Raw genomic sequence first — 476,017 nt, 5'->3', positions numbered from 1 at the left:
CAGTCAGGCCATGGTTACTACCCCTGCCCAACCGACTTGGCTTGTTTCCCTTGGTCACTGCTAGCATTTGATATTTCCAGTCCTGGTTACTGATTGATCAAATTCCCTTTCCTCCATGCTGGAGGGGTGAGAACAGAGCAGAAATTTTTAGTCCATACGCTGGGAGAAAATTAGAAGGAGACAAAGAGGCATACAGATAGGGCACAGACAAAGCCAAGCCTTCACCACTGTGATTGTGTGGCAGCCTGGCATTGTCCCAGGGCTGGGGCTGGAAGTGAGGACAATAGAGATTGGGGTGGAGATGGCTCTCCACACTGACCTCTTCATCCTACCCATTTGGTTTTCTTGGAATAAAGGGAGCCAAGAATTCCCCTGTCACAAGTCCAAGGCAGCTTCATGCTACTTACTAACTAAACGGCCACAGTGAAATGGGAAGAAGCTGGCCACTCCATCAACCCAACAATTTTCAAACTACTCCTGCTCAAAGCCCTGATGAACACTTAGGTATTCATCTCATCTCTCCTAAGCAAATCCTCTTAAATAAATGACAATTAACCAGGAAGTAATGGGGAGCTGCCCGACAGAGGCCAGAAGGTCACTTCGGTCAAAGCCAAAGGTACTCATTTTTTCCCTGAGCAAACACTTATTGAGCCTCTGCTGAGTACAAGGCACCAGGTCAGGCTCTGCTGGAAGTGCAAAGAGAGGGAAGCAGAGAATTCCAGGGAAATCACAAAGATGTGGACAGAGAGGACCTGATCTTGGCTGGGAGCTGCAGATAGAAAGAAGTTCCATCTTTTTGGTCAAGCTCGGGACAAATGGAACAATGCCATGGGAGGTGAGACTGGAGAAGGGGGAAGACCAGACTGATATGTTTCAGTCTTGGGTCAGTCCTTCATTCACTAGGCATTCATTTAGCACTTTCTATGTACCCAATACCAAGTTAAGCACTGCTAACACAAATGAAAATGAATAAACAATGGCCCTACCTCCAATAAGCCACAGTTTAGGGAGGGGAAAGGGCTACGCCAATAAATACTTTTAGTGGAGTGAGATACGTACAAAAAGAGATGTGTTTAAGTGCTGAGCAAGAGGCCTATGAACTTTGCCTATAGGAACGGGGGGTGAGAGAAAGGAAGGCCAGTTGGAAGGTTTTGCAAAGGAACCATATAATTATTAACACATTTCCTGGGTAGCCAGTAGAAGATAACAGGGATTATGGAATGATAATTCATAGTCTACTTTAAGGGTTTATGCCTATGGACGCTGGAAAGGCACAACACACATTATGTCCAGTTTGATTGGGTCCTTGATGACTCAGTTCCCGTTGTATTAAGACAATCTGAGAGGCCAAATTTAAACCCTGCACAAATTCACTTTTCTTCTGCTCTATTCATTTGCCTCCTACATTACATGCCTTAGACTGGTTTCTCTCTGCCCTGCAGCTCTGCAATTTAGCTCAGGATTTGGTTTCTCCTAGCTTTTGACCTTGGACTCACTGTCTGGCTACAGCTCTTTAAATTGCTGATTCTATGAAAGGCCTTCGGGTCACATCAACTGCCTCTACCAGTTACTCAGTAACTAATTCACAAACTGAGATTCCCAGTCAGGCGAGACAGAAAAGCTTGCAGGCACTCTGCGTTTTCTCCGCTTGGCTAACTTGGCATTGTAAAGAAAGTTTCCCCTTCCAGAGGTGAATTCCAGCTTCTACAGCCAGCGGAGCCATCCTGGCATCCTGCTGTGACTGCATTTTTTTTAAATTTTATTTATTTAACAAATTTGTATCGGTTTTCAGAGAGAAGAAGGGAGAGGGAGAGGAAGAGATAGAAACACCAATGATGAGAGAGTCATTGATGGGCTGCCTCCTGCACGCCCCTATTGGGGGTCGAGCCCACAACCTGGGCATGTGCCCCAACCAGAAATCAAACCGAAATCTCCTGGATCATAGGTCGATGCTCAATGGCTGAGCCACGCCGGCTGGAAGGCTGCATATTTTTTTGATTTGTCTAGGCCCCATGTATTTTGGGCAAGGAAAATTATAGAATGATTTCTGTTTCCCTGTCCTACTGGGGAACTCTGAAATGGCTTGTGCCCCTCATATAGCCAGAAAGACTGCGAGGAATCCACTCTGCTGGATTCCTCATGGGACCATTTGGAATAAAAAAGCCCCTGGCAGGCATTGGCCGATGGCCACTTTAGCTAAGAAAGGGGTTGAGCCTCTCTTTAATGGAATTTTGCTTCCTGCTCTGAATTTGACCTGTGTGCAATTTCCAGGAAATTTCAACCCTCCTGGATGCTGAAAGAGGTGGCCTTACCCCGTCTCCAGGGGCCCATGGAGACGACTATAGCTATGTGCACATGACCACAGAGGTGAGTGTCATTTATGTTGTGGGTGGAACTTACCGTATGCCCCTCTCCAATGACCTGCCAGTTCCAATCATCGACACCCTCCTCTTTTTATCTGCAGGAATTTATGGTTCAAACCACTAAAGTTTCTAGGTGTTGAGCCACCTTGTCACCCAGGGCCAGTCCAGTGGGCCCAGCTACCAACACACGCAGACTTCTGGTCTTGGTGAATGTCAACGCCAGATGTGCTCTACTGGGGATAAGAGGTGCAAAAGGGGTTGTCCCCCATAAGACCTCATGACAGCTGGCCATGGAACTTGGGAAGCCATGGACATTTTTATCATTCACTTGTCACCATGACGCTGGCACTTACCTGTTTCAAGATACGAAGGTAGTGCCCTGAGACCTCAGGTGGCGGCCCCTTTCGCTACCTGCTGCTATGGGCACTGCTCACAGGCCTCATGGTCCGGAGATGACCCCTCCGCCCTCCCTGCTCCATCCCACCTCCCGACCCCTGCTTTCTTTGGACTCACCCCAGGCCACAGGCCGAACACATGAGGCATAAACAAGTCCCCGACGGACAGTGACTGCGTTAGCACCCTATGCCTACAGCTACTCATGTTCATATAAAACGTAAGCACAGGGACAGCACTGAGGGGGCTCTTTATAAACAGTATTTATTTTCATTATCATTATGCTATGATATTTCTAAATAGACAATTTTTTATTCCAGAACCATCTTTCTTTTCACTATCAGTCGAACATTCCTACTTTCATGTCTTGCCATGATTTCAAATTCGATCTGATCCAAACCCTCCAAATCAGGTTTTTCCTCCCAGCTTCTCTATTTCTATTACCATTCTCTAAGTTTTGGGGATTAAAAACCTGAGAATCCTCCTTCAGAATCCTCCCTAATGATCACCTCTCATATTTTATCAGTTACGTCATACTCCAGACTCTTCTCTCATGCTCCCTAACCCAGCGGGTCCCCACCCTGGTGGTACATTAGAATTATTAGAGGAACAACCATAAAATATAGATGGGGTCATGCCTGGGGGGCCATGTGTGAGTACAGTTGGGCAGATTACTCAGGGCACAAGAGTGGGTGTGTGGGGGATCTGGTTCAGGTTCTGCTTGCCAGGCCCTGGGCCTTGGCACCGAGCTACATTTGATGGGACTAAGGGGAGCCTTTTGAACTCACAAAAGGCACTGTAAAGCCCTGGCTATTTCTCTGAAATTCTAATTCAGCAGACCTAGGGATTTATTATTTTCAACTTTCCAGTGAAATATAAAAACTTTACTCCTAAATAGCCACATTTCCTTCTCTCTTTCATGCTATTACTGTTGCACGTATCACTTCTAGGCATGTTATAAACCAAACAGCACATTGTTATAATTATCACTTTTAAAGAAGCTTAGGGAAAGAGAACAAGTCCGCACTTACAGAGTTTGGTATATTAACCTTCTGATTTGCCCTTCCCGTTTCTCTTTATTTCTTCCTATGGACCTGAGTAACCACCTGGTGTCATTTCTTTTCTCCAGCACAGCTTTGCTCCACCTGCCTCCTTTGTGCCGTTATTGTCAAATGTTATATTTTTACATGTTATAGGCCAAACAGTATAATTCCAACATATTATTTTATGCCAGTGTTTTTTAAAAATGAGATATAACTCAATACCCTAAAATTCACTCTTTGATGACTGTTGATGACTGGTGCTTGTTGGCCATCTATATATCTTCTGTGGAGAAATGTTTATTTAAATCCTTTGCGGATTTTCAAATTGGGTTATTCATCTTTTTATTGTTGGGTTGTAGAAGTTCTTTAAATATTCCAGATATAGGTCCTTTATCAAATATCTATTTTCTCCCATTCTGTAGATTATCTTTTCACTTTCTTGATGGTGTCCTTTAAAGCACAAAAGTTCTAATTTTTAAAAAGTTTTAAATTTTGATAATTCCAATTTTTGTATTTTTTAAAATCTTGTTGCTTGTGGTTTTGGTGTCATATTTAATAAATCATTGCCTAATCCGACATCATAAAGATTTAGTCCTATATTTTCTTATAAGAGTTTTATAATTTTAGCTTTTATATTTATATCTTTGATCTGTTTCGAGTTAATTTTTGTATGTGATGTGAGGCTGAGGTCCAACTTCATTCTTTTGCATGTGGATATACAGTTGTTTCAGCACCATTTGTTGAAAAGACTATTCTTTCCCCGATGAATGGTCTGGGCACTTGCATTTATTTCCTAGGGCTGCTGTAACAAATCACCACAAACTGAGTGGCTTAAAAGAACACAATTTTTTTTTTTCTCCCACAGTTCAGGAGGCAAGAAGTTCAAAACTAAGGTATCAGCAGGGTTGGTTTCTCATGGAGGCTCTGATGGAAAAATGTCCCATGGCTCTCTCCTAGCTTCTGGTGACTGCTGGCAATCCTCACCTTGTAGATGCATCACTCTAACCTCTGCCTCCATTGCCACAATGCATTCTTCCTATATATCTGTGTTTCTGTGTGTCCTTTCCTCTTCTTATAAGGACATTAGTCATTGGATTTAAGACCCATCCCAATCCAGTATGACCCCATCTTCACTAATTACATTTTCAAAGGCCCTATAGTTCTTCATTATCTGCAGGGGATATGTTCCGAGATCTCCAGTAGATGTCTGAAACCACGAATAATGCCGAACCCCATACATAATGTTTTTTCCCTACACATATATACCATTTCATTTAAAGGAAGCACTTCTTTTTTGGCATATCTGAATTGCCAGCATTGCTACGTTTGTGCTTTGTGGGCATTATGAAGTGAAATAAGGGTTATTTGAGTACAAGCGCTGCAATACCACAATAGTCAATCTGATAACTCAGACAGCTACTAAGTGACTAATGGATGGTAGCATTTGCAGCATGGAAATGCTAGAGGAAGAGATGGTTTATGTTCTTGGTGGGATGGAGTGAGATGGTGGAAGATTTCATCCTGCTACTCAGAACTTCTTGCAATTTAAAACTTAAGAATTGTTTATTTCTGGAATTCCCATTTCATATTTCCACAGGTAACTAAAATTGCGGAAAACAAAACTGTTGACCAGGAGAACTACCATATTTCCCAAAAAGGCCACATTCTGAAGTTTCAGGTGGACATGCATTTGGGGAGGATACTATGTGCAAAATACATTTCCCCATCACAAGATCCCCCAAAGTCTTAATCCATTCCAGTATCAATTCTAAGTCCCAAATCTCATCGAAATATCAACTTTTAAAAAACCCAAATCACATCATTTAAGTTATATAAACAAGTTTGGGTGAGACTCTAAGTACGATCTATCCTGGGACGAAATTCCTTTCAGTCCACAAATATATTAACCTAGAAAATAAGTTATCTGCCTCCAACTTACAGAGGTGGGACAAGCTTACGATAGACATTCCCATTTGAAAGAAAGAAAAATGGAAGGAATAAAGGGGTTACTGGTCTAAGGCAAATTCACAAGCCAGCAGACAAATTCTATTAGATTTCAAAACCTGAGAGCAATTTTCTACGGCTGGATACCCTGTCCTCTGGGTCCCCTGCGTGACCCCACTGTCTCTGGTCTTTGCCTCCACAGTGCTGTCCTTAGAGTCATTCTTCCTCCATTTCATCCCATCTCTGTCCCTTTCAGCCCAGGCTGGCAGTGTTTCTGCTGGTGTAAAATTCTCAAAAACCTTGTCAGTCTTCTGTGATGTCAAGGAGATCCATGCTATTAGACACAATTGTTCACCACAGAGTCTTCTTGCAAAACCCATCTCTGCTCCTGGCTTCTCCTGAGATGGTTGGTTGGTTGGATCCATAAATCACATGCCTAATCTCTTTAGCAAATGGTTGTCCAAGCTCCATTGGCGTTCTCTCCAGAGCGTGTTCTCTCATTTTTCACAATATGGATAGGCTGAGAGTTTTCCAAATCATTAAGCTCTTGTTCCTTTTTTGCTTAACTGTTCCTCTTTGCAATTTCTCTCTTTCATCTTGCATTTTACTGTAAGCAACAAGGAGAAACCAGGCCATGCCCTGGATGTGTAGATTAGTGCTTTTCATAAAACTTGAGAGTTTCAGCCATTATTTCTTTGAATACTTTTTCTGTCTTTTCCTCTCTCTTCTCCTTCTGGTACTGTCATTACACATATGTAGTGCACTTAATGGTTCCCACATTTCTCTGAGGCTCTGTTCATTTTTATTCATTCTTCTTTGTTCTTATGACTGCATCATCTCTATTGATCTGTCTTCAAGTTCACTGATTCTTACTTCTGACAGATCAAATCTATTGTTGTTCCCCTCTAGTGAATTTCATTTTGGTTATTATACTTTTTGATGCCAGAATTTCCATTTGATTCTTATAGTTTCTATCTCTTTACTGATATTCTCTATTTGATGAGACATCATAAATCCTTTACATCTTTAAGCATGGTTTCCTTTAGTGCTTTGAACATATTTATAATAAATGCCTTGGAGTCTTTGTGTGCTAAGTGCATCTTCTGGCGCCTTTAAAGCAGTTTCTTTTTCTTTTTCTGTTAATCCTTACCCCAGGATATTTTTTCCATTGATTTTTAGAAAGAATGGACCACTGAGCCACACTGGTCAAAGCTAAAGCAGTTTCTTATGCTTGCTTTTTTTCCTGTGTATGGGTCACACTTTCCTGTTTCTTTGCATGTCTCATAATGTTTTATTGAAAAGTAAACATTTTAGATAATAAATTGTAGCAACTGTGGGTGCTGATTTCCCACCCAAAGGGCTGGGGCTATTGTTATTTGCTTCGTTTGTTTATTTGTTTAATGACTTGGCTGAACTAATTTTTGCAAAGTCTATTTCCCCTGAAGTGTGTGGCCTCTAATGTCCCTGCTCAGATATTTTCCCTTGTTTTTGTCTTTTAGCCTGGCTACTTAGGGGGTCACCCTGGGTTGAAATAAGCTACTTATTGATCAAAGGTTGTATTTAAAGCCCTTAGCCAGTTATAATTTTACTCTTTATTATTGGACATGTGTTTGGCTTGGAGGTTGCTCTTGCAGTTCAAGGTGTTTGCTTTTTTTGCTCCACACTTGTCCAGGACCTAGTAGCTTGGATGATCCTTCTCTGCTCACTCCTGATAAAGTGTAGCCTTGGGCATGCCCACAAGTCATTCCCAACTGCTTCGGATAAATGAGATTTTACTTTGAAGCCTAATTTCCTAGAAATTGCTCCTGGTCAGAGTAGTTTATTGGTCACCCAGTGTTTGGTCAGAGGTTGTGTTTAAGCCCGTTGTGCCATGAAGGGCCCTATGTTAACTGGCCTATGTGTGGCTGGGGCAATGTTTTCAATTCTGCCCCATGCCCTGTTCTGATTGCCCCTGAAAAGGTGCAGCCAGGCCTGTGTGTGCAGTCCTCTGATCCCTAGAGTTCAATGGGCTTTCAGGAGAGCTCTTCTTGGCTTTCTCCTTCCCTGGTTCTCTATTAATTTCTAGCTGCTCTGCCATCTTACGTGTATCATGGAGCTACCAGCCTCCTCTTAATTGCTCTACATCAAGATCTCTGTTGTTTTTCACAACATCTTTAGGAAGAGTTCTCCAGGCTTTCTGTTCCAACAAAGTCAGTGTCTCAAGTAGAGCTCCAAGCTCATTGTCATTATGGGTTGCTTTTCCTCCTGGGCAGAACCTCTGAGCCACTCCATCAGAGTTGGGGGTGGGGCCCTGCTCTTCTGGGAGTGATGTCTTGTTCTGTGAGTGGGTGGGAGCGGGGGATGGAAGCTATTGATCTCTGCTTGCTCCTCCTGGTGTAGAACCTCCACTCTACAACTCGGCTTGAGGGCTGGGTGTAATGATGGGGCCATGGTATTCTCAGGCTTCCATGCCTGTGCTAGAGTTTCTGTAACAGGGGGCTAGGGGGGTGAGAAGCCCTGACAGTCTGCTTCTCCCAGCATGAAACTGTAGCCACAGACTAAAAGCTGGGAGGAATCTTCTTGTTGAGAATAAATTTTCAGCTAGAGCTTCCATGACAAGGAGCTGGGGGAGGAGGGCTCAGGGAGAATGGGTCATGACTCAAATGTCATAGAGTCCTGTTCTTCCTAAGATTTAGGTTTCCTTGTATAATATTCCTCCTTTTGCTCTATGCCCGTATACCACTTTCCAGGGATTTCAAATGATTGTTTTGCATTTTGCTTTATAATTTTTACCAGTTCAGTTGTTGTTTTGCAGGGGAGAGGGTCTACTGAACTCCTTATTCTGCCATTCTGAAAATCCCACTCTCTATGTACTGTTTTTAGAGGAGTGTCCATCAGGGTAAGTGCTCAACAAGTAATAACAAGTGTTATACTTTTGTTTCTCCCATTTATCCTTCAAGATTCAGTGGTTTCCATCTCCTCAATGAAGCCTTCCTTAGGGTGCACAGCCCCTGACAGCCAGCCTGCCTCTGAAGCCAGTAGCATTTATTATGTGCTGCCTTTCCCAGTTACTTACCTTCTGTGCATGGATGCGGCCTCCTTGGCTGGGCTTTGAAATGCTCTTCTGCTTTTTAATATTCCTAACATAGCTGATGCTCAGTAAATATTTGTTAAATTACATGAAACACAGAGCAGTATTAATAGTAGAATAGTTTGTACCTGACAACTATGTAAATAATACCATTGACACATCCACTTAATGGACTATTTTTTTAATCTCCATTTAATTTATCTCTTCTTCTGGAGAAATCTTTTGTTCTTTCACTTGGGGTTTGTTTTTTTGTCTCCCCATTTTGGCTGCCTGTTTGGATTTGTTTCTGTGTATTAGGTAAATCTGCTAGGACTCCCAGTCTTTTGGATGGTCTCTGATGAAGGCCAATGTCAGACACTGTTTGTGACTGGCCTTGACTACCCTGTTTGCAGCTTTCTATACTCTACAGCTTGTGATTCCCTCTATTAAGGCTGGATGTGTTTGAAAAGGACCAAGATGTGCACCGAGGTCTGCTTTTTCAGTCCCTGGGTCCAGAAGCAAATCAGGCAAACAATAGGCTACTTTTTTTAAATAACAGTTTTCATCATAAGTCACATATTATACAATTCACCCATTTAAAGTGTTCAAGTCACCCTAGCCTGTTTGGCTCAGTGGTCAGAGTGTTGGCCCAGGGACTGAAGGGACCCAGGTTCAATTCTAGCCAAGGGCGTGTACCTCTGTTGCAGGCTCGATCCCTGGCGCTAATCTGGGCATGTGCGGGAGGCGCCAGTCGATGTGTCTCTCTCACTTAGATGTTGAGATGTTTCTCTCTCTCTCTCTCTCTCTCTCTCTCTCAAAAGCAATGGGGGAAAAATATTCTCTGTGAGGATTAAAAAAAAATTTTTTTTAAGTGCCCAAGTCAATGGTTTTTAGTTTATTCAGAGAGTTTTACAACCATCATTACAATTTTAGAATGTTTTCATCACCTCCATTAACTGTCCTTCCTCATTTCCCCCCTGGCCCCCATCCACTTTCTATATCCATGCATTTACCTGTTCTAGACATTTCATACAAGTGGAATCATACAGCATATGACCCTTTATGACTGGCTTCTTTACTTAGCACAATGTATTCAAGGTTCATCCAAGTTGTAGCACGTTTCAGGGTTTCATTTCTTTTTATTGCTGAATAATATTTCACTGTATGGACAGACCACATTTTGTTTATCCATTCATCAGTTGATGGACATTTGCGTTGTTTATACTCTTTGGCTATTCTGGGTAATGCTGCTATGAACATCTGTGCACAGGTATGGACATGTTTTCTTTTCTCTTGGGGGTGTACCTAAGAGTGAAACTGTTGGATCATATGGTAACTCTAGGTTCAACATTTTGATGAACTGCCAGACTGTTTTCCAAAACCACTGCACCACTTTACATTCCCATGAGCAGTATATGAGACTACCAATTTCTCTACATCCTCAGCAACAATTGTTATTACTTTTCTTTTGTATACAGTCATCCTAGTGAGGGTGAAGTAGTATCCCATTGTGGTTTTGATCTGCATTTCCCTGATAGCTATGATGCTGAGCGTCTTTTTTGTGTGTTTATTGGCCATTTGTCTGTTTCCTTTGGAGCAATGTCTATTCAAATCTTTTGCCCATTTTTAAACTGGGTTGTCTTTTTACTACTTTATTGTAAGAGTACTTTGTATATTCTAGATACAAGTCCCTTATCACATACATCATTTACAAAAAAATTCTGTTCCATTTTGTGGATTATCTTTTTACTTTCTTGATGATGTCTTTTGAAGCACAAAAGTTTTTAATTTTGATAATGTCCAATTTATCTATTTTTTTCTTTTTGTTACTTGTTGCTATTGTTTATGTTTTAAAAACATGGACAAGGAAATTGTACAGAGAAAGAAAAACACTTGTGGTGAATGTGCTAATTTGTTGACACATGATATCTACCCAATTCAAATACATTTTGGCAGAAAGGGAATTTAGTAGTGATGAACTCTGAGAAATATTGAACAACTAAACCATAGGAAGGCCAAGGTCATGGATCAACCTCAGAAAGAACTAGATCCAGAATCTCTAATAGCACCAGGGTTCTCTCTCCAGCCTCCTGTCACTTATTTTAGTTATATGGCCAGAAACACCATACCTACAGCTCCTAAGTTTTACATGTTACAAGGAAGGGCTGCTCACAGGTCCATGTGTCCACACTCCTAATAGAAGCAAATCTACTCCTTGCCCTTAGTTCCCCATAGCACATGCCAACTACCTCCCCAGCCTTATATGAAAAGCTATTTTCTGGAAAGATATGTAAAATTTAACAGTGGTCACTGGGGATAAGGGTGGAGGAGACTGCTATTCTTTATCATGTACCTGAATTACTTTTTAAAAAATAAAAAAATGAACCTTTAATGTTTTTAAATTGATCTTAAGAGAGGAAGGAGAGAGAGAAAGATCGATTTGTTGTTCCATCTATTTATGCATTCACTGGTTGCTTCTTGTATGAGTTCCGGCCAGGGATAGAACCTGCAACCTTGGCATATCGGGACAAAGCTCTAACCAGCTGAACTACCTGGCCAGGGTGGAGCCTTTAATGTCTAGAAGGGGAAAATGTGTACAGGAGAAAAGATGAGAAAGAAAACCTGCAAATGCTAGAAGATAATAGATGCATTAAGACAATGGAGTCATCTATGATTGTTTTCTTTCTTCAATTTTCCCCCTAAATTTTTTGGTAAAGTAACTATAAAGATAATCTTTTTAAAAAACCCTAGAACCCAGAGAAAACTTGGGGGGAAAAACCTCAGAGGTGCTTTCGTAAAGCAAAAATTAATTAAATTAAGTAATAAAAATATACAGCCCTCCCCCCCCCCCCGAATTAATCCTTTGGAAAACACTCCAGGCTTCCATATTTCAGTTTTGCATACAGTAGACCTGATCTGGAGTCACTGCCACACTGGTGCTGGCAGCTGTGACCATTGCTGGCGAGATGTGAGTCAGAGAACTGAGCAAAGAACCTTTTCTGTAGCCCATGTTAGCCCAGGCCTGACTCTGGAGTAATAAGCTGGGAAATAGTGGTGAGGTTTTAGAGGCCTAGAGGTGATGATAAATGCTTCTTCATTGCAAGAGAAGTGGGCTTAGGAACAAAGTTGGTTTGGCTGCTCCAGTTGGGAGGCTGGGCAAGGGCCGCCTGCAAGCCCCCAGCTGTAAGAATCTACTGAGCCACAGGCTCAGGGATGACCTTGGAATGTGCTTCAAGGGTTAGCGGATTTCCCTCAGCCTCAGCTCTGGCCTCCCTCTCTCCCCGGTCCCTGTCAGCAATACAGAGGTACCTCAAATGGTCTTGTGGGACTGATTACATCTGAAAACCGAGGTACCACTGTATCTCTGCTTGTAGAGTCCCCATAAGTCTCTTGATCACTAATGAGGTTTAATCACTAATCTCTACACTGGGACTTAACAAAGCTCTGGTGCTTGCCCTCTCTTGAGGGCTCGCCATGGTTTTTGTTGTGTCATCACCAAATCAACATGAGGGAGTGGAAAGGGCAAGATGACTGGATAGAAGATGCCTAAAGTGACCACATCTCTAACCATGAGTTTAGGCTTGGACCTGGCAGAGCCAGGCAGGGTAAATCAGGGACTGGAAAAAAGTGGCTCTTTCCCTTCTCTCCAGCCCCAAGACTCAGCTCCAGGTTGTGGGAGAGGGAAAGGGACAGTGGATGGGGTGGCATTGGCTTTCCAGTGGAACTTTCTGTGTTATTTTAGAATTCCAAACTTAAGAGAGACTTACACCTTCCTTCTAGTTGTTTATTTGCATTATCACTTTAGGTTGGCCACCATATTTTGCACATCAGTGCAAAGTCCTTCATAGTTTGCCTGTGTTTGCATGTGAACACTAGTACAGGCCAGCAAAAACCAGAGCATCTGATCAAGGAAGGATGTCCCAGAGCTGTCTGATTTGTCTAACCCTTCCCTTCAAAGAATGAAGCAGACTTCCAGGTTGAGAGACCTGGGCTGGTTTCTGTTCACAGAGACATTCTCAAGCTTGTGGGGAGTCAGATGGGACAAGGTGAGTGGCAGAGAGAACTAGTCTAGGATCAAAATTCAGAGTGGACAAACTACTGGAATAGAAATTTGCCCCTTTGAAACATAGACCTGGAAGCTCCAGAGATCAGTAGGTCTCCTGGTATTAATTCAAATTTGATTTCACTTAATGGAATTGTGGTCCCTTTCTCGGGTCCTATTTAAAGCTCAGGCCATGATGTCCTGGGGCTAGGGGTTGGGGAGTGGAGACTCTAAAAGTGGCATAGGAATGGTGTGGAGGGGCGCAGGGCAGGCAAACCCGAAGGATTCTCAGAGGGTGCCAAGACTGCACACTCTAGCACAGCCCATACAGAGCCAGGAGCTTCTGAGGCTGGGCTAGGATTTAAGGAAGAAGAAAGATCTCAGAAACAACAAAATAACCTTTGAAATGCAAGGAGGCTGGCAAATGCAAAGTGGCAGATTTTGTTCTGGGTGTTAAAACTGCAAGTCTGATTCTGCATGGCATGGCCCTGCTGGTACAGGGACAAGCCTGATTGGCCAGGCTGCTCTCTGATAGCTCTGACCTCACCAGGACCCAGCTTCCTCTCAGTAACTGGAGGAACAAAAAAGGTCCTTCCTTAAGGACAAAAATATTTTCCATCACAGATCTGATGCTTTTCCTTAATGGGAGTGTTTCTACCAAACTGGATACAATGTCCCTGTTAAAATACAAATACATATTTGGAGCAGTGGCGGAGGGGGGGGGGGGGGGGGGGGATAAACCTTAGCAGCTATCAGTACTTTAGCATATATTAGTTTAGAAACAAAGACATTTCCCTAAGAGGACAAGCGTGTGGGGTTTTGTTGGTGGTGGTAGTTGGTTATTTTGGGGGGTGTGTGTGTGTGTGTGAGATGTGTGATGGGGAGGGGACAGGTTGAAGGAAAGCTCAGAACCAAAGCCGTGCTGAATAAGGTAGGAGACAGTCTGACATATCATAGTCCTTGCCCTCGAGAGATACATAATTCAAGCTCTAGTGAGACAAGATAAACCACTGACATCCTAGTTTCTCAAGGTAGTCGTTGGAAATGGAAGGAAGAGCCAGGATGTACTGGAGTCATACAGAAGGGGCCTAGTGGGTGAGGGGTGCTTGCTGGAGGAAAGGGTTGTAAAGTGGAGGTTGAACTCAGCAAGAAAAATTCTTGGGCCCGTCTCTATTTGCTAAATAGGGCCTACTGGCTTGCCAAGCCCCATGCAGCCACGTCTCCAGGAAAATGCCAGGCTCCACTTCCCTCTGTTGCAAGAAAGAATCTGACATCTGTGGTCTCCCAGGCCACAGGGTTTCCTGATCTATTAAGAGACCAGCACTTTGTGAGTGGTCAGGCACTCACCCTTCATTTAACCAACTAACCACCACCAACCAACCACCTCTTAGAAGTGGTCCTCTTAGAAGAGGGAGGGGCTTGGAGTCTCTGGGGACAGGCAAGCTCAGCTCTGTGTTCCCCTTTGCTAGGGGAGGACAGGGACTGGAAAGGGGCTCTCCTCTGCACACCCCAAAATAGCAGCAGGGCTTATTAAAACCCACCAACTTGCTAATAAATTAGTCTCTTCTGGCTCTACAATTCCCCAAGCCATAAACCCTCAGAGCTTTAAAGGACTTCAGAAACTATCAAGGCCAACCTCCCTGGGGAGCCTCAACGCCACCATTTTACAAAGGAAGAAACTGAAACACAGAGAAATTAAGGGGCTTGTCCAAGCCACACAGCTACTTAGTTGCCAGAATTGGAACTAGAACCCAGGTTTCACCTCCTACGCAATGTTCTTTCCTCTAGAATATAGCCTCTGCCCCCTTATTATTTTCGGCATAAGATAGAAGGATTATATTTGAGGCTCTAGGAAAGCTTTGCTCTCGGATTGAATTCTGATTTTCTCCTCTCAAGGTTCATTGAGAGCCACATAAAAAATTTCGCCACTGGATTTGAGTTTCTAAAAAAATGAATCTGAAGGAAAAAATAGCAAATCAGGTTTCCTAATGAGATAATGAATGCACAAGTACTTTGAAAGAGGTACAGCACTACAGTGCTTTTCAAATATAAGGTATTATTATGCCCTTGAAAGAAATGCATAGGCCTTACTGCTGCGGGGGTGGGGGCCTGGTAGAGATGGTGAATCACAGACTGTGGGAAGGAGTGTTTTCTCCAGAAAGCTGACTCATTTCTGGGTTGTCCCCAACTTAGAGAGCCAAACTTCTTGGGGTTATTTCCCACCTCAGTACAGAACTGGTGGGTTCTTTCTGGAGTCTAGCACCACAGGAAAAGCTGCCCACAGTATAGGGGTGTGTCATCTGCCTCAGGACTGCCCAGGCTAATTGTGGTTACCTGAGTTAACTGCACTTAGCTGTGGGCATAACTCGCTTTTGGGATCCACATTTTAAAGAGCCCCACTGTGCTTCTCTCTGCTGGAGCTGCTGAAAGGAGGTCATCAGGCAATGATCAGAGGCAAAGAAGTCGAAGGCTAAGCTGTAAAAACAGGCGTCCTAGATCTGGCTATATCACGGTGATTTTGGATGTGGGATGAATTCCTAAGAAAAGGTGAACATTGTTAATGATCACAGCTGCTGGGAAAATTTCCCAAGCTGTACTGGAATCAACCTCTGAAGGAAGTTGGGGCTGAGAGACCAAAACGAGGCTGACAACTCCAGAGTTAAACAAAGAGTTTATTAAGGAAACTTATGGTGAATCTTCTCATGGGGTTGCGGGCTTAATATATATAGCCTCCAGGACCACAGGCGCCTGTAGCCAAGTGGCAGGAGCTTGTTAAGAGCTGTATGTTCCAAAGCAGTAAACAACCTAATGGGCCTGCTTATCTATGTAAGAGCCTACCTTTCAGGAGATATGGCTCACCCCTGGTTTGGGGGGTGGGGGTGCTGTTTGTCATGAGAGCAACTTGCTTCTTAAGATGGCATTGGTCACATCAAGCACCAGAAACCATTTTGCCTAACAACAGCACACAACTGGGCAGGATGGTGTGCCAGTCAGTACTTGTCTTAGCCTATTTAACTGTTATAACAAAATACCACAGACTGGGTAGCTTATAAAAAAAGAAATTTATTTCTCACGAGGGAAGCCAAGATCAAGGTATCTGGTGAGAATCTGCTCCCTGGTTCCTAGATGGTTATCTTCTCGAGGTGTCCTCACAGGGCTGAAGAGAGGAGCTAGCTCTCTGGGGTGTCCTTTATAAGGACACTAATCCCATTCATGAGGGCTCCACGCTCCTGTCCTAATCACCTCCCAAAGGCCTCACCTCCAAATACCATCACAATTGGCATTACATTTCAATATATGAGTTTGGTGGACACCATTATTCAGTCTATAGCAATACTTTTTCAGTTGCAAGGTGACTGGAAATTCATTTCAATTTGACTTAAGCAAAATAAGTGAATTCATTGACTCACATAACTGAAAAGTCTAAAAATAGGGCTAATTTCAGGCACTGTGGGACCTTGGGGCTCAAACAATGTCATCAAGATTTAGTTTCATTTCATCCTTAGCTATGCTTCCCCCTCAGTGTTACCTTCGACTGTGTGGTGGCTCGACTGTAGTGCTCGGGGTCCCAGTGAAAGAGAGAGGCAATCTCAGTAATGTTCCTCTCCCCTACCAAACTCCAGAATTCATTCTGGTGGGACCAACTTGGATCACATGTCCATCCTTGTGTTCCGATTGGCCAGAGCAGAGTCATTACTACAACTCTAGAGCCCAAGAGTAGATGCTCCCCTTTTATACTTAACCTGAGACAGAAGGTGGGGTGCTTTCCCAAAGGAAATATAGAATGCTGGTATCAGCAGGGGAAATGAATGATGGACTTGAAAAAATAAAGGACAGGGATTCAGTTCTACTCACTTAAACATTTGAAACTCTTTCTCCCCCAAATCAGACTGATGGAATTTCAAACTCATGAGATTCTATCCCAGCTCTATCCTCAAGGCCCTGCTATTTCTTTGTCTCTCCTCCCCCCAAAAGGACACCCGGTCTCATCTCATCACCTCTGCCCATGCTGCCCCACTGAGTTCTACATGTTATATCTCCTCCACCTGCTGGGACCTAGAAGAATGGCATTGTCAGGTTGGCTACAACTGGAATTTTTAACTGAATTCTAAAGAACCTCACTGCTTTTGACTTCTCGAGCGAATATAAAAACCTGAAGCTTCTCATGTGCTGGTTTGTAGTCTTTCTGCTTAAAAAAGAACTCCAAAATCTCCCAGGGCCTTTTACCAAGTCACATGTTCATCAGGACCATCTTTTTACCATTCATTCCTACAACATGTTAGATTTTTTTCAGATTCTCCTATAACTTGTTTCTATTCTGTAGATCTTATCTCTCACTAATCTTATCCCCATTAACAACATGCTCCTAGTTACTTTGCATCTATCTTCATTGGCTTCTCATTGGCTCTCTCCGCACAAATTCTATTTCTCTGTGTGTCTTGCTCTTCCTTAGTGAGGTATAGTTCTAGTACTGAGACTATAATCTTAAATGCCTACTGGGGCCAGGGAGGTAATGCAATGCTTGAAGCTGGCTGAATATATAATTAGGAGTGGTGGAGACTGTGGTTAACTGGAGAGGGTAAGTCAAAGCTAAAGGCATTCAAATTCCAAATTTTTAAGACAATGTGGGACAAGGAAAACTCACTTATTGTCCAAAGAAGCTAGTGTACAAGCCACTGTTTAAGCTTGTGTTGAAGTTTTTCTGTTTTGCAGGACTTTTCCTGGGCCAAGCATTACCTTCTCACCTGGTGGAGTTAGAAGGTATTATTTATTATTTACAAATCTTGCAGAAAATGGTGGCAATTAGAAATGGAGACTGGGCGGGGGGGGGGGGGGGTATGCAAATATTAGAATATCATTTCTTTACCATTTTTTTTCATTAGCAATATATTCTGTAATCATAAGTGAGCTATATGAAGACTTTAGTACAACCTGAAAATACTGCATATTTAATAGCAGCTTCCTTTCCATTCTTCAGAATTAGACTCTGGATCCTACATGGATTCAGTCAGTTTCAAGTACTGTATGAAGCCTTTAGCAGACCCCTATAGGTGAATCACAGCATAGAGACTTAGGACTTTGGAGTAAAGCTGTGTAGCCTCTGCAAATAACTACTCTCCTCTGGAAAAATAGCTCTGACTTACTTCTGGGCCACAGTAAAGATTGAATTCTTGATCATGAACTACCTGATCTGTCCTGAGCTGTCAATCCACCAAGCCATAAAGTTAGGTATACAGAGCAGTAGTCTATTAGCAATTGGAAGTGGTGTATACAAGATTGGGGGACTGAGCTCAAGCAGGTCCTGAAAATGCAAGTAATTTAAGTGAGCAAACAGCACAGATGCCTCTGCCCAATCTCTTACCACATCGCCTCCTCCTACTCTACCTGCATATGACTTCATGGGAAGTTCCTTATGACCAGTTGACTAAGGAATAAAACCTGCAAATATTGCATATATAGGGTTAGTTTAAAAACAGTCCTGTAAGATAGGCTAGCTCTATTCAAAAGTGGGCTGCACTATAGCCCATTCCAAGGTGGCCCTAAGAATAGTGTGAAGGAACTTCCTCCCAGTGGGCAGAACTGCAGTCAGTGTACCTGGTTATTCATTATGTCTGAAAAGAGAGATGGTCAGAGGCACATATATAGACTAACTCATGAATAGAGGCTAATGATTTGGCTGGATGGTCAGGACCATGAAAGTAACCTGATTGGAAAGCTGGTGATGAGGTCAGGGGAAATGTTATGTGGTTAGGGGTATATGTATATGGTTAGAGGTCACAGAGAGTGAAAGACATTTATGTTCCACATGGATGCTTACAAAGAGCAACCTCAGTAGAAGCGGGTGTTAATTTATATAATTAACTAATTTATTTTCTCTTCCCCTCTCCCATTCTCCTACTATCTAACATAAAATGTGTTAATGGCCTTAGCCTTACATCTCAGTTTTTAAGGTACAGAATATGAAGGGAGGATGTGAATCAGGTACAAAAGGAATAAATGATACCCAGAGATGGATGGACTTTGTATTCCTTTGGGGGGAGAGGGTTAGTACATTTTCTGATGAACATGAAATAGCTGTATTGTTAGGTAGAAGTATGATTTTGCTTTTGTTCTTTATCTGAAAGTTAGATAACCAAAAGAGGTATATATAAATGCTTAGATGTTTATTATACATGCCATACGGTCAACCAAAAGAGGTGTGTATGGATGCCATGTACACAAGGGGTAGACTGTGGTGATGAATAGCACTTGCCAACTTCTCATTTAAATGCTTATTACAGATGCCATTTTGTCACATGGCTCTGTTTTCTGCAACAAAAATTCTTTACCCAAATAACCTAATAAAAATGTGTCAATTTATATATCTTCTTACCATGGTTAACTGTCAGAAGTCAATGTTATCACAACTCAATCTATTCTGCTATAGCAGAACAGTTCACCTCATTTATTCAACAACATTTCTGGAATACATAATATGTGTCGGAATAACAGAGATACAGGAATGAGCAAGACCCAGCCCTCATGTCTTACAAAACATACAGTTTAGTCCCCTCTCAATTGGTTGAGAAGAGCTATGAAATGACCTCTTGAAGGGTAACATCTCAATGAGAAAAAAGGAATTGGGAATTGGAGAATTTCAGACTCAAAATAATAGCTTTCCTGCAGAAATTTCAATAATAAAAGTTTTTATAGTTATAACTGTATAGCTATAAAGTGTAAATACACCGAAAAAAATCCATGGCTTGGTCACATTCATGGTTGCCTCTCTTTTCCTATCATCATCAGCAGGACCGTTAGCACAGGCTTCAAACATAGTCTCATCATCTTTTCACCCATCATTATGATTAAAAGAGATCAGAGCTATTAAAACAAAGCCTCCGTGAGCTGATAGTAAAGCTCTTTTTACACACAGAGTTAGTTCCCAAAAGAGATCAGGTAATAAGTAACCGACAGCAGTTAACATAGTGAAAACAGTTTCCATAACTAATTGTTTCTATCATATATAATGTGTGTAATGGAAACTTACAGTGTAAGAAAAATGCCTGAAATCCTGTCGAGATAGAAAGTTCAGAATGCAATAATGATTAGTAAATATATAATTCAAAAATATCCTCATTTTTGACACGATACAATGTTTTAGATTTATTTAAAAATAAAATAAAACAGTGGTAGGGGGTAGTAAGTGGGAGTGGTGATGAAATAATAAGAGCCACAAGTTGATGGTTGTTGTAACTGAGTATTGGGTTTATGGGGGTTCATTGTACTATTATATTCTCCCCCCGCCCCATATATATATACTATATATATGGAATATAATCATTTTTTAATTCACTTTTTAAATATGTTTTTAATTTATTTTTGAGAGAGAGGAAAGGAGAGGGAGGGAGAGAGAAATATCAATGTGAGAGAGAAACATTAATCAGTTGCCTCCCGTACACAGCCCAACTGGGGATTGACCCTGAAACCTGGGTATGTGGCCTGACTGGGAACCGAGCCAGTGACCTTTTAGTGCACAGGACTATGTTCAATCAACTGAGCCACACTGGCCAGGGCAATATACAGAATATATTTTCTTTTATTTTTTTGGAATATATTTTAAATCAACTTTATTTTCCTACTTAAGCCTGTTCACTTGACTCAGTGAATTCAAGTTGCCTATTATTTCAGGTTACTCTGATCTTATTTTGCTGTTCTTAGCCTGAATTTTACTATATGCTATGCTTAAACATGTAGAACCATGATGAAAAGAACAGATACACTTATCTTCTTACCCTAACGACCATTCTGGTGCTAATCTCCCTCGTCAGCCTTGCCTGCCACCCCTTTCACATTCCCTGTGCACTGTACGCTGCTTCCCATTGAGCTTGTACTTTCACACCTCACCCATTAGGCTCAACAGGGCCTTCTGAATTAATTGAATTAATACATACAGACCTATTCTGATAGACACTCTGACGTATGATAAACACTTTGTGGCAGACATTGTTCTAGATCTCTACCTATATCCATTCTCCCCTTCTTTTTTTAAAAATCCTCACCTGAGGATATGTTTATTGATTTTTTTTTAGGGAGAAAGAGAGAGAGAGAGACATTGATGTGAGAGAAAAACATCAACCGATTGCCTCTTGTACACGCCTTGACCAGGGATCGAATCCGCAACCTAGGTATGTGCCCTGACTGGGAATCAAACCTGCACCTTTTTTGGTGGATGGGACAATGTTCCAACCCCAACCAACTTAGCCACCCAGCCAGGGCTCCCCTTCTTCTTTAATAATTGAGTTTGCCCTCCCCTCCCCCCACTTCAGAGAAATAGTACATTTAGTTAGTAATACTACTTTCCCGGACCCTTTGTAGTTAAGGTAGCAATGTGATCAAGTTCTGGCCTGTAGATATTAGCAGAAGTTGCTGGTAAAGCACCTATGAACACTTTGTAAAAGCAGTAAATGTGTCTGACCTATATCTTTTGCTTTCCTCTTTCCCTACCTGGAGCGTGGATGTGATACTTTGATGAGCATCAGTCATCTTGTGACCATGAAAATTAAGGTTTTACCCTAAAACAGTCTACCCCCAGCCCTGGACAGTTTAACCCCACTGTTCTTGTTGCCTGAGATAAAAACAATCAATCAAACAAACAAACACTTACTTGTTTAAGACTGTTGGTGGTGTTTTATGTTACTTGTAGCTGAAGATAGTTTTAACAAATTGACAAAAGACTATTTTAAACTACAACTCATTTTTAAATTGTACCAGTTCTATTCCTAGATGAGGAAAGATACTAGGTTCTTTAGAAAAGTTTCTCAAAGGGTGGTCAATAAATAACCTGCATCAGAATTACATAGGCTCCTTGTTTATGAAGATCAATTTCCCATGTGTTTGTTTGTCCAATCTGTCCTCTCAACCAAGAATCAGAATGGATGGGGTCGGGGCCTGGGAATCTGCTTTTTTACAAACTCCCCAGATGATCCCTGTGTTCAGGAAATCTCAAGAACCACTACCAAATAACCCACGCAAGCCTGAGTCATTTGCTGGGCAGCAAGGTAAATGTAGCTGGTTTTTAATTTTGTTTTGTTTTGTTTTCAGTTCTGCACCAGTCCCCACATCCAGCAACCTTAACTTGAATATAATTAAGGAGGGCCCAACCTCCTTCTGGAAGGGGGATTATCCGTCAAGCTTCAGTAAGAGTACACAATTTCCTATGTGGTTTTCAGCAAATGTTCTGCTTTATCGAGTTTATTTTAACTAAATTTGCTAACACTGCCAATCATATTCCCATTTCATATGTGTGGTTGTGCTCAGTATCATATTTCAATTGTCTGGCAAATTTGAAATGAACATGACCCAATATAATTCTGATTTAATATTCCTTTCTCGAGTTTTTCATTCTTTTTAGGCTGGGAATAATCTTATCCAATTCTGTCTTTCTTATTGTACTAAAAGTTCTTGTATGAAAGAACACAGGTAGATACAATTTTAAAAATCCCAGATCTTGAATTCAAAGGTGATCAGAGGTCATTTATTGAGTAATAATAGAGATCCTTGAACAACATTGGACTCCCTAGGGTGATCAAAGGTCATTTTTTGAGTAATAACAGAGATCCTTGAACAATATTGGACTCCCTAAACCATTCCTGACCTTGTCTTCTGGAATCTCATTTCTCAGAGCACCCAAAGTGCATTCCACTCACTTGTCATGCTCTCCTCGGCTCCTTCCTGACTTCATCTTTGCTTGTGTTGTTTCGACATCTAGCCAAGCCCCACTTTCTCTACGAAGTCTTCCTCAATTGCTCCAACTCATTTAGATAGATCACTTCTCTCAATTCTTATTCTATTCACCATCATTACCAAGCAATTTTTTAAATCTTTCCAAAAGAGATTTATAGCTTGTTAGTCTCCAACTAAAAATCCTCCAATAACACCATGTGAGCATCCACACGGTACACTCTGCTGGGTGCCAGGGATACACAGGTGTATAAAACACAAGCACTGTCCTGCAGGCGTTATGGACTGATGGGTTATCCACATCTGGGGCACACTTAAGTTCTCAAGTGCTCCACAGAGTGCACTGCAAACAACTTCAAGGCCCTCCATGACCTGTCTCCAATTGATTTTGCTTACTTTATCCCCCAATATTCCCTTTCTTTTGATCCAAATAGCTGGGCTAAGTACCACTCTCCAAATACATCAGCTACCTTTCAGTCTCGCTTTGATCTCACTTTGATCTCTGTTCCTGAAATGACCTCCTCGCTTCTCTACCCATGTCAATTCTGACATATCCTTAAGGACCTAGTTTCAAATGACACCTTCTTCATGAAATGTTTTAATTGCTCATGAAGTTCCAATTAAGTCAGTTTTCTTAAAAAGAACCCCCCATAACAGCAAATGCAATGAGTAGTTCTTGATTAAGTCCTGGTTTGAACAAACCAGCTCTAAGAGATATTTTGGGGGAATTTAGGAAAGTTTGAATTTGAACTGGGTACAAAATGATATTAGGGAATTATTGTTAAATTTATCAGGAATTATAATCTTATTGTAATTATGTAAAAAAATCATTATTTTTAGATATAAAAAGTGTGTTGGGGTGGAATGTTACCATGCTGTAACTTAAAAATGGATGAAGCAAACATGGCAAATTATGAAAATTTAGTAATGGGAATATAGACATTTTCAGATTATTTTTTCTACCTTTCTGTGTATTTGAAAATGTTTCTAATAAAAAGTGAAAACAAGAACTCCGAACATTTTTTTCCTATAAAAAGTAAAACGTTTACTAAGGAAAACTTAGGGAAAAAGAAATATAACACAACCCGGCCGGGCGTGGCTCAGCGGTTGAGCATCGACCTAGAATCCAGGTGATTGGGGTTCGATTCCTGGTCAGGGCACATGCCCAGGTTGTGGGCTTGATCCCCAGTCGGGAGCATGCAGGAAGCAGCCGATCGATGACTCTCTCATCATTGATACTTCTATCTCTCTCTCTCCCTCTCCTTTCCTCTCTCTGAATCAATAAAGATATATTAAAAAAAAATAATAATAACACAAATAAAAAGCAACTATTATCTTAACATACAGAGATAATCATTATTTATATTATAACACATTTGAAAATGAGTACCCATTTTTTGCTTGCCATTCACCGCTTAACCTCTCATAAAATGACTTCTGCCCCCCCCACCCCTTTATACTAAAACTGATCTTTAGGTGGTCAATTAATCTGTTAATGGGTAATCTCCTAGCAACCTGGCCTTGGCTCACTTCTTTAGCCCCCGCCTCTGGTGTTCCTGTCACACCGCCCCCACCATAGGCTAGCCCTAGATATTCTATCTTCCCAATGACTATACTCCTATCATTTCCTATCAATTGTGTCCACTATCTCTAAATCAGATCCTAATTGCTGTTGTCTAGACTATTAATAGTGGTCTCCTAACAAACCTTTCTCTCTGCAGCCTCTTCCCACTCTAACTGAAAAATAAAGCAGGTCTTACATCATTCTCTTCTTCAAAACTCTTATTTCCCAATCAGTTAAGCACTAACCCTCCAATCTGATATTCAAGTCCTTCCACTATTTTAACTCAACTCAACTTGCATTGACACCAGTTGGCATTACCTTCCACTGCTACATAAACACCCGCTGTGCTCCAGCCAAACCAGTCTGCTTATTTAAACACACAGTGTGCTTTTGCGCCTCCAGGCTTTGCTTCACCTTTTTGTCCACCTGGATTACCTTTCCCCTCCATCTCTGCTATTCTAGATCTTACCCTCCCAACTCATTCTACTAGCCCTCCACCAAATGTGTTAGAGTTATCTGTGCAGTTATCATATTTTGCTACTGGATTCTGAATTCTATTAAAACAAAATTTTGCATTTAGCTAGCCCCTCTGTGTGTCAACCTGTGCTAAGTGATTTGCATGCATTGTCTCATTCAATCCTCACATCAACAGCTAGTCCAGGACTCTGAGGCTCAGGGAGATTAAGCAGCTTGCCCAGGTCATGCAGCTGATGAGGGTGGAATCAGGGGTCTTCCTCACACTCATTGTCTTAGTCCATTCAGGCTGCTATAACAACAATACCGTAAATTGGATGGCTTATAAACAACAGAAATTTATTTCTCACAGTTCTAGAGGCTAAGTTCAAGATGAAGGCACCCATGGATTCAGTGTCTGGTGAAAGCCCATTTCCTGCTTCATAGGCAGCTACCTTTTCTCTGGACCCTCACATGGGGGAAGGGGCTAGGGAGCTCTCTGGGGTCTTTTATAAAGGGGCTCATCGCATTCATGAGGGCTCCATCCTCAGGACCTAAGCACCTCCCAAAGTCCTTATCTCCTAGTATTATCACCTTGAGGTTAGGGTTTTTAAAAAAGTTTTAATCCTCACTAGAGGGTATTTTTTCCATTGCTTTTTAGAGAGAGTAGAAACGAGGGAGGAAGGGAGGAACAATTGATGTGAGAGAGGCCCATCGATTGGTTGCCTCCCACAGGCTCCCGGACGGGGCTGGGGATCAAGCCTGCAACCGAAGTTCCTGCCACTTGCCCTTGGCCAGAATGGAACCTGGGGCCTTTCAGCTCTAACCACTGAGCAAACCGGCTAGGGCAGAGGTTCGGATTTCAACATATGAATGGGGGGGGGGGGGGAGTAGGATACAAACATCCAGTCTACAGCATTCATGTTTGTATTACTTATGGTACCCAGCAGTGTCCACCTCCTACACTGCACTCAACCTGTGTGTGTGGGATCAACGTGTTAAAAATGGTGTCTGTGTGTAGACCAAGACTCCAAGGAAACGGGGAGTGGGGATTGCAACAGCCATGAATTTGGAAGGCAGAATTGTTTGTGATGTTTCCAAACGTCCACTGTTGGGTTATATAGCTTTAGAAATAAGCATTTAAAATGTATAGTTACCCCACAGGATTGCAACTTCTCTTAAATAGTCTCCAATTGCCGTTTGTAGGTTAGTTTTGTCTCGCTGCTTATTGTCACGCCCCCTGGACGGTCTCTCTACCCTCTGGTATTCCCACAGCCTGCGGTGCATTGTTCAGCTCGGAGCGCCCGGACTTGTTGATTTTAATGTACGTGTGTTGCCTGTGTGCACGGGAACTGGGCAGGGGCGGGTGCGCGGTGCAGGGCGCACCCCTCGCATCCTCCCCCCCCCCCCCCAGCAGCTGCAGCCTGGGTGCCGGCTTTCCCCGGGGAGGAGGCACGGCCGCTGACCCTCGAGCAAGTTGTCCCTCACAGAACAGGTGTCTCCCCCTCCTCTTGGAGGAGAGGGGTGGCTGGACCCTCAGTGACATAGGCGACCCACCAATGAGAAGTCAGGATTCGGCAGCCGCACCAATGGGCGACCGGGGGCGGGCCCGTTTCCTGGGAGCCGGGCGGGCGGGACTGGTCCTCGGGCCGCGGCGGAGTCCCCCGCGCACACGCCGCCCGCGGCTGCTCGCGGCGGCTCGGGTGGCGGCGGCTCCGGTGGCTGCGCCGTTCGCCTCCCCGCGCTTCTCGCAGACGCCAGGCCCCCCCCCCCCCCCCCCCCGCCGCGGCGCAGCTCCGCGCGGCTCGGGCTCCGGCGGCGGCGCGGCTCATGCCCCGGGGCTGGGCGCGCGCAGGTGGGCCGGCGGCCGCGGGCGGATAGGCCCCCGGGGGCGGCGGCGGCGGGACCATGGCCCGGAGACCCCGGGCGCCGGCCGCGTTCGGGGAGGACTTCTCCTTCGTCAGCCCGCTGGTGAAATACCTGCTCTTCTTCTTCAACATGCTCTTCTGGGTGAGTCTTAGGGGTCGCGGGGGCACCGGGGCTGCGGGACACCCCCGGAGGAGGGGGCGTCCTGGGCCACCTGGCTCAAGGCGAGCCTGGTGCGCGCGCTGCCTGGTTCCTAGGCTGATGGCACTTCGGGGTGATCTATCCTGGGGAGGGACACCACAGTGTCGCTGTGTCTGAGGGGGCGTTGGGTGGAGGGTAGGTAAGGGATTCAGTAAAGACTTATGGGCATTCTCTGGGCATCGGATGAGGGTCAGTGCCAGGCCAAAGGGGTGGCTTTGCGCGGGAGGAGCGGGTTTTCCTGTTGGACCAAGATAGATTGGGGGACTTTCAAGCCTGGGGACTGAGAGGCCCTGCTGGCAAAGAAAAAAGAGGAAGGGAGGAAATTCAGACCTTCCTTCCCCTTGCCTCAGAGAAAATGGGTTAAGGGGCTTTTATTTCTGCCTTTTGCAGGCCTCTGGTGCCCCCGTCCTCAAAGGCTGAGAAGGGACAGGAATGGCCTCCAGCTGCCACTGTCTTTCCCGGCACCGTCCCAAACTTTGCCCCACCTTTCTCAGGACCAGACTCCATTCCCCGGGGTCTGACAGTCTTCAGCTTCTTTAAATAAGACCCAGTGTTGGACTGGAAGGCCAGGGGTCTTTTCAGAATCTTCTGCATGGGGGTGGAAAAGGGGAAAAAATATTGGACTGGGGTTACCTGGATTCTCACCCCCACTCTGCCACTGATTGTTGACTTGACTAACCTGTAGGCCTTAGTGTCTTCCTCCGTAAAATCAAACCCAGTTTGGTCAAGGATGGCAGAAATACTCTGCTGGAACTGAGAATCCAGCTGGACCAGATCATGAAATGCTAGTTCAATCCTGTTTCATGTCTAGAGAGTCGCCGGGCCCCTCTGAGTTTGACAATGCAGGGAGCTTCACCCCCATCCCCCTTTTCTCTTCCAGCTCCAACTACACAAGCGCTGCTGCTCCGGGTACCCATTATGCCTGCCCCTCTCTGCCTGAGACCTAAAGTGCAGACTTGCAGGAGGGAATAATTATGAGTCTAAAATATGTTTCTGAGGAGAGGGAGCAGACCAGGCATCTGAGCCAGTTGTTGTAAAGGTTCCACAAGGGCTGTGGTCTGAAGAATAGACACAGAGTACATAAGAGCTAGCCTGTTGGGGCAAATGAGAGAAATCCTGGAGAGTGGTGATGACAGTTCACTCTCAGCCATTGTACTGGGAAAAATGAAGTTTGAGCTTCTAACAAATTCTCAGCTTTAGAACTGAAAAGAAAAAAAAAAAAATTTAGAAGGCAGCATGTCCAGTACCCACACTTTATATATGAGAAAGCTAAAGCACAGAGATGTTCCTTGTTTTATCCAGGGTCCCAAGGGCTGGTTAGCAGGCTTGATCTGGCTATTTTTCTGCTGAATCACAGTGCCTCTAGGAAAAGTCCTTGGCCTGGATGGCTGCTACTGTTAACTGGTGTGTAAGCAGTATTGGTAGTTAACCAGTCAATCTAAGTTCCCACTAGGTTCTGCTTCAGCTGCAGATTAAAAAAGAACAGAAGAAAATCTCACCACCACTCTGCCAGGGCTTGGGGATGTCCTAAAGGGAACTTCCCATCTAAGGGCAAGTCCCAAAGAAGCCTCCTACATTGTCACAGAGTGTGCCAGGCTATTGACATCCATCCTCAAGGATAGCATGCCCGGCCGGGCGTGGCTCAGCGGTTGAGCGTCGACCTGGGATCCAGACGATCGGGCTTCGATTCCCGGTCAGGGCACATGCCCGGGTTGTGGGCTCGATCAATGACTCTCTCATCATTGATGTTTCTGTCTCTGTCTCTCCCTCTCTTTTCCTCTCTCTGAAATCAATAAAGATATATTTAAAAAAAAAAAAAAAAAAGGATAGCATGCTATCCTCAGTGCTAGCACTAGCATTGCAGGGACCTCAGATCCTCAGGCTGACTTCCTCTTATCAGCCAAGACTGTGGAGCCTCTGGTACCACACCCTTATCTGTGCTCCCTAGTGATAACAACAACTGGGTGCATTTGTTGCACTTGTGTTCATAGTCGTTTTCTTGGACTTCCCCACTCCACTCCACCCCCCCCTTTTACCAGACAAATGACTTTGGGACACTGCAGCCAGGAAGAGAGCTAGGCTCCTTAGGCCCATTTACCTTGGTAAAAATGCTTCATTCAAGGACAGAGGACCTGGCTAACCAAGCTGGCATCACCACAAATTAGAGAAGAGCCCCTTCTTGGTCCTACTTTAGGCTCCTAAAAAATGAGAGGCTCTAGAAACAGCACACTGAAGGACAAGAGGCCCAGTTTCTTTCTGGCACCAGCTTACTGTGTGACCCAAAGCCAATATATCTGTCTGTCTGTCCTTAATCTTTGTACTCTAAAGAACATTTTTCTGCTTCTGTGAACTATTTAAAGATGAATGTATCACTTTGGGGACTGTTTTCTTTCTTCAACACTTGGGGCTGGACCTAAGGATGCATCTCTCTGTGCCCTGGTATCCCTGGGACATTGACCTTCCCAGGGACAGCATTTTTTGGGTGTTCCTGAAGTATCACTTCTCCCCCAGGCCCAGAGCTGTAGAATTTCATTCCACACAAGTGAAGCTGGTGATGAAGGGCTGCTTCTTCAGATCAGGGTTATCTTTCTTCCCATCCGCCCTCCAGGAACTGGTTACTAGGTTTTCTTTGTTGCAGACTTCTACCATCCTAATCAAATTCCCTTCTTCTGCCTGGGAGCATCCATGCATATGGGTGGTGTTTGTGTCTATGCCGGGAACACACTGGGAAGGTAGCCAGCATTGTCTGGGTTCATACTCAGACAGCAATGGTAGCTGTGGCTACTTCTGCTGCTGCTCTAGGAGCCCTGAATCTTGGAGCATTTGGAGCTTGACTCAGAAAGCTCCTTTGGGACCAGGACCAATGCTCTTTCAAGTTTTAAACCTCACTTTCCCTTTGCCTAGGAGTTCTGATTTTATCCCCAGAATCATTGGGGTCCCATGGCTTGTAGTAGTTACCTCAAGATACCAAAAGTTGTATTTCAATCTTTCAGTCAAGAAATAGCTGATTTGCCCTGGCTGGTGTGTGTTGCTCAGTGATTAGAGTGTCAGACAGTGTCAGCCTGCATACCAAAGGGTCTCCAATTCGGTTCCCAGTCAAGGGCATGTACCTGGGTTGCAGGTTCGATCCCTGGCGCCAGTCGGGTGAAGATTAACAAAATGAAAAAAAGGAATAGCTGGCTTTCCTCACCTCCCGGTGTTGGACAGCTCTGTGCAGAGGGAAGACAGTGGGGTGGTATGGTACATGGGTGGCACATGCTTTATCAGCCTTGGGCATATGTTGTTATGAGCATTATCATACTGCTCACAGCAGCCACTTCCCTACTGGCTGGTCCTTTTCGCCCTCAGTGCAACAGTTGGGGTGGCTTTTGAGTCAGGCAGAGTCCAGGAGCCCAGACCTCCAGCCCCCGTGTCTCAGCGCAGGCTTCCTTGGTGTCCATGCCTCAGAGCTCCACGGCACCTTATACATACTTTGATTGTCGCTCCCTTATCTGAGCTGCAATTATGTGTTTATTTATGCCTCCTTCTCTAGACTTCAGGCTCCTGAGAGGAGACACTGTTTTATTTACTTCTGTATTCTCAGTGCCCAGCTGTGTTTGGCAAAGAGTGGGTACTTATTGAATGTTTACTGGATGGCAAATGAGAGAGCAGACTCTACAGGGTGGACATGCCCTTCCTTCCTCTCTCATGGACACTAGTCTGTCAATATGCAGCACAACCTTAAGTCCTTGAGCTTTGCTGTTGGGGGTTATCCAACTGTGCTCTCCTCCGAAGTGGGTCCTGTGGCCCTCTCAAGCCAAGTCCAAAAAAATGAAAACCATCCCCCCCAGCATCTCCCTCAGGGCCAGGTATAATTACTGTCTACAGCACCGGGATTTTTTTTACTTCCAATGCAGCACATGTGGATCCCCCGTTCAGGTTTTCCCTAGGCTGATCCAGGCCTCTGGTGAGGTATCTTCTTTCTTGTCCAGGACCACTGTATTGGAGTTCCCAGGGCACTCAGAATGCCCCAGACCACCTGCATCTCTTATAACCTGACTCAGAAGACATGAGGAAATACCCAGACTTCAAGCCTGGCAAAAACCCCTCCTGAATGGCAAGAGTCCCTTCCTGCTACCCAATACTCACCACCACCACCACCACCACCACACACACACACACACACACACACACACACACACACCCCTAAATACACTAGGAGGCAGAGCCCACCTCCCCTCCCCCATAGACTAAGCAGGCTGCAATAAGTGAAGTAGTCACATTCTTTTTATTTTTAAAAAAAAAGGCAAAAAATAAAATTTCATAGACATAGACAACAGCACAGTGGTTACCAGAGGGAAAGGGGGTGGGGAGAGGTAGGAAAGGGTAAAAAGGAGATAAAAGGTGATGGAAGGAGACTTGACTTTGGGTGGTGAACATGCAATACAATGTACAGATGATGTATCATACAATTGTACACCTGAAACCTGTATAATTTTATTACCCAATGTCACCCCAATAAATATATTTTTTTTAAATGCCAAAAATGAAGACCAGAACCACACCCTTTGCTGTCAAGTCACATGCATGCCTTCTTTCTTTCTTTTTTTAAAAATATGTTTTTATTTTTTTCAGAGAGAGGAAGGGATTGGGGAAGAGAGAGATAGAAACATCAATGATGAGAGAGCCATTGATCGGCTGCCTCCTGCAGGCCTCCAACTGGAGATCGAGCCCTCAGACCGGGCATGTGCCCTGACCGGGAATCAAACAATGACTTCCTGGTTCATAGGTTGATGTTCAACCACTGAGCCACACAGGCCAGGCCATGCATGCCTTCTTAACTCTCCTAACAGCTCTCTTTCCTTGTACCAAGTAGAAAATCACAAACTTCGAGCAGTCTTTGAAAAGGATTAAAGGAAACATGTAGCGCCTCTCAGGACCTTGATACCAGGTTACGCCTCAGGCTGGTCACTCCAGGGCCATGAATTTGGGTGTTTAGGCCACTGCTAGCCCTTGTAAACTTGGAAAACCAAAACCAGCCATGGCCTGTCAGAAGCTAAAGGGTTTACCCCAGACATTAGAGAGGAAAGAGCCCCAATCCAGAGGGAGAAAGCCAAGAGCCAGTTTCACACGGAGAGTTGTCTCCTCAGAAACCCAGGGACAACAGTGCTGGGATGGCCACAGAAGGGCCAGTGTGTGCAGATCCTGAGCAACGAGAGAGAGGGCCCAGTTTTAGGTCTAGCAGGCTGTGACTTCCTTGACGTCATCCAGAAATAAGAGCAGAAAGAACTAAGAAACAGGAGTTGCAGACCCCTCCCTCCCAACGTCCCTGTGGGCAGGGTCAGGATTTTGATTCCTACAAAGGGAATCATTCTAATCTCAGCTGTCCTCCGCATCACCTTCAAAAGAAAAGGGAAGGATATTTCAAAGAAGAGGAGAGGTCCCTGAGACAGATCCACGCACTTCAAGCAGACCAGACTTTAGAATGTGGAAGACAGATAAGGCCAGGACTTTCTCCCCAGGGGGATGGGGGGCCCTCTGTGGTGATGCTGTGTCTTCCCCTTTTGGGGCACTGTTCCAGAAACATCCCTGCTGGCACCATCACCTCCTGGTGCTATCTTCCTTTCCCCTGCCTGAGCCCTATCCAGTTTGGAGACTACCAGCTGCTCCCCAAAAAGAACTGTAGGCAGCTCATCCTAAGGTTGCTGTGAGGCAGAGAGAGGAAGGCAGCCATGTGGCTGAGGCCATAAGGCTCTGGAGACATATGGACCTAGCTTCCAGGTCCACTTCAGCCACTCACTCACTGAGTGAGCCAGGGAAAGTTACTTGAATTCTCCCAGCATCAGTTCTATAAAATTGAGATAGTAACACCCTCTTGGGGTTGTGGTCAGAATTCAGTGAAATAGTATGTATAAAGTGTTTAGACCAATGCCTGGCCCTTAGTACTCAACAAAATATAGCCATTACTATTGTTGTTAGAAATAGCCCCTAGAGGTCACCTGTTGGGGATTAACTTGAAGAGCGAGGATGAGTGCTCCTCCTGACAAGTGGCAAGTAGATGGGGGTTGAGCCTGACTTCCTCCAGCCCTAAACCCCCTTTGCTCACATTCCTACAGTTAGTCAGAGGGAGATGATTACTAATGATGTCTTCATAGTTTACAGCTTACAGAGAAGTTATATATATGTATATGCATATATACATATATGTATATATGAATGTATATATGACTATATACATATACATATATATATATATGATCAGAGACACCGCTGTTATCCCCAAGATCCTTCCCTAGGTCCATGCTTCAGGGCTTGACACAATAACTTGGTTTTAGGGTGGAAATGGATTCCAAGAGCTAATTTGCCTGTGATTATTGTCACTTGAGCACTAGAGCCAGAAGAACTCTTGTTCAGGGCCTCAACTTGGGGCCCTATAACCCTTCCTCTCCCTGCACGGATGGCCCTGAAGTAATGTCCTGGCGGCTGGAAAAAGGTTGTTTCTCACCAAATTGTGGCTCTCTTTTCCCAATTTGCAGGGGGGGCAAAAATCAAGATAATGGAGAGAATTTTCTTTTTTCTACCGTGAACATTAGTACCTGTGGCTGCTTATCTGACAGCAAGTACTAGCCGAAGGCAAAGGAAATAGGACTAGTAGCAACCAAATATCATGGAAAACTAGGAAACTGTTTAGAGTAGCGCCTATATTATTACTTTATGAGATGCAGAGACATATGTCTAACAGCCACATCATCTCTTGGTAAATCATTCCTTATTTCTGTGATAGAAATTATGTGCTTCCTCACGTGACACACTGAGAAGGACACATTATTCCTGTCATATTCTTGTCAAAAATGTGCCATCTGCTTTGAATTGTGAGGAAACAATCAGATAAATCCAAATTGAGGGACATTCTGCCAAACAACTGGACCATGCTTATCAAAAATGTCAGTGTTTGCCCAGCCGGGCGTGGCTCAGCGGTTGAGCATCGGCCTAGGATCCAGGCGATCAGGGTTCGATTCCCGGGCAGGGCACATACCAGGGTTGCGGGCTCAATCCCCAGTCGGGGGCGTGCAGGAGGCAGCCGATCAATGCCTCTCTCTCATCATTGATGTTTCTATCTCTCCCCCTCTCCCTTCCTCTCTCTGAAATCAATAAAGGTATATTTTTAAAAAAAGGTATCAAAAAAAAAAAGTCAGAACAGGTGTTGGCAAGGATGTGGAGAAACTGGAACCTTCATACATTACTGGTGGGACTGTGAAATGGTGCAGCCACTGTGGAAAAAGAGTTTGGCAGTTCCTCAAAAAAATTAAATGTAGAATTACCATATGATTTGGCAGTTTCGCTCCTTGGTGTGTACCCAAAAGAACTGAAAACAGGTATTCAAACAAAAACTTGTACACAGATATCTATAGCAACACTGTTCACAATAGCCAAAAGGTGGAAACAATCCAAAATCCATCACTGGATGAATGATAAACACGTTGTGTTATATCCATATTATTAGGACATAAAAAGTAATCAAGTACTGATACGTGCTGCAACATGGATGGACCTTGAAAACATGCTAAGTGAAAGAAACCAGACACAAAAAGCCACATATTGTATTATTCCATTTATAGGAAATGTGCAGAATAGGCAAAACCATAGACAGAAAGCCAGTTGCGGTTGCCCGGGGTTGGAAGAGTGGAGGGAATGGTGAATGACTGCTTAATGGGTACAGGGTTTCTATCTGGGGTGATGAAAAAATCCTGGAACCTGATAGTGGTGATGGTTGCACAGAAATGTGAATGTACTTAGGGCCACTGAACTGTACACTTTAAAATGGTTAATTTTTGTGGTATATGTATTTTACCACAATTTTTTAAAAGTCAGTGTCTTGAAAGACCAAAAACAAAGTAAAGGAAAAAAAGCTGCAAAACTGTTCCAGGCTAAAGGAGACTTGATCATTAAGTGCACAATTCTTGATTGGTTCCTAGATCCGAAAAAGAAGAAAACAGTTATAAAGGACATTATCAGAATAATTAGGGGAAGTTAAATATGGACTATAAATTATATAGCAACAGTAGCATATTAGAGTTTAAGAAAAAAAATTTAACATATCAAAATTGTATAGAGTATACCAACAGAGCACTATAGCTTCTCAGTGCTCTGCCACCTGAACAATTTTTTAAAAAAAATATGTTTTTATTGATTTTAGATAGAGAAGAAGGGAGAGAGAGATATTGATCAAGTACCTCTTGAACACCCCCCACCAGGGATCGAGCCTGCAACCCAGACATGTGCCCTGACCAGGAATGGAACCTGCGACCTTCTGGTGCATGGGAGAATGCTCAGCCAACTGAGCCACACCAGCGGGGCTGAATGATTTTAAGATCCCGTGCCTTACACTTTGGTGATTGCATGCAAGAGAATCCCAGTTTAAGAAAATCTGATATAAAAAAATGAGGATTTACAAAACTAATAATTTCGGGGTGGCTATTTTAAAAGTATGTATTTCACTTTTTATTTTCATTATTTTTATTATTTTTATTTTTATTTAATATGTCTTTATTGATTTCAGAGAAAGGGAAGGGGAGGGAGAGAGAGAGATAGAAACATCAGTGATGAGAGAGTCATTAATCAGCTGCTTCCTGCACACCCCTGACTGGGGATCGAGCCCACAACCCGGGCATGTGCGCTGACCGGGAATCGAACCCCGATCGCCTGGATCCTAGGTCGACACTCAACTGCTGAGCCACACCTGGCCGGGCTGTATTTCACTTTTTAGAACAGTTTCAGTTTTAGAGGAAAATTGAGAAGGTAGTACAGAGAGTTCTCATATACCTCATGTCCAGTTTCTCTTACTGTTAACATCTTACACAAGTATGATATATTTGTTAGAATTAATGGCATTATTGTTATCCATTAATTCTATTAGAGTATTCTATACTCTATTCAGATTTCCTTAGTTTTTACTTAATGCCATCTAGGATAAAACCAATTTCACTTAGTTGTCATATCTCCTTAGGTTTTTCTTGGCTGTGACAATTTCTCAGATTTTCCTTGGTTTTGATTACGTTGACAATTTTGAGGAATACTGGTTAGATATTTTGTAGAATATCCCTCTATTGGGACTTGCTTGATGCTTTTCTCCTGGTTATATTGGGGTTATGGGGTTTGGGGAGGAAGACCACAGGGGTGAAGTGCCATTTCCATCACATCATGTCATACACCAGTGATTTCGCTCTGTTGATGTTGGCCTTGATCACCTGGCTGAAGGAAGTAGTGTTTGTCAGGTTTCTCCACTGTAAAGTTAATCTTTTCCCTCTTTTCCATACTGCACTCTTTGGAAGGAAGTTACTATGTGCAGCACACACTTAGGAGTGGGAAGTTATGCTCTACCTCCTCGAGAGAGCAGTATCTACATAAATTATTTGGAGTTCTCCTACATAGGAGATTTGTCTTTTCTCCCCCATTTATTAAGTCATTTATATCAGTATGGACTCATGGACATTATTTTATATTTGGGATAATAATTCTCTACTTCTTTATTTTGATGTCTCTTTGGCATACTCATATCAATGTGAGGTTTTGTTTTTGGGGTTTTTTAATTGTTTTTGATTATTTCCTTACTTTCTGGTACTACAAGATGCTCCAGGCTTATCTTGTATATTTCCTGCCCTAGTTCTAGAATCAGCCACTTTCCAAGGAGCCCAGGGAATGGCCATTTTCATTTTTAGGTGATTACTTACCTCACTTATGGATAAAGGTACTGGTATGTGCGAATTATTTTATATAATTTGATCGGTAACTCTTCAAGAACATGCCTTTTGCTGGACTCAGCTATTTTAAAAACTGTGTCTAGTTTTTTAAAGTTTTCAGCAAGACTTTATTCTAACCAGAATATGAAAAGTCATTGTAAGTGAGAAGTATCTTTATCTCCATCCTTATCATGAGGGAGGTCATTGGTGATACTGTGGGGTATTATAAAGGTTTTGTGGCAAAGACTGATATAGTGGAAAGAGAACCAGACTGAGATCAGAAATTGGATTTAGTCCAGATATTGCCACCTATGTGCACTTGGTCAGGTATCACTTTGCTCTTTGTGCCTCATCTATAAAAAGAGGTGAGTGGCCGACTCATTTCTAAAATTCTATTCAGGCCCCGCTGGGTGTGGCTCAGCGGTTGAGCATTGACCTAGGATCCAGGAGATCTGGGTTCAATTCCTGGTCAGGGCACATGCCCTGGTTGTGGGCTCCATCCCCAGTCCAGGGCATGCAGGAGGCAACCGATCAATGATGATTCTCTTATCATTGATGTTTCTATCCCTCCCTGTTCCCTCTCCCTTCCTCTCTCTGAAATCAATGAAGATATATTTAAAAAAAAAAGATTCTATTCAGTTTCAAAATGCTCTGCTATTAATGACAGCAGCACTACTTTGGAATGGCAGGAGCTTTGAGGACTTCAGGGTGGGAGATCTGGGCAGGAAAAGAAGTGTGAAAGGGCAACTTGTGACTCCAGGAGAAAGAGGCAGATCAGTGACTAAAATGCAAAATTTTAGAGTTAGCTAGTGAACACCAGGGTAAGTGGTCTCATTAATGATTGTATTAAATATTAATGATAATATTAAAGTCTTAATCTTGATTATAATATAGCCTGCAGCTGCTGCTCTAGGTCCTTGGCTGAGTATGCTTTAGGCTGTGGTTCTCAAACTTGGCTGCACATTGGAATCACCTGGAACACAGAACTACTGTTGCCTAAGTTCCAATGCCAGAGATTCAGATATACTTATTTTGGGGTACAGCCTAGGCATCAGGGGTTTTTAAGTTCTCCTTCTCCACCCCATTCTAATGGCAACCAAGGTTGAAAAGCACTGCTTTAGGCTACAGATGCTCTTGCCCATCTCCCACATAACACATGGGTGTCCTTAAGGGCAGGGGCCACATCTTACTCATCTTTGCAGTCCTCAGAGTACCTTGTACATAGCAGCTGATTAATTCGCTTGGATAGTGTATTAGTTTCCTATTGCTGCTGTAAAAAATTACTACAAACTTAATGGTTTAATACAACACAAGTTAATTTTCTTACAGTTCTGGAGCTCAGAAGTCCATAAAAGCTCCACTGGCCTAAAATCAAAGTGTCAGCAGGGATGGTTTTTTCTGGACGCTCTAGGAGAGAATCCATTTCCTTGCTTTTCCAGCTTTTAGAGGCTGCTTGCATTCCTTGGCTCATGCCACCACATCACTTCCACCTCTGTTTCTATTTATCGTATGTATCTCCTCTGACCCTGACCCTTTTGCCTCCCCCTTTAAGGTCTCTTGTGATAATATTGGGCCCAACTGGATACTCTTCCCATCTCAAGATCCTTAACTGCATTACATTTGCAAATCCCCTCTTGTCACATAAGGTAACATATTCACAGGTTCTGGGAATTAGTACAGAACATCTTTGGGGGGACCCTAGTCTATCTACCACAAATAGAGACAGAACGACTGCTATAGCTACAGGACCACACCTGAAATTAAGTTACCCTGTGATACATGGTAGCTCTTTACTTTCCCTGTCTTGTTTTAGCTGTGTTAGGATTTTATCAGAGACCATCTTTGTGGAAAGTTATACACTCTCGTGAAATTTTAACATGTGAAAAAACAGTGAGGCACCTGAAAGCAACAAAAATAAAGAGCAGATACATATTTTTAAATGAGTCAGTAAAGTGATATTCAGAACTGTAATTGCCTGTGGTGTTTTAAAGAGCAGGCAGAGATGCTCAGTCACTCTGGCAAAGAGCTATGCTTCTGGGCCTGGGGATGACTGGATTTCTGTCATGTGGTTTCCTTGCCTCCCACCTACCCCATTGATCCCTGGGCATGGTTGTGCTTGGGACAAAAAGCCAATTAACACCTCCAGCCCCACCCTCAGCTCTACAAGCAGCTCCCTGAACAAAGATAACACATCTGGCCCAGAATCAGAGACAGTGTCAAAGGACTGAGGGATAAGGAGGGGGACCCTGTATATATGCAGAGATGGGTCCTGGAAGACATGGTTTTAGGTAAGGGTTTCCCATTTACTGCCCAATACTCCAGATGGCAGAAGCCCCTGAGGAAAAAATGTCTTCCTACTAAGGGCTTAGCCTGACCCTATTACATGCTATAGGGAACCAATTACCTTCTCCCAGAAAAAAACCCAAGATGGCTCTTTTAAGCTGGTGTCTGTCTTGCGGGATAGTGGAGTCTAGCCAGCCATCTCCCCCCACTGAATTGGTCAAGTCCCTGCTGCTGAGAACTCACTCCAGCCAGAGCTTGGCCCCACTATTGCCGTGGTGACAGCCAGCTGCTGCTTAGCACCAGCCTGGGGACTGGGCACAAAGAAAGGGTGGCCTAGGGATGTGCAAACTGGGCAGCCCTGCATTCCTAGAGGCCTTGGGAGGTGGCAGAAAGGTCCCTTTGGGGACCCTGGTAGTCTCTGATGGGTTTGTTCTCTTGGGGCAGTCAGGAAGTTTGAAAGGCCTACACTCCTCCCTTCCTCCACACTGTAATCAGGGTTTATAAAGATAAAGGTTCCTTTGCCAGGGAGTTCTGCTGTTTTTACACACACAAATTCATGCATGCATTCTTTCACTTTGGTATGCACTTTCATTCTTGCATTTGACACCATGTTGACCTTCAAGAGAGTTAGAGACCTGGGAGTGAGCATCTACTCGAGCCTGCTTTGACTTGAATACCTGCCCGTTGATGTAGCTGGGGTAGAATTCAGAACTTCATGGGGTTACTATGTGACTCAAGGCAAGTTAGTTAACTTAGTAATGATAGGTCAGGCACTGTGGTGCATACTTTCCATACATTATTTTATTTTCATCTAATTTCTTTGTTGTTTTTTTTAAAATATATCTTTATTGATTTCAGAGAGAGGATAGGAGAGGGAGAGAGAGAAGCATCAATGATGAGAGAGTCATTGATCAAGCCCGCAACCTGGGCATGTGCCCTGACGGGGAATCGAACCCCAATCGCCTGGATCTCAGGTCAACGCTCAACCGCTGAGCCATGCCCGGCCGGGCCATCTAATTTCTTTTAATGTAGTTGTTTTTAATTGTCATCTTCAGATACAGAAACTGAGTCTCGAGATTTGTCCAGCGTGCGCCCAGATCTGAGTCACTCTGAAGCCCATGTTCTTAGCCATTGTTCTTAACCTTGTAACCTATAATTTCCTCATCTGTAAAGTGGGGATAATAGGTGCCTCACAAGATAACTGTGTTGTGAGGATTGAATGAGATAATCTTGGTAAAAGCTTTTCCTGGAGGTAAAGCACAGATGGACACTATCAACTGTATCACTGGGGAAGAGAAAGATGCTTATCTCTGGGTCCTGGGAAAGTCTTCCCACTCTCCTGTAAGGTTCAAAATGGCAATCAGGCCTCTGGTTTCCAAAATCTCAGGGTCTGGCTGGTTCCCTGTCTCCATAGGTGATTTCCATGGTCATGGTGTCCGTAGGAGTCTATGCTCGGCTGATGAAGCACGCAGGTGAGCTATAGGCCCCCTCTGCCTCCCCACAACTCTTGCCAGGCCTCTCCCTCCTCTGTCTCCTTCAGCCCTGTACAGCTCCTTTCCACATAAACTATGAGGCTAAAGGTGGCAGCTGCCCTCTAGCCAAATCTCGGCAGCTTGTTCTCACAGGAGTTCACCTGGGGTTCCCAGAGCTACCATGAATCTTCAAATATGCGTGCCTTTTAGGCTTAGGGAGTTTCAGGAAAGAAGGTAGGCCTCTGGGAGCAAAGTAATCAAAGGCTTGAGCCCCTCCCTCACTCTGTCCTGGAGTAACTCAACCTCCTTTCCTATTCTAGTGCACAAAGTCTCCAGGAAACAATCGGTAAAGCTGGCGAGCCTAATGCCATTCTAATTATTTTCTGGAGCGAAAGTGGTCCCTCCTCTCCTGAGCCAAGGAATAAAGCCTCTTACTTTGTTAATTCCTCAAAGTAAATGCTACAAACCCTGCTGGGCCCTTTTCGTTCTCCCCTGGGAGGGGGGTACTGCATCCCCATAACCTTCACCCAGCCACACTGGACACCCCCCCCAGGAGAGGAGAATATTTGGGGGAGTACCCCCACGTATTCCTGGGTGCCACCCTGAATCGGCAGCAGGCTCAGACTGAGAGACAGCCCCTTCCCTCAGAAGCAGTCTTGGCCTACCTGGCAGTGGACCCAGCCAGCCTGCTGATCGTGGTGGGCATTCTCATGTTTCTGCTCACTTTCTGTGGCTGCATTGGATCCCTCCGTGAGAACATCTGCCTCTTGCAGACGGTGAGTGCTCAGGGGCCCCACTAAAAAGACCCTGCCCCCCCTGTGCTTCTCAGCTTCCCCATGCCATTTCTACAACCTTTCGGTTTCCTCTGTTCCACCCTACCCCCAGGGTCGGTGCTGTCCACTCCTCACTGCAGAGTTCAGTCCAGGTGACCCAGCACAGGGTTACCACCTGCAAGACAGCATCCCAGAGGCATCAGCCTTTACCATGTGGGGGGTCATCTGGGAGAAGTACCTCATGGCCCCTCAGTACTTCCCATGGCCCTGGGAGGGGCTACTGTCCAATGTGCTAACAGACTTCCCTTTTCCTGCCCACTCCCCACAGTTCTCACTCTGCCTCACCATCGTGTTCCTGCTACAGCTGGCTGCTGGGGTCCTGGGCTTCACCTTCTCAGACAAGGTAGTGTTGGGAGCCAAGGGCCTTCTCAGGTGTGAACCAGAGGAGGAAGGGAAAGTTTCTGCCTGTGCTTAGCCTGTTTAATTAACCACAGCACTGAGAAGCATCAGCCTTTGAAAGGTTCTCCTTAGGAATGGATGAATGGCTTTTAAAGTCACTGTATTTAAAGAGGATTTCAGGAGTGTAAGGTATTCCCCTCTGACAGAGAGGCCAATAAGGAAGTAAATTCTATGAACACGAAAGTCAAAATAATCTGCAAACTTTAATGGCAAATGATTGGACCACAGACAACATGAAGAGCCCTTTACGTCTTTTGGAAAGATTGTTTATTGGAATAAACAGAAGGAAGGAGGAAAGCAAACAGGATTTTGAATGGTGTTTACCATATCTGGACGTGATCTGCCATTCAGTGATAGTTCCTTTCATTAAGAATCAGAATTCCTTTCTCAAAGGGCAAATGATTGTAGGGGACAGAGTATAGGACTATGGATAGGACACTTTGGGAAAACTAGTGGAGCAAGAAGGAAGCAAGCATGGTAGAAACTATGAAGTTGAGAGCCCCTGTATTCATTCAGAATGTCCTAGACCTTCTGGCTTAGTAAAATCCTAAAATGATAAGCGTAGATGTTTTGAGTCTAAAGGGATGTAATTCTCTTGTGTCCACTAGAGGTCAGTGCCTCAGCTCAGTAAGCCTTTTTCTACTGAAAAAAATATTTCTCTGCTTGGCATCAATCAGCAAGTATTTTGTGGTAATAGTATTCAGAAGTAGATAAATATTTGATTATCATGAAGTGTGGCTCTGTGAAGGTCCACTGGTACCTGAGGACCCAGGGATGGATGGACTTCAGAACTAGCCATCTTCTGTCACTAGGGCTTGGTTCTGGTCTCAAGGCTCACATAAATAAACAAGGATGACCAATGCCTACTGTTATTTCTGCTGGGAGGGGCAGGTTAGGGTTTAGTTCTGTGTTCTGATTCCCTACTATGTCTCTGGCAGGCACGAGGGAAAGTGAGTGAGATCATCAATAATGCCATTGTACACTACCGAGATGACTTGGACCTGCAGAACCTCATTGATTTTGGCCAGAAGGAGGTATGGGCTAAGAGGTGGGCATGAGCAGCTAGTGGTCCGGGGGGCTGTGAGCAAAAGTCAGTGCCTTCCCGAGAGGCCTCACCCTCTAGGCCTGTGGGCTTTTTCATTACCTGCCAGGGTAATGTAATCTAGGAAGGGGGTTGGAAAAAAATACATATGCAGGGTGCTTTAAAAGTACTTTAAGGGCACAGAACAGTATATATAGTAATCTACCACTTGTGTAAAATAAGAGGGAGGAAAGAACGTGTATTCATATTTGCAAAAGGAATGTGAAAGTATATGTAAGAAACCATTATAAGTGGTTGCTTTTAGGGGGACGAGGAACTGGGAAGATTTTTTAATGTTAACTTCCATTCAGAAATTAATTTTTTTAAAATTGTGATAAAATATACATAACATAAAATTTACCATTTTGACCATTTTTAAGTGTACAGGTCTGTGGCTCTAAGTACACTCACATTATTGCACAGCCCTCATCGCCATCCATCTCCAGAACTTTTTCATCTTCCCCAACCGAAACTCTGTACCCATTAAGCAATAGCTCCCCATTTCCCTCTCCCCCATCTCCCGGCAATCACCATTCTACTTTCTGTCTCTATGAATCTGACAATACTAGTACCTCTTATAAGTGGAATCACACAGTATTTGTTCTTTTGTGACTGGCCAATTTCACTTAGCATAATGTCTTCAAGATTCACCCATATTGTAGGATGTGTCAAAATTCCCTCCCTTTTTAAGGCTGAATAATATTCCATTGTATGTATATACCACATTTTGTTAATCCATTCATCTTCCCCCCCCCCCAAAAAAATATATCTTTATTGATTTCAGGGAGAGGAAGGGAGAGGGAGAGAAAGAGAGAGAAACATCAATGATGAGAGTCATTGATCTGCTGCAGCCTGCACGACCCCTACTGGGGATTGTGCCCCCAATCTGGGTATGTGCCTGACCAGGAGTCAAACCTTGATCTCCTGGATCCTAGGTCGATGCTCAACCACTGAGCCACACCCGGCCGGGCAATCCATTCATCTTTTGATGCACACGAGTCACTTCCAACTTTTGGCTATTGTGAATAGTACTGCTATGAATCAAAAGCTAAATTTTAAATAAAAATGCTTTTGAGATCAGTGCTGAGTTCCCCTTCCTTGGCACAACAAACTCACTAGTTACTTTCATGGAATAATTATGGGCCCATGATATTGAAAGTTCTCCTCCTGTGTTTTCTGTACAATAACACAAATGCTTGCAACACTGAGCCTTTTATTTCAGTCAGTATTTTTGAACGCCTCCTTTTGCCAGGCTATGCAGGACTGCAAAACCAGAAACTGCCCTCAAGGAGCTCATAGTTTAATCTGTAGAACTTTGTCACCACTGAGAAACTTGAGCTCATGTTTCAAGGTTGTGTTTAAACACAACCTGAACTTACAAGTGGAAACATGCCATAGACTTTTTGGCTGCTCAGAGAATTCTCCTGGTCACCTCATTGTGAGGGTGGGTGATTCTTAACCTCTGTGGTGGGCTTTGTTGCAGTTCAGCTGCTGTGGGGGGATTTCCTACAAGAACTGGTCCCTGAACATGTACTTCAACTGTTCAGAAGATAACCCCAGCCGTGAGCGATGCTCTGTGCCTTACTCCTGTTGCCTGCCTACCCCCAACCAGGTGAGCACACTTCACACCTCATTTACTCCTGGGCAGCGATCTCAGTTACTTTCTGATTAGGGCAGCAGCAGTTGGGAATCCCCGTTCCCTAGCTAAACCAATCAATTTGGGGGACAGCTGTCGGATGTTTTTCTTCACCCCCATCTGATGGCTTTGTTAACCTTTCACTCCTGTAGCCCACATGGGGGCTCAGAAGGGGCAAGTCTCTAAAGCAAGGAAGACTGGACTCGAATCTCTTGGAGGAAGGGAAACCTGAATTTAGCAACTTACAACCTAGCATCCTCCACATATATTCTCTAACAATTTAGAAGTTTAAGAAGGGTAGGAAGCCCATCAGGTAGGGCCTGAAAAAAAAAGTTATTGGAATGAGAGTCCCATTTGGCTTTTTAACTCTCTCCTCAGGCAGTGATCAACACCATGTGTGGCCAAGGTATGCAGGCCTTTGACTACTTGGAAGCTAGTAAATTCATCTACACCAATGGCTGTATTGACAAATTTGTCAACTGGATACATAGCAACCTCTTCTTACTTGGCGGTGTGGCACTGGGCCTAGCCATCCCCCAGGTAACTTACCCTGCAAGACTTGTGGGTCCCACAATTCTGCAAAGGCTCCTTTGTTTTGGGGAGGGCACCTGGGGATCAGCTAGGATGTAGGGCACTGACATTGCTGAGGAGCAGGGGATGAGATGGTGCTGACCAAACTGGGAAGATTGAGTCAGGGGAAACAGGGGCATTGCTCGTTGCTGAGGGCCCAATCCTTCTTGCCTCTGCCAGTTGGTGGGAATCCTGCTGTCCCAGATCCTCGTGAATCAGATCAAAGATCAGATCAAGCTACAGCTCTACAACCAGCAGCACCGGGCTGACCCATGGTACTGAGAATCCATCTGCACCTCCTCACCATAGCAACAGGGAGCCTCGTCACTGACAGCAGTGGGTACAGCTCTCAACATCCAATGGAGATTTGTATTCCAGCCCCACCCCCACCCCCCAGCAGCGCAGTGGGAAGAAGCAAACTCCAGATAGGCAACAGGCAGGTGCACAGGTGGCTCAAGACTCGGAGGATGCACCTCCTCTCCCCTTTCTAGCCCTCAGCATTGCTAGAGAGTTATTTTGTATTGTTTCTAACCTTCCCCCTTTGGGTTTATGTTTTTTTAAGTTTTATCTGGGCAAAGATGTTTGGAGACAACAGTTGCACAGAGTCGTGGGGGTACAGCTGCTGCCTGTCACAGAGGCACTGTAACTGACTGCTCTACTAAGGCTGCTACTGAAGTTGATGGACACACTCAGATTCCAGCTGTTTCCTGCAAGACCTGGCTGGAGAGTGGACCCAGCAGCCCTGCCTGGAGTCCAATTGCCATGATACCAGCTCCAGAGGGAAGGGAGTGGAGCAGGCAGTGAGCTTGGGGGTCAGCTGGGGACAGTTGTATGTGTTGGGTAGCAATGGAAGGCAGTGTGTTTACTAAATGCCTGCCCTGCCATCCTCCAGGTAGTCAGAGTGAGGTACATCCTGTTCCTCCCTCATTTCCATGGAAACATGGCAGCAAGGGCAAGGGGGACAACAGCAGCCAAATTCATCCCTCTCTCCCCGACCCCCTTTGAAAAATGTTCTTCGGGACCATGGTCTCTATATTCTGCAGCCAGAAGAGGTGGAACTGAGCCATACATGCTTTTGAATTCCTTCGGTCTGGCCCTCCCTCTCTAGCAAGTGGGGTTTCTTTAACCTTGGCAGTGTGCAGAGGAGGTGAGGTAACACCCCCACCCCCACCCTCGCCCCAGTTCCCCTGCACCAGAGCTCAGTATTTCTACAGTGTAAGAAGCAGGGACCTTGCTGGGGCAGGGGGAGCCAGAAATGGCAATAAAAGTTTGTTGACCTGGGCTAAGCTGGACTCCATGAATTTTCCATTCTGGCAACTAGAAGAGGAAGGGTAGAGGACCCAGCCGGTGGGCCCCTCCCTCCAGGAGGGGACTAGAAACTCCTCTAAATGTCATAGTACCTCCATCTCCCTCAATCAGATGCACTACCCACCTTCCACAACCTGCTCTCTGCCTGGATTAGGCTGAAAGATCCCAATTCTGATCTGGAAATCGCATTAATTTTATCCCTAAATCTGATGTTAATTTTTTTCCAAACCAAAGTGCACTAAAATTAATTTGCCACCCAAAATTTTTAGGAGAGGGGTAGGTAAAGATGCGTCTGGAAATCACGGTCTTAGCACTCTCCCTGGGGGAGACGGGCGAGGAGGAAAGACTGCCAGCCTTGGCCCTCTAGCCTCCTCTTTCATCTTTATCTGAAAGCGCTGGTTGCCACAGCCCATCTTAGGGGAAGACTTAGAAAACCTGAGCTGGGAGTGGGTCTTCTTCCAGCCCAGAGGAGCCTGCGCGGGCGGCGAGCCGGGAGGCCGGCGGGGGCGGGGCCCGGGGGCGGGGCCGCCGTGGGTGGTCCTCGCGCGGCCAGAACCCGCTCCTCCGCCCGCAGCCCTGAGGAGCTGGGGGCTGGGCTGCGCGGCCACACTGCGCCGTGAGTGTCCCCCGAAGTGTTCTCGCCCCCCCTGCTGTCCGGGGGCTCCGACTAGGGGGCCCAGGAAAGACTCAGGCTCCCTCCCGCGCTGGGGAGGCAGAGGCGGAGCTCTCCCCCCGCCCCCGGTTTCTCCGAGGCGAGCCTTCTGCTCCTGGGAGGGCGCCTTTCCAGCAGCCGCCTGGGGCCGCGGCCAACATTTAGTTCCAGCTAGTAACAGAACGGAAAGAAAAAACAAAATCATCACAAATAAAAAATGAAAAGTAAGGGCCTTTTATTCTGGGGCAGGAGAGTAAAAAAAGCACGCTTTCTTAGTGCTAAAGACCTGCGTTTTATGCTTTTTCTTGTTTTGGTGACGCAGACCCAGAGGCCGTGTTTTGGGGTACGAATTGGGGCGATGCGTCCTCTCAGTTCAATGGCCTTTGAGGAGCACACCTGACACGGGGCTCTTTTAGGGCCTCTTGGAGAAAGAAACCAAAAATGGTGGTCCACAGAACCAGGATTCAAATCCAGATTTTTTAAACTCCAAGCCACATTTTTACTTAAGTCCCTACTATCTCTCAGTATCTAGGCCCCTGGGCTTGGACAAAGCATCAGGAATTTCTGCCCAAGCCCTAGGTCTTAAAACACCCTGAGCAAATAAATGTTCAGAAGCTTGTATTGTGGTTCAGTGTTTCTAGCTAGATTGTTTCACAGTGTCTCTGGTTCTCAGTATCTCTCTAGCTTGCTTTCTCTTTGGCCTGATGCTGGGAGGAAAAAAAGCCCCAATTTTTAAAGGACTTTTTTCATTGTTATGTCATGTTTCAATTTAATTTGCTCCCTGGATTTCCATGTTTTTAATAACCCTAGTTTCAAGCATGTGGGGTTAACACCAGTATCTTAGAACAGCTATTAACTCTAGGTTCAGAGGTAGGTAAATGGAAGAAGATTGGTGGGGCAGTGGAAATCAGGCTGGATGGATAGAAATGAAAAGGCTTGAAGGATGGTGAAAATCTGGTTGGGGTGACATGGCAAGAAAGGTACCACTAGGTTCTGTAGTAGGGCCTCAAACCCTACAATTTAAACAAGGACTGGAGTCCAGGAGTGCCAGTTCTGCAAAATGTTCAATGAAATTCTGATCCCCTCTGTATTCATTTTCCGTTGCTGCTGTAGCAAATTACCACAAATTTAGTGGCTTCAAACACCACAAATTTGTTATCTTACAGTTCTGGAAGTCAGAAGTTCAAAATGGGTTTCCCTGGGCTAAAACAAGGTATGTCAGAACTGAGTTCCTTCTGAGGGCTCTAGAAGATCCATTTTTCAACTCTGGAGGCCACTTGCAATCTTTGGTGCCTGGCCCCATGTTCCACCTTTCAAAGCACATCACTCCAACTTCTGCTTCTGTGGTCACATCTCCTTTTTCTCTGTGACTCTCCTATGTCCCCCGATAAGACCATTGTGATTATATTGGACCCATCCAGATTATCCAGAATAATCTTCCCATTTTAAGATTCTCATTTTAACCACATCTATAAAACCCCTTTTACCATGCAGGTTTCAGGGATTAGGACATGGACATTTTGGGGTGGCCATTATTTAGCCTACCAGATCCTTTCCCACTCTCATGTATGACTTAAGGTGGGGAGATGTAGGAATAAGCAATTGTTGGATACTGGCAAGAGTTTGAGGTAGGTGTTATTTGGCCTTCGTTCTAATAATTACTTAACATTTATTGAGTGCTTATTGTGTATCAGGCACATGTATCTATTACAAAGTTTAATAGGCCAGTCTTTGGTTTTTCTGATGTGTCCCCATCCCTGAGACAAGATATGTTAACAGTGTCAGGGGCTAGTTTCAAAAAGGGGACACAGAGAGGGCACAGTTTCTTCCACCACAAGAGTTCTCCTGATCCATTAATCTAAAATGGTTAGGAAAAATTTGAAAGCCCCACCTCCTGCCCCCTAAAAATAAGTTGAGTAATTAGATGCTCCAGGCATATATAAAACTCTTAGAGGAGGGAATAAAGTGAGGGGTAACCATGCTCAAGTTGGAAGTTAAACCTCCAGTCTTCTCACAGCCATGTCAGGAATCTGGTAAATCAATCAGATGGATGAAATAGCCTAGAGATTCCAGAAATATTTTCAATTATCAGTACATGGGTGTTAGGACAAATGGATTACACTAATTACGCTATGGAAAATAAGTAACTTAGATTCATTTCTCACCTCATACACTGAAATGCTTTCCAGAGGGTAAAATAATTAAATATTTTAAAGCAAAACAAACCAAAATAAATGAGTCAGAATGTCATACTTGTCCTAGTTGTAGAGAGCCAGAGTGGACAGTTTTCAGTGCATCTGCCCAGCTCACAATGATTCTTCCTTTTTTAGAAACTGGCATCCTCAAGCCATAGGGGTATATCTTGAGGAGCCATATTTGTACTACAAGCGGTGGTCTCCTAGATGTAGCTGACTGGATCAGGCTTGGGCACTATATTAGTTTCCTGGGGCTACTGTAACAACGTACCACAAATTGGGTGGCTTAAAACAACAGAAACTATTGTCTCACAGTTCTGGACCCCAGGAGTCCAAAATCAAAGTATTGGTAGGGCCATGCTCCTCCTGGTGCCTCTAGGGAGGATTCTTCCTTACATCTTTCAGCTTCTGGTAGCCCCAGGCATTCCTTGGTTTATGGCAGCTATCTGTGATCTCTGCCTTCATCTTACCTCTGTGTCTGTGTCCTAATTTCTTCTTATAAAGACACAAGTTATATTGAAATAAGAGTATCCTTTAGTATGACCTCATCTTAACTAATTACATGTGCAATAATTCTGTTTCCAAATCAGGTCACATTTTGAGGTACTGAGGGATTAGGAGTTCAACATATCTTTTTTGGGGAGACACAATTCAACCCATAATTGGCACCTAGCCCAAACTGCCAAGCAGTTCCTTCTGTGGGACTTCAGAATTGAGAATGAGATTCTAGTCACAGCCTGGGCTGACTGGTCTGATGAAGAAAGACAAAGGGGAGGCTGAGGCTCAGCCTTCTTACACCTATGGGCTAAGTAGCAGAGAGGGCCTGTTTATAGAAAGAGGAGAATGGAACAGAATGTGGGGAGGCAGAGACAAAAGGGTCAGAGGAAGGATACTTCTGGCGGCAGCTTTCACTATGGTCCTGCAATCTTTATGCAGCTCTAATGGCTATCCTGACTTGGGCTCCCTGAGACACTGCTTACAGAAAACCTTGCTTTGTTTGCTTAAGGAAACTCAACTTGATTTCTGTTGCTTACAAGCAAAGCTAATAGAAAAGCTATAATCAGAGTAAGATACTATATTAGTTTTCTATTGCTGCTGTAGCAACTCACCACAAACTTAGTACTTAAGACAACAGAAATGTACTATTATATAGCTCTGTAAGTCAGAAGTCTGCTATGGGTCTCACTGGGCTAAAATCAAGGAGTTGGCAGGGCTGCATTCCTTTCTGGAGGTTCTAGGGGAAGATCTCTTTCCTTGCATTTTCCAGCTTCTTGAAGCCCCCTCCTTCCATCTTTGAAGCCAGCAATAGCAGATCAAGTCCTCAGGACACCATCTCTCTGGTTCTCTGCAAACAGGAAAGGTTTGCTGTTTGTAAGGACTGCTGTGATTAGATTGGGCCCACCCGCATAATCCAGGCTGTTCTCCCCATCTCAAGGACCTTAACCTTAATCACATCCATCTGCAAAACCCTTTTTCACATGTCCTGGGGATTAGGACATGGACATCTTTAGGACCTATTATTTTGCCTCCCATAGATGCACAATAAAATATATCACGACCATTTGTAATAAGATAGATGGGGGAGAGTTTAATGATCTTTCTTTGTACTGCTTTTTTTTATAAAATTGCTTCATTCTATGTGAGAAACTCACTCTGAAGCCTTGACCTCCTAAAGATCTTTATGAGGAACACAAGGTCAACTTTGTTAGATTCAAGAACCTTTATTTTGCTGCCTTCTCGTAGCTGAAGGTTTAACTATCCCAGAAAAACACTAAATGAGGACATATTCCCAAAGGCCTGATTGAAGCCAGGAAGGAGTGAATAGAATGAGATCAGATGCCTATTCCCTGCTAGAGAATTGCATGTACTAAAATGTTCTTACTGAAAAAAGGCAATTGAAATTCTTCTGAATGGAGAGTCTGGGCTAGATACCTTGATAAAGGTGTTGTTTCTGGCAGGAAGCTGTAAAGGCCAATTTGTGTATATATGCAATAAACGAAATGTACACCTACAGGAAGGCAGGTTCATGTGTTCACTCAACAGGGTGCCGTTCTAGCGCTGGTCATACAGTGAAGAGCACAGCAACTTCCTGCCTTCCTAAGGGTACTGAGGGAGGCAGATTTATACAAAACATGGTATACCTTATATATTACATATATTATTTTGTCAGGTGGAGATATAGGCTTTGACGAAAAACAAAGCAGGATATGAGAGTAGAGAGTGACAGAAGAGGTGCTATTTTGGATGAGGCAGTTTTTTAAAATGCCTTAAATTTTAAAAAAAGTTTTTTTGAAATAATTTTAGGCACACAGGAGTTTGCAAAGAAATATACAGGGAAGCCCCACACATTTTTTTCCTAAACTTTCCTAAATGTTGACATTTTATGCAATTATAATAAAATATGAAAACCAAGGAATTGACATCACCAGTTATAAATGCACTCATTTGAGTATGTGTGTGTAGCTCTATGTAATTTTACCGTACTTGTAGCCTTGTGTAATCATCACTACAATCAAGGTTTTGAACTGTGCCTATGAATTATACTCAATAAAGCTATGACAAAAAACACTCAACTGTGCCATCAACACAAGAGATGTCAGTGTTACCGATTTATAGCTACACCCTTCTTTCCCCACCATCACTAACCCCTGGGGTTACATGAATCAATGATTTTGTTCCTTTTCATTTCTCAGTAGTATTCCATGGTATGGATGTACCACAGTTTGTTTAACCATTCACCCCTGAAAAGATGTTTGGTTAGTTTCCAGTTTTGAGCTATGACAAATAAAACTGCTATGAACATTTGTGTACAAGTTGCTGTGTGAAAATAAGTCTTCATTTCTCTTGGCTAAATGCCCGGGAGTGTGATTGCTGGGTTGTATGGTAAGTGTATGTATGGTTTTGTTTTGTTTTGTTTTGTTTTCAGAAACTAACAAACTGTTTTCCAGAGTAGCTGTGTCATTTACATTCCCTCACAATGTATGAGTGATTCGGTTTCTCCATAGCCTTGCCAACATTTGGTGTTAATCACTGTTTTTCATTTCAGCCATTTTGATAAGTGTGTTGAGATATCTCGTTGTGGTTTAACTTGCATTTCTCTAATGACTAAATGATGTTGAATATCTTTTCAGGTATTTATTTGCCAACTATATATTCTCTTTGGTGAAGTGTCTGCATGCTTTTGCCCATTTTCTAATTGTATTGTTTGTTTTCATAGTGTTGAGCTTTGAGGGTTCTTTATATATTCCAGATACTAGACCTTTGTCAGTATGTGCTTTGCAAATACTTTCCCCCAGTCTGTAAATTGTCTTTTTGATCTCTTAACAGTGACTTCTCCAGAGCAGAAGTTTTTAAAAATTCAGATGAGGGCCCTGGCTGGTGTAGCTCAGTGGCTAGAGTGTCCGCCCGAACACTGAAGACTCAGAAGGGTCTAGGGTTAGATTTCCAGTCAAGGGCACATACCTGGGTTGCAGGTTCATCCCTGGCTGCAGGAGGCAACCAACCAATGTGTCTCTCACATCGATGTTTCCTTCCTCCCTCTAAAAATCAATGGAATAAATATCCTCAGGTGAGGATTAACAAAAAAAATTCTGATGAGGTACAATTTGTCTATTTTTCCTTTTATGGGTCATTCTTTTGGTGTCACATCTAAGAACTCTTTGTCTAGCCATATAGGTTCTGAAAAATTTCTCCTGTGGTCTTTCCTAGAAGTTTTATAGTTTCTGTTTACATTTAAGTCCATGATTCACTTTGAGTTAACTTTTGTATAAGGTGTGAAGTTTAGGTTGAATTTCACAGTTTTACCTATAGATGTCTTATTGCTCCAACACCATTTATTGAAAAGGTTATCCATTGAATTTCTTTTGCTACTCTGTCAAAAATTAATGAGGCATATTTGTGGTCATGTTTCTAGGTTTTCTATTCTATTCCATTGATCAATGTGTCAGTCTTTCTGCCAGTTTCGCACTAGCTGGATTACTGTAGCTATATAGTAAGCCTTAATACTGAAAAGTGGTTTCTCCTGCTTTATTCTTCTTTTCCAAAAATTATGTTGTCTATTCTAGTGCCTTTCAGTTTCCATATAAATTTTAGAATAAACTTGTCTATGTCTACAGAGAAACTTGCTGAGATTTTGATAGGAATTATGTTAAACTGGGAGGTTTAGGGAATCAATTTATGGGAAATTGACATCTTCACTACGTTGAATCTTCCAATCCATAAACACAGTGTGTCTCTCCAAGGATTTAGGTTGTCTTTTATTACTTTCATCAGCATTTACTAATTTTCATCATAAAGATCATGTACATATTTTTTTTAGATTTAAACTTAAGTATTTAATTTTCTTTGGAGCAATTTGTAAGGAATGCCTTCTTGAGGAGGGATATTTGAACATGAGTGCAAAGGTCTTAAGGCAGGAGCTTGTCGGTGTGTGTAAGGAACGGCAAAAAGAACAGCATGTCTGAGATGGAGTGAACTTTCAGAAAAAGAGTAGCACCAAATGAGATCCAGGAAGTTGCTAGGGGTTGACAGGGCCTTTGTGAAGTCATGATGAGATCTTGAAGATTTACTCTCAGTGTTATGAGATGCCATCAGAGAGTTTTGAGCACAGGAATGATATGATAGAACATATTTTTAAAAGATCACCCTGGCACCTGCCTGGAGAATAGGCTGTAGGAGAGTAAGGGGAAACAGGGAGCTCTGTTAGGAAGCTCTTGGAGTGGCCCAGGTGACAAATGATAGCAGCTCAGACCAGGTTGGTAGCTGTGGAGGTGATGAGTAGTAGTTAAGAGTGATGGGATTCACTAATGGATTGCGTGTGGGATGTTAGAGAAAGAGAAGAACCGAGGATGACTACAAGGTTCTTAGCCAGGCCCGACCGACGTGGCCCAGTGGTTGAGCATCAACCTATGATCTAGTAGATCGCGGTTCAATTCCCAGTCAGGGCACATGCCCGGGTTGTGGGCTCCATCCCCAGTGGGGGAGGGGGGTGCGGGAGGCAGCCAGTCAATGACGCTCATCATTGATGTTTCTCTCTCTCTCCCTCTCCCTTCCTCTCTCTGAAATCAATAAAGATATATATATTTTTAAAAAGTTCTTAGCCAGTGCAGCTGGATAAATGAAATGATGGTGCCATTTACTGAGAAGAGGAAAACTCTGTTCTTCAGTATAAAAACATAACCCAGAAAGACTTAAAATCTGATTGTGCAGTCACAGGCTGGAGTGGGGTAAGATTATTCTTTCCCAAACCAGCCACATTTCTACAATGTTGGCTACTAGTTGGACTTCCAAAAACTATTAAAATGGCACCATACAAAGGATGTCAGAGATAAAAGAAGGGAAGTGAAACTGACAAGTTATTAAGCATTTAGGGACCAAGCTTTCTCATGTTAATATTAATCTCATTGGATTCCTTTAATCTAAGTAGTAATACACTTTTCTCTTTTTAAAATTAATCCTCACCTGAAGCTATGTTTTTATTGATTTTTTAGAGGTGGCGGGGGAGAAAGAGGAACATAGACATGAGAGAGAAACATTAATCGGTTGCCTCCTGCATGCACCCTGACCGGGGAGCGAACCTGCAACCTAGGTACATATGTGCCCTCAGCAGGAATCGAACCTGCAACCTTTTGATGTACAGGACAACACTCTAACCAACTGAGCCACCTGTCCGTGGCTCTCTCTTTTTTTTTAATTGCAGAAAAGTATACATAACATATAACATAATGGTTATCATTTTAACCATTTGTGAGTTTACAGTTCAGTGACATTAAATATATTTACAGTGTTGTGTAACCATCACTACTATCTAGACCCAGAATTTTTTCATCACCCCCAACAAGAACTCTATACCATTCAACAACTCCCCTTTCTTCCCTCCCCTTAGCCTGTAGTAAACTATATTCTATTTTCTGTATCTATAAATTTGCCTATTCTAGGTAGCTCATAGAAGCAGAATCATTCAATATTTGCCCTTTTGTATTTGGCTCATGTCACTAAGCATAATGTTTTCAAGGTCCATCCATATTGTACAATGTATCAAAATTTTATTCAATTTTATGGCTAAGTAATATTCCATTGTATGTATAGACTACATTTTGTTTACCTGTTCATCTATTGATGGACACTTCGGTTGTTTCTACCTTTTGGCAATTGTGAAGGGCTTCTATGAACACCAGTGTACAACTTTCTGACTTCCTGCTCTCAGTTCTTTTGGACATATACCTAGGAGTAGAATTGCTGGGCCATATGGTAGTTCTGCATTTAGCCTTTTGAGAAACCATCAAACTTTTCCACAGAAGTTGCACCATTTTGTATTTCTACCATCAATGCATGGAGTCCCACATCCTTGCTAACACTTATTTTTCATGTTTTTTTAATAGCCACCCTAGTTGTTGTGAAGCTGTATCACATTGTAGTTTTGATTTGCAATTCCCTAATGACTTATGATATCAGAACTTTTTTCATGTGTCTATTGGCCATTTGTATATCTTCTTTTTTTTCATTCTCACCCAAGGATATTTTTTCTATTGATTTTTAGAGACAGTGGAAGGAGAGAGAGAGAGAGAGAGAGAGAGAAACATCAATGTGAGAGAGACACGGTGATTGGTTGCCTCCTGCAGGTGCCCCAACTGGGCCAGGGACTGAACCTGCAACCCTAGACCAGAAATCAAACCAGGAATTTAACCCACGACCCTTCGGTGCACAGGTCAATGCTCTAACCACTGAGCACACAGGCCAGAGCAAGTCTTTGCCCCTTTTAAATTGGGTTGTTTGTTTTGTTGTTGAGTTTTAGGAGTTTTTTAAAAATATATTCTGAATATTAATTTCTTATAAGATATGTGATTTGCAAACATTTTCTCCCATTTTATAGGTTGTCTTTTTAAAAAAATATGTCTTTATTGATTTCAGAAAGAGGAAAGGAGAGGGAGAGAGAGATAGAAATATCAATGATGAGCCTGGCTGGCGTGGCTCAGCAGCTGAGCATCGATGTATGATCCAAGAGATCGAGGTTCGATTCCCAGTCAGGGCACATGCCAGGGTTGTGGTTCCGATCCCCTGTCGGGGGCGTGCAGGAAGCAGCAGATCAATGACTCTCTCTCTCATCATTGATATTTCTATTTCTGTCTCCCTTTCCCTTCCTCTCTCTGAAATCAATAAAAATATATTTTAAAAAAAGAAAGAAAGAAACATCAATGATGAGAGAGAATCATCTATTGGCTGCCTCCTGCATGCCCCCTACTGGGGATCGAGCCCAAAGCCCAGGCATGTGCCCTGGCTGGGAATCAAACCGGGAGCTCCTAGTTCATGGGTCAACGCTCAACCACTCAGACACACTGGCCAGGGTTGTCTTTTTTAATAGTATCCTTTAATGCACAGAAGTTCTTAATTTTTAGGAAATCCAATTAATCTATGTGTTTTTTTTATTGCCTGTGCTTTTGTTTTTATATCCATGAAATTGTTGTCAAATCCAAGGTTGTGCATATTTTTCCTCAATGTTTTCTTAAGAATTTTTTAGTATTAGCCTTAAACTTAGGTCTTTGACCCATCTTGATTTAATTTTTGTATATTGTGTAAGGTATATGTACAACTTTATTCTCTTGCATATAAATATCTACTTTTCCTATCACTATTTGTTGAAAAGACTGTCTTTCCCGTTGAATGGTCTTGGCACCTTGTAAAAAGTAGATTGGCCGTATGTGTGAGGATTTATATTTAGGCTTTCTATTCTATTCTATTGGCTTATATGTCTGTCTTTATGCTACTATCATAGTGTTTTAACTACTGCAGCTTTGTATTAAGTTTCAAAAGTGTGAGTCGTCCTATTTTATTAATCTTTTTCAAGATTTTTTTGGCTATTCAGGGCCCCTTGCAGTTCTATATGTATTTGAAGATCAACTTTTCCATTTCTGTGAAAAAGGCTGTTGGAATTTTTATAGGGATTGCAGTGGATCTATCGATCACTTTGGGTAGTATTGATATCTTAACAATGTTAAGTTTTCCATCCATGAACATAGGATGTCTTTTGACTTATTTAGGTATTTTAAATTTTCTTTCAGCAATGTTTTGTAGTTTTAGGTGTACAAGTTTTTCATCTCCTTAGTTAAATTTATTTCTAACTATTTAATTCTCTTGTATGCTTTATAAATGGAATTGCCATCTTAATTTTCCTTTTCAGGTTGATCGTTTTTGGTCTATAGGAACACAACTGATAACATCTAATTTTTGTAAAGGAAGAAACAGGGGCTTAGAATAAGTTACTCAAAGGTTCTTGGCTAGTAAGGCCCAACTCAGGTCTCTAACTCCAAATCTATCGTGCTGCCTTTCTGAAAAGGTAGCTTATCTAGCCCCTTTCCCACTTTGCCCATTCCTTCTGACTTGATGCTCTTAGTTACAAAATAAGAAACACTGGAAAAAGAAAGAACTGATAACAATTATGCTCCACATTCTTAACCAGTGTGACAACTGAACCATAAGAAGACAACCAAGGCCTCAAGGATACCCATGGAGATCCCACAGATACTTTCGTGTTCATTCTTTTTGAGTGGAAGTCCCAGAGGCAAATCACAAAGATTCAGCATTGAATGTGTGACTTCAAAATGCCAAAATATTTTATGAGAATGACTCAGAAATCAAGAAGCTACTTGTTGTAAATCAAGTACTGTAATACATTGTCAATACAGGACAGCTTCTCATGGCCCTGACAAAAGGACTGTGTTATGACATGTAGTGGTGTTAAGACTCTTGAGGAACTGGGTAGGGAGGTGGCTCAAGCTCAGGGGAGGAGCACTTTGCTGCCTTCCATGCGTTTGGAGACCAGGAGTGTGTCAAATCACTCTCAAGAGTCTCTAAAAGACACTGGCAGTCTTGTTATGCCTGTAGAAGGGATCAGCTTTCTCTGGGACCCTGACTGCCATTCAAGAACCACCAGGAAATTCTCTCTTCCTCGGTCCTCACTGAACACTTTCCTTCCCAAACCTGCTGTCTGACAGGATTCCTGAATCTCTACCTCCTTCTGTTTCTGAGGAAACAGACACTTTAAATGAGTAGCCATGGCTGTTGTTGCAGCTGCCACTGATGGGAACCTGGCCCAGCAGCTATGGACAGTACTATGAGAATTTTCTCAGTTTGCCTTCCTGCTGGCCTTTGTGTAGGCCAGCAAGATTCCCAGAAAGGAATGCTGAAGCCTAGAGAACAAAAGTGGATGTACACACACACACACACACACACACACACAGAGGGAGGGAGGGGAGGAGGAATTAGAGTATCTTCTCTTTCCTTTTAAAATGAAGGAAGACAACACCTTAGGATCTCAATCCACCCTATTTTATCTCCAGTGTAAAGATACTATGTTACAATGAAATGGCTATTCCTCATATCTCCCAAGAAATTCCAGACAAGGAATGGTAGAGCCTTCATACTTGAAGAATTTTTAGGCAGAGAAGGTAAGGGGCTGCCTGAGCACTTATGTAGGTTCCTCCCTAATACTCAGAATACTGGGAAAATTCCACAGGGCTTCACAGCTGCCACAGCAACAATCAGATAGAAAAATAAGAGGCAAAAGTTCACAGAACAAAATGCCAATGTCATATCAGACAGCCTTCTCTATGGCTCAGACCTTGGACATGTTATAACAGTAATTTAATAGAAAAACAAACAAACAGAAAAAACAAACAAACCTGAAGTAGCTCATAATGTTCCAAATTATTTTTCCAGTGGGAATACTATGCCCTGATGACAGTCTATTCCCACTTCTTCCATAAGTCACCAGCAGCTTCCTTCAAAGTGGTCCAGCCTCTCACCTTCATAACACCTTCAAGTTGCCAGATTGTCCTTTAAACATATCACCCCTCTGATCAAAACTTTGCGCTGTTTTCTTATTGCCAATAGAATTAAACCTTAATTCCTCTGTATGTTAGCCTAGTTTTCCTACCAATCAGTTTCCCTGTTTATCCTGTACTATGTCCTGATTGCCAGGCCAGTCCTGCTTTGAGCCATAGTCATAGTTTCCTTCACTTGTAACGCCAGCTCCACGCGCCTCTACTTTTCTTACTCCTCCTACTCACAGAGATTTGAGTGAACTTGAGAACCTGAGTATAAATGTCTTAAGGCAGGAGCTTGTTGGTGTGTGTAAGGGTTCAGGGCCGGATTCAAATGTCACCTCCTCCACGTCTACCCACTCTCCCTGCTATAAATTCCTATAGCACACTCGCTTCACTGTACACCTCAGTCAGGTAGCTTATTTACTGAGTGATTAAAATGCACGCCCTACTGCACTAGATGCTTTGTGGATACAGAGAATAGAATAAAGTCCCTGCCCTGGAGGAGACTTTGCTGTGTTGTCATGACCTATCATTGTTTCTTGAGGGAAAGCCTTGTCACCACAGTAAAATGCACAAGTTCTGTGAGGATATCATGCTTGTCACAATGCTGTGTATATCCTAGGATTTCAGAAGGACTTGCTAAATTGAATTAAATTCTCTCCCTCCCTCTCTCTCTCTCTCTCTCTCTCTCTCTCTGGCTTCCAATTGAGGACGGTAGCTGAAATGCAATCACTAATTTGCTATTAATGGCCAAACCTAACAGAGCTAACTAGTCCATTTCAGCTGGGCTGAAGGGGTCAGGGTAGGGAGTGAGACAGGAAAAGCCACCCTAGTGTGTTGCCCCATCAGCAACACAGAAAAGTTGCTCAGTGCAAGTCCACTCTCCTGGCTCTAGGTGTAAACTGACATCAAGTGTGGTGACTGGCACAGGCAAGGGGGCAGGAGCGAGGAAAGGCAAAAGGAGCAGAGTAAGGAAGGAGAGCAGCCGAAACTTTCTGGGCCATCCTGTGAGCAGCAAGGCCATCAAAGATGGACTGGCTTCTTCTGGACATAACCAAAGACACGCCAGGGCCAGTCGTTGGAAACCACAATCCAGGCTTCACCCATTTGTAGTAATCAAGTCTTGACGTTGGCACGTTTGGTTCCCAGACACCTGCACCCACAGGGAACAGCAGCCGAGGCAGCTGCCTGAGTGACTCTGAGGTCGCCTCTGACCCAGGTCCTGAGCTGGAAGGATCTGGACCAGCGGGAACCCCAAAACCTGGTTCTTCTCCGTGGGGCCCCGGGACAAGCTGAAAGATCTAACCACAAGCAGAAAAGATTGGCGAGTTGGGGAGCGGGGCGGGATGCAGAGATTTCCGCTGACTTCAGGCCCCCCGTTTCCCCACCGTAACCCAGAAGAGTCCATTCCCTGCAACCGACCAAGTGGCACCATCCTCGGGTTAATCAAGGTGCCCGCCGGGTCTCGGTGCAGCGCCGGGACGCGCCGTCTGCCTACTTCCAGCTGCGGGGCTGCAGGCGGGGTCTCCAGCGCCCGCGGCCCGGCCCCTCCGCGCGCAGGGTCGCCGCGCCCTCGCTCCTCCCCTCTCTCGTCCCCTCCCCTCCTCTGCCCTCCCTCGGCCAGTCCCTCCCCCAGCCTCGGCGGCGGGGGGGCGGGGGGGCCGGGCTTGGCTCGACGAGGCCCGTGCATTCCAGAGAGCCTAGCGAGCTAGAGCAACAAAGGAGCCGGGTAGTCGGCGGGGAGGAGGCGGGGGGCTGCGGCGCGCTCCCGCTACGGTGGCGGCTGGGCCCCCGGCTGGTGCGGGGGCGGCGCCGGGGCCCTAGTCCCGCACCTCCGGCCCGCGCCTGGCCTCCATCGGGGGGCCGGAGGTGGTTTTTAATGGTGGGAGAGGGGATGGGGCTGGAGATTGGGGGCCCAGGGGGCTCCCGGGGCTGAAGACAACTTGGGTTGCCAGGGAAGGGGTAGGGAGCCGTGCGTCCCCGCCCGGGCCTCCGCTGCCCAACATGGGCCCCGGGCTCCAAAGTTTTCGAAGTTGGGCGCCGAGGGCCCGCGGCGCGCGGAGCATCCGGGGGAGCCCGGCACCGGACTCGCGGGGCGCGCAGGTCGCCTGAGTCGCCTCCGCGGCCCCAAGGGTTTCGCGCGTGCCCTGGGGGCTCCGGGGAGCGGGCGGGGGCTCGGGGCTTCTGCTGAGTTGGCGGGTTTGGCCATGGCCGCTGCTCGCCTCGCACGGGGACCGGAGCTCTTGCTTCTGGGGCTGCTGCTGCTGCTGCTGGGGGGCCCGGGCCGGGGGATGGCCTTGAGCGGGAACGCGACCGGGCCTGGGCCGCGGAGCGCGGGCGGGAGCGCCCGCAGGAGCGCGGCGGGCACCGGCCCCCCGCCGCCGCTGAGCCACTGCGGCCGGGCCGCCCCCTGCGAGCCGCTGCGCTACAACGTGTGCCTGGGCTCGGCGCTGCCCTACGAGGCCACCTCCACGCTGCTGGCCGGGGACTCGGACTCCCAGGAGGAGGCGCACGGCAAGCTCGTGCTCTGGTCCGGTAAGCGCGGGAGCCGAGCCCGGGACGGCGGCGGGGGACGCGGGGCCCCGGGGAAGCATAGGCTCGGGCCTGAGCTGCGGAAAGGGCGGGAGCTGCGCCCGGGTGCGCTGGGGGACAGGGTCTGAAACTCCGGGGCGGGCGGGCTGAACGCAGGGTGGGACCCTGGGTGCCGAGGAAGCGGGTCACCGGGCGCCTGAGCTGGGTGGGTGAGCACAGGACGCGGGGGAGCTCGGTGCCCGTCGGGAAGGGGCTCCGAGCCACGGGAAAGGACTTTATTTTATTTTATTTTTTTAAAAAAGAGGAGATGCTCCACTTAAGTGCCACTCAGGAAGCTGGGTGCTCAGTGAGTCAAGGGGATGTTTAGACCTGGAGAAGAGACCAGGAAATCGAGTTGGAAAGAAAATAGGGAAAGATGTGGGTAGAAGATTTAGGCATGGGGGTGGGGGAGTGGGAATTGGGTGAAACTTGTGAAGGATTAAGGAACCCCCTGAGGATGAGTAATTAAAAGGTAACCAGAAATTTTCAGAAATATTGTTTTGGGAGACAGGAAGTCCAGAGAACCCTGATCTTGTTTGGCTTGCACAGGAGATTTCACAGTTTTCTCACCTGAAAAATGGGGATTCTGATTTTTGTCTGAGATTGTGAAGGGATGAGACTGTTCTAAAGATTATCTGTGTGTTCTTTGGAAGTTTGGGTTCTCAGGCTGGTCAGGGCTGCGGAAGGAAGGACACTTAAGCCTGGGATGTTGAGAGCGCGTGGATCTGAAGCCCCAGAGCCCTCACCTCAGGATGGGATTATGGTGGGGCCTGAGAATCTGCAGACTGAACCCAAACAGGTCCTTAGCAGTGTGGAGTGAATTATGTCCCCACCTGTCACTCTTCTGAGCTGGGGGCTTGAAGGGTGCTCAGGAAGGTAACTGGCCTTGTCATCCTTTCCTTCTAGCCAGTGTGATTCAAAACTGACCTTGAAAAAGAAAAGAAAGGAAAAAACCAGGAGCAGACCTGGCAGCCTCCTTTTGACAGACCTCAGTGCCCCACATCTCAGGTCTGCCCTGGTACCCCACATCTCCCGTCTCCATTCTGTCCTGGGTGCTGCTGGTGATGATCCTGATGCAGACGCCCATGTAGGTGGCCAGTCATTGTCAACTGGGCCACTAGAGTTCTCAGAGTTTTTGCGGAATGTTGTTGGTTGGACAAAACCATATTATTCCTGGCTTGGTGAAGATGCCAGATGAGGAACTTGGAGGATGGTGCCCATGGTGGAGCTTCATCCTTTGTGGGTGTCAGGTCAGCATATTGGCAAAAACTATGTGTAATCAACAGTAGCTTTCAAAAATCCATAAATCACCATACCATAAGGCCTGTGTAATTTTGCATATACACTCTTTTTATGGTCATATGTTTGTATAAATGTGTCACAAATAGTAATGTACAGTATGTAAAAAGGGGCATACATAGAAACTATCATTTTAGCCTTTAAAGTATATAAATGTAAAGCAGAAGGCTGAAGGAATAAAAAAGCAACATAAAAGGTATAAACAATATTTCTTTGAGCACTACCTGAAAAGAACTTGAGTCTCCAGCTGGGTGGACAATCCAAATACATCTCTCAGCACTAGAATTTCATCCAGTTCTGAGTTGCTCACACTATGAGAAGAAATTCTGTTTCTCTCACGTATTTTACAAGGGCTGATGGTTGAATTTCTCCTAAGTTTGATGCATGTGTGATGCTGCCCTTCTGTTGCTACCGTCAAATCAAGGAGGAAGAGTATGAACCCCTTTCCAGCCCCTACTCCCGAGAGCAGCGGCTGAGTAGGCAAATGTGGTTTTGACAGGAAAGTTTAGGAGTTGGAACCATCTGTCGCCTTTGCAGGTTCAAACCTCACTAGCTGTGCCTCTGGTGGGGTAAGTTCCTGCAGAAGTGCTAGCGCTGAGCCCAGATCCTTAGTTCACTCTGAGCTCTTCTCTGTTGTCACCCGTCATCCCTCAGCTCAGTCCCATTCCTATGTGTTTTGGTTGTTCTCTTTCTGCTTTGGGATGGTCTTTGAAGCAGAGCCAGAAGCAGGTGTTGGTATGAGCTGAGTCAGGTGGGGGGGGGGGGGGGTAGAGTGAACCTGAACCAAGAGCGAGAATCACAGACAGGCCATTAGCTGGGAATTGTGGCTAGTGGCCAGTGACTGGTCCTATCCTGAGTGAGTGGTCTTGATTTGGCATTAGACATGGTCAGTGTCACCTAGCTCTTGGAGGTATTTTTGTGGCTGAAGAATGAAGATGATCTAGCCCAGTCAGTGTAGCTTAGTGGTTGAGCACCAACATATGACCCAGGAGATCGAGGTTTGATTCCCAGTCAGGGCACATGCCGGGGTTTCGGGCTTGATCCCCAGCAGAGGGCTTGCAGGAGGCAGCTGATCAATGACTCTCATCATTGATGTTTCTATCTCTCTCTCCCTCTCCCTTCCTCTCTGAAATCAATTAAAAATTTTTTTCTTTAAATTTAAAAATAAAAAAGAATGAAGATGATCTAGGTTGTCTTCGTATGTAAACTTTTGAAATTAGAGGCTTGTTCTGCACTTTTTTCTGAAAGCCTCTGAGTTCTGAGTGCACACACCCATCCAGTCATACTTAGGTATTGGGTGCTTGCTACATCAGGTTGTGAGGCACATAAAGATGAAGAATGCAGGCATGAACCCTGTTATCAAGGGCAAGGCAGACAGCTAAACAGGCTTTAGCAATATTTATGAAAGGTATTGTGACAAAGTAGGGTGCTGAAGGCACATAAAGGACTTTGTGGAGCAAGAGAAGACCCCTCCCAAGAACTACCATTTACCCCGTGACTTGAGTAATAAGTAGGAATTACCTGGGCCAAGGAAGGGTCGGGTGGGAAGGGATTGGAAGAGGAAATAGCATGCACAAAGGCGAAGAGGTGGGAGGGCTTGATACTTTTAAGGAAGTTTAAGAATTTTAATAGAGCTGGATCAAAGCATGTGAGAGATAGAGTTATAAGAGATAAGACCTAGAAAATTAGAAAATGAAGGGATTCATCCCCCATATTAAGAAGATTTTATGTTGTCCAGAAGATAAGAAGGAGCCACTGAAGGCTGTTAAGCAAGGGAGAGATGTAATCATATTTGCATTTTAGAAAGACCTCTGAGTACTGTGTGAAGAAGCCGTGGTTGGAGGAAAAACCTGGAGGCTGGTTGCTTGTTTAGGGGATGGTTGAAGGGGTCCAGGTATGAGATGATGGTGGTCAGGATTGGGGTAACAGGCCGTAGGAAGTAGACAGATCCCAGAGCTTCAGAGCTAGAACCAATGGGTCTTGCCGATGAGTTGGATGGAGGGCTTGAATGGAAGGTGGGACCTTCCCTTTCAATAAGCCAGATAATGCTAGTGGAGGAGTAGGTTTAGAAGAAAGCCTGGGTTCAGTTTTGGCCTTGTGAATTAGGGTGCTTATTGGACTTCTATGTGGAGGGTCCAGCAGATCTGGACTAGGAGTTGCTGAAGAGAAGTGGCCACTATGTGTTTCTTCGGCTGAGACTACTGAGCCTTTGGAAGTATGCCACCGAGTGAGGAAGTTCTTAGCTCAGGTTGGGCCAGTTTCTAGGTTTGAATAGAACTCAGTCTCTCTTATATCTTTCAACTCTCTGGACTTGGGATTTTTCAGGCACTGAGCATCTTCCTCATTATAGCTTGAAATGCGTCCTCTCAGGCATTCCAGGTTGACCAGACAAACATAATATCCAGGTCATGGTCCACCTTCGGCCAAATCCAGGCTGGTAAATGGGGCAAGAAAGCAGAGACTGGCAAGGGAAATAGGTCCCTGAGCGCCAGCACGTAGCTTCTTTGACCACTGCTGTGCTCTGTGTGTGCACAGGGGTATGTGGTCCTGTCACCTGGCTGGGACAGCCAGTAGGAAAGAGCCAGAGAAGCTGGGAAGAATTTCTCATTTGCCTCTCAGACATCTAGTTGAGAGATGAGAGGAGGGATGTTGTCGGTGATGGTGAGTTATTTGCAGGGTCAGATCAGGAAGAACTTGAGAGCTGTTCCCAAACCTGGCTGGCTGATGATCAGAACCAGTTTAAAAAGTATATATTTTGGGAAAGTATAAAAATACGGAATAACACCCACAGGCCCATGTTTTTATTTTTGCTTCATATTTTAAACATTTTAATTGTAAAATGTATCATGTATACAGAAAGTGCATTAAACACAGAGGTACTAAATAAGAGATCATTATAAAGTGCCACCTGGATCAAGAACTAAACCATGATGGGGCCTCCAGAAGCTCCTCCTTTGTCTTTTCCAGTCACATCCCCCTCCCTCCTCTTTTTTTTTTTTTAGATTTTTTATTGATTTTTAGAGAGAGGAAAGGAGAGGGAGAGAGGGAAACATTGATGTGTAAGCAAAACATCAACCGCCTGCCTCCTGCTACTTGGGATTGAGCCTACAACCCGGACATGTGCCCTGACCAGGAATTGAATCAGCAACCTTTCAGTGCACCAGACGATGCCCAACCAACTGAGCCACACCAGCTAGGGCATCCCTCCCTCCTCTTTCAGAAGTAACCACTACTCTGATTTTTTCACAGTTATTTCCTTTTTTCTCTATAGTTTACCATCTAGTGTTGGAATCCCTAAAAAATATATTTCAATTTTTCATGTTTTTTAAATTTATGCAATGGAATCATCCTGTGTGTATGATTTTATGTCATGTTTCTTTTGTTCTACATTATTTTGTAAGATTCACGTTATCACAGCTCACTTTTTTCATTGCTGAATAGTATTCCATTGTAGAATATATCCCAGTTTATCCATTTTGTTAAACATTTCAGTTGTCCCCGGTTTGGGGCCACTGGGAATACCATTGCTGTGAGTGTTCTTTTATGTATGTCTTGGTGAACCTGGGTCAAGATTCTCCAGGTACATATGTGGAGATAATAGGATGCATACCTTTAGCTTTACTGGATAATAGCAAACAGTTTTTCACTCTCAGTAGCACTGTAGAATAGTCATCATCGCTCCTCATGATTCCTGACCCTTGGTATTATCCACCTTTGAAATTTTGCCAAACTAGTGGATAAGTTGTGGTGTGTATTTGTGGGTTTGATTTGCACTTCCCTGATTACTGGTGAGGTTAAGCACCATTTGAAATGTTTCCTGGCCATTGGAGTTTTTCTCTTGTGAAGTGTCTGTCCAAATCTTTGGCCCATTTTTTCTATAGGCCTAGCTGTCATTTTTATAAGATTTGTAGATCTTCATGGATGAGTCCTTTATTGGTTGTATGTATTTAAAATTTTCCTATTCTGTGGCTTGCCTTTTCATTCTTTGTGTCTTTCATTGAACAGAAGTTCTGAACTTTAAGGTAGTCATTCATCAAACTTTTTAATGCATAGTGTTTATTGTGTCTCATTTTAAAATGTCCTTTCATACCACAAAATCATGAATTTATTCTCATGTTATTTTCTCAAAACTTTATAGGTTTTTCCTTCCATGTTAGTTATATAGATCACCTGGAGTTGATTTCTTTAGAACTCCAATTTTATATATAGTCTCAACATCATTTGTTAAAGAGAAGCCTGTGCTCTGCCATAAGTCATCAAAATGTATATTTGTTTCTGGAATTTTATTCTGTTCCATAGGTCTATTTGTCCATCCCTTGCCAATACCATACCATCTTAATAATCGTATCTTTATAGTATGGTTCTTCACCTTCTTTGAGCTATGAACCTATTTGTCAGTCTGATAAAACCTTTGGGCCCCTTCTCGGTATGATATTTTTTAATTCATAAAGTAAAACACATAGAATTGATAGGAAGCATTTAGGATTATGAAGGAAATGAATTATATTGAAATATAGTTATCCTGCCTGGCTGACGTAGCTCAGTGGTTGAGCATTGACCTACGATCCAGGAGATCACTGTTTGATTCCCGGTCAGGGCACATGCCCAGGTTTTGGGCTCGATCCCCAGTAGGGGGCGTGCAGGAGGCAACCGATCAATGACTCATCATTGATGTTTCTATCTTTCCTTCTCCCTTCCTTTCTCTGAAATCAATAGACATATTTAAAAAAAAATAAAACCAAAATGTTAAAAAAAGAAATGTAGTTATCAAATATTTAAAAGGTTTGTGATCTAACATATATGTGTTTCCTTAGTAATATGCTGTAAGATCTAGTGTGGGTTTAATAACCACTATAACATCAAGGTGGTGATGAGCAGTCACAGTATTTTGAGATATCTCCAACAAAAATATCAGATTTCCATTTGTGACAAAACCACAGATATCGCTCACATTACTGTGGTATGTTGTTTACATTTATAATGGAAGGAAATGCTAAATTTCAGTTAGATGTAATTTTTCCCCATCCAACTTCATGGATCCCTAAATTGTCTTCAAGAATCCTTTGTGAATTCAAGGCTAAGGGCCTCCACTTTATAGTACGGCAGTATCTAATAGTGAGTCTAGGCTATTCTTTTTTTTTTTTTTTTTAATATATCTTTATTGATTTCAGAGAGAGGAAAGGAGAGGGAGAGAGAGAGAAACATCAATGATAAGAGAGTCATTGATCGGCCGCCTCCTGCATGCCCCCAACCGGGGATCGAGCCCGCAACCCGGGCATGTGCCCTGACCGGGAATCGAACCCTGATCGCCTGGATCCTAGGTCGATGCTCAACGGCTGAGCCACGCCCGGCCGGGCTAGGCTATTCTTGATCCTTTGAGCTTTGATATAAAAATAATTGCTGGTGGTTTTGATTACCATTACATCAAGTATATAGATTAATTTGAAAAAAGGACATCTTTACAATATTGAGTATTTCAATCATTTCATTATATATTTCTATTTAGAGCTTTCATTTTCTCAATTTTTTTTTACAATTTTTCTGCAGGGAATTCTTAAATATCATTTGTTAGATTTATACCTAGATATTTGATAATTTTATGCTATTATAAATGACCCTTTAACATTTTATTTTCTGATTGTTGCTGGTATATAAAAATACAGTCGATTTTGAATCCAGTAAACTGGCTAAATTTATTCTACACATAGTTATCTCATTTGTAAATAATGCCTTTGTTTCTCCCTTTTAAAGCCATATATCTGTTAATGTTTATTGCCTTGTACATTATAAAGTAGAAGTGGTGATAGTAGCAGCATCCTTGACTTTTTCTGCATTCTAAATAGAAAGCTTTTCTACCTTTCACTATTAAAGGTGGTGTTTGGTGTAGTTTTCTTGTAGTTACATTTTATCAGGTTAAGGGAGTTTTTTTCTATTCCTAATTTGCCAATTATCGTTTTATTATGGATGGATGTTGATTTTATCAACTACTTCTGCATCTTTTGAGATGACCATATGATTTTTTCTTCTTTAATCTATGAATGTAGGACACTACATTGATTAAGTTTTCTAATGTTAACCCAACCTTCAAACAATGGTTTTCAACTTGACTGCTCATCAGAATCACACAAACAAAAAGTCTTTTTCAAAGTTTAAATTGTGGCAAATATTATTTTTAAATTCTCTGAATGTAGAAAATGTGTCCCTATTTTTTCTTTTTGTTTCATATTTTATTAAAATAAAAAATAAAACAATACAGATAAAGTTGATGTCCCCTTTCTTCCTGTTACCAATCTCATTCCCTTCTCTTTGGGAAGCTTCCCTCATCTCAGTAATTTGCATATTTTTTTAAACTTAATTACTTTAAAAAATAGGTAGTATATGTACATAGCACAAAATTCAAAAGCAACGAAAGTTAAATCCCTACACTTGTGTTCTCAGCTCCCCATTTTCCCTTCTCAGAGACAACCACCAACACTAGTTTTTATGTGTCCTTCTAGACATTACCAACATACGTACAAATGTAGGTGTGTCCTTAGTTTTTTCCTTCCCACAGACAGCGGTAGCATGTTCTTGGTGCTGTTCTCCACTCAGCTGCATCCTTTTAACAAGATCTATTGGAGATAGTTCCATTTCAATGCAAATAGTTCAACCCTGAATAATGTCCTATTATATTTTTAGCTTGTCTCCTACTGATGGATATACATTCAGGTTATTTCTACTCTTGGCTATTTCAAATGATGCTGTAATGAATAACCTTATAAATTATCTTTGTGAATATGTGAAGTAGAATTGCTAGTATAAAATTTTGATAGGTAATGCCAAAAAGTCTCCACAAATATTTACTAATTTTTATTACTACTAAAAATATGCAAAAGTGCCAGTTTCCCCCACACTCTTGCCACTACAGCATTTTCAAATATTTTATCTTTCTCGCTCTAAAGTTAAAAATGGTGGGTGTGGATAGAGTGTTGGTTTCGGGCTGGACATGTACCTGGGGTGCAGGTTCTATCCCTGGCCCTGGTCGGAGCTTGTGGGGGAGGCAAACAATCGATGTGTCTCTCTCACACTGATGTTTCTCTCTCTCTCTCTCTCTCAAAATCAATGGAAAAAACATCCTCAGGTGAGGATTAGCAAAAAAACAAAGTTAAAAAAAATTTGTATCTCATTACAGTTTTCTTTCACATTTATTTTATTAAGTTAGATTAATTAGCCCTGGTCGAGTAGCTCAGTTGGTTAGAGCATCATCTCGAAATGCCAAAGTAGTGGGTTTGATCCCTGGTTAGAGCATATACAAGAATCAACCAATGAATGCATAAATAAGTAGAACAACAAATCGATGTTTCTCTCTCTCTCTCATTCTCCCTTCCTCTCTTATCTCGCAAAATCAATAAGTAAAAATTAAAATAATGTAATTATTTTGATTCATCTGGAATTTATTTTTATGTAAGAAATGAGGTAAGGGTCCAGTTCTCTCCCCCCAGATGGCTCCTCCATTGTCATTTAAGATTTATTTAATAATCTATCTTTTTCTTGGGGAGTTTATTTTTAAAGAATGGAAAAACATTATTTATTTTATTCAAAAAATATATATCTTTATTGATTTCAGAGAGAGGAAGGGAGAGGGAGATAGAGAGTTGAAATATCGATGATGAGAGAGAGTTACTGATCAGCCTCCAGCATATGCCCCACTGGGGATCGAACCTGAAACCCAGGCATGTGCCCCAACCTGAATCGAACTGCGATCTTCTGGATCCTAGGTCAATGCTCAACTGCTGAGCCATGCCCGGCCGGGCTGAGAAAACATTTAAAGTGAGAAAACTAAAAAAAAAATTATATATTCTTAAAAGTTGGTAATTACCACGAATATCACAAAATCCTGAAAAAATAACCCAAACTTTATTAACTTCCTGCTGCTTCTCTAGAACACATTGTACTCTAGTGAGGCCCCTCCATTTTAATAAATATCCCGTAAAATTCACTTTTCCTTTGTTGTGTAGTTCTATGGGTTTAGACAAACACACAGAGTTGTATAAGCAGCCACTACATTCAAGACAGAGAACAACCCCATTATCCCAAATAGTCCCTCATCCCACCCAGTCCCTGGCACCCACTGCTGTGTTCTCCACCCATACCCACTCCGTCAGAATTTCTGAGAGTGGGTTCTCCACCCAGAGTGATAAGGGTTCCCCAAATGATTCTGATTTGAGTCAGGTATGGGTACCACTGCCTGAGATCATTGCTTCCTTTTTTTTAAATTGATTTGAGAGAGAGAGAGAGAAACATCGATTTGTTGTTCCACTTATTTATGCATTCACTGGTTGACTCTTATATGTGCCCTGACTGGGGATCGAACCCACAACCTTGGCATAGTGGGGGGAGGATGCTCTAACCAACTGGACTACCTGACCAGGGTGAGATCATTGCTTCTTAAGTGACAGGAACTTGCTCTGTGCCCCGGGAATAGCTGTGTCGCAGTGAGAGCAGTGAGTGGTCAGAAGCCTCAGGTAGGTAATAATTATACCTAACATTTCCTGAGTGCTTACTATATGACAGGTACCTTGCTAAGCAGTTAACTCGTTAGCTCATTCTTCACTATAGTCCACAAGGTAAATGTATTGTCCCCATGTCACAGATGAGGAAACTGAGGCTAGAGATAGAGATTAAGTAATTTGCCCAAGATCACACAGCTAGGAAATGATAGAGCCAAGATTTGGGCCCAGGCAGGCTAGTTGCAGTGTCCATGCTCCTTACCTCTCTTTTATATTGCTTCCCCTCAAAAAAGAACAGTTATCCACCTACCCCCATGACCTCCCAGCCCAGCAGTGTGGCCAGCACTCACGTTGGCTCTCACGTACTCAGAAGCATCTCCTAATTCAGTTTCTTGTTTGGGAAATAGGTGTTCCTGAAGCAAGGATGATTCAGGAGGGGCGAAGCAGGCAGAGTGCTGAGTGAGCCCAGCCACTGGGGCAGCCGTTTCTGTTTTGGTGGCACCTCCTTTCCCCTCTCTGCACTGGATACAGCCTCCTCTGTTTCTCTCCACCTGATTTCCTGTTTCCTCCTTGGAGTACCTGGCTCCCTGACTCCCTCTTCTTAGCTCCTACCTGTTCTCTGTCTCACCTCAGCTTGGTAAGAGGACCAGGGGTCGCGGGATCTTGGCAAGGGAAAACGTCTCCTGGTTCTGCAGCATGGGCCATGTGCTGGGGTTGGGGGTGTCCCACCATTCTCCTGGAGCAGGTTTTGAAAGTGCCCCTGAAAAGGCAAAAGATAAATCAACCTGGGGTTCTCAGCCAGAGGTGCTTATACTCCCTAGCAGGGCATTTGGAAATGGGGGCTGTTTTATAAAACTTTAATTGAATTATAATGTACATATAGAAAAGTGCGCAGATCATAAGCTCGATATTCACAAGGTGCATATGCCCAGGAATCCAGCACCAGATCAAGAAATAGGACACGAGTAGCACCCCAGAAAGTTCCTCTTCAGTTTCTCTTCTAGTCACTACCCCTGGAATGGGGCGTGGGAGGGAGAATTTTTTGGTTGTCAGAATGACTTAGGGGTTCTGTTGGCAGTTAGTGGGCAGGGTCCTGTGTTGCTAGATGCCCATCAATGCATGGAACAGTCCTGAAGCACAAAGAAGCGTCCTGCCCAAATGTCCCACTGAGAAACACCTTGCCCAACAGCTCTGAGCAATAATGGCCTGTGGCGAGGCAAAGAGAGATGCCTCAGGCCTGGGGAGCAGGGGTGCAGCTGTGTCTGTGGATCTGAATGAAAAGGGGTCTTCACTGCAATGTGTCCACACTGTCATCACCCGCAGGCCTCCGGAACGCCCCTCGTTGCTGGGCAGTGATCCAGCCCCTGCTGTGTGCTGTGTACATGCCCAAGTGTGAGAACGACCGAGTGGAGCTGCCCAGCCGCACCCTCTGCCAAGCCACCCGAGGACCCTGTGCCATCGTGGAGAGAGAGCGGGGCTGGCCTGACTTCCTGCGCTGCACCCCCGACCACTTCCCTGAGGGTTGCCCGGTGAGTGCTCTGGGGGGTGAGGCCCATGCTTTGGGAGCTGGTCAGGACCAGGCATAGGGCGGCGCCTGGCATAACGGGTCACAGGGGAGCCCAGAACCTTGTCCCTGGGTAACCCCAACAGGCCACAAACCCCAACTGAAGCTTGTTGGCTGGGCCCATCTACCAGGGATTATCTTCTTTTTTTTTTTTTAAATAAAAAATAACTATTCAACAAATATTTTTTGAGCACCAGCTCCGTCAGGTGTTAGGGAGTTATGGGAGTCACAGATGGCAGGAACCTATCCTGAGGACATTTGCTATATATTTATGGAGTCAAGGCCCATGTACAACAGCCAGAGACACCAAGATGGGATGTCCTGGGTAGTGATGGAAAGCTTGTAAGTGATAAAATAATAATGATAATAATAATGGTAGTAACACTACTTATTATTTACTACCTGCCAAATATTATTATAGCATTTTGCATCCATTTATTCATTCACCCTTTAAGCCCTACCATGAAGTAGGTGTGTGAGTTACATGCTGTTGAGCCAGCTCCCACTAATGGCGATGTCCACTTATGGGTGGTGCCCACAATGTCCTGTCCTCAACAGCCTGCTCCACTGCCGTAGACTCACGCCTAGGGTTCTTTTATAGAATTAATCCATCTCATACTTGACCTTCCCTTTTCCTGCTGCCTTCTATTTTCCCCAGCATTAATGTCTTTTTCAAAGAACCCTGCCTTCTCATGATGTACCCAAAATAAGACAGCTTCAGTTTTGTCATTTTTGCCTCCAGCCATGTTTCAGGCCTGATTTGCCGTAGGACCCACTTGTTTATCTTTCTGGCGGTCCAGGGTATCCATAGAGCTCCCCTCCAACACCACATTTCAAATGAATCCATTTTTTTCTACCTTATAGATGGGGAAGCTGAGGTAACAGAGAAGTCAGATAGTTTGCCATGGGTTATCTCCAGCATCCGTGCCCTCAGCCACTCTGCCATGTTATCCCTGTACCTCTTATTAAACCAGAGGCCGCCCCTGAGCCCCCTGCTCCCCTTTGTACTGTCTTTCTTCTCCCCTTCCCTTATGCCAGAACGAGGTGCAGAACATCAAGTTCAATAGTTCGGGCCAGTGTGAGGCTCCTTTGGTTCGGACTGACAACCCCAAGAGCTGGTATGAGGACGTGGAGGGCTGCGGGATCCAGTGCCAGAACCCGCTCTTCACCGAGGCCGAGCACCAGGACATGCACAGCTACATCGCGGCCTTTGGGGCCGTCACAGGCCTCTGCACGCTCTTCACCCTGGTCAGCCGAGGGCAGGCCCGCATGTGGAGGGTTCAGGCGGACGCGGGTGTCCCGGGCACTCAGCTTGTAAAGTGGGAAGGGAGCTGGATTGTCAGTGAGAGAGGCTGGGCTCTGGGGCAGAGAGGGAGGTGGGGAGAGGACACCTTGGCGGGGGGGCTCCAGGGAAGGGTCCTAAGGGTGTCTGCAGCAGCAGAATAACCCCAGCCTCACGGAACGGACCCCGCTTCTCTCTTCTAGGCCACTTTCGTGGCTGACTGGCGGAATTCGAATCGCTACCCTGCGGTCATTCTCTTCTACGTCAATGCGTGTTTCTTTGTGGGCAGCATTGGCTGGCTGGCCCAGTTCATGGACGGCGCCCGCCGGGAGATTGTCTGCCGTGCAGATGGCACCATGAGGCTTGGGGAGCCCACGTAGGTGTCTTGGGGGCCCAGAGGTGAGGGAGGAAGGCTGAAATGTGTGAAAAGGGACAGGTTGCACTTGAACCTGAGATTTCAGGGTAGGATTCAGCTCTGCCTTGTTGCCCCGAGGTCTCCAAGCATTAGGACCTTGGTTTCAGTGTTAGGACCTTGATTGTCTGCATCTGTTCGAAAGGGCATCTTCTGTATACTTTTCAAATCTGACTGGGTCCTGTTTCCAAGCCCTGACTCCTAGGCAACCTCCAGACCTTAGAGCCAAGGGTCTGGAGACAGGGTGAAGAGAGCTGGTAGAGGGAGCACAGAATGACCTCCCCAAGTGACACCCCACATGTCTGCGTAGTTCCAATGAGACCCTGTCCTGCGTCATCATCTTTGTGATTGTGTACTACGCCCTGATGGCTGGCGTCGTCTGGTTTGTGGTCCTCACCTATGCCTGGCACACCTCCTTCAAAGCCCTGGGCACCACCTACCAGCCTCTCTCTGGCAAGACCTCCTACTTCCACCTGCTCACGTGGTCACTCCCGTTTGTCCTCACTGTGGCAATCCTTGCTGTGGCTCAGGTATAGTAACTGGTAGGGGCCTGGGGTCCTGAGTGGGGTGGACTTGGGTCAGGGGCCAGTGGCCGAATCTGTCCCTCCCGCCCCTTCCTGCCGTAGGTGGATGGGGACTCCGTGAGCGGCATCTGTTTTGTGGGCTACAAGAACTACCGATACCGTGCTGGCTTCGTGCTGGCCCCAATTGGCCTGGTGCTCATTGTGGGAGGTTACTTTCTCATCCGAGGTGAGTGACGAGCCGACCAAGACCAGGGCAACAAGTACTCTGAGCACCAGCTTTGTGAAGTAGGAGCTAGATGCAGCCAGCAGCCAGCTCTGCTGCCTTCACAGTGGGACCTCAGCTGGGTCACAATTCGTCTTGGTGCTCAATGGAAGGTGCCCCCTCTAGGCAGACACAGTACCTTGGGTACTTGGTGTAGGACGACACCTTTGTGTTGGCCAGAAAAATGCACCCCTCTCTTTAGAGCCTTGATCCACAGCTCATGGCATGTTGAGTGGAACCTGGGCTGGTTCCAACCTCCCCTCGGCCCTTTTGCCAGGTGCGCTAGTGAGGTGGGTCACCTACTCTGTCCACATGGACCGAGTTGGGGCCTTCAGTCCAGCGAGCTCGCTCTAAATTTACATATACTGTCAATGTTTTGGAGCTTGGTTTCTCATCTCCCTCCTGCCACAACACACACTCACGCACAGTTTTCACAACATGCACAGATTCTCTGTTCCCTAATTTCCCTTTCGCAATCTGCCACCTCCACAATAAGCCTTCTTAGCTCATTTTTGTTGGTTTTGTGTGTGTGTAAATTTCAGTTTCCTCCCTCTGCCTAACAAAGGTCAGCCTTCTGTTCAGCCCACCTCTTTCCCCTCTTTTTGGCCTTGTCTGGGCCTCTGATTTATGTTTTGTATCTGTGCTGTCCCGTTTGGTAGCGACTGGCCACATGTGTTGAAACTAGTCCAGATTGAGATATGTCATAAGTGTAAAAGACACACTGCATTTCAAAGACATAGCACACTCATTAATAAGTTGTAATATGGGTTATATGTTGAAATGATAATATAATAAACAATGGTGTACCATTTATAAAATACATTGAAACCATTTTCACTTGTGTCCTTTTACTCTTTTAATGTGGCTTCTAGAGAATTTGAGATTATGTATGTGGCTCATATTGTATTTCCATTGGACAGCACTGTTCTCAGTCTCTTTTTTTAAAATATGTTTTTGTTGATTTTTAGAGAGAGGAAGGGAGAGGGATAGAGAGATAAAAAGATGGGTGAGAGAGAAACATCATCAATCAGCTGCCTCCTGCATGCCCCCCACCAGGGATTGAGCCAGCAACCTGGGCATGTGTCACAACCAGGAATCGAACCCATGACCTCTTGGTTCCTGGGTCAACTCTCAACTGCTCAGCCATACCGGTCGGGCTCTCAAGTCCCTTTTTATGCTTTTTTCAGCAGAACAGCTTGGACCTGGCTGCCTTACTTAGGGGCGGCCAGGTTAGAACCAAGGTGCCTTCACTCTCCTTTCTACTGTCCATCTGTGCTCTGCCCCAATCTTTCCCGTCCATGACACATCTGCCACTAGCTGTGCTCCATTTCTCCAGTGTCTCCAGTTCCCCAAGCTTGACGCCAGCACAGAAGTAATCAGACCCCGACTCCAGGGCCATGGAAGCCTCCCCTGCCACATCCCCTCTCTCCCAGGAGAGTGGCCTCAACCCCCTAATATCTGAGGTGTCCTTTCTGTTCAGGAGTCATGACTCTGTTCTCCATCAAGAGCAACCACCCCGGGCTACTGAGCGAGAAGGCTGCCAGCAAAATCAATGAGACCATGCTGCGCCTAGGTGAGTGGGTCCCCTGGGCCCTTGGCCTGAGGTACTATCCAGCCCAACATTGCACCCTCCTGGGGCTGTGGGACCTGCAGGACAGGGTCTTGGAGGATGTACTCAGTCAGTGGCACAAGTTAGCAAGACAAGGCTGGTGTGTTTGGGGGAGGTAGCAGTTTAAAAGAAGGGGACCTTCTCAGGTGGGAGAATTCAAGTTCATGACAAGACTGCTTCCTCATGCCTGCTTCCCTTCCACTGGGGCCTCCTACAGTTGCCTCAAGTTCCCATCCTGCCTTATTTTGGAGATTGTAGTTCTTGAACTGAGCCCAGCATGAATTCATCCCAGACTCAGCTGTCTTGCAGGCCCCAATGGGTCAAACACCCTCCTTCCCACAGTTGCTCCCACACCCGGGGTTGGTAACACCCTGCCCACCCCTGTCCCTCCACAGGCATTTTTGGCTTCCTGGCCTTTGGCTTTGTGCTCATCACCTTCAGTTGCCACTTCTATGACTTCTTCAACCAGGCTGAGTGGGAGCGCAGCTTCCGGGACTACGTGCTGTGAGTGCGGGACGGGAGCTTGGGGACTTGGGGGCAGCCACGAGGGAGGGGAGAGCCGGAGCCAGGACTTCAGGGTCAGCTTTCCTATGCCGTCCAGCAGGGGTCTGCCCATCTTGCGCTGGGCACCCACAATGTCAATTGCTCTGTAATTTGCCAACATAGCAAACAGCCCTCAAGTCCCTGCTCAGCTCTGCACCCCCATGGCGATCTGGCTGGAGTGTTTGTAACTGTTGAGAAGCCATCTCATGTTTTGACTTCTCTGACCAATTCTGTTGGCCACAGAAGTTGCTGTCTCCAATTTTCACACACTCTTTTACAGAGCTTATTGGAGAGCCCTGCACAGTAGTTACCTCTCTGTGATAAGTTAACAGCCCGTTAATGCCTGCTAATTTTCCTGTGCTTTTTGTGTCACAATGAGGATGAATCTGAGAGATTAAGACATCTCAGCTGTTGAACGAAGTGCAGCAAATACTGACACCAGGAGCAGCAGTTAAAATGCTCATTAAAAGGAACACCAGTTCACACTGACGGCTTCAGACTCCTTCAAGTCTCCAGCTTGCAGTCTGGGAAGCTCTAAACTATACCCATGCCTGGGTCTCTACCCCAGAGATTCGATTTAATTGTCTGGGGTGTGGCCCAGACATCAGTAGTTATTAAAAGCTCCCAGGTGGCTCTAATGAGCACCCAGGGTTGTGAATCAGTGCTGTGGGGCTTAGTGATTGTCTGGGTACCCACCCAGGAGACCCAGAAAGCCTCACCCGTCTACCATCCTTCACCATAGGTGCCAGGCCAATGTAACCATCGGGCTGCCCACCAAGAAGCCCATCCCTGACTGTGAGATCAAGAATCGCCCTAGCCTCTTGGTGGAGAAAATCAACCTGTTTGCCATGTTTGGAACCGGCATTGCCATGAGCACCTGGGTCTGGACCAAGGCCACGCTGCTCATCTGGAGACGCACCTGGTGCAGGTGGGGTCAGCAGCCAGCCCTTTCTGACTCCGAAACCTTTGTGTCTCAATCTAGGTGTCCCATCATTAGGCTTTGTCCAGTCCCATGTCTCCCAAAACAGTCTTGGGCAGGTGTGATTTCTAAGGGTCTGTAGGGAGCCACCTGAAGCTGACTTCTCTGTGGCTCACCACTGCCCCCTGGTGACACCTCCTGTCCTGGGAGCACCGGCTAGGTGCTGAGCCCACTGCCAGCATCTTTTAAGAGTGGAGTGATTTGAGAACTGGGCACACAGGAGCCCTGCATTTTAGGCCGCCTTCTTTGCAGAGTAGGCCTCTGTTCCTCAGAGTCCCTGAGGGACTCGCCCTCTGGAGGCCTCTGCCCTAGAGGAAATGGATTCACTTGTCTTTCACGAGATTTGATGGGAAGCTCCTCCGCTTTCCCTCCCCTACCCCTGCTGCTCTCAGGTTAACTGGACAGAGTGATGATGAGCCCAAACGCATCAAGAAGAGCAAGATGATTGCCAAGGCTTTCTCCAAGCGGCGCGAGCTGCTGCAGAACCCAGGCCAGGAGCTCTCCTTCAGCATGCACACCGTCTCCCATGATGGGCCTGTGGGTGAGCTTCAGCCCCTTTCCTCTCCTGGCGCCACTTAACCCCTGCAGCACCTGGGCCCCATCCCCCTTCAGGCCGGTGTGGACATGTGGACTCTTCAGAAGGCTGTGAGGGCAATACAGTGCCCTCTCCCCTCCTCACAGTCATTCTTTTCCAGTATCCTACTCATCCCCAGCAACTCTCCCCTTTCTGTTTCTGTCCTGGGTTCAACAGTTTGTTTTGGTTCCCAGAGGACTCGTCTCCCTTCCCCTTCTCTTGTCTTCTCCATTTGTTCTCCCTGGGCTAGTGTAAGTCAGGCTTTCAGAAACTGGATTTCTGCCCTTTAGTGAGGTCCCACTCTTGCTCTGGGTGCCCCAGATGTCAATTGCTCTGTAATTTGTGGATGGGTAGAGAGCACTGTGATTACCAGGGTGGAGTGGGAGCCATCGGCTGGGGGAAAGTGAATGGTGCTCAGTAAGGGAGGAGCGCTTGACTGCAAGGGACCAGCAGTCATGATTCCTTACCCTTTCCTTCCATCCCCACAGCGGGTTTGGCCTTTGACCTCAATGAGCCCTCTGCCGATGTGTCCTCTGCCTGGGCTCAGCATGTCACCAAGATGGTGGCTCGGAGAGGAGCCATACTGCCCCAGGATGTGTCTGTCACCCCTGTGGCAACTCCAGGTATAGGGTTCAGGTTTCTGCGGGAAGGTGGGGGACATAGAGGCTGGGGGTTACTGGGACTGTAGTACCAGGGGTTGCCAGAAGGTGTGGGGGAAGGAAAGGCTGTAGAAGATCCAAAGTGTGGGGCTGAGGCCTTAGAGGTCTAGAGTTGTGGGTCCCAGAGCTCAAAGTGGGGGTCCTAGGAGAGAAGGGTGATGGGGACAGAGTCAGGGTCCCAGGCTCATGTTCTCTCTCCCATCATCAGTGCCCCCAGAGGAAAAAGCCAACCTATGGCTGGTTGAGGCCGAGATCTCCCCAGAGCTGGAGAAGCGCCTGGGCCGCAAAAAGAAGCGGAGGAAGAGGAAGAAAGAGGTGTGCCCGCTGGTGCCACCCGCCGAGCTTCACCACCCCACCCCTGCATCTACCGCCAGCGCCAGTGCTGTTCCTCGACTGCCACAGTTGCCCCGGCAGAAATGCCTGGTGGCCACAGGCGCCTGGGGAGCTGGGGAATCCTGCCGACAGAGAGCCTGGACCCTGGTCTCCAACCCCTTCTGCCCAGAGCCCAGTCCCCTGCAGGATCCGTTTCTGCCTGGCACCCCAGCCCCCATGGCCTGGGCTCAGGGCCGCAGGCAGGGACTGGGGCCCATTCACTCCCGCACCAACCTGATGGAGGCGGAGCTCATGGATGCAGACTCAGACTTCTAAGCCAAGAGAGCAGGACCTGGAACAGTAAACAAACAAACAAAAACACATTCTGAGGCTTGTCTTCCTCCCTGAGAGTGCTTCCCCAGGATCTCATCTTCTGGAGAACCTGAGAGCCCAGTGCCCTCCCAGGATGGTTCTATATGTCTGGCTTATGGCAGAACTGTGGGAAAGAGCCTTGACAAATCCATGGGTGGGCCTCACCCAGCGAACAGCCCTGAGCTCCAGGGCCCTGTTTCTGCCCCACCAGCTGGAGTCTGGCTGGCAGCCCCAGTCTGCAACAAGGTTATGGGGCATGCAGAGTTTCTGGCGGGGCGGTAATGGTGAAGGTAAGAGTGACAGTACCCGGAATGGGCTTTGGTGGCCAGGGAGGCAGCCAAACCCATGTCTGACAGATGAGGGCTGGCTGCCCTTTTCTGTACTAACTGGTGCCAGGAAAGGGCACCCTGAGACCAAAAGTGTTTATTGTATCATTAGCCCTTTGTCTAAGTGGGAACAGGGCTCCCTTCTCCCTCTTCCAGGTGGTTGTGGGGCTAGGAGTGCCTACTCCTAGAAGGGCTATAATCTCTTTTTACTGATGTCCAGCTGGCCCCACCCCAGCCAGTAACCCAGCCCATGTTCTCCTGCACTCTCCTTCCCTTTCCCATTTCAGTTCAACCAGGCCAACCTCTTCCTGTTTCCTGTTTGTTGATTAGGACCCAGAACTGCAGTCTCTCCATCCCACCTCCACTCCTGTTGCTGGACTCCATCTCCAAGAAAGAGATTGGTTCAGCTATAGAGCCTGGCGTGCTATAGAAGCAGTGAGTGGTGGGGAGTCTTTGGGTCTCCGAGACACATTGTCTCTTCCTGTATCCATCCAGTGGGGGATGGATCCTCTGACTTGAGGGGCTACCCTGGGAAGCTACTGGAGCTTCCGGCAGGCAGGAAAGCTTCCTTCAACTTCCACAACTGGTGGGTGAAGAGATTTCTGACCTCTTAGAGGCCTCCTCCATGTCCCCAAGGCCCCACTTTCAAGAACCAGGCAGCAGGAAGTCTTAGGAGCTGGCTGGGTTCCAGATCAATAGGGATGGGGAGAAGAAATATAAACAGTAAATAAAAGGTTTTTGTATAAACTCCTGGTGTGCTTCTTTTCCATAGGCCCCAGTTGCCATCAAACTGTTTACCTGGTCTTGATCTCATTTGTGTTCCACTCCCTCCTCAGGCTATCCTGAAAGGCCAAGAGCTTGGTGCTGAGGTCATGACTGACATGTGCTGGCTGCCCTTCCTGACTAGTTGGCTTTATAAGGACAAAACTCTTCTTTGGCACAGCTGCTTCACTGTGCACTGATCTAAGATGAATGATTATGAACACACAGCTTGCCTCTGAAATGACTATTGGAAGCAAGCGCCCCCTGCTAGTGCAGATGAGCATGGATCTTTGTGGCAATCCTGGGCCCCACCTCTGGGGACCTCTTGCCTTCTACAAGGGATGTCAGGGGGACCAAGTGCATTCTGATGCGTAACTTCCTCTCCTGGGCAGTCAAAGGAATTCAGACTTCCCTGAGGGAAGCCTGTTAGCCCCACTTCCTCCAGAAAAATGTCAGCAGAAGACTGGGAACTAACTGGGTTGCAAGGACTCAAGATCATGTGGAAAGGAGATCTGTGGAAGAAAGGGAGTGATACCCACATACTGGGAAGGTATTGTGGAGTATTGACCAGACTTGTTTGGATTGTCGCTCACATGATGGGGGCATAAGCATTTTACCCAGAGCCAGATTGCAGAGGAAGGGGAACTAACTTTACTGATCTCATCATATTCTAGGTGCTTTACATGTCTATTATTAAAACAATAATAACAGCTAACTCTTTCTTCTTGAATGCTTGCTAGGCTCTCTAGCAAGTACTTCTCATGCATTAACTCAAATCTCACAACAGACCTTTGGGGTACTGTTAATACCCCCAAGGTTCTGAGACACAGAAAGTTTCGATAGTTTGCCCAAGGCCACACAGTAAGTAGTAATGCTTGGATTCCATTCCAACTCTGGCTCCAGAGTTGGTTCTTGGGCACTGAGGGCTGCCTCTTAATTCAGAGGGATCACAGGAGCTAGTTTTTTTTCCTAGAAACAAGCTCAGTGAATCAAAATGACCTGCTGTCAACCTCACAGCTAGTAAGTGACAGACACCGGGCCAGGGTCTTCCTGACTGAATCCAAACTCTCCACTCTGACTGTTGACTTGTCCTTCTACCCAAGTTTCCTGTATTGTGTTCCCTCTGGCCACACTGTAGCCCTTGTTTACCTTGATTACTCTGCCCATCACTATCTCTCAGTGGTAGTATAGCTACTGTTTAACCATCAATAGGATTCAAAACAATAAAATTTAACAGTGTTGTCTAATGATCTCTGAAATAAGAGACTGTGTTAACAATTTTCTTCCTTCTTTTCATCTCCATGGACATTACCTCCATTCCTTCTTTCTTTAGTGGGAATACTTGTGAAAAGGATGGGGAATGGGATGTAAGGGAAGTTCATTCTAGGCTTTTAAAAGGTGAGAGATGTCACCTTTTTGTGTCTGGCTGTGGAGATTGACATTCTTTGACCACTAGAGGGCACTGTGATCCCACCTTTTGTGACTGCAGACAGCAGGCAGAAGCTGGAGGTCCAGTATCACAGACATGCCCCCAACCAAGAAATCTTGCAGTATTTTTATAGGAACACCAGATCTTATGACTGAGTCACAGAGGCCACTTTCCTACCAAAGCTCCTGAATTAGGTCCCCAGAAGAAACACCTCCAGATCCAAGAGGAGCTTGGTTTGTGGGGACTCCCTGTGGCCCAGCTGCTGCCCGAGAACAGGTCTCCATGTGTTCACTGCTCTGGCAGGCTTTACCACTCTCATACTCAGCCGGAGTCAAACTCAAATTCAGTCGTCCGTCTTCCTAGGCTGTGACACCTGCCACTGTTGGTCCCCACTTCTTTTAAGCAGTCTGCCCTCTGCCTCATCCCTTCCTTTGCCTGACCCTTTCTTTTTCTTTTGTCTTTTTTTAAAAATCCTCACCCGAGGATATTTTTTTCATTGCTTTTCAGAGAGAGTGGAAGGGGAGGGGGCAGACAGAGAAAGAGAGAGAAGAAAGATGTGAGAGAGACACATACTTTGGTTGTCTCCTGCACACACCCCGACCTGGGCTGGAGATCAAGCCTGCAACCAAGGTACATGCCCTTGACCCGAATCCAACCCAAGACCCTTCAGTCCATGGGCTGACACTCTGATCACTGAACCAAACCGGCTAGGGCTTTTTTTTTTTTTTTTTTTTTGTCATTTTAATCTAAGAAGTTAAAAGATATAAAAAAGCACAAAGAACAACTTAATAAACATATTTCCACTACTCAGAAATAACAACTCATAAAATTATTTTATCAGCCCTGGCCAGTGTGGCTCAGTTGGTTGGATTGGCAGGTCTGATTCCCATTCGGGGCACCATACCCAGGTTTTTGGTTCGATTCCCCAGGTGGGGGCGCCTTCAGTAGGGAGGCAACGGATGAGTGTTTTCCTGTTACATAATGTTTCTCTCTCCCCTTCCTTTCTCTAAAATCAATCAAAGAATTATTTTATCATATTTGCTTCCACCCTATTTTTTTAAATGTTTTTATTGATCTTAGAGAGAGAGAGGAAGGGAGAGAGAGAGAGCAAGAGAGAAACATTGATCGGCTGCCTCCTGCATGCTCAACCAGGGCATGTGCCCTGACCAGAACTGGTGATGTCTTTGTGCATGGGATTATGCCCAACCAACAGAGCCACACCAGCCAGGGCTCCACCCTATTTTTAAAAAAAGAAATCAAGTGTAACAGATTTAGCTAAAGTCCTCTTTGACCAATACCCTGTCCCATTTCCCCCCCTGTAACCCAGGTATGTGCCCTTAGACCAGGAATGGAACCCACGATCCTCCGGTGTGCAGGGCAAAGCTCTAACCACTGAGCCATGCCAGCCAGGGCTACCTTCCTCTTCCTTGACAGAAAAACAACTGTTTGTGTTCAGTGGGTTTCCTTCCAGCCCATTATTATACTTTTGTATACAGGGTGGGATAAAATTAGGTTTACAGTTGTTTCTATGGAAAATAATATAATAACAAGTAATAATACAAGAATAAACTCTATTTCATATACTCACAACTGTAAACCTGTTCTCCAATATAGAGAATAAGAATTTAGCTCTTTTTCATTCTTTGCCCACAAGGACAAAAGGAGGTGGAGTGGGGAGGAGCTCCTACTAACCACTTTGAAAGCTGGAAAGAAAATGATGAGTGGAAATTTAGCAGAGTTGAAAAAGTTCAAGCCTTAGTCAACGGTGGAGAAAATGTGTATTGCGGCACCACCAAAAGGCTCTGACTTGAAGGGAGCAGGTACTTCAAGGGTAGAAATGAAAACAGGATTGATCCTTGATCCCCTACCTAACTCTGCAGTTAGGTGACTGCCCTTCCCAACCTTGGCTGACTGTTAAGTTTATTTTCTGCAGAAGGCAGACAGAGGGTCTGCAGTATTTGAAGGCATTATCTTCTAGCTTCCGGAACTAATTTTAAGAAGTTCAGTATCTTTCCGACTCTTGAGCTTTTGTAAAAATGTTTCCTTGATTCACTCCAGACATTTGAAGGATTGCCTCTTTGTCCCCAAATTTTGGAATTTTACATGCTGTATGTTAATATAGATCTATTTTCATTTATTAGGCTCAGTACCTAATGGCCCCTTTCATTCTGGATATTCTCATCTTTCAATTTGGGGACATTTTTGGAATTATTTCTCTGATCACCCCACCCCCCATTTTCTTTGTTACCTCTTCCTGGCACCTATATTATTCAGATGTTGAACTTCCTGAACTGGCCCTCTAATTCATTTCCTTTTCTTTCTTCCTTTCTTTTTGCAAGTTGAAAGAAAAACTAAATGGAGATCTGAAAAACAATTCCTAAAAGACCAAACTTTTCCAGAAAACTGTAGCCACACAATATATTTCATCTATCATGTTATAACATGCATTAGACACAAATATAAAACCCATAAAACAAGCCACCATAAAACAAGCTGAGCAGAGATAAGATGCATCTTTCCTTTTTTAAAATTTTTTCTTTTGTTTATTGAGTTTAAAATTTTTTCTGCTAGAATGCTTTCATTTTAAAGGTCTCATTTGTTTTCTGAACATTCACTTCTTGAAACAGCATGTCCTTTCACAAACCAATATCTTCAGTCTCTGAGGATATTAATGATTTTATTTCGGTCTTGATTTCTTCTTTGTGTACAGCCTGTTTCCTCCAAGTTCTTTCTTTATTTTTTTTTCTGTTTTCTAATGTTGGTCTTTGTCTTTCATATTAAAAGTTTTCTTCATGTGTCTGGTGTCCTTGTTTGTCTGCTCATACTTGAGGATGACAGTAATGATTCTCTGTAAACTCTGTGAACATGGGTATGGTCTTCACCAAGGCTGATGTGGCTGGCTTATTTCCTTATGAAGCTCTCATGTTAACATCTTTGCATTTTCTCTCTCGGACTGATCAGATACTTCAGAGAAGTCCTTTCAATCTCCTGCACAAAAAATACATTCCTGCCTGTCAGGGTCTGGAAACTGAATGAGCCAAGTGAGGGAAGAAAGCCCATGGTCTAAATATTTCATAAACTAAATAGTTCATAAACTTAATTACCCTGTTTCCAGTATGGTATCTCCATCTTTAAGTGTGCTTGGTGTCCCTCAGTAACAAAGATGGCAGAGACAGCAGCTGGGAAGGGATGACAAGAATGGCTAACAAGTGTCCCCTGATGTTTGGCCCCAACTAGCGGACAGTTCCTGAATAAATAAAGGATGAATGTCAGTTTCTTCCCAGGGCTCCCGCACCTTATATTTTGTAACCACATCCCACTGAAGAATTCATTCCTCCCCTTAGTCATCGATTCCAGGGGCAGTGCAGGTAGGCAGCTCTGCCCGTGAGCTCTAACACGTGCCAGGTGGCTGACCGCAGCCCCCAGCGCCTGAGAGGGAAGCAAGAAATCAGTTACAGGGCTGCTAATCTCTGCCCGACAGCTGGAGAATGAAGCTCTGCGGGTTCTTTCCAGCAGGAAGGACATTCTGAAAGCGAGTGTGAGGAGAAAGCTTAAGGAGTCCTTATGTCTGGTGTACCTGTGGGCTTTGTAAAAATGGCAATGCTCAGAGACAGAGGCCTTCCAGTACGTAGCATCAGGCACAAATTTGAAGACCAGGGCAGGAGACTCCATTCAGGGAAGGACAACTCCACAAATGAACAAATTTCCAAGAGAGCCATAGCACAGGGTAGGAGATCAAGGCAGGTGGGATTCTGTGGGACGGATGGAGCTCTCCGTCTCCTCCTTGCCAGGGAAAAAATAGTTATTCCGAAGACTAGACGTCCAGAGGCCTTCTGGGGTTGTCAGGGCTATCAACTCTCTGAGCAACCATAAACTAAAAGATCCCCTTAACCTCAGTTTCTCTGAAAATACAGAAGAAATAACCTATCCCATAATCTATCACCCAGAGTCATCTGCATTTTAATGCATTTTGTTCTTTTAAGTGTTATTTACATACTTAAAATCTTATGTAATGTGCAATGGTGTCTCCTGCTTTTTAGTTTATTATGTTATCATAAGCTTTTATTTCCCTTTATCATTAAAAAAAGTTCTTGGCAGACTTAATATTAAAGACTGTAACCATTCCTCTATTGTTGGACATTAGTTTCAGACATCTTGTTATTAAAAATAAAACTGCCACACGCCTTTGCACTTACACCTTCTAAAATAAATGTCAAGTTTAAAATAATACCCAGAAAGGAATACAGGAAAATACCCAGAAAGTTAAAAAATCCCCCCAAATCCATCACTTAAAAAGTCAGTGTTTAGAAGGGTGGTGTGGCTGTGGTTTTGCTGGTCTCACGACGTCTGCCATTTTCAAATTTTCAGAGTCTGTTGACTGTAATCTTGCTGCTACATACGTACCTGGGTTTATCTTGACCCTTGGCAGCCAGCCTCCTGGACAGAAATAAAGCTGGATTGGTGGGTATATTTTGGAAGTGCACCAGAATTACTGAGCGGAAGAGTCCTTATGCCGCAGTATGCTTTGGTGACCTTCAGCATCTTCTTCACACAGCAGCTTGGAAAAAATACCTGAATTTAATTGCCATCAGGTTTTAATATGAAAAGGGGACTTATCTGCAGAAAATAATGGAAAGAATGGTTAACCCTTTTATCTCTGAACATTGAATTTGATACATTTCCAGCTGCTGTTCTTTATTTCTGTTACTGGACCAATGTTCTATACAAATAATTAGGATGTGACCATGTAATACGCAAAGAGTTTGTAACAATCAATCTCAGTACGGTCACTACAATATTACATTCTGCAAATGTCATTCTGTTGTGTCTGATACCGGTTTTTAGTTAGGTATCTCTAAAGCACATCGTAGAAAACAAAATTGGTAAAGTATTCAAATTCCTTTCACTGTGATTTGGAAATGATGTATCTTTACAGAATGAGACCTTAAAAAATCAGTATTTATACTGTAGTTAACATTCCTCAATGCTGATTGTGATTTATCTTAATTTCAGATGATTTCCCTAGTAGAATTAATAGTTCAAAAGAACTGTTGGTCTCGTTTAAAGAAACTCGAAATTCCACTGCCTTGAAATTTCGCCCTAATGATACCTAACTTCTTTTGGGACTGATTTTAAACTTCCAGACCCAGAAAGAGCCAGAAATCGCCACAGCAGGAATTTCATTCCTTCTAAAAACAATGCCGTTTAAGTTTGGAGAGGGGTCGGAATACCGATTTCACAGAACCAGGGAAATCAAGCAACTTGAAGCCTGAGGAAGGCGCTCTTCTCACGTGACGCCGCCGCTTTTCCTTTAAATGCCTGCTCACGTGATCGCAAACGTGGAGGTGAACACACGCGCGCACACACACACACGCACACACAGGAAATTCACGCCGTCGGGGTCATTCCTCCACCTTCCCAACCCTCGGGTTTCTGGCGTCCCCTCCACGGAAACCGTAACTCTTCTGGGGACTTTCTCTTGCTTATCCCCTTCCTTGTGTCGCCGATTCTCACTCCTTTTCGTTAGTCGCTGGCCCTAGAGCTCCGTCTGTCCTACGGAACCCAATTTGGCGGAGGAAAGTGGACGGAAACTACAACTCCCAGGGGGCGTCGCGGTCGCCGCCCTCGGCAGCGCGCAGTGTAGGTCGGGGGCTGAGGTTCCGCGGCCTTTTCACCGCTTGCGCCCGGGAGCAAGCGCACTACAGGTTCCGTGGCGCCTCGCGCACTGGTGGGGCGGGGCCGGATCGGGGCCGGATGGGGGCGGGGGAGGGAGCGGGAGCCCGGGGCTGCCTGGTTGGCGCGCGGGCGCGCGGGGGCGCTGGGGGGGGCGGGGGAGCGGAGGCGATGGAGGGGAGGAGTGGAGGAATGGGGGAGGGAAGGGGAAAGGAGGCGGGAGGCGGGGCCGAGCTGGAGCTGGAGCTGGAGCTGGAGCCTGAGCCGGCGGTTGCAGTGGAGGCGGTGATGTCGGTGCAGGTCGTGTCAACAGCGGCTGCCGCGAAAGTGCCTGAAGTGGACCTGAAGGACCTGAGCCCCCCTGAGGCGGAGCCGCAACTGGGACTGAGCACGGCGACCGTGAGCGCCATGTCCCCTCCGGCGGGCGGCGGGGACCCAGAGGCTCCGGCTCCCGCCGCGGAGCGGCCCCCAGCCCCTGGTCCGGGCTCGGGGCCCGCTGCTGCTCTCAGCCCTGCCGCCGGGAAAGTGCCTCAGGCGTCGGCCATGAAGCGGAGCGACCCTCATCACCAGCACCAGCGGCACCGCGACGGCGGCGAGGCCCTGCTCAGCCCCGACGGCACCGTTACCGAGGCGCCACGCACAGTCAAGAAGGTATTGGGGCCGGGCTGCCTCTCGTGGAGAGAGAGAGAGAGAGGAGGAGGGAGGGGGAACCGCACGCAGATCCTCTCCGCTCCGCACCACCACCCTCCACACCTTCCCTTCTGATCACCGAAGCAGAGACCCCGTTTCCCCTTAAACCCACTCTCTCAGAGATGCCCCCACCCGGCCCCCAGTGCTGGAGATCAAAGACTCCAGCCGGCACGGTGGTACTTGGCTGTGAGTAACATGGAGGTAGCGCTTTCCACTACTACTTGGAACTGCAGGGAGAAGAGAGGCACCTAATACTGCCCATTCCTGCACCCCCAGCATACTCCCGTGTTATTTTTCAGACTCTCCGGGAGAAGACCCCTATGTACAGAAAAACCTTAGGGCTTATGAGAGTTCACCCAACAATAAGGGTGGAAAGATCTTGTCTGATTGTAGTTGGGAGTAAGCAATAGTTAACTCGCATTGAAACCCTCAGTTATCTGGTTTCTGTGCAGACGATCACTTGATTCTTTTCTGTGGTCAGCTTCCATAGAGCAGTGTTGATGCTGTGCCCTTCACTCTAGATACTGCAATATCCTTGCATCTTCCCTGAATGTAGAAGGGTAATGGAGAGATTCTCTTCACTCTTCTCAGAGGTTTATCCTTTCTGCTCAGTAGTTGGCCACCAGGATTATTAGACTGTATATGGAGAGAATGATTGTTTTATTGGTTCCTTTTGTCATTATCTGAAAGTGTTAGGAAGAAATGCTTCTACTTTTGGGAAAGGTTATTATTGTGGGGCTTTCTGTCTCAGCTGTCAGCTTCTTTCAGATATAGTTTTGAAGAGGCAGTAGCCTTAGAGCACCAGGGATAAGTGTGCCTAGATGTAGTATACTTCTGTGTTACCCTTACGATGCTATGCGTTGTGTGTCTCTCCTCTCAGAAAGCTAAATCAGCACAGAAAAAAAAGGGGCAATTATTGGAAAAGACAGAGAGACATGGATCATGTAAAAAAATGATTGTGGCTCTCATTTCCAAGATACGTACAATATGAACAGTGATTTATGTTTTTTTATTATTGGAAATGATTTTATTTCTTTATGAGAACAGCATTAAGGTGATGTAAAGTTTGCATTGGTTTCACTGTACGACTCAGCTGAATTGGAACCTTGGATCCAGCCTAACTTTTGTTGTGATAACCTCATGATTAAGGCATAAAGCAGATAACCCTTTCATTCTGACTACCCAAATATAGGTGATTAACAAACGATGTCAGAGGCAAGACTGACGGAATTTGTTTAATGATGCTTTAGGACTGTGTCCTTGTCGTTTGCAGTATGAAATTCCTCTGGGAGGAATTATAGGAGGAAAGACAGGCAGCATGAGCTGCTTCTAGTATTTAGATGTGAGTCTGGAAATCTAAAACACGTTTCTGACTAGTTCATTTGCTTTATGACTTTAGCCAAATTTTCCCTGTGATTAAGGGTCTTTTTGTGTAAAATGTGTATGTAATTTGATTAGCTCTCTTGAGGGTAAGAGTGTTTAACAAATTGTTTTTGGAATGGGATTTACTGTCAGGCAGACCTGGTTTGAATCCTGGTACCCCTGCTAAGTAGCTTGTGGGTAATTTCCAAATTCTCTAAATCTTAGTTCCCTCATCTATAAAATGAGGACACTAATATGATTGAGGACTAGAAATATTTGTAGAGGGCTTTGGCATTAAACTTGGCACATATAGTAGTGTGGCTTAAGGAATAATAGCTATTGTTAAGAATTAATTTTATTTCTCCTTCCATTATAGCTTACGTGCATGCCACTATGACTACCTCTGAATGGTATACACAATTTAATAGATTCTATATAAAGTTTAAAAATCTCAGGCCAGCATATCAGTCTTTTTTCTTAATTCTAGGTGTGCTTCTTGACCATTTTCCTTGTTGCTGACCCACCTTCTTCCTGTTTTTCCAGTATCAAAATGTAGTTCCATGATTCTAGGTTTACTCAGCACCTCAAGGCTATGGAAGACAGGGCCAAGCTTGCTGTACAGTGTCGTGGCTCAGTTGGTTGGGTGTCATCCTGTACACTGAAGGGTTGCTGGTTCAGTTCCCTGTTGGGGCATCCCGGTTGGGGGGCATGCAGGGATCAAATCAATCGATGCTTTGCTCTCACATGGATGTTTCTTTTTCTCCCTCTCCCTTCCTCTCTCTAAAAATTAATACAAATATTTTTAAAAAAATAACTTCTCTGGAAGTTAAGCAGGTACAACTCTGGGCAAGAATGCAGCTGTAAACACAACTAAAGGCATTGTCAGGCTACTTTTGAGGGGTAGAATCTTTAACTTTCTTGATATTGAATTGGTTAAATTATAAGTACATGAAACTGCCCTTCTTTCTTCATAATGAAAGTCACCTCACCAAAGGACTACAGTGTGACATTTTGATATGTCGAGCCTTTCTTGATTCTTAGATTGTTTATTTAATCATTCTGACCTTGACTCCCTTCTGCTTTCATATAGTATAGAGAGAGACTGGGGGTACTTAGGAATTGAAATAGTTATAATTGGCTATGTAATTGGTGACTGTTGTGCTTTAATTTTGTAACTCACAAGTTTATTTATCTTAAGTCACATTTCCATTGATGGTTTCCCTTACTCCATTCATATATCTGTCATCATTTTTCTTAGTTCTGTTACTCTGCTCAGCCACACAAGGGAAATAAACTTTTTACAAGAGCCAGAATTCCCAAGTGTAGTAGTTTATAAGAATGAACATATGATGTGCAGGTTACTCAGTCACATCTTATCTTTGGCACAAGTTACATCGTGTAATTTATGATGCTCTGAGGACTGGATCTTGTCATTGTGGCTCTGATATATTTGTATATAATGTTTTTCTTCATAAGCTCACATGAAGTGAATCCAACAAACCAAAAATCTCTATAAGAAGTGATTGGTGAAATGGGAAGAGAAGTTCCACAGTGAATGAAGTGGTAAAGTTGAGAGGATTTCTTCCCTATGTTCTTAAAAATGGGGTTATAGGAATGTCACAGTACAGCAGGGAAAACAAGGCAGAAGAGGATTTATTGTAGAAAAGTTAAAACTTTCTGACAGTAAGGCTGTGAGCCAAGAATGATAACTAGCGTGTGCTTACGTCAGTATTTGTAATGATCATGTTCAAGCAGATTATTATTATTTTTTTTGGCAAAGGTATCGACCTTGCACTCACTTTGTTGCTGTCAGCAAAGGATGAGTTGAGCCATGTTAGTGCTTTCTTTCCTGAATTCTTTAAGCTCTTGACTTGGTTAATTATGGATTATGAAAATGTAATCTTTTGGATCTAGGCATGGGAATGTGGAATCAGTGTGATTCCTTTTGCCATTTAGGAAAGTACAACCTTGCAAAAAAACATACAGTGAGGCAATTGGCATATTTGCCTTAATAATAGTTACCATTAATTGGCCTTTTATATACCAAGAATTGTTGTAGGTGTTTTTCTAACCCTGACAATAACACATTGAGATATAGGTAGCATATCTCCACTTTACAAATAAGGAAATGAGGTCCAGAGAGGTAAAGTGCCTTGCCCAAGGTTATACATCTAGAAAGTGGCAGAAGTAAGACTTAAACCTTTGTGTTAAACCTCTGTTTCCAAAGCCCATGTCCTTTTCATTATGTCACACCAATTCTTTCTAACTTCTTTTTTTAAAATCCTCAACAACGGACATGCTCATTATTTGAGAGAGAGAGAGAGAAACATTGATGTGAGAGAAACATCGATTGGTTGCCTCCTGTATGGGCCCCAAACGGGACTAAACCCGAAACCCAGGTATGTGCTCTGACTTGAGATCAAAGCCACAACCTTCGGTGTATGGGATGACACTCCAACCAGCTGAGCCACATTGGCTAGGGCCTTTCTAACTTCATAGATGCTTGGCTCTGGCCTGCTCCCAGAAGTCTTTGAGAGTATTTTTGAATATTAAGGTATGTGTGTTTAAGGCTTAGGTCATCCCAAAACCAAGTAAGGGTCTGAGTCAAGGCTTTAGGAGAGGATTGGGGAAAGTTGTACAAATGTAGAACTACAAAGAATTGTAAAATTAGAGAGGAAGAAGAGCATCTTATATAGAAAAAAGCATTTTAAGATCAATGATGCATTTTCACATTAGTAATTTACTAATAATCTGAGAAATTTATTTTTTTATTTTTTAAATTATAAATAAATATAGAGGAATATGCTTCCTCTTCCTGTCCAGCTAACAGTTTTTCCTTGTTCTTTAAGTCCCACCATCTTTATGAATCCATCTCTAATTAAACCTTTAGCAAGTTAGAAAGGGAAGAATGTATTATACATTCCTACTGTGTACCAGGCATTAAATTAGAGCTTTACATATACTATTTTATTTACTCCTTTTAAGAGTTCTCAAAGAGAGGTAGGGTTATCCTTGTTTTATTGAGGGTTAAGGAGATTAAGGAATTTGTCTCAAGGTCACACATTTAGTAATGTGATGGAGCTGATAGAACTCTAATCTGTTTGACTCCAAAGCCTACACTCAGTTGCTTTTCAATTGAAATATTTTTCTGTTCAAAACTCATTAAATTTTAATCTGTGTATTTTTTGTGGATGTTTTTGTTATTTCACGAATAGGTAGTTTGTTTTTATTTATTGAGTTTGTTTAATGGTCTTACCATATATTTATGTGAACATTGATGAAATTTCTGAGAAAGCAGCCCTTTTTTTTTGTATTATAATTTGTGAATTTTATTTTCCTTGAACCTGATTGGGAAAGATTGAACATTAAGAGCTGTTTTAGGAGGTTGCTCAGAGCTGAAGTTGCAATTGTGCATTTGATATCCTGAGGAAAAACTTAGGTCCTTAATATCCAGTTAATTCAAGAAATGGATAGTTCATGAATAAAGGAGAGTAAGAAAAAAAAGATTTGTTGGGATCTTTATTCACACTTGTCAAGGTGATTTATTTATTTATTTATTTAAAATAGGTCTTTATTTTATTTTTATGTTTTAAAAATATATCTTCATTGATTTCAGAGGGAGGAAAGGAGAGGGAGAGAGAGAGATAGAAACATCAATGATGAGAGAGTCATTGGCCACTGCCTAGCCCGCAACCCGGGCAGGTGCCCCGACTGGGAATCAAACCCGGATTGCCTGGATCCCACTTCGATGCTCAACCTCTGAGCCACGCCCAGCCGGGCTAGAATAGGTCTTTATTGATTTCAGAGAGAGGAAGGGAGAGGGAGAGAGAGAGAGAAAAACATCAATGATGAGAGAGTCATTGACTAGCTGACTCCTGCAAGCCCTTCACTGGGGATCGAGCCCACAACCTGGGCCTGTGCCCTGATGGGGAATCGAACCTTATCTCCTGGATCATAGGTTGATGCTCAGCCCCTGAGCCATGCCTGGCCAGGCTCCAATTGATTTTATAAAGAGTATGCAATTCCTTTTTGGTGGTTTTTGTTTGAATAATTCAGAAAGGCAAAACTGAGGTGGATGGGAGAACAATCTGACAGTTGCCCTGGTCTACTGTCCTGCCATTTTGTTCAGGTGGTATGTACCATTAGAGGAGCTGAAATTCTGTTTACCTAATAAGAGGTTCAGTAAGCCTGATCAGGTCTCTATGGAATTTGTAGGAGCTTTTTATATTTTGAATGACCTATGGACTGAGATTTGGTGAGAGCTAAGTGAGCAGAGGAGAAAGTGGTGGATTGAAATTCCTTCTGTAACAGTTCTAAGCCTAAAACTATTTTGATTAATTAAAGACATTTTGGTCCCCCTCTTCTCCAACTATATTCTGCAACAATTCAGTTAACCATTTTCTTTCTTGGGCACTGCATTAATAGCTGGTGATTTCCTATTCTCTTTTTCAAGTGTAAATGTATCTGTTTGGGGCACCTAGTTCTTAGCTCAGAACCTATATTAAGGAAGGGTACATAAGTTTTAGAGCTGCTAGTGGAATTTCTCTGACTATAAATCAGGATTTTCCCTTAAAGCCTTTCTGAATACTGTAAAACTGTCATTGAAAGTTAAGTAACCTGAGACTGAAACTGGTTTCACCTTCCCTACAAACTTATCTCCTGCAGTACTCCAATGGTGAATCCTTTTGATCACTCTAAAAGATTAGATACTGTTGACTACATTTTCTTGGAAACTCTTCTCTGGCTTCAGTTATAACTCTTCATTTATGGCTACCATTTACCGAATACTTAAGTCTCTGCCAGACATTTATCTCTCTATCTCATATCATTTAATCGGAACAGTTTTATCTGATAAATATTATTATTTTACAGATGAGAAAATATAGTCTCAGAGAGTAATTAACTTGTCCATCACCTTGCAAATCCGTGATGTCTTTGAGATTAGTGAAGTGCCACACTGCCCATACCCCCACTTCTCTGACCAAACTCTCATGTGAAATCTGCTTAAGTACTGTACCTAGGCTGCTGCTAAGACCACTCTGTGCAGCCTTTTGGATCTCAGGATCTACCACTTGCTCCTGCATTGTCAGCAAATTCCCATGTAGGGTCAGCCTCTAGCAGCACAATCCAGTTACAGGGTCAACAGTGGGAATGCTGTTAATGTGGCAGCTGGTATCCAGATCTATAGTGGTGCGGCCTAAACTGCAGCATCTCCTACTTGGGATTAGCAAACACAACTTTCCAAAGCCCATTTTGTATATGATTTTTGGTGCTTTTAGCTGTGTAGCCCTGAAGCAGGTTTTTCATTCTGAAAGCTACCTCATAACCTTTTTGTAAATTCTTTTTCTGTTTAATTCAGCCAGAGTTGCCTTCTGCTGTTTGTGGAACTCTGGATGATGCACTGGTTGAACCTAACCATCTGCCTTTTTAGTTGTCTGTATCCATGGAGATGAGAGTTGCTAGAGAAAATCAGAAAATGAGGGAGATCAATATCACTACAAATTCATAATCATCAACCTCATATGCATAATCAGTATTGCCTAGCAATTTATACATTTCTCTAGTAAGTTCACTTCCCCACTCACTAGAAATGACTATTTCATATAGTCTCAATTTATTTTTAATCTCATGTTCTTTTATTTATTTATTTATTTAGTTAGTTAGTTAGTTAGTTAGTTAGTTATTTATTTTATTGGGGTGACATTGGTTAATAAAATTATATAGGTTTCAGGTGTACAATTCTATAATACATCATCTGTGTATTGTATTGTGTGCTCACCACCCCAAGTAAAATCTCCTGTGTTTTTTTTAAACCAATGGTGTGCCTTATACTTTATTATAAAAAACAGAAGCTATCAAAAGGGAATCCTTTCATCTTTGTACCTCCCAAATCTACAAACCTACCTGCATCTCGGGCTTACCTTTTACTGATTCCCACCTGTTACGATAAAGGATGTGTTCTTGATTTCGTCAAAGACCAGTCCCTCCACAGGTGTTCTGATCGCATTCTCTTGTCTTCTTCAAGAATTTCTTCCTTTGGTTATTTCCTCTTTCTACTAGAACCTTTCCTGCAGCATTCAAACTTGCTCTAATCTTTCCCATTTTGAAAACCCTGTCCTCTGACCCCCGTATTTCCTTTCTGCTACTCCTATTTTTCTACTCCTTTCACAGCTAAGCTTCTTAAAGGAGTTTTCAGTATATGCTATATATACTTTTTTTCTTCCCATGAACTCTTTAACCCACTCCTATTCTTATACTGACCCAAACAAAGCCCTCTTGCTAAAGTTGCTAATGCTGTCATATTGGGAAACGTGGCCGCCTGTTTTTTCAGTCCCCTTCATATCAGACCTCTTGCCTTCATCTGACACTGACTTCTTAGAAAAACAGCATCCTCTCTTGGCTTCCAGGATACTGCTCTTTACTAGTTTTTCTCTTATTTCTCTGGCTGCTCCTTAGTCTCCTTTGCTGGCTGGCCCATTCTCCTTGGTTCCTGGCCCTCTGCTCTTTCCATTATGTTTTCTCCCTAAGTCATCCACATTATTCCCGTGCCTTTGAGTATCATCTACATAACAACAGCTCCCCAAATGATTTCTTTAGCCAAGACCCCTCTTCTGAATGCCAGTCAGTCTTATGTGTGTGCACTGCCTACTTGCATTTGGGTTTCAAAACTAACATGTTCAAAATGAAATTTTTTATTTCCCTTTCCAGTTGCCAAATAATGTTCTTATTTTCTTCATATCAGTAAAATTGTATTTACATTATTTTTTCTTTTGTTTAAAAAATTGTTTTTAATTACACAAGTAATACTTGCATATATTCTTGTAAAATAATTCAATCTAGTAAAATAGTCCTTCTTTGGCCCTCAGCCAGTCTCATTCCCCTTTTCATAGGTGACTTGTACTCTCAGTTTGTCTCACTTGACTTTTTTCTCTGAATTTTTTATATTTGTACGTAGAGAAATTTATAGTTCTATAATTTGTACATAAATGAAAGCATACTATATATACATTGTTTTGCAGTTTGCTTTTTTTAACTTAAGATTATGTCTTGGAGCTTTTTACATAGTAGTACATATACATTTATCTCATTCTTTTTAACTGTTGAATTGATTTCCAAAGTCTATACCTTTGTTGTTTATTAAACCAGTCTTCTGTTGATGCACATTTGACTTAATTTTTTTCTTTACAGACCATCCTGTGGTAACTACTTATATGCATTCTCTTTGTATACAAGTTAAGTGTTTCTTTAGGGTGGATATCTAAAAGTACAATTTTGGAGTTGATGCATAATGTCATGTTGCCTTCAAGAATGGAGTACCAGCCCTGGCTGCTGTGGTTCAATGGTTAGAGCGTCAGCCTGTGCACCAAAGGGTTGCAGGTTCAATCCCCTGCCAGGTTGGGGCGAGTGTGGAAGGCAACCAATTAATGTGTCTCTCACGTCGATGTTTCTCTCTCTTTCTCTCTCCCTCTCCCTCCCTTCCATTCTCTCTAAAAACCAATGGAAAAAATTTCCTTGGGTGAGGATTAATGAAACCCCAAAAAAAGAATGAGTACCACTTTACATATCAGCTCACTATATATAAGACAGCTCTTTCACTACAGCTATTTCAGTACAAATATATAGTACTTCAGTACTATATATTTTTACCCCTTTTATGAGGAAAATCTTTTACTGTTGTTTTTGCATTTTTCCTGACTAATACGAGGCTGAGAATATTTTTATGTATATATTAGCAATTTATATTCTTTTTCTTGTAATTGCCTGTTTATATTTATTCATTAACAAATATTTATTGAGCCTCACTGGGCGTGGCTCAGTGGTTGAGCATTGACCAGGAGATCGTGGTTCGATTCCTGGTCAGGGCACATGCCCTGGTTGTAGGCTCGATCCCCAGTAGGGGGCGTGCAGGAGGCAGCCAATCAATGACTCTCATCATTGATGTATCTGTCTCTCTCCCCTTGTCCCTTCCTCTGTCTGAAATAAATAAAGATATATTAAAAATAAAATAAAACATCATTTAAAACAAAACAAAACAAAACAACAAATATTTATTGAGTGACTACTATGTGCCAAGTGCTGGGGATACAACAGTGACCAAAGTAGGTAAAGATCTCTGCCCTCCTATTGACTTGTCTTTTTTGTAGGTTTATAGGAATTATTTAAAATTCTGGATATTCTTTCTGTATATGTACCAACATTTTTCTACTCATTTTCATGTTGACATTACTTTGTTTATGATTTTAAAAGTTTTTATGCAGTCAGATTGGACAGTTTTTTTCTTTATGGCTTCAATATTTTGTGTCTTAGAATGGCCTTTCCTACCCCAGGTATATAAATAAATTCTTTTATATTTTCTTCAACTGTTTTTATGTTTGCATTAATGTATTTTGGTCTTAAATTCATCTGGAGTTTATTTTTGTTTATAGTATAAAATAGGGACTTTTTTGTAATGTAACATAGCTCTATTTGTCTACAAATAAAATTTAATATTTTATTATTTTGGGTTTGTTATGTTTCTTTCTCTTTAACTTGTCCTTCTTAACTATTTTCTTTCTTACCTTTTAGCTGGACATGTAGAAGTAACTTTTGTTTGAAGGCTGTACCTATTTAACTCAAGAATGATACTAAAAATTGCCATCCTGGTAGTACTAATTTAGTGCTTATAATGAGTTATTCATAGATGCACTTGCTTTTTTAGCAAATTTTATTTTTTAAAGTAAACAAAGTTGTTATTGTTTAGTGGATTGATTATTTTGATAGAAATTGGAGTCTTGATTGTATTTCAAATATATATCCTATGCAGCAATGGCTTAGAAAGGCACTTACCTTCTGCAGTTATACTAAGTTGGAAAAATGGAATACTGTATGTTCCTTTTCCAAAATGATACCTGAGTTTTTTAAGGCATTGTAGGAACTGAGTGTGTGGTGAGACTGTAGGAAGAAAATTTTTTACCCTGATTAGATAGTTGTATGCGTCTACCTTTCAGAGTTAACAATATATTTACCTGTTCCATGTTAAAGAAGGACTCATTTTCCTAGCAGGTAAATAAAGTGTCTTTTTCAACAAAGCTTTGTTGGATAAAGCTTAACTGAGTCTAGTTTTGGATTACTCTGCTTTGGGAGACAGAAATGGGATAGGGATTTTTACTACATTCATGTCCATTATTATAAGGAAGAAAAGGTGGTTGGTCAAATGCAAGTTCCTTTTTAGGGCCTATGCTGGACTGTACTATAAAAGAGAAGCAATTTTACTACTTCTGGATACGTAATACTCTTCCCTAATACATTTTGAGCTGCTTTTGTATAAAAACCATTTATGTGTTGTGTGCAAAACACTGCTAAGTGGTAGTTATTAAATCAGAAAAATATCATTCTTGCCCTCAAGGAGAGGGTAGGGATGTAGATATGAAAATAAATACAGTCTAGTTTGATATGAACAGTACTGGAAGTAGGAATTGTTGCAGTTTGAAGAGGTCAGCATTGAAATCAAGGTGTATCACCTTAGGAAAACTAGTTGGTTGTCCATCCAGGAGACTTTGCAATGTAGCATAACCTTTGTGTGGTTTCCATGTTCCCGCATTATAAATCCAGAAATTCACTTTTAATACACTAAGAGATCATTCGCTTCTTAGGACTAGCTCATTGAAACCAAACTCACAAGAGACTCATATTTGAAACAGAACGATAATTTTAGGGCCTGGCTGAGTAGTTAATTGGTTAGAGCATCATCCCGATATGCCAAGGTTGTGAGTTCGATCCCTAGCCAGGGCACATACAAGAAGTAACCAGTGAATGCATAAATAAGTGGAACAACAAATCAATGTGTCTCTCTCTTCCTATCTCTTTCTCTCTAAAAATCAATTAAAAAATTAAAACTGATAACTTCTAAGTTATGGTCAGATGTATAACACTCAAGCTGATTTAATATACAGGTCAGTTAGATGATACTATGAAAAATCAACATGGGAAGTCTAATTATAGTTAGAAGCAATTTTTTAAGTTTGGAATCTTAGATCCTTGCTACCTACGCTGGTCCATACCAGAAGCATTGGCATGACCCAGGAGCTTGTTAGAAATGTACAATCTCAGGCAGTTTTGGTTATGGACTAGTTTATGCACACTGGAACCTCAATTTTTTACTTATTGTTGAATAATGTTGGCTTAGCAGGTGGTCTTATTTTGTTTCTCTTCTATGAAACCTCAGAGTAGAGAGGCAAGAAAATCATTTTAGGGTTTTGTGGAAGGGTAGAAATTTATAATAAAGCTTACCATAAGCCCTGGCTGGTGTAGCTCAGTGGTTAGAGAATTGGCCCTCACACTGAAGGGTCTCAGGTTCGCTTCCTGGTCAGAGGCATGTACCTGGGTTGCAGGTTCAATCCCCAACCCCTTTCGGGGCACATGTAGGAGGCAACCAACTGATGACTCTCCCTCCCCCTCCCACCCTTCCAGTCTCTCTAAAAATCAATGGAAAAAATATCCTCGGGTGCAGATTAAGAACAACAAAAAACAAAACTTATAAGACTTGTAATAAAATACTTTATGGACACAAAGACATAGAAACACAGACAGGCACAGATGTACAAAGACACATAGCCTCCCCACATACAACAGAACCTCTCAAGACCTCTCTACCCAGACCCTTCCCACACGCAAAGCCACACACCCACAGAGAGAGCCCCACGGGTTTCCACAGAGTCCCCTATGTGTACCCACAGAGACACCCCACACAGTCCCATATATACTCTGAGGCCCACCCCCACACAAAAACACAGAAACTCCCGTGCAGAGAGAGAGAGGAACACACCGGCACCCAATAGGTGATGCTTAAAACTCAGATTTTCATGAGACTTCAGTGTTCTCCATAGTTATTTTGAGAAGGGACAAGTATATTCTCTAAGGTACTTTTAAGTGAGCCAGAAAATGAAGGAAAAACAGACAGGTTGTCATTGGGTCTGCAGAACACTGAACGCTACAGAGCCAGTTTTTATTTGAATTCCTGTTTCTGGAACTGCTTGTTCCTGGGCATCATTTTCTGTTTGATGTACTTGTCATGTTTAGATAAAAAATCATTCTCCTCTCTCTCAGGAGCTTGCATCCTAAATTGCTGGTTGAGCAGAGTTCCATGCTTGGTTCTCCTTGGCACTAATAACATACTCCCTTGATGCTGTCTGAGTCACTTAAATCTGCCCAGGATTAGAAGGTCCAGAAACACTGCACCTATGTGGAGGACTCATACTGAGTTCTCTGTGGGGGTGTGGGACTGAAGAATGTAGGGTGGAGAGGGAAAATTATGTTCAAACTAGAAAAGAGATGTAATTTGGGGTTTTTTTACTTGTTGGGTAGTTCATGGTAAAGTTTGCATAGAGACCTACACAAAAACTTAATGACTCGGGAATAATTTAGCTGTAAGTAAAAGATTTTAAAACTGATGTGAGTGGGGATGGCACGTTGATTGTGTTGGTTGATAAAGACGTCACTGGTATCCACACCACCAGATTTTTTTAGTGCCTCAGGGTGCTTTTTTTTTTTTTTGAGAAATAATCTTGGTAGGGCAAAGGAAATTCCACCATACAGCATGCTTGGACCTAAATTCTTGAAAGTTTCTATCACACTGAGTTAGGCACCAGAGAGACATTAGTATAAGTTTTACAAATATAGTTTCCAAAAAGAGTTAAGCCTGTTTTAAAAAAATTTTTCCCCAAGCATATGGAAGAGCACTGAGAGAGTTGTACTCACTGCCCAATGTAACAGATGTTAGCATTTTGCAGAATTTTTTGTAGATATTTTTAAAGAAATAAAACATTGTAGATAAAATTGAAGACCCTTTTGTACCCCTTCTCTGTTCATTGCCCTTTGTCCTTTCTCTCCCATCCCAGAGGTAACTTGTCCAAACTTTGCTGTTTATAATTTATAATTCCCCTTCATTTTTTAATACTTTTGCTGTATATTGTTCATCAGTATCAATTGTCTATCAACAAACAATATGTAGCATTGTTTTGTATGTTTATAAACTTAATATAAATGGTAGTATAGGGTAGATACTATTCTACAACTTGCTGTTTTCACTCTTTACTTTGAGTTTTAACCTGTCTGACACGTAGATTTTCTAGTTGATTCATTTTAACTTCTGTGTAGTACTTCATTGTATGAGTATACCACAGTTTACCCATTCCCCTTTTAATGTTTCCTTTTTATTTTTATTTTTTACTGGAGTGAACATCCTTAAACGTGCACATGAGTGATAGTTTCTCTAGGGTACATCCCTATAAGCAAAGTTGCTTAAAGTGTATCAACTTTACCAGATACTCCCACATTGCTTTCAGAAGCGGTTGTATTAATTACTCTTTGCTGAATCCTTACTAATAGGTGGTATGTCAGACATTAAACTTTTGTCAGTCATGCGGTTGTGAAATAGTTTCTCTTCTGTTTTAATTTGCACTTCCTTTGACATTAGTGAGACTGAGTGTCTTTTAATATGTTTGTAGTCCTTTGGGATTTCCTTTTTTGTACAGTGTTGGCTATATTCATACCCTTTCCCATTTTTCTATTGGAATCTCATAGGCTTTTCTTGCTGATTTGTAAAAGTTCTTTATTATAACCCTTTAACATCAGATGCAAATATCTTCTGGTCTGTGACTTGGTTTTCTGGTCTTTTACTTGTGGCTTTTATACAGAAGTTAAATTATTTAATGTAAAATTGATCCATTTTTTTCTCTCCTTTTTAAATCTTGTTTTAGAAACTTTTCTCTATCTTGAGGTCATATACTCTTCTATATAGCTTTCAAACATGTTTAGTTTTGTTTTTTCACAATTTGATCTTTACCTGAACTTATTTTTGTGTATGGTGTGAGATACTGATATAATTTTATTTTATTTCATCATGTAGAGAGCCAATTGTCCCAGCCTTGTTTGTTGTTTGAGTCTATCAGTTTCTCATTGCTATACAATGCAATTCTGTCATCTGTTTTGTTTCATTAGTCTCTTTACTAACACCACACTTTTTAATTGTTAGAACTTTATAATAACTCTTAATATTTGCTTACGTTCCTGCTAATCTATTCTTTTTAAAAACATTTTTTTATTTTTAATTCTCACCTGAGGATATTTCCTCCGTTGCTTTTCAGAGAGAGTGGAAGAGGGGGAGGGAGAGAGAGAGAAACATCGACTGGTTGCCTCCTGCACGTGCCCCAACCCGGGCCAGGGATCGAGCCTGCAACAGAGGTATGTGCCCTTGTCCAGAATCGAATCCAGGACCCTTCAGTCCTTAGGGCTCATGCTCTAACTACTGAGACAAACTGGCTAGGGCTATTTAAAAAAAAAAAAAAAAAATTATTAGTTTCAGAGAGAGGAAGGGAGAGGCAGAGAGAGAGAGAAACATCAATGATGAGAGAGCCATTGATCAGCTGCCTCCTGCACACCCTCTACTAGGGATCAAGCCCTCAACCTGGGCATGTGCCCTGACTGGGAATCAAACCATGATCTGGCTCATAGATTGATGCTCAACCACTGAGCCACACTGGCTGGGCAAATCTATTCTTTTAAAAAAGTTTTTTAACAACTTTATTGAGGTAAAATTTACATAGGATAAAATTTACACATTGTAAGTTATAATTTAATGACAATGTATTTGTAGAGTTTTTTCACAACAGTAAAAGATACATATATATAACAAAATTTATCATTTTAACCATTTTTAAAGTATATTGTTCAACAGCGTTAAGTATATTTAAGTATATGTTACATTACCACTACTCATTTACAGAACTTTTTTCATCATATCCATTAAACAATAACTCCCCATTTCCCTCTCAACCACCATTCTGTTTCTTGACTGCTCTAGTTCCTGGGAACTTTTATTCTGCTCTCTGTCTCTGTGTACTTGCCTTTAGGTACCTTATATAAGTGGGATCATAGAAGTCCTTTTGAATCTGGCTTATTTCTCTTAGTATAATGTTTTTAAGGTCCAATCCATGTTGTAGCACATATCAGAATTTCATTCCTTTTTAAGACTGAATAATATTTCATTGTATCTTACTACATTTTATTTATCCTTTCCTCTGTTCAAGGACACTTGGGCTGTTTCTGCCTTTTGGCTTTATGAATAATGCTATGAATATGAGTGTCTAAATGTCTGTTTGAGTCCTTTTTTTTCAATTCTTTTGGATATACTTACTAGTGGAATTGATATTTGTATGTCAGTCTTGTATCCTGCAACTTTGCTAAACTTATTACTCTAGTAGTTTTTTGGAGATTTTAGATTTTCTGCATTCAGGATCATGTCATCTATAAATGACAGTTTCATTTCTTGTTTTCCATTGTGAATGCTTTTAATTTCTTTTTCTTGACATATTACACTGTCTAGAACAGAGGTGGGGAAACTTTTTTTTTCTGCCAAGGACCATTTGGATATTTATAACATGATTCACGGGCCATACAAAATTATCAACTTAAAAATTAGCTGTGAAAAAAAGTCTCCTAGATTTATTGAATTTCCAGTCACACCTATGGTTGCCTTAGTAGGGCCAGACCAAATGATTTCTCGGGGCAGACATTCTCTACTCCTGGTTTAGAACCTCAGAAATGGTGAGAGCTGACATCCTCACCTTGTTCCCGATCTTAAAGGAAAAGTATTCAGTCTTTCACCAGTAAGTATGTTAGCTGACAGTCAGTAGAGCAAATTTCTCCTAACATATTCTTTATAGTGTCTTAATTTTGACAGATTAAGGGACTAGATAAATTGACATGTATTAGTAAATAGTACCTGCTTGACAGACATACATTTCTTAGTTATAAAATATAACAATCCTTTTGTCTCTTGTAGAATCAGGCAACCTGATACCCTTTAAGTTTCTATTTTGAATCCGTTTTTAATCAATACTCTAAATTGACAATTTATGGGCCACCTGTTGCTGTGTAATTCTAGGGTATCTATATTGTGACCCCTGAAATGAAGCATTTATATCCCCTGATGCTGTTGTAAAGTTTATTATGGTTTTCATTTCTGTGGGGAGAGATTCTGTGATATTTTCTCTTTAAAGTAAAATAATGTGTTTGTGTGTAAAGTAAACTACATCTGTGGCTCATAGGTGTAGTTCATTTTATAGCCCAAACCTGTTGTTTCATCTGTTCCCATAAGATCTACAGGTAGCACTCTTCTTCTTGTGGATGGGGACATGGATTTAGATTCATTGATTGGTGTGTGTGTGTGTGTGTGTGTGTGTGTGTGTGTGTGTGTGTGTGTGAGATTTCAAATTACTGCCTTATCCCTTAGACTGTAAACTACAAGGGCTGAGACTGTTTCTTACTCAGTGTATTGTTAGCATCTGGCAGATAGTAAGGGTTTTGAATGAAAGAATGATCAAATCAGTCTGTTTTGTGATACTTAGCAAAGAGGAGTGATTAGTATAAATTGGCTCTGCTTTAGGGTGAATTTTTCTTCTCTAAATCCTCAAAGCATTTCAGAGTATGGATGTAGCTTAAATAGAAAAAATTTTCCACTTTTCTCTTAGTAATTAAGCTAAATATTACCAAATTTATTATTATTCCCTTACATATATACATTTAAAAATTTTGAAAGCCTCTTTTCCTTTACAGTTTGGTAGAATCAAATTTGTGCTTTGGTTCTCCCAATTAGTCAAACTATTTTTATGTCATTTCTGAGAGATTTTAGGCCTAGACAGATGTGACTGATTTGGGTAATTTTGTAGGAATCTGCTTTAATAATTAAATATAAAGCTTTGAGATAACCAATTCTCAGAAAGGGATGCTTATAATAATCATATAGAAAGTTGATACCTTTTTAGTAAAATGGCATTGTTTATTCCTAAATCTTTTTCTTTGAAGAAGAATCAGCATTTGTAGTTGTGATTGGTTAATAAATACATTCTGATTTTAGCAGCTCACTTGAGTGGTGTTGCATAAAGAATTTATATTTGACGTTTGAGACCTTGTCTCCATTTTCTCTCTGCTTTGTTGACTAGAACCTTGCTAACGTGGAGGACTGTTAGAACTTACTCATCAGGAGTTGAGCTGAAGTTTTTGGCTCTCAGCCTCATTCTCTGTCCTTGTGCTTCAATGACTTCATTAGTCCACAATTTGTTCATCTGTTTTTCTCATACTGCTTGATAATGTAGAGGAAGAAAAATTCTTTTTCCTGCCACTCTCCTTGGATCACTGACTGGGGTCCTGTAAATTAGAGTGACAAAAGACAGATTAACAAGAGAAAAAGCATACGAATTTATTTAATATAAGTTTTACACAACACGGGAGCCTTCATAAGGAAATGAAGACTAAAGAAATGGTTAAACCAGGGTGTTTTTATACTAGGGTGGTGAGTGGAAAGCCATGGGAAAATGTGATAGGACAAAATGGTATGAGCTAAGTGTAGTAAACTGGGGAAAACTTAGCAAGCCTGTTTGCTAGGATTCCTCTTGTCAGGTCCCTTTGTCTTTGGACATAAGAATGCTCTTTTCTTCCACATATTAGTAGAACACCTATCACATGAAGATTTTTTGACCTGCTTCAGAGGAAAAGAGGAGGTTGGAGAGTTCTTCATGCACTTGCCATTTTTCAAATTCCTTTAGCTTAAAATATGGTGCCAATGCACCATGTTTTTGGGATTACGTATTCTGAACCACATCATTCCCTCATCTGAAACTTTCCCTAGAAAGTTTCCTGTGAAAGTTTTACAGTCCAGAAACTGAGTTGAACTAGTCTCTCAGTCCTGGGAATAGGTTGGTCTAGTTAAATAGTTGGGCCTCAGGAGGCAGTGGTGTAAGTAGGAGTAGGACACAAACCTGAGTTAGGCCTCTATATGGTGTGAGCGATCAGGCATTTAATGAAGGACATTTCTATAAAAAACAGAAGTTAATGATTAGTACAAACTATAAACATAGGTTTTTGAGTCCAGAGGTCAATCAGTCAAGATTTCTAGATGTTGCGCTCAAAGTATCTTCAGATGGTGCAGTAAGGAGAGGCAGGGGCAGTCTGATGAATTTCCGTGTTTTCAGTTTGAATGTCTCTGGTGATGGCATCAGCTGTTCCAGTCACCTTTCTGAGTGGCCCACACAGCAGTAGGCACAAAGTTGTCCGTGCATGATCTATTGTGGTGATTTCTTTGAAGTGTATGTCAAGTTTTGCCCATTTAGCTTTCAGAGCTTTAAAGGGAAGGGTAGTTTTAGTTGTTAGTGATATCAAGTGAGGAGGGTGCGGGAAAATTGGGAATGTTAGTTTGGAGAATGGTAGCCAGGTATTTGAGGAAACTAGAATTGAGACTCCACAGCTGTGTACTATAGTTTTCCATTGAAATGTAAAAATTTCTCTTTACAGTTATCCCTCTTGTTGATTAAAGATAACCAGAGTAAGGTTGGCCTGATTATTTACATAAGTGCACCAAGATTGATAACTGACCACACAGGCCTTTTAAAATTTGCTTTATTTTTTTCTCTAGTTTTAAAAAATGTTTTTATTGATTTTTAGAGCGAGAGGAAGGGGGGTGGAGAGAGAGAGAGAAACATTGATGAGAGAGAAACATTGATTGGCTGCCTCCTGCAAGCCCCCTACTTGAGACCGAGCCTACAACCCGGGCATGTGCCCTGACTGGCAATAGAACCGGCAACATTTTGGTGCATAGGACAGTGCCCAACCAACTGAGCCACACTGGCAGGGCAAGGCGAACAGATTCTTACCGAACTTTTTAAAATAACTATATTGCTGCCCTGGCCAGGTGGTTGGAGCATACACCAAAAGGTTGCAGGTTTGATTCCTGGTCAGGCACCTACCAGTTGGGCATGAATAGGAGGGAACCAATTAATGGTTCTCTCTCTCTTTCTTTTTCTCTCTCTCTCCCTTCCTCTCTCTAAATATATCCTTGGGTGAGAATTAAAAAAATAATAAAATAACTATATTGCCATGCAAATAAGAACACTTAAAGAGTTTCTAACTTTTGGAGGGATCAGGCAGGGAGAAAAGATAAATGTTTCATTTTTGTTTACCAAGGTATAATATATTGAATTGCTGTTAAGATACAGATAGCTTAAAAGAAAAGGGAAAGGAGTTCCTTATAGCTGGAAAATAGAACATTCGAAAAACAGCAAAGTTTCAAACAAGAAGGCCATAAAAAAATCATAATCCTCCTTACCAGTTCATTCAGTCCCATGGAATAAATTCTTCTTCCACTTGATCTTGGGTGGACAGTTTCAGACGTTATCTGAGAAGAATAAGAGTAAAACAGAAACTATCTATGGATGACAAGACCTAAAACGACTGAGGTCTAAGATCTAATGAGAGTTCATTTGATAAGGAAATTTGGTTTATTTCTCTGGCATACAAGATATTAACAATAATCAGACAATCAAAGTATTGACAAATTTCTACAACCTTCATACAGTTGCTGGAATACCTATATTAACATTCACCCACTAAGATATAACCCTTTGTATTTGACTGTGTCTTCCATGCAATTTAATATATCAAATAAACTGAGTTATTATTATTAACATTTCTCTTTATAATGTAAAGGAACAAATCTTTTGATCTTTTCCAGTGGCCCTCTGGGAAATCTCAGGTTAGTCCAAGGTCAAAAAGACTTCATTTTAGAATTTGATTTTAGGAATTTTGTCAAAAATGAACATTTGATTAAATAGGGTCAGAGGTTACTATGAAACAATACTTATTCATTTAACCAAAGTGATGATAAAAGATTTTAAAGACAAATATAAGAAGTAACATAAATGTAAAAAACAAACAGCAGAAACAACTTTAGCTCCTTCAGTACTGGGAAGACTCAGTTTTTGTTTTTAAAGTAACTAAAGACATGATAAAAACAACATGATGCAAAGGAAACTTTTTGATAAGATACAAAGTCTTTGTTTCCTAGCAAGATTTTTTTTTAACTTATAAGTAAATCCTTTCAATCTTAGCAGTTTGAGCACGTGTAAAATTCTTTTCCACAAACCTTCTACACATTTTAAAATACCATTTAGAGTTTTAGTTCATCTTTCTTATGCTGGAATAACCAGTCATTCTACTTGAAGACAGAACTTCACTCTTTTCCTGTAACAAACACATCATTCATCCCTTACCTTTCCTTATCAAAAGCACATCTGAGGTTGTGGTTTGGATTCCCAGTCAGGGCACATACGTAGGTTCCGGGTTCAGTTCCCGGTAATCAGCAAGTATGGAAGGCAACCCATCGATGTTTCTAAGGATGTCCTTGGGTGAGGATTAAAAAAATGAAACAGAGCAGAACAAAACACATTTTACTTTGTTTGCATACTTTGCATACAGAGGTGTGTTTTTTTTTACTCTTATTATTCTAGTAGTTTCATTTACATATATTCATTATAATTTTTAAACATTGGTAACCTTTCCTTTACTGAGGAAGCTAGGAAGTAGATAGTAGTGACTTGCCTATCAGATACCAGCATTCTGTAGCAGATTAGCAAATTTTTTGAATATACTATCTCAGTTTTTTATATAGGTATATGCTGTTTCCTCACAGTGCAATTTTTCACTGTGTAAGGGACATGTTTACTAACAGATCCAAATATCTTTTGACTTTGTATAAAAATTAAGCCAAAAGCAGATAAATTTATATTCAGCAGTTAATGTTTCAGTATTTTATCTTATTTGGAGCTAGATCTAGATATTCAGTGCATATGAATATTCATCATTTAACTTAGTATAGCTTTAAGTTTTCAATTTATCCAAAAGATTTTTAAGTTAACATATTATAAAATAATTATTGTTGAAAATTTCACTTAAAAACTTACCTCACATCTATTTTATTTACTTATTTTTAACAATTATGCTTACTTATTTTAAGAATAATTTTCAAATGAATCTTTAAACAAAATATGTGACATTAAAGAAAAGATCATTGTAAATGATTTTTTTCTTGTTTACAAATCTGAATTATTATTACTAACATTTCTCTTAGTTTGCATACTTTGCATACAGAGGTAAGTATAAAAAAATCAGAAGCAAAGAATCTAAAAAGTTAAACATATGGTTGTTGGTTTTTACTGCTGTGCTTGACACACATTAAGAAATTCATTTTCATTGTACATTTGTTCTTGGGTTGGATTTATAGTTCCTAAACATCTAGTAGAGGCAGCATAAGCTTGTTGACTAGTAAAGCTAGGTAGAAAAAGACTGTATATCTGTATTTTTTTTAATGGTGACAACATTGAAAATTTTTATTAAATCAAAAATTTTAAACTAGTCTTTATTTTATCAAAGATTATCTCAGCACACAGGAACTTCTAAAGAGCATTTGGATTAGTTTCTATATTTCTAAGAGTTTTGGAGCACTTAATATATATAAGCACTCATTTATCTCTAGCCAATTTGAATAGAACTCCTTTAAAGGATTTGATAAATTTTGTAATACCATCTTGAGGTAGAAAATACTACATATACATAACATACATGCAGACACATAGAAAAACATACATATAAACAAGTTTTATAGCTCTCATTCTAAATCTTAGCTGTGAGTAGTTATAAATACGTAAAAAGACAAGTCACTAATTTTTTTCTTTTTGAAATATTTTTATTGACTTTTAGAGAGAGAGGAAGGGAGAGAGAGAAACATCGATGGGAGAGCAAAACATTGATCAGCTGCCTCCTGGACTACCCCCACCGGGGCCCACAACCCGGGCACATGCTCTGACCAGAATTGAACCGGCAATCCTTGGGTGCACAGGACAACTCCAACCAACGGAGCCACACTGGCCAGGGCCACACAATTCACTAATTTATATAAGAGTTGATCCTCATCTTTTCCTTATTTTTTAATCCAAGTACGTTTCTGGTGGATGGAACAAGTTTACTTGTTCAATGATTGCTAAAGTTTTTTCTTTTTTACCAATATTTGTGGAGAAGATTTTTAAGATTTTCATTTGTCCTTGATAAATACTCTTGTGGAAGCTGTGAACCAAATTTTGGCAAGGGATTCTGGAAACAGTAGCTGTTTGGTTCCATAAAGCCTCTTTAATTTTTTTTCCTTTTAGTTGGGAGGCAGTTTGCCTCCTTGAAAGTTTGCATTTCAAAAGATGGCTCTCAGGTCCTCGAGCAGAAAGGATAGAAAATTCAAAGGCACAGGGAAAGGATGTGTTTTCTCTAAGAAGGAATTCAGGGGCATATTTCCTTATCAGAAATCTAGGGTAATTATTATTTGTTTCTTTTTTAAAAAAGAAATTATTGATTTCAGAGAAAGTAAGGGAGAGGGAGAGAGAAAACATCAATGATGAGAGTCATTGATTGGCTGCCTCCTGTACGCCTCCTGCTGGGAATGGAGCCCGCAATCCGGGCTTGTGCCCTGACCAGGAATCGAACCTTGATCTCCTGGATCATAGATTGATGCTCAACCGCTGAGCCACGCCAGCTGGGCTCTTTCTCTTTTTTTTTAAAAAAAGTACAAAACAGTCTAATGAATTCTTTGTGGTGGGAGTCTAAAATATATTTGCCAGGGGCTTAGCATGGAAAGGCCTTTGTCAACACTTTTCTGGCTATTAGTGTTAACATAAATCTCAAGCCTGCTCTATCTGATCTTGCCTCCTAAGTTTGTTAGGAGAATTCCCCTCAGCCCCCAAGACCAGCCAAGTCATTCGCCTATATGTGTTCTTTTCCTTCAGTCTGATATCTCATAGGTACCAATATAACATTTGTTAAGGATGAATGCTGTCTAAGAATCCTTTTAGATTTATATAAAAGTCCAAATCTTCAAAGATACACCTTCAATGCAACTTCAACACAATAAGCCTTTTTATAGCTTAACTATGGACATAAGAATCAAAGAGGGTGCAAAAGATGAAGACCCACCCCAGATCTAGAATTACTCCCAAAGGTAGTCTATGAAAGTAAATACTTTTGTTGTCTTTATAGGTGGTATAAAGGAACTCCTTATAAAAAAAGTGTTATTGGTGGAAGTGGAGTTTCTGCGATGTTGCAAGGAAAAGAATTTCCTGAGACTTGCATAGGAGGATGAGTAACATTTATTGGTGTGGAAATAAACGCCTGGGTTTCCAGTGTCCTCTCTCTGTCCTGCCATGGAAGAAGTCCAATCTTGTCCACAGCAGGGCCAGAACAAAGGCTACTACCCATAGTTTCTGCTCGATATTAAAGTTCAGTCCAGTTCAGCATCCTGCATGTGGAGCCTGCATGGTCATGGCCCATGCGGCTGCTAAGCCACATGGCTATGGAGAGAGAATGCACCAACGCAGGAGCAAGTGCCAGTCATGAAGCAAGAGAGAACAAGAGCGAGGGAACTCTCTGAGGATTTTAACTAGGAGCTTCTTCAGACTAACCAATTAACTTATCAAGATTTCACATGCTTCTGATGGGGCCCACCCCTGGCCAGTCCGTTGTTCCCCAGGCTAGACTGACAAGGAGGCACCTTCCCTGCCTCACCCTGACTTCACTGCACATGCGCCCATCTCCCCTTGTTCCATCCCTTCCCCCAGTGATCTGCAGGGAGCGGACCGGTGGTTCCCTGGGGCGTGTGCCCCTGTAGCTTCCTGGTGAAGCTGCCCAGATGACCATGCTTATAATCTCTGGCCTCCCCTTTGCTCTCTTCCTATTATTAATATTAATAAACTAGCTAATTACAATGATAACAAGAAGACGCAAATGACAGAGATACAGGAAAACAATGACTTTCTGAGAGGCTGAAGATCAATAACAAATCGGTGTCCAAAACCAAATTCACAAGAGTCACAATCCAAAGAACTAATTTTTACAAATGGTTTTTCCTGATACACTGAATTTGAAAAGAAGGGACAAGAAGTTCACCTTCCTCTCTTGACCAGACGCAGACAGAAATCTGGCAGGCTGATTTTGGTAAGATTTCTTATCTTTCACTGGCTTTTGTCAGTTGTCCCACGATTTTTTTGCTGTAGTCTCTGGGGTAAGTGGACAGTCCCAGCCGTCCTTTCATAGTCACTAAAATTGTAAAAGAGGAAAAATGCTTTTTTCTGCTATTCTCCTTGACTCTCTGGTCGGGCCCCTGTGAATTGGACTGACAAAAGACAGATTAACAAAAGAAAGCATACAGAGTTATTCAGTATGTTTGTTTGTTTTTTTAATCCTCACCTGTGGATATATTTTTCCATTCCTTTTCAGAGAGAGTGTAAGGGGAAGAGAGAGACACATCGATTGGTTGCCTCCTGCATGAGCCCTGACCAGGGCCGGGGATCAAGCCTGCAACATAGGTACGTGCCCTTGACCGGAATTGAACCCGGGACACTTAGTCTGCAGGCCAGCGCACTAACCACTGAGCAACATTGGCCAGGGCTAATACGTTTTACATGAGATGAGAGCCTTCAAACCCCCACCCCCCAAAATGATTAAACCTGAGTGTTTTAATACTAGTTTTGATGAAAAGTGAAAAGTCATGGCAAAATGTGATAGGACAAAAGGATATGAGCTAAGGATAGTGAACTGGGGGAAACTTAGCAGGACCTTAAAGTTTCAGTATGCCAAGGTGCCATATTTTGGAGTAGCACGATCTGAGCTCTATCAATAATGATAACTCACGTAGCTTGATAATGATGATATCCAAAAGTATGTCCAGTTTGATTATACCCATTTATCTGTAGTTAATCCTAAATTATTTTCCTGTCACATTGTCTTCTGAGTTATAGTGGTTTATAAATTTTATGGTTTTTACACCTTTTGAGTATCCCTGCAATCACTGAGGGAGGTGTGTGTTTTTTCTTCTTCCCTTGGGCAGTGTCTTGAAATCTCTCCAGTTTGGGTAGCTGACCCAATTTTTGTTCAGTAGGTATTTAGCTTGCTGTTGATGGATCTTTCACAATTTAATGCCAGCACATAAAAATGCTTAATGTTTGTGATTACAGAGCTGAGACCTAGTCATGAACCATTAATTTATAACATACTTATTTTTCCATTACCAGCTCAGTTACCTCTGCCCCTTGAACGAATATAACCTCTAATGCAGTCACACACACTGAAGCTTTAGTATTAACTTTTCAGCTCTTGTATATAACATTTTTGGTTAGGTTCTTTGACTTACCGCACTTTTGAAAGATCCCAAGAGTTTTCAGGGTCTCTGGCTAGACAATAACAAGAACAGTGTGTAGTATATATTGATATGATGATACTTGGCAATTCTAAAGCAACCCTGGTTTTATTCAAGAGCATCAGGCTAAACCAATTAGGACTCTTTGGGCTTAAAACCTACTTTGTAGAATTTGCATTTTTATTTACTCCTTTTCTTCAAAATTGTTCCTTAAAGACTAGCAGAGTTCATGGTAGATATGTATCTCAAGAGACTCAGTAGGAGGGCTCTTGGCTTAAAGGAGCGACAGTGACAGGTATTTGGGACTCAGACTCCCAGAGGCTCTGTCCTAGTCTTGGGAAGAAAAGGAAGGGCACCCTAGGAAGGTTGCGTCCTTCCAAGACGTAATAGAGTATCAAAGAATATTCTCTTTAGAGCACTTATAAATATGAATCAGTTCTTACAATAGCACTGTGGTAAGCAATTATAGCTTACTAATGGAAAGGCCAGAAAAATAAAATTCAGTTAATGTTTGTTAAATGCCATAAGCACTTTACTTAGTGCTTGTCCAAGGCTCCACAGTAGACAGCTGTAAACGCAAAAAACAAATGCTGCATTTTACCAACACAGCATCTCACTTTCTGTGTATATGAATATAAATAATTCTAGAGTTATAAGTAGCAGAGATTAGAATGCAAGTGTTTAAAAATATACTTGTTTAGGTTTTTATATTTCATGAATTCTCATAGGGGTAAGATGTCAGAATTAGGAAAAAAACTTAATTTATTGTTTGTTTATAGTATATTTTCTGCTTAAATATTATGCTTTAGTCAAATCAAGCATAAGGTAAAAATTGAACTTGAGTTTATGTTCTATAAAACTTCAACAAAATGCTTATTTGACTAAATCATAATACGAGCACTTGGTTAAAATATTACAGAATGAGAACTCAGGTTCCACTTTCTATCTTGTGTTTGAAATGTTAGTATAACATTTAAATGAAGGTATCTTGTAAATAGAACTGGAGTCAGACTGGAAGTTGGAGGAGGGAGTCAATAAATAGCTTTGAAAGTTATAAAGCTCTTAAAACGGCAGCTATGTGCGGAGGACAGAGGCAACTAGTGGGACAACCTTGGGCGCTGGCGCTGGGCAGGAAGAAGATAAATGTTGCAAATTTACATTATTATCCTGCAGTAACATACTTTCACCTTTGTATAGCTCTTTATAGCTTTTAATCCAACTAAACCCATTTTATTTGATACTGAATAAACTAAGTGACTTCTTAATATAATATTTAATTTTAGGGAAGCTATTACTACTTTTTTCCTAAAAAGTATGAGAAAAAACCTAGATACTTTACATTGAATTGTTGTTAATATTTTTAAAGAAATAGAAATTTTGTTGGAACTAGAGCCCATTTTTTAAAAGTATGAGGAAAAAACCCTAGATTCTTTACATCGAATTATTTTGTATTTGATTGGTATATTTTTAATATTTTTCAAAGAAATAGCAATTTTTAAAAATTTAGAGGCCAGGTCTCTTAATTTTCTGTCTGGATCTCTTTATTGCAGGATACTACTATAAAACCATCAGTGTTTATTAAGCCCTGGCTCATTTTTCACTTAATCAGAAAGTATAATAGGATTAAATTTTTAAATAGCCATGTTAAAAAAGTAAAAAGAAACAAGTGCCTGGCCGGTGTGGCTCAGTGGATTGAGTGTTGTCTCGTGCACCAAGAGGTAGGTTGATGGTTCGATTCCTGGTCAGGGCACATACCTGGGTTTCGGCCCAATCCCTATAGGGCGTGTGTAGGAGGTAGCCAATCTATGTTTCTCTCTCATTCATGTTTCTATCTCTTCCTCTCCCTTTCTCTCCAATAATAATAAAAAAAATAAAATTAATTTTAACAATGTATTGTATTTAACCCAATAAATTCAAAATATTTCAACATGTAATTAATATAAAGATTGAGATATTTTACTTTTTTTCATACTAAGTCTTCAAAATCTGGTGTGTATTATGTATTGATTGCACATTTGAATCTGGACTAGCCACATTTCAAGTGTTCACTAGCTACATGTGGCTAGTGGCTATCTATTAAACAGTGCAGTTCAAAAGTATTTAATGTAAATAAATTTTGAGCTGCATAAATATTGCTATCAGTTATTTACATGAATATAATTTTTTTCTGGGGTTCTTAGGGACAGGGTAATTCATTTGATAGACCAGGCTTGATGAACTCAAGGGAAGTTTGATATGAGTTAAAAATAAAGCTAGATCTAGTTAGAAGGAAATTCTTTCTAAAGGAGGAGGAGGAGCCAAGATTAAATTTAATACCATCATCCTATGTAGACATATCCACTTTGCCAAATGAAAGCTGTCTTCTTGTTACCCTTAACTGCTTTCTTCTTTTTGATTACTTGAAAGAAGTACTATCTAATTGGAAGTCAGTATGTTATAATCAGAATGTGAGGGCTAGAAGGAACTTTAGAAGATAATATAGGTTGTTAGAGTGTTAAATAAATTAAACATTTTAATAGATTATAAATGCAATAATATAAAATTCAAAAGGTATAAAAAGATGACAGCAAAAATAAAGCTCTTGTCCTCTATCTACTTGATTGCCCTCCTTTGAGGCAACCAGAATACTTAGTTTCTTATGTATCCTTCAGGAGTAGCCTATACATATACAAGTGTATATATCCTTTTAAAAATATACAAAAGCGTAACATAATACGTACACCATTCTGCATCTTACTTTTTCCCCACTTAACTATATCTTGGAGCTGCTTTGTTGTTTTTAAAGTCTATATAATCCACTGTAAGGATGTACCATAACTTAGGTACAGTAACTGGTTTGCTATTCATGGTTCTTTAAGTTATTTTCAGTATTTTGTCCTTACAAACAATGCTGTAATCAATATCTTTGTATGTATATTTTGAACATATATGTGAATGTCTGTAGAATACTTACAAATGGAATTTCTGGTACAAAAGGTATGTATATTTTTAAAATTTATGAACATTGCCAAGTGCAATAGATGTTATACCTGTTACCACTCTCAATAGTAATGTGGGAAAAACTTTTTCTTAAATAGAACTGATTCTCCAAACCAACTCTTCAGAGAAGACAAAAAAGAATTTTTGTTGTGCTGTTCTTTGTATCGTGCTGTTCTAATTGAAGAGGGATAGATAACCCCTTTTGTCTTGAGATGATCCTCCTGAACCACCTCAGAGGAGCTTGTATGGTACCAGAGTGTAGACTGAAAACAGTGATTGTAATCCAGTTCCCCTTATTGTAGAAGAATTCCAAAGAGATGGAGCTATTCCTCCAAGGCCTCCCAAAAAGTAGAAAGAAGATAGACTATAGTATTCTCAGAAAAGAATAAGAATGACTATAAAATGTATGCAGAAAGAATTTCTTAATGTCCTGTGTAGCAGGTGTACCTCAATGACTTTTTGAGAATCAAACCTTTTAAAAATAACATTTGCTGTTTGATTTTGTTTTCATAATTCATGGTCAGTGGAGGCCTTGTTGGAGAATAGGGAACTTGATGGTCAGGGAAAAGCAAGGGAGGAAGTCCTTGCCTTCATATTTCTGATGTGGCGACAGCTGATAAGAAAAGCAATAGGAGAAAAAGATCTCAGAAAGAGTGCCCAGTCCAGTGCCCAGTGCCTGGCACTGGCTGCTCGGTTACAGTAGTTCCTCGGTGGTGGAAGTGTTGACTGGGCTAACCGTTTTGGGAGGTAGTACTTAAGCAGATGATATGTCTGTGCGCCCCATGATCCAGCAGTTGTTTTCCTAGGTATACAGCCAAAAGATTCTTACATGAGCTCCTAACAGTGCTGTTTGTGCTTGTGGAAAACAGTCTGGTTGCCTGTACTCTTTCCCCAACTATGCTAGGTGAATTGTGGTAGGCTTATACTACAGAGCACCCGTGTCGCAGTTTGAAGCAGCGGACTAGATGTGCACATGGCAGGACGGTGGATCTTAAAAACGGTGCTGACTCAAAACAAAGGAGCAGATTGAGCTATGTAACGATAGTATTTATGTATCTTTTAAAATGTATTTAAGTAAAACACACAGTTTGCAAGAAAACACGCGAACGCATGAAGCGTTACAGTAATTGCGTAAATGAGGAATGATGGGAGTGGGGATAAAAGCATAAGCAGGATGGAAATGTGTAAATGTGAAACTTCCTCCCTCCGCTGAGGCGATCCTTGAAGCTGGCTAGGAGGGCGCCCGCACACCAGTATCCCCGCATCTCCCCTCGCTGCTGCCTTTGGGAGGAAAGATCCTGGTAACAAGTTATCGTTGGAACTTTTTTTTCTTAACCACACTAAAAGTGAATGCTTGGTATTCATGGTTCTGAAAGCTTGCTTTTTTTTTTTGCTTTTATGAACTTCGCTTTTTCTGTTACAGAATGTTCTGTTTGGTTGTTGCTTTTACACAGAATATACTAGCCTTATTGTTTATGCCTGGTTTAGGTACTGCTAATACTATATGTTGTCATTCTTAGAAGATAATACTTAGTGATTAGTAACGTAAGAGACTTTTCAGTGTCCTTTTAGGTAATGTCCCTTTTTTTTTTATTAGAGCAAGGGGAATAATACTCGGAATAAAGTAATCACTGTTTTGATACATTACCCTTTATAAAATTTATATTATTTAACTTGCTTCTCTTACAAACATATCTGTTTAGAGAAGATAAAAATACTGACTCCTAGAGAGTTCCCTGAGGTAGCAGTAAGATCTTGGGTAGAATATAGACTATAGGAAACAAATAGCTCCTACCTTTATGCAATTTTTGTTGTTAGAACTGCTCTCCTTTTGTAGGTCATGAACTTTTGGGTAGCCTCAGTTTTGAGTTATCCTTAATTGAGGTTTTTGGTTGTTAACTATACCACCCAGGTGGGACTTCAGATTAGCAATTGGATAAAGGAGCTGTAATGGGATTAAAGTAACCTTGGCAACCATTGTAATGTAAATTATCTCACTGGGAAGGAAGTTGAGAGCCTGGGCACATGTTAGGGCGTTCTTTTACAGCATTTTGCTGTTTTACAGTCCTGGTGTAGCTGCTTCTTGGACACCATCGAGTCCGTGCTACTCCAGCCTTAGTTTTCTGAGGAGCTAACTCTACGTTTTAATATGTCTATAAAACAAAACTAATCTCAGATGTGCTTATTGTCTTCATACACATAATGATCCCTTTTATCTTTACTAACATACCTTTTTCTCACTGCCTTTTGCCACTAACATGGCTGCAGCCCTGCCCCAAATCTCTGATGCACAAAGAAAACCTCTTAGGTTTCCCGAGAAACACTGTGGAGAGTGCCTAGTATATCCTGTTGGCCAAGATTCGGCTTATGGTGGAACTGATAGTGCCTAGGCTACTTTTTAAGCAGCATGAAAAAGACTAAGCCTTGCTTTTCAAATCTTAATTTTTTGTTTTAACCTTTAAGTTTTAAGCAATAAATTTTTCCATATGTTTTAGAGTTTTAATGGAGGTTTACTCCTTGTGGATTTAGCGATTTGATAACTGGAGGGGAATAATAAGAGTGAAACCAAACTGGGGTTGACTTGCCGAGTGCTGTACTTGTTTATTACCTTCCTAATGAGTTAAGTGATTTAACAAGAGCTTGTGAGTGAAAAGCTTAAGGTTCTTATTCAAGGTTAACCATTGTCATGTTGTTGGTGCTAAGCAAATAGCTTCCATCATCCTCAGTTTTCTCTTTATAAAGGAAGAGTGAAAATAATGACTTTCTTTTATGGGAAAATATTTATAAAAGGGACTAAAATATCACTGTTTGTATCACCAAGAATATCACCTGATGCAAGAAAGAAATTCTAATTTTTAAGGTAATATGCCTCAGGTATACTAAGTAGTAGCTCGCTCAGTTAAGACTTTTAAATGCTTTTGCTTTGGTTTTTAAGTTTTCTTCCTCCAACCTTACTCTTCTGTTGAGGTATCATTCATACCAGTTGGGATATTTTTGTGTCAACTGTCTTTGGTTGGCTTAGTCATCAACAGGTGAGTTGATCTTGAGCATTTATTATATGTAAAACTTGGAACTGTGTGCGCAGGGAATAAGTATAAAATCATAATTTCTGCTCTTCAATATAACAGTTGTTCAAATACTTGAAAACAGCTCTGATGTTACTTTTCCTACTTCAGGTTGTCTCTCTCTGGAAATCATTCTGTTGTTTGTTCTTCATATGATTTAGTTTGTCGGCCCCGTTACCACCAACCTGGTTGTCCTCTCCTGGATCTATTATTTGTGGTCAGTGTTACTTGTAAGAGGTCATATGCCAAATTATAATTCTCAGGAGTTGCCTGATCTGTAGTAATTTTCTTTTTTGTTCAGGTCACTGTACTGTTATTTTATTACCTGAATTTATGCAAGCATTTTAGTTTAAAATTTTTTTATTGATTGATTTGAGAGAGAGAGGAAGGGGGAGAGAGAGAGGAAAAAAAACACATCGACGTGAGAGAGACACATTGATTGGTTGCCTTCCGTGCACACACACCCCAGCACTGGGGATTGAGCCTGCAACCGAGGTACTTGCCTTTGGCCAGAATTGTACCTGGGACTCTTCAGTCTGAGGGCCGACACTCTAACCACTGAACCAAAACAGCGAGGGCAGTTGCTTCTTGTATGTGCCTTGACCAGAGATCAACCTTGGCGTATTAGGATGGTGCTCTAACCAACTGAGCTATCTGGCCAGGGCTAGTGAATTTATGCAAGCTTTTTAAGCTGACATTTCACACCAAAGGCTTATCTTGAGCTTACAGCCAACTACACTCTCAACTAAACATCAGCTAATATTAAAATTGATTTCTTACTAGTAGTATACATTTTTTAGATAAATCCATTTACATTTATTCTTGATAAATTTCATTTTGTATTTTCAGGCTATTGTTTCTAACTGTTCAGATATTTTTATAATACTATGTCTTCCATGGTATTATCTAATCTTCCCAGGTTTCTAACACCAACAAAATTTGTAACCTACCATTTAAATCTTCAAGGTGTTGATAACACTTATAGATACAGAGCCCTGTGACAACATGAGAGCCTTCCATCCAGACTGATATTAAGCCATTGACTAATAATCTGAGGATGGCCCTGGCCAGGTAGCTTAGCTGGTTAGAGCATCATCTGATATGCCAAGGTTACGGGCTCAATCTCCGGTCAGGGCAATTATAGGAAGCAACCAATGAATGCATAAACAAGTGAAACAACAAATCAGTCTCTCTCTCTCTCTCTCTCTCTCATCAATAAATAAAAATTTAAGAAATAATCTGAGGCCTGGCTGGTGTGGCTCAGTGGTTGAGTATCAGTCTATGGCCCAGGAGATCAAGGTTTCATTCCTGATCTGGGCACATGCCCCGGCCTGTGGGCTTGATCCCCAGCGAGGGGTGTGCAGGAGGCAGCTCATCAATGACACTTTCATCATTGATGTTTCTCTCTCCCTCTCCCTTTCTCTCTCTGAAATAGATAAAAATATATAAAAAATCATAATCTGAGTATGGTTCAACCAATTCTCAATCTATTGCCTAACTAGCATAAGAAACTTTTTCTTGCCCGGACGGGCGTGGCTCAGCAGTTTAGCGTTGACCTAGGATCCAGGCAATCGGGGTTCGATTCCCGGTCAGGGCACATGCCCGGGTTGTGGGCTCGATCAATGACTCTCATCATTGATGTTTCTGTCTCTCTCTCCCTCTCCCTTCAATAAAGATATATTTTAAAAAACAAACAAACAAAAAAACCTTTTTCTTGATTTCAACAAATTACGTATGACCCACTCTATGTTATTTCTCTGATCTCTTAGTCTTGTAATTCTGGCAAAAGTAAAATTAGGTTAGCATGATTTTTTTTTTCCCTTATTGAACCCATTTTGGCTTCTGGTGCTCTCTACACACCTTCTTTATACTACCATAGGCTGACAAAGAATTTTGCTTCTAATCCTTTTTGAACTTGTAATCTATAGTTTCTAGAATCAAGTCTCCTTTTTTTTTACTTAAAATTGAGAAAATTGAAATTTCTTGTTTCTGGTCTTCTAGCCTCTCTTCTATTTTCCATGAGATAGCATGAAGATCTCCGCGTCTTAGGCTGTAATTTATATGATTCTAGACATTTGAACATACTACAAAGCTTCTGGAGGCTCCTTTATTGTCTTTTCTTCTATCTCAGGCTTCAGTTTCCTCTTAATCTGTGTTAATAGGTTAACCTCTTAATCTGTGTTCTGCTCTTTCTAATCTGGAAGATTATTCTTGATAAAGAAAATGGAAGCAAAATAAGAGTTGAGTATGTTAGATTTTCTGTATTTTAACATGATAGAAGGGCCTATCTCATCTTTTTATATCCAACTATGCTAGAAAAAGACTCTGTATGATAGCACTTTTTATAAACTCATATTGATTCTCTATTATGTGCCAAGCACTGCATTAGATTCTTGGGCTCCAAAGATAAGACATGGTGTTTTCTCTCAAAGAAGTCACAATATAGTTGGAGAGATACATATAAATTTTTGCAGAATAGCAAGATAAGGGCTAATAGAGGATGTTCAAAATCCTGTGTACTGAGGAAAAACAACCAATTGTGTTTAATGGGGCAGGTTTATATGAGCCTTCACAGAGGAAATTCTATTTAAGTGGATTTTTAAAGGAAGTGTAGATATTTTGGGTGGATTGGGGTGGGATTGGAGGACTAACGTTTCTTCCTGTTCTATGAAGAACAGGATGTGCAAATAAATGAAAGGTAAAAGCCAATATGGTGTGTTGAGAAATATTAAAATAATCTAGTATGGCTGATGAGGCTGGAAAGAAAAGTAGGACCTTTATATTGTGCTAGAATTTGGACTCCAGTAGGCACATGAGTATCATTGAAGGTTTGAGTTTTTAAAAATATTTTTATTGACTTTTAGAGAGAGGAGAAGGGAGAGGGAAAGAGAAACATCAATGTGAGAGCAAAACAATGATTGGCTGTCTCCTGCACATCCCCTACTAGGGATCGAGCCCGCAATCCAGGCATGTGCCCTGACTGGGGATCGAACCAGCAACCTTTCCATGCCCTGAATGACTTCCAGCCAACTGAGCCACACCAACCAAGGCTCACTGAACGGTGTAAAGCAGGGGATGTCATCAAAACCAGGCCAGTCAGAGTGTCTCCTTATTTAAGTCAGACTGGGCTAGGTTATGTTGTGATAACAAACAATCTCCCAGTTTCAGTGGCTTATAGTAACAGGAGTTTATTTTTTCCTGCATATCTATCTTGTGGCTCTGCCCCAGGACCCAGGCTAGAGATGCAGCTCCTATCTGAGACATTTCCCTTGTGGTAGAGGGAAATGAGATATGGTAGAATCATACCATTGCTCCGAAAGCTTCTGTTCAGAAGTGGGATGTGTCATTTGCTTATGTTTCATTGGCTAAAGGAAGTCACATTGCCAAGCCTAACATCAACTGAGCAGGAATATCTAAACTTCCACCAGGGAGGGGCAGTGATTATTTTGAATAATAAAGAATCTATTTACATGTATCAAATTTTATTTCTTTATGTTTTGGGATTAGCCTGGAGCTACTGGTGACCATGTTTCTAGTGACTCCAAGTAACCTGAGGGAATGAAGCTAGTAGTGTACAGAGAAATGAGAGACCAGCAAATGTCCTGGCAGCTTTAGTCTCTGTACTCCCTTGTGCTGCCTTGGTTCCTGAAACTTTCCTTTATGTCTCCTGGCTAACAGAAGAGTGCAATGATTGGATTTGCATTTTAGGTTATGTTGGATGCAGTATAGAGAATGGAGAGAATAGATTAGAAGCAGAAAGAACAGTTAGTTCCTTATGGAGAAAGAATGGTGAGTAATCTGTTTCAGATATGGAAGCACAAACGAGGTTTAGAAAGATGTAGATGAAATTTTTTTAGTATGAAGATTTCATGTAGATGAAATCTTACTACAGAAGTAAGATCAGGTCCTGATTGTTGCGGGGAGGAATGAAAGAGATGGAAGAGAGTATGGCCGTTTGAGACATTTGGTTGGATGGTGGTGCCATTTACCAACACAGATGGTAAAATAGGTGGTGGGAGAAGATACCTTAATTTTAGACATACTGAATTTGAAGTGTCTGTGGAACATCTAAATGGAGATACTAGTAGACAAATTGGATATACTGGTATGGAGCTCAGAGGATGTTAAAAATGATATTAAAATGATGATTCATGGAATGTAAGGGTAAGAAATCATGGAGCCCGGCCAGCATGACTCAGTGGTTGAGCATCAACCTAGGATCCAGGTGATCAGGGTTCGATTCCTGGTCAGGGCACATGCCCAGGTTGTGGGCTCAATCCCCAGTGGGGGGTGTGCAGGAGGCAGCCAGTCAATGACTGTCCCATCATTGATGTTTCTATCTCTCTCCCATCTCCCTTCCTCTCTCTGAAGTTAATAAAGACATATTTTTTAAAAAAAGAAGAAATCATGAATAAGAAGGAAATGGAATAAAGGGAATGGGCAGGAGATGAAAGTAAAGGATCAGAGAACGAAAGTCAACATGAGATCATAATAGGAGTAATTAAACAAGCAAGCTAGAAAAAAGCCAGAGGGCAGGATACCCAAATTAGCTATTTTGCAGATGGAACAGCTTCTAGTGATAATAGGATCTGGGTTGTGGCCTTGGTAGTGGTTAGCTGAGGTAGAATGGAAGAGAACATCATTAGAAATAAGATGAAAGAATTTGAAGACCAAGGTCTTCACGGGCCACCCGTATACATTGTTGAAATCAGCCAGTGTTGCAGAAATTCTAGTTATCTATGCAATATCCAGTTTGTGCTTTTTCTTATTAACATAACCCTGGGCAGTGTGCCCTGGAAAAACTGTGCATATGACAGTAACCTCCAATAACAATGGTTTATATGCACATGGGTTTATTTTCTCACAAAATATGCTATCTTTGTTCACATAAAATCATCCTTTCATATCTTTTAGAGCATTTATGGTATTTATTACATTCTGAGTAAGTTATATACATGATTTATTAGTTCTATTCAACTCTAACCCTCAAAATGTATGTACTGTATTTCATTATATAAAGAAATACAGAGACAAGCATTACAAGGTTGGTATGGTAGCTCCACAAAGATTAGGGACCCAGACTCCCATCATTTTACTCCATCATTCTTAGTATGTTGCTTCCATCCTTATGGATGCTTTCATGGTTCAAGGTGGAGCTCAAAGCATTATTTCGGAATTGTAACCAGCAAGAAGGAGGAAGGGCAAAAGGCAAAAAAGAACTTTCCCAGAAGCCCTACCCAACAACTTCCACTTGTCTTTCATTTGATAAACCCAAGTTAATGGTGGAATTTAGGGTGACTAGAATCTGAGAGAGAGAACTTTAATAGATGATAGTAACTAGGAGGGGAAGAGAGTAATAGTTGAGTGGCATGACCTTGAAGGGGCTGCTTTTTATAAAAGAGTGAAGAAAGTGTTCTGGCAGAGAGCATGGTAAGTGCAGAGGTTCTGAGACGGGAATATACTAGTTGATTTTAAGGAGCAGCAAGGAGGCCAGTGTGGCTGGAGTAGAATAAGAAAGAGGGAGTTGTAGGTAGGAGTAGTAGGCCAGAGGTAACAGATTATATATGGTTTTAATCGCTCATATTAAGGATTTTAGGCTTTGACCTTTGCTCTAAGTGAGATAGGAAACCATTGGAAGGTTTCGAGCAGAGTGACATGATTTTATATTTTATTGATTTTTTAGAGGGAGGAAAGGAAGGAGAGAGAGAGAAACATTGATCGGTTGCCTCCCGCGCGTGCCCCAACTGGGGATCAAACCTGCCACCTTTTGGTGTGCATGTATTTTAAAAGTACAGCAAACAGGATATGCCAATGAATTTAATTAATGTTTCAAAGAAAGAGAGGAGTTAAGGATGATTTCAAAGCCTTTAGCCAGAGCATTAGGGAAAGTCGTCCAAAATGATAATTATATTAGCACAGCAGCCTACTATAGGTGTCATCAGTATCATCACCCTGTTTCAGTGCGTTCTTGGGTTTTGTGTCCTTTTCTTCCTTCTCATTGCACATTTAAGTGGCTTTCAGTGCATTTATTCACTATTTTGCTCAATAAACAAATGTCTGCTGAGCAATTAGAAATTGCTCCAGCCTTTATCGGTTAGGTTTCTTTGGTTGCAAATTGATTTAAGAAAAAAAGGGAAGGGGTGGGGCAGGGGGGATATGATAAGGATAAAAGGGTAACTCACAGAATCAAAGGAAATGCCAAAGAATCAATCTTGGAAGAGCCCTGAACTAAGTGTCATCTCACAGAGATCTAGGTAACGTAATGGACATAATATTTTTATCAGGGTAACCCTATCTTGATAAATCACTCATATAATTGAGTGTCAAATTTAATAATGATACTGAGCTAGATGTTGGGGTAGGAATGGTAGGGAAAGAGGTGCATCCAAAGTTGAGTAAAGTATAGTAGATTCATTCAGAGGGTTATAATAGAGTAGAATTAATAAATCATATAATAACATGGCCTCAAAGTAAATATCCCAAGGGTGCAATTGTAAATTCTTTTGTTAAGACTTCAGAAAGATTGATGGCAGTGTTTTGTAGAACCCTTCAGCTAGATAAAAAGATTCCCAAAGATCTAAAGGGAACAACACCTCTTAGACCCTTTCTGTTACACAGTAAGGCTTCTAAGGATCTTAAGGGTGTTTTCTTACAGTAGGCTCACACAGAAGTTAGGATAGAGAAGGTGGGTATTGTCTCTCTACTGGAGTAAACCCTCTACTAGATTCATAGGAAATCTAGAAGGTTTTTAATAAATTGTACTAACAGGGGCAGCTTTAGCTTGGATTACAAGGAACAGAAACAGTAAAAATGGAAATGGGCCTTTGGACTTCTAATCATCTACAGGCAAGAAGCAGGCTGAGAAGACTGCTCCATTGTAAACTTTAACCATCTCTTATGTAAAAGGAATGATGACTCAGAGAGTGGAGCCAAGAGGTTTTGGGAATCACTCTCAGAGAGTAGGTCTAGGCTATAATCAAGGAACTGGTGACATGTGTCTAATTAAATTTGAGATTTTCTATGGACCAATAACTGCTTTATGTCTCCTGTTCCTGCCTTCTTTTCCTCATATTTTGAATGAGAGTGTCTATTGTAGTTATCTTGAGTCAGTCTCACTGTTGCACGTTTGTATTTGAGTGTGTGGGAGCAGATAATTTGTCTCTTTATTCAGATCAAAAGGAACTATACTCCAGTAGCAGTACCTGATGAACTGCATCTGAGGAACCTCAGTCATACCTGGACCTGAATTAGATATCAAGATTCTGGACATCAAGCTGATACCATAATGAGATGAGACTTTTGAAGGTCTTAGGAGAGGGTGAGTGTATTTTGCATGTGGGAGGAACTTGTTGGGACCAGAGGGGTGGTATGTGGTAGCTTATCTTCAAAGTGGCCTTCGCCAGTTTCTTCCCTTCTTGCCATTCAGAGGTGGAGTCTTTTTCTCTCTTCCCTTTGAATCTGGGCTGGTTTTAGTGATCTGCTTGATCAGTTGAGTGACTTTTTGGGACTTCTGAGGCTAGGTCATAAGAAGCCTTGCAGCTTCTGCCTGTGCCTCTTGGAATTCTCTCTCTTGGAATACTCACTCTCAGAACCCAGCCACCATGCTGTGGGAAGCCCAGGCCAGATGGAGAGGACCCATGTAGGCGCTGGTTGATAGCCCCAGTGAGCTACCAGCAAACAGCCAGCATCAGTTAATTGTCAGCCATGTGTGTGAGTGAAGGAACCATGTCGGACAGTCCAGCTCTAACAAACGCTGCCTGGAAAAGAACTGAGGTCCTAGACACATAGCTCCTATTGAGAATCCTAGCCATCTTTATCTATTCACGTCATCTTATTTGTGGTCCCAGACATTGTGGATCAGAGACATGTTGTCCCTGCTCTGTCCTGCTAGAATTTCTGGCCCACAGAATCATGAGAATAATAAAATGATCATTGTTTGACCTAAATTTTGGGATAGTTTTTTATGCAGTAATAGATAACTAGAACATTGTCAGATTGAGTAGAAGGTAATCCAGCTTTATGCAGTTTATAAGGGGCATAACTAATACAACATAAGGAATTAAAGAGATTTAAAATAAAGGTATGGAAAAACATATTCTAAAACAAAGCTGGTATAGCAGGAGTAATAGTAGGCAAAATTAACTTGAAGGCAAAAATCATTATTAGAGTTAATAATTATCACAAAAAAATATAAAAGGAATAATTAACGAGGACGCTATAATAAAAAATCACTATACATCCAATAGTGTGGCCTTAAAATACAGCAGTGGGCAAAAGTAGGTTTACAGTTGTTTGTATGAGAAAAGACATGCAGGTTATGATTATTACAATAGCTTTATTAACTCAAAATAATGGCACAATGACACAATACACCTACTTTTGACCACCCCTGTATATAAATAGAATACAGATAGAATATAAAATATAGACATAGAATACAGAGAGAAAATATATAAACACAATTATAGGGAAAAATTGATAAATCTACAAAAGCAAGAAATTTCAACATATCTTTCTTAGTAAGTGATGGTGAAACAAAAAAATTTGAGAAGATTTGAACAAAATGACCAACAAGGTTCATTTGGTTGGCCTGTGCAGAGTCCTGCACCTAATGGATGAGAATAAACTTTCTTTTTAAAAAACTGAACACGTACTGAATTTATAAAGCAAGTCTTAACAAAAACCAATGAATGGGTATTATGCAGACTATGTTCTCTTCTCGAAGTCAGTTAAGATTGAAATTAAACCAAAAGAAGGTCAAAATAACTATATATTTGGAAATGTAAAAGCACAGTTCTAAGTAACTCATAGGTTAAAGAAGAAATAATAATAGAAATTAGAAATAAAACTAACTTACCAAAACTGACTCAAGAAGGAATGACAACTTGAGTAGACCTATAATCATTAAATATATTGAATTAATAAGTAAAAAGCTACCCAATATAAAAGTGGCACAGATGGAACAACGGTATTATTGACATACCATAAACTGCACTTATTTAAAGTTTTCAATTTTGAAAAGTTTTGACATAGGTATTAACCGTGAAACTGTCATCACAATTAAGATAATATATCCAGCCATAGTTGGTTTAGCTCAGTGGTTAGAGTGTTGGCCCTTGGACTGAAGGGTTCTGGGTTTGATACAGGCCAAGGGCACGTACCTCAGTTACAGGCTCAATCCCCGGCCCCAGGGTGCATGCGGGAGGCAAGCCAATCAGTGTGAGTCACATCAATGTTTCTCTCTTTCTTTCTCTCTCTCTCCCCTCCCCCCCCCCCCCCCCTTCCACACTCTGTCTGAAAAAGCAATGGAAAAAATGTCCTCGGGTGAGGATTTAAAAATATATATATAACATATCCATCACCTCTGAAGTCTTTTCCCCCTTCCTACCACCTGACCTCATCCCTAGGCAATCACCAATCTGCTTCATGTTACAATAGATGAGTTTACATTTTCCAGAATTTTATATAAGTAGAATTATGCAATATATACTCTTTTGGGGGTGCATGTTATGCTTCTTTCACTTAGCATCATTATTTTGAGATTCATCCATGTTGCTAAGTGGTCAAAATGTTATTCCTTTTGTTGTTTAATAGTATTCCAGTGTGTGGGTAAACCACACTTTGTTTTCCACCTTCACAGACATTTGGGATATTTACTGTTTGGGACTATTATAAATAATGCTGTTTCGAACATTTATGTACAAGTGTTTATGGACATACGCTTTTATTCCTTTTTGTTAAATATCTAGTTGTTCCGCACTAGATGGAATTCTTATTATACTGCAACGTAATTTGAAACAAGATTATTATTATTTTGTGATTTGACCTCTTTCCTCTTAAGGCAGTGGTGACAAAGATTCTAAAACAAGAACCTCGGAATCAGTTATAAAACCTATCCCAACATATTAATATGCTGGAACACTTGTCACACTACACTATATTGTAGACCATGGGTTGGCAAACTTTTTCTGTAAAGGGTCGGACAGTAAATATTTTAGGATTTGCAGACTACATAGTCTCTGAAGCAACTACTTAGCTCTCATTGTACAAAAGGAGCCGTAAATAATAAGTGAATGAGTATGGCTGCATTCCAATAAGACTGTTTATGAACATTGAACTTCATATTTTCATGTGTCTTGAAATATTCCTTTTTTTTTAAACCATTCCAAATTGTAAACAGAATTCTTAGCTAATAGGCCATGAAAAGCAGGCAGTGGGCTAGATTTTGCCCATGGGCTGGAGTTGACTGTCCCTTGGATAGTCTTTTATGTTATATAAAATGTTTTTAAATTACAGGTTCCAAGTCTAGAGGCTTTGGACACTTTTGTTTTTGGATCTCTCATTTTAAAACTTACCAGACAAGTTCTTTACTTTCTGGATAAATATACTCACATGAGAAAAAAAATAATTCAAAATACAGTTCCCTACTTGGAAAAAAGACAGAAGCTGTAAAACAAATGTTTCACCTTAAACATATAATTAGGAAACACAAAAGTTTTATTCTATGCAATAGAATTTATAGGTCAATGCTCAACCTGTATAACCACCTAGGAATTGGAATTTACCTAAATGAGTTCTGGGTGTTCTTTATTTAAAAAAAATTTTTTAAAATATGTTTTTATTGATTTTTAGAGAGAGAGGAAAGGGGAGGGGGAGAGAGAGAGAGAGAAACATCGATTGGCTCTTTCCCATATGCACCAGAGGATTCAATCTGCAGCCTGGATGTGTGCCCTGACCAGGAACTGAACTGATGACCTTTTGGTGCAGAGGATGATGATCTAACCAACTGAGCCACACTGGCCAGGGCTCTGGGTGCTCTTTAAAATATGCACAATTAATCATAGAACACTGTGGCTCTACAATTTGGGACACTTCTAAATAGGAAACCTCAGCTTCCATAATATAAGGAAACAAGGATACTCTTTCCACAGTCATTATAAAAAAACCTTCACAGTCTGATTCACCTTTATCAAAGGTAAAATGATTACTGATACATTTAATGGATTATTTTGATCCTGAATTTCTAAACACAAAATAAATTTCACACGAATTTTTATATGTTTGAGTTTTTCAAAGCAAGATACCAATATAAAATGTATTGAACTGACAGAGTCCTTGGGCTAAAGAAAAAGGAATTTAAGTATAAAATGTTTCCCAACTTTATCCTACTAATTTTTAAAAAAATATGTTTCTATTGATTTTAGAGAGGAATGGAGAGAGAGAGAGAGATAGAAACATTGATGGGCTGCCTCCTGCACGTCCTTGCTGGGGATTGAGCCAGCAACCTAGGCATGTGCCCTGACCAGGAATCAAACCAGCGACCTCCTGGTGCATGGGTTGACGCTCAACCACTGAGCCACACCAGCCAGGCTATCCTTCTAATTTTATAACAGTTTTAGATATTGAGACCTAATGGTTTCTTGTGTCTATCCATTTTGAACATAACTCATCTTCTACTCAATACTCCTTAGTGCTTTTTGCTTGAGGCTTCACTTTGTTACAAAGAAGATCATTACGTCCAACTTTAATCATTTGTTTTTCCCAAGATTTGATTTCATTATAATAACAAATTTTATCATCTTCGGCAAGTTGAATATATACTTGATTTTGAGAACTAGAGAGATTTTTCCAGCTTTCATTTACAGTCTTCAGCTTTAACTGTGTCTCACCACCCCTAGTTTCTTGGAAGCATTCAAATATGAAAACGTTATAAGCTGAGCAAGGTCTTTTTGGTTTTCCAAGGAGTGTTAACTCTCTCTTTTTTATTATCACTTTCTTTTATAATCTCTTTGTATGCCTGCAGTCTGCCTTGTAAGCATCTTCATATATTTTTCCTTCTGAATTAGGAAGTTCCCTTCAAAACTCCGTGATTTTTAAAATTAGTTCTGAATTTCTCGAATTTGGGTCTTGAGCTTTAAATATGGGTAGCTGTTCTTTAGAAAATCAAGTGTATGAGGTCATAGGCTTCTTTGGATAACTACTCAAGGTAGATGAAAATCATTCCAGCATGTACACAAAACTGAAGGGAGAGTGCAGACTTAAAATTTTCACCTGGTGTTTCCCCTCTGGCCAAAGGATTTATTTTAATGTTTCTTCTAGTGTGGGCCTGCTGGTAATGAACTCTGTTGTATATCTGAAAATGTCTTTATTTCACCTTTGTTTTTGAAAGATACTTTTTTGCTGAGTATAGAATTCTTGGTTGACAGTTTTCTTTTTTCCATTACTTTAAAACTGTTGCTTCACTGTTAACTTGTTTGTATTGTTTCTGTTGTCATCTTTATCTTTTCTCCTGTATATATAATGTCTTTTTTTTTCTGGCTGCCTTTAAGGTTTCTTATAATTAGTGATTTGAACAATTTGATTATTATGTTATTGATGTAATTTTCCTTGTGTTCTTGTTGTTGGGGTTCATTGAGCATGTTGGACCTATGGGTTTATTGTTTTCATCAAATTTGGAAAATCTGGCCATTTAAAAAAATATTTTTCTGTCCCTCTTCCCTGTGCTTGAAGGAACTCAAATTACATACATATTAGACTGTTTAAAGTGTTCCCTCAACTCCCTGATGGTCTTCCCCCGCCCCCTCTCCGCCCTTTTTTGGTTAGTTTTGGATAATTTTTTTGTTGTGTCTTCAGGTTCACTCATCTCTTATGTTGTTTTGTCTAATCTGTTGTTCATTCTATTCAGTGTATTTTTCATCCCTTACATTGTATACTTTTTCTCTCTAAAACTTTGATTTAGGCCTTTATCACTTCTATGTTTCTACTTAGTTTTTTGAATATAGACTACAGATATAATTGTTTTAATCCCCTTGTCTGCTAATTCTAACATTTGTGTCAATTCTTTATTTCCCCTGATTGATTTTTTTATTCTTTATAGATCATATTTTTCTGCTGCTTTGTCTGTCTCATAAATTTGCTTGGACTCCAAATATTGTGAATTTTACCTTTTGGGTACTAGATCCTTTTCTTTTTTTTTCTTCTGTATCACAGTTAAGTTAGAAATATAGTTTGACCCTTTCTGGTCTTGCTTTTAAGATGTGTTAGGTGGGGCCAGAGAAGTTTTCCCTCTATGATAATTATTTCCCAAGACCTTTCTGAATACACTACCCTGTGCACTATAAATTATGGGGTTTTCCACTCTGGCTGGTAGGAATAGGCATTATTCATGTTCTGTTTGAGTGCCAGTTAGTGTTCCCTCTAACCCTTTGAATGGTTTCTTACATATAATCACTTATCGGTACTTTGATGATTACTTGAGGGGTGCCTACCACATATCTCCAGAGTCTTCTATCTGTACAGCCCTTTCTTCTCCAGCACTCTGTCCTGTAAACTCTGTCTTCGTCTCGCTTGACTCTCAGCTTCATCTCAACTAAGAGAGTCTGCTGGGCTCTACCTGGGTTCCTCCTCCCTGACCTGTGCCCTGGAAATGGACTCAAGGCAGTAGGCTGAGGCATTCATAGACCTCACCTCACTTGTTTCCTCTCTCTCAGGGTTCACTATCCTTCACTGCTTGCCTGTTGAGCAGGGTCCTCAAAACCACTGTTTTATATATTTTGTCTGTTTTTCACTTGTATGGTTCAGATAGGAAAGTAAATCATATACCTGCTACTCCATATTGGCTGGAAGTGAAAGTCCCTATTTTCTATATTTTTTATGATAAATATGTTTATCATATATGTTTCATGGTAAATACATAAACCAAACAGGTATATTTTTCAAAGGTAGTTATTAAAATTTTCAAGACTTGAAATAAACTTTACCTTCATCTCAAACATTTTGAGAGACTAAAGTTTTATATTTTGACTGTTTTTTAGGTAATTCCTTTAGCTTTGATTCTAGCAGAGTTTGGTGGTTATCTTTAAAACAAAGAGATTTATTATGTTCTGTAATTGTATGAATAGAACAGTACTTCTTGTACTACATGCCCTGAGACCTGAACTCCATATCACTATCTTATTTCACAATAGCTTCCAAATAGCATCAGGTGGTCATTTTTTGCTTTATAACGAGTCTACTAATCTGGTCTGATTTGATCTTGTGACATTAGGAAAGAAACCTCCCAGGAATAGAATAAAGAAACATTTAACATCCTGAGGCTTTAAAAAACAAAGTGAAGATCCAAATATTAAAACCATCTTAATATCTTTAAACCCTTCTACAATTGAGTCATTAAAAAAAAGGAAGCATTGTCCTTTACCCTAGTTAATGAATTATTTAACCTGGGTATTATTTTATTATAAATAATTTATTTGCAAGATTTCCTGGGGCAGGAAGACTGTGTTCTAGCTGAATAAGGAAGTGATAAGGACATGGATTCTTTTGATGGAAGAAATAAAGGAAAGGAAGATACAGAGTAGGGACGGATTTTTGAGTAGAGAGTGATTCTGAAGTTAAGATAAAGAGTTTGTCAGTCTTCTCAGAGAGGAAGCCGGGTCATCTGACAAGAGCAAAGAATAGGAAAATTCAACCTCTAGATGGGGTAGACAGGCTTGGACTAGCTGCTTGGGAAGCTTTCCTGAGGCAGTGTGATTCTCACCTTTCTGGGGAGGAGGGAGGGGGGGAATCCTCCTGAAGGATTCTAGCTTGTCACTTTCACTCTTGCTTTCTCTTCTCTCTGTGTTCACTATGCAATTGTTGAAAAGAAGAGGAATGAAAATTATTTTAAAGATTTTTTTTCAAAGAAGGAAAGTATATAAAGGTGAAATACAGTTAAAATGCCTTGGAGTATAAAAAGATTAGAAAACATGATACAGAAGGGTCCAGTGCTGCTCAGGGGTTAGTGAGGATGGGATAGCCGACTGTATGCGGTTGCATTTAGATGTGTGTTTGTATGTGTTTACTCCTAGCACCAGCTGTTTAGGGCTATATTCTTTTCTTTCTGTCCCATCTGTGGCCTCCTTGATGTATTTACGTATATAGCCTCCCTGATGTATATATGTGTGTATATATGTGTGTTTACAGTTAGCATCAGCTATGTTTAGGGCTGCATCTTTTCTTTCTGTCTCATCTGTGGCCTCCTTGAGTCATTCCTTCAAGAGTTCACCCAGGTTTGTTGAACTGAATTAAACTTTAAGTTTTGTTTGAATAATTGGGCAGAGATCAGTGCATAGAGATTCCTAATGGAGGAAATGAACAGCTCTCTGTGTCCTGAGATGACCAGCTTTCCTACCCTGATCTGGAAGGATTGTTGCCAAAGTCTTCCCATGGTGTAGGGAACTGGGATTGAGGACTCTAACTTCCACTACTGGCAAGTCTTAATAAAAAGGCAAAAAGATCACACAAAAAAGAACTTAGGTCCTTGGACTTGCTGCCAACCTCTCTCCAAAGGGAAATGTTCTTCCTGATCTTGTAGAATCCATGTGATTAAAATTATTTTTATAATTATGAGAAGTAATCCTCTCTTTCTTTAAAACAGGACACCCCTCAACTAAATTCTATGTATATCAAACCAACTAGTTTTAGAGCACAATAAAAATGAAGGAACTGAGGTTATACAATGTAAAATGTAATGGTAGCCTGGCGGGGCGGGGCTCAGCGGTTGAGCATTGACCTAGGATCCAGGAGATCAAGGTTTGATTCCCCGGTCAGGGCACATGCCCTGGTTGCAGACTCAATCCCCAGTCAGGAGTGTGCAGGAGGCAGCCGATCAATGACTCTCTCGTCATTGATGTTTCTCTCTCTCTCTCTTCTTCTCCCTTCCTCTCTCTGAAATCAATAAAGATATATTTTTTAAAAATGTAATGGTAATGTGTGGTGATAGTGTAACAAACATAATCAGACAGTTGTGTGTGTTCTAGGGCATAGTTCTGAAACTTCTTGGTTTCAGGATCCTTTACACTCTGAAAATTTGAAGATTTAAAGAGCCTTGGTGCATATGAGTTTATATCTATTGGTATTTACTGTATTAGGAATTAAAACAGAATTTAAATTTATTTATTTAAGATAAAAATAAACATGTTACTTTTATTTTAAACTGAGAAATTAAAAATATATTTTATTTGAAAGTAATAAGCCCCATTACGTGTTAACATAAATAATGTTTTTATGAAAAATAACTTTTTTCAAAAATAATAAAATATTTAATGGGAAAAAAGGTATAGTTTTATATTTTTGCAAATCTCTTTGATATCTGGCCTTATTAAAAACAGCTTGGGCCCAACCAGGCATGCCTCAGAGGTTGAGCATCAGCCTAGGATCCAGGAGATTGAAGTTCGATTCCCGGTCAGGACACATGCCTGGGGTTACAGGCTTGATCCCCAGTTGGGTGTGTGTAGGAGGCAGCCGATCAATGACTCTCCCATCATTGATGTTTCTTTCTATCTCTCTCCCTCTCTCTTCCTCTCTCTGAAATCAATAAAAGATATATTTAAAAAACTAAAAAACAGAAATCAAAACAAAACAAAAAAAACCAGCTTGGATTTCATATCTACTTTTGCATTCAATCTGGTGTCTTGCCACACATCATGTATCCCTGGAAAACTTCACTGTACACTTATGAGATAATGAGAGTAAAAAAGGCAAATATCATCTGAGTATTACCATGAACAAACATACTTTTGATCTCAAGCACACCCTGAAAGTATCTCATTACCTCCAGAGATTTCTGGACCACTGTTCCCAAACTGTGTAGGGGGAAAAGAAACACAAGAGTTATCACCACTGGGTAAAGCAAAATTTTCCATGTGTTTAGTGAGTACTGACTATTTAAACAGTGCAACACTCAGACTCCAGAATTGAAGTGGGTGGTATAGCTGAAACCTCCAAGCACTGAACTGGGAATCAGTCCCAGTTCATGTGCTTTGTAAAAGTAGTAGTTGTTCAGTGTTTTTGTAGTGTTTTGTTAACCAGTGGGAGAAGAAAATTGAGCCAGATCCCTGGGGAAGAATCAAAGAATATTAGAGATAAAAATGACCTTTAAAGATAATCTAGTCATAGGCTTTTAATTTTAAATTTTCAGATTTGAAAGTACCTGAGAGGTCATCTAATCCTTAAGCTTTATAATAATTATAACCAGTACTTGTGATGTACAGGCTAAGTGCTTTTACATTCTTTCTCTTTCTCAAAAATGATCAAAATGTCATTTTGATCTTTACTATTTCTTTTAATGTTTTTTAAAATAGGAAATGTCAAACATGTACCCCATCACCGACCTTCAACAATTGTTAATTCATGACCAAATGTTTCATGTATACCCATACCCACTTCACTCACACCCCAGATTATTAGATGCAAATTCTAGACATTTTATAATTTCATCTATATATGTTAAAAAGATAAGGGCTTTAAGTAAATAACCACAATTCTGTTACCACACTAAAAAAATTAACAGTAATTTTTAATAGCATCAAAAACCCAATGAGTGTGTGCATTTCCCTGATTATGTCATTCATACATATAAATGTTGTACAGTGCAGTTGGTTAATTTGCTCTTAAGATTCTCCATCTCTTTTTGTCTTTTTATAATTTTTTGTTGGAGAAACTAAATCATTTTTCTTGCAGTTTCCTTGATTCTGAGTGTTGCTGATTTGCATCTCTTTTAACATGTTCCTTTGTCCTCTGCGTTTCCTGTAAATTAGTAGTTAAGATTTAGAGTTTGCTCAGACTTCTTCATGAGTGGTATGTACTTCCATTAGGAGGTGGATAATATCTAACTCTCTTTTTGTGATGTCAGTAGGTACTGACAATCTTTACTTAGATTCATTAAATCACGAAGAGCTGCAAAATGGTGATATTCCAATCTATCGTTCTTCATTAGATGGAATACTTCTATAAAGAGAAACTTCCTCTTATCTAGTACTTGATTACCCAGTGGTATGGTTTCCAATAGGAAAATTAAGATGAATGCTTGATTCTTTCCTTTTATTTACCAATTTCCAAAATAATGAATTGGGTTCACTAGCATTCTCCAATGGTGACGAACTAGGGTTTTTGTTTTGTTTTTCTATCATTATGAAGTCCTAGATTTAAACATTTTAAAATGTTTCAATTCATTGCTGTTATGATTACACATTATTCCTTTTTTAGTAATTTTACATATTTGTTTCTTCTAATAGATTAAACTTGAAAATGAGGGCATGTCTTAGTTATCTTTGTGTTCTTGGTACCCAGTGCATGGCTTTCAATAAATGTTTGTCAAATGAATGAATGTTCTGAGCAGAATTTAAAAATATGAGTTCATTTTAGAGGCATGACAGAGGAATAGTGTCAAGTGTGGCTTCCTTGCTTGATCTGAAAAAAGTTTGATATAACAGTGAAAAATATTTTGGGTGAATGCAAAAGAAAAAGGTATGTATTTATTTATTTATAATCCTCACCCGAGGATATTTTTTCCATTGCTTTTCAGAGAAAGTGGAAGGGGGAGAGAGAGAGACATTGATGTGAGAGAGACACATTGATTGGTTGCCTCCCACAAGCACCCCGACCAGGGCTGTGGGTTCAGCCTGCAACCAAGGTACATACCCTTGGCCAGAATTGAACCTGGGACCCTTCAGTCTGAGGGTCAGTGCTCTAACCACTGAGCAAACCTGCTAGGGCTGTTTTTATTTATTTATATTTTAATCATCACCCAAGGATATGTTTTTATTGATTTTTAGAGAGTGGAGAAAGAGAGAGAGAAACATCGATGTGAGGGAGAAACAGCCTCCCTTATGTTCCCCTAACAGGAATCGAACCTGCAACCTTTTTTGGTGTACAGGACAACGCTCCAACCAACTGAGCCACCCGGTTAGGGCAAAAGGCATGTTTTTGTTGGCAGACATGGAGTTGTTTACTCCATTGTTTCCAGTGAATCTTTTCATTACATTTTTGTTTAAAGGAATAAGTCAGAATCTTTGTTTCTACTTCTCTTGCTATAAGATAAATAACATTTGAAAGCATCCTCCCCAGCCGCCCCCACCCCCGTTCTTATCTCCTTTAATATAAATGGCAAGGACCATTCACATCATCACACACATGTTCCCCATGAGTTTATTGATTTATTTCATAAAACCCAAAAAATTTATGCAGGAAAGTAAAACAGAATTAACTTTACCTACAATATGCTTGGCACTGTTATGAGCACTTTTATGTGAAATATATATGATATTTATTCTTACCACAACCTTATTAAGTAGGTAGGATGAGGTGCAGAGATTACGTAACTTGCCTAAGGTTACACAACTAGTGAATGCTAGAGCCAGGATTCATCTCATTTGTTCTTTCTCCAGAGCTAGTGCTGTTAAATTAGTGACTTTACTACAGACTTTTTTTGCAGGATGGGATGGGTGTTCATAAAAGGATTTTTATGGTCATAGTATAATAAAATTTTTCATTTAGTGTCATAAAATCTGTCATTTTATAACGATATGTAATTATGGCTAAGGCAGTTTTTTTCTTTTAAGGAAACTTTATTCCCAGAAAAACAAATCTTAATTTTTTTCCTTAGGTCATCATTTCATAGGTAAATATTAAGGCATATAGTATATATGGACTACTAAAAATAAGCTCTTATCTTATGTTCTATTGTAAAACAAAAAGTAGAATTCATGTAATTTGCAAGTGTTAAAATTTTTAGTAGAGCCCGGCCGGGCGTGGCTCAGCGCTTGAGCGTCGACCTAGGATCCAGGCGATCGGGGTTCGATTACCGGTCAGGGCACATGCCCGGGTTGCGGGCTCGATCCCCAGTTGGGGGCGTGCAGGAGGCAGCCGATCAATGACTCTCTCATCAGTGATGTTTCTATCTCTCTCCCCCTCTCCTTTCCTCTCTCTGAAATCAATAAAGATATATTAAAAAAAAAAAAAATTAGTAGAAGCAGTGCTTATAACTGATTTGTTCGCCATCTCTTTCTTTGATTAGGAAATTGTAACTTGTTTCTGTGGTTACTGACACACATGAACCTTCCAAAGTTGGTTGGCCTATTTTCCTCATCTCTCCTTGCTTCCTTTGTTATTATGAACTTATGCATGATAAAGAGAAAGTAGCTCAGAACCAGTATGATAATCAGTAATTGTCCCAGCTGAGGCTGTAGTATATATAATGGAGTCTGCTGGTTGTGCAGAATTTCTTGCTGAATGGCTATGTCACTCCTTTTCCCCCAACTGAGTAAAATTGAATGTAATACAATAGTCCCCCCTTATCTACAGTTTTGCTTTCCATGGTTTCAGTTACCCGTTGTCAATATTAAATGGAAATATTTTAAAAATTCTAGAAATAAACAATTCATAAGTTTCAAATTGGGTCCCAAAGAAGAGGAACCCAAAGAGGCCCACAGCAAGACACATCATAATTAAAATGCCAAAAGTTAAAGACAAAGAGACAATCTTAAAATCAGCAAGAGAAAAGCAGTTAGTTACCTACAAGGGAGCACCCATATGACTGTCAGCTGATTTCTCAGCAGAAGCTTTGCAGGCCAGAAGGGAGTGGCAAGAAATATTCAAAATGATGAAAAATATGGAAATACAACCAAGATTGCTCTACCCAGCAAAACTATCATTTAGAACTGAAGGTCAGATAAAGAGCTTCACAGATAAGAAAAAGCTAAAGATGTTCATGATCACCAGACCAGCACTATAGGAAATGTTGAAGGGTCTTCTTTAAGAAGAAGCTAATGAACAAAAGAATCTGACAAACTAAATAGATCCAGAGACACTGACACAGGCAATAGACGATCATATTTCAGAGGATGTGGAGGGTGGGAAGAGAAAGAAGTTATATGCATATATGCATAACCCATGGACACAGACAATGATGGGTTGAAGGCCTGGGGAGGGGGGGAGGGGGCCAATTGCGGGGGGAAAATGGGACACCTGTAATACTTTCAACAATAAAGATAAATTCAAAAAAATAAAAAAGATTGACTGTCACTGTATCACACTGCTTGTGATCAAGTGACCCTTATTTTAAACTTAATGACGGCCCCAAAGCGCAAGAGTGGTGATACTGGCAATTTGAATATACCAAATAGAAGCTATAAAGTGTATGTATATATAGGCAAAAACATAGTATAAATAGGCTCAGTACTATCTGCTGTATCAGGAATCCACTGGGGGTCTTGGAATGTATCCCCGGCAAATAAAAGGGGACTGCTGTCTGAGAATGAAAGTGACATTAATAAGGAATATTTTTAATCTAATTTAATATATTCATAATAACATATTGGGAATAAGTTATTTGGGACACAGTTTTATAACTTGTAGATTGAGAAACATTACTTTTAAAGCATATTGCTTAACCACTTCAAATGGATATAGCAAAGACACCTAATAGTATTTTTTTCTTTTCATCTTTGAAACTTTAGTTTGGGGAAGCTCAGATTTAACAATTGAGGAAAAGGAATTTTTTAAAAAGGAAACCAAGAAATAACTGCTAAATTTATTATAAGTAATACCTTGCTTATTTCCCAAGTCTGAGAGGTAAAAAATACTCTTGCAGCATACGTAAGTTATATGCAAATATATGTATGCCCCTTCAATCAATATCAGTGTCTGGATATGGCCTTGAAAATGTTCTAGTAGAAGCCATGGATTGATTATAACTACAGAATAAAACTTATCTCAGGGAACCCAACACACACATAACTTTTTTCAAACAGAAAAACAAAAACAGCAAGAACAAATTAAATTCTTCTAGGTCAGGGGCTTAACATGTTGAATCATTCAGGTATTTGTAGTAATTGTCTCTTGCCCTGGCGGGTGTTGCTCAGTGGTTAGAGTGTTGGCCTGAGCACCGAAGGGTCTTGGGTTTGAATCCCAGTCAAGAACACGAACCTGGGTTGCAGGTTCAACCCCCAACCTGGTCGGGCACATGCGGGAGGCAACCAATCGATGTGTCTCTCTCATATCGATGTTAGTCTCTCTCCCTCCTTCCCTTCTACTCTCTAAAAAAAAAAAATCCATGGAAAAAATATCCTAGGCGAGGATTAACAGCAACAAAAAAATTATATAGTAATTGTCTCTTAACTATCTATTGAAACTTAGTATAATCCCAGGAAAGAGTTGGTTTAGTATGAATTTATATATGGTAATGGGAAGACTCAGATGTGATTTGTTCTAAACTAAAATTAATTTTAGAGGCTGTTGATTCGCTTTTAGGAGCTTATTTCAGTCAACATGGTTATTAATTTATTGGTTGTTAAGTGTGGTGCTTTATCCCATTTAGCTTGTTTGGTAGTAATAAAGAGGATTATTTAGATTAATGTTCATAATATTTTTCTTTGTATGGATCTAGCCAGTTAATTTTGAGTTTAAGTAACATTTATTCATCTCTTCTTTATTGGGAGAGTGAATGGTGTATTATGTATTATATCTGGCTTTCAAATATATGTCTGGTTGGTAGAACAGTTACTTCGTGTGCCCATGATAAATGTTATTTATTTGGACACATTTGCTTTTCCTATTTTTTTTCTTAATTAGTTTGACTGCATCTCTAAAAGCTGCTGGTTAGACTGACAACCAAAAACCACCCACATGTCTGAGAGAAGTGCCAGGAAAATGTTACTACAATTTCCCTAATCTTTATCCCTTCATTTTTAGGGGTTGCTGAAATCAGCTGTTAGACTCTCTGAAGAGGCAGGTGATCTGTTTAGGGCTGTTCAGGGAAAGGCATTAACATTTGGGTACCTTTTATGTACTGTATCAGGCATTTAATATGTGTTAACATTTCATTCTTTCAGTTTTGTGAAGTAGGTGGCATTTTACAGATAAAGAAAGTGAGGCGAGTTTCGATTTACCCTAAGTCACCTTAAGTGGTGTGAAAATTAAAACACAAACCTCATTTAAAATAAAGCCTGGAGGGTAGAAAACTCTCACCCATGTGTCACTCAGTGCACACTGCTGACTCCAACAGTAAGAGACACACCTTGCATCTCCAACAAGAAGGGATTTTACTTTATTACCTGAGCAGGAGGCAGAAAAGATTCCTCCTTGTCCAGCAACAGCTCAGCCAGCGGGAGAAAGCCGTAATTCAGCCTTGAAAAGTCACTATACTTTGAACTTTCAGTTCCTTCCAATGGATTCATATAACAGCCCCTCCCAAATCCATAAACAAGCATTCCCCTCCTTTGTTTCTCTGAACTTGGGTGTGGTTCACCATTAGGCCGCAAGCCCCAAATTAGAATTCTTTGTTCCCAAATAAACCCATTTTGTCGGAGAAATACCTGGCTGTCTATTTGTTTAAGGCCAACAATGGCAACACTGTTATTTGAACCCATCTCAGTATCCAGATATCACTTTCTACTACTACACTACACCATTTACACTACACGCTTGTCGTCTGTAGTAAATATTTCAATAAGTTGGAGCAGATAATGGGATTAGTAGCCATACTAAGGAGCTTGCAAAGCTATGTAATGTTAGGAAATCACAGGACTATAAGATAATTAGAGTTTTAGATCCTCCACCTACCATGTGTATGCATCTTGGAAAAGTGATATGTTGCCTTTGTTGCAGCTTCCCAGTATGTAAAATAAGGATACTACAGCATCTGTTCTACCTTCCCAGTGGGGTATTGAGAGAAAGAAAATGGGAGAGTCTTGAAAATTATAAAACTTTACAAATGTAAATGAAATATGATGTATTATGAATATGGAGAGTCATGTAGCTTGGTGGACTGGTATCATTCTTTTAACTAAGGAACAATTAGTTGATCTTGGCAGTAGGCCATTGGAACTCAAAGAAATAGCATCTGTCAATCAGAGGCATTTCTTGGAAGGAAGAATTGGAAATGGCACAGCAGTTACTCTCCTTGACCCCTTTCTCTGGGAAGGAGCTTGATTAGGCAAGCGGGGTTCCTAATAGAGCACAGCTCCTCTCCTCTCGCCAGGGAATTGAAGCCGAGCAGCCAGACTTGTGCTGTGAAGCTAGAGCAATCTGGTTTTCAAAGATTTAACTAAATTTATTGTGATGAAGGTTTTAGAGAGATGTGCCATTGCAGAGCAGCAGCTTTAAAAATGTGCCATATGAGTCAGTCCATGTCCCTCGGTTGAGACAGGAAACTGCAACTAGTGCACTCAGCTCAGGCACACAATAAATGAGTGTGTGAATGTTTAGTAAAAACAGTTATAGAATTATGCCTAATTATTGTCTTAGGGTGAAGACAATGAATGGCCAGAGAAACAACTTGAAATGAGGTTCTGTCTACAGGCATTCCCCGAGGATTACCTGGTGCCCTGGTGGAACTCAAATTGTCTCTAACTAGGAAGATTTTGCTCTCAATCCTTTATTCTCCCAACAGTTCCTGGCATTGCTGGTGTGCGTGTGTATGTGTGTGTGTGTGCGTGTGCATGTGCATGTGTGTGTGTATGCATAAAGCCACTGGCTTAAGTATTTTGGCCAAAATCAGGATAAAAATAGGTTAGTCCCTTTCTCAAAAGTCTCTTTACATTCCTACTATTGTTTTTATTTGCTAAGTTGATTCTGGATAAATTTATAGCTGTTTTAGATCTCGGAAGCTTAGTACTTTAAGCCAGCCTCTTGGCTCTGCTCCTTCAGTCTTACCCCTTCTGGTATGTGTTATTTAAAGAAATTGATTGGGGACTTGGAATTGTGGTTATGAGAGTTTAATTTTGGGGGAATCATTTAGGATTACTCAAAACAGATATTTGGTTGAAAGTAGAAAATTAAGGAAATAATAGGAGCAGTAGTGGAGAGGTAATGAAGGACCATTGTACCCCTTAATTTACCATCAACCAGACTTTTCTTCCAATTAAGTACTTTCTCAAAAGATCAGAAAAATCCAGGGGAAAAAGATAAAATTATTTTCTGGTGCCATGTTGGCTTTCATTGGATTTAAATAGTTTGGCTTCTTGGGGTGATCCATGTAATTGATAGAGAGTAAATGCCTGAAGCTTATTAAAATGGAAAGGTTAGGATGCTTATACCTATATTTCACATAACCTGAAATAAAAGAAAAATTTAAGGGGCTTCTGAGACTAAGTGGTTTAGAACAATACTCAAAAGAAATGGTACTTGGAAACAGCCTTGTAAAGGCAATGAGTGTGTATTTTTATATTAAATTCAACTTGCTAAATTAGAGTTTTTACCCTGGCTTGATGAGTTAGAGTTTTTAGAGGCTTTAGTTTATGTTCTTTCTTAGATTTAGTGTAAGATAGGTCAACCTTTTTGAAGTAGGTAGTCAACTTGTCAAGACCATGTGTGTGTGTGTATATTATATCCCTAGCAAAATGTGTGTGACTATACATAGGGTGGTTGGGGATGTGTCAGGAAAGGATTGTAGAGAGATGGCTGCTCCAGAGAGAGGGAGCTTCTGGAAGACATCACTGTTCTTTTATTCCAATGTATTACATATATCCCCTGGGTAGTGATGGTGGCAGGGGTTGCCTGTGAGTCCTTTGCACTTAGTATGCTTTACTTTGAAATAAGCTTCATCTTAAAACCTGGCTGAGTTGTGCATACTACTGAAATTAGAGTTACTGAAAAAGTGTAGCGCAGACCAACCCCAAAGAGAAGCTCCTGTTGGGAGCTTTGGAAAGCTAGGGAACAGCTCCAGGGCACTGAGTGCTTGGATAGCAGAAGTGTCAGGAGTTGAGATAGGAAATTTAGAATTTTTTTGCCTGAGCCCTAATAGAAACAGCCTGTTTCGTCTTGCATACTGCTAGAAATTGCCTTATAGCTCTGGACTAGTCGCCCAGAAATTAGATGCACAATTCTGTTCCTAGCATTTGCAATATATAAAAGAACATTTTTTTCTTTTTCATAAAATGAGAAAAATCTTTGAGAAGGATATTTTTTGTGAGTGAAGGTTAATAGTGTTTGATATGGTGATTTGGAGCTGTTATCAAAATCATTACCTGCCAAGTAGTCAAGTCAGTTATTCCCAGTTTATATAAAGTAGCTAGAGAGTAGTAGAGAAGAAGAGAGGAGAGATGCTAACCTTACTGAGAGTAAATGATCGGAAAATACTCCTTTCATATTGGCAAGACAAGAAAAACCTTGATTGATTCTAGCCGATAAAAGTAGGTTTGTGTTCTATAGGGAATGGAGTGTTCAACAGAGCACTTTCTATTTCTGATCCCTGAGTGAAATCTGATTAGGAAATATGAGGTAGCCTGGTTTTACTGTTGAACTAGGAAAAAAATCACTTCATCCTATCTAATTAACTAAATATTTCAAGGTAAGGATCTGAAGATAGTTTAAATTTCCACTACAACCTGCAATCTAATTTTACTTCTTTAGTATAGTTAGAAACCGTCTCCACCTACTGGCCACAATTCATTTGGCATTTCATGAGGACATTTGCTTTTTGTTTTTTGTTAAACATGGAAATATGAGAGCTGTGGAAGGTATCTAGGTATGGTTGCAGTGACTAAAGACTATACCTTTCTGTAGCTTTTCCTAAAATTTCTAGAGTTTTGGAGAGTTCTTACTAAAGATTGCTTGGGAAATAATTGAAGAGATGCAGGGTGAGGGCTTATAATAACTAAACCAAAGAGATGAACCCTTATAAAGTAGCATATTAGCAATAGTATGTTCAATATCTGTCATTCTACCAATTGAATTAAGACTAATTTACTTATTAAACTGTTTGAACTTTGTTAATTTTAATTGACTTAAGGTCATCATTTTCTAAATTCCTCTTGGTTCAAGCTCTTGTGCCCATTTGGAAATAATTGTTACTGCCATCATTGAATTAATCATACAGTAAAATAAGACTATTTTGGGGATGGCCATGGGTGAGCAAACTTTTTTGTTAAGTGTCAGATAGTAAGTATTTTAGTTTTTGCAGGCCATACAATCTTGTTGCAACTAACTACTCAGCTTTGCTGTTGTAGTATAAAAGTTGCCATAGACAATACATAAACAAATGAGTGTGGCTGTGTTCCAATAAAACTTTATTTATGGAAACTGAAATTTGAATTTCATGTAATTTCTATGCACCATGATGTATTTATTCTTTTTAAGTGTGTGTTTTTTTTTTAATCCTTACCCTGAGGATATGTTTTTCATTGAAGAGAGAGAGAGAGAGAGAGAGAGAGAGAGAGAAAGAGAGATCCGTTGTCTTCCATATACACCCTGATCAGGGATCGAACTAGCGACCCTTTGGTGCATGGGGCAATGCTCCAACCAACTGAGCCACACCAGCTGGCCAGGACTTTTTAAGTGTTTTATTTTATTTTTTTACCATTAGAAAATGTAGTAACCATTTTTAGTTGGTGAGCTACACAAAAATAGGCAGTGTGCCAAATTTGGTCTGCAGGCCGTAATTAGCTGACCCCAGTTTTATATCTAAAAACATTTAAAAAATTCACTAATAAGTTCTTATGTCTGATAGAGGTAATGGTCTAGAAGAGAATTTCCCAAGTTTTAGGACTACTTTCATGGTCTTATGACTTGTCAGGTGGGTGTTGTACACACACAATGTAGAAGTACTCAACTTTGTATTTATAGGTGATTCTTTATTCACACAAATGGATTCTGATCTGTTCTGATTTTATTTTATTTCTAGAGTTTAGACAATTTAAATAAAAAACACCAGAATGATAGTTTAAAAGAATGTTTTAGTGCATAATTACATATGTTGGAGAAGTTATTTATGTGAGTTTAAAAGCCAGAAATGTTCAGATAATGGAATTACATAGTCTAAAGTGATTTTAAAAAATAAGCCATTATTATAATGAAAAATTATTTGCTGTGGTGAAGGGCATGTGGTATTGATGTCTGGACACATGGGCCACATGATATGGGCAGGCTGGTGTGGGTCATTACAGACAATTTCAGTGATGGCCTATGGTCATCAGTCTAGTACATTTTGGAGATAAGTATTTTAAAGCATTAAATTATAAATACTGATAGTTACAAATTGCTGGTCATTTCAGTTAGTCACCTGTAAATACTTTCAACCCCCTTGGCTTTTATTCTCTACCAGTCCCCAAGTTTCTGGATTACTCTTATAATCTGCCTTCTCTGTTTCTGTGTATTCCTACGCAAGAGTGCTGTGAAGTTATAAAATTTCTTCTCTAAATTCATGTATCTAAAACCCAATCTCTTTTTTTGCTAACAGGCAAGAGCTAACAGATTGGGACAGTATAAAAGGGTCAAGTTTCTGGAGGTGTATAGTTAAGGCCAAAGAGTAGATATAATGGAAAAAAATCAAGTGAGAGACCGATAAAAGGGTCAGAAGTTGTTATCAGTTAAAATACCATGACTTGTTGAGTTTAGGGATATTTTTTTCCATTTTAACATCTCTGAAGTTGAGTCAGTTTAAGTGGTAACACTTTTTTCTTATTGGTATGTGAAATAATGGTGAGTCTTCCAATTAATGGCACCTTAGATTTGATGAAATACGCTATTTAAACTTTGGATTTCAAAAGCGTAGCAGTTATAGGTACTGACAAGGTTGCCAGGTGAAGTCATTAAAGAAAGTAAAAAGGAATTGAGGTGTCAAGCATTTGGTTAGATACGTCATGCCTGCGAACTTTGAAGACCCAGAGTTATGAGCTAGTTGTGAGAGTTTTCAGCAAATGAGATGAAGCGACCAGAGGTAGCAGGTGGCAGCCTCACAGACAGCGGGAGAGGAGAGCAGCTTCACCTTCAGGTCATCCTTCTTTCTCATTCTACCTTTAGGTCTCAAATGTCATTTTCTCAGGAGGCTGTCTCTTATATTTCCTCCCTCAACTCTAAATTAACTTCTTCTCTTATGCTTTCTCATAATACCCTGTTCTTTTCTTTTATAATTCTTTATTAGTTTCTAATTCTAGATTTTATTGTGCTTATGTCATATCTATCTTCCACCAGATTGTAAACGCATTGACTGTAGTATTATGTACAGTCTAGGACATTCTAGGTCCTAGTGTGTATTTGCTGAATGAATGAATTGAAATAGAGGAAATGAGGCTGTCTGTGACTAGATGAAGGGTATCTATCTAGAATAATGTTTGAAAACCCACAGTGAGAGTAGAGAGGACAGTTTGCTAAATTTGACTCCTTTTGGTGGTTGTTTTATTTATTGCATTTTTAGCTTTGTTTCATCTGAGCCTTGGGTTCCTCGTATGTTAGATTTAAGATGCTAGTATCTACCTGACAGGGTTATGGGAACCATTAAACGAGCTAAACTCTGGAAAGCAAGTAATACGGCACCTTTCACATAGTTGATGCTCAGTAAGTGAAAGCCTGAAAATAGCTATCTTGATTTTTTTTTTTTCCTCCTGAAAAATTTCAAATTTCAAGTTCTGACATCTCACCCGCACTATTGAAGCTGACACCGGACTGACTTTCTTTCCTCCGTCGCCCTCCTTTCACTTCTTCTTTACTCTTGTGTCGGGTTCTGAGACACTGGCCATGTTCCTTCCTGTTTTATAGTCCTTTAGCCTCTGTTCATTGCTCACATGATTGAGCAATATATTCATTTTTATCCACAACTCCCACATCTGGTGGGTGCTTAGTAAAGGTTTATTGAACTACAGGAAATATGGGGGGCATGCGATCTATTTTGTTTTAACTAAAACAGTTACTAGAAGGAGAACATAGGTTTGAGTGAGGGTTTAACAAGGAAAGAGCTTAGGGAGGAATCCAATAAGGGAAAAAACTCAGTATGAAAATTGTCAATAAGTAATTTCTATTATTAATATCAGGCCAAAATATGAACAGTATTCATTGTCTGGGAAATTAGCATTAGGGTGCAATTATACTCTTGTTTCAGAGGCTGAAGAGGAGATACAAGCGATCTGATGGGGGGGATGAAACCCCAGAGGGCAAGTGAGACTTGACAGTAATGACAGATAACAAGCTTGGTTTGGGCTTGAAATGTGATCCGGCAGTCGAAGGAAAGCCAGTGCTATTCTAGGCACGAACAAAGAAGAATTGTGCCATAGCATAGGGAGTTGGCAAGATCCCACTGGGAGTATTACATTTAGCACAGTGTCAGCAAGATAGAAACAGGAGGTGGCGAGCTCTGAGGGCAACTGTAGTGCTGAAAGGGATAAATAGATGAATTTATGAAGATCAGTTAAAGATTTTAAGCATGCAGGCTAGACTGAATTCTGGCAACTATAAGGTCTGAGAGAGACGGAAAGAGAGAGGGAGGGAGAGAGGGAGACCCCCAAATATCTGAAGAGTGTTAACATTAGAACAAGAGAGGAATTATTTAGCCTGGATCAGGGACTTTGTGGGAAGTTGAAACTAAGGGCAGGCAAATTTATGCCTCTCTAAACGGACTGTCCTGATACAGTTCTTGGGTAATGGTGTCATCTTCATCCCTCAGAACTTTTTATAGTGAAGCCGTAAGGTCAAAATGTGAGGTTTAAGAAGCTCTTTCCCTTGAAAATTTGCTGATTTGTCTTGTCATTAAAGAGAATTTTTGTCCTAGAAGGCAGGTTATGGAGGATTGGTTTTTATGTATTAGCCACACACAGTATATTGAGCACTACACACAAGGTAACATGATTCTTGAGGTTCTAAAGTAAAACACAGGTCATTGTAGGCTTTATACATTCTCTGTTTCGGTAATTTAGAAACTTTGGCAAATTTCATGAGACTATCCCTTTGAAACAGAATGATGCTAGATATAAGCAAAATGTAAACTTTACATATAAAATCCTATTTAAATGAATGTTGCCTGTCACAAGATGGCATAACATCTATCCTTGAGTTGAGATTTTCTCTGGTGATGGAAATGAAGAAACCTTGGGCTGATAACATATTTATTCTTTAGGATATTTTAAATGCCAGATAGTGGTACCATTGCCCTCATTGCTGGCCAGGTCTCTGAGTTATTTCTCAGTTCAAGACAGGACAAGAAAAAGATGGTTATTTACTTAGAGTTAGCTCTGTCTCCTGGGGCAAATGTATTTGAGTGTTCAAGTAAAATAATTATTAAAAAGGCCATAGTACGCTGAGATTGAAAATTGTTTCGCCCTGGCCTGATAGCTCAGTTAGTTGGAGCATGTCCAGTGCACCAAAAAGGTTGTGGGTTCAATGTCCTGTCAGGGCACATGCCTCGGTTGTGGGTCCAATCCCCATTTGGGCCATGTACTGGAGGCAACCGATCAATGTTTCTCTCACATTGGTGTTTTTTTCCTCCCTCTCTCCCTTCTCTCTCTAAACATATCCTTGGGTGAGATTTAAAAAAAGAAAGAACGTGTACTCAGGTCCCATTTAAACAGGTAGCTGATTCTTTCCTCAATTAAACTAAATTATCTTATGCTCCCTAGGTCAGTGTAGACCCTCTGGGAGGCTGATGTCAAGACAAGTTTAGAGATACAAGATGTAGGGAAGCACCTGTGAACTCTAAAGGCAGAGCTTTCACAGTGCGACCCAAGTCTAACAATTGTGAAAGAAGGCAGGAAAGGAAGGGCTGGGTAGGAAGAGCCTCAGATGGAGCACAATTGAGAAAATCTCAACCAGATAGATATGGAGTTCACAATCAAAAGTTACCTGTTAGGCCTGGCTGGCTGTGGCTCAGTGGTTGCATGTCGACCTATGAACCAGGGGGCCGCAGTTCTATAGGTTGCAGTTCGATTCCCAGTCGCGGCACAAGCCGGGGTTTCGGGCTTGATTCCCAGTAGGGGGCGTGCAGGAGGCAGCCGATTGATGATTCTCATCATTGATGGAATTTCCTATCAGAATTGTATAGTTTATAAATCTAAAACACAAGCTGTAAAAACACATGCATAATATTTTAAGAATATTTTAAAATTTCTATGTGGATGAAAGTGAGGAGATGAATATTTTTATACATGCAGGTGGGAATATAAGTTGGTACAGTTTTTCTGGAAGGCACTTTCGCAATAGAAAACATGTTATTCCTTTTGACTTTGAATTCCACTTCTAAGAATTTAGTTTTTAAAAAATCACAGACATGTAAAGATTTAGATTCAGTGTTTCTTGCATTGCTACTTATAATATAAATTTTGAAACATCTTTGTTTTGACAGTAGGGAATTTTTAATAAGCTAGGATACATTTATTATTTATTCAGTGGATACTAGCCACTTAATAAAAGGTATGTTGTTGAGTGCTTACTATGTACTTGATTTGTTCTTTTATCTATTATCTTATTTAATCCTTAAAATACTATGCCTGTGAGGTAAGCACTTTCTATTTCCATTTCATATGTAAGGAAACTCAGGCATTAAGAGAGGTTAGATAACTTGTCTAAAATCACACAATAAGTTGAAGAGCTGAAACCCAGTTGTGTCTGTCTGACTTTAAAATTCATGCTCTCAATTACAGTACTTAATGATATAATAGACATGAAATATGTAATAATATATTACATGAAAAAAGGTTATAACATGGTCTTATTTTTTGCATATAAAATTTACCAGAAGGATATGTTCTAAATTGTCAACAATGATAATAGTTGAATGTTGGGATTATGGTTGATCTTTGTCTTTTGTTTATTTTCCACAGTGAACATGAATGACTTCTTATTAAAGTTTAAAAATTTTTTTTAAATTGATTTTTAGAGAGAGAGAAAAATATCAATGTGAGAGTGATACATTGATCGGCTGCCTTCTGCATGCCCCCTACCGGGGATCGAGCCCACAACCCCAGGCGTGCTCCCCAACTGGGAATTGAACCTGCAACCACCCGGTGCATGGGACAGCACCCAGCCAACTGAGCCACACCGGCCAAGGCTTATTAAAAATTTTAAAAATATATTCATTTCATAGCAGAGGGGTGGGGTGTATTAAAAAAATAATCATTCCCTCTTCCCCTCTGTTTCTGAAGAGAGATATATTTCTAAGTTTGGGTGTATCCAGTCTTGATGTTGCCTGTAATTTCATCTTGGCTCAAGTTTATAAAAACTGTAAGGTTGAAATGGCAGTGTTATTCTGAGATCTGAACATGTGAACAGTTGAAAGATCTTTAAATAATTACCTTGTAACCATTATTCAGTTTGTTCCCTAGATCTGGGACCGTGGCCACTGGTAACAGGATTCAGAAACCAGAAGCAGAGTTTCTAGAAATTTACAGTTAGCAATTCACCAGGCCCATCTCTCTTAGCTTTTCACCAGAAAATCCTTCTTTACCTCTCCTGTCTCCCAATTCTTTTTGTTAGTTTAAGGGTCTTTTTACCTTGGTGAAAAGAATTCGAACCAATCATAAACAAATAGCTCTCTTTTGTGCCTGACTTTTTGTGCATTTCTGTTGCCATGTAAACCAAATAAAGCTAATGAGTAAACCAGCTGCTCCAGACAACCTCCCTCCTTAGAGGAAGTGGTGACAGTAATTGGGAAGGCCAGAAGGTAGAAACTGAAAGAAGAGAGTATGGTGTTTACATTCCTAGTCTCGATTCTTGCTCTGATTATATGTCGCCTGTAGCTATCTGTGTTGGTCCTTAGTCATTTTTTCCAGCAGCTAAGAGATGTAACTGACCAACAGCTTTTTTCCTATTTGGTTGCATGTTGGAAACCATCGCTATTTGGGGATGGAATGAATAGATTCTAAGCTGTCTTTCAGGACTGGAAAACCTAGGAAAATGAAAGGTTGTAGAGCATGGCATAGGGTTTATGACTTTTGGTTATAACGGGTTACACTTTTAGAGATTGGCATAAAAAAAGAGTAGTTCCAGGGTATCTAATTAAATGTTCACTGGAAGCGCTATGCAAAGACTACATATAGTGAGCTGGTCAGTAATTTACAGGCATTTTTAATTACAACTAGATGCATGATAACAGCTGAAGCCTAAAACATAAGGCACAGAGACTAGGTAAGTACTTGGAACTCGATAGTAAGGTGTTTATTTAAGTTATAAGTGTTGTAAAGGGGTTAGTGGAGGTAAACATAGGCTGAAACATTATTGTGGGGGGAGAGAGTGTGATAGTTACTCATCTAGTTCAGATATGGAGAAAAAGTCTTCTCTGATTTGAGGAGACTTTGGAAATTAATCAGCATCGTATACTCCATCCTCAGACTCTGTTGTGCCATATATCACTAAATCAAGCATTCCCTCCAGATGGTCAGTTCATCTTTAAGCTAGGAAAGAGCAAAAGTTAAATAAGTACCATTATAATGACCTTAAGTCTCTTGCTGGGCAGTAAGGTTGATAGTGAACTTACATGTAAATAGCCAGAAACTTTTTTTTATGACCTAGTCTTCATTTCTTGTTTCTTTATGCAAATATAAGTAATAACATATATTTATTCTTTTCCCCCCTTTCTTACATAAAAGGTTCCCATAATGCGAACCTTCTGTGTGAATACAACAAAGCTTCCTCTTTTTACAGATATTCCATTGAATGTACCTCAGTTCATGCAGTCAAAATCAACCCTGTTGATGGATATTAGAGTGGTTTCAATTAGTTTTAAGCTGGAATTTAGAAACTTTAAGCTCCTTTTATTAGCAATCTTACTTTGAGGTCATGCTGTAGAAGTTTATACATAGCAACCAGTTTAATACAGATGAAAAACTACAAATCCAGCTGTTCTGATGTGGCCTGTGGGAAGATGTCTGCATAACTTCATAGTTATGCGGCATTCATGCAACCTCCCTCTGCTTTGTTTTTCTTTCTTTATTACCGTCTGTTTCTCTGGTGCTGTTTGGTTTATTATTTATTTATTTATTTATTTATTTATTTATTTATTTATTTAAAATATATCTTTATTGATTTCAGAGAGAGGAAGGGAAAGAGAGAGATAGAAACATCAATGATGAGAGTGACATTGCCTGGCTGCCTCCTGCACGCCCCCTGCTGGGGATCAAGCCCGCAACCTGGGCATGTGCCCTGACCTAGAATCCAACCTCCTGGTTCATAGGTTAATGCTCAACCCCTGAGCCACATCAGCTGGATTGTTTATTTTTTTGTCTTTTAATTTTTTTTCTTGGTTCCTTCCTGACGCTATCCAGTGTACCAGCCTCCGTTACTGCTAATTAGACCTTTGTTAGGAAATGGTCAGACCTGCAGATAACCTTTGCATATTACAGTTGCCAGAGCATAGCAGTTTTCAGTCTAGGTCAGGAATGGGTTCCTGCTGTCTTCCTTGCTGGAAGGTATGTCAGTCTTATTACCAGATAATGCCCTTCTACTGTCATCACCCCCATCCCCTTACCAAGGTATACTTGGTAACAAATTTGCTTTCTATTGTAGATAATCATACACACTTATCAGCTGCCCCAGGAGACTGGCACCTTACAAGGCTTGAGGCTCAGGAGAACTAGGAAATGCTCTTTAAGTCCATGAGTTGTACATACGTCTGGGCTCTTTGGAGGGAAGTATCGAAAGATGGATTGATTGATATTACGGTGACCTTCCCACCACAAGGAAAAAGAGTGGAATGAAAAAAGGAAGGAGAAGATCCAGAGAAGTTTCAGTTAGGGCGAAAAAGCACTACGTTGAATATCAACAAGCATGGGTTTTGTTTTTTGTTGTTATTTTTTTTAATTCTCATCCGAGGATATGCTTTTCCTTGATTCTAGAGAAAGAAGAGGAGGAGGGGAGAGGGAGAGAAACATCAATTAGTTGCTTCATGTATGTACCCTGAGCGGGCATCGACCCGAAGCCCCCAGTATGTGCCCTGGCTGGAACTGAGCTGTGACTCAGGCGCACTGGCTGATGCTCTAACCAACTGAGCCACACCAGCCAGGGCTTTTGATCTATATTTTGTTACTAATTTGGTCTGTGACTAGTTCTCTGATTTCACTTCTGTGGGCCTAAGTTTCCATACCTAAGAAATGGGTGGTTTGGAATTTTTAGAAATCTCTCTGAAATTCTAAGGCAAGAAAAAATAGAAGTGAAGCAAAGATGTCTTCAAGATTCCACATTGATTTCAAATAATATAAAGTGGAGAGCTTGCCCACTACTGTGTAATACCTGTTACAGTTGGTATTGTTACATAGCAAATTACTGCCAGAATTTAGAGGTTTTAAACAATCATTTTACTTTGCTCACAGTTTTCTGGGTCAGTTTTATGGGAATGCTCAGCTGAATAATTTTTACTTGGGGCTTCTCCTTTTTTTAGCCCTGCCAGTTTATAACATTTTGCCAACCAAGTAATAAGTTTAAATAGGTGTTTATACTATATATTTAGTTGTTTACAGTGGGAGGCTTATTCAGTGTATTTAGTACTTCATACTTTTGGAAATACAAATTACTTCTACAAGTTACCCTTACAGATGGAATTAACTAAAATCACAGCATATAATTCTTTGGTACCACTTTCCAGAGAGAGAAATAAAGAGCTATGGGAAGGAAGGGAGCTGTGTGGTGGCAGCGGTGATGGTGCTGGGGTGCTGGGGCCAATGAGGGTGGAACTGTAAGTCATTGTCCCCAAAGTGATCTTACAGAATTCTATGAATTTCTAGGGTGGGGTTGACACACTCATGATTATCATATAAAAAACATTTTGGGTAAGATAGTAGAAATAAGAACTGTAAAATCTGCCTATAATCTTGAGAATTAACTAACAGTTGCAAAGATCTGGCAGGTACATGAAGTAAAGAATGTCCCTGTAAAGGAGCCTGGGCTATAAGCAGGCCTGTTCAGTGGCTTAGGTAATAATTACAACAGAATTTGGCTAAATAAACTCTTAAAAAATTCAAAAAAATTAACAGAAATTCATAAGAGTGGATTATCTCCAAGGATATAAAGGTAAAGCTTCAGATAGGCAGTACTATACACTTTGGCATTAGAAAAAAAGTAGGGGAGGCTAATAGAAAGTAAATTTAAAAAGTGAAAAGAGCATATATAAAGAAGACAGCAAAGGCATTTTAGAGGAATTGCAGAAGTGTAGGGGAGAACCAGATAGGTGTTTCTGGACCTTGTTAGTACCTATCAGCTGGTAGCAGAGTGGCCAGAACCTGAGAGTCTTTTTAGAGTCCTCCCTATTGATTTAGCCCAAAGGTAGTATCAAGAAGAAACAAAGAACATTTTCAGAAGGAGAGGGAGAGTAATGATGACACAAGTGTTCAACCTAAGTGACTAGACTAATAATAGTGAGATTTTTAAAAGTACATTTTTAAATAACATGAAAGTATAAAGGAGAGAGTTTGAAAGAGACGAGATGATCTCTTTCTTTAAAGTAGGAAGGAAGAAGGAAACCTAGGTGAATATCCCAAGAAGTAATGATTAAAATATGAGGGAACTTTCCATAATCTCAGTCTTCTGATCAGAAGGCCCATTAGCTAAGTGAGGCTGTGGCTCCTCAGAGATGGGGCTATATGTAGAATTAGCAAAAGACTTTGAGACTCAGCAGGAAGTTCTTCTGAAGCTATTGGAAAATTTTGATAGGCCATTTGGAAAAATGACTTTAGAGCTAATAGCACAAGAGCCAGCTCAAGAATGAGTTATGCAGAGAGCAGACATTCTGGGTTTCTTCTTCAGATCCTGGGAGCTTTGGGGATATGGAAATAGTTAAAGGATTAAGTTGTTGAACAGAATTGATATTGGAAAATACTTTTAATTGATTGTTTTTCTCCTGTTGTGTGTTTAGAATGCTGGTGGTTAATGTAGCTATGTACCCTGTGGGACTTAGCAAGAGTTAATTATAATCAACTATTGAAACAGACTGTTCAGAACAAAATAGTATTCACTTCCCATGTATTTTAGGGGTTCATGGGTAAGCATATAAAATTCCATTTTACTGTTTCAAAATGATGGACCTACATTTTACAAAGAGCATTTATCACATATATTTAAAATATATAAATCTTCCCCTTCCCCCTACTCACTCCTGGTCCTCACAGGTAATCATGGTTGTTGACAGCTGCTTGTGTTCCTTTCCAGAAAAATATATTGTGTGTGTCCCTAATATTATACATTATTATGTATTGCATTATATTAAAGTACATATTAACATATACATATATCTTAACAGTATATTTAAACTATATATCTTAAACCATTTCATTTATACCTTGCTCAGTCAGCTATGTAAAGTCCTTCCTCTTCTCCTCTGACCTCTGGTCATCCTTTCGTCTGTATAGGGAAGCAGGCTGGCAGAATACAAACTCCAAACACCTGCTTTGTTTTTCTAACCAGTTTTCTATGTCACTTCATTCACATTTTATTAGCTTAAAATAGAAAATCGCTTCCTTTTAGTTTTAATTTTTTTGTTTTAAAAAGAGTGAGGAGAATAAATGAAAACCATTTGCTGGCATTCAGTATTCCCCTGAGTAATGTTTTATTAGCCCATCTCTCTCCGTTTGGCATATCCCTACAGTTTATCCCCACTAGAGGGCACTAGGATATTGGTTTTTTTTAGGTGTCTGTTTATAGTGAATTGAGAATGAAAACTTTCATATTTTTCTTATTTGTCCTGCATTGGAGTGCGAATAAAGCCTTCATCGTGAGATTACTCTGTGCCTAGCGAAGGTGGACAACTGTAGTACTTTCTGTGCTTCTGAACCTTTACTTTATCCCATTCCATGTATAACAACTCAGAATGGATCTCAGACTGTGGAAGAAAACAAAAGAAAAAATCTTCACAACCTTGGGATAGGCAAACATTTCCTAGTACACACACACAAAAATCCTAAAAAAAAAATCTTGATAAATGGACTTGTCCAAAGTCAACTTACTTTCAAAGGCAAGGCGCAGAAAGGAAGAAATATTCTTAATACATATACCAGACAAAGGACTGGTACCTAGAATACATAAAGAACCCTTACAACTTAATAATACGACACACAATCCAATTTTTTAAGTGGACAAATGATTTGAAGAGATATGCCTCAGTAGATGCTATATGAATGCCATAAGCACATGAGTTGTTTGACATCATAGTCATTAGGGAAATGCAAAGTAAAGCCACAATGAGACACTGCACACCCACTAGAATGGCTAAAATTTAAAAGACTGACAATACCTAATATTGATGTAGATATGAATTAATTGGAACGTTCATGAATTACTAGTGGGTAACTTTTCTAGCTTGTTTATAAATTTAACATATACTTACCAAATGACTCAGCAATTTTTACCCCTACCTATATGTCTTTACCCAAGAAAATGAAATCCTGTGTTCACACGACAGCTCCAAACTGTAAAGAACACTTTATCAACAAGTAAATGGATAAATAAATTATGGTACATCTATAGAGATGAGTACTACTTAGCAATAAAAAGAATGAAGTACACATGGAACAGTATGGATGAGTCTAAAAAATATCCTAAGTGAAGAAAGCTAGACACAAAAGAATATATATTTTACGATTCTATTTATAAGATGTTCTCTAAACGGTAAATGTATTTATTGGGACAGAAATCTGATCATGGCTGCCTAAGGCCATTGTGGTAGTGGTGAGGAGTCCACTGCACAGGAGAATAGACAAAATAAATAACCAAGTTAACCCCAAATTGCACGTTATGAAGGAAAGAAGGCATAGCCAGCATGTACAAAGGCCTTACATTGGAAAAGAATATTGGTATTGTGAGAAAGATGGTAAATGGTGGGATATGGGGTTGGGAAGATAAGGGCCAGATCCTGAGAGGGAATGGACTCTAGAGCAGAAGGTGAGACCCTTCAATGAAAGGGGGGAAGAAGGAGAAGCTGGGGTGAATTAGGTAGGCCTGGTGGTTGGAGTGTGAGAGTCTATATCAGATATTTTACTGTTTTCTTGTATTTAGTCTCTTTTTTCTATAAAAGGTAAAGCTGTTACTTGAAAGTTACGGTAGAACTTTGAGGGACAAACATGAAATATTTTTCCTGGAGGGGATAACTCAAAACTCAACAGTAAGAAAACAAACAACCCAAATTTTTTTAAATGTGCAAAAACTTTGACAGCTCACCAAAGAAGATATACAGGTGGCAAATACGCATATAAAAAGATGTTCCACATCGTGTGTCATCAGGGAAAACCCAAATTTAAAGAACACTATTAGAGTGGAGCATTAGGAACTCTCATCACACATTGCTGGCGGGCATGCAAATGGGACAGCCACTTCGGAAGACAGTTTGGCAGTTCATTACAAAACTAAAAACACCCTTACCATACAATCCAGCAATTGAGCTTGTTGGTATTGACCCAAATGAGCTGAAAACTTATGTCCACACTGAATGTTTATAGCAGCTTTACTCATAATTGCAAAAACTTGGAAGCAACCAAGATGTCCTTGAGTAAGTGAATGGATAAATAAACTATAGGACATTTAGACAATGGAATATTATTCAGCACTGAGAAGAAATGAGTTATCAAGCCATGAAAAGACATGGAAGAACCTTAAATCCATATTACTAAGTGAAGGAAGCCAATCCGAAAAGGCTAAATACTATATGATTCCAAGTCTACAACTTTCTGTAAAAGGCAAAACTAAGGAGACAACGAAAAAGTGAAAAGATCGGGGGTGGGGATGGGGGTGGGGGTGGGGGTGGGGTGGAGTAGAAGAGATGAATAGGCGGAGCACAGGGCAATTTTAGGGCAGTGAAACTCTTCTGTATGGTAGTATAGTGGTGGTGGATACGTGTCATTATACATGTGCCAAATCCATAGAATGCACATCCCCAAGAAAGAACCCTAATGTAAACTCTGGACTTTGGGTGCTAATGACTTGTCAGTATGACAAATGTACCATCCTGGTGCAGGATGTTGATGGTGGGAGAGGCTGTGTGTATTAGGGGGGCAGGAGCTATATGAGAACTGCCTGTACTTTTTGCTCGATTTTGCTGTGAAAAACTGCTCTAAAAATAAAGTCTGTTAAAAAACAACACAAAAACCGAGCTGTAATAAGAAACTGCATGGAGATGAGTCAAATAACTCAGGACTACTAGTCTAAACTTGAAATCACTGAGCTAATACTCTAGGATTTGTAGGCCTTTTATTTTCAGTTGTTTGCTACTGCTTAATGGGAAGGTTTTGCTTCCCTTGCTCACTTTCACCACCTCTGTCAAGTTTTTTTTTGTAGTGATAGTGAACAGTTACAGTTCTTGGAAAGATATAATTAGGGCCTAGTGAGTGTATAGGTATAAATGTCTGGATTTTTATATTACCAGGGGTAAGAAATGATGAGGGAAACACCCAATTCCAATAATTAAAAGAAATTTATTTTACTAAGCTAAGGACTATTTGAATCTCCTTTCAGTTGTGTTTTTTTTTTTTTTTTTTTTACCTTGTTTACTTTTATACCCAAGTGCCACTTCGTACTTGAAAGCTTTTCTAATTGATACTATCCATGATTCTATGTTGAGTACTAGGACCTCCCTCCTCTGTGGGTTCTAAAACAGTTTCTGAAAAAAATGGGAAAGGGATATTGGGTTATACCTATTTATACAAAAGAGCCTGTAAAACTGAGGTGCAGTAATTGGTTAGCTTCTGGCTGGTGGATACTCTACCCTCAACCCTCATTTTTTATTGTACATGGATTTTGGGGGAGAGTATGGCAAAAGTAATTTTTTCCAAAAAGAATAACTATACTTCTGGATATTTATCGTATACCTGTTCTCCACATGTGTGAACTATCATATACAGAAGAATATTCATTACAGTATTACCGTGGTGATTTACAAATAGCAAAAGGTAGAGAAAATAACCTAAACATCCATTGGTAGGGGGCTGGGTACATAAATATTGGTACATCTGAAAAACAGAGTAATGTGCAGAAGTTAAAAAGAATGGGGCAGTGCCATATATACCAATATGGAACGATCTTCAAGCTAATGTCGAAAGCGAAGGGTCTAGAACTGTGTGTCTTTTTCTACTATTTGTGTAGAAAAAGATATAAAGAATACCCACACACACGTGTGTGTATATATGTGCTTTTTAAAAAAACTTATCTTTATTGTTGAAAGTATTACAGATGTCCCCTTTCCCCCACCCCCCGTCCATGGACCCGCCCCCACCTCCCCCCCAAGGCCTGCCCCGCTCTGCCTGTCCATGGGCTGTGCATATATGCATATAAGTTCATTGGTTAATCTCTTCCCACCCTCTCCCCCTCTGAAATATGTCGGTCTGTTGCATGCTTCAGTGTCTCTGGATCTTTTTTGTTCATCACTTTATTTTGTTCATTAGATTCCACATGTATATATGTGCTTTTATGCAGAAGAAATCTCTAGAAGAATACACAGTAAGAGAATTTCCCTGTAGAGAAGATAATCAGGTGCTGAAGGAAAGGAGTAGGAAGGGGGACTTTTCATTTGAGGGAGAGATAGAAGAAGGGGGAGAGAAACACTGATTTGTTGTTCTACTTATTTATGCATTTGTTGGTTGATTCTTGTATGTGCCCTGATGGGGGATGGAACCCACAACCTTGGCATTTTGGAAAGAGGTTCTACCAACTGAGCTACCCAGCCAGGGCTCACAATATATTCTTTATGTCTCTTGAACTTGGTGTCATGAACCTTTGTTACCTAGGTAAAAACAAATAAAATAAAATCCAGATTTTAAAAACCTATTTTAGCCCAGCTGGCATGGCTTAGTGGTTGAGCATTGACCTATGAACCAGTATGTCCCGCTTCGACTTCAGTCAGGGCACATGCCTGGGTTGTGGGCTTCGTTCCCAGTAGGGGTCGTGCAGGAGGCAGCCAACCAATGATTCTCTCTCATCATTGGTGTTTCTTTTCTTTTTTTAATTTTTTTTTTTTATTGATTTCAGGGAGAGGGAGAGAGAGAGAAAAATGACTCTCATGTTGATGTTTCTTTTTAAAATTTTATTTTTATTGATTTCAGAGAGGAAGGGAGAGGCAGAGAGGGAGAGAAACATCAATGATGAGTCATTGATCGGCTGCCTCCTGCACGCCCCCTGCTGGGGATCAAGCCCGCAACGTGGGCCTGTGCCCTGATGGGGAATCGAACCTTGATCTCCTGGGCAACCACTGTGCCACACTGGCTGGACTCTTACAATTTTTAAAATATTTTTTCTCTATTTCCTTTATGGTAAGAATACAGTATATAATACATATAGCATACAAAATATGTGGTAATCGGCTACTTGTTTTCTGTAGGCTATTAGTAAACTTTTGGGGAAGTCAAAAGTTATGTGTGAATTTTTGACTGTGCAGGGGTTGGCACCCCTAAGCCCTGTGTTGTCCAAGGCCGGCTGTACACATAAAGCTTTCCTGCTGCATGCTGAGGTGTGATGGTCGCCTTGAGGGAAAGCACTCATGGTTTTGAGTTGCAAACTAAACTAGCCTCTTCTTTTTTTCTCTTTTCTTCTTTCTTTCCACAAGCCAATGCATGGGGAGCTCTTAGCCCAGGGTGTGGCACCCAGGAGGGGCGGGGGACAAGGGCAGGAGTCCTGGGAGAGTCGTCAGAGGAGACAAGTCACCCCACCTTCAGGTCAAGGGTGGTGCTGGGTGCCAGATGCCCTTGGACTCCTCCCTCCTTCGAGTCTCAGCTGAAGGGTCTAGTCCTTTGGGGAGCCCTTCCAGGCAGGGAGCCACCATTGCATCTCTAGGCTCCTGTGACCCCTTGAAACTGTCCCCTCGTCATGTAATAACAAATTATTAACAATTTGGGTAATTGTTGCAATAATTGTTGGAGAATTTGCTGGCAAAGGCAGGGAGAGGGGGCTTAAATGTGAGAGGACCAACTCTGGGTGGAATCAGATAGGTCTGGGGGGGTCACCCCAAGGATGAAAGGAAATACTAGAATGTTCTGGAAGAGCTGAGAATGGATAGAGAATACTACTAATAAAATAATAGTGATGACTAACTTTCCATCCCTTCTATCTGCCAGGCACTCAGCACAGAAAGGTGTTACTTCATTTTAATATTCCCAACAACTCTTTGTGGAAAGGACTTCTGTGTTCCCATTTTACAGAAGGAACAACCTAGGCATAAAGAAGTGAAGTTATTTGCTCAGAGTGGCAGCATCAGGATTTGAACCTGTGTCTGACCAACTCCTCTCAGGGAGGCCAGAAGGCCTTGCAAGTGGAAGGGGCTGCTGTGAGGATATTTGAGGAGCTGGGGGTGGGCTTTCCAGTGCAGAGTAAGACAGAAAAGGGGCCTGGTGGGGAGGGACAGTGGGCTGACCAGCCAGGAAACCAGGTCACTTAGGAATAAGCAGGAAGCTTTTGGGACTGTTTTTGGGGTACCCTGCCCAGAGTGGGTGAGGGGCAGAGCTCCTGGCTTCCATATCCTCTACCCAAGGCCTGACCCCTCCTACCATTGTGTTAGGTGTGGCCACCCCACCTCTGTCTTTGGACATTTTACCACCTGACAAGACCAAGGTCAGGAAGGCAATCACAGCCTGGGGGCCACATGGTGGCTCAGGATGGGGGGACACGTCAGGAGGGGCCTGGGTGAGGGGCCTGGGTGAAAGCTTCTGTAGCCAGCTGCCCCCATCTTCGGTGGGACCCAGGGCTTGTAACCCTGAACTCCCTCCCCCAATGCCCTTAGCATTTCCTGGTTGCTGGCCTACCCCTGCCACCCCCAGAGGCTCAGCAGGCTTAGCCAGCTCTTTTTTATGGAATACCACTTTTGTTTGAAAGAACAACAGACTGACAAGCCATCATTATTCAGACTTGAGCATTTGGCAGCCGTTTTCTTGAAAATTAACAAAGTGAATCTGTCATTTTAGGGAAAACAGTATTTGTTGTGGATAAAATTCAAGCTTTCAGATGAAAATTAGAAATTTGGAAACTCAGAATCTACCTACCTATTTTCTATGTCCATGTAAATGTTTCACAGATGTTCTGAACTGAACATGTCCACAGTGGAACTTTTCATTTTTCTCATAATGCTTTATCTTGTTCACCCCACCCAAGTTTTTTTTCCATCTAGGTAAATCACCTTCAACCCAGTTGTTCAAACCAGAATGGGAAGTCATTCTTTATTTCTTTTTTCTTGCCTCCCACATCTAATTCATGAGCAAATCCTATGAGTTCTGCCGTTGAAATTACCTCAGATCTGTCTGCTTTTCTCCACCTTCACTGATATTAGCCTACTCCAGGTTATCATCGTATTTCACTTGATCTGTTGCTGGTGGAAATGGGGTCCTTTCACAGAGTCACAAGAAAAGCATTTGGGAACCCTGCCTATGGGAGAATGAGACATGGTGGTAAGATTTATTGGAATAGAAATAAAAGACTGCCACCAGGTTCCCAGCGTCTCATCTCTGTCTGTCCCACTGTGGGAAAAGTCCAGCCTTGTCTTTACCAAGCCCAGAAAAGGGCACAGAAACTCTGTGCCATCAGTGCCGGCCATTGCAAAGCGTCACCCAGCTCAGCCTCCGCCCCGGCGGGCTGGCTTGGCCTCCTCCGGCTGCATTGGGCCTGCGGGGCTTCGCCGCACCCAGGCTCACGCTTGAAAGTGCTTGGAGTCGGGGTGGCTGGTGCGAGCTTGGGGCCCCTGCGTGGGGCCTGAGCGGCTGCTAGGCCCCCCTGGCTGCCACAGAGCCAGAACGTGCCGATGAATGGGCGAGTGCGCTTGTGTGACCCCCCAGAGGCCTTTGTTAAGCTTCGATGCTATGACCTGGGCTTGGGAAGGTGCGGCCCTCCTTTGAACCAACCAGTCCGTGTCCCAGTCCTTCCTGGGCTCGTGCTGGGACCTCCCCCTAACCAACCCATTTCCTAGATCCCCTTGGGTTCCCGTCCCTTGTTCAAATGTATTCTTTTTCCAGGCTAGGAACCTCCTCTTTATGGTCACCACCTTGGCTCCTGCTGCACTTGCCTCAAAGTAGAAAGGCACCCCCTGTGCCATTTTGGCTTCTCCTGGGCATGTGCCCAGTGGAGAAATTACCTGTCTTCTCCCTCTTTCCGCACAGTCCCAGTGCTATACTGGAGGGTGGGTGCTGCTGTCCCCTGGAGTGTGCGAAGCTATCGCTTCCTAATGAATGAGGTCTGTTGTCCCATTCAGCTCCCTAGTTTACTAGACTTGACGTCTGATTTTCTTTGCTTCCTTCCTTTCTTAATATTAACTAGCTACCTACCTAACACTACTACATGTGCTTCCTAATCGATCTTCCCTTCTTACCTGTCCATAATCCATTTTCCACACAGCAGCAAATATAAATTGGTTAGGTCACTCCCTTGCTTAAAATCCTTTCATGACATCCGTTAGAATAAAACCCAAAATCTTTATCTTGGCTTATAAGGCCCTTCATGTTTGGGCCTTTTTCTGTCTTTGCAACTGCATTTTACCTTTCATTCACAAAATTCTTAACACAGAAATTATCTTTCCATTCCTTAAATATGCCCAGGTCTTTCTTACATTGGAGTCTTTGCAACTACTATTTCCTTCCTTTCATATAGCAAGCTTTCTCTCATCCTTCTAGCCTTAGCTCAATTATTATCACCTTAAAAATGCCTTCCTACCCCTGGCTGGTGTGGCTCGGTTGGTTGAGCATGGTCTCATGCACCAAAAGGTCGCTGGGTCGATTCCTGGTCAGGGCACATGCCCAGTTTCGGGCTCATTCCCCAGTAGGGGTTGTGCAGGAAGCAGCTGATTGATGTTTCTCTCTCACATTGATGTTTCTGTCTCTCTCTCTCTCTCAAAAATCAATAAAACTTCTTTAAAATGCCTTCCTTGGTCATTCTATTGAAGGTAGTTTTTTTTTCTTTTACACTTTCCTTTAGCTTCTTGATCATTTCCTTTATAGCACTTACCATAAATTTAATTATTCTACCTATTTGTTTACTTATTTTTTTGTTTATCTTCCTTATTAGAAAAAGTAAGTGAATAATTTTATGTCAAGCTGGATGTGCCTGTGGGAACATCTAGAGTAAAGAAATGTAGTAGGTTGTTGTCCACTTAGAACTGAAGCTTAGAGAGGTATTAGATGCAGGGTTTTAGAAGTCATCTACACATTTCAGTAAAACCTGAAAGTCCGTTATATGAGAAAGTAGGTTTTCCTAATGCATATGTTAAAAAATTGTCAAGTTAGTTACCTTACCTGTTTCTACTTATGTAGACATGTTTGTGTAATTAAAATTAAGTATGTATGAAAAATTTAATTCTACAGAAAAGTTTTCTATATGTATCACTGTAATTTTTAATTTAAACTGAATAGGTCTAGTAAATTTGTGCATTCACCAGTCACCTTGAGTAAACAGATACACATGGCTGGGGTGTGGCTTAGTGCACAAGAAATCATCAGCTAGCAGGCAGTTAAACTGCTGCAGAGAGTCACCCCACTCAACAACAGAACTTACCTCCAGTGATAACAGTGTGATCATATGCTAATCATTCACTGAACATTATTTACAAGTGATGACTCTTGGATTTAAATATGTGGACTATAGTTGTAGATATGTAATGTTTATGTCGGCGAAGTTACTACAGTGTTTTTTCCAACATAGGACATATTTTTCCAACATAGGATAAAATTTGTTAAAAATAACAAATTTTTAACAAATTAATAACAACAAAAATAACCTGTTAATTTAATTATAAGCAAATCTTGGTTAAAAGCATTTTAAAATTAACAAGGTGTTAATTTTCACATATGACATATGGACCGGAAATTTTGTCTGTTAAATCTGAAGTCCATTAAATCGAGGTCCCCAAAATGGATGGTTACTATAATAGTAATGAAGCCATGGACATGGGAAAGAATGTTTTTAGCAAAGAGGAAACAGATTAGGATCCTCAAGGGCTTCTGTATTTAAGGGATCAGAAATGAAAAAAATAAAAAACTACAAAGGAAACTAAGAATGAAGGTATCCTAGAGATTAAAAAAAAGGGAGGGTATAATGGTAGGAAAGCCAAAGGAAGAGAGTCTTTCAAGGAAAAGGTATTAACAGTGTCAGACTCCTGGGAGGTAAAGTAAGCTGAGAATTCTCCATTAGATGAGCAACAAGGACATAGTGACTTTCGCATAGTTTCAGTGGATTGCAGGAGGCGGACTGTAGTAGATGGAGGAGTGAATGGAAAGTGTAGTATTGGGGATGTAGTGCGCTTAGAAAGCCAAAGAGTTTCTCTCTAAAGCAAGTACAGAGAGCAGTAGCTGAAAGGGGAAGGTGGAAAATATATTTATTTTTTGGGATGGGAGAAACCTGAACACATTCTGTGCTGATGGGAAGAAGTCAGTAGAAGATGAAAGGTTGAAGAAACACAACTGATAGAGAACAGTCCCTTAGAAGGTGAAAGAGAATTCAATCCAGAGCACTGGTTGGAGGGATTAGATTTAGATAGTGTATTAGTTAACTCAGGCTGCCATGACAAAATACCACAGACTGGGTGGCTTAAACAACACAAATGTATTTTCTGGAGGCTAGAAGTACAAGATCAGGAGCTACCAGGAATCATTTCTGGGCTTCCACGTATGCATTTGTGGATATATCATTTAGTCCATAACAGGAAGAGAGAATCCTCTTTTATTAAAATAGGAGGCAGATAAGAGATGATAGATGTGGGTAAGGTTGTCGGCTTTGGCGTCAAGTTGAAAAACTTTTTTCCATCTGATGGCTTTAGTTTTCTCTGTGAAAAAGGAGTACAAGCAATGTACCGAGTGTAAGGGATAGATGTCAGAGTTGTGCGTTTGAGAAGGGTAGAGACCTTTTGACAGCTGATATGGAGATGGGGACAAATGACTGAGTAGGGGAACGTGGCAGAATTACTAGGTCGTATTGACCTATCTGTGTGCCTGGTTGTCAGCAGCAGAGCCCCCAGCACAGGCATGACTGTTTGGTACCGGTATTCTCGTGTGTGTGAATATGGCCTTTCAGGGATCTTCATTGTAGGAGACCTCTTGCAACTAGCGGTAGACTTATGTTAACACTACAATGTAAGTACTGCTTTTTTATTTATTTTTTTAATTCTCACCTGAGGATATTGTTTCCATTGCTTTTCAGAGAGCGTGGAAGGGGGAGAGAGAGAGAGAAACAAACTTTGATGTGAGAGAGACACATCAATTGGTTGCCTCCCACACACACCCTGACAGGGGCCAGGGATCAAGCCTGCCACTGAGGTACGTGCCCTTGGCCGGAATGGAACCCGGGACCCTTCAGTTTGCAGGCCGACGCTCTAACCACTGAACAACCCAGCTAGGGCAGCACTGCTTTAAGAAGATTGAATTCTCTGCTACATTCTTAGTCACTGCTAGACTTGGCGGAAGATTTTGACTAGAGCATCTCTACCTTGTAGAGAACTACACTTAGAAGTAAAATCAAGGTGCATTATGGACCTCAGGAAGTATTTACAGCATCTGTAGGCAAGAATTAGCCCATAACCTTTAAAATCAGAGCCAATTTGTCTTGGAATCATTCGGAGCAAGTGATCAGCAGCACAGCTGATCCCCATTCTCATATTCTGTATTTGCAAATTTGCATACTTGCTAAAATTTATTTGTGACCCCAATATCAATACTTGTCATTTCCCTGGTCATTCATGGACATGTGCGGAGTGGCAGGAATTTGAGTCACCTGACGTGTATATTCCCTGCTGGGGTCAAACAAGGCAACGCTCTGCCTTCCTGTGTAAGCTCCCGTGCCCTCATCCAAGTATCATTTTCATAGTCTACTTAGTGCTACATTTTTCGCATTTTTGTGCTTTTTCTTGGTGATGTCACTGTTTAAAATGTCCCTCAAACATAGTGCTGAAGTGATGCCTAGTATTCCTAAGCACAAAAAAGGCTGCGATTTGCTTTATAGAGAAAATATGTGTGTCAGATAAGCTTCATTCAGCCATGAGTTATTTGGTGCCTAAAATGTAAAAAGACGATCAATACCAACACTGGCAAGGATATGAAGCGCTGATATTCTGCTGGGAGGAGTACAAATTAGTGCAAGTACTTTGGAAAATTGCTTGATATTACCTAACTGAACATATGCATATGCTGTCACCCAGCAATTCCACTCCCAGATATATATCCAACAGAAATATTTTCATTTTCATATGGGCAAGACATACCCAAGGATGTTCATAGATAGCAACAATATTTTTCATGGCCCCCAAACTGAAAACAACTTTCAGCAGAATACATTCAGTAAATTATGAATATTTGTGCAATGGGATGCTTTCTGGCAGTAAAAATAAATGAACTACTGCTTAATGCAACAAACTTGGATAACTCTTAGAAACATATTGAGCTGGGGAAAAAACAGGCACTTAAGAGTGCATCTTTTATGATATTTACATCAGGCTCAAAAATAGGCAAAACTGATCAGTTGAGGGTAATAACTGGGAGAGAGGCTCTAGGGTGCTGGTAATGTTGATTTCTTCTTTTTTAAAAAATTTTTATTGATTGATTTTAGAGAGAGAAAAACATCAATTTGTTCTACTGATTTATGCATTCATTGATTCTTTTTAAAATATTTTTATTGGTTTTTAGAGAGAGAGAGAAATATCAATGTGAGAGGGAAACGTCAATCAGTTGCCTCCTGCATGCCCCCTACGGGGGATGGAGCCTGCAGCCCAGGTATGCGCCCTGATCGGGAATGGAATCGGCAACCTTGGTGTTTTGGGATGAAGCTCTAACCCCTGAGCTGCCCAGCCAGCCAGTGCTGGAAATGTTCTATTATTTCCTTATCTGGGTAAGTGGTTACATAGATGTGCTGACTTAAGACATTTTATCGAATTTGTAACTTTTTGATTGGTTTACTGCCTTTGTAGGTAAGTTATGTTTCAATAAAAAGTTTATTTTAAAACAAGAATGTAATGAGAAGTACACATTCTACATTTATTTAATGACATCATGCCTCATTATTTTACCCTATACTGTCCCCCCGCAACCTCCACTCTGTGATAAAATTGAGGGCCCTAAATGCAAATTCCTTCTCACTCTTATTTTGGTTGTTTTCAAGTTCAAGAAGTTTCCAAGTTTAAGCTTGATGTCTCTGAGGCTAGTTATAGCTATAGGGGCCAACTGCAGTAAACTGAACTCTGACCTAAGTGGAGCTCTTTTTGCTGTCTCAGGGAAATCGAGGGTTTAAGTACACACTCCACTCCCAGATTCTAGAGGACTTGACAGGGAGTGGAAAAAGTGGCTGGCTTGGTACCTGCTTTAGTGTACTGTAGTCTCTGTATTGCTTTAGTGTTTACCTGAGAAACAGTGATTGGATTAGTGAGTGGCAAGGACTTACATTTAGCTATACTAAGCATACTTTGGTTAATAGTGATATTTCTATTTGTGGCTTTGTTAATTCTTACTCATACCTAAATTCCTTTTCCTTCCTTTTACCCTTTAGATTCCTATCCTATATTTTATTTATTTTGGGCTTTACTCTGAGCTAGCTGTTGATAAGTCATTTTTTCATTCAGCTCGTATTCATTGGTTGTTTACTCTGTTATTGGGCACTTGGAATATAGGAGTAAGACACATAATCTTTGCCCTCAAACAGCTTGCAGTTCTAGTGTGGAAACAGACAAGTGATCAATTATAATGTCAAAAGTGCTGTGTGCTGTGATAGAGATCAATCTTGTGGATTACTCAATAACTCATAGAATTTATTCTTAACCTAGACCAGGAGCTGGAGTGTACTTAAGGAAGTTAAGCTAAGGTAAATTTTGAATGTGTGTGTGTTTGTGTCAGAGTGAGGATGTGGGGGAATTCAGAGAGCGGAAGCTTAGGAGGTATGCAGAGGCTAAATCATGAAGGGTCATGCTAAGGAGTTTGGGTTTTATTTTGAAGATGTTGGGGAGCTCTTGAGGCATTATGAGCAAGGATGTGGTGTGCTCAGATTTGAGAATGGTTGTGCTGATGATAATCACATAAAAATAAGTTAATTTAATGAATTGAAGTAGACTTTTGTTGTTGTTGTGAATCCTTACCCAAGGATATTTTTCCCCTTGATTTTTTAGAGAGAGTGAAAGGGAGGGAGGGAGCGAGTGAGAGAAACATCTATGTGAGAAAGACATCGATTGGTTGCCTCCCGCACACACCCCAACCGGGGCTGGGGATTGAACCTGCAACCCAGGTACGTGCCCTTGACTGGGAATCGAACCCTTGACCCTTTGGTGTGTAGGCTGATGCTCAACCACTGAGAAACACCAGCCAGCGCTATTTTTATTTTTATTTTTTTCAGTTAGAGTTTACATTCAATATTTTGTATTAGTTTTAGCATAGTGGTTAGACAATAATATGCTTTATAAAGTGTTCCCCCGAAGGGGTATATAGCCCTGATGTCCTCTTTACAGATGAGAAAACTGTGGCACAAGGAAGATAGGTAATTTGCCTAAGGTTACATAGTAAGTGGTAAGTCAAGATTCAAACTAGACAGCCTGGTAGTACTCTGCTATGTCTGGTTTTGGACAAAATAGCTTCCTGGCACTATGCTAAGTTCTTTCTATGTATTTATGTATATTGTTTAATCTTTATAACATCAATGTGAGGAAGGTATTATTTTCTTGTTTTACAGATAAGGTTTATACAAAGACTCAAAGAGTTATATAGATTAATATATGGTGGCAGAAGAAGGTTCGACTTTGGGTGTTGGGCACACAGTGCAATATACAGATCTTGTATCATAGAAATCTACACCTGAAACCTATATGATCCCATTAACCAATGCCACCCCAAGAAATTTAAGGAAAAAAAGAGTTACATAGCTTACTTAAAGATGCACAGCTAGTAAGTGATGGAGCACTTAAAATCCAAGCCTTTAAACCCAAGACTATCCAACTCTAAAGCCTGTGGTCTTTACCAGCAATGATGATGCCTCCATGTGGAATCTAAAATACCTGTGGGATATGAGATGTAAAGTCACTGAGGAACTGACAGGTAGGATGCCTAACATTTAGCTTGTGAGGTAGGGGGCAGACTTAAAAATTCCAGTTGCTCTGGTAGCATTAGCTTTTCAAGTTTGAAGGGGCAAAGGAGATTTGTGGCCCAGCATTCCAGCCAGCCTCATAATTGACCAGGTGGAACTTTGTACTTGGGTGGTTAGGAGCCTTAACCTCTACAATAAGCTGTAACTGAGGTGACTAAGGAGTAGTTAGTTATTGTCTTTTCTCATGGCCTCAGAAACCAGATGGATTAGAAATACTGAATGTCAGAACCAGTTCTTTCCCATTCAAATTAGAACGGGAAAGCCAGTTCTGATCTTCCCCAGTCCACTCTTATCCACTCCCCCCCATATTACAGTAAGGAAACTGAAGAAGAGAGTAATTAGGTGACTTGCCAGAGTCTAATAAAACCATTAGCAACAAGCCAGGGATAGAAGACGGGGTCACATTCTTATGTTCTTTGCCCTGTGCCGTATGACTCCCTAGGTTGAAGATTTATCACTTCTTGTTTAAAGCTGTTCTGCCATTATACTTACTTCTTTACTACTGCGTGGTTCTTCTTGACTTTGACCCCTGGAAATATTTACTTATCCTTTCCCCTCCGGCGCCAAGCATATCTTCTCTCTGGAAAGTCTGGTTTGCCTTCATTACTGATGATACTGCTGTGAAGTTACCACTGGTAGGAACATAACTGGCAGATAGAACTTCAGTGTGTTCTTCTTGGAGTGAAACTGTGATTCTTTTGAGATGTACACAGAAAAGTGTAATGAGGCAGCAGTTTTCAAATGAAGTCTATTTTAGTCAAAACCTATGCTAAAAAACAAAAAATGTCACAACTAAAATGACATTTAGGCCCTGGCTGGTGTGGCTTAGTTGGTTGGGCTTCGTAGTGTGTACAAGGAGGTTGCAGGTTTGATTCCCAGGTTGCAGGCCGATCCCCAGTTAGGAGCCTGCAGGAGGCTCCTCTCACATCGATGTTACCCTCTCACATCGATGTTTCTCTCTCCCTCTCCCCCCCTCTAAAATAAATAAGAACATAGTTAAAATGACATTTAGTTTAGTTTGCCAAAGTGATATATTTTACTTGTGCATATTCTCTTATTCCCAATCCTGATTTCTTAAAAGTCATTTTTCTTCCATGTTTTAACACTACCATGAGGACAGTCTCCATCCACTTATTTAATAAATGATTATGTAGAAAACATTAATAGGAACACTGATAATCTAGTAATTTGCTGATCACTAAATATTTTTTAAATATGTTTCTATTGGTGTTTTGAGAGAGAGAGGAAGGGAGAGAGAGAGAGAGAAACATCGACATCAGCATTGATCAGCTGCCTTCTGCACGCCCCCCGCTGGGGATCGAGCCTGAAACCTAGGCATGTGCAATCCAGCTGGTCCCTCCTGGGACCAACTGGGACCTGTGGTCGATGCTCAACCGCTGAGCCACACCAGCCGGGTTTATCACTATATACTTTAAGGGTTGGGTTTCACTCTAGCAATAAAGTAGTCTCTTGCCCTCATTATTCCTAAAAGCTTCATTGTGATGCAGATAATAATGGATTATAATTGTTGCCATCCAAGCAATGGAAAGTGGATTATATATTCCTACAGAGATAATATTGGAATTGAGGATTAAAACCCTAGCAAGGACTCACCACAAATAAGTTATAGCTGTGGTCAGTAATACAACTATATATAACCTGTATATAAAAAATAATGTTCCAAATCCTATAAAATGGACATAAATATATTAAACATATTAATTATGTGAGGTACCCCCAGGATGCTATAAGGTATACATGCAACATAAAAAATTTGAGTTTCTTAGGCCCTTACTATATGCCAGGCACTGTAGGCAAATCAAAGTTGCCTAAGCCCCTGAAGAGCCTGGAGTCTACACATGTACAGAGTAAAAATAATATGAGGAAGGATGAAAATAGTGTTGTGACCAAAGAACAATATTAGAGAAAAAGGAGATTCCTTTTTTAGGTTAGATTTTATTGCAGAAGCATCATTTGAGCTGAACCTTGAAGAATTTGAATAAGTAAAGATGATGGAAGTGAAGGCAGAATGAATGCATTTCAGTTTGAGAAAATGGCCTGAGCAAAGGGCATTGAGGTGGGAAAGGACACAGCATAATAATGAATGAGTGAGAGCTCCCATGTATTACTTGGTGGATGTACATGTTTAAAATCCTTGCATCAGTCCTGTGAGAAGGCTGTGATTATCCTCACTGTACAGATTGGAAAACAGGAGGGATAGAGAGGTTAAGTGGCAGAGCCAGGATCTATCCCAGGTCTGTTTTATTCCCAGACCAGTGCTCTTTGCTGCTAGGCTGTGCAGTCTTCACATTTAGGAAATAGCAGGTAATACAGCTGACCTGGGGCTAGAGCCTATGTAGAAATATCAGTGGAAGATCCTCCTGGAAAGGATTTATAGGGAGGGATAGATGAGAGGCTTGGTAGAGGAGGGCTCAAAAATAATTGACAATTGATTGGACTAGGGACTGGGGACAAGAGCAAAATAATGATGCCTGAGGTTTTATATTGGGTTGACTCAGAGAACAGAGGTAGAAAAGTGAAAAAAGAAGATTGTTTGGAGGGTGAAGGGAAAAGGAAGAGCAATCGTTTTGGTTTTAGATATATAGCATTTAAAATACAGATGAAAGATAACATTGGAAATTTAGGCAGCAGATGTAACTTCTCATTTTACTAAGTTTGGATTTAAAAGGAAGACCAGAGGACAATAACTGGAGGTTGCTGAGCGCTAAGGCTTTAACGAAATTGACACCAGAGGAGCCTTATTGCACCCGCATTTTACCAACTTTCTATATCTTTGCACTCAAATTGGTTCACTCCATAGCTCCTCTGTGACTACATCTTTTATTTCTGCCTCTGCTGTTTTCGATTCTTATTGCATCGGATCTCCACCTGCCCCGTGATGTCTAATCCTTTGGCGCCTCTGCATTCACCTGGCCCAACAGTCCCCTTGTTTTCCCTTGCCTGTCTTTCTAGTCTAGCCCTTTGAATCAGTCATCGGAATTCTGCCCTCTCTGGCATCTTACAATATCTCTTCTCCTTGACATTACCTTTCTCTCCTCTCCACATCCAAAGGACCATCCCATTACCAATGAAGGCCCTAAAGCGCAATGAACCTGTAATCCTAAGTATAGTATTGTGACTATCAGCTTCAGAGAAATGATCCTGGGCAATGGGAATTGACACTGTAAAGAGTCCCTAATTCTTGAAGGGGACTAAAGCAGGCATATCTTGTTGGGCTTTTGTGCCTGAAATCTATGGTACTTTTTATTGGAATTAACTAAGAAGGTAAAATAGGTTAGGGCACCTTTTTGCTAGTTTCCAAATTTCTGAAGTATGCAGAGAGGAGGGAGCTGGTGTGGGAGCATAGAGGAAACTGCTTCTGAGGTCCCTTCAGGCTATAGTGTATATAGCTGCTGTGCTGGCATCCTGTTTCTTTCTGAAACCAGACCTGTGAGTAAAAACTAGCATTACATAGGGACTTTGAAGCAGTACTAGTCTTGACCCGAAACCCTGGCTCCCTCTAAACCTACACTGTGCTAGCTCAGCTCCTGACTAGCCCTAGGGAAGCAGCTAATTTACAATTTGCACCTATGTTGATGAAGCTGAAGGCCTTAGACCTTAATGTGAGTAGCACAGGGAGCCAGCAGAGGGAGTTGTAGTCCCAGAACTTCCTTTAGAGCTTCTAATAAGTTCTGATTTTGTAAGAGATCTTCCCTGGCTCCATCCCAACCTCCCGTGCAGTAAGAATTTGACTTGAGATATGCCTGAGTTTGGTGCCAGAGCCCTGGTGCGAGCAGATGGGGAGCTTCTGCATAGCTGTTTAAACTCGAAAGCCATAAAGAACTCTTGATTTCAAGGAAACGCCTGTTTACTGTACAGCTCAAGCAGCTCTTGAGAAACGGGAGTGCCTTCTTGACCTTGATCTTTATTGATTTTGGTATCAGCACTTCCAGTGACGTGTCCTGAGGGGCGGGAGAAAATTAACAAGTGCCTTCCACACTGGGAGAGGGAGGAAGCACGAAAGTCCCCACTGGGGAGGTGGGGTGGAGTGTCTGGGTAGCACTGAACAGGGAGTGCCCTGAAGGAAGTTCGCTGTCTGGGTGCAGAGCCTTGCCTGAGCTCTGATTTTGAACCAGAAGCGGAAGCCTTGAGCTAGCCAGTGAGGGACTTTGAGGCAGTTGACGAACGGTCTTGATTTGAATAGGAAGTTTCTGTGAAAGGGGATGCAGCTCTGCTAAACATCGTGAACTTCTGAATCACTAGGTTTGGTTCTGCTTTTGGGCACTCAGAAAACCCAGGCATTTCCAAGCCAGCTTTCCATTGTGCTTCAGGACATATATTCCCCAAGCCTGCACTATGGAGAAGTGGGACGGTAATGAGGGCACCTCAGCTTTTCACATGCCTGAGTGGATGGTGAGTTCTTCCTGCACTTTGCTTTTCCTTCTGTTTCTGGATCATGAGGCCACCACTTCTGACAGATGGCAGGGATCACCTGTGAGAAATTCCTAGCAAGACCCGTGGTTGGGGGAGAAAGCTATTGCTCTAATTTCTGATTAGTTCCTGTGTCTTGGGCCACCCCTGTTTCTAAATGGCAGTGAGAGCTGCCTGGCCAGAGGCAGCTTCTTGCCTGGCTGTGCTGGGCTGGAGTCCCTATTGCTGCTAGTGCACTGCATGGGTTGTGTTATCCTATGATTGCTTTGCATTCTATACACAAGCTAATGCTGTTTGTTTCTCAAGTGGATTAAAAAAAAAAATACAGGCACACCTGCTTTATTGTGCTTCACAGATGTTGCATTTTTAACAATCTGAAGGCAAGAGACCCTCCACCAGCAGAAAGAGCAGGACTGGCCTTATTGCAACACTTGTTTCATTGCGGTAGTCTAGACCAGTGACCTTCAACCTTTTTCATCTCATGGCACACATAAACTAATTACTAAAAGTCTGCAGTACACCAAAAAATTTATAACATTTTTTACTGATCTGACAAAAAAGTGGGTATAATTTTGACTCATTCACAACGGATGGCTGTTGTGTTGCCTGTTGTCATTTTTAAAAATTTGATTCTAAGAGAAAAGAGGTCAGTGTCCTTAACTAAGTAGTCAGGTATTGCATGATTTAAAAATTCTTGCAACACACCGGTCAGAATTCCTGGTCTATATCTTTGAAGTATGCCTGTAGTGATGTGGGTGGGGGAACCCAGAACTTGTAGAAATGATACTCTCTCAAGTGTCTGAAAAGATTTAAGAAATTTCTCTCCTACCTGCTCAGTTTTTCCCCTCCAGTCAAAACATTTCCCCAAATAGTCTTTATATGTATATTTCTAAAAGGCAGGAACTGTAGCTCTTTTAGTACCGTTCTTCAAAATACCGTATTTGCCTGAGAAAGTTTTTAATATAATGGTAATAAGGACTTATTTGTTGATAAGAACTACCACATAAAACCTAATATTTTAGATCCAATATCAACTTTTGATTTAAAAATAGCAACCATTCTTATGTTCCTAACTGTGGCTTCTTCTAGGTTTAGCCTGATTTCTTACAGTCTGTACCAGCTTGTGTTTTGTGCATCTATTTCCTTATGGAAAACTGGTTAGACTATATACAACATATTCCAAGTTTTGTGTTTATGGAATTATGGGCTTAAAGAAATAACCATCAATAATGAGATTGAATATATGAATTATGAGCTTAAAGAAATAACCATCAATAATGAGTTTGAATATATAGTAGGCCTAACAAAGGCCCAACTGAGGAGCCTACATTTCAACTCTCATTGTTACAACTATTGTTTATTATTTTTGTTGGGGTTTTGTTGTTCTTAATGTGGTTTCAGAATCTTGTGCTCAGTTTTAAAAAGTTTGATAGAAATCCTACCCATCCACAGGATTACTTCAAATAATATAGTGTTTTAGAATTAATGGAAAGGATTCATACAATAATTCTAGTTGGGTTTTTGTTTCTGAATCTCCTGCCACTCGCTAATAACAAGAAGGGGGAGCAAGCCCAGCCAGTGTGGCTCAGCGGTTGAGCATCCACCTAGGATCCAGGAGATCGCGGTTTGATTCCTGATCAGGGCACATGCCTGGGATGTGAGCTCAATCCCCAGTGTGGGTGTGCAGGAGGCACCAGATCAATGACTCTCTCATCACTGATGTTTCTATCTCTCTCCCCCTCTCCCTTCCTCTCTCTGAAATCAATAAAGATATATTTAAATTAAAAAACAAGGGGGGGGCAAAAAATCTGGTTTTCTTACGGGAGGGAGGGACCATGTTAAGATACTAAACTTTGGTACTTCTCTAAAGGAATATTACAGAATCCCACGGAACATTAGTGTGTCAACTCAGAATCAATGAAAGTTTATAGTAACTCTTAATCTTGTAACAGCCCTCGCAGTCTTACCTGCTGAGCACATCCTCAAGAGGAGCTGGCTCCTGCTGAACACTTACCTACTTACCTTCTTTTTATTTAGGCGATCAAGGAAACTGTCCGAAAGCAGTTAGTGTGACTATTGCTTAAGGATCTGACTCAGGACTTCCCAGCTTTTAGAAAACATTCTTTAAAACATAGGTCTGCTCTATTTTCAATACAGCATCTCTTATTTAGTGATTTCTTGGCCCTTCTCTCTGAAAAACTGGGAAAATATCTTTAATCAGTAGATTTTTATTTTAAAGAATGAGAAATAGTAGGGAGGGGGTTATCTTCAATAATTCAGTTTTTTCATCTGCTATATTTTCTTGCCAAAAGACTTAACCCCTTGAGGCTTTTCTTAGATACCACATGTCATTAGTTTCTGACCTGGTCTGGAAATGAAGCATTAGGCTGCCACCGATGTCCACTTAGCCAGCAAAGTGAACCCCTGAGCACCCTCTAGTGTATTGCCTATAGATTTCCAGACCTTACCTGTGAAATGTTAGAGTGCCTTTGAATCCCCAGAGAAAACCCTGGAGCCAGTTCCCCTGTTGGGCAGAAATTTCAATTTAAGAAAGCTTTAGCAAATGTCTGACTCAGGTTTCAGTTTATATATTAATGTAATGAAACTTCCACTGAAACTATCCTAGCCTCCAAAAGAAATATGACAAGGAAATACGTCCTTTCAGGAGGAAAATTTAGCAGAGAAGGTACATTATAACACCTCCCTTTTTGTTAACCATAGCAGAAAAAAAGGGACTTGCATACCCCTCAAACAATAGGACTCAGAGCAGACGGCAGCTGATAGTACTCACATCTCTGATTCCCAGCAGGGGAATAAGTCAGGACGAACTTTGAGGAACCCCAATCTCGAGAATTGACAAGGTGGACCTTCAGTTAACATTCCATCAGTCACTGGAAAGCTCCTGGAGTCTCTGCTCCTCAGCTGTTTTTGTGTGAAGGATTTCTTCCCTTAGGCTTGTTCAGGCAGTTTTACTGCTAAACGGTTGGCGAACACATCCTTTTAAAGACTGTTCGTATTAAAATGTTTTCATACTTCCCCTGAGAAATCTTTAGTCCCTTTCAGTAGGTGAAATACCATGGGGATCAGCAGTAATTTTTTTTTAAGTTTCTACATTTTAATATTTCCTCCTCCCACCCAGGCCCTCGGTAGTACTTGGTATTTTTCCATAGGAAATCTGATTGACTTTCTTCAGTACTCAGCTAGCTGGTTACCCGATTTTCTTTTGGCTAGAAGTAATTCCTTTTCTGGGTGAAGAATTTGTTTTAGTAGCTCATTTGGCTCGGAAGGGAGAGATGTCTCTAAGAATGGTGAACTACATCTACTTGGAAGTAAAACAGACACCTTTAAGGTATCTGGTAAATGGTGGGAGAGATAACTTCGCTGTAACTGGGCCAGGACTGGCATTTAAAGAAGAGACCCATTTGAAAAACTGATGAAAACTGTGGGCCTTCTCTCCTGGAAAATGTGCACATACACAAAATTTTGCATTTTGTTGGGGGGGGGGGGGCGGCGGCGGGCAAGCATCCATGGACTCTAGATAAAGAACTTTTTGGCCTAAAAAACAGAAATGTTTGTGTTTTATACTGTGTATTATTATGTACTCTCCAAAACCCTCTCAGATACATGATTTTCTCTCTCAGCACGCCTTTGAGATAAGCAAAGTAGATGTTACTGTTCCCATTTTACAAATGAAGATTACAGATGTTAAGTGCTGGAAATGTTAAGAAATGGAGATACCAAGCGATCATCATGCTCTGTGTATTTGAAAAGGAATTAACTGTTTTCTCTTGGTCTGACCCTCTTTAGGTTAAATAGATCTTCTATCCTCTCTAGGAGTTCTGTGTTTCTTAATGTATTAACTATATTCTTAACAGCCTTAAACTGGGAATCAGAATTAGATCCAGTTCTCTTGATACCCTGTGCTGAAGGTTTACTTCATTCTAACCTCTGACCTTTCAAATAACCTTTTCTTCTCTGCCTTTCTACATGCCTCCCCGGTGTAGCCACAGATAGGATCAAATGGTTGGCTAAGGAGAGAGCCAAGGAATTAGGACTGCTTTATTTATGCTTGGAGGAAGTGTTAGAGCTGTGGTTCTCAAAGTGTTCCCCAGACCAGCAGTGTCAGCATCACCTGGAAACTTGTTAGAAATGCAAAATCTTGAGCCCCACCCAGATTTACCAAATCAGAAACTCTGGGAGTGGGGCCCACAAATGCAGTTTAATAAGCCTTCCAGGTGATTTTGGAGCACCTAAAGTCTGAGAACTACTTTGTTAGATAAACTCACTAAGTGCTAAGGCTTTTCCTGTCAGTAATAGCGTCCTAAAATGTCTTCTGGTTGCATGTGGTATAGATCTGCCCCTCCTTTTGGTGCAAGTCTAATGACTTAAGCCATCGAACCAAGGAGTTCCTTTCCACCTGAGTGAGGAAAATGGGGAACCAGCTGAGAGTATACGAGGGTGAACATCTTTGGTTAGCAAGGGCAGAAGATTAGAGATTCAGCAAGCAAGCAGAACAGCAGTCTGTCTCACTTCTTGAAATTTGAGTAAAAGATCAGTATTGTCATGGGTGGTGGTGAACATCAGTAATTGAGTTCAATTAATTTCTGTTGGTGGCATTGGGTAAAGTTGCCAATTAAAGGGCTGTTAAATTTAAAATTCTTATATGATTAGCCATTTCAGAATTGTGATTTGAGCTGAGTTCCAAGACCATCTGGGATGATGTCATTTCTGAGACCCAATTTAATAAGAAAGTAAATGTAAGGAGTAATTAAATTAAGAATGAAGTAGGGCTAATACACCCAGGGTTAGGACCAAGGGAGTTTTTGGTCCTCTGATTTTTATCATTAGGTGTGGTATAGGGGAAAGAGCTTCAGCTCTGACATAAACACGGGCTCCCATATTCTAGTCCCATCATTTACTCACTGTGAGACCTCAGGCTAACCATTTGTTGTCTCAGAGCTGCACTTTCCTAACTTGTCAAATGGGGATAATAATCCCTATTTTTTAAGATTATGTTGCTGATTAATAGAAGTGACATTCACAGGGCTGTGTATAATAGGCACTTAATAAACATTAGCTCTCTTCCCTTTATTCTGTTCTTCCAGAGGCCTTTTCTCTCAAAGATTATTCTGAAAAAAGAATCTACCATTTTATGTTCTTCCTTCTGCTCAACAAGCAGTCTCCTTTTTTTTTGTTTTTTTTTTAGTTAATCCTCACCTGAGGGTATTTTTTCCATCGCTTTTTAGTGAGGATGAAAGGGAGGGCAGGAGGGGAGAGAGAGAGAAACATTGATGGGAGAGAGACACACCAATTGGTTGTTTCCTGCAAGCTCCTGGAACCAAGGTACATGCCCTTGATCAGAATTGAACCCAGGACCCTTCAGTCCCTAGGCTGGTGCTCTAACCACTGAGCCAAACCGGCGGGGCGGGGCCTTTTGTTTTAGGAAGAATTCAAATCCCGTTCCCACCCTGTCTCTGTAACATACAGTTGTATGTAGATTTCCTATTCACTGGCCCCCTTTCAGAAACTAACAAATAAATAATGTGATGCTTTGCCCTTTCATTTGGCTTTAATTTGATATGTAACAAAGTCATTGTGATCCTGGGGACCTTGAGGCAATAGAAAACTCCCCTTTGTAGTCATACCTTCCACAAAACACACAGTTTTTGGAAAACTTTTTCTTAAAATATATTTTTAATGACTGTAGAGAGAGAGGAAGGGAGAGGGAGAAAGACATCCATCGGTTGCCTCCCATCCATCGGTTGCCTCCCGCAAGTACCCCGATGGGAGGGTGAGGTGGGGGGCAACCTGCGTGGGAGGATCCTCAACCAACTGAGCCACCCTGGCCAGGGCTAAAACACTTTTTTAAAAAAACAAAGTCACTCAGCACCTAATCAGCAACAATCTTGAGATGGGACTAGACACCAAATGTCAAAACCTGTATTAAAAATGCACAATTAAGAGTACAGCACCGAATATAATATTATATGTCAACTATAATTTTACAATAAACTAAAATTTAAAAAAATTTAAAAAAAGAGTACAGCACTGTCCCCAGTCTCACTAACCCGAGGACACAGAATGTAGGGGTAGGGGCTGCCGGAGCACTTGGCACCACCTTTTTTTGTTACCATCTTAATAAATTCCCTCATTGTTTTAGTGGCTTTGTAGTTAATTTTTTTTTTTCCTCCCTAATAAGACTAGGTTAAATAAAATCAGCTGACATGGAAAAGGAGGTAAGGTTAAAAAGGAACCTAATTAGCAAGATAATTATAGCAGGCAAAAAAGTGCGCTGGTTATATAAATACGCTATTGTTATATGCATGCAAGTTGGGCCTTGTCAAGGGACTTGTTAAGGTTTAGAGGTCAGAGGATCCATGTAATTAGGTGTTTAGGGGGAAAAAAATAAAATAAAAGCAAAACAGCCACCAGAATTAGTGGCCGATGAGCCACTAACAGAAATTTTTTATTGCATTGGGTTCAACTGCTGGAGGGGTTGTTGGAGCAGCTTCAGGGAATCCAGGGAAGGGTAGCACCCCACCTCCCAACCAAAAAAAAAAAAAAAAAAATCTAGCTGGAGCCAGAGCCAGGAGAATTGCTGATGCGGAAAGTTTAAAGGCCTAGCCACAAGGGTCCCTTGACCGGAGAGGTGGCAGTGGGGCTGATAATGTCACTATGCTGAGCAACAAGAAGAAATACATTGTCAGTGGCAACTCTGGGATTAAAGCCCAGGTGAGGCTAAGCTCTTACTTACCAGTCTTGCTGCTGCGATAGCCATTGATGTGAAAGGCGAGCTGCTTTTTCCCTCCTTTCCTGCTTTCATCCCTCCTTCTGTCATAAGGTGAGCTGCTCCTGTCCTCATAGTCTCTTTCCCTCCCTTGCCTTGATGCCTGTTGGAATTAGGCAGTTCTCTCTGAAATGAAAAAAGGGGGATTATCTTAAAGGACTCTTTGGTTTCAGACACGTAGGAAAGTTAGGGGTGGAAGCTACCAAAGCACCCCAGCCTGGGTGGTTAGACTACTGTGTTACAAGGTGAACTGTTGAGTGAGGAATGTATATAGCATTTAACTATTAGGGCAGGTGGGCAACAGGAATGACATACTTAAACATGTGCTCTGGTTGTCAGTAAAAGATAAACATTAATTTCTCTGGAAAATGGTATAGCATTCTATATAAGTAGTCTCTGTCTAACATTCTGTCCTAGAGAAACTTGAGTTCAGTGTCTAACAAGTAAACAAAATTTAGTACCCTATGTCTCTCAGTGGAGAAAGCCTACCCAGTCTTCTTTAGTGCCAAAAGACAGCCTAAACTTGTCCTGAGTGGAAGGAATAGCTGTAAATGGAGAAGACTGTAGAGAAGAGAGCTCAGCTTAGAGAATCTGCTTTGAGATGATGATGCAGCTAGATAGCTAAATGGTTTGGTGTTGTTGGGCTACATGTATGTGTACTGCCCTAGCTGGTTTGGCTCAGTGGTTAGAGTATTGCCCACGGACTGAAGGGTCCCGGGTTCGATTCTGGTCAAGGGCACTTGCATGCCTCGATTGCGGGTTTGATTTCTGGCCCTGGTCGGGGGTGTGTGCAGAAGGCCACCAATCAATGTGTCTTTCTCACATTGATGTTTCTCTCCCTCTCTCTGAAAAAGCAAAGGAAAAAAATATCCTCTGTTGAAGATTAAAAAACAAAACAAAACTGAGGCTTTCTATTACTAAAAAAAAGAAAAGTATGCGTACCCACCCACCGCTGATCCCAGAGAAGTAGAGTGACTGGCCCCCTCTAGTGGTGTGTGAGTGGGGGGGTTATCTGTTATTTATTTTTTTTTAAGGAGGCATTGCTAAAGTTAGTGATTCATTGTGACCTTTGGAAAGTCAATTATTACTCCTTTTCCTAGATGGGCCTCTAAAAAAGAATAGAGATGAGTCATTGTCTTAAACAAGGTTGGTGAAATGGAAGCCAAAATTCTGAGCTTGACTGCTATCTCCTCCCCCTCTTCACACCCACCTTCTTCCCCTTCCCAACTTTTTTTGCCCTTAAAATTTCTTTCAACTTTAGACTTGGCTTATGCTTACCATGTTTACTTAACATTCAGCCACGTACAGACAGTGAAGATAGAATAGGCTACTTCTAATTCATTTCAGCACGTGGGTGCCTACTGTGTGCCAGGCGCCTGTGCCTGCAGGTGTGAGGGTAAGACACAGGTACCACCTCTGTGGAGCCTCTAGTTTATGCAGGATACAGGCAGGTAGTTACATTTAGTGCAATAAGTACTGTGATAGGAGCTGTACATGGAAGTTCAGGTATAGCCCATGGAGTGCATAGAAAGGGCACTTTATCTTTTTGGAATAAATTACCACTTTAGCAAAATAATCAGTTTTGCCATTCTTCATTTTAAAAAGAGCTTCTAATCAAATGAATTTTCCTATTGCTGAAAATCATTTACAAACTCTAAAGTACTACATAGGCTTTATTTGTTGTTACAGCTATGAAAATGCTTATGAATTCCCCCAAAGGCATGCTAAGCTAATTCAATTTGGCATTGATTCCTTCATCTCAGTACTCAAATGACTCACTAGTTACCTCTGACTGCAGGAAATGGAGTTTCAGTTGCTGCTCTCATTCTGATAATGCTGTATCTGTGTTCTGCCCATCAGGGAACCATCTTTTTATTATGAAAGGTAGAATCACTTGTCAGATCTTGGATGCTTTCTGCCTCCCTGCCACCTTAGATCCAGAATAATCTAAGCAATTATGCAAACATTCAGTTAGGGAAAAAGAAAAAGTAATTTATTGAAATGATACGAGCTTTGTGTGGTAGAGTGTTAAAAAGTAGCAGCTGGAACCTCCAACAGCAGGAGAAAGAGATAAAAATGCAAGAAAGTCATTATCAGATATTGCCCAAAATGCTGTCTCGAGTATTGAGGTTTATACATATTCAGTCCACTCATTCACTCCTTCTATACCTGTTATATTATAGTTAATAAAATCAACCTTGTGGCTTTTAGGTATTTTATGATACCAGACTTTACAAATAATAAATTAATGTTGTGTACTTACTAGTACTGAAAAGTTAATTAATACATCTTTAAAAACTATAGTGACTGCCTGCAATAGCTATAAGAGCAGTGAACTGTAGGGGCTGGAGTGGGGGAATGGATTTATTGAATTCCTGCTATATTTTAGTTTACAGACAGGCATACCTCAGAGATAGTGGGAGTTGGTTTGGTTTCCAGACCACTGCAATAGAGTCGTGGTCTTTTGCTGGTAGAGAGTCTTGCCTTCAATTTGTAAAAACAAACAAACAACAACAATAAAAAAAATGCAACATCTGTGAAGTGCAGTAAAACAAAGTATGCCCATACACTGTTTGATTTAACCCTCTATTTTTATCTTTGCTGTGTTTATGAGAAAATGAGGCGCACAGAAGTATCTTGACCAACGTCACATAGCTAATGAGTGGCACAGCCAGGGTTTGAATGCAGTGCCAGGAAAGATCTCTCTGAATGGAAAGCCTATGTATTTTTTTCATTATACCAGACCATTTCCTGAGAATCTTAAAACCTTGAAGGCAAGCCACTTTACCTTTCTGCACCTTGCAGTTTCTCATTTAGATATGTAAAAATTGGAATAGATGGTCTCAAAGATTCTTTCCAGCTTTAGTTTTCAGTGAAACTATAGAAAGGATCTCTGAATCTGACCCAACTTTCTAAAAACTTATTTTAACCAGAACATCCCATTCTCCCTTTTTTTTGGTCACAGTTTTATTGTAAAAAGCATTTGCCAGAGAGTGGATCAGATATTTAAATTTCACCGAAATAGAGCAGATGGAGAATGGAAAATCATTCTTCTCTCCATGAGTCTTAACATTGCAAATATGAGTTGGTACAGTCAGATCACCTGCCTTGAACTGTTGTCTCAAAGTGGGGGTTCTTCTCCTTTATATAACTAGAGTTCTTTTTCTTAGCAGATCCAGTTTGCTGACCAGAAGCAAGAATTCAACAAACGTCCCACCAAAATTGGGCGTCGCTCTCTGTCTCGTTCCATTTCTCAGTCATCCACTGACAGCTACAGCTCAGGTGAGTACTGGGCTGCTGTGGACCCGCCTGTGGAGGGATGACCGATGAACCCTCCTGTGTCCCCAAGGCTAATTAAGCATGGCCAAGCCTGTGCTTTGGAATAAACACTTTGCCTCTCAGTTGAAATTTAGACCAAAATTCTACACGGAATTTTTTATTCCTCTTGGAGATTCAGAGTGGAGCTTAATAGAGGCCTCTTCTTCCAGTAAAGGTAGAAGGTGATTGAGGAAATTGAGTTCTGATTTATTCAGAGGGTGGGACAGAGGGAATATGATGCTCCCTGATGACCTTCACTGAACAACATGTGTAAAGACTTGTGTTAAATCCATTCTTTGAAAATAGAAGAGGGGTTCCCCATCCTCCCATCTGGTACTTGCAAATTAACAGGGAAACCTTAATTGCCTCAAGAAACATGAAAACATAGCTAGTTCAGGTGAGCCTTTTGCCTTCTCTTCTAAGCTGTCACATTGTATTGCTAGTTACTCCTTTCTTCCTTTGCAGTGGCACTAATTCAAATACATGAGCCCTGGGGCCATTATCATTTAATGCCAGATGAGCTATTACCATGTAAAATCCCTTGAGGGCATTGGCCATTTATGCAGCAGTGCCCAGTATGTATCAGATCTAATATGGAGCTATTTTATTTCGCTCTTCTGTTGGAATGTGGTAGGAAACAGTTGTCTCCTCACATTATAAGTAGTAATATTTATTAGAAAGTTTTCATCGTGACCTGAAGTTTTATTTGTTCTTCACACGAATAGAAAAGTAGTATTTGTTATGTAAACTTGAAGAAAGCTTGTTTAGGAAACTAAACTTTTAGGTTGGTTAGGTTGTTATTTACATTTTTACATTTCTCTTTTTACTTTATCCCCATAATAACTGAATGATGTAAAACACATTAGATAATTTCCTATGGATTTTTGTCTAAATATACCAAATGTGGTACCTGTCTAATTCTGCTGAAATAACCGGTGTTGCCAGGCCAGCGTGGCTCAGTGGTTGAGCACCGACCTATGAACCAGGAGGTCTGGTTCGATCCCTGGTCAGGGCACATGCCCACGTTGTGGGCTCGATCCCCAGTAGGGGGCGTGCAGGAGGCAGCTGATCAATGACTCTCATCATTGATGTTTCTGTCTCTCCCTCTCTCTTACTCTCTTTCTGAAACCAATAAAAACATATTTAAAAAATAGTAATAACCAGTGTTGAAAATTCATAAACCAGTTAATTTATAACTCTGAAAACTTTAATAATTGTGTAACTGTGAATTATAAAACAGAGTGTAATGTTTTAGACTATGAGTTTGTGCATGTTATCTAAAGACTCAAACTAAATAATAACTATACTAAATTTAACTCTAGCTCTATCTCTTCCCTACACACTAGATCCATATTTCCAACTGTGTTCCTGCAGAGAAAAAAAACAATACCTGCCTTCCCAATGAACCCCTATATGCAAGGACTGTACCTGCAAAATATCTGTTGACCTAGAAGAGTATGATTGGTGCACTTGGAAAATGTGGACCTTTTAAGTTGTACTGTATAAAATTGCCATTTTTATAGTAAAAAAATTATCAACCATATATATCCATTTAAGGATATTAAACTCAAGAGCACTGGAGTCAAAATATGCTGGAGATGGAAAATAACTTAAAGATCAGTTCTTTAGCTTCCCACTGAATGCTGAAATTGCCTTAATGCATCTGAGACAAATGGCTATCTGGCCTCTTTGGCAGCATTTTAAATGATAGGGTAACCCTTGCTTTATCTAGTTATTTAGCTCCTGAAAAACTCTTACATAGTCCCTGGAATTTATTTATTTTATTTTATTATTTATTTTATTTTATTATTTATTTTATTTTATTATTTTTTGTTAACCCTCACCCGAGGATATTTTTCCCATTGACTTTTAGAGAGAATGGAAGGGAGGGAAGAAGGGAGGGGGAGAGAGAGAGAGAAACATTGATGTGAGAGAAACATCAACTGGTTACCTCCCGCATGTGCCCAAAGTGGGGCTGGGGATAGAACCTGCAACCCAGGTACATGCTCTTGACAGGAATCAAACCCATGACCCCTCCATGTACGGCTGATGCTCCAACCACTGAACAACACCAGCCAGGCTATTATTATTTTTTAAATTAATTTTAGAGAGGGAGGAAGGGAAAGAGAGACAGAGAAACATCTATGTGAGAGAGAAACATTGGTCAGTTGCCTGCTGCACGGTGCTCCAATCAGGGATTAAACCCGCAACCTGGGTATTACAATTCCTGGAATTTAAAGATTTTACTTAGAAATAAAAATCACTATTTAGGGGGCGTCCCACTGTCCTGGTTATCGTCATCTGGATATACTCCAGATTAAGTTTCCCTTTTAAAATATTATGCCTATGAATATAATATTCCAGATATGGTCTGAACTAATCTATACGAAGTTTTATTTCCATAAACTCAGTGTTTTAAAATGAACCCCAAGAATGTTTACTTCTTTTTTTTTTTTCTTTTTTTTATATCTTTATTGATTTCAGAGAGAGGAAGGGAGAGGGAGAGAGAGAGAGAAACATCAATGATGAGTCATTGATCGAGCCCACAACCCAGGCATGTGCGCTGACCGGGAATCAAACCCTGATCGCCTGGATCCTAGGTCGACGCTCAACCTCTGAGCCATGCCCGGCCGGGCAAGAATGTTTACTTCTTTTGCAGCTGTTTCAAACATACTGTTACCTCGTTTTGGTTTTTGGATTGTTTATTTTTTTGCATGAACAGTTGTCAAGCCCTTTTGAACAAACTCCAAATGGAGATGCCTAGTGCCTTGAGCCTTGGCTGGGAGTTAGGAGAGACCTAGTTTCTAGGCTTAGATCCATGTGTGATTTGTTGTACGGCCCTAGAAAACTCTTAGAGCCTGTGAATTCGTAACAGAGGCAGTGGGAGTTATATGACAGAGAAAAAGCTCCAAACCCATCGAATGAAAAGCCAGGAATAATGGATTTGACTCACAGCTTCCTAAATACAAGAAGATATGCAAATGCATGTCAGTAAGAACTTGGAGCCCATTTTCAGCATGTGCTATAATTTAAGTGACTATAGGAATTAACATTACAGAGCTCCCAAAGACTGACCTTTGGACCTCTTCCATTCTCTATTTATAACTCTCTCCCCAACTGACCTCATTCAGTCTCATAGTTGTAAATGCCACATAATATTGACATTTCTTTTTAATTGTTCAAAATATTACAGATGTCCCTTTTTCTCCCCATTGACCTCTTCCACCCCGCCCCACCCCCTCCCTAGTCCCTCACCATGCCATTGTGTGTGCCCTTGGGTTGTGCATATATGCATATAAATTCTTTGGTTAATCTCTCCCCCCACCCACTCCCCTTCCCTCCAAGATTCGTTAATCTGATCCATGCTTCCATGTCATTGAATCTGTTCTGTTCATTAGTTTATTAGGTTCTTTAGATTCCGCATATAAGTGAGATCATGTGATGTTTGTCTTTCTCTGCCTGGCTTATTTCACTTAGCATAATTTTCTCCAGGTCCCTCCATACTGCCCCAAAGGGTACAAGATCCTTCTTTACAGCTGCATAGTATTCCACGGTGTAAATGTCGCACGGCTTTTTTATCCACTCATCTACTGATGGGCACTTGGGCTGTTCCCAGATCTTAGCTATTGTAAATTGTGCTGCTGTGAACATAGGGGTGCATATATTCTTTCTGATTAGTGTTTCAGGATTCTTAGGATATATTCCTAGAAGTGGGAGTATTGACATTTTATTCTCAAATTTTATCTCCAACCCAAGTCTCTCCCCTACATACTAGATCTGTATATTCAACTGCCTGCTCACTGGATGTTTTATAGGCACCTCAAACCTCCTGTGTCTTAAAAGTCGAGCTTCTGAGTTCCAGCCTTGCCTCTCTTCAGTCTGTTCACAACACTATAGCAAGATTCATTCTTTTAAAACAAGTCAGGTCATATCACTTCTCAGCTCAAAACCCTCCCATGGCTTCCCAACCTCACTCTGAGTAAAGGCTAAAAATTCTTACAATGGCCTACAAGGCCCTATACCATGCAGCTTCCCATTACATTTCTAATCACATCTCTACTTCCCCAAACCTCCTGCCTCCCCCAGTTATTTGTTTACTCCAGTCATACTAGTCTTCTTACTGTTATTTTATTATTTTGAAACTCTCCTGCTTTAAGACTTTTGCACTTGCTAGCCCCTCTGCTGGGTATCTTATCTCCAGTTCTTAACCAAAAATCACCTCTCAGAAGAGGCCTGTCCTGGCTACTCTTTTAAAACTGTACAAACACTCCCTATCAAAATTTTCTCCATAGCACTTATTATCACATAGCATGTATTTTTACTAATTTATTGTTGTCTTTTGTCCCCTGACTTGAACATGACATCCATGAGAGCAGAGATTTCTGCCTGTTTTGTACTCCTCTATTTCCAGCACTCAGAACTGGAGAAACTGTTTGGTGAAAGGTGTCCAGAGACTTTATTATACTTTACCCCCTTGTTGAGGTCTCTGATATACCCTGTGCATGTAAACAGATAAAAGAAGGTTTATGACATTACAAAATGTTTTCATTTAGGAACTTCTGCCAGCCTTTCTCAACCAGGGTTCCTCATCTGAATCACAGAACACAGAAAAGGGTTTGAGAGGCTGTTTTTCTTAGATCTTCAAAGGAAGGGTCATAACTAGTACCCTTCAAGAGGCATAGGAGAGAAGTTGATTCATATATTCAACGGATGCTTCAAGGCATTAGGGCTTAATGCTAGTGGAAACCAGGTTGAAAAAGGCTGCATTAGTCCCTAAAATTATTTTATAAAAAACAAACTTCTAAAAATTCTTTCCCTAAGCACAAAACCTCATAAAAACAAATGAACAGAAGACTCTTCTTCAAAGTCAGATCATTCTCAGTAATATATTTCTGAAAAAGCTGTCTTTGCAGTGAGCTAATTGGTTAAGGATAGGAAAACTGAAGTCTCTTAGGTCGTAATTGGTTGAAGTATTTTCACATTTTTCCTAAGAATAAAGTTTTGTTTATTTGTATTTTGGTTGCTAACATAGCTTTTCACATGTTCTAGAGTGTTATTCATCGGGGAAACCTGCTGTGTATTGCCACACAGTTCCCCACTATTACTTCTATTACCAAATGAAAAGATTGGGCCCAAGAGGAATTGCCTCACTTAAAATAGTCTAATAGGACTAATTCAGCCAGGAGTCTGCCTGCTGCTTCTCCTAGCAGTAACCTTCAATATCCCAGCTGCTAGGAGGTAAGGCTTCATCAGGCTTGAGCCATAGAACATATGTATGCATGTTCTATGGGATCGATTGTGGATTAGTGATCCATCAAGTTATGTTTTGATTCTGGGATATCATGAAACAAGACAACATCTTGCGGTAAAGTTACATTATATTTTATATTACTTTTCTACCTAGAAGTTGAAACTTTTTTGATATTATCTCATTTATTTATTTTTAAAAGTATATTTCTTTGATTTTAGAGAGAAAGTAAGGGAAAGGGAGAGAGAGATAGAAACATCAATGATGAGAGAGAGTCATTGATCAGCTGCCTCCTGCACGCCCCCCCATTGGGGATTGAGCCCAAAACCCAGGCATGTGACCTGACATGGAATCGAACCTCTATTTCCTGGATCATAGGTCAATGCTCAACTGCTGAGCCACACCAGCAGGGTGGTATTATCTCATTTATTCATAAGATTTTTCTGGTTTTAGTTAGAAGAAGGAGAGAGAGGCTCTGTTATACTCCCTATTTTACATGTGGAGAAATTGAAAACCGGTCACTTAACTAATTAGAGGTGAAGCAAGAGCTAAGGTCTCAGGCCAGTACTTCAGTAGGTTATTGCTTTCGTTATCGATCATTCATTTTTAATTAAATCATGACTCCGGGCTTCAGAGTGTGCTAACAAGAACAAACACGTTAGAAACTTTTCAAGTGTGTGTGTACATATGTGTTGGATTTCTCTACATTTTCCCAGGAAAATGTTTAATGCTATTTCAACTATTCTCATGAATGTGCTACTTTAAATATCACGGCAGAAATGAATATGGATTAAAAAAATAAGTGTCGTCCTAGTTCGGGAATAATCTTTCCACTGTGTTTGCAGAAATAACTCCTGGTCTGGGTCTGTCAGCCATTTTGCATTCACATATTTTTCAGTCTAGACAACTGATATTTTTGGTTCTTACCTGAACACAGATCTATATCAAGGGCTCTTTGAAAACAAATTCATTTTGGCTCCAAAACAAAACCACATTGGTTGAACTAATTACAACAAGTTAACTACTGTTAAGAAAATAAAATACTGTTTTTTGGGTGGGTTTTTTTAAATTTTAGGATAGGAAAATAGTATAAATAATTTTTTTCTCTGAGTTGGAAGAAAACAACTCAAGTCAAAAATTAAAGTGCTTCTCTCAAGGGGAAATTTGGGGGAGGTGTCAATTTCATTGTTGTTTCCCCCCCCAACTCATCCTTAGAAGCTGAAAGAGGCATAGGAGAGGAAAGCTATTCTGGGTAGAGTTAGGCCTCCAGTCTCAACCTTTTTAATCACTGCCAGCCAACCACCTGCTGCTTGGGTAGATTGGGAAATGACAAAGGGTAGAAAGAAAAGAAACTGCTAAATAACATTGTATGTATATTATTCCTTTCCTGTTCAAAATCCTAAAGCTAAGAACCCTTAAAGATGTTATGTGAGGTATTGAATTTAAAATATGTGCAAAAGCCAGTAATAATATACGGTATCATTTATTGTATGCTTTACACCAAGCATTGCATTAAACACTTTACTTACATTATCTTAGTTAATCTTTTTAATAACTTGTCTTCGACAAGTCATGTCTGCCTGTTATACAGTCTGTTTCACAGTACATATTACAGCCATAAGGAAAGAAAAACTCTAAATGACTAATTTTATAATTAGTTACTTCATGTCTGACTCACAAACTAGACTGAAAACTCAGTGAAGGTAAAGACAGCCTGTATTTGTCCTGTATCCCCAGCACTTGGAATGTGCTTGGTACGTAGCAGATGCACAATAAAAATTTGTTGAATTTGTGTGTGAATTTGAATGTGTGAATGACTGAATACATGATTGAATGAACAAACCTATTAAATAGATTTTGGTATCACCGCTACTTTATTCACCTAGAAGCATAAACTGAGACTTCAACCTAAGTCTGACTCTAGAACACATAACCACTATATTTAAATGGCCACTGGGGAACATAAAAATCATCATGGCTCTGGAAAAGGGTTTGAAATTTCTGGGTGTTCTAAATGTGAACACTTTCTTCAAAAGCAATTATCCTATAAATTTGGATCAGGATTAGGGATGCTGTTATTTTCTTCTCTCAGGTGGTAGAAGCATGGTGGCCTCAGCCTCCAAGTCATAAGCCGTTCTGGGTATTGATTAGTGAAACAGATGACTGCCCAGGGAGCTGTTTCTGGGCTCTCTTGCCAAAGGTACTTTGAGCTCTCACTCACCCTAGGGGGGAGAACCCTAGACATTTTGTACAGATTAGCTCCTTTCAAGAACAAAAGTCTCTTTGGGGATTTATTAATTCCCTTACCTCCCCTAGTGACCCAAGTTCATTCTTGTTGCCTCGTGTTAGGACTTTGCTCTGAGGCTGTTTTCCAGCTCCAAGAGAGATGCCGAGGCCCCTGCTGCCCAAACATTTTGTAGTGCCATGCCTGATTAACCGGGCAAGGTCAGACTTGCCTTTTACAGCCCTCCCAGAGATAGACCCTTTGCTAAGAAATCTCAGAAATGTCTTAATTCTCTGGATAGAAGTAGATCAGAGTACTAGAGACCTTAAGAGCTCTGAGATTTTGCAGGTTTCTCCCCTTCAAAGTGCTGGAAGTTCTTCTTATCTCATTGGGAAATGCAAAATGCTTTCTAGACAGTGCTTTATGTTCCCCAACCTTCCTCCCCCAAAACCTTGACGACTGCTTAGGAAGAAACTATCCACAGAAACTTAAACATAAATCAAGGAAGGAAAATGATTCATAGCATCCAACAAACAATCAGCAACTTCAGAATTAAATGAAGACTAGGAAGACTTTAGCTGAACATGGGCATAGCAGCAGCAGCTGCCTATTAGCCACAATCAGAAGTCATACCTTTCACCATCTAGTGTGTCTTGCTAAATGGATTTGTCATCAGAGCATTTTATTACACCAAAAGAGAATTTCTCATTTCTTTGGGAGTCTAAAATGCCTGATGCAGGACCCACTGAAGCCAGCAAGAAGGGAGAGAGCATGCTGAATACTTCATTGTCGGTGTCTAATTGGCTCTGCAGGCATAGTTCAGCCTCATCAGAGCCAGCCTTAAAAAAGAAAGCTCTGTTATATCAGACAAACACTTTTTGTGTGTTTCTTAATTACTTTCCCACGGGTTCCTTGTTTTCTAAGTCTTATCTGTTTAGTTACTGTACTAAAACACAAATTACATCAGGCGTTTAAGCAGCAGACTGAGAAGGGTAGCTAGGATCCCAGACACCCCCGGGTTCATGACTGGGACCTTGCATTTAGAACTTAACCTATTGCTTCCACGGTATAATCTCTCTTTGCGTATTCAGGACCCTCTCGTGTTCTGAAAATAAAGTCAGCCCTGGATTCCAAGTGAATGCTATCCAGAGGGAATGTCTTTGACGACTTCTCTCAGATTCCTCTTTCTGACCTCTGGGTAGGTCTTTCCATAGGAGGTGATCGGGACAGCTCCACAGGGCCATTTAGGTGCTCACCAGATGTGTAAATGTGTATGATGCTGATGACCGGGGAAGCCTCAGTTCCTCCATGGGCTGGAGCTTTAAAGGAAGCTAATTTTTCCCCTGAGGGTTTTTCGTTCTGTCCTTCCAGCTGCATCATATACAGATAGCTCTGATGATGAGACATCTCCCAGGGACAAGCAGCAAAAGAATTCCAAGGGAAGCAGTGACTTCTGTGTCAAGAACATCAAACAGGCAGAGTTTGGACGAAGAGAGATTGAAATTGCCGAACAAGGTAAGGAAAGCAAGCACTTTTTCCTCCCAAGCTGCCTGTATTTTTTTGGTCTATATTAATTGCCTTTCAGGGCCTGGGGCCTAGTAGCTTGTGAAATTTCATTGTGATATGGAAGACTACTTATAACAAAAAAAAATAATCTGAGCCCAGGAAACACTGTGGGGAGGGAGTAAACTCTGGCTGGTCTAGAAGGAACCCCTCTACTAGGAAAATGGAGAGAGACCAGATAAAGAGGGCTGGGATATAGGGAATCAGAACACTGGAGCATTCGCCTCTGAAAGTCCCTTAGAAAGAAAGGTCAGGTTTATTGTCTTGATCCCTTAAGAGACCTAATCTAACAGGGGACCTCAGCAGGGGAAGGGTCTTACCTTAAGAGAATAAGTTTTTCTCTTTATTCTTTCTTTCTCATTCCTTCCTCTCTAATTTGCTGTTTATGTATTGGGCCTTTTCAGAAATGCCTGCACTGATGGCTTTGAGGAAGAGAGCTCAAGGAGAAAAACCTTTGGCTGGAGCCAAAATTGTGGGCTGCACACACATCACCGCTCAGACTGCTGTAAGTCTTTTTCCTTTCCCCACGTAACAATAGTTAATAACAGCCCCAGCTATTGCATGCTTGCAGCTTGCCAGGTGCTAGGCAAAGAGCTTAACAAGCATTAATTCATTAATCCTCATAATGGCCGTGTAAAGCAGGTACTCCTAGTTCCAGTTTATGAACGAGGAAGTTGAGGCTCAGAGAGTTTAAGTAATTTGTCCAAGGCGATACAGCTAGTAAATCATAGAATCCAGATTTGAACTTCAGCCCTGGCCGGTGTGGCTCATTGGGCTGGGCATCGTTCTGTACAGCAAAAGGTTGCCAGCTCAATTCCAGTCAGGGCACATGCCTGGGTTGCAGGCTTGATCCCAGGTAGGGGGCATGCAGGAGGCAGCCAATCAGTGTATGGCTCTCACATCGATGTTTCTCTCTCTCTCCCTCTCCCTCCCTCTCTCTCTAAAAATCAATTTTAAAATCTTTAAAAAAAATTTTTTTGAACTTCAATATGCCTGATTTCCATGCTTATGCTTTCTCTTCTATCCTACACTGCGTCCCCTTATCTTCCCTTCCAGTGTCATTTCTACAAGGCAACGCTGTGTTAGGCTGCTTTCAGCTGCAGATAAGAGGAAACCTGATTCTACCTGGCTTATACATAAAGGAGTTTATTACATTACAAAGCTAGAAGTCCAGATGCAGGATCTCAGGGCTCCAGTTTCATCTGACAGTAACTGTCTTGGAGCTGCCTTGTCACCGCATTTAATTCACCCTCAAGCTGATAGCAAGGTGGTTACAGCTCTTCAAGCCATCACAAACTGACATGAAGAGGGAGAAGCACCATTTCTCCCACTCTCCCAAGAGCAAGGAAACCTTTCCCAGAAATCCTCCAGGATACTCCATCATGTCTCATTGAGCAGAACTGGATCACATGCCCCTGCCCCAGTCCTGGGACTAGGATTACTATGATTGGTTAGACCAATGATTCTAACCCCTAAAGTCAGCGTCCCCTTTTTATAAAAAAATATTTTGCAGTGCCCCTGTCTGTATTTTCTTGAAATGAATTCAGATATAACCTATTTAACTACTACAATTTTTTAAAATCAACATAAAATTTTAACTGAAATATGAAGGAAGAATAAAAGGAAAATAATTTATAATAAAATAATGTGTATTTCAATATAAAAATGCTTGGGTACAAGTACAGTAGAACAGTCAGATATTTGTACTTACTCATAGCATTATTTGAATGAAAGTGCTATATGTAGATAGATAGAAACTGCTATTAGTTCTAGAGCATCAGAATAGCATTGCCAAATTATATGATTTTTTTTTATAATCCTCAGCTGAGGATGTTTTTTCTATTGCTTTTCAGAGAGAGTGGAAGGGGAGAGAGAGAGAGAGAGAGAGAGAGAGAGAGAGAGAGAGACATCTATTGGTTGCCTCCTACGCACACCCCAACTGGGGCCAGGGATCAAGCCTGGAACTGAGGTAGTTGCCCTTGGCTGGAAGGGAACCCAGCCAGGACCCTTCAGTCTGCAGGCTGATGCTCTAACCACTGAGAAAACCAGCTAGGGCCAAATTATATGATTATAGCAACTTTTTGTAAATTTCTGAATAATAACAAAAAGTATGAGTTTTCATTTACACAGTTGCATCCTTGGAAAAACTTACTATTTTGTATTAAAACTGCAAAAACACTGTTTGTTAATATGTGAAATGGAACAAGGTTCTAAACTCAGATAATTATAAATAGGTTTCTCACTCATGTGAACTTTTCATTGGAACATTTGAAAATTGTACGAGATGTGGCACGGTTTCTTGTAAAAGACTGTCTTGCACTTTGAAACTGGCTCTGCCCATTAAATGCCAGCAACACTCCCCTCCCAAATACTGTGATAACCAAAAATGCCCCCACAATTTTCCAAAGTTCCTCTGTTGAGAACCACTGACTTAGAGTCACCATGAAAGATGTAATAGATACTGAGTTGCCCACCACAATGAGACCACTACAGGAAATTGGTGTATTGGGAAACGGTCCAGAATTTTTTGTAGGATTTGTAAGATCCAGGTTATTTTATAGCCAGATCAACTTCCGAAAGATTGCCTCCTGAAGCACAACACTTATGTGGCCACATTCCTTAAGAACAGCGAGATTCCTCAAGACACAGCTGCTGTTAGCATCTTCCCTATGAGACTTTTCTAGGTTACATGTTCTCTGAGGAAAAGATTGCAGCCCAAAATTAGTATAATAAATTGAAAAGCTTTCTCTTTTTGGAGCTATAGACTAATGAATTGAGGCAGAAATACTCTTTGAACCTTTTTTGGGCTTTCCCAGGCAGGGACATGAGACTTCAGTGTAGTGGCTTAAAATAGTAAGTGCTTCTGTACTGTCTCATGTTGCTAAATTATATCTAGGTTCTTTTTTACCTCCTGGCTCACTGAACATTAGCACCCTTCAAGGTTCCTTTCTACCTTTTCATGGAGTAATCAAAATCAGAGTTAATCAAAACTAGTTTACCAATTTAACATTATTTTAATGTACTCTCCTCACATTTTTTTTTCCTTTAAAAATTAATTAGAAAGGAATTTTGCTTTGTTTTATTTTTAATTATTTTATTTTTCTGATTACAAAAGCAATCATGCTCATTTTACTATATTCAAACATTACCATAATCTATAATGTAGAAAGACAGTCTCCTATAATCCCATGTTTCCATTGTTTTTCAGAGAGTGGAAGGGAGAGAGAGAGAAACATCGATGTGAGACACATTGATTGGTTGTAGGTAACCCCACTATTACATGAGGGGGTTTGCCTACATTGGTAGAGTTATAATTAACTATTATAGCTAACAGTTTCCTATCCATGTTTCTAGTAGACTTGGATCGATTTATATTGTTAGGTATGTTTCATAGTTGCTTCTAACCAGGTTTCCTAGCTACTCCTAAGTGGTAGTGATTGAAAATTGGGCTCTAAGCTCTGTCCTCTCACTCCTACCTGCCTTCGCTCCTGCTTGAGCCCTAATAGCCAGCAGTCTTGACTCAGAGTTCTTTGAACAGCTTTTATATTCTTGGTCCCAATGACTTTTATAGTTAATTTAAATTGCTTTGTAGGTAAGTGTCTGCGTCATTTTTTTGTTTGACAAATTCAGAATTCCCAGTTGTAGGAATTCAGAAATTCTTTAAGGTGAAAAATAAAAAAAGAGAGAAAAAAAATGGAATCAGATATTGAAAGGTAGCGTAGACTAGACATTTAGAGATATGAGCAGTTCTGCTACTAACTCACTCTGTGCCTTGGACAAATTACATGAGGGGTTAGCCTACGTTAGTAGAGTTGTTTGCAGGTGTTTGGTTTTTTTAAAAATTAGAGCTTATTTTTAATTAGAATTTTCATTTAGTATAGAATTATACTAATACAGACTTTTAAAAATGAAAATTAGCAGTACTCAGAGTTAACCACTGTCAGGAAATTGCAAAACAAGCTTTTTAACCAAAGCTTTATCATTGTTAAAATAGCTCTTAAAGCAGTAGGGTATGATATACTACCTTTTAAAAAAGAACCCTATCTCCATCTTAAATATTGAAATAAAACAAATCAGGATCAAATCAGTGGGTAAAATTTTAAAAAATATTTTTAAAATTTGAAATAACCAGATTTATAGAAAAGTTGCAAGTATGCTACAAATAACTTTTTTCTTAACCATTTGAAAGTTGCCAACCTTATGCTCCTTCACCCACAAATACTCAGTTTGTATTTTCTACAAACAGGAGCATTTTCCTATACAACCATTCAAAATTAGGAAATTAACATTGATTCATTATTGCCATCTAATTCTCAGACCTCATTTGAGTTTCACTGGTTATCCCAATATTTTTTATAATAAAAGGATTCAGTTCATAGCTCTGTATCTCATTTAATTGTCATTTCTCTTTAGTCTCCTTTAGTGCAGAACAGCCTCTAGTCTTTGACTTTCATGACCTTGACACTTTTGAAGATTATAGACAAATTATTCTATAGAATGTCCTCAATTTGGACTTTTCTGATACTTCCTCATTATTAGATTCAGGCTTTGCATCTTGGGTAAGAAGTGAGCCTACATTTTTAAAATTTAATCTCATCAGGTGACACGTGATTTCTATTTGTTCCACTGATGTTCATTTTGACCCCTTGACTGAGGTGGTGTCTGGCAGACTTTTCCATTATAAAAATTATTTTTCCCTCTTTGTAATTATGAATAAGTATTTTGTGCAGTAGTAATATGAAACTGTGTAAATATCCAATTCTTCATCAAACTTTCAATTTATTCACTCATTTGCTTATTTTATTTGTATGGAGTCATTATTTCCTATTTTATTTAATGGATTATAATCCATTGCTATCATTATTTATTATGATGCCCAAATTGTTCAAATTTTGACCAAGGGGGAGCCCCTTCAGTCTGGCTTTTGTGGCTTGTCTTTTGGCATATCTCTTTTATTCTTTGAGCACTTCTTTGCTTAGGGTAAGGAAGATGATCTAAACTCAGCTTGTACATTCTCTGTCCTACTCCTGGAATCAGCCATTTCTACAAGGAGCCCCGTTTTTTAGTGGACCTGTACACTGATGTGCTCTTTGCTGTTGGGATGTCATTGTTCCTGGATCCTCCTTCATTAATTTCCAAATATAATTGCCCATTAACTCTTCATATATTTCTTTTGCCCTGTTTTCTCCTTCTTCTGTGGCTCCAATTACATGTATGTTTACCATTTGAAAGTATCCCATAGATCTTGGATGCTCCCTTCTGATTTCCCCTCCACTCTTTTTCCTTTCTATGTTTCAGTTTGGTGATTTTTGTTTATCTGTCTTTAAGTTCTATCCTCAGTTATTGCCCAGTCTGATGATAAACCTGATGAAAGAATTCTTTTTTTATTTTTTATTTTTTTATTTCAGAGACAGAAAGGGAGAGGGAGAGAGCGACAGATAGAAACATCAACGATGAGAGAGTCATTGATCGGCTGCCTCCTGCACACCCCCTACTGGAGACTGAGCCCGCAACCCGGGCATGTGCCCTGACCGGGAATCAAACTATGACCTCCTGGTTCATAGGTCAACCCTCAGCCACTGAGCCACACCAGCAAGCCTGGTGAAAGAGCTCTTAATCTCTGATACCTTTCTAAAAAACATCTTCTGACATTTCTATATGGCTTATTTTTATTGTTTCTATCTCTCTGCTGAAATTCCCTATCTATTCATGGGTATTGTCCATCTTTTTCACTACATCCCTTAACATAAACATATTAATTGTAGTTAATTTAAAGTTCCTGTCTGCTCAAACATCTAGCTCATCACAGAGTCTAATTCCCTTGAATACTTTATGTTTTGACATTTGGTTGTTGTTCTTTCTCACTTTTTTGTGTATCTTAAAATTTTATATTGAACAGTAGTATATTATTTTCTATTATTGTCATGAATTGGGCTGGATTTCAGTTCTGTTGTTCTGCATTATAGGATTCAAATTCCTCCAGCAATGAGCTGCTGCTACCTTGTGATTTGAGGTTACCAGAGGGCTGTCCTGAGTTTTTTGGCTTCATCCTCAGCTTTCAGCTGCTTCTGCACGTGCTTGCTGGGAAGCCGGTGTGGTGGGGGGAAGCTTTCTTCAAGTGCATGCACACCTGTAACACTAGACTTGTTTCCTGGAGCTAGGCTCCTGGTGAGCACAAGTAGGATTCTTGAATCTTCTGATCCAGCCTCAGTCTTACGCAGGCCCCTGTGAAGGGAGGACTTTTGCAGTGTTCCCACCTCTCCTCTCTGTAGCAGCCACTATTTGCCTTGTATCTGTGATAGATCTTGAGCAGATTTTTTTCCTGCCCCTCCTGGAGAAGTAGCAGATCTTTACTTTGTATCAGTGGATTGTCCAGGCCCGAGAAGCTTTCCTGCTCCTCCCCCACTAGCAGAGACTTTCTGCCTGATCCCTGGCGGCAGGCATATTTCCTGCTCCTGCTCCTACAGCTCAAGGCCTTTGCTTCCTATGAGAGATTATGGGGAAGTGTGCAGGTTTCTTGCCTGTCTGAGCACAGCCAGTGTTCCCTGGGAGCGCTGGGTGGAAGCCCCTGGAAAAGAGCTTGATGTGAGTGTGAAATCTCCTTGTGCCTGTAGTTACCAGAAATTCCAAACTGACACACTCTTCCACACTCATTTACTGACTCATTACAATTATAACTACTTTTTTTTTTCTAATGTATGCCAGCCACCTCTTTTCCTGTGCTTTGCCAAAGGTAAAACTGCTCCTTCTCTCCTTAAAGGGATGTGTCACTCTGTGCAGTTCAGATCACTGGGTAGCTTTATGACTTCAGCTGTTTGATGGGCTCAAGATAAGTTACAGTTTTGTAGACCATCTGGCTTTTTCTTGTTACGAGCTTCTCTTGTAGCTTTCTATATACTAAGAAGAAACAGAGCTATAAATTGATGATTTTTAAGAAATGTTTGGACTCTGAAATCCTTGGTTTAATTAAGTCATACAGAGAGGCTCAGTATGTTAACTGGGTAAACGCATAGAGCACAGAGCTCGGCTGGAGCCTTCCCCCATGCCTACCCCCAACTGTTGACCTCTTATCGAAATACTAACTAGTTTCTGTAGAACACACTTTGAAAATTTTGGGCCCCAAAATTTCTTCCTGTCAAATATATAAACTTAATCTCCTTAACCAATTGTTTGGCTCAGGCTTGCTCATCTCATGCTTTCTCTTTAATATAGGTGCTGATGGAAACTCTGGGTGCTCTGGGGGCACAGTGCCGATGGGCTGCCTGCAACATCTATTCCACTCTCAATGAAGTGGCTGCTGCTTTAGCAGAAAGTGGTAAGATCTTTGCCCTTTCTCTGTGTCTTTGGCTAAAGTGAGTCTCCAAAAAGTTCCATTATTTCAATATAAATCTTTAAGAAAGGTTGACATTAAAGGAGCTGTCTTCGTAGAAATGGGTCCCTATTTTTGATGAGTTTGCTCTCTCTCCGGACTTCTCTTGTTAAATACGATCTAAGTAACTTTATTAACTAATTACCTGGTAACTGGAATTCCCACCATTTCCCAACTACGCTTTGATCTTTCTTGCTTCCATACAGAAGATATTTACAGTCGCAAATACCTTCTTATGTCTAATAATCCTTTATTAGTTAATGCTTTGCCTTATCTTCCTAATATTAGAGCACCAGTGAGCACTATTCACTGTCTAAGGTAATATGGATTAAAAAAGAAAATGCTTCAGGCATAGTTTTGTGGTCCTGTTGGTTTTTCAGCACTTTGCCCTGATTCAATGTTTGGTGCTTCTGCTTCGGCAGCAAACAGGATTTGACCTAGAAGATTAATATTTGATCACAACAGCCACTGACACTTGAAGGACAAAAGAAATAGAGAAATTTGGACTTTGCCAGTTTCTCTCCTCACTCCCTGGCAGCACAACACAGATCCAGGAACCAAACCCTTGCTTGAGAGCTCTTGAGAAATGCAGGGAAAGCTGGATAGTGCATGCATGTCTCTTTTTTTGCTAGCACTTTCAGCATTTCATTTGTTCTTTCATTTATATTCATGCACTTATAAAAATTTTATTAATGTGTAAAATAAAAAGAGAAAAATACACAAATATTAAATATATACTTACTATGCCTCCTATAAGAGGTATTAGGGACAAATAAGGCAGTGTCTTTGCCCTCAGAATCTTATATTGTCCTCGAGAAGAAAAGACACATTTATAGATAATGATAATACAAGAGCATAGATGATAAATGCCACAACAGATCATAAATCCAAATTCAGCACTCAAACAGGGTTTATAAAAGTTCAGATTCCACGAGAGGTCACTTCCAGCTGAGTTAATCAGGCTTTATTGGGAAACATGACACTTAACTGGCCATGAAGTATAATAAATGTTTTAACAGATGGACAAGAGTGTAAGGTTTTTCCTGATGGAGGACGGGATGACTAAAGAATGGAAGTAAGAAAGAGCAGAGTGTAGTTGGGAAATGGTGAGAATGCCAGTTGGACTGAATCAAGAAGTACTTCTCTCTAGTTTCTTCTTTTGGCCCTTTAGTCATATTTTTAGCATCTATCATACTCTTGTCCCTTTTGTCCTCTCTCTGTAAAATCAATAAAAACAAAGCAAAATGACCACCAAAGACAAAGGGGTAGATAGGGAGCTGAAGACAATACTCATCAGTGAAGAAAGTCAATCCAAGGAGTACAGCAGAATAAGAGTGTGTGTAATTGAGGAAAGCCAGCATCTTGCCAGAATTGAGGGCCAGCCCCTTTTGTTAGGTTTTAATGGTTTCTCTTTGTTCCTTTTTCTCAGGATTTCCTGTCTTTGCTTGGAAAGGAGAGTCAGAAGATGACTTTTGGTGGTGCATTGATAGATGTGTGAACGTGGAAGGCTGGCAGCCAAACATGGTGGGTTAGATTTCTTCTCGCACAATTCTGTAAGGGGTGGGGCAGAGAGGGAGGCTCTGGCCTAGGAGAGGGTTTCCCAACAGGACAGAAGGAAAATGACTTCTTTTCTATCTGATTACCTGGGCTTCTGACAAAACTAGATGCCTATGCTCAGGGCACATCAAGAATATTGAATCTCTTTATAGCCTCAATATGCTGTAATTGTTAGTGCTGATCTTAGAATCATTCATATTCATCAGCAACATTAAAATACTGTTCAGCAGCCCTGGCCGGGTGGCTCAGTTGGTTGGAGTGTCGCTCTCTGCGCCAAAGGGTCTTGGGTTCAGTTCCAGGTCTGGGAACATATGGGAGGCAGCCGATCAATGTTTCTTTCACATCAATGTTTCTCCTGTCTCTCTCTCTGCTTCTCTCCCTCTCTCTTTCTCTCTCTCTCCCTCTCTCCTTCACCCTCTCTCCCTTCATCTCTCTGTAAAATCAATAAAAACAAAACAAGAAAACATATCCTCGGGTAAGGATTTAAAAAAAAATACTGCTCAGCATTCACACATGACTGGTTAAAAAGTAAGATTGAGCCCGGCTGGGCGTGGCTCAGCGGTTGATCGTCGACCTAGGATCCAGGCGATCGGGGTTCGATTCCCGGTCAGGGCATATGCCTGGGTTGTGGGCTGCAGCTGATCAATGACTCTCTCATCATTGATGTTTCTATCTCTCTCTCTCCCCCTCCTTTCCTCTCTCTGAAATCAATAAAGATATATTTTTAAAAAAAAAGTAAGATTGATGTGTTACCATTCCTTACCACCTCTCACTACCATCCCCTAACAACAATAATTGAACATGCACACATTTACACACACACCCCTCCTGTGGTACTAGCTTTCTCTCTAGAATCATGCTAAATTTATAGTAAACACGAAGGATTTTCAAATTCAAATTTCTTCTCTTTATTCATTCTCCATTTTAAGAAAGATAACTAGGTAAAGTTTTAGGTTTTTAATTTTTGCTTTTTAAAATTTTTGTTTTACTTTTTTAAAAGATCAAGTTCTTGAAGGCCGATAGCATATTAGAGTCACAAAGAAGAAAAAAGCTGCACAAAGTATGAGGCACTCCTACTTTACAAACATTTCTGCATGTGTGAAGAGAAATTAAGGAATCAACTAAAAAAGAATCCCTGAAGTTGTAGCCTAACTCTTGCTGGCTGCTAAATGCGGCAGAGTAGGCTTCACCTTGTACACAGCAGAGAAAAGCAGCCCCACTTTCTGGGTTCTGTGATTCAGATCACACCGACTGCTGGTTTGAGGAAGCTGGTTAAAGCCTCATGTCCTGAAAGGGGGGGAGGAGTCCCCTGCAAGATGAGTCAGCTCATTCCAACAGGGGTTAACAGTGACAGGAGGGGGTATGACTGAAAGGGACTAAAGTAGATATGCCAGGGGATTTCTACTGGAAATGTAACAGTAATTTTATAGTCATGAGCACAGGGAGGACATGGGATTGTTCCCAGAGAGCTTTTATAGACTGTAGAACCAAATTTCTGGAAAGGACAATTAAGAGGGTAAGACGAGGCTTAAAACAGTTGTTACCCCCCCAAAACAGGACCCATATCTCTTTGGATTCTGTCAAGATCTAGTACTTTTCCTTGCTTTCCAACCTCAGGAAGATTTCCTGGTGACAAGAATTTTCTGCAGTATAGTTGTTCCATGGTGAGGATTATGGGCTATGTTCATTAAGTACATGTTAGGGATAGCATCTACATGCCTGTGTTAGTTACCTTTGTTAAAATTTCCAGAAAAGTGTTTGAGAATAGTGGGACTTAAGACATAGAGTTTCCAATTGCTCGATCTTTTTTCTCTCTCTGATTTTTTTGTGTGGCTAGGGAATCAGAAGCTGCAAGGGAAAACTCCATGAGGGATTTCATACATGCAGAAAGGGAGAGAGAAACTCAGAGGAGCCTTTCTGTTTCTTAGGGCACCTGTTCTGAGGGTTTCTACTGGGAGAAAATGGAGCACAAACTTATAGTATGGAGCAAGTGTAGCATTTTAATGAGAGCTCTGTCTTGGATCCCTGCTTTCAAGTAAGGTTTAGTTGAATCAGAGGAAATAGATCAATAGTAAGAGCAGAAGCAAAAAAAGAAATCAGGTGGTAGACGTGAGGTTGGGGATTTTGTGTGCCCAGAGGTCCAGGGTGGCATTTTTGGCACTTGCAGTAGAGTTGATAATTGATGAACTGCAAAATGGGTGCATGCCAGTAGAGGGCCACTCAGTTTTGTGGGACTTTCCAGGAGGATGGCTATAACAATCTGGAAAGTCCTGCCAAGCATTTCTAACAGCTAAATGAAAGGCTGAAATGCCACAGCCTGGTGCCTAATAGTATTCTAAGCTGATCTTTCTTTAGCTTATTTATAACTCATAAACTTTCCTCTGCTGATGAAAGCTCCAGTGGGCACAGCATTGTGTTTATCTTGAATCCCAACCTGAAATAGTGATGAGCTGTTCAGAGGCCTGCTTGCACACCTACATGCTGCGCAGTTCCCTAGTTATTTTTAATGTGGTTATAGAAAGTGAAGTTGTGCTAGGCAAAGCCCTACCGCACTGCCTGATATTTTGGATAGGAGAGGCCTGTACTTCGGGAGAAGTAAGGGATTAATGAGTAGTTTTATGATCCGTTATTTGGGGGGGGGACTAATTATCGGGCTCTAAACTAAGCTTTGACTGGTTATATTTAAAGCCCTAAATTTAATGAATAGAAGTATTCTAATATCAAATTTAGGCTTTCTGAATATCTAGAGTACCTTCAAGAACTAGTGGTTTAGGCCCTGGCCAGGTAGCTCAGTTGGTTAGAGCTTCGTCCCGATATTCCAAGGCTGCAGGTTTGATCTCTGGTCAGGGCACATACAAGAAGCAGCCAATGAATGCATAAATAAGTGGAACACAAACCTATGTTTCTGTCTATCTGCCTATCTACCGATCTGTCTCTCCCTTCCTCTTTCAAATCAATAAATTAAAAAATGTTTAAAAAAGAACTAGTGATTTAGATAACCACTTGAGTTATTAGTCCATAAGAAAATCCTCATTGTAATGCTGTATATTTTGCTTTATTAGGTGGGTCATGTGGAAAGGTCATTTGACTGTGTGAATTTCAGTTGGTCTTTCACCCCTCATTGTCTTTTACTTCAGTCTAATAACTGTTTGGTCATTATACTGGCTTTGAGTTACTTTGCATAACCATGTGGGAGATTTGAAATATCTGTCAATTGACAATTAGAAATTGGGATATAAAACGCAGAGAAACACTGGAAACATTGAGCCTTCAGCAAAATGAATGACATTATTGATGCTTATAATTGCAGATCTTGGATGATGGAGGGGATCTCACTCACTGGATTTATAAGAAGTACCCCAACATGTTTAAGAAAATCAAGGGCATCGTAGAGGAGAGTGTAACTGGAGTTCATAGGTAAGATTTGACATGAGCATACCTGGTTTTGTGCAACCTAAACACACATTCTTGTAATCACCTACCTGTAGAATACATTGTGTTAAAAATTGGAACCCATTATGAGGTAATGAGATCTGAGTCTGCACACTTGTTTTTTTGATTAACAACATAAATAAAAACCTAATATAGTGAGGGTGGGGGCGGCTAGGGAACAAGTGTGCTCCACATATTTTCTAGTCATTGTAATACAATGACTGCTTGTCGTTTTTTGGATGAATTCATTTATACAACAGATATTTATTGAACTTCTACAGTGAACCAGGAACAGCTCTAAGAACCGTGCTAGGGATCTAGCACTAGGCAAAACAGACAGAAACCTGGGCCTTGATATGCGTATATTCTTAAGCAAGGATTTTGGGTTCTTTTTCGCAAATGAGCCAGTAATTCCCTGAGTAAAATTATTATTCACCCAGAAAGAACTGAAAGTATGAAATATAAGCTTTAGGGAAGTAAATTCTGAATAAGCCACCATCACTGCTTCAATATTCTGTGATCTTTTTGAATATACAAAACTATGGGCTAGACTGTACTTTCAGACTCTTAGAAAGGGATGAGTTTTTAATAAAATGCCTGGTTCTAATACTTAGTTGAATCAGTTTAAATAAAACTCCTATAATACAGATATACATATTTATAGGTATGTGTATTGAGATTATAAAATTGAGACTGTTTGGAAGTTAAAATTGTTGCATTAGAGTAGTGGGATTAAAATAGTACTTAAAGTTAATTTTTTATAATTAAAAAGATGAATAAGATTAATAAGCAATTTAAAATCATGCATTTTAATCCTTATAATTTAGAGGTGGGTCAGAAATTTTCCCCCACATGCCTTTTGACTAAGATCTTTATTCTAAGTTATATACACACTAGAAAGATATTCTTTATTTCTCTCTATATATCTAATAGGATTAGTCATGTCTCATGCTCTCATGCCTACCCAGTCAACATATTTCTGGAATTTGGTATGAAATTGACAGTAGATTGCAGTATCTCATTGTTTTATGTTCTTCTTGATTTCCCTCACCCTCAGGCTGTACCAGCTCTCTAAAGCTGGGAAGCTGTGTGTTCCAGCCATGAATGTCAATGACTCAGTCACCAAACAGAAATTTGACAACCTCTACTGTTGCCGTGAATCAATTCTTGATGGGTAATTTTTTATTATCTTTGGGATGAACTTGAGTTGTTGAACTGGCTCCTAAGTGTTTTGATTTTGGCTATTTCTGGAAATTATTTATGTAGCACCTCTGGATCTATCATCACATCACACTCAGATTTTATAACCCAGAGCTACCATTGCTATCACTATTGTAAGAAAATCTATTTTACTTAAAAAATCAGACTAGATTCTGTCTGTTGGTCCAGAGTTTTTACTTGGTGACTCTAACAGGACTCACAGTAACTAACTAAAGTCATTTTAAACATGTAAGTATCTTTGATGGCTTGGGAAAAGGTTCCTGATGTTTCTATTCTAGGTCATACTGCCAGTTCTTAAGTTCCAACTGTCATAATTCTTTTGCCATCTGAAAAGTTGTGGTGAGCAAAGAGTCAATTCTCAGAGGCATTTCTAGTTTTTAAATCTATAAGGATTGCAAGTCTGACAAAATCTACTTAGATATATACCAAATACTCTGTTCTTCCAATACCCATTTCTGTTTCTACACTTGTGCCCTGATATTACTTTCCTCTTGGTAGGAAGACTCAGTAATACCCTATCTCGAAACTGTGAAGTTGGTTTCCATCATGTATAGGTTAATGGGAAAGTGAAGAAAAGGCCTGTGGGCCACATTACCAGCCAATCTGGACCCCAGACAGTTTGCAACACTATAGGCATTGGAGCCAGAAAGACCCTGGTTTAACTATTGGTTCTATCATTTATTAACTGTAAGGATTTGGACTAGTTATTTAACCTCTCTGTGCCTATTTCCTCACCTGTAAAATGGTGACACCTACTTCATAGAGTTATTGTGAGGATTAATTGAGATAAGGTATGAGTCCTGGTTCAGTGTTAGTTCCTTTGTTCTTCTTTCTAGAACCCTGTACAGTAAGTTCTAAGATTAAGTTAGATCTTAAGGGATGCTTTTTGCTTTGAAATCTTTTAAATTATAATTTGGGCATATACTCATTAAAATATTTACTCATCCATGACTAAGTATCTCATAGGTTTTTCAAGTCTCAAATCTCTGAGCCTAAAATCTGCCTATACTGGGTTCAGTAAAAGATACATAAAAGTACCTATATGAGTTCATAAAAATGGACAGAGTCCCTCCTAAGCAGTGTTTACCCTGTGGGTAAGAAAGATTCTTTAATATCATGTGTATGAAAGTGAGAGTAAGATGCAAGTAATGGAACAGAGTTTAAGTTAATGAAGAAATAGGAAAACATCCACTGAAAACCTGCTGAGTAGTAAGATCTCATTGGCACCTTCAGGTGGTGAGGAACTTTCCAGTTGGGTCATGGGCAATTGTTCCTCTCAGAGGAGTTGAGAGCAGAAGGAATTAAAGAAAAGGGGAAGTATGCTTCAGGGAAGGCTACAATGGAAAGGAGAGAACATTCAGCTCAATAGAGAGTTCATATGAGGAAAGGATTAGGGATTGAACTTCTGTTGTTCTGAGCTGGTTACACACTACGCCATAAGCTATGTGGGAATGGCCCCGCTGACTCCTAGAGGTCTGCAATGCCAAAACACTGTGCAAAATTTTTCTTCCTGATGCTAAAGTTGTGTTATTTTAAACCAAAAAGTCTGAAATACTCATTCCTGTTATAACATTTTCAGAGGAAAAAGGAAAACACTGGAGGCAGGAAAGGGGATGGGATGCCAGTACGTGTCTTCTGATGAGGTCCCTGCAAGATCTCTGGGCAAAGGGTGCCTTAGTACTTGGCTATCACTTTCGCATTTCATCTGTCATCCAACTATCATTTTTCATCTTCTGGAGACTGAGATTCCACTTGGTAGGAAGACTGAGAATATCCCAGATATGGTTTTCCGATCATAAAATAGATTGTATTTCAGGAACTCTTCTAGAGGGTCCTGGGGCTAGAATAATTAGATGTGGGAGACTTGATATGACTCTTATACACCACCAGAGAGCTTATCCCCAACCTCCAAAAAAGTCCTTTTTTTTTAAAATATATCTTTATTGATTTCAGAGAGAGGAAAGGAGAGGGAGAGAGAGAGAAACATCAATGATGAGAGAGTCATTGATCGGCTGCCTCCTGCACGCCCCCGACTGGGGATGGAGCCCGCAACCTGGGCATGTGCCCTGACTGGGAATCAAAACCCGATCGCCTGGATCCTAGGTCGATGCTCAACCGTTGAGCCACACCTGGCTGGGCAAAAAAAGTCCTTCTTTGACTGAGGTCTTTTCTATCCTTTATCCTCCAACCTTGAGGCAATTGTGGGTCCCTAAGATGACAGGAAATCACACCTACTGAACCCATCTAGGTCTGCCAGCCTGTCATTTGCAGAGCAGCAGTGTTGGTGACGTTTCCTTTCCAGCACACAGCCATTTGCAGTCAGGGAAGACTACAGATAGTGTAGTTGGGAAAGAGGCAGAAAGGCCTGAGGGTATTCAAAGCAAAGGAGGCTCAGAAATATGATCTATTGATTTTCCTTCTGTGCTGGGCCTTCCAGGGCCATTCTCCTAAGCCCCGACTTTTGGATATGGTAATAGTCCAGCCAGACTAGCCTAACTCTTTCCACTCAAGAATTGCCTCTGCACTTAATTGGTATTAATATATTGAGTTTCATTTGGGTTTAGGGAGTTACACTGGTTCCTCTTGGGTGGAGATGTCAAATCATTAAAAAGACAGGATTCCTACTTTGGGGTGTTTATAGACTCTTCAACGAGAGAGGTTAACAGTTAGATAAGTGAGTAGAAAGATCCACAAATATTTGTAGAAACTGTCTATCTCAGAATAGGCTGGCTTTAGTTGAAAACCTTCTTCTACCTAGCCAGGGATTCCTAGAGAAGGGAGACTCACTGAACCTAAAGAGAAATCAGAAACTGCTCCTACAAGTTCTTCCAAGAGACCCTGAAAACAGTAAGAGCCTTTCTTCTGGTTTCATAGAGAATCAGAGATGAAGTAGAACATGTCTGAGAAGGAATCTGCCCCAGAAAAGGCTCTGTCTCATGCCATCAGTGTTGGTGTGATTCAAAGGTCCTCTGCATCTTGGCCATCGCCCTCCCTGTTGAATTAATGTGGGACCTGTTGTCCACTGTGATACTACTTAATGTGCTACTGACCTATCAGTGTTATATTTTATGTGTCTGTCCTATCAGTGTTATATTTTATGTGTCTGCCTAATTCAGTAAGTTGGAATGTTTTCATTAAGCCAGAGTTGGTCTTCTCCTCGATATAGAAAGTATTGTTTTTATTTTCTTCTTTGTATCTTTTATTTCCAAATATTATATATTCCAAATGTCTTATAATAAGTGTATATTGCTTTTATGTTTAAAAGTTACTGTGTAGTCTATAGCTTCTTCCCTCCTGCACCACTTCTAAGCCAAGGAGAAGAAAGGGAAGAGAAAAACAAAACAGGTACAGATGCTATTGATTGGCTACAGGGAGTGAGAAAATACATACTTTATTAAAGCTTTCTTTCTAGTTATTAAACATTTTATCTAGAATAGAAACTAGGATTTTTTTTCACAATAGGAAAAAAACACCATTAAACTTGAAACAAGGAACCTAATCTAATCTCAAGGGAGAAACGAAAACATTTTTCTGATGTAATTTTTCCCCCACTAGACTTAAAAGGACAACGGACATGATGTTTGGTGGAAAGCAGGTGGTGGTCTGTGGCTATGGAGAGGTAAGGCTCATCCTTTCAATTACTGTATTAGGTGTTTAAAATGCATTTCACTGAAATAAACTAGAATTTTTCATTTGTATGGACATAAGAGTGCATTCATTTACTACCACTTTAAAAAAAATTTTGTTAATGCTCACATGGGGTTATATTTTTCCATTGCTTTTCAGAGAGAGAGGGAGGGAGGGAGGGAAGGAGAGAGTGAGAGAGAGAGAGAGAGAAACATCAATGAGAGAGAGGCATATCGATTGGTTGCCTCTTGCAGGCGCCCCAACTGGGGCCAGGGAGCAAACCCACAACCCAGGTTCATGCCCTTGATGGGAATCAAACCACCCTGGACCCTCTGGTGCACGGGCCAGCGCTCTAACCACTGAGCATACCAGCCAGGGCTACTACCACTTTAGATGGCAGGGGGAATAACTTTAGACATTCTCTGGTTAAATTACAATGTTTCTTTTCCTCTCTGCATTTTTGCCATTTTTTCTTAAGCTGATTCTCTGACTGTTCCAGGGTACTGTTTGTGATGTTCTTTAGCCTGAGTTTTTATTGTAAATCGTGCCTGTGGGTGTTTTTATTCACATGCCCGTGCTAAGCAGGGGCTAGGAGTTTGTTTATGAACTGCATTCATTTATTTGTTTTTCTTATTTTTCCCCAAACATGAATCTATTCAGTAAAATCCCTTTGGGGGTGGAAAGTGGCATATACTTTTCCAGAAGCTTTGAGAAACTGTTTTCTCATTGACTTTCCTTATTATGTCTATTTTCTCCTATTTTTAGGTGGGGAAGGGGTGCTGTGCTGCCTTAAAAGCCATGGGCTCCATTGTGTATGTGACTGAGATTGACCCCATCTGTGCTCTTCAAGCCTGGTAAGTGTGCAAAAGGAGACTTGCTTTTCCCTCTACACCGACATCTAATCTGTGATCTTGTAGCTGCCTCCAAAGAATGGCCTGGTTAATACCACATTTTAATTTAGAGGGGCCCAGATCCTGAGAGAGGCTGCCATTAACTGTAAGTGCCTGTTTTTCAGAGATCAAGGAGCTCTGCTCATAGAGAACGAAGACTATCAGAGAGGCTAAAATTTAGAATGCCTTTGGAAATAGCCCCTGGCTTGACCTAGAGAACAAGTAGCTCCTTACCTTCTCCATATAATGCTTCTCACTTTGAAAAAAATCAAAAAAGAACCAGATTGGTACCAGATCCTTTCTCATATGATATACTGAAAAGAGTTCTTCTGTAATAGTCCTCCCAAAAATGTTTAACCTAAATCCAATCAGGAGCACACATCAGACAAATCCAAATTAAGGGTAAAATCTGCTAACTCTGAGTGAAGGGGATATAGGAGATGTTTGTCATTATTCTTACAATTCTTAAGTTTGAAATGATTCCAAAATTAAAAGTTTAGCAAAGAATAGGGTCCTTCCCATTTATAAAATGTGGGTACTCTCAGAATTGTGAAAGTTCAGGAACATAATTATATATTTATTATATAATGTATAATCATATATAATAGTCATATAATTATGTAAAGTACAGAGCTGTTGTCACATACTAAATGCTCACTAAATGGTAGGTATTATTAAAATTGTCTCTTGCCATCCTCAACAGGAGGGAGAAAGCACTGTCCCTGAAAACTACTTCAAAGCCCCAGTGTCTACAGCCTGGGTAACCCACCCAGTCTTTACCATTAGCCCTCCAGAGGAAAGTGCCCGGGAAAGAATGAGGCATGGCATAAAGATTTCATCATAACCATTTCTGTCTGTTCTACTGTTCCTCACACATCCTAGCCATAGACCCACAGATTGCCCCAACAAAGTTGTTGGCTTTCTCTGAATCAGGGATCTAGCACTATTCTCGGGAACCGTCACCATTCTAGCACTTCCAGGGTTCACTAGAGAAACCTGAACCTGCTTTAATACTGATTCAAAGTATAAACATAAACTGATCACTTACTATATGGTAGGTACTATGCTCTGTGCTAAGGATGAGTCACTGAACGAGAAAAGACAGATACAGACAAATAACCACTGTGCAGTGTAGTAAGTGCTGTGACGGAGGGAAACAGCACATGCTCCTTTAGGGGCACACAGGAGAAATATCTAACCAAAGAGCAAGGGGGCTGGCTCGAAAGAGGTGTCAGTACAGCTGAGTCTTGAAACTTGTGTAAGTGATTTCTTAGTTTGGAAGTAAATTCCATACTCACCAAGGAAGGAGAGAGCACAGTATACTTAAGAAGCTTGGAGTATTTTAATGTAGCTGGCCAGTAGGATACATTTGGAAGGAGTATACTATCTGAGGTAGGAATCTTATGTCAGTATAATCATATATCAGTATAGGTATTCAGGCCTTTTCCTGAGAGCAGGCAATCTCACTGAGGTATTTTAAGCAAGGAAGTGACATGATCCAAATTGCATTCAGGGAGATCCACTCTGCAAAATGAATTAGAGGCATAAACCTAGAAAATGACGAGATTGGGCCAGGAGCTACTGTAGTAATATAGGCAAAAAATAAAACCTGAACATAAGGCCAACGTGTATGGAGAGGGAGAGATTCAAGAGATTTTAAGGGATTTAGGGAAAAGAATCAGCCAGATTTGGTGACAACTTCAATTAGGAAGAGGCAGTAGGCTCAGACATTCTAGTTTATTTGACTTGTACAGTTGGGTGAACAAGTAATGCTAATAATATAGAAAACATAGAAAGAGAAATAGATGGGATTGGGAGGGGTGGAGAAGATAATGGGTTTCTTTTCAGACACAGTCAGTTCGAGATCCTTGTGGGGCACCCAGGAAGAGCTGTCCAGTGAGGAATTTGATCAATGGCTCTGAAGTTTTGAGGAGATCTAGGCTAAAGATACAGATGTGTAAATCAGCCACCTACAACAAGAGGTCATTTATAGCTGAGGAAAGGATGGAGCAGTGCTGAGAGAACAGAGAAAAGAGCACCTACAGTACCAACATTTAAAGATGGAGCGAGATCAAGAAGGAGCAATCAGAAAAGTAGGAAAACCAGGACAAAACAGTGTCCTTTCCAAGGAGCATAGACATTTTAGAAGGCAGATGTATATGATATTTAATATACCAGAGGAAATGAAGTAATATAAGAGTCTCAAAAATGTATTTTGGCACTGGGGAGATCATTGATGATCTTGGAGAGAGCAGTTTCCATGGGAGTAGGTTCAATAGTAAAATGGCACTTTCTAGAAACTTAATTGAGGAATCCCATGGTTAACATTGTCTCCCTGTTATCAGGAAAATTAGGTTCCAGGGATGTGAAAGAACCTTTTACCTCTGTCTTGTATGAACTAAGGAAATGGTTTGACTTTGTCACTGCTAAGCATAGTCCAGCTGTATCAAGAGGGGACGGTGCAGGTACCAAAGCAACTTTGTAATAGCTTTTGGGGTTCTGTGGCAAAAGGCTCCCCAGCTGTCTTTTAGGTTAATTGGTTGTGCTTTATTTCTACAGTATGGATGGATTTCGGCTGGTGAAATTGAATGAGGTCATCCGCCAAGTGGATATTGTTATTACCTGTACAGGTATGATTATAGCATATAAAATGGGGTGGCACTTGGGAACGCTTTTATGGGACAAGCAAAAAATGACTGAAAATGTTCTGAATAAAACCGAACTCTAAAAGCCAGAGAGAGCAGTTTTACAAAACCGGTCCATCTTCCACATTATTCCTACTTTTTAGAACTTGACCAAAAGTGTACCTTTAGGTCTTTGCTGGAGGAAGGTGCCTCCCACCTCTTGTTTTATATCGCCACCCATTTTCAACCATCTAGAAGATGGTTGGAGATGAGTTTTGTTTGGGAAGCCAGATCTTACATTTGTACATTTGATTTTTTTAATTTTACCTCCAAAAGTGATGTATATTTCTCTATGGTCCCTGTAATTAAAGCAAGGTTGAGCAAAATGCATAGACAAAGTGGGAAAGGTAGTTGTGTTGATTCCCAAAGAGGTGTATTTTGAGTTTTAGAGAGGAATATGCAGAAATCGCGAGTTTTCTTGGACTGAGATTTTATCTTTATGGTAGAACCATAAACTGTTGGAACATTGGTTTTCTTTTATAATTGTATTTTAGAGGAAGAAAATCAGAGTATTTAAGAATGAAAATATATATGTAGGCTCGGGAAGAGCTGGGGGCACAGAAGAGGGATCACAAGAAAATTCTTGCTTCACATCAATCCATCGATCTATTTTTAAAATAAATTTATTGAGATCTAATTTACATACCATAGATTTCACCCACTTAAGTGTACATACAGTTCAGTGTTTTTTAGCAAATTCATAGGCTCATATATCTATCACCACAATCTGATTTTTTAATTGAGATATAATCCACATATCAAAAAATTCACCCTGTATACTGTTCAGTGACTTTTAAAAATATATGTTTTTATTGATTTTAGAGAGAGAGGAAGGGAGAGGGAGAGAGAGAGAAACGTGAAGCAGCTGCCTCCTGCACACCCCCGCTAGGGATCGAGCCTGCAACCCAGGCATGTGCCCTGACCAGGAATTGAAACAGCAACCTCTTGGTGCACTACCAACTGAGCTACACAGGCCAGGGCCAGATTGAAAAATCAATTTTCTAATTCCAGAGCATTTTCATCACCCCCAAAAGAAACCCATACTATTAGCAGTCCTTCCTCATTCTGCCCTTCTCCTTTCCTCGGCCCTAGGCAACCATCAGTCTCTCTGTCTCCACAGATTTGCCTATTCTAGACATTTCATGTAAATGGAATCATACAGTCTTTTGTGACTGCCTTTTTTTTAACTCAGCATAATGTCAGTGTTCATCCATGTTGTGGCATGTATCAATATTTCATTTCTTTGTATTGCTGAATAATACTCCATTTTAAGGATAGATCACATTTTATTTATCCACTGATTAGTTGATGGGCACTTGAGTTGTTTTCACTTTTAGGCTATTAAGAATACTGCCTGGCCAGTGTGGCTCAGTGGTTGAGCATTGACCCATGAACCAGGAAGTCATAGTTCAATTCCTGGTCAGGGCACATGTCCAGGCTTGATCCCCAGTTGGCGGCATGCAGGAGGCAGCCGATCAATGACTCTTTCTCATCATGGATGTTTCTTTCTCATCATTGATGTCTCTCTCCCTCTCCCCCTCTCTCTCTGAAATCAATAAAATACAAAGAAAAAAAGAAGAAAAAAAAGTAATGCTGCTGTCACTATGGAAAACAGTATGGAGTTTCCTCAAAAAATTAAAAATGGAACTATCTTATGACCCAGCAATTCCTACCCCAGCTTTTTTTTTCCATTTTCATGAGATATCTTTTTCCATCCCTTTACTATTAGTTCGTGTGTGTCTTATAGTCTGAAATGAGTCTCTTGTAGACAGCATATATATGGGTCTTGTTTTCTTACCCATTCAGCTACCATATGTCTTTTGATTGGAACATTTAATCAGTTTACATTTAACTTGATTATTGATAAGTACATTGTTATTGCCATTTTATTACTCATACTTACGTTCCTTTTTTTCCCTCTATTTTTTTTAGTGTTTCTTTTATATATATATATTTTTTATTGATTTCCGAGAGAGGAATGGAGAGAGAGAGAGAGAGAAAAACATCAATGATGAGAAAAACTCATTGATAGGCTGCTGGGGATCAAGCCTGAAACCTGGGCATGTGCCCTGACCGGGAACTGAACTGTGATCTCCTAGGTCATAGGTCAATACTTAACTGCTGAGCCACGCCAGCCAGACCATTGGTTAATTTTTATATGTGCCCTGACCGGGGTTCAAACCTGCAACCTTGGTGTATTGGGACAACTCTCTATAACCAACTGGGTGACCCAACAATTCCATTTGTGGGTATATATCCATAGAAACCCCAAGCACTAATTCGGAAGATTATATACACCCCTATCTTCATTGCAGTGTTATTTACAATAGTCAAGATATGTAAGCAACCCGAGTTCCCATTAATAGTCAAATGGATAAAAAGCTGTGGTATATATATATATATATATATATATATATATATATATATATATATATATATATATAGTGTCCCAAAAAAATGTATACACACACTTTGAATAATTATACATGCAGTGTTTTTAAAATACATTTCCTTTTCAAAATTGAGTTATCAGCTGTTAAAGTGTGTATTGGGACACCCTGTTGAAATCTTATCATATGCGACAGCATGGATGGACCTAGCGGTATTATGCTATATGAAATAAGTCAAAAGGAGAAAGACAAATACCATATGGCTTCACTTATATGTGGAATCTAAAGAACAAAATAAATGAACAAACAAAATAGAAACAGACTTATAGATACAGAGAACAAACAGACTGATGGTTGACAGAGGGGAGAGGGGTTGGTAGGCTGGGTGGAAAAGGTGAAGGGATTAAGAAGTACCAATAGGTAGTTACAAAATAGTCACAGGAATATAAAGGACAGCACAGGGAATATAATCAATAATATTGTACTAAGTATGATGCCAGGTAGGTACTTGAAATATCAGGGGGATCACTTTGTGAAGTATATGATTGTCTAACCACTGTGCTGTACACCTGAAACTAAAACAAAATAATATTGAATGCAAACTGTAATTGAAAAATGAAATTTAAAAAAAGAATAACGCTGCTGTAAACATTGTGTACAAGTTTTTGTGTGGACATGTCTTCAGTTCTCTTGGGTATATACCTTCAAGTAGAATTGCTGAATCATACGGTAACTCTACTTTTAACATTTTGAGGAATTGCCAAACTTTTTTAAAGTGACCATTTTACACTCTCACCAACAATGCATGAGAATTGCAGTTTCTTCACATCCTCACCAATGTTTGTAATTATCTGTCTTGTGGGTTTTTTTTAATCCTCACCCTAGGATATTTTTTCCATTGATTTTCACAGAGAGTGGAAGGGGGGGAGAGAGAGAGAAACATCATTGTGAGAGAGACATATTGATTGGTTGCCTCCCGCATGTCCTGGGGCCCGAGCCTGCAACCGAGGTATGTGCCCTTGGTAGGAATCGAACCTGGAACCCTTCCGTCCACAGGCCAACACTCTAACCACTGAGCCAAATCAGTTAGGGCTGTCTTTTTTATTATAGTCATCCTAGTAGGTGTCTCATTGTGGTTTTGATTTGTATTTTCCTGATGATGTTGAGCATCTTTTCATGTGCCTATTGGTACATCTTCTTTTGTACATTTTCTTTTGAGAAACGTCTATTCAGGTCTTTTGCTCATTTTTAAATTGGGTTATTTGTCCTTTTATTATTGAGTTGACTAAGAGTTCTTTATAAATTTTGGATATAAGTTCCTTATCGGTTATATGATTTGCAGATATTTGTCCTGTTCTGTGGGTTGTCTTTTCACTCTCTTGGTGATATCATTTGTAGCACAAAAGTTTTAATTTCAATGTAGTTCATTTTATTTTTTCTTTGGTTGCTTGTGCTTTAAATAGTATATCTAAGAAACCATTGCCTAACCCAAGGTCAGAAAGACTTATTCTCATGTTCTGCTGAGAGTGTTATAGTTTTAGCTCATACATTTAGGTCTCTGATCCATTTTAAGTTAAATTTTAAATATGGTGTGAGGTAGGGGGTCCAGCTTCATTCCTTTTTATATGGCTATCTCTTCTGTTTTTAAGGTAACAAGAATGTGGTAACCAGAGAGCACTTAGACCGTATGAAGAATAGTTGCATTGTTTGTAACATGGGACATTCCAACACGGAGATTGATGTGGTAAGATGAAACGAGTCATCATTGGGGGCTTTTTCTTTTCTCCTTGCCAAGAAACAAACTGGAAGAGGGAAGAGCGGGGTCACCAGCCATGCTAAACATGACTGTCCTGGCAGAGCTGTCCACAGTCTGTTCACTTACTAGCCCTATGATCTGTGCTTGTGGATAATATAAAGCTTCTTTGTCTCAACTTAATCATTTTAAATGATTGTTTTCTTCCACCCAAGCTTGATACCTACCTACACTGTAAGCCATTTTATCTTTATGTTTAGGATTGAGAGAGCTGGATAAATTCAGAACTACAAAAAGGATATAATAAATGTGAGTCAGTTTTTATAAAATGGTAGTCAGTGTTTTGGGGATGTTTAATTTTACCATTAAGGTGAGATAAGTAGGTTGGTTTAAGGAAACAAGTCAAGGGAGAGAAACCTATGGGCTGGAATGAGAACATTGCTTAAGGTTGACTGTCATATACTATGGTTTCTTTTTTCTCTCTCCCTCTTTCATTGGGCTAGGTCTCCCCTTAACTATTTTCTAAGCTATAGTAAGTGGATCTCTAGGTGTTACAATCAACTCAGTAGCATGTGTTCCTTATGTTCCTCAAACCTGGAAAATATATCACTTTGATTTTCTAATTTCATTATATTCACCCTAAAATTTTCCAATCCAACATAACACTTGGTCCAACTAAGTTGCCCAAGTAAGAGTTAATAGAAGTGTTATTTATTTCTTTTCAGACTTACCAAAGTATTTCTCAGTTTGACTTTCACTCTGGTTTTAAATTTTTATGGCACAACTGTATTTCTCTCTGGGTAAATGGCTCAAGCAAAGCATGCTTTTATCTCCACTGAGAGCTGCTCTGATTGAGCTTCAGCATTGCCAGGTAAGGAGCAGTTGATATATTGAGAGCCTGTTGGATAATATCTATTTTAAATGGTTTCTCATAATATCTATTTTAAATGGTTTCTCTTTTTAACTCTGTGCTCTGTTCTTCTATTTATAAAAATAGATGGACGAACAACCTACCAAAGCCTATTCTACCCTTGAGGTTTCTGAGTGACACAGCTCCATTTCTCTGTTTTGCAGTGACATTTTACTTATGAATCATTTAGTTAGTTCCTTTTGTTGTTGTTGTTAAGTTTCACTTATGTGCCATACTGCCCCTTTACTAAATGGTCTAAGATATTAATATTTCTAAAACTGCCTAGCACATGATTGTACTTTTTTGGATTAATCTGCTTATAGAGCCCCCAAATGGGAAAAACTTAGGGGAAGTAGCCCTGCTCTGAGCCCTAATGAGAAATTTTCTGATTAAGAGAAGGGGGAAGGAATTTTTCTTCTAAACCTCAAGAAGCCCTGAAATAAGAATTCCAAATATAGTCATGTATTTTTATATTTTTATTTTATCTCATTTCATCCTTTTGGCCACCCCATGAGGCATTATTCTTATCCTTGATTTTCAGTTGGGAAACTAAGAAGTAAAGTACATTATTCAGTCATATACATTGATTCAGAAAATGAAATTAGAACACAAAATCCATGATTTTTTATTCCTAGGCTAGTTTTTTGGTTGTAGTTTTGTTTTCCTGCATGTTATACGTTTACCTCCTCATGATTTCTAGATTAACTTCAAATTGTGATGGTGATCTCCCCTCTAAAGGCAACCCAGACTAAGTAATCTCTCAGGATAAAGGCCAGGAGACTCCTTACCTTCAATCACAAACATATATGTGACTGCTATATGCCAGGTGCTGTCTAGGTCCTTGGAATCAGTGAACAAAGCAGGCAAACGTTCCTGCCCTCATGGAGCTTGCGTTTTAGAGAAGAAAAAAACAACAATAAACATAATAAGTAAAATTTATAGAATGTTGGAAGGCAAAAGCACCATGGAAAAAAGAAAAAGTAGAGCATGGTAAGGGTAATCAAGAGTTCTGAGTTATAATTTTATTTTATTTTTGAAATACTTTTGACTTTTAGAGAGAGAGGAAGGGAGAAAGAGAGAGAGAAACATTGATCAGCTGCCTCCTGCACACCTCCCTCCAGGGATTGCCCTGACCAGTAATCAAACCAGCAACCTTTTGATGCTCAGAACAATGCCCAGCCAGCTGAGACACACCGGCCAGGGCATAGATTGCTGAGTTATGGTTTTAAATAGAGGAATCGGGTATAAGCCTCACTGAGAAGGTGATGTTTGAGCACACTTGAAGGAGTTAGTCATGGGTTTTTAGGTGAAGAGCATTTCAAGATTAGAGAACAGTCAGACAAATGCCCTGAAGTGGGAGTGGGCCTAGTCTGTTTGAGGATCAACAGTGGCTGGAGCAGAATGAGTAAGGGACAGGATGAGGTCAGAGGGGCAATGACCCAGACCTCTCAGGGTCCCATGGGTCATTGTAAGAACTTTTGATTATATTCTGAGAGAAATAGGGAGCCCTTGTAGGATATGTAGCAACCTGACTTCTGTTTTTAAAGGATGGCTTTATTTTTAAAGGATCACCCTGACTTCTATGTTGAGAGTAGGCCTAGTTTTGCAGGTATTGCTAGGTAGCTCCAGCATCTGCCAGGTACACTAGCCAAAGGCCATCTCTCAGTTCTTTTCGTGCTTTTCTTAGCAGAAGGCATATGACCAAACCAAATGGTCCAGAAAGGGAGATGCTCAGAAAAACTTTAGAAAAATTAAGCTACTCAACCTTTAATGGTAGTGTCACAGGGCATGTAAAATGAAATTTAAGGAAATAGCAAACTCAACTAATAGTTGAAACCAGAATGTTCTTTCACTATTTAGCAAATTTATATTGAATCCTTGCTCTCCTCTGTGCCAAGTGCTTGTCTGAAGAATAGCAGTGAACAAAATGCCTGCTCTCCTGGACTTTATATTCTAATGTGGGAGGCAGACAATAAATAGACAGTTATTGTCAGTTAGTGCCTAGTGTTAAAGAAAAACAGCAAGGGGAAGACATTGAGGGCACTGTTCTAGTTAGGGTGATCAAGGAAGGTCTTTTTGAGGAGATAACATTTGAACAAAAAGCTGAATGAATTAAGGAGCAAGCCACCTGAGCACTCTATTCAGAGAGGATGGTGAGTAAAAGACCCTAAAGTAGAACGTGCTTAACGCGTTTGAGGAACAGAAAGGATCCCATCTTGGCAGAAACAGAATGGGCAAGGGACTGAGGACAGAGACAACTCAAGGAGGCAGCGTGTTATGTAGAGCTTTGTAGGCCATGATAAAGACTTTAGATTTACCCTGGGTACAAGGGAAGCCATTGGGAGGTTTTGAACAGGTGACTGGCAAAATCCAACTTAATGTTTTAAAAGATGACTCTGACTCTTGTATAAGAAAACATGTCTGGAGCTTGAGTAGCGATGGGGCAATAGGAGGCTTTTTAAGTATTTCCAGTGATCGAAGGTGGTAGCTTGGATCAGATGGCTAAGCAATGAAGGTGATAAAAAGTGATATATTGTGAAGCTAGGACCAGTGGGATTTGCTAAATGGATTGGGTGCAGAGTGTGAGAAAAAGAGAGATTCAGTCAACTCAGTGTGACTGTGAAGGAGAATGAGTTGGTAAGTTTTTATCCAGATATTCTTAGTATTCAAAAATGTAAGGTTTTGGGTTTTTTTAAAAGTTGCAATGTATAGTTTTACCTAACCTTGAGATGTTGACTGCTGCATTTTAAGGAAGGAATAGCTCATCAAGAGTTGGTCGTTGAGAAAGCTTCATTTTTTCGTGAGAAATATTAGCTGTGAATACATCGGGAATTTGTGACAGGGATTGTGCGCTTAGCTGCCTTTTGGCCATGTCTTTCGCATATTACCTCTCCCTTGAAAGCAGACCTGCTTACCCGTATGCATCAATCACGTAGAAGGCCTATATGGTTGTAAGCTCACAATTCAAGTGGTTAAACCATTATGTACACATGCTTTAAAACTTTTGGTCAGCCCGGCCGGGCGTGGCTCAGCAGTTGATCATTGACCTAGGATCCAGGAGGTCGCTGGTTCGATTTCTGGTCAAGGCACATGCCCGGGTTGCGGGCTTGATCCCCAGTTGGGGGCGTGCAAGAGGTAGCCGACTAATGACTCTCTCTTCATTGATGTTTCTATCTCTTCCTCTCTCTGAAATCAATAAAGATATTAAAAAAAAAAAAAGTTTTGGTCAGCCTTGGCCAGTGTGGCTCAGTGATTAGAGTGTTGGCCCACAAACCGAAGGGTCGTGGGTTCGATTCCCGGTCAAGGGCACGTACCTGGGTTGCAGGTTTGCTCCCCGGCCCTGGTCAGGGCATGTGCAGGAGGCAGCCAATCAATTTGTCTCTCTCACATCGATGTTTCTCTCTCTCTCCCCCTTCCTCCCTCCCCTCTCTCTAAAAATCAATGGAAAAAAATATCCCCAGGTGAGGATTAACAAAACAAAAAAAATGTTTAGTCAGCCAAAGAATTACAACCCAACACTTGCTGTTGACTCTGCTTTGCAGAACAAGAACCACAGTTGTTCTCCGTGGAAAAACTGATGTGCGCCGTTCGTAATCGCGTAATACCAATTTGTGTGAGCAGAGTAACCAGCTGATTTATAGTAGGAGGTACACCTAGCTTGGGAAGGTAGTCTGCAGTAGGAAACTTTTTCCTGGTAGGTAGTTTAGTGATTGTAAACGCACAATACAGACAATTAGATTGTAAACCCACAGTACAGACAATTTTAAGAGAAATTCTCGTAAAACTATGCTAGAGCCATAGGAAACCCATTTTTAAATGGATCCTCAGGTCTTTTGCTTGTAGCATAGCCATTCCGGTGCTCTTGTCAACTGCCTCTACTAAGCATTGATCATTTTATGATGTTCCTTGATTCCACCATATATTTGTTCCCAGGGAACACTTTCTAAGACAGGAGACTCTTGTTATTCACAGAGTAGCTCTTTACTCCCAGTCACCAAGATTGCTTGTCCTCTGGAAGATTAGGAGTGTGAGACACTAAGAGCTTGAAGTACTTTAAAGTCCCATCATCTCAGTAATTCAGGGATGGGGAACTTCTTCTGCCAAGGGCCTTTTGGATATTTATAACATTATTCACGGGCCATACAAAATTATCAACTTAAAATTTAGCTATGAAAAAAGTTCCTAGATTTATTGAATTTTGAGTCCCACCTGCAGTTGCCTTGGCAGAGCCAGACCAACCCTGCTGGATGTTCCCTACCCCTGCAATAAATAGATACCAGTGTCACCACGGAGTATCTCTAGGCTCTATGTGGTTATTACCTTCCATGGTGATATTTGTAATTTAACTTCTATGCTTAACTTCTTTAACTTCCCAAAATTATCTGTTTGCTTTGATTTCTTTTTAACTCTATTTACAGTGTTTATAAAATTTATTTTCAAACTTCTAATTTTGAAGTAATATTTGCTTAGTTTAAAATTTCAAACAATAGGAATATGTTTAAAGTAAGAAGTAAAAAAGTTACATAATTGAGATTATAGTATATTTTTCTGCAACTTGATTTTTTCACTTAACAATAATGAATGGTTTCCATGTTAACACATATAGATATACTTCTTTTTTTAAACAATTGCATAATATTCCAGTATATGGAATTATCTTGATTTACTCAGCCATTTCCTTGTTGATTTACATTTTTGCTATGACAGACAACACTGGATGAACATTCTTGGGCATTTATATTTCTCAACTTGAGCAAGTGTTTCTATAGGATACAGCCTTCAAAGTGAAATTGACTGGTCAAAGATTAGGTACATATAAAATTTTGTTAACTACTGCCAGATTGGCCTCTAGAAAGGTTGAACTTGACATTTCAAGAATTTTTTTATTTTCCGTCTACCTAATAAATGGACCAGCCCATTAATACAGTTCTGAATATACTGACATATCATTATATGTCTATCTTTCCCACTAGGCTGATGATGAAAAGAAAATACAGTCCCTGTCTGTAGAGATGCTGTGAGAAATAGCTCACAGTCCAGTAGAGGAGTCCACAGTCTTAACTATAGTAGTGTCCTTTACTACAGTGACTAGAATATAGTATGTACGCAGTAACTGATTATTGTATAACTGAAATGTTTCTCTTTGTTTGCCTGAAAACTATTACTTGGCAGAACTCCTCAATTTCACCACCTTGAGCCAATAGCTGTAGTCTTAGAATATGGACTCCCTTTCTATCTTAGGCATTGCCTATTGGAAGAAGGAAGTTGTCTTCAGTCTAAACCCTGTGACTGTTATTTGATTGCTGCCATTAATAAATTTAACATTTCTTCTCTTGTTCTCGGAATATACAATATACAGAAATGGAAGGAGGGTGAGCCATTGGGAGCTTTATTCTACCATTAAGCATTTCTCTAGAGGCTACTTCACATTTGCACTTAGGTCACAAATCTTCTGTAACTTTAGGATGAACCACCATCATTAAGAAGATGGAAACTGGGACACTGGGACATGAGGGCAGAACTTGGGCCCCGGCATGCTATTTTTAGTACATTCAGCCTTTTCTAACTAATCTCACTCAGCTCTGGTCCTCCTTTTTTTGTGTGTCTCTTTGGCACTTATGTATTCAGTTTGCACTGTATTAATTTGCACTTGTTTGCATGTTGCTTTGTAAGTATTTTAAAGGCTTTTTCCCCCTCACATATGTATTGTTTTGTGTCCCCAACCAAAATAAGAGCTTTTCGAAGGCAGAAACCATGTCTTTGGTTTCTTTTGTATTTCCCATAGCACCTTTTACTGTGCTCAGCAGAGAGTGGGCGTACTGTATATGTTGTGGAATGACATCCTGAGTGATCCCTCCCTGGCTGGGCCTAAGATTAAATTTCCTGAAATGGAACAGTCCTAACCAACCCAGGACAGGTATTCTCCATCTGGCATGTTGGTTGCTCCTTTCAACCTGCTATTTGAAATGGCTTCCTTCAACACCTTTTCGTCAAAAAGTGGGACCTGGCATGGCTGATGATGTGCTTGCTGTATGTATTCCAGGCGAGTCTGCGGACACCAGAACTGACCTGGGAGCGAGTGAGGTCCCAAGTTGACCATGTAATATGGCCTGATGGCAAGAGGATAGTATTGCTGGCAGAGGTAAGACCTGAGGCTGTGAGAGAGATTTAGCTCTGACAAGGAGAGACTACAGTACTCAGATGCCCTCCTCCTCATGTTCTCATACTTTTCAACTCCTCCTGAGCACAAGCTTAACTGCTTTACCAATGGCTTTTACATGTAGCTGTGAAAGGTCTTTTCATTTTCCTTTGGCAATTAAGAAACTATTTTGGTTCCCCACTTTCACCAATTATCCTGTCTCTCTATGTCACTCTACAGGCTGAGTCAGATAATGACTATTACTGTGAAATTAATGGATAGAACTCATGCACTCTGACTGATGCTTACAAAGAGATAATGTTGATTGTGGGATGATTTAATCAGTAAGCACTGTAACTAAGTGACTGTAACTAAGGCTATCTTAGGCAAGCTCCATGTAGTCATGTCTTTGCTGATAGATTCCATTCTCCTGGATTGAGCCAGACATATAGTGTGTACCCAACTATATACTGATTGTGTGATTGAGAGTTCCCTCTCCTGGCTTCCTCTAGCTCTGATTTAGTCTTGACTTTCATTCCACTGGCCTTATATGTCAATGTTTGGCCACTTTTCCTTCCTTGAAAGCTTCTCTTTCCTAGTCCTAGATGCTTGACAGCTATAACGATGCCCCTTGTTCTTAACTTGACACTTTCTCTTCATTAGGGAAACAGAGCAAAATTACAAGAAGGATAATAATACTTTTCTCAAGTTTTGATTTTCAATCTTTTATCCCCTCTTTTTAATTAAAGAAACTGAATTTGAACATGTAAAATATATACAGTCTTCATCTAGGGGCCTTTAAATTTATGCTTGAGTATCCTTCCTGTTCTTTTTACCTTTCTTCACCTTATCTCATCTTCACAAATACTTTATGGCATCTATAAAGGGACTGAATTATTTCTTCACAAGAAAGGAATTGTACAGGGAGGGGAGGGACAGGTTGTTACATATTCATTAATTGCTTTGACGTCAGCCCACTGTCTGGTGACTTATTTCTAGTTGCCCTGGGAGGTCCATCTAGTCATTTTCGTGACAAAAGCAAGCACCACCACCCCAACTGTTTTTGGTTCCTATGGTTGAGCATAAAAGGTTGTCAAGCTTCCTAGGAAATGAGGTAGGAAAGGATAGTATTGGGGACAGTTTCTAGCTCTTCTAATCTCAGAATCATCCACTCAAAATACAAGGCTGCCCTTGAATTTAGGGGAACCAAACCGAGGAAGAAGCACAAAAATCATCACAGCTTCCTAAATCCAAAAAAATATTCCCTCTCAATCTGGAGAGCTTGCCCCTGGATTTGACTAGGTCATTGTTTAGGACAGTCTTTCAAAGGAATGTCAATACCTTAGAAGGGGGATATTCTGCTGTAGAAAGTAGGAAATTCAGACAAATGCACTCTTCTTTGGCTTCAGTATACTGTGACCATCTCTATTCCTTTTTACATAATCCCAAAGATTTTTTATCTTACCTTCATCAAATTCTCCAGAACTTTTTATGGTTTCACTTAAATGTCAATCAATTAATTTATATTTATTGAATACCTACTTTTTGTCCAGCAATGTTAGTTGGGAAGATTTGGAAACTGGCAGGCATGCTCTTCCCTCACTCCTCAAAGCCTGCAGACTTTGTCCTAACCAGTTTGTGTCTTAATCCTTGCTCTCCAGGGCCGTCTGCTGAACCTAAGCTGCTCCACAGTGCCTACATTTGTGCTTTCAATTACTGCTACTACTCAGGTAAGGCTTCCAGAGAGGGAAAGCAGGGCTGCAGAGGGTCATAAGACCATCCGGGTTTCACTTGATATGGGGTGGATTGCTGTGAATGGCACGTCAGCATCCATCTCTCTGCTTTTCTAGGCTCTTGCCTTGATAGAGCTTTACAATGCTCCGGAGGGTCGCTATAAGCAGGATGTCTACCTGTTGCCCAAGAAAATGGGTAAGCATGTGCTCTTCCATCCCCTTCCTTACCAAAGTAGCTCAGAGTCAGAGGCTAAATGAAGTTTGGGGGCATTATGTTTCTTAAGGATAGGGGGGAAAGATGTTTATCTTGTAAAGCAGGAGCTAGAATTACTAGGTTCCAATCCTCAGCGCATTTATTACATGTTGCACACGGGTTGCTTCATTGGAGTTGTGGCACTTTGCTGTGATTTTGTTCACCTGCCTGTGAATTTCAAGGGTTTTTTTCTCTTCAAGTACCTTGTATGTAAGAATCTCAAAGAAGAAAAAGATTTTCCCCAACAGAGAGGAATCATCTACCTTGTGACATCTGACTTATTCCAGTTCTAAACAGCCCTTCCCAAACTTTCTCAGACCAAGAAGACTTTCATATACACCTTCCATCCCATTGGTTCAAGCCAAAGGAAAGATTCTGAATAGCTTCTAGGAAGAGTTAAGTTATGTGGGTGTTTTGTATAAGAGAAACATTAAACTGTCTTAAATTTTTAAAGAACCTGCCTCAAGCACCTGAATTGATACAGTGTGTTTATAAGCTCCCGAAGCAAAGATCAGGGAACAAATCGGCTCCCGGTTTCTTTTTGCTTTAGCACTAAATGCAGAGCAGCTGTTAGAAGTTGACATGTTTTTCCTTGAATAGAAACTTTGGAAGGATATAAAAGATCTAGAGCAGTCCATATTCTGAATGAATATGTAGTGAAGTTAGGGAGACCAAACAAATACATAGGAAATGACATAAATTTTCTAAATAAGTAATATGTATTCAGGTAAGGGAATGTAAACAAATGCATAAGAGAACTAAGCGTACTGAAAGCAAGGCAAACAGTGTAGTATCATTTGTAGTCATTCCTTTCGAATTTACCAGATGTTACTTTTTCTGAGTGACTCAAGGTATAGAGTTTGAGAGAAAACTAAAGCTGCAGCTTCCCATTTTTTACTCCCCCCACTATGCCATCCTTTCTTTTAGACCCAAAGGCCTATTATTTCATCGCTCCCTCACCTGTCTGAGAAGGAAAGGTTCAAGGCTAAAGCAGCTTGTAAGGAAGAAAGGTTATGGCTTTGAAAAGGTTATGGGCTCGAAGCTCAAGCAACCATTCCTTAGAACTAAGGGCAGAAGTTGAGCATTTTTCATTCAGCTCCAAGAATTAGAAGGTGTTTTTCAACTTTTTAAGGCCTAACCTGGAGAGAACAGCCAGACAAGAGGCATGAATGCTTATACCAGGGCTTCTGTGGTCTGTTCCAGATGAGTATGTGGCCAGCCTACACCTGCCCACCTTTGATGCCCACCTGACAGAGCTGACAGATGAACAGGCCAAGTATCTGGGACTCAACAAGAATGGGCCCTTCAAGCCTAATTACTACAGGTGCCTTGGGTTCCCCAGAAAACAGGGAAGCCTGGGTAGTCACGAGCTTCCTTTACTGGGATTGGTCATTGCATCATCATCATATTTACATGGACTCAGAAAAATAAACCCACCCTTCCTCACTGCCACCCAAAGGAATCTTCGAGGCTTTCTCCAGACATCAGTGTTCCCTTTCCTGAATTTGCCTTTCTTCATTTCAGCTTCTTGATATGATTTTTACCTCTTTTTAGAGAAATATTGTTTTTTTTATATGGATGTGAAAAGTACCACAATTACCTACCCTCACCATACACTCCAGAAAAGTCCCTGCCTCCCTATGACACCTCTAGGCAGGCTCTTCATGTCCCAGCATCCCCACCAGCTGATAACATCACAGTGTCATCTTTCTTTTTCCCTCCAGGTATTAAGTTCCTGTAACTCAAGCCAGAAGAAGTTTTAAGGAATAGAACTCCAAGCCTTTTCTCCACTCCTATACAGGAAAGAACCCAGCAAGCTGCTTCTCCAGTCAGCTGCCCGCCGTGCTCACCCTATATGTTAGATTATTTATTTATTAAACTCTAGAATCCAGTGCCTGTCGCCTTGACCCAGAGTGGTTACTGCCCCGAGGGCTGTGAGACCTGCAGAGGACAGGCTGAGGAAGGAAAGAAATGGGGTAACCTTTCCCAGCGCATCTTTGCGTTATCTCCCATTGACTGGAGCCTTAGCATTTGTCAGGTTTCCCTTGTCCAGGCACAGGGTTAGTCCAGGGACTGCAGACTCTTTGTTGCTGGGGTTTTTCTGGAATAAATTTTCAACAGCTGCCTTTCTCAGATTTGGCTCATCCCCAGGTAAGGCCTTTTGGAAGTCACTGAATTAACATGGCCTGGGTTCCTAGTCACTGCCTTCTTTATAAAATGGTTGGAAGGAAGGATTTTTATGGCTTTGGCAAGCTACACCAAGAACTCAGCTGTGCCTGTGCTTACTGGGAGTCTCCTTTACCCAAGATTTCTTTCTTCTCCTTAAATATTTATGTCCATTTTAACACTTTCTGGTTCCAAGAGGAATGTGCCTCCATTATTTGCTCAGCTACTCTGATATTTGTCAGACATTTGTTTTGCCATCTTTCTAACCCAACTAACCTCTGCTCAGGAAGTGGGGGGCAGCTCCACTGGGGCCCATAGTTTTACTTCCCTGTCATTTAACTGGATAGTTTCCCAGGAAGCTCCCTCCAAATTGACACTGTCTCAGAAATGTGAAACATTGCTTCCTGAAACTTTCTTTTATTGCCTAAAACTACTTCTAAAACTGAGCAGGGAAAGGTATACTTTCCAAGGGATTTGGGGTATAGGGCTTTGGAAATGGGGCAGGTCTTTCAGGCCCACAGCTTAACACTGTAAAGAAGCAGAATGTATTTATTTGTCTCCTGGGAAGGTCTTTGCAGCTAAACTATACAGAGATGACACTGTAAACTGTGTCCAGATGATCAAAACTAGCTTGAGTAGGTTGGACTTCATCAGACATTCAGCCATTGATGAAACAGAAATCTGTCTCTGCAATTTGGTTGTGGTATTTCTTCCCTGTTGGGATATCTTTTTATGTTCCATCTTAGGAGTCTGTATTTCAGAAGTTGTTTCTTGAGTAACTCCAATGTTACAAACAATTAGTAATGTGAGCAGCCTGAAATTTTACATCCCACTTAAAAGTCTGATTCCTTTTGGAGACAGACCTATTGGTCTTAGGGTTCCATTGAAACCAGATTCGTTCCAAGAGTTCAAGTCTAGAGTGGCCCTGCGAACCCTGAATGAAATGAATCCCCTTTCTCCCTTCTAACCCTGATTACACTCTCAGGTTTGTTTGTTTTCCTATTTTTTTTCCTATCTTGGACTGCCTCAAAATCTTAAGACCAAGGTGACTCAGGAAAACACCAGACCACCCAGGATCACTGTAACCTCTAATTCTCCTCCCCAACCTTCACCTTCTCCAGCTTGCCCTGCTCTTCACATGTACCCTCGGAGACAGTCTGGAAGTGATCTTCCTTTTGGAGGCAGGGAGGTGGACCTTAGGTAAATGGCTCTTTGCCTCGTTTAATACTATATAGGCTCGGCCCATAGAGTCTGGTTCCTCAGAGGCCTTGTCTTAGCAAGTACTGGAAAAAGGCCACATACATGGCTATATTCTTTCATGAAGAAGATAAATGCTGAAAATCCCACAAGACCATTTAATTTTTTCATTTGCCTACCCAGTTCTGATTTTTGTATTAATTAATTGGATCTCTTTTATAAAAGATTCAGCTCTTTGTACCTTATCTTATATCCAGAGGAAATTCCATTAGGCAGATATCTGGACTCTAGCCTATTATGTTCTTAGGCCAAAAGTCATAACCTGCTGTTTCTCAGCAAAGCCTGGCTGTCTATGGAGCTTTCTATGTGCTGATCCTGACAGAGCATGCTCTGCCTTGCTGTAGTGAAGAGACCCATTGCAGATGACAAAGGAGCCACCCTGGGCTTCTAGGTTACGTTGCCAGTGTTGCTGCCCACAGTGAGGTATTTGCCTGAGTTTCGGGTGACTTCTTTCTCTCTGTGTCATCAATCATTAAGAAGAAGGAGGCCCAGGCCTCCTGAGAATTTGGGTTCTACCTTAGTGCTGGAATTTGGCCACTATTCCCTCTACCCTTGGAATGAGAGCAGATGTGTCTTCTTCCCTCAAGCTCTCACCTAGGTATCTGGAAGCATGGGAAAGAAGACTAATTATCTCTGTATGTTACCCTGGCCTGTGGGAATACTTATCATTTCCCCTATGATGAATTTGTGCAAGTTTTCAAGGTCTTTTTTTGTCTTCTTAATGGAAATATTGTTCTTTTTCTCATTTTTTTTTTTAAAGAAAGGTATCTGGTCTACCTTCTCTCTACCCTCCCACCTCCTCATCCTAGCCTCCCATACGAGCACGGCTCCTCATGGCCACATACTCCTGCAAAGCTTGTTTGCTGCTTGGCTTTTCTCTGAACAGATCTGAAATTGCTGCTCCTTTGGTTTTCTCAAAATTAACTTTGTCACAGTTTTAAAAAAGAAATCTGAATGCACTGTTGCATTAAGCTTTTTTTAATAAAGGAACATTATGGAAAGAAAATAGGCAACACCAGCAAATTGTATGTGGACAAATTCTAAACTATATATACATACATATATATATAACTAATCATCTAGTTCTCATTGTCATCTTACTGAAAGGAAATAAAACCTCTAAGAATCACCATTTCTGAAGAGGCTCTTGGAAATCTTTATGTCTAAGTGATTGTATTAGATCAGCAATAATGAACATGTAATCTCAAAAGATAAATAAAATATTCTTAAAATGGATTCCTGTTTTGAGAGTATTCCTTGCTTCTATGAACTAATTCAGAGATGAGAGTGGTTTCTGGGCAACAGGCTAAAGAGCCTGCTATAGGGCAAGGATGTGAAAAATTGAAGCGGTTACCAATAGGCATGTTCAATGGCCTTAGCCTTTAGCCCCTATTCCATGGTGGGTCATTCCACTAATAAATCCACCCATCCCCTGTTACATGTATAAAATATACTGCTTTCTCAGAACCACCACTCTGGGGAATTGAGAAGTGTAGACTTAAGGCAGAGAAACTAAAGTCTCTTTCTAGGTTCCCCAAGCCTCCTGTGTGCTATTTTTAGCTGGAGAGCACAGAGGCTAGCATCCCTGGTTTGGGACCAAAGGACCCTGACATCCAGCCTGACAACATACAACCAAAGGGAAGAAAGAAATTAATCTGGCAGAGATTTGTCACCAAGTCAGGTTTTGCCTGACTAAATCAGTAACCAGAGGATGAGCCCAACTCCCTCTTCTTTCTCAACTACCAGAGTAGCCATTTCTGAGCAGCTGCCCGGTAGCCAGCTTCTTTAGTTGGTAACCTAAACTAAAGTTCTCTACAGTTCTGCATTCTGTAATGAGATGTTTTCTCATTACATCCACACCTGACTGATAGGGAGAGAAGGCTGTTCTGTTCTTTTTCTACTACTTTACCTTGGCTGCCTGATATCCTAAAAAATTAGGTTAAGACTTCCTGCATCTTATTTTTAAGCTTTCTCTGTCAGATGTTACCTATTTAATCACATATCTGACCTCCCTGGGTTAAAGTGGAGTGCTTATATGGGAAAGGGGTATGTTTGTCCTTATAATGTACCTATTTATACCTCCAGCCCTCTACCAGTAGCCTCAGGAAATGAATTTTTAGAGGTTTAAAAATAACTCAGCATGGGAGCCATCTATGCAAGATGGAAAAACTTATAGACCAGCCCCTAATTATCTCCTAGGTATATTTATGGGCACCCCTGTGGTTAATGGTATTGATAGCTATCGCTTCTTTGTTGACAAACTAAAAGAGAGTGTATGCCAATTCCATGACTTATAGTTTCAAAGTTTTCAGTTAATCTGGTTTCTTGTTACTTCTTCCAGGAGCTGTTTCCAGATAGCTTCTTCCTTATGACAAGCTCTGAAACTCTGGACCTATAATGATCAGACAGATGCCTGATATTTGCTGTTGTCCATTCCACTGGTTGTGGAAAAGATAATGGATTGAGGTTTCTCCTCATGTTGATTCTCTGGAAACTCCGTATCAGTTTTTAAAAACCCTTCTCTGAAAATGAAGCCAGGTGGAGCTCTAGACTCAACAAAAAACTTTACATAGGGGCCAGAGGGTACTTGAGAGCTGTCCTTAATCCTACTTCCAACTGAAGATCACTCTGCTTCCTTTACCCTAGGCAGGCTAGAAAGGAACAAGGGGCCACTCCTATCTGCCACTACTGTTGCGGGTCCTGCTGATTGACTAGGCTCACAAAAGAGAACATGATGTTCTGGGCCTGTCAATCCTAGAGCTCTGACAGTTTAGGAGGAGATGTATTGAGAAAAGGGAAGGTAGAATAATTAATTCTTTTATTAAGAAACCCTAATGGGCTGTGCAATGGCAGATTTACCACACTGAAGCAGTGGTGAGCTAGGCGTAGGTTGTGAATTTTAAAGCAGAGTATGAGTCCTTAAGAGCTGAACAAATTATACCCTGAGAAGAATTCCAAAATCAAATAGTTTAGGCCTTGAGCCAGGGAATTTCTTGGAAATCCATATTAATTCAATTCTGTTGAACCAGTGAGTCTCAACCCCAGGAGATTTTGCCCCTCTGGGGACATTTTGCAATATCTGGAGACTTTTGGTTGTCACACTAGGGGGAAGGTACTATGGGCATCTAGTGAGGAGAGGCCAGGGATTCTGCTAAACATCCTACAATGCATGGGACAGCCTCCACAACAAATAATTTTTCAGTCAATAGTAAAGAAACCCTGTGTTAAACACGTGAGGCATATAAAAACGAATAAAACTTGGCCCTGCTCTTGAGCTTATGTCCAGGTTGTAGGTGGAAGGTGGGAAGTGGGGCTGAGAAAGGAAAGGGGAAACGGTGGGAGGGTACAATAGAGATGTTGGGGACCAGGAAGGGAAAAGAACTCAGCTCCAAGGAGTGCTCGCTCTTCAACTCTGCCTTGACCTGTCACCTACTAACTAGCAGAGGAAAATGTGAGGGAAAGGGGGTTAAGAAAGGAACAGGATTGTCCCTAAGATATAAGAAGAGTAACTCCTTCAGGCCCCTTCCTTTGGGATATAGTGGAAAATATAAAGATTTTGGATCCAGGCTGACTTGGCTGGGCACCAACACTGCTTGAATGGGTTAAGGAGGTTCAAAAGGAAGGCTTTCTGGAGGAGGAGGTGATGCCTAAAATAGAATCTTTAAGGAAGAACAGAAGTTAGCCAAGAGAAGAACAAAAATTTCCTCCACAGAGAACAGCACATTCGAAACGACTGAAACAAGATCGAATACGATACCTTGAGAACTGCAAGGAGTAATTAATCTCTGTGAGTCCCGACTTCCTCATCAGCAATACCGGATTCATGGAAACAACCGGTCAGGGCGAAGTGTGACAGACCTGGAAAGGGCCTGGTGCAGTGCCCGGAAAAAGTGGCAGTTCAACAATCCCACCCATTGCCCTCAGGCTGCTTACGTGGGGCTACTATTATCAACCCAGACTGCATTTACTGCAGAGTGGGCAAGCCACACGGCCTCGTTTGCCCAGGAAGAATCTTAGAAGAATAAAGCGAAGGACTGGACCGGGGGTGAGGGTGGGGCCGGCGCACTTGCTCTCCATTCAGTTTCAACTCCCGAGATCACAGCAGGAGGAAGGGAAAGGCAGAGGGCCAGGAGCGGCCCTGAGAGGCACCCGCAATTTCAGTGAAGTGAAAATGCCCCACCCCACCCCTTAACCCCCAGTCTCCCAGCCAAATCCTCACTCCGAGCAGGTTGAGTGCTCTTCATAAATCTCAGCTTCCAGAGAGGGTGAGTCCCTCGTTTCTTGCGGTGTCCTTGGTCACCCGGGGGTGCCATCCCTTCCCTGCGACGGAAGCGGGATTAGGGACGAATGAAGCTCGGGGCAGAGGTCTGTGGTAATGGGGAAACAGATTGCCGCGGAGCAGGAGGCGAAGACTAGAGCTCCCCGAAAAGGCCGCTGTTTGGGAGGGGATGAGCGCTGAGGGGCACCCAGTGAGAAGCGGAGGGATAACCTCCTTGAGCTCAAGGCCCAGAATTCGGGAGGTAGAGCTGGGAGCCAACCCAGGAGCCCACCGCTACCAGAAGCGCCGCAGGACCAGGAAAGAAAAAAAAAAGAAGAAAAAAAAGGAGGAAAAAATCCTTGGATTGAGCCCCCACCTCGTCCAAGTCCCGCTCCGCGGCCGAACAGCCAATCGCGCTGCGGGGCGGGGCTGCGGCAGCGGCCGCAGCCAATAGCTGTTGAGAGGGTGGGACCTTCGAGGCGGCGCGCGGCGGCAGGGTAGCCTGGGGCAGAGACCGCGGAGCAGCTGAGGGGAGCCGCTGACCCGAGCCGCATGGAGGACCCGGTGGCGCCCGGGACCGGGAGCCCGCCCGCCAATGGCAACAGCAACGGCAACGGCAACGGCGGCGGCAAAGGGAAGCAGGCGTCGCCTAAGGGCCGGGAAGCGTTCAGAAGCCAGCGGCGGGAGTCGGAGGTGAGGAGCCCCGGGAGCTTCTGTTGGGGCCAGGAGATGCCCTCCGGGGGAAGCGGTGGCTGAGGTGACCTGGTCTGGTTCCCCCACCTGCGCCCCGAGTCGCCCCTTAGAGCGGGCGCCTGCGGGGTCCGCCGCATTCTGGACTCTGGGCTGTGCAGCACCTGACCCCTCTCCACCCCTCTCCTGCCGCGAGCAGGTCGGGGGCCTTCTAGCCCTCCGGCCTCCGCCCTGGGAGATGTAGCGCGCTATCGAGCGTACTAGATACTTTTCAAATATTTACCTCACTAATAGTTGCAGCTCCTTGAGGTGGGAATTTGTATTTTCCATTTACAGAGGAGCAAACAGGCGCCGAGAGGTTGTGATTGGCCTGAGGGGTGAGAGGCCAGAGCTTCGCCGCAGTAAAGAGGAGGTGGCTGGGGGGCAGCTGCCCGGCCGCCCCAGGGCTCCCCGAGCCCCAGCCGAGCGGACCCTGCGTGCCGCGTGCTTCTGCCCTCCCCCTCTCCCCGGGTGTGTTGGCAGGCTCTTTAGGGAGTGCCTTCCACCGTCGTCAGGACCCCTGCCTGGAAGGGTTAATGAGACAGGATTCTGGCGGGGGCAGTACCGGAGTGAGTAGATGGGGCTGTCCTAGGATACAAACCCACACATAGGAGTATGAATGTTTGGGTCGCTTCCTCTTCGGGGGAAAAAAAAAATTAAAAAGCCTGGCCAGGAGGATAAAAGGCTTGGATTATCATCACTCCCCCACTGCCCTCCTCCAGCCAGTCTCCGTCAACTAGCCTAGAGTAGAATTGGATCTGAGCCGGGACCCGGAGAATAGGCCTCGAAAAGTGTCAGGTGTGGAAGGGTTCATAGAGATCAGTTGGGTTTAGCCCTTTGTTTTGCAGAAGTAAAAGAGACAGAAGTAACTTGCCCAAGATCATACATCTGGCTTCGTGCCCAGGAGCACCAAGCTTTGGAGTCAGCCAGACCAGGCTTTGAATCCCAGCCTATTTATTTTCTGTGTGACTTTTGGCAAATTGCCAAACCTCTAGGAGCTCCAGTTTCTTCATCTGTAAAATGAGGTTAACACTATCTGTCTCGGGAGGTTGTAATAAAGTCAAAGTGAGATAATTGAATGTGAAATATTTAATGCAGTGCAGGCACAGCGCATGTAATGGGTCAGTTCAGAGTAGCTCTTAGTACTGTATGTCACCATCATCAAGGGGCAGAGCTGGTACTGGGGCCCAGGTCTTAAGCATCTCAGTCCAGGGTTTACCATTTGAATAGTATCTCACAGTTTCCAAAGGGGTTTCATGTGTGCTTTCCATTTTCATACAGACAGGGTAGGAGCCTATCCCATTTTTTAAAAGAGAGAAGTAGAGGAGGTGAAAAGACTGGCCCCAAATCACACCACCTTTCAGAAGCAGAGCTCAGCCCTCCTGCCTTGCTAAATCAAGCAGGGTTCTGGCCACCACATCACCTTCCCCCCTGCCTCAGTACCAATCTGGCCTTTTAGGGTACCCTTTGCTTCCTTTCCCCATAGAGACATTGTTCTTACTCAAATTTGGTATATTGGGGAGGAGGGTAGTCATCCTATATGCCCAGCACTATTTTAGGTGCTAGGGATACAGGCATGAACAAGATAATGTCTTTGCTTTGTGGAGCTAACATTCTAGTGGGAGTGGAGAGACAGACAATATGCTAATAAATAAAATAATTTCAGAATGATGTGTTCTTTGAGGGACTTAAAACTCCTCCTAACATCAGACGCCTTGTCCCTACCTATCAAGTGTTTTAGGAAGAGGCTCTGATATACTTTACCTTTGCCAGTGAGTTCAGTATCCAGAGACTCAGAGCTTTCCACCTGCACCGCAGTTTACCTCCTGATTGCCTGCAGCTGCACTTGTCATACTTTGAAATGAACAACTGCAGTGATCCTCTCTATCTGAGCTCATTGCCTGCCAAGAGGCTGGCTGGAAAGATTAGCTTTCCTCTACCTTCTCCTGCAGCAGGAGAGCTGCTTCTGCTTGTCAGTATCACAACACCCTGGTGCCAGACTCAGATGACCATCTGCTTTTCCTTCCCTCCCTCCTTTTGCTTTCCTGTGGGAAATAGTCCTCAGGAGAGATGGTTTTCTTTCCTCTCTAGGGGTTCTAAAGAATTACTGAAAGAATTATTTGGCATAAGTCAAGAGAGTCTCCTCCATACATGTCACTGTTTATAGGGGGCACTGTTGACCTACCCTTTCACAATGACTTTTAAGTATGAACTTCCCAACCTAAAAAGAAAGTTAGATAATAATCATTTGCTTAATAAAAAGATTCTTAACTTACCAAAGGATTCACCTCAGGCCTCTTTCAGCCAGATCCCCTGGTTTACTTGGTTCCTAAAATCCTTGACAAAGTTTGTGGCAAAATGAGGAAAGTTATTCATAAAATAAATGAAAGAAAGTTATTCATAAAATAAATTTTGATACATTGAATTTAAAGGATGTATGCAATTAAAAAAACAGTGTTTTTCTAACTGTAGGGGGTAACTTGCGAGTTGAGACCAACATTTTAAAAAAAAGGCCCTGGCCCATGTGGCTCGGTTGGCTGAGTATTGTCCCTTGCACTGAAAGCTTGCCGGTTGGATTCCTAGGCAAGGCACATGCCCAGGTTGTGGGTTTGGTCCCGGTAGGGATGTGTACGGGAGGCAACGAGCCCATGTTTCTCTCTTGCATTGATGTTTCTCTCTCCCTCTCCCTTCCTCTCTCTCTAAAATCAATAAGAACGTATTTTTTAAAAATAGAATAATAGAAAACATTATGATATATCTATCACATACAGTAATGGTAAATATATTTTGTTAAACTTTTGTTCCAGTTTGTGTGTGTGTGTGTGTGTGTGTGTTGGGACATGATGTAAAGTTTATTTATGCTTTGATTTATACCCTAAAAAATCTGCAGAACGCTGCTTTTAATGAGTCTTACTCTGATAGTGTGTCCTTTCCTTTTGGGGGGTATTTAACTGTTATTTCTTTTTTAGAAGATTTTTTTAAGTCTCTACTTATCAGAATAAAGCAAGAACCTTATATCATTCCCTACCCTCCACATTTTTTTTTTCTTACTGATCTCTGTAATCCAGAAGTTTGGAAAATTCTTGTTATAGTGGATTTAAACATGATTTGCCTTGGTGGCAGTGTAAATTGTGATAAAGTGTGTTTGGAAAACAACTTGTCATGTTCAAGGAGCCATACAAATATTTATATGGTTTGATGCATTAATTTCTTTTATAAGAATCTATCCTTAGGAAAGATGCTAAATATGAAAAAAATATATAAATGTATTATAGCTTCATGCATAAAGTAAAGAAAAATTAGAAACTTAAATATTCAACAATAGAAAACTGGTTAAGTAAACCAGTATATACCTGTCCACTTAACTGCTTAAGGTGATAGTCATAATAATATGAGAAAAATCCTTTATGCTATGATATTAAAATTGTAAGTAGAATAAGTAAAATTCTGAGTAGAGTAACCACCTACATAGTTCTACCAAGTGCTGGGTGATGTGCTAAGTGTTTTTCCTATATTAACTCGTTTAGTTCTTAAAATGACACTGAATTATCCTCATTTTACAGATGAGAAAAGTGAGTATGTCATTTTCCAACAATTCCCTCATACCAATTCAATTCAGTTCTGACACTACCGGACCATAAGGGCTCAATGCCACAAGACTGCCCCCACTTCAGACACCAGCCACAAGTGGGGTCCCCAGGCTACCTGCACTTCCACCTGGCCAAGGACAAATTCAGGGGTTGCCATGACTCCCTCCTCAAGTTTGATAATTTGCTAGAAGGACTCACAAAATTCAGAGAGTGCTATACTTATTATTACAATTTTATTTTAAAGGATACAACTCAGGGACAGCCACATTAAGAGGGACATAAGACAAGGTATAGAGCTTCCATGCCCTCTCAGGGGCATCACCCTCCTAGCATGTTGGTTTGCCCAAACCTCATTGTTTTATGGTTTTTATATGAAGTTTTATTACCTAGGCATGGTTGATTAAACTACTGGCCTTTTGATTGAACTCAATCTCCAGCCTCCTTTCTCCCTGGAGGTAGGGCCAGCCCCTCCTTTGAAACTCCCTTTGGGTTCATGTTGAGTCACCTCATTAGCTTAAACACAAGTATGGTTGACAAGGCTCCTTATGAATAACAGACACTCCCATCACTCAGGAAATTCCAGAGATTTTAGGAGTTCTGTGCCAGAAATGGCTGGGGGTGGGGGGAAAAGGCCAAATATATTTTTTTATACCACACTGAGAGGTTAAGTAATTTGTTCAAGATCACATAATGTGCGACAGAGTATGTTACAGAGCTGAGATTCAAAATTTTAAAACTCAGATATATTAATATATACTGGTAGGAAATACCCCAAAATGCTTAAAGAGGTTAGGGGATTATATTAATTTATATATGCACCATCATAGGAAATCTAGTTTTTAATACAACTTGGAGTAGAAATGCTACCTTATATGACAATCCTAAAGTTTGGAACATTAGAGCTGAAGGACCTCTTTTTACAGATGAGGAACTATGATCCATAGAATGATATTTGCCCAAAACATACAGTGGGTTACTGACAGAACTGAAGTTAGAACATAGTTCACCTCTTGTTTTTGTCCATCTCGTTTTTCTAAAGATCAGCCAGATGCTCTTCTGGTCTTTGTGTATATAGATCAGATATGGGCACTGATTGTAGCTTTCCTATCTGTTCTCCATCCTGGCCCTTTACCCAGAGTTTCTGATTCTATGTAGGAATCTTGAGCCCCACTCTGCACTGAGCCTCAAATTTAGGCTTGTAGGAGGTTAGATGAAAGGCACAGATGGGACTCTCCTAGCTGCCTCCCTGATCTCTAACCTTGGCCTCCAAGAGGGGACGAAAGCGAAATGAGGGTATAATCTTCTTTTGTCAACCCTTTCCCCAAGTTACCTCAAAGATTTCTCCGTTGCAGGGCTCTGTGGACTGCCCCACTCTGGAATTTGAGTATGGAGACGCAGATGGGCATGCAGCAGAGTTGTCAGGTATGAGGTAGATGGGTCTGTAGAGAGTGGAAGATGGCCAGGAGGGAGAGGGAAGGCGCTTGTCACCTCCCTTGGCAGCTTGTCTGTTCTCAACAAGTGGCTATAGAACAAGGGCTGTTCTCCACATTCCCTCTTCTCTCCACCCTCCAGTGCTAAAGATCTCTTTGTTCGCTTTCACATTTCTTTCTGTGAATTCTCCCTTGGCTATGGTATTCTCCATTCTTTCATTCTGTCACTCTTTTCTGCTTACCCTCTTTATTCTCTTCTGGTGCACTCTCAAATCTGTTTTCTCCACATTCTCCTATTTTTCCTCTCTTTCTCTTCCCATATTTGCCCACATCTTTGCATGCCCCCTTCTTCCTGCCACCCTCTCCTTCTCTATTCCACCCTCTCTCCTTTTCTCTTCTACCTCTGTCTTGCTGCCTTCCCCTAACACCTGCCCCTTAAATAAATCTCAGCAGTGAAGAAAAATTCTATATACAACTGGCCAGCTGAGCAAGGCTGGGCATGTCACCTATAGCCATCAGAGTGGAGCTGTGTTTGGATGTTTCTGAGCTGGAGTTAAGTGATCCCATTCTTTTTTCAGTGCTGGGCTGTTTCTCTCTGGATTTTTAAGGTTAGGCTAAATGTGATGTCCTCACATTAAGGGCCTCCATGTTACACATGCTGTGAATGCCAGTTATTAATAAATGAGCTTTGGATGGAGATGGTGTGAAAGTTAAATATTCTGTCACATGGAAGTGACACTTTGAGACATGATTTTTTCAAAGAAAAGAGACAAATGTTTTTAAAGAAGTTCTTGTGAATAAGCACAGGGAATAAATTTTGTGATGAGTGACAGAAATAGAGAGCTAAGTTTAATAACCAACAAAAGATTAGAATACAGAATGTCGGGGGAGAAGGTGGGGGAGAGAGAGAAGAGGAGAACCACCCAGTAGAGAAGTGATCAAAAGAGAAGTGGTCAAAGAATATGAATAGGAGTTTATAAAATATACAGTCAATAAATACATGAAAAGATGTTCAACTACATTAGTAAATGGGGAAAAGTAAATGAAAATAATGCAATATTATATTTCATTCATCAAATTGCAAAACTTAAAAGCCTGGGCTTGGTGAGGGTGCAGAGAAATGAGTGTTTTTATACACTGCTTGGCATAAGGAAACAGTATAAAATTGGAAAGCAGTTTGGTCATATCTAGCAAAGTTGAAGATGCACACTTATTATGACCCAGTGATCTAGATGTATACTTTAAAAAAACACTTGGGCACAAGAAAACATGTACAAAGATGTTTATTGCAGCCATTGTGGAAAATGGTAAACAGCTTAGTAGGGGAATGAATAAACTAGTATATCAATCTACAGTCATTAAAATAATTGACCTATATCAATATGTTTCAATATTAATAAATGTTAAAAACATAATGTAGAAGGGAGAAAAGAAATACCGACAAAATAATTTATACATGCATCAAGCTGCTTAAACATATGAGTCTAAAAGATGTTTCTAGGCAGTCCAGTCGCACACTTGTTTGAGAGCCATGTCAATAAAGTGAATGGATGTGTTCATCATGTTTTTCTTGTAAGAAACTATAGAAAGACACATAATAAAGAAGTTTCTAAGAAAAAATAATTTATACAATATGATGGATACTGCTTGGATAAAAACTTTTAAAACAACATGTTATTTATAGGCACATATGTAATAAAAGAATAAAAATAGGCATGTGAAGCATACAGACCAATTTCATTATAGTGGTTACATCTAGAGAGGGAAATAAGATAGACTAGAGAGGAAGAGGGAACTTTAGATGTCTGAAGCAAATATGACAAGTGTTCATATTTGTTTAATCTGGGTAAACGATACACAGATGTCTTCTTTGTAGTCTATATATATCTATAAATGAAAGTTCATGATCTAAAGTTTGAAAACAGAAACAAAGTTTAGTACCTAAGAGGCTGTTCCCTTTTCTGACTGGGTTTGTTCTCTACTCTTAAATAAATACACACACACACTACCCAATAATGACTGAAGAATTTAAGATTGAGAGATGGGACTTACTTCCGGTAACTCCGAGATTCTGGAACTCAGGACTCAAAAGCCCTGGCTCCCAGCCTTGGCCAGTGTGGCTTAGTTGGTTGGAGCATCATCCTGTACACCAAAAGGTGGCAGGTTTGATTCCCGGTCAGGGCACATACCCAGGTTGCCAGTTTGATCCCTGGTCAGGACACATGCGGGAGCAACTGATCGATGTTTCTCATCTCTCTCTCAAAATTAAAAAAAAAAAAGCAGCCCTGGCTCCCAGACAAGGTGTTTCTCAACCATTAGACAGCTGGCTGTAACAGAAGTGAATTTCTCTTGCTTTGCGAATTATCTGTGACCTAGTTAAATTTCCAGCAAAGGTCTCAGTTAGGGAACAGGGTTTTAAGGAAATCTGTCTTAACACCTATTGATTTCTCAACTTCAGTTCTTCATCCTCTGTAAGATGAGGGTACTGGTAATAATTTTCTGGAGTGTGTGTATATGGAGGGGGAAAGGGCATTTTTATTTCACATAAGCATTTTTTATTGAGAGACTACTGTTAGTGAAGTTAGATTTTCCTGGACACAGGCAGCCCTTTGGCAACCATAGCTGCTCTACATGGTTTGATGCTATCTCTGCCTAGGTGGCTGTGAGCAGGAACCTAAACTTCTATACCCTTCGGGGAAACTTAGCAGGGAGAGAATGCATTCTCTCCAACCCCAAAGAACCATCTAATGCATATTCTCCAGCCCTCACCCTGGCTCCTTGACTAGCACAAAGGTCTTTCCTCTAAATTTCAGGAGCTGTGTTGCCCTCCTCTTTCTTAGAGACAGGGTAGTCCCAATGTGGGTCGACAAGCAGAAGGGGTTGCAGCCCTAAGAAATAGGAGTGATAACATTAAGCCCTCTTAGCTCCAACCCTCCTCCTGGCCCTCACGAAATGTTGAAGCCTGCTTTCTCTTCTGTAGCAGCCAGCTGGCAGGAGGAGGACAGGTTTGATGGTTTAATCACCCAGGGACACAAGTGGCTATTTTTAACTGCTCCAAAAGGGAGGAAGCTGGCTCTGGATTGACTTGGACACAGGAATGTATTGGAAGCTTTAGCTCTTTCATGCCACCCTCTCTACCTCAGACCCCTTCAGTAAGGGTCAATAGAATGCTTGTGACTCTGTCCTATCTTTTCTGCCACAGAATTATATAGCTACACTGAAAACTTGGAATTCACCACTAACAGGAGGTGCTTTGAAGAAGATTTCAAGACTCAAGGTGACCCCAGACCCTTATTTGTAGAGACTTGCTTTTTTTCTTCATGATATCCCCATCTGATTTAGAAAAAAACTGAAGCAAAGTATGATCCTTCTTCATCCTCTCCATAACCAATAACTTCTCTATCCCGTCTTGCATATGGGACAGAGTTTCCTATATCTCAGGTGGAGAACCCATGGAGTGGAAGCAAGAGAAACCTGAGTTGGGTTCCTTTCCCTGATGTAAAGGGCCAAGGGGGCAGAGGGATGGGGAAGTGGGGTTGGCTGGTGCCCTGCTGCCTGGTAGAACCCCTGTGCCTAGCCTAGTCTTTGACCTTAATGTTCAACCCCTGCTTCCAACTCTGCCTCACTCTTAATAGCATCTAATAATAATTTCATGTGTCCTCACTGATTCTCTCAGACCTCCATTTCTTTATTTGGTCAGTCGCAATTCAATTTTCAACTCAACAAATGTGTGGTGAGTATCCTGTTCTATTCCAGAGATGCAGGAGGCAGGAGTGAATTTGAAGTGCCTTCAAAGAGATTGTAGTTAGATAGCAAAGGGGAGATGTGTATATCACAAAACTAATTCAGGCCAAGAGGAAATGGTTAAGTGTTGGAAGTAAAAGGTATTTTCAGGGACAAAGCTTCTGGCAGGAGCATTTGTGGGAAGGAGGTAATTTTGTATTTGATCTGTAATGATTAATAGGAATTCATATGTAGGAAGACAGAGGGAACAGCTTGAAGAAAGGCAGAGATATAGAACAGTATAGGCTATGTGTGGAGGGTGGAGGGGATGTAGAAGAAGATGAGGCAGCAGAGTGGGTTCAGGCAAAAACTTTTTGGATCATTCACTTTTCCCATCCTTTATTTTTTCTTATCTAAATAAGGAGAGCTTTTGAAGAGAATTTGTAGTGGGCTGAAATTAGAGGTGGATTTGCTATCAGGAGCTTTTCCAGGAAGGAGAGGCAGCAGCTGACACTGGATCTATATGGCCTGTCCCCAGTGCAGGGCAAGGAGTGGCTGGAGCTGGAGGAAGATTCCCAGAAGGCCTATGTGATGGGACTCCTGGACCGGCTGGAGGTGGTCAGTAGAGAGCAGCGACTAAAGGTGGCCCGAGCTGTTCTCTACCTGGCCCAAGGTGAGTGATCACCTTTGCCAGCTTTATGAGAAAAATGGTGTTATCAGGAGTAGGATGAGTCAAGTCATACTGGGAAAACAAGGTCCCTGCCTTTCAAGGACAGATCTTGTCCTGTGCTAGGAGTAACCTGGTGCTTATGAAGAAGATGAGGAGATGGTAATAGGTACTCTTCTGGATCCCTTAGAATCGGCCTTTATCTTACAAGGCATATCAGGATTTTGTATAGCTCCTCTTTTCCTTAACCTGGGCTGTAATCATATTGAGACTAGCAAGAGTGTCAGTGTGGCGAGAGCTGACAGTGTACTACCAGCTGAGCACGGAGGTTTCTTTTATCATCTGTGACCTGCCCCTGACACTGAGGGAAGGCAGGGGCATGCCACAGATGCATATATGGACCCTCTGCATTGTTTCTTGTTGGCATTTAGAAAGTTCAAGCCAAAATAGCAGCAGGAATGGATGCTGTGAGTAATTTGAAGATAATCAGAACTCAGTGAGATTAATTGAGGAAAATTTTCCAGAAGAGAAGTATTACCAGGTGTTGGAAAGAGAAATAAGATAGCCTTGTTGGAATAGTAAAATTAACCGTGAAATTATATTTAAGAGGACTGTTGGCAGAACTAACTAGTTGGGAGCTAAAAAACTATAAAAATCATAAATGGAGAGAGAGTGGACATTATATGACGGAAAGACTATAGCAAACAAGTCAGTGCCCAACCATATCTATTGGGTCTGGTGCTATGACCAACTTCCAGGTGCCAGTACCTTCATCTTTTTTCCTGAGGACTTTCTCTGCCCCACCATAGGGCAGTGAGGAGTGCTGGGGAATTAATGTGCTCCCCTAGTCCAGCAGCACTCATCAGTGACTGACAGGAGTTAGTGGATAAATAGCCCAAGTACCTCTTGGGTAAGATGATTCTGAGTTGTGTGGTTTATACTGTTTCCCAGAGCTCCCCTCTACCTGGGATTGAGCTCTTGGCTGCCTTCTCTTCCCTATATCACTTCCCCACTTCTCTACTGATGGTTCCTGGGATCAACTCCTAAACAAAATGCTTGTAGTTGAATTTTCATCTCTGGATCTACTTCTCGGAGAACTCATACTTAAAATAGGCCATTGATGAGCACATTGGACCTAACCCTGAAGTCTGTCTTTCCTCTCCCCTGCCTCATTCCAGAAAGTTCTGGGGGCCCTGTGCCCTACATTTGTCAGTCTGATTGTTGCACAGGATGTTGGAAGATGGTCCTAAAATCATGGAGCAGGGTGGAAAGAACTGAGATAACCCCTCCCCCTCAACCCTATGGCACTGTCTGTTCCTTTAGGCACCTTTGGGGAATGTGATTCAGAGGTCGATGTGCTACACTGGTCCAGGTACAACTGCTTCCTGCTCTATCAGATGGGGACCTTCTCGGCGTTCTTGGAGCTACTCCACATGGAAATCGAGTGAGAAGCCTTAGGGGAGGGTTGGCCTAGATAACCCCCTTCCTTGAAGGGTGCTCATGTCCTATGCTGATTCCCTTACTTTCGAGACCCCTATGTGGATCTGGGTCTATTCACATCTCAGTCCATCGCTTACAGAGACAGTTCCCCTCCGTTCAGCCATATTCTCTGATATTCTGTTCTCCTCCCTAAGGTTGGGCTCATCAGCTGCTTCTGCCCCACTTACAACTTCAATCCTGGGCTTTCAGGGGCCTATCTTGGGTGGGTTGTCTTTTTATCCAAACATCTCAGCCTAACTCTGGAATCCATGAAGAAAACTTTTCTGGCTGAGAACCTGACCCAAGAGGGACAGGAAGAATTCCTATCATGTGCCCAATTCTTTCCCTCATGGGTTATAGCTCCAGAGGTGGCTTTATCTGCTCCTAGCACTGTATCGAATCCTCATTTTGTTTCACATCTATCACCCAGGAGTTTTAGATAGGGTGCAACCTGTTTATTATTCATCAAGTGTTGGTTAGCATCTGTTTTGTATCCAGCACAGTACTAGCCACAGTGGGGATTTCAAGAGGAGTGAATATCACAGATGAATATCACAGACCCTGCCCTTGCCCATCTTCACCACAGATAAAGATTTGCTGAGGTGGCAGAGGAATTCTATGGGCTCCTTTACCTTAGACCAATTTCTTTATAGCTGCATAGCCAGGGCATAGCAGGTACTCATGTTTGTGGGTATGATCAGTGGGAACACAGTGAGTAAAGAGGCCTTATAGGTTCTCATTCTCTCCCTCTTTCCCATGGCAGCAACAGCCAGGCCTGTAGCAGTGCTCTTCGGAAACCAGCCATCTCCATTGCTGATAGCACAGAGCTCCGGTGAGTGGGGCTGGCCATGGGATTGGAATGGGATGGTCAGCAATGGGTTACTCTTTGCTCAAATTCTAGATGTACCCAGACCACTAGAAATTGCTAATTCAACTGGGTTGGGCTTCCAGAGACTACCACTGAGGTCTCTGATTATAGGCTGGGAGCTGCCTTGGGCACCTCTTGTGACCCTTCTATAATCCCAGGGTGCTGCTGAGTGTCATGTACCTAATGGTGGAAAATATCCGCCTGGAGCGAGAAACAGACTCCTGCGGGTGGAGGACAGCCCGGGAGACCTTCCGCACTGAATTGAGTAAGAAGTGGCCCTAAGGAAGGGTGAGGGTGGGGTGCCGGTGGTGGAAGGGAAGCATAACATCTGCCTAAGAGAGAAAGGCAGCCTTTTTTTTTCTTTTCCTGAATTAACATCTTTTTAGGACAGATATGGCACAGCAGGCGTGAGGTCCTGCCTTGATTGCCCTGTGTCTGTGAGCTAGGACCAGTCAAATATCTTCTCTATGCCATAATTCCCTTGGTTGTAAATGGGGAAAGGCATCCCTGTCCCATTCTATCATGAATCCCATGTGAAAAAAATGAGTTGAATCACCTTGAAAACTGAACTCTGTTCAAATGTAAGTTGGTGTCATTGGAGAGGGATAAGATATGAAAGCCAATGTGATTCATTGATGTGGGAATGTGAGTTGTGATCCACAAAATGCATTGAATCCTTCAGCCAGAAAGTAACATCTTTATTACTGTTACTTTTAGTTTGGTATCCACCCCAAGCTTTGGGAGCTGAGCCATTTTACCTCCATGGCCTCACTTCCTGCCCTTGAGGGGCTTCCCTCTGGGGACTCCCTAAGCCTCCTTCTCAGGACCAAGTACTCAATTCTTTAGAGGTGGTGAGTGCATCCAGAATCAGGACTATTGGGGCAGGTTTTCAGTTACCTCATCCTCACTTTCTCATATGCCTTTCTCCACACCCTCCAGGCTTCTCCATGCATAATGAGGAGCCTTTTGCCCTTCTGCTTTTCTCCATGGTTACCAAGTTCTGCAGTGGCCTGGCTCCCCACTTCCCCATAAAGAAGGTCCTGCTTCTGCTCTGGAAGGTGGTCATGGTGAGTGGTTCATTCTCCTTACTCTCAACTCATCAGATCAGCAGTACCCTCTGCTACCTCAGTTTCTTCTATTCTGATTTTGTAGGCAGGAGCTAGGCAGAAGACTAGGGCACCTGTTAGCCAATGGAGGTGCGACAAGGCTGTCCTAGAGAAATCAGATGTTCTGTTAGAGCAGGTTATCCATTTCTGTTGGATTGAAAAGAGATGCCACTCTATGAATTGGGGTGTCATTGCATCTTCCCCTGATAGAACTGATATTTTGTGGAAAGAACGCTGGTAAGAGTTGGGAAATCTGGCCTCATCTCATACTGACAACCTTGGGCAACTCTGCACTTCAATTTCTCTAACTATAAAATGTGAGGATTAGTGCCTGCCCTCCGTCCAGATAAACAGAGGATTTGCCTTAAAGAAACAACAAGTATCAAGTCCTTATAAATGTATGGTGGTAGTTGTTACTAATTATTCAACCTGATCCTTCATCTCTGTCTCCCACCCCACAGGACTGGCTTCATAGGGGGAACTGCCTCTTAAAGCTCCCCAACTTCAAGAGGCAGTTCCCCCATGACTGCAGAGGAAATTGAGTGACTGGGAGTTTAGCATCTGGATGTGTTCCTTAAAAGAAGGAGACACATTTTCCTGTTTTTTCAGTGGAGGCCCTTAGGCATCCCTTTCCTAATTTCTGATGATATTTCCAGCCCTGGGTCAGTACATAATGCTTTATCCTGATGCCTGAGTTCCTCAGACTAGTAACCACATTTGCCCCTTCCTGTTTTATTACTTCCTAATATAAGGATAGGGTCTGAGGGGGACTGGAGGTTGTGGTTGTTTGTCTCCATCCATGCTTTCCTGACCTTACTCTCTCTGACTTCCCTCCCTTCCTCTCTCTTCTCTGTCCCTTTCTTGTTTACCCCTTAGTTTACCCTCGGTGGATTTGAGCATCTACAGGCTCTCAAAGTACAGAAGCGAGCAGAATTGGGCCTGCCACCACTGGCCGAGGACAGTATCCAGGTGGTGAAGAGCATGCGTGCTGCCTCCCCGCCCTCTTACACTCTGGACCTGGGGGAATCTCAGCTGGCACCACCACCCTCCAAGTTGCGAGGCCGCCGTGGTTCTCGAAGGGTATGGACTAAAGCAGACAGCAGTGTTGGGACACTAGCTGTCCAAAAATCAAGATTTTAAGCCACTTTGGATGTGGTAGGAAAGGACAGTAAATGACCCAGCTCATCCCCTGGTTGGCCCTGTGACCAACCTGAAACCTAGAGTCTATACTTTGGCTTCTATCCCCCAGCTCTGACAGCTCCTAGGCTATCATGATGTAACACTGTAATGTCACATTATAGATACATGTCTTGCTACAGGGTCATTGGCCTGGACCTCAGTACCTGGAGTTCTTTAGCACCCAGAACAAGAGTTAGGTTAGGGTATAATCTTGGGGATAGGGACCCAGGGCACCTGAACAGGTCTCCCAGAAAATCCATATATCTGGGTGTGAGGCACTTTCCTATTTTCTCAGCAGCAAGAAAGTTTACTCTGAGTCAACGACACTTTTGCCTGGCCCTGGAACAAAAGGCTTACATTTGAGACATGACAGGTTAGGGTTCTAGGTATAGTCTACATCTCTGGAAGGGTCAAAATGACAAGTTGCACTGAGACCTCACCATGTTTCCATGAACTCACCTGCCTGATCTACCTGAGTTCACCAACTATAGATGTCAAGGCCAGACAGTCACACTCAGTTATCTAACCTACATTATCTTCAGTGAGATTTCTTTAACCTTCATTTTTTGTTTTATAAAGTAATGCTTACTCATTATAGAAAATTTGGAACAAATATAAAATGAGAGGAAGGGGGGGGAATCACCCACAATCTTAACAACCAGAGGCAGTGACTGTTAACTTTTTGGCCTATTTCTGTCCAATCTTTTTCTTTCTGTGACAAGATTTAAAATTCCAAACTTGCTTCCCTCTGCCTAGCAGCAAGCTGCTGTCCTCTTCTTCCTCAGTCAGCCAGCTGGTATATGCCCACAGAAGGCAAACTAATTGAATGCTCACTTAAGCAGAGCATAATTAGGAAGGAAAGTGCTGGGGGAAAAAAAAATGGCATCAGTTCTTTCTGAAAGCTAAGTAGTTATGACTTTGGGATTATCTATGCTCTGTTCCCTGTCTGTTGGCATGGTTGTCTGAGAGCTGCTTGTCCTGGGATCGGGCCTGATGGGGAGAGTAGGGTTGAGGCAGGAAGGGGATAGACTCACAAAAGCTGGGTTCTTACTCCAAGTTTCCTGAATTCTAACAGTCTGTGGGTAGAGGGTGGCCACAGACAAGGATGCCCAGGGTGAGATCTCTGCATACTTTCCTCTCCCCACCCCCAGCAACTTCTTACTAAGCAGGACAGCCTGGACATTTACAATGAAAGAGATCTCTTTAAGACTGAGGAACCAGCCACAGAGGAGGAAGAGGAGTCTGCTGGTGATGGAGAGCGAACCTTGGATGGAGAGTTAGACCTGCTAGAGCAGGACCCTCTGATGCCACCTCCACCCTCACAGGCACCTCTCTCTGCTGAGCGGGTGGCTTTTCCCAAGGGCCTACCTTGGGCCCCAAAGGTCAGGTAGGTTTGATACAGCCAGGGACCCTGAACTTTGGGGTTTCAATCACTGAAGACCCGGGGTGGAGTGGTATATGTATTCAAGGACAAACTGGGCTAGGAGTCAGAATTCCTAGGTTTGAAGTTCTCTCTATTGGCTATTCTCTTCCTCCATGCTCCAGTGTTCCAATTGGAGGGGTAGGATCCCAGAAAGGTTCTCTCTCTCAAGGTTTGCTTTTCTTTCCTTCTTTGGGATTCGTCTCTCTACCATCCTCTCAGACAGAAGGACATTGAGCACTTCTTGGAGCTAAGCAGGAACAAGTTCATCGGATTCACTCTGGGGCAGTAAGTGACTGAATGGTCAGAATGGCTACAGAGTGGTTCTTATGGGACCAGAGGAGTGGGTGGCTTGGAATGAAAGATTTTGCCCAGTAGTCACAATGCAACCTATAGCTACTAGGCCATGGGCAACTCCCATTAACTACTTTGGTTTCTTTCCATGGAATTTTTTTCCTTCCAGTTTCCTAGAAGAACTTTTATGCCCTTAGTCAGTGTAGGGCCTTGAGCAACAAGTTATTTCCCTTTTGGGCTTCAATTTCCTCATAAGAGTATTGGATTACATGGTCCCTAGGGGCCCTTCCTGCTCTAATGAGCCAGAATTCTGTGAAGAAGAGATGTGGTCAGAACAGATTCAGTGTTTTCCCCATCCCCCCGCCCTCATGAACTCTTCCCACTGGCCTCTACAAAACCTGAGAAGGCCTTGTTACTGGTGTTCCACAGTCAAAAGTGTCATTAGGTAGGAACCTACCATTCCCGAACAAAGTGGGTCCCAAAAAACTACACAAAAATCCTAATTTTCAGAAACATTTCCGTGTACCATTCCTTCTGTGTCCTAAAGCAACTATGGGGGACCCAGAAGCTGAAGGTGGCATGGTCTGTGTGACTCCAGGGGGTATGAGAAGTCCTTTATACTTTTGAAGCTTATAATCTGGTGTATCTTGCATTTCACAGGGACACAGATACCTTGGTTGGATTACCCAGGCCCATCCACGAGAGTGTGAAGACTCTAAAGCAGGTGACCAGGGTGGGCAGTCAGTCTTAGCCATCAACACAAGTTGGATTAGTGAGATCTTGGTACTGGGTGGGGCTCTTGTACCAGACACATTCTGAATCTATTATTCTACATTTCCCTGAAGGCGTTTTGGCCAAAGAAGAAATCAGGTCTCTCCTTACTTACTAGTTTTCTACATTCAGATAGATGAGAAGGTTATTCTTTCTTCCTCTCATTCCTTTTCCCTCCTCCCACCTTTCTCTCTCTCTTCCTATTCCTCACTTCCTTTCCTCTCACTTCTCTCTCCTTATAGGACCACTAACTTCCAAAGGCCCAGGATTAAGTAGCAGGCTACTACACTACATCTAACGTGTGTGAGCACAAAAAACTAAGATGCACAGACCTTGGATTCTCCCTACCCCACCCATCATCATCACTCCACATACACATACACATGCAGCAGAACCCTGAGGGCAGTGGTCCAGGGCAAAGGCCTCTTCCTGGCTTCCCTTGCATTTTGGTGGAAGATAAATGCTTAGGTATTTGCTGCTCTTTAATGAATTCAAAACATGTAACAAACAGAAACACTATATATGAAGCACTTTGTTCAGTGTTAATGATGCAAAGGTGAATAATACTGCTGCCTTCAAATAGCTCATGGCCTGTTTGGGATGACAGACCCATAAATAGGACATTTCCTTGGCATTGAGGAAGTTAAGCAGGAAGCTGGCACACGTGGTTGAGACCCTCAGCCCCTTGTTGATGTCTTATCTCCCCCAGCACAAATACATCTCCATCGCAGATGTTCAGATCAAGAATGAGGAGGAGCTGGAGAAGTGCCCCATGTCTTTGGTGAGTTAAGGGGGTCCTGCACAGGAAGAGGGCAGGAGGAAATTGTCTGCAGTGCTGTCACAGGACATGTGTACATGTTTTGGGGCTCTTACTGTGTGCCAGGCAAGACAAGGTCCCTAATTTCATGATATGTTAAAGTTAGAGAAAAGTTAAATAAGAAAACAAGACTATCAGAGAGTGGGTGATATAATAAAGAAAATTTAAATAGAATTACATGATAGAGACATGTAGTGAAGTACTTTAGATTGGGCAGTCAAGGTAGGTAGACCTCTGAGAAGGTAACAGTTAAGCCAAGATATATATGAGATGCAAGAAGGAGTGACCATAGGAACATCAGAGGAAAGAGCATTCCAAGCAGAGGGAACGGCCTTAACTAGGTGAGAGCAAGCTCAGAGCATTAGATATAGTGAATAAAGGTGGTTTATGTGGTGTGGCCCACTGGAGCACAGGGGAGGGGTGAGCTTGTAGGAGATGGAATCAGAGAGGTGGTCCTGTAAGCAAAATAGGGAGCTTAAAGTTGATTTACAATACAAAAGGAAGTCTTTCAAGATTTTAAGTAGAGGAGTGACATCTGATTTATCTTTTTAAAAACCACTGGCTGCTGTGAAAAGACTGGATCAGGAAAAAGTGGAAGTGGGAAGATCAGTTAGGAAGCTCTTATAATAGTCAAGGTGAGAGATGATGGTGACTTGTACTCAGGTAGCAATTGTGGAACTAGGGAAAAGTGAATGAATTTGGGTTGTCTTTTGGAGGTGTAACTGACAAGAGTTGCAATTCAATTGGTTGTGGATAGAGAGGCAAAAAGAGGAATCAAGAATAAGTACCATTTGCCAAGATGGGAGTTCTGTTTTATCAAGAGTTCTATTTTGGTCGTAGTAAGTTTTAAATATCCATTAGACACCCATGCAGAGCAACGAAGCGATTAGATATATGGGTCTAGAGTTCTAGAGGGAGGACTGGCCTAGAGAAATAAATTTGGGAACTGTCGTCTTATGGACAGTGTTAAAAGCCATAGGACTGGCTGAGATAACCCAGGGAGAGAGCGGAGATAGAAAAGACGATGAAACCCGGGACAAAACCCTGGGGCACACCAATATGTTGAGGGTGGGATGAGCCAGGAAAGGTGCCAGCAAAGGAGTAAGAAAAACACTCAGGGAGGTGGGAGGACATACAGGGTATTGTGATACCATAAAAGCGAAGAAAAGAAAGTCAAGTTCAAGAAGAAGGGAGTGATCATCTGTGTCTAATGCTGCTGATAAATGGAGCATAATAAGATTGAGGTGTGTCCATTGGATTTGGCAACATGGAGAAAACTGATGACCCTGTAAAGAGCAACCTCAAACGGTGGGGCTAAGAGCCTAGTTGTTGTGTTGGAAAAAGGACTGCAACAAAAGGAGGTAGACAATTGACATAGACAACATAGAAATTTTATTGTGTGAAGGATAATAAAAAATGTATGATAGCTGAAGGAGGATGTGGGGTCAAGGGACAGTGTTTTGTAGCTAGGCGGTACTGGAGTATGTCTGTGTCCTAAAAGAGATGATCCAGAAGAGGGGATAATTACAGAACTCTTGCATTTGACAAAGGAAAAGAGTGTGAGATTCTAAGCACAAGTGGAGAGTTGGCCTTTGATCGGAGCACAGGTGGTTCATCCTTAATGTCAAGAAGGAAGGTGGAGACTCTCTGGTAGATTTGGCAATGAGAAGATGAGGGTGTGCTTGTCTGATTGCTTCTGTTTTCTCCATGAAGTATGAGGCAGGGTTAGCAACTATTGAGGGGCTGTGGGGTAAGGGGATTGAGAAAGGGGAAAAGGTATGAAGTAGGCCTTTTGGAGAACAGGAAGGCAAGCATGCAGGATTGCCAGGCTTTATTGAATGCCCATTTAAGACTTTTGCTTATTTAAGCAGCAGCTGAGTTTTGTGGGATGAAAAGGGCTTCGTTATTTCTCCCTACCTCAGGTTCTCACGGCAGTGACCCTTGCCCTGTAATAGAGGGACCTTGAGTGAGGAAGGACTGCATTGGCCAAAGATGACAGTGGCCTCGAGTAGCCTCTTGAACACGGAGGCCTCTCTCTCTCTACTCTGATAAAAGGCTTAGGTGGGGTCATCAAAAGGACAAACAGAGTTGTGCATGAGGGGACTGGTCAGAAAGGAGAAAGGATGTTGTGGGGGCTAATGGAGAAAAAAAGAAAATAGTTTACACCTAAAAGCTTACCAGCCAGTACTCCTCCTGCTTCTCCAGGCCATTGGTTACCCATCTTTTTTATTAACTGTCTCTATTAAGTCACCTACCTCTCCTTCCTGGCTTCAGAGCATTCAGCTTGACACCATGGGAAGTGTCTCTGTGTGGGCTGTTTGGTCCCAGTGTCCCAGGCATACCTGTAGCCTGAGTTAAGTCCATATGTGTCCAGCAAAGCAGTGGTCTGAGTCATCTCCTAGTTGGGAGTTCTGACTCCTGATCCAGCATGGGACATGGAAAGAAGAATTCAGATTGACTTCAGATAATGTGAAAACCAGAATTATAGCTTGTTAGGGCTGGAAGAGCCCTCAGAGGTCATCCAAACCAACCAACTGATGTATAGAAGAGGAAACTAGGACCCAGAGACGGAAAGTAACTTACCCAAGGTGATATAATGAGACATTAACAGCTAGGATTGGAACCTAGGTCTGATTCCCAGCCGAATGCTCTTTTCATGGCACACTTCACATAGCCTTTGGTCAACTGGAAAATGGCTTGGGTAAACTGTGTTTCCTGCCATAGGGGGAAGAGGTAGTACCAGAGACGCCATGTGAAATCCTCTACCAGGGCATGCTGTATAGCCTCCCCCAGTACATGGTAAGGAGTTGGTGGGGTAAGGACATGGTAAGGAGCTGCCCTTCTTTGCTCCAAGGAACAGACAGCTGAAAGCCATTTCAAGCTGAGATGTCCATCATTTCAGCTTGTTTCCTGAGCTTTTGCCCCTCAGGTGAGGCTTTCTCTAACACATTAGAATTCCAAGCTTTCCTCAGGGCTCTTACAAGAGGAAGGAGAACTTGAGGCTGCTCCCTAGTCCTTTTGGAGGGGTGGAGAGTAAGATGGGATCTGTGCAGGGTGCATTGGGGGCCCTAGTCCTTCTAAGGTCTGCTATGATCTGTCATGTCCTACATAGCCTCAGGCTGAGAATGGTGAGGATGCTGATAGTCAGGGTTAGAGGAAGGAAAAGGGTAGAAGAAGTGAGATCTTGCTTATACCTCCCATTTTATTTCTAGGCACTGCCCCTCTCACTTTGCTTCTTCCATCCTCTTTGGAAAGAGCAATCTTGAAGCACAGCAGCCTATAAGCGTCCTTCTGGCTCCTGAGTCTCAACAGGCAGGCCTCTCAGGACTGGGCACCTGGTTGCCCCTCTGGAGGCTGGGGGGATTTGGTCATTGAGGGGAAGAACTTAGAGGAAGACTTGAAAACACTTCTCATAGGGCTGTTGAGGTGTTGAAGAAAAGCCTTATTGAATGGGATGGATTCCTTGTTTTCTACTTTCCAGATTGCTCTGCTTAAGATTCTTCTGGCTGCAGCTCCCACCTCCAAGGCTAAGACAGACTCAATCAATATTCTGGCAGATGTCCTGCCTGAGGAGATGCCGTGAGTGCTTCAGCTGGGGTGGCTGCTGAATACTAGCTCTCTTGTCTTCAGGGGTCTCTTTAGTCCCCACCCCACCTGGTTAACACAGGGATTATCTCCAAAGAGATCTACCTTCCCCCACCAGTAGCCCCTTTCCACTACATTGCTCTCTGCTGTGCTCTTTTTAGCTCAGAATTGTGGGTCTGGAGGGCAGTATCAGTGCCAGTGACTAGCTGCACAGGTATGTGGGTGGACATTGCCAAGGGATGAGCTTGCCAAAAGAGAGAGAGAAACAAAGAGACCAGAGAAGCTTTTCTCCAGACAGGCTTATCCGTAGGAACTCTGGAGGTTTTCCTAGCACAGAAATTCAGGTTTCCTAAGCTCTGGCTCTCTTGTGTATATTGTATCTGATCCAAATATGTATCTATGTAGAGCTCTCTCAAGCCACTCTCTGCATTGATCCTTCCTATCACCATTGTAGCGTCACTGTTCTCCAGAGCATGAAGCTGGGCATCGATGTGAACAGGCACAAGGAGATCATTGTAAAGAGTATCTCTGCCCTGCTCTTGCTACTCCTCAAACACTTCAAACTGAATCACATCTACCAGGTGAGCAGCTAGGAGCTCTTCTCCACAGGGCTTAGGTGTTCTCTAGGCCCTATCTCCCAAAGAAGGGACACAAGGGCCCTTGTAGTTCAGCTGAGCATCTTTCAGCCTTTTCTTTGTCTTACTCAGGGAATCAAAATACCTGTTGCACAAGCTTGGGGTGGAGATATGGTGTGGGATGAGAGGAACTGTCCTAGAAAGGTGTAGAAGTCTATATCCTTTGAACATTATCTGAGGATTGTGGGTAGGAATCTAGCTCCTTGGAAGTATGCCCAGCCAGCTTTGCAACAGTGGAAGACAAGATTCAAGCATTCTACAAAAATAGGGGAGGGGGAAAGCATGTTGAGTATAGTTTTCTATACATGAAGCACCTTTCTAACATTTGAGATATAATTCTGAATAAGGCACAGTTCTGGCTCTTAAGGGCTTAGAGGTCTTTTAAAGGATACAGATACATAAATATTCAGTTATAGAGTGATAAGGACTGTGATACAGGAAAGCATTGGCTGATATGAAAATACCTAATCCAGCCTGAGGTGAAGTGACTGTTAACCTGAGTCCTTAAGAGATGTTAGCTACAATGTGGGAGTTGTCAAGGAAAGAGGACAGGAAGCATTTCAAGCAGGAAAAGCTAATTTGTGAAAATCCAAAAGGGAGAGAGCAAAGTACCTTTGGAAACTGATTAAATGTTGCTGGAGTTCTGCCTGGGGTTGTGGGAGAACTGGTGGGTGATACATGAGGCTGGAGGGGACAACAGGGAGCAGATCATAACACATATAATAGCACACATTATTGAGTACCTATAATGTGCCCAGCACTCTGTTATGCCTGTGTGGGATCTCATTTAATTCTCTCAACCCTATGAGGTAGGTCTTATTTTATCCCTGTTTTATAGATAAGGAAACGAAAGCTAAGAAAGGTTAACCTGCTTCCCTTGCCATTGTTTGCCATGCTAAGGTGTTTAGACTTGGTTCTGTAGGCACTACCAAGGTATAGAGGAAGATGGGAGTAGTGAATGGATGGTCACTGTGGTGAGATCATGGGGAGGAGAGACTTTTCATTCCTGCGCAGAGGCTCTGTTCTATTTTCCTCGTACAAAGTCAAAACCAAGCTTGCTGGTGGAAGAGCAGGTCCTTAGAGCACAGGGAAACCCCTGCAGGGTCTGTGTCCATGGCAGGTTTGACTGTACAACCAGTGTGTTTCTCCACTTTAGTACATTCAGAGACATCTTTGGTTGTGTTAGGGTGTCCTGGGTGCTCACTCTCCTGCTAATGTTTGCTGAACAGCAGCAGGGCTGGGAGGAGTTGGGATGGATGTGAGATAATGTTCCTAGCAGAAAGAGCAGGGAACTGAGGATGTGTGTTTCTGTCTGCTTCTTTCTCTTGGTGGGCAGTATGTGATTCAATAGCCAGATAGGTAGGTGGCTTGATGGGTCTTGCCAGTGTCAGTGAATCCTGACAAGGCTATAGACATATCTCAAACTGAAAAAGGTTTCCCATCACTTGATAGAGAGTATGTATTATCTCCTCCATTTGGGGCTTTGGGAAAAAACCCTGGGTCAGCTGCCAGGGAGAAAATATTTGAGCAGAAGAGAGAAATGGGAAACACCAGCTGACTCCCCTCCTCTAACCACACATCCAGGGGCAGAGGGCAGCTTAGTTTGCTGCCATGGCTACTTCTTGGTAATCAGGAAGAACTAGGGTTTTTAAAACGGCACAATTTTCTGCTTTTTCAAACTAGTTTCTGCACTGTCCCAACAGTTTAGGTTCTGGATCTGGAGAAAATTGTGTCTGATGCTCCTCAGTGTATCATGGTCAAAATCCAGGTCACATAACTTCATGACACTGCCTCCACTAGGTCTTCCTGGACACAAACCCTATCTAGATTCAGGAGAGCAAAATGGAGTCCCTGGGCTCTGGTGTTTAGCTCATCAAAGAGATCTTGGACTTATTCTCAGTACAGTATCTGTTGACTGAATGGCTCTTGTTGATTCATTTAAAATACTGATATTCCAAGTACAGAGAACCATACAGACTGGCACTGGAGCCCACATTCCAGTGGTTCATTTGGTTACTATGTGTTGTCTCCATGCTGGCTGAGTGATGTCAGCAGTTGCTGGTGGTAAGTTGCACCTGTTCTTGCTATATCAATCACAGTGAAACACTGAGCCAGAGGTTTGGTGTGGAAGACAACTTCCTCAGGGTTGCCTTCCTTTCCTGTTGAGCTTAAGAGCAAATCTCACAGCAGTTCCATTGATCTGTAATAGGATCATTCTGGTTTGTTTATGTTTTGTGCTTTTGGTCAGGAATTTGCAACATGTAACATTACAGATTGCCCCCTTTCACGTAGGATGGAAGAGCTGGAGATGATTCTCCCCCTTCCCAGGCAGGAAGACTGATAACACAAGAGGACAGTGGATAACTTTCGGAATGGATATTCAATTTATACTTGCCTTTCTTTTTCATACAGACCTTCTATTCTCCCCCAAATAAGCAGCCCTTTCCACTTTGATCTTTTAATTCAGTTTGAATATGTATCACAACATTTGGTATTTGCCAACTGCATTCCATTGATCCTGAAGTTCTTCAATCAAAATATTTTGTCCTACATCACTGCTAAAAACAGGTATGGACTCTAGACAGTTTTATTTCAAAGGGTTAGTTTGGGATGATTGAGAAAATTACATTGTCTCTGAGCCTGTCAGTTCTGGTGTCCCAAGTCTCTTCTGTCTTAGAGCTATTACTGTTTAATTTAATTTCCTTGTAATGTTAGCTGCTGGGATGTGTGGTTTGGCCTCATCACAAAGATATTTGTATTTTTAAAGTTTTAAAAACTGAAAAATGTCATGACTCAAAGTAATGATGTCCCAAGTCTCTTCTGTCTTAGAGCTATTACTGTTTAATTTAATTTCCTTGTAATGTTAGCTGCTAGGATGTGTGGTTTGGCCTCATCACAAAGATATTTGTATTTTTAAAGTTTTAAAAACTGAAAAATGTCATGACTCAAAGTAATGAAACTTCAACGCTGAAATTTCAGCTTTATGGCAGAAGGATCCGAAAAGTGTTTCTTGTGAAACAGCCTGCTTCTCTGGCCAGCCCCCATCTTAGTATAAATCATAAGTTGGATTAGTTACACTACTTTGTAAACTGTAAAGTGTTATATAGAATTTGTAACTGAAGGTAAATAATAGATCAATTTGTAGTTTTTAAGATTACATTATTTTTACATCCATTATTTCATTTAATCTGCAAAGCAGTGCTAAGAGGTATTAAAACAAGTTTTGTTTCTTATTTTACCAATTAGGAAACAACTCAGGTTAATTGACTTGCTCAAGATTAACATGCTAGTGAGACTCGTTAAGTAAACAGCAAAGATAGAATCAAAACACAAATGGCTTTCTGATCACAATGGTTGTGAATACAAATTGCTTTCCATTCCTCCAGCCAAGTGGGAGGTGTTGTTATAGAACAGATCTTTGTTCCTTAGTTTGCTCCTTCCATGAGAATTAGAAGCATGTTAAATCAGTAGCCTACCAGAAGTGCTTTGATAGAGGCAAAGTTCCTAAAGTAGAAGAAAGAAGGCTGATTCCTTGGAGTGACGGGAAAGGGGCTTTCAGTATGGCCTGAAATTCCTCCATGGAGAGGCAGCTTACTTATATGTAGTTTGAAACACACACACACACACACACACACACACACACACACACAGAACCTGAAGTCATGAGACCTCGATTCCTGACCTGGATATGCCATTTGCTAGCTATGTAATCTCAACTAAGACACTTTGTTTCTCTGAGCCACTGTATTTTCATCTTTAAAATGAAAATAATACCTCCTCTGGCTGTATTATAGAGCTTTTATAAGCATTAGTTAAGATAAACATATATGAGAGTGACTTAAATACTTTTCCCATGTGAAGTAAGCATTGGAGAATGTGGAGTTTTTTGGTTTTGTTTTTTTCTAACTACAGGAGACTTGTGTACCGGCCACCTTAAAAATAACACTGACTTGCTAGTTGGGTTACCAGGGAAAATGAAAGTGTAGGTTGGGCTAGGTAAGGGCCACAGCTTCATGGAGGCACTTGTGTGTATCAGTCAACCTTCTTAAATAAGTAACTAAAACCAGCTAGACCTGGCTAGTAAGTAACTTGTTAGAAGGAAATGGGAGGTGTATCATCTTGAGGAACCTAGGACAGGGATGCGCTCTGGGCCTTCGGGTTGGTCTGTGGTGTATGAAGCCCAGGAAGTCCTACACCTCTATCTATGGACACCAAGCCTCTATACCTCCACTCCAGTGTCCTCTCTCATTTGCAAATAGTAGTGTCTGTTTCCCACTCCACTCAGTGAAATATGCCCACATGAGCTAAACATGTCCTGCCTCATGCCACTCAGAGGCTGAACTGGCTCCTAATCCTTGTTCAACATTCCCAGGGTTAGAGGTCTGCCCCTGGGTCTGTCAGTTGTATCTGGAGAAGTTGGGTTCAGGAGCTAAATGCACTCATAGGCCTGAAAGAGGAGGGGCAAGCAATCCAATATGTGTCCATTGCGATCATTTGGAGTTGGAAGAGTGATAGACCAGACTATGCCATTTGCTAAGGTTGGCCTGGGTAAGATCGTCCTCCTGTGTACCACCCATAGTGTATTTCACTGTTGCATAATCCCTGAGAAACTTGGAGCACCCACAGCTCATTGCAGTTTCCTTGTAATGCAATAATTATTGCATTATTTCTAGGCTCTTAGTCTAGATATTCTAGAAACTTTTTACTTTCTTTTATGCCCCCTTAGGCTAGAATTCAGTTCACTGAGGTTGGAACAAATCCATCTTTGATTTCCCACCCCCATTTCCTAGTCACCAGCACCTGCTTTGCCATGGGGCTTTGTCAGTGGAAGGTGGACAGTTGAGTGGATAAGCCAGCCCAGAATGTTTGTATCCTAACAGAGCAGCAGAGAACTGGCAACCCTGGGAGAATCTAGTAGAGTGAATTAAGATGAGCAACACTGTAGATAGAGACATTGCCTTCTCCTCTCCTCCCTTTGTTCCCTAGGTTATCTTTGTGGATTTCTTGGACAAAGGTAAACATTTCTAGTGGAGTAAACTGTTGCCTTTTATTTGAATAGATGTTTGACTTTCAAAGTACAGAGACAGGTCCAAGGAACACCATATTCCTCTTTATAGCCTCTGCTTTGCCAACATCATTTATCTATTTCTAACTGCATTAGTTCAGATAGAGTGGTGGTTTTTTAATTTTGTTTTTGTTTTTTTGTTTGTTGTTGTTAATCGTCACCCAAGGATGTTTTTCATTGATTTCTGGAGAGTGGAAGGGAGGGAGGGAAGAACGGAGGGAGAGATCTCTGAGAGAGTGAGACAGACATTGATTTGAGACACATTGATTGATTGCCTTCCCACATACATCCCGACTGGGGGCAGGGATCGAACCTGCAACCCAGGTACGTGCCCTTGACCAAGAATCAACCCAGTGACTCTGGTCCTCGGGCCAGTGCTCTAACCACTGAGCTACACAGGCCAGGGCAAGATTGGTGTTTAAAACTCATCGAATGTCCCAACCAGAAGAAGCATTAGAGATTAGCTAGTCTCAATTCTGCATTGTACCAATGAAGAAGGGAGAAGAGGAAAGAACTGTCATTTTGAATGACTATGTTCCTGTCATCGTGTGGTGCCTTATTTCCCCTGCTTCCCTGGGCTCACCACAGAGCCTCCAGCTCCCCTGGGGGCAGGTGCTATTACCATCCTTGAGCTACTTGATTGGTCCTGCTGCAGGTTGCTGCCTTTGTTTCAAGCTTCTAGTAGGAGTAGCTTATATGATTATTCCCTAGAGTTCCTGGCTTTCAGAAAGAGACATATAAGTCTTTGTTTCATCCTCACATCCCCAATTTGTTAAGTGGAATAAGTTTGGGCAGCATCTCTGGGAGCACAATTATATTCACACATACACACAGGCATATACTTAAATACAGACACAAATGCACACAAGTTTACATATTCCTTTAAAGAAGGAAAGAGAAGGGTGGCTGTACAGAGGCTCTGTTTCTACTCTCTTTTGCCTCAGCCAGATGGGGGCTGGTCTGAAAGAACTCTCTTGGTTCCTTTCATGACTGTGAGGAGAGGAGACTAGAGCTGGAGTTGGCTGGCACCAAAACCCTGTTTCAGCTAAGGTCACTAAGCAATTTGGGAAATAGATAGGGTCAGCTGGAGAGGAATAACCCATGCCCTTTAATATACAACTGTTTCCTGCCATTGCCATTTACCTAAAGCCTGTCCTTATCTCTGCATCTTGCAGCATCTCGGTCCTGGATTACCCTTGCTGTACCATCCAAGATTTGCCAGAACTTACTACGGAGAGTCTGGTAAGCAGATGGGGATTTGGTAGCCTTTGAAATTGCCAGGTAGCAGAGGCTGGCACTTGCTTTTCCATTTCTTCTATCTCCATAATGCCCTGGTTTGGAAGTCTCAGATTAATAAAGGCATATTGGCAATAGCACAGAGACAGTAGGGGTTTGGTTTAGAGCTGCTGACCCAGTTGAGAACAATGTGGAAAAGCTGAGCATACCATTTTGTAGAGAAAAGTGTCAGTAAAAATCAGTAAGGAGGGGAGGAAATTTAGGAAGATAATTGGACTGAAATTTAATGTGAACATCTGTGCAAAATGGCAGGAGAATCTCATCTGGTCTATCCCAAACAATTATCTGTCTTTCTGCTGTGCTACAGGCTATTCACTTTTCATTTTCATATGGGTTATAAAACACAGGAGTGGTACTTCAGAAAATACCTTGCCTAGGTCTCTCTGAGGCAAAAGTCAATATAGCCACAGAAGGATGACCCAGAAAATTCCTTATTCTGGAAACAGCTCTAGGCAAATCAGAAAAGTTCCTCAGAGTTATTCTTTAAAAATATTTTTTATTGATTTTAAGGGAGAGAGGAAGGGAGAGGGAGAGAGAGAAACATCGATATGAGAGTGCAACCGATAGGTTGCCTCCTGCACACCCCCTACTAGGGATGGCGCCCACAACTCGGGCATGTGCCCTGACTAGAGATTGAACCAGCAACCTTTTGGTGCATGGGACTGGGACGATACCCAACCAGCTGAGCCACACTGGCCAAAGCCCTTAGAGTTATTCTTAATTCCATGAAACTAACTGATGAACAGTATATTGAAACATCAAGTATCTACCTCATCATGCATGTATTGCCATAGCTCCTTAGCTATTCCTTAGTCCCTACCCTCACCCTGTTGCATTGTAATTTGTATCTGTTTCTCCATTTGACTGAAAATGCCTTGAAGTAAAAGACAGTATCATCATCGTTTTTTTATCACCAGAGTCTAGCACCATGTTTGGGTATATAGAAGGAGCTCAACAAATGCTGAGTAATCAGATGACGACACCCATGTGTGCCACAACCCTTTGTTCCCCAATTTTAATACCTGCAAAATGTTGCATCAAAAAAGTCTTATGTAAAAATAGGATGATAACCTTCTGTGGTACAGGTTTTATAGAACCATAGGATTTTGGGCTGGAGGGGACATGAGAGCTATTTGCCCAAACCCCTATTTCAAAGATGAGAAACATCCATTGAATAAAATGACTTTTCATGGTCCACGCTTCATAGATGACAGACTCTGAATTAGAGAAAGACCCATGTCCTGAGACACTAAGTCTAGCACCCTTTTTAGCACCAGGGCAGGAAATCTGTCTTACTTAGATGTATTCTCAGCAGCCAAGAGGAGCTCCTTACCCCTGCAGAGAGAGGTAATAAGTTTTCTAACCCTGTTTATGTTCATTATGTTATTCAGTCTTTAAAATAACTATGAGGTTGGTATTACTATTTTATGGATAGAGAAGTTAAGTAACTGCCAAAACTTCACAGTTGAATGTAGCAGAGCCAGGGTGGAGAACTACATCCCTGCCATTCAAATTTGGAATAAGAAACAAGTGGTACACAGACAGCATTAAAATTCTGTTAGGGTATTTGAAAACAAAGTGAGCTTTTATGACCTGAATCTATTTTTTTTTTAACATTGATGTAAGAGGGAAACATTGATTGGTTGCTTCCCATGCCCCCACTGAGGATTAAACCCGCAACCCATGTGCCCTGACCGGGAATTGGGGAATTGAACCCTCCACCTTTTGATGTACGGGATGAAGTTCTAACCAACTGAGCCACACAGGCCAGGGTCTGAATCTGTTTCTTTTTTTAATATATTTTTATTGATTTTAGAGAGAGAGGAAGGTAGAGTGAGAAAGAGAGAGAAACATCAATAATGAGAGTCATTGATTGGCTGCCTCCTGCATGCCCTCTGCTGGGGATCAAGCCTGCAACCTGGGCATGTGCCCTGACCAGGAATCGAACCCCAACCTCCTGGATCATAGGTCAGTGCTCAGTCTCTGAGCCACTTGGGCCAGGCTGAATCTGTTTTCTTGATACAATGTGTTCTCTATATCTGTTCCAATTGACCTTTTAGGGTATAAGCATAAAATTATTTAAATAATTGTAATGCTTTTCAGAAGACTTAATTATTATGCAAGAGTGGGTGAATGCATTATCTACTCGTAATAAAAAACAAAATTCATGTTAGGTATTCCCTTTCCTTCCTGTGAAGCAACAGTGGCACCTGGTGGTTTCATTACATAACTACAGTTTGTTTTGATGTGTTTTGTTTGCATGAACTTAGGTTAAGTACTTCCCTGAGTCCAATCATAGGCTTAAGTAACTATCAAGTTTATGCCGCATAGGTGCTCAGTATAATGGTTTATCTAAACTGATGCCTTCTATACTCAGAAAAGGCTAATATTTATATGAGTAAGATTATTTCTTTTTCAGACTCAATGAATTAGTTGTAAACAGAATGTACTGTTTTTTTAAGTGTTAAATGTTATTCTTTAAATAATATTTAAAGTTTTTTCCAATTATAAAGTTAATATATAATACTGGAGAAAAATAGGGAAATGTGGGGAAGAAAATTAAAGTGCCCTATTTATACTACCTACATATAGCCACTGTTAATATTTTGCTGCAATTACCATATATAGTATATATTTATTCATATATATACATATTATTTCAGAAAATAATGACCTTGTTTCAAGTCACATAGTACAATTTAAATGTTCACCATATGATTTTATTAAATATTCTTGAGAACATAATTTCTAATAGCTACACATAATATTCCACTAATTAACATTTTCTTCTTGTTTTTTTTAATCCTCACCAGAGGATATTTTTTCCATTGCTTTTCAGAGAGAGTGGAAGGAGGAGAGAGAGAAACATTGATGTAAAAGAGACGCATCGATTAGTTGCATGTGCCCCGACCATGGAGCCTGCAACCGAGGTACATGCCCTTGGCTGGAATCGAACCCAGGACCCTTCAGTCCACAGGCTGATGCTCAAATCACTGAGCCAAACCAGCTAGGGCCCACTACTTAATATTTTTTAAATGATTGTTTTCTATTATTGTTGGGCATTCATTTCAATTTTCTCTGTATAACTTCAAAATGAACATCCTTGCACATGAATCTTTGATCTCATCTTTGATTATTTCCTTAAGATCAAGTCCTAGAAGAAGAATTACTCAGCTGAGATAGTCTTGATTCATATTTTCTCAGTTTTCTAAATTTGAACTGAATTCAACTTCATCTGGCATTCCCACTATACTTGTAATCAACATGAAATAAAGGGAAACTTAATGACACATTAATTTCTAAAGTCCTTCCATTTTGTCAAAGTGTTTAGCTTTATAATAGGTCATCCTTACTAATGTACTGAGCAGTTTCCCCACCCACCTGGCTCTCCAAATGTCTATATTCAAATTCAACCCACTAAACTAGGAAAAAATTAAAATTAAATTCCAAACTTAAGGGAAGGATGGTGAATGTATTTATGATTGTGTGGAAGTTAGGTATGATCTTTGGAAGGAGGTTGCTAGAGAAATCAGTCAGTGTAGGTAAACATACATGTATTTGGGAGTCTACACAAAAGTATTTACTGTGAGAAAGTTTAGAAACCACTGCTTTAGAGTATGGTGAAATGAGGGTAATGTAGGTCTGTTTTCTTTGTGGGCCTGTTGGCTCTAAAGAGAAATCATGCAGATTGTACTCTATCCTCCTTCCTTCTCCTATCTGACAGAGATTTGGGCCAAAAAACGTGGAAAATTCTGTGTAAATCAGTTGTCACTGCTGCATAGCCAACCCAGAGTTCCAAATGCTTGTTTTTTCCTAGAGAAGATGATTTAGCAACAGCAGCATCATATACAAAGGAGCCATGTACAAAGGAACAATGTGGATGCTCAAGCAGCCCTATAGATTAAAGGTAAAAGAATGAGAAAACATAGTATTTTGGAGTCACTGAGTATTAAAGTTAGAAGTTTCTTAGCATCTTGCCCAATCCTACCCTTTACTGATGAGGAAACGAGGAGTAGTAAAGTGATGTCCAAAGCCTTATAGCTATGTAGAGCCAAAGCAGTGGGTCAGAATTTGCATGACCTAGCCATTTGCAAAGAAACATTTGGCGTTTCCTTTTAAATCTAGGCAAGTGAAATTATTAAAATTATTAAAAATTATTAAATTTTTAAAGGTAGTTCATCACAAAATTCCTCAAATTTGGGTTTGATTTCTATTCAGAAAGACCTATAAAAACATGTTCTTATCACTTAAATTTACATATCTGAGCCTTTCATCTATCCTCATTAAATGTAGTTTTTATAACTTCCTAATCCAGGCATTTCTGGATATCTCAGAAGATTTTTACTATTGTTTTATTGGAATATAATTGTTATGTTCAAGTATTAAGATCTCCAGTATTTCTTTCAGAATTATTTAACGATTTGTTACCTCCTTAAATAAAACCTTTGTTCTGACTCACCATCACTATTTAAAACCAATAATGTCTTTAGCATTATTGTTTTTCTATTCTAGATAAGATGTGAACTCTTCGTAAGGTATATATCTATTTCTATGAGGTATTTCTACAGAGGAATGACTGTAGATAAATGTCTTTTAGCATTTTATCAATTTTCCTCTTACCATTTCTGTAATGGATGCTAGAGGATATTAGAATCTCTGGGGTGATTTTTCAAACTCACATGCCCATTTGAGGGCACAGGTAGTTTGCTAAAGCTCCCCACGTGGTTTTGGAATTTTCTTTTTTCCTTCCTCTTTACCTTTCACTTCACTTAAGAATCATCACTCTCTTTTATGATATCTAGATCTTGGTCCTTAAATTAGCATTAACTAAATTGTCAGAAATCCATATGATAAGGGGATGATTCTATAATGATATGGGAAAAGAAAATCTAAACTAAAAATGACTTCATTTTCAATTATGTGAACCATAATAAAGAAATGAAGCAAAAGAATCATTTACCAAGAAATGGCTATACTGGCCCTGGCCGGGTGGCTCAGTTAGTTGGAGCATTATCCCATATACCAAAAGGTTGTGGGTTTGATCCCTGGTTGGGGCAGGTATGGGAAGCAACTGATCGATGTTCCTCTGTCACATCAATGTTTCTCTCTCTCCCTGCCTCTCTCTAAAACATATCCTCAGGTGAGGATTTTTTAAAAAGAAGAAATGGCTACCCTGTGAATTTTCAATTAGTAAGTATTAAAATGTAGCAAATGTTTTTGCAAATAGGTTCAAGTAAATGCAGGGCTGACATAAACCTGAAGCCCAATGCAAAGAAATAAACTAATTTATAGTTTAGAAAAGGTATACAAACCTGGCTTTGCCACTACCACTCTAACTTGAGAAGTTTCCTGTAGGCTGCAGGAGTTTCAACTATAAAACCAAGAGTAGTTGAGATGAGCATCAACTTTCCTTAGACTATAAAATTCTCCTAGGTTTGTTATAAAACAACCAAATTAATATTAATAATTTTGACTTTCCAGTGAAGAGCTGGATTATTAACCTGAAAATAATAATCATCACTTAGGAACTTTAATAAGCTGTTGAGGTTTAGAATGTATCAGATTTAACACTTAGCACTTCTTTAAAGGCTCACTCTGATCATTGACTGAACTCAGTCAGATGCTCCCTTTTAAAGCAGGAGATCTCTACTTTTTGTTGTTGTTTTTCCTGGAAACTGTTATCTTCTGCTTGTTTGAAGTTAAGAATTATTATAGGATGTAAGAAAGAGGTTCTCTACCATTAGGTCTTCAAGAAGCTGAGAAAGCAGGAGATCAAATCTGATTTTTTTCTCAGGAATCACCTTCTGTGTCTAGAATTCCAGAAGTGCAAACAATAGATGAACAGTAAATAAAGACAGTGTTAATTCAGTGACTACTGGAAATCTAGGTTCAAGCTTTAGTTGGGACACTTACCATGTGACCTTGGGCAAACCCCTTACCCTCTCTGGGCCTCAGGATTTGCTTCTGTGGATGACAGACTTGGACTAGAACAGCTAAGTCTCTTCTAGTGGTCAGTTTCTAATCAATCTGATTTCCTCAGTACAAAAAGAAGCAACACGTTCTTTCTGCAGTCATCTGAGTTAATTATCCACATAATTGGTGTAAGCCTGGGTTTTTATTTGGTTTGGCTCACTCAGCTGGGCTATGGATAGACCTTTGAGAACATCAAAGTCAGTGTAGTGCCTTAAGAGATGCTCTTAATGGGTAGGATTTGGTCCCTGAACTGAATCTTTAGACCCAAGGTATATACAAACAAGTATTTATTTGTGAGAGTGGAAAATGGGCAAATGTGTGTTTACTTAACCTTGGCTGGTTAAAATGAATAAAGGTCTTGCTTTGGATAGTGTGTAATACCAGGAACAAGAGAATGTGGCCAAGTGCTGCTGTTCACAAAATTTATCTCTCCACAGAAGTTTTCATCTTACTTAACATGCTGAGTCCTGACAGAAAGAGAGAGAAGGTGACCTACCTTAAGTGAACATAAAAAGAAAAACCGTTCAAGTCTGGCAAATCTGAAATCTCACCCATGGAGCTGAAAGCCTGCTAGGAAAATGATTTATCTGTTGGGTTGGAACAAGGCAGAAGCCTTGAGCAGGGCTCCATGTAGAGCCTGCTACTGCAAGCAAAGGAGGACAACAGGACTGGGCTCAACTATCCTGAGAGAGCCACTGACCAGCATGTGTGCTTTCAGTGCCCACTCCAGGGAGCATCTGGTGATGCAAGAACTGGGGTTAGTTATAGATGTCAGGAAGCATTATCAGAAAGAAAGGAGAACAAGGCCCTGGGCAGGTGACACTATCTTCAGGAGGTAATTGGGGTATCTTTCCAGGAACTCTTAAGACTGAGCTCTATAGAAAAGACAGCCACTATTAGTTTACTTTCACTCAGGATTTCACTTTTAAACCAACTGGAAAAAGTTGAAGTAAATCATAGAATTACTGAATGGTCAGAGCTAAAAGGATCTTAAAGATTATCTAGTTCAACCTCTGATAGGAAACTTGCCTAAGATCATTCAGCCAGGGCAAAACCATAATCCAGATGTCCTGGTGCCTACTCCAGTGCTTCTTCTATAAGACCATACCTCTACTCCTGTATTTTTTCGGTGCTAAGGAATGAAAGGCTTTTAATGCTGCTACCATATTAGAAATCAGGATTCAGTGCAAATACATTTACGTCTCCCATATATTTTTTGTTTCCTCTGCTTATTTTTAAAAAATAAACATTTAAAAGTCTGTCTCCTCTGTTAGCCACACAAGGTATAACATCTATGGAATCTGATCTGTTTTGGGCAAGCCAGACTAGCTGATGCATTAGAGTGGAACCTCCCATGGAAGTTTCCCTTAGAAGGAAACAGGTGGTTCTCCAGAACTTGTTCTAAACACAATAATGAACATTTACTACAGGAATGAGAATATTTTTTCTAAATAATATTTCTAAAACGTTTCCCTGAAACTTTTTTTTAAACCTCAGCCCATAAGTAAGGATTTTTAAAATTTTTTTTAAAAATTGATTTTAGAGAGAGAGAGAGAAAGAAAGAAACATTGATGTAAGAGAGAAACATTGATCAACTGCCTCCTGCATGCCCCCTACTGAGGATCAAGCCTGCAACCCAGGCATGTGCCCTGACCCGGAATGGAAGCAGGGACCTTTTGGTTCACAGGATAACACTCAACCAACTTGGCCACACCAGTCAGGGCTCCCTGAAACTTTTTGATCCTTAGTCTTATTTATATCTTAGGTGAGCCTAACACTCCAAAAAATCCTGGATGTTCAGTCCACATTACATGTATACCTATCTTGCTTGCTTCAAATTAATTTGGGAGAGGAGGGGTAATTTTCATTCACCAGACAGCAGTTCACGCCTATACATCTCCTACTTATACATTATCCTATCACTTTGTAGACATGAGGAATTTCTAAGATGTTAGTTTAGCCACCATGCATAGTCATTGGTTTATATAGCTTCTGTCACCAGTATATATTTACAGGCCCCCAAATCTATAAGGACTCTCTATTTTTGTCCCTGAATGATGTTTCTATGAGTAGATACCTGTTTCTAATCTGATATCCATCTGTTATTTCTGGTTGGGTGCTCATAAGATATCAAGAAACATATAAGAGAAACACCTGGTTAGAATTAACCATCTGCCATTTTTCTTTCCATGCTGGAGAATTAAGCAATTTACTGCAGTATGGTTTGATAAAGGAGGGTGGGGTTGATTTAAAAAATCCAACCATAATGAATATCAGATCCATTTAATATAGTTTGAAATCTACCAGAATAACTCCTGGCAATTACAAGCATAACTTATGTAAGTATAAAGTGTATGGGGGTTAAATTCTATCATCTCTTCTCTGATCCTAAATTAGAAAACTACACAAGAAAGCTTGCTTGAATGAAGTTTCTATGTTCGTGTTTCTATGTTTCTATCATCTTTCTAACCAGTTCTTGCTCTAGGTACAGAGTCTTCCAGGATTGGCAGCTGTGTATTTTCAGATGAAAGATATAGCACATTTAAGGCTTCAGTGTGTGAAAAGCAGGATAGTGAGAAGGTAGCATTTTATAAGGAGCACCTCATCTAAACTGACCAACAGTGCCCAGCCAGTGTGGCTTAGCAGTTGAGCGTCAACCCATGCACCAGAAGGTCACTGGTTCAATTCCCAGTCAGGGTACATGCCCGGGTTGCTGGCTCAATCCCCAGCAAGGGTGTGCAGGAGGCAGCCGATTGATGTTGATGTTTCTCTCTCATCAATGTTTCTATCTTTCCTTTTCCCTTCCTCTCCCTCTAAAAATCAATAAAAACATATTTAAAACAAAAACCAAAAAACAAACTGACCAACAATGACTTCCAAGCATCTGTGGAAATAAGTCTTATAGGTGTTGAGATAATAATGATGGGCATGCCTTATTACAGGAAGCTGGAGACAACAACCAGTTCTGCTGGAGGAACCTCTTTTCCTGCATCAATCTTCTGAGGCTGCTCAATAAACTGACCAAATGGAAGCATTCCAGAACCATGGTGAGTGGGGCTTCAGATCACGTAGGTGCCCATCTCACTGAATTTTTTAAATCTTCAGTTAATATTTATGGGCTTCCTGCTTTGCAAAATCTATAGATAGACACTGAATGCTATGTAAAATTTAGCCCCTCCTAATTCTGGACATTTATTCTATATTTGATAATTATTTACATTTCTTTTCAGAGAGCTGAATATGGACCTTCCCTCAGGGTGGCTCTGGTAGGGAAGTTAGCATTGTTATTTGGATTATAGTCACAAATCCCAAATGATGCAGGTCTAAGATTATTCACTGCAGCATTGTTTGTAATTATGAAAGATTGGAAACAACCTAAATGCTCATTAATACAGGACCAACTGGTTAAATAACTTATGGTGCATCCCTATAATAGAGTATTATATAACAAAAAGAATGAGGCAGTTCTATACTGATATGGAGTAATTTTCAAGATATATTGTTATTCAAAAGCAAAGTATGGAACAGTATGACATGGTATGTAGTTGGCTATCTTTTTTGTTAATAAAGTAATAAATGCATACTTAGAATTATCTGCAGAAGATAGACAAGAAACTGCTAACAGTGGAAATGAGATGTGTGGCTGACAAAATTTTTTTGCACTTTATATCATACACTTTGAATATCAGAAACTTTTAATTGTGAGATATAAATGGAGTGGTTCCTCTAGGTTCTTGAAAACTAAATCTAAGTGGAGCCTGGACCATAGATTTCTAAAAGCTCCCCAGGGTAATCTGAGGCCAGCCAGGTTTAGCTTAATTTGACTATGAGTTGGAAATTCCAAGTAACTTTTAGATTTTTATCTGTCTTTCTTTATTCTCACCCCTCTTTAAATGAGCAGATGCTGGTGGTGTTTAAATCTGCTCCAATCTTAAAGAGGGCCCTCAAGGTCAAACAGGCCATGTTGCAACTTTATGTCCTGAAGCTGCTAAAAATACAGACCAAGTACCTGGGGCGCCAATGGAGGAAAAGCAACATGAAAACCATGTCAGCCATTTACCAGAAAGTGCGCCACCGCATGAATGATGACTGGGCTTATGGGAATGGTGAGTACTCACAGAGCTCCTGATTCCAGGAGTTGCCTGGCATTTAAACAAAACTAAATAAACATTTACTCTCATGGTATGAATTATCACATATTTTGGATGGGAAAATATGTGATTATAGGTTAGATGCTGACATAACAAACTTTAAGGCACTGCCCCAAACCAGCATATACCTCATCCTACGAAAATCAATTTTATTAAACAGTTAAATTGAGAGATAATTACCCCCTTTCCAAAACATTCCTTTAAATGACGGGTTTCTCCAAGAAATTTTTCCCCCTTCATTTTATTTTTCTCTTCTCTGAGATATCCTTAAAATTAAATAACTTTTTGTTACTACAAAGCAGTTTGAAAATACAAGTAAGCAAACTTTTAAAATATATATATTTTTAATTTTTTAGAGAGAGAGGAAGAGAGGGGTAGAGAGAGAAATATCAATCTGTTGCACACGCCCCAACCGGGGATCAAACCCTCAACCTGGGTGTGTGCCCTGACCTGGAATCAATCCTGTGACCCTTCAGTGCATGGGATGATGCTCCAGCCAACTGAGCCACACCTGTTCAGAGAGAGGAAAGGGGAGAGAGAAAGAAACATCAAATGGTTGCCTCCTGTACTTACCCCAACCAAGAATCAAACTTGCAACCTAGGTATGTGCCCTGACCGGGAATCTACCCACAACCTTTTGGCGTATGGGACACGCTTCAACCAACTGAGTCACTTGGCCAGGGCACATTTTTGATATTACCATATTTACTCCATATTTGTACCACCCAAAGATTGCCATTGATAGCATCTTATTGTATATTTTTCCAGATACTTTTCTCTACATGTATATACATATTTTATTCAAATGAAAACAAATTGTACGTGCTAATTTTTTTTAGCATAAATACATTCAGTTGCTAACCAAAGGGTTGATCCTAATTAAACCAACATTTGGAAATAGTTGCATGTAAAATGTTTGTGATAAAGATAACTGAACACAGTAATTTTTTTAAAAAGCATGGAGAGATTTGCTCATTGAACTGAGCTTGTTTATCCTCACAGCTAATTCTTGTCCAGAAGGATGATGGAATTTTTACTCTACTTTTTCATAGATCTGGGTACAGGTGACATTGTTCATGACACCTTCCACCACTAATTTCCCACCTTCCAATCTTCTCATTGTGCTTTCTTTCCCATCCCATTCCTGAGGTTGAACTAGTGGGCCATTTATAAAGTTGCAGATGGTCTGAATTTTTCTGCCATCAGCTGTAGTTTCTTCAAACTTCTCTCCCAGGTTATATGAGAACTGTGTCGTTTTCAACGTGCTCTCAGTTTTTTATAACTTTAAAAAAAAATTTTTTTTTTTAATCCTCATCTGAGTGTATTTTTTCCATTGGTTTTCAGAGAGAGTAGAAGGGAAGGAGAGAGAGAGGGAGAGAGAGAGAGAGAGAGAGAGAGAGAGACACATCGATTGGTTGCTTCCCGCATGTGCCCCAACCGGGGCTGGGGATTGAGCCTGCCCTTGGCAGGAATTGAACCCAGGACCCTTCAGTTCACAGGCCAACGCTCTAACCGTGGAGCCAAACTGACTAGGACGTGCTCTCAGTTTTCATGGTAAGGTTTTTGCCAGCAGAATTGATGACACAGTCTGGTTTGGCCATGGCACCCATTTTCTGCAGAGCCACTCCTAGTTCCTTCAGATGTTACCAGACAGGGGCCGACCTGTAATGTGTGGGTCCTTGACCCTGTGCAGGAAAGATTTCACAACACATGTCCAGATGGGCTTGAGAGTGTTTATTAATGCTGGGGACAATGAAACAAAGGAAGAAATTAAGGTAAAAAAACAACAGGGGAGAGCCTAGGCGGTGCTCTGCTTTGGCTCTCTAGAAGCGTTATAGGAAAGAAGAGAGCCAAGGCAGCCCCGCCTTTGCCTTTGCTCACTGGGAAGTCAGAGTAAAAGGGGACCTTGGAGACAGGATCAGGGGGTGAGCCTGGGCTGAGCTGCCCTGCCCCCCACTCCCCAGGAGGGGGCCTGGGCGTGCTCTAGAGCAGGCCGCTTTTAGCCTTTGTCCTGAGGGCTTTTTACCCTTTTTTTCCTTCAGGTGAGACTCTTAGGGGAGGGTTTCAGTGGAATCTTCATCAGCTTTCCAGGTGCATTTTTAATAGGCCAATGCATTAAAATGAGTGTACAGAGGAGTTTTGGATTATTCTTTGGTCCGTTTTACTGTTTTACTTTTATCTTAGGTCTGTCTAGCTTTAATGAGGTTTTGCTATTTGTTACCCAACTTCATCTGTCCTTGGGTTTAGCTGGTACAAGTGGCATTAATTGGTTCTTTGTTCTTTATTTTCCCAGGCCATGGTGATTTAAGCTATGTATTTTCTGGTTAGGGGGGAGGGTATAAACCGTTTGCTCTTGAGTGAGAAAATAAGGTCTTGTAATTCACAAGCTGGCTGCAAGCTGCCCATACTGTTTGGCCTTGTCTTAGTTTCCCCATTCCACTTGCCTAGGAATTTTTCTAGCTTTTTACTGTCCTACTACACAAGTACTCGTCTAAGAGCCATCTTCCTACCAGCTGCTGAATGGTGGCCATATGGACTCGGGAGACATGCGGCCAAGCTGAGCCAAGAAGAGCATGGCCTGTACCTGGTATTTTATAATCTCTTTTTATGTTAATCCTCACTTTAAGATATTTTTTTTCCATTGTTTTTTTTTAGAGAGAGTGGAAGAGAGGAAGGGCAGGGGGAAAAGAGATAAGCATCGATGTAAGAGAAGCACATGGATTGTTTGTCTCCTGTATGCACCTTGACCTCTCCAGGATGGAACCTATAACCCAGATCCATGCCCTTGATCAGGAATCAAACCCACAACCCTTCAGTGCAGGCCATTGCTCTAACCACAGAGCACGCCAGCCAGAGCTATAATCTTTTTTAGTTAACATAATCTCTACCTTTCTATATCACTACACTTTTAGATTTTATCTAATAATCAAGCCTATGTTCAGAATTCCCCAGTTGCCCCAAGGTTTTTTAAAGCTATTTTTTCCAAGTCATAATCCAACCCAGTACCACAAATTCCATCTGGTTGTTATATCCTTTTATTAGTTTTGAATCTACCAGTCATTCCACCCACCACCCCCACCTATGACACTGACTAATTGAAGAACTAGGACAAGCTTCCTGCAGAATAGCCACCGTCTGGATTTGAATACTTGCTTCTTTGTGGTGTTGTTTACCTTACTCCTCCATCTCATCAATTTTCAACATTTTTCATCTCATGGCATGTGAACTAATTACTAAAATTCTGTGGCACACCAAAAAATGTATTTTTTGCTTATCTGACAAAATAAATAGGTATGATTTTGATTCATTCACACTGGACAGCTATTGTTATGTTGGCTGTTGTCATTTTTTTAATTTGACAATCTGAGGGAAAAGAGGTCAGTGCCCCTGACTAAATAGTCAGGTACTGCATGTTTTAAAATTCTTATGGCACACCGGTTGAAAATCACTGCTCTGGTATTACATATAAACTGAAAGTTAGATCTAAAGGTTTGATGAATTCAATTTAAAACTTTTTGGCTATAGTACATTCTAGGTAATGTTGGGAGCTGCATATTGCCTCATATCAGGAGACATTGTAATATCTAGTTGACCTACCAAAACTTATGCTAAAATTGACCAGAGTTTGGAAGAATTTATTTTCATTGTATTGACACTTGTTTTAGTGGGTTTGACCATTATTTGCATAATTACATTTAAGAGTTTTTGGTAGAATGACTGATGACTTTGTTTCTATTTATCCCACTTAGACTCTTATTTCAGGGCCAGAGATATACGCATTTCCCAGATCTCTTATTCCAATACTCAATGATGCTGGGATTTGCAACAGGCCTGAATTTGAGAGGATGCTGCAGTAAAGAGTGCAGAGAACAAAGGGAAGCATACAATTGGCAGATAACAAACCAGGATGCAATTTCTATAAGACATGAAGCACAATTAACTATTCAGATTCTTACAGTTTTTTAAAATATGAAAATGTTTTATCCTGCAAATGGCACGTCTGTTGTTGCTGCCATCATGAGCCAAGATCCTAACTGCACTTCTTTATGATAAACCATTGAGTATGGGAATAAGAGATCTGGGAAATGTGTGTCTCTGGCCCTGCAATAAGAGTCTAAGTGGGATAAATAGAAATAAAATAGAATATCTGTTTTCTGTTATTACCTCCATGGAAGCCTTAATCTCATAATATAAGCTGAGGGAGGTCCCAGGGAATCAGGAAAAGTCTTTAATTGGTTCATTCTAGTTCTCCTTGTTGTACTCCTTCCTGCCTTTTCACATTCCTTGGGAGTTGGTGATGCCATTCAAATGGGAAACTCTCATCCCTGAGAAAGTTCAAGAAAGGGAACTGAGTTACCATTTTGAAAATATAATCAGCAGGTCCTCAAATAACATCATTTTGTTCAACATCATTTCATTATAACATTGATGAGATGCCTTTGGAACTTAACTCTCATTTATATCAATTAGCCTATGTTAAAATTGGGTCACTTAAAGTTGCAGGACCTATTGAGGATGTTAAATGAGGACTTACTATACATATAACTAGTAAGAAAGTAAATTAATGAAAAGGAAATACAATAAAAGATATAACACCTCCCTCAGGGTCCTCATTTTCTTCTCAGTGGTAATCACTATTACCAGTTTCCAGACTACCCTTCCAAAAATAGCCTGTATATATAAGCATATATGTGTGGACATGTGTGTATTTTTTAAACCTGAGTGGCAGCACGTTATTTACTTACTTTTTACATTGCTTTTTACAGAAAAGGAAATTCTGAACAGTTCCACTGTTGGTATCCTATAGACCATGCTCTGGTAAGGGGAGCAGTATCCTGAGTTGTGTACATCTTTTTCTCTCTCTCTTCCCATCACAGACATTGATGCCAGGCCATGGGACTTCCAAGCAGAAGAATGCACCTTGAGGGCCAACATTGAAGCTTTTAATAGCCGCCGATATGACAGACCTCAGGACTCTGAATTTTCACCTGTGGATAACTGCTTGCAGAGTGTGCTAGGACAGAGGCTGGATCTGCCTGAGGATTTCCACTACTCATATGAGATCTGGCTGGAAAGAGAGGTGTTTTCACAGCCCATCTGTTGGGAAGAGCTGCTCCAGAATCACTGAGCTCTTGTCAACAAAGCATCTGATAGATGGGGTTTGGCTCCAATAAATGGTGCTCTGCCTACCCTGCTCATTCAGCCTTTGTTTCCAGTTCTAGAAATGCTTGTCCAGGGGAGAGCTGGCTCAGTCGAAGGACATCCAGTGTAGTTCAGGGTTTTCTGGGGGCTATTGTGCCTGGAGATAGTGCAAGGCTAGGATCCTGAGTGACAAAAAATTGATGAACTTACCCTGGGGTCATTCGGGTGCCAGGTGGCTGTGGAAATCTGTTGGACCAGTCCTTCACATGCTTTTTTTGTGGAACTGCTCTCTGCTTTAGTTTTACCTAGAACCAGCCTAGCCTTTGTTGGCCCCAAGAGTGCGAATAAGTTTATGATGACATTTGGCCCATGGCATTTATCGTGGTAGTGGGAGGTGCGTATCATAAAAGAGGGAGAACATTTTCTTCTTCCTCACCCTGGATTCCTAGGTTTGGCAAAACCAACTTTGAAATTAAGTTTTTTTTTAAATCCTTATCCAAGGATATTTTTTCCATTGATATTTAGAGAGAGTGGAAGGGAGGGAGGGAAAGGGAGAGAACCATTGATGTGGTTGCCTTCCGCACATGCCCCAACCAGGGCTGGGGATCAAACGCACAATCCAGGTACATGCCCTTGACCAGGAATCGAACCCACGACCCTTCTGCTCGTAGGCCAACACTCTATCCACTGAGAAACACCAGCCAGGGCAAGTCTTTTTTTTTTAATTTAAAATTTTGGCACTAGCCCTGGCCAGTGTGTCTCTCAGTTGGTTAGAGCATTGCCCCGTGCAGCAAAGGGTCACAGGTTCAACTCCCCGTCAGGGCACATACCCAGGTTGCCTGTTTGATCCCTGATCAGGGCATGTACAGGAAGCAACCAAACCATGTTTCTCACATTTCTCTCTCTCTTTCTCTTTCTCTCTCTCTCTCCCCTTCTCTCTAGAATCAGTGAAAAACATCCTCAGTTAAGAATTAAAATTTTGACACCTCTTTCTAAAGTCATTAGCTCTAAGATGATTTTAGAGCTCCTCCACTTTCTTTGTGAAGGATGATGATTTACTATTACCTAAATACTGCATGTTATAGAAAGGTATATTGTGTAGTGTTTTTCCTTGATTCTCTAAGAGATCTGTGTTCAGTATGAAAATTATTTCCTTATGTACTCTGTATAGGGCATGGAGTGCTCTGCCACAACCAGTATGAAACAGGCCTCCTGTAAGGATCTTCCATGTTTTTTTCTGAAACTACCTTAGTCTTAAAATGACTTAATACGCTGCAGAAAATTATTTTCATCCAATTCATTTTTTAAATGACCAGTTAACTACAGGAGGTTTTATTTATTGATATGGTGTGTCTATTTGCATGATCGATTATTGAACAGCAAAACAGCTTATCATTTTTCTTCTATGTTGATTAATGATTTTCGTCTCTTTTTTTCTGCTAGTGGTTTCAAAGTGTCATGCGGAGATTTAGCAATACTGTTTCTACCTAAAATTATTGCACATTTCTTTGAAAATATAAGGGTTGTTGTACCAACCTCTTTAAACTTCTCTTACAGCAGAATCACATACTTCCCAGCAGAAACAAGATTTTTAGAAAAGTATGATTCAATCAGGATTATTTTCTCTTCTACCCCCACAATTGTCATCTGTATTTTCAAGCTGTTTACTTTAAATCCCCTCTCCCCCTAATGTAGACACTACTGAATCTTTTATATGAAAGCACCAGGCCACTTAATTGTGCCAGGAGGTCTAATCAAAATTGGCTTATTTATACTCTGTCCTTTGTTATCCAGTTTCTCTGGAAGTCATGATTGAGTTACAAACCATATCCAAAGGAACTCCAGTATACCAAAACTCTAATTAAAGCTTGGGTTTCACCTCCTTGTGCTTTTAGGGTAGCAGGATTTCTGTTTTTATGGAAAGGTCATGTAAGTATGTAATGCATGAAATTTCTTAAAATAATTTGTAAATTTTGCCTGAATAGGACAGTAGTCCTCATTGCAATCAAAATAATTTACTGAACATATCATTGTGAACCCTATTAGCTATAATTTTAATGTGATTTAAGTAAAAAGATAATTTTCAAGGAAAGAGCAATCATCAATTTCTTTTAAAGCCATATAGTATTTATTTTGTGTCAAGAACAAATAAGTTGCCCTTTTAATTTTTTAAACTATACTTTTATTGACTTCAGAGAGAGGAAGGAAGAGGGAGAGAGAGAGCTAGAAACATCATGATGAGCATTATCATTAATCAGCTGCCTCCTGCACGCCCCCTACTGGAGATCGAGCCTGCAACCTGGGCAAGTGCCCTGACTGGGAATCAAATCACAATCTCCTGGATCTTAGGTCAATGCTCAACAGCTGAGCCACGCCCAGCCGGGCATAAGTTGTCCTTTTAAAAGTATGCACATGAATGCTTCCTAAGGCTTACAAGTATGATAAGCCTTAACATTCCATACTTACAAATCATCTCTGAGGGAAGATTCTCAGTGCATATGGAGAAATTGTGGCACCAGGGGTAAGTGATTAGTTTCAAATTACACCATTTTCCCACTGACTTGCTGGGACTAGTATTCAGGTATCGAGCCTCATATGTTAAGGTAACCAGTTTGAATATCTCATTTTGGGAATCCATGTGTGTGGTTAGGAATAAATTCAGGTTAATCAGCTTCCAAGCATGATTGCTGTTACTCTATAGAAGAACATTATTTAAGTGATTAAGTAGAGGGTTTTTATTTGTGAATATTTCAGTAAAGTTTGTGTTGTTGATAACACTTTATTTACTGAAGTACTTTAATAAAAAGAAAATTGAACTGGAGTTAGAAACTTGGTCTCTAAATTCTTTATCACAAGAGAATCTTAAAGACATTAGATATAGAAAGGAAGGATATAATTAAAGAGGATGAATATATAAAATCTTACATTAGTATTCCCTGGGCGTAGACTAATACAAGCAACTGCAAAATCTTAGTGACTTATGACAGACCTTTATTTCTTGTTCATGGGTCTGTGAATCAGCTGCAGCTCTGCTCAACTGAGATTGAGCTCTGCTAGATTGACTCTGCTCCAGACATCATCTTCTGGCACTAGGCTGATAGAATAGTCCCTATCTGGGACATACAATTCTCATAGTAAAGGGCAGGAGCAAGACACCAAACCATAACTTACAAATACATTTTAAGCTCCTGCTTGGATGTAGCATAAGTCAAATTGCTCTTATTCCATTGGCCTAAAGCAATGAACATGGACAAGCCAACCATTGGGCCAGAGAAGCACACTTTACAGGAAATCAGCTGCAACTAGACTGCCATAGACACTGAGTCACTACAGCTTCCCAATGAGCTCGAGATTGGTAGTGAGACTTTCTTAGGGATTCTTGAGAATTTTAACATTTCCAGTGAACATCTGAAACCACCCATGTCAGTGCTTTATATTGATAACTTTCAGTTGTGGCTTTCTTGACTTCCCTGGTTGACAGTTCCCCCAGCTCTTCATTCTAACAATAATCACTTACATAAAGATAATCCTATAGACAAGTGTTTTGATGGTATCCCTTCTCCCTCAAGTAGTTGTGAGTTTTGAATTTCTCCCTCTAGTCCTTCTGGAGATGACCCATATTTACAATAAAACTAGCTGAGATCTAGATGCAGCTGAGGTTCTGGAACAAAAGTGACACTGGTTCATATAATAATCAAAGTCATGACCTTGATCTGATTAATGCTTGAATTAATGAGTTAAATAACCACTTTAACATCCAGGCTAGGTCAAGTATGAACTTTGTGACTCTTGGCACTCTGGGAAGCTAGGAGGTAAGTGTGTTTAAAGTGATTTTCAGAGGCTAAGAAAGTCCCGCCATTATCTCAGAAATATTGGGCATGGCCAATTAACATCTGCTCTGCCTATCATTCCAGGCCAGACTTTTCTGTATTAGTGTGATAAGAATGTTTTCTGTAATAAAGTAACATTTTACAAAATAAAAAACTTAGCTATAAACATTTGTAAAACACCCAGTATGTTCTGGGTACTATCTTACATGTGTTTAATACTAATAACATATTTAAATACATATTTTACATGCTGCTTTTCAACATGAGAGGCATCAAAAATTTTAGCATAAATATGGCTACAGCATGATTTTATTATCTATACATTATAATCTTGTCTTCCTCTGGGCCTCCTCCTGCTTTCTCATTTTTTCTCAACCAAAAAAAGATTATAGTGCATTTTCACACTACCCAGAGAGGGACCCATCTGGTGTTCTCAGTTCCTATGTAACTTAGAGGGAAACTTTCACAGTGCCCAGAGCTCTTGATGTCCTGCAAATGAAAGAGGAGGATGTCCTCAAATTCCTTGCAGCAGGAACCCACTTAGGTGGTACCAACCTTGACTTCCAAATGGAACAGTACATCTACAAAAGGAAGAGTGATGGCATCTACATCATAAATCTGAAGAGAACCTGGTAGAGAAGCATCTGCTGGCGGCTCATGCCATTGTTGCCATTGAAAACCCTGCTGATGTCAGGAATATTGGCCAGCGAGCTGTGCTGAAGTTTGATGCTGCCACTGGAACCACCCCTAATGCCGGCTACTTCTGGAACCTTCACTAACCAGATTCAGGCAGCCTTCCGGGAACCGAGACTTCTGGTGGTTACTGCTCCCAAGACTGACCACCAGCCTCTCACAGAGGCGTCTTATGCTAACCTGCCTACCACTGTTCTACGTAACACAGACTCCTCTGAGCTATTGGACATTGCCAGCCCTTGCAACAAGGGGGAACATTTGGTGGGTCTGATGTGGTGGATGCTGACCCAGGAAGTACTGCACACAGCACCCTCTCCCGTGAACAGCCACGGGAGGTCATGCCTGATCTTTACTTCTACAGAGAGCCTGAAAAGATTGAGAAGGAAGTGCAGGCTGCTGCTGAAAAGGCTGTGACCAAGGAGGAATTTATCAGGGTGAACGGACAGCTCCGGCTCCCGACTTCGCTGCTGCTCAGCCTGAGGTCGAGGACTGGTCTGAAGGTGAGCAGGCGCCCCCTGTGCCTATTCAGCAGTTTCCTACTGAAGACTGGGGTGCTCAGCCTGCCACTGAAGACTGGTCTGCAGCCCCACTGTGCAGGTCACTGAATGGGTAGGAACAACCACTGAGTGGTCTGACACTGTTCTTCCACAAGTTCTTAATAATGGAATAGAAATAAGAATGGAAATAAGGTTGATGAAAAATAAAGTTTCTAAAAGTTGTGTCCATTTAAAAAAAGATTATAGTGATAGTGAAAATAATAATTTACCTCCGTTATAATTGCAACACTGAGCTATTAATATGGTGGCAATTTAACAATATAAGGAAATGTGTAATCTCTAAAATAGAGTAGAAGGGAGAGATCAAAGCTATGTTTATATTGGCAACAACATGAAAATACTTTTGGAAATGTTGGCATGGGTAAGTCCCAATTGGTGATTTTTGGAAAACATGAGTGAGTTATTTTTCCACTAGTGAATTTTCAGTAGTGAAAAAATCACCTGGTATTCCTTCAGGATTCCTGGTCTGGAAAGTTTATAGAAGATAAGCCCTGAGTACCTTATACCTTCAAACACCTTTTCCAGGTGAATGTATTTTCTAAATGTTTGGCTACTCTAATATCCTTAAAATGTTATGCCTCAATATTTAGAAGCAAATTTTTCTTTGGGAATATATTCTTGAGTTGAAAGGGACCAGAGGTCATCTAGGGCTAGGCCAATCTCCATCCAATACAAGAATTCCTTTAATAGCCCGCTGGGCGTGGCTCAGCAGTTGAGCATCGACCTAGGATCCAGGCGATCGGGGCTCGATTCCCAGTCAGGGCACATGCCCGGGTTGCGGCTCGATCCCCAGTCGGGGGCGTGCAGGAGGCAGCCAATCAATGACTCTCATCATTGATGTTTCTCTCTCTCTCTCTCCCTCTCCTTTCCTCTCTGTAATCAATAAAGATATTTAAAGAAAAAAAAAAATTCCTTTAATAGCACCCCCCAGGTGCTTATCTAGCCTCTCATATTTTCACTAACAAGAACCTCACTACTTCATAGTTTCTATAGTAGCAATTAAAGTGTCTACAACAGAATTAAGTACCTCAATACAGTCAACTTATGGTATTATTTAGGCCAGAAGAACCATGAACATTTATAGAATCCAAAAACCTAATGTAAGCTATTAGTTGCACCTTTTTCCCACTATGTTAATTTCCAAGGGCTGCTGTAACAAGTTACTGGAAGCTGAGTGTCTTAAAACACCAAAAATATACATTTTCTCACAGTTCTGGAGGCCAGAAGTCTGAAATCAAGGTGTCAGTAGGACTGCACTCTTTCCAGAGGCTCTGGGAGAATCCATTCCTGGCCTCTTACAATTTCTGAGGGCTCCAGGCAGACCTTGGTTTGTAGCACATACTCCAACTTCTGCCTCCATGGTCACATTGCTTCCCCTTCTCTCTCAAAACTCCTTTTGCCTCTCTCTTATAAGAATACACCTGATTGAATTTAGGGCCCACCAGGATAAGCTCCTCCTCTCAAGATCCTTAATTAATATTTTACTATATAAGGTAATAGTCACAGGTTCCAAGGATGAGGCAGACATAAATAGGTATTTTAGGAGACCACTATTCAATCCACTAATACTCATCAAACACCTAATAAATAGCAATACTGATTTCTTTATTCTCCCTCTATCATTATTAGAGGTATAAGGCAGACCCAGGGGACATTATTTTTATTTGTAAGATGTGTGTGGTTACTGATGTAGTCAAAGGAAGTTCAAGAAAGTTTCAGGCTTGGGTAGGTTTTGTGACATGAGGAAGAAGGTGGAAAATTGAAGAATACATTTGTGTATGGGTATTTTGGGTAAAAATTTAAATATTTCACAGTACACAATGAAAAATGTAACCTCCCACCCCAGATCGCTTCTTCATTTTTCAGAAGTCATTACTATCAATCTTTTTTCCTATTTTTTATTCTTTCAGCAAATTCCCATAATACCCATCTCCCCACCAAGTTTTTTTACACAATATACTCTAAAAATCATTTATCATGAAGATCTATCTCTATCAGTATTGTCTTATATGACTATACATTTAAGATATTAAGTAAAGTAAAGTAATTCTTCCCTAATACTGCTTGCAAATATGTTTCAGCTAGGAAGACAGTTTAGAAGGAAAGATATAGATGGAAGGAATGGGGGGGGAGGGCATGTTATGATGGGATGAGGTTAAGGGAGACTCAGTTCTCATAGCAATAGGCAGTCTGAAAAAGCAATCTGAAATACAATCTGCCAGCAGTTCTGGCCTTTCAAACTCCCAGATCCTGTAAATGTAATGAGATTGTGCCTGAGTGGGCTATGGGGAGGTGTTCAGACTGTTCACTCTTTTATAATTAGTCAGATTTAAATATCAAAAAGCAAGGATGTTAAATTTTTACTTTTATTTTATAGAAAATAACCAAAATCTTTCTAAGGAACTGCAAGAATGCAAAAGTCATCCCACCTCTGCTCAAACACCTTTGATGACAGTGACTTCCTTACTAAATAAGACAGTGCCATCTGTCCCCTTGCCTTCAAATGGAAACATTACTTTGAACATTCTGTAACTTTTTGTTCAAATGCTTAATGGAGCTGGCATGACAGATCCTCCATGTGGATGCCTGTGAGAATATGTCTTCAGCACAAGATGTGATATTTTAGTCAGAAAGGCCGTAATGGATCAGATTGAGTGAGGGTGCTGGACCCAACTTGGTGAGTTATTATATCAATGTTCTGACTCCATTAGCTGTCTGATAAGTGACAAGTTATTTCAATTCTCTATATCTTAGATTCCCCATCTGTAAAATGGGATACTACTACCTACCTTCTAGAATTATAAGTACCAAATGAGTCAATATGCATAAAGTGTTTAGGATAATGCTTACTAACCATGAGTGTTCAATTATTTCCCACCTCATTCCCCTCCCTTTTATAGAATCCCCCCAGCAAGAATAATAAATAGCATTTTAATTCTCTAGATCAGGGATCAGCAAACTACAGCCCATGAGCCAAATCTGTCCCACCAACACTTTTATACAGCCCATGAGCTAAGAATGATTTTTCTATTAAACGGTTCAGGAAAAATCCATAGAAGAAAAATTTTTGTGGGACATGAAAATTTGATGAAATTCAAATTTGAGTTTCCATAATAGTTTTATTGGAACACAACACACTTATTCATTTATATGTTGCCTATAAATGCTTTCATTCTGTGATAGCAGGATCGAGGAGTTGCAAAAGAGGACATAAGGCCTGCAAAGCCTAAAATATTTACTGAGTTTGCTAACCAAACCTGCTCTAAATAATGTCTTCTGAGTCCGCCCCCGCTGGTCTTATTGCCCCACAAGTTTCTCACTAATAGCTGACCAGAGGTAATTATCTTCAAAGGACATTTTATTAATTTTTTTTTCAGTAACTTCCTCTTCATTATTAGGGCTATAATAGGTAAAGTGAATGCAGTGCTATACTGTTGAACTTAATGAGATGAAAAAGGGAAGAAAGAAAAAGGAAGGAAGGAGGGAGAAAGGGAAGAAGGCATTACCAGAGTAGAAAGTAGGAAATACGAATTTTAAATGTAACTTCTAAGGAAGAGACTGATAGGATATTCTAAATTTGGATATTCTAAGAAAGTATGCTTCAATTCTGGTAATGTTATATTTTTTAAAAGAACAGTACAGTTAATGTTACTATTAATAAAGAAGACATAAGGATGTGTATTTATAAACAGATAAAATTAACCAGTGCTATTGGAATGTGAGTTTGAATAGTTATCTAAATTTAACATCTTCCAGTTTACACAAGAAGATTTATTCAGATCTTGTAGAATAAACATCTTAAGTCCTAAATATTAAGAATTCCAATTCTTAAGTGGATTGGAATTTAAGAAAAATGGATATGTTGCAAATTTTATATATGTGTGTGTGTGTGTGTGTGTGTGTGTACATATATATATATTTTTTAAATCCTCAACCGAGGATATGTTTATTGATTTCAGAGAGAGAGGAAGGGAAAGAGAAAAAACAACAAGACACCAATCGCCTCCCATTCGCACAACCAGAGACTGAACCCGCAACCTAGGTATGTGCCCTGACTGGAAACTGAACCCACAACCTTTTGGTGTACAGGATGACACTCCAACCAACTGAGCCACCTGTCCAGGGCATCAATGATATTTTGATTCTAACAGTAACTATGCTCCGTTATAACAAAGTCTGCTTATGCCACACACCTCGCCAGCCCTCCTCACTCACCTCCCTGTAAGGCCAATGTTAAGGCTTTCTCCAGTGCAAAGTCTGAAGATCCATTTAGTTGATAGAAAATGGTGCTGCCACTGAAGTTGTTCTGATAGTCACTAGACCATTCATTTTATGTCCCACCTGTCCACTGACAAAGCATGCTTTCTTGTGCTTTATACCTTCTTTTTTTTCAGGTTTATGAAAATATAATTGACAAAATTATATTTAAAGTGTGCAACATGATTTGACATTCGTATACATTGTGAAAGGATTCCCACAATCGAGTTAACACTCCTATCACCTCATTTATTTATTTGTTTGTTTTGTTTATTTTTTGGTTTTAACATTTAAGTGGTCTTAGCAAATTTTAATTATACAATACAGTATTATCAACCTTAGTCACCATGTTATACTTTAGATTCTCAGACCTTATTCATCTTATAACTGAAAATTTGTACCTCTTCCCATTGTATTTCCTACCCACCCCAATTTTATCTTTTTTTAAAATATGTTTTTATTAATTTCAGGGAGAGGGAGAGATAGAAACATTGATTATGAGAGAGTCATTGATTAGCTGCCTCCTGCATGCCCCTTACTGGGGATCAAGCCTGCAACCCAGTCATGTGCCCTGACAGAGAATTAAACTGTGACCTCCTGGTTCCTAGGTCAACGCTCAACCACTGAGCTATGCCTGCGGGACCAATTTTATCTTTTTAAGCAAGACATAGGAACAACTTGAATTCACAAAGCACTTTCACATGTGTTCTATCATATCATCTTTATAGCAACCTAAGGGAAGAAAGGGAAGCTTTAAAAATTGCTTAACTAATAAGTAGTAAGGTCAAGACTTGAACCCATATCTCCTGGCCTCAAGTCCAGGGCACTTTCCTGAATAATTTTGGTGTTTAACATCACAGGCTGGACAGATGGATAGAGATGGCTTTGACTGTGTGTGAACTGGGGCAAGTTCTCTGATCTCATGCGCAAATTGGAGAACTTAACAAACTATCACACTGGTTGTAGTGCAGTGATAATGTATGATGCTCAGCAAGGTGCCTGACATCAGTGCTCCTTCAATGTTAACTATTATTTGCAATACAAAATTATGAGGTCTAGTCTAAAATGATGAAGATGTCAAGGGAGGGATCAATATGAAAGACTTTCCAAAGGATGCACAGGCCTTGGTGGTAGAGATGGATAAGTCATAGGTAACAAAGGGCAGAAGACTGGGAGAGGAGTTTTGCCATTGACAGGGGAAACTGACATGAGAGGCTGACATGAGGGTGAGATGTCCTAAGTCTGGGAAATAATGGGGCCTAGGACTGGAGTGCAGATGGAGGCCATCTTCCACAATAGAGGCTGTGTCATCCCAAAGAGGCAGTCATTGACATTAGATAAGCCATCATGTGAGGAGACCCCGAGGAAGAATGGCAGAGGGCCAAGGACTGGACTTTGAGATCAGCCAACACTTAGAGTGCAGGAGAAGCAGTTAGGCATTAGGTGGCTGAGTGAGCAAGGAGCATAATGCACGTCTCCGAAGCAAGAAGGGAGACTTAACAGATGGAGGGGAGAGGAGCAGCATTAACTTAGTTCAGAGGTCAACGAGAATGAAGAAGTTGCTGGGCTTGGCAGAATGAGGATAATAATTCTTCCCACTGAATCCTGAAAATCCTTCCATTAATGACTATTATTACTGCTCTGGCACACAAAGATGAGCCTGAAAGATGTTGCCCACTGTGGGAAAGAGGAGACAAGTAAATGTATTTCTATGCCAGAGGACTCAGCTGACTTTAATGGGCACAAGTGTTGGTAGTGATGAATGAGCTCCCAGAGATGGTACAGTTTATACTGGGCCTTGACGTTTGAGTAGGCTTTTGGTAGTCGAGGGGGAAAAGGCATTCCAGGTAAAGGGGACCATGTAAAGCAAAGGCTGGGAGGTATGAGAATGCAACAAATCCCAGAGACTGAGGAATGTGGCAAAAATAAGGTATGTAGGGCAATGAGAGTAAATAAAACTAGAAAAGCAGATTGAGGCAAGATTTTGAAAGGCCATCAATACCATACCAAGGAGTTAACTTCCTAGAAAGTAGTTATTAAAAGTTTTTGAAATGGGTGAGACATGATTATATCTATACTTTTAGAAAAAATACCAGGATGGAGTGTAGAAGCCTGAGAGACAGCAGGACCAGTACTGACCTGAACATGGGTGGTGGTCTGAGGAACAGGGGAGATACAGAGGAGAAAAAGGAAGTCTTCAGAGAGATACGGCTTAACAGAGTGAAGAAGGGCGCACTGGCAGGTTTGAGTGATTAGGCAGAGGTTGGCATCACCCACAGCACATAAAGTCAGGAGGTGGCTCAAGTAGATGTGGGTGAGCATGAGCTCTGGGTAGGAGGGAGGGAGGTATCAAAGATGATCAGTTTACAGTTGGGCCCTAGATGGCTGCTGACGCCATTATGCAAAATGATACTTGGATATGAGAAGTGTTTGATTTTAAATATGGTAAGGTTTAGGTTCCTAAGAGCTAAAATTTTTAAATCACCTTCATTGAGGTATAATTAATATATAACAAATTGCACTCATTTGAAGTGTATGATGAACTTTGACAAATATATACACCTGTGCAGGTTCAGCTTCATGGGCATGTGACCAGGGAACACATAGGGTCCCTATTCTCAGAAGGCCCCTGTGCTTGGGTTTTAATGCTCTTGAGTTCACAGTCTTGAAATTCTTAATTTATCTTTGAATTTGTGTTTCATAAATGAAGTCCAATGGGACAGTGGACTGTGTTGGGTGGCAGGGCTTGGAGTATGAACCCATGCTGAGTCTCATCTGTCATCCTCCACTCCCCCTAACCCTGCCTCCCCCATTCCACTCCTACCCCACCTCAGGGTCAGGCTGGTGCCCAGGTCTCAGGGCAGAGCATGGCGGCACCCCAGCACATTCAGAAAATGACATGTGAGCATCTCACCCATCAGGACCCAGGTACCAAGCACAACCCAACACAGAGGTTACACCTCCTTGGAGGTTACCCAAGTGGGGTGGCAGCCCATGGAAAAGGAAGATGCCCAAAAAGGGGAATGTCCCTGTTCCCTGGGGAAACATAACATTAAATAGCAAGAAAAAATAAACAGCATGATAGATTAATAGAGATCACAGAAAAAAGGAAAAGTTTTATAATTTAGTACCTTCAGTGGATTATTTTCCTGCTTCCCCACATTTTCATTTTGTACTGAACCAGGCAAACTATGTAGCCAGACCTGCACTGGTATAACTACCACCACAATCAAGATACAGACATTTCCATCACTCTCAAATTTTCCTCTTAACCCTTTACAGGGTCAATCCTCCCCATCGCCCTCCCCCCCCCCCCCCCCCAGACACACTGGTGTACTTTGAGAAAACTGAATTTTAAAACATGGAGCAGGGCTCTGGGCCTCCTATCTGGAACTGAAGGAAAGCTGGGCTGAAACCCCAAAAGGGGGTTAACCTGAGAGAGTTGTGATGATCCAAAGAAATGTGGGGGGGTGCCCCCATCCAGGGATTATAAGAGGGACCCACAGAGGAAAAAGCAAAGGCAGAGGGAAGGAGAATTTGCCATATGAAGGGAATATGGACTCATGAAAAAACTACTAGACAAAAGTAGTTGGAACTGGGCTTTCCTTTGTTGATGAATGAGTAGGGAAAATGAGAACATGGTACATAAATACTAGCACATGTACTATCCCTCTGGAAGCCAGGTCATCAACAAAAGGCGGCAAACAGAACACTTTATCTTTGGTTGCAGAGCCTTTCAGGACCCCACCCCTGCTTCCTGGTCCAGTTTTCTTTACCTGCCCTTAGTCTGCAATGTCCTGTCCCTGATCTTGGCATAACTGACTGCTCCTGATCATCCAAATCTCATCTTAAACATCACCTCCTCAGACCTTCCCGTCACCATTCTAAAAGAGCATCCAGCTGCCACATCAATTTAATACACCCAATATAATACACTCTGTCACATCCATTATTTTTAACGTCTGCCATGCCTCCATTTCAACCCCCCCCCCCCCCAAAACACCCTTAAGAACAAGAACTTTGCCTCATGCAGGGAAGAATTCCCAGGGTTTAGAACCCAGTGCCTGGCAAGTGGAGGATGATCAATATCTGTTGAAAAGAAAGGAGTAAGTCAGGCCCTGGCCAGGCAGTTCAGTTGGTTAGGGCACTATCCTCATAAGGCAAGGTTACATATGGGTGTGATCCTGGGTCAGGGCACATACAAGAATCAACCAATGAATGCAAAAATAAGTGGAACAGCAAATAGATGTTTCTCTCTTTCTCTCCCTCTCTAAAATTGATAAACAACAACAAAAAAGAAATAAGTCACTCTGGCTGGTGTTGCTTAATGGTTGGAGCATTTGATACTCGAACCCAAGGGTCGTGGGTTTGATTCCCTGTCAAGGGCACACACCTGGGTGCAGGTTCCATTCCCAGCCACGATTGGGGGGTGAGGCGACCAACGGATGTGTCTCTCACGTTGATGTTTCTCTCTTCCTCCTTCCCTCCCTCCCTTCTACTCTCTAAAAAAAATCAATGAAAAAAATATCCTCGGGTGAGGGTTAGCAAACAAAACAAACAAAAACGGAGTCAGTCATTTTAAAAAGGAATGAGGATCCTGCTCCCAAACTAACCCCCCCCCCGCCCCCGCAGGGAGGACGACGTGGGGATGAACGCGCGAGGCTGGCAGCGGGACGGTCCCCGCGTCCTCGGCCCCTTCTCGCCTAATACCACACCGACCACACGAACTTCAGGCCCTTACTCTTTGGGAGCCCGTATCGGGCGCTTTTACAAACATTTCCCCCGTTATTCTCACTTGAGAAAAGCTTTATCTCACTTTCCAGGAGGTCGTGGGGTCTTCGTGACTTTTCCACGGTCAGCCAGTGAGTGGCTAGGCTCAGAGTCACCCCCGAGTCGACCCAGCCCGACACCAGTACCATACACACCCCAGGACTGCTCGGCGGGTACCGCGCCCCATCCGGCCCGAGCTCACCTGCGCCGGCCCGGTTGCCCCACACGGAGCAGGAGTGCCAGGCCCTCGCGGCCCCGTCGCCACCACAGGAGGGAAAATGGCCCGGCCAGGGCGGCCGGGCGAGCAGCGCACAGCGGTAGCTGGAAGGAAGGCGGGCCTGGGTTCCAGGGCGCGAGCCGGGCCAGCCACGCTGGGAGGGACTAGAGCGCGGGGCCCGGGGTCCTGGCAACCGGTAAACACTGCGCGGCCCCGCCCCCCGGCGCTCCGCCCCGCGTTTGTGCGCGGTCCCCGCGCCTGCCGAGTCCCCGCGTCGCGCGCCCAGGGAGCCGTGCAGCCCGCGGCCTCCGTGCCCCGGTGAGGCGGCGGCTCGAGCCCGGCCGGCGGCCCCTCGGTGGCGGGCTGGCTGAGGAGCGTGGCGAGGTCCCGGGCCGGACCTGCGGCGGTTCTCGGGGGAGTGCGGAGGCGGGAGCCCGGTGCGCGGGAATGAGCGCGGGGGCTCCGCCTCCAGCTGATACGGAGAACTGGGGGCCCTGTCTTCATTTCAGGATTGGGAATACATGCCACACTCACCTTCTCAACTGAGAAAGGTGTTACCATGGTAATACACGTCTTTTTTAAGTATAAGAGATTCCGAGGCTCTTGCCAAATTAGTTTCATACGGGTCTGCCCTGTGGAGTCAGCCTTTACCGAGAGTCGTTACCCGCGCCACGGAATTGGCGCCTTCCTCTCCTCGCGCTGTGGGTGGTGCCCAACCTAGTGATCGGAACACGGGTGGAGAGGAGGAGAGGGGTCCCCGGTGGTCTGCGCGCTGGAGCGAACAGCAGAATCAGGCTGAGCCCTCTTTCTGTGAGTGGGTTGGTTTCAGTTCTTCGGTTCTGTGGAGCCACTTATTTTCACGCCCAGAAGATGGATTATGTGTGAAATAGAGGCTGGCCACGTGGAATGGAACCCCTGGCGCCAGGAATTGCCCGCAGGGACTGGCCAGGCACTTAGCCGCTGCTCCCGCAGCCGCCCTCGTCCTGTGTGAGGCTCTTATCTGTGGATTAAGAAGTAAAAAATGAGCCCCGCCAGGCCGGGGTAGCTCAGTGGTTGAGCATCTACCTATGATCCAGGAGATTGCCATTAGTTTCCCTGGCAGGGCACATGCCCGGGTTGTGGGCTTGAACCCCAGTAGGGGGCGTGCAGGAGGCAGCCGGTCAATGACTCTCATCATTGACGTTTCTCTCTCTCCCTCTCCCTTCCTCTCTCTGAAATCAATAAAAACCTAAAGTAAAGAAGTAAAAAAATGAACCTGGGTGCGACCCCGACCGTTGGCTAATTTTAAGGAATTCCAGTTTAAGGAAAGGCTTTGGAGACCTTTTATGCAAGGAATTCTTGCATTTTGTGCCCAGGGAAGCTTGCAGTGTCCTTCCATCTCACCTCCAAGTCTTGGCTCACAGAGCTCCATGTTAAGCCTCTGAAACTTCAAACCTCCATTTCCAACTTCCAGCGGGATCTCTCCACCAGAGATCCTTTTCAAATTGTGTTTAAAACCCAGCTCTTTTAACCGCCTCCTTTTCTGGCTTCATTGGCACATTCCAATAGCACATTCATCCTCCTGGCCTCAAACTGACAAGCATTCATATTCCTCGGCCTTCATCCAGTCTCTTGGGACCTGCTTTCCACCCTCACTGCCACTGGTCATCAGGCCCTCTTTGCCAGCTGCCTGGATTCTGGCAGTAGCCCATGTGCAGGTGCTATCCAGGGGTTCCCCATCTCCTTTGTGTCCTTCCCTGCCAGTTTGATCATCCCAGAATGGATGTGATCTTGTAACCCCCACACCAGGTCCTCAGGGACTTCCACTGTGTCTGCTCAGCTAGGTACTGCTCTGCTTGAGCTTGGCACTCACAGCCCTTGGTAAAGGGCCTCAGCCTCTTGAGATTTATCTACCATATTATCATCTCTGCTTAAAAAAAAAAAAAAAAAATCCTACACTAGACCTACATTATTCTGAAACAGTCCTACACCTGCCCCATCTCTAACTACTGATCTGCTTATCTTCAAGATGGACCCAGCTCAGAAGTACCTCTTGCTTTCCACTTGCTCCCTAATCACCCATAGACCTGTGCACCCCACGTATGGTGCTTTGTCTGTCTGGCCTTGGAAAGCCTTACTCCTCAACCTCATTAGACTAGTAGTGTAGAAATGTGTTTGGTAAATCTGTTCCTTCCAGTTCATTGCGTGTAGAAGTACTAAATAAATACCTCTTGATTTAAATTGAGTCATTCCCAGGTTACTTCACAAGGTTGATGTTGCCATTTTATTTCAGCCCAGGGAACTGAAGCAGAATGCTTTAATAAAGCCATTTAAGCTAATGGCTTCCCACTGCTCCTTGGAGAAAGGTCAAACATCTTAGCTTCCAAGGCCTGCAGGCCAGAGCTGCACCCTGCCTACGGTTCCAGCCTCAACTTCTCTCACTGCCCCTCCCACCCCCATGGTTACCTATGGGCCAGTCACAGTCTGTTAACTCCTCCAGGGACACAAGCCACTCTTCCGCGGCCCTTCTTCCTTCATATCCCAGACCAGGTCACTCCCTGTCCATCGTATGTTATCATAATGCCATGTACCCCTGGGTTCTTCTTTTAGAGCATAGTTGGTGAGTAAATGTGTGTGTGATTTCCCCCCACTGACTGTAGGGCTCATGAAGACAGGAGCCCAGAATTGCAGGGCCTGGTACACAATAGGTATTTTGTTAAATATTTGTTGAGTGAATGAAAGGCATCTTAAAAATTCAGAAAAGCAGAAATCTTTATTTGTTTTCTAAATCTTGAGTCTGCATTGCATCTGAGTTACAATTTATTCACTCAGCAAATATTCATTCATCTCCACAATGTGCCAGACATTGGTCTAGGCCTGGGGAATTCAGTGGTGAACTTATAAACAAACTGCTGGTTGGGGAAACATACAATTAATACACAAACAAAAAAGTTCTATTAGTGAAGTATGCTTAGGGTAAGAAGATAGAAAGTGAAACTGCTGGCCCTAGCTGATTTGGCCAGTAGTTAGAGTGTCGGCCTACAGACTGAATGGTCGCAGATTTGATTCTGGTCAACGGCACATACCTGGGTCCCAGGCTCGATCCCCGGCCCTGGCCCTAATGCGAGTAGGAGGCAACCAATTGACATGTCTCACATCGATGTTTCTTTCTCTCTCTTCCATTCTCTGAAAAGCAATGGGGAAAAATATCCTTGGGTGAAGATTAAAAACAAGAGACTACTGGGAGGGTTGTTTGGAGACCATCTGTACCTCCTCCCCCTTTTGTCTGGGACAACCCCAATTTATGTTTATCGAAGTGTTTTGGTTTGGGCAATAGATTATATGGTCGCCCTAGTTATAGCTAGAATATAAAACCTCTGGGAGGTTTTTCTGAAGAGGTGCAATTTGAGCAGTGGCCAGCAGAAAGAGAAGAAACAAATTATACCCCCTGTGAAGGTCTGCATGAAGAGGTGGGAGCAGGGAGGAGCTCAGTGAGTTTGGGAACTAGAAGGAAGGCCAGGGTGGCTAGAGCCATGTGGTCTTCATTAAGGAGTTTGGAGAGTTTCGAGTCGGAGGCTATGAGTTCTGAGACCAGGAATAGCCAAGAGCCATGGGGTTGTATTGAACCAACCCAGCCAGCTCAGAAACTGAAAATTTTCACTCACTTATAATAATTTCTTAACAGATTTATTGAGATATAACTGATGTTCAATAAATTGCACATATTTAATGTATAATTTGATAAGTTTGGCATAAGTGTGCTCCCGTTAAGGCATCACCACAATCAGGATAACATGTTGATCACCCCAAAAGTTTACTCATGGTCCTTTGTAATCAGTCATTTTCTCTTGCTCCTCCATACGCAGCCCCAACCCAAGCAACCACTGATCTCTGTCTCTATAGATTAGTTTATAATTTCTAGGGATATATATATATCCCTATGCCATATATATATGGCATTAAGCAGAGTATTTTGGGGGGCCTGGCTTCTTTCACTTACATAATTATTTTGAAATTCATCCATGATGTAGCATGTATCAATAGTTAGTCCTATGCTAAGTAGTATTCTCACTGATGGGTTTCAGGGTTTCCAGTTTTAGCTATTGCAAATAAAACTACTGTGAACATTCATGTACATGTCTTTGAATGGACATATGCTTTCATTTTGCTTGGGAAGTACCTAGGAGTGGAATGGCTAGATCATATGGTAGGTATGTGTCTAACCTTTTTAAAAAAAAAAAAAAAAAATATATATATATATATATATATATATATATATATATATATATATATATTGATTTCAGAGAGAGGAAGGGAGAGGGAGAGAGAGATAGAAACATCAATGATGAGAGAGTCATCATTGATCGGCTGCCTCCTGCACGCCCCTGACTGGGGATCAAGCCCACAACTGGGACATGTGCCCTGACCGGGAATTGAACCTCAATCTCCTGGATCCAAGGTTGATGCTCAACCACTGAACCACGCCCGACCAGGCTGTGTTTAACGTTTTAAAGAAACTGCCAAGTTGTTTTCCAAAGTGGCTCTGTCATTTTAGATTTCCACCAGCAGTGTATAAAAGCTCCATTTCCACACCCTGGCCAGTTTGGCTCAGTGGTTAGAGCGTCGGCCCGAGGACTGAAGGGCCCCAGATTCAGTTCCAGCCAAGGGCACGTGCCTCAGTTGTGAGCTCGATCCTTGGCCCCTGGTCAGGCACATGCGGGAGGCAACCAATCAATGTGTCTCTCACATCATTGTTTCTCTTTCTCTCTCTGTCTCCCATCTGCTCTCTCTGAAAAGCAATGGAAAAAAATATTCTCGAGTGAAGATTAAAAAAATAAAAAGTTCCATTTCCTCCACTTCCTCCCTAACACCTGGTACGGTCAGTCGTTGTGACCTGAGCCAATCTAATAAATGGGTACTGATATTCCATTGTGGTTTTAGTTTCATTTCCCTAATCACTTGATGTGTGTAGCTTTTCATGTGCTTATTGGCCGTTTGAATATCTTCTTTGGAGAAGTGTCCAAAGCTTTTGACCATTTTTTTTATATTGAATGGTTTTCTTATTATGTTCCAACAGTTATCTATTCTGGATGTAAGGCCTTTATCAGATATATGATTTGCAAATATTTTCTCCCAATCTGTGGCTTGGCTTCTCATTTTCTTAACAGTATCTTTTGAAAAGCACAAGTTTTTAAATCTGATGATGAATTTATCAGCTTGTTCTTTCATGTCACTTCCAAGAAATCTTTGCCTAACCTAAGGTCACAAAGGTTTTCTCCTATATTATCTTCTAGAGGATTTTTAGTTTCTGGTTTCATATTTAGCTCCATGAGCCATTTTGCGTTAATGTTTGTATATGGTGCAAGTATGGATTGAGGTTCATTTTTTCCAAGTGGATAGTTATTGTTCCATCTACATATATTAAAAAGTTCCCCTTGCTCCACTGAGTTGCTTTGGCACTTTTGTTGAAAATCATTTGTTGCTATATGTGTGGTTCTACTTTTGGACTCCATTCTGTCCCATTGATCTATTTGTCTATCTTCGCACCAGAACCATACTGTCTGGATACCTTAGCTTTATGATAATTCTTGCAATAAAGTAGTAGTATTTCTTCACCTTTGTTCGTCTTTTTCAAAGTCCTTTGAATTTCCATATGAATTTTAGAATCTTCTACAAAAAGATGAGAACTTTGAATAAAAATGTCAACCCTCTATCTTATATCCTTTGAAGTTCCATATGAATTTTAGAATCAGTTTGCCAATTTCTACAAAAAGATGAAAACTTTGAATAAAAATGTCAAACTTCTGCATGAATTTTAGTTCTCAAACCTTTTTAGAGATCAAAACACATTTTTTTGCAGTGATTCCAGGTATGACAAGTATGGTTGACACGCAAAAAAAGTATGAAGTCATTTTAAAAAGCCAGGGCTCCAGATCTTTAAGAGCTTATGGCTGTATGTTCCCAAGGGTATGTTTTATCAGGAGACGCAGTTATCTCCTGGGTTTTCATATTATTTCTTTTCATTTGGGTTTCCTCACAGAAGCTGCGCCTCTGTGTTACAAGATGCTTCTCGTCTTCATTCCTGGGTTTTGTGTCTAGGAATGTACCCCATTTCACTCACCAAAAATGTGTTTTAGTGTTTTTAACCCGGCAACTATGTGTCTCTTTGTTTAGCTTGGGACATTTTAAGATGGGATGCTATGAACAGAACATCTATTCTATACAACTGTTCAGCCTTGAGGTGTCCTTGATAACTTACCCATTTCTCCGCTTTCCCTTGCCCAGAACAGACACTTTCTACCTGTTATTTTCTGTACGGTGGGTCATAGGACAGAGAAGTCAGCTCAGCTCTGTGCAGCGGTAGCAGGACTTCGGAGGCTGTTTATTCCCAGGTTTGGATAGTAACCTTCCTTTTCCCAGCGGGCATTGGCCTGCAGTGTAGTTGTGGCAAAACCACAGGTGCTGAGCCTGGTGGACATCGGTTTGCCTTGCTTGCTGAGCTGAATAATATCTCCCTCCCTTAATATGCAGCTCTGAGGATTAGCTGTGATAAAGTGACAGCACCAGTCATTCATTGAGTGCTTGTTTCATATCAGACACTGTGCTAAGTGCCTTGTATTCATGTCTCATTCTCGTGACCGCTTAATGAGCTGGAGGCTATTGCATAACAAGTGCCAAAATATATCCTTGCAACCTGATTATCAAATGTTTTTAATTTAATTTTTAATATGGAAGTTTTCATATGTACACAAAAATAGAATAGTAAAATGAATCCCCATACATTCATTTCTCAGCTTTAGAAATTATCAGGATTTTGCCACATTTGTTTCATCTGTCCTTTTCGGGGAGGGAATAGAAGCTGCAGTACTTTAAAGCAAATCTCAGGCCTTCTTTTATTTCATTCCTCCTGATTTTAGGATTCTCTGAAATGTGTAAACATTTTTTGCATGACCCAATGTCATTATCATACCTAATAGAATTAATAATTCCTAGATTACCAAATTTCCCCAATTGCCTAAAAAATGTCCTTTTATAGGTTGTTTGTTCTGAGCAGAATGCAAACAAGAACCTTGGCTGGGTAGCTCAGTTGGTTAGAGCGTCGTCCTGATAAGCCAAGGTGGCAGGTTCCATCTCCCATCAGGGCACATACAAGAAGCAACCAATGAATGCATGAAGAAGTGGGACAATAAATAGTGGATGTCTGTCTGTCTGTCTGCCTTCCTTCCTCTCTAAAACCAATAAATAAAATTGGAGAGGGGGAAAGAATGACAGGGCCCACACATGTACTAGGTTGGGTCTCTTGTAATCTAGAGGTGCTTAATACACATTTTTTTAACTACATGGCATATGTGTTCTCCATAAAAAAGTTTTTTCCTTTTAGGAATTTATTTTTTCTCTTTTCAAATATGTCTTTTTTGGTTTCAGAGAGAGAGAGAGAGAGAGAGAGAGAGAGAAACATCAATGATGAAAGTCATTGATCAGCTGCCTCCTGCATGCCCCCAACTGAGGATCGAGCCTGCAACCCGGGCATGTGCCCTGACCGGGAATCGAACCCCGATCACCTGGATCCTAGGTCAAAGCTCAACCGCTGAGCCACACCAGCCGGGCAGGAATTTATTTTTTCTTAAGTTCAATAGGATATGCTGAAAATTATGTCAAGGTTATAAAAACTAATTTTGTCCCGTATATATGCTTGTCTTTGAAAGCCAGGTAAAGGGAAAAAAGGCAAAAGTCGGAGCAAGCCTGGCGGGAAGAAGCAGAAGAAGCCAGAGGTGGACATCCTGAGCCCCGCGGCGATGCTGAACCTCTACTACATCGCGCACAACGCGGCCGACTGCCTGCTCTTGCGGGGCTTCCGCTGGCCAGGGGCTTCCAAGTCCAAGAAAGGGAAAAGCAAGATTTAAGGGACAGCGTTTCACAGCACATCTCTCTTACAGAGAACAGAGCTTGGGGAAGAGACATCAGGGTAATACAACCGTTGTGAGCAAAACTGACTTTACTGAAGGCAACTTGAGATGCGAGCTTTTCTGTAGCAGTTGATGATAAATGCATCTCACTTGCTCAGTTCAATCCAGGTATATGGTTAGCCAGTTGGTTTTTCAGAAGTTAATTCCTACACAGTGGGATGCGATGGGTAGGACTTTAAAGCCTGGGTCAGAATTAAACCTTAAACCTTGCTCTCAAAAGGCAGTTCTCACTTGCATGAGCTTTGTGGGTTTTTTGTTTCTGGGGTGTGTGTGTGTGTGTGTGTGTGTGTGTGTGTGTGTGCCAAAGTGGGTCTGTTATTTAGAGAAGACATGGCAAAAGCATAGGATTTGCTTATGAACATCCTTCTCTTGGACACTGTTTCCTTTCCCTGTCTTTTTCACGAGAAATAATAAATGTTTTGTTTTTATAATTTTCTTCTCTGCAGTCTGACTCTTGCCTGATTCTGATTGGCCACAGATGCGGGTGGAGACTGAGATGGTCACTGTGGTTCTGACCTTGTTAGGGAGCATAAGTGATTCAAGGGAGCCCACAGTGTTCAGTGGTCGGAGTACAGGGGGAAGGGACCAAATCAGCCTTGCCCACCTATTCTGTTTCACTCGACTCCTGTTTTTCTACACACTTAACATCTTCTTAGCACCTTCTGCGGGCTTTCTTTTAAACTTAGCTGACCCCGAGTTATGGAACTGGTGCCAGAAATGTGCCATGGGCATTCTGCTGATATGACAGTCTCCCTAGCCTGGGCAGAGACACTTCAGAGATAAAGCTGCAGTTCTTTCTCCCAGGCCCCAAAGACCTAAAAGCCCCAAATGTGAAACTAGGAGGGAAAGGCATTTTTCAACGTAAGCGCCATCTCTGAATCACCCAGCATTCCACCCCTGCCTCCTGCTCTGTCCTCCTGGCGTGTCTCACCACTTCCCCCATGCTGACACCCACACTGTTGTCTCCATTCCCAGCTCTGGTTCCTCGAGGCAGCGCCTGTCCAGGAATGATGTAGTTTGTCTGAATTACTTAAAATGATGTCACTGGTTGTTAGGTGACATCAAAGATTCATGTAGCTGGCTAAAGGAGACGACAACCTCCTTGGACTCAGGATTTCATAAGTAGCAAAGAAGAAAGGAAATCACATGACTCTTTGTACTAGAAAAGTGGGGTGCTCATGACCTACACGAGTTTGTTGGGGATGACATTTGTGCAGCTGTACCATCTGTGCAGATTCAGGGTGAGCCCTTGGCTAGCTGCCAGAGGAGCCTTCACTCCGGTGAAGGTTGGTCCTCTTAACCTGAAGGGGGGTCCTTTCCGCGCTCTGTCCACAGGCTTTGGAAACGGAGCACCTTCCACACTGCTGGCGACTGCCGGACCGTATCTAGTGGTTTCTGTTTGTGAGCACACTAACTAGTTCAGTCCTTCTCAAAGCTGAATGTGCATCACAATCGCCTGGGAACTTGTGAAAGAGCACATGGCTGGGCCCCACCCAGCAGGAAGGTTGAGAATTTGCATTTTCACTAAGCTCCTAGGTTAAGCTGCTCTGCTGGACACACACTTGGAGGAGCACTGCTCTAGTTCCTTCATGCTGCCCGGCCAGATGCTAACAGGCTTCCTGAGTCTTCGAACTCGTAGGACGTCTAATGCGCTCTGCCTTGCTTGGGTTTAGGAGCTCATGTCTGTGCAGTTACGTTTATTTGGAATGCTGGGGAGGGGGCCCTTGCAGAGCTCCCTTCTGATCTCTCCGGCCACGGATAAGATCGTTTAGGGGACAATGGAGACGTGCCAGTCAGCAGACATGTGCAAGCTAAGGAGATCATCTGCAAGTGGACATGCTTTCTTCTTTTGAGATGTTTAAATGATGAGCAGAAAGGATCGTAAGCCTTGGAAGAGAGGAAGTCCTAATCTGATTGGGTGGGGCACTGTGTACTCCGGCTTTACACCCAGTTTTTGACCAAGTAGCTGAAGGTTTTTTAGTATTGTGCTCATTGGAACCCTGGGGTTCTGAGAGAAGCCACTAGGCATGTAGATGCAAATAGCTATAAATTTTGAGAGAGATTAAATTTTTGGTGAAACTTTACATTTAAAACTTTTGGGCCCAGCTGGGCGTGGCTGAGCGGTTGAGCACCGACCTAGGATCCAGGCGATCGGGGTTCGGTTCCAGTCAGGACACATGCCCGGGTTGTGGGCTCGATCCCCAGTCGGGGGCGTGCAGGAGGCAGCCGATCAATGCCTCTCTCATCATTGATGTTTCTATCTCTCTCTCCCTCTCCTTTCCTCTCTCTGAAGTCAATAAAGATATATTAAAAAAAAAACACAAAACTTTTGGAAGAGGAAACAAGATGGCAGCATAGGTAACTGCGACCCCCCGCCGCCTCCCGCAACCACATCAAAATTACAACTAAAATACAGAACAACCATAACTCAGAACCTCCTGAAATCTGGCTGAACAGAAGCCCCACAACCAGGGAACTGAAAAGGCATGAAGACCGGGAGGAGGGGCGGAGACGCAGGGGGATTGGGGCTGAATCCCGGAGACTCGGCCTCGAACCCACACCCGGTGCCGTGGTTGAAACCCGGGAGGGAATCTCGGCGATGGGGGTTTCCCGGAGGAGGGAGGGGTCGCAACCCCACAGCAGGACCCAGCCGAGGGCGCCAGGGCCCGGAAGAGACGTCCCCACAGCTTCGGGCTGTGAAACCAGCGGGGACTGTCCCTAAGGGTCGCAGAGGCTGTGGGAGCCCCAGCAGCTCCCTTAAAGGGCCCGGCACGGACTCACCCGACGCTCCCTCTGAGCCCAGCGCCGGGCAGCAGCCGGAAAGGACCCGGGACACTCGGGGAGGAACTAACCTGCCTGAGATCCAGGAGAGCTGGAGGGCGGCTTCCTCCCGGGCAGAAGGGCTGGCGGAGGCCATGGCTCCTGTGGCGAGTCCTCCCCGCACAGCCGGGGGGCAGGCGCCATGTTTGAATCGCCAGCACCTGACTCCCGCCTTTGGCCCCGCCCCGTGATTCCCGGAGGCCCCGCCCTCCCCACCTGCAGCTCATCCAGGCCAATTCCAGGGGCTTTTCTATGCAAGTGGCCTCTCAAGCCTCATGTTTAGGACTTTCCTAAAATCTCTCAAACAAGCAGCAGCTGCCCCATACGGCTTGATAAGCGGCCCCAGGCTGGCACTAGCGGCAGCCTGCATTGGTTTATAGCTTGGCCTCTCCTGGGCACCTCCAAGCCCAGCACAAGGAGCAGCCAACTACGGTTTGCTGTGTAGCTCATGCTGGGTGGCCCTGGGCAAGGAACTGGCAGAGGCTGACTTTGCACCTCCCAGGAGGCCCCAGAGACAGTGCACCTGGTGGTCAGACTCGACCACGCTGGATTACAACCCTACCACATCCACAAGTGACACTCAAGGGGCGCACTTGGTGAACACCAAAGCTCCACTGAAGCAAATCCTGCTCCACTGGGGTGTCTCCAGCACAGCAGCTCTTGGCTGTAGCTGCAGCAGGTCCTCACAGCCGATTGGCCTGGGGGTCAATTCCTCCCAGTGACGCCAACATCAACCAAGGCTCAACTACAACAGGGCAGTGCACACAGCCCACACAGGGGAGCCCCTGAAGGCCCAGCTCAGGTGACTGGGGAGGCTGAGCCACTGGACCCTGCAGGACACCTACTACACAAAGCCACTCCACAAATTCCAGGAGACATAGCAGCTCTACCTAATACATAGAAACAAACACCAGAAAGCAGCCAAAATGTGGAGGCAAAGAAACATGTCCCAAAGGAAAGAACAGAAGAAATCTCTAGAAGAGGAACTAAATGAAATACATCCAAGCAAGCTAACAGACACAGTTCAGAATTTTGTTTGTAAGGATGCTCAACCATATTAGTACCAATTTGAAATGAAGGCTACACGAACTGAAATGAAGAATAATTTACAGGGAATCAGCAGTAGAGTAGAGGATGCTGAGAATCAAATCAGCAATTTGGAACGTGAGGAAACAAAAACACCCAACCAGAAGAGCAAAAAGAAAAAAGAATCCAGAAATATGAAGATAGTATAAAGAGCCTCTGGGACAATTTCAAGAGGCCCAACATTTGTATTACTGGGGTGCCAGAGGGGGAAGAAAGAGAGCAAGAAATTGAAAACCTATTTGAAAAAATAATTACAGAAAACTTCACCTACCTGGGGAAAGAAATAGACTTACAAGTCCAGGAAGCACAAAGGGTCCCAAAGAAGAGGAACCCAAAGAGGCCCACAGCAAGACACATCATAATTAAAATACCAAAGGTTAAAGACAAAGAGAGAATCTTAAAAGCAGCAAGAGAAAAGCAGTTAGTTACCTACAAGGGAGCACCCATGTGACTGTCAGCTGATTTCTCAACAGAAGCTTTGCAGGCCAGAAGGGGGTGGCAAGAAATATTCAAAGTGATGAAAAACGTGGAACTACAACCAAGATTGCTCTGCCCAGCAAAGCTATCATTTAGAACTGAAGGTCAGATCAAGAGCTTCACAGATAAGAAAAAGCTAAAGGAGTTCGTCACCATCAAACCAGCACTACAGGAAATGTTGAAGGGTCTTCTTTAAGAAGAAGCTAATGAACAAAACAATCTAATGAACTAAATAGATCCAGAGACACTGACACAGGCAGTAGATGATCATATTTCAGAGGAAAGAGGGAAGGGGGGTGGAGGGTGGGAAGAGATTAACCAAAGAAGTTATATGCATATATGCATAACCCATGGACACAGTCAATACGGGGTGAAGGCCTGGGGAGGGGTTGGGAGCAAGGTGGAGGGGATCAATTGGAGGGGAAAAATGGGACACCTGTAATACTTTCAACAATAAAGATAAATAAAAACAAAAACTTTTGTCAACAAATTTATCTCATTTAACACATTTATTTAGCATTTACTCTGCTTGGCACTGGGAGGATGGCAGCATTCATTCCATTCAGGTGCTTCTGGCCTGGGGAAGGAGGCCAATGCACAGATGCATCATGACCGAGGGCAGTTAACTTTCTATTTCAACTTCATACAACTTATGAAGGTGATTAACAGGAGGGTGGGGCCAAGGGACCTAGGTAGGACCATCTGGAGGGCATCTGACGGTAAAATAATCAATCCTTGAAACTTGCTGTTGTTATTTATCCCTCAACCCAAGTCTGATTCTTCCTGCAGTTGAGGATTCAATGGGTGCTTCTGAGGGAGCCATGCAGGGAAGTCCACACTCGGCCCTGCGCTGTCCCGGAGGCAGGGCTTGAGATGAAGCCTTGATGTGAGGGGTTTTAGTGAGGATGGAAGCAGGGCCCCACAGAGCGGAGGAGCGGGAGGGAAAGGGAAGGTGACTATAACACTAGGCAACATGTCCACTGAGGAGGAAGAAAGATTTGGCAATAGCATGTGGATAGAAGACATTTTCTAGACTGGAAGTGACCCTTGCAAAATTGATGGCGTATAGTCAAAAAGAGAACAAGTGATGGCAAGAATGTGGAGAAAATACAACCCCCACAGGCTCTGGTGGGAATGGAAAATGCAGCCACTGTAGAAAAGTTTGGCAGTGCCTCAAAATGTTCTAAGTAGAGTTACCGTATGCCCAGCAATTCCACTCCTAGGTGCATGTCCAAGGTGTACCTAGGATACACACTGTGCTAAGTGAAACAAGACAGTTGCAAGGCCACATCTTATGTAATTTCATTCATATTAAATGTCCCAAATAGGCAAATCCATAGACACAGAAAGTAAATTAGTGGTGCCAGGGCTAGAGGGGGAGGAAATAGGAAGTGGCAGCTCACGGGAAGGGGTTCCTTTGTAAGGTGGTAAAATGTTCTGGAATTAGACAGTGGTGATGGTTATACAACCTTGTGAATACACTAAAACCACTGAACTGTACACTTTAATGGGGTGGATTTTATGGTATGTGAATTATATCTCAACTTAATAAGCTGATGACAGCTAGCAAAGGTCCCCAATGACTGGGAGATAAAGGAAGTGAGGGCGAATACCAAATGCCAGAGCAGGTGCCCCAACAGAGATGCGGCAAAGGGATCAGATCCTGGTCAAACACCTACAGCTGGATGCCCAGGGCAGGTAAAATTAGGAACTGCAGTCAAAGTGAGGGCTTAAGACCCATAGCGTCCAACTTTCCTGCAGGGGAAGAGGCTGCAGCATCTGGACTGCCTCATCTTCACTCAAACTCCAGCCGCCATCACCGTTTTTACCCACCCTTTCTGGACCGCACCTTCAGCAGGTGACCTGATCTCCCTGTTAGGGGGAAGTGTCCCTACCTCACATGTTTTTGATTCCGGGTCTGGCCCCTCCTCCACAAGGACACAGGAAGGGTTCAAAACAGAACCAGTTTCTTATTGAAGCCTCCTCTCTGTCAAAGTTTCGTCCTTCGTCCTTGACACCAGCCCTACGAGGCTCCCAAGGGACACTTTTCATAGTGATCGTCCCTGATCCTGCCCTTTCATTTCTCCAGCCCTATGGAGCTGACCGCCAAGACATTTAACCCAGGGAAGGTATTCAACTGTGCGGGCCCACTCTGCGTGCGCAGACACAGACACAGACACACACAGACACAGACAGACACAGACACAGACACAGACACACACAGACAGACACAGACACAGACACAGACACAGACACACAGACACAGACACACAGACACAGGCACAGACACAGACACAGGCACACAGACACAGGCACAGACACAGACACAGACACAGACACACACAGACACACACAGACACACACACACAGACACACACAGACACACACACAGACACACACAGACACACACACATAGACACACACAGACACACACAGACACAGACACAGGGCTGTCCTGAGGCCTCCACTGCCCCAGGGAAAGTGAGGCCACAACCGAGAAAGCAAAGAGAAACAAGTTAGTGGAACTTTAAGAGCTGAGAGCTGAATTTTTTTATTTATTTTACATTAGAAAATTAACTTCTTATAAACATTTCTGTACTCACACGAGTAGAAAGGAATGCAACAAACCCCAGCTCCAGCACCTTCTCACATTTAGCCTTATTCATTTGCATCCCCTATTTAATTCATTAGCATTTTAAGGCAAATCACGGACATGCCACTTTATCCCTGAACACTTGGGTATCCTCACCGTTCCAAGCAGGTAATTTAAATTCAAACTCTCACTTCAGGTGTGATCTAGGTGTAATTTGCGTCACTCAGCGGCCATTTGTTAAACGCCGCTGTGCCAGGGGACAGTTTTCCATCCTTGCCCCATACCCCTCTGCCACCTTCAAAGACCATTAGTGACCTCAATCATCCTTTTTTAAAAAAATATGTCTTTATTAATTTCAGAGAGAGGAAAGGAGAGGGAGAGAGAGGAAACATCAATGATGAAAGTCATTGATCGGCTGCCTCCTGCACACCCCCTGCTGGGTATCGAGCCCACAACCCGGGCATGTGCCCTGACAGGGAATCAAACCGCAATCGCCTGGATCCTAGGTCGATGCTCAACCACTGAGCCAAGCCTGCCGGACAGTGACCTCAATCTTGAAAAGCGATGGCATGATCCAGCCACTCAGTTCTGCTCCCATTCTGCTCCTCTTTTTTAGTGTTTTTTTTTCCTTTTTGGTCATATTTCCTGAATGCACAGTCAAGCCTTCCTCTGAACCAACCCAAACCCCTTGTTAGAATTTAACCAAAATTTTTCCCAACTCACCAGTGACTTCCTGGTTCCCAGGATAGTGGCCTTTTCTCCACCCTCTTTTTAATCTTTGTTTTCAGCCCCTCCCTCTGGCTCCAGCCTCCTCCCACCCTCTTCCCTTCACAGGGAAATCTGAGGCTCTCGGGGGGGCCCAACAGGTCCCCTCGACTTTCTACCCCATCCACCCTCACAGAGCCTTCAGGGAAGGCTGCACGTTTTAGGCTGACTTCCCTTGGCTTCTGAATCCCTTCCCTCTCATTTCAGGACATAGAGCCTACTCCATCTATCATCCCTTTAATTATGTACATGGGGAACATGGGAAAAGCAAACATCACAAAGAGGACAATTAGAGTATATATCCGTTTAACCCATCTGGAGAGAAGCTCCGACACTTTCACATATTTGGTGTATTAGGCTTTTTCCTATGTGGCGATATGAATATATCCCTATATACGGGAGAGTGTGTATTTTTGTTCTAGGGCAAAGCTTTCAAGCTCACTCTCTGTGCCAGCTTCTTCCCTCAGCCTGGAAAAGGGAGGCTCTTTCCCTGTTTAAGAAGCATGGGTGGGGTTCGCTGAAGTCTAGGGGCAGGTTTGAAAGATGTTCGTGGGGCAATAAGAATGGCACAAGCATTCATTCACTCCTTGGATATTTATGGAGGGCCTGTTCTGTGCCAGGCACTGGGGTGACAGTGATGAGGCCACCAGTCTTGAGGGGAGTGAGGGTACATAGTCAACAGTTAGTGATATGACAACATATACTAGCAATCGTCCAACGGAATCTTCTGCAGCGATGGAAATGTTGTATATTTGCGCTGTCCAACACCATAGCCACAGACCACATGTGGCTACTGAAGGCTGAAGGACTGAATATCTTATCTGATTTCACTGTAATTCATTTAAATTTAAATAGCCACCTGTAACTAGTGGCTATTGCTTTGGACTTCACAGACTTAAACAGGGAAGGATTTGGCCCGGTTGGGGAGGGGGACAGGGCAAGTAGATGTTACCAAGGAAGTGATGGTGGAGTTGAGACCTGAAGAGAAGTAGACATCCGGATGCATTCCCCGTGAGCTAATGAAGCTCTAGTGATTTTGTATTCTCGCTGTTTTCTTTTTCTTAAAGAGGACCACCAAGCTTTAGGCCCCACAAAACCTGAACCTACCCCTGGAAGGCATTAACTAGGACTACATTAGGGGGCAGGGCAGGTGCAAAGGCAGGAAGGAGCATGGCAGGTCAACAGGAATGAATGGCGGGGGGCAGGGGAACATGAGTGAGGATCTCTTGGGTCCAACCAGACCCCTTGGGACCAGGATCCAAGAAGATGCCAGAGAGTTCAACGCAGCCATGGTGATTCTTCACTCCTGTGCCCACTGTAGTGAGACCACCAATTCTGCCAGCTGCTGACGCTTTATCTCCCTCTGTGCCCATCTTCTCTCTGTCCCTAAGTGCACTTACTCTAGGGTTCTGCTTTTCCGAAACTTCAGCCTGTCATGACCCCTGTGACTCCAGCTCTGTGCTTCCTTCAAGTGTCAGCTTCCTAAGTGCCTTGTTCTCTGGTCTTTGCAGGAGGGAGAATCTGAGAATTTTTCCTCTCTCACTTCTTTTTTTTTTTTTTTTTTTTCTTACACCTACTTTGTATTTAAAATTTCAAGCCCACAGAGAGGTTGAAATAAAGTACAATTGTTGTAGGCAGTGGGAACGGCACTGGTGTTAGTCCCGTGGGGTCAGACTCAACTTGGGTTCAGCAACCTCGGTACTTGGTTCTTGCTAGAAAAGAATTCAGAGCCAAGACCCGCACAGTAAGAGAACATTTATTTGGTAAGTCACAGAGGTAGAAGTAATTTCTAGAAGAAATGGGCTTAGGAAGTCAGTTATAGAGGCAAAAGAAGAGCCCTTGGAGTTTGGGAGTGAGGAAGCTAATGCTAAACTGCTGGGGAGAGGGGTGGCCTGGAGGTGGGGAAGGCGCAGGCATACTCCCAGGAAGGGGAGCGCTGCGTCCTGGGTCCTAATGGTTTTAAGGGTGGAGATCTTAGAGAGGTCCCAGGGAAAGATTGTATTATAATACAATATTCCAGGTGTGTTCTTTCAGGGCTGTGGTCTCCACTGATTGATTGGCAGGCACCAGGACAGGGCGCCAGCACTCAATGCAGCTGGTCCTGAGGTCAGCTGTGGCTGGTTTTGTTGCTTTTCTGGGCCTGGAGCTGAAATACAACTGAGGCCTAGATATTATCTCTAGGGAGGAAAGGTAAGGGGAGTCCAAACTGCATGACTCATGCTAGGGGAGGCAAGGCCACCCTGGAGGCGAGGTCCCACCCTACAACTGTCCTTTGCTAAGCATCCAGGGCTCTCCACCCTGATGACCTTCTGTACCTGGCCCATCGTCTTTGCTCTGCTCATGTCTGTCTAACTGCCTATCACACAGTGACTCCCCAGACCCTTTACCTAGTTCAGGGTTCTTAACCCCAGCACTATTGTAACACTTGGGGCTGGATAATTCATTGTTGTGGGAGCCTGTCCTGTCATTGTGGGATGTTTAGCAGCATTCTGACCTCTGCCCACCAGATGCTGGTAGCACCCCTTCAACTAAGACAACCAAAAATGTCTCCAGACATCACCAAATGCCCCTGGGGGACATAAATTCCCCCCAGTTAAGAACCATTGGCTCAGATTCAGGAACTAATGTTTTGTCACATTTGTATATAAATGTGTATAAATATATCCACAGGTAATAAGCGCATATATTATATACATATATAATACAAACACATATATATATACATATAGGCAGACATATATATGCTCATATATATTTCATATATATATATATATATATATATATATATATAAAATCATAGATGGTGAACAAATGTGGCAAAAAATAATACAGATGTACCACTAAGAAGGAAGGGGAAAACCTACCACCAATGCCATCGGTTGTATGACACATCTTGTTCAAATGTGAAAAAAAAGGAATGGAATTGGTAATTGCTGACACAGTGCCCTGTTTGTGCCCACACCCTTCTCAAGCCTCCCTGCTGTGTTGGCCTCTTTGGCACAGTCCCTCCTGGCTCTCCTCCCTCTGCTACACCCGATTTTGCTTCTCCTATTCCTGTCTGCAGGGTTCTCCCCACGCTGCCCCGCCTTGGCTAGTTCTGCACCGCTTCCCTCCTCCAGCCCACCCCCGCCCTCGGCCGGCTGCAGCAGGGCTGGCACCTGGCTGTCCCACGAACTAGGTGAATCAGACCTTCTCCCCGGAAGACGCGAGGTGGCCACGGAAGATTCAGGGAGACGGCCTTCAGACGCTGCCAGATTTGGGACTAAGGCTCATAAGAGGGATGGTGGCCAGGGAGGGAGGTTTAGATGTATTCAATGCAAGCTCATGGTTGGAACCAAGAGCTGGTCAAGACAGTGTAGAGAGATAAGAAAGGAGCACCAAGCTAGGAGTCCTGGGAGCAACCCCTTCATTTAGGGCAGAAAGGAGAGGATGTTCCAGATGAAGAGGAAGGGGGGAGGAAACCTGGAAGAAAAGGGGAGTCTGTGGCGACACAGAGATGTCAGGCAGGATGAAGGAATGGGAACGGGGACCGCGATCTGCTGGGCGAGGGGTCCCCCTTGTCCCAGTCTCCTCTATAAAAGAGGAGATGAGAGTAAAGGTAGAAGGGAGGAAGGACAGGCTTCAGCGGGTGAACAAACCAAACGCCTTGCTGTCAGAATGTGGTCTGCGCGCCACCCGCAGGCTGTGTCCCAGCCTCTGTGTGTCCCCCTGGTGGTGGGAGGGTGCAGCATGCGTCCCGGAGCTGCAGAGGTGGCCCAGAGAGGGCCCTGCTTGAAGCAGGCTCTGGCACTGGCAGGCCCTCCCCCAGCCCGGCAGGTGTGCAGGCAGAGCCACTCGCTGCCGGCTGAGGGGACTGCGTCTGCTTGGTGCTGAGGGTCAGAGCCAACTTGAGATTGATTTTCTCCCCACTTGCCAGGCCTTACCACGCACAAATACAGGTGTGATCACATTGCTCTTCTGCCTCAGGCATTCCCAGGGCGAACTGTTGCTTTTGGGGTAAGACCAAACTCCCCACTTCGGCCTACAAGCACTGTGTGGTCAGGTCCCTGCCCACCTCCGTGCCCCCCAGCACTGGAAGCAGCATTTGGCCAAAGCTGGTCCCCTGGTGGTTCACTCAGCCCTCCCCTTTCTGTCTTCATGGCTACAGAAAGGTCTGTCCACTCTGCTTTTTTTTTTCCCAATCCTCAGCTAAGGATATTTTTTTCATTGATTTTTAAAGAGAGTGGAAGGGAGAGAGAGAGAAAGGGGGGGCCACATTGATTGGTTGCCTCCCGCACACACCCCTACTGGGCCAGAGATCAAACCTGCAACACAGGTATGTGGCCTTGACTGAGAATCGAAACTGTGACTCTCTAACCACTGAGTTACAGCCGCCAGGGCAGCCTTTCCCACCTTTGGAGAACATTCTTTTATTATTATTATTATTTGAGGCATAATTGATATATAATGTTATATTAGTTTTAAGTATACAACATAATGATTTGATATTTTGCTAAATGATCACCACAGGAAGTCTAGTTAACGTCTGTCCCCACATATAATTACAAATTTTGTTTCTCTTGTGAAGAGGGTTCTGGAGACAGTTCTTTGTGCAGAGGAGCACCTGTTCTCCAGGCCAAACACCCCAGTCCCTTCAACTACTTTTTACTCGACATGAACCCTCTTGGTCACCCTCTTCTGGTTGCCACCAATTCACCATTGCATCTGTGGCTAAGATAGGGCACCCATACTTCACAGCCCAGTGAAGCTCTTGCATCTTGAAATCTGGGTTTTAAAACATCCTTTCAGGCCAAACTGGCACGAGGCTTTTGGAGTAGATCCATTTTTCATTTAAATAGCTCAAGGCAAAGTGCAGCCACTGTGGAAAAGAGTTTGGCGGTTCCTCAAAAAGTTAAACATAGAATTACCATGTGACCCAGCAATCCTACTCCTAGGTATGTACCCAAAAAAAGTGAAAGCTTGGAGCCAGACAGACCCTTGTAAACCAATGTACAGCCATAAGGTGGAAACAACCCAAGTGTCCATCAACAGGTGAATGGGTAACCAAATTGTCTATACATACAATGGAATATTAGCCTGAAAAAGGAAGGAAATTCTAACACATGCTACAACAGGGGCGAACCTTCAAAACATCATGCTGAGTGAAATAAGCCAGACACAAAAGGACAAATATTGTATGATTCATTTATATAAGTTATCTAGAATAGGTAAATTCATGGAGGCAGCATGTAGATCAGTGGCTACCGGGGACTGAGGAGAGGGTGGGCTGGGAAGCTGTTGTTTAATGGGTACAGAGATTCTACCTGGGGTGATGAAAAAGTTCTAAATGGACACTTGTGAATGTCCTTAATGCCACAAAACTGTACACTTAAAATGGTTAAAATGGTAAATTTTATATTTATATTTTCTATTTATATTTTCTATTTTATGAATGAACTTAGTACCATGAAATTGTACACTTAAAATGGTTAAAATGGTAAATTTTATATTTATATTTTATATTTATATTTTATGAATGAACTTAGTGCCATGAAATTGTACACTTGAAGTTGTTAAAATGGTAAATTTTATGTTATTTATATTTTACCATAATAAAATACAAAACCAGTCATCAGTCAAGGCTTCTCCCTCTTTGGCCCAGGTCTCCAGTAGAGGTGGGGGCGGGGGGGGGGGGGACACTGTGCACAGGGCAGAGCTCCCTGAGGCTTCCCCCCTCCAGGGGGACTGTGGAGGGCCCAGATGGAGGAAGGGGACCTTCTCCTGAAACAGGATCCCCCTCAGTACTCCGCCCTCATCCGGCCCCTCCCTCTGCACGCAGCCTTTTCTCATCTTTTCCTTGTGATGTAGAGAAGACAGTCATCTACCCTCCTGCACAAATCGCCCTCCAGGCTTCCGACCCTCACCGAGTGCCACCAGACCACCGCCCCTTACCCTCCACCCGCCCCCACCCACTTCCCGCAGAAAACAGCTCACCATGGGCCCCGTTTGCCTTCCCTGGCTTGGAGCCTGCGCTTTCTAACCAATATTTTGCACATTGGATCTGTTACTCAGTGAACAGCCTTCCCCAGTTATCTCAACCTTGTGTTTTTCTCTCCCAAACTAGGATGTGAAATTGCTGAGCTCCATCCACGCTGCTGAAGGCAGCCTCCAGGAGCTCACCCACCAAGGCAGTACAGCCAGGTGTATGCGCTACTGTGAGGATTAAATGAGATAATATATGTCACATGTTTAGCCCAGTGCCTGAGCATGTGGTAAGTGCACAAAGGGTGTGAATTATATCAGTAGAACTAAAGAAAGAATGTGTCATTAACACGGTCTGCTATTCAGACTGCGGGGTTGCTTTCTTCAAACCTTCAAGTTGGTTCCCACACACAAATCCTCTGTAATTAACTTTAGAATTCTCAGCTGAAACTTAATTCTGTACATCCAAATGGAAAGCTTAAAGTCAAATCAATTAACGACTAGGACCATGCAAAAAATTCTGAAGAAACAAATGTTATGTCCTTGAACTCGAAGAGCTTGCATTTTTCAAACATGCAGAGAATAAATGCAGAGACCTTGGGCCTGAAATACAGGGAATGCCTGGCCAGTTGGCAATGCTTTGTCACGACTGGGTCACCAGGTCGGGCTGGGGGAGTAGGGCGAAGCAAAGCTCAGGAAACCATTATAATTGTGTGGCAAGAGTGACACACAATTTGTCTTTAAGGCTCAAGGTAGGACTATGCATTTAAAACTAAGCTACTCGAGAGAGACAATAAAGCAAGTGAATCTTTTTTTTTTAATATACTTTTTCTTCAAAATAAAATTCAGAGAGCAAATAAAGTGGAAGTCTAGTGGTTCCTAGGATCCGCTAGCCAAAGGCTCCACATTCCATCGTTGAATTTCCTGAGCTTTGCTGCGGCTGTCCCAGTGACAAAACACAAAGACACGCGCCGCAAGATTCGCTGGGTTTAAACCGCTCTTGTTCTCATGGTAACTGATGGTCGATCAGCATCCAGATACATAAAGGCACCAGGGCAGCTGAAGATGTTACTACGACAACTGGAACTTAGAGGGTACATTTTTAAAGGAGTGTGGGAGGGTTTAATTTCACTACACTTTCTTCAAGAGACCCTGGGTAGGATGAGTCAGGCATTTTAGCAAACAGGAGTGCCCTGGGGCCTGAGCTCTGGGCTCAGCTGTCACAGCACTGGCTGGGAGGTGGGTGACAGGGAGCGCTGGCTACAGAGCTCTGTGACATCACATCCGTGAAATGCTGCTCTCTCATCAGAAATTATGCAAAGATAACTTTGTGCCCAGCTGGGCATGGCTCAGGGTTGAGCATCGACCTAGGATCCAGGAGGTTGCAGTTCGATTCCCGGTCAGGGCACGTGCCCGGGTTGCGGGCTCGATCCCCGGTCGAGGGCATGCAGGAGGCAGCCGATCAGTGACTCTCATCATTGATGTTTCTCTCTCTCTCTCTCTCCCTCTCGCTTCCTCTCTCTGAAATCAATAAAGATATATTAAAAAAAAAAAAAAGATAACTTTGTGTTGGGAGTAGGCAGGATGAAGGAGTGAGTATTAAAGGAGATGAACTCTAGATGTTTAGCCTTCACGGAATATGTAGAGAAAAGATGACCTGGAAAAATAAGCTTGCTTTAAAAAGGGCGTTTATTCTTAAATAAATTAATAAGTAAATAGTCCATGCTCCACAGTCTGGAATGTACAGTCACTGCTAGGAACTTGAAAAGGATATGACATTTCCATTTTCCTCTGAGGATGTGAATTTGTTTCTCATTCTGGGCCTAACAGAGCTGAAAATAGTGTCTTTGTCGTGTGTTTACCAAACACCTCTAACTTCAGTATTGGGGCTACAACAGGTGTGTGGACCCAGCTGACCTGGGTCCAACCCAACTGTGTGCAGCACCAGAAGGAACTTCTCAGGCCCAGGGTGGTATCTGTGTCCTGGGATCCTCGTAGCCCACTCCTGGGCATTAGATGATGGAGAACCCCCCAGCCTAGCCAGGCTTCCCTCTTAATCGCCTTGGTTTCCATCTACCTGGTATGATTCCACATTGCCCATAGTCTTCCTACTGTTACCTGTGATCTCCTTAAGACAGTCACTTCTCTTGGCTTTGCTATCTCTCTACAATTTACCGAGTGTCCTGGCCCGGGCTCTAGCCACATGAAGGTCTGGGTGGAGCCAGGAAATCCACATTTTTAGCCAGCTCTGGAGGAGTCTCTGAGGCAGGAGTTATGCAGCTCAGAGATGCTTAAGTAGATAAGCTTCCCTAAACAGATTCCTTTAATTCTCCCAGCTATCTCTCAGGATCAGAGGGGTGAAGTAACCTACCCATGGTCACGCAGCAGTAACCGACCAGGCGCAGGCCAAGCCCAAGCTCTAGTCCACCCTGTACTGTGTCCTGGGGAGAAGGGGAGCTTTCCCGAGCTGACCATTGAATGTGGTTGCTGAGGGACCCTGAGGGCATCCTGCTTTCACATCACTGCTTGGCTCTCCTGTCCCACCTCATTGTGGGGGTTCATGGAGAGGTTACAGTCCCCGAAAAGACTCTCTGTTGCTCTGACATATTTTTTCCATTGCTTTTCAGAGACTGGAAGGGAGAAAGGGAGACACATCAATCGGTTGCCTCCCGCACTCGCCCCAGCCAGTGCCTGGGATCGAGCCTGCAACTGAGGTATGTGCCCTTGGCCAGAATCTAACCCACACTCTAACCTCTGAGCCAAACTGGCCAGGGCTATTTTATGATGTTTTGACATCTTGGGGGACTGCCCCTCCCAAGGTTAGCTAATTTCTGGAGAGAGCAAACAGCTTGCCAGTGAGCGCACCTATGATTTGCAAACCAACAAGAGCCCACGCCATTCACCTCCTTTTTTCAGGTTACTGCGGGTCCGGGACTCTGTCACCCTTCCTAAGTCACCCCAGGGCTAGGTACCAGACAACAGGGGACCACCCGTATAGCCAGAGCCCCCTGAAATGACCCAAACTCTCCTGTCCTAAGCCTGCCTCACCAGACCTTCCCACAAACACCATAATCAAGGCTCTGGAGCCAGTGCCTCCCTGTGAGGCCCTGGGGGTGTCATATGCCCTTTCCTCTTGGGAACCATGAGTAACAAACTTTTCTCAACGGCAGTGTCCCCTGATCTGTTGGCCTCACCATACCAGAATAAAAACAAAACCCTGGCTCATTTTAAAACACAAGGAGGAGGGAAGAGGAGGAGCCAGGGTTGGCACTCCCCTAGAAGCCCCGCTCCTCCACTTACAGGAAGGCACCCTCCTCATCACCCCCAGCCTTCCTCTCCGGGCCTTCCTCTTGCATCAGGGCTCCTCTTCTCTCTAGTTGCTGCCTTTTTTCGCCTGCTCCCCTCAAGCCCAAAGGCCAGGTCTGGGTGCAGGGAGAGGCCTGGCCCAGGACTAGATTGAGGATATGACCTTGACCTCGCTTCCTCTATTTTCTTTTCCTCTCGCATCAGCGCCTGCTTGAATCTACCAGAGCTCTGGGGAGAACACATTTGCTTCCAGGACTTTTCCCAGGAGCATGAAAACTCCTTCATGTGAGGCTGAATCTCCTGATGTATATTTGGCAGGGTCGGCAGCAATGACTCGGCGGGGGACAAGGCCCAGGACATGCTGGGGCCCTGCTGCTCCTCCATTCCCCACCACCTTCGAAGCTCTCCAGGCCACCGTGGGATGAGCAGGCAGCCTGGGCGCCAGCAGGTCCCTGTCCTCTCTCTTTCTCTTCCCTGTACCATTAATTTATGCATCTTGAATGATCAGCTTGGTTTTTAGCATGTTATGGCCTTTCTTTTCTTAGCTGACCATTTGCAGTTTGGAATGTTAGCAAGAGTAACAATATGATGACACAGGAAGATGGCAACACTGACCAAAATGACAGAGCATGGGACACAGGCTGGTTTTTCAGTCATGGAGTCAGGGCTCAGATGAACTTGGCTGGAGCAGGAGAGGCAGCCGTGGGAAGGGAAGGCTGGAGAAAAGGCTGCCGGCCTGGCTGTGAGGGCTGGGGGAGCCAGGCTGAGCCTGCGACCTGCGGGGCATGGCTCACTCCCGCGGGGCTGAGAAGGGTGTGGCCAGATGTGTGAGGATCTGCATGGCGGGGCCCTGGAGGCTGAGTGCACCGGAGCAGAACAGGAGGAAATGGGAGGAGCAGCTGCCAGAGCCCAAGTGGAGATGGGCCCCTGAACTGGGGCCAGGGGTGTAGCAAGGAGAGGGACCCCGCAGAGGGGTCATTACAGAGGGGAGAAGGGTATCCTTGTCACATAAGGAGGAGTGCGTTTGCAAACTTTCTGGAATCCAGGTTTTAAAGCCACCACTCACTGGGCTGAGAGGGCTGCAAGCTGCAGGCTGTCTGGGCTCACGTAGTAAATGCTGCGGTTTAGATTCCTGTGGGGCTTTGCAGCACCTTCTCAGGTATCCCTGACAACAGCCCTCCACCGTGGGTGGTGACCCCATTCCAGCGGCTGGAGGTCACAGGCTTTGGAGTTGCTGCAAGTAGTCACACCCTTGACTATGGAACCTGTGATTGCCCAAAGGCCTCTGCTTTATCCAGATGGTTTGGTGTCAATCTGATTGCTGGTTTTGAGCCCAGGTAACTGGGAGTTGGAGGCTGGACTGTGAGGGCTCTGAGGACCATCCAAGTGATAATATTTACATGAATAGTGTTGGAAAGAAGCCTCTGAGCACAAAAGCCGCTCTGCCCCAATTCTGCACAAGACCAAAGGCCATTGACTCCCAAACATTACACGCTCCATGAGGGAAATGGGGGAGTTGGCAAAGCACCCCACAAATAAAGTTGGAGTTACTTTCTGGGATGAAAATTAAGAATCAAAATGTGATAAAAGACATTGGCCAACTAGAGAAGGGAAATATAAGGCATTTGTAGCAAGAGTGAAAGGTTGGGAGCACCCACAAAGCAGTTGAGGCTGCTAGACCAGAACTTAAGGGAGGTGGAGGGGGAACCCTGCCCCAGAAGAAGAGAAACTCAAGGTTCTTCCCTTTTCTGGCTGGTGCTTCTTCTGACACCTGCCTGCTGTCCAGGTGTGAAAGCTCCCTGGCAGCTTCCTGCCCATCCACCCCCCACCCAACCTGACCTCCCAGGCCTTGGGAGGTCTTGGTCTTTGACCAAATTCCTCCCCAGACTGTTGATTCTCTCCCAACCTCTCTCATTCTTGTGCTCTCTCATCTATTTTATTTCTCCCCCTCTCCTAATTATTCATAATTGTTCATTTTCATTTAGACTTTCCCATTTAAAAGCATCTTTACATTTACTTTCACTTGATCCTACAAAAGCCCTGTGAGTCTGGCAGATCAGGAGTAGTCATTTCTGTTTCCAGGTAAGGGAACTGAGCCCAGAAGGTTGGGGACTTGCCCAGGGTCGCACAAGGCAGGAGCCATATTTGAATGCAAGTCTTCTGACCCCTTTTCAGGGCTCTTGACTCCAACATCTATGGCTAAAATTAATGGCATCTGACCTATGTTAGAGCATCTTCACACTTATGCCTTTGCCACCCAACCCCCCAATCCATCACAGCTCACTCCTCCAACCTCCCAACCTGATGCAATTGTATGCATCCTTCAAAGACCAGCTTAAATATCACCTCCTCAGAAAGGGCTTCCCTCCTAACTCAGGGAAAAGCAATCGTGTCTTCAGTCAAAGTCCAGGGCAGGTGCATCTGCTGTGTGTTTGCTAGGACACGAGCCCCACCCAGCTGCAGGGGAGCACTTTTAGCTTCTGTGCTGGGAGACAGGCTCTGCCGGCTGCTGAGACCCATAAAACCAGGAATGCCCCCAAACCAGACAGAAGATGTTCAGGAGCCAGGCAGCTGAGAGGAATGACAAATGCTCCCCAACCCCGAGCCAAGCCTGTATCTCTGGCTGCTTGGCAGCCATGTAAACAATTCTCCACCATTCTTACACTTCAAAAATGAAACTGCTGTCACCAACACAAGGACACTGTTCTTTGGGTAATCAAAAATGTGTGCATCTCCTTGGGAAAGGGAAGCAACCCCGAGTCTTATCAGTCCCTCTTCCACCTCTGGTCCAGGGCTTCCAGGTGCTGCCACCTTTTCTAGGTCCCATCTTAGGTCCTCTGACCCAGTGGTTCACAACCCTCTTCTACCCCAAGGCTTCTTTGTAAAACAAATATTTTGTAATATCCCCTTTACTATCCTGAAAATTAAATTCAGGGTATATACACATAATTTCAAAGGTGTATAATATGCCTAACTGTATAATAAAAGGGAAATAAATAATTTATTAAAAATAAAATATATTTAAATAAGTAAGAGCTCAGGCACAACTCTAGGCACTGACTCATAATAAAGGAGTCAGATGCTTGCAGCTACATGAATCAACCCTCCACCAGAGAGCTGGCATCCATCGTCTGTCCCCCACTCAACAAATGTCAGAGCAGTAGACTATTGCCATGAGCCATTAAAGGGTGCTGGGGTTTCCCTCCCTGATATGGTTCTAGGTGCCTTGTGCCTTGCTACTCAGGTCTGCACCAGCAGGATTGGCATCACTTGGAGCTTGTTAGAAATATAGGTACTCGGACCCTACCTCACAATTATTAAATTCAAATCTACATTTTAATATCAGCCCCAGGAATATATGCAGATTAAAGGCTGAGAAGCACTGGGCACTCCTGGGAGACATGGGAGGGAGCAGGTAAGCCAGTTGCACGCAAGTCTTCTTCAAAATTTCCTTCTTGAGGTTCTCCATACGGGGACAGCCTAGGCCAAGAAGGGACTAGTTCAGGATGAACCAGGAAAACAAAAACCAGTTAAAGTATTTTTACTAGAGAGGATTTAATGTGGGGAATTAAGTACGTGTGACAGAAGATTTAGGGAGCCAAACAAGGGATGTGAAGCCAAACACGCAAGAGATTAGCAAAGACAGGAAGCCACTCCTGCCCCTATGACGAAGGGGACAGAGAGAGGAGGTGGGGTAACTGGTACCCAAGATCACCCAGTGGAAGCTGGCGCCCTGGAGGAAACTTGTTTGCTGCAAGAGACATCTCTTGAGGCAGAGAGGGTGGGGGAGAAACACCTTGACTTCTCGCTGCCTCTTGCCTTCCAGTCTCCCCACATTGTCTCCAGTTGTCCCCCTCTCAGCCCGGCCAGAATTCACTGACTCGGGAGGCAGAGTCTGGGAGCAGCCTTCACATCACAGGCCGAGCAGGAGAAGACCCCGCATCCAGCGACAAACAGGCCTGGAACCCGCACAGCAGCCAAGAGCGCTCTTCTAAAGGGAAATAATTGCTTGTCAAGAGATGTACTTTTCTCCAGAATCCTCGAGCGTGCCATTAAGATGGGCACCATTGGCTTCCATGAAGCATCCCAGGCAGTCTCAGAAACTTCAAGAAGTATATTGGATCCATTGGGTCAGATGGGTCAAGTGACAGAGTTGCTTTCCCTGCAGCCACCACCACTGTGACTCCAACCTCTGCACTGTGTCATGGCAGCATCCTAGCCGGTCTTTGGAGGCCACACAAGACCCTTCAGCAGGGTGGTGCTTGCCTTCCCTCCCCCCTCTGCCCTGCTGCTGGGGCCCTGCAGCAACCCTCTGGGCCCAGTCACTCAACTGCAGAATGCAGAAACTATTAATGCCACAGTGATCCCCCAATTCCTGGGACAACCCATCACTGACCTCCAGGATCTGACACCTTCCCTTAAGGGGGCCTGGCGCTCTCACCTTCACAGCGTGATTCTGGCCCTTTGGAAGCCTCACTATCTTTGCCAGAAGACCCTCTCCATCTTTGGTATCTACCTCTCCTTTTTCTTCTTGCAATTTAATCAGAAAAGCCAAAAAATAAAAATAAAAACATCTTCTTTCCTTATCTGTCCCCTTGCAATTAGGAAAATTTCCTTAGGTGGCCAAGAATGTTGGGTCATTGTGCCACCCAGTGTGGGTACCAACAACCTAGAGTAGAAGCACTTTGCCTGCCTCAGCTGCTTGGGTTTTACAAGCTGCCATGCACCTTTGGCAGACCTGTTTAATATCTTTTTCTAATTAGAAAAATAATAAGGCACATTTAGAAAGTATAGAAAGGTAAATGCAGAAAAAACCCACCTATAATCCTGCCACCCAGAGGCAGTCCCTATTAACATTTTGATATATTTCCTCCCTGGATTTTACATGCATTTTTCTGGAGCTGAGGTCATACTATATACATAATTTCATGCTCTAATTTTTCTCACTTTTTACAATATTTTTCCATATCATTAAAAATTGGTTGAATTGAAAACATTAAAATTTTCCACATAAGTTTTTAATTTTTATTATTTTTTTAAACCTCACCTAAGGATATATTTATTGATTTTTAGAGACAGAGAGGAAGGGAGAGAGAGAGAGAGCGAGAGAGAGAGAAAAACATCTATCATTTGCCTCCTATATATGCCTTGACCAGGGATTGAACCTGAAACCTAAGCTTGTGCTCTGACCGGGAACTGAACCCTCAATCTTTTGGTGTACAGGGCGACACTCCAGCCAACTGAGCCACCCAGCCGGGGCTCCACATAAGTTTTTTTAAATTATAAAAGTAATACACACTCTCTGTAAAGAATTTTAAAAATTCAGAAATACATAAAAGGAAAAGTTAAATATTTATCTTCATTCCTTTTCCCCAGTGCCTCAGAGGTAAAACACTTTTAACAGTTTAGTTTTAACCCTTGATGACCTTTCTCTATGGTCGTACAAAAGAGTTTTTTAACAAATGGACCGACAACTAGCTTTTTCACACTGTACCTTGGAGAGATTTCCTCATAGGCACATAGGGATCCACTGCACTTTAACAAAGTTGTCAAATAGTTTATCTAGAGATGCACCATAATTTATTTTTGCCATTCCCCTGTTAATGAACATTTTTAGGATGTTTCTAAGAAGTTGTGCAACTGTCTTCATGTACATGCATGAGCGTTTCTCTTGGATGGTGTCCTAGAAGTGAAATTGTGTGACAAATCGGATGTGCCTCTTAACATTGAGAAAGGTGCGCAAAGCTACCTTCCTTTTAGAAGGTTCTAGCCAGCATAGCCCCACCGATAGTGTGCACGGCCCTGAAAACTTACTATGATTATGTGCCAGTGTGTTGTCTGGAGACCTAGTGGTAGATGCTTGGTCGGAGGCCCCAATAGTTTGGGGTTCAAATCCCAGCCCTGCCACTCACTAGCTGTGTGGTCTTTGATTAGTGGCTTGATGTCCCTGTGCCTTAGTTTTCTCATTTCTGAAATGAAAATAATGATGACAATAGTCCTCTTCTGTTTGGTTATTTTGAGCATTTAAAAAAATAAAATGATGCATATAACACACTTGGCCTAGTACCTGGTACAGAGGAAAGTATGCAGTGAATGGTAACTGGTTATTAGTGTGATTTAGTTAATCATTCCCCTATTATTGGGCATTTAAATGGCTAAAATTCTTATAACAGGCTTTCTTCAAAGGGCTTTATCAGTTTTTCCCCTTAACGGGATTTTTTTAAGTTTAAATATTTATTTAATATTTAAACAACTTAACAGTAAGTAATACCTATGACCCCTGCCACCTCAATTCAACTTCTTATAACTAAGTATGTCCCTTGCACTGTGTCTCCACACACATACATAGTTTTTATGTATATGCAATGTGCACCGCCTACACTGTATACCAATTGTTTTAGGCACAATTACGGAGGTGTTTGGGGGCAAAGATAGAGAAAGTGATGACAAAGTTACATTACAGAGCCAGGGCAAGCCACACAGCATCTGAGAACGCAGTGCTCATCTGACAGATGACATATTGCCTCCTTGCATTTCCAGGAAGAGACCCTATGGCCTGGGATCTAACACTGGCTTCTGTCACCTTCAGAGATCCCTGAAGGTTTTCAGATGGACAGTCTCCTGGGCTCCACCTCAGAAAAGCTGAGAAAATACCAGCGTCTGGAATTACCCAGGTGGTTTCCTGCATTGCAGAGGCCTTTTATGGAGACGCAGTATTCCACCCAGGGGGCGAGGCTGGAAACAGAAAGTCAGCCTTGGCATTAGGCTGGCCCGTAACGAGATCTGAATGGTTTGCCAGAGTCACACATGTGAAAAGTAACCAAGTTTACAAGCACCTCTGACTTCTGGACATGCCTCGCCTCAGGCATAGGATTATAGGAAACCCGCACACAGATGCTCAGCAGCTGAGCCAGGGCTTCTGGAGTTTACAGCAGGACAGATAGAAAGCCTTGTGCAGTGGAACATGCAGTAAGGAGCCAGGCCAGGGGCTCTACTTAAACAGAAAGCTCAAAAACGCAAAGGGCCCCATCTCCCCTTGTCACTTTTTCAGACTGAGACTTCCTGGCCCACTGCTCTGTGGCTGGTCCTGGCCTTACTAAGATGCACTCAAATTTTGCAGCCAACAGAGCAGGTTGCTGCAAGCTTTTCGCCAGATGTTTCCTTTCTTAGCGGGACAACAAAGATTTCCCTGCATAATTGTTGCTGTATGTATAATACAATATACCATATGTACAGCTCTGTATCCTCGGAATCCAGCATGGCTCCTGGTATGGCAAGATGCTCTGAAGTGCCTTTTCTGAACCTTGAAGATGCTCAAAAAAGACTTTTGAACCATATTGATGCTCAAAAATACCCTCTTTGAAACTATTTCATGTCATTGCACTCACAGGAAATGTACCACATGCTCAAGTAAGCTGGAGGGGATTGGGGGCAGCTTATGGGGCTCGATGGAAAAAGTAATTCTGTTTTCTTTATACTAAAGAATTATAAAAATAAAATATAAAGTAATTAGAGAACATATTAAATACTGAATTTGTATGAAATTATCCAAATAAAATATTTTCAAATTTTAATGAGAAACTTGATCTTACTTCCATGAACATAACTTTAACATTTTTAATGTTTCATTTAACTTAATATATCCACCATATTATGATTCCATATGTCATCAATATAAAAATTATTAATGAGATGTTTTACATTCTTGCTTCCTTACTAAATCTGGCATGTATTTTCACTTTCTGCACATCTCGAGTTGGACCAGGCGCAGTTCAAGTGCTCAGTGGCCACACAGGCCAGGGGCCGCCTGGCTGCAAAGCTCTGCTCAGCAGAGAGGATAACACATACAGCACGAGCAGAACTCGGAAACATTCTTCTTTACATGCTTGCAATGGAGATAAATAACTGCCAATGAAGATTTTAAAGCAATAACCTATTCAAGTTCTTGGTAATCACCAGCAGTGAGAAATTTTGCCCAAGTAAGAGATAAAAAAGTTTAAAGCGTTTTTACCACCCTTCACACTTTTATAGCAGTTGAAATTATCTTTAAAGAGTTTAACAGCTCTTATGGAAATTTCTTATGATGAGGCAAAGGATTTCAAACCCATCAAACTTTTTTGTACCAACTATTTCTTCTTTTTTTCCCCAACTATTTCAAGATAATGCTGAAGGTCTGGTTAGCAGACCTGCACGTGTTTTAGAGCAGTCCTCACACAGCGGCTTGGATACGGCTCAAAGGGCACAGGGGCTGCAGAAGGACAGAATCCAGATGGGTGCCTGTGGCTCAGAGGTTGAGCATCGACCTAGGATCCAGGAGATCGGGGTTCGATTCCCAGTCAGGGCACATGCCCGGGTTGCGGACTCGATCCCCAGTCGGGGGCGTGCAGGAGGCAGCCGATCAATGACTCTCATCATTGATGTTTCTCTCTCTCTCCCTCTCCCCTCCTCTCTCTGAAATCAATAAAGATATATTAAAAAAAAAAAAAAATCCAGTATGGGTGAAGACAGAGATTTGGAACCCAGCCTGGTGCTGCCTCTCCAGCAGCAGCTACCTCCCCGCACCCCATTCTCCATGGCCTTAGCGGGGTGCTGGGCTCCCAGGCCACTAACAGCATAAACCCCAGCAGCTCGCAGTGGCTCCTCTGCCCCTTCTCCAACTCGCCCACGGCCAGGTTGCAGGAGCTACTGATGGAGCAGTCCCCCTAGTGGCACATTTTCCCGGAGGGGCTTCCAGGGACAGATGTCACTCATTTTTCTCACTCCCTCTCATAGCGCTCCTAGTCCACAGCTAGGCTCCTCTCTAAGGTGCCCAGATGCTACTGCTCACAGCTGGAAGCCACGGCCCAGAGGGCTTGCTAACCCCAGACCCTCTATTGTCCCCATGAACTGAGATTGTCTGCCGCACGCTGCCAAGAGGTTCTGGCGTAGCAGACACCAGCACCCAGTGCCTGCTTCTTTCTTGCTAACAATATCCTACCACTTTATACCTCGGTAATCTTGGGCAAGTTATCTAACCTACATGGATTTTAGTTTCTCTCTTTTATATATATATATTTAAATATATCTTTATTGATTTTAGAGAGAGGAAAGGAGAGAGAGAGAGAGAGATAGAAACATCAACGATAGAAACATCAACGATAGAAACATCAACGATGAGAGAGTCATTGATCAAGCCTGCAACCTGGGCATGTGCCCTGACTGGGAATCGAACCCCGATCGCCTGGATCCTAGGTGGGCGCTCAGCTGCTAAGCCACACCCGGCTGGGCTCTCTCTCTCTTTTAAAACAGCTTTATTGAGATTAGAGATACTACGCACACACCATATCTCTTTCTCTCCCTCTCCCTCTCCCTCCTCTCTCTGAAGTCAATAAAGATCTATTTAAAAACAAATAATAAATACAGTATACGGTTTAGCCCTGGCCAGATGGGTTAGTTGGTTGGAGCACCATCCCATACACCAAAATGTGGCGAGTTCGATCCCCGGCTGGGGCACATACTGAAGACAACCAATCAATGTTGCTCTCTCTCTCCCCCCCTTCATCTCTCTGACATAAAAAATAATAATCATAATAATTAATTAAAGTGTACAGTTTAGTGGTTTTTGCCATACAAAGTTGTGCAAAGACTTCTGTTTCTTGTCTGTCAAACAGGATAACTATAAAAGTAGGCTTACGGTTGTGATGTGAAAGACAAGTTTATTCTTGTATTACTATTTAATTATTGTATTATTTTCCATACGAACAACTGTAAACCTACTTTTGCCCCACCCTGTGCATTTTTAATAGGTATATTTATTAAATATAAAGATGGAGTAATGAGATAACATTGTTTTGCAACTTGCTTTTTTTCACTTAAGACTATATTTTGACTACCACTCCACGTCAGTGAACAAACTGAGTTTTTTTTAAACAACTGCATGGTATTCTTTGGCATGGATGCACCATCATTTATTTATCAAGTCCTCAATAGACTGGCATTTTTATTGTTTCATACTTTAAAAAAATGATTATTACTGCAGTGGCTGTGGCGTGCCATCCCCAACCCCCTTCAGGAAGGATGATGCCCATTCCCCAGCTGAGGGGGGTTTGCCTGCTGATCACACACAGCTCTGTCCCGATCTGGGCTTGTCCTCAGCCAAGTGGGCTGTCCGGCATCCAGTGACTGGCCAGTCAATGTGTGTGTGGAGGGGGGAGTACCAAGGCCTGGCCCTCTTACCTTAATGGTATAACGCCTAAGGACCATTCCAGTTCCAGAACTTTCTAAGACTCTTATTGCAACTGCATCGAAGCTTACGTTCTCCCTCTGTGCAGCCCTGCTTCCCTCGCTCCTTACAGAGGCTGTTCTCAGGAGCGTGTCCCAATAAACCTCCTGCACATAAATGTCTCAGTCTGTTTTCTGAGTAAGCTGACCTCAGATGATGGCAAATATAAAAGTCCTTTTTTTAAAAAAAAATCTTTTTCTGAACAGTTGTTACTAGAATTCTTAGGAAAGGAGGTGTCTTTTGAGGGAAAACCTTGTTGAGTCTCATGGGGACCGAGTGTGACCTATGGGAACGGAGTCAGCAGGGAGAGGAGGGGAAGCTCGAAGCGCAGGGAGAAATTATCGGCTTTGCTCCTGAACAGGGAGGAGACCAGTGAAGAGAGAAGAGTGACTGGGATAAGCACAAGACAGAAGAGCCAGAGAGGTGCTGAGAAGCCAGGACTGGTGTCAAGGGGCAAAGACATTTTCAGAAAGAGGGTGACACTGTGTGGCTTTGATGTAAACCTCTCTGGTCCCCACTCCTAATCCATCAGTGAACTCAGCTACGCTAACAAAAGCTCTGGATGAGTGGGCCATTTTGTGGAAGTCAAAGAAGAACCAAGGGTCATCTGTAAGACACTTTGGGCCACTGATAGTGCATATGACACAGTGACCACGATGTAGAGGAGGCCGTGTGAGGGAAGTTTCGGGGCCCCCCGAAGGCTTGGGTCTTAACAGAAATGTGAAATGCGACAGAGACACCCCGGCTACAGTCTCTGCTCCAAGCAGGTGTGACATCAGTGAGGTGTGCACCAGCGCAGGTCTGCAGGTCCCCGGGAACCGGGGGAGGAAGGCTATACTTTCTGCCTCCTCTCTTCCTATTGGAACCCAGGGTCCAAAGGCCAAATGCTCCGAGTGGCACAGTGACTGTGACCAGTGAAGGCCAGCGAAAGAATGCCCTGCTCTGGGCTGCCTGTAACAGTTGTATCTGGAGAGCACAACTTCCACTCATCTCACCCAGATGACTCCCTTGCCTGGTTCACATATAGTCACTGGCATTTTCCCACAGCCTCGGGTTGTGTGATCGTAATCCTGGTGAGAGGCAGTTTGTGCAACACATTTGATCTTCCAGCCTTTGGAGCAGGAGAACATAGTAGGTAAGAGCTTGGGCCTTGAAGTTAAATGGAGCTGGGTTCCAAATCTACTCTAGCTGACCCTGTAAGGCTCTGAGCCTCAGCCTCAGTACCTGTCAAGTGGGCCTCCCTTATATTGTTATAAAGATTGAAGGAGGCAGCCCGGCTGGGCGTGGCTCAGTGGTTAAGCATCGACCTAGGATCCAGGTGATTAGGGTTCGATTCCCGGTCAGGGCACATGCCCCGGTTGCGGGCTGCAGCCAATCAAATGACTCTCTCATCATTGATGTTTCTGTCTCTCTCCCCCTCTCCTTTCCTCTCTCTGAAGTCAATAAAGATGTATTTAAAAAAAAAAAAGATTGAAGGAGGCGATGAATGCAAAGCATGCACGGAGATGGCATGCTCAGTAAATAGTGCTTATTATTATTATTATTATTTATCCGTTTCATTTGCATAAATTCCATGGCTTTAATATTCCCGGTTGCTGGACGTTAGGCGGTTTCCAGGTTTTGCCTGTTCTAAATAGTGCCCTCCCACGGGGTGGAACTCGGCACACAGATAATTCAATGCTTTATAAACTGCGTACTCTTTGACTGGTAATAACCTCATCGTGTGACTATGAGAATAAATTAATACATACACAGTGTTTAGAACAGCACCTGCCACACTGCCTGCTTTAGCAAAGTGTTTGATGGTGTGATTACTGCAATTATTCTTCACACCTTCATTTGTCCTCCTGGCCCCCACCCCTCCCAGCCGGATTGTAATGATACGCCGATGACCTCTTTGCCCTCTGTCAAGTTCTTGTCATTTCCTCCAACGCCTGCAGGGAAAGAATTGGATTTGCATCATCTAAAAATTCAGCTAATTCAGAACCTGAAATCAAGTGCGAGGAACCTCCCGTGGAGAGTCTCAGACTCCCAGAGCTGCATGTTCACCTGCTGCAGACACTCGCAGCCCCTCACTGACATGATCTTCACGGGTGAGAAACAGAGCCATGGCCCCGCTCCCACCGCCGCTGCATGCCGGGCAATGTTAATTAATAAGCCTCGCTCTGGCACTTGCTCACTACGCCAGGCAGGATGCCAAGCTGGCAGCGGGCAACACTGTGAGCCTCTTAAAGAAAGACCATAGTCCTGCTGGTGTGACTCAGTGGTTGAGCATGGACCTAGGGTCTAGGAGATCCAGGTTCGATTCCTGGTCAGGGCACATGCCCGGGTTGCGGGCTCGATCCCCAGTAGGGGGCGTGCAGGAGGCAGCCGATCAATGACTCTCTCATTATTGATGTTTCTATCTCTCTCTCCCTCTCCCTTCCTCTCTCTGAAATCAATAAAGACATATTTAAAGAAAAAGGAAGAAGAAAGAAAGAAAGAAAGAAAGAAAGAAAGAAAGAAAGAAAGAAAGAAAGAAAGAAAGAAAGAAAGAAAGAAAGAAGAAAGGAAGGAAGGAAGGAAGGAAGGAAGGAAGGAAGGAAGGAAGGAAGGAAGGAAGGAAGGAAGGAAGGAAGGAAGGAAGGAAGGAAGGAAGACCATAGCTCTAGCTGGTTTGGCTCAGAGGCTAGAGCATCAGCCCTCTGAAGGGTCCTGGGTTCAATTCCAGCCGAGGACATGTACCTTGGTTGCAGGCTTGATCCCCAGCCCTGGTTGGGGACCATGCAGGAGGCAACCAATTAATGTGTCTCTCATGCATTGACGTTTTTTTCTCTCTCTCTCCCTTCCACTCTCTCTGAAAAGCAATGGAAAAATATCATCAGATGAGAATTAAAAACGCTACCGACAAAACCCTCCCGGAGCTGATTCCTTCCATTTCATTTAGCATTTACTTTATCACCTGAGACCACCCAACAGGACAGAAAGCCATCAGCTTTGATCCAGACAAACCTGAGTTCGCACTGGCTCAGATACCTACTAGCTGGGTCCTTTGAACAAGTCATTTCATTTCTTGAGCCTCTGTTTCCTATTCTGAAAAATGGGGCAATAGCTTCCACACAGGTTGTTTTTAATTTAAATTGTGGTAAAATACACATAACATAAACTTTACCATGTTAACCATTTCTAAGTGTACGGTTCAGTGGCATTAAACACACAGGGTTGTTTTTGAGGATTAAATGAAATGACGTACATAAAGCTCCTAGCACATGAACTGGAGCATAGTGAATGCTCGATGAATGTAAGCTCTCTTCTCTCCTAGCATCTCCCACCAAACGTGGTCCCCGGCATCGCGAGGCTCAGTAAGGTGCCTCAGCTGGTTTGCTTCTCAGTTCAAAGCTTTCTCAGCCCTTATCACAGCCCCCAGCCTGGCCCAGCTGCGGCTGTCGCTTATCACCGAGCTGAGTTGGTTCTACGCGGACACCACGTCTAGTGAGGAAGAGTCAAAGCGGCTGGGCCGTCTCAGAGTCTTTCCTGAGAGGTCTGCTTCCTGTACCTGACGACCTGACCATCCTCATGGGGAGGGGGGAGCAGCCTTTCCTGGGACTTTGCAAACAGCTGGACTAGGCCAATGGCTGACGATTACAGGGAGGCAGGCCTGTGAAACTAGGACATGGGGTTTTTCAGTTTTGTCAAAGCAATATGACATATGGTTGTTAAAAGATGTCACACTGCCCTTGCCAGGTGGCCGGGTGGGTTGGAGTGTTCGTCCATGCACCAAAAACGTGCAGGTTCAATTCCCGGTTGGGGTTCATACCTAGATTGCAGTGGAAGTGTGTACGAGAGCCAACTGATCAGTGTTTCTCTCTCACATCTCTCTCTCTCTCTCTCTCAAATAAATTTTTTTAAAAACATATCCTTGGGTGAGGACTTTTTTAAAGTACATTATACTAAAAGATTTATAACAATAAACAATGGTCTCCTTCCCCACTCCCTTGCCACCCAACCAGGGTCCTCTCTGAAGGTAACCACTGTCAACTCTTTTAGCTATTTCTTCTGGTATTTATCTCCACATTTCCAGATAATATGCTTATTCTTATTTTTCTTGGTTTACCAATTTTAGGTATTATCTATTGACTTTCTGTTATGGTAGATGAGAATCTGACAGTTTGGCACAATCTCCATTCTCTTGTCATAGATTGGAGTTAAATCAATATTCAGTATATACTTTATTATAATTATGAATCATCCACGTCTTTGCCACATTCTACAGGGTCCTATAGGATCTGGCCCCTGGTTCCCTCTTCCCCCTGCTGTTTCTTTCTTCATCCCTCCCCTCCAGCAGCAGTGACCTCCCTGGTTCTTTAAATATGCAACCACGCTGAGTGCACCCCTACCTCAGGACCTTTGCATTTGATTTTCCCATTATCAGAATACTCTCCTCCCTGACCTGCTTTCTTTTCTTTGTTGTTATTTTTTGTTGTTGTTAGTCCTAGCCCAAGGTTACATTGATTTTAGAGAGGGAGAGGGAGAGGGAGGGGGAGGGAGGAGGGAGGAGGGAGGAGGGAGGAGGGAGAGGGAGGAGGGAGGAGGGAGAGGGAGAGGGAGAGGGAGAGGGAGAGGGAGAGGGAGAGGGAGAGAGAGAGAAACATAGACGTGAGAGAAACACATTGATTGGTTGCCTCCCACATGCACCCCACCCCGGCCAGGCATCAAACCTGCAACCCAGGTACATGCCCCCTACCAGGAATCAAACCCAAGACCCTTCGGTGCAAGGGCCAATGCTCTAACCACTGAGCCACACCGGCCATAGCTATATATTTTTTGAGAGAAGGGACTTAGCTTACCATTGTGCATCCTGTGCCTAGGCACATGACTGGCATGTAGAGGGCTATCAGTAAACATCTGGAGTGAATGAATGCTGAGCCTATTGATTTACTATGCTTTAATTTCATTGTTTGTATGATTCTCTCCCCTCTCTCCCAATGTAATAGTTACCTTGGGTTTTCATTTACTTTGTTTTCTATGGAGCACACCTTCCAGCAGCCTTTCAACCCAATTTTTTCATACAAACTTATCAGATAATCTGCTGTGTTTAGAATTTCCCTCTGTTTTAGTTAGAGCGGGCTGCTACATAATAGAATACCATAGGCTGAATGGTTTATAAACAACAGAACTTTATTTCTTACAGTTCTGGAGGCTGGAAGTCCAAGATCAAGGTGCCAGCAGTTTTGGAGTCTGGTGGAAATGATGAGGGAGCTCTCAGGGGTGTCCTTTACAGTCATTAATCCCATTCCTGAGGGCTCTACCTATTATTATTCCTATGACCTAATCACCTTCCAAAGGCCCTGCCTCCTAGTACCATCACGTTGGGGGTTAGTTTTCAATATATGAATTTTGCGGGACACACACACACACACACACAGACATTTAGTCTATAGTACCCTCTGAGTGCAGAAGCAATGCTGAAATGAAGATAAAATATCAACATTTTTAGATAAAGGGGATTGGAGAACAGGATTTAGATCTGTAGCCATACACTTTCTGTTGGGCCCCTTCCCCTACATTAGACCTACAGCTTAGAACTGAGGGCTGCCCCTCCACAGGGGCAGAGCATGCTCTGGAGCTGCCCACAAGGAGGCCAGGATCATATCATCTAGAGGGTAAGTTTCTCCAAAGGGACACCAGCCTCCCATGCTGAGATCCTTCTCCACCTCACCCATCGGTGTCACCTCCTCTCCTGGGGATGAGGGAGGGAGTGGGTTCATAGGTGGAGAGAAGGGCCAAAGTCACTCTTCCCAATTCTTTAGGAAAGATGAAAGTTTCCACTTAGTAGTCCAGATAAGAAAGAGGGAAGCATAGAGGATACTTCCTCTGCCTCTATTTTTTCCCTTTTCACCCACCCTCTCCCCCCACATCTACCCCCTCCAGAGTTCTGTCCACCTGCTATAGTCTGGAAGGGTGACTCTCTTGTCCTGTTGTCCTGTGATTTTCCCTCCTCATCACCCTGTAAATTTCTTTACCTCTCGCCTGTGTTGGATCCCCTATTTCCTAGGTTGCTTTTTCCTGGAACACAGCCTCCAGTCAGTTACGAAGAAAGGGTGCTTGGCATGAACTTTTTAATACCTGGCGGACTGAAGATGTCTTCATCCACCCCTTCCTGATTAATATTTGGGCTGAGTATATAATCTAGGTTGGAAATCATCTTTCCTTATAATGTTGAAGGCTTTGCTTCAATTGTGTTTTAGCTTTCATTGCTCCTCTCAGAAGTTTGATGTCATTCCAATTCCTTGATCTTTCTGTGTGATCTGCTTTTTGTGTCTGAAACTTAGGAGCTCTATTAGTTTTCTCTTGCTGTTGTAACAAATCACCACAAACTAAGTGACTTAAATCAACACAAGTTTATTTTCTTACAGTTCTGTAGGTCAGACGTCCAACACGGATCTCACTGGGCTAAGATCTAAGTGTTGACAGGACAAATTCCTTTTTGGAAGTTCTAGGGCAGAATCTGTTTCCCTGCCTTTTCCAGCTCCTAGAAGCCACCCACTCTCCTTGGCTCATGGCTCCCTCTCTCCATCTTCAAAGCCAGCAGCCTTGAGCCCAGTTGTTACGCTGCTCTCTCTCTGGTTCCCCCTTTTCTGTGTCTCTCTTCCACTTTTAAGGACCTGCATTTGCTCATACCCATTTTTTGTTCATGGTTTCTACAATAGTGGTTCTTGGGAAAATTGAGGAAGCTCAACAACAAATTGCAAAGTGAAGATAAGAATAACGGCTGTTTCCTCTGTGTAGAAGCAGACAGAGCAGTGTGGCTTGGAGTTCAGCACATCTCATTGGAATTCAGATAGTCACGTATGTAGCTGAAGGTGAGTAGAGAGAACGATATGCCTCAGGCGCCCAGAGAGCAGGGTGGGCCTTCTTGTCTGCCCTTGTTTGGTGCTTTCTCCCTAAGCAAGACCAGTGCCACACCTTCACCATTGCTCCTGAGCTCCTTATTGACTTCTGGGACTCCCTTTCAGCAGATGACTTAGTTCCCTGCCTCACAGAGGAAACAGGGACTGATGGACTTGGCTCTCTCCCCCTCACTGAGCTCCCTACAAGCCGCACCCTCCTTCCTCTTCCTCCCTAGCTTCATCTACAGGTGGAGGTGCTCTGCCCCCTTTCAGCCCCACCCCATCTTGTGCTGTCTCATGTAGGGCCTTTGTTTCATCAATTCCCCCCCTTTTTCTCTATAGGGTCAACCTCTCCTTCTAGTGAATCCTCTCCTGAAGCCTATAAATATGTTCGGATCTCCCTCATTCTACCTTGACCTGAGCTCTCTAGTGACCACAACCTCTCCTTATTCCTCGTTGTCCTCATCTTAAAGGAATGGCCTGCTCTAGTTACCTCTACTTCCCCACTTCCCCTTCGTGCTGCTACCCCTTGAATTCTGGCTGCGGCCTGCACCATTCCCCAGACTATTCTGGCAAAGGTCTTTTATGATCTTGTGTTGGTTAACTCTCTCCCCCTCCATTGCTGGCTGAACGCCTCCAACGGGATGCACGTATAAGCGGTACCTCAAAGTCTGTCACGACTGAAACACATCATTCTTTTTCTCAAATGAACCTTCTCTTCCAGTGTCCTTTATTTTTAATGGAGCTACTGTCACCAGCCCCATACTTCAGCATCACCTTTGGGCTTTGAGGTTGTTTTTGTTTAGCAATTTTAAGCAATTGTGTTCATTAAGTAATACATTCGAACGGTTCAAGATTCAGAAGGTTTGATGATGAACACTGAAAAGGCTCTCTCCCACTACTCATCCCAGCCACCCATTTCCCCTCTCAACAAGCCACTAACGCTATACGTTTTGTGTGTATTCCTTTAGGGATATACATGTGTTTTGCATATATAAGCAAATATGTTTATTTACGTATTTTTCCCTTTTATTTTTTAAAAATATATCTTTATTGATTTCAGAGAGGAAGGGAGAGGCAGAGAGGGAGAGAAACATCAATGATGAGAGAATATTGATCTGCTGCCTCCTGCACGCCCCCGACTGGGGACCAAGCCCGCAACACAGGCATGTGCCCTGACTGGGAATCAAACCGCGATCTCCTGGATCCTAGTCGATGCATGGCTGAGCCACTCCCATCCGGCTTAGCAGTATTTTCAATTTCTGTAGTCCCTTGTCTCTAACATCCAATCAACTGCTAAGTTATATTAATTGTATATTATTTGTCCTATAGTCTCTCCATTCTCAGGGCCAATTTGTTTAGACTTTCACATTTCTGCCTGGATTAACACAATAGTCTTTCGCTGTTTGCCCTGACCTTAGCCCTTCCTTTGGTACATACTATTCCATTCAATTAATCTTCTTTAGTACCATTCTGATTACGTCATTTCCCAGTTTAACAGTCATCACTATTTTCTCAGTGCCTGCAGAATCTGACTCCATGTTCCTTCCTTTTTTCTTACTGTCCCCTCTTCCTTCACGCTCTTAAGTCATACTCAAGAGTCTGATGACCCTAGTGCAGCCCTTGTGAGATCTCATGGGAGTATTTTCTATGATACCACTTTACCTTGAGGTGTATGACCTTGCTATTATCCAAATACTTTCTGCTCCTAGGTTCAGCTCAGAGACTAACTTTTCAATGAAGTCTCCTGACTCTCATTATAAACCAGGGCCAGGAGTGGGGGAACCTAGCAAGCACCTAAGGTGCAAAATTTAAGGAGACACTCTCTCTCAGAGTTGTGCAAATATCTATTCCACTATAGTTTGCACTCATGCCTGATTGCTCTGCCTCAGCCTTCCCCACCTTCATTCCATGCTGCTGACTGTGCCCAGAGTAATCTTCCCAAAACACATGGCTTCCCAGTTGCCATCCGTCATTCAATCTGTCTGAAACAAAACATGTCCTCTTTCCATCTAAACCGGCTGTCCCTTTAGACGACTGTCGACTGTCAAGGATACCACTGTCTTTCATCATTTAGTTCTTAAGACCTTGGAGTTACCTCTGACCTTTGCCCTCCTAGTCCCTAAATATCTCATCAGTTACCATGGAGTGCTGAATTTTCCTTTATTTCCTTAGTTGATCTTTTTTTTCCATTTCTTTTAGCCATCTCCAGCCTAATTCTGGTCCATTAGGGAGTACAGCATATCTTTCAAGGACTGATATTAAGGTGGTATTAAGAAGGTATTTGGTGGAGGACCTGAGAATGCCTGAATCCTGTCTCCGCTCCAGGGGAATATATGTATAGGGACAATGACACACCAGGCAAAATAAAACTTATTATTAGCTGGGTATTTGGCCTCAAACCACAGTGTAGAAATCAGGGAAGGTAGGCTGGACTCTGGTTGTCTCGTCTGTGCTCCCTAATCAGTGCCCAAATATGAGTCTTAGAAACTTACTCCCTGGTGATGCGACAGGGCAGGGGAATAGGGAAACTGAGACACATAGTTAAACAGCAGTTGGCAGCCATCTAGTAAATCCTATCTTCCCTAAACCACAGACACTTAAGAGTAAAAGGTTAGCACTTCTCCTCCCCAGCCAGAGGGTAGATAGCTTAAACCAGAGAGCAGAAATCCAATTAGTTCGATCTGCCAACCACACCCAAGGACAGATGAAGTAATGAGAATAAATCTCATTTTGGTACTACAGCATAAAGCTGATGAATATTCTATTGAAATCCTCCCCTAAGACCTCCCCTAAACTCCCAGCCTTTAAAGCCCCTCAAAACAAAGGTTCAGTGCCCCCTGCCTGCCCCCCTTATTCCCCCACAGGCAGTCATCTCCTAAACTCTCAGGGACCCCATGAGGCTTGCAACTAGGGCAGCAATGGGCAGTGACAGTTCATCCTGGGCAAACTCCCTGAGCCTATCCCCAAGGCCCCCTTTTCTCTGCCTTCTTAGGGAGCCAAAGCAGACCAGCCTAGGCTCATTTTCCCAGCCCTTCCTTGTTTCACTGTCCCCAGCTTTAATAAACATCCTCTAAAATTCACCTGGACTTGTGAAATTTTTCCTGCAGGAAGTCAAGAACCCACACACTACCGGTTGGCCGTAGGCAGACCCGCCAAGGGCTAGGTCCTCTTTCCAGTAACAGTGGGACAAAAAGCCACTCTTTCCAGAGAAATGGGAGAGAAAGACAAATTTGCAAATTCTTTGCCCAGAGGTTGGAGCTATCCCAAGTCTTCATAGGTGGGCTATAGCCCCAGGGGCTAGCAACCTCTAGAGGAAAAGAGAGGGTGCTGGCTGGGGAGGGTCGGAGTAGAGCAAGGGCAGCCCTTGTTACCACTAAAGACATTGTGAAGAACGGGGGGAGACTGCACTCACTTGTGCTGAATCTTCTACCTTTCAAAGGCTCAGCCCCTAGAAAATGCAAGCTTTTCTCCTTTGGAGGGTGGGGAGCTGGGGGTGGGATGAAATTTCTTGCTCACCACCCTGACTCCACTCTAAAGAGAGTGAAGGGGGAAGCCTTGAGTGCCCCCTAGGGACCAGTGGCTCAAGTCATATTTGAATCTACACTCTTCTGAACTTGTTTGTGCTTTACTCAAAACTGTCAAAAGCTATCTGTCGTCTTTTGAGTTAAGAACCAATTTCTAAAAAGGCCATTTAGGATCCTCTACAGTCCGACTTGACCTACCTTTTTTTTTTTTTAAATGTCTTTATTGATTTCAGAGAGAAAGGGAGAGGGGGAGAGAGAGAGAGAGAGAAAAAAAACACACACATGAATGATGAGAGTCATTGATCAGCTGCCTCCAGCACACCCCGACTGGGGACTGGGCGTGTGCCCTGACCAGGAATCGAACCTCGATCTCCTGGATCCTAGGTCGATGCTCAACCGCTGAGCCACACCTGGCTGGGCTTTTTTTTTTTTTTTTTAAATCATTAGAATGATCTTGGGATTATGCCAGACAAGGCAAGAATAGAAAAAGAATGTCAAATGTAATCACCCAATAGAGATCATTTGGATCTAATCAAGAGGGGAATGAACCTGGGTGGTTACCAGAATTTTAGCCACCAGGTAACCTAATCAACTGGTCCAAAAAGAACTAGGTAAGACATCATGGGAATCTAATCTGTAGGGTAGGCTCTGGGAGAACCCTGTTGACACACATCATATAAAAGGGACTTTGGTGTGTTCACAGTGGTGGCCGAGAAACCCCTCTGGTACATGTTTGCCAAAAATCTCTGGCGAAGACAACCTCAGTTTGCTGAGACAGGAGTCCCCATTCTCCTGCAAAGGTAAGCCCAATCTCAGTTTGAGGTAGTACCCTCATTAGTAAATGTCACTGAATCCTAAGAAGGTTGAGAATTAAATGAGAATGATAAAAACAGCAAATGCATAGTATTCATATTTTTGTATTGATTTTGTTAATATTCTGTGCAATTAGGTACTTTTAATATTTGCAAAATTTGGAGAATTTATGTTAGAGAATCTGACAAATTAGGCTGGTGATTCCAACGTAAAGTACATAATTGAGTAATTAACTTTAGACTTGCATTAGACTCTGACATTCACTATATTTATGTTTCCTGTATTAGATTTCTGAGGCTCATTAGATTAATAGCTATTTGATAGAAAGATGACTAAGAGCAAGTAACTTAAACTTCTTGTGCCTCTGTTTTCTCACCTGTGAAATGAGTATAACAATAGTACCTATTTCATGAGGTTGTTGTGAGGGAATTAATGAATTCATACAAGAGTTTGCAGTAATGCCTGATTTTTAGTGAATGTTCAATACGTCTGTCACTGTTATTATTTATATAAAAAGGTTTCGTTTGTTAGTTCAGGCATTTAAATACAGTATTTAAAAAATAAAGTGAATAATTATGTATATAAATGCTGTTTAAAATATTTAGGGAAATTAACAGTGCTATAAATGAAGCAGTTATTTAGGGGAATTTAGGGTATTCTAATTGAGTTGGAGGAGCATTAATCAGCCTCCTGGCGCAGGGCCCATGCTTCCCACTGCATCCCCAGCACCCAGGAATTTGGTACACAGTAGTGTAACAAACTGATGCTGAATTGAACTGAGAAGTCATATAAAAGATTCTAAGATGTTATAACCAATACACACTGTTAATTGAGATTGGGACTGCAGGAGGAGAAACAGCTTAGAGGGAAGACACTGAGGTCAGGTTTTATCCTATTGAATTTGCAGTAATCTGTATGACAGGAGCTCCTGATCACAATTTGCAGTCTCATGTGCAGGGTAGACACTCGGGAAACAGTTTGGAGCAGGAGATACATGTTACAAGGAATCATCAGCAAAGCTTGGATTCAGGAAGAGGAGGGCCCTTTGAAAATGACTGTTAACATTTCCTAGATTTATAGTGATATTAGTGAATTAAGCTTAAAGAAAAATGGGTTTTAAAAGTTGTTACCTTAATAAATCAAATACTTGATTTGATTTATTAAGATAACAACAGTTGTCTTTTCCATCCCTTCCCTTCAAATCACCCTCAGGCATAAAAAAAACAACTCATCTTGATATTTCCAACCTTGTTACACACTGCTCCCTTATCCAAATCCTGTCTTGGCATTCCCCGAATGTTCTCCCCAACTTTTTGGGTGTCCTCAAGGATATTTATATGTGCTCAGGAATAGTTATTCATCATCATCATCATCAAAGCAGCCACCATCTATCACACTTGTATTTTGTACCAAGCAATTTACATGATAAATTATCATTGGGAAGAGCTAATAATACTCAGCACTTACTGTGTGTTTCCTGGGTGTCAAGCACTGTTCTGAGCCCTTTATGAGCATTATTTCTTTTAACTTCTGTGTAATAGGTGAAGAAACAGAGGCTTAAAGGGTTAAGTGACTTGCCAAAGTCCCACAGGTAGGGTTTCGATGGAACATGGTCTCCCCAACAGAGGCCTGTAGCCTCTGAAAGGATGGGGGCGCAGCTGCTGGGGCCAGCGCTGTCTGGAAATGCAGACCCTTTCTGGGCCAGCCCTTGACGTTCCCAAAGAGGCAAACTCCCTTGAATTGCTCATATAGTGCCAGGTGCCCATTAATTATTATGGGGCTGGAGCTGCACAGATTTCAAAGTAGAGATGGGGAGGCTGCTGCTCTTGGGATTCCATGAAGTTTACCAATGATCCTGGAGTCCCTTGTGAAAAGTTGCTTCAGCTTATTGCTCTTTATCTCTGTCTCCCCCTATGTACATAGGCCACACTAGAAGCTAAAAGCCTCCTGCAAGTCAGCTCCTGTCAATTGTTTAGAGGGTCTGTCCCACCAGCAAGCAAACCACCTCAGACAGGCCTGAACACTGGCTGCTCAAACTGAGACCACTGTGCTGCTTTACTTACTAAACACACATGGGGGCCTCCCACCTCAACCTGCTGCTCAGTCTCCCTCAACACTCCACCCAGTTAAAGTGTCTTCACCTTTTTGCTCTATGCCCATAAGAACCTTGCCCACCCTTCAAGGCCAAATCAAGGTATGTCTCTGAAATTTCCTACATAACTTTAATACTGATTACTTGGAGCATTTATCACACCTGTATCACCACTCTTAGTTCTTAGCACACACTGTAATTTTTTATAGGTAATCAGTCAATCAAATGACCATCAGCTTACTGAAAGCAAAGCCACATTAGAAATCTCCTGCATTGGCCAGGCTACTGAGCTCCCAGCCATATTTCTCACGGATCTAGCCTTCTTTTTTCCCTTGCTCTGGGTCATCTTAAGTCACTCCTTTCTTAATTAAGTTACTGCCTACTTCTTACCTTACGGAGTTTTCTTCTTGCATTATATTGTCTACAGTTTCTGACTCCCTTGTGCTGAGGATGATCACTACAATTTTGTTAGAATCCAGTTCTTTAATCTCTTAGGGTAGATTTTTCTTCTCTGAGACTGACTCTAGGTCATCCAGACTGAAGAGCCTTTTGGACAGAGCAACTGGGGTTTCCAGACTCATTTGTCTTAAGAAAGTAATTTGCATTTCTGGGGGGGTAGGCACAGAGGTCTTTCATTATGTTTACTGAAAGTCTACTATGAGTCAGGCATTTCAGGAGATGCTGGGATACAGTCATGAACAAGACAAGTCCCTGCCCTCCTGCAGCTTCCAGGACGCATGGTCTGAGAACTGTGCAGAAAGAGTAAGGCAGCCCTGGAGAGTGTGGCTCAGTGTTACAGCGTCAGCCCAGTGCAACCAAGGGTCTCAAGTTCGATTCCTGCTCAAGGGCACATACCTGGGTTGCAAGTTCGTCCCCAGCCCCAGTCCGGGTGTTTGTGGGAGGCAACCACTAGATGTGTCTCTCCCACATTGATGTTTCTCTCTCTCTCCCTCCCTCCCTCTACTCTCGCTAAAAAATCAATGGAAAAATATCCTCAGTAAGGATTAAAAATAAAAAAAGAGTAAGGCAGTGCTTTCAAAATTTTTGCAACTATAATTCAATAAGAAATGCATATTATATCATGATCCAGTACAAACACACACACCTATGTACATACACTTCTATACCTGAAATAAATGTTTCACAGACCAAGAGCCTTATAAAATTTGTTGTTCTCTAATATTTTTTATTTCTTTTATGAAATGCTGGTCATGACTTACTAAGTTAATTTTGTGCTTCATCAGTAGATATTGACCTGCGATCTGAAAAATCCTGAAAATGATTAAGAGCACAACTCAGTTCTGGCTGATGGCTTTCAAACCTGGCTCCATGTCTTACTGTCTGGGTTTGGGCAAGTAACCTCTACATGCCCTCATTTCTCCATCTGCAAAATAAGATAATTATAATAGTAGTACCCACCTCATGGGCTTCACTGGAGAATTAAATGAAAAAAGGAGGTAATGTGTGTAAAGGACTTAAAATAGGGCATGACATCTAGGGCTCAATAAACGTAAGTGGAAAGTACTGGGTGTGATGATGGAAGGGCCAAGCACTCAATCTGGGGGGAATGAGGGGAATAGAGGAAATGGTATTAATGCTGAGACCTTAAGGGATAGTAGGAATTATTCAGGTGAAGATTTAAGCAGGTGAATACAAGGAGTAGAGAGAGAAGAAAGTTCTGTGCAGAGAGAGCAGCCCTTACAAAAGTTGTGAGGTGGGAGAACTTCCGGTCGTGTATGTGACAGATGATGTCAGAGCTGGCAGCATCAGGTGAGGTCAGGAAGGGTCTTGAAATCACCTCAAAGAATTAGACTTTAACTAATGGGTATGGGATCTTACTAAGCCTTTAAACAAGGAAATGACATTCCTTAAAAACAAACAAAAAATCTAGCTGTAGGGTACAGAATGGACTGGAGAAGGCAGTTCCTGTGTGGCACGGAGACCATGAAGAGTTTCTTGCAGTGTCTCGATGAGAGATGACAGTAGCTTGGGCCAAGTTAAGAAATGACAAGGAAGGGCAGTTTAAAGGTCTCATTGGATATAGGGGCTTGAGGGCGAGAGGAAGGAGTAAGGGATCTTTCCTAGGTTTCTGACAAGAGCACCTGGTGGTAGGTGGTGACACTCGTGTCACTTTCTTAAAAAGCGCTGGAGAAGAAGACATTCCATTTACGAAGATGTTGAATTTTGTTGAAAATTAAAGTTTCCTAATGTTGTTGAGCAGTTTTCTGACACCCTTTGGGATACTGAGTAATTCCCGCGGCAGTGGTTCTTAAACTACGGTGTGCATGAGATTTACCAGGAGACTGTGTGCGAGTGGGGGGTGGAAGAGAGGGGGTGTTAGTAACCAAGGTTCCGGGGCTAAGCAGCCAAGGTTCTGGAGACACCCATTGGGGCCCAGGATTTAAATGATCAGCCTGAGCGATTTTGATTCAGGTAGTCTCATGATCACACTTTTAAAAACAAAGAGTACCAAAAGCTACTTCTAAGATGTCTCTGAAATTAGGTTGTTTTTCTGTTACCCACGCCTCCCTACTTCTCAGGCGCCTGCCGGGGAGTCCCTGTTGCTTCCGACTCCCTCCCCTCTTGCTATTAGCTCCTTAAGAGCGAGGGCTTCGTCTTCCTAACAGGTGCATCCCTGGCGCACCCAGAAAAATACTTGGCACAGAAAGTGTCCTCTAGAAACGTTCGCCTAAAGAACGAATGAGCGAATAAATAAATCGTTTTGCACAAAAACTTTTGCTTTTAAATACCTGGGAAGGGTTTGAAATAGGGAAGCAACGGTCATTCCAAAGAGAGGGCGAGGACGCGACTGGCAAGGCAGCGCTCAGGAAAATGCGGGCAACCCCTTCCCGATTGTCTGGGCACGTTCAGGGGTCCTAACTCCCGGGGCTGGAGGGCGAGAAATGCTGTTTCCAGACTAGCAACCATCTTGGGCTACCCGCGCCAGTTCTCCGGGGCGTCCACATTTGACGAATCCACTTGCTTTCGCGGCTTCGGCCCCATCCAAACCTTTGAAGCGAAATGCGAACGCGAGGAGGCCGCGGGGGGCTGTAGGGGCCCAACGCCGGGCCCCCTCCGGGCCGCCCTGCCGAGGAAGCGCCGACCTCCCCATCATGGCGGCCGCCGGGCGGGGAAGCCGAGCCCGTGCGTCGCGTGCGTGCCTCCCCTCCCTCCCCTCCCCCTCGGCGGCGGCAGAGGCGGCAGCGCTCGCCATTGCCGCTGGTGGCAGGAGGCTGCGAGGAGCCGGCGCGGTCGCAGTCTCCACGGCGCAGGCCCACGGTAGCGCAGCCGCTCTGAGGTGAGTGCCCTACCGCGCAATCTCCAGCTATTTCAGCCCCGGCGCAGCCGCAACACGCCGCCCGCCCGCCGGCCGGCCGGCCCGCCCCGCAGCCGGCACCCTGCCGCCCCCGGCTCCGGGCCTGGGCCCCCGCCGGATTCGGCCTGCCTCGGGCGGGGGGCCCCGGCCCGGCCCAGTCAAACCGCCACTCCGAGGATGCGCAGGCCGCACTAGGCCCCAGGCGTCCTGGCGGGCTTGGAAGGGAGGCGCTGCCGTCCGGAGAGCCCCAGGGTTCCGGCCTCTCTTACCGCCTAAGGCTCTCGGGGCGGCGGCCTCTTCTCCACCGTGGAACCCGGGGCCCGGGCCGGGCCTTCCCGCGGGCTCGGGAGCGGGAGGCCCGGGAGAGCGCGCCGGGCCCGGGAGCAGGAGGTGGGCGGGCTGCGCGGGACCGGAGCCGCGGCTCCCCGCTCGCCCCCTCGGCCCTTCCTGGGTCTGGGCCGCGGGCGGCGCGGCGGGCTGGGCCGAGCCGGGCGCGGGAGCCGCTGTCTCCTGCGGGAAAGGAGGCTGGCTCTTTGGGCAACCTCCGATGCTTCCCTCCCGCCGGGGCGGCGTGGGCTTGTTACCCAGGTAGACTGGGGGACGCTGGAATATGGCGCGTTGCCCACCTTCTTGCAAGTTAGGAGGCGGCCCGGGCGGCAGCGGCGGCAGCTCGAGGAGGAGGGCGCAAAGTCCTTTTGTACGCAGAAATAAGGAGCGACATTATGTTTTCTTCCATGGCTGAGATGCTGCCGGTGGAGGAGCCTCGGTTCTTCGTGTGCCTGGGGTGGTGGTCCCCTGGGTGAGGGAGAGGGGGAGTGGCGAGACCCTCAGAAAGAACCGAACCTTTGCCACTGGGAAGACATGGGCTCTGGATGGTCTTGTGCATGATTATTATACCATATTCTCAGCCTCTCTGGGACTCAAGGGTTTGTCCCTGCATGTTGTACACTTCACTGTGCAATGATGCCCATCGCGTCTCTCACCTGTTGTGTCGTTGTTGCTGGTCTCAAAGTTTCTACAGTGCATCTATCTGACTGTGCTCATCAGAACTTGAAGTTGTTTAAAAATCTTAATATTTTTAGGGCTTCCAATGGTAACTGCTCTAGCCAGTTGGAGGAGCTGTTGCCTGGTCTCCGTCCCTTTTTTTCAGGCATTAAATAAGAATGTATTAATTGCTTACTTTAGAGCTGGTGTCAGTTGTGCTTATTAAGTATTTCTGTGGTCGGAGCAAAATGCACATTTTCTTAGTGTGTAGAGACAGTGTATTGGGAAACCCTTAGGGTGAAAGGTAATGTGTGAGTGAACCTGTCAGCTTTGTCCCAGGGCATCTTCTGTGATCACAGTGGTCCTTTTCCCATTTCTTCTCTGCCCAGCCTTTAAAATTTTTATTTTCCTTTGGCCTTGAACAGTAAGTTATTGGGTTGTTCCTCACTCAAGGAAAAGGGAGGGAGGATCTTGGAAATGCTGATTTTGTGTGTGTGTGTGTGTGTGTGTGTGTGTGTGTGTGTGTGATTCAGTGGTGAGCTGGCTCCTTAGAATTGTGTTTGTAAGTTCTTGACATGTTATCCTATAAGGGAGTGAAAATATGAGTAGTTCTCTCTGCACATCTGAGTGTAATTTCCTTATTTTATTGAGCGCGAAAGCAAACATACAATTATCACATGTAATGTAGTATACTTATTCTTAACTTGGGTCCTAAATTGTGTGCAGAATTTTTGTTTCCAGGGACTTATTTTTTCTTCTGACAGCACCCTTACTTAAAGTCCTTTGGTTTTGGCACACCTGCGCCCCCCAACCCTATCTCAGATTCAGCTTATATGAGGGAAAATGACTTTTTGCTAGTAGTCAGCGGTCATATCCTCATTTAGGGGAAAAAAAAAAAAGTTTCTTATCCCCCAAGCCAGGAGTTTTCATGGAAATAGTTTGGTTGTGTGTGTTGTTTTTTTTACCAGGTTTTATGGAAATTGAGCTTCTGGGCTTATGGAAGTAACTGGAGAAGTAGAAGATAGTGAGGGCCCTTTTTGAGATATAGAAGGGATTAAAGGAGAAAGGATTTCAGGTTTCCTTCCCAATTCATGCATATTCCAATGGAACCCAAATTTGTGCATTTTAAAAAATTTAATCACAATTATGCATCCATCTCTAATTTTGCTAGGGAGCTGAAGACCAACTTCCCATGATTTAAATACCTGAATTTGCATTGCCTGTAGGTTCAACCACACCATTGGGTTGTCTTCCAGAAGTATTTTCTCTGAAATAATCACAAGTGGGTGACTGTTTTAGGGAAATTTAAGCTCCATAGGGTCTGGGATTAATTTCTTTATACCTCTTAAATATAATAAGGCATTCAGTGAATGTATGTTAGGGAATAATAATGAACAGTAATTATTGAAATTAAAATTTTTTTTTCACAAGTATTTGAAAAGGTGTGCTGATTTCTTGGTTTCTGGAAGGACTATGAACTGTCAGTCTTTAGAAGCATACCCTCCAGTCCTCTGGAGAACAGGAAGTTATTACTGCATATGTTCAGTTTCTGTCATATCTTTAGGTAAGCCCACTGTTCATCCAGTCAGTTCCACTATGGGTTGGTGAATGAGTGTCAAGTATCTACTCTAACCTGAAGCATTTCCATGTACTCCGGTCTGGGGCTGGAAATGTGATATGTGAATTTAGATGTTTGTGACTGTGTGATGCTTATTAATACATATACAAATAGTATTTGGAAAGTCAGCCTTACAGATATCAATCTTTGGTTTTGTAAAAAACATTTCAGAAAATGTTCTATACTAAAGGACATTTTCTGTGTTCTTTCATGTTTTCCTGGAGAGCTAAAGGTAGTGTTTTTAGTCTCATCTTACCCAAATATAATTTTCCATGAATGCTTAGTAAAACAACAGTGAAAAAGAAACCCATTTGTTAAGTTTATTTTAGAAATATTTTATTTAGACTAAGCCTAATCAGTGTTTTTTGTGGCTTCAGAAACATGTTAATTTTTGTGCATTATGTATCATAGTTTCTTCCTTATTAGCTAGGGGGTAGATTATCTACTTTCTTGGTTTTTCAGTTAGTATTTTTATCCATCAGTTTTCTACTAAGATGAACAGGCTGAAAGAGAAATAGTAAAAGGAGGTGAAACAAATCAATTTCAGGTGTTGCCAGAAGATTACAACCACATTGAACTATTGGAAACTTTTAATTCTGGAACAACAAGAAAGCTTTGTCTGGTTATTTTGATGTAATATCGACAAAACTTAGGAAATGAATTTTTGACTACTCAAGGAAAATAAGTGGCTTATGTATACTGTGGAATATATATTTTTCCTGAATTGCAGTTCAGAATTAGGCTAATTATTTTCTATCCCACTCAATGCAGCTTAGTTACCAATGCTTCAAAAAAGCTTTATTTTTTCCCCTTTTTCATTATGTCCTCTGTACACCATCAGTTTCCTAAAATGTGAATATTAATATGAACCTAAGAAAAGTCAGAAATGCAACTTTATAAAGATATTTTAATATATTTTTAAAAGATAAAAAAATAAACTAGGAGACAGTTCAGGAAGACTTACAATATTTGTGATCCCTTAAGCCAATCTGTATTTTATCAACAGCAGTCACTTAGAAGATAAGCTGACCATAAGGAATCTTCTCCAGAATCCCAGGTCTCATAACCTGCCTTAATCAAACTATTGAACCACCAGGGAATATTTCTTAAGGAAGCCGTGTGTGTGTGTGTGTGTGTGTGTGTGTGTGTGTGTGTGTTGGGGGAAGGGTTTGTGGGGAAAAGGGGGAAAGTAACTGATACTGGCAGAATAATCTAGTTTTATAGATTGGGATGATCACTGGAATTTAGGAGGTATACTGGTTTTAAAAGAAGCTCAAAGAGCTACTTTTGTATGGGTCATCAGTTTGGTGATTTAGACTATCCACTATTTATAGTGTATTTAGTATATAAGCATAGTATTTAGATTAATTCATGCATGCTGATTTCTATGGTTACAAATGTGAAAAGTGCAGCTGACAGTTTAAGTGGACATTTTAACTCTTAAGTAGTGCCTGTTGGATAAACTGCCAAGTGTTTTTCAGAATCATGAAGAATGTAGCTTTGTATGCATAAACGTTAAAACCATTTTCAAAAAAGAGCTTGTAATTTACTGTTGGTAAAGTCTTTGCTTTTTAGAACTTGGAGAGTCTGTTTTGTTGCTGGTCCTGAATGCTAATGTGGTTAGGCTGGCAGCTAAACCTACAAAGAACAAGAGGAAGTGAGGAAATGTCCTCATGAAACATTGCTTAAAACTAAGCAGTGGACTAGAAATGGGCAGCTAGGGACTAGGGGACTTAATTCTTGTTTTATGTTCAAAAGAGGATGAGGCGTACCCTCCATTGAGAAATAACCTTAAGTGTGTCCTTTGGAGTTTTGCCCTTCATTCACCAGACATTGATTAAAGACATGCAATATTCCAGGCATGTGCTAGGTCCTAGAGTAACAAATAAACCATGGGCCTTGTCTAGTAGGGGAGAAAGATAAGGGCTCAACTAACTATAATACAACTTGTTGAGAACTAATACAGAGCAAAGCAAAAGTGGTGTGGGATTATAGAGGGAGGGAGGAATTCCCTCCGGAGAGGATGGGTGATGCCTGGAGGATAAGTGAGGTTAGGGAAGACTTTTCATGTAGGGGTTGTTGAAGTATGGCTTTGAAGGGTGAGTAGCAGTTTTACTGATGGGGAAGGGGCTTGAGGAAGGGAGTTGATAGTCTGAGAAATAGCAAGTAGATTTTGCAGTACATGGGGTGTAGTGGAAAATGAAGCTGATGAAATTGCACCCTGATTGGGAAGAGCATGGGGTGAGTTAAAGATTTTAGTTAGGGGAGATTAATCAAAGAACTGATATATTTATAAGCATAACCCATGGACACAGACATTGGTATGGAGAAGGCCTGGGAGGGGTGGATGTGGGGTGGAGGGGATCAATGGGGATAAAAAGGGGACATCTGTAATATTCTCAACAATAAAGATAAACTTAAAAAAAAAGATTTTAGTTGATGAATAGATGATGCTTTTAATTAAGATAGGGAATGTATAGGAAAGAACAGGATTTAGGGAGGTAATAGGGTGTGATTTTAGATGTGGGAATCAGATATGTCTAATATCTACCTATTTACAGGTTTGGGGCTGGAACTCAAGAGGAAGTGGGCGGTCAATGAAGAGATTTGTATTCACTAGCATAATGTCATCTAGAAACTGCAAAAGAGTGTAGTATCAAGAGCGAGGAAAAGACTAAAAGGGCAGCCTTGTGGAGCATCTACATCTGAGGGTCAAGGAGATAAAGAAGGTCCTTTTGAGGGAAGTTGAAAAAGAGTGGGTAAAGATAAGTGGTGTGGATTGAAGAAGTTGAGACTAGGGATAAGGGAATTTGTGTGTGTGTGTGATAATACAATTTTCTTTATTAAAAATAATTTATAGCACCAATAACATACACAATGGATTAAGGGAATTTTATCAGGGAATTTAGCAATGGGAAATTGAGCAATCTACTATAGAGAGCTCATTGGGATGAAAACTGGATGTAGTAATTCAGAGTTAAAAAAGAAATTTTCTGAATGTGTGTGCATATGTACATACAGGGTGGGCAAAAGTAGGTTTATAGTTCGTATGGAAAAATGTATAATACAAGAATAAATAATAATACAGGAATAAACTTTTGCATACTCACAACTGTAAACCTACTTTTGCCCACCCCTGTATATATATATATTAATTTGCCAGCAGTCATATAGTAAAACAATAGATTTCTAAAGCATTATTGAATATAGGGGTAGGGCCTATAAAATCCAATTTAATAGAGGACCCATGCTTAGAAATAGGTCAGTCCTTCCCTTCTTTCATGGGAATTAGAGCATAAAAACACTGGGAGAGGACTTAAATACTAACAATTAGAGTTTATGTATTTGAGTGTATAGTATAGTATGTTTGAGTTTATAGTCTCTTAAAATACATATTCCTCTTGAAAGGTTTTGAGGTTTTATAATATCTACAGTAAGTGCAGGGGTTTTATAGTTCTGGGGTTTATGGATATATTTTGGCCCTGTGATCCTGATTTCTTGAAACTGTATGAAAAATTTTTGTGTGTGTGCCTATGTGATTTTTCTGGGGAGCAGGTCCATAACTTTTTTGAGGTTCTCAAAGAGTTCTTGACACACATAGATGTCGAGGGCCTTTTTAGTAATGTTAATGATTAAGTCAAGTGTTGGTTGTGTTAGTTGACTGGAGTACATCAACGGAAAGAAATTTTGAGTGGATGTCTCAGGTAAGGAACTTTGGGAAGATATGAGGCACGTCTAGGAGATAGGAGTATGAGCACCAGAAGGAAGGTGGGAGGAAGGCCAAAGCAAAGCTTAACCAATTTTAGAATTTTGCCAAGTCTTCTGGACTCTTTTTGTTGTTAATATTCCAGGATTCACAGTAGTATATGACTGTCTATTCATGCACTATATACAGTAGGCTTTGTGGGGGATCGAATTACTATTGTTTTAAAGAGAAAGTGAGTTTTGAAAGAAAGCTAATAGATTGCACTCAAAAATTCATTTTAGCCCTGGCCAGTTTCACTCAGTGATTAGAACGTTGACCCTCGGACTGAAGGGTCTCAGGGTGGATTTCGCCCAAGGACACCGTACCTTGGTTGCAGGCTTGATCCCCAGCCTGGTTAGGGCGAGTGCGGAAGGCAACCAATCGATGTGTCTCTCTCACATCAATGTCTCTCTCTCTTAATTGCTCCCCCCCTCCCCGAAAAGCAATGGAAAAAATATCCTTGGGTGAATAACAACAAAATGTCACTTTGCAAATTCAATTTTTTAAAAATTTCATTTTAAGTTGGGAATTTCTTATACTTTGGAAATTTTCTAAAATGTACAAATGTTTTAATCTAGTAATCTGGGGCCAGACATTCTCTCCTTGCTTAATTTTTCTAACCATGAAATAAAAATTCCATCAGCCTATGTTATAGGGTCTTTCTGAAATATGACAATTATGGCGTACTTTGAGATCTAAGATGATTTAATGCTGCTAAATTGCTACTGTTCACATTTCTTGAGTCATTAATAAAATCTAGAAATTCAAGCAAATTATTTCATAATGTTCCATACTAGAACTTACTTAATTCTCAGAATATTCCATTCTGAAATTTCGGATAATTGGTCATTTTTACTTTCTTACTCTGGTTTTTAAAATTAAATTAGGGAGACAGTTTTGTCAGCTAGGCCCTATATTCTGGGGCAGTGATCTTCAACTTCTGATTGTCACCCTTACAAGTAAAATTTTGAATACACATTCTAAATCACATTTATTTATAAATGATGTTACTGTGTTATTGTATTAATACATTTATGTTCATTATAAAATATATAGAAAATCAATTTTAAAAGGATGAGATAAAATGAAAAAAACAACAAAAACCCAGTATTTTTAAATGTCTTGCTAACTGAGTTAATGGTGGTTTAGTAACTTATTTATGAATTTGCTTTTATAAATATATTTGCTCATAACTCATGTTTTTTTTCGATAATTAATGCCAATTGGTAATGTTTTATATGATATCCTGTAAAAGTATTGGTAAATACAAGAATGATTTGAATAAATATATTGGGTAATCTTAAACATAGAAAATTTGTGTTATGTCCCTTGTATTTAGCTTGTGTTTGTGGATTATCTTTACATTCACTAAAGGTACAAAGAAGATCCCTAAATAGAACTAGAGTATTCTCTTTTCCTTTGTTCACTTTTTTTTTTTTTTTTGGTCCTTTGTCTTTCTTTTTTCCTTTTTATTGGATTTATTGGGGTGACACTAGTTAACAAAATTACACAGGTTTCAGGAGCACAGTTCCACAACACATCAGCAGTACACTGTATTGTGTGTTCACCACCCCAAGTCAATTCTCCATCCATCACCATTTATTCCTCCATACCCTTTTCCACCTCCTGGCCCTTTGTCTTTCATTAAATGATTATGAAATAAAATTCTTAGTAATAGATCTTCCTTATAAAAATAACCCACAAATTAAGAACTAACCAAGATTTGCTAAATAAAAACACCATCATATAGAACTAGTCTCTTGACCTAAAACTGGCTCTTGGTACTAAGTCTAAAGAAGTAATTCTGACCTGGCCCATGTGGCTCAATTGGTGGGGCGTAGTCCCGTACACCAAAAGGTTGCTGGTTGGATTCCTGGTGAAGGGCACATGCCTGGGTTGCTGGTGCAACCCCCGGTAGGGAGAGTGCAGGAGGTGGCTGGATGGATGTTACGCTTTCACATCAATGATTCTCCCTCTCTAATAATCAATAAACTATTCTTTAAAAAAAAAAAAGAAGAAATCTATCACCAATTATGTGACTGAGTTAAAAAAAAAAAATTTGTCTTCCTTAATTTTTGGTCTATATTAAAAGTCCCACATTGAAAATGCATTATTATGATGATGAAAAATTTTAGAAAGAAAACAAAAAACCTCTTCAGCATCACTGGTTATCTTTGTTTTATAAGTGTCTAGGTGATTTTCATTTCTTTCTTGTACCTTTCATTACTTTTCAAATTATTTTTCATGAAAACACATTAACTTTATAATTGGAAAAATAAACATAAATATGGATAATATGAGTATGGCCCTACGGACTCACTATCAGATTTTGGGCAGGTAAGTCACTTATCCTCACTGAGACTGTTTCCCTGTTTGAAAAATGAAGAGGACAGAAATGGTATTTAAAGCTTCTTGTAAATAAAAAGTCCTTCTAAAATTAATTCTGAGTCTGTTGTTATCACATTAAACAATAAATAGGATATTCTTAAAAAGGCATGTATATATTCTTTGTAGGAAAACAGAGAAGAAAATAAAAATCATCTACCATACAGATGACAGTATTTTAATATATACGGATTTGGATATTTTCCTAAGTATACATGTGTGCATACACATGCAGTATATACACACACTGTATATGATAACATATAATAATATATATATACTGTTTTAAACCAGTAATATCTAAGGATATTTGATTTATCTATTTTGCTCTGAAACTTTCTTAATGGGGTAGTGATAAATTCCTTTGTTTGGATGAAATATAAAAGATGTTTAAAAGTTTCTCTCCAGATATAAAATGTGTTCAGGAAATGCTTACTGTCTCCTTCATGCTCTGTGTGATTTTGCTGAGGTAAGGGTAACTTGGAGTAAGGGTGGAAGGGCTTGCCTATGAAAGCTTGCTTGAAGAATACAAGCTAAATCCTGGTTAACCTCAATTTCATTCACATATTAACTTGCTTTTTTCCACTCTGCCCTCACATTTCCTGAGGTAAGATTCCTGTTTGCAGGGTAGTTTCTGAAATCAACCAATATATTACTGGTCTTTTATCTTACCCTGGGACCTTCTGAGTTGTTAGTAACAGCAACAGTATAATATAGAAGTGTTGGGTACTTGTTTTTAGCATTAACTATGGGGAGTTCAAAACATTTTCTATACATATAAATATATATACAAATATGAAATGCTATGTAATCTAATTCATGCTTTCCCTCAATGAGTGTGATGTATGTAATTCTAATTTTATGTAAAGAATAACTGGGTCTTTCTCAAAGTTAACTTCTTTAAAGATTTATTACAGTGGATTCTCTTTAGAGTTGTAACGTAACCCAGCTTTCCTGCATTTAGTTCTGTCTTTAATTCCTTTGGTAGCTGGTTGGTTGGTTTTTAAGGCAAAATGGAAAGCAACTCTAGGGTAAATAGTCCCTTAGTTATGGCAATTAATATCTAAAGTAATATCTAAGTATAGGGTAAAGCCTATGGAGGGGCGTGTTGGAAGGAAAGAAAGTCTGGTTGGTTGGTTCTCTTCCCTTCTACTTTGCAGATTAGGATCTTTTCTAGGAGAAAACCATTGTCATTTATTCCTGACAAGATACTTCAATCAGTATCTTCCAAACATAGTGGGAGGCAAAAGAATCTGAGAATAAAAAGTATGAACTTTTTGCCTCTTAAACTTTGTCTTCAGTTTTTGTGACTGAAGACAGTAGCTAATTCTAAGAGAGATGTGAGAACAGTAGCTAATTCTAACTTGAGAATCTACCAAGATGAAAGGACTTTATTCTGAAGAAATCCATTTTGTAGCCAAATGAAAGGTTTAATGCCCTTTAAATAGGTAACCTTGTTTAGTATTAATTTAGGGTTTTTTTAAATGTCTTTATTTCTGAGAGAGGAAGGGAAAGGGAGAGAGAAACATCAATGATGAGAGAGTCATTGATCGGCTGCCTCCTGCACAACCCCTGCTGGGGGCTGAGCCCACAACCCAGGCATATGCCCTGGCCGGTAGTCAAACTGAGATCTCCTGGATCATAGATCAATGCTCAACCACTGAGCCACACCGGCCGGGCTAATTTAGGGTTTTTGGTACAGTAGTGATTCTTGTATTTTAGCATGATTTTGAAATTATCTTTTTGAAAGAATGCCAGTGATTTTATAACAACTTTTCCCTTAAAAATAAAAGATTGTGCAGTTGTTCCATGTAAATGTGCATACTCAGATTTGGCCTACTAATAGAGTTCCAGAATTCTGTACCCAGTGGCCTAATTGACATTTGATGCCCCGAGTGCACTACATCCCAAAATAAAAGTTCCATGTCAAACTTGGCCCTGTTGCACTCTTACTTACCTCAGTGAATGGCACCATCATTTCTCAGAACAAAAACCTTGGTCTTTCCATATCATCAGATCCTGTTTGTTTAACTTTCAAAATCAGCTCAACTTGTCCTCTTCATTTCCACCATTACTACTTTTGTCTGAGTTGGTATTGTTTCCTGGACTGTTGCGGTAACCTTTAGCTGGTCCACCTGCATCCACTGTGACAGCACCAGTCCATTCTCCGTGCAGCCAGAATGACTTGATTTTTTTTTCTAAATGCATGGGTGTGATCACATCTCCCGTTGAATTTAGAATGAAGACAAAGCTCCTTAATATGGCTGCACATACCTTTTGGACTCATTTTGTATCAGCCATGTTCCCCTAACTATAAGGCCTTTCCTATTGCTATTCCCTCTGCCTGGAAAGGTTTTCCTCTATTTTCTTTCTAGCAAAATCTTATAAATTTTATTCAGGTATTTGCTCAAGCATCATTTCCTCAGGGAAGTTTTACAGGGCCTCCCTCATTTTTGTACTTTTCCATCACTTATCCAGTGATAGTCAATTTACTACTTACCCAAAGTCTGATTAGTCCTTAAGACAGTTAGAAAGTTTAGTTTCACCTGAAATTTTGCCCTGTAACTTGTCTTACTACTTCTGTTCTCTAGGACTTCCAAAGACAAATATATTTTCTATATTCTTATAAAGTCCTCTGTCTATATGTTAGTCTAAATATTTCTAGGGTGGCTATATTAGTTTCCTAGGGCTCTGGTTTTAAATCCTGATAATGCCACCTGAGTCTGAATCTCCTTCATTCTAAGACAGGGATAATAATGCCTGTATCATTGATATGTGAAGATTTAAGGAAAATTCATGTGAAGTACTTGACACATGACAGCTAACTCATTAAATGTTGCCTTCCACATACCAAACTACCCTGACCCTACTACACAGTTTATTAGGAACCCTAGATTTGTATGGCCTAGAACCCAGCACAAGTTGTGCGACTGGTCTGGTAAGTACAAACTACACTGGGTGCAATTTTTCTGTATCCTGGGCACTGTGTAACCACTGTGATTAATGTATCCCAAGTTTGAATTAGATTTATTTGTAGCCACAGTGTAAGATTGGTCCATTAAACTTAGAATTGGTTAAAATCCCTAAGTCTTTCATTGGTATAATTATTAAATCTATATATTGTGTAGGTAGTTGTTTAAATCCAAGTACACATTGTCACATCTACATTGTGTGTTACAAGTGTCACATTATCAAGTCATAGGGCTTAGTACATAGTAAGAGCTAAATCCGAATTTAATGTTGCTGCATGGTTTAAAAGAATCTTTAAACTGACCTACTTTGGTGCTAGTCAGAGAGTATTTTTTAGAACAACTGCTCTGGTGAGTTTAAAAAGGAAGAGAGTTACAATTGAAGCAGCAACTATATCAGTTATGTTCGGCAGAAGGATGGCATTAGTACATATTCTTTAGGTAATCAGGTAATCAGGCAGTCCTTCAGGTAATCAATGGCTGGTCACTTCCAGGTTGATGGACAGCTTGCTTTTGACGATTTTATCAGATATATGAGATGTGTGTCCATTGCTTATTTAAAATATGCATTTAATGATATCCATATCTACTATATGCATTTGAGGTAAAAGACTAGAGAAATGGGTAATGTAGAAAGGGTGTTTTAAAAATATTTATTTTTGAATAATTATTACATGTACATAGTTAAAAGATCAATCAGTATAAAAAAAATACAGTGAGAAATGAGTTTTCCTCACAGTTTCCCTCTCCAGAAAAAGCCACTACCGTTTCTTGTGTATCCTTCAAGGTAGGATAAGCAAAAATGTATATCTTTTTAAAAACACGAATGATTGCTTATATGCATATGGTCCTCCTTTTTTTGAATGACATCTTTGGTATCCTGATCTTTAGCACCAGTGTAGGATTTCTAGTTTTTTTTGCCCTATTGTTGAGAGGCAGGGAACCAAGTTCCATAGCTTTCCATTCCTAACTTGATTGTGTGGGATGCATTTCCAAGAGAGTTGTATATTATTTGGTCCTTTGTGAAAGATTTCTCTTTATAGGCTTACTAAGTTTATACCAGGGAAATAAAAAAAATTTTACTTCTGGCCATTTCTTTAGAAAGCAAGTAAAGAAAAACCCATCAATTCAAATTGGTTTAACACATTATCATGATATTGCTTGAGCCCTTTTCATGCTTTCTAAATTAATTACTTGTTTTAATTATATTGACAGCAGGGTTAAATAAGTTATTTCAAGAGCCTGGTAGGCATCATGATTTTGTAACATCATACATTGATCATTTGGAAAATAGTTTACTAGGTTATCCAGGTCCTCCAAATGTTGACACAAAAGTCACATTATTTAACACTACCACTGATCTCATTAGAAAAGGCTTTTAAGTAATGGAAAGCTATCAAGCTTACAGTGGCAAGTATATTCTGATTATCACTTGAAATACCACATTTTATCATTGGCAACAAATACTGTCAATTATTTTCCTTGAAGTGACAAGCTCACGTTGTTAATTTTTGAGAAAATGTCAGTTACTCAGGTCTGAACAACCCTATAGTTTTTCTGTCAGCCACTCTTTCAAGTAAAAATGGTGTTCCTTGTGAAAAAGTGGTTAATTCATTTTTGTAACTCATGGCATGGTTCATGGGCTTTTCAAAACAGCTATCACACTTTCAAATGTGGAAGTGCTTTTCGCATACTTTCCATTTGGTTACACAGTAGTAAAAAGATGTGAACTTAAGGGCAAAGATTTAATAAAATTAATAATTTTTAGTTTTACATCAGCACAGTCTTAAATGAAATTGACTTTTTTTTTTTTAACTGAGCACACAGAGGTGAAGAGTGTAATGATTACTACTACAGTGTGGTGCCATTGCCTTAAATTGTGCTAAGGTGCCAGTAGTTTTACCCCCTTTGCTTTTGCATCATAAATGCAGATAGAAGCACAGTAGAAAAAAAGGCAAATAATGTCTTGGTTACTATGAAAATAGTTTTGACCTCATGAATTTCTGGAAAAAAGTCTCAGCAGGGACCCCCAGGGCTCTGTGGTTCACTTTGAGAACTGCTGTAAGCTGTTAAGTTCAGACCCCTGTCCCCCCAAGTTTCTGGCCCAGGATTTTACACAGAAAGGTTATTCAAAGAATATTTGTTTAATGAATGTGATATGATGACATTTAAACAGGACAAAACTTAGTGAGTAAAATAATGGGCAGTCTCACATCCATCCAGGCAGTCTTGGTTACGCAGCTTTTCCACAGATGGTTGTGGGAATAGGATAAACAAATGGAGTGTAGGTAATATACTTGGTAAATGCAAATGGATGAAATAAATAGCTAAATATAAGGTGATATTGAAATAGGAATTAACTGGTTTCAGAAAGGCACAGAAAAAGGGTACACATGTATAAGTACCTACAGAGCCAACAACTCGAGCCTTATTAGGCTTCTATTAATGAGTGCTATATTTTTTAGGTCCTTAAATTTGTAGTGTAAGGTGGATCTGATCTAAAAAGCAAACCCTTCATTTAAATTTCAGGTCACTTCTTGTGCTTGATCTAGTAAAGTCTTTTCAAAAAGGGTTACAGAAGGTGAATGTTAAAAACAAATCACTTTATAAAAAAGTGAATAAAATTCCTGTGTTCATATAAGCTGCAGATCCAGATAGATAGTTTTAATTGAGTAAATTTCCCCTTTTAAGGAAACCTGTCCTATCAAATACCCTAGTATGGTTATGGACTATTCTTTCCCTTTTGGGGGCAAGGAATTGGGTGATTAGGTGGCAGGATATACCCTCTTCTTTTAGTGTGATGTCTCAATCCACTAGATAGCTACATTTAAAATTTTTTTATTTTATAAATATGTCTTTATTGATTTCAGAGAGAGGATGGGAGAGATAGAAACATCAATGATGAGTCATTGATCGGCTGCCTCCTGCATGCCCTCTGCTGGGGATCGAGCCCGCAACCCGGGCATGTGCCCTGACTGGGAATCGAACCTCCATCTCCAGAATCATAGGTCAGTGCTCAACCATCGAGCCATGCTGGTGGGGCAATCTAGCTACATTTTGATAATCTTAAAGTTTGCTAAATGGTACTCTTTTTTTTGTTTTTAGGTGTTTGTTACAGTCGATTTCTGGTTTTAGGCTAGGATGTAGAAATGGGCAGTAAAATTGAAGGCAGAAATAATAAGGAACAGTAATAGTTCTAAACCATCTAGGTCTTTCCCTGCCTCCAGCCCTCATCCCTACTTTTTAAAAAGTTGTTACTCCTTTCTCAAGTAAAGATTGTAAAATAGTTAATCTTTTTAAAAATGTTTTTATTGATTTTGGAGAGGGGAAAGGAGAGGGATAGAGAAATAGAAACATTGATGAGAGACATGGGTGGCTGCCTCCTGCATGCCTTCTACTGGGGATCAAGCCCACAACCTGGGCATGTGCCCCGACCTGGAATCGAACTAGTGAACTCTTGGTTCATGGGTCAGTGCTCAACCACTGAGCAACACGAGCCAGGCTCAAATATTTAATCTTACATAAAATATTTCATGTGTGTATTTATAAGCAGATAGCATACTGTGTGATTACAACTATTGTGACATTCTGGAAAAGGCAAAACTATGGAGATAAGAAAAAAAAATCAGTGGTTGCTGGAATTTGGGTAGAGGGGATGAATAGGAAGAGCACAGGGGATTTTTAGGGCAGTGAAAATACTCTGATGATGATATAATGATGGCTTATGTCATTATGCCTTTGTCCAAACCCATAGAAATATACAACATTAAAAGTAAACCCTAAGATAAACTATGGACTTTGGGTGATTATGATGTTTCAATGTAAGTTCATCCATGGTAAAAAAATAAAAAGTACCACTCCATTGAGTGTTTATGATGGGATAGGCTATGCATGTGTGTCAAGGGGTATGTGGGAAACCTCTGTACCTCCCTACTAATTTTGTTGCAAACCTAAAAGTGTTCTTCAAAAACAAAATAAAGTCTTTAAAAAATGAAAAAGAAGCCTACAGTGAGTATTTCTGTACTGTTTAAACCAGAAACTTGATGTTACTGCAAAGCATCTGTTACTGAACTGTAGTGGAACTTCTTTTTGGCCTAAGAGCCTTTGAATTCTTGTGTAATGTTTAAGTAGAACTTGATCAGCATACCATGCCACTGGGTGGAGGGAGCAAGAAGAGCATGATACACGATTTGAGGCAAGTGCCACTATAGGCTACTGCTGGCAAACATGAGCTCCACCAAACCATTGTTTAAAGTGAAGAAAGAAAAGTCCTAGTTATTTCTCTCACTAATGACAGTGTTGGGAAAGCTCCACCAGCAACATTGTCTCTTCATTAGATGAAGCTGCCTCTCCCTACTCCCCCCACCTGATCTCTTCAGTCTTCTCTCACCACCACACATCCTATAAATTCAAATGTATTCAGCATTATGTAACTATTAACTATAAACCATGTACATATATATACAGAACATATTTTAAGAATAAATATATATGTAAACTATAAAATATATATGCATTAAAAGATTATTAGGAATAATAATTATAAATATTATGTGACCCTGAAAATAAAAAATAGGTAAGAAGTTAGGGTAGGCAAGGCAAGAATTCTGGTCAACAGATGATTTTTCTAGTGAGCGTGAAGGAACGAGCTGCCAGGAAGCAGTGAGTTCTACCGTCATTAGGTTTCTTCATGCAAAGCATGGACAACCTCCTAGGGGTACTAGAGAAGTGAGCCTTTCACGCATCTGGACTCAGACTAGCATGTGGAAAGTAAGGAAGCAAAATAAAACCTCTAAGATTTTGCACAGGACAAGCATTCCTTTACATACCTGAGTAATGTGTTTTTTTGGGGAGAAACCCTTTCTTTAGGTTTAGACATCTGTTTTTTCCCAGCTGTTCCTTATAATATTCAGTCCTTTTCATAGTCCTAGTGAAATATAATGGGATTTTCTACATCTTTAAAAACTTAAATGCCATCCTGCTGGGCAAAGCTCAGCTGTTAAGCATCAACCTAAGATCCAGGAGATCTCGGTTTGATTCCCAGTCAGGGCACATGCCCGGGTGTGGGCTCAGTCCCCAGCCAGGGGCGTGCAGGAGGCGGCCGATCAATGACTCTCATCATTGATGTTTCTGTTTCTCTGTCCCTCTCCTTTCCTCTCTCTGAAATCAATAAAGATATATCTTTTAAAAACCCCAAAAAATTTAAGTGCCCAGCTCATGCAGGTGTGATCAGGCTGATGCAGAATTCCCTTTTCATTGATATATTTTACATATGTTGCTTCTCACCCGATACTTATTTCCGTACTAAGTTTAGCGTGAACCTGGACCACTGAATCTTCTTTTTTTTTTTTTTTTATGATGATGATACCAGTCTTCATTATCCTATGCTTTTCTGAAATGGTTTTTTTTTTTTACACCAAAGTTCAGAGTTGTGTGTTTATGCAAATTAAAATTTACTCTTTGAGATTTTGCTCAGTATTTTAGGCTGTTGGAGCCTTTTGGGAATTTGATTTCTTCCTCCAAGGGCAGACTTCATTATCTCTGGCATCTCTAGTTATCTACCTACTTGACTATCTTTTCTCTCTTTTCAGTTTCCAAAATTGTCCTTCTGTTGCTGCCTTTCTTCCATTTGTTTTTCTTAATGGCAGATTCCAGCTTGTGTTACTTTGATGGATATGTATAGCTAAACTTGAACCTCGGACAGTACAGAAACATTTGCAAAGCCACTGGGGAGTTGTGGTTTGCTTCAATCATGTTAAATATCAAGGACCTTTGTGTTTCTTTTTTGGACATTCATTAATTTTGATTATGCAGTCTCTTTTTGGTATTTTGGAGCCAATTGATCTGTGTTTTTAGCTTTCTCTAAGTTTTTCTGTAGGTATTGGAAAAGACACAGCCAGAGGCTATTTCTGTAATGCCTAGTAGATAGAATGACCCTGGGACCGTCTCTAAGGCAGAGGACTTAAGAGGAGACTAATCTTCTTGGGCCTCAGTTTCCCAGCTGCACAGTGGAAGACTTTCAATAACCTGGCGTTTTTCACTTGTGCTCTGTAGAGTCCTAAGAAGCCTCAGCACCTCCTGCAGGAAGTAAGGGGCTTGAATGGCTATAGCTCTCTGTTCCCCAGCCCCTTCAATAATAGAAGCTCCACTTTATCTTACATTTTGAGGTTTAACATAGGATTCTGTTTAAAGAAAGGGTTCCCAAAGGACATCATGCAGCTTTGATAGCATAAATATGTGTTTCTGAACTTGGAAACTGCCCTCAGATTTTTCATTTGGTAAAGGGGAAAAGAGCCTTATTATGCTGTTTCCCTTTTCTTTCCCAGACCTGGAAATAACCCCCCACCCCATTATAAAAGTAATTAAACTATTTTACATTATTTTAAAGGGAGAAAAAAATTATAAAACAGAAGTAAAGTATTCATAATTCCATTCTGCAGAGGATAGCATTCTTAACAGTTTCAGTATATCTTTCTAGATTATTTTGTTTGCCCATAATCATATCTAAACTTTTTTTTTTTTTTTTTAATGAGACCACACTCATTCTAGCAGATTTTCTATCCTGGTTTTTTTTTTTTCTTTTTCCAATTTCCAACAGTATATATTGTGGACATTTTTCTGTGTCACTACACATCAGTTTACTTCACCCTTTAATACTTCTGTAGTATTCCTCTGTATTAAGGATTTGTAGCTATACTGTGTCATAGTGAATATTCCTTGTTGCACAAAACATGGAATCTGTTTTAAAGTATAACTAGTTTTATTTACATATGTGTTCTGGCTTACCACATTTTTTTCAATAGTTTACTTTTAATTCACTCTTTTTGGAGGTTGTGATATTTGTTGCTTTTATCAGTTGCTTCCCTTTCCTCTGGTTTGATTACAGATCAGGACCTGAGAGATATTATTCCAATCAAGCTACAGATGCATATAACCCTTTTCTTTTAGGCAATGGCTTTAATTTAATGTCCCCTTTTATAGTTACAAGTCTGTTCTTAACAAAATCTTGGCAGCCAGAATTATACTTGACACTTTTATTCCAGTATATTACTGCTGGTGAGAAAGGCAGTTGACTTGTTTTGACCCAAATGAGCTTAGTTCTAAGAGACTAGGAAGGTGGGTGACAGCAGCTTTTGGTGGTTTGACAACCAGCTGCAGGATGTCTATTGTGGCCAGGACCAAGTAGCTGCTGATAAATGTATATGCTAAATTACATTTAAAGGTTCCTTCCCCCTACTGTTATTTCAAATTTTATCAAAGATCATATTGAGACACTGGTAGTGAGAAAAATATTTTTTATTCTTATAGGTTATTTTTATTATTTTTTATAGAGTGCTCTATACTTTTTCAAATACTCTAAATGGATGAAACATTTGATAGTCATGGAAAAATTTTGGTGATTTTTTTTTTTTTTTAACATGAAATATAGTGTAAATGTTATTTAGGGAAGTTTGTTTCTTTAGAAACTTAGTGGAGCATATTCTCCCCCCACCTTTAAGTTTAGGGATATCTTGTACAGGTTCAACAAATTCTAAAATGGAAATGTTACTCCTAGTTTTAAGTGAAGGCATTTTAATTTTAGATTGAGCCACTTTTAAAATTTTATTTGTTTCAGTCTTGAAACATATGTGTCTTCTTTTTCTCTTATTTAACGGGTTGCTCGCAAATTACGGGGGGTTTTCATTTTTGACTGGGTACTATTCAGAATTTAAATGTTTGGCACTATTGAAGTGTTTATGGGTAGGAATAACTATTATGCCATTTAGAAAGGTGTGTTTTTTAAATATGTTATTTATAATTGCAAAATCTCTGGGTACTATTTATCTTTGTCTTAAAATGTATTTCATGCATTCTTTCCAAGTAATTTAGGAAATTCTCATTTCTCATTTATTCAGCCAAGGAACTTGAGTGATTATCGTGAGCCTTGAACAGTTCTGGGTGCTGGGGGTAAAGCACTGAATAAAACAGAAAAATCTTTGCCCTCATGGACTTTCTGGGGGGCTGAGAAAACAGATAAACAGAAAAACAAATACATCAGGTGGCAATGAATGCTGTGGGGAAGCAATGTCAGCTTGCGAGTATCTCCATACTGTTCAGAAGATTAATCCTCAAAAATACCAAGGCTGCAGTGGAAACCTGGTTTGGATATATAATGGACTTTTGACTATTGATTATTGATTGATGGGTAATTTGAATAGATTTCCATATTTATTGTCACTTTCATACTACTTTCAGTTTCACAATTGTGTTAATAATTCTTAGTATGGTTCTATTTATTGTTGCTTAAAATAATATCTTCCAGAGTGCTTTCCAGTTAAAAAAAATTTCACATCTCATTTTTTTAAGTGGCCATAGCGTAACAGTTATAGTTGAACCATATGAAATTGCTGATATTTGACTATTTTGGACCTATAAAAAGCAATTTCATATTGTTTGGTCTAATACTGTGCTATATCTACTTTTAAAATTAAAATGTGAACATGTTTTGTAAACTGTAAAGAACTGTGCACATTGTCAACATTTAAATTTTGTTTCTGAAAGCCCCTGTTTGCCTGATTTCCTCCTGTATCAGTAAGGGTAATAATTAATAATGCCTCATAGAGTTGCATGAGATTATATATAGAGAAATGTTTAGAAAAGCACCCAGCACATCATAAGGGCTCACTACCTGTTCACTTTTACTAGCGTTATCATTCTCAGTTTTGCAGATGATGAAATAAGCTCATAGAAATTGTATGATCCCCTCCCCCCAAAAAATTATACAACTAGAAAACCAAGCATTTCTGACTCCAAATCTGGCTTTTTTCTGCTTATACTACTATCTTTTAGGAAAAGATGGAAAGAAGAAAAAGAAGAAAGAGTATTCAGATAGTAATTTACAGAGCACATTATTGAATCTCTCCAACATAGTAACTTTAACTTATGTAGTTAACCTTGTTTTCGTAGACTGTTTTGACATTAATAAAGAAAAATGACAGAAATTTACCAACTGAGATATGATGGGTAATTGTGACTTAGTGTATATTGTTACCTTAGAAAAGGTACTAGTGGCACTTTTATAACTGATTTGTTGAGAAATTAATGTACCTAAATAAATATTGACCTCAATATTTCTAAGAATATAAGCACAGTTTTTAATTATATTCTTCAAAAAGAAGCAAGAATAAATGTTAAAGGCCGTTAAAATCGTTTTTAAAAAGCAGTTGAAAAGCATTTAAAAGCATCTAAAAGCAGTTAAAAATAAGACACTTAAGCCACCAAATCACAGTCTCCTACTCAACATTTCTACATGGATATCTAATAGGCATCTCAGTTGTTCCTCTGACATTCATTCCCATTTCAGTAAATGGCTATGTTCTTCCAATTGCTCCAAAATCTTGGTGTCCTTTTTTTTTCTTTACATGTTGTGCCATTACAATATGCACTCTTTATTTTTTTAATATATTTTTTTAAAAAATTGATTTTAGAGAGAGAAGAAAGAAGAGAGATATAGAAAGAGAAACATTAATGAGAGAAAAACTTCAATCGGCTGCCTCCTGCCCACCCCCTACTGGTGACCGAGTCTGTAACCTGGGCATGTGCCCTGATGGGGAGTCAAACCAGTGATCTCTTGGTTCATGGGTTGACACTTAAGCACTGAGCCACACCGTCCAAGTGGAGTCATTCTTGACTCCTTTCTTTCACTGTACCTTGCATCCAAATCATCAGTAAATCCTGGCAGCTCTATCGTCAACACTTTTGAAATCTGACTTCTCACTATCTCTCCTTCTGCTACTCTGGTCCAAGCTGTGCCCATCTTTCTGTAGCATTTGATTGGTTTTCCAGTTTCCACCCTTTTTCTCCCTTCAGACTGCTTTCACAAAACTGGCCAAGTGAGCCTTTTAAAATGTAAATCAGAAAATTCAATCTTATCTCTCCCCTTCTCAAAACCTTTCAAAGACTTCTCATCTCATTTAGAGTAAAATCCTAGAATCTTAGTAGCCTTCAAGGCCCCAGAAGCCTGACCCTGACTAACCTCTCTGACCTCGTCTGCCTCTCTTCCCCTAGCTTAGGGTGCTTCAGGTACTGGGGACATTTTACCATTTATTGGTCACACCAAGCAGGCTCCTGCCTCACCATCTTTGTATTTGCTGTTCTTGGTGTCTGGATACTCTTTCCCCAAGTGTTTTGTGCTATCTCCCTCACTTCCTGCAGATCTGAGCTCAACTTGTCAGAAAGGCATTCCTTGACAAACCTCTCTCCCGCACCCCCCTCTTTTCTTCCTAAATATTATGCATATATTTGTTTATTGTTTATCTCCCTCCGGTAGGATGTAAAATCTAAGAATGCAGGCACTTCTGTTGTTCATTGCTGTCTCCTCTGTATCAATGCTCTACACACAGTGGGCAATTATCATGTATATGTTGAATGAATAAATGACTGTATTGAGTCTTTTGGCAAGGCATTATCTCAGCTTTTCTTTTGCATTTGATATTGTTAATTTCTCCCTTTATTTGGCTACCATGGCACCACTATATCCTGATTTTGTTTTTCCTTCTGATGTCCTCACTTTTTTTTTACGTTTCTTCCTCCTCCTATATAAACCCCTTTGAAGATTCCCCAAGTTTCTTTGTTTCTTTAATCATCCTACTTTTTTTTTTTTTTAAACCCTCACCTGAGGATATTTTTCCCATTGCTTTTCAGAGAGTGCAAGGGGGAGAGAGAGAGTGTGCAAGGGGGAGAGAGAGAAAGAGAGAGAGAGAGAGAGAGAGAGAGAAAGAAAGAGAAACAAACATTGATGTGAGAGAAACACATGGATTGGTTGCCTCCAGCATGTATCCCCACTGGGGCCGGGGATGGAGCCTACAACTGAGACACTTGCCCTTGGCCAGAATCGAACCTGGGACCTTTCAGTCCACAGGCCAACCACTAGCCACTGAGCCAAACCGGCTAGGGCTTGTCCTACATTACATATTATTCCAGGTGAATTTGATTCATGCTCTGTGACTTCATTACAATCCCCTTGTTGATGAATCCCAAATTTATCATCACAGCTCCAGATGTAGGTATGTGTTCGCACAGCTAGCATGAATGTTGTCACACACTGTCTTCCTCTGCAGATCTGCTCCTTTACTCTTCCTTGCTTTGGTTAATGAGCCATTCACTAACCCAAACCAGAAACATGGGAGTCATCTTGGAGTTTCCTTTCCCTCACTGTTCACATCCAGTTGTTAAGTCCTTTCCATTTCGCCTAAATATTTCACATACACTTTTCCCATCCCCACTGTCTTAGTTGAGGCCACCATTGGTGCTCCCTCATGGGCCATTTAATTAGTTGGCCTAACTGGGTTGACTCAGCCCTTCCTGTGCCATTTGCCACACTGCTTGTCACCTTTAGCAGTGCTTCCATCCTGTAGCCCAGAACCTCAGGGTTGCCAGGAGTTGTTACAGACGGCTTTTGTGACCTATGGTTATCTGTAGGTTGAGTAGATAATATTCTCTCTCAAAAGTATTGCTTACTAGTTAAAAAAAAAAAAAGACTGCTAAGTAATTTATTTATATACCCTTTTATTATCTTTTTCTGAATAAATGCAACTGTCATGGAATAGAAGTTTGTTTTTAGTGATTTGGTTGTCGTAAAGGGATCTTAATAATATATATCACTGAGCTAGAAGATAAAATAAAAATAATTGCACAGCATATAAGAAGACCCCACCATATGGCCTCCTGCAAGCAGAACCTGTGGTGTACTCCATGCTTGATCATAATGCCACTCTGTTTCCTCTGCTTCTAGTATTTCCAGCCCCTCCTAGCCCTGGCCCCCAGCAACACCTCTCAAATAGCTGCTGCATAAAATCTTTTCTGATAATAACATCCAAACTCCTTCCCAAGGCCTACCTACAGAGGCCTTACATGAGTTTTCCAGTGTTGTCTACTTCCACCCTCCCTCTTTTCATCAGGCTCTTCCCAGGGCTGCCTTCTCATCCATTCAGATCACAAATCAAATGTCTCATCAGGGGCCATACCCTCCCCCACCCCTGCCCTTTTTTTTATTATATGGCCTTGTTTTATCTTCTGTATAGCACATGTCACTTCCTAAAATGTTTTTGTTGTTATGGTTCCCTCCACCACAATGTAAGTTCTTTAAGGTTAAGGACTCTGCCTTATTGCTCATTGCTGTGTGTCTTGGCCCAGAACCTTGTCTCCAGTAAAGGTTTGCTGACTGATTGGATTACTTACCCTCTCTTTTGAGCCTCACTCTCCCTAGAATTATCTCCCTTAGCATTTATGCATTTCATTGCAGAATCTTTGTTGTTTTTCGAGTTTTCAACCTGTGGTGCTGGACCAAGCAAGTATTGTAAATGCGTGAGGCAGCCCAGGGCTGGACATCCTAAAGAGAACTTGCCATTGATAGGAACTTGTTCTGCTTCCCAGAACCAGTCAGTTATTGCCAGTCTGAAATGATAATAATTATTAGCACTTATGGGGGGGAACGACACTCTGCTGAGTGTTTTTAATCCTCGCATCAGCGCTCTGAGGAAGGTATTAATACATTATCACCAGTTTATAGATGGGAAACAGACACAGAGAGGTTAAGTAACATGAAACTAGCAAAATGACAGAACTGGCTCTGGAGCCCAAGCTTTTAATTTTAACACTTTGCTGACAGGCTATTTCAAGCTAACACTAGCCCAACACTACTTTGATCAGCAAGGTGTTTAAAATTACTTAAATTAATGTAAGTGCAGACACTAGTTATCTTGTTACCGGTCAGCAACGTTAGGACACAGAAACACGTTTATACTTGTGACCGGTCCCCAAGGCGTTTTAACATAGCACTTACTGCTTCCTGGTGTTCTCACGTCTTTGGCTTTTCAAGAGAAGTCAGAAATCTAGAACTTTTATGCTAAATGTCAGTAGTTCACATTTAAAAAACAAACACATAAAAAACAGTGTGGACCGAACAAAACAGGTATGAAGGGCTGCTTTGACTTACATGGTTTTTCTCTGACCAGACCTGCAGCTGCTTTTAGTCCTACCCTCAAGATCTGGCACACAAATCCTGGGTGGACGGTTGCATGAACCAATGCAACTAATCATTTCCTCCTTTGCCTCACTTTCTTGCTGCTCTACAAATAAGAAAAACAATGTGTTCTGTTTCTGTAGCATGTTGCAGTTATAAAGTGCTTTCATATATATATATATATACATTGTTTGACTTTTTAAAAAGCCTCAAAAAAATAAAAAAGCCTGAACTAATACTGCTACTACCACACTGCCGTGTGTGCGTTCCTTAGCTCTTAGTTTCACAGTGGGTCAGGGTGAGTAAAACACAGGAAGTGCACCACAAAATGATGAGTGTTAGGCTCACTTCTCATTATTAATATTGCTGTTGCCACTGATCTTATGCCCCTCTCCTTGTGTGAGAAAGCATGCTCTTCAGCATTCAGTATTATTTTAAATGAATGAGAAAATGAATACACTATCCATATATTGTGCAAAATTTGTAGAAAATGGAGCACTGTAGATACTGGGGTTTTGCATGTTAGGTCCTGACTCTTCTGCATAGACTTGAGTTCCAGTGATTGGTCTGGCCTTCACTTTTATTCTCTTGTTTCTAAATTTATATAAATAATTATGTAAAAAATTTATAAATAATAGGGACTTTCGTATTACTTAAAATTCAATGTAAAATAATTTTTATAAAATAGTATGATTACAAACAGACGTGTGCACAATTCTCTGTTTTCCTCAAAAGTCAGCTCTTTACCTTTTTTTTTAATCCTCACCTGAGGATATTTTTTCCTTTGCTTTTCAGAAAGAGTGGAAGGGAGAGAGGGAGGAAAGGAGGGAGAGAGAGAGTGGAAGGGGGAGAGAGGGAGGGAAGGAGGAAGAGAGGGAGTGGAAGGGGGAGAGAGGGAGGGTAGGAGGGGGGGGAGAGAGAAACAAACATCGCTGTGAGAGAGACACATGGACTGGTTGCCTCCTGCATGCACCCCAACCTGGACTGGGGATCGAGCCTGCTCTTGACCAGAATCAAAACTGAGACCCCTCAGTCCGCAGGCTGATGCTCTGACACTGCGCCAAAACGGCTAGGGCCGACCTTTTAAAAAAAAACAATTTTTTCCCTTTCCATCTGCTGAAAGTGGGAATGGGGAATTAGATAAACTATTCAATATGGATGAAGAAAAACATGAAATCAGTTGACTGCCCTGGTGCTCACAGAGAACTGTAGCTTCAAAAGACTTTGCTTTGGGAACTTCATGAATTGCACTTGTTCCTACGGTGGGAAAGCGCACTGTCAGCACCCTCAGTTTGTAGGAGCCAGTCCTCTAAGTAGCTGTGTCCTCCCCTAAGGCTGTGATGGGGGGGTTGTGACGGCGGGGGGGGGGGGGCGGGAGACATGTACGGGACTGGGATGGGTGACTGCAGGTGCAATTTGAAAAATCAATTCAACGCGCATATTATTTTATAACCCTAATTCACTGGACCCTCAGTAAAACCCAAATTTTGGCTTAAAGATAATGCACACGATAGTGCAGGATAGCAGTTAAGGAGCCTAAGCCAACAATGGTTAGAGACTGTGCTTTAGGACAGAGTGGGTGGGTCTCTGATGGAGAAGATGGAGCACTTGATTGGAAGGGACGAGATGGGGGTTCAGGTTTTGGTTTTGCCGCCAACTAGAGATGTGACTATGGTTAACTTAGCCTTTCTGGGTCTCAACTTAATCTGTAAAATGGGAAAATCAGACTTGATAGTCTCCAAGGTCTTAGGTATTTTAAATTTACCTCTTGTTAAAGCTCTGGCGTTGAGTCTGACCTAGTTATCAGGATAAGAGGGTATAGTTAGGGAGGGGATAGTTACAGATTTTTCAGGCAGCCTTCATCAGGGTGTTATTTGCGCTTCCTAACAAATCAAATAGAAGAAAGAGAGCTTTTGATAAACTTGTTTCCTGCCTCATCTCTTTCCTTCCCATCCTCAGCTGTACAGTCCAGAACAACCTTTAAAAACTGTTTTACTGTTTCTGTTTTTAGTTTCTCGTGGAGTTACTTCCATGAGGCTTAATAATATGTGTAAACTTCTGTTCCTTATTTATCAACTTCAGATAATATCTGAGTTTTTTATATGAAAAATAATTTAACTGACATTTCCTGCCTTCGCCTCTCCATCTCCCTTTATTTGATATTTACATTCTTTTTAATAGTCTTATGAATTTTCTTTATAATTTTAAATGATAAACTTTTTTTTTTTTTTTTTGAGAATTTTTATAAGTGTTTATTTGAGCCAAACTGAGGACAGTGTTGGGAGCAAGATCTCAGATACTCCTAAACTTTTATTTTTTGATCCATCAACTTTGCACTTTTGTAAAATGGGGTTATGAGTGCTCCTATACTTCCCTCTTTCTGTAATTCACTTTCTAGGAGCTATACTTTTACATCGTCAAGGTTAAGGTTTTCATTCAGCCCTCTATCCACCACCAAGTGTTATATATTTATCTTTATGTTTAGATTGCTGTTTTTACTGCATTGCCTTTCTATGCTTGCCATAATAGCAAGTCCAGAATCATAACTGATTACTCAAAGTTTAAGACCTTTTAATGCTAAGGAAATATTGGATATGTGTAAAGACTTAGCTTAGTAAACCATGCGTTTACTCGTTTAGGTGACAGATATTTATTGAATACCAGAATTATCACAGTGCTGTTTATAATAGTGAAAAATTGAAAACAACCTAAATGAGAGACTTTTGGGAATTAGTAAAATAAGTACTGTACACTTTTATAGGGAATGTTCTGTGAACATTTAAAAAATGATGTAAAAATATTAACATGAACATTTTAATTATTTATTGCATTAAAATATTTGTAAAATAGTATGTATACTGTAACCTCACTTTTGTTTTAAACAACAACCAGGGAGGGGGAGGTTAGATCCATACTGTATACACCAAATTGTTAACTTCATAATGTGGCCATCTTGGGTGGTGATTTCTGTTCCTTTTTTTCTTACTTGTATTTTCTCTATTATTCAAAAAGAACGTGTCATTTCTATGATAATAAAAAATTTAAACTAAAGATAAAAGATTAGAATTACTTATCATAGCTTTTCTTGGAATATTAGCACTAAAATAATCTAGCAGTACCTGATTCGCATTCAGTAAATATTTGTGGAACAAGAGAAAGATTGAATCACAGAGATTCATAGAGTAGTAGTATTGGCACACCTTCATAATTTTATCCAGAGACTATTTCAGTTATTTCAAAAGAAAAATCATGCATTGAACTGACTGCCAGAATCTAAGAAACAGCTTTAACTGAATGTTGGTTGTATAATGACAGAGCCAGCAGGATTGAGGCCCGCCATAGAAGCAGGCAACAATGCTATATTTCACAGTAAGCAGAGCTGAATAAAAGTGTCTTTTGTGCTTGTCTGAGACTGAGGGGTGGGACTTGCGGCAATTTATGTTATTTCTTCTTAATAGAAATTGAGGCAGCCTCTAATCCTGCTATCACATGACAACTACTTATTTGATTTTTGGTAATTTGGGGGAGCAGCTGTGGACAAATGATTTTTCTGCAAAAAGAGCCAGCTGCATTCTGACCAATTTGCAAAGAAATGCTTGGGCTTACTAAACTTCCTATCCATCATGTTTTAATCCAGGGATAGCTTCAGCAACTCACCTGCTTTTTATTGATATTTGTAGCTGTTAATAAGTATCTGAATATTTGAGAATGCATTTTCTAATCCTTTTTATCATTGCCATTAACATTAATTAGGTACCTTCTCCGTTCAGGATTCTGTGCCAGACACTGGGTTGTAAGCTGTAAGGTATTGTACTATGTGGATAGAATACTTTCCTCTTTAACAGGTGGGTCAGCATTAGCCTTATTGTCAGCAGATGAGATTGCAGTATAAAGAAAGAATCTGCCCTGGCCAGTGTGGTTCAGTTGGTTGAGCATTGTCCCATGCACCAAAAGGTCACCGGTTTGATTCCTGGTCAGGGTATATGCCCTGGTTGCGGGCTCTGTCCTCAGTAGGGGACGTGCAGGAGACAGCTTATCGATGTTTCTCTCTCACATCAATGTTTCTCTCTCTCCCTCTCCCTTCCTCTCTCTCTAAAAATCAGTTAAGAAATGAAAGAAAGAAAAAAAAAGAAGAAAGAATCTGGTGTAGAGGCCACCGAGGGCTGTGTTCCTTTGGTCCTCAGACTTCTGAGCCTGCTGTCTGGGTGTTCATTGGTGCCCCCTTGCTGTGTGCTGTAAGCTGTTGCTCTGCCTGCTCTGTCCTATTCTCGCACCTGCCTGAAGACTCTGTCTTCTCCTTTATGCTATCTACGCAATGTCCTTGCAGTCTTTACCTCTCAGTGCTTCCTTGGCCCTTGGTGATTATCACTGGAATATGTTTGTTTGTTTTGTCCTTGAAATGGCAAAAGCTTTCTTACTTAACTTTATTAATTTGCACTTATTTTTTAAAGCTCATATAACCCAGGGAATTCAGAAGCACAATCAGGGAATTGGGTAGGTAGGATCTTCATAATGAGTAAAAGAATGCTTTACTTTTGATTTTGAACACCTGTAGGGCAGGGGGGAGACAGTCACAATCCTGTCTTTACAGTGTTGAATTTTCACGAGGGACAGATTGATCTGAATTATTGTATGAACCTACTCTTTTGGAAATTTCTCTAACAATGATATATAATGGCCTGTGATTAGAAGCAAGTCATTTCAGAACTTATAAATAGAATATAGAGCTGCAATATTAAGTGTGGGAGCCATAGCCATATGTGACTATTTAAATTAAAATGAACTAAAACTAAATAAGATTAAATTTTTGATTCCTTTAGTCACATTTGTCACATTTCACATGGTCAATAACCACATGTGCTATTGGCTATTGTTTTGGACAGGGTAAATTTAGAACACGTCTATCATCACAGAAATTTCTATTTGTCAGTGCTGATCTAAAACCTATAGAAGAGTTGATGTATTTTAAAGCATTTGGTGAAGTAGATTCACCTATTTTCTATGGAAGGGTATTTGTTCTGGTTGAAGAATTTTAAGTAACCTGAAATTCCCTGTGCTTGCTCGCTTTATTTTTTTGGTTGTGGCACCCTCTAGTGTTTCATCTGTGGTATAGCTATATCATCATGAAATAATCTTTTTATGATTTAAGTCCAAGAACATTAAAATGTTTTGGAAAATTTTGTGGATATATGCATTTTTCTAGGGAGGAGATCTGTAGCTTTCACACATCCTCAAAAGGGTCCATAATTTTGAAAAGGTCAAGAACTACCTTTGATGTAGGTCCTTACATGGTCAAAACTCCTAGTTTGTGATCTTATAAACATTTTTCCTCCCAATATAAAAATAAATCATGTAACTTTCCTTTGGGCATTTCTGTGCTTTACCTATCCCTTTATATGGAATAGTCATAATAACGACATGACACTCATTATATACCATGTTTCATTTTAAGCCCTTGTACATACATTAACCCCTTTGATCCTTATAATAATAGTTTTTTTTTAAATATGTCTTTATTGATTTCAGAGAGCGGAAGGGAGAGGGAGAGAGAGAGATAGAAACATCAAGGATGAGAGAGAGTCATTGATCAGCTGCCTCCTGCACCCCCCCCCCGCACCCCCGCACCCCCCACTGGGGATCGAGCCCGCAACCCGGGCATGTGCCCTGACCAGGAGTAGAACCGCGATCTCCTGGATCCTAGGTCGATGCTCAACCACTGAGCCATGCTGGCTGGGCCACAGTAATTCTTAAGGAGGTTCTGTTATTATTCCTATTTGAGTGATGATAAAACTAAGGTAGAAGTCAAGTGAAACTTGTCTAAGGTGCTAGTGAGTGGCAGGGCAAGGATATGAACCCAATACTCTGGCTTCCTGCTGTAGAAGTGAGGATAAACCTTTAAGCAGGTATGAGGTGAAACAGAGAGGAGACTATGCATACCCTTGTACACTTTAGATCCAGTTATATAATAAAAAGTAATAACTCTAAATTGCTGCAAGCCACACTGGAAATTAGAGTTAATACCCATTATTGATTTTCAAGTAGATATGCATAGATCCACGTAGTCTGCCAAGAACTTAGAGTGATAGCCCTGGCCGGGTGACTCGGTTGGAGCATCGTCCCATACACCAAAAGGCTGCAGGTTCGATACCTGGTCAGGGTGCATCAGAGGCAACCGATCGATCTCTCTCTAAAAATCAACAAACATATCCTCGGATGAAGATTTAAAAACTTAAAAAATATATATATTTTTAAAAATAGAACTTAGAATGATAGATCAACACTGTCATTGCTACCATATATTTTTTGGTCTGTCCAAACACCTAACCTAGTCCACTAATTGAATTATATGACAAATATTTTTATGACTGTTTGTTATTGTATTTCTGTAAAAAGACACTTAATTGTATTACTCTGATGTTGATTTTAAGGTTTACTGGAATGTTAGACTGATTAAGTACTTAAAGAGTAGGTAAGATAGACTCAAAGAGATAAAAGTCCGTGTTTATATCTCCTAATTTGTCCTTACCCTCTTCTCACTTCTAAGTGTCCCATTTCTCTCTTTATGAGGCATTTTATACTCTCTTAGCCTCATTTTAATGATCCATCAAACTCAGGATTTTTAATTCAACTTCCATCAGTGTATGGAAAGAAATCCTAGTGATGATCTTATAAAAATGTCCTTAGAATCACTTTATTGACAGTATAAAATGTCAGTAATTTTATTGTATTGACTTATACAAGTCAATATAAAATGTTACTGCTTACCAGCACTCTATGAATAATTTCTGATGAGGGTACATTTTTTTCTTCCCTTTGTGTATTAGGGTGAGGTATTTCAGTTTAATTCTGGGAATTGGTTACACAGGCGTTGAAGACTGAAAAAGCAAAAACTAGACACTGATGTAATCCTAATATTAATAACTTGAAGCGGCTACCACCCTTAGGGCTGAGGGAACAGAGAAGAACCTACGAACTCAGAGGCGGCCCCCACGTAGCTGGTAATCTGACCTCTGAGTGGGATGCCATGCAGCTGATGCTCCGCTGCCAGGGGAGAAGGGGCACAGCTGGAGTTGGGAGAGAGATGAAGCTGTCCTCTGTTGCTGGAGCAACACTGAGGAATGAAAACAGCAAGGAAATCCCTTCTGCTCTCCTCTTTTCATCTCAGACTGTTGCCTCCCCGTGGTAAAAAGTAACTGGAAGCCGGCAGGCAAGCTTGGTAAACAAGGTTAGCTGACCAAGCCCAGAGCTGGGTGTAGAGCAGTTCAGATGAAGTATAGAAAGAGATGAGGTGAGTAGCCAGCACAGCCTTTTCAGGGAATAACAAATCATTAGTGCCTGGATTTAGCTTTAGTCACTCAAATGTGCAACCAGTTACACCCAAGCATTTATTAAAGAGCAAATCATGATAGCTTCTATTCTTAGAGACTTTATGGACCCAAGCCCTGCCTTCAATGAGCTTACAACGTTGTTTTCACAAAACCATCCACTCATCCTTATGTCATTATGAAGTTGTATGGTAAAGGTTGTTTTTCTTACATATTATGTAAAAGCATCATTATTAACTTGATTCTTGGGCTGTTATTAATGAATATTAATGAATTTTATCAACATATTGGAATGAAGATATTATGATTGCAGCCATACAAAATTTTGTTATTTTCAGATGCTCCAAATTAGTAAGTTAGTTTTACTCAAGGCAAAACTATTTCTTTCTCTTTTTTTTAACCAATTCTTCGGGGGGAGGGGAGTGATGATATGTTCATTATCTTTTTTATTATAGTTTACATTCAGTATTATTTTGTATTAGTTTCAGGTATACACTTCACAAAGTGCTCTCCCCCTGATATTTCCAGTACCCACCTGGCACCAAACACAGTTATTATGGTATTATTGACTGTATTCCCTATACTGTACTTTACATCCCCATGACTCTCCCTTCACCCTTTTTATCCAGTCCCCCAACCACCCTCTCCTCTGGCAACCGTCAGTCTGTTCTCTGTGTCTGAGTCTGTTTCAGTTTTGTTTGTTCATTAACTTCAGGAAAAACTATTTCTAAACTTGAAAAATCAAGGGACTTGATTTTTCTAGTGACAATTTGCTCTAAATGACATTAGTTTTGAGTTTCAAAAGGATCAATATTATAATTACTGGTTTTTATTTTATTTTAATTTTTTAAAAATACGTCTTTATTGATTTCAGAGAGAGGAAAGGAGAGGGAGAGACAGATAGAAACATCAATGATGAGAGAGTCATTGATCGAGCCCGCAACCAGGGCATGTGCCCTGACCGGGAATCAAACCCTGATCGCCTGGATCCCAGGTCAACGCTCAACCGCTGAGCCACGCCTGGCCGGGCATAATTACTGGCTTTTAAAGTTCATTTTGTTAAAAGTCAAAGTAATACATTCATATGACAAAAGATCAAATAGAAGGACTTAGAATAAAAATCTGGCCTTTTGCCACATTCTTCCACTATCCCTTCCCGCTTTTTAAGAGACAGTTACTTTAACTGTTTTGATTATAGTTTATTTTGTTTATAGTGTTATCAAACAATAATTCCTACATAACTCTAAGTAATATGTCTATACCATCTTTTCTTGATTTATCAAACTTGGGTATTTTTTACTTCCTTGTAAATAAGGATTACCTCACATTATTCCTTTCCTTTCCCCTCTATTTTTGATAGTTACATTGTTATAGTGAGCTCTTCCGTCTGCTCTGGATAGTGTCTCCAGAGCAGTAAAGATAGGATAATAGTGCTCCTTGCCATTTGTCCACCTCTCCGCCCCTCTCCTACCTCCTCATTTCTCCTAGCTTTCTCTTTGCTTTTACATTGTCATGGTTCATAACTTTTACATTGTTTTGTATTCTGTTTGATTTTCTATATTTTATCTGTAGTTGGAGTCTGAAAATGGAAACAATAAACTGCATACATGACTATGGCTTTTGCTTTGTAGATGTGTGGGAGGAGTATTTTTTTTTTCTTTCTCTACAAGGCCAACATCATCCTCGGGCTATTTGAAAGAGAATATTCCCAGGATGGTCAAGTGGGTTCTTCTTTTTTTTTTTGGTTAATCCTCACCCGAGGATATTTTTTCCATTGATTTTTTTTTTTTTTTTTAGAGAGGGGGATAGGAGCAAAGGATGGGAAGAGAGGGAGGGACAGACAGACAGACAGACATTGATTGGTTGCCTCCCGCACATGCACTGACTGGAGCTGAGGGTTTAACCTGCAGCCCAGGTACATGCCCTTGACTGGGAATCAAACCCGAGACCCTTTAGTGCACCGGCCTATGCTCTAACCACTAAGCAACACTGGCCAGGGTTCTTATTTTAAGCACCATTTATTACTCAGAATTAAGCCACATTTTACCTTCTGTTTTTACTTTGACTTTCTTGTGCAATTGTTTTTTTATTTTTCCTGCTTTGGTGAGATTTTGATCCATTACCCTATGTCCCCCCAAAATCAAATCCTATTTTTAGCTTTTTAAAGAAAGTCTGCAGAGTAAAATTTCTGTCCTAGTTAAAAAGTTTAGATTCTAGACATGCCTGGGAATGTAAGTTGAGCCTCTCAGTTTTTCTGTTTCTGTTTAGATATAGTCTTGCTCTGAGACTTTCCCTTAGGCAGTTCTTGCAGTTTTTCTTTTGATATGATAATATTATTGATTAGACTACTGCTTTCTTTTACATTCAGTTATACCTTGATTAGATTTCCTGGCCTGCTTTTCCTACTTTGATTTTTAAATTACTTTCTACACTTAATCTCATCTATAATGTGTGGATTAGACTAAATTTGGTCATTTTATCCAAATTCTCATAGCTCCCCTGGTATTATGGACTTCAACCACCAGGGTGCTGAGACAAGAAAATCTGATTTTTCTGTGCTTTCTTCCATTATCTTGCAGTCCCACCCTTACTACCCTAAAATGGAAAAAGCAGACTCTGTACCATAATGCACCCCCCCTCTATAGTTTATATAATAAAGAAGAACCTTCAGATAAAGCACATGTTGCATCCCCGGGTGATGATCCAGGCTAAGAAGGAGATTTAAGTAAAATTTTTACCATGTTATGTTATTGTTTGGGGGAATTTTTTTTTTTAATGGAGTGTTTACTAATTTGCTGACCATCACTGGCTCCAGCTGATAGATATGCCTTTTTAATTTGATATGGTGTGTAGAGTTACACATCATTATATGTTGCTGGTGCTTTTATCTTGCTTTTCACATCTGTTCAGAGGAATCAGTGTCAGGTCTGTGCTCTCCATTTTGTGCACTGTCATGAAATGATGCCAGAGGTGTTGGTTGCTATAGTTTCCTTGTTTTATGTCTATGAGAACAGTATCTCAGTTGTTGGAGTTAATGTTAATAAAGAAGGTTTTTTTTACTGAGACATGGAAACAACTTAAGTGTCCTTTGACCAGTGATTGGTTAAAGATGTGGTACATGTATGCAGTGGAATACTACTCAGCCATAAAAAGATGAAATACTGCCATTTGCAACAACATTGATGGATCTGGAAGATACCATGCCAAGTGAAATAAGCCAGGCGGAAGAGGGTAAGAGCCATGTGATTTCACTTGTATGTGGGATATAAAACAAAAAGCAACAAACAAAAAACTCATAAACACAGACAACAGTATGATGACTCCCAGAGTGAGAGGGGGATGCAGGGGAAGATGAATAGGGTAAAGGGGGTCAGATATGTGGAAGGAAAGAAACTAGGCTTTGGGTGATGAGCATACAATTGAATATACAAATGTATTGTAAAGTTGTCCACCTGAAACTTATATAATGTTATTAACCAAAGTTACTTCGATAAATTTTTTGAAAAGAAGGGCTCTTTTTAGATGCCTGACTCAAAATCTTTCGTCCTCACCCGGCTGGCATGGCTCAGTGGTTGAGCGTCGACCTGTGATCCAGGAGATCAGGGTTTGATTCCCAGTCAGGGGCACATGCCGGGTTAGGGCTTGATCCCCAGTAGGGGGCGTGCAGGAGGCAGCCAATCAATGACTCTCTCTTCATTGATGTTTCTATTTCTCCCTCTCCCTCTGAAATCAATAAAAAAATCTTTTGTCCTCAATTTAAAATAAATGTGTGGGTGTCTAATTTAAAGGTGAAGAAATTGAGGCCCAGCCCTTGTGAGACTGGTCAGGTAATGAGTCAGTCAGGAAGGCTAGAAACATAAGGACATAGTAATTCTGGCATTATCATAATCATATTGAACATTTATGTACCGGCACTGTCCATAACTGGATGGTCTCATTTAATCCTCATGTCCTTTGGAGTAAAGGAATTACCTTATTCTTTTCATTAAAAAACAAAGTTGAAATTGAGACTTAGAGGTTAAATAACGTCTAGGGGTTCTGGATATGTGGTAATAGTTTGTCCTGTGTGTTTTTTTAATTCACATTATCTAACATGTTTTCATCCATTTGCCATTCCTGTCAGTTTTACTATCCAGAGAACCTGACTCCTTGTGGATGAACACTGAAAAGCATCACTGAAAATGGCTTGGGGAGGGTGGGCATGGTGATCTTCAGCAGTGTGTGTATGTCACTCATATCCGGCTTTAGGCAACCTATTTTATTTATTATTTTTGAAAACATTGAAATCATCATTGACAAGTATTGTATCCTGGTTCAAACCTTTGCCTTTGCTTTTTTACAGAGTGTGCTGAATAAAAATGGTTAGAGAGCCTGAAGGATGGGAAGAGGAGAGAGGTAGAAAGATGAGGCACTGGGCAGAAGTGACAGAGCCTGTGAAGCAGACAGCTATTGATTTATGCAGTGAATTGCATTCTGGAGAAAATAATTGAAATCCATTATGCCAAGTGCATAGTGTAGAAATCCCCTTGAAAAGCAGTTAGATGCCATCTAATCCCAAATCATTTAAAAACAATTTTGAAGTACCCAGAATTCTAAAATGCACTAAGCAGTTCATCTCTGTCTAGAAGAACAGTGAAATGGATGGAAAATAGTATTTAATGCTGTCTTTCTTTCATGTATTATGTTTAATTGTGTGATTTAAATAGTGTTAAATTGCATTTTAGATATGTACAAATCTGGGAGGTAAGATATATTCTCTTGAATATTCTGAAACACTCCAAACATAGGATATGGAAGAAATCTCTCTTTAAATTTCTTTTAATTTTGATATAATTTCAGACTTTTTAGAAAAGTTGCAAAAGTAGTATAAAGAACTGCCAATGCCTCCTGGTCGGTGTGGCTCAGTGTTGAGCGTCGACCTGTGATCCAGGAGATCGTGATTCCATTCCCTGTCAGAGCACATGCCCGGGTTTTGGGCTCAATCCCTGTGGCATCCGATCATTGATGTTTCTATCTCTTTCTCCCCCTCTCCCTTCCTCTCTCTGAAATCAATAAAGATATATTTTTTAAAAAAGGGAGAGAACTACCATTACCCAGATTTCCCAAATGTTAATATTTTACCATGTTTTCTTCTTTTCTCTCTATATTAAATACTTATTATTGTACCAGGTACCTGTTCAAAAGCTCCATTTCAAGAAATGAGGATGTGAGTTTGTCTGTAAAATTCCTATGCTGCACAGAACTACAAGGCTGGGAGATTACCTCAGGCAGAAAAGAAAGTATGGAAAGGGGCTTCAAATGATAGCTGATTATTCGATCTTTTTGGATTTGTGGCATTCTTTTTGTAATTTAATTTAATTTAATTTTGAACTACAGAATACTCCCTGAGATAATCAGATAGTTCCAAGGGTAAGAATCACTAGAGTTACAATGATAAGTTATGATATGTATAGTGGTATGAAAGTGAACAGAGATAATTAAAAGTTAGAGCCTCCCCCCCCAAAAAATGAAAACACAGAATATAAAACAAATCAAGGACCTTAGAAAAGTAAAAAGTTGGGCAGCTACATGGAAATAACTGACCTAAAGAAGAAAGACATCAGGACCAAGCTTAAGAAAGCAATTACTCAGAGGAACAAAGGATTTTAGAAATCCTCAGAGAAGGAAAAGGAAAACTTAATAATAATATAGAGTAGAATAAAATTGAGAAAAGGATTTTGCATGAACAGTTATGTTTTTACTTGTAACCACAAAGGTCATATTTCTATATCTATATGGCTGCCTTTTCGTGGGGTAAACTCTAAATATGCATGCATTCTCTTTCATAGAGAGTGTCTTTCGTAGAGCAGAAGTTTTTAATTTTAATGATGGTCAGCTTGTCAATTATTTCTTTTCATGGATTGAACCTTTGGTGTTGTATTTGAAACATCATTGCCATACCCATGGTCATCTAGATTGTCTCCTATGTTATCTTCTGGGAATTTTGTGGTTTACATTTAGGTCTATGATCCATTTTGAGTTACTTTTGTAAGGAGTGTAAAGTCTGTCTAGATTCATTTTTTGGCATGTGGATGTTCAGTTATTCTATTACCATTTGTTAAAGAGACTGTCTTTTGCTCCATTGTATTGCCTTTGCTTCTTTGTCAAAGATCAGTTGACTATATTTATGGAGGTCTGTACCTGTGCACTCTATTCTGTTCCATTGATTCGTTTGTCTGTTCTTTCACCAATACCACACTGCTTTGATTATTGTAGCTTTATAGTAAGTCTTAAAGTCAAGTAGTGTTAGTCTTTCGACTTTGTTCTCCTTCAATATGGTGTTAGCTATCCTGGATCTTTTTCCTCTCCATGTAAACTGTAGAATCAGTTTGTCAATATCCATAAAATAACTTGCTGGGATTTTTATTGGGATTGCATTGAATCTATAGATAAAGTTAGAACATCTTGATAGTATTGAGTCTTCCTACCATGATGTTTACTTCTTTTTTGACTTCTTTATTTTTGTTAATCCTCACTTGAGGATATTTTTTTCTGTTGATTTTTAGAGTGGGAAGGAGGGGTAAGGGAAGGGAGAGAGAGTGGGGGGGGGGAGAGAAACATTAATATGAGAGAGATACATCAGTTGGTTGCTTCCCAGTTGTTTGATTTCCTTGGCTGGGAATCAAACCAGAGATTCCTTCAGACCGTGAGCCAGTGTTCTAACCCCCTCCCTCCCTCCCTCCCTCCCTCCCTCCCTCCCTCCCTCCCTCCCTCCCTTCCCTGCATTAGCTAGGACTTTCAGTACAGTGTTGGAAAGGAGTGATAAGTGGGGATATACTTGCAGTATTCCTGATCTTAGCAGGAAAGCTTCTGTAGTAGCCCTTGTTTATCCAGTTTCTCACTATTATGTATGATTATCTGTAGATATGTTTTAGTTTTTTTTTTTTTTAATCAAGTTGAGGAAGTTTCCCTCTCATCCTAGTTTGCATTTCTTCCGTTTTAAGGTTGAATAATTATCCCATTGTATATATGTATTCACATTTTGTATTACCCATTCATCCATCTGTGGATAGTTGGGTTGCTTCCACCTTTTGGCTGTTATGAGTATTGCTGCTCTGAATATGGGTATGTATAAATAAATAGCCCTTTGAGACTGTTTTCAATGTTTCTGGCTGAGGACCCAGAAATGAAATTACTGGGCCATATGGTAATTCTTTTAAGTTTTTTGAGGAACCAATATGCAAAGTTGGTAAATATACAGGTATGTTTACTGCACTGATGTTTATAGTAACAAAAATTTGGAAGCAGCAGCCTTGCTATGTTGTATCAGTAGGTATGATTGGTTGCATAATTATGGCACATCCATACAATGAAGCAGCTATTTAGAAAGGTCTGATAGATCTATATGTTTTGACATGTCAGATGTCCAGATATTATAATAAGAAAAAAGCAAACTATAGAATAATGTGTAATATGGATCTGTGTTTTTAAAATTATATGTATGCTTCAAAAACTTTTTTTAAGACTTCTTTGTAGTTGTTGGGAGAAGAGGGAACAGATTGTAAGTGCATTAGAAGAGCAAACCTTTATCTTACTACTTTATAAATTACTGCATCATTTTAGGGTTTACAAGAAGCACAGTTTTATAAGCAGAAAACCCAGTTTGAATTATTGCAGTTTGGTGGGGGGGAGTTTAACTCCCATTTGTCTGTGAAATACAAAGAAAATGTTAAATATTTCATTTACTTACTAAGTGTTTTTATGTCTACAATGTCAAATGCCAAGTTACTGGGATCTTTTAAATATCTTTTTGTTGTTATATTTAAATGTCCTTAACTGGTATATGTAGTATCAGGGTGTTGTTTTATTGACCTCAGGTATAAAATTAGCACAGTGAATGGCCATCAAAAAGATTTTATGTAAGGAAAATATTCTACCATTTTTGGGTCATATTTGAATGGTGTTTCCCATTTCCTTTGACTTGGTGGTGGTGAGGTATGTAGCAAAATCAAAGGTTTCCCCTGCTCTTGAGTGAAATATCTCTTAGTGTAAGCATTGTGTTACATTACACACTGAATTCTGTTCTTTGCCTTTTTCCTCACAGTAGATCTTCATGGAGGAACACGGCGTGACCCAAACTGAACACATGGCTACCATAGAAGCCCATGCAGTGGCCCAGCAAGTACAGCAGGTCCATGTCGCCACCTACACTGAACACAGTATGCTGAGTGCTGATGAAGACTCTCCTTCATCTCCAGAGGACACCTCTTATGATGATTCAGACATACTCAACTCCACAGCGGCTGATGAGGTAACAGCCCATCTGGCTGCTGCAGGTAATGCTGTTTGTATTGGAAGCTATTTTTTGCTTAACTATGGTTCCCTGCGTTTCTGGAAGAGCCTAGGATGCAGGCACTCTCACATTTATCTTCATTACACATCTTCACGATTTTGTTTTAAGCCTTGGATTTTCAACTTGTGCCTGTGTTATACTGAGACTTAAGTCCTAGAATCACATACTATTGGTGACATGACTTGGTTTTGTTTTTCCATCCATTCTAACAATCTTTTGACTTTGAACTGAATCATTTAGTCCATTTACATTTAATGTAATCACTGATATATTTAGGTTTAGATTTATCATGTTTACTGTATTCTTTTACTTTATCTCACTTGTTCTGTGTTTGCTTTTCTCATGTTTCCTTTTGGAGTGATTGAAAGTTTTTATTTTTTTCTTGTTAGTTTGGAAGTTATTTATACTTTTTTTTTAAATCCTCATCCCTGGAAATTTTTTTCCATTGCTTTTCAGAGAGAAAGAAAGGGAGAGAGGAGAGAGAGAGAGAAACATCAGTGTGAAAGAGACACATCAATTGGTTGCCTCCCACACACACCCCGACTGCGGCTGGGGATTGAGACTGTAACCGAGGTACTTGCCCTTGGCCAGAATCAAACCTGGGACCCTTCAGTCTGAGCCAGACTGGCTAGGGCAGAAGTTATGTATACCTTGCTATTAGTGGTACTCCTAGAAATTATAATATACATACTTTATACTTTGCTTATGTCAAAGTATTATTAATTGATACTTTTGTCCTCTTTAGGGATAATGCAAGTTTCTTAGAACACTTGAATTAATTTCTTTCTTTTAAATTTTTATTGAATTTATTGGGAGTTTTATTCTGTTCTTTCATTTGGGACATGTTTCTTTGTCTCCTTAGTTGGCAGCCTCCTTGTGTTTGTTTTTATGTATTAGTTAGAGATGCTACATCTCCAAGGCTTGGTAGAGTGGCCTAATGTAATAGTTGTTCTGTAGGGTCCAGTGGCACAGTCTCCCCAATCACCCAAGCTGGTCACTCCAGGTGCATCCCCTTGTGTGGGCTATGTGCATGCTCTTCTTGTAGTTGAGCCTTGATTGCAGTTGGCACATCAGTGGGAGGGATCTACACCCTGGTTGATCAGCTGCAAGACTGGCTGCGACCACTGACCTCCAACCACCATGAAGGATCAGCTGTGCTGGGGCCCACCTCACAGAGCAGGACTTACTTAAATGGGGCTCTGGTGCCCACTGAGTCTACCCCTTGAGTGTGTCACTTATGGAGGTCGTTGGGTGTTCCTGCTTTGGCATGGTCTGAAGCTGTCCACCTCGAGGTGCAGGCCAAAGTCAGCTGCCACCTGTGTTCTGCCCGGAGCCACCTAGCATGAACTACAGAGTGATCTGCAGATGACTGCTACTTGTGCTGGGCTTGGTGGTGCCCAGGTGAGGCCAATCTGTGAACAAGGCTGGTTGCTGCCTAGTGCTGGACTTGCGGCCACTTAGCAAGAGGTACGGGGCATGCTGTAGCCAGATCCTGCTTGTTTGAGAGATTTTAGGAAAATCTGTGAAACACGAGCCAAGACAGGCCATTGTATCGAAAAGCCACTGGAAACAGCTTGGGTGGGCCCAAAAGTTGTGTGGAGTGGAGCCTCCGGGAATCACCAGGGTGGGGCAAACTCTGTGAGCCAGGTTGATGGAGTCTCAGATCTGGCGCCTGCCTGCCGGCTCTGTGGGGGAAGGGCTCAGAGAAGAAACAATGGCCTCTGCCAGCACTCCTGTCTGGGAGAAAGCTGCCCCTCCAGCTCTTGCCCTGATGCCAGCCAGACAGTTTAGTTCCTCCCCGTATATCTCTGGTGCCTTTCAAACTGCTGTCCCAGCGCTGGAGCTCAGAGAGAATGAGTCCAAGTAAGTAAGTCTCTGCAAGGGCCTTTTAAGAGGAACTGCTTGGGACTCCAGCAGCCTTCCAACTCCCTCAGCCTCAATTCCCTGCTGGTTTTTACAGCCAGAAATTATGGGGACTTCTCTTCCTGGCTCTGGAACCTTGGGTTCGGGGGCCTGGTGCTCTCCTCCAGAAGCACCTCTGCAACTGAGTTATCACCCCCAATTTTTATCTGTCACACGTGGGTGTGGGACCAGCCTGTTCTTCCTCTCTGCTGATCCTACCAGTCTTGCTGTGGCATCTTCTTTAATTCCCTAGTTGTAAGACTTCCATTTAAGCCAGGTTTCAGGTGGTTCTGAATGATGGTTATTCTATAGTTTAGTTGTAGTTTCGATGTTGTTGTGGGAGGAGGCAAGTACTGTGTTTACCTATGTTGCCATCTTGCCTGGAACTGCCATTGGTTATATTTGAATGAATACTGGATGCTGTGTTTGGAAGATGATTTTTAGAAGTAATTGGGTAATAACTATATGTATGGTGTCAGATGAGTATGAGACTTATTGGGATGATCATGTAGTTATATAATGTCTAATCACTGGGTTGTATACCTGAAACTAATATAATACTGTCTGTTGACTGTAATTGAAAAGTAAAAAAGAAAAAAGTAATTTGAGGTCTAAAATAATATTGTTATCCTCTAGAGGGGATTTTTGTTTGCTTCTGCCAGATGTCTGAGGGCACTAGCAATCCTGGATCATCTTAATCCAATTTAAGGTTTTAAGATTTTTCTGGGCCACTAACTGACTTAAATCTGAGCCACATTTTGAGCCATTCTCTTTGTTATTTACATGGTATATTCAGCATTATGTGGAATACTCATAAACGACACCTGAGTGGGTCTAATACTGTATTGGTGTAGGAGATACTTAGGAAAAACTGGACGGGAAAGCAGTGGAATAGCCAAAATACATCATCTTAATATGTGCTATATGTAAGGGGAGGAAGACAAGTGTAATAAAGGATAATCTTTTTACTGTCAGTTATTATCTATTGTATATTTCTGGAATGGTGAATTGAAAAATAAGGCCTAGTAACAAAACACATGAAATATTTGTAAAATATATTTTTGAAATTTTAATGCTCCCCAGAAGAGGGCATCCTAACATTGAATCAGGTTGGCTTCTTTCCTAGGAATGAAGATGCTTTTGAGACATAATTTTGCTGTAATACTGTACTGCATTGTCATAGTGTTAAGATTGATTAGGAAAGGACTTTGATCTAATGCTTTTATGTGGCAGATATGGAAACTGAGGCCCAGCTGGTAGAAATGATTTACCGTTTAGTCATTCAACAATTATTGAGGAATTACTTACTGTATACTCTATATTACTATGTATAGATACTATGAATAAATAGGCAAGAGCTTGCTACTAAAGGTGTTTACAGACCAGTGGTGGGGAGAAGGGTATATATAATAAAGTAAAATATTTTCAGAAAGCGCTGAGTGCTCTGAAGAAAATAATGTACTAAGGTAAATGAAGAGGAAAGGGTAGCAGGTAGCTGCTTTTTCTAATCCTATTTCCCTCCCTCCCTCCTTCCACTGCCGTAACCTCTATTCTGAATTAGATCTTTATCCTTCTCTTGCGTTTCTTTTATGTTTTGCTGTATATCAGTAAATAATGTTTAGCATTGTTTTTCATGTTTTAAGTTTTATATGAACGGTGTCACTCTGATATATCATTCTGTAACATGTTTATTTCATTTGGCATTCTTTCTCTGAGGTTTGTTCATGTTGATAATGTGATTATAAGTTTCCATTTTAACTGTTGTTTGGTATTCCATTCATTATCTGGCTGTCTCATATATTGGTAGAATACTAAAGTTGTTTATAATATTTTGAAATTATAGTTGCTGCAAATGAAAGTCATCTTACATGTTTTCTGATGCATATTGTGAGAGTTCCTCTTGGCATTGGTTTTCAAACTCTTCTGACAATATCCCGCAGTAATACATTTTACATTGTGATCTCAAATACACAGATGCACACATAATGAAATAACAATTTTCTAATAAAGTTAATAGGCACCCCCTACTGCAAGTAACACACTGTCTGATATGTTCTAGTCTCTTTCACTTTATTCCACTTTATTAAAAACAAAACAAAACAAAAAACTCACGAGCCACCAAAGGGTAGAAATCCGCAGTTTGAAAAATACTGCTTGAGGGTATATCCAGGAAGGAGAGGGAATTGGAGGGGAAAGATCAGCACATTTGCAATACCTAGTAAATATTCCAAATGTCTTCTCAAATTGTTGCATTAATTTATATTCCCATAACCAGTGTACTAGAGTGCCTGTTGCTTCTCATCATCACCACATTTGGTATTATCAATTGGTTTTCGTTTTTGCCAGTCTGGTGGGTATAAAATAGTATCGTACTGTTGGTTTAATTTGCTTGACTCTGAGCTAGAGGTTTCAGTCAGTGCAGGAAGAAAAGATAGAGCACCATTTCAGATCTTTTTTTTTTTTTTAATATATTTTTATTGATATCAGAGGGAGAGGGAGAGAGAAACATCAATGATGAGAGTCATTGATCTGCTATCTCCTGCCTGCCCCATGCTGGCGATCGAGCCTGCAACCTGGGCATGTGTCCTGTTCAATTCCCCAATTGAGCCGATATCTTCTGGATCATAGGTCAATGCTCAACCACTGAGCCATGCTGGCCAGGCTCATTTCAGATCTTTATTGACTATTCGTTTTCCTTCTTTTGCATATTTCCTGTTCACACCTTTGTCTATTTTCCGACTGGATAGTCTTTTTCATATTGACTTGTAAGAATTATTGATATATTTTTAAATTCTTTTCTCAGTAATATACATTGTAATTATATCTTCTTTCAGTTTTTTCCCCACTCCTTCTCCCGATTTTTTGTTATTTCTTTTTTCTCCTTAAAGGTTTTGATTTATATTATTGTGAAATTTATTAGTCTTTTACCTTTCAGTTTATCTTTTTGGAGTCTTATTTAAGGAATTCTCAACCCTTAGTTTATAAATATTCAATAATTTATTGTAGATGTTGTAAAGTTATTTTTGTGTGTTTTGTTTGTTTGTTTCATTGATGTAAATGTTTTACATTTAGGTCTTTAATCCACCTGGAATTATTTTTGTGTATGGTATGATGGAGGGATCTAGTTTCATTATTTTTTCATATAGGCACTCAGTTGTCTCAGCACCATATTTTTAATAATCTATCCTTTCCCATCTCTATCTTATGACAAAGGAAGTTTTTGTGAACTCTTAATTCAATTGTATTGGTTTATTTGTCTTAATGACTATAGTTTTATATTAACTATTGATATTTAGTAGGATGTTATTCCCCTACACTAAGCTCCTTCATCCCCTTCTTCAGATCTTCGAAATTGGTCTGGATCTTCTTGGTCTTTGGTACTTCCATTTAAATTTTAGGATCAGCCCGGCCCAGCATGGCTCAGCGGTTGAGCGTCTACCTAGGATCCAGGCGATCAGGGTTCAATTCCTGTTCAGGACACATGCCTGGGTTGTGGGCTTGATCAATGACTCTCTCATCATTGATGTTTCTACCTCTCTCTCTCCCTCTCCTTTCCTCTCTCTGAATAGTCAATAAAGATATATTTTTAATAAATAAATAAATAAATTAATTAATTAATTAATTTTAGGATCAGTTTATCAAGCTCCACAAAAACCCATATTGGGATTTTTATTTGAATTACATTGGATTTACAAATTAATTAATTTAATTAAGCAGCTTTATTCATAATAGCCTAAAACTGGAAATAGCCTAAGTGCCCATCAGTAGGATAATGGATATAGTGGTTTGTTCATACTCTGGACTATTACTGAGCAATAAAAAGGAACAAACTGCTGATATATATAACAACATGGACGGATCTCAAAACATTATACTAAGTGAAAGAAACCTTACACAAAGAAGTACATACTGTACTATTCCATTTATTTGAAACTCTAGAATAGGCAAAACTAATGTAGGGTTTTTAAAAAGTCAGAATTGTGGGTACCTTTGGGAGGTCAGATGGGAACTGACTGGGAAGGGGCATTAGAGAAGTTTCTGTAGTGATGGTATTGTATGTTCTGATTAGGGGATTAGGTTTCATAGTCATATACATTTTTCAAAATTTATTGACTGTACACTTAAGATTTGTAAATTCATTATATGTAAATTTTATCTCAAAAGAAAAAAATGTAAACAAATATTAAATTCTACCTAATGATATTCCTACTGAAGTATATCATCAAGATTATTTTTAAGAGTTATTTTACTGGGAATTTTAAGAACTAATATTAAGTTCTTGGTTTATTTCTAGTTCAGGCAGTGTGGAAAGGTATGCAATTGTGAAGTATTATGTTATTGGTTATTAATCCATAAAGGAAACTTAGACTGTAGTCATAAGTACAAACCCAGTGTAGTTTTTATTTTCTGCATGTTATTGGGAGAATAAAGTTTCGTGGCAAGCACATGGCCTCCCTGATTTCATGATGCCTTTATTTGGATCAGTATTAGCCCTTAATTTTGTTGAAATATTTTTCCCTTTTCCTCTTGAAAAATAAGTTCCAAAATATAGTTTGTTATATCTTCCATTATTAAAAAGTTTGTTCCTTTTTTACTCTAGGCAGTTCACACAAGGCAAAAATAGCAAACAGTTTTAGTGTGTTGTATAATTTTGGTGTATATCAAACTAATTTTTATAAGTTTTCATCCTAAACCTCAGTTCATGTAATTAATAATTTACCAATTTTATTTATGACCTTGTTGTGATTATTTTAGTAATAAAAGCTCATGGAAAAGGATCCTTTAAGCTAATGACTAGACCTACTTTAATTTTCCTACAGTACTGTACCATAGTAGTAAAAGATATTAATATTATATTGATAAATCAACCCTTTAAAAGGAATACATTTTAGGATGTCTTTTTTTTTTTTTTAAGTTTTTTTTTTTTTTTTTTTTTTTTAATCTTCACACAAGGATATGTTCATTGATTTTTAAAGAGAAAGGAAGGAAGAGAGAGAGCAAAAAAGAGAGAAACATCCATGTGAAAGAGAAACATCTATTGGTTGCCTCCTGTACGTGTCCTAAGCAGAATCAAACGTGCAACCGTTTTGTTGTACGGAGTGATGCTCCAATGCACAGAGCTACTCAGCCGGGTGGAGGATGTCATCATTTTGATGTGAATCATGTAAATGTTGATCATATGCACTGTTTTTTATACATTTAGTGTTTCAGGAGAGTCACTTTAATTGCCTTTTTGCCCACGCATATTATGTAGTCTATTTCCTATTGTTTTTAAAAATGACATTTAAAAAATAGTTTATGTAGAGAAACATTAGTGGGTCTTAATTGTACCCCCATCTGTATTTATGCGTATTAGTTCAACTGCTTTCCTAGTTGCACATGCATATAAAAGTGTATTTGTAAACTGTGTGGGAACTAAAAATTAGAAATAAAACCACTTTATTTAAAAAAAAAAGACATATAAATGACCAGCAAGTATATGAAATATGTTCAACGTCACTAATCATCAGGGAAATGCAAATCAAACAACGTGTAGAGTGGCTCAAGATTTTCAGGGAGGCTTATTGTAATTGAGCCTAAATTAAATATATATAACATATATTGCTAGTATAAATGTGAAGGTTTAAACTTAATTTTTATTTAAGCCTTTGACTGGATTCACAAATAAGGATAAAGGTGAATGGATCATTTGTTTAAAAAAAAAAAAAAATAGGAATGTCTTTTATATGTTGAGATTTCATGAATCAGAGACTCCAATAGCTCCTGATGGCCTACCTTTATTTTAGTCATTAGTTCCAGGGCAGAGCAGACCAATTTTTATTAACATTTTTTTCCCTAGAGTGGGACAGGTTTCATCTCTTTCCCCCCAGGATGTTTTCATCATTTTGACTATGTGGTCAACAACTCCATTTGGAGCACAATTTTCTGATATACAAGAAAAAGTTTTCTAATTCAGTTGATACTTGTCCAGATACTCCTCTTATAGGTGTTGCTGCTGCTGTTGTTGGAATTCCAAGTATGAGTGATTACCTCTGACTTTCTTAACTTGGCCCATGTCTTGGGGTAATGGAAAGAGGGGCACAGGGATGGAAGTGAAATTTGAAATCTGTAATTTTTTGGGTTTTTTTGGCAAGCTTCCTCACAATGCTGCAATTTTATGTAGCATCTCTGAGAAAACATGATTCATGTTGAACAATAGTGAAATATATTGATAACATCAGGAACATTTTATATATATTGATAACATAGTAGGAAATAAGTGCTACCTTTTTTGTAGCTTTAATTGTGTTCTGTCTTGTACAGCTAACAGGCTCTGCATAATCTCAGCACATACATTATTATTTCAGGCCCTGTGGGAATGGCTGCTGCTGCTGCTGTGGCAACAGGAAAGAAACGGAAACGGCCTCATGTGTTTGAGTCTAATCCATCTATCCGGAAGAGACAGCAAACACGTTTGCTTCGGTGAGGGCATTTTTTTTTAACCATATTGTTACTATTTCTCAAATACTTCATGGTGTGGATGACATAGTTAGAACATACATTATTAGGTTCACCAAAGATACCAAGTTAGATCCCTTGATGACAGAATTAGACTTTAAAGTACTCTTACAAAACTAAGTAAATGCAACTAGAAATATGATTAACAGATGTATAATATCACATTAATTAATCCAGAAAATCTGTATGCCTGCTATGTTGCAGGCATTATTCTAGGCCTTGGGAATATAATAGTAAACAAAACAAATTCCATTAAAGAGCTTATATTCTAATAAAGGGAAAAAGAAAATAAATATGTCAGATGATGATAAGTACTATGAAAGAAAATTAAGTGGAAAAGGAAAAATAAAGGTTAGAGGATTAGGGGGAATATAGTAGCTTCTCTTTTTTTATAGGGATGATCTGGGAAATGCTCTTTGATCAGACAACCTTTGAACAGAGACCTGAAATAAGTGAACAGGCAAACGTGTTGATGTCTAGGGGGAAGAGCTTTTCCCTAGGGAAATGAGGAATAGCAAGAGGAAAGGTTCTGAAGTGGGAAGAAACCTGGTAGTCATGTTTGAGGAATAACTAAAGAGAAAGTGAGAGAAGATATGGTCAGTAGTAGTGGAGATTCATATCATGAGGTCTTTTGGTCCAATATAGGAGCTTTGATTCTTGCTCTGAGTGAGGTGGGAAGTTAATGAAGGCTTCTGACCAAAGCAATGATATGATCTGACTTAACTTTTTGTTTTTGTTAATCCTCACCTGAGGATTTTTTTTTTTTCCCATTGATTTTTAGAGTGAGTGGAAAAGAGGGGAGAGAGAGAAACATCGATGTGAGAGAATCGCATCAATTGGTTGCCTCCTACAGCACCCCAACTAGAGCCGGCGATCAAACCTGCAACCCGGGTACATGCCCTTGACCAGGAATTGAACCCATGACCCTGTGGTCCATGGGCCAATGCTCTAACCACTGAGCCAAACTGGACAGGGCCTGGCTTATGTTTTAAAAGGATCACTTAGGCTACTGTATTGACAATAGCCTCTGGGAGTGTAAGAATGGAAACAGGGAAACCATGTAGGAGGTTAAGGTAGTAATCCACCCAGGAATGATAGTACCTTTAAACCAGTGTAGCAGCAGCAAACATAGTAAGAGGTAGTCAGGTTCTAGTTGTATTTCAAAGTCAGCTCCAGCATAATTCAGTGATGGATTGGATGTGGAATGTGAGAGGGAAAAAAGGACTGAAGGGTGACCTCAAGGTTTTTGGTCTGATTACTGAAAAGATTGACATGACACTTACTAGGAACAGGTATGGGATTGAGGGCAGAATCAGAAATTTGGTTTTAGTTAGATGTATGATACCTTTTAACCATTAAATAGAGATACAAAAGAAGCAGTTAGATATATGAGTCTGGAATTCAAAAGAAAGCTCTTAGCCCTGGCTGCTGTGGCTCAGTTGGTTGGATGTCATCCTGTGCACCTAAAGGTTGCTGGTTCGATTCCCGGTCAGGGCACATGCCCGGGTTGCAGGCTCAGTCCCCAATAGGGGGCGTGCAGGAGGCAGCTGATTGATGTTCCACTCTCACACTGATGCTTCTCTCTCTTTTCCCCTGTCCTTTCCTCTCTCAAAAAGTCAATTAAAGAAAATTTTTTAAAAAAAGATCTTAGCTGAAGGTATAAGCTATATAGGTAGTATTTAAAACTATGAGACTGGAAGAGATCACCTAGGAAATGAGTGTGCACTTAGGCTTGAAACAGTCTACCTTTTAGAGGTTGGAGAGAGGAAAAGAACTAGAAAGGGCGTCTAAAGCAACCAGTGCATGAGGAGGAAAACCAAGAGAGTGGTAGCCTAGAAACCAAGTGCAAAAAGGATTTCAAGAAAGAGGAGGGCATGTGATCAGCTCTTGTCGAATGCTGCTGACAGGTTGAGTAAGATGCAAATTGACCTTCAGATTTAGCTACATGGAGGTCATGATTGAACTTGACAAGGACATTTTCAGAAGAGTGGTAAAGACAAAAGGGCTGGAGTGTCTTCAAGAGAGAATGGAAAGAGACGGATGAGAGACAGTGAACATAATATAGACCGTTCCTTCAAGGGATGCTGCCAAATTTCTTGTTTGGTACATTGTCTTTTGCTCATTTTTATTTCTTCTGAAGAGTTTATAGGTAGCAAAGAAAGATTAGTATGTAGATGGTACTTGGAGGACTTAATATTTTGATAGGTTGCATAACATGTATTCATATATGATAAATTTATAAAACATTGTAGAAGTTTTTTCTCGTATTTTAAATACTGTATCCAAGTTTTCTAATGTTTATTGGAATGTTGATTCCAAATGGAGTGCCAGCCCATGTGAATGATATGTGATAAAAGCTAGAAAATACAGTCTAGATTAAGAACATACGAAGATTATAAGAAACTAAAGGAAAAACTTGAAAAGTACTTAATAGTTTTCAGCAAACAGAGAGGCTATATACCATTAGATGGGCAGTTCTTTTCATTTGCTTTAATGATAGTATAGGCAGGAGGAATTAGAATGTATTATTTATAGAAGTATATTTGCTATAGGGGACATAGACACAACAGCACATGCTTTTGGAGAAAGATGGAAAACTTTATTTTAGATATGTTGGCTTCACTTCATTTGAATTGACATGACTCACCAGCCCCTTAAGAGGGTCTACTAACGTATCTAATCAGAATAAATTGTCTCAAGTCAAAGTAAATTTTGTGTCTGTCAGACGCTGTAATTTCTTTCTCTTTTTTTATTGATTTTAGAGAGAAAGGAAGGGAGAGAGAGAAACATCAGTGAGAGAGAAACATCCATCAAATGCCTCCTGCACCCCCTCTACTGGGGATCGAGCCCAAAACCCAGGCACGTGTCCTGACTGGGAATTGAACCAGTGACCTCTTGGAGCATGGGATGACACTCAATCCACTGAGCCACACTGACTGGGCAGTTTTTCTCTTTTTATTCTGATTTTATTCTCTTTTCATTCTTTGATTCAGGAAACTTCGAGCCACATTAGATGAATATACTACTCGAGTGGGACAGCAAGCTATTGTCCTCTGTATCTCACCCTCTAAACCCAACCCGGTCTTTAAAGTATTTGGTGCAGCACCTTTGGAGAACGTGGTAAGAGAACTGAGCGGTGTTCTCAGATACCCTTTGCTTTCTGTGGGTTGTTGTTCACATTCTTGTGATCTTCTATGTAGCATAATAGTTATTACTTCTGTCCTCTCAACAAGGATGGAAGTGGGGAGTGGGTTTTTCAAACTACTTTATGCAAATCAAAATAAAAAGGATCATATCTGTTTCTACTTCCTATAACAAGGTATTTTACCTCACCAGAAGCAATGGGGGGGAAATGGTGTTGTGTTTGTTAAGAAACGAATGTGGGATTTTGTAAGAATGGCTGATTTATGTCAGAAACAAAATGGTAGATTATTCCAAGGAGCAAAGTTCATGAGGCAAACCTGGGAGAATTTTATTTATCGCTGATATTCGAGTGTATATTTAAAATCTCTTACATTTATTCAAAGATTTGACTTAACACTGCTTCGATTTGAAATATAGTTAGAAAAAAAAAAGAAATATAGTTAGATATTTTGTTCGTATACCTATCCATAGGTAACTTTATAAAAATATTATTTACTTATATTATGTGAACTACTTTTTCTCTGGCTGAAATAACTTTGAATCATTAGTAGAATAATAATGATCTGTCCAAATTTAAATTGAATTTTGTTTTTATTAGGATAAAATTTATTACCTCAAAATGACATTTATTTATTTCCTCCCATATTGAATGTAGACATTTCAAGTATTCAGAATTAGAAATCACTTGAGAGTTTATTAGTTGTATTGTTTGTTTGTTTTTTTCACACACACAGATGCTGTGGCTCTTCCTTAATGTTTTTGAGTTTTGTTTTGAGGCTTCCCCAAAATTCCTGAGGCCCTAGAATAGGAAGCATATTTTAGGGCCTTTCCTTAGAGGAGTATGGTAGAAAGCTTCTAGTTCACAGTGGTGCCTGAGAAGCAGTCCTTAGTATCATATTGTTGATAGACATAAGAAGCAGAATATTTCTTCCAGAGCACTAAAGAGGAGAAAAAAAAAACCAAGGCTATATACAAAAGATAGAAAACAAGGGAACGAATTCAAAACAAAACAAAACACAAAGTATAGAACAAAGTAATATAAGTGAAACTAATTAATTCTGTTACAAACCATAAATATAAATGGGTTAAACTTCCTTGTTAAAGACAAAGATTTTCTTTCAGATTGGAATGACAACCCAAATAAAAACTCAACTCTATTTAATTTATGTGACATACTTACAGTTACAAACGTTCATAGTAGCTACAAATGATAACATCAAGAAAGTGAAAAGAATCCACAGAATGGGAGAAAATATTTGCAAATCATATATCTGATAAAGAGCTTATATCCAGAATATGTAAAGAACTCTCATAACCCAACAATAAAAAGATAAAATAACCCACTTTTAAAATGGCAAAGAATCTGAGTAGATATTTCTCCAAAGAAGATATAGAAATGGTCTGCAAGCCCATGAGCACTAATAATGAATAATCATTAGTCTGTAGGGAAATCAAAATCAAAACCATAATGAGATACCACTTCACCCATTCAGATGACTATGGTAAAAAATATGGACAGTAATAACTGTTGGTAAGGATGTAGAGAAATTGGAACCCTCCGAGGTACATTGCTGTTGAGACTGTAGAGTGATGTAGCTACTTTGGGAAACAGTTTGGCAATTTCTGAAAATGTTAAAAGTAGAATTACCATATGACCCAGCAATTCTGCTCTGAGGTTTACACAAGAGAATTGAAAATAAAACTTATACACATAGCAGCAAAGCTTATATACAATATTTATAGTTGTGAGTATGCAAAACAGAGTTTATTCTTGTATCATTGTTTATTATTGTATTATTTTCCATATGAACAACTGTAAACCTACTTTTGCTCCACCCTGTAATAGCCCCCAAAGATATCTAGTTCCAATCCCTAGAACCTTTGAGTGTTGCCTTATATGGCAAAGAAGACTTTGCAGGTATGATTAAGGATCTTGAGATGGGGAGGTTGCCCTGAATTATCCAGGTAGGCCCTAAACCTATCATAATGTATTTATAAGAGGGAGAAAAAGGGAGATCGATATAGATGTAGGAGATGTGTTGGTAGAAACAAGAGGTTGGATGCAAGGAAGGGGTCAGGAGCCAAAGAATATAGGCTAGACAGAAGCTAGACAAGACAAGAAAATGGATTCTTTCCTAGAGCTTCCAGGACCAGCCCTACCAACAACCTTGATTTTAGCCCAGTGAAATTAAGAGAATGAATTGGAAACTTATATGTATGGTATGTGAATTCTATTTCAATAAACCTGTTAGAAATGTTAAAAGTAAAAGGATATGTCAGACAAAGGCCGACAAAAATAAATCATGGATCACAGTGTTAGTATCAGGCAAAGCCAAATTCTCAAGACATAAGAGTATTAGCAGAGAACCAGAGGTCATTTAGTATTGATAAGCAGTATAAATTTATAATGAACCTTTTATGCCTCAAGTAACATTAAAGGAAAGCACATACATCAAAAAGTTAGAAATGTAAGAAAAAAAACCACCACAATGGTGATAGTAGATTTTAATATCTTTGTCAGGTCAAGGAAGAAAAATATAAATTAGAACATAGAGATCTGAATAATAGAACTAATAAGGTTAATATAAAAGAGATATATTAGCATTAATACCTTACAAAGGGAGAATATACCATATTTGAAAAACTACTTTAATGGATATGGATTATAAGAATCGACCATATGGCCCTGGTCAGCGTGGCTCAGTTGGGCATTGTCTGGTGCACCGAAAAGTTGCAAGTTCAATTCCTGGTCAGGTCACATGCCTGGGTTGCAGACTTGATCCCTGGTAGGGGGCTTGCAGGAGGCAGCCAATTGATGTTTTACTCTCACATTGATGTTTCTCTCCCTCTCCCCTTCTCTGTCTAAAAATCAATTTATGTGCGTGTGTGTGTGTGTGTGTGTATATACACACACACACACACATACACCATATGTTATTAGTAAGCCCCAAAGAAGATGTTAACTAAAAAATGTAGAAATTCTGCAGGCCATATTTCTTATCATAGTATGTGCCCTGCCTGAGAATTGAACCCTCAACCTTTTGGTATATGGGATGACACTGAAACTGACAACTAACTGAGCCACCAGGCTAGGGCTGCCTAAATTTATTTTTATATACAAGAAAAGATGAAAAAGAAATAAACTTCATCTATATAAAGAAGCAAGAAAGGGAACAATTAAATAACTCTAAGGAGAAAGTAAACATGGGAGAAATTAGTGAGTTTCAGAAAAAGTAGGATTGTTCTATTCAGGAAATGGTACTATGAAAAGTCCAATGAAATAGGTAAACTTCTAGCATGCTAATTGAGAAAAGGGGAGAGGAAAACAAAATGTATCATCTTAAAAATGAGGTAAGAGTTATAATTAGAGAAAAGAATAGATTGAAATTGTAAGGAAATACTGTGGGTTAATTCTGTTCTTAGGAATTAAAAACCTAAACTAAGCGGATAATTTAGTAAGAAAATAAGATAACCTAAACATATTTAAACCTCACTAGAAAATAAATGTGTAAAAAACTTAAAAAGTAATTACATTTCTCAAAGGAACACCACACCCTGATTATTTTGGGTGACTTCTATTAAACCTTCAAGGTACAGAATATTCCTTAATCTTACACACACTGAATTACAGGAAGGTATTAAAGAAATAGACCCTGTTTATCATAATCAGTTATGCAATATATTGCACATATTCTTGTATTAATGACAGTTAAAGGAATGACTTGGATTTTATAGTAATGTTTAACATTTATTGAGTGTTTTTACTGTGTCCTAGGTGTATTTGCATTTTGTTCCCTTTCCTGAAGCCATCGTTATTATTCCTTTTTGCTCTTGTAGCTGGAGGCTGCTGAGAACTCTGGAAAAATTAAAATTCAATAGGGTTGTACATCTTTTGGAATGTGGATTTCTTATTTTAAGGTTTTGTTGAAGGGTGATTTAAAAGTTTACTGGGCTTTTAATAGGTTGAAATATTTCTATTTTCCAGGGTTTTGGTTAAATCTTCGTACTGTGTTCTACCCAAATTACCTCCTTTCCCACAATTGGGTGTATAACAAGGCACTGTAAACAAAGTTAAATGGCTCACAACAAACTGGAAAACTTTTTTTCAAATAATAATAGCAATTAGAGTTCATTGAGTATTTACAATGTGCCTGTTTTCTTCTAAGCACTTTGTGGTTTTTACTTAGTCATCACAATAGCCGTATGATACATGTAGCTGTCATTATCTGTGCTTTACAGATGTAGAATTTGAGAGTTTGAGAGCGTAAGTATTTTGTCCAAGATCACATAGTAAGTAGTGAACTAATGATTAATACTTTTTCTTTTTTTTAAAATATATATCTTTATTGCTTTCAGAGAGAGGAAGTGAGAGCGAGAGAGATAGAAACATCAATGATAAGAGAGTCATTGATCGGCTGCCTCCTGCATGCCCCCTACTGGGGATCGAACTCACAACCCGGGCTTGTGCCCTGATTGGGAATCGAACTGCGATCTCCCAGATCGTAGGCTGATGCTCAACCGCTGAGCCACACTGGCTGCGCCTTCTTAATATAGGGTATCCCAAAAATGTATACACACTTTGAATGATTATAAAGTCAGTGTTTATTAATGTACAGTTCATTTTCAAAATTTAAAAGAATCTGCAGAAATGACTAATTTTTTTGTCAACAGATAACCATTCTGATCCAAGTACTGCTGATAACGCAAAGCAGTGGAATGGCAACATCAAGAATCATTTTGTTTGGTATTTTTACTCCCTCAGTTTGTTGACTGTTGCCGGTTTTGTATTGTAAACTTTATTTTTTATCTTTTATCCTCATTGAAATGTCTAGCAGGTAGATTTTTTTTGTTCAAAGCTTAGTCTGGCTCACCCATTATTTCAAATCAGTTAAACCTGAAAAGGAGTGAAAATTAAGTGAATTATCAGCTATTAAAGTGTGTATACATTTTGGGGGGACACACTTTGAATAAATATAAAGGCAATATTTGGCCCTAGGCAGCATTGACCGGAGTACTAAAGGGTACCGGGTTCAGTTCCAGCCAGGGGCATGTACCTCAGTTGCAGGCTTGATCCCCAGCCCCAGTTGGGGTGCGTGTGGGAGGCAACCAATCAATGTATCTCTCTCACATCAATGTTTCTCTCTCTCCCCCTTCCACTCTCTCTGAAAAGCAATGGAAAGAAATATCCTCAGGTGAGATTTAAAAAAATAATAATAAAGGCAGTGTTTGTACTTCAACTATGTTTTCAAACTTCCAGTAGCATTTCAGGATGAATTTCCTTTGTTCAAAGCTTAGTCTGGCTGAAAAGAAACATCAGTTGAGCTATCAGCTGTTAAAAGTGTGTAAACATGTTTTTGGGACACCCTATATAAAGAGCTCTCAAAAACCAATAAAAATATGAACAGGTTAATAACAAGGACCCAAAGATATATTTGAATATGGATTAGATATTAGATGATATTAAGGAATTCTGTTTTTTCGTTGGACCTGATACTTATATTGTAGTTATGTATGAGAATGTCCTTATTTTTCCAAGATGCATGCTGAAGTATTTAGAAATGTTACAATGTATAAAATATTCTTTTTTAAGTGTTTAGCCCAAAAAACATTGTGTGTGTTGATGGCAGATAAAGTAATTATGCCAAGCCTGGTTGAGGTGGCTCAGCGGTTAAGCATCGACCTGTGATCAAGAAGATCGCAGTGTGATTCCCAGTCAGGGCACGTGCCCGGGTTGTGGACTCATTCCCCAGCAGGAGTTGTGCAGGAGGTAGCTGATCAATGACTCTCTCTAATCATTGATGTTTCTCTCTCTCTCCCCCCACTTCCCTTACTTTTTCTGAAACCAATAAAGATATATTTTTTAAAAAAAGTAATTATGCCCAAATGTTGACAATTACTGAATCTAGGTGGCAGATGTAAAGGCATTTATTTTACTGTCCTTTACCCCTTTCTGTATGTTTAAAGTTTTTTTATTTAAAAATTACATTTTAAAAAAGACAAAAGAGAAACGATATAAATAAAAGGACAAAATACAAATGTCTAATGCACACAAAAAATTTCAAAGACATGGAAATTAAAACAAAACACCATTTTATTTATATGGCTCATGTTGGCAAACATGAAAAAGATATATAATTTGCAGTGTTAGCATGTCACACAGGCAGTTTAAATTGGTGTAATTTACTGGAGGACAGATTGGCAACGGTATAAAATATGCCCTAAAGCTCTGGCCAGTGTAGCTCTGTTGGCTGGGCATCGTCCAGTGCCCCAAAAGGTTGCTGGTTTGATCCCCAGTGTTGGGCTTGATCCCTTGTAGGGGGCTGCAAAAGGCAGCTGATCAGTGTTACATTTTCACATCAATGTTTCTCTCTCTCTCTCTCTCACACACACTCACACACACTCACTCACTCACTCTCACTCTCTCTCTTTCTTGCCCTTGCCCTTCCTTTCTCCCTAAAAATCAATAAACTATTAAAAAAAGAAAGTTATAAAAAGTGCCCCATGTATACATTTTTAAACCCAGTTTCCTTTTGAAATTTTATCCTTAAGAAATAATTGGTTAAATGAGCAAAGATGTATATCTAAGGATATTCGTCTCTCTGTTGCTTATAGTGTTTTTAAAAATTGAGAGTAACCTAAAAGTTCAAATATAAGGGATTGGTTAGATAACTTGATGGCTCATCTATGGACAGCACAGCTACACTGCCATTAAACATGATGACCTAGATATTTTTATTAATATTTTTCAGATGGTGAAAATGTATTAAGTGAGAAAAGCAGGTTATAGAACCATACACAGAGTTTGTCTTCTCCACCAGACTGGAATATGCACAATAATGGGAAACTGTGACTGATAAATTTGCTTACTATTTGTCCCCAGCCCTTCCTTAGCACAGTGCCTAGCATATAGTAGATGAATAATAAATATTTGTTGAAAGGAGGGAGGGAGGGAGGGAGGGAGGGAGGGAGGGAGGGAGGGAGGGAGGGAGGGCTACTGGATTCAGAGACTACATGTGTAATGTCTATATTTGTAACTTGGAGTACTGAGATAACTTGAAACTAGGTGAACACCCAGAACCGACTTTTGACTCTAATGGAGAGAGAGGTTACTTTACCCTTAGAGAAATTTAAGGTTTCTCTAAGATGCTTGGGATCTACTACCTTTATATCTAATGTCTTCTGCAGTTTAAAACCTTTGTCTTTTGAAACCTGTGTTCTTCAAAACAAGTTAAAAACAGAAAACAAAAAACAAACAACTTCCAGAACAACCCCATTGAGTGTTTTGGTCCTTTTGAGTCTCATTCTTAGTGAGGGTATAGCCCCCATAGTTAAAATATAGAGTTACCAGCATTTAGACAGGCTGATTCAGTCCTGCCCATGGGTTGGTGTTAAGTAGAGTGGGCATATGTAGATAAAATTCCACTTTTGTGAAAACTGTTGAGTGTTTCTCCACATTGATTTTTCCTGTATGTGGCTCAGGGTCCTCAGGTGTAAAATACGGATAATACCCACCGAACTGGGGAGCAGTGGGAATTAATTAAAGTTGATCAGCATCCCCCTACGTGAAAAACATTGACAAGTGGTAGATTTTAAAGTTGCTCTGGATTGAGGGCGTCCTTGAGGAGTCTTACTTTTATGAGCTTTATAGGAATAGGCCTGGAAATATTTTGTTGAGGGACAGAGAGAGAATTTCCACCCCCCCCCCCCCCCCGAAGAACCATGGGAGTTTCTGAAAGTGGAGCTTGCTCCTTAGTCAGTCATTCATAGCATTTAGATGAACATACACTGGATACGACTAACCAGTTCTACGGGTACAAGAGTTAGTCACCGTAACAGAAGTAAAGAGGTAGTAGCTCTAGAGTTATTACCAACCTCTAGAAATCATCCTTCTGCCTTTTTAAATTTCATCTTCCCAGTAGATGAGTGGTCTCTGAGGTTGGTCATAATTTCTTGTTCTAAGTCAGTCACTTATTTATATAGGTTTTTAAAAATGGCTTCAACTTACATGAAATGTGAAAGCTTATTTTAAAACTGGTTTTTAATTAAAAAATACTGTGGTCATACCTGAAGTTTTGTTGTAAATTACTTTGAGGGAGGCCCTACCACCTTTAAAAAAAAAAAAAAATTCAAGGTATTTTTAAGCAATTATAGCACTGATAAGTTTAGCTAAATGCCTGGATATGAATTCCTGGACTTTACTGACCCTTAAAAATGGATGAAATTGTTTGAAACTAGCTATATAGTAATCTAATGATTTCCTATCTTCAAATGCTAGGTGTTTCCAGCACAATGAAGTTTATTTTTCTACTATTATCATTAACTCTTACTATATGGGCCTACTACTAATATAATGATACATTAAAACTCAAAGACCAGAACCTAGGTTTATAAGATTCTGTTTTTCTGTGTGTTGGTAGTATAAAAACTCTATATGGTATACAGAAACCTAGAAAGCAGAAAATGTAAATCCTTAAAGTTGCCATGGCAACACCAGCTGCTTATATTACAATAAATAAGTTGGTAAAATTATTGAAACTTTTTTTTTCATTAGAAACTAGGATGAAACTGAATTTCTAGAGTGATAATGAGTGTACATGTTTGCACTATTTTCTTTTATCCATTTTCTTGTTGACTTGTTTGTTAAGTTCTATAACTGCAAAAGTTGTACTTTGTGGCCAACAGTAATTTTTACTTTTCCGCATACTTGAGGTGGAGTATGCGAATCTTTGTTTTTTAATCCTGATAATGAAATACTTACAAGGAAATGTGTCCTGATTGAGAGTCCAGTCCACTTAGCGGAAACCCAGGACTCAAACATTGTTCTAACTTCTGGGCAAACTTCATTTTCTCTTCCTTTTTTTTCATAAGTTAATAGCTTGAGACCTGAATGCAACTTAATTTTCTATCCCATGTTGTCACATTTTCATAATTCCATGGCTTCTTGGTTATCCCCAAAGGCTTTCTCATCCCCCTTGTGCATTCTTTTAAGTGAATGAACCTATTATTGTTGGTTGTAGGATCCGGTGTCTCTCTACCATTTCTGCTCGTGACAGAAGAATGTGTGCATGTACAAATGTGCTGCTGTTAAGTTCTCTGTCTTTTGAGAGACCTTTCACTAGCAGTGGGAGGAATGGACTCAGAACAATATCTGGTTCAGGCCTGTGCTTGTCAGAGCCACAAAGACATCATGGGTTTGAAGTTCACCTCTGTCACCAGGAAGTACCAGAAAGGTTACCTGACCTGAGGGGCTCTCTCTGGCCTTTGGCCTTACTAAATAGTGGTACCTTTGACACCCAGCTACAATATTCACTGCTTGTTTTTCTCTCTGATGCCTTTCAGTCCAGCTTCTTGTGCATTTGAATCTCCAATCTGTTTGGTAGTCTGGCTTTGCAGGAAAGTAACAGAAGTTTTAGAGACAAGTTTTTGGTGATCTTGACAATGATTTTAACATTTAACTGTCACAGCTAGGTTTTGTCAAATAGCCTGGGAAATGCCATATAATGAATGCCATTTCTATTAGATCTGGAACAGGGGATGGAGCTAGCATTTACAGGAAACATGATCTTAACTGAGAAGCAGTATTTCTGTAAAGCTTTTTCATTGATTCCTTTCTACTGTTGTTACCTGTAATTTCGTCATCTTTTCATTTAATTCTGTACAGTGTGATGTCTTTGGGGCCATTGGGTATTTTTATCTGCTAGCTGTAGAAGTGTTTGTTCTTAGGGCTCTGTAATGGCTGAGGGAGGCCAACCCCACCCACTTGCTGGTTGCTTGGCACCAACCCTCCCTGGTTGTTGGGCATCTTGTTTACTTCTGCTCTTAATTCCCTGCAGGTGCGTAAGTACAAGAGCATGATCCTGGAAGACCTGGAGTCCGCCTTAGCAGAACACGCCCCTGTGCCACAGGAGGTTAACTCAGAGCTGCCGCCTCTCACCATCGACGGAATTCCAGTCTCTGTGGACAAAATGACTCAGGTAAGGGGCGGGAAGTGAGGAGGAGACACAAAGACAAGTGGCACAGGTGTGGGTGGGCCTCAGATGACTTTTCTTAGTTTTGTCCTCAGTGATACCACCAGGGTGAGATGCAGGCTGGAGCTGATAGTGAAACAGGAGAAGCCTTGGAAACAAAAATGTTGTATCAGAAGAATGCTCCCCACCAAGGGCATAGATGTGTCTCCTCCTTCTGTTGGCAGTTTTTTTACTGTCACTTGGGCCCTTGGGTTAGCTAAAGAAAGTTTTAGCTTAGAGTTGGATTAGAAAGGAGACTGTTAGGACTTTGATGAATCACAGTCAAGTGGGGCAAGTAAACTTTTAGTCTCTTTTGGGCTGAGCTGTATCTCTGTCCATGTACATTTTGAATCCTACCACACTACTGCCAAGGAAGGTTCCCCTCCCCTCTCCAGGGAATGAGGGTGGAAAGCTCAGAAGGACGCCTTACTGACTCACTGCTCCCCTCCTCCTCTGAGAAGTCAAAATGTACTTAGCCTGCTCCATCAGTTTACCTCAGGAATTTTGCTGAGACTGTTTCTTTAAAAATTTTTTAGCTTTAAAAGTGATAGCTTAATCAAAACTAAATGCCTTTTCTTAAAATTATACTTTATCTTGCTAAATCCAGTTGTGAGTTTTCTTTCCTTTTCCAGTCTTCTAGCAGCATTTAACACAGTTGATTAATTCTTCTTAATGCAATTTCTTTACATTTCTGTGATCCCACACTCTCCTGAATATTCTCCTACTCAGTGGATCCTCCCTCTCAGCTCTTCTGCAGGCTTTTCTTCCTCTTCTCACCTGCTTGATGTTGGCATGTCCCAGGGCTCTATCTTTAGTTTCTCTCCAAGTGATCTTATCCTGTCCTGTGGCCTTTATATCCCATCTATATGCTGTTTACATCCCACCTTATACCACTGTTAGATCCTCAATACTAGCAGGCCCAAAACAGAACCTTCCAATGCCCCCACTGTACTCTCCACTCCAAATCTCTTTCTCCCCTTGTATTCCCCATGTCAGTTAATGGCACCATTGTCCATCTGGTTGCTCAAGTCCCACCATAGGAGTAAATCTTTGATTTCCCTGTTTTGCCCTCACTCCCCTACCAACCACATCTAATTCATCAGGAAGACATGTCAGTTCACCTCTGAAATGTACCCTGAATCTGGTTATTCTCAGTTCCCATCACACCCTAGCCCAAACCTTTAGCATCTCTCACATAGACTTTTAGTTGATCAGTTCTATTGATCTCCTTACTGTCACTCTTGCTCTGCTGCAGCCCATGCTCGGCAGAGCTACCAGAGATTTGTTTTTTTTTTTAAACTGAAATCAGGTCATGCCACTCTCTTGTTTAAGCCCTTTAGTGGCTTTCCACTATTTCTCAAATCAAATTCAGATTTTGCCATAGCCTCTGAGGCCCCATATAATCTGGCCTCTTCCAACCTCATTGTCCATTCTCCCCCTCAGTCAGTGTGCTATGGCCAAACTAGCCCTCTTTCTTTTTGTCAGACACCCCAAACTCATTGTTTTACTTTTGCTATTCCCTCTGCCTGCAGCATTTTCCCCCCAGAACATTGTGTGACTGACCATGCCTTATTCAAAGTCTAGCTCGTGTATCACCTCCTTTCCTATCTCATCTAATGAAGTTTTCTTCTCCCATCAAGTCACCATCTAATACATCTCTTATTTTATAGTCTTTGTAACATTTATTATTACCTGAAATTATCTTACTAACATTTATACAGTAAGTTCTCACTTAACATCTTTGATAGGTTCTGCAACTTTAAGTGAAATGACATATAAGGAAACCAGTTTTACCATAGGCTAATTGATATAAACAAGAGTTAAGTACTATAGCATCTCATCAATGTTAAAATGAAATGGCATTATTCGAGGACCTGCTGTACTTGTCTGTGCTAGAATTTGAGAGCAGGGTTTTCAGTTTTGTTCTTCACTATTGTCCAGTACAGCTGCCTAACACCTAAATAACATGTGTATTCTAAATCATAGTCAATATCTGTCTAGTGAATGATCTAAGGGTCAGAGCAGAAATGAATCCAGCGTAGCGGGTAAGTGGATTGTGAGTCTTATGAGTGGGATTCGCTCAGTACAGACATTGATACTGCTGCTTGGGAGGTGGTGCTTTTCTTCCTACTAAGTCTGAACTAGTGACTTGATCTGAAGTAATACAACATTTTATAAAGCTAAGTTGAGATCTTTCTGTGAACACTTGAAGGATCTCTAAATAATGGTTCAAATAGGAAGGCATTGTCTAAACTTTTCTGTCATTTCATACCTGCTATTATTCTGTTCCTAGGGCCATTCTAACTGGTTAAAGAAAACATGAGGTGATTTTTTAATTTTTTTTTACCTGGTTGATGTAAAGAATCTACTCTGTATCTTAGGTATAAAGTACATCTAAAGCTGACTAAGCTTCTAATTAAGAATGCTGTGTTAGGTAGAGTTCTGTGCTGTGATGGGCAGTTTTCCTCTCTTGTCACACTTGATGTGCTAGGTTGAAATAATCTGAGGTTTTGATTATATTTAAATAAAAATATCCATAAAATCATTATGGATACTGATAATTACAAAAATTGACTGATGGCCATAAAAGTCAGATCAAACAGTTTAATTATCATGTTGGAGATAAAACATTTGAAACTGTTGTTTTCCAGTTCTCAACAAAATATTAGCAAACAGGATCCAACAGTACATTAAAAAGATCATACACCATGATCAAGATTTTTCCAGGATGCAAGGTTGGTACAATATCCACAAATCATTAAACATGACACACCACATAAACAAGATGAAGAATAAAAACCACAGGATCACATCAGTAGATGAAGAAAAAGCATTTGTTAAAATCCAGTACCCCATTTATGATAAAAACTCTCAGCAAAGTGGGAATGGAGGGAACATACCATAACATAATAGAGGCCATGTGTGATAAATCCACAGCCAACATCATACTCAATGTGCAAAAACTACAAAAGTTTTCCTTAAGATCAGAACAAGACAGGGATGTCTGCTTTCACCACTCTTTTTTAAGTCCCCCCCCCGAGGATATTGTTTCATTGCTTTGGGGGGGGGGGGCGGTGTTGCACATTGATGTGAGAGAGACACATCGATTGGTTGCGTCCCGCACGCTTCCCGACCAGGGCTGGGGATTGAGCCCGCAACCAAGGTATATGCCCTTGGCTGGAATTGAACCCAGGACCCTTCAGTCCAAGGGCCGACACTCAACCACTGAGCCAGAACCGGCTAGGACACACTTTTACCACTCTTCTTCAATATAGCACTGGAAGTCCTAGCCACAGCAATCAGACAGGAAGAAATAAAAGGCATCGTAATTGGAAATTAAGAAATACAGCGGTCATTATTTGCAGGTGACATGATACTATATATAGAGAACCCTAAAGATTCCACAAAAAACTACTAAAACTGATAAATGAATTCAGTAAAGTAGCAGGATACAAAATAAATATCCAGAAATCAGTTGCATTTGTATACACCAATTGTTTCAGAAAGGGAAACTAAGAAAACAATCCCATTCACAATTACTTCAAAAAAACCCAAAAACACACCTACGAATAAACTTAACCAACAATGTAAAAGGCCTATACTTGGAGAATATAAGACACTGAAGAAAGAAATTGAAGAAGATACGAATAAGTGGAAGCATATACCATGTTCATGGATAGGAAGAAATAACATCATTAAAATGTCCATACTACCCAAAGCAACCTATAGATTCAATGCAATTCCTGTCAAGATACTAATGGCATATTTCACTGAACTGCAACAAATACTTCAAAAATTTATAAGGAACCACAAAGGACCCAAAAGATCCACAGCACTCTTGAGAAAGAACGAAGTTGGAGGTATCATGCTACCTGATATCAAACTATACTGCAAGGCCATAGTAATCAAAACAGCATGGTACTAACATAAAGAGAGATATTTAGATCAATGGAACAGAATAGAGAGCCCAGAAATAAACCCACGCCTTTATAGTCAATTAATATTTGACAAAGGAGCCAAGAACATAATAGGGTAAAGATAGTCTGTTCAGTAAATGGTGTTGGGAAAATTGGACCAATATGTGTAAAAAAAAAAACAAATTAGACCACCCTTCTTACACCATACACAAGAATAAACTCAAAATGGAATAAAGACTTAAATGTTAGACTTGAAACCATAAAACTCCTAGAAGAAACACAGGCAGTAAAACTTTGGACTTTTCTCATAGCAGTATTTTTTCTGATATATCTCCTCAGGCAAGGGAAACAAAAGAAAAAACAAGAGAGACTACAGCAAACTAAAAAGTTTTTGCACAGCAAAGGGAAACCATCAACAAAATGAAAAGACAACCATCTGAATGGGAGAACATATTTGCCAATATAACCCTTACATTCAGTTAGGGGTTAATATCCAAAATTTATAAAGAACTCATACAACTCAACACCAAAAACAAACAAACAATCCAAAGAGGAGCTGAATAGACACTTCTCCAAAGAGGACATACAGATGGCCAGTAGATCAATGAAAAGATGTTCAGCGTCACTAATCATCAGAGAATTGCAAATTAAAGTCACAGTGAGATAGCACCTCACAGTGTCAGAATGGCTATCGTCAATAAATCAAGAAACAACAAATGTTGGCGAAGGTGTGAAGAAAATGGAACCCCCTTGTGCACTGCTGGTGGGAATGCAGATTCGCGCAGCCACTGTGGGAAACAGTATGGAGTTATCTCAAAAAATTAAAAATGGAACTGCCGCCTATCCGGTTTGGCTCAGTGGTTAGAGCATCGGCCCTCTGACTGAAGGGCCCCGGATTCGATTCTGGTCAAAGGCACATACTTCGGTTGCAGGTTCTATCCCCTGCCCTAGCTGGGATATGTGCAGGAGGCAACCAATTGATGTGTCTCTCTCATGTCGATGTTTCTCTCTCTCCCCCACTCCCCCACTCTCTCTGAAAAGGAATGGAAAAAAATATCCTCAGGTGAGGATTAAAATAAATAAATAAATCCAAAGAAACCTGAAACACTAATTATAAAGAATATATGCACTGCCCTGGCTGGGTGGCTCAGTCGGTTGGAGTGTTGTCCCATACACCAAAAAGGTCACAGGTTCGAATCCCTGTCAGGGCACATACCTTGGTTGCGGGCTTGATCCCCTGTTGTGGCGAGGGTGGGAGGTGGCCGATTGGTATTTTTCTCTCACATCAATGTTTCTCTCTCTCACACACGCACACACCCCTCTGTTCATTGCAGCATTATTTATAATAGCCAAGATATAGAAGCAGCCCAAGTGTCCAACAGGTCGAAAAGCTGTGGTACATTTACACAATGGAATACTACTCAACCGTATAAAAAAAGAGGAAATTTTACCCTTTTTGACAGCATGGATGGACCTGGAGAGCATTATGCTAAGTGAAATAAGCCAGTCAAAGATAACCATATGATTTCACTCATATGTAGAATCTAATGAACAAAATGAACTAACAAACAAAAATAGAGACGGACTCTTAGCAGGCTGACAGCTCTCTGTCAGTAGGAATATACATCAATACAAGTTTTTCAGAGGGCAGGTTGGCGACACATATCACAGTTTAAAATCCTTGCCCTCCATGTAGTCAAAGAGGTATGCTCATGGCATTGTTTACAATAGGAAAATCTGATGGAATGTGATCGAATAAATTACAGTAGTGTCCTTAGAATTTACATGGCAAGAAGAGCAACTTAACATGAAGAGAGACTAGAGTTTACATTCAGTGAAATATTAACTGCACTAAAAATGATTATTTGCTCTCTATTGCAGTGAACTAATACTTGTGGTACATTAAGTTAAAAACAGGTTGTAAAATAAAATTTTATTTGTATTCAAATGAGGGGTTTTAAGGCTTTATTTTTTTTTGTTTCTTTTAGCAGGGGACTAGATTTTTTTTTTTAAGGGAATGCAGAATTGAGTTAATTGTTCTAATTTGTTTAAAACATGCACACAAAACTTGCCTCTGTGTGTGTGTGTTGTTATGTGCAACTTTAGAGGGATGTACACCAAAATATTAACAGTGATTATTTATGCATGGTATGTTTTAGGTGATTTTTAATATTTTTGGTCTGATAAGCCTGAATTACTTTTATAACCATAGAAACAAAAAAAAGAATTTTCATATTAAACTTCAATTTTTTTAAGTGCAAATTTGATGATATTTCTGCTTTGTTTTGTCAAAAGATTACTTTTTTTGTGTTCAAGTGAAGATGTCAGCAGCTCTCCCCTTCCTACTCCCCTGCCCTTTTTTTCAGTCTTTACCCGAGGATGTTTTTTTAAATTGACATTTGGAGAGAGAGGAAGGGAAGGAGAGAGAGAAACATTGATGTGAGAAAGAAACATCAATTGGTTGCGTCCTGCACATGCCCCAGGTGGGGATTGAACCTGAAACCTAGGTATGTGCCCTGACCAGGAACCGATCCTGCAGCCTTTTGATGTGTGGGACGGTGCTCCCACCAAGTGAATCACTGGCCAGGGCAGCAGCTTTTTTTCCACTCTTATTTTTCTCTTTTACAGCTACTGTGCATTGGAAGGCACACTACTAAGTTCTTTACAGGGGTATCTCATTTAATCCTTGCCCCCAGAATATATGTATAACTCATATTTAATAGTCAAGGAAGCAGAGCTCACATATGGTCTCTAGCCATAAAGGACAAAGTATGTTTAATTGGACAATAATTCTAGAGTTCAGATCATATGGATAATTCATGACTTTGACTTAATAAAATTCAGGATTGTAAAAGTAATGTAATAGAGATGAACTTGAGTTAACCAGAGAGTTTCTATTAATCATTGTACCTGCATTAAATGCTATGGAGATGACATGTTTATATTGATAACCTCAAGTTACAAATATCATTTTATATATGATCTTAAGATGAGTTTTGAATCATCCAAAGAGAGTAAATTAAATTCAGAATTGTTTTAATGTTATATATCCTATTATTTTAATTCTTTACAAATTAGAAAGCATGGTTTGTTAGAGTTGGAAGCTCTAGTCCCTAGTCCCAATTCTGCTACATATTAGCCCTGGTTCTCAGTTTTGTCTTCTGAAAGTGAGAATAATACATGCCCTCCTACCTCATGGAGTCAGAGGAAGAACAAACAAGGTATATGGGAAAGTGCTTTGAAAATTAAGGCATTAAAACTTACACAAAGGTATTGTTATGAATTATTAATACTAATTATATATGTTACCTATATTAACTTTTGAATTACCTGAACATACCATTTCTCATCCGTTTTTCACTTAGAGAAAGTTAATGAACATAGAATTTTTATTTTGCTCAGCAATGAAGTGAGACAATACAGGTGACAGCATATTTAAAATTGAGGCATAAAGCGAAGAAACAATTTATGAAGCAAACTAGTGACAAGAAATAGAATTTAGGTCAAGTTTATATTGCCAGTGCGCATCTCCCCCCCATAAAACTATATTGTGGTCATTACTCAGGTTGAGCATCTCAGCTAATCTACACTAAACATTTACTGTTTTAAAAGAACTTCTTGACTTTCTCTAAAAACTGTCAAAGTTGTCTCCTACACAGGTTGAAACTATATATAACAGAGCATCTTAAGTTCTGTGTAAACAGAATGCCCTGATTTTATCTTGATCCTGATAAAGTCCTTTTTTTTTAAGCGTGGCAAAAAAACACATAGCTCTGAAGTATTTTTATTAACATAATGAAAACTAGGCAACTTTAAGAATGCTGGCTACATAGAACTCCCATATCCGTCTGCCTCCTTGCATAAGAAGTGAAGGAGGTTGAGATAGGCTTAGCAGAAGAAATCTTAATTTAGTGTTGATCCTGCAACCCCAGAATTCATTTACAATGAAATAATAAAGTTCTCTTTTTCAGAGATTTTGAAAGCCAGGTTGGCAAAATTTTCTAGAATAGTTCAGACCAGAGGATGGACTAAATCATGTTTCTCAAACTCAGCGTGCATGGGAATCACCTGAGAGTCTGGTTTATTTAAATTCAGACTGTGAATCAGTAGGTGTAGAGTGGGACCTGAGATTCTGCTGCATAGCAAGCTCCCAGGTGATGCCAAAGCTGCTGATTCCCAGGCTACACTTTGAGTTTAAGGAGGTTTTTGAAGAGTCTTTAAACAATAATTATGATTTTGCTAGTGGAAAATCAGTTCTGCTCTTTACCACACTTGAGTCCTATAGGAGTCTCTTGTTCTTGGGAGGTTGTAAATCTTTTTGGAATTCGTGTTAGAAGAGATCCAGGCAAAGATTATAATTATAGGAGAAATATCTCTGGAAAGACCAGTTCAGTGTTACTGGTTGAAATCCACTCCTTTTCCCCTTCTCTTTTTCTTCTCCCCACCTTGAACTTACTGTCCTCTTACTCTCGCCGGGGCAGTCTTTGTTGCTTTAATATTCCCTTGGAATGATGATGCAACAGGATAGTAATTCTGCACCAGTTTTCAGGGAAACCATAAGAAACATTCAGCACAGTGATTGCTTCATTAAGAAGAAGTTATTCACAGGACTTGACATGTTTTACCTAGAAAACATTCATCCATGCTTCCATGGCACTGAATCTGTTCTGTTCATCAGTTTATTAAGTTCTTTAGATTCCACGTATAAGTGAGATCATGTGATGTTTGTCTTTCTCTGCCTGGCTTATTCCGCTTAGCATAATATTCTCCAGGTGGGTGGAGGGGGAGAAACTAACCAAAGAATTCATACGCATATATGCACAACCCAAGGACATGGACAGTGGTGTGGAGAGGGACTGGAGAGGGGGGTACGACAGGGTGGAAGGGGTCATTGGGGAGAAAAAGGGACATCTGTAATATTTTAAACAAAACACACACACACCAAAAAAAAAATAAAGTGGAACATATAACCCACAAAAAGAGAAAGAAAATATTTGTTAGTTTTCAATTTAGGTTTTTGAGTGTTGTTTTGTTTTGTAAAAGCATGAGTCTGGCCTCTTCTACTCAAAGAGTAGAAACATGGAAAGTGAAACAAGCCAAACACAAAGAACAAATATCATGTGATTCCACTTACATGAGCTATCTAGAATAGGCAAATTCATAGAGACAGAAAGTTACCAGAAGTAGGGAAAGTAGAAATAAGAGTTACTATTTAATGGGTACAGAGTTTCTGTTTTGGATGATAATGATGAATAGGTTCTGGAAATACATAGTGGTGATGGTTGTACAATATTATGAATATACTTAATGCCACTGAATTGTACATATTTAATGGTAAATTTTATGTTGTGTATATTTTACCCCAATATAGAAAAATATTTTAAAGAAGGACTGGATAAAGGTGTTTGATTTTAGTGGTCCTCTAACTTGGCTGCACAATAGAATCACCTGGGGAACTTAAAATCCTAGTGCCAGGCCACACTCCAGACCAATTAAATCAGAATCTTTGGGGATGAGATCCAGAGAGCTGTAGTTTTAATCTCCCCAGGTGATTCCAGTGTGCAACCAACTTTGAGAACCACTATTGTGGATAACAGTTTGAAACTGCTGCTGCTTACTAGAGTGTCAGAATCTCTATGCAAAGTAGGCTTTCCTTATTGTCTAAAATTAATAAAAAGTGTTTATGTATATGACACCATTCCACATTTTGTAAATATTGTGTGGACAGGATGAGATTAAGAGAATATAAAGGCAAAAAATTGGATTTGTTCTTAACTAGAACATAGCTTATTTTGAGTAGAGTAAAAAAAAATAAGGGTATATTCAGGAACACTAAGGGAAGGGAATAGGTACATAAATTTCATATTCAAGATGCAACTAGACTAAGGGAAACTACCTACAGATTATATAACGAAGAATTAATATCTATAACAGATTAATATCTTTTTCAAATTAAGAAAAGAAAGCCCTAACCAGTTTTCTCAGTGGTTAGAGCATCGGCCCTCGGACTGAAGAGTCCCGGGTTCGATTCTCATCAGTGGCACGTACCTCGGTTATAGGCTTGATCCCCAGCCCCAGGCGCATGCAGCAGGCATCCAATTGATGTGTCTCTCTCCAATCGATGTTTCTCTCTCTTTCTCTCTACCCCCGTCCACTCTCCCTGAAAAGCAATAGAAAAAATATCCTCTGGTGAGGATTAAAAAAAAAAAATTAAGAAAAAAATAATTAGAAAAATAAGCAAAACATTCTAACCAGTTCTCAAAAGAAAAGACAGTCAGTAAACGTACAAAAATATTCTCAACCTCATTAGTAATAACAATTAAAATAAACAATTTCTTCCACATCAGATGAGCCCCCAAAAAGAAAGCTCGGTAATAATAAAATGTGAGGGAGGGTGTAAAAGACAGGATTGCTGTGCACTGCTGTTGGGAGTGGGATTGGCAAAGACTTTTTGGAGGACAGCTGGGCAGTATCTATTAGAATGTTAAATGCATATTCCCTTGTTAACCAGTAATCCCTCTTTTCTGCTAGAGAAATATATTCGGCACACATGTGTGCACAAAGACACATATACAAGCACTGTAAACAACCTAAATATCAATAGAACAGTTAAATGAAGTGGAAAAATTCTATACCTTGGATACTGGGCAATTTTTTTAATGGGATTTTTCTAGTTGTACTACCTAATGAAAAGATCTCTATGGCAAAATGTTGAGTGGAAAAGGTGAATGAAAGTAAAAAGTGTGCCGTATGGTACCATTTGTGTTTTCTTTCTTCATATAAAACTGTGTCTTTCCATTATATACTTATGTAAATGCATAGAATTTGGCCAACAAGGAAGGATGTTTATCAAACTAATGCCTCTGGACAGGTGACTGCATTGGGGGAAGGTGGATCGAAAAGAGGACTTTGACTTTTTATTGCTTAAATTTTTGTACAAAAGAATACATCTGGTATAAGCTAGCAGAAATTGAACCAACGTAAGACTCTTTCAAAGAGAAGGCAGAGTTTTAAGAGCATTTTGATTAATGAGAGAGACAGTTTGCTAGTTGGCTGGGTGTGGAGGTAGAAAAACAGAAGTGTTGGCTTGAAAGAGAGGTCTCTAAATGAATATCTTCACTGGCTGTTTGCATTATCTAAACTTATCTTTCCTTTCAGAGGTGTTCTTCCCATGTTGCTATAGGAATGTGTTTTATGGGCAAATGAGATTGAGAAGCCAGCGTTTTGCTGGCATTGCTTGGGAATGGGGATAGAGGCTGCCTTTCTAGTAAGGAAAGCCACTTGCATTATCTCTGTGAGCAGAGGGCAGTGGTACAGACAATTCCAAATAGTGAGCAAAAAAATCATCTTGCTTTTGCTTCCTCATGTCTTTGAAATGTTCCCTTGAATATGATTGGGTCTGTCAACCTGGAAATTCATAGTTTAAATGAAAATATGAAACCACAGTCTCAGAATTCTACAGTACTCATTCCCTGCCACATTCCTGTTTTCCTGTAAGCTATAGAAAACACCACCTTTCAACGTGATCTGATTTCAGCAGCCTTCCCTGTAAATTTATTACAGATTTTTTTACCCCTTCAGTAGAGGTGGAGTTGGCTAACATTTTGGTTTGAAAGGCTTTTTCTTGGTAACTGAACCTAAATGGACATCAGGAGCCTCAAAATCCCTAGACTAGGGTACATGCAGAACAAAGAAAAGGGGATAAGAGAAGAGTATCTGGGAATGTATAAAGATAATGCAGTGTTGGACAGCAAAGAATTAACTGAATTTACAAGTGGAAAACTTCTAGGAGAGGAAGAATTGTTTCATTTTGGCCAGATTAAACTTTCTAGTTTTAGAAAATCTTTCTTTTAAAACCATCTGTGGCTTTCACATAATCTTTCCTTTTGACTGCCACTGGCATGAATTTGATATATTTTTTCTTTGCTGAATGTGCCCTGGACAGAGTGGTATTTTCTACTCTTTGCTGGTTCAAGGTGGGTTTACTGACGAAGCTGGGCACTTTAACCCCGTCTAGAGCCGGACAATCAGAATAGGGGCCAGGAAAGCTATTTGCTGCCCAATTAGAGAACAGCCTGAGAGGGTAGGCTTTACCTTTGCTGATCCTGTTGATTGTCTCCCCTGCGGATTAGAGACAAACCTTCTTTAACAAGCACACTGAGTAACTTGGGTTTCCAAAACTCTCCAAGACCAGTAATTAATCCAACTGGTAATGAGAGCACAGTGCTGAATCCTGGAAAGGAATATTTAACTCTTTCTCCCCTGGACAGCTCATTTTCCTTATCGATAGTTCCTGTAGCCTTTGCACTGTTTACCTGGGACGGTATAAAGATAGACTGGTAGGAAATAGCCTTTTTCAATGAAGGCATATTATCTCTGTGCTCTTAATGTCCTTCATCCCCAGTGTATTATACAGACTTGAAAAGTGAACTTTTATATTAGAAGGTGCTTTCACCTCTTGTTTTGATATAGGAGAAGTTTTGTACACTTGATAATTAGTACTTTTAAAAAGCTAAGATCTGCTTCTGAATAGGAACTTGAACACCAGCAGTTAATTTCACTCTGGTTCTATTTTTTAACTTAATGGGGTTTTTACCTATGGGCATAACCTTCCTTTTGTGCTGCTTCTGTTTCTCCTGTCTTTCATATCAGCCTCTACCCTCTCCTTCCTATGAGCTTGGAACATTTCCCATCCACAGATTTATAGCACACAAAACATCTTTGAGAAATTTTCTGGTTCTTTCTCTCTTTTCTCTAATTATTGTTACACTTGAGTCCCATTTTCCAATGATTTCCGTTAGTGATCTGCTTGTACACTTCTTTTAAATGCTCAAATACAGCAGAACAAATCACCTAAAGTGCCTGTACTGAGTTGGTAATAGCTTGCTTCCTAAAGGCAAGGAATTGTCTAGGTGGTCATTTTGTTCCTTTTTGATTCTAGCATTCTTCCTCATCCTCAATCATGTTTACACAGGTACATGTCAGCTTATTCTTAGGCCCCCTTCCCCCTTTTTCCACTAAACCTGCCTTGAAAAACTAAGGATAAATGTCTTTGCGCATATCACAGTGTTTTTAGTATCAGAAAACCATTTTCAGAAAGTTAGCTATTTCTTTGAATTTGAAAAGATGGCTGGTGGCTGAAGCAATAGTAAAACTGCTATTAATTCAGAGCCACTGTATATTATCGGCTACCTCTGATCCTCTCAGTTGACCCTCTGTGTTTGCCATTATCATTACCCTTTTGCAACTGACAAAATTAAGATTCAGAGAGAGTTAAGGTTCACAGCTAACTGTTTGAGTCTAGAGCTCGTGTTCTTATTGAAGTATGCAAAAAGCTGACTCAAACAGTAGTCAAGATATATTTCACAAAGGATGTAGGACTTGCTGGGCATTAAGGAATGAGCAGTGGCACTGGAATAGTAGCATGAGAAAGTAATCCAGTAAGGAGAGCATATCCAAAGGCATAGGAGCAGGAATGAGCTCAGCAGTCCATAAGATAATGCAGAGACTTGCACAGTGAAGACCAAGGCTGCCTGCTGGAATTAGTGGGAACCGGGAGTAGTGGAGGCCAAATTGGGGGGAAACCAAAACTGGACAGAGGAGTCTAGTTTGGTTGTGTATAGTGAAAGACACTTTGAAGGGTTTTGAGCATAGGAGCTATATAACATTTAGGGAGCCTTTCTGTCAAGGATGTATGTGATAGGGAAGAGAGGGGAGTTCCCTAAGAAAGCCAAAGCAAGATACACTAGCCTTGGGCTATGAAGGTGGGACTGGAGAGGAAGAGATGATCACAGACATTTCAAAGAAGAAAGACTTGAACTTGCAATGAGAGGCTAGACGGGTGTTGAAGGAAAGAGGTAAAGCTGCGGTTTTGAGCTTGGGTGGCTGGGGAAAGGAGATGGGGTTCTACTGGCAAAGACAAAGACCTTGAGGAAACAAGAAGTTGGAGAGAGGGGGAATGGAGGGCTTAAGTGAGTAGGCTGGTGCTGTGCCCATTGGTTACTTGAAGTAACCAGGGGGTTCTTGAAACCCATTGGAAAGCCTGGGGGAGCTAAAATCAGGTGCCGTGGTGACCCAGAACTGAGGGGCATAGGAAACTGTTGGTGCAAATGGCTGGGGGGATCAGAACTGGAGATTACATGGGGTTCCAAGTAGGATCTGAGCAGACTGTCAGCCAAGTGGTTTCAACAGTGAGTTCTTTCTGGATGCTTTAGTCTTTTGTTAGTTTAGTTTAGAGATGTTTAGCCTCCTTATGTCATTATCTCCAGATTCTACTTAGTATGGATATAAAGAACACTCCTGTGGAGACTGTTAATGGGATTAAAAGGGGGCAGGGGAGACATAAAAGTCTGTGGTATGAATTTATTTTGTTTATGCATCTGAGAAAACCATTGTTTTTTTTTATATGAAGAAACGTAAATATCCTGTGTGAGGATTAAGCCTTTTCCTTCTCTGTGTATTTGAGGCTAGAAAGGGACACACTCCCAGGAAACCAGGATAAAGGGAAAAATGACTTTGAGATGCACTTTCTTAAAATAACTGAAGGAGTGACCTCATGAGCCAGCCGATAGCCTGGGTTTGCAAATGGATACATTTCTGTTAGCCTGCTGCTTGATGCTGCAGAGCCAAATATAACGGAGTGTATTATATCATATCCTGTAGGCAGGAGACTGTCTGGGAGATGGGGAACTTGGAAAGAGGTGAAATGGCAGGCTCGGCAAGAATTAGCGATGTAAATACTGTCAACCATAGCTTTCTTTATTAGGTAAATATTGCTGATTTAGGCTCATGATTCCCTATTACGTGATAATTTATATCATCTTATGGTAGAATAATATTTAAATGAGAACACCTGATCTTTAAGTAGCTGTTCAGTATAAGAGTGTTGCTGCATTCATCTCTCATTAATACTTTAGCATTCCCATTTCTGGTTTTTTCTTTTTCTATTTTACAACTACCAGCTTGTGTCCTTGGGTCTGACTCATTGCTAAAATTGTCCTCTCCTTTTGGTCTTAAGCTGTAGAAGCTGTATGGATGGTGTCCTTAGCTGGACAATACGGCTTATCTCTGGAGTGTTGTAGACCACCAGGTTATAAGGAAAGCAGGTCTGGGGAGGAAGATTATAACTTGGTAAACTGCTTCTTTTGCCAGAAATCATTGTCCACAATTAAGAACACTCACCAACTAGTCTCCCATTCTCCCCCAACATGCACACACAGTGTAGTTACTGTGCCAGGAGGTAAAGAATGGCAGTTGTCTCTGAGGTTTAACACCTGTTTCATCTGGATTCAATTTCTAAAATAAGCCTGAATAAAGTCCATAATGTTTTGTGGGTTTTTTTATTTTTTAAATATATCTTTATTGATTTCAGAGAGAGGAAAGGAGAGGGAGAGATAGAGATAGAAACATCAATGATGAGAGTCATTGATCGAGCCCACAACCAGGGCATGTGCCCTGACCGGGAATCGAACCCCGATCGCCTGGTTCCTAGGTTGATGCTCAACCGCTGAGCCACGCCCGGCCGGGCCTGGCCATAATGTTTTTAAGATCACACATACTTCACTATCTCTATAGGTCAGACTGATAGACATTGGTCTAGTTTACTCAAAACTTCCTAGAAGAATTTTAGGGTTATTTTCCCTTTTTATTTAGTAAAGCCTATTTATTTTCATATGTTTTGTAACCAACCACCTTACTGAATTCTCTTATTTTTACAGTAGTCTTTCATTTGATTCTTTGGGGTTTTCCAGATACACGGTCATTTCATCTACTGATGAAATAAATAATGATTTACCTGCTCTTCACCTCCTACTTCTCTCTTATCTAATTGCCCTGGTTACTACCTCCAGAATAATGTTGAAAACATGGTGACTTTGTTTGATGCCTTAAATGTGTGGAAGCTATAGAAGGGAAATAAGTTATAGCATCAGTAGTATCTTAGGAGGCAGAAATCAAACTTGGGGGCAGGTATTCTTGATCTTATAGGAACAAGTCTATGCGATACAGCTTAAGGTTTACTTCACCAACATATGTATAATCCTCAATCACTTGTGGAGCTATAGTAACAGGTAGAAAACAGTGCACTCATCAGTCACATATTAGAACTAAGGCTCTCTGTGTGATAATCATAGAATTTGGTGGGAAACACAAACATATCCCAGATATCTTTCATGACTACTGCTGACCACATTCTTGTCTTCCAGGCCCAGCTTCGGGCATTTATTCCAGAGATGCTCAAGTACTCCACGGGTCGGGGAAAACCAGGCTGGGGCAAAGAAAGCTGCAAGCCTGTCTGGTGGCCTGAAGATATCCCGTGGGCAAATGTCCGGAGTGATGTCCGCACAGAAGAGCAAAAGCAAAGGGTGAGTGTTCCTCTGGCCTGACTTGCCTGTTGCTTTTCCATGTTGAATCAACTCCCTCAATTTTTGTCTTTCTACTTCTTATGCTAAGGAGTCTAGAAATATTTGTGTAATAGTCAAACATGTCCCCCAAAAGAAGTTTGTTATTCTCTGATTTATAGTCTTTACCATTCATCACTCCATTATTGGAAAGACTTGGGATGGGTCCATGAATTTACATTTCTCTCTGCATAGTTGCCTTTGGAGCAGTTTTAATTTTATGAGGTGCATGGAAAAACTGAAGAAATTTGTAAAATTATTAACCGCTTTGAAAACTTAGAAATGTTTTTAGTTCTGGTTAGCAAGAATCACTGTTGAAAAATTTAAATGTGGAATTAGAGAGATGTGAAGTTGGCTAAGTCTGCAGATAGAAAAGAAGAAAGACTAAACTAGATGTCACCCCTTTTCTACATATTTGTTTTTAGTTAGCTTGGAAATTTACTGAGAATCTTAATATAAAATTCTCAAGAAAAGAGTAACCTTTTGTGAGAAGTTTAAGAGTTGGCCTCAGGTTAGAATAACTTATATAAAAATCCAAAAGTGAGACATTGTTGGTACTTGGTACTGAGTTTCTTCGTGCCAGAATCAGTCTTTAGAAAATAATCCTGCCTGGCCGGGCGTGGCTGAGCGGTTGAGCATCGACCTAGGATCCAGCCGATCAGGGTTCGATTCCTGGTCAAGGCACATGCCCGGGTTGTGGGCTCGATCAATGACTCTCTCATCATTGATGTTTCTGTCTCTCTCTCTCTCCCTCTCCTTTCCTCTCTCTGAAATCAATAAAGATGTATTTGAAAAAAAAAAAAAAAGAAGAAAAAAAAAAAAGAAAATAATCCTAAGAGTGTTTATTCTGTACAAGGTTTGTTTTGTTTTGATAAATGGTCAGCTGCTTATTCCATAGTGGAACTGAATAACCACCGTTCTTTGTGACTTAATGTGCTTTTCTGGTCTTTTGGTAACAGGTTTCATGGACCCAAGCACTACGGACCATAGTTAAAAACTGTTATAAACAGCATGGGCGGGAGGACCTTTTGTATGCTTTTGAAGACCAGCAAACACAAACACAGGCCACAACCACACACAGTATAGCCCATCTTGTACCGTCACAGACCGTAGTCCAGACCTTTAGTAACCCTGATGGCACTGTCTCACTTATCCAGGTGAGTAAACCTTATGGTTAGCAGATTGTGGCTTCTGATTGTAGATCAGTGAGCGCCTCACCTCAAAGTGGAAAAAGTTTTCTTTATGCAAACTCCTGTGTGAATTTTATATAGTTCTCCAAGATCTTCCTGCCAAAAATTGATTTTTGAATACTATTTTAAATTGTTTGCATTTTGCTAAATACTGAGCTCTAGATAGCTTTTCTTGACATTTCTGAAACACAGCACTATAAAAGTGCCCCCCCCCCCTCCATTTCACTTTGTCAGTGACCAGGAAATATTCCTTCTTAATTACCTCTTCTGAGGTAAAACAAGATTTGTTAGTAGATAGGGAACCTCTAAAATTCAGGTTGAGGTAAGAATAAAAAGTTGGTTGACTGCCATTGGACATTGGTGGTAAAATGTGATAGCTTCTAATACTGATTTATTTGGTTGAAGTAAAACTCTGAAACTCGTGTCTGAGATATGATTTTATAACTCATTTCCTATTATTTGTGCTAAATTAGGATTAAGTGAATCTTAGCTTTTGAGTAAAGGAGCAGTAGAAGGATTCACCCACTGACAACCGCTTTCCATATTTTTCTTTAGGTTGGTACAGGGGCAACAGTAGCCACATTGGCTGATGCTTCAGAATTGCCAACCACAGTTACTGTTGCCCAAGTGAATTATTCTGCTGTGGCAGATGGAGAGGTAAGAAAGAGGATTCTGTCTGCATCTGCTTAAATATGTGAATGTAACCAGAGTCACTCCAATAAAGTCAATAAAAAGGAAAATAAATAAATACTTGAATGTATAGGTGAGGGAGAAGTGAAGGTCCAGAAGATGAGGACTGTAAGTAGCCTACACACCTGTAGCAGTATTTTATTTAAATCTTTTACAAAGTATCTTATGCTGTGTATATTAATTATAACAGTTGAAGTTTGTGGATCTTTATGATTTAGATCTAACTATTAGGAGTATTCAGTTTTACATTTGTAATATATCATTTTGTATAATATACTATAAAAGGGGATTATCCATTTAATATGTTTATGCTATGAATCTCAAATAACTTAACCTTTGGGCTTTATGGGAAAAAAAAAAAAGATCATTAAAACTGGAGCTGACAAAAGCAGTCTCTGAAGGGATAAATATATTTGTAAATCAGTAGATGTGATTTATTGCATTTTAAACATGCGTTTGAAAAGGCTCCACAAGAAAATCCTCCCCTACCAAAATCAGGGTGATTATGGAATATTAACCTAAAGGTTGTTAACCTTTCTGAAGTACTCAGTAAACACTCAACCCTGTGAAGCATAGATTATCTTATCATCTTTATAGGTGAGAACACTGAAACATGTAGAGGGTAGGGGACTTGCCCAGAGTCCCAGAATAAGCGTTAGAGCTGAGTAATGCATTGTCGAGGCTCTGGGCTCTGAGCTAGCAGTGAAGTTTAGGAAAGAGCTCACTAAGTCACTGGGCTTTTTGCCTAAAGCATGGTATATGCCTGAAGTTTGAAAAATAGCCAACAAACGTCCAAGAGAAGTATGGAAATAAAGCTAAAATTATCTCACCCTTGTTCAAAACCATGGATCATTTCTACTCAGAACAGCACAAAGTCACTTTCACTTGTACATTTCAGGAAAGGGAGAGAACTGATAAAGTTCTCAGGGCTAGTGAGATGAATGGAAGCGCAGCCGGGGCCCCTCAGGAGCCAGCATTAATTGAACCCCTGCCATGATGCAGTTATGTGTTGACTTACACAGGAACTCTGCTTTAAACGAGCTCCTGTCTGGTGGGGGTGAGAAGTGTCTGCATAAATGAACTATGGTCCAGGCTGTAAGCGATGCTGCAAAGTGGCCTGTGCCTTCAGGAGAGAATGTTAACAGGGAGGCTGAGAAGGTTTGGATAGAAGCTAGCATTTGGTTTTTCAGTGTAGGAAGGTAAAGGACAACAGATATTTACTTTTAGAAATTTGTAAACATTATGAAAGAGTATGGATTAGCTAAAGGAAAATTCATCGGTCCTCAAACACTAATACTAGAGACACTCCTTGAAGTGTGAGAGAGGTAGGGAAGACTGCTAAGTACATTTACGAGATTAAAGGTAATTTTGTGTTTCTTACAGACTTCTCTAAAGTCTAATTCTTTGAAGCCCATTTTACTAAATAACTTCACATAGTCAAAGATAATTAATGTATTCAAAAGTTCACAAAAAATATGAAGGATAAACAATCTCAGTCACATATCTATGGCTTTTTCAGAAAACGAACATAATTTTTAAGCCATCTGTTGTGGGAGTGGGTGAGTAACATATAAGTAGCCTGTTGGTTAATCCTCAGTCAGTCAGATAAAAAAAAGAATTCTGACTCTTCCCACGCCTCCAGTAAAACAACAAGGGTATGAAGAGAAGAAGCATAGGTTATCTCAGAAAGTGACAAAACATTTTAGATTTTATAGTATGATTCTATTTGCCTTCTGATTTCTCTTAAATATTGACATGGATGTTAGCATCTTAGTTTTGAGCCATAAGAACTGTAATCAGTCAAAATATCTCATTGACTCGAGGCAGATAAGACCACATCAAGCCAGTGAAATATTACAAATAACTCACTAAAAACATTCTATTGCCTTGAGTTTAGCATCTTTTCTCCCCCCCAAAAAAAGTACTTTACAAAAATAAACATTACCCATACTTTTAGAAGTTGTAAGGTCATTTTATTATCTCAACCTTGCCAGTAAGAGCTCCTATCATTAAAGCACACTGCCTTTAATACCTGGTTAGTTACATTTGGTTACATTTAGTCCAAATGAAAGGATTATTTGGGGACCTGTCTGTTCTGGTAATATATGGTCTCCCAAATCTGAGTACTCTGTGTGCTAGAATAGCCAATAATTTAAGTACTTACAAAGAAACAAACAAAAATCTCTAACCCTAGGATAAAACTAATTAGCGACACAAAAAGGTATGTAGACATTTAGAAATGAACAAGAAAAGAATTTCAAATAATATGAAATAAATGTATGTTGATTTAAAAATATTTATACAATTTCAGTTTTGATGGCATATTTACAAATACAGATGGATTTGAGAATTTATTCTGTTATATGATATGACCACCAGTTTAGTATTGGTGATATTAATTACATTATGTGACAGAAAAGTCAGAGTCTGAAATAGAATGGTATCTGATAATAACGGTATATATGATTTTGTTAGAAGAAAAAAACAAAGTACAAAAACATTAGAGACATGAATTTTAAATTGAACCATCAACATATGTAACAGTTTTGAAGTAGCACAACTCATTTCAAGTGGGTTTTTTATGAATATCAATTTACCTGAAATACAGGTAGGGCAAAAATCCAAGTAGGAAAATATGAATGAAGGAGTGTGCTCTTCATTCATCCATTCAGCAGACTCTTTCGTGGTCAGGCACTGTAGATACAGAAAATTAAAGAGTGCTCCTGTTCTTAAGGAGCACACAGGTATGTGGTGGAGAAAAACACACCACAGAACAATTGCAATGAGAGAAGGATCCTGGTAGAAGCAAGTCCAGGGTTCTGTGCAACCCAGAGGAGAGGCCCTGAACCTTGGGCTGTCGGGGGGTGCAGTTGCCCTGCTCCTCCAGCCTCACCTGAGCTCGGACTAGAAGGGTGGACAGGAAGGCAGGCCGGAAGGATGGGAGTTGTGTTCCTATCAAAGGGAGTGGCACATGCCATGCATCGCGTTGTGAAAGTGTGGGAGAGCCACAGGTGGTTCACAGTAGCTAGAGGGGGGATAAGAGGAGCCACAGTTGGAAGGGCCTCACTGTAGTGGGTCTCCTTCAGAAAAGCATAGAAGCTAACTATACATCTTCTGAATATCTTTCCTCCTAGGGCTTGTGGCCCTTTCTCTGGGACATGGTGACATCCAGGAATAGATAACCACACAGATGGAAAGGGAGAGCAACAGGAGCTCAAGCAAATACAACTAAAGCACTGAGACTCAAAAATAGGAATTCCAAAGAAGTGTTCATACCTAAGCTGATTTATCACCTGCCATTTTTTTAAATAGAAGTCTCTTTGTCTGCTGCTTTTCCTGCTTCCTCTCCACCCTTTACCAACATCCATTAATCTTTCATGCCTATAATTTAACTTCCTTAAAGTATACCGTATATGGCAACATTTTGATGCCATTTTCACTACAGATATAGTTGTAACTAAATGTATATATTAGGCCCTGGCTGGGTAGCTCAGTTGGTTAGAGCATTGCCCTGATACGCCAAGGTTGCGGGTTCAATTCCCGGTCACGGCACGTACAAGAAGCAACTAATGAATACATCAATAAGTGGAACAACAAATCTATGTTTCTCTACCCCCCTTCCTCTGTCTCCAAAATCAATAAATAAATTTTAAAAATTAAATGTCTATATATTAAGTTACTGCCACTGGAGTATAAATACTTGGGAGAGCTGCACCACACCAGCTCAGCAGTGGGATGGGCAAAAATATTGAGGGGCAGATCTGGAAAGAGGAAGACTGTTTAATGGCAAAAGGTGACAGGGCTGGCCAGCTTCCGCTGATGTTTCGAGTGGAATCATCGAACATCTACGAGTTGGCAGTGTAACTTGCCATCGAAAGTGGCATTGTTTGCAGTGATGCTCATCGGAGTAATGAGATCAAAGAGGTAATACCTTGGGAAGTCAGAGTTTTGTGAATTCCTGAGTGGTCAACTTTGCAGCTCCAAGGGAAGGAAATAGGATGACCCTGCCTCTTGGTGATGGGTCCTGAAGGCTTGCTTACACAGTCCATTGCCTATGAGAACCAAGGCCAAACACTAAGGTAGCTCAAAGGGATGGCTCATTATCTGGGAGGATTTTCACAAACATTCTGAGAAGCAGCGTCGTAATCTAGTATGGTAAAAGAACCAAAGCAGGAGGAGTTTTAAATATCTACCTCTCTTAGAACTTGCGGCACTTTCTTTGGGACGCAGTAACATGTGGGCACAAGTTAACCATTTACTGGGTCCCAGTTATGTGAGGTGGGAACAGCAAGAGCTCCAGTAAGCACAGCTAACATCCTAAGGACTTGAGTCCATAGAAATATTTTACCTGAGCTGATTGATTTATTGCCTCCCATATTTTGCCCTGCTGCTTTTTGTTTTTGAGGGAGTATAATTAATCAACTGGTGATTATTGAGCAAAATGGACTGAAGTGGTTAGATTTAGATATCCAGAGCTGAGAAGTCTCTAAATGCAAAGCATTGTACTAAAATCAGTAGTTCTCAATCAGGGGTACCCCCACACTCCCTCCTCAGAGAGGACATTTGGCAATATCTGAAGGTTACATTTTTGATTGTCGTGACTGGGGAGGGTGCTGTTAGCCTCTACCAGGTAGAAGCCAGGGATGCTGCTAAACATCCACGGTACACAGGACAGCCTCCTACAACCAAGAATTATCTGGTCCAAATGTTAATAGTGCAGAGTTGAGAAACCCTGTGCTAATCTAGCAAAGCTGAATTCCCAGCTGCTCTGTCACAGGTAGTATGTGTGCCGTTTCTTCATCATTCCTCCCCACTAAAAGGAAAACACGTTTTGCTACATTAAATTACTTACTGAATATGCAGTTTCCATCAGAAATAAAAATGCAAAATGACTTTATACAATTCCACCTCTGGGAATGTACTCTATAAATATACTTACATAAAATATACAAAGTAGTAGTTGAGGATATTCACCACAGTACTGTTTATAATAGCAAAAGACTGGAAACTCTGTAAATGCCCATTAAAAGATGGCTGGTTAAATAAACTGTCGTGTATATAATACAATGCTGTGCAGCCATTATTATGAATCCTGAATGAATGTAGTTTTATATGTTCCAAAATAGAATCATTTCAGAGATGTATTATTTGTGAAAAAAGCAATATGTCGAATATACTGCCATTTTTATTTTTTAAAAGGAGAAAGGAGGAAGTAGGTGTATGTGTATGTAAATATGCTTGCACATAAACTATCCCTGCAAAGATATACAAGAAATAGGTAATAGTAGTGGCCTTTGGGCAAAGAGTTTAGAGTTCTGGCATTATATTCCCTTTGATACAGTTTGAATATTTTTTAAATTACACTTATGCTTTAAATTAAAATTTTTGAACAGGTAACATTGATAAGGCTCAGATATTTCAAAAATTATTTAAAAGTATACAGTGGAAAATCTTGCTTTACGCCTCCTATTCAAGCTATTCCCACGACCCAACCCAACCCCACCTCAACTCACAAACTAAGGAAAATATTTTCAATGGTTTCTTTTGTGTCCTTCCAGAATTTCTTTATGCAAATATAAGCAAATTCAATTATATATTCTGATTCCCCGCCCCCCTCACACAAAAGATAGCCAATGTCATGTTCATTTAAAAGTGTGTATGTATTTGGCTGAGCACATAGCAATTTATTAGAAAAATGACTTTAAAATCATACTCCTTTTTTGACTTTGATTCTTTACTACCGTGTCCTTTCTGCCTCAGGTGGAACAAAATTGGGCCACGTTACAAGGAGGTGAGATGACCATCCAGACGACGCAAGCATCAGAGGCCACCCAGGCAGTGGCATCATTGGCAGAGGCCGCAGTAGCAGCTTCTCAGGAGATGCAACAGGGAGCTACAGTCACCATGGCACTCAACAGGTGGAGGCAGGGGCGGGGAGAACACGAGGATGGTGACTCTGTCCCTCCATACTGGTTGTAGAGAAATGTTGTACCTCAGTTGGTCACAGTTGGCAGTTGGATATTAGCCCTTAGGATATTGTAAGTTGATTTCTAACCATCCCTCATCTACCCCATTCCTACCTCCCCAGCAGCCAATCCCGCTTTTCTGACTTCTAGCTCAAGCTTGCTGGTCCAGGGACCCGGGTCGCTTTTGTTTTATCCCATTCTGTGCCCATTATTAGGTCAAAAGCAACAAGGTTTGAGTACTTTGTTTAGCAAAAGGACTAAAGGATACAATAACAAATCAAGATACTTCAGGATTGATTTCCCTTTTACCCTACAAAAGAAACTGCTTTTTGTTAGGGTGTTAATCTATGTTTTAGGTGGTTGAGAACTGGTTTTACTGACTTTTTAGGAAATGTATTTCTCTTGCTTATCAAAGACTTTGGAGTAAAGTAAGTTTTGGGTTATTGGGAAAAATAATTGAATTTTTTTCTTCAGGTATGTTTAGGAAGGATGCTGCAGAACGAGTTACTTCAGCAAGGGGTAGTTTCCAAAACTAAATTGTCTCACTCCCTGCTTGGTTCCTTCTACTAGTGGTTGACAGAAAAGGTTATCCCCATATCATTCTTTTTCTTCTTCATTGTTGACACACTTTTATTTTCAATGGACTTAGCATTTTAACTAATAGTTAAGAGTGTACGTCATGAAGCCAGACTACCTGGGTTTGAATCCCAGCTCTGTCGTTTACTAGCTGTTTGAGCTTGAGTGACTGACTCGAACACAGTGCCAGGCTTTCCTCTTCAAGGGGGTAATAACAGTACCTGCCTTGTAGGGTATTGTGAGAACTGGGAGAGTCAATGCATGTGAGACCCTTAGATAGCTCCTGTGTGTGGTAACACCGCCCTTGTGTACAGCAGCTGTCAGTCTTCAGTAGTCACTGAACTCTTGTGACGTCCCAGCACTCTTACTAGGTGAGGTTATAAATTAAGAGTGCTCTAAAATATAATGTCTGCCTTCAATGAAACCGTTGGGAAGATTGATTTAAGTAAAACATTTAGTAAACTAGTACTCAGAGTATAATGCACTTTTTTTTTTTTTTTTTTTAAGGAAAGGCACATACGTTTATTTTTATTTTTTTAATCCTCACCAGAGAATATTTTTTCCATTGCTTTTCAGAGCAAGTGTAAGGGGGAGAGAGAGAGAGAAACATCAATGTGAAAGAGACACATTGATTGGTTGCCTCCCGCATATGCCCCAACCAGGGCTGGGGATCGAGGATTGAGCCAGCAACTGAGGTATGTGCCCTTGGGCAAAATTGAACCCAGGACCGTTTGGTCCGTAGGGTGCCGCTCTAACCACTGAGCCATGTAATTCAGCCTTGAATTGTGTAGTATAGACTGAACATCATAGAAATTCAGAGGAGGGGAGTCACCTCCTCCAAAATATAAAAATCAGCTAAAGTTTAAAAATCAGCTAAAGGTTGTGATAGAGACTAGAAAGCCTCGATAGGCTTATGTACAAGTGCTTTGCACGAGGCTGCAGAATGTAAGTGGCTGAGAGGAAGGTTAGGAGGTCACAGAGATTCAGGTTTGAATCCTAGCTCTGCCACTTAGTAGCCATTTGATCTTGAGAAATTTAACTCCTGAGCCTTGGTCTCCTTATAGTTATAATAAGGATGATTTTCATCACATAGAATCAAAAAGACTCAATGAGATAATGTATATAAAACTCTCAACAAAGTGTCCAGCCCCTAGTTAGCACTTAAGGAATTATAGTTATTTAAATTATATTTTAAGATTTTCTATTCACAATTGCTTATAGTGAGAAGAGATTTAAAATGCAAAACCAGTTAGGAAGAAGCAATCCAGGTGTGATTTGTTACAGGCTTGGAAACTAAAGTAGCAACAATGGAGATGAAGCGACTGATTTTGAAGGAAGTATAGCCAGGACTTGGTTGATTAGATGTAGAGAACTGAAACACTTGTCCTCCCAGAGTTACCCATTGAGTCCCTGAGTGACCTGGAATGGAAACTTTTTTCTTAGCCCATTGAGCCATGTTGCTTTTCAGCAACACGAAAGTCTAATTTTATTCCTCACACTTTGGCCCAGCCCCACTCTTTGCTTTGAGAGAGGACACACAGATAAACTTCCTGAAAGCCTTGCTCTCTTTTGCCCGGTAACTCCTCACTCTAGCATGGGGCCCAAGTGGCCACCGTTAAAGACCAGCAAAACTTGATTTCATTGAGGCAGCACTGTGGATAATCCAGTGAAGCGTGAGTATCCTGCAAACCCTGTACATTGTGGAAAATATGAGGCACACCCTGGCTCCCTTTAGTGTAAGACCAGGACTTATTTCTGAAGGCAAGGAGGGTAATGGTTTCCCCTAAGGGCTTGTTAACAGACTCAGATGCCGCTGAGGTAGCTATAGTGTTGACTCCAAAGGCAAGAGGATGGGTCACTGGCATGCAGGAGGAGTAAAGAGATGTTGAAATCTGTTTGCAATCAAGTAGTTCAATGCCCCAGTGAGTGCTGGGGGATGGTATGTCGCAGCCCTTGCTGGGGGTGAAGAAACCACGCCTAGAGGCAAAGACTAGGCTATAGCAGGCTGTTGAGGAACATCAGGGGGTTCCTGATTCCAAGAGAGGTAACCCACTGTCCAATGGCAGGAAAATTGGACTTAAGACATAAGCCCTTGGTGTTTGCTTCCCTGTGGGATGAGACTCACTCTGGAAGTCATCTTAGTGAAAAATACACTAAGAAATCTGGTCTTTGTTCCTATGGTAACAAAGCAATTTCCTAGAACTACTCCCTTCTAGCTGTGTTTCAGGTGCAGATGGGACAGGCATGGCTCTCTAATAATCACCTGCACCTCTGCTGCACTGTAAACAGCAGCTGTGGGCTCCAAGTGAGGAGACGCAAGCTGCGTGGAATCGCAGGTGGGAGGAAGAAGGCAGAGGGGCGCCTTCATCTGTTAGGGGAAGGGGATCAGGACAGATGCAGGACAGACCTGTTTTTCAACCATGCTGTTAGAAGAGTTTTGTATAGCAAGTCAGAACAAGGGCCTTGGGCTCAGACAGCCTTTAGCCTCTGCTGGCATAATAAGCCAAAGAGGCTATGGAGAAATTGTCATTAAAATATCTGGAAACTAGTTCATTTTAATTATTTTCCAAATACTTAATAAATCAGCACTTTTAGGAAGGCGATGGGGAGAGAATCAAAGTGAACAAGTGAAGAAATGAGCATCACAGCTCCAAAAAAAAAGTAGAGCTATTCAGCCCAAATAACCAGAGTGGAAAGGAAGTGGAATCATTTGGTTGTTGCGATGCAGTGATTAATTTTCAGTTTCAGTTTTTTGGTTAAGCTGTGCTAGACTTATATTCCCTCTTAAACAAGTCAGTCTGCAAAGTCAGTACAGTCCTTGCTTATAGAGATACATGATAAATATTTGTAGGCTGAATCTGCAGTTGCCCTAGTGGAATTCACAGTGTGTTGTTGACACTGAAACCATTTTTACTGTCTACTGTGTATAGTGCTGTGACTCAGTGCTGTTGGGAAACAAATCCTTAAGTTGATTCCTCTTCTCAAGGAATTTAGAGTTGCTATTCTTTTGCTGTGAAGAAACTCTGCTTAAAAAAGAAGTGAATCATATTTTCAAAGAAAAAATTATTCTTACTGTTTTTTAAAAAATGAAAATATACCCAGCCAGCGTGGCCCAGCTGTTGAGCATCGACCTATGATCCAGGAGATAACAGTTGATTCCCAGTCAGGACACGTGCCCAGGCTGTGGGCCCGGCCCGATCCCTGTAGGGGATGTACAGGAGGCGGCCGATCAATGACTCTCTCATCATTGATGTTTCTGTCTCTCTCTCTCTCCCTCTTTCTTTCTCCCTCTCTCTCTCTGAAATCAATAAAGATACATTTTTTTAAAGAGGAAATACTATTGAATTAAAAGTAGAGAGATTATCAAAATAAAGTGTGGCTTTAATATTGGACGGCTATTTATTTGCCAGTAAAATGGGATGGACAACCTAGATCAGAAATCTTCTCTGGAAATGGAGGGCAGGGACTGTGCAACTGCTTTTTCCTATAGATTAGGTTGGACACTTGCAAATAAAAAATTGATGAAAAGTTGAGAAATGACTTTTGTCGAGAAATTGTGAAATGGTAGCTTAGAGACATTTTAATTCCTATTCAGGTTTTAAGTATAGTTTGGTCATTTTTTATGAAGTCTAGTGTAAGTGGTTAGAATAGATTTGGGTCGGAGTAGATTTGGAACTGGACCTGCCTATCACGGTAGTCTTTATGCCCCATGTGAAACATCCATCCATTGCTGCTTTGCCTGTGGCTCCTGACGGGATGAAAAAACTAACCTCACTGACCTGTGGTCCTGTCATCCCCATCAGACCCCTCCTCCCTGGCAACCCAGATTGCTTAGGTGGTTGGTGGTTCCCAGCTTTTCTTCTACTGTAACATATTTATTTTAATTAAAAAAATTTTTTTTGAGAGTATGTTTATTAAAGCTGGGGACAGTGAAAAAGGAAGGGCTTAGGATAGAAGATGCAACAGGAGAGAGACTAGGTGGGGTTGCTTTGGCTCTCTAGAAACCTTATAGGAAAGAAGTGAGCTAAGGCGCGGGACCTTGGAGGTTAGCCCGGGATGGGCTGCCACTGCCAATTGCTTCCCTGGCTGTGGGGACCCTTAGAGTTTAGGGAGAGAAAAGTAAAGATGCACACCTGAGAGGGAAGAAAGGTGTGGACGTGCTCCTTAAACGGAGAACGTGCCTACCTTAACATTTTAGAAAGGTATTAAAGAAAACGACTTTAAATATTTAGAGCTTCAGATAAAATAGATGTAATTGGCTACAGGTAAACTTTCATGTCAGGACTTGGGTAGCTGCCCTCCCTGTCATTGCCTGTGACGTTCCACGCTGGAAGCATGTGTCCAGGGTGAACAGGAGTGGCAGGGCAGCACCTCTGATGGCCATAGAAATGAGATTATTTTAAGTTGTTATTAAAACCGGGAATGAGCAGTGGCTGAGGCAACCTGTAAACAAAGATCGTATTTCCGTATAAACAATTCTCATGGGCAGCTTCCTTCTTCAAAATACCACACAGCTGCAGCTTTTTGCAAAGAATATACTTTAAAGCTTTCCATAAAATCTCAGGTCAGAGTGTTAATACTGTAAAATTGGATGGTAGTAGTATTTGACACAAGTTTTTTAGAAAAATATTAAAAATTAAGAATCTGGGCACTAAATAATACTTCATTTTACTATCTGCGATACTTATGAAGCACTTTGAAATTAAAATTTACCATGTCAAATGTATAGAATAGCCTTAGTAGTAATTCCAGATCAAGGCTCCCCTCTGGCTCTAAATTCGTGTTACCGATACTGTGGAATGACTGGCTGGGGAGTATCAGATCACCAAGAAATGTGTTTCAGCATAAAGGATTATCTTAGCTTTTACATGGGCTGCATGTAAACTCTGTGGTTCTGTTCAGCATTTTGCTCAACCTCAATTACATCCCAAAATTTTTTGTGAAGGAAATAAATAAATGAATTTGAAATATATAATCATGACCTTGAGCTAAGTCATAGGAAGCCTACAAATTAAAAGTTGCCACAGCTAAATGACTTTTAAAGGGCAAAGTCAGCATTTTTGCATTTAATTTATTATTTAGACTAAATGTCAAAGAATATTTACATGGGGTCAATACAATGTTAGGTGAAAAAAATCAGACTATAAGACTGTGTGCAATCTGATTCTGATTATTTATCTGTTTAAAGCTGTGATTAAGCCCCAGCCGGTTTGGCTCAGTGGTTAAAGCGTCGGCCTGTGGAATGAAGGGTCCCAGGTTTGATTCTGGCCAAGGGCACGTACTTCGGTTGCAAGCTCGATCCCTCGCCCTGGTCAGGGGTGTGTGGGAGGCAACCAGTTGATGTGTCTCTCACATTTATGGTTCTCTCTCTCTCTCTCTCTCTCTCTCTCTCTCTCTCTCCCCCCCCTTCCACTCTCTCTGAAAAGCAATGGAAAAAATATCCTCAAGTGAGGATAAAAAAAAAAGGGGTATGTTTAAGATGAGAAGGAAATACTGTTATCTCTGTATAGTTTTAACTTTTTTATACTTAATGAAACTTTCACAAGTTTTCTACATGTATTTTATTATTAGAAAAAAATAACTTTTTTAAACACAAAGACATAAAAATTAAAAGGCAAGTTAGTAAGAAGGGGAGAATTTTCTTTTTAATGAGACTTGTTCATTCGGTTTCTCTTACTGCTTCCTAGAATCCTTATAGTGACTAAGAAGTCTTCCCCAGGGGGATGACTATGGCAGTTGCTTTACTTGTCTCCCGACTTTCTTAGACAAAAGTGACAGTATTGAGTTTGGTACATGTCACTCTGCCCACAGTCATGATATGTTTACCCTAACTGGTCCACAGCCCCTCGCCCATCCCCACCTCCGGCTTGTGATTGTGAGGTAACTGTCATAGTTCTGGCAAAGTCTGTAGCTTCAGAACAAAGCCGAATCAGCTGGCTCACTTGGTGCCAGACCCAGACTTTGTCCACCTCTGCTAAACTAAATGACACCACCACATCTTTCTATATGCCCACTTTCAGTACTTCCTCAGTAACTGTACAAGGTGGTACCTGATACTTTCCTAGGAGACCTATAGAATTTATCTTTCTTTTTTTCTTTTCACATTTTACAATCTCTGAAATTTGGATGGTAAATTATAGCCTTACAATTACAAAGGAATTTCTCTTTTCTTTCTTATTGACACATAAAATAATAATACATTATAGCCCAGCCAGGTGTGGCTCAGCGGTTGAGCATCGACCCATGATCCAGGAGATCGCGGTTCGATTCCCGGTCGGGGCACATACCCGGGTTGCGGGCTCGATCCCCAGCAGGGGATGTGCAGGAGGCAGCCGATCAATGACTCTCTCATCATTGACGTTTCTATCTCTCTCTCTCTTCCTTTCTCCCTCCCTCTCTCTGAAATCAATAAAGATATATTTTAAAAATAATAATAATAATACATTATATAGTTTGTAGCATCATAGCATAAATAAAAGGGGGTACTTATGCATAGAGTAAAAGCATATAGCAAGGAAAAGAAACATGGGATGCAAACTGCTAGAATAGTGCCCACTATGAACATGGTTAATATCTTTCTGTTCTACAGAGTGTTTTGCAATGAAGGGAAGTTTGTTATTTTATTGTGTTTCTAGAATCAAGGAGTTTTGGCTTATAGTGGTCATTTTAAATTTTAAGTCTTAATTTAGCACTGCCTGCATGTCCAGTTAGGCAAAAGAAAGAGTTGCACTTTGCAGAATATTAGTTAACCGTTACTTTGTATTTGAAATCATGCATATAAACCAAATTATTGTTGATATTAATTGAATAGTAAATCCAGGTTGCTGACTCCTCATATTATCACTTATTCTTGGCTGTAAAAGGGCAGTTTCAGGTGGCCTTCTGCCTTGTGTTACTGTAAAGAGAGAAGAAAAAAAGAAAACCTTGTGATTGACAACCAGAATGGTTTTTACATTGTGAATATGGGTCAGAGCTCCACCTGGCCCACAAGCACTCAGTTGCTGTTGATAACAAGGAAACTTAAAATGAGTGCTTTCTGCCCTCAAACACCCATTTCCTAGGTTTAAAGCTCTCAGGGTAGCTTTATAAATAGGTAAGACTTGAGATTCCTCTTGCTCTTTTTATTATCATTTAAAAATCACCCTGGCTCTGTCCAGTAGCCCTGGAATTGTGTGTTTACTGGTAGGCTCACAAGCGTGGAGCCAGTGGAGAGATCCAAGGCAGGGTCGGTGAGAAGGATGGTTTCTTTGGCTGCAGTGCTGTACCTTTACTCAACTTGCACGTCCCCCTCCCCTGTTCCTGTACCCGCAGTGAAGCTGCCGCCCATGCTGTCGCCACACTGGCCGAAGCCACCTTGCAAGGGGGGGGACAGATCGTCCTGTCTGGGGAAACCGCAGCAGCCGTTGGAGCACTTACTGGAGTCCAAGATGCTAATGGTAAGAGAGCATAAATATTTTATTGAATTTCTTCCCTGTTTCCACTTAAACCTTCATGACATGACGGACAACAAACCCTTCAGAAAGAGATTGAGCTTTGATTTCAGCTTTTCTTTAGTGGTAGGCAATTGATGCCTCAGAAAAGTTGCAGAGCCTCTGATTCCTTTCACTTAGTAGGAGCCTTGGGCTTTCCGGGGGAGAGGAGCACACACAAAAACATAGTGGCTACCTAACTGAATTGCTTATTTGAAAAGTGACTGTTTTGCTATGACAGGACTTGCTGAGAGGTGCTTCAGAATCTGCTGTGGGGCACATTTTGTCCTTACTGTCCCATGGGGGAGATCAGTGGCAGTGGGTATATCATGGTTGGAAAGAAAGCTCTGTCTATCTGGAGAAAGGTGGTGCTGTGGGTTCTGCCTCCTGTTAAACGTGGCTTCACCAAGGACCTCTGGATTTAGCCAATAACATGCTACCACCCTCCCCTTCTTTCCCAGCTCTTTGACTTCCTGGATATTGATTATATCCTGAATAAACAAAAGGGATAAAGTTCATAGAAATACAGTGGCAGAAATTTATGACTCCATCCCTTCTCTTTGGATCTCCTTCCGCAGGCTCTGGGAGTCAGTTACCAAGACTTGGGCTGCCCAGGGAAGTGCCAGTTATAGCTGACATACAATATTCTATTAGTTTCAGATGTCCAACATAGTAATTAGACATTTCTATAAGGTACTCTATGGTTTTAGAGATTTGTTGTTTAAAGTCCTGGAAAGAGGATAGATAATGACATACATTTATTTAGGCAGAAAGTTCCTTAATGGCATTAGTGACTGAGAAATGTCCTGGCATTTTTTTTAGGGTAGTTCCTACAAATTGAATAAGATTTTAATTGGAAATGTCTTTGAAGAAAGACACGATGCTGTGTCCTCTTTTGGAAGTGGGAAGAAGAAAGTACTTCTGTCACCCAGAGAAGAATAACATAGGGGCCCTGGCCAGTGTGGCTCTGTTGGTTGAGTGTTCTGCCCATCAAGAGGTCACGGTTTGATTCTGGTCAGGGCACATACCTAGTCGCCGGCCTCATCCTCTATAAGAGGCGTGCAGGGGGCAGCCCATCAGTGCTTCTCTCTCTCCCTCTCCCTTCCTCTCTAAAATCAATAAAAACATTTTTTTTAAACAAGAATAACATAGCAAGTGTAAGTAGCCATTGTGGCTTCTGAGAATCATTTATTAAAACAACAAAGAAATATCAAATGCTACAGCTATAGCCTGCTTTTTCTGTAGGGCTAGGGGCTCCCATGAACTAACCCAAATAGAGGTAGAGATGATCTTAGCAAGAACACTGTAGGATAAAGGGCATCTCCTAGCTGTGGATGTTCAGGATGAACAGGACTATAGGTAGAATTAAGGAAAACCTCCCTCTTTAGCTAGAATCCTGCTTGCTTTTTCCATTCCTCATGTGAGTCCTAATTGACCTTAACTGAAAGGTAAGCTGTGTGACATTCTTCTGAATCGCAGTTGCTGTTATTCACTGTGGAATTGCTAAAAATACTGCTCTGTGTAGGTTTGGTAGGAGACTTTGTTATCCCTTATGGTCTTGACCTGTCTGGGTGAGGAGAACAGACTACTTTATAGTTCTGACCTCCTCCCAGCCTCACCTTTTCAGATGAATGAATTTGTAGGTAAGTGTAAGGACCTCGGAGTCTCTGGCCAAGTAAACCCATTCCGCCATGCAATAAAGTTGAACCACACTCACTGTTGATTCCTGGAAGCGGCCTCTTCAGTAGCTTTGGGTTGTGTGAATCAGTTGTGTTGATTTCATGTTGTTGGCTACTTTTGTGATAAGAGAAAATTCTGGTCTACATCCTAAAAGTCAGTGGTTCCCCAAAGCGGGCCATCCCCAGTTTGTGACTGCCCACATGTGCTGAACTCAGACTCGACAGTTGGAATTATCACGTTCTCTGTGCAGCTTTTCTGTATCAAATGAGACCACTGAGTTGTGCCTTATCCCAGCAGTTTTAAGGGAAGACTGATTATTTCATTTGTCCTTTGGATACTCAAAGAATGACTGATATTGGATATGATCCAAATAATTCTGACGCTCCTCCATCTGCTAACTTTTTTGTCCATAGTACTATAGCGTTTACTCTGGGACTAGAACTGTAGGAGTCCTCTTTTCATCATTCTTTCAGGTTGTGCCTGTTACCAGCATTGGTCACTTCTCTGATGACAAGCTTAAGGAGTCTGCCAGTAGACCAAGTTTACTGTCAGGGAGACTTTATTATCAGGAAGAACCAGAACAAGGTGCTATTTGGAAACAGATACCACTGAGGGAACAATTCATCTCAGGTTCCAGAGTAGGAGTTAAATAAAAATCCAGCTAGCAGATGGCTCTTCTAAGAACAATTTGGATACAATTCAGGCCCAAGACTGGAATTTTTCAGCATCTTCTGGGATAGAACTAGAGGGGATGGAGGACCATTGTTTGTGGAGCTTAATGGAGTATGATACCCAGTGGGGTATGGTTGGGGCAGTGTGAGGGTGTGAAAGCAATATCCTGTAGGACAGTGGTTTTCAAGTTAAAGATCATGTCCCATGCATAGCAGAAGTTTAAATTCCAGGTCACCTAGACAGATCTTACAGAAACCTTCTCCCTGAAGACTTCCCCCTTTTTTCTGGACCCTACCCCATTCTATTTCTAAAGGGACTACTCAGTCACTAGCATTACTTTATTTCATTTATGTTTTTCCTTTCTTAGTTGCAGTAAATGTCTTTGGCCTCTCAGGATGGAGTTTCATGGTTGGTTCAATTTAAAGATTTCCATAGGTGCTTTTCTTTTCATTGAGATGCAGATAGAATTACCTTTGGCTAGGAAAGGCCTCTGGATGAGCCTTTCTTTATTTCTTTTGTTTCCTTTTTTTAACAGTTATCCCTTCCCGTACCCACCCCTATTGGGGACCAAACCCAAAATCTAGGTATGTGCCCTGACTGGGAATCAAACCCACAACCTTTTGGTGTACCGGATGACACTCCAGCCAACCGAGCCACCCGGCCAGGGCCAGTCTGTACTTTTTAATCCTTTCACCTTTCACCTGTCCCTCTTACCCCCTCTCATCTGACACCAGTCAAAATGTTCTCTGTATCTGTGGCTCTGTTTCTATTTTGCTTATTTATTTTGATTGAGATTCAGTTTTTGACAGGTACTTACTACCACTTTATTGTTCATATTTTTTATCTTTTTTTCTTCTTCTTAAAGAAGACCCTTCAACATTTCATGTACTACTGGTTTGGTGGTGACGCACTCCTAGCCGGATACTCTAAAAGCTGCACCATGACCAAGCTGTGTGATCCTGGGCAAGCAAATTAACCTCTTTGAGCCTTAACTGTAAAATTAGGATAGTGATAGTTGCATGCTCATAAGGGAGTTGTGAATATTAAACAAAATGACTCCTGTAAAGTGCTTAGCATAGTACTGGGAACATAGATACATGGGAAATGTGAAACTATCACCAGCTGTCAGCATAAATTTCTTCTCCGTCATTCTCCCAAATACAGCAAGTTGTACAGAGCACACAGTACTGTTGCAGCCCCCGCTTTCCTGTCTTTAGGACGGATCCAAATGCTTACCTTATGCAATTGAAGGGTTTATGCTTAGAGGTGAATACTATAAAAATGGGAATAGATCAGAAGCCCTCTCTAGAACCTGGAGTGAAGGAAATGGAAGGAACCTTGAGTGAAGGTGACATTGTTTAATGGCTCCTGATTTCGCTGTGTCACACTCCTCAGGCAAGGGCTGCTGTTCCCTTCCAGCGCGTAGTTTGCAGTAGTTAGTGTGGCCTTTGTTACTCCTAATGGCATCATCTCTCTTCACATCTCACAACTGCACTGTATTTCAGCTTTCATCATGAAGGGTGACTTCATTTTCCCTTGTTGTCACCTCCACCGTCATCTGTTATTACTTACTACGTGTCCTCCTCTTCTAGCTCTTCTTTAAAAATGAGATGAAATGCCAGTCCTCATCTTGATAAGCTGTAAAGTGCATCTCTCATTCTCTCTTTCTGTGGACATATTCTTTGGACATATTAGTATATGGACCTGCTCCCAAAAGAGTCAGTGGAAATGTAAATGTTCAGTTTATTTAGGAAATATGTCAGTGTTGCTCCCCGCAAAAGGTGCGTTAAATTGTACCTCGGTAATTAAAGTTTAAGTAAATAAATATAGTGAATAAAGATTTATTTTAAGAGGGCATTTTCAGTCATCATAAAGCATAATAGTAGCTTTAAAAAATGTTGCACTCTTTGATACTATGATGCTATTTGCACCTTTCATCCAAAAACGATGAGTTCGGTGCCTCCAGGACTTGAAGCAGGCAGGCCCCTGAGCAACAGTATTTTGTGTGAGCTGCAGGTCCCCCTGAATGTCCCCAAAGGGCAGCGCCTATGGCAGCTCTGGGTTTTTAGGTCACTCTCCGTAAGATACATGGCCTCCTTTTCCACTGTTAGGGAGGCCTCCCGGGAAGCTAAGATGCTACGATGGCGTCGGACCATGCTGAGGCATTGCCTGTTCTATAAGAAAAGGCAGATGATTCATCTCTCTTACAAGTGTTTCCCCTTTGGAATCACAGGTCTATTTATTTATTTACTTACTTAGTTAGTTATTTTGAAGGGGGCGAGAGAGAAACATCAATTGGCTGCCTCCTGCAGGTGCCCTGACTGGGGATTGAACCTGAAACCTGAGTATGTGCCCCGACTGGAATCGAACCCGCCACCTTTTGGTGCACAGGACAATGCTGCAACCAATTGAACCACACTGGCCAGGGCGGGAAACATACTTTCTTTGCAGACAGGATTTTCCCCACTTAAATCAGTTAACTGATCCTTTAAAATGAATAGTTTTCATTCTAGGAAACATTTTGATAGATGTCATACCAGCAAATAACTTTCAGTTTCACTCTGTTTTTGTCTTTTGACTAGAAGTGCTGCATGTAATTATTTAGGACCTTCATCTTTTTCCTTTTCCATTCTTTTCCTTTCTCTTTCTACTACCAGTACTACTACCACCACTAAGCAAGCTCTCTCAGCATTATTTTAGCTTCACCCAGTGAGGTGAGTGGGACAGAGCTTATGCGCCCTGTTTTTAGACGTGAGTGTCATGGCAAATGGATAAATGACATCAAAACCCAAGAGCTGAAAGTGTGCTGTCCAGTATGGTAGCTCTGTATGTGTGATTATTTGAATTTAAATACAGGTTAATTAAAATAAGTAAAACTTAAAATTTGATTATTCGTTAACATTAGCCACATTTCAAGTGCTCAGTAACCATGGCCTGAGGTACTGAATTTTTTATTGAATTTTAACTTATTCACATTTAAATTTAACTAGCCACGTGTAGCTAGTGGGCATTGTAAAGGATACAGAACATTTCCATCACTGCAGAAAGTTCTGTTGGATAGTGCTGAACTAAAGGCCACAGCAAAAATACCGCGGTCTTCTGGCAAGCAGGGGAGGACAACACAAATGCTCCACGAGCCTCGGCTCATAGACAGCATGGCTTTGCTTTAAAAACAAAAAACTACCACGTGGCTGTGGTAATCCACGGCCAGTAAACAGCTGGACAGCAGGGTTGCAAGAAGAACTGGCCTATTTTTATGCACTGCAGAGTCCCCAGCAGAAAAACCTGAGACAGGAGACAGTGGTGACACCTAAACCCACTTCCTAGTCCCTTTATTCATGACCCCGGCCACTTGCACCTTTCAACTTAGATGCCTCACAAGTACATGCCCCTCTTAGATGCCTCTCTTCCTGGCTACAGGCAGCGCATCTTCAAGCCATGCACTCTAATGGGTTTATAGTGACCCTCCCTTCCCCCCTGCCAAAAAAGATCAAACATCCAGAGCCGGGTGGGTCACAAGGCTGAAGGAAGCCATTCTCTTGGGTGAGTTCCAGATTTCACAGTGAAGCATGGCTGTTTCTAAGAAATGGGAACATGGAGATGGGTGATGGGCTCTCAATTCTAGAATATCCAAATGGATTTATAGTTCTCTGTCCCATGGGTGTTACTCACCCAGCCCTTTCGTAGCACTGAAGCGTATCGCCTTCCCTACTTCCTTCATAATGATCCCCTGAAGTCCAAATGCCTCCCAGAGTAGCACTCCGAGGGAAGTGGCAATTTTTCTGACTCCCCAATCTCCCCATCCAGAGAGATATGTTGATGTCACTAATTTTAGGGACAGCAGATGATATTTAGTCCTACTCTCTTTAGTGCCTGGGTCATCAGTAATACTAATAATACTATTAGTATTATTAAACACTCACACTAAATGGGAAGATAATTAATCTTTAGAGGGTTTGCTCTTAGCACTTCTGGGACATATTCTTAGGCTCTGGTCCAGTAAGCCTCCATTTGGAGGGAGCAGGTAGTGAATCTCACACTGAGAACCCCTGCTTCAGAAAGCATCTGTTACTGATGGAAGCATATTGTCCCTCAGGCATGCTTGGGCAGACAAAACAGAGATTGAATTCTCCGAATTACCAGGCCTTTCCTGTCACTCATCAGACATAGCCCCCAGCTGGAGGGGTTTCCAGTTGTCAGGATTCTTTGGTGCCTTTGCCTCCTGTGAAGATGCTGACCTGTGGATACCTTCAGAAGGAGCAGGCCTCTTGAAAGTGTCATTATGAATTTAGATTCATCTTTCTCTTTGCCCAGTCTGCAAGTCCAGAGGAGATGTGCCACCTCCCTCTACCGTTATGAACTGGGTGGCCTCAGGCATTTGTGATATGTACACTGGGAATCGGTAACCTAGGCTCTGCTATTTGAAGACTTAAAGACTAGAAAAGAAGAGGGCTTTTTACAATGGAATGTTTGGCCACTATACATTGGTCTCTATTCTTCGCACTCATCCGAGCCTTGGCCATGTCCCTCAGATGTAGCTTTTAGATGCTTTCCATGTTAAAAGCTGAATGCTTCCAGAGTTGGCCTCCTCGAGGCCCAGAGGGAATTAGCATGTTATCAAGCCCCACTGGCCTGCCTTCATCTGCTGCTCGGTCTGTGTCAGGCATTCTCAGCTTGAGGAAACTGATGCACCAGGGACATTCTAGGCAGAGATTCCTAAGAGTACGCCTGCCATCTGGCAGATGGACACCACTGACCATGGTCTCCTCTCCATCCCCAGTGTCCTTAAGGTCAAGTTACATGTTTCGTTAGCTCATTCTCTTTCCCTTTAGGTCCCCAGATCTTTCTGAGTCTTCGTATTTGAAAGACAGATTCTGGTCTTAGTAGATTCCAGCTCCTTGTAACCAAGATAGAATCTTGGTGCTCATTGCAGGTAATATTCTGTAAAGGGATTTTTTTTTTTGTAGCATACCAAATTCAGAGTCACAATTGAACAAGTTTAATTGGAGTCATTTCTATTCAGTACATGAATTGAAAAGTGGGTTGTAATTGAGCATGTAAAAATGGGGATTAATCACTGTTCCTGCAAGAACAAGAATTTCATGACATGAAAAATTCTTCAGAATGAAGTTTTTAAGGTTCTTGGGTAAAGGGGACTTTCCTCTTTTTATTTATGCTTCCACTAGGATTTTGAAGGAATGTCAGCGCGCTGTTATTAACTCTAATAGCTTGCACATCGCAGCCAGTATGGTTTGGGGCCCTCTGGCTCTCAGGTTACCTGTGTAAATACAGGGATTCACTTCCCAGATCTACTATTTGCTTAATAAAGAGCAAGTGTGCAGAACCCAGCAGCAGCAGCCTGGCAGAGCAGTAATCTGAACAGGATAAACATGCTTCCTTTTTGTGTGATGCTCTCTCCCCATCCTCCTGCCAAGAGCAGGATATCAAATGAAGGGGAGGTTGTGGTTGGAGTCAGTAAAGTGAATGTCTAAGTGGCACCTGCTTCATTCAGCAGATCTGCTTTCCCGGGGCCTCCCACTGCTCATCTGTTCCTGACAAAGCCTCTTTTCTCCTCCTGTTGGTCAGACCGAGAGAAAAGGCCCAGCAAGGAGACATATTGGTTTGGCTTTGTCAACACAATTGCCTGTGACTTTATAATTACACCAAATCTTCATTATTAGAAAAGCCCCAATTTAGAGATTTACAGAGCCTAAATGAGGTTTTCGAAGTGACATTGATAAAAATCATCTTTTTTGTAGTCAAGCCAGCAGTTAGACCTGAGAATCATTGAAGGGGTCCATATGTGGAAACTGAGACACTGCTCTGAGCGAGACTACAAAGACCCTGCTATCAGATTGGCTCATAAAGAGGCATCCAGCAATTCTGACTTTGCCCAGCCCAGCCTCTCCTTAACTGCTTGTAGCTCCATAGCATACAGCTATACTATATCATTCTCGAATGCTGATAAAGTTTCTCACCTAGGGGATGGGGGCGAGCAGGGGTTGTTAAAATAAGTTGATGGGGTAGGGTAGCAAAGGGAGAAAAACTGTGGTATAAATAAGAGGAATGCCAGGAAAATATATTTTAGGTGAATGCAGAGCATCCAATTTCAGATTGAGTTTCCACCTAAACAAAGGCAGCTCTTATGTTCTACAGTGTATGTGCGACTGAAGCACATTTATGATGTGGAGTTGGCTCACCGGAAGCTCTGGAAAGCTTTTAGAGCTGTGCTCTGGCTAGTTAAATGTAAATTAATTAAAATCAAATAAAATGAAAGGTTCAGTTCCTCAGTCACACTAGCCGCATTGCAGGTGCTTTGTAGCCACCACGTTGGTCAGAACACAGAATACGTCCATCTTCACAGTGAGTTCTCATGGGCAGCCTGGTCTCAGAGATTGACCTGAACCTCTTGGAATGTCTTGGCTGCTTAAGTAAGCCTCGAAGTTTCTATTTCAACCTGTGGGAAGCGGAAAAGAAAATTTGCTTGAATGTTTTTGCAACAACTCCTTTGAGCCATGTTACTTAGACTATGATCTTAATCTTTTTACCTTTATTATTATTTTTTTCCCTTCAAGACTCTCATGTCCTTTCCTACCCACTACATAATTTTAGGATTATCTACTTTCTGCTGCCCTGCTCCCTGGCCTTCCCTTTCTTAAGCTTTCACAGCCCTACTGTTTGACTAGAGAGTTCTTTTCCATTACACAGTGCTTCTGACTAACAAAAGGGCATGTGAACACTCAGGGACCAAGAGTGTGTGTGTGAATTGTTCATTTCGTGTACAGCATGGAGTGTGGACAACACTCCTGGGATGGAACAATGAGCTGGTGGCACAACTTCCACTCTCAGCACCTGTGGAGACCGTGAGCAGGACCTTCAGTCTTGCTTCCTCCATTCGTCTGCCCCTGGTAGCCGCTACATGGTTGCCTTGAGGCCTGAGAAAGAGCCTATGTGAAATAACACCACCTCAAATTTAAAAGTAGATTTTTATTGATTTCAGACAGAGGATGAGAGAGGGAGAGAGAGAGAGAAACATCAATGATGAGAGAGAATCATTGATTGGCTGCCTCCCGCATGCTCCTTACTGGGAATCGCACCTGCAACCCGGGCATGTGCCCTGCCTGGGAATCGAACAGTGACCTTCAGATCCATGGGTTGACCTCAACCAACCACTGAGCTCCACTGGCCAGGCCTACCTCAAATTTAGGTAGTGTCTTTTATCTCAAAAACTTAAATCATGTAAAGTGTTACTTATTCTCATAGCAGCTGTGTGAGACAGAAGTGGCCTGTTGGTTTTATAAATAGAAATATACCACATACAGATTATCTATCATGTATATTACTTGTGTCACATTTTAAATCCTTGGACAGTTTCTCTAAGCAAGCCAGTGAAAGCCTGGACCATCTCCTCCACTCCTACCCAGCTGCTGAGTACTTAAGGAACACAAATTAGTGTTCATATTAGCTAAGGAAGATATAATTAGGAAAGTAAGTCTGCTACAAGGAAATACATCATGAATTCCAGTTTAGAGGAGCAACATGGGGGAAATGAGCCACCCTCCCTTCTGTTCAAAGTAAGAGCTGACTGTAGGGCCTCCTTTTATAAATACGCATGCCCATAGCGCTCACTGCGCTGGCATGTTTCCTGAAGGATTTGTAAAACTTCCCGGGTGGATGTCACTCTTGCCCAGTGCTTTTTCAAAGTTCTGTGTTGTTGTCAGGCTTCTGTATGGCAGGCTTTGCCCATGGCGAGTGAGTGCTGACTGAGAATGCTGCAGGGGCGTTATCTTTAGAGAAAGAAGGAAACAGCTGGAGGGTGGAGTAGCTGAGAGGCTGCCCTTCTAGGTGTTACATCCTGCAGGTCACCTAATGGTTTTAATACCCATTGATTTTGTATAGATCCGTTATATCACTAAGAGTGACAAAATGGTGATTTCTTGAGTGTTATTTCTTCTGCGTTTTTTAGCTGGAATTCTTTTAATAAAGAACTTTTCCCCAGGGGTCCCCAACCTGGGGTGACACAAGGCCAGGCAGGGTTATCTAGCTGGCCAGTCAACCCAGAAGGGCCACTGTATGCAGAGGGCAGTCTGGTAAGTTATAGGAGGGATTAATGGCACGGACCCAGAGGAAAGGGTTCAAGTCTCCATTATGTCAGTCTGCCCAGTTAATCCTGATTATCAGACCCTTTTTTTTTTTTTCTTCATACCTAGTCCTTTGTTCTCAACTGAATTTCTGTGGCATCCCTCTAATTGTCTGATTACCACAAGTCTTGTCACCTTTATTTAAATCTGTTCACCACTTTGCAGGCAAAGTTGATATATAGATCTTTGAACTAGTTTCAGTTACATAAGATGAGTAAGTTCTGGAGACCTAATACGCAGCATGGAGCCTACAGTTAACATTACTATATACTTGAAATCTGCTCAAAGGGTAGATCTTTTTTTAAGGATTATTTCCTGATAGGTTTTTTGTCTGTCTGTCTGTTTGTTGTTTGTTCTAATCATCACCCTAGGAGTGAGGATATCTTTTTCCATTAATTTTTAGAGAGAGTGGAAGGGAGGGGAGAAGGGATTGGGGGGGAGAGAGAGAACCGTCCATGTGACAGACACACTGATTGGTTGCCTCCCACACACGCCCCAAGGGGGGCAGGGACCAGACCTGCAACCCAGGCACGTGCCCTTGACCTAGAATCGAACTCTGGACCCTCCTATGCTCAGACCAACACTAACCACTGAGCAAACCCAGCCAGGGCTAAAAGAATTGATCTTAATTATTCTCACCACACACAAAAAAGGAGAAATAGAAACTGTAACTATGTGAAGTGATGGATATGTTAATTAGCTTGATTGTGGTGATCATTTCACTACATATACATATATCAAAATATCAAGTTTTACACAATTCCTATTTGTCAACTACACTTCGTTAAAGCTGGGAAAAGCTGGGGGGGGGGGGTGAGAATTGTTCCCATTAACAATTTGCTTATGCTAAATACAGTCCAGATAGGAAAGAAAGATAAATACTTACTACAAAGTGCAGTTTTTTGAGATGGATTTCTTTGTGAAGCTCAAACCCTGGAACTGTCTATTTCCACTTTCCAGTTAGCTCTCTACAGGATCTCACTGCCTAAGGCAAATCGAATTTTGCCCTATGTGCTCTTAGAAAGTTTTGGTGTTTGTGTATTTTCTAAATGGTGCTCTACAGATTGTGCTATGTGAAGGGGTAAAAAATCAGAACACCTCTGGAAGCTTCCTTGCCTCAGTCTAACCCTGTTTAGATAGAAGAAGGAAGGGCTAGATGGTGGGCATTGGGCATAGGGGCTATTTCTTGTACTAGTCTGTCTCCTTTTGTGCCTATTTGAAATTTCCTACAGTAAAAAATTTGAAAATAATAACAAAATAAACCTCTGCTCCTGTCTCTGGGTAATTCCCGGTTGAGCCTTGTATTCCTTTCTACACCTGACTATTGTAAACGCAGATGGCTTGGTGACTTTCTCCTGAGGTTTCCATCACTTTCGCTCTATTTTCTGTTTAAAAATATCAAAACCTCACATATTGGCCATACCGTGTCCACTGGTACATAGACTTTGGAGACCTTGAGTGCTGTTCTCACCGTCCCAGTGATTTCTTCTGGAAACTGACTAGGCACCTCCTGCCCTTCTCTGTACAGTTGGATCAGAGGTCCTTCAGATCACATACATGTTCCATGAGCTTTAGATGGACGTTCCTCTCTCCTGCCATTTCAGTTTAAAGCCCTCGTGGTCTGGTCCGATCAGCAGGCCCTGGGGTCAGCTGGTTCAGCCCCACATTAGGAGCTCGATCTGCAGGGTAATGAACCACCGTGGTTCTGAACACCAAAGGGCAAAACCTCAGTTTCATTCACGTTCCTGGGCACTCTGATAATTTCAAGAGGAAATCATGAGATTATATCCCCAAAATATTTTAAATACATTTACTAATAAAGTTAAAATGAATTCATTTTAACATTTGGCTTATGGGGTGGGGACAAGAGGAGTTTCCTGGTGGTCTGCAAAATCAGGCAAAGGACACAGTGACACTGTCCTACCCAGACAAGGTCACTGCTATGAAAGTTATTCCAGAAAGTAGTTTTTCCAAGTGGGACTTCAGATTTTCTAGCAAATGAGGAGAAAACCTTGGGTGCTGAGAAGTGCCTGTTACACCAAGGCACCTGTGAGGCTGCTATTGGCTTCTTGAGAATATTCAGTACTTGCCAGATGTAATACATATTTTAATCCATAAATCCCTTAAATGCACCCAAAAGCCATAGACTTAGAAAACACGGAAAAGGAAGATTAAATGTCCCAGAAGCAGCTAATGTAACAGAAACAGAACCTCTGGGAGAGAAAGGCTTTTTCTCCGTTTCCCCTGGTCTTACTGTCATGAGGGTTACCTGGATCTCCTCTTCATTTGATGACATTCTGTTCACGACCTTCTTTTGCTTGTCCTGCCCCTGTCCTCTTTCCATCTGATCCTTGTTTATTCTCAGCCTCTTCATCTGCCGCTTGCCTCCTAGACTCGCCTCTTCACCCGATTTCCTTTTGTTCTGCCATTTCTATACTAGCACATACCATGCCTGTGTTTTCATATAACACGGTTTTTCCTTAGATGTCAGTCACTGATGTAAAAATTTTTTCAGGCCTGCAAATAACATTTTTTAAAGGACTTCCCTCCTGCCTGTCACCTCTAGAAACACCTGTTGATACCCTTGATAGCTCTTTAAAAATTCCAGAAGTTACTTAGGTAATACGTGGTTTCATTTCTTACTTATTTATTCCCATTCTTTCCAGTCACAGTCTTCTGGCTCCCCAGTTAAGCCAATGTATCCCTGAAACCTATACTTAGCTTTCATGTCCATAAACCACAGAAGGCATTACATTGGAAAATTTAAAACCTTTGGGTTTTAAGAATTATTTCTCTTCTACCAGCTGTTGTGTTTAGTTGATAATTTATTTGTCTGGCTCTATTTTTCTCTCACAACCATCAATATTTTTCTTCCAACTAAAGATATTTCCATGACCAACTTGGAAGGCCTTTGGGCTGGAAGATTCAGTTACAGCAAACAACAATTCCCAAAGGTCTCCCAGATTGTGAGGGCAAATGAAAGGCCCATTCTTCCTCAGGCCGTCTGTCCTGCTCTATCTTGTCGTGGGGGTGGGTGGGGACAGTCTGTGGTTCTGGGTGACCCTGACCAGGCCTGCAACTCTGTGCTCAGCTGGGCTTGAGCCTGTGTTATTAGTTTCTGGAGGGCTTTAGAAATTTATCAGAGTGATGACATCATATTATACTGTCCCTGGTCATATATTTCATATTCTTAATATTGATTAGTGGTTTATTCTGGACTACTTATTTTCCAGTGCACTGAATTGGCAGCTACATATGTCATGTGCCATTCCAGTGCCAGTTCTGACCATCACTGCACTTCAGAAAGGAAGCTGCCCGCCAGTCCATCTGCCCTGATTTCATGCCTTTTAGCTCTAATCTTTACATCTTTGAAGGCCTTTGGGGAGGGATGTGCTTCCTGGCAGGAGCACGTCGCCGCTGAAAGGAGATCTGTGCTGTCTCCGCTTTCCTTTCTGTTCCCTGAGAACTTCAGTCTAACATCTGCGACCCCAACCAGACTTCCTCAAACCTCTTATTCAAAATCATCTTTGAAAAGCAGCTGACATTTACCGGGTACCTACTGCATGCCAGGCGCTGTGCCAGACTTTACCTAGGTTGGCACATCCAGCTTTGTGACATAAGTAATTATTGTTTTATATATGAGGGAAGGGAGGCTCACAAGTCCTAAGTGGCAGAGCCAGGGTTCACATGGAGGTCTTCTTTCTTTGAAGCCTTTAATGGAAACTAACCTATTTTGCTGTCAGACAAAAGGCACCTAGACTACCGTACAGCATTTCGCTGTACTACCCGAAGAATGTTGTGGAGAAATCCTACCTCATTCGGGCACAGAGTGAAAAGCTTCAAGGCTCTTCAGTCTGCGGAGGCCAGAGCCAATAGGAATGTAATCAAGTTTCTGAATGTCGTAAAGATCATGATCAGTTTCGTACTCAATTATTAAGCATCTACTGTGTTCACATTGCTCAGTATTCAAAGGTAGTATCTTGCCAACAATCTAAGTGAGCAGATTTATACAGAGAAAAACAATAACTACTTGAAACAGGTTAGCACAGAGCTGATGCCAAGTGAGTGGTGGAGGCAGTGAAGTCACAGGAAGGAGAGAGCCTAATGGGCTGTTCCATTTGGGTGACCCCATGAAAGATGTGGGAATTGTTAGAATAGGACTTAACATTGGCAGGGGATAACTCGAGGCTGAGGGACCTGTCTGAGCAAATACATGTGGTAAGGGTACACTGAGGGGACAGATGTGGTTGTGACGAAGGGATATGTAGAGTATTTGTGGAAAAGGCAGTGTAATCCCTCAACTATTAGCTATTTGGACTTTATTTTTCCCTTAATTGAGAGCCACTAAAAGTGTGTGTGTGTGTGTGTGTGTGTGTGTTCCATTATACAGTAGGTAAGTGATGAAACTCATTACCTAGGAGAGGTCAGGAATAGAGTAGATCAGTTCATGAGCGACAAATCCACAGCATGCAAGGCTGTGACCCTAACCCTTAGAGTTACTCTCGTTGGCGCCCATGGTGTACCACAAAGCCTCCCCGGGTGCCACCATCAGAGACAGACCACTATAAAACCCCATGGCCTCCTGGCTTGCAGATAACAGAGCGAAGCCCCTTAACCTGAGCAAATGGTCTGAATTTTCAGAACATGACTCCATATCCATCACCTCGTGGGGAAATTTTAGATGATCACTCTGACTGCTGTGTGGAGAACAGACTGCAGTGGAGCAAGGGCTGAAGTAGGGTGACCACAGAGAAAGCTGAGCCTAGTCCAGGCAAGAAATGATAGGAGTTTGTCTGGGGTCGCAGCAGTCGAAGTGGTTGAATTCTTGTTTGTATTTGAAGGGAGAGTGGACAGGATTTGCTGATGCATTTCATTGCATGAAGTCAAAGATGACTTGTCTTCAAAGGGTTTGGCCTGAGCATCTGGAGTGATGTAATTGCCACTTACTAAGGTGGGAGAAGAGTGGGTGGGAGGAGTGTGTTTGACCATTTGGACTCAAGAATGATACCCAACTGGTAGAAAACTAGAGCAGGATCAGGTCTCATTGTCTTTTACAGGCAAATGTGGTCCCCGGGCCAGCAGTTCCTCCAGGGATTTTGGTCTGACTGCTGTTTGACAAGGAAATCCTTGTGCCAGGTGGGACCTGTAGTTCCTGAGTCACCTTTGGCCTCTTTTTCCATTTTGGCCAGTTCTGTAAACCTTACCAAGAAGCCCGAGAGAGACAGCAGTGAGCCCCAAGAGGATAGTGCTCTCCTGCTGGGTCCCTGCTGGCCCCAGTGTTCGATGGTTGGGGCATTCTGTCTCGTGGGCAGACTCCCAAGAGAAATAGCCACTTGCTCTCTCTCAGTCTATATGTTTTAGCTTTAAATAAACCTTTTACTTATTTACTTTTGCATTTAAAGAAAAAGTAAATTTCTTTTACTATTTGGACTTTATTTGGGGGGATTGGGTTTACTAAACTGAATGAACTCAGGTTTCTTAGAGCTTTGAAGATTCGGGTACTAGAGATTGGGGGACTTCTAAGTATATGCCTTTACGGTAAGTCCATGGGTCTGCCAGAGGAGCTTGCCTGTCATTTGTGAAAGGGAAGAACACCTGCCCTGCCTACTCCTCCAGGGTCTTAGCAGAAATCAAAGGATGTGCAGTGGGTGTCAAAGGCTTTGAAAATGCTCTGCAAATGCCAAGAGTCTTAGTACTCAGTTTGTACGGGGTCCCTCTGAAAAACGGATAGGAGAACTTCAAACCCTAAAAGTAGGATGTGAGGGGCTTCCTGTTGCTTAGTTAGTTGAGTGACCCAGAATGCAAGCTTAGCTTAACACGCCATCTAGATTAGGGCTAATCAGGGGCAGGCTGAGCAGATGCGGGGACAATCCCAGCCTGATTACTGTACCTCAGCATTTAATCATCTCTCTTCCAAGGGCAGCCGGCCGACTTAGTACATGCTGGGTTTCCAAGCTTCCAGTCCCCTCCCCCTCCCCCTCTCCCTCGCCATGGACATAAAGGCTGCTAGGTCAGAGACACTGAGACGATTTAATCTAATCCATGTCACAATGGCTGGGGGTGCGGGGGGTGAAAGAGGAGAGAGACTGATTCTAAAATCCCCACAGTGGGATGGTAATGCATTTATTTAAGGCAGAGATAGACTGAAACTGCCCATAGAATATAATGGAATTGGGATTTCAAGGCATTTGATGTTATGAAATGACCCCATATGTGTGGGATTTCTCCCTCTGAAAAATCTTTCAGATATATAGTTGCTGTTACCAGTTGTTCACTCTTGAGACAGCTCAGTGTGGGAGTCATTTATTTCATCACCCAGTCGTAGAGGCCAAACGTATTCCTTCCCTGATTGTGAGGTAAACTACCTAAGATGAAATCTTTAAAAATGATTTTATTTGCATGCATCCCGAATATAGTCGTTTTTATATTGCTGTTTTCTGGACCGGGAGCTCCCATCCTAAAACAGCCTAATCACCCTGAGACTCATTTAGTTCAATCCCTCAGTCCGAGGACAGACACATGTGAAATCTCAGGAGGCAGGTTTCATTCGTAAGCACTGAAAACATGTACTGAGCTCCTGCTGATTGCTAGAGACTCAAAGATGGAGACTCCATCCCTCCCTTATGGAATTTACAGGCTCCTTGGAGACAAGACATGCAAACAGCAATAACGAATAGACCATTGCCTCCATGGAATGCAATACAAAGTGCTGTGGGAGCCCAGGAGAAGAGGAGCCCATTCAGGGACCAGGCTGAGTTCAGTCAGCCAAGGCAGAAGTAATGGCATGTGTGCACGTGGAAATGCGTGTGGAGATCCTCAGTCAAATAGTTCACCTGGCTGGAGTGTAAAGTGGGTGGGGATTCACGGATCACCGAGCTGAGTGAACAATAGGGGTTGACACGAAGGGTTTAAATACCTGCAAAGGGATTTGGATGATGCCCTATGGAGCGCTGAAAACCACTGAAGAGCTGTAAAAGAGGGCAGCAGGTCATCTTGTGTTCAGATCCCGTGGGTATAGCAGTATATGTGTTTCTGCATCTGAACCTTTCCCCATTTTGCTCTAGGGCAGATCTCCCATGATACTGAAACCTGTGCTAACACTGTTGGACATGGAGTCACATCCTAGGAAACCCAAATATGTCATAAACCGGGATGAAAGAGATTTAACTCTACAATTCTTTAAGTTTCTCTCCACCCCAGCCCTAACCCAGGGCAGTTGCTCACAGTTAGGAGGAATCTCCCAGCTCACAGTAGTCACCATTTGTAAAGCCCTCAAGTTTGGAGCTTTTGAAACGGAATCAAGCCCACAAGCAAGAGCAATGAGATGAGACTGATCTTTGCTTCTGGTTTGGGTTGCTGTTTGCAGGGTGGGTTCTTTGGAGGGTGGCACACTGGCTGCGCTACAGCATGATTTGGGGCACTTCATTAGCTTTGCCTGTTTGGGCCAGAAGAGAAGATGAAAGTGATGCTGATTGTGGTATACTGGGGTGACTGATGAAGATGGATGGTCCTCACATACGCTCAGACCCATGCCTGGAGCCTAGAAGCTGGGGAGCAGGCCCAGCTGCACATTGGTTGAGGCCAGCAGTAGACTCCCTTGGCCTGTTGCCCTTGAGGCCATGCTGATGCCAACTGATGGCACATGTTGCACCTCTCATGCTGTAGGGAATGGAACATGAACCAGAGCCAGGCCTGGCCCTGAGGAGCCCTCAGTCAAATGGGGAGACCTACCTACCTACATTTTCTGGGCCACGCCAGATTGTGCACTACTGTCCTGTTGCTTACTGAGAATCCAGAGGAGGCCACTTCCCTTATTGACTGGGGCTGGGATGGAGCAGGCTTCGAAGAGAAGGGACAGCTGGACCAGGTTTTAAAGAAGGATTGGGGAGTGAAGGAAATCCAGGTAGTGTACAATTTGACAAAAGGCCCAGAGAAAGGAATGGGACCAAATGTTGGGGAACTAAAAGTAGCCCCGGGTGGTGCCCAGAGCACAAGTGCCTGTCGGGAAATGAGACTGGAAGAGGGTAGACCAGGGCAAATCATGAACGGTCTTGAATACCATGCCAAGCATTTGAACTTTGTCATAGGCTTTGGGAACCTTTTTAACATCGTGGAATTTGAAAAGTTGGAGGTTAGGGGCATGACATGATGTAGAAAGATAACTTGGGTGGCAGGTGGAGTGAACTGAAAAAGGAATTGATTAGAGACATGTAAGCGCCATTTGCAAAGGTCTCCATGAAAGAAATTGAACCCCACAGCCCTATAGAGCACCAGGGTAAGCCTGGATTTCCAAAAGTGACTGTCATCTTTTAATCTTTTCTACTCTCTGGAAGATTTCCTTGATTTTATCTTCATATAATTTTTCGGAATGTATTTCATGTACTTGATTTTTTACTTAAAAATTTCTCCATATTCCTTTTAAATAAAGTATCTCATTTTTATGATACAAATCTCTCCTCTCTTTGAGGATATTAGTGTTTGGGGCATTTGTTTTTGTTTTCGCTCCCCACATTGTCTACTCTCTCCGTGTTCCGTAAGAGAACTGATTGTCAGGGTACGCAGGGCCGAGCTAGGTGATCAGGAGTCCTTGGGGTAAGTATTAGGACAGCAGGCCAGGTTTTTCATTGTCTCTTCTCCTCCCCACGCCCACCTACCCACCTGCCAAACATCACTGTAGGTCTTTTATTTTTTTTAATATATCTTTATTGCTTTCAGAGAGAGGAAGGGAGAGAGATAGAAACATCAGTGATGAGAGTCATTGATCGGCCGCCTCCTGCGTGCACACCCCTGACTGGGGATCAAGCCTGCAACCCGGGCATGTGCCCTGATGGGGAATCGAACCCCAATCGCTGGATCCTAGGTCAGTGCTCAACCGCTGAGCCACGCCCGGCCGGGCACTATAGGTCTTTTCTTGGCCTCTTCAGGTCATTTTCTCAGTACAGTGGATGAATTCAGATGTCCTGTCAACAACAGTCTGGGTGTAGGGGTTGGCGTGGCCTCCTAGTCCAGGTGGTTGAATTCAAACTTCTGGCTAATTCCTGTTTCCGCCTCTTCCCCTCTCTCTGCAGGAGCTAGGCCTCCGTGTCCTGAGCCCTCCGTGGACACTGGAGTTGCACTTCTCACTTCTCTGATAAGGCAGAGCCACTTGACATTTGCTTTGAGTCTGCCAAAAATATATTGACATCCCTCACTTGTATCCTTTTGTTCCCCTTCACTATAATTTTAGTTTTAAGAAGAGCCCTAGGCAGTTCGGCTCAGTGGTGAGAGCGTCGGCCCCAGGACTGAAAAGCCTGGGCTTCAATTCTGGCCAAGGGCATGCACCTCGGCTGCAGGCTCTGGCCCCAGTGGGGCGAGTGTGGGAGGCAACCCATCAGTGTGTCCCTCTTACATCGATGTTTCTTCCCCCCGTCCCACTCTCTGAAAAGCAATGGAAAAAATATTCTCAGGTGAGGATTTGAAAAAAAAGGAGTTTGATGCCTGCATTTATTCTGCCTTATTTAATGGAAACCCTTTTTTAATGTCATAAAATTATCAACTTTCCCTTCTTAGGAAGGACTTCCCTTTTCTGAGATTACATACTTCTTCCTTCCTTTGTGTTAAACCATCCTTCCTACTGTGAAGTAATAGTAATATTTGGAGGTAGTTGGGCATCTTTTTTTTTTTAAGTTGACCTTAAAATGTATTTTAAAATTTTACTGGCCTGTGAAATCTAAAATCAGAAAACTAATGACCTAGGGTTTTTTTGTTTTGTTGACAGGATAGGATTGAGGGAGATGTTTTGTCAAGCTGAGAGTAACTTGAACATGGGCAGAAAGGGTTGAAGAAGTCAGAGTAGCAGATTATCAGAGACAGTGAATGGTGGTGGCCTTTCCTACAGGAGGACTAGGGCAGTCGGGGGGTGGGCTCATGGGAAGGGCATTTATTCATACCTGATGGGCTGTGCTTCCTAAAGTTGGAGGCAGGTTGGGGAGGCCCTGCTCTGCGGCATGTTCCCACAATTTCTCCTAACTTTTCTTTCCTAATAATCTGTTTTAAAGAATTAAGATGGGGTGAAAAGAGGGATATAATTGTGCCTGGACAGTGAGGCTGCAGTGATTCCCTGAGGAATGGAGCTGGTTGCCCTGTCCAGCCAGCATCTGGAAGCTGAGCCTGATCCCTACCAACAGTCTCCCTTTTCTCTCCCCAGGACTGGTGCAGATCCCTGTGAGCATGTACCAGACTGTGGTAACCAGCCTCGCCCAAGGCAACGGGCCGGTGCAGGTGGCCATGGCCCCTGTGACCACCAGGATATCAGACAGCACAGTCACCATGGACGGCCAGGCTGTGGAAGTGGTGACATTGGAACAGTGACATGCAGCCATATCATGGCATCTTTTTCTAGTCTACTTCAAAAATTTTTACACGTTTGCAGAGGTGCAATCAGATGGAATTAAGTCTCTCGACTTTGGAAGAAAAGTATTGTTAACCCTTTTTTTTAAAAAGGAAGAAAAGCAGCGGATTTTGGAATTGCATTTTTTAAAGCACCACTCTTGATTTTCTGGGATTGGTGGAGTAAGACACTGCGTTGTCAATTTCACTGTCCCTAAAAAGCCAAATTGTGGCAGGACTTCTTTCTGCGAAAACATGTGTGTATACTTATGTGTGTGTATGTGCGAATGTGAATATATGTATATGTGTACATATGGATATACACATTTACATATATATAAAGTATATATATGTGTATATATATATATATATATATGAACCCCGCATGGAATTATCTGTATGAAATTAAGGTGCGCTGTGGAAAAAAATAATTCACCCAGTTTAGTGGGTGTAGGGTACGTGGCCAGACACAGTCACCGATTTTTGTTCATACCAGGGTCATGCGTTGAGCTACTGACAAACTCAGGTGGAGGTGACCATGGCCTTCACCAAAGCTGCCTCCCAGTGGCCACCCAGAACTCTCCCTGCTGGACTCACCTGAGGAAGGAAGTTCAGAACTGGTGGGGCCCAGGAATGTGCTTGCAAGGTCCAGAGGCCTCGTGGTCTGGCAGCCAAGAGACTCTCCTCTGGCTGGCCCAGGTGCTGACCTTGCCACAGGCAGTGAATGTCCTTAAAGCTCCCAGGCAGGGACAAGAAGGTTTTCCTCAGCCTCCCATCTCCCCTTCCCGGGAAACCTCTTGATCTCATGACTGTTAAAATATTGCTTTGGTTTTAAGGTCAGTCCTAAACTGGTCATGTATATGAACTGAAGGTAACAGAAGTATTAAGGGTTTGAGGAGTGTGTGCGAAGTGTGTTTGTGGGTGTGTGAAGGGGGGAGAGAATGGGAGGGGGAGGGAGAGGGGTTGGAAGGGGAAAGGAAGGAGGGAGAGAAAAACTTTCAAAGACCAGGGTACACCAGTGGAAGCAATTTTCTACTTCCTATAACTTTCTGTAGCTTTGCAGAGAGGAGACTGGAACTGACAGGGCACCTGGCTCAGGAAGGTTGGCCATCACACTGGGGGCTGGGGGCATAAGAAGAGAGGACTGAGGGTGTTTCCTGAGCTCCGGGATCAGGCCCCTTCAGAAGGGACCTTGCAGTTCCCCCAGGTGCATCCTGGTGGGCCCAGGCCCCGCACAGCTTCCTCCTCACGGGTGTTGATTGGCCTGGGGTTCTTTGTAACTCTTAAAGTCTCATTTCTCAGCTGCAAGCCCTAAAATCACCTGACTTTTTGACAGGCCAAATCTCTGCTCCTTGAGTACAGGGACAACTCTTCCTCCCTCCTCCCAGGCCCCCCAAGTGTGATAGTGTATTTAATGTGTTTTTTTAATGCGACATTAAAAGATTATTCATGTCTTGCTCAGCCTTTGAGAAAAGTTTCAGATTCTCGTATTTGCTTGTTTTATATAAAATTATCCAATGTTCTTTGTATGTTTTTTTCTGTAAGTAATGGGGGGAGGGAAGGGAAATTTACATATAAACAGTCCTAGTTCTATAATTTGTTATTTTTTTAATTATTATTTTTTATCGTCATTGTGAAGCTGTCCAGGGACTTTAAAGTCCATGATCCTTGTGGTGAAATAACCTCCTGATAGTTTGAGAAATTGCCAAGAAGAAGAAACAGAAGAAAAGCAAAACCCAAGTAGCAGAGCATGGATTCTGTGTTGTTTTCCATTCTGTCTATTACTGCCTCATTCAATAAATAGTTTAAAATGTGGCAACAGGAAGTGGAACTGTTCATCTCTATAGGAGCACTTAGTCTCTAGGAGCTCTCTTCTGGGGTGGCTTGTTGTGCTTTGTAAAAGGTGCTTGTACTCAAGCTTGGTGGCCTCTGAACTGTGCTCCTTGGCGCTGCAGAGCTGCGAGGAGAGAGCCAGCACAGGGTCAGGATCTCCTGCCCACCCACTGCCACCGGAGCAGCTCCATTAAATCTGTTCCATAAAATGCTGACCTGGGAAGGTGACCTAGTTTGAAAAATTCTAAAGATGGTTTGAAAACCTCTACGCTGGAGTTCTTTTTTAGGGGTTCATTGCATTCCACATTAAAAGTCAGGATAATACAGCCCTGGCCTGGTTGCTTGGTTAAGAGTGTCATTCGGATACACCAAGGTTGACCCTTCAACCCCAAGTCAGGGCACATACAAGAATCAACCGATTAATGCATCAATATGTGGAACAACAAATCTCTCTCTCTCTCTCTGTCTCTCTCTGCCTCTAAAAATTCAATAAATAAATTTTCTTTTAAAGTCAGGATGGGTGATGGTGCCTGTGTATCTGGGCTCTTCCCACATGAGTGTTCAGTGTTGCAGTGGGTTGTCCGCAGGTTCTTTCACAGCTCACTGCTTTAATGTGGCAACTGCCATCTTTCCAGTTGTACCTCCTGCCACACCCCCAGCTTCAGGCTCTTCCTAACTCCTCCCCACACGATGGTTCTGCACTTCCAAGCTTGTGCCACTCTGCTTCCGCCTGGAATGAGCCTCCTTGCCACCTCCACCCCCCCTTTCTTTCTGGTGTTGCGTGTTTGGGTCAGTGTCCAGGTAATGATGATTGGAATATTTGAATGGGGAAGGCCAGAGGTATTCTCTTTTATGAAAGTGGCTTAATAAAGCCAGTGCCACCTCTCTCCCTTCTTGCACAAATGGCACATTGTCGCTTATTTTCACCAAGAGGATGGACCAGAGGACGAGAATTGATTATAGCCAAATCAACCAAACATCACTGCCATTGGCCACCCATGGGACAGCTGGGTTACCTAGAGTACCTCCTTCCGAGGACACTTTCTCTCCAGAGGGGCCTTACTCTCCACTGTACATTCTGTTGGCAAGACCCAGGCGCCTTTTCTACAAGCCTGGATTGGAAACTTCAGTGAGCCTGACGGAGACCTTTGCTTCCATTACTGCTCAAGTTACCAACGAGCTGCTAACAGCTGCCCACCGGGACCAGGTAGGTAAAATCGGTGAGTGAAGTGGAAGCGATTCGGGTGTGAGGAAAGGGAATCATGGAGACAGCAGGGCAAGAGCTGTGTCTACAGAGCACAGCCTCTCTTGAGTGCTAGCAGATTGGCCCAGCGGGAGGAATGCGGGCCCTGGAGCCCCACCTTCAGAATTCTCCAGAGAAGCCCAGGAGTCCAGATTTATATGGAGGTCTCCTGCTTTCAGCAATTAAAAATCCATTACCTATTTTGCAAGCAAAATAAAGCCCACCCGTCGTAGGCCAGATCTGGCCCGCGGGTCAGTTTTGTTGAACTTCATGAGTGCCTGCCACGTGCCAGGTGAATAAAGCATGGCAGTTGCCCTTGAGAAACAAGATGCAGAGACTTTCCTCTGAAGAGATCGCTGCAGCCCAGTGTGATGAGACACCGTCTGAGCCAAGCACGTAGCAGAAGGAGTTCTATTACCTCTTCACCTCCTTAAGGGTCGCCTGCGTTAAGTCGTGTATCTGGGCAGCAGACAAGGATCTGGCCTTCACAGAAACCGAGACGGGGCTGGAAATTTTTAGCTCTAAGTCCTACATCTGAGAAGATCTATCGGAAATGCTGGTGACCACTGGAGTTATCCAAATTCAGCGAGTGAGCCGAGGACAACCAGAAAGGCAGGGGAGAGGAGCTGCTCGCCTGTCAGAGCTCAGGCTGCCGGTGTGCTCCTGTCCAGCCCTTTCTACCCTGGAAGAGGGCCTGGCCTGCGCCTGCTGCGTTTGCCTTCCTCCCTATTTGCAGCCACTCCCTCCCCCCCTCAGTAATGCCCCTGAAGCCTCAGCTGAGGGTGTGGCAGAGCTGTGCCAAGGCTGTGGTGGGTCCCTTTTGATGTCAGCACCAAAATTCATCAGGGAGGACACTGAAGCTAAATTATTTGGAGCAGAGGCTACATGGGGTGAGGAAGAGGGCTCACATTTCTCCTCTCACCTCCATCTCAATGGGCTGTGGGCCGCCCAGGTCATCAGCTCAAGCCAGGCGGTGGCCTCTGCACGGCTGATGCTCAGATACCAGAGTCAAGGGCACGTCAGCGCCTGGCTGCCTGCTTGCTCCAGGTTGGCAGCTCTTGGAGAAGATCCACACAGGATGGTTGGAGGCAGCACAGGGGAGATATGTGACTTAAGGACTGGACTCTGAAATAGCTGGAGAAAGGTTTTTTCCACCTGCCGTTCCACTCCTGGTGCTGCTGGGCCCTTGAGTGTGTCCCCTACCCTCCTGGAAACCGCTGGGCCATTAGCAAACATTTGTCAAAATGTGTCCTGGAGTATGTGTCTGCAGAGTTGATGGGAAGGGGGGAGGGGCAGGGATAGTATCAGCAGGGGGCAATCCAGGGGCCCCTGAGAAACGGGCTTGCCCAGAGCCAGCCTGGAAGGTAAGGACAGGCCTGCAGCCCCAACCCTGTACAGAGGCCTTACTGGCTTGCTTATAATTTGGGGGAAAAGGCTAGACACTGTCCCCTCAAATTTAATGCACTTGTCAGTAAAACTGTGCAAATTAATTTAACTGGGTGTCAACTCAAAATTTCTTTCTGAATTTACCCTCTAAGAAAATAATAGTTATAACTACCAATTACTAAGTGGCTGCTCTGCAAAATGCTTGACACCTTTATTTCTGATCCTTTGCACAGCCCTGGACGGAGGTCAGATTCCATTTTATAGGTGTGGGAACTGGCAGTTTCCCAAGGTAAATGCAGAACTCGTAAAAGGAAGGCTGGGGTCAAACTCTGATACGTCTGTCTCTAGAAACTCTGCTCTCTGTGCCAGCCACTCAAGGGGCAGGTGACAGAAAACAAGCTGCGCGACTTGCTCCTAGTTTCTAAAATAACCTCCAGGCGAGTGCTGAGCTCAGCTCACATGCAGCCTCTCCCTGTGGTTAAGTGTTGTGCCACCCGTGGTCCTTGCCTGGGACTTGCCACACCTGGAGCAGCCTCCCAGCGGCTGGGCCTTTTTGTCACGTGCACACACAAACACACGTAGGAACGTGGATACAGCAGGCACTCGATACGTCTCATCAGATGAGTGACCCTAGTTTTCCAGAAAATTCGGGGAATGCAAAACATCCACTCCACACATTCTCATTAGTAAAAAATTCCTGCAAAAATCCAATGTGAACATTGTAATAATTTGATGTGAAAATAATGTTGATTTTGTTGCTAAGAAAAATCTGTGAGATCCTACCAAGAGTGAAGGGTAGTGAAGATGCTGGTGCCGGAACACATTCTCAGGCGTGATACTTTCTCCTTTAAAAGCCCCAGGGCCAAACACAAGAGAGATCAGTTAATGTTAGAGTCCAAGAAGCTCCGGGCAAGGCGGCCAAGCCGAATCTTGGCTAAGTAGTTGGACTCTTAATTGGACCTAGCCCCAGACTTTGGGCTCCCAGCGCCTTTGTGTGGAAATTTTAAAGCTGGTTTAGGCCATGAAAAGTTAAAGCCTAGAGGCATGGAGAGGCCCAGTGCCACATGGCTGGTGGCATTGCACACTCCTGACTCTTGGTGGGGCTCATCCCCCCCCCCCCCCCCCCCCCCCAGTGCACTCGGTTCTCTGAGCTCCTGCCCTGGCTTTACCCTCCAGTTCTCAAAACCTGAAAATTTTAATCTACGCCTTATGTAGAAATTAATATATAATTCTGAAATTTACCAAAATTGTTGCTGAAAACAGCCCTGTATGGGCATACTTTGGCCGGGGGTGGGTGTGAAGAAAATGTTTTTTAAATTCACAAGAGAAAAGTTAAGGGAGACTAATGACATAACAGGATTCTTTACCCTGGCTCTTGGGGGGTCTCTATACAAAATAGTTAGACTCCATGGGCAATGAAAATTTCAGGGGAACCCTATCACCAACAGTGCGGTGGCCCAGCTGACGCCCTTTGCTTCTCTCAGTGAAGTAGCTGAGTTAAGTGTCATTCCTGTTCCACAGATGAGGGGCCGGGCTGCCTCCTGGCTGTGATCCTGGCCTCAGTGGCCTGTCCACGCCGGTCCCCCCGCCTGCCTGGGCCCCCGAGACTGCCCCATCCCCTTGCCCGGCCCAAGGAGAGGAGGTAGCACAGGGCCTGGGTCACACCCTTTCCTGAGTGCACAGCAGCAACCCGGAGGTGCAGGAGCAAAGACGGCTGCGGGCGGCGTCGGGGACACGATGACCCTGGCACCCAAGTTCGCACCCAACCCGAGCCTCGGCCCCGGGGTGCCGCAGCTGAGTGGCTAGCTGAGGTCACGTGTCTTCCTCAAGACCCATCGACAATGGTCAGGGGACCCAAACCCGGCTGCTGGGATGCCCCACGGTGAGGAAGGGCCGTGGGGTACCCACCCGGGTCCCCCAGGTGGTGGTCACCATCACTCCCACCCAAGCTGTGACGTCCAGGGAGCAACGAGGCTGGGATGCTAACAGCTTCCCCACGGCCCTGCATTGCCTCTACCCAAGACCCCTCCTGGGTCTGCTAATGTCTGAGGCAGCGAACGGGGGGATCACAGGGGCAATACCAGTGTGCCCCATCTGCCCATCCCCACCATCTCCAGTAGCCTCGGGGCTTTCAGAACCAGCTTTATTGAGATAATTTACATACTGTTAAGTCCATCAGTGGTCTTTGGTGTTCACAAAGTTGTGCGACCATCACCATAATCGAGTTTTAGAACATTTTCCTTAGCCCCAAAAGGAAAGGGGTTATTTTTTAAAACTTCTCCCCCCAAAATAATTCAAAGCATATTACATAGAAGACATATCCAATGAAATGAGAAATCAAGACCAAACAAAAGGAGGCCACACAATTGCCGACGGTGGGGTCAGCGCTGGTGACAGGATGCAGGTTCCGCTTAGCTCTGCTCTTGGCAGAGGCTCCTGTGACGGGAAAGGAACAAGCCATGGAAAGGAACAAAGCACTCAACACTTTTGTTGTTGTTTAGTTAAGGGAACTCCAAGTTCTTTTACATTCAGCGTCTTCCACGACATGTTTCTGGCCAAAACAATAGCTGGTGACTTCTTTAGGCGTTTAAAGCCTTGAGCGTTACTTTAAAGCGCTGCAGTTCTGAAGGTCTTCTGGAAGGACCTAAACTAACGTGGCATTTAAGTGCTTACCCGCAGATCACTGCCTGTCTAAGGAGAGAGTGAACGTGAGACAAGCACGGTGAGCCATCCGAACTGGCTGTGGCAGAGGAAATACAACTGAGGACAGAGTCCCCCTGACATTCTCTAGAGGACCGCCAGCTGTAGGAGCCACTCTCCTCCGCCAGGGCTTACTAAGAGGCGAACCCAGCCTTGCTACCTGTCCCAGCCACCCCCCAGCTGGTCCCTCCTCAGTCCACAGGTCTTCAGGGAACCGAGAGAGGAGTTATTAAGGTCACTGGTCTAGCTATTAAGTACTCAGCTATTATGATTTCTGCCTCATTCCAGTCTCCCTGCCTGCCCACCCACCTCCACCCCTCAACCCTGGAGGATCTGCACCAAGAGGAGAGAGGGAAGGTGTCTGTCTGCAAGGGAGACCCCGTCCACACCCCAAACACTGCAGGTCCTGCCTTCCTTGGGGGCGAGGAAGAGGGTGGAGTTGAACTCAGGTGTGAGATTGAAGCTTCACATTAGTCTGGACTTAATGACGGACCGTGTTTGCAAAGTTATGGAATTCACTCGAAATGTCATTAAGGGGGAAGGTCAGTAAACAGCGATCCTAAACAGTTCTCCTGTGCTAATGAGAAGACTCAAAGGCGAAAATGTCAGAGCGAAAAGTTTTAAACAAATACTATCTCCCCGACTTTGATCCATCAAAGATCCCCAAGCTCAAGCTCCCCAAAGACCCGCCGTACGCGGTGCGGTTGATGGCCCCCTTCAACATGCGGTGTAAGACGTGCGGGGAAGCCATCCGCAAGGGTGAGAAGGTCACCACGCGCAGGGACGGGGCAGGACAAGGCCTACCTGGGCCTGCCCGCCGTCCGTGTCTATACCAAGTGCACGTGCTGCTTGGCAGGGATCACCTTCAGGTCAGACCCCGAAAACACAGACTACACTGTGGAGCACAGGGCCACGCGACACCTCCAGGCCGAGAAGCTCCTGGAGGAGCAGGAGGAGAGAGGGCAGGAGCCGGAGGGTGAAGAGCTGAGCAGCCCCATGGAAGTGGAGAACCGAGCCAAGGACTCCAAGCTGCAGGTGGAGGTACTGGAGAACCTGCAGGAGCTCAGGGCCCACGTGGCATGCACCCCCTGTCCTGTCCGAGGAGCCACTGAAGCAGGCGTTGCAGGAGGGTGAGAGGGGGACCGCAGCCTTGGTGGAAGGAGCCAGGAAACGAAGACTCCTGGAGGACTCCGATTCCCAAGGGGATGCTGCTGCTGCTGCAACTGCCCCGCCCCAGCCGGCCCTCCTGCCCAACCCCGCCGCCATCCTGGAGGAGGCCCCGAAGGCGAACAGGAAGGTAGAGAGCTGGGAGAGCGGTGGAGGCACCCTTGGCAGCAGGCCCCAGCTGTCAGGCCTCGTCGTGGTGAAGGAAACAGACCTGGATCGCAGCACCCCACAGGGCCGGCCGGCACCCACCCTGGGTGCTATGAAGAATGGGAAGGGGGCAGACCCTGCACCCAGGAGGCCGGGCACCTCCTCCCTGAGCCAGCTGGGCGCCCATCAGGATAGTGAGGACAGCAGCAGCGGCAACTGAGGCCCTTGTCCAGGTCAAGGGTCACACGCCCAACTCCAGGTGCCAGAGCACAACCGGACAAAAATGAATGTCCTCGAGGCTGGTGGGATCAGCCAGGGTTCCAGCTGAGGGACTCGGTTTCTCTCCTCTCCCGGCAACCACCAGCCCTTCTGGACCTCTAGGTCCAAAGCTCATGCTATCCCCACCCTGGCACCGAGTTTAGGACCGTGACATCCCTGGAGGGATGAATTCTCTCTTGGACAGTCCTTGAGATGTTAGCCATGTTTTGGGCATGTGGGTGAACCCACCCACTTTTGGTTGGCTCCATCCCTTCCCAACACAAAATGGTCTGGAACCAATAAAAGTCTATTCCTATTTAAGGGCACATTAAAATCCTAGAATTGTGAATTGTGTATATACAGTAACTACAAACGGAAGACATCCTGGCTGTTTTTAATTCACAACAGGTAGAAATTCATTTTTTAGATGATGGACTCTGAATTCCAGTCCAACCTTCTGGAAAAAACTCTTTTCTTAAACACTGGGTTGCTGTGGGAGGGGTGGGAAGCCATTCACCCCTGTGGACTGTGCTAGCAGATTTATCACAATGGATCCTATTTTGGACTTTTTAGTATACTAAATAGGCTCAATCTGCTTTAATAAAGTCTCTTTAAGTGAGTGTAAAAAAAAAAAGTCATTAAGGGATAAGAGAGTCAACAAGGCATGGTCAAAGCAGTGACTGCAGACACTAAAAACACTGTGTTCAAACCCACCAAGGCAAGGTGCCTTCAGAGACGTGGGTTCCTCAGTGGCAACAAAAGCTTCCGTTTCCCCACGAGGGGCTGCTCTAGCCTGCATCTTACCTCCCCCACAACCTTTACAGGAACTTGTCCTCGCTCTTCCCCTCCTGCAGGCTTCCAGCCCCACCCTGCCCCCTGGATGCCCTGCCAGGAGAGCCGAGAAGGCAGGAAAAGGCTGGGTCCCAGAAGCTAGGGATCTCCAGGACAGAGCAGGGCAGATGGCACTGGGAGGTGAGGGAAGATCTTCCAGAAGTATCTGTGGATGGAGTTGGGCAGGGGGCCCTGTTTGGGAAGAGGGGTCCTTCCATCTCCATCCCCAAGCCTGCTGCTTCCTTTTCTGGCTGACCTCTAACCCTGAGAAACCCTAATGGAGCCCATGCAGGGGGCGGCTTCCACTCCTGGAAGGTCAGGGTCAGGCCTCTGCCCCACCGTGGCAGAGCTTCAAGAACCCTTCTATGGGACTGAGCGAAACCCCAGAGCCCACCACCCCTATCACTACGGCCACTGGCTTCCCAGAATCTGCTGTTTGAGAGAAAACGTCCACTATGAATGTAAAGCTCTTAAATTAATTTGTAGTTTGTGCGTCATAACAGCACTTACATTTAAAACCTGTGCAAGTATGAGCTGCATGTTGCCCAGATTTCAGCTAGGGGGGTTTAGGGAGATGCAAGGGACCCCCACATGGGTGAGGAACCGGCCTAATCATAAACTGACATTTGACGGTGACAAAGCATGTGGTCCAGCCCCCGTCTAAGGCTGCTGTTCACAGCAGCGCCCCAACACCTATGCTGGAGCATCTCCAGAGACAGCCCCCACCTACCAGTTAGGCATTTCTCCTGAGAATCTGCCTCTATCATGTCTGCCTGCTGCTTCTGGAGTCGCAAACTGGAAAGGTCTCCAGTCCTCCAAACACGTGAAAATAACCCTCACATTCCCACCCAAACCTTTTCATGGCTAGACTCCTATTCCAACTTTTCCTCGAGATTGGTAAACTGTTTCTAGTTCTAAAGTGGACTAGAAAATAAATTTTTAAAAATTAAAAATAAGGTGGCCTAAATTGCCTGAATGGCCCTCCCAGTGAAAACAAAAAAGCTGGATTAAAAAGTGTTTTTTAAATATCTTTTAAAATGTGTCATCAAGCTGGCAATCCAGTAATCTGTAGAAGGGCACCTGGGGACCAGGACTGTCACTGGCCTGGTCCACCTCTCTGACCAAGGCACAGATATGGCTCACTCACCTCCTGTGACCTGCTACTGTCCCCTCTTCAATTCCAAGCTAGGTGAATATTTGGTCAACCAGTCACCAGCTCTTTCACCTTCATTTCAGTCCAGTCTCCCCCATTCTTGCCCTTGTACGACTGAGTTTTTTCCTAACCTAAACATAGGGTTTTACACTTTTTCTTCTCAGATGTCACCTTGCTGCTTCTAACCCATCATTCTATACTGCAGGCTCTCAACCTTGGGTCAGCTGACATTTGGGGCCAATCCTTTGTTGTGGGGCTGTCCTGTGCATTGCAGGGTGTTGAGAGCATCCTGGCCTCCACCCACTAGATGCCAGGAGCAACCCCACCTCCAGTTGTGTCAATCAAGTGTCTTCAGATATTTCCAAATATCCTTTAGCCGGGCATAACTCACCCCCCACTGAGACCACTGTTCTTACAGTCCTGGTTGTGTCAACCGTATGTCCTGCCTGTGTCCTGGTGGCAAATGACCCCGGAGGGAAAGGGGTCACACCTGGGCAACACCATCTTCCAGACTGAGGGGCGTGTCCAGGGCTTCTGAACCTTATCTCCCGCTACACCCCTCCCTGCCCTCCTGCTGTCGCTTGTCTCCACTGTGCCCGGTCCTCCCCCTGGAGCCACCGCTTCCCACTTCTCTCTGCCTGCAGGCCTCTCCTCTAAGGCTCAGCGGAGGTCCTGCCTTCACTCAGAGCCCCGGGGGCCACCCCTGCCCTGGGGGCCACTCCTTCTAGGCTCAGGACCTCTTACCATCTGTACGCTTGAAGCTGCTGTCTGTCTACACTTCCCGGCAGGGTTGTTACTATGCCTATCCCGCCTCCCGTTAGCTCTGCGACCCACAGCAGGCCCAGTCTACACTGGCTGACGTGTCCCGGCAGCAAGCCCAAGCCTATGCTGGTATCATCAAAAAGGAACATCAGCCCTGGCCGGTTTGGTTCAGTGGTTAGAGCTTCAGCCCACGCACTGAAGGGTCTCGGGTTTTTTATTCCCGGTCAAGGACATGTACCTTGGTTACAGGCTCAATCCCCAGCCCGTCGGGGTTGGGGCACGTGTGGGAGCAACCAATCGATGTGTCTTTCTCATATCGATGTTTCTCTCTGTCTCTCCCCCCCCCCCCTAAAAATATCAATGGGGAAAAAAATATCCTTGGGTGGGGATTAACAACAAAAAAAAAGGAACATCAGTGGATTCATTGCAGCTGACTTCCTTCTGTATTAAAGGCCCCTCTTTACCAGGAGCCTGGCACAGGGGCGTTTTGATGGCCCTTTGCCTGAGGACTCTGCTGCGTCACTTGCAAGAGGTGGAACCCCTGACACCTCAGCCCTCATCAGCCCTCAGGCTCTAACTCAGGCTGGGCCTGACCACCTGGGAAGTGCCTTTGACCTCAAGGGAGGTCCCTGGCCTACCTGTACTGTGAGGGTCCCTTCCCTTCCTGAGGAACTGGGGCTCTGGGGTGACCAGGATCCTGGAGGTGCCCAAGGCACGCAGAGTATGGGAAGCTGGAACTCAACATCCTGTCAGATTCCAGGCCTCCCTGTCACATGCCAGGTACTGGGCATTCGAGTCTGAGTGAGACACAGCCTGGCCCCCACCAGCAGGTGCTCTCAGTGAGGCAGCCAGGACCCCGGGAGGGGTGTGCCCCCGGCCTCTGAGATGCCACCAGATTGAGATTCAAAGGCCAAATAGGAGAGTCCCGGCCAAGGTGAGGGGCCAAGACACCCCGTGAAATCTCCTGCTAGTGGAGCATGACAGGCAGCCAGGAGCAGAAGGGGGTGGGCTGTGTGGCAGGCCGGGCAGGCGGGGCCTTGCTAAACAGATAAGCCCTTGGGTTTATCCTGGGGGGATGAGGGTGCCATGGACAGATTAGCGCAGAGGACGGTCAGTGGAGCAGGGACTGGGATGGGATGTGACAGTGGCAGTGCTGCCCAGGCTGTCCCCACCGGCCCTGGTTCTGGCTCCACCACCCCCAGCAACCGCAGCTCCAGGGAGAGGCAAGAGCCCTTGCAGTGGTTAAAAGGGGCCCGGCGCAGAAAGCTGGCGTCTGCTGGCCACAGTGCCTAGCCAGCTCCCTCCTGGCGGGCAGACGGGACCTCACAGCTCCCCAGGACCGCACAGCTCCCCAAGGCAGCCGGCCAGGGCTC

The 476,017-nt window shown here is 41.7% G+C and overlaps 6 protein-coding genes, 2 long non-coding RNA genes and 3 pseudogenes across 9 annotated transcripts; 8 read left to right on the top strand and 3 right to left on the bottom strand.

Annotated features, from left to right (window-relative positions):
* The first annotated feature begins 26,479 nt into the window (after window positions 1-26,479).
* TSPAN33 (tetraspanin 33) lies at window positions 26,480-46,405 on the top strand. The gene is made up of 8 exons (XM_016213312.2): window positions 26,480-26,581; window positions 40,055-40,112; window positions 40,761-40,888; window positions 41,214-41,288; window positions 42,283-42,378; window positions 43,909-44,037; window positions 44,440-44,601; window positions 44,812-46,405. Exons 1-8 carry the CDS (start codon window positions 26,480-26,482, stop codon window positions 44,911-44,913), a joined length of 852 nt encoding a protein of 283 aa, XP_016068798.2. The 3' UTR covers window positions 44,914-46,405.
* Window positions 46,406-60,799: 14,394 nt separating this feature from the next.
* Window positions 60,800-82,410, top strand: SMO (smoothened, frizzled class receptor). 2 transcript variants are annotated; one of them, XM_087821022.1, is made up of 12 exons: window positions 60,800-61,142; window positions 72,290-72,495; window positions 73,569-73,778; window positions 74,016-74,188; window positions 74,535-74,754; window positions 74,851-74,974; window positions 76,491-76,583; window positions 77,015-77,123; window positions 77,905-78,090; window positions 78,534-78,682; window positions 79,204-79,338; window positions 79,583-82,410. In XM_087821022.1, the coding sequence occupies exons 1-12, from the start codon at window positions 60,815-60,817 to the stop codon at window positions 80,020-80,022; spliced, it is 2,373 nt and encodes a 790-aa protein (XP_087677148.1). In that variant the 5' UTR covers window positions 60,800-60,814; the 3' UTR covers window positions 80,023-82,410. The 2 variants fall into 2 exon arrangements, with proteins under 2 accessions (XP_087677148.1, XP_016068859.2); XM_016213373.2 differs by lacking the exon at window positions 60,800-61,142 and adding an exon at window positions 62,129-62,428.
* A 6,095-nt stretch (window positions 82,411-88,505) lies between these two features.
* Window positions 88,506-235,087, top strand: AHCYL2 (adenosylhomocysteinase like 2). The gene is made up of 17 exons (XM_016213333.2): window positions 88,506-88,899; window positions 187,291-187,399; window positions 196,279-196,422; window positions 196,875-196,975; window positions 203,683-203,785; window positions 205,269-205,363; window positions 208,707-208,813; window positions 209,886-210,002; window positions 213,605-213,668; window positions 214,442-214,530; window positions 217,126-217,196; window positions 221,290-221,384; window positions 228,347-228,445; window positions 230,104-230,172; window positions 230,293-230,371; window positions 231,632-231,752; window positions 232,153-235,087. Exons 1-17 carry the CDS (start codon window positions 88,537-88,539, stop codon window positions 232,157-232,159), a joined length of 1,833 nt encoding a protein of 610 aa, XP_016068819.2. The 5' UTR covers window positions 88,506-88,536; the 3' UTR covers window positions 232,160-235,087.
* On the bottom strand, window positions 105,377-152,815 carry LOC107537343 (uncharacterized). The gene is made up of 4 exons (XR_001603224.2): window positions 151,753-152,815; window positions 109,383-109,512; window positions 108,440-108,508; window positions 105,377-106,485 (listed from the first exon to the last, which is right to left on the bottom strand). It is a non-coding gene; the product is annotated as an uncharacterized LOC107537343 (long non-coding RNA).
* On the bottom strand, window positions 131,845-143,381 carry LOC148092198 (transcription factor A, mitochondrial pseudogene; annotated as a pseudogene).
* A 3,574-nt stretch (window positions 235,088-238,661) lies between the features above and the next one.
* Window positions 238,662-282,942, top strand: STRIP2 (striatin interacting protein 2). The gene is made up of 21 exons (XM_016213332.2): window positions 238,662-238,802; window positions 243,781-243,850; window positions 247,061-247,135; window positions 248,120-248,254; window positions 249,572-249,692; window positions 250,491-250,559; window positions 250,754-250,860; window positions 251,535-251,662; window positions 252,578-252,781; window positions 254,032-254,267; window positions 254,523-254,588; window positions 255,255-255,318; window positions 256,075-256,146; window positions 258,907-258,981; window positions 259,664-259,761; window positions 260,222-260,348; window positions 262,870-262,970; window positions 266,643-266,709; window positions 275,679-275,783; window positions 276,638-276,842; window positions 281,765-282,942. The coding sequence occupies exons 1-21, from the start codon at window positions 238,662-238,664 to the stop codon at window positions 282,013-282,015; spliced, it is 2,517 nt and encodes an 838-aa protein (XP_016068818.2). The 3' UTR covers window positions 282,016-282,942.
* Window positions 245,126-281,343, bottom strand: LOC148092197 (uncharacterized). Its single transcript, XR_015715171.1, has 3 exons — window positions 281,052-281,343; window positions 277,338-277,398; window positions 245,126-245,438 (listed from the first exon to the last, which is right to left on the bottom strand). It is a non-coding gene; the product is annotated as an uncharacterized LOC148092197 (long non-coding RNA).
* LOC107537341 (small ribosomal subunit protein uS2 pseudogene) lies at window positions 282,399-287,382 on the top strand (annotated as a pseudogene).
* A 5,872-nt stretch (window positions 287,383-293,254) lies between these two features.
* Window positions 293,255-304,236, top strand: SMKR1 (small lysine rich protein 1). The gene is made up of 3 exons (XM_087821329.1): window positions 293,255-293,296; window positions 296,826-296,915; window positions 304,039-304,236. Exons 1-3 carry the CDS (start codon window positions 293,255-293,257, stop codon window positions 304,234-304,236), a joined length of 330 nt encoding a protein of 109 aa, XP_087677455.1.
* Window positions 304,237-348,067: 43,831 nt separating this feature from the next.
* NRF1 (nuclear respiratory factor 1) lies at window positions 348,068-463,485 on the top strand. Its single transcript, XM_087821020.1, has 11 exons — window positions 348,068-348,167; window positions 388,298-388,529; window positions 396,796-396,910; window positions 399,940-400,066; window positions 409,924-410,064; window positions 426,218-426,376; window positions 427,372-427,569; window positions 428,158-428,259; window positions 434,053-434,210; window positions 442,146-442,270; window positions 462,983-463,485. The coding sequence occupies exons 2-11, from the start codon at window positions 388,307-388,309 to the stop codon at window positions 463,144-463,146; spliced, it is 1,512 nt and encodes a 503-aa protein (XP_087677146.1). The 5' UTR covers window positions 348,068-348,167; window positions 388,298-388,306; the 3' UTR covers window positions 463,147-463,485.
* Window positions 463,486-470,928: 7,443 nt separating this feature from the next.
* On the top strand, window positions 470,929-471,860 carry LOC107537316 (splicing factor YJU2 pseudogene; annotated as a pseudogene).
* The last annotated feature ends 4,157 nt before the right edge of the window (window positions 471,861-476,017 follow it).

Source organism: Miniopterus natalensis, chromosome 10 (genome assembly GCF_054644295.1).
Source record: "Miniopterus natalensis isolate mMinNat1 chromosome 10, mMinNat1.hap1, whole genome shotgun sequence".
NCBI classification, from domain to species: domain Eukaryota; kingdom Metazoa; phylum Chordata; class Mammalia; order Chiroptera; family Miniopteridae; genus Miniopterus; species Miniopterus natalensis.
The sequence above is the reverse complement of the archived record's forward strand: the minus strand, read 5'-3'. Positions and strand labels throughout refer to the sequence as shown.

Coding starts and splice junctions, on each gene's coding strand:
- AHCYL2 (XM_016213333.2), top strand. CDS start 88,537: ATGTCGGTGCAGGTCGTGTCAACAGCGGCTGCCGCGAAAGTGCCTGAA. Junction 210,003..213,604: donor CGTGAATCAATTCTTGATGG/GTAATTTTTTAT, acceptor TTCCCCCACTAG/ACTTAAAAGGACAACGGACA. Junction 214,531..217,125: donor ATCTGTGCTCTTCAAGCCTG/GTAAGTGTGCAA, acceptor TTATTTCTACAG/TATGGATGGATTTCGGCTGG.
- NRF1 (XM_087821020.1), top strand. CDS start 388,307: ATGGAGGAACACGGCGTGACCCAAACTGAACACATGGCTACCATAGAA. Junction 396,911..399,939: donor CAGCAAACACGTTTGCTTCG/GTGAGGGCATTT, acceptor TCTTTGATTCAG/GAAACTTCGAGCCACATTAG. Junction 426,377..427,371: donor CAGAAGAGCAAAAGCAAAGG/GTGAGTGTTCCT, acceptor TTTTGGTAACAG/GTTTCATGGACCCAAGCACT.
- TSPAN33 (XM_016213312.2), top strand. CDS start 26,480: ATGGCCCGGAGACCCCGGGCGCCGGCCGCGTTCGGGGAGGACTTCTCC. Junction 40,889..41,213: donor ACATCTGCCTCTTGCAGACG/GTGAGTGCTCAG, acceptor CACTCCCCACAG/TTCTCACTCTGCCTCACCAT. Junction 44,038..44,439: donor GCCTGCCTACCCCCAACCAG/GTGAGCACACTT, acceptor CTCTCTCCTCAG/GCAGTGATCAACACCATGTG.
- SMKR1 (XM_087821329.1), top strand. CDS start 293,255: ATGCAACAAATCCCAGAGACTGAGGAATGTGGCAAAAATAAG. Junction 293,297..296,825: donor AGGAATGTGGCAAAAATAAG/GTATGTAGGGCA, acceptor CTCCGCCTCCAG/CTGATACGGAGAACTGGGGG. Junction 296,916..304,038: donor CTGAGAAAGGTGTTACCATG/GTAATACACGTC, acceptor TGTCTTTGAAAG/CCAGGTAAAGGGAAAAAAGG.
- STRIP2 (XM_016213332.2), top strand. CDS start 238,662: ATGGAGGACCCGGTGGCGCCCGGGACCGGGAGCCCGCCCGCCAATGGC. Junction 266,710..275,678: donor AACTTACTACGGAGAGTCTG/GTAAGCAGATGG, acceptor GCCTTATTACAG/GAAGCTGGAGACAACAACCA. Junction 275,784..276,637: donor GGAAGCATTCCAGAACCATG/GTGAGTGGGGCT, acceptor TTAAATGAGCAG/ATGCTGGTGGTGTTTAAATC.
- SMO (XM_087821022.1), top strand. CDS start 60,815: ATGGCCGCTGCTCGCCTCGCACGGGGACCGGAGCTCTTGCTTCTGGGG. Junction 61,143..72,289: donor CAAGCTCGTGCTCTGGTCCG/GTAAGCGCGGGA, acceptor CATCACCCGCAG/GCCTCCGGAACGCCCCTCGT. Junction 74,189..74,534: donor ATGAGGCTTGGGGAGCCCAC/GTAGGTGTCTTG, acceptor ATGTCTGCGTAG/TTCCAATGAGACCCTGTCCT.